Genomic DNA, 576716 nt, shown 5'->3' with positions numbered 1-576716 from the left:
GAAAAAAGGACACATAGAGGAGACCAACTCTCCTTGGAATTCCCCAGTCTTTGTCATACGCAAGGCTGACAAGACTCGGTGGTGGCTCCTCCACGATCTCCGACAAATTAACAACGTCATAGAAGATAAGGGGTCTCTCCAGCCAGGAATGCCTTCCCCAATCATGCTCCCACAAAATTGGCAATTGGCTGTAATAGACATTCAGGATTGCTTTTTTCAAATTCCTTTGCACCCTGACGATGCCCCTCGTTTTGCTTTCTCGGTGCCTTCTATCAACCAAGAGGCCCCAAGGAAGCTATATCACTGGAAGGTTCTACCCCAGGGAATGAAAAATTCCCCAGTGATCTGTCAGCAATATGTCGCTTCCTTGCTGTCCCCTGTTCGCGCAGCCGTGAAGGGAGTAATCATCCATCATTATATGGATGACATACTCATTTGCGCCCCAACTAAAGATCTGCTGGCCTACGCGCTTGACCTCACAACGAATTCATTGGTTGCTGCAGGTTTTGAGTTGCAGGACAGCAAGATTCAGAAGATGCCACCTTGGAAATACCTGGGCCTAGAAATCAGCAGGCGGTCCATTGTACCGCAAAAATTGGACATCAAAACCAAAGTCAGGACTCTTGCGGATGTCCATCAGCTGTGTGGTGCCTTGAACTGGGTAAGGCCCTGGCTAAGTCTGACTACGGAGGACCTCCCCTCTTTTCAATTTATTGAAAGGGGGAGAGGAGCTCAGTTCTCCTAGGGCACTTACCTCAGAGGCGAAGGCAGCCCTGGTGAAGGTACAGGATGCAATGTCGACACGACAGACAAGCAGATGAGACTTTGGTCTGCCATTCAATTTCATCATCATGGGAAAGCTGCCACACCTGCATGGTGTGGTTTTCCAGTGGGACACATCACACAAATCACCGAGACAAAGTAGGAAGGGCCAAGGCAGAGGAGACCCTCTTCTTATCATAGAGTGGGTCTTTCTCAGTCACCATCGGCCCAAGAGAATGACACAGCCACAAGAATTGATGGCTGAGCTAATCCACAAAGCGAGAATGAGAATCGGAGAATTGGCCAGATGCCATTTCACATGCATTCACATGCCAATTGGCTTGCAAATGGGCCAAATCACAAAACCAATGTTGGAGCACCTGCTTCAGGAGAATGAAGCACTTCGATTCGCCCTGGACTCCTTTACAGGTCAAATTTCAATTCATCGACCAGCCCACAAATTGTTTAATTTGAATGTAGAGTTTACATTGGCCTTGAAAAGTGTCAGCAGTAAAAAACCTCTAGAGGTTCTGACAGTTTTTACAGACGCGTCCGGGAGGTCTCACAAGTCAGTGCTGACTTGGCAGGATCCCCAAACTCAGCAGCAGGAGACAGATGTCGAGGAGGTGATGGGATCACCCCAGGTTGCTGAGTTGGCCGCTGTCGTCAGGGCTTTCGAAAGGTTCCCTGGACCATTCAATTTAGTCACTGACTCTGCGTATGTTGCGGGGGTGGTTTCTAGAGCAGATCAGACAGTTTTGCAAGAGGTGTCCAACACAGCTCTTTTTGAGTTGCTCTCGAAGCTAGTGAAGCTGGTCTCCCACCGAGACCATCCATTTTATGTGATGCATACGCGATCGCACACCGATTTGCCAGGGTATATTGCTGAAGGGAATAGGAGGGCAGATGCTCTCACTGCTCCTGCAGCAATTGCCCCACTGCCGAATATTTTCGAGCAGGCAAAGCTCAGCCACCAATTGTTTCATCAAAATGCACCAAGCCTTGTTCGGCGTTTTCATCTCATGTGCCAGCAGGCAAGGGCCATTGTGGCTTCGTGTCCATCCTGCTAATCACACACAGTTCCCACACTGCACGCAGGAGTCAATCCTCCCGGCCTGAAGAGCTGCGAGGTTTGGCAAATGGACGTCACACATATCCCGCAGTTTGGCAGACAAAAGTACGTGCATGTCTCTGTTGATACCTTCTCAGGTGCAGTCTTTGCCTCCACCCACACAGGAGAGAAAACCCAAGAGGTAATCAAACACCTGATACAGGCGTTCTCTTTCATGGGCATCCCTAAGAGCATGAAGACTGATAATGGCCCAGCGTACAGATTCAAGGAATTCTGTGACTTTCTGCAGCAATGGGGAGTGGAACACAAAACTGGCATCCCCTACTCCCCCACAGGCCAAGCAGTTGTAGAAAGGACCCATCGGGAGATCAAAAGGGTCCTTGCTCAGCAGCAACGGGTTCTATAGATCGAACTTCCTTCAATTAGACTGGCCAGGGCTTTATATACTATAAATTTTTTAAATTGTACATTTGAGGTTTTGAACCCACCGATCATGCGTCACTTTGGATCAAACTCCTAGTTCCACCTCAGAGAAAAGCCGCCAGTTTTGTTAAGATCACTGGAATCAGGTCAGGTAGAGGGTCCCTATGAGCTCGTCACGTGGGGGCGTGGGTACGCCTGCATCTCTACACCCACGGGCGTGCCGTGGGTGCCTGCAAAATGGGTAAGACCATTTGTGAAAAGACAGTCAGAAAGAAGAATGGAGTGCCACAAGTTGCAACAGCGGCATTTCGCCGCAAGAAAAAGAAATTAAACCAGTTGACTCTCCCAATTCTGTGGGAATGGGAGGACCCCCTGCCCTTCTCATATTATTTATATTAAAGCTAATCGTATTTCATTTTAAGTCTGTTTTTCAGTTTGTGAGGATCCAGTCCAGCTCCAGACCTTCACCATAATGGCCAGCTCCGTAGTCCTGTTGACTGGTTCAATGGACTTTGGCAGAGCTGGGGACTTTCGGGCTGGGTTGGGTCAATTATAAAAACTTGTCTGTTAACTTTATTCATTATTATAGTTGCCCTAATTACCTTAGGTTTAGTTAGACTCATGTTAAGTAGATTGATTTCGAATGCTATATCTACCCCCCATCCGTCCGTGAATCAAGTCGGCCTCCCTGAAGATCCGGAGGAGATTGAAATGATGGACCTCCGAGATGTCGACGGGCAAGAATATCCACCCTACGAGCAGTGGCTGACCACACAGACAGGATTCGATGAACTGTACCCGGAGTCAGAATATCTGCTGCCTCCCCACCAATTCTCATCATTTTAATAAAAACAAAAGAGGGAGATGTGGTGGTGTGGAATTAAGTTCATAATAAGTTTGTTAGGTTTGTACAGGTTGATTGTACAATGGTATGTTCCTTGTACCCCATTTTCCCCTGTTGGTATTATCCTGGAATTCCCCACTTTATATAACTCTTCAGTTATTTGTCAATCTTTCCTCATGGTCTCTGTAAACCCCTCCCTGTTGTCCCTGATTGGTTTCTGTAATGTCACCCCATGTTTGTACCACTTCTTTGGTTGAAGCCCATTGGTTGTAACCTCCTTACCATGCCCCATGACACTGCTGTATAAAACATCATGTCTCAAGAGCCTAGGGGGCGCAGTCTGAGGATCCGGCAGGTGGTAAGGAGGTCCCCTGTGACCCCCAAATAAATCTGTCATTTTACTGGACTGGCTCCTCCCTTCTTCTTCTCCGTCGTTGTCAGCGCTTCTCCATCGCCTCACACAGCCTCTCAGGAGACAAGAACTCACAGGGATCAGCCGGCTTGTGTGACTCGCCTGGCTGTACCTTTTAGCTTGCTGTGGAGCCTGAGCTAGCCTGGGCAGGCAGAGAGACTGAGTTCTCTAAAGGCACCGCGACACATTCCTTTCCCTGTTTGTTGTCTTTTTAAGTGTGAGCTCTGGGAGTGTAGGCCAGTTGGTTTTATTATGCAACTGAGTAAAAATATGCAAACAAACAAGGGTGGCTAAAGAGGAAGGAGCACCTGCTCTTATATTGTGGTGTCCTTTTGAATCTAGTCACTGGGACTTTGGTGCAGAGACACTGTCAGAAAGAGGGTGTGGATTTATCATGGGCACCCCTGCATTTGTGCTTGATGTCACAAATCCAGGGTAAAGTGTATGGCTTGTGTTCTGAATGGCAGAGTTCATTTTGCATTAGATTTAGCTCAAAGAGAAATCAGGCTGAAATACCAATACCTTTGAATACCCTATCCACAACATCACTTGTGTTCTTCATAGCTGTGTTTGTTCTTTGTATACAGAGCATTTGAGCAAGTAGGAAGTAGCCTAGAGCTGGTGAATACAGAAGATCCTTTTTGAATCTGAAGTTTGTCTATGCTCAGCTCAGATATATTTCTGAGAGTACAACGTGTGGCTGGGGTAAGTCAGTGTCTTCAGTAAATGAACAAAAGCTTGAGAATCTAACACCAAACACAGTTTGGTATTGATATCCATACACACTTGTTTATTTGTAGTATCTGAAGACTACTTTGTGTGCATGTGGATGCTTTCATACACCACACAAAAGAATACTAACAAATCTTTAGTTTTGGTCAAATATTTTGTTCTTTCCTTCATTCTTTTCTTTGTATCTGTGCACCAAGGATCTAAATCATGCTTCAGTAGCTAAACAAATTATGCAAAATTATACACCATGAATATTTTATACTCCAGAACCCTGAAGCAAGGACTTTCAATGGCTTTATGTCTGCAGCAACCTGTCATACCCAGATGAATTCCACAACTGCCAAGTCCTCTTCTTCCTAAAACTTTACTCAGATCTTTATTTTATTATTTTTCTCTGCATTTGTCAGTGGTTATTAATAGGAATGTCTCAAGGGTTTTATAGTATGTAAGAAAAAAAAATTACTGCCATCAGCCTTCTTTCTACTACTACATGAAGCTGGGAAGTCATTCCCCTTATAATTCTGCATTTATTTGAAATTTCACATAGAGCAAGTAATGTGAAAAAAACAAGACTGAGTATAAAAAAATAGCTAAACCATACTTCATCTGATACTTGACTGCACCTACTGTGATATCTCTTTTTTAAAAAAAATTTTGGTACATGAAAGTATATTTCCTTAGAAACATATTTCCTCTTTTTCCATGCAACTTTAATTGCAAAATCATGTAGATGTCTTTTTAGGGCAGACAGCAGGTATTGTGCACTGGAAAATGAGAGCAGTTCACAGAAAATATTTTAAATTTTTCATTATTTAACTAGTTTTAATTAGCGATCCCATCCTGTTTCCATCTAATACTAAAGAGCTGGCATGTTGAGATCACACGTCTGCCCCTGAAGTGGATGGCAAAACAGAAATCTTGTAATTATAACTTAACAAGGATTCTTTGGCACTGCTTGCTGGTTCCTGGGATGCAGAGCCTGTGAGTTAATGCCATAATTTTGACGATAAGTGACACTGAAGCAGGTGGGCTAGGTACGTTTTAGTGTGCTCATTAATCTTCAGTGTGTTCCAGTAACTAAATATCATGGGCAGATGCTGAGTGGGTTTGTAATTTTGGGGGGAAAACTGTGCCATTTACTATTCATTTAATACCACTAAATTTTAGGAGCTTTGACTCATATAAAGTCTCAACTAACTTATCCAAAGAATTTCCTCTCACTCTTGGAAATAGGTTTGGGGATAGTCTACCTGTTTTATGTTCATTTCATCCATTCTATGCATTGTGTTTATGCTAACATTGTTCAAGATAAAGTGAAAATTTTCAGTTAAAAACATTTACTGCCACAGATAATGCTAACAACATATTAAAACGTATTTGGGTTTATGTCATGCCTACTGCTGAAATATTTTAGTATTGATCAATTTGTCCTCTTTATAGTTAAAATTGAATGTGCCAAAACAGACAAGACAGTTGATGAGAAAGGCGCCTGTTCTGAAAGATATTTGAGAGTTGATTTGATTTAGTTATCTACCAGAACACTTTCTTGATCTGGAACTGTAGAGAGCAGCTGTGTGCTGCAATGTCTATGGCCTATACCTGTTTATAGGGGTGTTCACTGCAGGGATGGTGCCAGTCAATTAGAGAACACTTCATGGCTGCACTACTCCTCAATTTGCTCTCCTTATTTTTGCAGAATTTGCAAGGATTTTTGCTCAAGGGAAATGCCTATTATTGTTACTGTCTGCTGGCCATGATGAATAGCACTATTCCAAAATTAGTTACCCAGTGTTACTAGGTAAACAAGAAACAATGTACATAAGTGTATCTTAGTTCCTGACAGATTGTGTACCTGTATCAGTACAGATTGGGTAGAAAGGAGAAAGAACACACTTTGTTTTCATTTTACAAAACTAACCTAAGTTTATAACAAAGTGTGTAGCCCAACGGTAGTCTCTAAAAATGGTCTTATTGTACATCTTTCTTTGTTCATTGTACAGATGTTTTGGCTTAAGTTTGACTATTCAGTGCTTCAGTGAAACAAAAATTATAATTTATATTGTTCATTATTTTTACAGCTCAGTGGAAAGTACAAATAACATTCATAAAATGTTGATGGCCAGATAAAATTGTAAAATATTATTGATTGATTAATCTGAGATACAGATCAAATGAATGCAATGTTTCCATTTTATAACAATGTGAGTATAGGCTGAGAAAGCACAGTGTTAATATTACAATTTCCTGATGATTTTAGAGTATTTTACCTTTCAAAATGGTTTTACACTGAAATATGGAATGGTCACTAATGTTGTAACTGATCCCATATAGAGGACATGAGATTAGAGAAATATTACCTCTAGATTCATATAGAATAAAAATCCTGATACAGAAAAGTACTATTTTAACAATTCCAGAGATGAGACCTTTTTGGAGACAGGAATGGAACACGTTTTTAAGAGAGAATTTCTGACTTATCCTGGATTTAAAAATGTGTAAGTATAGTGTATGTTTTTTATTTAAGTGAAAGATACTGAATATTTATTTGCTTCCTCAGAAAAGAAAATTGCAGTGCTCTGTCCACACATACTTCTAAATGCATTACTTCTTTTTTATATTAAATAAATATTTCAGAGGAGGGAAAAATGTACACCACTTTATTCAAAGAAATTTGCTACAGAAAAGTGAGATTTTAACAGCTTTTAATAAAATAGTACACATATTGTTTGCTTTTCTGATAGGCTTTTTTAGTAACATTTAAGCGTGAGTCAGTTGGAATAGCACACACAGCTGCTGGAAAATAATGCAAATTTTGACATTTGAGGTTTGATAAATTGAAGCTTTGTTAACTTTAAACCAAAACTCTAGTATTTTGTTGTGAGCAAGCAGTGGAATTAAGACTATGCACTGAGTTCTAAAGTGAATCAAGTCAGGAGATGTGTTTGGTTTTGCTGAAGCCTGAGCATTTAAGTTAGCTGATGGTTATTTTAATCTTCTTCTGAGGAGAACCACTCTCCTGCATTTTTCAAACCTTTTGCTTCCTTCTGTCTTTCCCACACTTTGTATTTGGTATGTTCAACCTGAGATATTCAGAGGCATATAAAATAAATGGAAGTCCAACTCCCATTAGAATACAGTGGAAGTTCAGTATCTTCCTCCTTTGAAAATTCCAGCCTTACACGACCACAGTATCTTTTTTTTCCCCTCTCTCTCTCTTTTTTTTTTTTTTTTTAATCTTTGGCAGTGTTATTGATTGTAACATAAAAACTTGAAGAAATAATCAGGGAGCGTAACAGATGAGGAGGAGTTTGGATATTTGAAGGAGAATGATTAAATGATCTGAATACGCTGTGAAATACATTCAGGCTGTGGGAGGACAAAATTTGGCAATAACATGTTGGCAGAACAGAGTAGTCTGAAGCTTGATTCTGACTTCTGTGACTTAATTCATACCAGTGGGGGAAAAAACTTGAAAAATGCCTGTGAGGATGAGGGAGGAATCAATATTTGCTCAAGGAAGAGGATTTCAGTTTCTCACTGTCACTTACCTCTTTGACCTCACTTGAGAACAGGTGGGAAGATAAAAAGATTATAATCTAGATGGATTTATTCACAGCTATAATGTAGAGGTTCTTAAGAGAGAAACTTGCTAAGATATGCTTGTGCTACAATTCTTCTATGTATTTTAAGGGAAGTGAACATCTAATCAAGTCCTTTTGGATGTAGACCACTGGAACTTGGGGTCACTGATAAGTTAGTAAGTTCAAACCAAAATCAGTGTATTAGCTGATATTTATGCATTAATTATGTGTTTCAGAGTACTCAAGTGCTCAAATAGTTATTCCAAGCTTCTTTCTTACTGTTCTTGTGATAGCAGGATGGGTTTATTTTTAGACTATATTGTTCATGTCAATTGAAATTTAAATGGCTTCAGACCACCTTTTCATCAAAATAAAAATGTGTGTGTATGTATATCTGAAATGTTAGCTCTTTTCTTGTCTTTTGAGGTGCTAATGTTTGGTTCTTGAAAATACGTTTTCTAGCTCTAGGGACAGCACTTGTGTAAGGAATTTGAGATTTACTACTAGTACCACTTAACAGTGGTTCAGCATTTAAAACTGTCCACCTTCAACATCTCAAGTTTAATATTCTTTTTATATGAGGTTTTAATTTGTAGTGAGAAATGAAAAAAAATTAATTACAGATGTGGAACACTGAGAAAGGTTTCCTCTTTTACCTTTCTCTTCAGAAGCTCAAATAAGAGATTGCTGAAGAGAGTGTGAGGAAGCACAGCAGAGCTGGAGGCTCCCCTTGGTCAGGCAGATCTATTAGGAAGTTGCTAACCTATATAGTACACTTGGGATGGCTAAGTTCCAGCACCTAAATGTGTGAAGTTGCAGGAAATATCTGATTTCCAGTCTTTAAAGATGGGGCAACTCATAGAAATCTCTAGAACTGTCACTCCCCTTAGGTCATCTATTCCCTGTATCAACTTGCTATAGGAAGAAAGCTCTGAGCTAAAATTCCTAGCTAAGAGACTATAGGATAATGTGCCTTCAGGTAATCTTAGAAGGTTTTCTGACTCTCCAGCATCCACAGAAATTCAGCTCTGCTACCAGGTTGAATACGTACTGGTTTTCAGTGCAGCAGGGTTGGCAAGATTGGGGGTGATAAAGGATGTTTCAGTGGGATGAAGTAGTTGTACTCTGGGAATTCTTTTAAATTTGAAATCCAGTAATAAGCTTACTATAGTGAGACTTCGCTGTCCCTTACATGACATGTTGAAGGACAAGGTGTGTCCAGAAAGCACTTAATTTCATTTCCTAATGCATACGTCTATTTGTAAATGGCAAAAGAATTTTGCCTTTGAGGCACAAAGATTGTACAGAATGTAAATTAACTTCGATTGGAAATAATTCATGGTTCTGAGCAAAAATAACATAATGGTTGTTATAACCATGTTTATGAAATGATAAACTTTAACACACAGCAATCAGCCAAAGCGATAAGGCAGTGTTAAAGACTGCACACTTAATAATTGTAAATGTTACATGAGTGTGAATTGCTTGATTAAATTTATTAGAAATGTGTTACAAGCATTTTAAGAAATAAAGCATTTATCACAAAATGATGATTTCTTCACTTAAGCTCATTAGAAAATCACACATCAATTCATGCATAATTACAGGAGAATTTCTGACACTAGCTACAAATCATTACCACATTAACTAAAGTTGACTTAATTTCTCTGTGATTTGGAAAAGGTGGTGTCTAAATCGGAAAATTAGCTTATGCAGGGGATGAAACTATCAACATCACCATAAAGGACTTAGCCTTCTCTTACTTGTTAGACAAATATGCACCTTTAAAGTCTTTTATATGTAAACCTCGTACTTTTGAATGAGCTCTAAAGCTTTTCTTTCCATGTCAGAATCCCATATTATGGATCCAGTGCCAGGTACTTAATGAATCATTGATAGTCAAGGCACGTTTGCTTGCGCCAGACATACTCATTGTTTTTAATGATCATTGCAGTTTGAGATTGAATTGAAAGGGTTTGGGGGAGTCTGGGAGATGGGAAAGCAACAAGTTTTGCAGTGTTGACAAGCTGGTCCCCCAGCAGCAGAGCTGCATTCTGCCAACATCCACAGCATTTATGCTGCACTGTGTTTACATTCCCACAGTGCTTATGGTGGGCATAGCTCTCCTGTGGCCTGTTGTACCTTCTTTCTTTCCCAAACTTTGCATAACTTTGAGGATGCAACTGACAGTGTCAGCTCATCATGTGGCTGGTGACCAGGTGATCTTTTTACACCTAGTTTGAGTGCTTTCTGTTTGTTGGTTGGCAATAACCCTTGTGAAGGAGTAACACAGACTCAGAATAATTACACTGCATGCTTGTCTGTCCAGGAAGCATTTAGAAACAAAGTCTTTGAAACTCAGGACTGTACATTTAGAGGGAAATTGCCCTCTAACTTGGCAGCCTTTCATTATGTGATGCATGACTTAGTTTGAGCATTTCTCTATTCTGTATTCAAGTGCTGTATCATTCTTACTATTGGAAAGTATTTATGTCACCGTTATTGAGTCTAATTAGAAGGGGGTTTTGTCTATTTATATCTGGGACATTTCAGTCACATTGGCACCTTGCAGCGAACAATGGGCTGGATATGGAGCCATGAAGGAAACAGATGAACGGATCAGGGAACTCAGATACTTTGATATTGACTTTGCTTCAGAAATAATGTACCTGGAAATACATGCTCAGTTTCATAGTGAAGTACTTATAGTTTGTTTTCCACAGCCCTCCTGAGGTGTTCTAGTGTGGCCTTGGTTCGGGGTCTTTGGTATAAGCTCGGGAACTGCAAGTTGAAAATTATGCTTCTCCTTCCACATTAGTACCTCACATTTATAGACTGAAGGACTATTTCCGGTTTCTCTCTGAATTTATCTCCCTGGCAACATATAAGCTACTTGGGATTCTTTAGCTACTAACTTTTTACTTCTTTTGTGGGCTCAAAGTGAGTTCTGAGGGCTGTTATTTTCTGAGTAAGATATAATGTTGAATTGTGCATTTTAAGTACATTATGTTTAGTGGCTGTACTGTATTTTCATGTTTTTCACAGCCTTTAGTAAGGTAGGATGTGAAGGTTGCATGATTTGGCTGTGGCAGTGAAATGGTTTGCAATTGCAAAGTCCTGCTCCCTCCTCCTTTTGAGTTCCTATCTGACCCTATGTTGAGCTGACTTGGCATACTAAACTGACAGAGACGGCTTCACTTTTTTCAAAAAAGAAAAGGATTTCTTACCAATGATGCAAGTTGAAAAGTACCTTGAGAAGTCCACCTACAGTGCCTTTGAATTGGTTCTGGTATCTTAAAAAAACTAATGTATATAGTCACAATGTCTCTTGAGTCTATTTTTTTTTTACTACTGTTTCTTTTTCTATTATAAATAATATTTTCATGTAAGAATGATGATTGCCATTGAAATGGATGATTGTTAGAAAAATCTGACAGTCTGAGTCAGCTATATACTATATGTCGTTATGGTTTTCAGACGGCACAGAAATAACAACATGACTCTCAATATGATGGCGAAAATGAGAGCAATCTTTATTCTTATAAATTCTTCTTTTATAGAGGAGTTCAGTACAAAGAACATGATTGGTTATTCAGAGCCTACACCCTTTTGTAAACATTTCACTTCCCAAGGTTTGTTTTTGGTTTCCTCCTTAAGATTTCCCAGGCCACTTTCTCAGGCCTGTGTGAAGGTAGTATGTGGATGATTTCACACAGACACTGCTGCTGCCTGATGCCTAATTTCAGACCACTGTCAGCACCCATAGTGGGCACTGCACTCTAGGTAGGAGGCAGTATATTCAGTAAAGAATGCCAACTTTGCCCATGGTTGAAGATATTGTAATGATGAAAAAGAAAATGGGGAGAGAAATCCAAAACAACAATCTGAGCAGCCATTCTACTGCGGTGACAGCAGCAGTTTAGTACATTGTATCAAAATGAATGGGCTTTGCATAATTGATTTCAACATACTAGTAGCCTGAAGTCTAAGCTGCTCTAACCAAGAACTTATTAGCCCTGCTACAAAGAAGGGAGAAAACTGCAATCTGCTACAGGAGAGATAGAGAATAGCATTGCTGTTAGAGTAAAAGCATTAAAAGTAGAACAGAGCTACCCCTTTTGTATATTTATTGGGGTTATTCTGTTCATCTCATTCAAGTATTGTAAAAAGCTATTTTCGAGTCTTTGTGCAATACCAAATACTGAGACTTAGAATCTTACTACTTAGGTTTTATTACCTAATTTGAATGGCATGCCTGCACAAAGTGTAATAGCTGTGCTATGAGATCTCTTGTAACTGGGAAGCATTTTTAATAAATTCAGCAAAACTAGAGATGCAAAAATAAGCGAGATGCTCTTTTGGGATCCACTTTACTTGCTTTTTGTTGCACATTCACACACAAATACTAGTTTTATTTAGTAATGTTCTGCTCTGGTGTGAATCAACAAGTGTATTTCCTGGAGCTTCCTAAGGGGAAAAGGATTATGTGCATTACAGAAGCACATATAACTGTACTACAGGATGTGAAAACACTAACAGTTGAATGTAAAATTACTGTGTTGAGCAAATGAGAACATGTAATTTTAATGCCTGTTTCCTTGCTGCATTGTGCTAGTTTGGTACTGCATGTTGTCTGTTTTAATTTGCCTCCTCTGGATAGGTACTTATGAGTATATGAAGAGTCTGGATTCATGCAACAGGCTCCTGAGAGTAGAATGATTATATATTTAATAGAGAAAAAAATAGATTAACTTTTCTGACTTTAATCAAAGATGGATAGGTGAGGTGAAGGACTGGAAAACAAGATTTGAATGAACTAATGTGTTGAGTGTCAGGATTCCCAGACTATTAGACTTCTTTAGAAAACCATGACAAAGTTTTTCATTAGTGTTCATTACGCTTCATCCAGCAATGTGAAATACTGACAGTGACTTCTTTAAACATGAGTATTCTGCATAGATCAGCATCAAGCACCTTAGTTATGCCCTTGCTCATATAAGGAGCTAAATGATATTAAGAAGACTATTGTACATTTATCAGTACTGTAGTGTTTATTCTGAGAGGATCCAGAGCTGTGATTGACTGAATGAGGCTCAGTGGTCTATAATTAGGAGACTTTATAACCTATTTTTAAAAAGTTTGACTAAGGAAAGTTTGAGTAAAGAGAATTCCATGTTACTGGAAATGTTTTATTCGTTTTTTTTTTTATTTGCACTACTTTCACAGAATCTTCATAACCTTCACAGAACTGTAGAGGTTGCTGAAATTATCCTATATTGTTTGAACAGAAACTGCCTCAGAAAGATAACGAGGTAAATCTTAGGTAATTTTTGTTTGGTCTTAGGCTATTTAATCTTGTGACATCCTTTACAACAGAAAGTTATGAACAGGTTCTTGTGACCCATTCTAATGGATGTATTAATTTATATGACCTGTTTTAAAGTATCTTTTCTGTTCTGGTAAAGACATCAATTTGTTTCAGAGGCTGAATCATGATTTTTGAGATTTATGCTGACATTATTGAAGGAGAAGAATACTAGCCAGGTTGTAACATCTTTAACAGTATTCTGTAGCAGAAACAGGATAACTTAGATCATAAGGCAGAGCTATCCACAGCTGGGCCTCAGACCAGGCCTCAGGCCAGGGCCTAGTAGGCCTAGTACGTCCAGCATACGTAGTACTAGATAAGGTTATCTGTTACTGGGAATGTGTTAAGGTAGGGGTGCTACTAGCATGGAACAGTTACTGGGAAGACACAGTGGCTACCTTAAACTGCAATAGCTGACATACTTCTGTATGTCCACTGCCTATCACAGTGCACCTGCTAAATGTAAACGACTCACTCTGTATATAACCCACGATCTGGGTGAATAAATCAGAGTACGTGCTAGAAACCATAGTGGTTAGTCTGACGTCGCTCTAGTCCCCAGTCTTACCAGAGCTCGACTTCAGTATTCCAGTGCTATTCTTGAGAATGTCTGGCAGAGCCCATATGAAAAAACTTGTGTGGCAGTTCAGCTTTGCCTTGCACCACAGGTTTTACTGATAGTCAGGGGAAATCACCCTTAATAATAACAATTATAATATGAAGGTCCTGGAGGACTGGTTGGAAGCAGCAGCCTGCCTGCTAATCTTTTTTTGCTTGTTTGCAAAGAAATCTAAGATAGGCCTTTTCACATTAAAATAAACACCAATGGAAATTTTGGGTTACTGTAACATGCCTTTTCTGTCAAAGAAGCCTTTATGGTGGATAACCTCATAATTCTAGTAACTCTTGATTTGAATTCTTGCTCTGTGGAGACCTGAATGACGTGGATATGTACATGACACACAGATGATTTCCCAAATTGTTTTTACATCTTTTCTCTGAAGTTCATACCTCAGAAAAGGAGACGGGCAAAATAATCAAGTTCAGCTTTGAAATGGAGAAGCCATTTGTGCACTGTTTTAAGGACCATCAAATCATACTAACATCAGTGGTGAGCCAAGAATCCTCAGACTGAATTGTCACAGGAACACTGAACAAGAAGGAAACATACCCTTGTTTAGTTCCTTACTCTTTCAAGTTGTTTGCTAAATTTGATCACATACAGATGTTTTTTAATGCTTTATCTTCTAAATAACCCTTTTCAGTATTTTGAAGAAACCTGGGAGAACAAATACAGAGAATCTTTGATAGGAATCAAAGTCTGTGCCTTTGTGAAAAGCTGGTCACTGGATCTGTTTTAATACCTAGTGGGCTGGCCTGTTCCCCCAGCAGGACAAGAGTGTTGACATAAACAGATGGCTGAATTTTCAAGAGTGAGGTTTATAGTAGCTGTAATAGCAAGAACATGGAAAAAGCAATTAAAAAGATGAGTATCTATGTTCTAATCATGAGTGAAGATAGTGTAATCTGGTGCTTTCTGTTATAGAGACCTGTCATGGATTAACCCCAGCCATCAACAAAGCTCCATGAAGCCTCTTGAAGAAAATCAGGAGGGTAAAAGATTAAAAAATCATGGGTTGAGATAAAAGCAGTTTAATAATGAAAGCAAATGCCACTGTGCTGCTTTTCAGCTGGGGTAGAGTTAATTTTCATCACAGTGGCTAGTACAGGGCTGTGTTTTGGATTTGTGCTGAAAACAGAGTTGATAATACAGAGATGTTTTTGTTATTGCTGAGCAGAGCTTGCACAGAGTCAAGGCCTTTTCTGCTTTCTGTACGGACATGTTGGTGAGGAAGCTGAGAGTGCCTAGGAGGTTGGGAGGGTACATAGCCAGGAAAGGTGATCCAAACTGACCAAAGGGATATTCCAGCCCATGTGACATCATGCTCAGTATATAAAGTGGGGAAAAGAAGGAGGAAGGGGGGGACACATTTGGAGTGATGGCATTTGTCTGCCCAAGTCACCATTATATGTGATGGAGCCCTGCTCTCCTGGAGGTGGCTGAACATCTGCCTGCCCATGGGAAGTAGTGAATTAATTCCTTCTTTTGATTTGCTTGTGTGCGTGACCTCATTTTAAATTGTATACAAATTTTCAAATTACAAGCATTTGTGAATAATTTCTTCAAGCCAACCATCTGCCTCAGTTAGGTGGCTTTGTGGGAGAGTTTCAAGTAAGTTTGTCCATTTATGAGAACAAGGTTAGGGAGTAAAGATGTTTTGCCTTTCTTGAAATTAATGCATACCTGTTATGCTTTTGAAGCTCTAGCCAGTTTTCAAGCAGAGACTTGATATTTGTCAGGGCAACCATCCAAATCTACGTACAGATATGTTAAGCTCTCCATTTTTGGTCAGTTTGCGAGCCTTTGAAAATCTAAGCTAGCCTGCACAGCAAGGCAGACTTGTCAGAACCTAATGGCTGAGTACAATATTCACAGAACTGTTCAGTTTTCTGACCAGCTTTAGGTTTGGAGGGCAGGGAAGAACATGTTTAAGTAGGAGCTGTAAGCCTCAGTATGTGTGTGCATATTGCTTTAGGGCTGTAAAGGATCTGTGTCCACACAGCAAGCTCTGTCTCTTCAGGTATTTTTGGTGCCTGCTCAGCTGAATACACTTAGAACTTTGGGGTCTGAGTTGTTTGCTCTCTGTTTTTAATCCCTTCCCATTCCGGCACTGTGCAGTGCCAGGACTGATTTTCCCTTTGTCTTCTCAGAGCTCGTACCATTGCAGCCTTAAGGAAAGCTAGCATGACTGCATGCAGAGCTGGGGGGGGGGTTGGGCGCAGGAACCTCAGGAGAGGCCTGGGGAACTGGGGAGAGCAAGGAGGGAGGGGTAGGAGCTGGAAAGTGGAGGGAAAGTTGGTGGAAGAGAAAGTAGGGGAGGGTCTTTGCTGGAGGAAGGGGGACCAATGACTGGTGCGTGGAAGAGAGGTTAGCAGGCAGGATGGGGGCAAGCAGAGCTGAGATTGAACCAAGGGTATTAGAGAGCGGGAACAAGCAAGATGGATGGAATAAAAAAGGGACAGGCACTGACATGGGTGCGCATGAATGGAAATAGAGAGGAACAACAGGAATTGTGCCCTAGGATACATTTTTTTCTCAGCAAGCAGAAATTCCAAAATGAAAGAAAAGCAAAGCTTACTTTGGTGACATTTCTCAAGTGCAGGTTAAATATTTGGTTTAATGATGTATTTGTAAATACATGGTTCTATTAGAATGTAGGATCTTTGGGGCTCTGATTCTGCTTGATTGTGATTGCTATAATATTGTGTATGCTTTTTGCACACTAATGTTTTATTCCATAAGAATAAATACACTATCATTACCATTTCCTAGTTGCACCACAGTATTACTGAATTTCTCTCCTGTTCACTTTCGGTATTTAGGTGCAAGGCTCTTTGTGTAGACCTGCAAAAGTGGATTTTGATAGATGTTTTTGTTTCTACTAACAAAGACACATATCTATCCAGACAAAGTCTTCTTCTATTCCATGGTCAGCAGCAAACTGTTCCATTAGTAATGAAGCGTGCCTCTGCCATGGGGCAGAGCTGAACTCAGAGGCAGGCTCATCCTCAACACCAGTGCCAGCACTGTTAATTAGATACCTGCCATGGAGGGTTGTTTGGGGAGGGAGTTTGCGTAGGAGGAAAAATCTTCCCTCTTGCTGAATGCAAAAGTAGATTGGGTACCCCTATCAGCTGGGTCTCCAGGATTTGATATCTTTTGTTCTGTTATCGAAATTTTCCTCTTATCCATAGCTAACTCCCAGTAAATTCACCTTACCTCCAGATAATAAAGCAAGAAAGAACAAGTGCTATGCTCTGAGAATGATCTGATAAGGATTTGTTTAAAAGCTGTGCAGCTGGAATTCCCATCTCCCCTTCTTAGTTTTCCTGTGGTCACTCAAGATTTAACATTTCCTTAGTCAGCAAGTGACCTGGGACCTGGAATACTTAATTTACATCTAAAGAGGCAAAAGGTGATGGTGCAAATAGAGCTTATAGTCTGTATCCCCACTTGGGCAACTCTCCTTGGCTTTCTAATTAGTTTCTTATTGACTCATTGGAGAAGGGAAAGAACCGGTCTACTTGAGAAATACCTGTGGCCTTCAGTTGTCTTTGGCATGATACAAATGGAATTATTTTCCCAGAAAACAAAATTACATGCAACCGACAAATTCATTTTGCTAAGAATATTGGGGCTGATGTTTCCCTGGATGTTGGATGACTTTGTTCTTCGGGATTGTTATGAATTAAAAAGATTCCTCATCATGGCTGCTTCCAGCATAACAATGAATTTATTAGATGCTATAGACAATTTTTAACTAGAAATTGTTGGTTTGTTTGTGTACTTGTCTATATTAATATAAAATACAAAAATTAATGCTTTCAGTATCCTTACTTTGAGCTGTCTTGCTGTGAGCCACATGTCAGCTTAAGACATCTCAGATGTGAAGACAAAGTTGTGATTCTCTGCTCTGAGGATGAAGGCCAGGATAGAAATGCCATTGCTACTGTAGGGAGAGGAGAAGCACTGATGTAAGCAATCCTTTCTTTCCCCTCCAGGTAACTGCTGCCTACATACTCCAGCTCTTTTCTTGCTCAGTGGGGCAGAAGTAGTTGCCAGCATAGCTGTCCTTGCCAGAGGGGAGGTGAAGTAGAAGCTGGCCCCATATTGCTACTCCCAACAATATGGTAACCTATACAGAACATCTTGCTTTCCTGTAGGTTGAAACACCCATCCATAAGAAAAACTGCAGTTATTAGGAAAAAAAGAAATTTGTTGTAAAGCAATAGCAAATCAGAATAAGTGACCTGTAATTTTTAGTGCAGTGTTTTGGCATAGTTTTGCCTAACATCTCTGAAGAATCTATCTAATGGAGTCCTTTAAAGTCCTTGTAGTAATAGTTCAGAACAACTAGCAATTGGTGAGTGGCAAATTGCTTTTTTCTACCCAAATATCCCTACTAAATGTTTGTTTCTGCCTGTTGTCTGTATGCTGTTCCAGCAAGTAGTAATTGTGGGCTGACTAAACAGTCATAGTCTGCTAGGGAGGATGGTTTCCTTAGAAGCTGAGAAAAACTCCACATGGCTGAACTGATACTTAAACTTTGCTTCCAGATCTGTGTGCAAGATTCTGATTTTTCCAGGGTTCTGAGCAGATGTTGGTCCCTAACAGTTTTGATACCCAGACCATCTGTATGCATTCCTAAGTAGGACCTTACTGAACTTTCCTAGTTAATGGTATTACTGTTGTTTTCAGAGCACACCTTATCTGCCTATGTTCTTAGGTGTGCCTGTGTTGAGTTTGGGAACTGAAAAAGAAAGGGATTTTATAGTTGCCTGTGGATTATTCTCTTTAGGCATGGAGGTAGAAGAAGAGCATACAGTCCTGCTTACTTTGCAATTTTTTTTTTCAAATTAGAAGAAGAAAATCTCTGAAGAAGCTGAAGTGAGGTAGGATGAGCAATTTTCTGAACTTTGCATATTCAGTTACTGATAGTAAATTCCTCTGAGAATTTCTTGAATATATACCTACATGTCAATCTTTAACTCCAGATGCTGGTTGAGATGAGTACTAATTAAACAATAACTAGCCTTCCAAACTGCTCCTCTAGAGAGATTTCAAATCCAAAGCTCCACAAAGAAATCGCCAATTTAATTTCCTTAACAAAAATGTTGCATAAAGCTACCCTAAATCTCCAATTCTGACTTCTTTATAAAATGTGGTTTATTTGAAAACAAATTTTGGATAGGAGATGATACTGAGGATTACATAGTAGTCTGTTATTGATGCTACAAAATGATCTGTGTAACTTCATAGATGCTTGCCTTTCCCAGACAAGGATTAACATCTTGAAATCAAATTTATATAATCTAGTTTCCCCATATAATGGATATGGTTTTAGTAAGAGCACTGATAAAAACTATGCATTAACTGAAATGGAAATTCTAAACCACCTTCAATAGAAGTTTAGATATAGGATGTAAAATTACCTGGTCCCTGTGGAACTCAGTAGAATGCAACCCACCCATTAAATATTTTAGTTCACCTGTTTCCTCCACAGATTTTGTGACTATTAAAAAGATCATCTTTAGGGCTAAGTGCTAGAGACTTACTCCAAATGCTGTTCAATCCTGCATTTTGAACAAGATTATAGGAGGAATGGAGATCATTTATGAAGTACTCTTCCCCTCCCTTTAGTAAAGTACTAAATTTACAGATAGGGATGGCTACCGCATTTAAATAAATGGTTTTATAAGAGCAGATAATACTAAAGGGTTATACATGATTAGCTGCAATTAGTTACAAAAACATCTTCTGCTATGGCAGTTAACTAACTCTGAATTCGCTAGTCTGTTACTAAACACTAATATTTTGGAAGGACTTCCTCCTGACCTGGGCAGCCATGTTTCTGTAGTTGATGGTCTGCATTCAGCAGAACCTGCTGCTGTCCAGGAGCAAGGATTCCAGAGTGCAGCTAAGAATTTCGTGGGGCAGTCATGGGTAAAACTGAGAGGTTTCTGCTGATGAAAATTGCAGCAGTGGTTTAAGAGTATTGTAATAACAAATTGGAGCCTATAGAAAACATTCTCCTTTGATTTTCCTGAGGACGTGTGGAAAAAGGTGAACCAAATATAAGCATGAGTGAATTAATTTGCTTGCTCAGGAGGGATCCATGTTTCTGATGACCAGTTTTCTTTCCCACACCTGGAAAAAGCAGGAATTGGGGGGAACAGCTGTATCATCTCCTTCCCTAGCAAGATGAGCAGGCCAGCACAGAGAGCCCATGTTTTTGCTTCATTTACTCCTTTATTTTCTCTGGAGGAGAAAGGGAGCTGCCTCATCAAGAAATGCAGCTGAGGGAGAGGCACGCTCCCTCCTTTTCTTGTTCTAATAACAAGGTGTGATGGCTGGGAAGGCATGAGCTGAGCTCTGAGGAAGAGACTATTGCTGGAAAAGGAAGTTTCAGTGCAGCACCACCTATTCCCCTATCCGCAGCAGTAGCAGCATTTGAATCTCTGGGGTGGCAACAGCAGTCCTGCCATTTCTTGGTGTGCTGAGCCAAGAGGAAACATTCTCACAGGCAACACTGAATATGTCTGATCATTTCAGACATATTCACAGTGAGTGTACCTGTGTTGTATCCAGTCAGATGGTCTTGTGGGCACTGGGCCTTCCTGAGTTCTATATTTGGCACCCACTTTGTCCCTTGAGAGGCAGCAGAAGTTTTGGCTTAGTACAGGCAACCTACAAATTCAATCATACAACAGGAATGTCAGAGAGTTCTTAAGAGAGCCCTGAAGACTGTAAGTACGTGCCTGATAGTGTATACAGAATAAGTGGAGCAGTGCAGAGTGACAGTGCCATTTGCACAACACGTGGATGCACCTATGAAGTAGTCAAAGGACAGAATGCACCTGATGCTGTTGAGGATACAAAAAGTACTGTCCCAGATTTAAGCCCCCCCAGATGCTCCCACTGGCAAGCAGTCTAGAGCTAGGCAACTGTTCTGGCTGTGAGGAAGCCCTCCAGGCTTTTCTACAAACCCTGCCTTCTTATCTGACTCAGCTGAATAAAAAATTATTTTTTAGCCTGTGTGCTAACATTGGCTGCTGCTAAAATGGTCATAAAGGTGCTCAGCAGACAGTCTTGACATCAGCTGTATATTGGGAAAGGACTGGATATGCCTGATAAATAAATCCTCCTTTAATTCCCTTAAGGGTCTAAGCTAGCTGAGTCCTTCTCAGGCCTTGGAGGAATATATCAGGAGACAGGAAAAAGGATTCAAAAGAGGCTCTCACCCTTAGCTGCAGTAAGATGTTTATTTCCAAATGGTGTCCGGGGAAAGAGAGAGGACGTCCCCAGGGGGACAGGGTCTTTTCTCAGGACTTCTGAGGGTGGGGCAAGCTGGCACACAGCCAATGGGTTCAGAAAGGGAAGGAAGGGTCAGACTACATGACACGAGCTCTAGGGGTCCCTGAGGGGGGAGAAACCATTCCCACAGGGGAATGTAACATATGCCTTTCAGTCAAACACTTTTTTTTACATTTTAGCAAAGAGTTTTATTAATAAGGCCCTGAAAAAATTCCAGATTGGTGAAGGTATGTCCTATGTCAATAACGTACAGAGAACTTTCTTCTGTCCAGAATGGGATGGTGAGGTATCTCCAAGGGTTTTTTTCTTTATAAATTTGACAAAGATCAAAATGACAAGCATGTAAGAGATGAACTTTCATGCTATGGGAAAACTTGCCTGTAATTGCAATTTCGATTTTCCTTATCAATTAACAGCTTTTGTGTACTGTGAACATTTTTGGATTAATTCCTGTGGGAGATTTCTGTTGATAAATGTTGGTAAGGACTTACCAACTATACATTGTAGCTATTTCAGGATTGGTTTTGATAACACAATAGGCTTACTTAATGCCAGCATTGTGTCTTATTTGGAAAGCTCTACAAGGAAGCCTGTGGGTAGTCTGGTAGATATTGCGTTAAAAGTAATGTTGCTAATGCAAAAATTGAAGATGTTTTTATGTAGTTGCTATGGACCTACTGAGTCACTACATACATAGATTGAACTTGTGCTGTCATGAATGTTTTTTATACCCCATAAAGATGCATTCTAACTGCTACCAAATCAGAGTGGAAGCATTTCACACTTGGATTTGTTCATGTGTGAAGCAATGCTGGAGGGAGGAGACTGGAGGATATAGCCATCAAATTCAATCATTATCTCTGAGAAGAACAGATGCTGTAGTCTAGAGTCAGGCAGGAGTGTGAACTGATGTGGTGCACGTTCATCACAGTATGATGCTGATACTACTCAAAATTGTGACTTACAGACACGCTACTTCTCAATGCTCCTAAACAGTGCAGTGCTGCACAAACTGCATGGTGGGGAGATTGGCTTCAGGTGTAGGCAAGCATATTCATGTGTCGCCCTGTTTTTGAAGACTTTTCTAAGCCTTCTGAATTGTTCTTCATACTGGAGTCAGAATTTTTGCTTTGTCACACTATACTATAAACAATAGCTGTGTTTTGCTAACTGTCCTTCATTGTTTACATATTTTTAGGTAAGAGGAGAAAGTTGATTGACAGTTGGCTTGACCAATGTGGTTTGAGAGGTGGGATTCCATCCTCCAATCCACGAGTACCATAGGAAATGTATGAAACTGAGTTTTGTAAATAAACTCACCCCTTTTCCTGCTTTGCCCATCAGCGTGTCCTCGTGCAGTTCTTTTCGTGTCATCTGTGACACTCACACACTAAGGTCTCACACCTGCAGGTTTTTTGAATGTAGTCCCCTACAGAGAAAAAATTAGCCTGTTCACTAATTTCAGCACAAAGTATCAAATATTTCATAGCTTTTAGAATTTTTTTAAAGTGCAGCTCTCTGGCTGTGTTCCAGCCTTTACTGGCAAACACTTCCTTCAAATTAGCTGTCTTTTAATGCACTTTTGCAAGAACCTAGTGATGCAAAATTTCAGTTTAAAGGAATATATATTGTTGAGTTTTAAACTTCTTTGCTGTGTATGTCAAAAACATGCGTAACAGCCTGATTTAATTGGAAAGATTTGGGGGAGTAATCAAACAAAATAAAATGTTTATTCTGATTGCTAAGTACTTTGGGCCAAAAAGAACTGAATACTCTTACATATTTTGTACAAAATTAGATGATGGTGCTGAGTTACTGTGTAGGCAACCATTATGTGTGGTGGTGGGTTTTTGTTAAGCTGTTTTGAGTTCTGTATCTCAATGGTTCTTCCCTGTTGCCCCCTGCTCGATGGGTTGGGTGCTGTCCAGGCATGTCCCCCCTTTGTACCTCTCCTACCCCTGCCCTGTCCCTAGAAGCTTCAGTCAGCTGTCCATCTTTCCCCTGACCCTGCCCTATGTCAGGAAAAACCCCTGTCCATCTGTCCTGGGGCCAATCACCTGCTTGTTTCACACCCCCCACCCCTTGGTTTTAAAAGCAGGCGTGGGCTTTGTTCCTTGCTCCTTTTTGAACCCCCCTCTTGGGGAATAAAAGTCTCTGAGAAATCATACAAAAAAGAGTCTTCTCTAGTCCTTGCTCCAAAGTCTAGACACCGCAACACCTGTTTGCCATAGAAGAACAGCCTTGTTCTGCACCATTACCTGAATCTGCTGGCAGATTTGGGAATGGCCCTTGGCATAGCCAGGAATCAGAGCTGGCTGTGATTCTACTGCCCGTGTCAATTATGTACCCACCACAGTAGCTTCCACAAACAGCCTTGGGGATTGCCACCATCGTTATTTAGGAGAGTTGCAATGTGTTTCATGGTTTTGTCTATAAATCTTGCAGAGATACTCTGGAAGGGTTTTAATGTCTTGTGAGCAGGGTGGCACTTGTGATAGCAATCAGAGCTTATCTATAGTGCCACTTATTTTGAGAAATTAGGCTTAAGATGTGGTACAGGCTGCCTATGATACAACTAACTGCATCTTGATGCTGTCTTTCTCACAGAGGTCATTGAGTCATATGGCAAATTGAAATTGAACCATTAGAGCTGTACACAATCATAGAACCATTGAATATCCTGAGTTAGAACAAACTCACAAGCATCATCAAAGTCCAACTCCTAGCCCTGCACAGGACAACTCCAATAATCACACCATTTTCCTGTGAGTGTTGTCCAAATGTTTAACCTGTGCTGTGACCACTTCCCTGGGGAGCCTGTTCCAGTGCCCAGACACCCTCTGGGTGAAAAACCTTTTCCTAATATCCAACCTAAACTTCCCTTGACACAACTTCAGGCCTTTCCCTTGGGTCCTGTCACTGGTCACCACAGAGAAGAGATCAGTGCCTGCCCCTCTGCTTCCCCTCACGAGGAAGTTGCAGATTGCCATGAGATCTCCCCTCAAGCTTCCTCTTCTCCAGGGATTGATACAGAATATGAGCAAAATAACCATCATAGCAGAATGGGAACACAAGTTCACCTTCCTGTTTTGCTGTGTTTTTCAGAAGCTTTGTTAAATACTGGCTTACACTTTCAGATGATGCATTTCATCCTTTCTGAAAAATCAAGGCCTGGTAAATTTACCTCATCTTAGACACCCCAAATGAGCACTTTCAGATACCAATGTTCCTCTTACTTTTCAAGGCTGTGAGAGATTGGATATAATCTTCCTTTACTTATAACACTATCACATCAGTCTCCTTGGGCCTTTGCACTGATCAGAGATTTCTCATATATGAGTCTGTCCAGGATAGGTCATTTGCTTTCCCTAGTCTAATGATTCCTTTTTTTCTTCCTCTCACATAACCCCTTCCTGCCCAGAGACTTCTTTGCAGAGTATAATTCTCAATCCTTTTGATTCTAGGTAAGTATATAGGGGGGAAAATGTCCTAAAGTAATACTGTATTATACAAGTTTGTTGTTATGATTTTCGGACAGCACAGAAATAACAACATGACCTTCCATGATGGTAAAGATGAGAGTCAACTTTATTCTTCTAAATTCTACTTTTATAGAGTAGTTTGGTACAAAGAACATGATTGGTTATTCGGCATCTACACCCTTTTGTAAACATCTTTTTCCAGAAACATGTTAGAAAAACACCACCTGCGGATGGTTTCTCACTTCCCAAGGTTTTTTTGAATTCCTCCTTAAGATTTCTCAGGCTGACGTGAGAAAGTTGCTCACTTGCCTTTCACACAGAAACTGGCAGAGCCTGAAGCCTAAATTCAGACCAGTGTCAGCCCCACACAAGTTAGACAGAAGGTTTTGATTGTGCTCATCTATTTTCCTGTTTGGGAGGAACATGTTCTTGAAGTACACTATTTCTCACAACAGGGAGTGGTTTGGGGATTGTTATTTGTACTTGGTATAACTAGACACATGCAAAACTGTGTCATGCTAGAACTGTTCTCTAGTTAGCCGAGACTAATGTTATTAAAAGAAAGGGTGGATAAAATAGGAAATGAACATCCTGTTGCCAGGTCAACCACATTCCTTATTTGTAAGTATTAGTGTGCATATGAGGCGGATCATATGCAGTGAGGACAGATGTGGCAGTGTGCAAATTAGGTTTATTAGGTTTATCGTGTTATTCCTTTGTTCTCTCTCACACGTGTGCGCACCTGTCATTATGTAACAGTCCGTTACCTGTCATTCATGCTGCCCACGGTTTTTTGTACTCCTCCCCGCTTCCCCGGTTGGTAAAGTTAAATTTCCCACGTGTTTAACAGTCCCGGGGATCCCCTTCATTGGTTGTTGTACCCTCACCCCTCCCTCTCACCTATCTGGATAAAACCCTGCGCAGACTGCATTCGAGCGCAGTAGCGTCACAGCAGGAACGCGTGTGTACATACAATAAACTCCGCTACTACCCGCTGCCTTCCTCCTGCCTCTGTCCGAGTCATTTTACCACCGCTGCTGAGAAGATCTCTCAGGAACCAAGAACCCCAGGGAATCAGTATCTTTCGTGCGGCATACGGACTCATCCTTCAGACGATATACACAGTGCCAGGGCTAGCTGGTATAGAGACGCAGAGGTTTCAAAGCGCAGCACAGTGACATATCATGTGGCACCCACCCGTGAGGCTGCAAAGAGGTCCTCACAGGTCTCAAAGACCCACGGAAAGGACTGGCAGACCGCCGCAACTAGGAGCGGAGTCTGGGAAATGAAGTCCGTGGAGCAGCCTCGTCCATTTGAGGAGCGCTCCCGGGGCACGGGAAGGTAGAGCCCCTCTTCGCACTCAGAAAAGGGATCTTCCCCAAAGACAGAGGCTCCCTCCCCGAGATCGTCTTTTTGCACCCACCGCCAGGGTTTGGTAAGTATCCCCACTTTTCTGCGTAGGGGGTTTCGGTTTTGGGAAGCCTCTGTGCGGACGCAGTCCCTGGAGAGCGGGTCGCGCGACTGCCGGCATCGAGTGCTTTGGCTCCTTGGCCAGTTTCGAGTTTCCCTGGCGCTTTTTGGTTTTTTCAGTTTGTGTCAGATTTTACGTTGTGTGCGAGTACGCGGGGGTGTGCGTGTGTCCCCGCACTCGCATGACGGTCAGCTGGGAAAGAGAATTGAAGATTGGGAAGAGCACATTGCTGGCTGCCGGCTTTTGTTCCGCACTGTGCCCCAGTGTCTGTCACAGATTTAGTGAGTGTGTGTGTGTGCCGGTGTTTAAAGCGCGCAGCGGTTATTTTTTTCTTTTAAAGATTTTTCGTTGCAGATTTCGGTTTGGGAAAGTGCTGAATTTAAGATCTATACAGAAGAGGATGGGTGCTTCTCTTTCGTCAGCACAGGAGGGAATGTTTAATGTTCTGGTTGAATTGTTAGAGTTTAAGAAAGTTAATTTTTCAAAAAGCTGTTTGAGGAGGTTCATCCGATGGCTCTATTCGAACTTCCTGGACCTCTCCCGAGCAAAAGCTCGCAGTCCTCATTTTTGGAGCGCTGCGGAAAGAAAACTAGCAGAATTGGCAGATGCTAAGGACAAAGACATGCAGAAATTTGCAGTTTTGATTTTGCAGCTCAAGGCTGCCATGGCAAAATACAGGGAGTGTGAGAAAGAGCCACTGCAAGGATGAACTGCCTCGGGTTCCCTTTCCCTCAGCCCCAAACCCTCTCTCCTCAAAAAGGGAATTTTAAAGCAAGCGACAGAAAAAACATCTGTCAGCCCGGGCTTTCTTCAAAATTCCCATTCCCCCCGCTGGAGCAGTCGAGGCCAGACTGCCTGGGACCCCTCTGAAAGCCCTGGCCAGGCGATTGGAGGACCTTCCCTTCCCCTGAATTCTCCCGGTTCGAAGCCAAAAGTTAGTTTTAAAGTTACTGCGTCACAAAAGCCTCAAAATGGTGACTGTGGCATTCAAAATGGGGGGGACCGCATGGTCTGGTCACCATCCCCCTCTTCTTCTTCCCACGATTCCCTTTGTTCTCCCCACCCTTCCCCTTCACCCCACCTCTTCCTGTCCCCTACCCCTCCCACATCCCCGAAGTTCCCACCCACCTGCCCTGCCCCCAGACCCGCCTGCCAGGCGGAGCAACAGGCGGAGTCCCCGGCGTGTCCCCACCCCGGAAGTCAGCCATCTTGTTTGTTTGGTTCCCACGGTAACGCTTCCGGTTCCCACGGTTGGAACCAGGAAGTGAGCAACCGGGAACCAGGAAGTCAACAGGCTTGCTTCACCGCTGCTCCAGTGACTTATAGACGATCCCAGGGAGACAACAATAATAATCCTAATTGGCAACCTTTCTCCCAAGTAATCATTAGAGATCTCTGTAAAGCTCACAAAGAATACGGCAGGGAAAGTCCGTACTTCCGTGGTCTCCTCACAGCCGATCTTTCTAATGTGGCAGTTGTTCCTGCTGATATTAAACAGCTGTTTTCATGCTTCATGAATGTCACAGAGTTTAAACTCTGGGAGGCAGCATGGAGGCAGCTGTTGAGAGAAACACTACCACACCTTTTACAGCAACCAGATACAGCGGTTGATGGGCAGGGGAATGCTATTTCCCTTGAACTCCTTTGGGGTGAAGGCCAGTGGAATTCTCCATCCACACAGGCCTCCCTGATTCCCTCTGCAGCCCTCACAGTAATTAAAGATCTGGCTTGCAAAGTGTTTTTCAGCCTCCAAACCCATGCTCCCATGCCACCTTATACCATGCTTAAACAGGGTCCAGCAGAACCTTTTGTAGATTTTGTGGAGAAATTGACCCGTGCTATTGAAGTGCAGGTCAAGAATGAGAGTGCCAGGGATCAAATATTAGAAGAAATAGCATTCATTAATGCTAATGATTTATGTTGCTCAGCTATTTTGAGTCTTCCTCTAGATCCTCCTCGCACACTTCACTCCATGCTTCAAGTGTGTCAGGTCAAAGTCCCCTTCCTCAGCCGTGGGGCTAAGCCTCGACCACCTCAAGCATCTTCTCTCCCGCGACCTCCACCTGTGGCTCGAGCATCCCCTGCAGACCAGACGCAGCACAAGCCTTTGCAACGCCGCACATCCTTCCACGGCAATAGACAGCAGCAATGCTGCTTCTGCGGAGAGGAAGGACACTGGGCTGCCACCTGTCCTCACAAACATCAAGGACAGATGACAACACCCCGAACACCTGGGACTCCTCAACCTTTTCATCAAACGCCAAAAAACTAAAGGAGGGAGCACGAGTTCACCCAATCGGGTGGACCAGGCAGGGGGGTCAAAAGGGGGTCAACCAATTTATGATAACACACCGGACGGGACATTGTTCTCACCTGAATTTGACCTTGCAAAATCCATTTTAGCAACTAAATCTCTATATGAACCTTACAGGTTGCAGCTCACAGAACCGCTGATTCTAAGTGACCATGACTGGCATTTTGTTACCATTGATCGTTGCAGCGCCAACGACTGGCCATTGGTAGAGGGCAGTAAGTACATCATCGTCGGGGATTGCAAACACACTCTGCAGAAGGTTGAGGTTCTTCCTGGGGGACTTGTTAACAGTCCCAGGCGCCTCATCCTCTGGCTGCGTTGTATTTACCCACCCACATTCTTACCGAAAGGACAGATAATTGCACAGGCCATCCCATACAGGGACCCTGGCTCCCAGAACAACACAATCACAGTAAACACAGTACACAAGGTAACAACACAGAAACCCAGGGTGAAGTGTACATTTATGATGGGTGGAGACTCCTTTGATAAGGATCTTCTTTTTGACACAGGGGCAGACTTGACACTCATCCCAATCAAAGACTGGCCGTCACACTGGGCCCTGGAGGACGTGGCAGGTCAAGTCCAGGGTGTAGGAGGCCTTCAATTGGCACGGCAATCAAAGAACGTGGTGAAAGTAAGGGGACCAAAAGGACAATTCGCAACTATACGTCCTTTTGTTTTAGATTACAAGGAACCACTGCTTGGCCGAGACCTCATGGCCCAGTGGGGAGTCACAATTGAAATCCCTGAACCCCCACAAAATTTTTGGGCAGCTGCTGCTGAGAGGAGCCCCATACAAAGACTGAATTGGAAAACCGATGATCCAGTCTGGGTGGAACAGTGGCCGCTTTCTAAAGAGAAATTACAGGCACTTCAGGAGCTTGTAGAAGAGCAATTGGAAAAGGGTCACATCGAGGAGACTAATTTTCCTTGGAATTCACCAGTCTTTGTCATCCGCAAGGCTGACAAGACTCGGTGGTGGTTCCTTCACGACCTCCGCCAAATTAATAATGTTATCGAAGATATGGGGTCTCTCCAACCAGGAATGCCCTCCCCGACCATGCTCCCTCAAAATTGGAATCTGGCAGTCATTGATATAAAGGACTGTTTCTTCCAAATTCCCTTACATCCTGACAATGCCCCACATTTTGCCTTCTCGGTTCCTTCCATCAACCGAGCGGCTCCAAGGAAACAATATCACTGGCGAGCGCTTCCCCAAGGAATGAAGGCCTCGCCAGTCCTGTGTCAGCAGTTTGTCGCTTCCTTGTTGTCCCCCGTGAGAACAGCCGCGGAGGAAGTAATCATCCATCACTATATGGATGATATACTTGTGTGTGCCCCAACAGATGATTTACTGTCCCACACACTTGGCCTTGTAACAAATTCGTTAGTTGCTGCAGGTTTTGAGCTGCAGGCAGGAAAGATTCAGCGGATGCCACCCTGGAAGTACCTGGGCTTGGAGATAAGTAAGCGGACCATTGTTCCACAGAAATTGGAGATCAGGACGAAAGTCCAGACCCTTGCCGATGCCCATCAACTCTGTGGTGCTTTGAATTGGGTAAGGCCCTTACCCCAGAGGCAAGAACAGCGCTTGAGAAAGTTCAAAAAGCAATGTCTTCCAGACAGGCACACAGATGGGACCCAAACCTGCCTTTCCATTTCATCATCCTAGGAAAGCTGCCACATCTGCATGGCATCATTTTTCAGTGGGACCAGTCTGCAAGAACACCCAGACAAGGTAATAAGGGCCAAGGCAGGGAAGATCCTCTTCTGATTATAAAGTGGGTCTTTCTCAGCCACCATCAGCCCAAGAGAATGACACAGCCACAGAAGCTCATGGCTGAGCTCATCCGCAAGGCGAGAGTGCAGATGAAAGATCTGGCCGGTTGTGATTTTGAGTGCATTCACATGCCAATTGGCTTGAAGATGGGCCAAATGACAAAATTCATGTTAGAACACCTGCTTCAAGAGAATGAAGCATTGCAATTTGCCCTAGATTCCTTCACTGGCCAAACTGCAATCCATCTGCTGGCCCACAAATTGTTTAATTCAGAAGCAGTATTCACATTGTCAATGCAGAGTGTCCGGAGCAGGAAGCCCCTCAAAGCTCTGACAGTTTTTACGGACGCGTCCGGGGCTTCTCACGAGTCAGTTCTGACTTGGGAGGATCCAGAAACTCGGCAGTGGGAGGAAGATGTTGAAGAGGTGATGGGATCACCTCAGATCGCTGAGTTGGCCGCAGTCGTTAGGGCCTCTGAGAGGTTCACCGGACCATTCAATTTAGTAACTGACTCCGCATACGTTGCGGGGGTGGTGTCTAGGGCAGATCAGGCCATCTTACAAGAGGTGTCCAACACCGCTCTGTATGAGCTGCTCTCAAAGCTTGTAAAGCTTGTCTCCCACCGAGAACATCCATTTTATGTGATGCACACAAGATCACACACTGATTTGCCAGGGTTTATTGCTGAAGGAGAGCTGATGCCCTCTCCGCTCCTGCAGCAATAGCCCCATTGCCAAACATATTCGAACAGGCAAAGCTCAGTCATCAGCTTTTCCACCAGAACGCGCTGAGCCTGGTTAGACGTTTCCACCTCACACATCAACAGGCCAAAGCAATTGTCAGCTCATGCCCATCGTGTCAGTCCCACGCCGTGCCCACACTACATGCCGGAGTCAACCCTCGCGGGCTTCAAAGCTGTGAGCTCTGGCAAACAGACACACACATTGCATCATTCAGAAGACAGAAATACCTCCATGTATCAGTAGATACTTTCTCGGGTGCAGTTTATGCCTCTGCACACACAGGGGAGAAAGCACAGCATGTCATTAAACACCTTGTCCAGGCATTCTCTTTCATGGGCATCTCCAAGGCCCTCAAAACATACAACGGCCCAGAGTACAAGTCAGGTGAGTTCTGCAGCTTTCTGCAGCAATGGGGAGTAGAGCATAAAACAGGCATCCCACACTCCCCCACAGGCCAGGCGATAGTGGAACGGACCCATCAGGAAATCAAAAGGGTCCTTGCACAACAACAGCAGGTACTGAAAGTTGAGCCCCCCTCTATCTGATTAGCCAGAGTGCTGTACACAATCAATTTCTTAAACTGCAGTTTTTAGGTGTTTAACCCACCAGTCGTGCGACACTTTGGATCAAATTCCGATTTCCAACAGAAAGATAAGCCGCCAGTCCTGCTCAAGTCACCTGAGAGCGGACAAGTTGAGGGTCCATATGACCTGGTGACGTGGGGGCGCGGGTACGCCTGTGTCTCCACGCCCACTGGGCTCAGATGGGTTCCTGCAAAATGGGTGAAGCCTTTTAGGAAAAAGCAGGGGGAGAGAAGGGAAGATGTATTGCAGGTCGCTTCTGCGGCGCTGCGCCATAAAAGGCGAAATTACACCTGGTTGACCCTACCCAATCTGGGTATGGGAGGACCCCTCACCTTTTTCTTATTTCCAGCCCTCATGTTAATTATTCTGTGTTCTAAAGTCTGTTTTTCAGTTTTTCAGTGTGAAAGATCCAACCCAGACCAGAGAAAGTCACCACCATGACACATCTCTTGCTGACGATTCTCCTTTTCACCAACCTCCTGGCAGTCCATCACGCCTGGATCGTCCCTCAGTCTAAGGCAAACATCTGGGCCACCCTCGCTACATCTACAGGCCAAGACCACATTTGCCTTAGCCAAACCTCAGCCACAGATCCATTGTCCGCCTGTCTTGTGGGGATCCCATTCAAGGTTGGGGAACTGCCCAAACCCTTGCTGAAGGAAGCCAAAAAGATAAGTAGATCCCAGGTCCCTGATGGGTCCCACTCTATTGTGGCAGGAGGCAAGGTTCCAGATATTAACCCCCTGGTAGGCTGGCAAAAGTTTGTGTCCAAGCTGAGTGAACTCCAAGGGGAGCCCTCAGAGATTGAGCTCCTTGGGTCCTCAAAAGCACAGGTTTGCGTCCAGTTTACCATGACCCCGCCACAAACATCAGGGAAAGCCCCAAATAACATCAGGCAAACTAATAAATCGTACCACGCTGACCCTTGGTGTGAGCGAGTTGCTCAAGTGCCTGTGACATCTAATTGGTGGACAAAACCCATCTCACTACCCAGGGGAATGTTTCTAATTTGCAGAGAAAAGGCCTGGGCAGGCATTCCCTCTTGCCTTTCCAAAGGTCCATGGACACTGGGAAAATTAGGCTTGTTTACACCCAACAAAACACAAATGATGAATTGACAAAGGAGAAACAACGGTACCCACAATTCGGCCATTCAAAAACGAGATATAAGGAATCTGGACCCCGATTGTGACTCTGAAATCATTTACCGGAACAAACCAAAAGGAGTCGCAGTCACGATACTTATCCCATGGGTCACCTTTGCAAAGTCCATGGGGGAATTGGCTCACCTCGAGTGCTGGGTTGCTAAACAAGCCAACCTAACTTCAAATGCCCTGAGTGACCTCCTGAAAGACAAGGGAATCACAGGACAGGTGACCCTTAAAAATCAGGCCTCAATTGATTATCTTTTACTCCTCCATGGACATACATGTGAGGAGTTTGAGGGCATTTGCTGTTTTAATTTGTCATCTAAGGCTGAGGACATCAAGAAGACCATTGATGAAATGAAGAACTTAGTGAGCGAAGTCAAAGAGAAGGCGTTGGACTGGTTCAATGACCTCTTTAAGAACTGGGGGGTCTCAAGTTGGGTTGCATCCATTTTAAAAACCTGTGTTATCGTTATAATTGCTTTAGTTGTGATAAGTTTTATTAGAAAGATAATTCATAAGTTTAAATCTAGTGCCACATCTTCCCCAAAGCCAGTTGTGAACCGTGTTTCCATGGCAACTGTTCCTGAGGAAATGGAAATGGAAAACTTAGAGAAGTCTTGGGAAGACGAGAGCCTCTCTGAGGAGCAGTGGCCATCCATGCAGTCATGGTTCAGAGACAGCTTTTCTGAATCTGAACATCAGCTTCCTCCATGCCAGGTTTGCTCATCTTAATAAAAGAAAAAGGGGGAGATGTGGCAGTGTGCAAATTAGGTTTATTAGGTTTATCATATTATTCCTTTGTTCTCTCTCACACGTGTGTGCATCTGTCATTATGTAACAGTCCGTTACCTGTCATTCATGCTGCCCGCAATTTTTTGTACTCCTCCCCGCTTCCCCGGTTGGTAAAGTTAAATTTCCCGCGTGCTTAACAGTCCCGGGGATCCCCTTCATTGGTTGTTGTACCCTCACCCCTCCCTCTCACCTATCTGGATAAAACCCTGGGCAGACTGCTTTCGTGCAGTCGCGGCACAGCCGGAACGTGTGTGTACATACAATAAACTCCGCTGCTACCCGCTGCCTTCCTCCTGCCTCTGTCCGAGTCATTTTACCACCGCTGCTGAGAGGATCTCTCACTCAAGAACCAAGAACCCAGTGGGAATCAGTATCGTTCGCGCAGCATACGGACTGATCCTTCAGAAGATATACACGGGGCCAGGGCTAGCCGGTATAGAGACGCTGAGGTCTCAAAGTGCAGCACAGTGACAGACAGACAAGAGCTGAAAGCTCTTCATAGCACTGTGGGAGGGAAGGGTTGTGGAAAATAATGCCTCTAGCAACAATGACCTAAACCCTTCATTTTCTTATTGCTCTGTGTACATGTCAGTGAGAAAGAGGGAGAATTATTAGAAGGATCAAAAGGCAAAAATTTGTTTCTTAATTAACTGTATTTCAGTTTCCTGAGGGGACACACAACGTGTTTCTCTGTGTTTTCTCAGATTTTAGTGGTGGTGAGATACAGTGGATCAAAGATGTTGCCTCACTTAAATGGCCCTCAATTTCTTTGTGTTTATAGCAGATGATTAGTTACCTTTCCAGGTTTTGACTTTATTCCTGTACATGTTATTTTTAGGGTTTCATTACTAACCTTGTTGTGAAATCTACTTGCTATGCAAGAAAAAAAAAAAAAAAAAAGAGACAAATGGAGGTTCAAGGTGTTTTTTTCTATTTGTATCATCAAGCAAAAATGTTTGTTATGATGAAAAAAATGTAGTGGTCAGTGTCTTTCCACTTGCTAGGCTGATTGTATGGAAGTCTAAAGAACAGTGGTTCACTTGTGTAAGAAATAGTGATGTTTTAAAAAGGTTTAACATCTCTTGCACCATTAAACCTTTAAAGTGCTTATTTGGGGAATGTGCCCTGCATCTTACTGTCACCGATTTCCAGAAAATTAGGTATGTTTTTATCTCTGGTCTCTTGTTCTCCATGTCCACAAGGGCTAGGAAGTCTGTGGTGGGAAAAATGTGCTCACACTTGAAACAAGCAGTGCCTGTCTCTATTCAGCAGGTGGTTTTGCAACCTCTTGAGAATTATACAGATGGAATACAAAGAGTGCAATCATACAAACAAAAAGATAAGTGCTTTTTCTTTTTTTTTATATTGTCTCTCTGGTTACCCAGCAATTCTTGTTCTAATCTCTAGAGGACTACTAGGGGCTCAGCATTTAAGAAAATCAGAACATGTAAGTACCTACATGCAGATGTAAGTCTGACAGACACCCAGTTTTGAAAGTCTTTCCTAGTGGGTGCAGTGTGGGTGGTCAAGAAATTTTAATTGGGTTCCTTGGAGCTGAGAGATGGAAGTGTTGATATAAACCACTTTTTTTCCTAGCTGGAAATAATTTTATAAGAAATGGCTAATAATTTCCTACTCTAGTCTGTTTGATTTTCCTTCCCTTGTTTGATAAGGCATTCTTAATTTGACTGTGGGAAAATCAAACCTAAAGTATTGTTGTATCCTGTGTTCCAGCTGCTTCTATATCATTTTATCTTCTATTGCATAAGTCAGAACAGAATTGAAGTACTCTTCTTTCCACAGAAGATTTATGTTTTGGTGAGGAGGAAAAGAAAACCAACAACTTGTGTCATAGGCTTAGAAACCTGTAGCTTCATCTGTACAAAAACGTGTTACAAAACAAAGGAAAACAGTGGCTTTTGCAAAGATTGTGCAAGAGAGAGAACCTGGCGTAACCCAAGGTATTTTATGATTCCTGAAATGCAAATTGCAGAGAAGGAGGAATATTTTTCTGGACATGGAACCTCTGTCTTTTTTCCATTCAGCCAGCTCTGAATGTAGCAAGGCAGTATTTGTCTTCTGTTTAGGATAAACATGCGATTGGCATTAAGTGTTTGAGTGTGCGTCTTTCTTTTATCTCATACAAGTACCGTTTTCCCTGTTTCTGTTCAGTTAAGTCATGTGTATTTTATGCAACCTAGAAGAGTCTCTGTGTTCTTAATCTTGTTATCTGCTCTCTCAGCATTTATTCATTTTTCAGTTGCCTATGGAAGTAGAAAGGTTAAGATACTGGACTCTGATGGCAAAATCTTTCCTTGTAAAACTCCTGCTTGCATTTTGTCCTCTGTTTGCCTTCCTGTTCTGTACACTTCAGCTTTAGGATAATCACATATTATATTACATACAAGTCTTCTGTTCTTCCATAGGTGTGCACAGCATGTTCATGGAAACAAAATATTGCTATATAGGCAAACTACAGCAGATATTCTAACCCATAAAATATATGACATAATGTTATTAGTTGGAAAATTGTAGCTGGCGTAAGTTATTCAACACAGAAGGTGTCCTGAAATTATCCATATCCTCTTTACTGAGTTTGTTATAGCTGTGTGTATATACAACAGCATGTTACTTATGCATCAAATTCTTTATTTTGATACCCAGAAGTGTTGTTTGGGCTTTGATTTGCTTCCATGTTCTATCACACCCTATTATAAAGCTTTGGGTAAAGAATGTTCCTGATAAGGCAAATTAGGTCTGCAGACTGCATGTTTTTATTAATTATTTTCTATATTCTCTGTTAGATGGGTACTTTTTATGATGGTCTTACTCTTATGCAAAATTGTCTTGATAGAGGAGTACTTCAGAGCAACATCTGTCATTTATGGATATAGAAAATGCATGCAGTCTCTCACTGTCTTTACAGATGTGCTTTAGGGCAAGTGAAACATTAAGATAATGGAAAGGGGGAGTGTTAATGAATCTCAGTCAGGAAGACAATACTTACTTCTTTTCTTTAAAATAAATTCAAAGCTGAGTTTCAAATTACTTTTTTAAACATCATGGTGCTTTTTTTTCTTCATACTATTGCTATTGTTAAATTCAGTGCAAGATAATGTGCTTGATGTGTAATTCAAAAATACAAGTAATTAGACTGGGATATTTGTTTTCCAAAACAGAACCGGTAAATCATTCAGACTCCATAAAAATGTAGACTAGTGCTTTTGATTAGTTGTTGGAGTCATTTAAGTTTCTATCGGTGTTGTTTCAGAGAGTCCTATTACTATATATTGGAAAATGACTGCTGCAGCATTAATAACATTATTGCAGTCTATAAGGACTGAGAAGAGAGTGAACGACACAGAAATTTCTGCTTTGGAACAGACCAGTGATCCGTACAGTCTTGTATCTTGACAGTAACCAATATGTGGTGATTCAGAGGAAGAAATACACACAGCCAATTGTGTTATAGTGTACTGCAGAGGGAAATTTCTTTCTGGCCCCAGATGGTGCTCAGTTTATGCCTTAAAGCATGAGGATTGCTAGCCATTGTAAATTTTACCTTAGCTAGTGTAACCAAATTGGATTGCTCCTTGTCTATAACCTGCCCTTCACCTGGCCTTCAGAGAATTACAGTGCTCTTCCTTACTGATGGATTCATAGCTTTTACCTTTGCTGTTTTAAGCAGATGCAATAATGTAACTCAAAGACTTGTGCCACCATTTTACATGTCACACACGTATTTTTCATCAATAACAGGCTGGTTCAATGCCTTTAGTTAAACTGAAAGTATTACTTTTTGGTGGGGCAGAGCAGATATTCAACTCACTCTGTCAATTCTCTGGTATTCTGAACATGGGAGCTTTAGTCATGGAAATAGTTGAAGATTAGGCCTAGAACTGACGCTGTAACACTTTTGTGTCATTGCAGTGGCCTTGAAAGATCAAAACTGGGTTTGGAGCATTACCACACCCTGAAAATCTTGACCTCAGCAGCCTCTGAAGACTCTTCATAGTGTTCTTTCACTGCTTGCATTCCTACACAGGAGTGCAAGGTGCTGTTAAAGGAGTGAATATTGTTCTGTTGCTGTGCATGTGTGATATTTAGACTAAAACTTACAAAAGTACCCTGGGTTCATCTGTAACAGAAGCAGAGACCAAGTTCTTTGTACTAAGATTTGGTATGTTTCATTTGTTGTGCACCCATCTAATAATGCTGCTGCCCTTCAAGACCTTGGGTACAAGCTAGTTTGATGGAGAGCAGCACTTAATGTCTTACTGGTTTGTGCATTTCCTTTTAGCAAGTCCTCCCTGCATCCAGAGTAAAAAGAATCTGCAACAGTATTATGTAATTACTGTCCCTGTCTTTGTGGGTGCAGATCAGTCTCTGACATCACCGATAATATTAAAAAAGCAGCAAGCAGTTATCACAGGATGCGGATTTTGCTCAGCAGCCTGCAAACTTGTCATTAGGTCCTGCCTTTCTGCCTTCCAAATGCATGCTCCACTGTCATTTTGTTCCTTCTTGAGAAATAATTAAACTCAAGTGTCCTTGCCAAATGACCAGTCAAACCCAGGGAATCTGGGTATCCTGAATGACAGTGGAGCATTATAACAGTCTTGGGAGAAAAAAAAATTGCTTTCTCACTGAAGGAAGGAGGTTCAGATTTGTTTTATACTCCTTTAGTATTACTGATTATGAATCTTCTGGAGGGATCATCTAGGTTTTAAATCAGCATGAAAAAATAACCATTTGGTTGGTTGGTAAGTGGCAATTGTCATGTGGCCAATCTCTGAACCTCAGCTGATCAAATCCAGCAGGAATTGTCCTTGAGTTGTCAGCCTTTATGAGCTGGCACATTGCCTCCTCCTTTACAGCAGATTCTAATTCTACCAGCACTGCAGCAGTTGAATACTCACTCAAAGTGATGACATTTTGTATATTAGTGAGGAAGTTCTTCTTTGTCCTATGAAGGAAGGGGCTTGTGGTGGTGGTACGCTGCTGCCTAGACTTTGGAAAAGGCTTCTGTCATCCTGGACTTCCACTGGCAGGGCTGGTCCTCATGGCCTTGCATGGTCATGTCCTTTCACTGCAAATTCCCATTCTGAGCTGAGAAACAGGACTGTAGCCACTCAAGTGAAATTCCTTCTGAAGAAACCTTTAGGTTTTCTTGTGTAATACTCCTCCTTTCTTCCAGCCCATATTGGTTGCACAATGGGACATCTCACTTGGAGCCATCTGGCTGTGCAGCTGCAAATCTGGATACAGCAGTCTTTGCACTCAACTGCAGAGGCACAGCCTTCATTTGCAGCCATGCTATCTGACAATGGGAAATTGGTAGGTTTTTTCAGAAGATAAATGAAGTTTTTTATGCTAGCAGATGAAATGGGAAATTTTGCTGGCCTTAATCTCAAATACCAGATTTCCTTACTCTTGATCTTCCATATAGGTCCACAAAACATTTTTGAATAACACTTAGGTGTGATTCCAAAACACTGCAGTCAGTGGAGTGTGTACTTTGGAGTAAAAAAAAATCAGTTTGGTGTGGTTTAAGGATGAGATGCAGAGACAAGATTTAAAGACTAGAAATAAGAGGAAGCCAGTTCTGTGGTTATTGATGTAGTAGACTAACATTACATACAAACAAGAAAAACATTTTTAAGCCTTCAGTGTGCAAATTGATTTACTGAGTAAATCCAACATTTCTGCAAAGCTCTTGCTCTTCCACTTGCTCTGTGATACACTTTACCTTGCTCTTAACTGCCTTGTATTCCTCCTCATGTTAATTACCTTCTGTATGTTTGTTTACAAGTTGCAAAATTCAGAGATCCCCAAGTCATAGTTTTAGAAGAAAGCATGCTTTTATATTGAATAATGTAGATATGTGTGAGGAGGTTTATGTGAATCCAGGACCTTCTTCAAATCTCACAGTTCAGGTTTGTAGTAAATCCTGGTACATTCTGGCTGGGCTTTTGTAAAATGGGTGAATGACAAAAAAAGGTGTGTGGGGTGGTTGAACTCTCAGAGGGACATGTCCTGAAGTGGTACTTGCACAGCTGAAATAAGACATGCCTGCCCCTGCACCCAGTCGTGCCATGTTTCTTTCACTTTGACAGAGCTGAGCTCTGGGATCTTCCAGCAGTGTTCAAGTCCAGTTCAAGGGACTAGGAAAAGTCTTTCAAACTGAGTTCCCCTCAGTAAATCCAGGCCTACTTCAGGCAAATGAAGATGAACAAAAATCTTCCTTGCTTGGTCCCACGCAGTATTTTAGACCCTGTTGGCCTCAGCATGGCAGCTTTGACTCAATAGCCTCTCCTTATCACAGAGGCAAATTCTTGTCTCTGGTGTTGGGAAATCTCCCCATTCCCATTGACCTCAGGGTTCAGCTCTGCTGTGGAAGTGAGATGCTGCAAGTCAGCTGTGTGATTGCATCTTTCAGCTGCCCAAAACAGTGGCTTCTTGGCCCACCTGTTCAGCAGAGCTGCAGGAATCCTAGGGCAACAGCAGCTCCCACTGCATTTCAGAAAACCGTGACCAATACCTCACATGGCTCTGCTAGCTTCAGAATAAATGGTACCATGGCATAATCACACTATTCAGGCAGGGCTTAGAAAGGGGGCCTAGTGCAGGGGTGATGAATGAGCTTAAAAATGCTCATGGAATGGTTTTTCAGAATGAGGTGGGAAAATTCTCTAGGTAGGGTAAGAAAGCTGATGTTTTGCATCATGTCCCTGCCAAAGCTGTGAGAAAGAAAAGAATATTCTTTCTCTCACTAATGCTTATTAACCTCCCTTTGCAGGGATGGGACTCATGCAGTGGCAATGTCTGGTTGCTGCAGATTACTCAGGAGAGCATGTATTGTGCAAGCATCAAGTTTCAGCGGTGCTGGATTTTGTTTGAGATATTTTTTTATATGCAGCATAACAGCCATGTTGAATTGATTTGTGTGAGCCATGGAAGCTGTTAAATGAGAAGAAGGCCAATTGTTCATCAGTCAGTTCTTCTCCTGTCACAGTGTGCATCCAGGGAATCTCAGGCCTCCTGATAATCCCAGTGTCTTGGGTTATATAACCAAAAAAAAAAGTGTGTTCTGTTTTATCTGTAGAAAGCAGTTGGGGGATGGTTTTTTTCTTTATCTCTTGTAACTCCAGGGGGGAGGAGGGTGGATGCCTTCTGATAATAGGCCATCTGTTAAAACCAGGTGGGGCAATGTTTCTTATCTCTTTCATCAACTTTGTCCACCCTCTGGGGGATATCTTCTGTTAATGGGCCATTAAGGCTCACCAATGACATGTCACATTACATCATCCCATTGTGAGATGCACCACCCACTGGGGAGGAGCCAACCATTCCCTACCCAGATAAAAATGAGGACACAAGGACCCCAGGCATCCTTTTTTCCATTGGATTCCCATGGGAAGACTGGACTCATCTCACCGCCACTGAACCTGTCTACAGGGTCATCTCTACTCCAACAGAACCACATCTGTCACTCCAAGAGGACTTATTTGGACTTCTTCCAACACCCTAGCCGACAGGGTGTCAGGTCGTATTCCTGACTCCGTGAGGGTTTTCTAGGACTTTTGTTTGCTTGCTTGCTTGTTTTTGGTTTTGTTGGGGTTTTTTTGTTTTGTTTGTTTTTTTATATTACTGCATTTGTATTTTTAATATTCCTAGAAAAGAACTGTTATTCCTATTCCCATATTTTTGCCTGAAAGCTCCTAATTGCAAAATTGTAATTATTTGGAGGGAGGGGTTTTTACATTCTCCATTCCAAGGGAAACTCCAGTTTTCCCTGGCAGATACCTGTCTTTACAAATCAAGACACCCAGAAAAACATTCACACAGTGTGGTATGATTTGTGTTTGATGCACAAAATGGTGTGCATTGTAATCTTCCCTATATATGTACTCAAGAGGTCTGGCCTCATTTTTGTTTGGCTTGTCCCTGAGTGCTGTTGAATGGACTTATTGTGCAAAATAAGCATGAGTGTCAATCTCTGGTTTTTCAGAAATTAATAGTACTTCCTTGAGGCAAACTCCCTCAACTCTCAAGGCTGTAATACTGCTGAGTGGTTAGGCTAGAGTGAGTTTGGGGACCAAGCTGCTCTGCATAGGTGAGATCCTGATGTCAGGCCCAGACAAACTGAGCTAAACACACCTTGGAATTTGTTGTCAATATTAAATGTCCTTCCTGGAAAAAAGCTGGTTTATTTTCTTTTCCTTCAAATTTAATTCAGTATTTTCAGTCCTGTATGGCAAATCTACATCCGTGTGAGATGCCAGACTAGCATGTGTACTAGTTGGCCAGAAATTCCCTTCCAGGATAAACAAAGCAAACCCACCCATGCCCAGCACAGTCACTATGTGCTATTAGAGTCAGTCTAGATTTGATGCCAGTTGATAGTAAGAGGTGTTGTATGACTCCTAAGTGTTTCTTGATAACAGAGTAGAGGAGGGACAGACATGTTACTGCTAATATTTAGTACTGAAATATGGACAGCATAAAGCTACTTTCCTTAACAAAGTTAACTCATAAAAATATTTAACATTAATGGACAAATATATGTTAAGGATGTGATCATTTAGGAATTTGTCTGCTGTAAAGTTTATAAGCCAGACATCCTAGCTAGACAGCATTGTGTGTGCTGTGCTTAGTTAGCTGCACTTGTAGGGGAAGGTCTGTTACATCTGTCCTTATTAGTGCCTTGGATATTTTTAGGAATAACCACTCTATGAAAAAAACCACTTCAGACATTATACACAGAAGTAATTTGCTTTGTTACCCTGTAATTCTTCTAGAGAAGATCTGCATGTCTTTTGATTCACTACTCTGTCTTTATTTATCAGTGTCATTCCCTAAGACATTCTGTCAGTATTCCTGTGAAAATGTCCTCTAATGCAGTGGAAAGCATTAGCACCCACTAATCTCTCTTAAATTGCTCTTTTCTGCTTTTTATTGCTGAAGTGCATTAAAGTAAATAAAATTGCAGGCTTTTCTTGCTTCTCTCATATTTCATGGATATTGTTATTATTTACTTTATTTATAAATAAATGCAGGCCAACATATTCACACACATGCAGCTGAAAGTGTCATCTTGAGTCCCTTGCTGTTGCAAGCTATAACATATCAAGCACCAGTATTAATGTAGTGACTGTTTTCTAATAGATGACACTTCAAACCGTTTCTTCTTTTGCTCTCTGTCACTGCAGCAGTGATTGGCTCTTCTGCAACCAAATTGTCTTAGTATCTGAGAAACCACTACTAATGTTCAGCCCAATGGCCAGTTCATACCATTTTTTACTCTTTTGTCAGCTTTTTTTTCCCCCTTCAGATAACATCCCAGTTGTCTATCAGTCGAAATATCTCATCTTCTCTGTCCTTCTCTTTTAAGATATGCATTTCTGAATGGTTGTGGCAGCACTTCTTTGCCCCATTCTGGTTTGTGAATCTGTGTCTTAAATGATGAAGACATTATCACGTGCAGTTTTTGAAAGAAAGCCCTTGTAAAATGGCATAAATACTTTTCTATCTACAGAAAATATCTTGATTGATGCTTCCTAGCATTACATTTGTCTCTTTTACAGATGAATCTTACAGACCATTCATTCTCCAGCTTAGTAATTTCTTACTGATGAGCTCTCAGCTTCTCGCAGCAGTTTTTGCAGTTAGCTCCCAAGTGCAGAATCACAATATTTTTTTGTTCATGTGGGACTCATGTCAAATTTCTATTTTTCTTGTCACCAAAGAAATCCATTTCTTTTGGGGTAGGTATTGCAGTCCTCTTATATTGGCAATGACACCCCATATCACTGACTCTCATTAGCCCAGTTGTTCTTGCCAAGGTTATTAAAGAAAATATTAAACTAGATTCATCCTTGAAAAACTCCAGTAGCCAAGCTCCCTGCTGTCTGAAATTCTTCCCCTTACTACTTCTTGTTGCTGTTTTTCCTTTGCATAGCTGTCTACCCACTAGATTTCTAAATTGACATAATTTTTCCACTGGAAATGCTTTTCTGAAATCTACCCATATACGACTGACTGAATTTCTTTTGTCTTTGTCTAAAATATAGATTATCTTACCATGTCAATCTGGACAACTTCAAATTTTAGCCCATTTTGCATTTAGGTCCATGTCACTCATTAACCATCCTTTCAAAATTTGTTCTAAATTCTCCCATATTCCTGAGGTCAAACTTACAGGACTGTATTAATTAATATTATTTTCCTATTCTTAATGAAGTCATTACATATACTGTTCTCCAGTCAAATGACATGACTTCTAACTGAATAGACTGTTATAAAAATACTTCCTACAAGGCTATAGCAGACAATTATTTCTATGATATATCATTATAATGGAGCTGTGAAAATGAAAGGTGTAGTTCTGTCTGGCTTTATTTTCTGAAAGAAACTTCTAATCATGGTAAGGTGAGAAAATCGGTTGTGTGCAATATGGATGAGAAATTCTTGTCTGTTTATTTTTACTTAGCCTTTAGTCTTTTTTAATGTATGCATGAGTTTTCATGTCACTGGCTGTTTACAAAAACATATCTTGGAATAAGAATGGAAACAAAATGAATAATACAGCAGTTTCCATTGAAAAAGAAAAGAGTCAACCATTGTCATTTTATACAAGAAAGGAAAAGGACTTTGGTATCTCGCTTCTCACCAGCTGAGTTGGTAACAGCAATTGAGAAGCACTGAAATAATGTTCTTAAAGGGCTGTTCTCGTTTTGATAGGGCTGTCTTTTCCTTGCATTTTAACAGTTTTTGAGCATTTATCAACTATCTAGAATGTGACCTGACATGGCAATACATGTTATAACCATTTTATAGTATTTTATTAACAAGGGAGTATGATAATAAATTATGCCAGCTGTATATTCATTCACAAATTATGGTCAGCAGAATGTAGTCCCCATATAAATCTAATTTAATGACTTGATGGTATTTTTCTTTTTGACTCTCCTCTTCTTCACTTGATGATGAACTTAACCTTAGAAAAGAAGAATGCCATCTTCTGAACTGAGATTAGGGACAAGACCTGTTCTCTTTTTAAGAAAAAGCTGTGAATTCTCTAATAAACCAAGGCAGTGTTAGGGAGCACTGCATTACATTAATTTTTTTATAGTGCTGCTACATTGGTTTCCCATGGTATTAGGTAGGGAACTGCAGTTCAGGAACAAACAAGGAACAGATGAAGCATAGTTCTGAGTCACTGAGAGACCATCCGTGAAGGTGTTTAGTAATATGCTGACATCAGGGAAGTAACTGCCAGAGGCTCCAACTGTGGACCAAAGAATATTCTTTGATTTCACTCCATCTTTCATTTTAGTTTTCAGTTTGCTGCATATGGATTTCTCAGATGATGAGATCTTTTTAAGAGGCAGTCAGACTTATTTCAGCTGAACTGTGCACGTGGACATAGTAAACAAAATTTGTCCCATTTTGTTTCAACTTATTGGACCTTGTAGAAATGTCCTTGAGCCAGAAAAATTCCACATTTCAAAAATGTCCAGATCAGCATTTGCATGTTTTTCCTTCTTCAGAGCTTTGAAAAAGGGTAGAAAAAGAAAATCTAAGTATGGTTATCATCTAAATGCATTGTGTGATTGACTCTGTAATAGTAAACATTTCTAACAGAAACACATAAACTTTGTGTAGCAGTTCAGTGAAAAAATATGATTTGTAATAACTTTTCAGACCCCAATTTTGCATTGATGGGAAATAAAAAATAGTAGAAAAAAGTTTATTGGCTTTTTTGCTATGTAATAATGCAGAATCCATGTACATATTTAATACATTTGTAAATAGAAGAGACAGTTTGATAAATGTGTGGCCCAGTATTGCAATCACACACACAGAATGGACAGCTGTACTATCATTTCCCCATCAGTAACGCAGGGTTTACATTCATATGAGACACTAATGTAAATGTCTTTACGTTTTCCCTTTGCTTAGATATAAAATGATTTAGGTAATGGATTATTTATTGCACTATGCCTTGTGGCTGTGCAGCTCATTTAATTTGGTACCTTACCTACCATTTCCTATGGTAGGTAAGATCATATAGTGTAGAAAGCTATAATTTAATAAAATTTTTGAAGCCTTGACAAGATGTTTTGTGTTTCAGGGATTTCCATCTCAGTTTAAATGTTTGCATGGCTTTGCAGCTAAGTGTTGACATGGACATGTAGCTTCTCATCTGTTGGAATCTTGTATCTGAGAAAGAAGAGAATTTAAAAACTATGTAAAACCTTTTTTAAATTATTTTTGAAAGATTTCTAATTCTCTTAAGGCAGCTCCCAAATATTCATGATTTTATTGCCCCTCAGAGGTGATCAGCCATTACCTGTTTCTTGGCTGAATCTCATGCTTCATTTATGGATACTCATAATATTATTATCTAATAATGAGCAAAATGGAGATTCATTGTCTGTAGACCTTGCAGCCTTTGTGTAAACCTTTGAAAAGATTTTAATGTACAAGGAAGGGTTAGCACAGAGCACCCCAAAAATGTACGGTACTGTTGCAGTCTGGCAAGTATCTAGCAGTCCAGATAAGCTTCATAATATGATGTTGAATTTTCCTTGCTTGTCTTGGGACCAAAAACCTGACAGTGAGTTGAAGTTCCTTTTGGTACTGTAATATATTGTTGCAGAAGTCTCCTAAGTATAATTGAGCTTTGTTGAATGCAGAGATGAACTTAACCCTCCTATGTTAATCTTTCTCTGCAGGTGTTCTTTCATATTAGTTACAGGACAGTCAGATTTTCTAAATTACTTAAGTGACATAAGGTCATAGATTTCATTCAGAATCCATTTTCAAATCTCAATTTTTCTTAAAAGCAAACAAACAAACAAAAAATCCAACTAACCAAAAAAAACCTTCAAACAAATTCCAAGTGCATTTTCAAAAAACTCATGAGAGTTGGTTTCATGTCTGCTTAGCCTTTTAAAGGCAGTGTGGCAAGTTGTCATTTTCCCCAAGTCCCAGCTTCTTTGGTTCTGCACCTGCTGGTTTAAGCTGAAACATGCTTTTCTGACTGTGACACCTCATGAGCCTGAATTCCCAGCTTCTCAGTGCTGTAGTTCCCACACTTCTTAGCTATGGAGTAGTCTAGCAGCATTGATTTACTTGAAAGGAAATCCTGAAAATCCTGTTTGGTAGGAAACACAGACAATTTAAATTTTTATTCCTTTAGGGAACAAATGTTCCCTAGGTATGTTCTACAGGTTGGTATTGTTTGTGTAGTAGAAACATGAGAATTTCTGCCCAGCTATGCTCTGAAGTCCTTTAGATGACTTTTGGAAATCCCATGCTGAAATCTCCATTTTGTATAGGTGGATTTCTGTGGCTGCATGCAAAAAGGATCAAAAGCAGTTATTGCCAAGTTTTCTGTGGCAAGGAGAAAATCATGTACTGATGAGCTAAATTTGAACTTTCACTTCATTTTATCATTTGTGATCATTATTATTGCCTGCACTAGAATAATTCTCAGTTTAGCCAATGCTGCAGCTATTACATTCCATCTGTTGGAGAGATGCAAATATAAACAGGAAGAAAAATACCATCCCAACTTAATCCATGTATTCTGATTTCAAGGCAAAAATTGCCACTTTTCAGTATAAGAAACTTGGAAAAAATGTTCTGTCTCTCTTTGCTTGTCTTGGGTGATTTCATGTCTACTCTTAGTACATCCATTCAGTGCTTCAGAAGAAGCAGGAGTGGTGGGTGGTGCAGTGCAGAGAAGGCCCTCGTGCCTGCTGATGCATGAGATGTATCAAACAAGCCTCCACTGATTTTAGTAATGCAGTGGTGCAAACAGTAGAAACTGCCTGAGGCCCTTTCTGTTCCTTTGGAGTAATGGTAACATTTGGTGGAGTACTGGCAACAGCGGTACTCTTGATGCAATAGCAAAAATATAGGGGGGAGGTGACAGCCAGATAAGGTAGTGGCTGCTGCTTACTAAGTAAAATAGGGAAAGACAGCAAGTGCCTTGTGTTCTGTTTTCCCAGTTTGGTAACTGCAGTACTTCAAGTGTTGTGGCCATATGAATAAGATGGTAGCATCAATTTGAAGGATGTTTTAGATCATATATCTTCGATGTTCAACATAAACACTTGTCTTGGTTTGAAAGACAGGTATCTGCTAGGGAGGGGCCTAGAGATGGAGAATTCAAATTCCCTCCTTCCAAATTATTATAATTTAGGAAAATTAAAGGGGCTTTCAGGCAGAGGTATGGGGATAGGAATAACAGTTCTTTACTAGTATATATGACAAAACAAACAAACAACAACAACTACAGCGTTAATAATAAACAGAACAAGGAACCTCGAGGGCTTTCTTTCACAAAAGCCTGGGGCAGTTTGTTCTCGGTGCCCATATGGGACTCCGAGAGACCAAGCTGGAACGGTGGAAAGTCCTGGGCTGGTGGATGAGATCAGGAGCTCTGTGATGGTAGCTGGAGCGGCAGGGATGTCCCGGCAGAGCAGGGGCAGTGTGGGGCCACAGGGCAGCAGAAAACCTCAAAGCAGCGCCGAAGAAAGCAGCAGTGGTGGGTGTTATGAACAAGTTTCCCGGTCGGGGGGGGGGGGGGGGGGAGGCTGGGCTATCCCTGTCCTAGCCCCATAGTGAGACAGCCGAGACAGTCGCACCATCCCCCCAGAAAAAAACATAGAGCACACATTAGCATATAAAAAGAGCTCTGAGAATGCCACCACCCTCCTCCCAATTTGTGCCATCAAGCAGCCTTTGAGAAAAATGGGGGGTTTTCCATCTTGCAGAGAACCCCCATAATGGGTGAGGCTGCTGTCCCTCAAAAGCAACTGACCCCCTCCTGGCTAGAGGTAACCCCCACACCCCAGCCAGTTTGAGTAGGGAGGGAAGCTGCCTTGAAGAAAAGTTGCCTGGCAACTTTTTCCTACCTAACTAAAATGTGAAAAGAAGCTGCCCATGCCTAGATAGCCCTATCATTGTTCTTTGCAACTACCTCATCAGCAATACCTCTGCTGCGACCAAGACAAATGCATATGCATTTGTATATGCAAATAAAACCACCCCGGTGGATCCTGGGAGGGTTTTTTAGGGAAACTGCACCCCAAGACAAGAAGCTAGATGCGTCAGAGGAGAATTAGATAGTGCCCTGGGTGAGCACGAAGTGGATGCACCCCCTGGCCTGGTTTGAAGATTCACCACGACCTATGAGGAGTTTGGATGGAATGAGAACCAGCCAGTTGAAGTGACTTAGCTAGAAAACGGGAAACTCTCGAAGTTTTTCCCTGAGGGCAAAGAGCTGACTCTGTACTCCAGTGAGAGACTGCCACTGCTCTGCCTTCTGATGGTTGACTAGAGAGAACTCCTAGCTGTTCCTATGGGAACAAGGACTCAGCATCTACTGTTTGCAGTGGAATGATGAACTGGGACATCACCTGCTCCTTTGGATGGCTGCAGCAGCGTGGAAAACTCTGATCGGACTCTGCAATCCTGATGATGACTTTAATAATGAGCTGATCACTTTAATAAAGAGCTGAATATTAATAAAGGCATATGCCCTGTTCTTTTCAGTGGGGGCAGGGTCGACCCCGCATGGCAGAAGATGAGCTCAGAATTCCTGAGCACATGAGCAGGTGATGTAGATTTCCCAGGACAAGACAGAGTGATGGCAGTGAACTCTTCCAGCAGTGAGCAGCAGCCTGCCTGTCCTCCCAGATGCCGAGAGCAAGAGAGCCCAACTGCCCCCCACCTCTGTCCTTTACCTTTCCCAAACCTTGCGTTATCTCCCCCCCCTCTGAGAGAAAACTCCGAGAGACCCAAAAACAATAGGTTAGCCCAGTGATAAGATCTCCTTTGACCTCTTCGTTTTAGTCAAAGACCCAGTAGTTAGTCTCCTAGCAACTTATAGAGAAAAATTCTATAAGTAAAAAAAACCAAACAAATCTGACCCCCAACAACACTGAAGGGACAAGTTCCACATCCCTTTACTTCTATATGTCCCTCCTTCTTTCATTGTCCTTGCTAACAATTTCTCTAATTCCCCCGCTCTCCCTCTTTGAGCTAGGTATCACACTTTGATCGTTTCTTCTACGCCTTTCTGCAAAGGACATTGTATTCTCTTCCTATGGCTGCTAGTGATGCACCTTAAATGTTCTTTACAATGTTGCTCTGCCTGGTGGAAAGCAAAACAAAGCACTGACTGTGGATATAAGGCAGCCTTGTTTGAAGTGGTAATTAAATAAGAAGCAGTATATTGGAAGGCAGAGTTGCCAAGTGCGTAAGAAGGGAGTGGAAATTTTAATACCTTCAGGGTCTTCTCCCACCTTTCTCTTAGGAAAATAGAAGGCATGGGAAATCTACCATTTGGAAAGACCTTCTAAACAAAATGTTGGTTCCCAGTGAAGCTCCTGTTTGCAGGCTCTTGATTTATTAAAATATGAACATCGATCTAATATCAATATCCGCTTCTCAGTCACAATCAAGCCAAACTGGAGCCACTACTGCTCCCAGAACACAGCAAAACTGGCGATCCTGCTGCCGCCACTGCCCCACCTCAGGACACAAACTACAAACTCCTGGTGCTGCTACCGGCACCACCTGAAACACAAACCACAAATACCAGACTCTGCAGAGCTTACAAAACCCAATCAGGCCTCTGCTTTGCATAAGACGTCTCTTATGACTTATAAGTTGCCTGTATTCAAAGGTACCCATTTCCAATATTTATTAAACATACCTTTTTGTCCGTAGTTTTGGCAGGTCCTGGTCTTTCCCTGGAGTGTCAGAGGGGCTGCGGGAGCCTTCTTCTCAGAAAATCCTGGGTGGGCGCCCAGAGGGGTCCCAGACCCCAATGGCCCCTCAGCCAGAGAGAGCAGAGTCCCACCAAAGTCCCCAGCTGATTTATTAAAATAGTAACATCGATCTAATATCAATATCCAGCTGTGATGGACAAAAAACTCTCTAACAGTTAAAGTTAGAAAGTGTATGTTTATTGCAACAGCGAGTGGAATAGCTCCCTAATGCGCACTGCAAAGATCACAGGTAATTACAAAGCCTTTTATTTACAAAAATATTGAATACACAAAATGCAAATGCATATATTTACCCCGTCACTTCCTCTTCTCCGCTTCAGGTACTAATTGACAACAAGGCTATTAAGCATGTGTAGTTTGTTTCCTGAAATGGGTTGGTGGTCCTTTTGTGAGGAGTGGTCACCAAAAGGAGGAAGTAAAACCAGTCTTCCTCATTCTAAACTTTCAACCTTTTCAATGCAGATGTGATTAATGGATGGTAGAACTCCCTGTTTCCTGTTTTCCAGGACTATTTCAGTGGGTTTCTGGAAACAGGAGGTCTGGTGTTGTATTGATTAGTTTCTCTGTTTGACAAGTAATGAGTTATTAGATACGGGGGTAGCTTATCTTAAATCCGGTTTCTTTTAACTATCCTCTAACTTTTAACTGATTTCAGCAAAGCTTATTTATTCATTTCAGCTAAATCAGCAACATCTATTGTTAACTATAACCTTAGCTTTTCTCAAATCTTCAAAATTAGTGTCTCGCTCTTGCAAAAAGTAAAACCCTCAAAAGCTGCTCTCATATCAGTTTCCAGTGAAGCTCATATTGGATTATTTCTGGTTTCCAGTTTCTTTGACAGCTCATCATCAGTCCCGCCTCCACCTTACACAATTTTAAGATCCTGTTCAATAAGTAGGACAAGTATAAACATGATTCTGTACTCCAGATATCCTGGTCCAGGGTGGGGGAGGAGGGGAGGAGAGGAGCAGATAAAAAAACATGGAAAGGCAAAGCAGCATGTTTAGTGGGGAGTTTTAACAGGACAGATCACTTTTTCCTTTAAGTTTGGAGTGTTGCCCTAACTGAAATTCTTTACTCTCTGGTCTCTTCTGGCTAGCCCTAGGTCCTTTTCATTTTTCTCTTCCCAGCCTACATTCCCCTCCCTCCTTAAGCACTGCTGACTCTGCTCCTTCCTGTTTCTCCCTTGCCTACGCTCTCACAGTATCATTGGCTCCATGCTGCACTCAGCCAGGATAGTGTCATGAATACTGCATACTGTTCAAATGTGCATGTCTGATGTGCAAAGTTCTAAATTAAATGCTTCTGTAGATAGAAACTGTGGGGGTGAATATCACAAATCAGAGTCAAGAAAATTGCTGTGTTTTCTAGAGAGAGAAAACACATTGAAAATAGTCATTTGTAAATGACACATATGCCTAGTGAGTGAATCATATGCAGTGTTCTAAAAACTAGGATTTATCATAAAAATCATTTAAAAATAGGGAGCTCAAGTTTGTGTTTAATCCCTATCTCCAGGACAGTTCAGCTGTACCTCAAAGATTGCTACTAATGTTTATCTAACCTTTTCAGAGGGATGTCTGTTATGAAAATTAAGCAAGCATATTAAATTTGCTGGTGGTTTGTTTTATCCCTGAACGGAGAGGATATATTACTTCTTCCTCTTTGCAGCAGCACTTCATATACATGTTATATATATATGATGATTTCTCAGTATCTCTCTTCCTCAGATGGAGCATCTCTCATTCTTTCAACATTTGCTCAAAGTCTTTTATCCAGACATTGCTCATCCTGATTTTCTCACCTCTAAATTCTAAGTGGTGTACAGTTGGTGGAGTTTTTTAAATGTAGAATGCTAAACTGAACAAACTACTTTGGGACAGGTTTGTTAGCTCTTAATGCTGTAGTGTTTAGGAGGTTTATTTTCTTGTCCTAACAGTGTGACAGTGTTGACTGATATTTGATTTCTGAGCCATTCTAACCCCCCAGGTTGTCTTCTGTCTCCTGGCTGGTCATCCAGTATTTGGGCAGTTGATTGTTGTGACCTTCAGTTCACTGACAAGTGAGGCATAGTGCTTAGTGTTTGTCTTTACTGAGGCACTCCAATCTATTTCAGACCACTTTTCCATTTTCTTATATTTGTTTGGGATTCTATTCCTGATCTTCATCAGTTTTTGCCCTTTTTAACTTTCCTTCTCTGTACACACAGCAAGTGTATTACATCACCCGAGGCATTAGTGAAATGACTGCTTGCTGTGAGTTTTAGTAAGACAATGAGCAAGTGGTTATCCTTCAAATGCAGCTTTTGAAGTAGGAATGTACATGCTTTACCTTACATTCCCTTTGGTTCACTGTGGAAGGGCTGCATAGGTCAGGGCAGCATTGATAGGTTTTAATAATGCCACAGGAGTTTGGATTGTTGTCATTTGTGCTGACTGCTATTGATCACCTTGCTATCTTCTCCATGCCAGTAGAATAACTAATCTTTGTTCCCTATCCTTGCCAGCAATTACAGTTAGGTGCACTGAAATCAGAATCTGTGTTCTCCTTTTCCTACTCTGTATATCTGCCTTTTCCTAGTCTTTAAATATCTCTCTGTCTTCTGAAAGTTCTTGAAGACTTTTCTTGGAAACTTTTCTCATCTACAAGGTTGTTGTCATTGCTTATATCAGGCTGACACTTTTTACTTATGCTTTCTTGTAATTATTTGCTCGTAGGTGTAAGATATTGTACAAGAAAATGTCAGCTGTTCAATTAATAGATTCTTTTTAATTACTGTTACTACCCCCTCATGCTTAGCAAACCTGCTCTTTAACAGTTTTTTTTGAGGAGACTGTTGTTCTTTTCAGATGTTTGTGGTGTGCCTTTTTTATTTTATTCTGGAGACTTGGGGCTGGGTTCAGACCTAACCTCAATGTCTGGCTCATCTGGGAAATGAGCTCACTGAGTTTACATAAAATACTTCATTCACCTAACTTTTCTCCCTTTTGAATGTCCTACTTCTTTAAAGTGCCTTTACAAAGTTATCTTTCTTCCCTTTTACCACACATTAGAGGTGAAAATCTTGCTTGACTGAAATCAGTATAAGCTTCAGTTAGGTCAGAAATTTCACCCTAGAATTTAAAGTACAATTATATTGTGCAAGCCTTAAGTAATGTTCTCATTTTACTAAGCTCACTTGTTCTCTCTAATGACTCTGGTCAAAACTAAGTAGAGAATAAGGAAAGCAGTTGTGAAAAACGTGAGATGATTAATTTATGTTCTTATGGTAAATTGTAAAATTATAAAGCTGTATAAATTTATATCAGGTAAAAGTCTATGTTTTAGGAGGTTTCTGCAGCAGATAGTGAAACTGACCACCCTGAAAATCAGGCATCTCCATTCAGAAGGGAACAAAAGACTTTGCAGCCTTCTCAAGTATTGGGAGGGGACCTGTTGAGATGAGCAGGTATCAGCAACTCACACCTCGGGAGCCACCTTCACAGACCATCAAGCAATATCACCCATATCTCGAACATTCATCAACTATAAGGATCCATAGAAACTGAACATTAATACATGGACTTGGGAGGGGAGCTCTTTTCAATCCGACTGGAGACGAATTTGGGTTTGAATAGCTAACCAAGAAACAAAGGGAAATATGGGGAAATATTGCCAGAGGCAGAATAAAGAGTATAAAAACCAAGCCTTGAACATGGCAAATTCGTGTACCCAGCTAGAGACACAGACGGCCAGGGTCCATGTCTAAGGGTCACCCTTGGCTCTTTTTCCCGGGAGAAACTCTGTCAAGTAGGTATCGCTGCTTCTGTGGGGGTTTTTTTATTGCTTAAAATTCTGTGATTTGATTCCAAATTTTGTGATTTGAATTTTTAATAAACCAAATTATTGAATTTGGAAGTAAATTGTCCTGGCATTTATAACAGCAGTGTATATAATCTTGATTTTGTATAGACAAAACCAATGTTATGAGCTAATTTTTGTGTTTTCAGAACAAGGCCAAGTTCTCTGCAACTATTTCATTACACGTTAAATAAATCTGGCTAAAGAATGGATCTGTGTCTCAGAGAACAATCTCAGGAAATCTGAGTTGAATTGATGACATTGACATTGGCATTACTTTCTCATGTTTTCTCTTTTCCATCTGTAAGATGAGGATAATGATACTGGTATTTCTTTAAAGCCTTCAGAGATCTTTGGATGAGAACTTTTGGCTATATTCTATAAGTGACACATCTTTACTTTGCAGAAACCCTTTCAATCTTTCATTAAAAAAAATAAAAAATAAAATTTCAGAATTTTGTGCTGGCACTTGCAGACTTCAATGTTGCTAGACAATGTTGCTGTGAGATTTTTCCAAAAATGAGTCATGAGAAATGGGCTCTTTCTTTTGGAGCCCTTGGTCTTGCACTGTGGCAGTGTGTTAATTTAATCGGTTAGGCTTTCTATACTTTTGTACTTGTTGGGTTCCCTGTACCCCACCCCTCGATTGTTCCTTGGTTTAACTCACATGACTCCGGCACCTGTCATGCTGTTAGCCTAGGAAAACATATAACTACACGAAGGCGATCATATGCGGTTCTTTATTTAAGCGCACGGGACACAGGGGTGACGATACACTTAAATCTGATGTCCAAAGGATACAGAGTCGATTCGTGATTTTTATAGTTTAAATTATACACATGTTAACTAACTCTTACTCTTAGATACTGATTATCTTATTCTTTAGTTACTATCTTAAATCATACCTACGCTTTTACCCTGATCTACACTTGATTTGGTTAAAACAATGCTTCTCAATTATCCCCTGAGTTGCAGCCACACTTGATTCGGTCATTACAATAGCATGGAGCTGTTTACAGAAGCTGACGCTTGTTCTGAGCTAGCTGCGTCAAGTTCCAGTTGTACGTTCTCTACTTTCCTCCCCCTACACATTACTCAATCTAGAAATTATATTTTTTAACCCTCCACCAACATTCTCTCCTTTGAAAGTATTTTCACTTTAATATACTAAGTGTAAATGCTTTCACTTAATACAGTCTATTAGGCTTCAGAGTTCATACTGGATGTTCATCTTCAAATCTTCTGTTGTCATAGGCTTTGTCCGGGATGTTGTTGCGGATTGAAGGTGCTGGGTTCCGTGCTAATGCCTTTATTATGGTCCTGTTCTAAGATGCTTTTTTCTGTATCTCTCTCTTCAGGATTCTGTAAACTAACTAAATTACTAAAAATATAATCAGTAAAATTATCAGATTTTCAAGGATAGACTTTATCTATGAACTCACATTCTATCTTAATCTTTCAAAGATTTTACTCAACCAGCTAGTAGCTAAATCTTTTTGTTCTTTTTGTGCTTCATGCTCTATTTGTTTTAACTGACTGATGTCATGTTCTACATTTGCAGTTACATTTGGGATATGGATGCAGCAATGGTCGATTTGTTTTTTTAAATATCTACACACTCCGTGTTCTTTCAGAAGTAACATATTTAAAGCCAAACGATTTTGCAGGGTCATTTTGGTGGTGACCTGTAATTGTACATTGAGTTCTTTAAATCTTTCTCGTGTGATTCTTGCTAATCTGTCTACCTGACCTGTGAGTCTATATAGCATTTTTTTATTTCGATAATTTGTAATGGGACTAAACAAGGATTTTAGGGCTCACCTAATCTTTACTCTACTAGAGGGTTCCTTCCAAGTGTCATCTGGGTTCTTGTCTTCTGAGACGTCTCGCTTTGCTTTTATTTGCAAGGCTTCACTGCTCCTGTTAAATGGGGATTTCTTCTAAATTGGACATAAAGTGGGAAGGCCTAGGGTGATTTCTCTTACCTCTCCGTCTATAGGCAAGTGTGTTGTCTATGTGCTATCACTCATTGCCTATACAAATGGTCCTGGACTTCGAATTGTACTCTTGCTACATCTTACTATAATCTTAGAATCTATTTTGCCTTGTTTGTGTTTAATTTTCCTGCAGGCACAACTAATTCGTAAGGCTATTGCTAATGGTGACCACTGTTTCATTTTCAGATTATCAGAGGTGCAATCATAAATTTTCTTACATACTCACCAACTTACCTTATTTGCTTCTTTCTGACTGCTAGTATCAGTATTCGTCACTGTGGGATCTGTCTCATTTTCAGAGCTTTTCTATTTAATGCACTAGGGTGTGCTTTCTATATATTGGAATTTCTGGAGGATGCTCACAGACCATGCACTGTCTCAAGGTTCCAGTCTTTTCTAATCTTTCTCTTCAAATTTCTACACTACACTTTCTGTAGCATTGTCTCTGATCTTTTGATAGCGTAGAAACTAACATTGCTATTTTGCAAGGTCTTGGTCTTTAACTCACTACTCTATGATTTGTCCTAATTTGCCATTACTAAGAATGTACTCTGACTTTCTCATGGGTTGCATATAAGAATCCTCTGTTATCTTCTAGTATTCTCTGACTACTACCCTTGACTCTGGTACTTGTTTACAGTTAATTGTTTTGTTCCCTCCTATTTCAGGTAATTTTGGCGTTATTATTCTCCAGCTTACTGGGTCTCCTGCTGCTTTTGGTATTGGCAGACAGGCCGTTATTCTGCTGGTATTATGCATTTTGGCAAAGTCTCTGACCAGTCTAATCATTACATTCTCAGCCTGAATTTCATTAGAAATTTCTATTACTTGTGTTTTTGCTTGTATCTCTCTCTTCATTCTAGAATGAAGAGTTGTTAGTTGACTCTTCTGTATCCTATATCTTAAAGTAACAGCAATCTCTACAGGTGACATTAGTATCTATGAAATTAACATTACCTACAGGAAGAGCATGAGCACAGTTACTAATACCATTTGAACAGTTACAGACGTTTCAGCTTCAGCTTTGTTGGTCTAAAAGTTTTTACAGCCTACGACTGGACTCTACGAGGGACCTTCTTCACACGCGTGTAGTGTATCCAGGGTTCTACTCCAGCCACTTTGACTGCTGTAAAGGTGGTTAGCAGTACCTGATGGGGACTAGTCTACTTCTCTTTTAGTGGTTCTTCGTTCCAGGTTTTGATGTATACCTCATCTTTTGGTTCGATATTGTGGACTGGATTGTCTAGGGCCAGTGGTCTGTTCTACACGAGAACACTTCGAAGCCGAGCTAGAGTTTTCCCGAGGGACAGAACATAATTATACACATTTTGTTTCCCTGTGACATGAACATTTGGATTGGGGTTAGGAGATTCATATGGTTTCCCATACAATATTTCATAAGGACTAACTGACATCTTACTCCTAGGCTTTATCTGAACCCTCAGCAATGCGATCAGCAAAGCCTGTGGCCACTGCAGTTTGGCTTCCTGGCATATTTTACTGATCTGCCTCTTCAGTGTCTGGTTCATTCTTTCTACTTGCCCACTTGACTGGGGTCTCCATGGTGTGTGGAGGTCCTAAGATAATCTCAATAACTTGCTTACCTCTTGTACTACCGTGGCTATGAAGTGTGGGCCTCTGTCTGATGATATCCCTAGGGGCACCCCAAACTTGGGAATGATTTCTTGTAATAACCACTTAACTGTTTCCTTTGCTTGGTTTGTGCGACAGGGAAGGGCTTCTGGTTATCTAGAAAACGTGTCAACCCCTACTAACAGGTATTTGTATCTCCGAGTTTTTGGCAGTTCTGCAAAATCTACTTGCTAATAGTCTCCTGGTTCTATTCTTATCCGAATTCTGCCTAACTGTGCCTGTCGTCTAGCTACGGGATTGTTTTTCAGACAGATTTCACATTTAGACATTACTGACTTGGCCATTGTTTGCATCTGTACTGAGATTAGGTATTGTCTTAACTACTTTACTAACGCTTCTGCACCCTAGTGACACTCATTATGTTTTACCTGTAAAATTTCTCTCATTACCAAAGGAGGTACTACTATTTGCCCTTGTGCAGTTACATACTACTCTTCTGCGTTCTTCTGTGCTTTCAGCAGTTGTGCTAGTCTGTTATCTTCGATTGTATAGTTTGGCTTCGGAGGCAAATTAAATTGAGAGATATTAAGTCTTGATGGTATTAACGCCATTGTTTTCTGCACCTCTCGCGCTACTTGACGGGCTGCCTAATTTGCTTTTCGATTTCCTTCACAAATTTTGGAGTTGCCTGATTGATGTGCCTTGCAGTGCATGATTGCTACTTGTTCAGGTTTTTGTACTGCATCTATCAATTGTAGGACTGCATCTTGATGTTTAATATTTGTCCCTTGGGAGGACAGCAGTCTTCTTTCTTTCCATAAAGCTCCGTGTACATGCACTACTCCGAAGGCATATTTGGAGTCAGTCCAAATATTCACTGTCTTCCCTTCACTCAGCTCGAGTGCTCTGGTTAATGCGATTAGTTCTGCCCTTTGTGCAGACGTGTTAGGTGGTAGTGATTTTGCTTCTATTGCTACATCAATTGTAGTTACCGCATATCTCGCGTATCTGGCTCCGTTCTCTATGAAGCTGCTTTCATCTGTAAAGCGTTCCCACTCTGGTTGCTCCAGGGGGACATCCTTCAGATCTGTTCTTGCTGAATAAGTGTGCTCGATGACTTTTAGACAGTCATGCTCTAGTGGACTTTCCTCAGCTGTGGCACTTAGAAATAGAGCTGGATTCAAGAGGTTAGTTGTTTTTAGTGCAACATCATCTTGCTCAGTCAGGGTTACCTGAAACTTCATCATGCGGCTTGGAGAGAGCCAATGGCCCCCCTTTTGTTCCAGGACTGTAGTTACCATGTGTGGCACATAGACATCTATGTGTCTTCCTATTGTGAGCTTCCTGGCTTCCTGTATCAGCAGCACGGTAGCTGCCACTGCCTGCAGACATGAAGGCTATCTGGCACTTACGTTGTCGAGTTGTTTGGAAAAGTAACCCACCGGCCTTTTCTAGCTTCTCAGTCGTTGGGTCAGGACTCCCAGTGCCAGTCGCTGCTTTTCATGCACGTACAGCTGAAAGTCTTTAGACAGATCAGGTAACCCCAAAGCAGGAGCAGTTGTCAGTGCTTCTTTTAATTTCTGGAAGGCCTCTTTCTGTGGTTTGCCCCAGGTGAACGGCTGCGTCTTCTGAGCCTCGTACAAGGGTTTTGCAATCAGTCTATAGTCCATGATCTACAGGTGACACTACTCTGTCATTCTGAGGAAGATCCGCAGCTCGTGTAGATTCTGGGGCTCTGGAATAGCACAGATAGCTTGAATACGATTAGTACCCAGTTTTCTCTGCCCTTGTGAGATTTCACATCCTAGGTAAATCACAGTCTGTTGGGCAATTTGTGCTTTTTCTCTGGATACTTTATACCCTCTCATTTCTAATGAATTTAAGATCTCAATGGTTACCTTTATGCAGGTCATTTCTTCCTCTGTTGCAATCAAAATGTCATCTACATACTGGAGTAATAAATATTGGTCTCTTGGTACTTGCCCTTCTCTGGTCTAGATTTCTAGTTCTTTTGCCAGTTGACTTCTAAAGAGAGTGGGGGACCCCTTGTACTCCATCGGTAATCGAGTCCAGGTGAGCTGAGTTTTTTTTTCACTTTCTGGATGTTCTCACTCAAAGGCAAATAGTTTCTTACTTTCTTGGTCAAGGGGTATACAGAAGAAAGCATCTTTTAAGTCAATTACAGTAAACTATTTATATATCTCTTCTACGGATGCTAACAATGTATAGGGATTGGCAACCACTGGATGAATGCCTCTTGTTATTTTATTTATACTTCTTAAATCTTGTACAAGTCTATACTCACTATTGGGTTTCTTCACTGGGAAAATTGGGGTGTTGTATTCTGATTTACATTCCTCTAGAATTCGATATTTTAAAAATTTATCAATGGTCTTTGCTATTCTCTGTCGTGCTTCTGGTTTTATAGGGTATTGTTTGATTCGTACAGCCTTTGCTCTTTCTTTTAACTCTACATGTACCGGTTGTGCCAATTTAGATTTTCTAGGTACATCTGTTTCTCAGACAGAGGGAATTACTGCATCTTCTACTTCTTTAGGAATATTAGAAATTGGTTTTTCTTTTATCATCAAAATCTTTCTTGTCTTAGACTCCGGAATTTTTATTACGAGTTCACTATTTTCAAAAGTAATTACTGCCTCCAGTGCTGCCAGTAGATCGCGCCCTAAGAGCGGAGTTGGGCAGTCTGGCATGTATAAGAATTCATGGGTCAAGATCTTATCTTTAAAGCTCAATTCTAGGGGTTGCAAGAATGGCTGTACCTCTTCTTTCCCTGTGGCTCTGATGACTGCTGCTGACTTGTTCCCGATTTGCCCCTCAAGATAATTTAGTACAGAATGTGTGGCCCCCGTGTCAATGAGAAAATCTACGTCTTTTCCTTCTAAATGCAAAGTCACCATGGGCTCCCTTGATCCTGGCTCTCTCTCATGTAAAACCATGACCCTGGCTACACTATCCAGCTGATGCTCACTACTTTGATTAAACATACTGTCTAACTGAGGCTGACCATTCTGGCTAAACCGGTTTGGACACTCTCTTTTCCAGTGTCCCTCCATCTGACAATATGCACACTGATTCAGACTTAATCTACCATGACTAGAACTTCTGCTAAAGCCACCTCTATTAACGCTACGACCACTTCTACCACGTCCCCGCCCCTGTCTCTGTAAGACTGCCAAAAGGCTTTGCCCCTGTTTCTTGACAATTTCTCTGTCCCTGTTATTATAAACTTTCTAGGCAACCTCTAGGAGTTTATCTAAGTTTCTTAACTCTTCCCCTTCAAGTTTCTGTAGCTTTTTCCTAATATCTTCCTGTGCCTGACCTAGAAAAATAAAGGCAAGCTGAGTTCTTCCTTGCTCACTGTCTACCTGAAGATCAGTATATCTTCTAGCTGCTTCCTTAAGTCTTTCTAGAAAGGCAGTGGGAGATTCTTTCTTTTCTTGTCAAATTTTATACAACTTAGACTAGTTCATACTCTTAGGTATTGCCTGTTGAACACTAACTGAAATCTACTCTTGATATCTCTTTAGCCTTAACATATCCACTCTAGAGGGGTCATTAGCATCTCACTCTGGGTCTGCAGTGGGAAAATTATAATCTAGTGTCTCTGTCACTAAACCATTTCGTATGTCTTCTCTAGCTCTTTCTCTTGCTGCTCGAAGAACTATATCTTTCTCTGTCTCATCTATCAGAGTGTCTAATATGACATGAATATCTTCTCAATCAGGGTTGTGAGTTTTCATTATCATCTTAACTACACGAGCTACCTTATCTGGGTTTTCTCTATACGTTCCGGCTGATTGTTTCTATATAACTAAATCAGCAGGTGAAAAGGGTACCTTTACAAAGACGGGTTCATTAGTTCTCACCCCTTGCCTTAGTGGTGCAATAATCGTTCTTTTTTGTTTGCCTGATTTTAATATACTCTTTCCTGCCTGAGGCCTATCCAGGGCCAGTTTTCCTCGTGTTCGGTGAGCTACTGGGGCATCTAGTTCATTTGCTTCACTGTCACTACTTTCTATTCTATCTGTCTTCTTCACATTCCCCCTTTGCTTCTGCCTCACAATCACATCCTGGACAGGTGAATCTGGGAGGGGGAGGTACAGGGGGGCAGACGGGACAGAAGCTGGTGAACGAGGTGTAGGTGGGAGCGGAGGGTACCCTTGAGCTGGTGTTAGAGGGGGGATAAATCTTTCAGCGGGTGTGGGCGGGGGAGCAGGATAGCTTTGGGCAGGTGTATGTTGAGAAGGGGGGGTTCTCTGAGCAGGCAGAGGAGGGACAGGCACCTGGGCAGGCGGAGGAGGGGCAAGCGGAGGAGCGGCTGGCACAGGCAGAGGAGGATAATTACCTTCAGCAGACAAAGGTGGGGGTGAAACATATTGTGCTGGCGCGAGCGAGGGGGGTGTAAGAGAATCAGGTGGGGTCAGGGTGAGCGGGGTAGAACTTGGTGTTGAGGGGGCCGTGGTGGTTCCGGGAGCCATGGGAGATACCAATAATTCCTATTCCAGTTCATCTCTTTTTTCTCCTAAAATTTCACTTAAAACTGCATGTTCCATACAATGCTTATTTTGGACGCAAGCCAGACACTTATTATTCTCAAGCTTCATTGTTTTCATTTTGTCAAGCCACAAAACCGGTTTGTCAAGCAAGCACAGAAATAAGTCAAGATATGGTAATTGTTCTACCTTTCTATCTTGTGTACAAAGCGATCTAAGTTGCATAATAACCTTCACATCAAAAGACCCGTTTTTCGGCCACCTCTGATTTTCAGGCAAAGCGTATTTTGGCCAGTGAACATTACAATATTCAATCAACTTATCTTTTCGTAATTCCTGACCGAAGTTCTCCTCTTTCTAATGTGCCAACAAACAACCCAACGGAGAAGAACTTGGTATAGAGGCATTATTGCTGCCCAAAACCTCTTTTAACCCTTTTAGTTTCTCCATATTACAGATACATAAAAACCACAGATGCCGAACCTGCAACGCTTTCGCGATGTCTGACGGACGGCTGCCTAGGCAATACCACTAGGAATTCCTTTTGCCCAACCAAGCGTAGCTTTCGCTGTGTCTTAATGGCAGGCCTCCAGACCAGAGAATAAAGAACCTTACCTCTCACCAGGGGTCGTTGTGAGCGGCGAGGGTCGCGGCTCCGATGGGCTCCCCAAGAAATCACCCGGTGCCGGCTGGAGCGTGATCGGGTCGCAGGGTCTTGGCTGCGCCCACAAGGTCCCGTCCTGGGTCGCCAAAAATGTTAGCCTAGGAAAACATATAACTACACAAAGGCGATCATATGCGGTTCTTTATTCAAGCGCGCGGGACACAGGGGTGACGATACACTTAAATCTGATGTCCAAAGGATACAGAGTCGATTCGTGATTTTTATAGTTTAAATTATACACATGTTAACTAACTCTTACTCTTAGATACTGATTATCCTATTCCTTAGTTACTATCTTAAATCATACCTACGCTTCTACCCTGATCCACACTTGATTTGGTTAAAACAATGCTTCTCAATTATCCCCTGAGTTGCAGTCACACTTGATTCGGTCATTACAATAGCATGGAGCTGTTTACAGAAGCTGACGCTTGTTCTGAGCTAGCTGCGTCAAGTTCCAGTTGTACGTTCTCTACTTTCCTCCCCCTACACATTACTCAATCTAGAAATTATATTTTTTAACCCTCCACCAACAATGCGACACACGGTTAGCTGCCTGTCATTTCAATTATAAAAATTATAGCCTGCAAGGCTTTCTTTTGTTTGCAGCCAGACGCACCATCACCACCCTATACCACCATTAGGCAGGGACCTTCTGAATCATTTGTTGCCTTTGTAGAGCGGCTCACCAGAGCAGTGGAAGTTCAAGTTAAAACAGAAAGTGCACGGGAAGGTATCATAGGGGAGCTTGTTTTCGTTAATGCTAACGACCTGTGTAAACAGGCAATTTTGAGTCTTCCCCTAGATCCGCCCCGCACTCTCCAGTCAATGCTCCAGGTGTGCCAGATGAAGGTGCCCTTCCTTGCCCGGAGGAACCCACCACCCTCCCAGGCAACTTTTCCACCCATGGCTGTGCGTGCTGCAGAATCATCCCAACAGCCTCGACATCGTCCGCCTCGGCGGCGACCCTCCCTCGGCAATTGCCCTGGTCGCTGCTTCTTCTGCAAGGAAGAAGGACACTGGACTGCCAACTGCCCTAAGAAACCTTCACTACAGCGGACTCAAAATACATCTCCAGGAACACCGGTGCCTTCCCAGGCACAGCAAAAAAACTCAAAGGGGAGCGCGGGTCCACCCAGCGCGACGACCCCAATCGGGTGGACCGGGCAGGGAACTCCAAAGGGGGTCAATTGGATGGACATTCTACACCAGACTCAAGAACACCTGAACATGATATAGCAAAACCTATTCTCACTACCTCTTCCTTTTTTGAACCCTACAGGTTGCATCTCACCAAACCATTGTACCTGACGGATAGGGACTTCCATTTTGTGACCATAGACCCAAAGAAGTTACATCAGTGGCCAATGACCGGCGAAGGTAAGTTCATCGTCGTCCGTGATTGCAAATACACTCCGCAGGAGATTGAGGTAGTCCCGGGGACACTTCACAACAACCCCAGGGCCCTCATTCTCTGGCTGCGCTGCACTCATCCGCCCACATTTTTACCCGAGGGCCAGGTCATCGTACAAGCAATTCCTAATGGTGACCCAGAACATCTTACCTTTACTGTAAATGCTGTACATCACATTTCCACCCGTAAGCCCTTAGTGCGATGTACGCTCACTGTGGGAGATGAATCGGTAGATAAGGATCTTGTTTTTGACACGGGGGCATATATTACGCTCATTCCGACCGCGGAATGGCCGTTGCACTGGCCCCTAGAGGAAGTGGACGGACAGATCCAAGGTGTAGGAGGGTTCCAATCCGCAAAACAGTCAAAAAAACGTGGTAAAAATTATGGGGCCAAAAGGACAATTGGCTGCCATCCGTCCTTTTGTTTTAGATTACAAGGAACCCCTGCTTGGAAGAGACCTCATGGCTCAGTGGGGGGTCACAATTGAAATTCCTGACCCCTCGCAAAATTTTCAGGCAGCAGCTGCTGAAAAGCGCCCGACCCTCAAACTGAATTGGACGACAGATAAACCAGTCTGGGTTGAGCAGTGGCCGCTAACAAAAGAGAAATTACAGGTGCTTGAGGAGCTCGTGGAGGAGCAATTAGCTAAAGGTCACATCGTGGAGACCAATTCTCCATGGAACTCGCCCGTTTTTGTCATTCGAAAGAGTGACAAAAAACGATGGCGCCTCCTCCACGACCTCCGCCAAATTAACGAAGTAATTGAAGATATGGGGTCTCTCCAACCTGGGATGCCTTCCCCAACCATGCTGCCACGAAATTGGAATCTGGCTGTAATTGACATAAAAGATTGCTTTTTCCAAATTCCTCTACACCCGGACGATGCCCCGCGTTTCACCTTCTCGGTTCCTTCCATCAACCGAGCGGCCCCAAGGAAGAGGTACCACTGGAGAGTTCTCCCGCAAGGGTTGAAAGCCTCCCCAGTGATGTGTCAGCAGTATGTCTCTTCCTTGCTGTCCCCTGTGCGCGCAGCCACGGAGGGGGTTGTCATCCACCACTATATGGATGACATCCTCGTTTGCGCGCTGACCGAAGATGAACTTACGCGAGCGCTTGACCTTGTAACCAATTCGTTAGTTGCTGCAGGGTTCGAGCTGCAAAAAGATAAGATCCAAACGATGCCACCCTGGAAGTACCTGGGCCTGGAGATTGGTAAGAGGACCATTGTGCCTCAAAAATTGGAAATTCGGACATATGTCCGTACCCTTGCGGACGCCCATCAACTTTGCGGTGCCTTGAATTGGGTAAGGCCATGGCTAGGTCTGACCACCGAGGATCTAGCCCCTCTTTTCAATTTATTGAAAGGGGGAGGGGAGCTCAGTTCTCCTAGGGTGCTTACCGCAGAGGCAAAAGCAGGGTTGGAGAAGGTCCAGCAGGCAATGACATCGCGACAGGCACACAGATGCGATCCCGAGCTTCCCTTTCGGTTCATCATTCTGGGTAAGCTGCCACATCTACATGGGATCATTTTTCAATGGGACACGGGTGCAAAAACATCAGCACACAACACCAAGGGCCAAGGCAGAAAGGACCCTCTTCTTATTATAGAGTGGGTCTTTCTCAGCCACCATCGGCCCAAAAGAATGACACAGCCACAAGAGCTTATGGCTGAGCTCATCCGCAAAGCAAGAACACGGATGAAAGATTTGGCAGGGTGCGACTTTGAATGTATTCACATGCCAATTGGATTGTCAACAGGCCAAATGACCAAACCCATGTTGGAACACCTGCTTCAAGAAAATGAACCACTTCAATTCGCTCTAGATTCCTTTACGGGCCAAATTTCAATTCATCGGCCGGCCCACAAACTATTTAATTCGGACGTAACATTTAAATTGGCTTTAAAGAGTGTCCAGAGCAGGAGACCTCTCGATGCGATGACAGTTTTTACTGACGCGTCCGGGAGTTCTCACAAGTCAGTGATGACTTGGGAGGACCCTGAAACTCGGCAGTGGGAGGCAGATATTAAAGTAGTTGAGGGTTCACCTCAAATAGCCGAGTTGGCCGCTGTCGTCAGAGCACTTGAGAGATTCTCTGGACCTCTCAATATTGTAACCGACTCCGCATACGTAGCGGGGGTGGTATCTAGAGCAGATCAGGCCATTTTACAAGAGGTGTCCAACGCAGCTCTGTATGAGCAGCTCTCGAAGTTGGTCAAACTTGTCTCCCACCGAGAGCAACCGTTTTATGTGATGCATACCAGGTCGCACATGGAATTGCCTGGGTTTATTGCTGAGGGTAACAGGAGGGCTGACGCTCTTGCTGCCCCTGTAGCGATAGCCCCATTGCCTGACGTTTTTGAGCAGGCCAAGCTCAGCCATCAGCTGTTCCATCAGAACGCGCCTAGCTTAGCTAGATGTTTTAACCTCACACGTCAACAAGCTAAGGCAACTGTTGGCTCGTGTCCTTCCTGTCAGTCCCACGCTGTGCCTACCCTGCATGCCGGAGTCAACCCTCGCGGGTTGGAGAGCTGTGAACTCTGGCAGACGGATGTCACCCACATTCCATCATTTGGGAGACTGAAGTACGTTCACGTCTCCGTCGATACCTTCTCTGGCGCTGTCTATGCCTCTGCGCATGCAGGTGAGAGGGCCCAACATGTTATCCAACACTTTGTTCAGGCCTTCTCATTCATGGGCATCCCCAAGGGGATCAAAACAGACAACGGCCCTGCGTACAAGTCCAAGGAATTTGCTGGCTTCCTGCAGCAATGGGGAGTGGAGCACAAGACAGGCATCCCCCACTCCCCCACAGGCCAAGCAATCGTAGAGAGGACCCACCAAGAGATCAAGAGGGTCCTTAAAGAGCAGCAACAGGTATTAAAGGTGGAACCGCCGGCAATCAGATTGGCCCGAGCCCTTTATGTCATCAATTTTCTAAATTGTTCCTTTGAAAATCCCAATCCGCCCATTACCATACACTTTGGGTGCAACAAGGAGTGGCAGTTCGATCCTAAGCCCCCAGTGCTGGTGAGATCGCCTGAGTCAGGGAAGGTGGAGGGTCCATTTGACCTGGTGACGTGGGGGCGTGGGTACTCCTGTGTCCTCACGCCTACCGGGATCAAATGGATACCTGCCAAATGGGTAAAACCATTCATTAAAAGGAAGAGGGAGCGTGACGACAGCGTCCCGCAGGTGGCTTCGGCGGCATTCCGCCGTCGAAGGCGAGTCTCCTCCAGACCCTCTCTTCCCATCCTGTGGGAATGGGACCATGACCTGTCCTTTACCTATTTCTGTGACCCAAATTAATAATTTTTGGCCCCCCAGTTTTGTTTTTCAGACCCGGACCCAAGATGCTAAGCCTCCCGACCGTGCTCTTTCTGACCAAGCTGCTAACATTCACCCAAGCTTGGACCGTCCCACAGTCGCGAGCCAACATGTGGGCTCTGCTCGCAAAATCTATGGGACAGGATCACATCTGTCTCAATCAAGCATCAGCCTCAGACCCGATGTCCACATGCCTCATGGGGATTCCCTTTAGACAGTGGGAAATGCCTGAAAGACTTCTCCATTGTGCTCACTGCATCAGTAAGACCTCCCAATTTAATCCTTTTATTGGCTGGAAGAATTTTGTGCTCTCCCTGCCAGATATGAAAGAGGAACCCCGAGAGCTGCGGCTCCTTGGAGCAACTACAGCTCCCGCCTGCATTCGTATTACCAATTCGGCTGACGCTTTAGACAACCGCACCAGGCACGCTTTTCAATCTAAAGTGCTAGATAGAGCCCACTCGTGGTGCAAGAAGTTGGCCAAGGGAGTTCTTTCCCCTCAAATTCACAACCACCCCAAAAAGTTACCCGAGGGAGTCTTTCTGATCTGCAGAGATCGGGCTTGGGCAGGTATCCCCTCTCGTCTTTCTGGAGGTCCGTGCACCCTAGGAAAGGTAGGGCTGTTCACACCCAACAAGATGCAAATTACGGATTGGAAAGAAAAACAAAAGAAACAAAGTGGTGCACATGGATTGGCAGTTTCCAAAAGAGACCTTAGAAAATTAGACCTTGATTGCGATTCGGAAATTATTCATTGGAACAAAACTAAAGAGGTCGTAATCACAAATTTTGCCCCATGGGTCTCCTTTGCTAAGGCCGTGGGGGAATTGGGACATTTAAAATGTTGGGTGGCGAAACAAGCAAATTTAACCTCCAAAACCCTATTCAACCTCCTGGAGGACGAGGAAATAATGAGGCAAGCTTCCCTCCAAAATCTGGCAGCCATAGACTACATCATACTTCTCCACGATCACACGTATGAGGAGTTTGAGGGTCTATGTTGTTTTAATCTGTCGACTCGGGCTGAGAGCACTCGAAAACTCATTTCACAGATGCAAAATATGATCAGTGACATCAAAAGAGAGACAGGTGATTGGATGAGCAACATTTTTAAAGGTTGGGGTTTATCTGGATGGGCCGGGTCCATTTTAAAAACATGTCTGTTGATTTTGTTTATTATTTTAATTGTTTGTCTTGCTTTCGGACTAATCAGGAGATCTTTAATTAAGTTAGTTTTAAGTTCCGCATCTACCCCCTCTCCGGCTGCTGCTCGGGTCGCCAAGGCCACGGCTCCTGAAGACGAGTTGAAGGAGCTTGAAAAGGAGCTTGAAGAAGGAAGTGACGGCGAAAGCCTCGCAGACGATTAGTGGCCAGCTCAACAACCTCGATTCGCCAAATGTTACCTGGACTCTGAGCATCTGCCGGACCCCCCTCACTTCTGTTCTTTTAGTAAAAAGAAAACGGGGAGATGTGGCAGTGTGTTAATTTAATCGGTTAGGCTTTCTATACTTTTGTACTTGTTGGGTTCCCTGTACCCCACCCCTCGATTGTTCCTTGGTTTAACTCACATGACTCCGGCACCTGTCATGCGACACACGGTTAGCTGCCTGTCATTTCTCCCGCCTTTGTAAATCCCTCCTATTTTTCCCCTGATTAGTCCAAGTGATGTTCTATTACACCTGTATCCCCTGGCAACCTGCCCCGGTTGGCTGGCAGTGGCTGGCCACCCCCTTTGTCCCCCCTCCGAATCCTTCGGACAAAAACCCCCCGCACCCCTCTCCCCCCGAGCAGTTTTGGGCTGAGGAGGTGTTTGCAATAAACCCTCTGTTCGTCTGAAATTATTTCCTCCTTTCTTTCCACTGCCTGTCGAATCTCCATCGCTCGCATAAGCCTCTGCCAGGCAAAGAACCCACAGGAGTCAGTACTGCTTGCGTTGGTCGCAGACTGACCCCCTACCACCCTGTCGCTGTGTCTGGGCCAGCGGCGACAGAGCCCGTTGGCTCTCTGTGAGCACACCGACGGAGGTGTGGCGCCCACCGTCTGGCACTGGAAAGGGGCTTTCAGCGCCTTTACAGAGCCCACGGGCAGGATTGGTGCGTCTCAGCAAGGAGCTGAGCTCACCTGAAATAATCCCTGGACGTCACATCGGCCCGGGTTTGAGCGCCCTCCGCGAGGGACCGCTCCCCGGGGAAGAGGAGGGCAGCCGTCTCTGCCGTGTCCCAAAGACGGTCCTTCTCCGGTGGTGGATCTTCTGGAGCAGCTTTGGAGCACCACGCCAGGGGTTCGTAAGTAAGCAGACCCCCCCTAGTCCGCGGGGCGGGTCAGTGGGGACGGCGTTCCCCTTTCTGGCAGCCTGTGGGGGACAGCACCCCCCGGGCTGAGGTCGCGCGGCCCCCGGGATTTGGGTTTTTTGGCCCCTGTCCCGGGCTCACCCCCCCCGGTGCTTTTCCGCTCCCTCAATTGATTTAAAGCTTTTGTTTTTGTGCGCGAGCGCGGGCTCGCACGGCGCGGCTGCCGGCAGGCGCGGGTTTTCGCCGGCCAGCCAGTTTCGGTTTCGCCGCGTGCGCCGGCATTTTGCAGAGGCGGTCGGGCGCGTGAAACATCAGTTTTAAAAAGCGCGCGGCGGCGGGTTTTTTTTCGTTGCGTCTTTCGTTTGCTGGCTCCAGAAATTACGCAGGCAGAATGGGTGCTTCTCTGTCTGCTTCCCAGAAAGGAGTGTTTTACAGTTGTGTTGGGTTATTAGAAGCTAATAAAGTTAAGTTCTCTAAGGATTGTTTAAAAAAGCTGGTCCGATGGCTTTTCCTGCACTACCCGACGGCGTCCCTGCCGATGGTACACAGCTCCCGATTTTGGGAGCTGGCGGAAAAGAAACTGTTACAATTAGGTAATGCCGGGGAAAAAAACACACAGAAATTAGCCTTTTTAATTTTGCAATTAAAGACGGCAGCGACGAAAAAGGGAGTGCAGAAAAGCTCTCAGGAACCCCAGCTAGCCCCGGTTTCCCTTCAACCCAGTCCCAGCCCCTCTGCCCCGAGAAAGGGAATTTTGAGGAAAGCAGCGACTCAGAGAGTTGTCAGCCCAGACTCTCCGAAAAATTCCCGGCCCCCGAGCCCCAGTAGCCTGGGACAGACTGCTGGGGACCCCTCGGAAAGCTCTGGCCAAGCTGACCGAGGACCTTTCCTTCCCCCTACTTCCCCGAATTGCAAACCCAAGGTTCAGTTTAATTTAAATGCTTCACACTGGCCACAAAATGGCAGCAGTGACCCACCTAATGGCGTCCACTCCTCCACGTGGCCGCCACCCTTCCCCCATCCCCTGAACCCCTTTCTTCCCTCCAACCCCTTCCTTCCCTCAGCTCCTCCCTCCGCCCCTCCCATAGCCCCTCCCTGGACCCCTCCCTCCTCCCCAAAGGTCCCGCCCACTCACCCTGCCCCTCGACACGCCCCTGAGGTGGGGACGAGTCCCTCTCCCCGCCCCGGAAGGACGCCATCTTGCCAGCAATTTTCCCACGCCCTCTCTTCTGGTTCCCACGGTTGGGAACCAGAAGAAATGAGCGAAGGTGAACCGGAGGTCACTCTCTCTGCTGCGCCTGTCACCTACCGCAGAACACGTGGTGGTGACACACCAAAACCCAATTGGCATGCTTTTTCCCAAAGCATCATTCGGGATTTATGCAAGGCGCACAAGGAGTATGGCAGGGAGAGTCCCTACTTCCGTGGCCGCCTCACTGCTGATCTCGCAGGTGTCCATGTTGTTCCAGCAGACCTCCGGCAGCTTTTCTCTTGCCTGATGAATGGCACAGAGTTTAAGCTCTGGGACGCAGCATTTAAACAGGCCCTGCAAGAAGCAATGCCTCAGTTGCCCTTTCCAGCCATCGATGAGGAGGGCAATCCCCTCTCTCTTGAGTTGCTTGCTGGTGAAGGTTCCTATGTTTCCCCTGAGTCCCAGGCAGCTCTAATACCCTCGGCAGTCCTTTCAATTATAAAAATTATAGCCTGCAAGGCTTTCTTTTGTTTGCAGCCAGACGCACCATCACCACCCTATACCACCATTAGGCAGGGACCTTCTGAATCATTTGTTGCCTTTGTAGAGCGGCTCACCAGAGCAGTGGAAGTTCAAGTTAAAACAGAAAGTGCACGGGAAGGTATCATAGGGGAGCTTGTTTTCGTTAATGCTAACGACCTGTGTAAACAGGCAATTTTGAGTCTTCCCCTAGATCCGCCCCGCACTCTCCAGTCAATGCTCCAGGTGTGCCAGATGAAGGTGCCCTTCCTTGCCCGGAGGAACCCACCACCCTCCCAGGCAACTTTTCCACCCATGGCTGTGCGTGCTGCAGAATCATCCCAACAGCCTCGACATCGTCCGCCTCGGCGGCAACCCTCCCTCGGCAATTGCCCTGGTCGCTGCTTCTTCTGCAAGGAAGAAGGACACTGGACTGCCAACTGCCCTAAGAAACCTTCACTACAGCGGACTCAAAATACATCTCCAGGAACACCGGTGCCTTCCCAGGCACAGCAAAAAAACTCAAAGGGGAGCGCGGGTCCACCCAGCGCGACGACCCCAATCGGGTGGACCGGGCAGGGAACTCCAAAGGGGGTCAATTGGATGGACATTCTACACCAGACTCAAGAACACCTGAACATGATATAGCAAAACCTATTCTCACTACCTCTTCCTTTTTTGAACCCTACAGGTTGCATCTCACCAAACCATTGTACCTGACGGATAGGGACTTCCATTTTGTGACCATAGACCCAAAGAAGTTACATCAGTGGCCAATGACCGGCGAAGGTAAGTTCATCGTCGTCCGTGATTGCAAATACACTCCGCAGGAGATTGAGGTAGTCCCGGGGACACTTCACAACAACCCCAGGGCCCTCATTCTCTGGCTGGGGGTGGGGAGGAGGGTTGTTTTGTAAAACAGCTGAGGATTTCAAATTAGAGAAGTAACTGTTACATAATATTTAGCACAGAAACATCCCAAGGTTTCTGTGGGATTCTTTTGGCATGGAGTCGAGCAAGGATAAAGCCCTTACATTTCTATGTTTCTTAAAATGACTTTTTCAACACACTGAATGTTTCTGGTATCTCAAGGGAACAGTCTAGGCCAGACTTGACAGTGGAGTTGCATCATAGGTTGCCATCCCAATGGAGATGGGAATAAGCAGACAACTTCCATTAGAGACCACTGCTGAGATTACAGCAGCTTGTCAGAAGTACTGTTTACATTCCAAAGAGTAATTGCACATCATTAGAGCACGTCCCTCTCTGTCACATGGTAGAAAAAGTCGATATTGGCTTGGCAGGGAGAGGAAAGAGAATTGCTTACTGCAAGTGGGAAAAGCTTAAGGCCTCTATTTCTATCCCGTGGCATAATCTCTTGCCTTTCTTGCAGTAGCCTTTAAGAGCTTGTACACTTCTATTCTCAGTGACTTACAGCCTCATATGTTTTCCAGGTTTTGAATCTAATTTGCTATTCTGATTTTTTTTCCTTAATGTGCTTTCAAAGCCAAGGTTCTTCAAACTTCAGCTGCTTGCTTTGGTGAAACCATTCCACTGCCTATTAAATTTTACCGTGAAGCAACTTTTTCCCAACGATCTGATTTTTCTTGATTTCTTCCTGTAAATGCTGAGATTCTTCTCTGTATTTTAACCCACACATTTCCTAGTTTCACATCTTCAAATATTTGTAGATTTTTTGTAAGCTGTTCTTATGTCCTCTTCATTTTAGGTCTGCTGGACTCTTTGGATGCCTGCCCTGTGAATCCTTTTATTTGTTTTCCCACATTAAGGTGATTGGCACTGAATGCATAGTCCTAAAGTGATCCTTTTCTATGTACATCTTCTGCTTACACCTCTGCTTGTGCAGCCTAATCTTCCATTTGGTAATTTGTTGCCAAAGCACTTGGCAAATTTGTCTCCCACAAATACTTTTCACAGGTCATTGCTGAAAGTTTTCTACCTTACTCTGGTGCCAAAATGCAAGTTAGCTAATTTAAACTCTTGAAACACATTAGCATAGAGAAATGATTGAAAAGTTTATTGGGTAGTGGAAAGCTTTCAGGTCAACAGTCTTGCATTTAAAGGTGAATACAAGGAAAGGAAGGTGCGAAGAGAAGAATATCTGGGTGATCTTTGTACCTAAGGAAAACCTATGGTAGCTTGTGACTTCTGTAATGAGCCTTCGGGCCATTGGCAGTTGGCATCTTTCAGCTCCTCTGCCTTGCCCTGGAAGGCTGGACCACCATGAAGCAGATACAAGATGAGTAGTAGAGTGCAAAAGCTAATTTAAAACTTCAGCTTCCTTTTCCTCCCTGTCTTTGCCAAGTACTTTGTGGTGAGAGCTAATGATCAGCATTGCTGCCTCCCATAGTGCTCCCCCTTGGGAGGGCACAGGCCTCAGCTCCACGGCAGCTCACGCACCCTTTGTAACTGCATGAGCCCTGCTTGCCTTTATTGCAGCTGCTGTTCACTTGGCTGCTCCTGTACAAGGGTGAATGATCCTGCACAATACAATATGGTTTTCAAGTTGTATCTTCTTTATATCTAGCTGAGACTGCTGCCTTCCCTAAGTCCTGGTGGGGGATTTACTTTACTTCAAGGCATTTGGGTTATTTTACCAGTCTGTGTTTCTTTAGCTTATTCCTCAATGCATTTCCCAGTAAGAACAGTAGTGAAATAAAATATAAAAGGGACTTACAAGAAAGATTGAGAGCCTTTTTACCAAGGCTTGTAGTGACAAGACAAGGAGCAAAGCTTTTAAACAAAAAAAGAGTAGAATTAGATTTGACATAAAGAAGCTTTTTTTTTATGATGAGAGTGGTCAGACCTTGAAACTGGTTACCCAGTGAAATTGTGGATGTAGCTTTGTTGGAAATGTTCAAAGTCAGGTTGGATGGGGCTTTGAGCAACCTGATCTAGTGAAAGATGCCCCTGCCTATCAAGGGGGGGGGGGGGCGGGGGGGGCGGGGTTGGACTAGATGAAATTTAAAGGTCCTTTCCAACCCAAACCATTTTATGATTCAATCCTGAAAATAATTTGGCCTATTTGACAGGTATCAGGATGTTGAAAGTCATGTCTGTTCCTTGTTCAATGGTGTAACGTTCAATGTCTTGCTCAAGTTATCTGAATTCAGTTCTTTTTTTCTCAGCCTGGCAAGACCTGGGATAAAACTGTTTTCTTTCTGGGTACTGATGCTTGATTCAGCTGTACAGGTTCTCACTGCCTCTTTTGTCAGCCTAAGAGGATGCATATGGGAAGTGCTTGTTGCACCTTGGGTTTTTGTCATATGCTTCTGTTCAAGTGAATGCTTTGTGCTGTGTTTACTTAGCTAGAAGAAGAAAGCATTTCCATTTCAAGCCATTGGACAGGGTGTGTTCTGCAATCCAAACTTCCTTGTACCATTTCTGCATTTCTCTCCTTGATGGCATATTGATTTACCTTACTCAGTTGAGTTGTGCCAGGCCCAGCTTTCTGCCCAATTACGTGTCTCGATGTCTTTCAATTTCACATCTTAAGCTGAGCTCAGACTTGTTCCTCCATGCTGGGATCATGTTCTGTAACTTCAAGTTCTTGCTGTGCATTTCCTTTGGGCTCATAATAGCAGACAAAATGCAGCTACAGCTGGAGGTGAAACAAGTGAGGTCCACCGCAGATGTTGAAGGCCTTCTGAGTAGTGTGTGGGGTTTCTGCTCCTCCAGCAGCCTCTTGCTTTTCCATGCAGCATCATGGAAATTAGCAGGGCTGTGCACAGAGATGGATTTGAAAGTTTAGTTTATGGGTGCTTGATTTGTCTCCTCTGCAGAAGGTGGTGCTGAGGGTGCCCAGCCTATGGTGTCTTGAGCATAGGTCTCTCTATTTCCTCCAGAAGTGTTCTTTCTTTCCCTACCAGCAGCACATAGGTCAGTGTGAACAGATCAGTGTATGCTAATTGCCTAGGCATGGACAACTAAGTTGGGGCAAAACATCTGATCTCTTCTCTAAGGAAAGCAGTCCAGTCTGGTCCAATGTTACATCCCAGATGTTTTCTGGGATGGTTAAGCTGGTCAGAGGATGTGGCTCATAAGCTGACCTGACTGATTACTGTTACCAGAGGGGTTTAACCATCTGAATGGGGCCTGAGTGTCAGGTGAGCATGGGAATAAGTGAGACAGGAGATGTGGGAATGGCAGGAGCTGAGGTGAGTGCAGCACCTCTGTTTTCCCTGATACCTTTTGAGGTATCAGCCTAACTCAGTGTCTCCTGAGGTTTTAGCATCTCATCAGGATGCTGGGAGAGGCAGACCTGCCTTGCTCCTGGCCACTTGCTTCCCCCGTGCTGGCAGCTAACTGACCCCCTTGAGCCAGCTCAGCTCCTTAAACCTCCAAAAAATTAACTGTTTCTAAAAATGTGAGTTCTCCAGCTGTCTCAGCAGATCAACTCACCACTAGAGCCATTTCCACAGGACAGCAGGGAGTCTCTTGTAGGAGCAAGGCTCAGACTGACCACTGTCCTTTGAAACAACCACCTTCCCTAGCTCCTTCCCCCAGGCTGAGGTTTGGTGTTGGAGTCCAGAACATCCCTCTGGCCACCCTGGAGGGTTTGGAGACCAGACAGGGGGGTCTGGGATCTGTACAGGGGGGTCAGTTAGACCCACACAGATCCCAAGAGGACACTGACTCTGATTCCTGTCTATGGGAGTGAACACTCACATGCAGGAAGAATCACAAATCCTAAGAATTTAAAATAAGTAGTGGATGGTTTATTATAGAATATAAATATAGAAATTAGGATTCTTAGTATATGGGGCTGAAGAGGCAAGATGGAGGAATTGGGGAGTGGCCCCTGTCCTCCTTGTTCTTGCTCTCGTCCCCCATCTTGTGCTGAGTTGGGTTTTAGAGATTGGCTTAGAGTAGAACTGACATGTTAGTATAGGTAGTAGGTACTGGTAAAATTTTGTAAATAAAAAATACGTCTCGGACAGTGGTTGGGTCAGGGGTACTGTACATAAGGTGCGGGGCTCTCTGATCCGCCCAGTCTGCCGCGTGTCCTGCTCTGCTGGGGAATGCCTCACAGAGCTGAGAAAAAACTAAGATAAGGTACCCTGCCAGGGAGGCCTGGCAGAGTTGAAAAAGGACTGAGATAATGAAGAATAAACAACCTTGGAAATGTGCACCGGCGGACTCAGCTTGTCGTCTCTACCTCTGGTGTGTAACACTTAGGGCAAAGAGAAGACTGAAAACCTTATTACCTCTGGGAACAGCAACCCAGAGGAAACTCCCAGGGAACAGCAACCTTGGGGGAACCCTTATTACCTTGTGGGCCAGCAACCCCAAGGAGAATCTCAGGGAAACAGCAACCCTGAGAGTTTGGTGCTTGACCAATGCCTTTAGACTGCCTCTAAACCTAGGAAAGCAGTAATTCACTGATTTAGCTGCACCTGGTGTGGCTGCACCTGATGTAGAGAAAGCTCCAGTGGAGTATTGCAAAAGCTGCTTTGACATTCCTGCTATGTTTTTGACAGAATAATTACTGTATTTTTAATCTTAGCATGTGCATGGCTGTATAATTTACAAATTGCATCTATCTAGCCCAGAACACTAAATTTTTTATTCAGACGCTGTGATGCATTTTTGTACTACTTTGTTAGAGTATGAATTTTCAGTCTGAAAAATAATGTCATTATCCCAATTTCTGTTGCCAGAGGTTGGTCATACAGGACTGTCCTCAGCAGAAGACAATGCTGCGGTTCGTACCAACAGTTCAGCTTTTATGCAGTAATAATTAAAAGAAAAAAAAATTGTGTTTATTTACTGGCCAGTTATACAATTTTTTAAGCGTGGTCTTCACTGAAAGATAAAATGAAGAGAAATGCAAAAGGAAAATTAGGTCATTATTGTACTCTTTGCTTCTAGCTTTTACTTAATTTGATTGTAAATTGTTTGCAGTAAAATTGCAAATTAGTAGCTTGGATAAAGCACTATGAATTCCTTCAACATCAGATTTAAATGACAAAGAATTGGGCCTCTAACCTTCATGAAGTATAACTGTAGCTGGATGCATTCCTAGGGGCTTATTAACCATTCCTCCACATTATTTGCTTGAACTCTCAATTGCTCACTGTTCAATGCACGTTGGGATGCTGGAAAGTGCCTAAGAAGATGTGAGATGGAAACATAGGCAGTGGGATGCTCTTGCTACCAAACACAGACATCAGAGGATGTGCCACATCCCACAGCAGGCTTCCAAACAGGAATGGCTCTCAGAAAACAACGTTGCTTTCCAAGAGTAGTGCAAAATTTACATCCTGAGCTGGCAGAGACGAGGGTTATACTGAAAATAGGTTTTCCACATTTTGTAAGAGCAGGCTGAAATAGCTGTCCCTCCTGAAAAGGAAAAAATACTGCATAAACTTCAGTTAGTCATCTTAAGCCTCTTATTAAGTACAGGAGGAGTGTCCTAAAATGTAGGCAAGGTAAATTTTGGTTTAGCATGAGATATTACTACTGTCACTTTATTTATTTTATGACTAGGGTAATTTCTTCCTGTTTATCACATGGCTACTCATTGCCTGTGAAGCAGTGCCTTTTGTTTCACTTTTATTGCTTTTACTGAAAGCCAAAGTGATAGGAAGTGTTGCAGTGTGCTTTTATGGTTTATCCCTGAACCCCTGGTCTTTCCCCTGGGTTTCTCCTCCAAGTTGTGTCAATCCTTCCCCCTCTCCCCACTCAGACCCCTGCCAATCTCCAGAGCCCTGTCTGTCACCAAAAAAGGGACCTTCCCTTTATCCTGGGGAAATTCCAAAGGAGACACTGAGTGATTGGGCAGATTTAAAAAACACCCCCTCCTTCTGGAGGCATTAGGCGACCCAGGTGTCCTTCTTCCCTTGAGACACGCCCCCCCCCCCCCCCCCCCCCGCACCTGATTGGTGAGTTTCCTGCCCCTTCCCATCCCCCCTCCCTCCAATAAAACCTACCGGGACCGTGTGGCCCAGAGAGTTCTGGCGGGGCTGTTGCTGAATTCAGAAGCCTATAAGCTACAATAAAACTCTGGATTGAAACCCCCCACCAGAACCGACTCCTTTCCTTCGCTATTTAGTCTAAAAGCTTCTCCGACAGAGGGATTCCTGAAGAGGACCCACCCTCTGTGTTATAAATGCCAATCCAGTAGTCCAATTAGAAATATAATTTTGGTTTATTAAAAAAATCAAATTACAGAATTTCGGCAAAACCCCCCAGCGGAGTTACGTTGACGATTGACCCGGGGAATCGTCAAGGGTGAACTGGAATGCAGTATCTGGCACACTGCCGTTCCTCCAAAGTTCACAAATTTTCCTTGTTCGGGGTTCGGGTTTTATACACTTTATTTTGCCCCTGGCACAAGATTTCCCCACAGTCTCTTTGTTCCCAGGGCTGGTTATTCGAATTCATAGTTGTCTAGGGCCAGCTGAAAAAGAGTTTCCCCCTATGTTGCAAGGTGTCAATTTCTGGCTTCTCGTGGGTGAATGGACACTGAAGTTTATGAATGGAGGGGAGTTCTTCTCTGAGGATCCAGGCAATGATGATGATCTTGATGGCTCTGCTGCCCATGCCCATGGGAGGAAGGACTGATTGCTTATCTTAATGTGTCCTTCTTTCTGATGCCGTTTCCCGTAAATTCTTTGTCTTTTCTTAAATGGTAATTCCAGGGTGGTGCCTGCCTCAGGATCAGTGAATTCCAAGGCGGGCTGAAACTGAGGTTACATTCTCATATAACATATATACAGTGGTGTTTTATGATTTTTAACATACTGTTATAAATGCCAGGACAAATTTATTGCCAAATTCAATAATTTGGTTTATTAAAATTCAAATCACAAAATTTGGAATCAAATTATAACAATTTTAAGCAATAAAAACAAAACAATACGAACCCCACAAACAGCGACACTTACTTGACAGAATTTCTCCCGGGAAAAGTTGAGCCAAGGGTGACCCCAGAGACACAGAACCTGGCAGTCAGTGTCTCTAGCTGGGTTTCACGCTTTGCCCATCTAAAGGCTTAACTTAAATACCCTTAACTTCCCCCGGGCAACCTTTCTCCCATTGTTTCACTAAGCACCGGCCATTAACTTTGTTTATACTAAATCCCGAAAGGGTCCCCTGGCACATTCAAGTGCTAATGTCCAGAGTTAGTCCTTGCTTTGAGTAGAAGTGGGTGATGATCCTGTTGGCAGGTAGCATTTGATCGGTGAGAGTCCCTGTTGGCACGTAGCATTTGATCGGTGAGAGTCCCTGTTCTGAGCCGTAGAGGTGTGTGATGATCCTGTTGGCACGTAGCATTTGATCGGTGGGAGTCCCGGTGATTTTAGCTGCACGTAGGCAGGGGTAGGTCATCAGTGCCTCGTGTTCTCACCTTCTATTTTTGGACCAGGGAGATCAGGAGAGGTGCTTTACAGAAGTCTGTGAAACGTGCGGGTTGAGCAGACACACATACCTTTATACAATATATCACAGTTTCCAATCTATAATTATTTATAGAACATGAATTAAATAACCCTATTTTCCACACATACCATAACCCATAAGAACACGAATTAACATCCCATGTTTTTTACACTCTGGAAAAGGCAATTCTCACTCACTGCCGCCGGAGCTCCGGGCAAGTCTAGGTTTGTCTCCACGTGATCTGGCTAGCCAGAAGTATCTCTGTAGATAAGACTGCAGCAGCTACTTTTGGGCTCAGTCGCTGGGTTTTTGAGCAAGCCCGGACTGGTTCCGTCACTTCCAATTGGTAACTCCAATAAGGAAGAAGAATCTTTATGGGCAATATCCTGAATTTTTAGAGAACAGCCATGGAGATAGAGAGATCAAGATCCTTTTATAGAGGGTCTGTTGGGTGTGTGGTGGTTGTGGCCAGCCTGGAGGGAAAGGTTGGTTGCAGGAGGGATGTCTGTGTGTGCTCCTGCTGGCCAGGTGTTTGGGAACAGGGTGATTCTGTGATGCAGAAAATTTAAGCTCTGGTTTGTGTGCACAAATGGAGAAAGATGAGGAAAATAAAAAATCTGGAAAATAGGGACATGAACTGTAAAACATGAAAAGAAAAACATAGGGAACAGGACAAAGGAGTGTAATAAATATTGTATATTAATTCGTATTTTTGGTATATGTAGAATATAAATATGTTTGATGAAATAAAATACAAGCAGGTCGGGCACGAAACCAACTAATTTCAGGATGGGCAACACCCAGGAGCTGCTATTCCAGGAAGGACAATGCCTTGCTGGGAATCAGGAGCCCGCTATTGACACCAGAATAAAACGCTAATCAAGATTGAAATCAGTCCTCCAGGGGCAGCAGAACTGTGAAGCGCCCAGCTATCATGGAAGATATCATCAGAAGAATGCCTTTCATTCACAACATCACCTCCTATTCATACACTGGAGGAACGAACTTCACACTCATCTCCTCGTGGGGAACCCCATTCAGCAGACCTGACAGCAGAGATGAATATGAAGAAACCACCCCAAAGACAAAGAACTGTGGGGAAATCCTCTGCTGCCGGCCAAATAAACTGTATAAAACAGGGACCCCGAAAAGGGCCAATTTGTGAACGAGGGTAGTTACGGTGCGATAGAGGCCATAGCTGAGGTTCACCCAGTGTCAATCCCAGGCATCAGCACCGTGCTTCCGATTGTTGGTTTGCCCAAAAATTTTGTCCTGTAATTCTTTAATTAATAAAATTCTATTTTATTAATTGGAATTGGATTGGCATTTATAACAGGAGGAAGGGAAACATAAGGAAATTGAAGTGCAAGTCTCAAAGAAAAGAGAAAATAAGAGGCGTAAACAGAGAAAAACATAACTGGATTCAGGTACTAATTAGACATAATTTGTCTGGAAAGTCAAAGATTAAAGGAACTCTTGTCTTCTTGTCACAACAATTTTGTCTGCCTTGTCCTGTCTGATAAATTAGATTGCACAATGGGGGTGTCGTGTGGATTTTGGATTTTCCAAGAGCAAATCAGCAAATGCTGATATTAGACCCAAAGTTTCTTTTCTTCTCTGGTGCACTCATTATATCTGTGGGAGAGTTTCTGCACCCTTTCCTGTCGGGTTTAGCTGCCTTTGTCTGCTACATGGTGGCTCTCGTTAGCTGTGCAAGGTACTTGTCTGGTTGTCAGTGGGAAAGGCTTCTGCACCTCAGGCATTCGAGATACAATGCTTGTCACGTGTCCTGCTTTTTGAACTTTGAACCTCTGTCTACTTCTAACTTATTTTTTTCTGATCCAGTGATCCTTCAGCCTGGAAAGGATGAGCAGGAACATTCATGTATTGTCAGCCTGGTTCAAGCTATGGGGAAATGTGGGAAATATGGTTATTTAATTCATGTTCTATAAATAATTATAGATTGGGAACTGTGATATATATTGTATGAAGGTATGTGTGTGTCTGCTCAACCCGCACGTTTCACGAATTTCTGTAAAGCACCTCCCTGCCAAAAATAGAAGGGGAGAACACGAGGCGCTGATGACTCCCCCTGCCTATGTGCAGCTAAACTCATCGGGACTTGCAACGGTCAAACGCTACGTGCCAGCAAAGACGTGCCAGCAAGGACTTACATCGGTCATCACACACCTACTCAGAGCAAGGACTAACTCTGGACATTAGCATTTGAATATGCCCGGGGACCCTTTCGGGATTTAATGTAAATAAAGTTAATGGCCGATGATTAGAGAAACAATGGGAGGAAGATTGCCGAAGGGGAAGTTAAGGGTATTTAAGTTGGGCCTTTAGGTGGGCAAATTTGTGAACCCGGTTAGATACACTGACTGCCAGGTCCTGTGTATCTAGGGTCACCCTTGACTCAACTTTTCCCGGGAGAACTTCTGTCAAGTAAGTTTCGCTGTTTGTGGGGTTCGTATTGTTTTGTTTTTATTGTTTGAAATTGTTATAATTTGATTCTAAATTTTGTGATTTGGATGTTAATAAACCAAACTATTGAATTTGGCAATAAATTTGTCCTGGCGTTTATAACAATTTTGACGCCCAACAGCGGGGCCAGTTTTGAATATTCTACGGATCCCTGCTTCTGACCGGGGGGCTCCCCGCCGTAAAAAGCGGCCTGGCAGAGCGGGTAAGTCCGGAAGAACGAACTGGCTTTACGAACCCAGAACCCACAACAGCGAAGGGATTAGGCATTAGGACAAGCTAGCTTGGGGGGGCTCGGGAACTCAGCAGGGGTTTTCCCCTGGAACCGCGGTATTGTTTCACTCGTAAAAATCTAAGTGCACGAAGAATCCACGCAGGAAAAGGACCGTAAGTATAGTGTGGTTGAGTGGGGGTGACCAAGTGCTTGAGAACGTGTATGTGCGTGTGAGTGTGTGTGAATGAGACGTGATTTATCACGAAGCGAGAGCGGACCTTAAGGTCGCGTTTCCGTTGCTCCCGCGAGGGACACGGCCGACCGACGGGGAAGCGATTGGAACGTGTGATATTTCGCTTCGTGTGTGTTACCCGACGGGGTGGGGGAGGTCACCAGGGGGTCCTGAAGGAAAGAGGACGTCCCTTTTTGAGTTCGGGGACGAGTAAGCCTTCTTGACCGCGACCAGGTGGGGTCGGTTAGTTTTTTTCGGTGGCGGTTACAGAGCCCCGCCCCGCCGTTAACCGAACATCCACGGAACGGTCATCGGTTGGATCATTAAGTTAACGGCATCGAGTTCGGAAACTCGGGATTTAATTTTTTGGTATCCCATAACTTCTGTGCCACGGGGAGTATGGGATCAGATCTCAGTAGGGATCGGGAGGATGATTTGTGGGAAGACTCGGCAGAGGTGGTTCCTGAGATCCCAAGGGGAAGTCCCTTGGGATGGATGTTGGAATATTGGGATGAGTGCCCTGGAAGGAGGGAAAAATCTAAGAAAAAGATGGTTTACTTTTGCATGGAAGTCTGGGGGGGAGAAAAGATCGGGAAATATGTGGTTTGGCCGATGCTTGGCACATTCAAGCCATGGACATGCCAGGCCCTGTGTAAGTATATAAAGGATAAGGAGGATAGGGAGATAGATGAGCTAGAGTATGCACGGTTGTGGGAGGGACCCCGGATAGGGATGTACCCGGTGAAAACAGGGAAAAAGGAGGAATGGGACCCGCTGGACTACCTTCCACCCCCCTATGCCCCTTCGCCAGCACAAGTCCCAGCCTCAACACGGGAACCTGGTCCCGACCCCAATCCACAGCCTGTTCAGGACCGCCCGGTAATAGCTTCAGCACCGCCGCTGGAAACCGGGGTCCTGGGGGCGGAGGCTCCTGCCCCGCCGCCTGTCAGTCACCTTGAGGTCTCACCCCTCGAGGAAAATGCGATCTCCCTCCCCGGCCCGAGCCAGCGTCCGCGCCCGGAGCAAAAATCCGTACTACCCTCCGCGAGTAGGAAAACTAGGCGGAGAGGTAGGAAAATTGGTGAAGAAGATAGCGAAACAGAAGAAGAAGGTAAGAGTCTTTACCCTTTGCGAGAAGTACCCACCGCCCCAGGGGTCATCGGTTCTGTTCATATACCTATTAATTCTATGGATGTGAGAACTTTTAAGCGAGAAATGGGAAAACTGATGGATGATCCTTTGGGGGTTGCGGAAAGGGTTGATGAGTTTTTGGGAACTAGTATATATACCTATGATGATATCATGGCAATTTTGAGAATCTTGTTTAATCAAGAGGAAAGGGAATTAATCCGACAAGCGGGGATGCGGGAGTGGGAAAGGCGGAATCCTCAGGGAACCCCCGGAGACTTAAAGTGGCCCAGCCGTAGACCGGAGTGGGATTCCCAGACAGAGGGCGGGCGGAGGAGCATGATGGATCTAAGGAGTATTGTTATACAGGGCATTAGGGAAGCGGTGCCTCGGGGGCAGAACATCAGTAAGGCTATGAATGAATGTCAGGGTAAGGACGAAGCGCCGACTGAGTGGTTGGAAAGGTTAAGAAAGAGCTTCCAGATGTATTCAGGCACAGATCCCAGTTCCCCTGCGGGAGAGATGTTGCTAAAGATTCAGTTTGTAGCTAAGTCCTGGGAGGACATCAGAAGGAAATTGGAGAAGATTGAGGACTGGCAAGGGAAAGGTTTGCAGGAGTTGTTAAGGGAGGCTCAAAAGGTGTATGTGCGACGGGAAGAGACGTTGCAAAGGACTCAGGCGCACGTTTTGGTGACGGCTGTGAAAGAATTCCAGGGAAAAAGACCAACACAAAGGTCCGAATTTGTGGGAAAAAACGGCGTTAAGGAAAAACCGGGAAGGTTTCCCCTGGGTCGACGAGAGGTCCGTAAGGAGGCTCCTCGGTGTTTCTACTGTGGGGAAAAAGGACACATTAAAAGGGAATGTGTTAAGAGGAAGAAGGATGAAAAAATATTTGAAAGTGAATAGGACACCCTTGGGCTCTTTTTTCTGGGGTCTGGTCCATCTAGTGAGCCTAAGGTAATATTGAAAATAGGCCCCTACAGAGAGGAGGTGTTGTTTTTAGTTGATACGGGAGCTGAACGTTCTACAGTGAAGAAATTACCAAAAGGTTGTTGTAAGAGCGATGGTATGGTATTAGTGATCGGAGCTAAGGGAGAACCCTTCAGGGTTCCCATAATTAATGAGGTAATGGTGGAATTAGGTGATAAAGCATGTGATTGATTTATTGTTGGTGGAGGAGGCAGATTATAATCTGCTCGGAAGAGATTTAATAGTAAGGATGGGAATAAATCTCATGGTAAAAGGTATGGATATTGTGGTAAAATTGTGTCTGCTGACTGAAAGGGACGAGAGACAAATTGATCCCTCAGTATGGTATACTCCAGGCAAAGGAGGAATTATAGACATGGATCCGATTGAAATAGAAATACAAAGACCAGAGGATCCTATCAGGGTGAAGCAATATTATACCTCCCTGGAAGGGAGGAAGGGATTGAAACCTATTATAGAAGATCTACTCAAAAGAGGTGTCCTGGAACCCTGTATTTCTAAACATAACACTCCTATCTTGGCTATAAAGAAACCTGATGGGAATTATCGATTGGTCCAGGATCTGAGGGCAGTAAACCAGAGGGCAAAAACTAATTTTCCCGTCGTGGCAAACCCCTATACCTTGTTAAATCAGATATCTCCTGAGGATGTTTGGTATAGTGTGATAGATCTGAAGGATGCATTCTGGACATGTCCTCTGGCCGAAAACAGTAGGGATTTCTTTGCTTTTCAGTGGGAAGATCCGGACACAAATAGAAAGCAACAATTGAGGTGGACTACCTTGCCTCAAGGTTTTACTGACTCACCAAACCTGTTTGCCCAGGCTCTGGGAAAATTACTTGATCAGTTTGTCCCCGTAGAAGGGACAAAAATTTTGCAATATGTAGATGATATATTGGTTACCGGGCCGGAGGAAGGTGGAGTCAGATTAAGTACAATAAAGCTTTTGAATTTCCTAGGGGCGAAAGGATTAAAGGTGTCTAAATCAAAATTACAGTTCACAGAGCAGGAGGTGAAATACTTAGGGCACTGGTTGGTAAAAGGGAAAAAGAAGTTAGACCCAGAACGGATATCAGGAATTATTGCTATGCCACCGCCGCGCTCGAAACGGGAGGTCCGACAATTGCTGGGACTCCTAGGGTATTGTAGGCAATGGATTGAAGGGTACAGTGAGAAAGTTAAGTTTCTTTATGAGAAGCTTACCACAGATCAGGTAAAATGGAATACACAGGATGACTTAAGGTTAGAGAACCTTAAGGGAATATTGGTGTCAGCCCCGGTGTTAAGTTTGCCAGATATAAACAGGCAATTTCAACTATTTGTGGATGTTAGCAATCATACAGCGTATGGAGTTTTAACACAGGAATGGGCGGGGGCCAGAAAACCGGTGGGGTATGTATCAAAGCTGTTGGATCCTGTCAGCCGAGGGTGGCCGACATGCTTACAGGCAATTGTGGCCGTGGCTTTAATGGTGGAGGAAGCCAAGAAGGTAACTTTTGGTGCTCCCCTGATAGTATATTCTCCTCACAATGTCCGGAGCCTATTACAGCAACAAGCCGATAAGTGGCTCACGGATTCCCGATTGTTAAAATACGAAGCAATCTTGATTAACTCCCCCGAGCTAGAGCTCCGTACAGCCGCAGCTCGAAACCCCGCCCAGTTTCTGTTCGGGGAAGGGTCCGAAGAATATAGCCACAATTGCTCTGAGATTGTTGAGTTACAAACAAAAATACGGCCTGATTTAGAGGAAGAAGAGCTGGAGGAAGGCGAGAAGTGGTTTGTAGATGGATCTGCATGGGTTGTGGATGGAAAGCGGAAAACGGGGTATGCTATTGTCGATGGAAAGACGGGAAAGGTTATTGAATCAGGACCTCTGAGTGCTGACTGGTCAGCCCAAGCGTGTGAAGTGTTTGCGGTTCTACAAGCTTTAAAAAGGCTTAAAGGAAGGACCGGGACCATCTTCACTGATTCTAAATACTCTTATGGAATAATACACACTTTTGGAAAAATCTGGGAAGAAAGGGGGCTGATCAGCACCCGCGGGAAGGGATTGATACATGGTGAATTGATTCGGCAGGTTCTTGAAGCAGTCAGGGGACCAAAAGCAATCGCGGTGGTACATGTAAGGGGCCATCAGACTGGTGCTCAGTTTAGGACTCGTGGAAACAATTTGGCAGATCATGAAGCAAAGAGGGCAGCTCTCCTCTCAGTAAAGACCCTGGAGATAGAGGAAAGTAACCCTCAGGAATACCCCTGTCGGCTATCTGAGGAGGAGGTTAAGGAATATAGCCGACTGGGAGCCAAGCAGGAGGAGGGGAAATGGAAGTTGCCTGACGGGAGGGAATTGATATCTAAGGAATATACTAGGAAGATATTGAATAGATTACATGCCCAAACTCATTGGGGTTCACAGGCACTAGCGGAACACTTCTTAAAATTCTTTGGCTGTAAAGGGATATACGAATTAGCAAAACAGGAGGTGCTGAGCTGCATTGTATGTCAGAGAATAAACAAAACAAGGTCCAAACACCATCCTTGGGGGGGGCGACCTTTAGCTTACCGCCCTTTTGGCAGGGTGCAAATAGATTATACCGAACTTCCAAAGGTGGGGAGGTATAAATATTTATTGGTAATAACGGATCAATTCACTCGCTGGGTAGAGGCTTTCCCGAGTTCAAAAGCCACTGCCCAGGTAGTGGCTAAGGTAATCTTGGAAGAAATTATTCCCCGCTATGGTATTATAGATTATATAGATTCAGACCAAGGCACACACTTTACTTCAAAGGTTATAAGGCATTTGGCTGACGCTTTGGGAATACGGTGGGATTATCACACCCCTTGGCATCCTCAGAGCTCAGGGAGAGTGGAGCGAATGAATCAGACTATAAAGGCTCAGTTAGCTAAGTTAATGTTTGAAACAAAAATGTCCTGGATTAAATGTTTACCACTAGCTTTACTAAATATAAGGACGATGCCAAATTCCCAGGGAGGGCTGTCCCCATTTGAGCTGCTATATGGGATGCCCTATGAACATGGTATGCCAGTGGGACATCCTCAAGTAGAGGACTCACAGCTGCAGCCATATTTGGCTGCTGTCAATAAGAAATTACAAGAACTGAGAAAAAAAGGAATAATTCTACAGAGTACTCCCTTGGGATTTGCTATTCACAATATACAACCAGGAGATAAAGTACTGATAAGAGCTTGGAAAGCGGTGTCATTAACCCCTCATTGGGAGGGACCCTTTCTTGTCCTTTTAACTACAGATACAGCCATCCCAACAGCTGAAAGAGGCTGGACACACGCCTCCAGGGTTAAGAAACTAACAGCCCCGAGAGAAAACCCCGAATGGAAGGTCATCTCTTCCCCCGGAGATCTGAGGGTCCGGCTGCACCGAGGATGCCAACACCCTGGAAACATTAAGCTGCAGCCTAAAGGAGTCTCAAAGGAAACTTAATAACCACCCGACAAGGAGGACTAAGAGAGGGAAGGATAACCAGAAGGAAGGTGTTAGAACATCAGGAAGGGTGAATCCGGAGCTCCAGAAATTTAAAGAGAAAGAACTCCAACCCCAGGATATCAGAAACAAACGGCAGAAGAAATATCCATGCGCTGCTCTGAACCTGGATGCCCCTGCAATCCATATATCCATTTCAAATACAATTATGGTATTGAAATTTGGGTGGTGCACTGCAAGTGGGGGTGGGGGGCCGCTGGGGTTATGCCCCAGGTGTTCTGAGGAAGAACAGACTCTGACTATGCGATTCTTAGACTGTGCCACACGTTTGGGATTGATAGAACCAAATTATCCCGGGTGGTATTCAATATACGAAAAGGGGTTAAAGGGAAAATTGGATCTAAAGGCCCAAGTGTTAGCCACTGAGTGCCGTCGAACTAATGTAGTGCCGTGTGTGGCAGAGCAAGTAATCTCGGTGGGGAGCTTTAAAAGGAGGTATGCCATCCGAACCACCCCGAGGGTCCGAGCAGAGAGCCCCTGCTGTCGCGAAGAGAAAACTTCCCCGTTGTTCGGTTGCTACCCGACAGACGCTGGGCCAGACAGAGGGAAGCTTCTGCGGATCACTCTAGGGAGTGTGAACCAGGCTGTGCGCTCGGTGAAGGGCCAGCCCTGTGACATCAGGCTCCTCCAAAAAGTTACCCCTGTTAAGACACAAGTAACTAGCTGGCACTCAAAGGCAGTCAGGGACATGGGAATTGGAAAGATAGAAGAAAAGCAGAAAAGGCAAACATGGTTCAGGAATCGCTGGTCAGGTGTTTCTCCAAGGAACAAGAAACTCGAGAGAGGAAAACAATTAAGTTAAACACAAAACATGAATTAAAATTATTGTCAAAAGAAAAGAAATGGGGGAGTTGTGGGAAATATGGTTATTTAATTCATGTTCTATAAATAATTATAGATTGGGAACTGTGATATATATTGTATGAAGGTATGTGTGTGTCTGCTCAACCCGCACGTTTCACGAATTTCTGTAAAGCACCTCCCTGCCAAAAATAGAAGGGGAGAACACGAGGCGCTGATGACTCCCCCTGCCTACGTGCAGCTAAACTCATCGGGACTTGCAACGGTCAAACGCTACGTGCCAGCAAAGACGTGCCAGCAAGGACTTACATCGGTCATCACACACCTACTCAAAGCAAGGACTAACTCTGGACATTAGCATTTGAATATGCCCGGGGACCCTTTCGGGATTTAATGTAAATAAAGTTAATGGCCGATGATTAGAGAAACAATGGGAGGAAGATTGCCGAAGGGGAAGTTAAGGGTATTTAAGTTGGGCCTTTAGGTGGGCAAATTTGTGAACCCGGTTAGATACACTGACTGCCAGGTCCTGTGTATCTAGGGTCACCCTTGACTCAACTTTTCCCGGGAGAACTTCTGTCAAGTAAGTTTCGCTGTTCGTGTGGTTCGTATTGTTTTGTTTTTATTGTTTGAAATTGTTATAATTTGATTCTAAATTTTGTGATTTGGATGTTAATAAACCAAACTATTGAATTTGGCAATAAATTTGTCCTGGCGTTTATAACAGGAAAGTACAGTGGTTGCTGTTCTGCCATTTGTAAAACAACAAGCAAGAGAAAAATGCTTGGATAGAACAAGCAAAAATAATAAAAAAACACTGTGTAGCAAATCATATTTATCTTTCTCATTGAGTAAATGCAGCCATACAATCTGTGAATATGGTATACCCAGTTTGGGCAGTGTATTGAGTAGGAATACATTTACAGGGAGACAAGGTTACCTGCAATTGTTAACAGTATCATTATTACAAAATGAAGCAAAGAGAGAAAAGATATGGGGACTTGAATTTTATTGGTTTGGCTTCATGTTGTTGTGTGGGTTTTGTTTGCTTGGTTTTGCTGCTTTTTCTTCTGCAAAGATGAGGATGTCTTATCCGTGAGTTTGTTGCTCTGGACACTGTGTCCTTCTTAACAGTTGCTTATCCTTTTTAGTTATGTTGGTTTAAGGCAATGCAGAAGCCAAGTCTCAGATAAGTGCTGGATGTCTGGGGCTTTTTCTAGTGGGATATATTGTGTCACTAGAACGGTAAAATCTCAGCAGCACCAGGATAGTGTACCTGGTCCACAGTCACATCCTACTCTGGCTCCGGAGATTTTATTGCTTATGCTGTCAGTGCATATTAAGAATTAGTGAGCAATGTGCACTAGATTGTTTTAGACATAATTTCTGTATTATTCCTAACATCCCCTGACAGACCGTGTTATCCCAGCTGTGCTGTTTTAGTAGTACCAGAAGGAATATCAGCACCATTGTTGAGTTTGGAATATAAGTTCATTTGCAGCTCCAAATTCTTATTTATTATACAGAGCTTTATGAAATGGGCATCTGTCAGGATGATCAGTTTCTGTCCAGAAGTGAATCTTCTAAAAGTTTGTTAACAAAAGTAATTTTCAAATACTACACAGATTTAGAAAATCATGTATTACCTATGTTTCATAATGAGGAGCATTTTCAAAATTATCTTTACATACTAGATTTCCTTAGAAGCATGAAAACATAATTTTTAAATAAAATATTATATTTTGTCAGAAAGCAGAATAAGGAATGCTTGATGAGAATTGAATTAGACAATACTTGTTGCTCAGCTGTTTGTGAAATTGGTGGTAGACCAGTCTGTGCTTAAGAGGGCATGATCCCATTGCTGTTGGACCATTTGAGTTATTTGTGGATCATGGATAGACAAACATTAGATGCAGAAAAATAAATGAATTTTTCTGAGTGCTCTATATTTGCTTCTCATCTGGCTTACATATCTACTGTATATCTGGTATGTACAGAGTGGTGTGAAAAAGACTCCAGCTTGCCAACTCAGATCTTGGAATAAAGAAGAGAGGAGAGCTGGCTCTGACAGTTCAAAGCAGAGATGTTCACGAATGGAGAAAGATGAGGAAAATAAAAATTTTGGAAAATAGGGACATGAATGGTAAAACATGAAAAGAAAAACATAGGGAACAGGACAAAGGAAGAAAGGAAACATAAGGAAATTGAAGTGCAAGTGTCAAAGAAAAGAGAAAATAAGATGCGTAAACAGAGAAAAACAGAAAATTTATGTAGTTGTCAAGGGTTTTTTTAAATATGTAAAGCTATAAGTATTCCAAGATGAGAATGTGTATATATAGAAATGTTTGAGCCTTTTTAAATTTAGGCTGAAGTCCTGAATTTTGCAAATCAAATTGGAGACTTATGGGCTAAGTGGAGCCATATCCCATTTACAAGATGAACACATTAGCGGTATCTCACACAAAGCATTCCTCCTCCCTATTGCTCCTCTGCCCCAGGTCGTACCTATTGTGCCATATGGCCAACAGTGATAAACAGTGAGGCCTCAAGAGCTGGTTTTGCTCAGAAATGACTGCCCATAAGCAGGTAAATCCACACATACCAGTTTGTGGGTTTGAAATCTAAAACCGTGTGACTGAAGGACAAACACAAGGAACATCGTGTTACTGTGTTGTTTTGCATGAAATTGGAGTATTTGAATTGTTGCAATTGTCAGCAGAATGGTAACGAGCATCCAGTGCATGCAAAAAGTGTGTGCTAAGTGGGCAATAGGAATACCAACAGAAAAATGTTTCTATAAAACTTGTTTATTTGGGAAAATGTGGATGTTAGTTAATTGAAACATTCATGTCTGTCTACTGAGAACTGACAGGAGGAACACCAAAGCAGACAAAAAGCAGCAAACTGTCTGAAGGAGCATTTTTTGAGCCCTATCTAGTCTGCAGCTTTTGAGTTCTTCTTTATTCCAAACTATAATGTCAACATTTAAAATCAGCTCTGAAATGTATCGGGAAACTTAAAAGAAAATGGCAGTTTGGAAAGAGAGAGGAATGTAGTACTCAGATTTTCTGTTTATCAGGGTAACGGAAACAAGTTTTATAATCTTTGTGTATCTGTAAAGCTGTGGTACTGCTAGAAATTCATTTCAAATTGAGGAGCTCAAAATAAAACTCCAATTTAGGAAGAGCGATGCTGTTCAGTTTACCACACTGATATTTGCAGCCATAGTCTGAATCCTTCTGTCCCTTAGAAATCATCAGTCCTCTTGAAGGTGTGAGCATCTTCTCACACTGTCAGATTTGAATCTAGAGAATGAACTTGAGTTTAAATGTGACTCCTTTGGCAGTGGAAACTGCCTTTGAAGTTTTTGGATCGTCTACATTCCACGTTTCCTGTTTTAAATTAAAAGAAAAAAGGACTCTCAAATAATGCACTGCAAGCAGCCTGTGAAAACTGCATCTCAGACATGAGGAACCAGACACAAGGAGGAGGTCTGGGGGCATTTATTTCATCTTCCCATCAAACAATCTGCCCCAGGTAAGAGCAGTTCAGGTGAGCTAGAGCTAACAAGGGTTGGGCGTATCCTCAATTACAGGGCAGCCCAACTAACAGCTGTCTTTAAAAATCTTACTTCTGTGCTTTGTTGATGACAATGAAATACCCCACAGTAGCCATTGTAGGATGTAAAATTATGATCTCATGGAAAACCTCCCCACCCCACTCTGCCCCCAAAAAGCCCCAAATTGTTGTCATCTGCCATTCTCTGAATTCCATAGGTCACTTCTGATCCATCTTACATAGACTTTCCATGTTTTTCACTGTCCTTAGAGCATGACCTCTCCCAGCTTCCAGGAGACAACACTTATGAGCCTGCTTTAACTGTGAAGCTTCTTAGGATGTGCCTATTTTTCAGATGTTACTGGAAAACTAAGGAGTTGAGATCAACTTGAAATTTACTTAATTGAACCAGGTCTAGAACAGTTTTTTCAGTCTAGATTCTGGGGATCATTTTAGTGACACTCATGATGGATCTCTCACTTTGGGATGATTGATGTCTTCTCATCTCCATGCACTACACCTTGGAGCATTCAGTGTTAGACTTGAGGCTGTGCTGTCCCTGTGTATTGAGTGGCAAAATGTACAGGGTAAATTCCAGCAGCACAGAGGACAAAAAGCTTATCTTTCACCAAAAGTTTTGCTACTACACAAATTTGGACAAGATCAGCTTGTCAAGTAGGAACCAGGGAGTTGAGGCTCCATCTAAGCGAGGCAGAGGTGAGGACAAAGGAGAGCTGAAGGATGTCTTTGGCCAAGTCTCAGTCTGTAATTTAGAACCACTGCTGAATTGGCAGCTGCTCTGATTAATTTCTGCCATCTCTAGTTCTTGGGGAGATTCTGTCCTAGCTCAGTTGTGATTTTATAGGACTCTCCTCTCCCAGCTGGGCTAGAGCAATGTAGTGTACATGGGCATAAAGCCATTGGTTCTTAGGCAACTGCAGTCTCACCGAGTGCTGCAGCATTTCCCCTTGGCAGGTCGTACTCCTGGTAACAAAATGCACCATTTCTTTGCCCTGAAGTACTGCTGCAGCTGCTGGGCCAGTAGGCAACTTCAGCAGGGAGCAAGAGCCTGGACTGGCTGCTGACTTTTTGGTTACAACTGGTTTTGTCAAACTCTTCCGTCTCAGAAGGAACCTGGAACAATTTTTATGTAAAAACATCTGTTGTATTAATAAACCTGCACTAATGCTTGAAGAGGTGCTTGAAAAATTGTATATGCCATTTTTAGATGAAGTTTGGTATTTATCAAATAGACCATATACTTTGTGTATAATCATAAACATCATGTATCATCATAAAATGCTAAATGTCATTCCACAGCATGTGTATCTTTGCACAGTGACAGGGATCAAGATTATAGATAGTATGGCAGGAGATGGAAAGAAAATAATATTCCCACTTTTATTAAAGATTCAGGGGTTGGTATGGCTTGGATATTACCCTTTAAGTAATAAACAGTTTGTCAGTGACCAAAGTCATTACTGGCAAGTTTTTCTTTATTATTATTACTATTATTGTTATTTGGCTCTTCTGTACATTTGCATAACTTCACTGTTTCTTTTTCTGAATGATCAGGTGTTGATTTACTGGTAGAAGCTTTTGACCAGACTGATTGTAAGAGATTTGCATTTCTTTTTACGGGATTCCATGAGCTGATTAGAAGAACCTCTCCATAGGAATGCTGAAAGAGTTGAAGGCATCTGAATTTTTGCTTTGGCAAAAATCTTATAAGTGGTATCAGGTGGATTTTGTTTGGATGGGAGCTAGTTCTGATTATTAGTGAGGAGCCAGGGGTGCTGTGGGAGAGGATTTGTTGATGTTTATGTCCACACTAGCAATTAGTGCTGTGCAGTAGGAGCAGAACTGTAATGCCAAATACAAAATGCTGGTCCTGAAGACCTAATGTCCACATGAATGTATTTTTGAGTTGTTGGACTAGTTCTGGTTTGGTCCCACATGTTCCTCCAGTGGCTTGAGTGCGTGGAGTGTGCTCCTGGAGAGCTGCTCCAGATTTAGTTACACCCTGAAGGAATCCTGTTAGTGGTCTCCAAGGCAGCACTGTGTTCTATTTAGAAAGCTGCTGATCTGAACTACAAATTGGTGTAGACACAGCTGTTAAATGTCTGGTCCTATCTCTTGAATAAGTAAATTGAGACCACAGGAACAGGCTCTTGGAGGATGTGGCAATAAGAGCTCTGACTTACTGTTGGATAAAATCAAGGTCCATTAAAAATTATTACATTAAAAAAAATCTTAATGTTGTTGACTTGGTTTCACATACAGGAGAAAATAAGGAAGCTCTTTCTAGAGCTAAAACTAAAAGGGGAATCAGCATGAAGAGAGCAGAAATGCCTGAAACACTACTGCAGTTATCTCTCTAGGATAGCTGCAGTATTTTGGCATAGCCTATGACAACTAAGCCACTGGATTCAAGAAGTGCTTGTGTATTGAGAGCATAAAGATATTATAGTCTTCTACAAGTATTCTTAATGTTTTTATTTAAAAAAAACCCCAAAACACTCCACCCACCTTAAAATCAAAATCTAATTACACAGAATGAAGATGTTTCCTTAAGCAGTCTGACTTGGAGTACGTGCTGCCAAAGCAGAGTTTAAGTTGTGAGCTATATTATGGTGAGTACATCAACAAAAGGGAGGTGTAAAGAGAAACTGCTCAAAGTTTCTTACATGTAATGTGTTTACTACAGGCCCATCTTTAAAATCCTGTCACTTAAATCACAAAATTTCTTCTTATTGAGTTGTGTTGTTCAGATAGCTCATAAGCAACTCCTACAAACCTAAACAGACTTCACAAAATTAGAAGTCTTTGAAGCGCTAACACAACTTTGTAAAGCTGTGTTATTGAATAGGAAAAGTTTTTCTAAAAATATTTTTAAGTAGTGTTGTTTTTTGTATTTAATGTAACAGTCAATCATATCTTGACTTTGCAGCCAATAGTTTATTTGAACCTAAATCTGTGATGAAAGAATCTGAAAATATGGTTTGCTTAACAAGTTCAAGTTATTCTGTATTCGTTTGAACATTTAGATACTGCTGGAACTACACTGTAACAGGAAAACTTCTCAATTCTGGTTAACTACATTTTCCTCCTGGTCATATTGGCTGCCTAAAATGTACTTGAACTGACTGTACACTTTGATTTGTTAGTTTCCCTCTTCTGTCAGTTCACTCTTCCGCCCAGATTTGTATTCCTGCCCTCCAGCACAACGTTACTCAGAAACATCTCATCCTCCTGCACCATCAGGCCAGCACATTCACTCTTTGAAAACATGTTGCTGCAATTTCTACAAATCATGGAAGAAAATTACATAATCTTAAAAGCTATTGCTCTGCTCACAGCATTAAATATTCATATTTCTACCCTTCTATTTCCATCCTCACTCACAAGTACTTCAGCCCACACTGGCACACCTTCTGCCATTGGAGGGCTCGGAGTCCTGGCCTGCACTCTCAGCAGAACCATGCAACGTCCTGGCAGGCTTTCATTGCCATTTTAGGAAAGGATTAACTCTTTAATTGTTTTTATATAAATAAGATACAGTCACAGCTTTTATATTGCCAGTGCTTGCTTTTTTTCCTTAAGCACCAACCCAAGGAACAGATTTTTACAATTTGGAGCTGCTCAGTCAGTTTGGATGGCTTTTTAATCTCTAGAGGCCAGATGGAAGCATGATCCTTCACCATTGCATGTTTTGCATAATGTAGGGATTGGAATTAAATTTTGTTTGCACATAGTCATAGATGTGTATGTATATAAATATTTTTCCTTTCCATCCATGAATTTTCTCTTCTACTGTTTTGGTTTTTAATGACAGCTTTCTACAGGGGAAAACTGTCACAAACAAGCAAATACTATGCCCTGAAAGAAAAGCTTGCACAGAAAAAAACAATGATTTTGGTCAAGGAGATTTGAGACAGAACTTGACACTCAAGTGCTAAGTTTCTGTGACAGATGACTTACCTTGGTTTCAGGGCTCTGATAAAACTGCTGTTGGACTGATGTGGAATGATGTTATTTTATTATTTGTTCTGAAGCGTTATTTCAGGCTCTCCTACAATCTTAACTTTGATTTTAATTGTATTTATGGATTTATTCTTTGCTGTCAACTGCAATCAACTGATTGAAATCCATAAATAATAAACATCAGGTTTCAATTTAAGATGCAGTAATGAGATGCTGTCGGAAGAGGTTTTACGTACTTCAGCAGCTTTTTATAGCTGCCTCCCCCCAGAGCAAGGTCCTGACGCACTCTTTGTGAGAAGGAGCGAATGTCTTTCCCGCATGTTTGTCCAGACCCACATGACAAGTCCTACATGGCAACTGAAGGAGAGGACACTCACACACCTGTTTGTGGAAGGGTTATATAAAAAGTCCCAAGACATATTTTAGCATCTACCAGTAAGATGAGCAACTTGACCTGCTTTACCCCTCACAGGATACATAATACTAAATTAATAACTAGAAAATAGAAAATAAAAAATAAAAAAAGACATACTAACATGAAAAAACACATTTTATTGCACTTAAGTTATAAGAAAATAAAATTTCTAGGTGAATCAAACCATAGACACAATCCCTTTAAAGGTTGTTTTCCTCCATCAAGTCAGGTTGTTACATAACTAAAATTAACCAACTGGAATCTGATTGTTTTAAATCAGACTATAAATAAAACAAAAACAAAATAGGAGGAAAAAAGATCACCTAGGATACAGTGTTAAACCACTTTCACAGTTTAGCTTGAGTTGTGGCTCTTGGAGAACGAGGCAAACCATGACTCTTTTCTCATTTTGTTTGCATGTGACATCTTTACAAAAATGTAAGTTTTTGCTGTCAGTGCCTCCCAGCAATAACTGTAACAGTTGTTTTTTCTCAAATACTGTAAAACACTAAGACTGACCAGCAACTTTATTTTAATTTTTGTATTTTATAATTTAAAAAAAAAAATGTCTTTTTTTTTAATGTATGTTCATTCCATTCACCACAGCCCTCACAAAGAAAAATTTCCCCACAGAACAGGCTGCAATAGCTTTGTTCCAAGGAATGTGTTTTAATTTTTGCCCAGAAAAAAGAAAATAAGCTTTGCACACAACCTCAATTCTTTATTTGCAGGCAAACTTCACTCTTAATTGTCTGAAACTTTTCCACTCTCAGCCTCTTAGAGGCACAGTTGGCTCAAGTTTCAGTGGCAAAAATCTTTTTTTGTAACCAAACTAGAGCAAATTTGGAATTCAGTCTGGGACTAAAACGTCACAGCAGAAAAAAAAATAATTTGCTTTTCTTTCTTTCATTTAGCAGCATAAATAAGTTTGGCCACTGGAAATACAGTACAGGGGTGGGACAACAATCCCATAATTGAAGACCTACTTCTAGCACCAGCACTGCGAATTAAATCCATCAGAGGACTCTCAAAACCGAGGACAACTTGCCATCTCAGAGCAACTTATGCGTTGAAGAGTGTAGATGGAAGCAACAGTAAATAGATTAAACAGAGGCTAATACTGTGATTGACATTGGCAATGGTTGGCAAAGAAAAAAAAAGAATAAAGAAAAATAAGAAAAAGCTCTGATAAAACTGTACAAAACAATTCACAGTAATATTTTAGCTTTTCCATACCAGGAATGGACTCTTTGTTTTTGTTTGTTTTTCTCATTGCAGATGCTCTCTAGTTTTTGAAAGTCAACCAGTGACTGCTTGTGGAGGTTGGAAGGGACCTTGGAGGAAGTCCAGTCCAACCCCCTGCTCAGAGTGAGGCTAAGGGACAGCATGTTGCTCAGAGGGGCTGCTGGGACCCAGGGTGACCCAGGGGTGCATGAGCAGGCTCGCCTGTGCAGCTTATTTCAAGATCTTTGTGGTAAAATAACTCGTTAACAAGAACTGTAACATTTTTTTTTCCCCTCCAAATTGCTCAAGGAGCATTTGGAGGAAAGTAAAGAAATTAATTGAACCTGGTTTCATTTCTAAAGTTGGATTTTTGCAAAGCTGCCCCGGTCAAAAGTGTAGCCTTTTTATGTGATGAGACAGCAAAAGCCTCTCTTGTCAGTTATAGTTTGTCATCTTTGTCTTCTCCTTCGTAGTCTGTAGGTCTTTAGGATCTGTTGCCCCAAGGCAACATCCTGCACCACCAAGGACAAGGGATTTTTTTCCTTTTTCTTTTTTTTTCTTTTTTCAGAGGGGAGAGAAAGGAGAACATCGTCTACACGTTTGGACAAATTCATCTTTCTGCCTTTCACTTCATATCGACGTCAAAGTCCAACACCAGCAGCTTTGTTTCCTCAGTCCCGTTGCGGCTCCCAACTGCACACACCAGCTTTGTTTTAGAAGCTCTGATTCGCCACACAACGCCTCCACTTCCCCCACTCTCCAATGTGACTAGATTTCGGATAAATTCACCTGTTTTCAAGTCCCAAAGTTTTACAGTCCCATCATCTGAGCTGGTAATTACAAAGTTCTTGTTGAATTGTAAACAAGTCACAGCACTCTGATGCTTGTTGGGACCTGTAAGAGTAAACAAAACCATTTCTGTTTGTAATTAATTAGAAAGCAATGTCAGACACTGCTGCATCTAGAATAAACACCTTGCTATTTGCATACAGCTCTTTCCATCTATTAGAACTATTAGAGAACTATCTGTTACAACTCCTGGGTTTGTACATTAAAAGGTACAGAAGCCTTGCCATGCTTTCAAAAGGTGAAGGCAGGTATAAAAAAATTCCCCAGTATATTCTTCTTTGTTTCAGTGATCTCATTGTGCTGTATATCAGCAGTTGGCAAATGTGCACTTGGACATCCATGAAAATGAACTTAACCATCCACAATGAGGTGACTGCTGTAAGAGTTTGTCTCCAAGTCCCTTTGAAGTGTTATTATGAGATTACTCCATCAGTAAATACTCACAGTTATATGCAGACATATAAATATATATGTTAAAGCAGCAGTTTGCTTTACAGGGAAATTTAATTTTCTGCTCCAGCCAGCACTGCTGCATATGATATATGAGAATAAGACCTTTTTTGTGGGGAGAAACACAACCATATGTTTGTGTGCATGATGCCTGAGTGGAAATGGTCAATATGGAGAAAAAAAAAAATCTTTCTTCTTACTGAAATAAATACCTTCCACTTGCATCTCTTGATTTATTGCAACAGTGTACTTTGCCTCCTGATCCAATTAAACTGTAGGCTTTAAAACATTCAAGTGACCCCTAAATAAATACATTGACTGTCTATTTTGAGATGTAATTTCCTACATATTTCTGTGGCTTATTAGGATAATATACCCATAGCAAATTGCTATCAGTCCAGACCATCTGCCTTTCATAATAGGCAAGGGATTTGAATAGTTTAGATTACATTTTGTTCTTCTAGTTCAGAAAAAGATCATACAGCTGTCATCAGAAAAATATTTAAGTGGTCAGTGCTTGTTTCTTTGTACGTAATTATTTTCAAGGGGTTTTTTTATGTAGAATCTGCAGCACAGATCACTGTAGGCTGCTTGATTTACATGAAGGTAGTTTAAACTTACCTTGCAATGTCTGTAAACATTGTCCTGTTTTAATGTCCCAGATTTTGACTGTAGAATCAGCATTCCCAGACACAAGTATATTGTCCTTGAGTTCCATTCCACTTGTGAGTGACTGGTGGCCTGTTAGAGTGTGAATGCAGTTGCCTGTCTCCACATCCCAAACTCGGATGGAAGTGTCAAGAGATCCACTCACCACATGGATACCATCAAACTACAAGAAAGGTAAATCTATTACAAAACTTATAAAACAATTATATTAGGACCTTACAAAGAAGGCTATTAAGAATTTAATTCACTAAATGCAAGGTTAGATACTATATATATTCAGAAACTGCCGTACAAAGTAAGAACTCAGAGATGGCCACGTTTGATACCACTGCAGGTGCTTAATGGTCAGTGCAATTTTCTGTTGAAGCTCTTCTGTTGAAGTTGACGTGGGCTCTTGATGAACATGGTTTGAAAAGAGACTCTGAGCCATTGGTCTTTGAAATGCAATACATCTTTAAACACAGCAGACACTGACTACCCTGCAGTGTGCAACAGTAAGAGAAAGTACTTTTCCTAAAGGGGATGTTAAAAAGCCCATCTTGTTTTTTACAAGTCAGAGGGACTTAAAGCAGGAGAACGACAACAACATTATTCCAGAATCATCTACACAAAAGTCACAACATAAGAAAATGGAAGGAAATGTAATTGAAAAATGTGGAATTTAGCTATTTTGTAACCCTAATTGTGTACAGTAAGGAAGTGTAACTTTCCAGTCACTGTAGGGAAAGCATACAGGCTAAGATATGAGATTCTTTTGACCAAGAGGACTGACCATGTAGAGAACAGAAAGGTGGAAAATAACTTGAGCTATAGTGACAATGACATAAGAGTCCAGAATTCTCAAAAAAGGGAAAAAGCAGTAGAATAAAAACCAGTGGGCCTCAAGAAGGAATACTTAAAAAACCTGAGACTTCCTTCCCATGAGGATTTTATGTATCTGTTCTCTGAGGGGAAGAAGAGTTCAGGACAGTTGGGACATTCTTAAAGATACAAACTATCCTGTGTGTAAGAAAGATAGGAAGTATTGTAAATTACTGAGACCCACTTGGGTAAACCACAAGGAATTGTACAAAAAGTAGAAACTAGATCAATAGATGTGTACAAAAGAGTAAACTGGAACAAAACCAGAAAGGCAGGGCACAACACAAGATAAAACTAGCAAGAGCCATTTCACTATTGTGTAAAAAAGTCCCAACTGAAAAGATAACAAAACAAAAAAATCACCACACCAAGAGGAAGGCCAAAAACCACTCATTTATCCTTGGTGGGAAGGAAACACTGAATTGAGGCCAGCTATTTAACTTTTTGTCTCAGTCCTCAGCCATGTGAGCATAGGCTCACAGCACTAATGCCAATGACAAATGAGTAAAAGCTTTTGCTAGAATGGGGGAACAAAATCACATAAAGAAAATTGTTTTAAGACAGTCTCAGAGACATCTGCTGCTATCTTTGAGAACCCATGGAAGACAGACAAGTTTCAGATGGCAAATACAATTCCTTCCTTTATTGAAGGAGATGATGGGATAGGGGAGTTATGGATCAATCAGCCTAACTTCAATTTCCACAAGCAACTTTTAAGCCCTTAGTAATGTGCTAAGTAGCAGCAAACACAGATTTGTGGAAAAATTATCTTAACCAATATGATTTTTTTTTCATGATGGAGTAAAAAGCTGTGTGAAACAGCAAATGTCTTGGTTGTATTTTAACAAAGAGGGAGACAAATTTGAGGCAGGGATACTATTACTTTGTTCAGATTACTATTAGATACCAGAAAGAGTTTCAGAGAGGTCTGGCATTTACTATTTTCATTAGGATTTGAGTGACATTTGAAACAGTAGAACTGACCAAAGGCAAAGAGTGTAGAAGTCAAGTGAAAAGTGTGAAGATCTGAACCTGGCAGGGAATGAATGAAGGTACAGCTGCAGCCTGGGAGAAGGAAGGCTGGACAGGAATCTTGGTTACATTGAAGGCAATCTGACACTACTTGTCCATGTGGACTGACTGGTACCTGATAAGGCAAGGAACAAACCCAGTTGAGGGAACTCAACTATCTGGGGCTGCTGCTTCTTATAAGACCCACAGAAAATGAGTATCTTAGATCTCTGCAGTCAGACATGGTTGGGCATGGCACCTAGATTCAAAAGAATGGAGAGTGACTGGCACACAGACTGGTTATCTGCTGTAAGCACTGCACTTCTGGTGAAAATACACTAAAAAAGACCCTCTGGTATCTGAATGGAAGCCATTAAAAAACCCCTTTTCGCTTCTAGCAAGCATTGATAAGACTTTGGACCCTCTTTTGGGTCCCCTGCTTTCAACAGAGGATGGGAAATAATCTGACTTCAGATAAAAAGACAAGGAGTTCCAAGTAGCCCAATAGACTTGGGAACACTAGAGAATATTTTTCTATTCTAAAAAGAACTAAATCTGATATAACAAATTTTGAATTATTTTCCCCCTTTCCCACAAACTAATTATATTCCCTGTTCATAAGGTATTCAGAAAGAAAGGTTTAAGGCTGGGCATCAAGACAAATTGATGGTGTTGCAGTAAAACAGACAATGGTTTGGATCAGTGAGTTATCCCATGAACCTGGACAATCTGTGGGTTACTGCGAAGGCAGGTAAGAAAGAGTAAGAAAACTCAGCATGGTTAGTGGTCTTCAACTGCTGCATAAGGATCTCTAGAAAATATTAGGTCTACACATGGGGAAATATCGAGATATAATAGAACCTGCCATAGAGGACTGGCTTTTTCCATCTGATTATTCTATTTAGGGGAGTTCTGCTGTTTGGGGCTACTTCAGGCTGAAGGGCAGGAGCCACCAGGCAATTTTAAAGAATCTTTCTGTTCCAAACCTGTAAGCACCTGTAGCCTCCAGCTTGCCCTCCCCGACCCCCTTCCCACTTGTTTCAGAACATAGCAATGTGTAACACAACCCAGTTATTTGATCCATTATTACTACAGTATCAGAGCAAGACATAAATATTTCATAAGCCAAAACAGGAGCCAGTGGTGAAGATAGGTTAGAATAACATCTGTTCCCAAACTGCCCCACACGAAGGAAATCCTCAGAATATTTTTGGGAGGTAGGTAGATAGTACAGCATTTTTAACTTGCTTGCTGCTTGTCTAGAAAACACTCCTCAGCATATGAATGTAAGAGAAGGGCTGGAGTTTTTGATAAATTTTGCTACATGTTTTTGGGAAAGGAAACCAATTAGGAACTTTGTTCATATTTTATGTATTATGGGGAGATATGAAATACTTTATGAAAAATGTCTCTAGCACTGAGCTTCATGTTCTGAGTCACAAACCACAGCAGTTACATGCTGAATACCATTTCCCAATTTTGAACTTTGTTGATTTCTTTTTCAAGTCCTGCCAGATTGTTGTGTGAACAGGCACAAGCATGAAATTAATTTCTTTTGCCTTTCAATGCCTGGAAGTGATGCTTTGACTCTATGAATGAACAAGATGATGTTTTGGGTTAGTAAAGGTAAGAAGACCCAAGACATGAGGTCTGTGTGTATCTTTGCCAGCTTTGCCAGCTTTGTGGGTAACTGGTAGGCAACAGAGAGATGCCACAAAGCAGCACCATAATAACCTGCACCTACATTAACATGTTGCTGTTGAAATGCCTCATGCTTGTATATCTGGCCTGTACTGAGAGAAGAGGAAGTAGAAAGCTAGAGATTTACATAGGATCATTAAAATTTTAGGTTCAGCCTTACTGTGAATTATAGTTTAAAATTGGAAGATGGGACTAGAAAATGAGGATAAACAGATCTCCATAAATAAGAACATTAATCCAATAGGGGTCAATTGCTATATCCTCTGATTTATTTAAAACAATAAGTTTGGAATTTCTTGAGGAAAGCAAAAACATAGCTCCAAAAGACATGCAAGATTTGAAAAAAAAAATCTCAACCAAACAACCCATCAATCCACAAAACAACATAACTTGCTGGTATAGAGATTTGAGCTTTACTGTACTGTGTCCTTTAAAAAAATGCTGCTCTAAAAAAAATCAGTTTCTAAATTAAGACAACATGTAACTAGTGTAACAAAATGAAAGAGGAGTTTATCACAGATGCCTCTGTATTCTTGTAGTCTCTATAATTCTGTACTTCATACCCACAACTTAATAAACAAGATGAAATAAACTGACTTTAAATGTTGCTTAAGGAAACTAAAGCAGCAAATAAAAATCACATACCTGTAACGAGTAGACTCTGTTAGTATGCCCTTGCAGTGTGTGCAGACAGGTCTCTGTCTCTGGATCCCACACTTTGACCATAAAATCATATGCACCACTTACAACCCTTCTGCCATCATATTGAACGCACCGAACTGCAGCGACGTGGCCCATCAGAACATGTAAGCACTGCCCCGTCTCTATGTCCCAGATTCGCAGCGTAGCGTCTCGAGACCCACTGACCACCCTGCAGCAACGAGAAAACCCCTCCTGTACTGAGCACTGGACATGAAAGTACTACAACAGTCAAACTTGGCTACAAATAAGTTCTGAGTTTTAATTTGGGACATTAGATAGAGTTGGTGCACCAGCCATCAAATTTCTGGCTTGGTGTGACATTTTCCTGGGGTCTCAAATGACTGGAGTGTTCTTCCTTGCTCTACTCACCTCCTCACATCTGTCTATTTGATATAAATAGCAATTAGTATTTAAAAAGGCACTTCATTTCTGAACAGCAAAACAATGCCATGAGAAATTCTGTGGACTGTTGTATCTATCTATGAAAGCTTATGAACATAGTGAGCTCCAGCCAGTGCTACAGGCATTCTGTTTTAATAACTGAGTTGACTAATTATAAAAAATAAAACAAAGATCTTTAGAAATTTCACTTTTAGTAAAGTAAGTTATTCTGCTTGATTGTTTTTTCAGTTTATACTTCTATAAGGTTTTTTAGGCAATAACAGAAATTAGACGGAATGAACATTAATGGAATTTATATAGAAAAACCTCATCATTCTTCAAAAAAGAAGAAATGCAATCAAAAATCTCTCTGTCAACAGCTCCATACCACAGCCAAGTAACAGAGCTCTGCCAATGTTTGTTGAATCAAGACATGGTTTACTATTGCAAAAATTATGTTATAATCAGTTAAAATTTAAATAAAACACTGCAGCAACAATACTTAGAAGGTTCTTTGGTAAAATGAATAAAAGTTTGTAGCATTGACAAAAGAAGAAATTCAGTGTGGGAGACTGGATCATGGTGTAACAAAGAATTAGCTTTGAAATAACACAGACTGTGGCTTTTTGAAGCACGACTCAATTTTCAGTTCTTCATTTAGTATTCTTATGCTTCTGCTCCTATTAATCATCTCCTCCCTTGTGTTGGCTTATGTTTTGCCTGGTTTGTGTTTCACTTGGTGCTGGATGAGGTTCCCAAGTTTCAGGAGCATTTTCTGTGAGCACAAGTGTACAAATGCTGGGCCAGGCTGTGGCTATAGCTCTGCACAAAGCCTCACCTTTTCTCGTGGAGATGCATGCAGCGCACGGTGGAGGTGTGTCCGTACAAGGTGTGGATGCATTCCCCGGTCTCAGCGTTCCAGACTTTCAACGTTCTGTCTGTAGAGCCACTGATGATGATATTGTCCCTCATCTGTGATGACCACACTCCGCCTGTGTGCCCAACCAGTGTTCTCAAACACTGAAAAGAAACATTTTCTTTAGTTATCCTTTTGACACAGGGGAATGGAAACTTTAAGAAAAAGCAATCTTGGAGGTAAGAGTCGGCTCTCATAGCAAGAGCCAGAAGACCCCTGGTGACTTCTTTCTGATTGAACAAAAAAAGTCCCCTTTAAAAAAAAATATTCATCAAATTTCTCTCTCAGTTGTTGGTACTTCAACTATAAGGATTTTTTTCTTGTAATCTTTCCCTTGACAAACTAAGCTGTCTTTCCAAATTTCGCAATACAAGGACATGTTTTGCAGCCTTGAGTCATTTTCCTGGCATTTTTCTGAGTCACTGCAGGATTTCCAATAGCTTTTTGAAGTGTGTTAGAAGTGGAGAGAGCACACACTTGGTAGTTTTACCACCAATCTATAAACCATATATTTTTTTTGTATTTTTCTGTTTGTTTATCCAAGAAACACCACACTGTAAACTACAGCTACAGCATCACTCCTGCAAAACCATGTTTCAGACCTTTCTCAGACTTTACTGTGGCCCAGGAGAGAATCCCACACTACATAAGCACAGCCTCTCTTCTCTGATCCCAAATGTATGACATGATTTCTCACCATGTACAGACAGTGTTTGCTCACGCCTTCTTCTATAAAACCCCTGTCGGCCCAGAACAATGGCTTGTCTCTGTCTCCCAGCCTGTTTTCCCTACAAGTAATGACTATATATGCTTTCCCACCAGGCAGCAATAAATGTAATTAGCATAGACAATGAAAGATCCTTGCAAGACTCCTCTAGAAAGATACTCCGTGAAGATTCTGCATTTACTGTAACAACATGATCTCTATAATTACCCATTTTCTAACCCATTTAAATATGTGCCATGTTGATTTTTGCATTATTCTATTTCTTTCGGTGCACACAGCCATCTACTTCTGCACCATTATTTTTATCAGTCAAACTTGCAGTGTAACTGCACAAGAAAAGAGGTCAAAGCAGTTTGAGGATCTCTTTTTCTGTTATCTAATTCTAAGTGGCATTAATTGCCATGGCCTTCCTTTAACTGTTAGTTGACTCCTCTTGATGCAGTCAAGCATTTTTTACCTGAGATAGTGTATCCTAAATACCCAGTCTTTTGGTTTACTCCATTTAAACATTGATGCATTTTGGCTTTCTAACTGTCCCATCCTGGATCTTCTCCTCGTGATCATACCTTTTGAAAATGCACTAATTTTAAGCCAAAGGTTACTTTAGAAAAAAAATCAAATACAGATTATCTGGATCAACTCTAATAAGAAAAACCATAACTTTGGTAGTTAGCATGATTTTCTGCTGAAATGTTCTATTATGACTGCATGCTATATTTCCATCACATGAATTTTCTTCCAAGGTATATTTTCTGCATCAGTGACAGTATAGTAATTCCTGTTGTTAATATCTTGTTCATTCTAGCATCTTTGAAAACTATTTGCTTTTTTGTTGTACATGGATTTCCTGTTCCTTAACAATTCTTTAACCAGTCTTCTGCAATTACTGGCTCCTGGCTTAATACATGGCTATCAAATCCATCTTTTCACTTCATAGCTGATGTTCATTTCTACAGTTCTCTGTTTTCCTTATTTCTTCCAATGTGCTCATATTTTAAGAAATCATCCTGTTAAAGCAGTAAGAACACAGAATCCTTATTTTGGGCTTACATCTGTCAAGGGAATTATTTAGTCATGTTCATTTGCGCAAACCAACCTTTAGGGTTTCTTTATTTTATTTATTCTTCAGCATCAGTAAACATGAGAGCTGATATAGCATGCTTCCATCTTTCAGACACAATTTCTGGCTCTCTTAAAGGTTTGGGGTAAATGGCCACACTAGGTTTTGCAATTACTTTCAAAAAATTACTGAACGGTAATTGTTAAGTCATGCCACTATGCTTAATTTGATATATTTAAGGGAACATTTTGCTTTTGGGAGTGTGGTATGTACAAAGAAAGTATTTTTCATTTGTGTTTAGGTTGCCCTTTTCAATTAAAATAGATGTAAATTTCATGATGGGATCCTTCATTAGACAGTTTGTTGTAGGGAAGCCAGCAGCAGCAGGGTGAGGCTGCCTATGGCTCTTAATTTTATTCTTATCCACAGTAGGATTAATAATCCCTTCAAGGATCTTCTGGGCATGCAATGACAAATGCTGAATACATTCAGCTTCCACATTATGAAGTGGATACCTTTTACATCTTAAACGTTATCCTCAGCAGCTGTCCTGTTCTTATCTATACCATTAAAACCAAGCTAAGTGCACACAATACCAGTCTAAAAGGAAAAAGTACTGTTTCCCCAAGGCCTTTTCTACATCTTTGGTCAGTCTGTCACCTCAAAAAAAATAACCAAAAAAAAACCTGTGGGCTGAGTAGCTGTGATGGTCTAACATGACTGAAATGCTCAGTACTGTCTTTTTGATTGCACATATTGTTTTGCTCCTCTAAGTCAGAATTAAATTATTGAAGCTTATTGAATTCCTGCCTGAGCTGGATCTAATTTAATAGGAAATATTTAAACCTAAAACAAGTAATTTTTTTTTTCGTGGCTCAGCAATACAGTAGCATGGAAAGGAAAACAAACTCTGTATTTGAAATCTGAGCCAGTAAAATGAACACTCACTCCATTGCAAAAACTTGAAAACAATAGCAAGAATGCTAGAAGACAAGTGAGAAAAGGAGATCCAGAGGGGTAAATGCAGCCTAAGTTAAGCTTTAAGGAAGATAATGTTTCTGTCCAAATTCTTTAAACTCCATGTCACAAACGACTCCACAAGAATAGCAGAATTGCCAAGAGAACAAGGATATATGCCAGTGGTAACATGAGCAGCATTGCAATTTCACATCAAGGTAACTTTTTTGAACTGGAGGAGTTTCTGTGTGGGAAAAAGCAACCTGCAAGTTTATCTGGTACGTCTTCCAATTCCTGCCCCTGAGGCACCAAAGGCCACCCTGTGGCAAGGTCTGCTGGCACAGCAGCATTTTTGCTGTGCCACTGCCCTACCTGTGGCTCACTTCCCAAGGAATCCAGCAGAGCAGCCACCTTACCTTGCCTGTCACTGCTGACCACACTTTGAGCGTGTTGTCGTCGGAGCCGCTCACGATGCGGTTCCCGCAGAACTGCAGGCACGTGATCACGTGGTCATCGTGGCCCTTGAGCACCTGGCAACCAAGAACACAAAAGCAAGAGTCACAATTTAATGCAGGAGATTAGAGAGAAGTGGGAGAAACAAAGTGCTCTTTTGATTCATAAATTACAAAATGCTAGAGTTGCTTCAGTAATAATAAGGCTTCTTAATCCCGTGTGTCGAGTCTAATTTACTGCCAGCTGGGACCAAAGAAGGTGTTTCCCTCCTTCCATGGACTGATGCTGCATTGCTTAGCAGGCACACCACAGTTACTGCAAGCCTCCTAAAAGTACCAGGAAAAATCTCTAACAAAAGTGGGCTGGATTAGTAACTGGACACTGCTCTATTCCTCCGCAGCTTTCCATCTCTTTATTTTTAAGCTGAGTTACTGTTACCTTTTGTTTCCATCTTGAATAAAAAGGATGGGCTGATTATTTGCTGAGTATTTGTATTTCAGTGATCAAGGCTGTCTGCATCTATTTTTTTCCCTTACCAGCCAAGCTTTGTACTGTGTTAAATGCCAGGCAGCACCAAAGTCAAAAACTAGAAAACCATCAACTCAGTTAAATACAAACAAAAGCAACAATTTCATGTGCTGGGAATGTGGACTGGAATGTTGCTTTATAGTGGTGGGATTTTCAATCCTTGATTTTGGAAAAACTGTAATTCTGTATATCTTATTGCAATACAGCAAAAAAAAATCCTTAGTAGAAGCCATACTAGAATACATTTAAGATATCCAAACATTTTTCAAGATGTTCATTGAAATGAAATGGCATTTGGATAATGCTAGAGGCTGTAATTTTAATAATAATTCCAAGATAACTTGATGTGACATATCAAGGCAAGAAATACAGAACCGTTGCCAGAGATGTACGTAAGTCACGGCCAAATAAACAGCAGGATATAGCCATAGGTTTTCCATGGGAATTCTTTTGTTCTTTTTTTTATTTTGTTGTTTTTCATTAAGAAAACAGGTAAATTGCCTTAAAACCTCAAAAAACCACAAATATGGGTTTTCTTCACATTTCTGGCTGCTTGTTCATTATCAGGTTTGATTAGAGAGTTGCTATTTTATTTACAAAAGGTTTGAAATATTGCTTCATATCTTCATATTGGAAAGGATGTAATGATAAATATCAATGTCATTAAATTTTAAATGTCATTAATTTTAACATTTAGAAAACCGCACAAAAATCTAAACACAGAATGAAGTCATTGCCTTGTGCTGCTTAATTTAGAAGAATATATTTAAAAATAAGGCATGAATTGATCACAGAACAGTTGTGGAGTAGTTTTATGTTGCAACATGACCCAGCTCTACCAATACATACATATACACTTACATATATAATATATGTGTCTGTATTTTTAAATATAAGTATTTCCAAACAAGCTTCCATGATCACCTGTCTCAAAGAGACTGGCATATTTGTAAGAATTCACAAAATTGTACAGAAATTCTTACAAGAGCAGTGAAAGGATTCCATGGTATGAAGCATAACACATTGTCAAAATGGTGGTCAGAATATAATTTAAAGCCAGGGTAAGCTAAAACACAAATTATTTTTTTCTGTAGCAATTCTCTGCTTTTTGTCCATGGGTAGTCTTGTTTGTCCAAAGGAAAGAACCCGAGCCAGGGGCTGATCCTGCTTTGTTCACGGCCCCATTCACAGAGCTCAGAACCTCACCTTGGGCGATTTCAGTTCTCCTCGCCGCCAGTTGGTATCAATCCTGTGCTGTCTGATGTAGGCGCTTTTCCACGGACTGTGTATAAAGCCCGGTTTTATTACTTTCCTCCTCTTGATATGTAATGGTTCATCAATCCCTAAAATGGAAAAAAAAAAGGGGGGGGGAGGGTAAGAGATGAGGCCACCCCACAGAAAACACCTTCCCTCCCAAACCTTTACTGTGACCCCTGACATTAAAATATGGCAGAAACGTAACAACCTCCTGCATACCAACATTTGTGCATCAGTGACACCACCCTGCTCCTCAGAGATTTATACTCTGTCTGTCCTTGTCAGTTCAGCATAATCATTACCATAATCATGACTGAAAATGTTCTAGTTCATCATTCCTTGTTGGCAACCTCCTAGCTTGGGTTTGGATCCCCCTTTCTGAGGCAATGCAGCAGAATATTGCCTTTTACAAATGGGTATTGTCCAAAAACCTCCTTAACCACTAATATGCTTATTCTGGAGCAGTTCAAGAAGTCAACCTTTCTGTCTGTGGTTCCCCATGCTGGTTACCCATCTTCATTACCTTTAAGTTCACTGTGACTCCTGGTATTAGTGAGCTTTTAATTACTTTCTTGATCTGAAAGGCTGAGTGCTTTTGGCATTGTCCTCTCTTGGCTGGAAATTAAGTACAGCACTCCATGGATTATTTCTGTTTCCCGCTTTCAACAGAAATACATACCATGTAGCTCAAAGCATAACTAGCACTATATCTAAAGTCACACGAATTGCCTTTGTAAAACTTTAAGCTTATTATGTAAATGAAGTGCACTTTTTATGATGGCAACACTTCAACCATTACATCCATCATTTTGCTCAGCCTTACCCTCCTCTTTGCATTTCTCTCTCCAGAGAAGATTATCTTCAGCCAGAATCCTCCAGTAACGACATGTCTGGGCTGCCTGCAGAAGGTCCCTGGGTTCCAGGTATGACAGCACATATAGTGCCAGCTGTAAAAAATAAGAAGTGTATTTTCTGCACGGCTTTTGAAGAGGAAAGTGAATAACTCCATTTACTATCACACCTCAGGGGCTGAAATCCAGAAAATTGGAATGATAAATTATTAAACAATCTCTGAAACTTAACAGACTCCAGTTTATTCCTGTGGGCATATGGAAATATAATCATCATAAGTAACTAAACCCTTACACATCATATCACAAAATGATTCTTGCATTTGCAAGAAAATAGATATCAGCTGAAATAATTATTACATTTTTTAAAAAATGTAAGCCTCGTTACTTTGAATCATTATAAGAATTATTACCAAAGTAATTATGTCTATGTTATTTTAGCTAAGAATTGCACCAAAAGTTAGAGCGTTGAACTAAGAAGTACAGTGCTCACCATGTGAGCAAATAGGAATGTACATTGTGATAAGTAACATCACTCAGAAAGCCCAAATACAGAACAAGTAAATGCTACATTCCCCAGAGCTCAAAACCTCTCTGCAGCCATAGGAAAGGCAGTGTAGGTATCACTCATTTTCTGATGAGAATTCAAACACACTCCTGGGTGGAGTTACAAGGAGCTTTATGGATTGGGATGCAGTAGGATGAAGACATGTAATTTTAGTACAGCTTGTTACCAAAACCATAGGGCAAATCCTAATGAGCACCAGAAAGTAAATAGATGAGCCTTTCCATGTAACAAAACTAAAGTTTACTGGGAAAAATTCAAACCCTGCCTGACTGAGTTAAGCCATATAGTGACCACAATAAAGCCCCCAAAATCCCACATCTCCATGAAGCCTTAACAGAGGCATATAAATTACAATTCAAGACACAAGAATCATTAAGGGTATGATGACCAAGTACAGCTTTTCTACTTGACAGCAACAATGCAACTCCCTAGTCATGGAAAATAAGTGTAAGATGCAGGAAAGTCACAGAAAATGTACAGAGTCCCTAAAAACTCTGCAGAAAGAACAATATTGATAAACATTAATGCAGAGAACTACTAACAAGCTCACACAGTGGGGTCTTTGTCAGAAATTACCAGGATGCAGAAGCTGTCAAGGAAATCAGGTCACCCACTTTTACTTCTGCTTGACATGTATTTTGTTCAGGACTTTCAATTTAATTTTTAGCTTTAGTTATGAGATAGATATAGATAGATAGATAGATAGATAGATAGATAGATAGATAGATAGATAGAAAGAAACAGAATCTGCCCTTTAAAGCAGCAAAGACTGAAATTTACTGAGGAAGTCATAACTGCAGGCTGTTAACATCAGCAGATTTTTTACTTTATTTTGTGAGAAACATTTACTTTTAGTAATCTAGACAAGCCAGTGACTGAGCAGGAAATAAAAATTCAGCACTTCACAACTGTTTGCATTTTGGTTGCACATACACCTTGTTTGCAAGTCATCACCTCCAGCTCATGGGGAGCACACAGGACTCCACATTTGAGGGACCTGTGCCTTAAATGATGTGTTAGATCCTGCAGGCACCTCAGGCCACAAACCTGGAGAACTTCTTCTCTCCTTAATGAGGGAGTCAGCATTTGGGATCTGGTGTAAAGCTCTCTATTACAGGAGCAACAACTGTATTTGTCCTTTTAGATTTTCTGTCTTCATTCCTGGCATGTGAAATTATTGAAGAAGTGTTGTTTCCTAACACACATCACATAGACCTGCGTGTGACAAAACTCAAACATGACACAGACCCTTTCTATTTTTTGCTGAATGTTCCTCAGTTCACAGAAGTTTCTTTAAATATTACTTGTCCTATCTATACAGATATAGACATTTGCTAAGCTAGTGTTAATTAAACCTATGAGCCAACTGATTCTAAACCAGGTTAAATATGGGTAACATTTATTTTAGACTACATTTATCTAAATAGTCATCAATGGTCAACACAGCCCGCAGCTGACTTTAGGATTAGCAGTGGATAAAAGATGACATCCTTTGTCTCAGCTCATGGATCTAGTTATAAGAAAATTTTAGGTAGCGAAGATCTGACCTTTGACTGAACTGGATTTAGGACTACTCTCTGCTGAAGTGTTAATAACACCCAAAAGTAAGCAGTCCCTTGCCTTTTTCTTCACTTACACACACAGAACCAACAACATTTCTGTGGCTGATTTCAGCAAAACTCTATCTATTGGTTTCTCAACCTGATTTTCATAAATAAGTAATTTGAATCATTATTTCTAAAGTCTCAGTGAGAAAACAAGAGTATTTATTTCATATTAACTGTTTGACTGCTGTTTTCTTGGGAGGAAAACAAACATTTCCATGGTTATTTGCCTTTAACTTACTGTCTTTCCCTTGCAGACTGGTTTTGAAGCAAAGCCCTCCTATCCACATCATCTTCCTGTTCTGATTTGGTAATAAAATCAGAGCACTGCATCCAACAGCACTGGAGATAACCGCAGATGTTAATGCGGAGTGACAGCCCAAGGAAGCATGTTTTCACAGGATGATGGCCTCACTAGAGAAGCCTCTGCATGGAATTACTGACCCCAGCAAGTCGCTCGTGCCCCCACAACTCAGTGTCACCCCCCACTGCAGCCAGCACTCAGCAGCTGGGGACAGCCCTGCTGAGGAGATTTGGGTGAGGGAAGAACAGAGGAGATGGTGGAGTCAGCTCAATGGCTTTTTTTAACTCGGTTAAGTTTGGTGACAGAGATTCGGGGTTAGGAAGCAAAAATTATTCAAACCAACTTCACTGGTGAAGTCAGCCTGTCATGAAGCTACACATTACAATATTCTGGTTTCAAGATGCAGGAAACCCACTAGAAATAAACAAACATTAGTAGTTTACAAGGGAGTGAAGAAACCTAAGTGAGGAAGTTTTACTGCTAAGTACCGTATTTCTTCTGTGAAGAAATTGCAAATACTGAAATTATAACATGATCTTTAGCTACAGTGTAACTAGATCACTGATTGTACTTCAATGAGTATTGCCACAAAATCATGCAGAGAACTGAAATCTGAGTTACTGTTACCAATTCTCTGTTAAATTTCCAGACTGAATAGATGCAGAAGTGGCAAAGTGTCTTCCGTCTTCAAAATATAGTCTTGTTGCCTTTCTCTGCCTCTGATGCTTTGGGCAGCTTCTCTAGAAATATGGCAACCATGCAGAGGTGCTGCTGAACTCTTCTCCTCCCCCAGTGTCCTTTCCACTCCCTGAAAAGGCTGCTGCAGGAATTACTTCTCTAAATACTCATCTCATGTCCTGTGTACTAAATTAATACTTGCTGCATAAATTGATTCCAACCCTTACAAATGCCAGCCAGCAAGAGAAGGCTGTGACACTTACAGACTTGAGAAGATATGAAAGTGTAGTAAAGGAAAGAAGGGTTTTGTAGATGCAAGTATTCAAAAATAGGATATATGCCAGAAAAGAGTGTCAAAGAACAGAGACATGAAACACTCTTCAGGTAATAAAACCATGTCAAACATAGCAACCAAATACAAACGCCAGAAAAACTTAAAAGAACTTGCTTTGCAAAGTATTAGGAACTGAGACTTAACTCCCTAAAATCAATCAAGGTGAGAAGTATTATTTCTAAGTCAACTAAAATACATTTATTCAATAACTGCAGCAAACTGGGTTTATAACCCTGCATATCCACCCTCATGTTCTAGTTGTGATGACACCACAAATCACTCTTGTGTGGACAGGATTTAGTTACACACACCGAAATCTAAATCTCAGTTTCTCTTTAACTGGATACAACATGATCTGATTTTCCGTGATGGATTTACTGTAAGGCATCTGCTTAATTACAGTTTGGCTTGATCCTTAGTAAGAAGTGCTTTTCTGGGTTTACTTTTGGTTTATTTGGTAGAGATTTTAGGGTTCCGTTTGTCTAAAATAAATTCAAAAATAACACTAACAAAACACTCATCACTTACAGCATTAAAAATAATGCTTACACTCACAGAATAATTTGCAGAGAGGTCTTACATCCAGAGGAAAACTTTGTGTGTGTGTGTGCCCTAACAGAATTAGTTCCCCCCAAAAAAGCACAATTGGCCCAATTAAGATACAGAGATATTTTCAGAGCTATTGGGATTTTGTTTAAAGGGGTCATCTGTATTTCCAAGTATCCAAATGCTATCAAGAGACAGAATATGTCAACCTGAAATTACAGTAGTCATGTTATGGCAGTGTTCGAAATTGTGAACCTCTAACATGAGTTTACATCACTATGTTGGCAAAATTAGCACAGAAGTTTTCTAAAGACAGCAGCCCATGCACTTCATAATCCAATATTATCCCATAATTCTCACCTCTTTTGGGAGCAAGGAAATGAAGTCTCTTTGAAACTGGGGCTCTATCACTTGCATCATGTGTTTTACTTGTGTTGGTTCACAACTGTCAATGAGTTCATCTAAAGCAAGTAACTTCTCTGGTCCGCTCCAGCTCTGCAAGGGAAGAAGAAGAAAGAAACAGTGAGCTCAGTTTAACAAACTGGTTTGGTTTATATTAGTAAGTGCCACTGCTCTGCCAATAAGGCAAATTAAGTTTCCTCATCTAACTATATACAAGCATATAAAAAGCCAGGAGATAAATGCTCATGCTAATAACACAAAAATGAGGAGTTAATCAACAAAAAATATTCAAAATCACTACACTAATTCATAAGCTAAGAAAGGATTTGTTATACACACACATACAGATTGGCAATTAGATAATATTTAATAATAATTGAATTAATTAAGCTTCTTTTGAAGTTGATGATATCTACACACATACTACAGACAACAGAGGGGTTGCAATAGAATGAACTCCTTTTCTCTATTGTGCATTCAAAAGAGATGATAGCTTTTAACCTTCATGTTTCATCTGGTAGATCAAAATCTTGAAATAAGAGGAAAGGAAAGTAAAAAACTTTCTTGAAAAGTACATTAGCTTACTGTCTGCTTATTACTACAGTGTGTCCCTAAGTGACAATGTTGTAATTTCAGAATCCTGGCTATAAACCAATGCATATTTTGTAAGTATCAATTTACACTTGAATAAACAGGGAATTTTGATTGGTAATTTTCTTACTCCACAGTTTTACTAATGGGCATTATAAAATTTGAAGATTTTAATAAGGCACTCAATTGGGAGCATAGCAGATTAGGAGCAACATTTGTAGGGAAAAAAATTAGTAACTTAATATACTGAGGATCTAAAAGTCATGTCTTAAACTCATCTGTGCTCATCAAAGAGCTTTGATTCATTATGTGAAAACAATTTAAAGAAAAAAAATTTACAGGAAAAAACAACAGCTACTGCTAGGTGATTTAGCAACAGAATTAGAGCACAAATAAAGCCTTAGAGAGAAAATGAGACATCACAGTTTTTGAGAGCAGATTCACATTTCTATTCTTGAATGTCTTCTAGAGTGACATTTACAAGTAAATTAGCACATACAAATGATATTACAGTTACCATAAGAGGCTAACTGAAACGTTAAAAAAAAAGGGCAAGATACCTTACAATTTAGATTTCTGTATTAATCTGCCATGCATCTCAGGACCTTTGCTACTCATGCTCTAAATTTCTGTTCCCTGCATTTGACTCTGACAATTCACTCTGGTCTCCACAATACTACAATGTTTGTGTACTGTGCAGTTTCTGCAGAACAATGAGGCAAGTGAAGAAGAAGGTGGAATTTCTGAAAGTGAATGCAAAGCAAATAGATACTCAGCTTTACTCGATTTAGAAAGATCACTGCATTGCATCATTTCTCCCTAATTAAAACATCAAAATACTTGAAATGTCAGTAGAAGTATCATTCACCCGAATGACGGCCCAGGGGACTTTCAGGTGACCTGAGTCCCTCAGGGCAGTGGAGGTGGCTCCAAGCTGCCACACTTATGGAGCCAGCACTCTCTGGGACTGCCATGGGAGCAGCTGCCTCACCCCACTGCCATGCCCTTGCCCCGCAGCAAATGTGTGCCAGGTACTGGACAGCCTACCCTAATGGAGGAGGAAGTTCCTGACCTGAGCCTTTCCACACACTGTGGGCAATTGGTAAAATGGTTTAAGCTGGCAAGAAAACATTCCTCATCCACCTGTGTGTATGCAGTGTCACCACGGGAGATGAGGGTTTTCATGTCTCATACCCAATACCTCAGAATATTAAAAAGAAACAAGACTGTCTCAGCCAAAGTTGCAGCAGTGCTGTCGTAAACAGCTTTTATTATAAATTTCTTTCAATAGAGACATTTGCATCACAGAGCAGTTCTCCATAAATCATGCACTGAAGAACTGTTTATCCCACCAACTTTCCAACTGCTGTTTGTTTCATTAACCCATGGCTTAGCTGGTGTTAAGTACAAACTTTTGCAGTCTTTAATCTCATCTGTCAGCTGTGTTTGAATTTAGGAGAATTAAAAAGAGGGAAAGTAATACTTGTGCTACTTCCTTATAATATAAATTTCCAAGGTCAGTCTACTCTTAATTTGTAAGCAGCTACATTTACTAAATTTGAACAACTCTACCTGAAGAGCATTGTTTGCTGCTGTGGCAAATGTTCCTAGCGGTTACCAACATGTTATTGATTAATAATGTCACTGTATGCTATCTTAATCTGTAACTCTCTTACACTTAGTTGTTTTTTAAAACTTAATACAGATCTGGACAGAAAAGGGAAAAGATTCAAGAAGGGGAAAGAGTTGCTATTGACTAAAAGCAGAACCCTCTTTTATCTGTGTCATCATTAGGGGATGGGTACAGGCAGCTTCCTACAGAAGCAATCAGCTGCTACAAAATGTTGTCTCTAGGACAGTGTCCCCTCAGTCTTTCACTTAAGCAAACAAACCTCCAGCTACAGTTGGTAAGGGGTCTCTGAGGGAAATGTCTGACATGGAAAATTGGGAGGAAGCCTTGCCAGATGAACACAACTGTGCATTAATGAAGACAAGACTAGTAAATTCTGTTTCTGGGCCCTGTAGCTTGATCCATTTGCAAGAAAACTGCATGTAGCTCATTAGGCAGAAAGGATAAGGAGTAACTTTGTGGCTTTGATGAGAAACAACACTGAACAAATTTTGCAGAAGAGAAAGAAAAAGTAACTGCGCGCCAAACAGTTTGCAAAGTTTCAAACCTTGTAGATGACCACAGACTTTTGAGACAGGTGGTGTCATGCCCAGACACCTTGGATTTCTACTAGGCAATTCCCTTTCAAATTGAAGATCCTTGTAAAGAACATACTATATCTTTAAAACACTTCTGCTTAATTGTCTTCCTTTGCTCTCCTTGCCTTCAAAACCAAAGTTTAATTTTAATGTAAAATTAAACTAAAGCTTTTATTATGGGCAGGGGTTCCCTTAAAAAAGGTAACTCCAGGATTCATTCACATAGCCCTTGGGAAGCCATCAGGGCCCACTGATACTGCTCTTTGACTTCAGAATCCTAAAGAAACATACCCCCTCTTTTCTCATTTCCTCAGGAAGGTGTTGATTTGTCAGCCAAAGTCTTTTGTCTGTTCATACCATTTCCTCATCCAGTAAAGCAGCTGCTGCAACGATGGCACTACCTAACTGAAAACTATCCCTTCTTTTCTCCCTTCACTACTCTGGGTAAATGTCTTCCCTTTCTTACAATCAATTTAAACCACATCTTTGCTGCTTCTACAACTTCCACCTCATACCTTCTGTCTGACCTGCCACCTGTTTTTTTATCATCATCTGTTTCTGCACCTCTCCTCTTCCATGACCCGTACTCTTCTATTGCTCAGCTCTCATCTGCTACCTTCAATTTATACAATTACAGCATGTAGCGATTATATCCTTTTGCTCTAATAGGTATATTAAGGACAATCTATTTTAAAGAGTTTAACTTCAGGGTGCTGTTCTCCATTACTAAGTTCTGTTAATAGAGGTCTGTCATTACTGAGACCTGCACAAGGGCTCTTCTAGGAACCTGCTTCTGTCCAGGCTCCAAGGCTTCTGCTTAGATCAGTTATGGAAAACCCTGCCATCCCCCACCTCGAGGGTATCTCAGTCTGGATAAAAATAGCACATAAGCACTGAAAGAATAGCACATAAGCACTGAAAGAAACATCATCTACAGCTGTAGAGCTGTACAGCAAGTAGTTTGTCACACCAGGAGGGATTCAGGAACAGCTGGTGCTGAAGTCCCCTCATTAACCCATATCCTAGTCCCAGTCCCCAGTCTGGTCCCCTGGGCCAAACATTTGCAGCACATGTGATGGACCTTGTCTAGAGGAGCTGTGACTGGCTCAGACCCTACATCCCTGCTAGAGGTTGGATAACAGAGTTTCTCCTGAAACCAGTTGAAATGTGTATGTAAAACTGCCATGAGAGCCAACCCAAAGGGAAAGAAGCAGGGACGGGCAGGAGACCTGCTGTAAGTCTGCAGGACTCCTCTGACTCTGAAACAAACCGGTAATGGTGATACAGCCAAGAGGGGCATGAAGCTGTAGTGCAGACCTCTCCAGAGCTGCGTGTAGGGCTTGCACAGAAACTCCAACCCTTGACCTAGTCCCACCACAAGACACAGAGCAGAAAATGCTGCAATGCTGGTTATGGTACAAACTTTACTGCCTGCTTTGCATAAGAGGTGGACTACTCAGTTGCACATGTACTCATTCCTGAGCATCTTTGGAATGAAGAATGGTAAGCAATTTGAATTTAGGTGACTAAGTCAACTATTTATGTTAAAAAAAAAAAAAAAAAAAGGAACAGTACTCTTGCCAGTCAGATAAGACAAAAGCATTTTGGACACTATCTAAACTGCTGTGAAAAAAAAATGCTTTCAGTTGTAGGTAAAATGATAGCATTCACTAGTTATTAAAAGTGATTGCCTATATTAGTGCGTATGGAACAACTTTTCAAAATCAATTTTCCATGGAAATGCCATTTTTAATAAATTACTTAAACACAAAACCCCAACACCCTAAGTATATTTAGTAGGAAGAATTGAGAGCTTAGTAATTTTTAAAGCAAATACCAACTCTGACTGAACTTAGCATCCAGCTGACTTTTTTTCCTTCTGGCAAGCAATTTGGTGACTTAAAACTTGTTGTAGAGGAAGAAATTTTGTAATGATACACTTGAGCACTGGGTTTTAAAAACTCTTAAAGTGGATTTTAAAAAGACCTGAAGTCAAGAGCCACTGCAAACCAGAAAAAAATAAATAGACCTTTAGGAAATTAACCGGTTTGAATCTAATAAAATGCTTTTCTATTCTTCTTTCCAGACTTCATTGAAATCCAGACACAACTTTATTTTAAAAGGGAAAGTGCAACTACACAACTGTTTCTCCCTTCTGTATGTATTTTGTTACTTTCAAAATAAAAGGCTTAGATCAACTATAAAACATAACAACAGGAAGTACATATAAAGTAAATTTAAAAAACCCTAAGAGACCATCTTAAGTTTTCTTAATATTTGCAGAATGGTCTTGATTTTATCTGAAAAGAAACCACAGGAGAAGGACTGAAGGCCAACGTACAGGTTAGAGTCCTCAAAATAGCTAAGTATCACTGGCCACTGCCAGCTTCTATTCCAAAGAACAGTTTTACCTGAAACAGTACAAATGTCCCCCTAATATGCCTCTAGAAATTTAGCTTTAAAAATAATTGGAAATATATTTTTCATATAAAATAAGAGAACTATTAAGCTGGACTAGTGAGTACACAGTACCCACCTGTTTCTCTACAGGCAAAACTTTGTATTGCAAGAATGATGCTGCATGTGCCATTTAATCCTGACCTTTGGGCAGAGCTACCTCCCCTACGAATGTGCTTTTATCACTTGGCTGTTGAAGACTTGCCCCTTTCATGAAACTCATGTAAAAAATAAGCGCATAGTAAATGACGAGGCAAGCAGATGTAACACTGAGATAAAGCTACATGACTCTGAAAGCTTTTCATTCAAAGTAAGGGACTCCCTTTTGTGAATACAATAAAAACTACCAGTGACAGACATGATCAATAAGTGCTGCTCAACGATCTCCAGTTAGGAGAGAGAGGACTCTCTCTCTCTCAATAGTATAGATCAACATTTAGGCATTTAGTACTGCAACTAAGTATTTTGACAAGTTGAAAGTATCTAAATATATGTGTATTAAAACATGTTTTCTACATTACACACTGTACACATCCGTCTACATAGGCAAAATTATCATGGGCTTATAGACTACTTATCCTAACCAAACAGCCAATAGCCTTGCTCTTACTGTCATGGGTGTCTGCATCACTCTCTCAAACACTTCAGCCTTTCCTAATCTTTTTCAAAACTATGTAACTACCAGTAACTCAGTCTTACATAAAAATATGTTACATATTGTCAGTAACAAAATAGCTTTTGTTAGTACAAATATTTTAACATTATGAAATGTTAAAATAAAATGTAGTATTACATTATTATATATAATATGTAATACCATTCAAATATGATTCTTAGGGGTTAAAAAGACATTTATTTCTATGAACAGTCTCAAAAAAGATGCACCACAATAATTAAATGTGAATATTTTAAAGAAATTGAATGATGTGTACAAGAATCTTAATTTCAAGCTTCCACTGGTTTAAGCAGATCATAAATGTGTAAAAATAAAGAGGAAAGAGGTTCTACATTATTATTTTAATGTTCAGAACTGACAGTGATTGAGGTCAATGGTATTATGTGGCAGCATGAATCAAGCCAATAGCACACTTCTGCCTGCAAAATTGTATGATAGATACTTGTATCTACAATATTGTTCTTTTATCTTTGCCTGTTACAGTAATTGAAACAATGCCTGTATTTGTTAGTTGCTCCTTTTGAAAATGCTTTTAAAAGGAATGGTTTATTAATCAAGATAGGAAGACATAGTATTTCCATTTTTCAAATCAATGACTAAGACTCATCCCTGGTTCTTAAAAATACAAAGCAAAATGTTAAGATGTCCATGGTACAGGTTGTGGACCAGTAGCAGAAGCTTGCCCCAAAGTTTGCTTGTATTAATGTACACAAAATTATCTCAGGTGCTCCCTGACTGGTGTCCAGGCAGATTTCAGTTTTAACCTGTGCAAGTGGTCCATAGCATTGTCCTTCACATCTTTTGTTCAGATAAGTAATTTTTAGGCATTGCTGAAGGCATTTTAAAAGATAGGAAAAACCTCTTCCTTCCCTCCCTCCCTTCAGCTGTGTACACATGTGCTGGCTGACATGTTCAGTACACAGAGATCAATAAAAAATACACATTGAGTTTCCTTTTAATCTATTTTTGATAAACCTTTCTATTCTTAGAAGACACTAGACTTGTGACGAATCTAGTGCTATAACTGCACTGAAGCAAACCATGCACCAAAGCTTACTAGTCTCAAGTGAAAATGGCTTGGGGCCTTGCAGGTAGCCCTTACACATTGGACAGACTTTGCAGAAAATGTGAAAGCATTAAACAGGAAGGATTATATTATTAAGAAACCAGTTAAAGCTGTTATTTTTTGCTGAAACAGGGAACGAGTATTCCTTAAAGCTGATGCCCATTAGTTATTGCAAGAGAACACAAAATCAATGACAGAGACATTCTGGGATGTATAAGGAGGACCAACTCTACTGAAGCACTCCTTTACATAAACCATGGAGGCAGAGCTGCTTCAGATGCTTATTTCTGCAGGCATGGTTACCTGAAACATTTTCAGCCATTCCTGGAGGCCCGACGGTGGCTGCACAGATGTGATGCGGCGCCGCTGCTGTCCCTGGCCATTGGCTGCCCGCAGGTCCCCAAACGTCGTCGGTGTGGTGGAACATGGCACCAGTCCCATGGTACTGCCAGACAAATAAAGTCACAACCGTACGTAAAACATCAAAGAAAATTCACACGAGAACAAAAAAATCTAGTACATAATTTGCAACTATTACTTAAACTCTTTAGCTTCATGCAAAAGCATTAACATGAAGAATTGTTCTGCTGGTCACTCAAGAGGTCAGTCCCTCACTTAGATGAATCTGCCTGTTTCTACCACTGCAGTGCTAGCCCTCCAACTAGGGGAGAAATAGGGATCACATTTCAAGGCTGAAAAAGTATCACTGCTAACTGGCCAGCAAGTTGTGTGTAAAGATACAGGTTTACACATTCCTTTCCTTGTCAAAGTGTTTCCTTTCCTTCTGGGCTACACTGGTGCCTTCTGCCTGGGGATGTAGGAAGCCAGATCTCAGAGTTCCACCTGTATGTGAAATGTGCTAGTGCTGCTTCATCTCCCAACAGAAAGGAAAAAAAAGTATCTATTTTTAGATTTTAACATATTTTGTTGACAAAGAGCTAGTAGTATCAAGCAGTTCTAGTGGCTTAGTGGTCTGGAATTGGGCTTTGAAATACTCTATATGGTCTTTTAAAGTTTGTGGGTTGATGGAATGACACAGGAATTAAGGGGGGGGTGTGAAGTGAAAAGGAGCCAAAGGTACTCTGAATCACAGTTTGATTTTTTTCACTCTGACATGTTAAAAACCAGCTCATTCATATGGAATGGAGCTTTTAGAAGAGCTGGGATTAAGCTACTATTGTGGGAGTCTAAAGAAATATACCTGACTGTGTTTTCTGGTTTGGGGTTTTTTTTGTTTGGTTGGTAGTTTTTTTGTTTTTGGATTTGTGAGGGGTTTTTTTGGTTTTGTTTTGTTGGGTTTTTTTACATAATGTAAAGTACTTGGCTCACAGAATATCAAAGCTGTATTCCCTAGCAGGAAATATGGAACCCCAGTAGTATTTGCACAAGCATGAACACTTTAAATATAGTGTGAGACTCCAAAAAACCCTCTGCTTTTTTGTAGGATAAACACAGCTTTTTAGTAGGCATGAGCTTAGAGGGTTTACTGATTTTTCAGTGGCTACAGGAATAGCTTTAAATGATGCAAGGCAAGTTCATTTTAATATTTATCTCATTATGCTCTACAAATATTTCACTCTACTCTTCCTTATTCTGAAGGACAATCATAGCATGTCCTAACATTTACCCAAACTGGTCAAGAAAAGTAAAGATTGGCTTGAGCAGGCCTATTTTTAACTGTTAATTTTGCTGAGTAATAACAGAAACAGAAGCTGGTATGAAAATACTGTTTCAGAGATGAAGGATCCTCTTAATGGCATTTGTTTACTGACTTTACCTGTTATATGCAAACAAAGTTCATCAGCTGGTCAATTTTAGAGTGCCTGATCCTAGGGAAAATGGAAACAAGCAGGCACAAGAATTGCATCATTTGCCTACATATTATTTAGATGAAACCAAATCAAAGAGTTTAAGACAGGAGGACCAAATGTTATTTAAGGATTCTTTTATGCCAATAACTACTCAAAATCCAAGTAATGTCAGTTAAAAGTATTTTTAAAATCAAAATGTGATTTTACAGCTTAGTCATTCTAATCACCTGCATAGAGATCAAGCACTAGGCCTATCAGTCAAGGTCCAAAATAAGGGACTTGAAATTAGCTTTTATTGGTTCTGAGCAGTATGTAGCCTAGAACTTGCCCCAGTAGAACAGTTACACTTTCTTCTGCTGTAAACTGGCTCTCAGTCAAAAACAGTTATTCAAAACAGGATCTAAAAGCTTCTTTCCTTTGACCTAAGATTAAACCACAAGATACTTGCTCATGCTTCATTTTTCCTCTATGTTTTCATTCCTCTGAAACAATGAGTCAGGTCTCTGTGGAAGCTCGACAAACCCAGCAGTTCCTCTGAATCTGACAGACACACTCGAGAAAAAAAGCGTACTTTCTTTGTTGCTGAACTGTTTACTCTTCTGGGAATGCAGAGAACTCCCAGTGTGCCACCTGAAGAAATGGTGGCCAACAAGAGAGTCCTTCCATTAGACTGACTCGGAAATCAGAAGACACCACCTGCAGGCTTGGGCAGATGTGGAAGCTGTAACAAGCGCCTCTCAGCAACAACACATCACCTCCTTTACTCTGCTGCAGCATTTACACATCTGAAAAGCAACCCCAGGACCTGCTGCCTAACTTTTCATTCATCACCCAATAAACCTCTTAAAGGAAGAGAAATAAAATATACACTACTTTGAAAGAGCCATCAGTGACTGAACACTACTGTAGCGTGTTCAAAAGAAGTGCCATTTCCAGAGAGCCTGGGGAGGCAACTGTAACGCTCATGGGAGGGACAACACTTATAGTGGGGAAAAAGCGTAAAATAGTGTAAATTCAAACAGGATGGGAAGCAGTGTGACATCCAAGCACAATTATTATGGCAACTACATAGTAAGAATGCAGTTGTGAGGCGTGCATCCACAGCCGTGCTCTGCTACTGCTGCTCGTGGTTAGGAGTGCTTCATCCCATGGAGCACCTGACGGGAACAGCAGCAGGTATTTGTGCTTCCTAGGACCACACAGGAGTAGCAAGGAAGCGGACCAGAACCCGTAATACTTTCATATTGTGGATAGCGAGTACATGTGTGTTCCTGTTAAGATCAGATGGCCTGCTCTGTCTACATGAATTTCCACTATCTCATTCCTGTTACCATAGCAAAGTGATACATTTGATCACAATTTTAATAGCCTTAGGGTTTATCATTATGTCCCTTTTTAAATCTGACTGACTTTATTTCCAAGAATGCTCCAGCCCTCAAAAAGTCTCTTAAGTAAATGGGCATGCTATATTTAGAATGAAACACAAACCTCAACTGGAGAAATGCAAGTCTGGCTACTTCATTAAAACTCATCTTCAGTTCACGTAATTTAAATTAGCAAAGCAATATACAAATGCTGATACCACCTCTTCTTTGCTTTACAGTGTTTTAACATTAAGAGGAGCTTAATTAATCAGGCTCAGCAATTGGAAAGACAGGATATACACAGGAACCAATATCCAGTGATCTGTCATTGCATTTAATTACCTTGTGTATTCTGAGACTTTGCAGGGTTTCTTTCCCAGAGAGAAAGAACGGACCTCGGAGCCATGGTCCAACTTTCTCTTCATCTGCAATGTGAGGGAAAAAGAGTAACAACATGGATTTAGTTACACAACCAACCTTACTTATGTGTACTTCTGTAAAATTAACACATTTTTACTTTCTACTTTTATACCAAATTTCAAAAAGTTGACACACATAAAATTACTTAAAACAACATGTTATTTTCTAAATTCAACAATATTTGATACATGTTTTATAGGGTGCATGTATATATTATTGCTCTTTTAGGGTCCAAAATCTATTGGAACTACATTCTTTTAATTCCCAATTTGTGAAAAAGTGTGCAGAACTGTGGTAATTTATTTTGTGTTGGTTTATTCACTAAACTGTTCACTCTCTGTTCTCACAGGAGAGGAGGGAAGGAACTAAACCAAAGCCCTGGATTCTTTGTGTTCAGGTTCATTGCTTATTGAAATGGTTAAATTTTAGGTAGCCTGTCTGCATCATAAACAATATTTATTTCAAGGCCTAAAAAAAAAACCCAATTACTGTATCTTTTCTTTTGTCTATACTTTTATTTTAAAGCTGTACATTGAAAAAATTAACAAAACTGCAGTAAAACTGACAGATTAACCAGCATTTTTCCAAGAAGGGTAAGGATGAAAAACGCTGCACTCCAGTCTTGAATGTCACCCGCAATTAGATATGATCAAAACCAAATAATGAACAGGGCAGCTGCTAAAAGGGGAAGCCAGACTGCAAAAACGACCAAAGAGATGGAAAGCAATGAAAGCCATATTTACCCAGGCAGACAAATAGAGATTACTTTCTACATATTTGGGTAATCTTTAACCACAGACTTTTGGACTAAATGAGACATACGTGTGGCAAATGCAACTTCTGAGTTTTTGTTGGTTTTCCTTGTGTTTTGTGAGATGTGATACACCACAACAGTTTAGCCAGCTGAAGAATGTTTACTGCTGTTTACAACTGTGAGCTGCAAAATACATGAACCACTTGTATTACATTTCAGACTTTAGTATAACCATTTGCTTCCTTTTTTCACAATTTCATGTTTAAGATACAGTTTAAAAGTTGGCATCTTTCTTACACAACTGATTTGATTTTTTTAATGTTGTATTATAACATAGTTATTTACCCATTTATTGCATCAGTCTATCTACATAAAACAAAACACCCCAAATCCAACAGGATTCTCTAAAGCTTATGGTCCATATACTTTTGTTGTGATTATGGTTATTTATACTGTTAAAATACCCTTATGGCTTTACCTAAAGACAGCCACTGATCTTGTGTTCAGCTTCATTAGTGCTTACACAGGAAAGCTAAGGCTTGTTTTTACGGGAACAGCTACAGCACAACCAGAAGAGCTTGCCTTGTAGCTGTGTTTTTTTGCTCATGCCTCACATGGGACACTCCACAGCATTTCACCAGACAAGCACAGAGCCAGAACTGCCCTGCATGCTGCCGAATCACCAGCCTCACCCTCGCTGCTTCCCCACGCCCCAGGAGGAGCAGCCCCCCCTGCTCCGCCCGAGAAAATCAGTTGCAAGGATCACCGAAAAATAATGGATACCATCTTTTATTACTGTGCTAGGTGGGTGAGCCATCAAAATTATTGGAAGCGCAACTAAGATGTTTGAGAATAAATTTCAGTATTCGATGACAGACTTTTCAGAAAGGATTTTTCATGTTCAAGGAAAAATTTTATTTCCAGATTGCCTTTCTGAGAGGTTATCATCATAGTATTCCTCTTCTGCTTCTTGTAAGAGGGAGATGCAGTTTTGCAAAAGCACACCTTTTAAAATAACAAGTAGAAAGCCTACAGCAGAATAATCAGCTCTGGTGATTTATTCTTTTGCGTTAGCAAAGAAAAGAATATGCATTATGTTGCCTAATAATGATTTCACCTGTTTCTTTTGGCTGGGTTTTCTTCAGATATTTTAGGCAACTTTCACATGGGGTCCACCACACAGACTTTCAGTATCTCAGAAGGCGTTAAGTAAATAGATGGTCAAAAATGCCGTTTATCATATGAAGAAGATAAAACTTTCTCTACAGCAGAGAGGTCTAGTGACAAGATTCGGAAATCAGTAAGGTCTCTATGTAACCAACACACAGAAACCGTTGAGCAAACATCCCTCTAAACATTTAATTTGACGCTAGGAAAACACAACTCCTCCAGACAACGTTTATTTATCAAACTAACTGGGATCGCAGTATAACAACAAAAAAAAATTAAAATATATATAAAAAATAAAAGGGGCAGCAAACTGCATTCCGCATCACCGCCCTCCACCAAGCGCTGGCAGCGCTCCCCGGCAGCGCGCTGACTGCAGCCACGGCCGGGCGGCAGCCCTCGCCGCCGGCACGTCTCCGCCCGCGGATCGGCGCCGCGGAGGACGCGCGGCCCCCGCCCGCCCCTCCCTGCCCTCCGCGGCCGCACACCCGCGGGGAGGGGGCGGCCACTCACTTTGCAGAAGATCATCTTGAGGGTGCCGTAGAAGCCCATGGTGTCGGCGCGCTTCGCCTTGCGCGGCGGCGGCGCCCCGCGGGCCCGGCGGTCGGGCAGGCGCTGGCAGTACAGCCCCTTCTCCGGCAGGTAGGTCACCGCCTCCCGCGCCGACATGCTCGGGCACGGCGGGCGGCGGCGGCGGCGCTGCTCGGCCCGGGTGGCCCTCCCCTGCCCTGCCTGCGCGGAGCGCGGCTCCCCCTGCCCGCCGCCTGACTCCGCCCGCCCCCCGCGCCCGCCCCGTCCCTCCCGCCCCGCCCCGCCCCTCCCGCCCCGCCCCGCCCCGCCCCTCCCGCCCCGCCCCTCCCGCCCCGCCCCTCCCGCCCCGCCCCGCCCCGTCCCTCCCTCCCCGCCCCGTCCCTCCCTCCCTCCCCGCCCCGTCCCTCCCTCCCTCCCCGCCCCGTCCCTCCCTCCCTCCCCGCCCCGTCCCTCCCTCCCTCCCCGCCCCGTCCCTCCCTCCCTCCCCGCCCCGTCCCTCCCTCCCCGCCCGCCTCCGCAGCGGCGGCGCGGCACTGCGGGATGCGCGGCCGGGGAGGGACCCGCGGGCCCCTCCTGCGGGAAACCGCTTCCGCCCCGCGCAGAGGGGGAAAATTAAAAAAACCCAAAAAAACCCCCAAAAAACCCACAACCCAACCCCAGCTCTGCGCGGGTTTGGGACTATTTCCCCCTTTCACCTTCTCTCCTCCCCCCTCCCCCCGCCCCCTTCTCCCGCACCGCCTCCGAGGCAGGGGCTTCCCCCAGCTCTCGCTCTGTTTCCTCAGTGCCACACTCTCCACGGTTTTCCAAGCGGGTGCAAAACAAGCTAATTTCCACTAATTATAATGATACCATTGCCCTCGGCGAGCCTGGCTGGACTCGTCCATGACTGCATTCTGTGGACAGACGCAAATTAGTCCTTCAAAAGTGCGGGTAATTTTAGAATATGAAATGCACTACAGGTTTGCCAGGGAAAAAGATGCTGAAATACCCTCTATTGGCTAAACAATAGAATAAGCGGGTTTTGAAGATTTAGGAGTTGAAAGACCCGAATCCAGCAATTATGTAATATACATTAAAACACTAATCCAGAGCTGTCAGAGGCAGGAGCGGGGTTTCCCCAGCAGGGAGGGAGGCAGGCAGCCTTCCCCGCGCACCTGGAACAGCCTGGACGCACACGCGCTCCCCGCTCCTGTACAAGGTAGCTCTTGGGCGGCACCAAGCCATCTTAGCTCGGGCTTCAAATCCTACGCAGGATTCTCATCGGTATTTCAGTGGAAGCACAAGGAATGCCCTTGGTAATTACTTGCTAAAGAACGCTCCTTTTTTGGTCATTTTTCACATCAACAAATTTGTCCAGTTCACCCTTACAGCTCGATTCAAGGGCATTGAAGTTCCTGACATATGGCTGGGCTGGGACAGATACCTGGAACCCGCACAGCAGCTAGGCAGCTTGATTTTTTTAGTTTCTATACAGACAACTCAAGAGACTTCAGCTTCAGAATTCCCTCCCCCCCCCGCAAAGTTTTCTGCCCAAGTTCAGAACAGAGCATACCCCAAACATGATCTGAAGCTGAAGCATTCCCCTATAATTTTCCTCAGGTGCAGTGGAAACTGGAGATGCTCAGCAGCCGTCCAGACCGATGCACTCACACAGAAGGAAGCCTGTAGGCCGTTCCTACTGACCTGAGGGGAAACCATCTTCTTTATCATCCAAAGCAGTACAAAACAGGTTCTACCTTTATAGAACACACATCTAAAGGAGTGGAAGCACTTTCTGTAAAACCCATTAGCTTCCTCATTAGTACTTTAAAAAATCTCATATTATTGCTAAGCAATATTAACTTAGCAATTGCAAAGTGTGGCAGGTGTTAGCACACCCAGATAAGGTGAAATTACTACCCCCACAGCACAGAGATTCTGTCTCTCTATGGTTTTATGTATCTCCCATCCAGCACTGAGTCCTCACAGTGTTTTTCATCTCCCAGTGAAAATGGTTCTGCCCATCAAATCTTGGCATTTATGCCATTATCCATTAAACTGCCTTCCTGTATATTTTATGAGAACAAAATGGTCTTGAGTTGACTTCATACTTCAGATATGAACAAAGCTGTACATATCCCAGGAGACTATTACTGCTTTCCTTTGCTAGCACATCACATGCAAAGGGGAAGGGAAAAAAATCACAGGCTACATATACACATTAAGTAATCATAGGAAGCAAATTAATACTCAAATCACCAGAGTAAGAAAGAATTTGAACGTTATCACTGTGAGGACTTAGAAGTACTTATATGCTTGTCTAATGCCCTGTGATGCTTGCAGCTCTCTCTGCCCCTTCTCCCATCAGAGAATGCACTCGATGCAGAGGGGGGATGATGGCTACTCTTGCTCCAGCACAGAAGCTGGAATGGGCAAGAAATCCCCAGGGATTAGCCTCTCCCCCAGGCCAAAGGCAAGTGCAATCTGACAGCATGGCTAGATTTATCTTTTGAACAAAATGCGCTTCGGAATTAAGCAGTCAATGAGTTGAATAATAATTAGAAATTACTATTTTCCTCTCTTTTGGAGTACTACTATTGCAGATTACTTCTCTTTTGATCATGATTGGCAGATATTCTCCTGTGGTAAAAAAGCCCACTGACTTAACTACTTGTCTTGGGTTGAAAAATGTAACCAAAAATGTGTATTCTATTTTCATCTGTTGAAACCGGTTGGGAGATATTGTTATTTATCTCTTGTAACTCTAGGGGGGGAAGAGGGAAGATGCCTTCTCTTAATGGGACAACTGATAACACCAGATAAGGCAGTGCCTTATCTCTTGATTGAGATATTGTGAGCCATTCAGGAACGGGAGGTTGGATCTTCCTTTGTTCCTGAGTGACTCATTATAAGAGACCACCGGGGAGCGCAGCGACCCGGAGCACGCTGAACAGGAGCAGGCAAACAGGGTCACAGCACAGGGTCACAGCAGTTTGCGCAGGCAGGGCTGCAGGTTCTTGCTAGTTTGGTGTAGTGTTTATATTGGTTGATTAATCTTGGGCCTTCTCCTAAACAATGGTTTTAACCCGGTCAAAATCTGTGGTTGGTACAGGTGTATGTGACCAAGTAGAGCCCTCCAAAAAGGATGTGACTGTACAGACCCACTCCTGCCCGGAGTGTTTGAGCTTATCAGTGGCTTCAGGGGATGTTGTGGAGAAGGCCTGCCTACGGTGTGAACAAGTAAATGACCTCCTTTCACTAGTGGCTGAGCTTAGGGAGGAAGTTGAAAGATTAAGGAGTATCAGGGATAGTGAAAGGGAAATAGACTGGTGGAGTTCAGCCCTTACATCCTTAAAGGAGGCCCACCAGGAGTCAGAGGACTCATATGCCTCTCACTCTCAGGCAATAGAGGGGCACCTGGTAGATGAAGGGGAATGGGAATGGGTCCCTGCTCGGGGTGGTAATAACAATAATCCCTCCTGCCCTCCATCCCCTAGCCAGGTGCCACTTCAGAATAGGTATGAGGCCCTGGATCTAGAGAGCCAGACAGATAATTTAGAAGAAAATTATCTGCCCAGTGAGACTTCCAGTTATGACTCATCAAAAAAACGGATTATCACCTCTAACATCAAGAAAAAAAGAAGGGTGATCGTAGTGGGTGATTCCCTTCTGAGGGGGACAGAAGGCCCCATATGTCGACCTGACCCATCCCACAGGGAGGTCTGCTGCCTCCCTGGAGCCCAGGTACGAAACATTACTGAGAGACTTCCTAGGCTGATTCGGTCCTCTGATTATTACCCACTGCTGATACTCCAGGCTGGCAGTGATCAGATTGAAAAAAGGAGTGTCAAGGCGATTAAAAGGGAGTTTAGGGCACTGGGTCAAGTGGTTGATAGGACAGGTGTACAGGTAGTGTTCTGCTCAGTTCCTTTGGTGGCAGAGAAAAATGATGAAGGGAATAGGAGAACCCACATCTTTAACAAATGGCTCAAGGGTTGGTGTTATCGGCAAAATTTTGGATTCGTTGATCATGGAGCAACCTTTATGGCACCTGCTCTACTGGAATCAGATGAGATACATCTCTGTTAAGGGCAGGAGGTTTTTAGCTCATGAACTGGCAAACCTTATTGAGAGGGCTTTAAACTAGGTTTGAAGGGGGAAGGGGATGCATCTGGGCTGTCTGGAAGCAGGCCCAAGGATGATAAGACTGTGTTAGGGGAGAAATCAGTAGCCCAGCTGAGGTGCATGTACACCAATGCACGCAGCATGGGTAACAAACAGGCAGAGCTAGAGGCCATGGTGCATCAGCAGAACTATGATATTGTTGCCATCACAGAGACGTGGTGGGATGACTCACATAGTTGGAGCACTGCACTGGATGGCTACAAGCTCTTCAGAAGAGACAGAAAAGGGAGAAGAGGTGGAGGGGTGGCCCTTTATATTAGGGGAGTTTTGGATGTCATAGGTATTGAAACTAATGATGATGAAATAGAGTCCCTATGGGTAAAAATTAAGGGGAAGGCCAACAAGGCTGACATCCTCCTGGGAGTCTGCTATCGTCCACCCAACCAGGATGAAGAGGTGGACAACTTATTCTATAAGCAACTGAACAATGTTTCAGGATCATCAGCCCTTGTTCTTGTAGGTGACTTCAACCTACCAGACATCTGCTGGGAACTTAATACAGCAGAAAAACAGCAATCTAGAAAGTTTTTAGAGTGTGTGGAGGATAACTTTTTGTCACAACTGGTGGGCAAGCCCACCAGGGGAGGGACTATGTTAGACCTATTGTTCACAAATAGAGATGGACTGGTGGGTGATGTGGAGGTTGGAGGCCGCTTGGGGCACAGTGGTCATGAAATTATAGAATTCTCGATAATTGGTGAAATAAGGAGAAATATCAATAAGATCTCTACACTGGACTTCCGGAGGGCAGACTTTGGCCTATTTAAGAGGCTTATTCAGAGAGTTCCTTGGGAAACAGTCCTTGAAAACAAAGGAGTCCAGGAGAGATGGGTGTACTTCAAAACAGAAATCTTGAGGGCACAAGAACAGACTGTCCCTGTGTGCCGAAAGAAGAGTTGACGAGGCAAACGTCCAGTCTGGATGAGCAATGAGGTTTTGAAGGAACTTAGAAATAAGAAAAAGATGTATCATCTTTTTAAGGAGGGACTGATTTCTCAGGAAGTATTTAAGGGAGCTGCTAGGGCATGTAGAAAAAAAATCAGGGAGGCCAAAGCTCAGTTTGAACTTAACTTGGCAACTTCTGGTAAAAACAATAAAAAAAGTTTTTACAAATATATCAGTGATAAAAGGAAGGGTATAACCAGCCTCGGTTCCTTATTGGATGAGGCAGGCAACTTAGTAACTAAAGATGAGGAAAAAGCGGAAATGCTTAATGCCTTCTTTGCCTCAGTCTTTATTGGTAGGACAGCTTATCCTCAAGGTAACTGTCCCCAGGGGTTGGTAGGTGGTGCCAGGGATCAGAATGGTCCTCTTGTTATCCAAGAGGAGGCAGTCAGAGAACTGCTGGGACACTTGGATATTTATAAATCGATGGGACCAGATGGGATCCACCCTAGGGTGATGAAGGAGCTGGCAGATGAGCTTGCGAAGCTGCTCTCCATCATTTATCAGGAGTTGTGGCTCATTGGTGAGGTTCCAGGCGATTGGAAACTGGCCAATGTGACACCTGTTTACAAAAAAGGTAGGAAGGAGGATCCTGGTAATTACAGGCCAGTTAGCCTGACCTCAGTACCAGGTAAGATAATGGAGCAATTCATACTGAGTGCTATCACACAGCACTTACAAGATGGCCAGGGTATCAAACCCAGTCAACATGGGTTTACAAAGGGTAGGTCATGTCTGACCAACCTGGTCTCCTTCTATGACCAGGTAACTTGTCTGGTAGATGCAGGAAAGGCTGTGGATGTTGTCTATTTAGACTTCAGCAAGGCCTTTGATACTGTCTCCCATAGCATACTCTGTTACTCCTAGATAAGCTGGCAGCCCACGGCTTGGACAGGAGCACTCTTCACTGGGTTAGGAACTGGCTGGATGGCCGGGCCTAGAGAGTGATGGTGAATGGTGCAGCATCCAGCTGGCGACCAGTCACCAGTGGTGTCCCTCAGGGGTCTGTACTGGGACCAGTTCTATTTAATATTTTTATAGACGACATGGATGAGGGCATTGAGTCCTTCATTAGTAAATTTGCAGACAACACTAAGCTGGGAGCTTGTGTTGATCTATTGGAAGGGAGGAGGGCTCTGCAGAGAGACTTAGATCGGTTGGATGGATGGGCAGAGTCCAACAGCATGAAGTTTAATAAGTCTAAGTGTCGAGTTCTACATTTTGGCCACAAAATTCCCCTACAGCGTTACAGGCTGGGGACGGTGTGGCTGGATAGTGTTCAGGCGGAAAGGGACCTGGGGGTGCTAGTCGACAGCCGGTTGGATATGAGCCAGCAATGTGCCTTGGTGGCCAAGAAGGCCAATGGCATCCTGGCCTGCATCAGGAATTGAGTGACCAGCAGGAGCAGGGAGGTCATTCTTCCCCTGTACTTGGTGCTGGTGAGACCACATCTTGAGTACTGTGTCCAGTTCTGGGCCCCTCAGTTTAGGAAGGATATTGAGATGCTTGAGCGTGTCCAGAGGAGGGCAACAAGGCTGGTGAGGGGCTTGGAACACAAGCCCTATGAGGAACGTTTGAAGGAGCTGGGGTTGTTTAGCCTGGAGAAGAGGAGGCTTAGAGGTGACCTTATTGCTCTCTACAACTTCCTGAAGGGAGGTTGTAGACAGGTGGGGGTCGGTCTCTTCTACCGGGCAGCAACTGACAGAACAAGGGGACACAGTCTCAAGCTACATCAGGGAAGGTACAGGTTAGATATTAGGAAAAAATTTTCACTGAAAGAGTAATAAAGCACTGGAATTGTCTTCCCAGGGAGGTGGTGGAGTCACCATCTCTGGATGTGTTTAAAAAAAGACTGGACATGGCACTTAGTGCTATAGTCTAGTTGAGGTGTTAAGGCATAGGTTGGACTTGATGATCTTAGAGGTCTCTTCCGACCTCATTATTCTGTGATTCTGTGATTCTTCCTCCACCCATCCTCCTCCGAGGGACATCACCTGTAAATGGGCCATTTAAGGCCTCTCACATGACTGATAACATTACTTCATTCCATTGTGAGATGCTCCACCCAGTGGGAAGAGCCAAAGCCTTTCCACGGGGATAAAAACAGCAATTCCAAACACCAATTTAGCTGGTTTTTCCACGGAATTCTTGGGGGAAGACTGGATCCATCTTGCCAGCAGTGGACCCTTTTTTTTCTACAGGATTATCTCTACTTCACAGAACAACATCTGTTACTCCAGGAGGACTTATTTGGACTGCTTCCAACCCTGACAACAGGGTGTCAGGTCATATCTCTGACTCTGTGAGGGTTTTCTAGGACTTTTGTTTGTTTGCTTGTTTGTTTTTTGTACTACTGTGTTTGGGTTTTTTTTTTTAATATTCCTAGTAAACAACTGTTATTCCTATTCCCATATTTTTGCCTGAAAGCTCCTAATTGCAAAATTGTAATAATTTGGAGGGAGGGGTTTTTACATTCTCCATTCCAAGGGAAACTCCAGTTTTCCCTGACAGATACCTGTCTTTCCAAACCGAGACACTACTGATCACTTTGCTACAGTCGGGACCCATGTAATAACCCCAACAATCATTTGCTAATGGTAGAAAACTTGGTATGTCAGGTATTTATTCTGCACAAAAGGTTTGGGTTTTATCCTAATTTTAGATACAGATGTCACAGACAGACATGACATTTGAACAATGACCACCTCTCATCTAGCAATCTGCCTTTCTCAGAGCAAAAACAAAAAATGTATATCGTTATGGCTCTGTCTCTCACCTTTTTAGTATTTTTCTCTGTAGTGGTCCCACTTATGATTCTCCACAAATAAATAAACATTTCCTCTATTTCAGACTAAGTTTGATAGTCTCTGGGTAATTGCAAAATTAGTCTAGTTGGATATCTGCTCTTCCCCAAAATGCCCAACCACAGCCTAGGCTCTCCCTAGTTATTAGAGAACATACTCCACCAAAGGCTGAGGGCACCTACTGTTAGACTCCCATTTCTAAATTCCTGTCTACAAAGGACTTTCTCCCTTGACTTTGAGAACCTCCCTGTCCTCAGAAAAAAACTGTGTAATGAATGCACCACACTCTCCCTTGCAGGAAATTAATTAAGGTTTTGCAAAAGTAATGTGGAACTGCCTAACCTTGGAAGACTGAGGTCACACATCTTCACTCTGTGCCTTCTGGGAAAATACAAAAGTGGAGGAACAGGACCCCAACCCTGCAGGTGCTTTTGAGAGCCTGACAGAAAGTAGCAAAGATGGTACATTCACTTACCTCTCTACCAACATTTGAAGTAATATTTACTACAGTAACTTAATACCCCAAGAATATTTGATGGCATAAAGTAAACATTCATCACAAATTAGGGTACACTGAGGAAGACTACAGTTTAAAGCAATGTTAAGACAAAGATCAAAAGTTACCATGTTTCTTTCCCTGTTTGATATCTATTAAATTTCGAAGGTTGGTCTTACTTTGTTTAAGCTGACAATTTTTCAAGTTCTTAAAACCATGAACAACATACAATTCATGACAGAAAAATGTCCACACCAAAATTACATAGTTTTCAGTGGACACAAGTCCAATCTTATGTCCTGTCAGTACTGCCAACTCTTAATTAAAAAAATTCACAGCATCCAATTCTTTTCCTGTTGGCAACATTTCTAGCACCTTTACCAGTTTGTCATGTGGCATGCTGTAATTAAGACCATCTATTACTTCTAATGAAAGACTAGAATGAATTACAGAAATCACCCGCAGAGCTATATAATCCCCAGAAGAACGGAGATTACAGTGCAACGGAGATTACAGTGCAACAGACCAAAGAAACAACAGTTTTTGTTGTTGGGGTTGGTTTTTTTGTTTTGTTTTGTTTTGTGTTGTTTTTTTTTTAGTTGGAGAAACATTTTTGAGTGGAGAGACTATGGGATGGTCTGGCTGCAGTAATGGCCAGTCAGCATTTTGAAAAAACACTGGTGTTTAAACCAGGGAATGCAAAAACCATAATTGGCATTTCACATACATACATATGTGTGTCGGGAGCATAATGTGTGCAGGAGGAACTGTGGAGCAATATGGTTTGGTATTGCCATTAATATTGGTAAATGCATCATTTAAGACAGTGCCAGAAGGGATTCTGTGTACTCTGCACATTTAGCAGACGCTTAGCAGACTGACTCCTTTAGAAACATTTCAGAGGGATTTTTGTGTGTTGTCTAATAGGATTGCAGGTTTTTTTCTGTCCAGGAAATCAAACATCCTAATTGGGAGGGGCCAAATCCTTAGCTGCGCAAGATTTACCCTGAACACAGTGAAGATAACCCATGAAGAATGGTCATGCTTAGTTTTTTTTTCCTTTCTCAAATTTGGACCCACTTAGGCTTTAAACACCCCCCTTCTGCTTGGTAATCTAGTTTGGGCAGCTGCAGCAGCCAGCACTTTGTCTTCTATATTCGACCTATTCATCCAACTACATACTTCATTTAATTTGCCAAATGCTCCCATTCAGGCAAGAATCTGGCCCCACAGAGAGGTACTTCTGCCATCTGCTTTAGACATTTAACCACAGCTTAGCTTAGGACACCTACATTTAAAAGCCTAAGTTCCCAATCACTCAATGAGAAAGGCACATGCTAGAGTCCAACATGTGTAAGGTCTCAGAAAAGGAGAAAAATATTCCACACAATAGCAAGCGTTTAACGTGTTTCAAAGTAATTCAGGGTGGGCCTTTCCATTACAAAAAGGCACTGCTATTATTGTCAGATCTTCTTTTTGAACTATTACGAAATTAAACAAGTGACCCACTGGGATCATAGAAATCTCATTCTCACGGTTTCTCCCAGTTCACTTTGGGCTAGGCAACAGCCTTACAGGCTACAGATTTGAGATTTATTAGTGTGCATCCTAGTTGCTGAGCTGGAGGTATTTTATGGGTAAATTCCAGATCTGTGGGCAGGGTGAGACAAAGGTTTAGCACACTCACCAGTTAAGGAAAATGGGTATTTGGCTAAGGAAGTTCAAAGGTACAGTGTAGGATGCACCTATCACACAGGTGTAACTCTGTAGAATATACTATTAGTACTGATGCCACAGAACAGACCTGAAGAAATGAATTTAGGTGCACCAGTTTGTGACCAGCAGCTGGTACACTACAGCTATGAGGGAAGAACAAAAGCCACTTGGCTCCCCGGAATCAGTTCAGATAGAGGAATTTATGCTCAATTTATTTATAATGTGCACAGCAAGCTTAGAAATGTTCACTCCTGCATGTTTGCCTCAACATAGTTACAGGAAGAAATTTATACTTATGATCATGTGAAGTTCAACTGTAGTACAAGCAATTCTGGACATTGCAATGTGCACTGATCAGCAGCTTTATGATAAATGACTAATTTTTATAATAGTGATGAACTGAAGGTTCGGGAGGAAGTAGTGAAACCAACAGTAACTCTGTTATGGGAGGAAGGACACAGAGAGGCATTACATTAAGTTGCGTGAAGCCTTCCAAAGCTTACTTAAGTGGAGTGGAGAATACGTATTATGAAATATGATAGGTAATACCGAACTGTTTCACTAACTGTATAATGTTTCTTGGCAAAGCATTTTGAAGACTGCTTTCAAAATGAAATTAATTCCCCACACATGATTATCCATGATTTCAATGCAAAGTAAGGTACTGTAGTCAAACAAAATTGTAAAAAGACTTTAAGCTTTGTTTCTGCAGGGAAAGAAATGGCATCGGTAGCAACTGAAAAAAACCAATATTTATTTATAAATCCTGATCCTATTAGAATAGTGTGAACTTTGATTACAAATACTATTTTAAAGGTATATATTTATAGCAGAGATTTCCCATAAACCACTTTCTTAAAATACTTGCCTTTAAAAAAATAGAGTTCTAAATACATTGTGATAGAATTCAAAAGGTGTGCTAGTTAATGGCTGTAAAAATAGCTTTGAAAAGGATTTAAACATGAAGTGTATATAACAGATTTCAGCATTGGATGCTTATAATAAACTTCAAATTATGTTTTAAGAGCAGGAAGATTTCACAGACAGGCTTAATGTAATATGGCATCACTGTGTCTCCAGCAGAGCAGAACTCCCCTCTGAAGGTCATACATCCTGTCCTCTTTGCTGGTTCCCTGTAGTTGGGCACAGAACTTGCAACATATGCTTTGATGCTTGGTTATTTTAAAGGAGTACAGCCAAAGCTGACATATGCCCAATAATGAAAGGAACGGATCCATGCACTCTTCCTTGGTGATAACACCAGCTTAAAGATGTGCCAGTCTCACCTGCTCATTCCCATCCCCGAATGGCTCTTGCCCGTATTTCTGCTGGAACGAACATCTATAGAAGCACCCTGTGAACCAGATTCTTTAACTGATGCAGGGTGAATAGAGATGGGTTTAAGCTTTTACCCTTGGGGTTTTCTTTTTTCTTTCTTTTAGAACTAGTTGATAGTTTAAATTTCCACCATGCTTTCACAAACAACTGAGCCAGCAGAAGAAAATGAGCAATTCACAGGCAGGGCACAAACTCCTTGAGCCAGCTACACCCCTGAGAAAAAGGTATGAGGAACTATGACCTGAGTGTCCCATGCAGAGAGGATAAGCCTATTATTTACACCTAGAGGCATCACTCTTTCAGCTATAGCTTTATGTGCACTTAAGCCAGCACAGCCACTGGGAAGAAGAAAAAAACAAACAGTTCTTGCACTTGTGGCTGCCTTTGGCCATTCATTTCTATGCTTGCATCATCTTCTCAGGTGCCACCACAGTCTTCGTTGTATGGCTCTGTGGTCAACTATAGTGGCAACTGACCTCAGGTCACCTTTTTGCTAAGCTATTTTCCAGCCAGGTCAGATTCCTCATCTCCCTCACTGCACAGCCACACACGTCTGTGCCTGCATAGCAGGAGGTACAGCCTGCTCTCTCCTTTTTAACCTCCCCAAGCCCCCAGAAGAGCTACCTTACCTTGAACACTTGCAAAACTACAGCCCTAAGTGAAAAGGCAAGGAACTGCAGGGTTTGGCCTTTGTCCTCCCAACCCAGAGGATTATTATCACCAGAACAATTTATTTGCATTGAAAAATATACTTCAGTCTGTGATAAATGGAAATGGACACTCAAAAATTTACCACAAAACAAGCACGAGGTGAACCACAAGCAGGGGGTATAATGCCTACCTTCTTTAAACATGTCACGTTTTAACTCCAGGAAGCTTGTCTCATTAGAACTCCATATTATCTCACTGAATAAAACCAACAAAAACAGAGCATTTTTCTTCCCAGAGCATTTTTCTTCTTGTTAAAGAAAAAGATAAATTAAAACAAAATATCAGTGCAGCTAAGCTTCCAGTTGCTTTAAATTCCCTGTGACAGTAACCACATGCAAGTTTCCTACACAGAAATATATGGTTTGTTTTAAAACTAGCAATATTAGCATACAATAAAATTTTTTTCATACTGCATATTCATAGGGAGCAGAATTAAGGTTGATGATGCAACCTGTACTTTCACATCCTTCACTGCTTTCTGTGCAACAGGAACATTATGAGTTGCTTTTTTGAGTTTTGTTTTTACACAGTATTATAAGATTATTCATTTTTCAAAGGAAGAAGGTATTACATATAATACATCTTGCAAAACATTCTCTAATGGCAGCAGATCTTCATAAGAACTACGTCTCTATTCATTGTGCTCCTATTAAAGTTAATTGTAATCTATTTATTATATCATTAAACTTAATATATTGTAAGATGAATTCTATTTATAGATGCAATAATAGCTATGCTAATCACTCAAGTTCACATTGAACCAGGCTGTGCTTCTGAGTTACAGCAGCAGTTGCTTCAGAGACCAAAGGACATTCCTAAATTTCCTGAGGCGATGACCTTGCCTGTTACACACTAGACAAGCCCAAATGGCCCCGTAGAGCAGCCCCTGCAAGCCGCTGGCTCCCACACTTGCACTGTGGAGGAAGCTGGCACCACACATCCCATCTACTTTCCTCCCTTGGCCCTCTCTTCTCCCAGATATCCGTACACACCACTGAAGTCAAGGGCAGTGGCTACCACAGCAGCAACCAGAGGCCACCTGGGCACAGGGTATTCTGTTGGCACAATATTGAAGATAGCAGTCACTGCCTGGGGTCTTTTTAAAATAATTTTAGCTTATATTCCTATTATAGTAATTTCACAGATTCTGCATGTGACAATAGTCCATAAAGTTAGAAAACTATGCATAGCGACTGTTCTAAGTTACACAAAGCACAAGCCCTTCTTGCTGATCAGCAGATGACAAACACAATACAAAAGAAATTAACAGGGACCCAATATTTCAACCTGAGAGCTGAGTTGGTTTTTTTTATATTGACAAGAACATTTCCAAACTGGAGAAGTGTGCATTTCTGCCTTTGAACACCAAAGTTCTAACTGTTTTCACCCAAATATAAGCAGGTTGGCAAATCACCTTTGTAGAAAAAAAGAAATGTGTGTTTGGACTTGGAAGGCTTACTAAAAATGTCTGTTCTTTGCACTGAATACAAATGGAGGACAGGTATCTACTGCTGTTTTCTTCAAAGTTTTCCTTTTTTTTTTTTTTTTTTTTTTTTGAGATACCTTAATTTTAATTGCCAAGAGAAGTGCTTGTTTATCTGGCATAATCTATACAAATTTATTTACAAAATAGTTTCTGTTGTCATTTGTGGTATATGAGAATGAGAAGGGGTTAGTTGTGAGTCTTTAGGCTACAGACAGAAGAATTCCTGGAATTACAGATTAAACCAGAAGGATTTAGGAAGAATGTAAAGAAAAAACTATTCAAAACGTCAAATCTCTTTTCCTGTTTTACCTAAAGGGTGTATAAAGGTTACAAAACCAAGCATTCAAAAGAATTTGAAATGACAGGAATAAGATGCTTTTACTTTGAAAAAGCTGCTTAACAAGACAGCCCGGACATTGTACATACTAAATAAGAGATTCTGTGGAAACAGTGTCTGAAGTTGCCATTTATTATGCATTGTTATCCACCTGTGCACCTGCATCAAGTTTGTAAAGGCAAACATTCCAATGTTTTAGGCATGGCATCCTGGCATCCATTTTATAGCATCAAGGGAATTCACCCCATCATGTGGCGCACTGACTCCCTGTCCAGTGTGCCAGGGACATGGAACACAGCCTGAGCCCCCACGTGACGCCCCACCATGTTACATTCCCTGGGGAAATGGTTTCTTCCCCCTCAGGGACCCCTGGAACTCCTGTCATGTAGTCTGACCCTTCCTTCCCTTTCTGACCCCATTGGCTGTGTGCCAGCTTGCCCCTCCCTAAGAAGTCCTGAGAAAATACCCTGTCCCCCTGGGATCTCTCTCTCTCTCTCCTCGGACACCACCTGGAAATAAACATCACTGCAGCTAAGGGTGAGAGCCTCTTTTGAATCCTTTTCCTGTCTCTTTGATATAATCCTCCTAGGCCTGAGAAGGACTGAGCTAGCTTAGACCCTTAAGGGGAATAAAGGAGGTTTATTTATCACCACCACTGTGGGTAACCAGCAGTGAGGAACACAGCAGGATGCCACCTTTGGTGCAAAAGCTCTAGAGGAAGGTGAAATGTGATGTGCCAGGGCAGTTTCCTGGTAACAGAAGTGTAGGATCCTTGAGTTTCAGCTTTGGAGAGGCAATTGTTCTGTTGAACATGTATGAATTTCCCAGGCTCCCTCCATCTTTTCCTCCTCCTTGTTTCTATGTAAGCACCATCCCCAAGGTCCTCCATTCTCTTGCCCTTGCTTCCTGTATCAATCTTCTGGCCTAGTATTTCCCCAGTAGTTTCCTCCCTCCTGCCCTCTCCACAGCATCATAGTCTAACAAGACTTACTGTCCCACCTCAAAACTCCTTTCCTTTCCCATCCTTGACCATGTTTTCTCCCTCCCCAGAATTCAGAGTAAGCATTTTTCCATACAATGTTCAAGCATCTACAAGGCAGGGGACATCTGGACCGCAGGACAGTCACAGAATCATATAAAGGCCAGGGTTTGAAAGGACCTTCAAGATCATTTACTTCCAACCTCCCCCACTGTGGTCTTCAATGCCACCCACTACATCAGGTTGCTAAAGGCCTCATCCAACCTGGCCTTGAACAATTCCAGGGATGGGGCATCCATAACTTCTGAGCAACTTACTCCAGTGCCTCCCTAGTCCCTGGGTAAAGAATTTCTTCCAAACATCTAACCTAAATTTCTCCTCTTTCAGTTTAAAACTGTTCCCCCTTGTCCTGGCACTACCTGCCTGTATAAAAAGTGACTCTCCCTCATTTTTAAAAGCCTTCTTGAGGAACTGAACGGCCACAGTGAAGTCTCCCTAAAGCCTTCTCATCTCCAGGCTAAACAACCTCAGCTCTCTCAGCCTGTTTTCACAGAAGTGCTTTGGCCCCCTGATCATCTTCATGGCCTCCTCTGGACTTGTTTCAACAGGTCCATGTCTTTCTTGTGCTGAAGACCCCAGAGCTGAACATGGCACTGCAGGTGGGGTTTCAACAGAGTGGAGCAGAGAGGTAGAATCCCCTCCCTCACCCTGCTGCCCACAGGGCTTTTGATGCAGTCCAGGACACAACTGGCCTTCTGGGCTACAAGCACGTTGCTGGCTCACATCCAGCTTTCTGTCCACCAGAACATCCATGTCCCCCCCTGTAGGGCTGCTCTCAATGAGAGCCTGTACTCACTGTACAGACTCCCAGTCTGTACTCACGCCTGGATTGCCTTGGCTCAGGTGCAGCACCTTGCACTTGGGACTCCCAGCCTCGAGAGGTTCTCATGGGCCCTCTTCCTAACCTTGCCCAGGTCCCTCTGGATGGTATCCCATGCCTCTGTTGTGTCAACTGAGTTGCCAACTGTGTCAACTCGGTCAGCTCCTCTGTACCTAAGGTCAGTTTCCCTGGGGATCTCATCCACTAATTCTTTAAAGGAATTAATGTTCACTTTTCTGGAGCTCACAGTCCTGACTTTGCTCTTTGTCAGGCCCATGTTCCTTAAGATCAGAAACTCAACCGGGGCATGGTCGCTACATCCTAGGCTGCCTCCAGTCTTAACCTGTCTAATGAGCTCCTCTGCATTGGTTAGCACCAGGTCCAGTAATGCTTCTCCTTTGTTTTGTCTAATACCTTCACCAGCAAGTTATCTAGAGGGTATTTGGTGTTTTCTCTGCCATTCTTGCCCACATCTGCAGAGCAGCTGGAAGCAGCCACTACAGGGAAGATGCAGTTTTGCCTACATTGCCTTTGGCTGCAGAATGCTCAGTGAGTCCCAGGTCAGTCAGGTCAGTCTGATCAGCATTATGACCTAGCAGGACACAGACTCCTTGCAGCCCAGAGTGTCTCTGGTACATGGAAATGGTAATTTTCCCGTGACACACACTCAGCTCTAGCATTAAGTGGCAGTGGTGGTTATAAAAGGGAAAATTGCACATTCTACCAGCTTGATCCAGCTTCCTTTTCTCACCCAACCCATGCCTATGGTAGAGCAGAGAGAAGGGGATTTACTCCTTTTCCTTGAACCCTCATGATTTATTGCCATGACAACTCTCCCCTCTCCAGAGGCCTGGGGGAGCCCTGTGAGCTGGTTTCTCCTGAGTACATTCTTTCTGCAGTGGAGGATGGATGCCAAACCTTTGCAGAGCAGAAAGGAATGCCAGGCATCCTGGGGTCACACCTGATGCTTTGAAGGCTTGCTAACCCACTGTCATTAACCTTATGCTGTGCAATTGCATGTTAAAATGCGCTAAAGCAGAGCAAGCAGGCCAGCAAAACTGCCCCATCTGAAAACACTCTTCCCTGAACAGGTGCTTCCAGTCTAGAAACCACACAGCATGCTTGCCTGTCTCTCACAAGAAACACAGCACTGCACAACTTCGGGTAACCAGTCCCTCTTTCAGATGAGAGGGATGACAATTGCTAATATTTTTTTTTTACACTGAATTTAGCTTTACCAGCACAACTCTTTATAAGAGATGTTTCATAGAATTCAAGAAGTACAAAATAGGTGGCACCTTTCACAGTGTTTCAGAGATATTTTCCAGCAGTGCAAAACTTAAGAACTACAGCATAAAAAACCAAAATGACCATACCTGTCCACTGTTATATCTAAGCTTCTTTTGGGAAAGCATTTTGTTCAATAAAAGCTTATGCTTCCTTTATCAAGCTATAACATTTCCACTTGAATTAAAAAAACTACATGTCAAAACCCCCTGTTTCTACCCTCAAGGAAAACTGCATGTTGCAATCTTCACATAACCTCAGACATCACATATTTAACCATTTCTCTAAAAACTTATGTCAACTTGCCAGATCAGTGTAATGGAACTGATGTACTCCCTAAACCAATCCATTCACTGTGGGTAAATAGCAAGACAGTTAACTAAACTCCTGGGTTTTGAAGCTTATAATTTCTTTATTTATAGATAGGATGGAGTAAATTAAAGATTTCAAAATTTCTTTGTTTGCTGTTCCATTCACTTGTAACCACAAAATTAGATGGCAACCATAGTTTTAAAGTTTGTAAGTTTATGGAGACTCAGTATTTTACAAATCCAATTATTTAAGGAAACGCAGTCCATCTAATGTTACTGATTTACCAACTGAATGCTACAAAGTAAAATGCCAAGGAATAGTCTATGTCACCAATGTGGTTGGTTGATCAGGGAAGTATCTTAAAACTACTTTAAGTTAAGATGAAAAATGCAGAATATTGCAAACTATTATTTAAAATTAGTACACTAGAAGAGAGATTTAAGATTGTGTCATAAAGCCTGTGCAAATATATGTCCTAGTTCCTATTCCTTTCATTTTGCTGAAAGCAACTACTAAAGCTTGTTATTAGCTATAACATTGCCTAAGCTATGCCAGCAATGTTCTGACAAATCTCTAGGGATTTTTGTACCCACTTTCCTTTTATTATCATACCCCATCTCTAATATTCAATCAGTGCCAAACTGGTTTATGTATGCCAATCTTTCTCACAGAAATGGAAAAATATCCTGCTGTATGTCATAGGCCTGCTGATGTGACAGGGAGAGACTGAATGGAAGTGGGAAAGGGAAGCAGGAGGGAGGAGGATGAGAGCACCAGCCAGCAGTCTGGTATTTAGTAGAAGTCTCATTTTTTTGACCAGAAAGTTGGCAAAAAATCAAAGTGCAGACTAGCATTAGTTAGGTCCCTGTCTTGGTTTGAAAGACAGGTGTCTGCTAGGGAGGGGAAGGACCCCTCCTTGGGATGGAGAATTCAAATCCCTTCCCTCCAAATTATTATAATTTAGAAAATTAAAGGGGCTTTCAGGCAGAGGTATGGGGATAGGAATAACAGTCCTTTACTAGTGTATCTAATAAGGCAAATAAACAATAACAACTACAGCATTAATAATAAACAAAACCAAGAACCTCGAGAGGCTTTGGTTTCACATAGCCCAGAGCAGTCTGATCTCTCGGGACTCTGAGTGTACCAAGCTGGAGCAGTGGAGAATTCCGGGCTGGGGGATAAGGTGTATCAGAAGCTCTGTTGGTGGTAGTTGGAGCGGCAGGGATGTCCTGGCAGGGCAGGGCAGTGCGGGGCCACAGAGTGGTGGAAAACCTCAAAGCAGTGACGAAGAAACGGCAGTGGCGGGACAGGGCCGGCCTGGCAGGGCAGGAGGAGGCGAGCTCAGGGTTTCGGCGCACACGAGCAGATGGTGGTTGATTTTCCAAGACCGGACGGGGGGTAACAGTGAACTCCTGCAGCAAGCAGCAGCCTGGCCGTTCTATCTCTGATGCCCAGAGCAAGAGAGCAAAGCTGCCTCCAACCCTGTCTTTTACTTCTCCCAAAACTCGCGTTATCTCCCCTCTCTGAGGAAAACTCCCAGAGACCCAAAAACAGTAGGTGTAGCCCAGTGCTGCCATCTCCTTCAACCACTTCTTTTGTTTTAGACAAGTACCCAGCAGTTAGTCTTCTAGCAACTTATGGGAAAAAATTCTGTAAGTGAAAAAGAAACAAATCTAACCCTCAACAGTCCCTTTTAATTTAACCTTTGACACAAATTTCACACATCATGTGGACTCTTCCCTTTAGTCTAATTTCAGATGCAGAACAAACCTGTGCCTTGAACACTGGCCAGACCTGAATCCCCATTTTACTACCTACCTTCTACAAAACATGCTACAAGCCACTGACCAGATCATTCGCTGATGAACCTAAATTTCAATTTTTATACTGTTATTTAAACACAGCCCAGTTGTTAGCTGAATTTCCCCACTGGGACAAGATTGTACAGCGTTCGCTTTTGTCCATTGTAAAATCATAGACAATGTTTAGGAATGTTTGATTAAAAAGAAAATTCTGGGAAGAACTCATTTGCTGCTTGTGTAAATATAGTTCCTCATTAAAATTTGATAACAACAGTCTTAATGGAATACTACAACCTCATTCATGCTTTTGAATAAAGTGATTTAAATTGGCATGAACACAGTTTAAATACACTTCTTCACAGCTAACTGTTGGCAACTTTTTAACGGCCTGCAGGGACAGGTATGACTCATCCCTGCTCTTCAAAAACTTTTTTAAAATGCAATTTTTTTTTTCCACTGGTTTATTGTGCTTTACAAGTTAACTGAAAGAGACTAAAATTAGAAGGCAGACCACTATCACCAGAGGGATTAGGAACTCCTACACTATGCAGATTCCAAAAGCTGAATTGGTTGACCTGTACTAGGGACTCTTTTAATTTGGTTCCTACTAGATTTCTGGCAAACTTCATCCAAAGTCTCTCCTGGTTACAAATTATTTTAATTCCCAGTGTTTAGGAACAGCAGGCAGTCTTCAGATTCGCATGCAACATTGCACTCACTGAGCAACCCTCATTCTCTGCTATGCAAGACTTAAAAAAATGAAGGTGTTCCCCTTAAGTAAGTCAGCCTGAGAATGCTACGTGGTCACAAGTCATACAGGAAAGCTCTGGGGTTTTTAAAACAACTGCAGCAACAGTCTTTTCATGTGTCTTATGCACAGTATGCTAATATTTACTGATTCTGATTAATACAATGAAAGTTTGGTGGACAGGTAGTTTAAGAAGGGAATCCAGCAGCCTCAAGTTTAGACTGAGCAATCAACCTGTCAAGGAAAAGACAGCAGAAGATACTAACCTTCCCTGTAATTCAGGCATTTTAGGTAGTGCAGACTACTGGGTTAAAAGCTAAAACAATAAGGTACATTTCAACTTAAGACAGGGATGTCAGCCTCCTTATCAGCACAGTCCTTCAAAGAGCCCTCTGAAATTCTCTTCCTTTGACACAGACAAGCCTCACATATGTGGCAAGATGTGTGGGCTACTCAGTCCTGAAGAGCACAATAGGTGTTCTCAGGGTAGTATCCCGTTAACCAGAAAACCTGAACAAGCTTTGTGCTTTATGCAAAATATCTAAGGAAAAAATGTTAAGTACTTAATTTGCCATATCACAGAGGAAAGTTAAATGTGACTCAGCAGGTGTACATACTGAGAAGCAAGAACATTAACACTAACTGGGATTTGTACACTTTTCTGTTCAGGATAGCTGGTTACGTTACCATATTATGTGCATCTACTTTAGGAATGGAGGGTTTTTGCTTTTACAGCAGGTAGACGACTGGCAGTTTTGTGTGGCTCTCTGAAAGGAGCTATGGAAACATGACTAGTAAGCTGGGTTAGCTGTTCAGTATTACAGGTTAAATGAGGAAAAGAAAAAAGAGGAAGACTCAGCCAGAGCCTGCATTGATCTAAAGCATGGGTCAACAGTTCCAAGACACAGAAAATCCATTTCATTTCCCATTTCCAATTTCCAGGGGACATCTATTACAATCTAAAAGGTATCTGTTTTGAAGAGTTGTGATACTAACACTCTTTTCTAAGCAGAGGCAGTGTACACTGAGGTTAAGGAGAAGGCTGTACCAAAAGAAATCTCACCTCAGAATTTTTAAAAAAGTGTGAAAAACAATCATAATTCCTGCTTTCACCTCCAGAAAAAGTATTTTTTTGCAATAGAAAGTGGAACTCTTGAATTAAAAATTTAGCAGGTGCCAAAGTATGAGAATGGAGATGGATACCAGGTTAAGGAGCAGTCATGAAGGCTGTGAAAACAACCAGCATACCAAATCCAACCCTCTTGATCTTTTGGAAGGGTATTTTCTATATCTGCAACTGATAGTTAACATTTTTCTGGTTTTATATCTACCTAAATGTATAAATAAGCAATCAAAGTGTCTTCAGCTCCTGAGGAGAATTTGTGCTCAAGGGTATGTGACACCTAGAGAGATCCCAAGGAGTGGGTCATATACCCTCCATCATTTCTCACTACTGAGGTACTGACTTAGCCCTGGATAGAAAGAATGTATAACTGGCCTTCAAACAAGACCCCACCATGCAACCAGCCAGCTGATGGTATCAACAAGAGAGTCAAAGGCTGCTGCAGTTTTGTCCAGCCAGGCTGCTATCACATATCCAGCTTACATTCTCTAACAAAAGTTTGAGTAATAACACCTAGATCTGAACAAATCTGGTCCTGCCCAACCAAAACCTCAGTCTAAAAGAAATTATCAACTAATTTCTTCCAGACAACACAAGAATTTCAGGAAGGCAAATTAACCATTTTATGCCTCTGACAGGTCTTTCTAAACCTTCTACCAGTTTTTCCAACTTTTAAAACCACAGTTCTAAGAAATATTCTGGAAGAATGGACAACTAAGAAAAAATTTCCCAGTGCTCAGATGTTAAGCCTCCCTCCCTGCAGCATTAGTGTCATCAAAATGTTTTTAAATGAAAGGGAAAAGAGGAGTAGCTTGCAGTAGCTTCCAAATAATGCAGTTATACTACCTTTTATCTGTATGGATGCCATCATGGAATTGCACTATTCCTTTAAGGGCCTTTGGGAATGAGGTGAGAATATTATCTTGATCTGCATTAAAGCAGTAACTGAATTGAGTATATTTACTTCTTCATGTTAAGCTAATTTCAAGAAGCTCCTAATTTGTTAGCACTTTTCAGAGTGATCTTGAAGCTGGAAAGGAAGGGAACAGACAGCTCAATGTGTATAACAAAGGTTTGTCAAATAACATCAATATTCCTCAATGAGATTGCCCTTTCAAAGTAAGAACTACTTAGAGATATGGATCCCAGCTCAAAGGGACCAAATGGAGCGAGGGGCTCACAAGCTGAGGGCTTAACCTAGAGGCAAAACAGACTAAAAACTTGGCTAGGAATCAAGACTGTTTCTTCATGTTGCTATTCCCACCTTTTGGTTGGAAACAAACTCTGGGGCCATGGCTGGGAACACCAAGTCTGCAAGTACATACTCTCCACATCAATGCAGAGCAGAGAGGATGACTTTAGAGAACATCAGTAGAAAACTGCAGTTGACAAGGAAATAAATCTTTAGGAAAAGGAGAATACCATACTTTTACCAGTTCAAATCCCATTTTCAAATATACGTGAAGATGACCACTGACAACTAAACATGCTTCACATCAAGAACAGTTCTAGATCAGAGGCCCATCTGCTCCAGAAGCATTCCTCATGCTTACTGCTATCACCTCCTAAGGGAATGCCCACATCTCTCTACAGACATTCTTCACTATAAGACAGCATACCTTCCATAAGCTTTTCTGAAACAAACTTGTCAAAACCAGCTCTCAAAATGGCAAGCCATGGGCATATTCTCTGCTGGATATAGCTGTATCAGAAGAGATTACTCTCCCTCCTTAATAGATTTCAGTCAGAGAGCTAAATTGGCTTATACAACTATATATAGTAGTAGATCTTTGGCAATAAATGCATGTTTTTCCCCTTAAACAAGCTAAGAAGTGATGACATGAGCAGCTTAAGTGGCAGATCTGAAACAGCAGAAGTCTGCTGACAGGATGCATGACAAATACCTGCAAGTAGCCCAAAGGGTGGCAGTTCATCCAGCCAACTTAGCTGAGCTAGAAGATGACATGTTCACAGTACCAACTGGTCACAATCTTAGAAGCCAAAATACACTGGATTCCCTATCGACAGGATAAGTGCACTGAATTCACTGGGGCCTCATGGTACTGCCAGGATTTGACCCAATATCTTATAAGCCCATATTACTGCTGTTTTAATCATTAAAACCTCCCAAATCCAGTATCTGCAAAGAGTGGCACATCTGACTTCAAAAGTGGCTTTCTTTGAGACATTCTAGAGGCAAATTACTTAATCCGATGTCAAGATATCTGTCATGAAATTCAATTGTGTTTGCTATCTACTGTTGCAGTTACAGGAGCTTCTCCAGTACGGGCAGTCCCAGCTCATTCACACATACACACATTAAAATCCCCTACTGTCAGATGGGACATGCCAAGTCATCTCTTCCATATGTGTTTTCAATAAATAGATACACAAACAGCATTGCTAAAACATTTCAATTATTCAGTTCAAAAGACAAGTTAGATGAAGAAACCAGTCTTTGGTGTAATTTATCTTTTTCTGTTTATAAAAGGAGTCCTGAGTTTCGTTTCTAGTGTTGCTACATGTGACTTTGTGCAACACCTTAGCACTGTGAGGGGAAAACTGTAGTAAACTACACAGAAGATAGATATGCCAGAAGCCTAAGTTCTGCTGAGAATTACATGTTAGCAAATATACATGGGGTCAGCTTGCAGACAGCTAACAGCAGCTGCTTGAAGTGAAGGTTTGGATTCACAGCTCCTTGCTTTCTCAGTGTATGAGACAGGTTGGAGAAGCAGTGAGAAACAGCAGCAGGAGGTTTAATACTACTAGCAGATAAAGCATAAACTTTTCAGAAACCCTTGATTACATGTTCTGAAGCCCACTCCACAATGATTCCCTTACTATCAGTCAGGACAACTAAATGAAACCGCACTTTCATTCTCCAGGTGTAAAATTATATATCAGCAAAATAAATTCTAGTAACTTTTTACTGATGTATTTTTGTGGTTTTGGTTTTGCCAGACAGAAAGGCCTTCCAGTGAAATCATTCTGCTCAGATATTATTCATACCATGTGTTTGCACTCATATTTTCAACTTCATAACCGACTTTTATTAATGAGGGTGTGTTCTCCAAACCCATTGATGAAATACCTAAAATATCTTCAAATCACACATTTCTTTCACCCCTTTCCACAGACCTCGTACCGCCACACCAATTCACAAGACAATTTTATTACAGAGCCCTTGCTCCTGCTGTAATGATGACAACAAAGCCTCCCTAGGACTGTGACTACCCCCCAGGCTGACACCTAGTTCTGGTGCACCAGTGGAAGCAGTGCCCACTGTGCCCCAGTGGGTATCAGGCTTTGCCTGTCATCTGTCACTCATCCTTTCCTCTGCAGCCCCCTGTACCCACCTGCAAATTGCCTCTTGTACGAACAGCCCAGCCTAATCCACTTCAACCAAACAAGCCAGGTTGGCAGAGCCTTATTTAACTTTGACAAACATTGCCAGCAGATTTGAAAGGGCATTTCCCTTAAACAGAAGGGTTGTTTACCTGAACTTACCTAGGCAAACAATCTATAAGGATTCAGCACATGTTTATCAGTGACTGCAGCGGTGTAAATTAAACTCCTGGATTTTGCAGACATGTGGCTGTGGATCACTAGTGTATTCCTTCTACCGGTTGTGCCATGGGAGCAGAGCACCCAGAAACAGCTGGATAAAATAGTATTATAAGCTGCTTCAGCTTCTTGGTAAGACTGAACTCTTTGCCAACAAAAGTGCTCTTTGCTCACCTTAGCTATAACCAAGTAAGGGGTTTGGTTAGCAGAGAAATAGCAGGTAAAATTACAACTTTCCAAATCATAAGACTTTAGGGTTACATCAGCAAAGCTACTACAGAAGACATCATCACTTCTGTGAAAAGTACCCTGGCAGAAGCAACAATGCTCACTTTTTTGTTGTACCAGAAAACGTCGCTATGCTATCATGAAGGCATAGTTATCATCCACGTGATTTGCCTGTAAGAGTGTAAGCTGTCACAGATCCCAATACCCTCCTCAAAAAAAAAAAAAAAAAACCCAAACACTTTGACAAAGCCTAATCTATTTATAGAAGTTGAGACCATCTACTAACTGGCCTGAAAGACACCTTTAAAGGCTGTATCTGCAAGCTCTTTAAGAAATCCACTCATGCACAGAAATCTGCAATATGAAAAAATCCTGGGAGGGAGAGTTCAAATATGCAAAAAAGTACTAAATCAAAGACAGTACAAAGGGTTAACAACCTTCTCTCTTTCTGGGGCTTTTTTTTAAAACTTCTGTTTGAATACTTGATTTTTTTTTCTGCTCACTGGTAAATAAACAGAACGGGAAATTCCTTTTCCACCTATTTCAGCAAAGTCATAATAGTAAACTATTTTTTTGTTTGTTGCAGAAGTTGCAAGAGGTGAAAAATTATTACTTAGTGAACCTAGTGGATTTATTTAATAATTCTTTTATCAGTAAAAACATGTTTTTCTTTAAACATGATAGACTTCTCTTGAAATTATAGTCTTTATCTCCCCATAAACAATTTTCTTTCCATTTTAGCTGAGTTTCTTGTGTCAAAATGTTTGAAAAAGGCAACTTACACAGATATTTATATGTAAAATCCTCAAGATAGAAATTACAAAAGTGACTTTACAAATGAAAGTGACTTTATAATCAGAGTCCAGAATTTATTGCCAGTATTTAAAACATATATAAGAACTTTACCACAGAGAAATATAACACATCTACCTCAACTGTCAGAGACAGTTAACTTTTCTTGTATGTTTGGAAAAGAAATCAAATGAAAATAGTAGGAAAAAATAAAAAAGCTTTGCTTTGAGAATTGAGAGGAAAGAACTTCTATATTTTTTTTAACCCATGTCATATCAGAATTCAGCCATTATAATTTATGTCCTTTTAGAGTTCCAAAAATGAATGGGAACCTTACCTTCGGAATACCAGAAGCCATAAAGACAACACAACAAAGAACTGAGAATGTGATGAAACCAGTAATGAGAGTGTAAATCTGAAGTTCAGTGCTTCTCTCCATTATCAGTGCATGGTAATTTTATGCTATTTTCTGATGAGGCTCCTTTGAACAGAACACTGAAGAGTGATTACCTGTCCAAACTTTAATAAGATGTCAAAATCCACTGTTTCATTGTATCTGCAATTGTGATGGATTCCTCCTACACATAGGATAAGAAAGGATAGAATTTTGTATTCATGGTGCTCCAAGCACCATGTTTTAAGTTGGGGCTTGATGTAAATCAGTTATTTGCCAACCAGAAATTCATTATTATAACTTCACATTTTAATTAAAAAGGCATTTTTGCTCGTAAAAATATAGCTTCAGATCTTGAATACACTCCTGGAGAAAAAAGATTTTAAAAATATACTGGCTCTCACAAAAAAAAAAAAAAAAAGGCCAACATCATGTGTCACCACTACAAGGGGGACAGAAGACAGCAGACTGGGTTCTTCCCTGTGGTTTCAATTCTGCTTAAACTGAAATAGGAAAAAATACCTCTCTTTTGGGAAAAGAAGCTTCAAAATCTCTGATTTGGCCTCAAAACTTCCACCCTTTATGGGCCAAAGCTCACACCTCCAAGCTCTGAGGTCTGTCCAATACCAATTGAAAAAAAAGCCATAGGCCACTGGGGTGGTCCTGCTTCCACCTTCCTACCTCAAGTGGTGCTGTCAACACCAGACGGAAGATGGAAGTTACAGGCAAACCAGACCTGGCATCAGACACATTCTTCCTACTCTCTGGAACTCCCACCTGGTGGCAGTTTCTACAGTCAAGGTTAACTATATCCTAACCTGCAGGCTAAAATTCTCCCATTTTGTTTTCATAGCAGATTGTAGGAAAGCATCCCCCACATCTGAGTGGGCAGTTCTGTATAAGGAAAGAGGTTTCAGTTTACCTTTAGATATATTAGGAACTTTAGCTAGAACTTTCCTTGCTTCTCTCACAATAATTGGCTCAAGGCCAAGACAGAAACACCTGTTGGACTTTCTAGATGCTGTTCAAAAGTTATCCCTGTTGTGACTGGCAGTTTGCCAATTAAGGCCTCCTCAGTCATTAAGTAGATAAGTGAAAGAACAAAGGTACTTGAGGCATTTTCAGGATGCTGTAACAGGGATATGGACTTTGTTCCTTATTCTGTGCTCGGCTTTGTTATTTGTTTTTGTATTATTTTCATTCTTTTATTAAAACCTTTTTGCTTTTTCAAGACATACTCGATCATGCCGTCTCACTATTATTGAGCAATTTCTCTGCAAGGCTGAGCCCTCGGAGGTATGGGGTTGATACCAATAACAGATATCTTCAGACAAAACAGAACCAAACTTGTAATATTGATTTCTCTCTGTATTTTGGACAGACCCTCTTTTTACAATGATGTCACATGTGAAAACTTGTTACTCAAGAGACATTCCTTTTTTACTCATCCTACTGTATACAGATGTTGACATAAGTAGTTCTTCCTACCTACTGTAGAAAAAATAATCACTCTTAGAGTTTCAACAACCAAAAGCATCATAAAGATTGTATGCAAGCTATGCAGTTCCCCTTGTAGAGGGAACACATCAAAGAGATGTCTGTCAAGAATGCACAGCAAAATGTTGACAGCCAATCCAATGGTATTTAGTCAGCTTTTGCACACTGGCTGTTGCAGAGCTGAATAGCAAATCTTACCACAACCTTCTTGCCAGGAGATTTAACTCTCCTATGAGCTGGGCTTTGAGGCCTCAGAGAGGAAAGGATAATTCTTGTATTTTCTTTGGAAACAATGAAATAGTGATTGTGAGACATACTTGTCTGAATTAGATGTATAATGCAAAGTCTCATAAGAGACACACTGAACTTCTAAAGCTTGCCTGGCAGTGATAGGAGCTATTAAGGGGTCTGCTTTAATGGATAACAAACATGATAACTCCCACAGAGAATCAACTGGTGCTGTGCTGGAAAGACTGAAAATGCAGTCCTACTGTTGCACTGGTCCTCACAGAGAGAAAACCGAAAACATGGCTCACATTAAGATTTCCAAAAGCTTCCATCCTGATTTTTGTTGAGAAATACACGAGTGAAGAACTTTGACTTCTTACATCCCTTCTGAAAGAACTTACTGCAAATTAATTGAGCAATTTTTTGAATTCCCCAAGTGTAGGTAAAAGAGTATTTGCAGGTCCAAATGTTAATCATCATTTTGAATCTGATGGCACTGAAAAGAACTTTGAAATAAGAGATCTGATTGGTAAGGCAGAATCATGAAGCTAGTTCGCCACCATCTTCATCAGCCTGAATAGAAGTTGTCTGGGTTAGTCCTGCTCTGAAAAATGACATATTGCACCTAGATTATTGCCATCTTTGTAAAACAGCTCTCTCTTACATTCTGACAAGTAGGGAGACCAAATAATAATAATCTTATTGCTGCCCCTTGCCCATTCCCTCAACATAAAAAGATTGACCAGCAGCCTGTTGAGTGAATTGTCAGGTGTAGTCGTGCATTTCTGTACCCGAGCAGGTGTTTCCATATAAGGAAGTGAAGCTAGAATTTTCTATAGCCTGCTCGCTGTAATTGGCTCAGTCCTAGCACAGACACAGTGATAGGACTTTAGAAGTGCACCTCAAAGTCTAGTGTCCCTCTCATTGGGCCAAGAGCCAAAAAAGCCCACCTAGACCATCGAGTACTAAAGGGCCTGCATAAGGGTACACGAGGCTTTTTGGGAGTGCCTTAGCCTGTGTAGCTGTGCTTGGTACACTGTGCTCGGCTTATCTCTTTTCATTTTGTAACGTTTATTATTTTTCCTGTTATTAAAACTTTATTTTACAAAGCATATCCTGGGAAGCCGTCTCGCTATTTTATTAAGCCATTTCTCCGCTGGCTGGACCCTCGGAGTTATCGGGAGAAATCTCGATAAATGGCGCCTTCGAACACGGACCCTACATTAGGGTAACTGAGTCGAAGTTTGCTGACAGAGAGCCCTCACGTTCAGCTAGGCCATTTTGCTCTTGGTTTCGTTTTTTTAAAAGCAAGCTCGTGGTGGTTTTTTTGGTCGTGAAAATAAAACCACATTTTTGGGTCAAAAAGGCTGAGAGGGAGCCTTTTGACTGAACCCCTATACCGGTGAGAGGGGGTCTTTGCCGGACACCGATTCTGGTACAAGGTGGATTACTCTTTAGAAGAGAGAAGCTGCAGTCTAGCAGAGCTGGAGAACAGCTAATCACCGAGTGACCTGAGAGAGTCGGAGACAACCAAGAGCTGCCGGGGGATCACAAGAGCCATTCTGGTGAGTGACAATGGGGACCCGGCAATCCGTAGAACAGCGAGACACCTTTTGTTATTTTAATTATAAACTGACTATTCAAGACTATAAGTTTGAGAGGAAAGAACTTAAAAAACTTGTGAAATGGGTCTATAAGAAGTATCCGGACACTAATACAGCTGAAACAGTAACAGTGGAATTTTGGGACAAAATAGGATTGAAGTTGTATAATTCAAAGAAAAAATCTGTGTTAAAATTAGGACCCATCTTTAAAACTGTGTTAGACTTTGTAACAGAAGAAGGCGAAAGGCTCAGCAGTGAAAAAACACTTGAAACTGCAGAAAGAGAAACCTTGAGAAAAGCCTCTAAAAGCAACCATAAAAAAGGAGCCCAGAAAGTAAAATGCAAAAAGGCTCCTGCTCACCTTAGACATGAAGATAAAAATCCAAGTTCTGATGCCCCAAGTCCCAGAAAAAACCGGTTTGATTTACTCCCGAGGAGAAGGCACGGGGCGGCTCAAAGCCCTCCCCCGAGCCGTCCTCAGACCCCCGGAGTGGGACCTGTGCCAGCCGTGGCCAAGCAGGCTAAGATTCCATTCCAACCGCCCTCCCCACCCCCTCAGTCACCCAGTACGAGATTCGGGCGATCCCGGTCCGTTAATTTTGAGCGCGCGAGTTTTGAACAAAGCCCTGAAAGCGCGGGCTCACAGAACAATGAAAAACGTGGAATTCTCCCCATCTCTGAGGCAGAAACTGTAGCTCCACGTGGGCGGGCTCAGTACAGCCCGACGCTGCGGCATGCTCCATCTGATGTGTCGCTCAGCTCCTCCCACTCCAGCACGGGAGGCTCCCCCTCCATGGGCAGTCCCAAGCCTCGGGCACCGCCCCGGGTTGCCACCCACAGCCTGGACAGGCACGCCCTGGCTGTGACGAGCGTGGGAACCGGATGTGACATCCCGGAACTTGCCCTCCCCAAGATGGCGGCGCCCATGCCGGAGAAATGTAAACAAACTCCGATGAAAAATCAGAAAGTTTCCCACACGTCCTGCAGTTTCTCTGATGATTCAGAGGATTCATCAGCCAGCATAGACCCCTGGCACAAGATAAGGAAAGAAACCAGCACCCCAGAGCCAGCCCGGCTCTGGCGACAGGAGACCAAAACAAAACAAAAACAAGGACAGAGCAAGACTGAAGCAGTGAAAGTTTATCATCGTCTAAAACCCTCCAAGAAAACAGAACAGAGACAGCTAACAGTTCAATTCCAGCAGCCAAGATACAAAGTAGACTTCGTCCAAAAGAAGACTGTCATGAAAACCACCACAAGAATCCACCAAAGCAGCAGGCTCAAAATACCTTAAAACCCTGACCTATTCTTTTATTTTGCAGTTTTAACAAGAAACCCAGAACTTTATAAGTTAATTTTTTCATTAAGATCTCAAAAAGACTACCAAGTAATTCCAAAACAAAAGGTTTTTCTTTTCTGTTTTGTCAATTAAGCAAGAAGATTGTAATAACTTGCCCAAAAAATTTATATTCCAAACTAATTATAAAAGCGAATTCCTAAATAATTTTTCCTTTACAGGAAAAGATTCTGCAAAAATATTTTGCTTGCTCATATCTTTAATTGAAATAGTTAATTCAAAATTCAAAAGTTTTTAAAAATGGCCCATATAAATATTACAAAAAAAAAAAATAAATTATTAAATTCATCTCTATAATTAAATTGAAAACCTTTCAAAATTCATACACCTCTAAAAACAATTCGTTTTATAAATAAGCCAAGAAAATGTAAAATCTCATAACCATGTAGTAAAATCCTAACACCAAAAAATAAAAATCAGATTTTAAGAAAGTCTAAAAACTATATCTCAAAACCAAAAAAGAACAACTATCTACATGTTTTTCAAAGTTCATATTTTATGTTTACAAATTTTTATGTTGCAAGTTTGGTAGAGGGAGCGAAGACCTCTCAAGAAAAAGTTCTAATCAATTGTAAAATTCACATTAAAATACTAATCTTTTTCCTTTTTTCTCAACAGCAACTGTATTGTGTCACATGTTAAAGCAAACACTAAACTCCTAAGTTTTATAGCAAATAGCAAGGTAACAGCAAACTTTTAACCATACATCAAAATACATCAGCTCTTGTAAAAAGTGTCGCATATATCTCAAAGTCAAATTAAGACAATTGTGCAACCATGCCCAAACTACCAAACACTAACTACGCCATCAATAGCAGCAAAAATTAACCCTCAAAATTAAAAACAAGTATCATGCAATATCAACCATTTAAACAATTCAAACAAATTCACTTGTCTAACCACACACTTTTTAAAGTATGTTCTACCTCAACACATAAAGGAGAAAAAGACCAAAAAAGACAATTAAAACATCTCTTGTAAACATTTCTCATTCCTAAATGTACAGTTCTTAAAATTACAGAAGTTTTTCAACATATCAAATCTACCACATATTATAACTAATTCATTCAAAAGCCAATCTATTGTTAAAAAGCACACAAACAGCTAAAAATGCTCTTTAAAAGATAAAAATGGGAGAGGGTGTAGTGCTTTCTATTATAGAAAGGTTGAACAAAGTTATATATATGTTTTTTAATCTCTCATATTCATAAAAATTCTGAAAACAAGACAAATTGTAGAGCCTGTCCTTTATGGCAGGGAGAGAGGTTTTGTTTGTCTCCACAGGTACAGACTCTAAGAAAGTTCCTGCAAAAGAAGTTGAGTCACAACTACAAAAGAAGAAAGGAGAGCAGAACACACCTCAAGAAGAGCATGCAAAAGGACCCAGAGTGACCACAGACTGTGTCTTCAAAAAGACTTTTGCATTCTGACACAGCCCAGCACTATAGACACTGAAATACGTTTGAAGCAGAGACTTAAGTTTTATAAAAGTTGCACTGTTAAAATTTTTGAAGTTATTATTGTCATGTCAAAATTGTTCGTTGTTGTATGTTAAAAGTTATTGTCAAATCTTTATGCAAAAGAAAAAGAAAATATAGTTCACTTGAAAAAATCTCCCCAAACAAAAAGTAAAATAAAATTCATATGTAATTTGAGACTACATATTAATTTTAAAGATTGGCTAATAAAAAGAAAGTACCAAATTTAAAATTTTGTAATCCATAAAACTACAGCTTAACTATAAACCAAATTGTTAAATAACAATAAGTTATTGACACAATCACAATTATGAACAAAAGTGAGAATTTTTTCAAAGTAACTATTTCTCTTTTTTTTCTTTTTTTAATATGATTTTACAGGGTGAGATGTAGTCGTGCATTTCTGTACCCGAGCAGGTGTTTCCATATAAGGAAGTGAAGCTAGAATTTTCTATAGCCTGCTCGCTGTAATTGGCTCAGTCCCAGCACAGACACAGTGATAGGACTTTAGAAGTGCACCTCAAAGTCTAGTGTCCCTCTCATTGGGCCAAGAGCCAAAAAAGCCCACCTAGACCATCGAGTACTAAAGGGCCTGCATAAGGGTACACGGGGCTTTTTGGGAGTGCCTTAGCCTGTGTAGCTGTGCTTGGTACACTGTGCTCGGCTTATCTCTTTTCATTTTGTAACGTTTATTATTTTTCCTGTTATTAAAACTTTATTTTACAAAGCATATCCTGGGAAGCCGTCTCGCTATTTTATTAAGCCATTTCTCCGCTGGCTGGACCCTCGGAGTTATCGGGAGAAATCTCGATAGTCAGGGAGGATGGGTAGCCACAGACTAGGCGTCACCCAAAAATTCAATTTCTTCCTGGTAAACCGTGCTGTCTGATGTACATTTCTCATCTGATTTAGTGCGCACTCTGCAACAGGAAATTTCTGTCACCAAGAGGAAGGTGACTATCTTTCTACCTTGGAAATAGCTGAACCCATGATGGCTATTACTTATAAACTCCTCATCAGATGATGTTTTTAGCTAACCAGAATAAATCTATTAGCCACAGTTTCAAGACCTCACTGTCTCCCTGCATTGCAGCCAATGGAGGCTGTACTCTCACTCTTCCTGGTACACAGTGCCTAAACTCATGTGGACCAGAATAAGTGCTTTCTATTATTCGCAGCTGACAGTCATCATAATAATTTGTCTATTTCACAAATGGGGGATATCTTTGTATTTCTCATATTGTCTTCAGAGGGGATTTGGTATATGTTTCTTTGCAATTCCTATTTTGAATTAAGGCCATTTTCTCTTCTTTTATTGACATTATTCTCAGAGAACAACTCATTCCCTGTGGTTTTCTCTTTCAGGGTAGGTCTTCAGGCTGACTTCTTTGACACTGTATATCCATCCCGCTTACTGGAAACCATGACAGACTGAAAAAATGTATCCATTTGCTTCAGCTTTCCATTCATACGAGTCCAAAACTAATGTGAATCAGGACTTTCTTCCCTCCCAAAACCAAATGTAGGATGCAACAACAGAAGTGACTTTAACAGTCAATAGTCATATGCAGAGTAAGAGGACGGTAGATGGGTTGGGATTATGCTAAAAGACTTCCTGAAGAGACTTTATAGCAACATGCTGTATAATTCCATTCCAAATTTTTACATAAGATCCTTTGTAACCTGAACATACTTCCAGGGATTGCTCAAGATCTGAAGCAAGATAAAAATACAGCACTTGTGGCTTCTGCACAGCTATACATAATATATTTACAGGATAACATCTAAGAACTTTATTTGAACAAACTTATGGACAGCTACTTGGTGACTCAATGAGTGAAATTGAAGAGAGTGGCATCAATGTAAAGCTAGAGAAGGGCATATGTCAGCAAAGTGGATTACTGCAAGTCTGGTGAATAAAGCTACTAACCACCTTCCTTCAGGAATTTTATGCTGTTGCAGGTATATCTTGCCTTATGATATTTACACCTGTCATTATGCCTCATTATGCTAGTGTTTCAACAATACACATGAAGGGCCAACCCCACAACAATTTCCTAATTATTTTAATTTGCCTTATTTTTTGGAGAAGGCTTCCTAATTAATATTAAGCATCAAAAATGCTTCCTCTTGAAGTTTCACTGAGCTCTTGAGCTTAAAGTACAGCTGTTAAAACAGGCTCCAGGGACAAAGAACTGATGTCTTTTTTTTTTTTTTTTTTTAACTGGATAACTTCACTGGTTTGGATGATTTGTCCAAAACTCAACACTGAAGGCTTGTCAGCAAAGTCCTACAAAGCAGAAATATTCCCAACAGAAAAACTGAGCTAAAAGCCTGTGTTTTACTAGGGAAGCAGAAAATCTTTTCACAAAAGCAAAAAACTTCAAGAGGACATTCTCTGTTGTCAGTACTTGACAATTAGGTTTTGCCCACGGGTTGCAAACACAATGAAGCATCCAGTAGAGGAGATCCAGGACCCTATCATGACAAAGACAGAACCACATCTATGAACACTGTGAAGTTTCAGTAATTTCCATCCTTTCTCTGAAAACTGTCTTTGATGTGTTCTCATTGCCAGTCAGTTCCTTCAGATGTTGATTGCTCATTACACTGATTTCTCCACTGTTTCCAGTTTACTGAAGGTTTTATCATGAACTTTTCTGAAACAAATCACTATAAAATAACTTTAGTTGGATGAGGTTTTGGATGGAGATTAATTCTATTTCATCCACAGTGGTGCCTGCTTTCCATCTGCTTCTAAGGAAAATTTCTTGTAGCTTTCACTGTGTCTATTATGGGCACTTTAGTTCCTACCACAGACTTTATCACAAAACTCATGTGTAGACAGTGCAACAGGCAAAGACAGCTGGAGATCTCTGAGTCCATTCAAACCTGTGTTTCTGTTCTGAGAACCAAACTATTACTAGCCATTAGGTAACAGATTAGTTTTTGCATGCATTATGTTTTAAATAATGTGGAAAATACAAACAATACACCTATAAAAATTACAATGCAAAGGAATTCTATACATTTTTCAAAATATTTAGGGTAGAAACATACAAAAGGTTTTCAGAGGTTGTTCTCAGACTTTAAAATGTAATTTGCTTTTCACAAATCCCAGTCATTTGAGATTCCCTACCACAAAGATGACATCATAGATCTGGGAAATTCTAACTTGTACCATGAATTTAATAATTTTGTATTTAATACAAAAAACTTATCTATGCACTCTAACTTTTTACAGCAAAAGCTTAATTATTTACCATCCAAATACTCCCACTGAATTAGTTTTACACATGAACTTAATTCAAATTAATGCTGAAGTTACATCATACTTAAAAACATCCAGATTTAGATGATAAAGTTCCGTGTTACCACCTATCCACAGACTCCAAAATACCTAGTGCTTTCTGCTATGGAAGAACAAACTGCCTTGTGAAAAACGTGAGATGATTAATTCATGTTTTTATGGTAAATTGGAAAATTATAAAGCTGTATAAATTTATATCAGGTAAAAGTCTATGTTTTAGGAGGTTTCTCCATTCAGAAGGGAACAAAAGACTTTGCAGCTTTCTCAAGTATTGGGAGGGGACCTGTTGAGATGAGTCGGTATCAGCAACTCACACCTCGGGAGCCACCTTCACAGACCATCAAGCAATATCACCCATATCTCGAACATTCATCAGCTATAAGGATCCATAGAAACTGAACATTAACACATGGACTTGGGAGGGGAGCTCTTTTCAATCCGACCGGAGATGGATTTGGGTTTGAATAGCTAACCAAGAAACAAAGGGAAATATGGGGAAATATTGCCAGAGGCAGAATAAAGAGTATAAAAACCAAGCCTCGAACATGGCAAATTCGTGTACCCAGCTAGAGACACAGACGGCCAGGGTCTATGTCTATGGGTCACCCTTGGCTCTCTTTTTCCCGGGAGAAACTCTGTCAAGTAAGTGTCGCTGTTTGTGGGGGGTTTTTTATTGCTTAAAATTCTGTAATTTGATTCCAAATTTTGTGATTTGAATTTTTAATAAACCAAATTATTGAATTTGGTAATAAATTGTCCTGGCATTTATAACATGCCTCATTAATTTACAGTTGTCTTTCTTAATTTAGCTAAAGAGACTTCTGAAATACACTCACACAGTCTTTTGTTCATCTCTACTCATCAAACCACCTCACAGGAAACCTAAACTGAAGCCACAAGGTTGGGCACAGAGCTGAGTGGGGTCCTTACTCAAGGAGCTGCCCATTTGTCACACCTGGACACCACACAGCATTTGTACCATGGCTCCCCCATGTTTAGCTGTGCCAACAGAAGATGCTGCTGTCCCCACAGCAGAACCAAAGGAACAATAAATTCACTTTATGTGAAATTAGCTGGAGTAGTGCAAATCACCCATTTAAATTGGCTAAGCTTTTCTGGCTGATTGCTCTACAGCCAGTGTGGGAGCTCTGCTGGCTCCAGTGAGGCCATAATTTTGTGAAAAATGTGAAATGATTAATTCATGTTCTTATGGTTAATTGAAAAACTATAAAACTGTATAAATGTGTGTTGTATAAAGTTATGTTTCAGGAGACCTTGTAGCAGTTGGTGAAACTAAAAATGTTGAAAAAGCAGGCACCACCCTAGAAACTCCCATTCAGAAAGAGACAAAAGGTTTACTGGAAAACCGGCAGCCTCCTGGAGTACCGGGAGGAGACCCATCAAGATATGGTGGCCAAGTGATCCAGACCTCTGCTGACACCCTCACAGATCATCAGGCACCATCATCCATATCTCGACCATTCATCAGCCATAAGGATCTATAGAAAATGGACATTAACATATGAACTGAGAAAGGAACTCTCTCCAGCCTGGAGACACCCTTGAATTTGAATAGCTAGCCGGGAAACAAAGGGAAATATGGGGAAATATTGCCGAGGGCAGAATAAAGTGTATAAAAACTAAGCCCCGAACCGGGCAAATTTGTGAACCGTAGGGGAGATAGCAGACTGCCAGGTTCTGTATCTCACGGTTCACCCTTGGCATTTTCCCGGGAAAAAGACTGTCAAGTATCTCCGCTGTTGGTGGGTTTATCGAAATTCTGTAATTCGATCTTTATTAATAAACCAAATTATTATTTTAATTGGAATATCGTATTGGCATTTATAACAATTTCCACCAAAGGGGCAATAGGAACCTGCCTGGGGGAAATGGAGGTTTCCAGTGGCATGGATTTTAGCCAAGAGAACATCTGTCTATAACCTCCAGCATGTGATTTTTAATCAAAGTAGTGATACTAGCACAGGTAGTTGCAGGAGGGCCTTTATAGTGACAGCAGCTCTTACATCTGCTTTTCATGCACCACAGATACATGTTCACTTGGCCAGTTAAAGACATTTAACCCTTGGGTATTCTACCACCTTTCTGCAAAAGGTTACTGACCTTAGAGCTCTGCTGCTCTTTCATCTCCTCCATGCAAAACATTTTCCAGGTAGCTTAAATCACTTTTGATAGCCTTTTAAACTTAAGTAACTTTGCCTGAAGCAAGTTAGATCATTTACAGGATCCTTTTGCCAGCAAAGATGAAGGAAGGAAATAATTTCTGGCAGACTTCTAGACTGTACTGGAAAAAGATGGAGAAAGCAGGAAGGTGGGCTGGAGGCAGAGGTGTGCAAATAAAGCTTCCAGGAAGCACAGCTGGATTCAGAAGATGGCAGCTGTTCATAACCTCTTCTTGTACTTTTGTATAATTGCATTTGAAGAGAGATGTGTGAAAGCAAAGTGTTTATAAACTCAGGGGGTGGAGGGGAACTATCCCTGCTGCAGCAGGTATCACAACAGGGTCTTACTTTGGCCATTACTTTTTTTTGCTGTACTTCAATACACATCAAAAACACTAATAAATTATATTTGATTTAAAGAGCTTGAACAGGTTGCAGTTAATGAATTCCCCACTTCACTCTTGACAAACACAGAGTGAATGTGCTTCAGATGTGGAAGCTGACCAGTGAACAGCATTTCACTTGCAACTCAAAACTCATATAAATCTGTGCTTAAATCTTCAATGTTCTCAATGTAATTTTGAATGTGACCACTAACTCATTCAAAGCAGAACTCTTCATATCGCATTTTCCAAGTGTTAGCTCGCACTATAGAGAAGCGATGGAATTTTGCAGCTGAACAGTGCTGTTCTTTAAAATGTCTTGATGTTTTGTAACTATTCTTGAAATAAAACTCTGGTCAATAATTAAGTAGGTAAGAAGCATCTCAATTTCTTCTCTCAAGAACATAAAAATGTGGCCTAAATGATATATACATCTGTTAACTGGTCTGGAATAAGAGCTCATCTCACTGCCAGGCACGGGCTTTACACAGTACAGTTGTTTGCTGTGCTGCAGGACCAACATCTACAAATACAGCACACCTCCTTATTATCAGTAAAGGAAGCTTTATGGGTAGTGGCAGAATCTTTCACTATCCCAAATAATACAGCTGGGATGGGGGAAGGGGAGGAGACCAAAATGTTGAGCTGATAAGGTTCCGGGTATACCTGGTGGGGTATAAATTTTAGGTACACATCTGAGACTTGCTGGTTTTCACTGAGCAAAAAGGGCAGTGTTAGTAATGACGGAGCAGTTTGTCTCCAATGGGAAAGAAAGAGGTAAAACAAGGGGAAAGAACCCCAAGATTACAGCATCCAATGAAATCAATAGCTCTATTGACTCTATGGTTTTATTGTCCCAGGCTCAATGCTTTGTAAAGCATTCTGTAGCTTTTCCTGGAGGTTTAGGACTGTGAGAATAAGAGACCGTGTGGGTACTCTGAGAGATGTTAACCCACCAGTGTTTCCATCCTTCACCAGCTGTCAGAGCACTCCATCTGTGCGAGGTGACTGCTTAGTCATCCCAGGAATCTTAAGGGGCTCAGAGCAACGCCAAAATGCACTGAATTCCAGAAGGAAGCCAGGAATTTGATGATTCTGTTACAAGGGCCATGTGCTAGACCCACACAGAGCTGTGCGAGCACATAGCAATTACCTTGTATTTCAGACAGTAAATGATTAACTTATATGTCTAAATGCAGAACACCTGTTCCCAGCTTGCACTTAGCCTCATAATTTCCAGCTTCCATTTCAGGCCTGGAAGAGCAGTCCCAGGACCCTAAAGCTTGTTCTCTCTTCTCAGCTACAGCAATAGAGCCAATAGAAGATGTACTGGCTCTAGACACAAACTTTGTTCAATTATCTATTCAGATCACCTCAGCCAGTTCAGTGCTACTCATTCTGCTAGCAAGAGAATCAATTTCCATGTGTATGTAAAGGGTTGACTTCTGGCAAAAGTTTATATAAATGTACATAATGCAAAGTTCAGTCACAACACCAAAAGGAAAATTCTTTTTCCTTTCATGAGGTCTAGGATTTTACTGTTGGTTCACTCATTTTGTCATGAACAAGCTTCCCGGATGGGAGGGGCTGGGCTGCCCCTGTCCTGGCCCCGTGGAGGATGGTCACCCAGTCCCCCCTGGGGAAAGCGCAGAGCACTCATTGGCATGTTAAAAGAGCTCTGGGAGTGCAGCCCCCCTCCTCCCAATTTGTGCTTTCACCCAGCCTTTTGGAAGAATGGGGGTTTTTCCTGGTTGCAACCCCCACACCCTAGCAAGTTTGAAGACAGAGGGAAGCTGCCCCGAAGGGAAAGGCAGCATTCTTCTACCTCATTAAAATGTAAAAAGGAGCGGCTCCAGCCTTGATGGCCCAGCCATTGTTTGCTGTAACTACCTCTTCCAGCCGGGATACCTCTGCTTCGACCAGGACCAATGCATATGCATTTTTATATGCAAATAAAACTGCCCCTGTGAATCCTGGGAGAGTTTTTTTGGAGAAAGTGCACCCCAAGACAAGAAGCTAGATGTGTCAGAGGAGAATTAGATAGTGCCCTAGCCGAGCAAGAAGTAGATGCACCCCCTGGCCTGGTTTGAAGATTCACCATAACCTATGAGGAGCTTAGATACAATGGGAACTGGCTAGCTGAATTGACTTAGGCAGAGAATGGGAAACTCTTGAAACTTTTCCCGGAGGACAAAGAGCTGACTGCCACTGCTCTGCCTTCTGATGGTTGACCAGAGAGAACTGCCAGCTGTTTCTGTGGGAACAAGGACTCAGCATCCACTGGGACAGCACCTGCTCCTTCAGATGGCTGCAGCAGCGTGGAAAACTCCGATTGGACTCTGCTATCCTGCTGATGACTTTAATAATGAGCTGATCACTTTAATAAAGAGCTGAATATTAATAAAGGCATATGCCCTGTTCTTTTCAATTTGTTTTGGCAACAGCCCTGATCATGAACACAGCATATACAATCCTACGTTTTTTCAAACCAAATAAGGAGATGCTGACGGAAATGAATCATAAAGTAGGGGCAGCAGGATAGTATCTAACATTTTTGCAAACAGTCAATTTGTCACTTTCATGGACCTGGGTTAATTAATATTCCATAAAGGTCTTCCAAAAGCTGAATACCTCACAAGTTCTGAATTCATGGGGCTGACCTTAGACTTTCTCAGAATGATTTTTAATGCAGTCTGTTATCAGCAAAACCCGTTAAAACACATGCTCCATCTGCCAGTACCCCATTAGCAAAAGAACTTCTTATACTTGCAGACAGTAAAGCTTCTGCCTGCTTCCCTCTCTACTTTAAATACCAGCTGTATGGTAATGAGCACAAACAGCTGAAAAATACTGCACAGTAACAAAGCTGGTACAAAGCGGGCAGAACAACGCATCCACACAATGAGGCAGTTGTAGCATGAATTTAACAGATTAGCTATTGAACAGGGGTGGGGGGAGGTTTGGAAAAAATGTAAAGGGTCTACACAGACAGCAAGAAAATGGAAAGCGACCAAAGGGGCACAGGCTACCAAAGGAAAGGCCAAATTCTAAAGTACTTTTGTTGAAACTGCATGAGCCAATTCTTCAAATTTTCTAAGGCTTACTTGTCCTGTACTAATGATATGCCAAATGCTATTCTGATCATTTGCAAGTTCAGTTAGTTTTTAAAGGAGGCAACTTGTTAATAAAAGTTTTCCATTCATTAACAAATCTCTTAATTGGCTGGGGGTGGGGGAAGTCCTTAAGAACAGGAACACGCTCTCCTACTTCAGTCTCTGGTACTTTCAGCATGTGTGACCAACAAGAACCATACTATCTATTAACTTTTTGCATAATAGCCCTTTCAGTCTATCAATTTTTAAGACATTTTTTAAAATGTTGACAATAGTCACGCTACCCTCCAGACACTGACAAGCTTTTTAAGCAGTCAGCATAAATGACGCTTTTGAGAAAATTTGTGTGTAACTGCATTCAGCTGACATACATACAAGGCATGGAGTTGAGTATTTGTTTATACAAGTAGCTAATTTGATAGACGCTGTTTGCATAAAGTCTTAATATGGCACATGCACTTTTGCACTTGAAATTACACACATCTGTCTACTGGCAGATGTGAAAGATGCATGCAGTTTTGATATGTAAAGCTGATGTGAAAATACAGGACTTTTTTTCTTGTTCGCAATTTCCCACCTGCATCTAGTGTGTTACTGCTGCTTTTGAAGAATTGGAGCCTAACACTTTCAAAGAAAAACATGGGAAAATATGGCTTATTGACACTGCCCAAGCAAGTGCTCTGTCAAAAGTGTGATACATAGGGTTTGGGGGTTTTAGATTCCTAATTAAAAAGTCTTACTGTTACAATCCCTCAGCATCCTAACATTTGTCTTTAGCGAAAAGTAAGTCTAGGAAGATGTTTTTCAAAGATTCATTCACTAAGACATACTGCAATAAAAATACTATATTGTTTCTAAAAGTAATGAAGAAAGAAGTCTTCTGTCTGGGTGAAAAAAGCATACTTACTTCTAAGGTCATCATAATGAAGCTCCTAAGAAAGCAAACACTCTTTTAACCTTTATACATTGCACTTAGAGAGTTAAACAGAACAAATCATCTATGTTACTGGCTTCTTTTCACTGGGGATCAAAGAATAAATAAAAAACAAAAAGAGAAAGTGATTTTCTCAGGGCATGAGAGAGCTTGTCATGCAGCTATACAATGGTATTCACAGATGATATTTTTATTGCTCATGTCTATCATGACCTTGTAATAACTAGAAGAAAAACCCCCACTATTGACATTCACTTGAAGTCTCTACCTAATTTCAAATTTTAATGTAAGTCAAATCTATTGAATTTAGGTTAAAGAACATGTACTTTTATCTTTCCTGGAGAATTCTAGCACGCATTAAAGATATTTTTCATCTTTTAAGCACCTTAAAGAACTCATAAAAACTTTATCGAAAGAAAAAAACAGTAAGATATATTCAACATACAGAGATGTATAAAATGTTAGGTAATGATTAATCATAAATTACTCACTGGCTAAAAAAGTGTTAATATTTAGTTTATATACTTATTATTAGTCATTAAAATTATCAGTGATTCCCATAATTTTCTGTACTTAAAGCTTAGCATAAATATCATTCAGTTCTTATTTTAATTCTGCTCTCTGAATTGTTTAATATGCACCAGGATGAAAGCTGTTAGCTTAAAAACGCTAAGCAAATTAAAGTGGTTTATTATGAGAGAAGGTACAATACTTGAACGTATGCAAAAATTAACTGCCAGAATTACTTTTGTTCTTTCCAGAAACATGTATTTGTTCAGCTCATCAGCACTCCAAGAGGAAAGAATATGATACTACATAAGGGCTATTTGCTATGTCACTAACCCAGGTATGCCTTGGTATCTTCAAAGGAGCCTGATCTGCTCAGTATCATTATTTAGCTTTTCAGACTATACTCCTGGGGTATTAAAGCAGCGCCAATGAGCAAGGAAAGCCCTACTTATTTTAGAAGATTTAAACTGGAACGGTGAAAGATTTTTTTTTCATATACAATTTTCTAGAACTCTATATTTTATGACTTAGAAACAAAATTAAACATTCACAGAAATAAACCTGAAGTTGTCTATGAGAAAATCCAACAACCTAGCATAAAATATTCAAAAATATGCGAGAAAAATTTGTCACAGAAACTGGCAGAGCTACACTCAGTCATTTTTAAAGTTTAACCTCAAAATCTTCATTATTCTAGCATTTGGACAAAACACCAACTACAACAACCAAAAATCATAAGGGAAGACTGGAGTGAATGTTGGCTCTGTTGAGAAAACAGTTACATGAGAAATAATCACAGAACCACAAAATGGTTTGAGGTGGAAAGAACTTCAAAGCTCATCTAGCTCCAATAACCTTGCCACAGACAGGGTGCCACCCACTTGATCAGGTTGCTCAAAGCCCCATCCAGACCCACCTGGAACACTTCTCAGGATGGTGCCTTCAAAACTCCTTTGGAAAACCTACTTCAGTGTCCCACTACCCTCACAGTGAAGAACTTATTTTTATCTTCTTCCATATATCTGAGGATTATAACTATACTCACTGTTTCAGAAAATACACTCCAAGATTAGGACTTTTCTCTTTGCAGTGGCAGTTTCATGAGACGTTGACAGAATGTCTCCTTTAGGTACCAACTTATTCTACTGGGTACAAATATACCAGGCATCCTCAATATTTCAGTTCTGTCAATTCATATAGAATGTGCCATTAACAAGGAATGAGTACTTCAAATGTACTTTAATATTCAGAGTGAAAAAAAAACCCCAAGCAAAAATCACATCAAAGTTGCTTTGTTGATACCCTTTTATATTTCAAGTCTAGCTGTACTTTGCCAGTACTTGTCCATAATCTTCATGTGCTTTTACCATGTGGAAGCCTTTAAACACTAATAGTCTTTAAAAAAATACTGAATAATATCTATATTCATGAGTATAAACAGTGTCAAGGAGAAAACAGTGACTCATTTTAAACAACAATGCTCTTAACTGTATTGATATTTCTAGAATATTTCTTTAACTTAAAAGAATTATCATACAAGTAATGCACATATACACAACCGATAAAATAATCACATTTTAAACATGATATTCCACAGGAGATTGAAAAGATGAACATAGAGGAAGATTTATCGACAGCACTACACTGCCCCTTCACATCCACTATAGAAACACCACCACAAGCTCACAAGCTGCATGATGTAAAAAACCAAACAAACCAAAAACACTAAAAAGAAACAATAACAACAACAAAAAATGCAAATAAAAACAACAAAAAAAATCACTGAATATTAACACAGCAATTATGTTAAACTACAAATTTCCTAAACTTTTCTATAGGATAGCCCCTTACTCCCACAATAAAACATACATACAGTGGAGCAAAAGCAGAATAAAATCAGACTCTTACTTTAGTGGGAAGACCATCTGTTTTTCCCTTGATATGCATACTTAGACCTTCTCATTTTAAAAAGGTATACATTTTCCACCTTGATTATACAGTGGATGAGAACTGATGAACAAAACCAATTCAGAAAACATTTCTCTGGAAAGAAAAAAAAATACTAAAAATGGATATACTTAGCCATGACACAAAGTTTTATCTAAGAATGGAACAACAAAGCTTCTATCAGAATCAACTCTTAATGGCATGAGAAATTATTTATGAGTATCTAAGCTACTTCATACATCTTATCAATTCCCTCAACCTTTTAAATAATACAGTTTTTCCCCCAAGCATCCTGTTTCTTATAATTTAAAATTCAATGGCTATTTTGCTTGTCGTTTAATGCTAAATGTGTTGTACTGATAGATGTATGGGTTTTTATTTTTGGTAGCATTAACTAGAATGTCAGTCAGGAACTTCTGATGGAATAAAAAAGGTGTTCCATATCTCCATGAGGCAAATCTCTCAGTGTATCATTAGCACATGTACTCTGAAACTCTCTTAAGCCAAGAACTTGCCATTCTTACTACCCCTTCCTACAGTTTGACAAATTAGCATAAATGAAGTACAGGATGACAAGGACCTTACTTAACACCATTGTGATCCAAAATTATACTTTTCACTATTAAAGAAAAAGGGTACACAATGAGACCACAAAACAAACCATTACATTTCAGAGGCCAAATACATTTTTTTAAAGAAGCAGAGTGGTAAAATTGGCAATTTAAAAAAAATGCTCAAATTATTTTGTGTGCTACAAATGTTCATATGGTACATTTGATCAGCATAGTCTTAAGTAGAAAAAGTGCCTTACAAAACTCTTTTGCTTATAAAATATGCTAAATGTATTCTGTCCATTTTATTGGTAGGGTAACTAAATAAATGACTTCCAGAGTTCTTACTTCTAGGTGCCCTTTACTAAATCCATGGGACATTTTAGGCATGCCATAGTTCACAAGAACATCACAAATGTTTCTCTGGTTGAGACTAAAAAACCCACTTATCTTAACAGTCTGATCATAATTTAATTTTCTCATGGACTAAACCCATATCAACTAGGCTATTCAAGTCACCTGCATACAAGCACAACCTTCTCAAGGAGGAAGAGAAAAATTAAGTTGGCCTATCAACAGTTATGAAAAAGGGTGCAAAGCATTTCTCTGAATTAAGTGTTTTGGAAATTTATGCAGAGAATCTTCAAACCTCGGTGCAATTTGCATTCCTCAAAAAATGATAAAAAGGATGCTTAAAGATGATTTCCTGTTTTCTGAACTTACAGCATCGCCCATCAGATTTTCCTGCATTATTATTACTGTGTTTTTGTGAGTTTACACATACACCATACCGCTTTACAAGGACTTCTTACACAGCTTCTTAACCAAGGTCAGGGTAGGACATCCCCTTGCTAACCAATTGCTACAAGAAGTAGTTTCTAATAAAATAAAAAGATGATAAATAATGGCATGCTAGGTATAGCAAAAAATCATTTTCCCGCAGCCATAAAGATAATATCCAAAGAATTCTCTAGTAACAATGGGGAAACAAAATTCAAGCTCTCTCTTCTGACTACATGCAAGTAGAAACAAGGAGACTTAAAAGACAAGTTTGAAATTGTTTCATAATAAATCTTGAAAAGTAGTTATTACAGTTAGTGACAGTATCTGGGTGATTATGTATTTTATGTATTTTATTTTGTCTGGCTACAATTTTTTTACACAAGTGTCTCTCACCACAGTATCTTTCCCTTAAAACACATTCTGTAAAGCTGGATCTCAAGGGGACCACCATGACCTCTTCAGGGGTTTCTCCTCTATGAAAGAGGCTGTGACAAACAATTTCAGTATTGGGTTAATTGAAAGGTTTTTGATTAAGAACAGGGGTTGTATTTCTATCTTACTAATGGCATCTAGAGGTCAGACCTCTATAAGTGCAAATAATCCAGCTTTGACTCTGCAAGCAAGGCATAAAACAAGATACAAAAATGGCACTATGGCAAACTTTGCCTGTCCAACACTTGGTGTCAGGTCTCCTTTATAAGAAAAGAATGTATTTTCAAGTCATGATATATTCTTTCTCAAGAATATATTCCTGTTTGAGAGACTTCACTGTATAATGCACAGTGCCACTTAAAACTGATGTAAAGTTCTTGTCAACTGGGACTGTCACTCTGGGAGTACTAAAAAAATACTTCAATACCTTCTACCACTACGAAGATATTCTATTTTGCTGACATGCATATACAGAAACAGTCACATTTTTAGCACTACAGCTCTGGCTGCTTGGTACTACAGCAACTCCTTTTACTGTTCCACCTTTTGTCAGTCTCACTTTCTGTATATCTCATGTCATTTGTAGTCAATTAAGCAATGCTGCATCTACAACACAAGCCTGGGACCGAAGTGGCACTGCATGGCTTCCTCCACCCTGTGATAACTACGATATTGCTCAACAGCCTCTGAAATTTGAAGCATCACCAGAGAAACAGAAAATGCCATTTCCTTCAAGCAACCACTGTAAAGAAACAATCACTGCATTAAGACCACAGAAGTGCAGCTCAGGTCGCATTTGTAGAAGACATATCTCTCCAGTTGTAACTGAATTTCTTAGAGATCGTGGGCACGATGTGCTGTGGAATGAGATTTGAGCTATCCCAAATTGGGCCTCAGATTTGGGCCTGCTAGGCCTCAGATTTTGGCCCATGTAGAAGTAGATAAGTTTTGTGGCACAGTTAGAAATCAGGTTAAGGTGTGAGCATAGACTGTATAGAACAATTAGAGTGAAGATACGGTAGCTGCCTTAAACTGAGATAGTTTACATACTTGTTCACGCTGAATGCCAATAAGAATGCACCTGCAACTGTAAATTATTCTGCACTGTATAAAACCAGCTATTTCGGGAATAAAGAGGAGAACGTATGTTTTAACCACATTGGTCGTATCGTACGTTGTTTTGTTCCAGCCCCATATAGAGACCCTGGTTTCATCCAATTATTTAGAGTAATCTATCAAATGCTCCTGACCACTTTCAATTTCACTTCCAGGTGAGAGTCAGATTTAGAGATTTTTGTATTTTTATGAAAATAAACATGGCTGTAAATTGAAGCACAAACATTCTCATTCATAAATGAAGAAAGTGTCTTGGTTTGAAAGACAGATATCTGCTAGGAAGGGGGCAGGACCTCCCTAGAGATGGAGAATTCGAATCCCCTCCGTCCAAATTATTCTAATTTAAAAAATTAAAGGGGCTTTCAGGCAGAGGTACGGGGATAGGAATAACAGTTCTTTACTAGTATATATGACAAAACAACAAACAACAGCTACAGCATTAATAATAAACAGAACCAAGAACCTTGAGGGCTTTTTTTCACAAAAAAAAACCCGGGGAAGTTTGATCTCGGTGCCCCTGCAGGACTCCGAGAGGCTGAGCTGGAAGGGAGGAAAGTCCCAGGCTGGTGGATGAGATGAGGAGCTCTGCGCTGGTAGCTGGAGCGGCAGGGGTGTCCCGGCAGGGCTGGGCAGTGCAGGGCTACAGAGTAGCAGGAGAGCCTCAAAACTCCGAAGAAGCAACGGCGGTGGGGGGGAAGGCTGAAGAAAACAAGCTCAGGATTCCTGGGTACACGAGCAGATGACGGTAGATTTCCCAGGACGAGGCAGAGGCAGAGTGATGGCCGTGAACTCTTCCTGCAGCGAGAGCAGCTTGGCCGTCCTCCTCGATGCTGAGAGCGAGTTCCCCTCCCCCAGATCTGTCTTTTTACCTTTCCCAAAGCTCATCATCTCTCCCCTCTGAGGGACACTCCCAGAGACTTAAAAACAATAGGTGTAGCCTTGTGCTGCCATGTCCGTCAAGTACTCCCTTTTGTTCTGATTAAGTAGTCATTAAGGCTTCTTGGAAACTTATGGGAAAAAATTCTGTCAGTGAAAAAAAAAACAAAAAACAACAAATCTAACCCCCAACAGAAAGAAAACACATTTTACACCTTAAATGTAGTGGTGATCTCTCATCTGCTTTTGTCTTGAGGCTAGATGCATTCTGGACCAGGGATGAGTCTGAACATCCCACTTGTCCAGTTCTTGAAACAGTGTGTTACTACCTCAGAGACCTCCAACTTAACTTGCTGCAATCAGACACATGGCCAGCATTCAACACAAGTATTTTTTCCATTTCAGTTTAACAGGAAAAATCCACTCCTGTTTTCCAAGTCAAACAAAGAAAGGGTTTCTTAGCAGCAGCTGTTTCCAAGTTTGGAGACTATGACAGCAGCCATAAGGTGAAAGAAACAGGGAAAAGAAGGACATAGGGTAAGATAACCTCAGTTTCCAGATTAATTTATAAAGCTACTGCTTACAACTATATCTTGGTTCTTGTCTCCCCTTTTGTATGTACAGAACAGAAAAATGAAATGAAATGAGATGCTATGACTCCAGTTCTGAATGGAAGAAGAAACAACCGCCTACCAGCTATAATATTGTGTGCTACAGAATGAAAATTATATATTGTATTTTGTATTTTAAAAATAGACCTTGAAGTTCACAAGCACTGTCAAAGGAATTTACAAGTTCAGAAAGGTTTTTAACATCTTTCTTAGTAGCAACTGACATTCTTTAAGAAATACAAAGATAGTTGCATATATTAGGTTTTTAATAGGGCAACATCTTTGTGATCCACATCATTACATGCTTTGGAATGCCATATCCAATATCTGGCACAGTGATCCTTCAAAGACAACATATGTTTTATGTCCTCTCTACTGGAATGCTCTCCTAGTAAGCTTAAAAAGAAAAAAAAAGAAAAAAAAAGGCAATTCTTTAAATTTTCAACAGTCTAGTCTCAGGACTCCAAATTCATTCCCCATACATTCACATACCATCAAAACATGAAGTATTTCTCAAAACCCTGTACAGAATTTAAAACTCCTAGTAAAGAGAGATCAAAAGATGGACAAAAAAAAAGCATGTGCCCCATGTTGCCTCACAGCAAGGAACTGCTTGCATGAAAACACACAAATTGGTGTCTTGACTTCATGGTTCTGAAGGATAAGTAAAAAAGAAGAAAAACTCTAAGATATAGGCAATCTGAAATCAAAATTGAAGTGGAAAATAGTTTAAACGACATTCAAAACTACTACATAATGTACTTCTTTATTTTTCAGTAATTGTCATATGTTTCACCCCACTGAGTTTTAATGTGTCAAGTACCTTATTCTATTTACCTTCTTCCAAATACATTAATATACAAATACTGTACATTATGCACACAGTTGTTACACTAGGTAAAAAAGACATTTTTGTGTTTATATGACAAAGATTAGTTACTTCAGAGATATGATAGTTCACTTTAAAGGTTTTTTGCTCACTAACATTGTTCATGCTTAAGTAGTGCAAATTTGAATTACAAATCTTAAAATCACCAAGAAAAAACAAGGCCTTAGGACCAATTACTAAATAACATGTTTCAATTTTTCTATCAACATACATACACAAAAGACAGAATATGCTGAGAGCAAAGAAATACAGATGTCTCTTGAAAGATTAATTTTATTAGACTTGCAGCACCTATTATGACTGGGTAACTATGTATAACCTCAGGGGGGGCATAAATTGTCTACTGAAGCCCAAAGAATAAGCTGAAAAATTTCAGTGATTATGAATTCATATGGTCTGCATGTCCACTGCAAGGGGCTGCCAATGCTACTTGTTCCTATAAATTAGGTCCCACAAGTCAGTAAGACACTCCAGAGGTGCAAATTACAGGTTTTAATATTTTTGCACTTCAGTGACTAGTGAGAATTTTTACTGCAGGTTTCCCTCTGTATCAGGAAGGGAGAAAGAGAAAAACTGGGGCAGGGGGCATGAAGGTTTGCACACCCATCTCTCCTCATTGCCATGTTTTCAGGAATTAATAAATTCCCTGAGGATGTCTTGGATGTCTTGAAACATTTACTTTTTCCACACACCAGAAAGAACAGGTCACTTCATATATGAGCTCTTCCTAAATCAAGAAAAGTAAGGCTGGACCTGCTAAACATGGCCATAAACGGACAAATATGCAGTATTTATGGACATTTAAAACATTCACTTGTGTGCTCAAATTAAAATGGGCCAGTACTTCAGAACAGGAAACTATTTCCTCTTCATCCACTCAGAAGTTTGGATGCCTTCCCAGAAATCTCAAGACTGGCGCAGGGCTTAGTGCTGCGCCTGCAAGACAGCTGCATCTGGATACTACCCTTCATGGGAATGCACAGGACAAACTAAGGAAGACAGGTTGAGCAGATGTAATTAATGGAGGCGTACCAGAAGGTGATCCATGTTAACCAGATGCTCCAAAGAAATTCCTCTCAGTAAGGCAGCATAAGACATAGGCCTTTTGGAAAGCTACTTGAGCTGTGCCAACAGATCTCATGGACACCCACGATCACTCACACAGCTCAGAACCAAGCAGCTCAAACTGCCTCCTCTTCTTCTGGGAGGGAATGGCTACAACTCACTTAAGTTTTCTCCCATGATGACCAGTTCTTTATGCAACAAGAAAAGGGAAGTGGACAAGAAGCTACAGGAAACTGACATACAGCAAGTTAATCTGAAAATTGAATGGAATAATCCCAACAAAATTGTTACAAACATTCTCTAACCCATACGGGAGGGGCATGGTGTGTCTTTTAAAAAATAGACAAACAAATCCTCAAAATGAATCTACTTTTGCAATTTTAATCCATGTAATAGTCATACTAACTAGGCACTGACCAAATTGGATGCTGCTATTCCAACCCATTTTCTTTCTAAAGTGAAGCACTGCTATGTATGTGCCCTTAATAAATCCAGATATTAATTGCAATTAGTGTCAAATTTTCACAGTGTAAAGTGACCTCAACACATAATGACATTTAAAACATGATGAGAAAACTAACCACTTGTATGAGGCAATTTTATACCATTAGATGAATCTCAGTCAGAAATAGCACAGACACCACAGATCCTGCCATAGGTTAAAGGGATGATGCAGTCTCATTTCTATAATTTGTATTATTAGGTTTTTTGTCTGTTACCTATTTCTTGCATCACTGTGAACAGAAACTGCAAATAAGTGGCAAGCATACATGTCTAATAAATTAAATGTACAGAAGCTTATTATTGTTTGTCGCCCTGTTCTTTTGGAATTTTTCTTAGCCTTCTGATTGTTTACTTTCTTGGAGTCAAGATTCTCGCGCTTCTAATAGTCTCTTAATGTAAAAATAGCTCTGTTTACTTAACGGTGGTTTTTTGTTTACATTCCTTTTTGGAGGAGGAGGAGAACTGATTGACTGTCTGTTTGACCAGTGTGGTTGGAGATGTCCTGATCCTATCCTCCAATCCACAACTGGTGCCAAAAATGTATAAATATGAAAGAAAGTAAAGTTCTACCCCCTTCTTTCCTGCTGGGAAATCTGTGAGTCGCGTGGTTCTTTTGTGTCCAACTGTGTCAGTTGGTGACTTCTCGTGAGGAACAGTTGGGTGAGGTCTTAATAGTTCTTACTCCCCCTTCCTCGCTCTTGCGATGATGGCGGCCCCTGTGGTCTCTGCGCAGGACTCCTTGGTCCTGGATATCTGGAAAGATCTCATGGAGAGGAAGCGAGCTTCTGTTTCCCACATGGGTTTTGAAAGATTGTTTTTGTGGGGACGGGAGCAGGGGTTTTTCCCAACACCTGAGGATGCGTTCTCTAAGGAGGCATGGTTTCGATTAGGCGAGTGTTTGATAGAAGAGCTCGCTGCTGATTTCAGTGTAGAGGTGACACGCTTATTAGTACAGTGGAAACTGTTTGATTTGTTTTTGCAGGGACTGGACTCCCTTAGCTCTGAGGCTTCTGCGGATGGGCAGAGCTCCTGGAGCTCTTCTCCTGCCCCGGGTGGCGAGCTGGAGGGGGGCGGGGACGGCCTGTCGGACGCCGCCGTGCTGGGAGCTGAGATGGATTTTGGCTTCTTGCGCAGGGCAGAGCCCTCCCCTCCTCCCCGTGACGCTGTGCTGGGGGTCTCGGGGTCTCTTCCATCCCTGATTGTGATCTTGGTTCCCCGGGGGGGGGAGGGGGCAGGCTCCCCGCCCGCTGGTCCCATGCCACCGGCAAGTAGGCGGGGCCCCGCGGTCTCTTGGCAGTTCTGTGGAGCCGGCAGTGCTGGCCCCGCCCATCCCCGCGCCACGGAGGTGGCGGTGCGGGGGCCAGATGCCCTCCCTTCATGCTTTCCCAGCCCTCGAGGGCTGCGAGGAGCCCCTGGCTCAGCCTCCAGCACTCCTTGATTCTGATTCGGTAACGACTCCTTGCCCGAATTCTGGCGTTTCCACCACATGTCCCTTGGATGTGGCGGGAGGGGAGCTCGCTGCTCTGCCAGGCTTTCGGACAAGGGAGGGCCGGCATCGGCCACTTTGGCGCCCGTGCCGCCTGTCGGGCATGCGCGGGCAGTGGAAGCTGCCGGAGTTGGTGTTGTGATTTTCTATCGGACCCTGCCCCGGTGAGCGAGCAGCCCGCCCGCTCCGCTCCACTCAGGGGGGGCGGTGCCTGCTGTAGGCTTCCGAGCCACGGGCGGGACCCTGCTGGGGGCGGTCCCAGACCCTGCCTTCCCAGCGCTGCCTCCGCCGGACGCGGCGGGGGGTGGTGGGCACGGGGCAGGGTTGGTCTCGACTTCGGGCGGCTCTGCACAGCTCTCCGCCCCGCTCGAGGTTCCCTCCCCGCCTGCGCTGCCAGTGCCAGTTCCCATGGCCAGGACGAGGGCTGATGTCATGGTTCCGCAAGCCATGCCCCTCACTGCGCCCCGTTTCCCCCCCGTGCCGGGAGAGAGGGGCCGAGCACTGGCCCCGCTCCAACCTGCACGGGGTTCGCAAGCCCCGCCGGGACCCACGACCAGCGTGGGACCCTCTGGGTGGGCCCCGATGGTCGGTGTTTCGGCGCTGCCGATGGGTGCGAGTTCTGCTGGGGCTGGCCTGCCCCCAGCGGTGACTGGCCATGGCCGCCCCCGCCGCGCCCCGTGAGTACCGGGGCTGCGACGAGTGCAAGCGTTGTGGTGTTCACCTATGGCACAAGCACCGACACAGCTGGCATTAGGCCGGCACTTGCCAGGGGTAAGGGACACCGTGCTGGTAGCTCTTCTTCAGGTGCCTTTTGGACCCTTCCCCTCTGTCAGGTGACCGTACGTCCGAGAGATCATTGGTGATTTTGGGGAGATGTCAAAGCTAAGGTCGAGCAGATGTGTGATTGTGCCTTTGGACATTGCCCCCTGGAGTGTGGATGTGAAAAATGTGAAATGATTAATTCATGTTCTTATAGTTAATGAAATATTATTGAAAACTATAAAACTGTATATGTGTGTGTGTTGTATGAAAATGTAAGTTTCAGGACACCTTGTAACATTTTGTTAAACCAAAATTATGAAAAGGCAGGCAACACCCCAGAAACTCACATTCAGAAATAGACAAAAGGTTTACGGGAAACCGGCAGTCTCCTCGAGCACTGGGAAGAGACCCATCAAGATAAGGCGGCAGAACCATCAACGGTTACCGACTACACCCTCTCTGATCATCAAGCCTCATCATCCATATCTCGACCATTCATCAGCCATAAGGATCTATAGAAAATGGACATTAACATATGAACTGAGAGAAAGAACTCTTTCCAGCCTGGTCAGAGACACCCTTGGATTTGAATAGCTAGCCGGGAAACAAAGGGAAATATTGCCAAGGGCAGAATAAAGTGTATAAAAACTAAGCCCCAAACCTGGCAAATTTGTGAACTGAAGGGGAGGCAGCAGACGGCCAGATTCTGTGTCTCACGGTTCACCCTTGGCATTTTCCCGGGAAAAAGACGGTCAAGTATCTCCGCTGTTGGTGGGTTTACCGAAATTCTGTAATTCGATTTTTGTTAATAAACCAAATTATTATTTTAATTGGAATATCGTATTGGCATTTATAACATGGAGATGGAATTCCTAGCCCTGCTGTGGCTGCTCGTGATGCTGGGCCGGTGATATCGGATGGTGTTGAGCTGCTTCCCAGTCTGGCATCTGCCCCTGTCCCTGTGGGGTCCACGGAATGGGATTTGGCAGGCGCTGCAGCCTTACCAGGGGGTTCTCAGGCTTTCCCTGTGTTTAGGGGTGTCCCTCATAGCACCTATTACCCCTTATCGTGGAAGGCTCTCATGGAACTTTGTGATAAGGTGGAAAAATATGGTCTGGAATCTGTAGAAGTCATGCAGCTGCTTCGGGTGCTCAATGCTGATATGCTGTCGCCTTACGACATCCAAAGCTTGGCTTGTGTTCTCTTTCAACCTGTAGAATGCGACATTTTTGAGTCTAAGTGGACTCAGCTGGCAATCAGAGCAGTGGAACAGAATGCTATGCTGGGTCCACGGGATCCCAGGTGTGTGACTGGCACTGATGTGCTGCTGGGTACAGGCAGTTTTGCTGCTCCTAATGAGCAGGTTGGCTTTGATATCCTTGTGCTCTATCAGTGCCAGACAACAGGCATGGCAGCATTGGTTCAAACCATAGAAATGGCTGCTCTGAAGGAATCCTTTGTGACTGTTGTTCAGGGGGCTGATGAGTCTTTCCTATGGTTTGCAGAGAGGCTGACTGCCTCTCTGGAGAAGCAGGTGGGAGACCCTGAAGCAAGAAAACTTTTACTTAAACACCTTGCAAGGAGTAATTGCAATGCAGGTTGTAGGAGAATTATAGAGGCTCTTCCTGGTGATCCTTCTGTACCCCAGATGGAAGAGGCCTGTGCAAGGATAGGCACCTCAGGTAAAAAACTGGCTGCCGTAGCTACTGCCAGGCAGCTGGTCTGGGCAGTACCTCAGGGCAGGCAGCAACGGGAGGGGAATGCACAGGCCAGCAAGAAACGGGGAAGGAAGGTACAGAAGGTCACCACTCTCTTGTTTTCCTATGGTCGGTGTGGAAGGCCGAACGATACCGCAAATGTCTGCAAGGCAACCGTTCTTGCTAATGGCTAAGCTTTGCCAGGCTCAGGAAACGGGACGCGGAGTGGGAAGGGGAGACGCGCCCAGACACAAACTTCTCTCCAAGCCCCAGAGCCGATGGAGGTCTGCTTAGCCGGCTTGCAGCCAGCACCCACGGGTTCACAAGTGTTGATGTCCATGGGGCAGCAACAGTTGTCTTAGATTCCTGCAAAATACACCAGGTCCCCTTGGATGCCTTTGGTCCCTTGGGTGATGGCATGAGTGTTCTCCTTATGGGGAGATCTAGTGCCACCCTTCAGGGTATCATTGTGCACATGGAACTCATTGATGCAGATTTCACAGGACAAATTTGTGCTATGGTCTCCACCCCCACCCCCCCGTCACTATCCTGGAAGGGACGCGGATTGCTCAACTTGTGCCCTTTACGTCTTCTGTCCACAGGACAGAGGACAAGTCACGAGGAGAGGGCGGCTTCGGATCCACTGGGCTGCCTCAAGTTCACTGGACTACTGTCCTGACTAAGGACCGTCCCAAGATGCTGTGCACCTTGTCCATGCCTGGTGTCATGCCACCAGAGATTCATCTCCGCAGTCTTCTCGACACCGGCGCGAATATTACCATTCTCTCCCTAGCCGCCTGGCCTCCAGAGTGGCCGTTGGACCGGGTGGAGACGCCTGTCACGGGACTGGGAGGAATGGCGCAGTGCTACATGAGCCAGCAGCCCGTGCTGATCACAAACCCAGAGGAACAGGTGGCCATGGTATGGCCTCATGTTACTGAGACTGTGGTTAACCTCTGGGGGAGGGATGTTCTGGCCGCGTGGGGGGTGCGCATTGGGATGGATTTTTGATGGGGGCCACTGCGATGAAGGGCGCAGAATGTCCGACGCCTCCTTTATGGTGGCTGGTGGACAAACCCGTCTGGGAGAACCTCCCTCATGACAAGTTAGTCATCCTTCGAAACCTAGTGCAGGAGCAATTGGACCAGGGTCATCTGGAGCCTTCTACCAGTCCCTGGAACACTCCTGTCTTTTGTATCAGGAAAAAGTCTGGGAAATGGAGGTTGTTACAAGACCTCCGAAAAGTCAATGCCGTGATGGAAAGCATGGGAACATTGCGGGCTGGCATGCCATCGCCTACCATGCTTCCTGCAGACTGGCCGGTCCTCATTGTGGATCTAAAGGACTGTTTTTTTCACAATTCCTTTGCATCCCGATGACAGACCAAAATTTGCCTTCACGGTTCCAGCAATAAACAATGCTGAGCCCACACAGCGATATCAATGGAAATTTTTGCTGCAAGGCATGCGTAACTCACCTGCCATATGCCAATGGTATGTGGCCCGTGCCTTGTCTGGAGTCCGTAAGCAGTTCCCTGATGCTCATGTCTACCATTATATGGATGACATTTTTGTGGCTGCGTCCACCCAGGATGAGCTGCTGAGGATTCAGCCTCAGTTGTTGAATGCTTTGCATTCTCATGGGCTGCAGGTGGCTCCAGAAAAGGTACAACAGCAACCTCCCTGGAAATATTTGGGGGTCAAGATTCTGGAATGGACAATCTGACACCAGGAGGTGCAATTTGTGCATTCGGTGAAGACACTGAATGATGTCCAAAAACTGGTAGATGTCATCGCTTGGTTACGTCTGTACTTGGGACTGACCAACGCACAACTGTCTCTGCTGTTTGATTTCTTAAAGGGAGACTCTGATCTAAAGTCACCTCGCACATTGGCCCGAGGCACAGAAAGTGCTGGAGGAGGTGCAGCAAGCTGTTTCGGCTTGCCAAGTTCACCACATTGAACCTTCCATTGATATCACTGTGTTCATCACCATTCCGGATTTACATCCTACAGTTATCATTGGTCAATGTAATGACGATTGGTCTGACCCCTTGCATGTCTCGGAATGGGTCTTCTTGCCCCATCAGCCGCAAAAGACAGCAACTGCATTCTTTGAGCTATTTGCTCGCCTGATAACCAAATGCCGACAACAGTGTTTGCAATTGATGGGTGCAGATCCTGCAAAGATCATACTCCCGGTACAGCGGGAGGATTTTGAATGGAGCCTTGCAAACAGTATGTCCTTGCAAAGTGCTCTAGAGGGGTTTTCAGGGCAGATCACCTATCATCTGCCCAGCCACAATCTACTGCAAGTGGCAAAAATCACACAGATTTCTTTGCAGTCCAAAACTTGCCAGGAACCAGTGCAAGGACCCACCATCTTCACTGACATTTCGGGGAAAACAGGGAAGGCCATGAGGATGGGTAAGCCCAATTGCTTGAACTGAGGGCTGCAGTTATGGCATTTGAAAAATTTTCCCAGGAACCTTTCAATTTGGTCACGGATTCTGCCTATGTGGCCGACATGGCACAGCGGTTGGGGTATTCAGTTTTTAAGGAGGTCAGTAATCCTGCCTTGTTTCATTTACTGAAGACCTTGTGGTGTACAATTCAGGCCAGGGTTCATCCGTACTACGTTCTGCATGTGAGAAGCCACACTAACTTGCCAGGATTTGTAGCGGAAGGAAACGCGAGGGCTGACAAGTTGGCTAACCCAGCGTGGGTAGCACCTCAGCCTGACACACTTGCGCAGGCCAAGGCATCACATGGGTTTTTCCATCAGAATGCACATACTCTGCAGAAGCAGTTCCAGTTGACACCAACTGAGGCTTGCAACTCTGTCGAGTCATGTGATGACTGTCATGCACTGGCTGTGCCTTTGCTGGCAGGGGTAAACCCCAGGGGCCTTAAGGCTTTGGAGCTTTGCCAGACCAATGTCACCCAGGTTGCCGAGTTTGGCCAGCTCAAGTATGTGCATGTCATGGTGGACACATTCTCCTCTGCAATGTGGGCATCTGCTCACATGGGAGAAAAGACCCGTGATGTCATTGCTCACTGGAGGCAGGCCTTTGCCATTCTAGGCATACCTTCTGCTGTGAAAACCAACAACGGTCCTGCTTACGCCTCACAGAAGGTGCGGCAGTTCCTGCAGTTGTGGGGTGTGCTACACAAGTTTGGTATCCCTCATTCTCCGACTGGACAGGCGATTGTAGAATGTGCTCATGGTACTCTGAAGCATGTTCTTCAAAAGCAAAAACGGGGAATGCAGGGTGAAACCCCGCACAGTCGGTTGGCAAAGGCTTTGTATGTCATCAATCACTTTACGGTGCCGCAGAACTCAAGTAACCCTGTCATTTTGAACCATCACCTCTCGTTGCAGGCTTCGGATAACACGCATCAGACTCGAGCAAAGGTTTGGGTCAGGAATTTAGTCACCAAGCAGTGATAGCTATGGGACGTGGGTATGCATGCGTGTCCACAGATACTGGGGTACGCTGGGTACCTTCAAAGTGTGTCCGTCCTGACCTGCAACAGCAGAGACAGAATCCGGCTGACGGGCGAGATAGAAACCGTGACCAAACTGAAAGACATCAAGTGGACGAATCATCGAGTGATGGTTCAGATGCAGACAATGTGAGTGATCACTCTGATGATTCCTCCACAAACAGTGACTGAACATTGTTCATGTTCCCTTTTTACATTGTTCATTTTTCTTTTTTGTTTTCTTTTTTTAAGAGAAAAAGGGTGAGATGTTGCTCTGTTATTTTGGAATTTTTTTAGCTTTCTGATTGTTTACTTTCTTGGAGTCAAGATTCTCGCGCTTCTAATAGTCTCTTAATGTAAAAATAGCTCTGTTTACTTAACGGTAGTTTTTTGTTTACATTCCTTTTTGGAGGAGGAGGAGAACTGATTGACTGTCTGTTTGACCAGTGTGGTTGGAGGGGTCGTGATCCTATCCTCCAATCCACAACTGGTGCCAAAAATGTATAAATATGAAAGAAAGTAAAGTTCTACCCCCTTCTTTCCTGCTGGGACATCTGTGAGTTACGTGGTTCTTTCATGTACAACTGTGTCAATTGTTTAAAACAAAAACATTTCTCCCGAAGTAGAAAGGTGCACAAGCATCTATTCTGAATGCTGTTCAAGAGAAGAGAATTAGTACTAACTATGAGAGTTTATCATCTGCCTGGAGATAATAAAGCAAGGGTAGGCAGTGGAAATTGATTGACATGTAGTATTTTAATACTGAATTTGTTACACTTAAAGCTAAACACGTCTATTTTGAAAATCAAGTGATGTTGTGGAAGTTGTCATTTTCCTTTTTTAGCATGATGGCTTATCTGGTTCTCTTAGGAAATACAGCCAGTTACAGATAATGCTTTGTTTTCTTAAAGGTGGTGCATGGGCAGAAAGGACTTCCCCGAACTGTTTGCAGGATAAGCATAGAGGCAAAGGACAGGAACACTGTGGGTGTAAAGAGACAGGAAAGAAAAGAGAGATGATCTATAAAAACTATGTGGACAGAATAGGCACTAGACAGTAGAGGACTTGTTTAACAGCTTGGTATATAGACAGGATTCGGAGAAGGGAAGGCAAAAGAAGGGAAGACTGCAAGGCCATGAAGAAATTCATGGTAAGAATTCAGTCTGAAATTTCACTAACAACGTACCATAGGAGAAATGCAAGATAGAATGTAGCAATGCTGTAAATATGTTATAATTGCAAACATTCTTGCCAGCTGCTGATGTTATCATGAGAAGTAATCTTGTGTTAGGGTTTATTAATAGCAGCATGCTTGGGAAGAGACTGCCTTTTGCACTTACAGAACACTGCACCATGCAGATTGTCTTAGAGCAACAAAATCTTAACTGTTTAATTACAGTAGTGAGTACCTAAACACAGGATAAATAGGGAAAAATATGGCACTAAAAGTATACCAAACATACCTCTATGTCACATTGTATGCTGTTCTTTTTCAATTTTCAAAAAGTAAAATGCTGTTGGGAGAGTATCCTTAGAAAGAGACTAGTATGGTATCACCTACAGGTTCCCGGCCTGTGAACCAAGGAACAGTTTTCTGCTAGAGCAGCTAACAACACATGATGTTTCTTTCCCCATTTTATCTTGCCTTTCATCTCTAAAAGCAGTAAACTCTCTGTGCAGAGACAATTTTGCATACAGCATATCAGACTTATTATAATAAATATATGATATTATTATAATACAAATAATAATGTTTGCAAATAAAACTATGCTTTTTAAACTCATGTCTCTATACATAAATTGGGGCATCTAAATCATGAGGAAAGATCCCACATGATACCATCTAGGATCAATATGCTGCAACTGCTTACCGTCATTGTACACTAGCTACATTATAAACTTAAAAATGCCATTTTTGAAATTACACAGGAAGTTATGTATATTAAAACATCTGATCTCAAATTTCTTTGTGTTTACATATTACAGATTCCTAAAAAAAGTTTTTTACCTACCTGTATCTTTTACAGACAAGTTGCCTCTTTTTCACAATTTACAAATAAAATTCTATTTACCATCTTGCATATGCAAAGCCATGCACCACATACAAACTTAAGAAACTATGAGAAATAATGAGCCATCTGAAACAGACAGGAGAGAAAGAAGCATGTTTCACCAAATAAAACACAAAATTTTACTGTCTTTGCTACATTATTATACTATTTCCTGAAAAAAAAAGGTTTCCCTTGCTAATGAAGAAGTTGAATACATTATCTTGAGTGCCTTTGATACGACATCTAAACTAAGTCGGTTTAGGGAAGTACTGCTGAACATAGATAATTCATAAGGGAAGAACGTATATACAATCTATTTAGACTTCTAGCATCATTTATGTATTTTAACTTATTCTTCTCATTTTATCAATTAGTTTAGGGTCAGCAGAATTTTGGTTGTCCTTCAATATATTAGAATATGATCTACAAAACAAATGAAAAACACCACGCACAAATCTTACTTCCCTATTACTTCCAAGTGTTACAGTAGCAGCAGAATTATTAAAAACGGGTTTACTGTATTGCCTTCTTGCACAGCATCTGTGTTTTCATATGACATATATAACAAGCACTTCTCTTTCACAAGCATAAATATTTGCAGTATATCAAAAATGCACTACAGTTTGTAACTATCATCTGATTTTTAAAGAAAAATCATTATCCTACTTCATAGACTGTATCTTTCAGTATCAAAATCATGTCCATGTGAGGACCAAGTAACTAGAAATGTTTTTGTGAAATGTGATCGAACTACACATGACCACACAAATGATATGCAACCATCTCAAACCTCTTACCAAGAAACTTGGCAATCAAACTGGTTACTCAAACCATTTAAGGAACAGAACCAGTTAAAAGTACAGGCTTCCTTAACTAAATGTAAATAAATAAAGGGAAAAGTCATGTCAATTCCACTGCTTTTTTTCTTGCCTTTTCAAAAAAAATGAGTAACATTATAAAATACCTGGGCAGCATTTAGAAAGACATTGCTGTTGTTCCTATGCAAAACTGTATTTTCAAACATGGTAAATAAATTTTCCAGAAAAGAGGCCCACTTTTAACAGAAGATGAGTATCAATGAGAAGCTGTAGGCAGAAAGCAGAATTACCATTCCAAAACTAGGTGAAGGGAGAATGTGATAGAGTAGACTGGAGCCACAGACAGTTTGAAAGAAAAACACAGGCCGAGCAGTGAGTCTAGGAATGAGACGGGATTGTTGCTCCGAGGAGTGGAGCTATTCAAACTGACAAAACCATCATTCACCAACAGAAAAGGCTCATCACAAAGAACGACAGCCAATCGGTTGTGGTAAGTGGCAGAGATCCAAGAGCAAGATGCTAAGGCTTACAACCCTGCTTATGACTTGTCTGAGTGTCATTCTAGTTCAGTTTGACTTCCACTCAAAATCTGGGGAACACCAGAACAAAAATTGCCAGTTAAAATTAATTTGGCCTCTTTGTGTTTCTGTACTAAGGGTAGTCATGACACAGCAGAGCAATATTTTCATCACAAAGGATTCTTCCACCATACCTGAAAAAGATCTGTTCAGGAAATTAAAGTGCCTTCACTTGGTGCATAAGGACAAAAAGTGTTCACCTAGTGATAGAAGGGACTGCAAAAAGAGAAAAGGGAGATCCATAGTTAAAGCAATTAGGTTTCAAAGCACTACATTAGGTATTTAATTACACATTTCATGAGTTCCCCTCTGGCACAATCAATCAGCAAAGAGGCAGCTGGGTCAGTTTATGGCATCATTGTTGTCTCCCATTCCCTCTTCTGCTGGATGCTATAACCTCCTCAGTTTGAGACAACAAAACAGATGGACTTTAAGCAGGTAAAGACCTTTTACAAAGTCAACCCAGTGTGTTTGAATAGCTCAAAGAGCATGACAATAGAGGCTTCTAAAGATGTCTAAACAATTGGGCACAAGGGAGTAAAATCGCCCAGGAAACCTTTCTTCTGACACCTCCTGAAGGGAAAGGACTGACTGCAGAATCATCAGAACATGCTTTTTAACTTCTGCACTCCAGCAGTCTGTAACAGACAGCACTGCTTATTGCAAGAGGAAATTGAAGTTTTAAATGCATCAAAACCACACAGAAAATCATTTTAGCTAGTGTTAAATATAAATGAGTTTCCGATTGCTGCTTTTATCTTGACCAGAAATAGGGAGAACAATTTAAATAACAGTGTTTCCCAAAGAGCCAGTATGGTGACAGAGGATCCCTGAATATTCTGAAATAGGAGTCTTTGGGAGTGCTATGATGTGTTGCAGTGCATGTTTGAAAACAAATACCCTCCACCCCCAACCAAACAACAAAAAAATCTTAAGCAAATTGTCCAACTATTTTTGACCCACTACACCAGGCTGGACTAAATATGCACAGGTTAGCTACCAATTCTATTTTTCCAGGGTGTACAGGGAATAGCTGTGTGAACAGCAAACTGAGTGCTTCCTCCTACAAATGGCTATCTTAAGCCCAGAGCTTCTCTCACACCCCAGAGATGGGCTGGGCTAGAGAGAAGCCTATTTCTGCCTGTATCTTGTTCTACAAAGCCATAAACACTGGCTACATCTGCTGTATGCACAGTTTAAAAGACAGATTTCAGTAAGACTTGTCAGAATTCTTGTGAGCATTGCCTGGGAGACCACGGGACACTTCAGCTGAGCCAGGTTGAATCACCCTACCTTGAGCTGACCAGAAAACTGAGGATCTGTACAATTCTTTCCACTTCTGTGAAACTTGTATTATTCCCTCTCAAGTACAGTACAGACTAAGTTTGTTTGCAAACAAAATGAAAGAGAGAATTGCAGAAAGAAGCAAAAAAGGGATGTAGAAGAATTTTTAGAGTTTTGCTGTTCCATACTGATAAAGTAAGTAACATATTGCTTTTTCTTCAAGGCTACCAATTCACACAGGAAAAACATTTATTTCCCTTGTGAGAGTAGATGAAAGGCTCAGGAAAAGCAGATTCAGAGCGGAGACACTGCATATATGTAAAAAAGAAAAAAAAAAAAAAGACAAAGTTTATTATCCAAGACTATCTTCTAAAGGCTTGAGCCTCTAGGCAGAATGTTACAGAAGACTTAGCCTTCCTCATTTCTGTAACTATTCAGTATTCCTTTCTTTCCACTCAAAACCATCTTCCTTTTCAGTTAACTTCCTTCTACTGAACTTTTGAAGTAGTTCTGTTTCATTCCAAAGATTTTCCAAAACTGAAACACCAAAAATAATAAAAACCAAGAAAAAAACACACTATAATTTTTGAATTTAACAATGAAAAATAAAATATCTAGAAGATAGGCTTTTTTGTGACTATTTGGAAATCCAGAGCAATGGATACATCCCTTTATGAAAAATAAACATAAGTCAAGAACAAACTACCTTTCCTGTTAAGTATCAAGTGATCAGTCCATGATCTGAACTCTGACAAATTTTCTAAAATCAAGAGAAAGTGAAGGCTAAACTAGCTTTGAAAGAAAGCTATTTTTGACAGTCATTCAGAGATATTTCAACACCAGAGGTCATAATGCAAGTTCCCTGCCACAAAGCCCAAAAACAAAAATGCTCTTGTAAAAGATGCAAGCATTTGGGAGTGCTCTGATTTGTCTAATGACAGACTCTGAAGACTACCTTTAGTTTTACATTAGAAAACTGTACACATATACATATATATGCACACACACATGCACATTTTTACATATTTTTTTCTTTATGCTCTTCTGCCAGTCTCTTCTTACCAAATGGTGAGAAATTCCAAGAGAAATTACTTATTTTTTGTTTAAGGGGCAAATAGATTAGTGCTTTTTACATTATTCAGAACCTCTGCAATGTCATCTGCAGTACAGGGAAGTATGAATAGGAGGATATATAATTTCAGAGAAAGCAAAACAGTGTTTTGTCCATTAAGTAACTTCTTACTGTTATCCATGAAATCAAGTGCTATATTCAAGCAAGAAATATGATTTATTGCAGAAAAATTCAGGACTACATTTCCCTGAAAAACTGAATGGACGGACTGCTTGGTTGAACTGCTGGCACAAACATTTACATAGATTTGACTGACAGTGAAAAGAGTGCTTAGGTTGTTTTAAAACAGAAATTAAGGGATAAAGAAAGAAGTCCAAATAAGTGAAGCTGTTCATGCCTAAGTCACATCAATATTTTAAATACACTACTAGCATACCTGTCAACCATGTCAACCAGAGGGAGGAAAAGGAACTGAAGTCTCATTCCAAATGCCTTACTGTAGTAACAAATGTGTAAGACCAGTGGATGGTCTTTTATATGAAGAACACAGGCTGCTAAAAGTAGTGCTTCAAATGCTTTATCTGGTGTTCACTTAACATACAAATGTGTCTTACAGACAGAAGCATTTCATCGGTGAACTAAGTTGACAAATTGCCAAAATTTGGTTGGATGTATTTTAGCGGTGAAACATTCATACATACAGGAAAACTATTCTCACAAAATCATAGAGTATAACAGAATCTTTGGTGTTTCTGAGATTACAGACACTGAAAATGGATACATTAATTACCTTGATTTTTCCAGCTTGGAATACCACAGGGTGCACACTGAAACTCCCGCTTTATAACAATTCAGTGCTACTTTAATCCACTTGAAATGAAGGAACGCTGCAAGTGAACAACTCACTCTCACAAATTCTCTAGCTTATTAGCACTTCTTAAAAAATATACATTCAATGTGATAAAATTGTTATACAGCAAATTTCAAGAGGATATTTCAAGACAATTCAAGAGAAATTGCAGGGAAAAAAACCTTGGAAAACTAAAGAGGGAAGAAATCTATTTGTTAAATATAGCTTTTCAAAGAGTTTAGAATTACAAGACTTTAGAAGGAAAAATACTTCTGTTAGTGGTTTAAGAGCATTACAAAGGAAAAATCCCATACTTAATTAAGAGATCAATTTTTTGTCAACTGGAAGCATTTACCATGGCAAACAAAATGCGGCACTTGATTTTGGAACATGCATGACATATGTGACTATGCTGTATGTTCAGTGATCAGCTGCAGCTACATCACACTGAAGAGCTCCATGATATTTGATACTCAAAGTGTGTACCAGCTAAAAGGTATTCATTGCTTCTTCACTTTATACTGCAAAATCTACTCCAGTGCCTGTGAAAGATGTGTCAAAGGCTAAAGAGGACCACAGCTATGTCTATGTTTGGTGATAGTGCATCAGTGTTTTCCTTGACAGCTTTGTAGGAATACATAGGTTTACTATATAAGTACAGTACTTTTATAGCTGTGCACTAAAGTAATTGTCAAGTGCTACACAAAGAATGCTAAATAATACTATTTTTAACTGGATTCAGATTAGTGGCATTGCAGACAAGTGTTTTAACTACTTGAGCAAACTGACAAAATGCAAAAGGACAAACTGCTAAGTCCTGTGACCATTTATAGTGCACTTCTTGATAGAAGCCCAGTATAACCAATGCAGAGGATGCAGAAGCTATGAACTGTCAGCTCTCATAACAGAAGTATTTTTACTCTTAAGGATCACAGAATACATTTAAAACATTTTTTTTAGGTCTAATGTACAGTTAAGGAGGGGAAGAAACGAGTTCAAACAAGAAGAAGGTCTAATATTAAAGTCAGGTCAATGTCTGAATCACCCAATTGTACACTCACCCAAAAAATGGGGGCACTGATATATTACCAAGTCAATAACCTGGAAGAAAAGGGTAGCTCATGTTCTAAAGCACATCAAACTTAGCTCTGAAAATGAAGTACTAAATAATTCAATGCATTACTTAATAAACAAAAAGTAGAATTTTTCAAAAATAAAACTAGAAGTTGAATGCAGTAAAGACTTTGTGTCAAAACTCTTATTTTGTATAAAAATACTTTTTTGGTTGTTATGTTTAATAAAAGACAATCTAGAAAACAGAAGTATTGGCTCTCTCATCTGTTGATATGAAGAATTAGATTGGGTTTTACTACTGGATTTTTTCAACACGCAGATCTTGTATGCAACCCCTGTGCATTAGCATGGAAGGAACCCAATATGGTAATCGCTGGGAGTTATGTACAGGCTTTGAGTGTTGCAAGGCATGGGACTAAAGGTGGAGCTCTCATATTTTCCACTATCAGCAGCCATCATGCAGAGAATTATTAGTTTCAGAATACAAAATAGATTGCTAATAGCTTAGCTGGTAAAACATACATTTACAGCATTTCTAAATTTTCTCCTTAGTCCTAATGCTAAAAGAAAAAATGCTGAACAGCTTTCTAAACCTTCCTAGAACTAAAACATTAAACTGACTGTTCGAGTGGGGTATAAGACAGGAAAAATGAGATAATTCTGGTCATTTTGGAACAGTGCAAAATCTTAAGAAAACTGCTTTAGATTTTGGTTGGGTTGTTTTGGTTTGGTTTTTTTTTTGTATCTGTGATAATTAATGTATGATCATATTTCTCATTACAGAAAATACACACATAAGACATTAGCATTAGAGTTCCAACAGTACACCATACTTATATAGCCACAAAAAGACTTGCAAAGTATATCTACTAAACTTATCTTCTACACTGTATACTATGCTTTTTCCAAGACAAAGGAACTAAAAGTAAGAAAACATATTTTCAAACAAACATTTTCTAAAACATATAAAAAAATTTAAACCAGTCTATTAAAATACAGAAACTTACTTTATCACTTTCAATATTATGAAATGTTCCTATTCCATGTTCAGCAAACACATATGCATAATACCTAATTTCAGAAAAAAATACTTTTCTGAAATGCACATGATCCACTATTAAACAGTTGTGTGTGTATATACATGTGTTCTAAATTTGGCATTGTTGTAGATTGACATTAAGTCGCTGTCTTCAATGCATGCCATGTACCTTTTACATATAAGAAGCATTCTAAGATATTCCAAACAACATAGTATGAAAAAATCAAACCTTCCAGGGTGATCTTGTCAAATTTAAATTTTGTCTGTGATTTAACTAAGTTTGCTAAAAAGTAGTAAGCTGAAATTCAAAGAAAGCCAGCATATTTACAAAAGGTGAGCTAGATTTTAAAACTTGCATCAACAAACTGAAACAGTATTTATTCAGCAGCAAAAGAAAACTCATATAATGTATTTTAAGAGCCACTTAATTCATACAGTTCCTGAAGCTGTAGTATAAGACCTGTGATAGTTTGTCAGGCTACGATTGTCTATATATAAACTATATCGTAACCTCCACATAGTAACATGCTATTTTTATTTTATGTAACAGCAAAAATTGTTATCTTCCTTACTGAGTTACAAAAGTATTAAAATGGTATTTTAACAATTCTTACTAAAAATGTTTAAATATTAATTAGTTTAACATTTCTAAATTCTCTAATTTAATATCCAACAAGTCGCATATGCCACTACAGTTCAGAACTGAGATCAATGAATTGTACCCCAAACTATCTTCATGACCTAAAAGACTGAAAATTACTGTAGCAAAATACACATTTATGAGTGCAGCTATTTTGTACAGTATTTGTTTTCACCTACATGGTTTACAGCTATAAAAGAATCACTGACGTGTTCCTTTAAATGAGTAATAGCTAAGACAACATGTACATATTTTAATTAAATTACAGCACAAGAATTGATGAAATCAATTACCAAAGAGCTCCTCTATAGCACCCTGAGTGAACAGATAATAACAGACCCAAGTACTTCCTCATGGAATAAATGTACCATGACAAAGCACTGAGCTCCAAGCCAAGTGATGAAAATCCAGGTTTTAAAGACTTTTACACTTACCCGCCTACGGCAGAAGGGCAAGCCCTGTGCAGTGATGCTGATGCTAAATATCTTCATCACAGTTTGGTGTGATAGAGGTTCTTTGGCACTTTTAAGATCAACAGGAACCAAGCCATGGTTGATGGCAGTTTTCCCAGGTTTGGACATTTTATCGTTCTTACTTTGTCAAGTCTACTAACACTGCAAGAACATTGAGAACATTGCTAAAAACTTTGCTTTAAAGTTGCATGATTTTCTTTTTTTTTTTTCTTTTTTTAAGTTTCAGACTGGTGAATCAGCTCCTCACAGCCTGCTGCCTTTGTCTCTCAACCTTCTCCTGCCAAATGTCCTGACCTGTCTGCTGCTCAGTGAAGTGCAAGCTATCCTAGTATAGACAGGAATTAAACCAAGGGGCAGGGAGACAGCTCCTGTCAGTCAAATAGCTGGTGGACCTCCCCTGCAATGTCAGAAAAGCCCTTCTCCAAAAAAGGATCTGCAGATTGAAAAAGAAGAAAATCATGACTGCCTGGAGTTTTAATAAGCACAGTCACTTACACCTGTGCTTTAAAGGAAGATTTTTCTTTCACTTTTGTTTTGTTTTTAACAAGTTGGTATTACGCTTTCAGAAGGGGAATCCAAGGAAACCACAACCTTCAGAGGGTGACAGTGTTGCTGCAGGATCAATTCTATCACTCCCCAAACAGATTATTCTGGACTGTCAATAAAATTAAATGAAAAATTGATCCAGACTTTGCTGTTCCTCAGCCACGGTCTCCAAAAACATAGTATGTGGAATTGCATTTTATGGAAATGGTTTGCTCTGGCTCACCCTTGGAAAATGTATGGTTTATCCCAAGTCTGTACCCTCTCTGCAGTATCCTGTATCTGTAACCTCATTGGCTGGAGAATGTTACTGCGCCCCTTTGAACCTCGGTGTTAAGAATGCTAACGCAAGGGGTCTCACCCTCTTTGCTCCTCTTCCCCTGGAGGCCTCCGGACGCTCGCCATGGGAAGCAGTTTTTGAACTGTCTTCTTGTAAGGCGCGATTCAGTGGTAGACTATTGAATCAGTAACGCTTTTAGGTTTATACTGTCCTCAGTTAGTTCTGAGGGTGACTGATAACCTGATATGGCGTCTGAGAAAGTATTTGATGGTTTTTGTAGTTTTTTTCCTTTTGTTTTTCTTTTGATGACCTAAAACTGGGGGTCTTTTGTTAGGTCTCTGACACTTCTGGTGCAAGTATGGACGAAAAAAATCCCCAATGGGTACATATGGATGAATGTAAACAATTGCATGCAGAGTGTAGGTCCTTTTGGTTGAACCAGTTGGTAAGTGAAAGGAGTGATTTGGCTCAGATCCGTGAGTGTCCGTGACTTGCTGTTCAGGCCTTACGGGAATCCCGTGGCAGATCAGTGGCAGCTTGAGTTGATTTAAATTCCTCACTGCCCCTGCCCGGCCCCAATGGGGGAACTGCAGCAGGCCACCTGGAGAATCTGAGGCCATGTGTGGAGCCCGGGGAACTCCACGTGTTTTCCTGTCCCTAGAGTGGGAGCAGAGGTCAGCGCCTCAGTCTTGAACTGGGGGCTGTGGTGGTCTGAAAAGCCAGTTGAAAAAGGCTAGACACAATTAGGCCAGTCATGCTGAAAAGGCTCAAACAAAACTGTTAATTTGTTTCAAATCTTGCAATATAAACCCACATAACCCGTCTACTGCAATTACAAGGTCAGATAAAAGTTCACAGTATAACATAATCCTTACTGCAATTGTATTTAGTTTCATGCTGCAAAACTGTGTAATTACTGTTTCATTTTTAAATTGTTAATTGTCATATGTCATATTTCTCTTCTCACATTTTAAAGAAAAAAAGGGTGAATTGTGGAATTGCATTTTATGGAAATGGTTTGCTCTTGCTCACCCCTGGAAAATGTATGGTTTATCCCAAGTCTGTACCCTCTCTGCAGTATCCTGTCTCTGTAACCTCATTGGCTGGAGAATGTTACCACGCCCCTTTGAACCTCGGTGTTAAGAATGCTAACACAAGGGGTCTCGCCCTCTTTGCCCTTCTCCCCCTGGAGGCCTCTGGACGCTCCCCTCTCCTCTCCCCCCTTCCCCTTCCCCCCTTCCCTTCCCCTCTCCCTCAGTGAATAAACCCTCACCTCATCAGCACCCCACCGGCATCTGAAGTCTCTTTGCCTGCCAGCACGGGAAGACCCACGACCCTAGGACCCGGGGGTCTCCTGGGGGGCACTCCCCGGGGACCCCCCAAAATTTAAACTACAACAATAGTATATTGTCCAAATGTTCAAAATGGAAATAAAAATGGATTTTAAAGAGTTGAAAAAAAATTAGTGTCTCCTAAAAATTGGTACAAACTAGCTCATTTAATAAAAGTAGATGCTCCATTGTGATTTTTAAGTCCTTCCTCCTGGCCTTCCTTACGTATGTACAGGCACTCCAGTCTGCACCTACTCCTCTCTCCCTGCCACTGTAGGGGGAGCAACATCTGTGTGGCTTTGGCTCTAAGGATGCAACGGCACAGTAGTTTTCCCTCTTCTGGTCAACTGATTTCCCATGAGTTTGGGTACCAGTTTGCTCAGGCCTATCCATCACACCAGCAGAAAGTAGGAGGGCTCTTCCTCCAAGAACACAGTATCCCTTGAAGGATGTGGGGAGAGGTCTGCTTGCCCTTAGCAACAAATCCAAGGCCCATTTTTCAGGAAAAAGTTCCTACTCAACTGAACAAAGATACAAAGCAATGTCTATTACTCAGATTTTTCACAATCAGTTTACTTCCATTTTGAATAATTTCTTGATCAAATTAGCTTTCCTAAAATGTCTCCATATGTTCCCACAATCCCCTTCTGGTGCCTATACTTGGACATGTTTTTTAAAAACATATTCATATTTTGAAAACCTTTTTGAGCAAAACTAAGTAGCAAGAAACAAAAGCCTGTGAAAATGTCTTATGAAACTGCTGATAAGAGATGCAGAAAACCACCAAAGCTCTTGTACAGAACTGAGTCAGTCTAGTCCAAAACATAGTGAATAAATGATCATTAAGAAATCTTACAAGTCTCTTTATGCACAGACCAGCAAAGATAATTAACTGTATAATTATGTGAGGGCAAAAGAGGGAGTGCAGTAATGCTTTAATGCTTAGAGCACAACAATGTAACTTGACAAAAGACAGCAATAAAATATGACTGTATTAGCATTTCCACTTAGCTCTTTGTTTCCCCTTCAAAAAGCCAAGCTGTAAGCATGTCCTATTTGTATATAGAGAGCCTCCCTGACCAAACATTTGCATGTGGAAAGTTTTTTATGAAAAAAAAAAAAGAAAAAAAGAAAAAACATATAAAAATCCCTAACATTTCATTGAGAGTATAAATACATTACAGTAAGCACCTACTTATAACACAGTATTTTTCTCAGACAAACAAGACAATCCTTATTTCTTTACAGATGTTGCATAAAGAAAAGCTGTGACAATGCTGGATAGCACAGTATTTTTTTGCACAGATGGCTGTTTTTTTTCTTTTCTACCATCCCATTCAGATGCTATTCAAAGGCACATTTTGACATACATTTTCTTCTAAAAGACTCTACATTTCCTACTTAATACTTCCTGCTAAAACTCCAAGGAACAGTTTACCATTTGCCTGTACACAACAGTAATGGCATTACTTTATAACTTCATTCTGAATTATTTCATATTTTATACAAATACTAGGCTTTCACTTGACTGGAATGCTTCAGAATAAGTGTCTTGGAATCTCGGTTTTATTCAAATAAGAAAATTTCACTGAAGTACTCCAAAGAGGGAAAAGAGCAGCCTTTTGTTTTTTCTTTGAATAACTAAAGTGAAGAACAGAACCAAAAGCTCAAAAGAGATCAGCTCACATACCCTGTATCATTGATGTATCATTCAAAAACAAGCAGCAGATCAGTTTTCCATTTTTGATGAACTAGTCACCATCTCAGTCGTTCCAACAAAGTGTGAAGTTTAGCAAAATGCAATATATAATGTACTTATATAAACATAATTCGAGATCAGATCAGGGTCAGATGCAACATTCTGTACAAAGCAAGCCTTACTTTCTCCTTTAACAAATACTCAATATTTTGTTTAGTTGCATACAGAATTGTCTGTATGCACTAAAAGAAACTGCTGAACTAAGATCAGTTTTAAGAGCGTTTCATTGCACAATTGCTGAAAGAACTTGACAGTGTGCCAGACCACCAGCTGTTATTAGTTGATACAAGAGCCTAGCATCTTACTACTTTACAGGTTTACTCCCCCTCTTTTTTAAAAAAAATATTTGCTCATAACATGAGTTCAAAACAGGAACATAACTTGGCCCATTGACAGATTTACATACAATTGGGGAGTAAACAAGACCCAAGTATTGCATTGTTCAAGCACTGCTCACCACGCCAGTTCCAATCACAGGTTATTCTCACACCTCTGAAAACACAAAACTCGAGATTGTCAGCCCTTCTTCTCTTGTGGTTTGAGATAAAGTCCCAGTGGTACATTGCTTTTTCCCCAAGAACTTCCAAACTATCCTAGAGTAATTCCACAGGGACACACTTCTAGCTGGAAAAAAAAGGATCATGTTCATAATTAGGGTAGTCCCCTTTTAGTGGATAAAGCCACAGCAAAATAAGGCACTTTTTCTTGTCTAATGTGAAATTACAGAGCTAGATTTCATACTTTACCATAGCAATAAGAAAAAACTTTAGTTTTTACCTGTCTATTTTCCCCCACTTTTGTATCACTGTCTCCCAGGAAAAGTCTTGCATTAGCAGATGAATCTTGTCTCAATTTTACTTCCACTTATCATCATTCTAGTTTTTAGTCTTTTATTTGCTACACATTTCTGACTGTATTACTGTCTTACAGTAGTGTTTAAAGGTCCCAGGCTAATGCTGGAAAGTTATAAACTTTTAATAAGTGAAAGTCCTTAGCCAGAAAATAAAACACAGTCTAATTTAAGCAGTAAGAAAGAAGACAAAAATGGTGAGGGTTGACTATCTCAGAAGTGTCAGAAATACATTGCATATAGTATATATCACTTATTTTTGTATTTGTATAATACATATATATTATAGATATAATTCTAATTTAAGCTTCAAATGTAAAGCTTAAACAGCCACTCTGTTGCTTTTATCTTTAAAAGTGTGTACTTTTGCAATATATGGGATGAGAATATGTATAAAACTGACAAATGTGAAAAAATGAAAATTTGCGCTTTAATGCTTTGTAATACATTTTTCTAACATTCTGCTTCTAAATATAGTTGGGCTGATTTCCAATGGTGCTCTTTTTAAGCGCCTGCCTGTCCTTTTAATCAGATGATCGCATTTGAAATGAAATCACATAAAAGTGCCTGAAAAACTAGTATTTTTAAACTCAAAGACTGTCATGGACTTTCAACTGTAAACATAAAAATCCAGAAGACTCCTGTTTCCTTTTTGCCAGTTTTTGGGGTGACAGGACATTTTCATGCTTTGTATCCCAATCGTGTGTTCCTGTTCCCGTGTTCCCAGTTTGTTTTGTCTATAGCCTGCGGCCCTCCCCCGGCTGCTTGCTCTGGCTTGCTTGCTGCTAGCTTTAGGCTCGCTTTGCTAGCTTTGCTCTCTTGCTTTTTGCTTTTTGCTTGCTTTTTGCCATTTTTTCTGTTTTTGTTTTTCCCCTTCTTTCCTTCCTCTCCTTCCCTGAAGACATCGGAACTGCTTCGGACTTTGATTCGGGAACGTCAAAGGACTCCCCTGGAGTTTGCATCTAAGAGAAGCTTTGGCACCCTCTGCAGCAGACTGTCCAAGCCGTTCGGCCTCTCTTGGACTGGTGAAAACGTTTGTTGTCATCTCGGGCTGTTTATCTTGTGTTGGGGAGTGTTTTTTGTCATTTCTTAATAAACGAGTTTTTTCCACTTTTCCTTCGAGGAAATTCCTCCCGAACCCGGTGGGGGCGGGGCGGGGGGGGGGGGGGGGGGCGGGAGGAGTTGTGGAGGTTTGTTTCCTTTAAGGGGCTCCTTTAGAGATTTCTCCCCTAATTTGTCCTAAACCAGGACACCAGTCCAGTGAAGAGATGCCTGTAAAATGAAAGCATGTACAAAGCAACAATAATCTTTATACCTTCCATTCACAGTAATTCAAAGTCAGCATTTTAGGAGCTGTTTACCAGGAATCAAATGCTACAAAATTAACTAGTTCATTCAGTATACTGAACTCAGGAAAGCCATAATTTTAAGACACAGATCTAAGGAAATTATCCCAACACCAAAAACCAGTACATGTAAACTTCCCAGAGTTTTTTTTCTGGAGTTGTTTTGCCTATTAACATTACGGAAAAAAATCCAAACAAAATCATGACATTTTAATACGGTGATGGAACAGTATAAGACCTAGAGAGCCCTAAATGAAGTATTTGCAAGTAGAGAAAAACTAAAATGCAGATAGCAGAACCCCAGACGGGTTCTCCACAGTTCTTAACATCGGTGAACAGCTGCCCTCAAATGGATAAAGCAGAGAACTGCAACATTTCAGAAGTCACCTTTTCAAATAAATTGTAGTAACATCACAAACCTTTGAATATATTTGATAATTTATTTCCTAAAAAAATCTGTAGTAAGCTCTGCATAGCTGTAGCACACAGAATGCACTATAGTTTACAGTATACATAAGCCTTATTATTCATTTGATACTCATGCTGGTCCCTGCCCAGGTCTAGAAAGACCGAGAACCACTCTGTCAGCAAAGCAAGGCAGCCTATATGACACTAGTAACAACTTATCCAGCGACTGTGGTCCCAAGTTTATTTATGTGAGGGATTTCTAATACCAATATACAAGTAGTTTTCAAATGACAGATTGCATATTAGCCTGCTTTGTACAGGTTAACAAATAAATTGTATAGATAAGAGGCACTGCTGAACAGAAGTTAACTGCAACTGTATTACTGGTGCTGAATAGGAAAAAACCTTATTGCTCTAAAATGACTCTGTTGTATGCAAGTTTACCCAATATAAAAATGTGCACATATAAGAAAACATAATGAAGACTTCCGAAGAGGCTATGAAGGAGATCATTGGAGAGGACAATTTTGATCTTATTAGATCAAAATGTCCTAAAAAGTGTACACTTGAATAGTATGCAAAAGGGGCAAAACAATTAGTAAAACATGCAAAACTTATCGCTTTCCCCATAGTCCATGAGAAAACCTCAAGTGTAGACCTGTTGGAACACAAGCAACAGAAAGAACAAAGTCTGGCTCCAGGTTAGATTATCATACAAATTCAAATTTCACTATTACACTATAGCTTCTCCAGGGCCTTATGGTCCCACAGTGTCAGGAGACCAACATGGAAGTATCACTCTAAACAGTCCAGCCAAAGCAAATTTATTTCAGGCTTATGTGTTACTATGAGTGTTGACTGATAAATGGCTTCTATGGTGTAAAGAAAGGAACAAATGTTGACTGAACCTGTACACATGATCACAGCAAAATCCAATTCCACAAGGATTCAAAGATGCCTCAACAGGTGATGGTCACCTTGTAGACTTCCTCCTCAGCAGTCTCTCCCCTTTCCTACCTACCTACCCTCTATTTCTCTTGAAAATTTGTGTAATTTTAATCTCTCTTTTTGCCAAATCATGTGAAAATTAGCCAAGAGATGCATAATCTCTGGAAAGGATGACAGACAATGACACATAAAAGCCTCAACTGCACAAGCCTTGTTTTCTTTGGCAACAAAGCTTAGGAGCACAGTGAAGAATCCAGATTTTCTTAACTTGGATTAACTCAAATGATAATTCCTGGTTATAATTCTGGCTCTGAAACCATAATCATTGAAGCCATGGTCATTATAAACTACTGTGTCTAATACTAAAGAGCTTACAATTTTTGCTGTGGAAGAGCAAGAAGGAGGTATGTCTTTTGTAACTGCTGGTGGAAGATGGTACAACTTGTGTAACACTAAGATACTGAAAAAAAATTCTAAAGTTTCAAAAAAATATAGATAAGGATGATGGTAAAGCTGCTGTCTGGCAAAAGACTTCATACTACACAAGACAGCATTCCCCAAAGTCCACTAATAGAGGCCAGGGAAGATGAAATATCAAGTATATCAGCAAAGGAGAGATCATCAGATAAACATACCTACTACATATTTTTCATGCCTATGTGCATGCTCATAACTGTTTAAGCATCCTGGCATTTAAGTGTGAGTGCACAGAGAAATAAAATGAGACTCAAATTTGATCTACTGGATTTAAATACTTGTGTTTGGGGAGCCCAGCAGCAAGTCAGACTAACCAATAACAAGGATTCACTACTTTCAGTTTCTAATTGCAATCACCAGTTTGAGTTTGAATGTCACTCTGTAACATAAGATCTCTACTAGATCTGTTCAATCCAGCAGCTGATCCTCTTTATAGCTGAAAGGAAACAAAAATGTCCAATGAAGACTCTGGAAGCAAAATGGAGCAGTCTAGCACTTCCCTGCTTCTATATTTGGCCAGTTTTTCCCACCTCTTCAATAAACAGGCAGTAAAATTTGTCAGGCACGTGAGCTCTGAAATAACTCCAGTAAGCCAGAAACCTGAAAATTCTCAACTTTTGTTGTTGCTAAGTCATTTTTCCACTAGATTAGCAACTGTAAACAGCTCGCAAAGCAGCCTGAAGAGATAAACTGTTTAGAAGTGGAGAGCAGTCCAGACCTCCACCTTTGGGCAAGAACGAGCTATTAGATCACCTCTCTTTGTCCATGGATCCCTTATCATGTGATACTGGTCCCAAAAGGATGACAGCTTCCCAGGCATCTCAACAAGTGCAGAATTCCATCTCAAAAAAAAGGGAGGGGAACTTGCAGGTACAAGCAGCTACAGGCATGGGATGCGCCCTCAATCATGACAGTACCACCACAATAGAGCACATTTGCATTCACACAAGGTAATTTTTTGTAAGATCTCATGAAATGTTTAGGAAAACAACACAAACTCTCTAGTAAAATGCATATTGATGAGACTATATAGTATCAATACTAATGTTATCATAACATTAAAAAAATACTTAACCATGAGCATCTAAAAAAAATAATGCCTACCTTACATAACCATTAAAACAGGAGGCCTCTATTATCTGGCTTTACAAGCCCCCTAACTTTATCACTGTATTTACCATGCTACAGTGTCTTGTTGTCACTGTCACTTTTTTTAAGCTATCTTTAAAGCATGCTTCTTCATTTCTGCAGTAAATATTTCAGAAAACATTCCAGGTATGAAACAGAAATCCAGCTGCATCATCTTGCATTTTATAAATATTCCAGAAATGTCTGCCTAGTTCTCATTGGCTATAACATGACTTGTCGGATAAGCAAGTTTAGTCTAGTCAGTGTTGCAACAGCTGTTAAAAAGAATTTCTACACCTGCTCTGCAGGAATTTATTTGCTGACCACTTATTTATGCTGGTTTTGCACCTTTAAATAAAGCTGAGACAAAAATTAAGAACTGCAACAGGTAGAGAAGTCATGCAATATTCAACATTGGATGAAAATGCAAGTCAAATTCCCAGCTGAAGATAAGCTGGGGGAAGGGAAAATGGGTGGTTTTTTAGTAAAGAAGGCTGCTTTTTTGAAAAGGGAAGATAGGAAACTGAAAAATTATTTTCCATACTGCAAAATTCAGCTTTTTTTTATCACTGTATCACACTTTCATGTAAAATGCAACACTTTAAATGAGAAATTCTCTACTTATATACACCTACACTCACAAAAATGCACAAAGCAGTACCAAAATACTTAAAACACCAGTTTATCAGTTTCAGAATAATGTACAAAAAGCACAGACAAAAATGAGGCTTGGACTTAGACCTTTCTTTCTACATATTAAATGGGAACATGAAAAATCCCCAAAATATCAAAAATGCATTGAGAATATTTCTGCTACCTTACACACCTAAACAATTTCTTTTCTTCTGTAGCAAAATTCTGTCCTGAGACTGTTTATTCAGCATTAAAAAAAAATTCCAACAACACTGTATGGATCAGCTACATTGACGACTGCCAAAATAAAAGGCTGAACAGTATAAAGTATTATAGTTTGTATGTTTGAAACAAAATGGTTTTCAAGGCCTCTTTTGATACGAGACTATTTTTCTTACCAGCACCGTAAAATACATATAAATACACATAAATCTAACAAATGCAACAACTGATTGTTACAACAGCATTCATTTGATAGCAAAAAATTAAGCTACATAATCCTTTTCAGCTGGTAACAGCATACTGCAAAGGGGTGTGAGGCTATTTATAAAGCTCAAGATATGTGAAGTAAAGAATGCTTAGAGCACAGAAGGAAGCAGGTAGTATGTGGAAGGGCTGGCAATCTTGATTGGTATGGTTGACCAAATCCAGCTTTGAGCTTACTGGCATTCTGGTACTAAACCCTGCCAAGAAAGACGTGCAGTGCACCAGCACCAAATTCTGATTGGCACAGTGTGGGAAGAGTCAGGGTCTGTCAACAGCCTGTCCTCCAAAACAAATACATGGGAATACTTGCACACCCCGTGTACAGCATACTTGCTCTAGGGCATGGAATACTCGCAGTTTACACCAAAGCCAAAAATTGTGCAGAAGGGCAAGTGCCTCTGAGTACCAACAGAAAGTGTCCTTGCTTTGGATGAAGTCCAGCTTAAAAGTCTAGGGACAACATTATTACATTTGGCAAGAACAAATGATCCATACTGAATAATTTTTGGTCGAATTTCTTCCATTTAGCTGTGTCACTTCTACTTACTTTATTTTTACATATTCATTTTAATTAAATCAATTGTTTTCTGCGTGTTTTAGAAAATCACGCAGTGATTTTCTAAAACGCAGTAAAGTATCACAATTGAAAGAATTATGACATTGGCAAAAAGAGTGTTTATTACTTGTTGTCTTTTAATTTTTTTTAGTATTTCATATATTTGGGCCAATAATGATCACAGTAGCTGCCATCCTTAAGGGATACTCCATATGTTAAATAAGAACAAAGGGTCTCCTGCCCAGTTTGAAACATCGACTGGGTAAGAATGAGATTTGCACTTACAGGAAATGTTGCTAATGCTTTACTTGAAAGCAGTGATGACTTCTGATGATGAATAAGGTGGGATTTAACCCTGGTGGCAATCTGTGGTGGCAATAAGTACATTTTCTACTTCACAGACGGGCCAGGGATTGAACAAATGTATTAAAATTTTATAAGCATTAACTGAGTAACGTCATGACACAGCTGAAAAGTATAGCCAGTGTCTTCCAAGACTGAATTACACTGAGTATTACTAAAAGTCACAATTCACTCCTTTCATATTATGCAATATATAGTCAGGTAGTAAAGTCAGTAGAAAACATCACCTTTTAGTAAAAACAAAGATTTTAAAAAGCAAGGTTTTACAAAGAAATAGTTAGTGTGGACCACCTTGATTTGGGATAGAAATCTCTACACTTCTTTAGTAATTGTGTCCTTCTCAGATCCTCTCCCTCTTCCCAATTCTTATTACAAACTAAAGAAACAAAATTTGAAATTAGCAAGAAGAGTAAAAAGGAGAAATAGGACAGAAGAAAAGATATCCAACAGCAATGCTTTCCACTTGTATTTCACTGATTATGATCAAGATACCTATGTATCCACAAGAACTCATGATTTTCTCCTTTAATATCTCAATACCACTTAACTATATGTAATATTTCATCAAAAGTTGTACCATACAGAGTCAAGGCACATTGTTACATTCCCCTGGGGAATGGTTTCTCCCCACTCAGGGACCCCTAGAGCTTGTAACCATGTAGTTTAACCCTTCCTCCCCTTTCTGACCCTATTGGCTGTGTCCCAAACTGCCCCTCCCTGGCAGGAGCTAAGAAAAGAACCTCTTCCTCTCCACACGCCCTGTTTCCCTCTGGAGACCACCTGGAATAAATGTCTTGAACTGCAGCTGGGGGTCAGAGGCTCTTTTGGAATCCTTTGTCCTGTCCATGAAATATTCCTCCAAAGCCCCCTAAGGTTTGGGCTAACCTAGGATCATTGGAGGGGCTACAGGGGGATTTATTTCAGCACATGAAGGTTTTTTTAACATAAAACGCATTTTATAATAATTTGGTGAATTCCTGAACTTGTTTGGCCCAGAGAGAATGAGCAGAAGTCTCATAAATTTTGCATGAAGTTTAGACAGCATCTTTATTAACCACACAATGGAAAAAAGGGAGAAGATGCTTGTGACAAAAATAACCATTTATAGAAACACCTGTTCTAGATTTTACAGGGATTTTTATAATAGAAATTTCACCAATAAACCAAACTGCAAAACATTCACATAAAACATAATAGCTCATGAATAAGTCTACACAAAATGCACAGTATATCAGTACTACACAAGCACAGCTGCATGCACATATGAGACACCATGCACTAGCAAAGAATAACAGTTCATGTGTCAAAAATCATCCTCTGTGGATGGACATTAGATGCTGTCTGTTCAAACATTTGCTGAGACAGCTTGGAAATTTTGTTTTTAAGCATTCTGCCTGTTCAGAAATCATTAAACTAGCAGAGAAATTGACATTGTCTAATTTCTCTCCTTATACTCAAGAATTTATAAAGGTATGTAAATTCCTTCACTGTGCAGTTTGCTGAATAGCCACATTTTCTGCAGATAATGAAAAGTTCTACAGAAATAAAGGACATACTGTAATCTGCAAAATAGCTCTGAGTGAGAAACATACCAGGAAAAAATATTAGTCCTACAGCAGGTGTTAAACTTAGTTTTGGTCTTCAGATCAATTTCTAGTCCTCCAGCTCCCTAAGCTAATTTCAAATCCCATGATTTTAGAAGTATAAACGTCAGCAAATGCAAGAAGTTTACTAATCATAACTTGTATTTTTTAAACATACCCTTCAAATTCATAGTTAAAGGAATATTTAACAACCATTTGGGAAAGGATGTATCAGTAAAATCAAAAACTAACTCACTAGCAAAAGTTTTACTTTCTTAACACTTTGATTCACCATTTGGATTAAGTTTTATAACTAGTAATACCAACTTCAGTTGAGCTTCAAAAGGAGAAGCAGTTTAAAACAGACAGGGCAACAGCATCCAGTGATAAATGCTCAAGAAAATACAGCTGTATCACTACAGACTGGAAATATTTGGGCTAACGATCACATCAGGCAATAGCATGTGCCACATAGTGAAGAACAACAGAAGGAACAAATGGCATATTTAAGTGGGTTGGAACTCCCAAATGCATTTGTTAGACAAGTCACATATCCCAACAGAGTATACTGAAAGGATTCTGAAGTACATTTGCATGATTTCTACTTCATAATATTGTTGTCATATAATTGGTGAGTTGAAATAGTCCTACTACACTTTTTCTTTCTTTCTTTCTTTCTTTCTTTCTTTCTTTCTTTCTTTCTTTCTTTCTTTCTTTCTTTTTCTTTCTTTCTTTCTTTCTTTCTTTCTTTCTTTCTCTTTCTTTCTTTCTTTCTTTCTTTCTTTCTTTCTTTCTTTCTTTCTTTCTTTCTTTCTTTCTTTCTTTCTTTCTTTCTTTCTTTCCTTTGAAAAAGAAAGCTCATTCTCATTTTGACAACAAAGATGCAGAGCAAGAATCATGTGGGCGCTGAACCAACATTGATTTTAAAGTCTATGAAAAAGTGTGGGACAAGATGCTGCTTCAAGTAGTTAGCCTGAAGGCATCAATTTAATTTATTCTACATAAAATAAACTGATATGGAAGTTTGAGTAACATATGCAAGTACCTCCCCAATATTTACCTTTAGGGAGCAATGCCTAAGTCAAGCAACCAAAGGATAACTCAAGTATTTGCTCTGTTTCTGCACCTCCCTGCCCAAGGTGGCTGGCAACTTTCCTACTTTAGGAAACTGGACAACCAACCAACATAGCTACAAAAGAATTACATGTATCTTCAGGAGAACATACTAAACGTGTCTGGTAAGAACCACCAGGAAGTGGAAGGTGTATGCCCTGATGTAGGCTTCACTGCAAAGAAAGGGCAGTTGTATATTGTCAGATGCCTCTACAGAGAAAACTGGCACAATCCAAAGCTCTGTACATTTATTTTCCAGTATGGCTAGTTAAGGCAAATCTCTTGCCTGGAGTTTAAAGGATGACCTCAATTATTGGCATAGAAGTAGGAAATTGCTTGTGTCTTACTCAGCTAGGACTTCAGTCTAGTAAGCAATTGCTGTAATGAGAAACTAAATCAGCACTACCTCTTTCCACATTAAAAAAAAACCAAAAAAACACAAGTTTCTGCAGTGAAGGGAAAAGAGAAAATCAATTAAAATCTACTTATTAAATAGAATTTTGTAGTCCAAACTATGACCCAATCTGTCAGAATCAAGGTTTTCTGTAAAACTACCTTTCTTCTTTCGTTCCCAGGCACTAAGATTCTTGATTTTACTCTCTATACAGAATTACTTACTTCACAAATTATATATTAGAACTCTCCTTTAATTGCTGTAATATTTGTAAAAATCATACTGAAAAGTGGTAAGACACCCTACATAAAGGAAAAAAAACCCTAGAATTGATTATAAATTCCTTTAATTTGACTGTGACACGTTAACCTAACAGTCAAACTTAATTACTAAGTATTTCAAGAACTTTGCATGAGAAAGCTGAACTAGATAGTAAAGTTCTTAGATAGGCCACAAACTCTATTAGTAATAAACGCATTACTACAAACATATTCCACATATCTATTAGCAAACTTGAAGATCCACTTACAGAGAACAAAAAAATAGCAGAGCAGCAATTATGTAACACATTAGTTTTATGTACAAGTGAAGATGTAGGAAAATTCTACTTAGAAAATGCAAAAGTATAGGTAAACCTCTACAAGCATTGAGCAGCAAATGAAATCATAAATTAACACAGCCAAGTAAAAGCACAGGAAGTAAAAAGTACTTTTCAAACAAAACACTGGTATTTGTAGAAAAGCATGCTGCAGGTTAGTAAAGTTGGAGAGGTAACTTGCTATCTACAGAGAAACAATGAATCTGCATTCCTTCCATGGATGCTTTAATGTTTAACAAACTGCATCTAATGACAGTTGTGTAACCTTTTCAAATGATCCTGCAGGCTTGGAATGATTAGCACTAAACTATGAGGAATATAAATGAGAAAGAAATCAAAGGTTAGAAGTGTTGATTTATATTAATCTCCAAGTATGAATATTTCTAAAGTTATTACCACCCAATACAAAAAACAAGGCTCTGTATCAGAAAAGTAAAAAGAAAATATATTTTAAAGCAACAAAACTTGCTTGAAAATAACTAACCTGTCATGGTAATGCAAAAGTAATTTCGACTGGCAGTTATGAATCACAGAGTCATTGGAAGGGACCTCTGGAGATCATTCAGTCCAATTCTCTGCTAAAGCAGGTTCACCTTGAGCAGGTTACACAGGATTTATGTCCAGGCAAGTTTTGAGTATTTCCACAGAAGGAGACTCCACAGGCTCTCTGGACAGCCTGTTCCAGTGCTGTCACCCTCAAAAGAAAGCTTTTCCTCATTTTCAGATGTAACTTCCTGTGTTCCTGTTTGTGTGCATCACACCTTATCCTGTCACTGGGCACCACTGAAGAGCAATCTGGCTGCGATATCTGAACACCTGCCCTTAACACATTTGTATGCCTTGACAAGATCCCCCTCAATTAAAAAATAGATTCATAGGAAGAAGCAAGAGGAAAAAAAGCTGTCAATGCTTTTTTGTTGTTTTTTTTTTCAACAATCAGAGCAATTTTTATGTGTAGCCTTTCTGACACAACTTTAGGCAAGTTATTACTTAGCTTAAAACCCTTGAAAGCATTAACTGAAAGGCATGAAGACTACATACCTTGCATGTGATCCTTGAAAAAAAAATAGGCAAAAATTAATCTCTTTTTGTAGTATGAAGTTTTTTTCTCTTTCTCCTGTGTACTCAGAACAGAGAACTATACATTGCATTCTCTTAACACAAGCCATCTGAAAATAAGTCTAATACTTGTTCTTTTAGAGGAAATATTCCTACATCATTTCTTATACTGGAAACATATTTCTTGACAAATAAAAAATACTAAGACCTGTTCCAGTTACATTTATTCCCTTCACTTAAAAAACATGCTTCAGGCTTTTAGCTGCAGGAGCAAGGAAAACCTTTGCAAAGGAACACTGCACAAGCCTGCATAGGGCTGCAGCAAAACAATAGCAGCCCCCTCTGCTGCTCAGAGAAGGAGAAAAATTATTAACACACACAAATTGCCCTCCACCTCCACACACTGCAACTTCTGCCTAATTCCATGTACTGCCTGTACACACACACAAAAAAGTGTGCTCCCAAGGATCAGCATTTCTGTAATCATCTTTGATTCTCCCTTATTCCTCTATCCTGCTTTTAGTCTATCAATAATCCTGACAATAACTGCAGAGCAGCAATTTCACAGAGGATTCCTTTTCACTTCACATTTGCACAAAGTACCCAGTGCAGTCTTAGGTTTCCTCAGTTTAAAAAATCAATGCTGTCTTTCCACACAAGGCCAAAACCCCCTGAAAAAATAAATCCTTTTTATCTCTGTGGATCTACATACAAGCTTAGACCAGGCACCTGCAGCAAAAAACTCTATTGCAGCCTGCACTATTTAAGAGCTGAGAGCTCTCTATGTGAGCAGGGCTTTAGATTTGTTTCAGAACCGAAGAGATGGGTTATTTAAGCTCCAAGGGACAGGTTTTCCTGTGGTACATCCTCTTCCAGCCCCACCCAAGTTAATCCATCTTATCTGTCGTATCTTCTCTCCCTCTACTCTCCCACATCAATAAACAATCAAGAAGAGGCACTCCTGAACAGCACCATTACTCACACACACTCTCTCTTGTGACTTACAGCCAAATGGATAGTATGGTAAAAAGTATGGGAGAGGATGCTGCAATCAAAGTACACTAGTTTTACATGAAAATTCAACTCCTTCTCAGCCTTTACCACTGGTGTTTGTAATATGTTACCTATTAAATGTATCCATTAAAAAAACATCTTATTAACTTTAGTAATGATGTAAATGCTAAAATGTGACGACTTCTGAAAGAGTATCAGTGGTTTCTGTGGTTGTAGATGCAACTATACAATAATTTTTCATCTTCATTTTCGCTAATCTGTTTTCTGTTTCCTTGGAAGCTTTGCTAACCAACAAAACAATCCCAACCCACAATTCTGCAACAAGCAAACCTGCATCTGAAGAGGAGACTAATTAATGAACTTATTGGAGGGTTCTGCATGCATGAATGCCTGACCCCTTATGAGAAGTCACCATCACAATCCAAATAGTTAACACAGAAGTAACATTTCACATTCATATAACCTAATTTGCAAGTTTTATGACAGCCTTAATAGAAGAAAAGGAAATAAATGTTTAAGTAAGTGAGGGTTGTTGCAAAGATTCTTGTTGAACAGTGCCTGTTATCCAGAAGGATAAAGCATCTCACATAAATGGGCTCAAACACTCCTTCAGAAATCCATCCAGACAAGCAGAGCAGACAAAAGTGTTTTCTGAAACCCCAAGCAAGAAAAATGGCTATGCACCAGCTAACAATCTTCCTGTTCCACCTGCTCACTTAGATTTTAAAATTCAGGTAGGTCCTTACATAATACATTTCACTCCTTTTAGTCTGATATCAAGCAGCTATTTTGCCTACAACATAGAAATCTGTGCCAATATTTGCTGGAAATAATGCATCTAATGCTTTTCATGAATTCATGTGTTTAATTTTTTTAAGTGGTTATTTCCTAACTGAGGTGGCTTCAACATTAGAGACATTTAATATTAGTATTATGTACTGTTGAATTTTATATAAAAATCCCTAATTGAACAAAGTTAAATTCATAGGAGCTTGCATACCAGTGATCATGACATTTTCTCGACAAAATCAATTCCTCATCAAACCCAAACCAGAGATGATTGAACCTGTAAATTACTGTAGCATTTAGAAACAATTTCTAAGATCATCAAGAAGCCAATGCTTTTCTAAATATGAAAAGCCTGAAGCAGTCCGAGATAAATAACTCAACGGGAACAAAAAACATCAATTAAAAACAAAATATGTAAGTGTATTGAAGTCATTAGTGTTTAAAAACTATGAAACTGCGAGTTACAGGAACAGTTATGTAAACAAAGACAAAAAAACTGGAGCAAATTAAAGATTGTATATATTATGATCAAAATACTTTTAAGAATTAGAACAATCAAAATATTTCAAAAATACCAAATAAACCTAATGATTTACAGGAAAAAAAAATGGAAAAGAAAACAGAGTACAACCTAGATAACCCTATGGTAAAACCCAGGTGTCAGTACAAGAGAAATAAATGCACTGGTTGACATAAAAGATTATAGCATTGATGACATTTTCTTCCACAAAATCAGGCTGGTATCACCTCTATCATAAAAACCAATTTTGTTAAACATAAAATATTGCTGGCACGATATGTCTGCTAATACTACAATTTCAAGAGTATGAGCACAGGTAGACAAACAATTTCAGTCTCAAGTAAGCAAGAATGATAATTTACATGAGCTATTTCACAGTGACAGCAACTCCCAGTAATACATTCTTGTCCTTGCATTGCAACAGAATCCTATATGTAGAGGGATAAAAGCATTTAAGTGCAGTTGCTATGAAATACAGGATGTAAGAGTATTTGTTTGCTTATGTTGTGGTTAATTGTTACCCAACAGAACTCAATTAATACAAAGACATCACAGAGCACTGGAAATGGATGCCACAAATGCAATGCAATCAGTGAAGAATCAGCATCAAGAACATGTTTTTGTCAGACTGCTTTATGTATTTACTTAGCCCTCTAATGCTATTTAGTATTTTTAAAACAGATATGACAACATTTGACAAGACACAGATCAACTGGAGTAAAAATTAACAGTAAAGGATCTGACATGAGAAAACTGGTCACTTTAATACAACTGAACATCAGTTCTGTAGGTACAAAGAACATAGGCCAACCTTACAGAACAGAAAGCTCTCTGAAAAAGGCTTGCATCATATTAGACAAATCAGTCAAAACATGAAATCCCAATGCATGGAGTTATTTGATATATAAATAGGTAAATACATTGCATAAACAAATTTTAACTGTCCTTGGCACAGCTGCTACTGAGTTTTAATCACAGTTCTGATATCATAGAATTATTTTGGTTGGAAAAGGTCTCATAAGATCATCAAGTCCAACCAGTAATCTAACACTACTACAAGTCAAACACTAAACCATGGCCCTAAGTGCTACAGCTATGTCTTTTAAGTACCTCTAAGGATGCTAACTCAACCACTGTAGCAGTGCATTTTTACACACAAACAAGTGTTTCTATATAAGGAAAGAGGTTTCAGTTTACCTTTAGATATATTAGGAACTTTAGCTAGAACTTTCCTTGCTTCTCTCACAATAATTGGCTCAAGGCCGAGACAGAAGCACCTGTTGGACTTTCTAGATGCTCTTCAAAAGTTATCCCTGTTGTGATTGGCAGTTTGCCAATTAAGCCCTCAGTCATTAAGTAGATAAGTGAAAGAGCAAAGGCACTCTGGGCATTTTTGGGATGTTGTAGCAAGGATATGGACTTTGTTCATTATTCTGTGCTCAGCGTTGTTATTTGTTTTTGTATTACTTTCATTCTTTTATTAAAACCTTTTTGCTTTTTCAAGACATACTCGAGCATGCCGTATCGCTATTATTAAGCCATTTCTCCGCAAGGCTGGACCCTCAGAAGGTATTGAGATCTTTCAGTAAACCACTTCCCTGAGGAGCCTGTTCCAGTGTTTGACAACCCCTTCCCAGAAGGAGCGTGTCCTCATATCCAATCTGAATCTCCCCTAGTGCAACTTCAGGCCAATCCCTCTTGTCCTATTGCTTGTTACCTAGGAGAAGAGGCCAACCCATAGCCTCACCTGGCTACAGCCTCCTTTCAAGTATTTGTAGACAGTAATAAGGTCTCTCCTGAGCCTCCTCTGGGCTAAATACCAGCTCCCTCAACTGCTCCTCACAGGACTTGTGCTACAGATCCTTCACCAACTTCATTGCCCTTCTCTGGACTCTTTACAGCACCTCAATGTCCTTCCTGTAGTGAGGCCCAGAACTGAACACAGCATTTGAGGTGTGGCCTCACCTGTGCCGAGTACTCACAGGGATGATCACTGCCCTGGTCCTACTGGCCACACTATTACTGATACAGTCCAGGATGCCATTGGCCATCTTGGCCACCTCGACACACACTGGCTCATGTTCAGTTGCTCTCCAGCAGCACCCCCAGCTCCTTTCCTACTGGGCAGCTTTCCAGCCAGTCTGCCCAAGCCTGTAGCACTGTATGTGGCTGATGTGAGCCAAGAGCAGGATCTGGCATTTGGCCTTGTTGAGTCTCATACAATGGTCTTGGCCCATAATCCAGCCTTTCCAGACCTCTCTGTGGAGCCTTCAAGACCTCCAGCAGATCAACACACCTACCCAACTTGATGTCACCTGCAAAATGACTGAGGGTGCACTCAATCCCCTCATCCAGATTGTTGACCAAGATATAAAGACATCTGCGATTCAAGACAAATGTTCCAACAGCAGAATGCTCAGAGAAGTATCATAACAAAGAACAAAAAATAAAAAAATATGCCCAATGGATACATTGTCCTCATTATTTACATTTAGGAGATCTTTCAGGGAAGAACTTGTTTGCTAAACATATGGGGGAAAAAACCCACATTTGTTAAACAGCTCTTCAATACCACATGAAAATAAACCAAAATATTTTATGCAGGAAATCATGAAAGATAACCACAAGGATTCCTGTGTGGTTGTTGGGGGTTAGATTTGGTTTTTTTTTTTTTCTTCTCACAGATTTTTTTCCCATAAGTTTCCAAGAAGCCTTGATGACTACTTAGTCAGAACAAAAGGAGTACTTGAGGGATATAGCAGCACGAGGCTACACCTATTGTTTCTGAGTCCCTGGGAGTGTCCCTCAGAGGGGAGAGATGATGAGCTTTGGGAAAGGCAAAAAGACAGATCTGGGGGAGGGGGAGGCACTCTTGCTCTCAGTGCCGAGGAGGATGGTCAGGCTGCCCTCTGCCTCTGCCTCGTCCTGGGAAATCTACAGCCATCTGCTGTGTACCCGGGAATCCTGAGCTCGTTTTCTCCAGCCTCCCCCCACCGCCGCTGCTTCTTTGGAGCTTTGAGGTTCCCCTGCTACTCTGTAGCCCTGCACTGCCCAGCCCTGCCGGGACACCCCTGCTGCTCCAGCTGCCAGCGCAGAGCTCCTCATCTCATCCACCAGCCCGGGACTTTCCTCCCTTCCAGCTCGGCCTCTCGGAGCCCTGCAGGGGCGCCGAGATCAAACTGCTCTGGGCTTCTGTAAAAGAAAGCCCTCAAGGTTCTTGGTTCTGTTTATTATTGATGCTATAGTTGTTGTTTGTTTGTCGTTTTGTCATATATACTAGTAAAGAACTGTTATTCCTACCCCCATACCTCTGCCTGAAAGCTCCTTTAATTTCTTTTTTTAATTGGAATAATTTGGAGGGAGGGGATTTGAATTCTCCATCTCTAGGGAGGTCCTGCCCCTTCCTAGCAGATATCTGTCTTTCAAACCAAGACAGTGGTGTTGGTGAATGCAATGAAGTCTCTCCTGAACCACTGGCCTTCACATTTCAAGTGCCCATGCCCTTTACTCACATTTTCACAACATTATGGCAGCAATTATATCAGTTATTTGCACAGAGCAGTAGTATGAGGCTAAAAATATATTTTTATATATTTTTATATATATTATCTAAACATTATATAAAGCATGAGTATCTATAAAAATTATTTTCATATAAATATAATGGGTTTTATGCCTATGATGATGTTTATTAGGTAAGACACAACATGCTTGCTGCTACTAAGGTGACTGGCAGCAAACCCAAGCAGGGTACACCATGATGTTATGGGGGAATCATGACATTTCCTTCCTTAGCCACAAAGGATTCTGCAGGTCAACAAACAAACAAACAAAGTCAGATTAGAGAAAGACTTTATTCAGTAGTTTATGAGGAAAGGAAGAAAAAGTAGAAGGACAAAGAACAGAGATATTAAAAAACTAAGATGAGCTGCACACCTACAGTAGTAGCAGTTTATTCAGTCTCACTTTTATCTCTTAGTATTTGGTAGTGGTAAAAGTATGCTGCCCATATGTACAAGCAGAACAAACTGTGTTGCATCAGGAATGCTTCTTAGGAGCCAGGTTTACATCTGACACACAAACATGAAGTAGAGCATTCAGCCATCATTGCCTATAATGTGGCACAAAGCAAGTTTCAGAGAGTACAGCACACAGCAGGGTAATTTGGCCAGAGTTATGAGAACTGTAATCGAGTACAAACACTGAGAAACATGTCTGAAAAGCTAAAAATAAGCCCACCAGGTTCAAGTCTCCTAGGATGACTCTAACAGATAGAAGCAGAAATCACTTGTAAATACAGCTAACAAGTCTGCTAACACTTCCTTTTCTTCTCAAAAGCAGCATATTAATTAGTCATGCTTATTTTTACTCTGGTAATTAATTCATTCATGCTCTCACAGATGTATTTCCACAACACTTTGTAACACAGAATGTGTTCCTCTGGTTAAATATTGGTTTATTAATGAATTGGTAACATTAATGTTGCATGCTCTCGGTTCTAATGTGTAACCATGGTGCTGAGCAGTGCCAGCTCAAGCAGCTTTCTAACCTGTGATGATACTTCAGGTACACAGTTGAAACTTCCTAAAACAGAGCTGTACCATGAAAACATTCCCAAATATGGTTTGCTACCTGGCTGCCCAACAATTCTTGCAGAAGCACAGCCTGGGGACAGAGCACAGACAAAAATGGCCAGCCCTGCATCGAATATGCAGAGCAACTATGAGACCACACAGAAATTTTGCATCTGTACAAAGATCTTTCAGACATCTTCCTTCAGGCTAAACCGGCTTGTTTCAGTTCATGTCAAATATGCCTCAAGAAAACAAAGAAAAAGCTACATTCATTACTGATGTCAATAAAAAAAAGCTTCAGAACTGGCCACTGCTGAAAAATACGCTCTGCTCTGTACTGTTTGAGTATAGTTACTTACAAAGCACTTCAACAAGATTCCAATTTAGAGACTTAAAAACATATTTTTTAGTATAAGAACTTCCTACATTAAATATTGTCCATATTGGATGCAAGTTGTTATAGGATACTCAGTAAAACATACTAAATACTAAACATACTAAAGGAAAACCAATGTGTTGAAATAAAAACAAGGATTTCAGTTGTAAAATCCAATTCAATTATATGAAATATGACAGTATTTCATTCCAAATTAGAAAGCATATACTTCAGTACCTTGAAGAACAGAATTATAAATATAAAATTATATTAAAAACTCATGAGAAAACATTACAACTTTTCAGAAATCAAAGATGTTAGCTGAGATACTTTAAACATGGAAGTGAATTGCATACTGTTGCTATTAACAAAAAACATCGCCGTAGATTCCAGAAGCAAATGTTCACCCTATTTACCTGTCCAGGTGCATCTTCAAGACTGATTATCCATCTCTATACATTTGTGCTCATACTCAACCTAACTTGTTAACATGACTTTTTTTGTGGTTTTATTTTACATCAGGTTTTAATTATCCTTTTAAAGTAAAATTTGAAAGTTTGAGGAGGTTTCATTTTTTGAAATGTGAAAGGAAGCTAGGTGTTCTATTAACAATTAATGAGTAAGAAAAAGAAATTAGTCCATACACCTAAGAAGAACATTCTTCCAAAAGAACACTGGTCTGCTCCTCTTTCTTACTAGTCAGTATCACTGCTTTCATTATTTTGCTGCTCCTGAGAGTTAACGGAATTCCTCCTTCCCGAAGAACTTGGAAAATATAGTGAAGTACAAATGTACACTGCAGCCAATAACCCAATAACTTATTTTAAATCTAAACATATAAGTATATAAATCTAAATATATGAGTGATATAAGTAGAAATAAAAGTATGAAGATTAATTTCCAGATTCTTATTGCAAATCTGAAGTTTTCGACAACCAGCATACAGGTTCAAGGTCCTCACAAGCAGGATACCATAAGATATTATGTAATGACTTCCTAGGATCTCAGCAGGCCAGCAGGAAGAACTTCATGTTTCCATAATATTCCACCCTACTTTTTCATTACAATGTTTTCACCTAAATGAACCAGATTATTTCTGAGAACACAACACATGTACAATTGCTTACCTTCCCTCCTAGCCAACTTGGAGAAGGAAAATATCATAAATAATGCCGGGAGGGTCTTATGTAAAAATATTTATAAAGAAACATCTTGGTATTTTGACCATAGTCATCAGAATGGTATTCCTTAAAATACATAGGGATATTTGCTCATGTCAAATGCATGCAAATATTTTTATTATTAACAGCTAAAACAGCATAGTTATTGTGGACTACAAAAATTGTTTGCTGTAAACTCTTTAGGAAATAAAACTTTGCTTCATTGTAAAACTTTAGTTTATGCTAAAGATGCAATTTTTTTTCAAAACTCCAAAGTTAATGAGGACTAAGAGCACAAAAAAAATGTAGCTTCTCACCTTTGTCTTCACGTAGAATGGCGATGACTGGTGAATGGGCAAGTCCACGAGGCTATTGGAATTTGTGACACTATTACTGTCAGCATGTTCATCTTGTCTACTGCTGTCATCAGACTGATCAAAATCATCACTGTCCTGGTCCATTTCCTCCTCCTCTTCCACCTCCTCCTCTTGATCACCAGCATGTTCATCGTCATCTTCCTCTTGGTTACAAGTGGAATCTTCATCCACTGTAATAAGTCTATTAGTATTTTCTTCTAACTGTTCCTGCTGAGACTCATGCCTGTCATCAAATCCAGGTTCTTCTCCTCCTATCTTCCCATTCTTCCCAATGTGCTGTTCCTCTTGTCTTTGCTGCTGCTCCTCCTCTTCTACAACCCGATTCATCTGCTCCTCATCTACTTGGCTTGAGGAAGCAGTACCTTGAAGAGATCCACCAGTTCGTCGCCTCTTGCTGCCCACAGAGAGCAGTTCCTGATTCATTTCCAAAAGCCAGCTTGCTACTTCTTGGACCTTGGCTAGGCTATCTGAAGATGCAAATGCTTTCACATTCTAAGGAGATAAAGAAAAAGTGGAAAATTACAAAAGTTACTCTTTTTTTATTAGATAAAGCAGTAAAAACCTATTTCATTGTATTATTCCTGGCAACTAAAAATTTCCAGGAAACAAGCAATAACTTCTACTTGACACACAACTAGAAAAACAAAACAAAAAAAACCTGCAGGCAACTTTCTAGCAAGAGAATTACTTGTTCTGTCAAACAGTCTGATCATAGTCTCTTTAAGCATCAGATTCTGCAAAATTCAGAACTAGTTGCCTTTCTAGAGAATCCACAAGAATCATTAACATTCAAGTTAACAGAAGATAGAAGTACGTGATATTACTTGCAAAAAACTGTACACAGATCATTCTAAATGGCATTTATTTTCCCTCTCATTTGATTACAAACTTTGTATATTATTCAAAAAACAAACTGCTTTTGGTCTTATACATTAAGAGCAACATATTTTCAGATATAATTGAAAGCTTCATTTCTTGTTATTCTAATTTCCTTTTAGATTAACAAAGAAGAGAACACCCATAAAGAATACAGCCTTATCACTGCCAAGTCTTAAGTTGGCTAGAGAGATACCCAGTGGTCAAAAGTAGACATCACTAGGCAACCTGTGTGGCCTACAAATGGCACATACCTTACCTGGGGAAAAAAAATGACTGTTAGTAGTAAAGTTCTTCAAAGTACAAGAAGCTACAATAATTGTTAAATGAGTCTCTGAGATGTTAAAAAAGGCCAAAATTAGGTGCATTTTAATAGAAACTGAAAAATACTAATGCAATTTCCAAATTATTCATGCATCCAGCTACCCATGTGCCTCCAAGCAATATATAAGAACAGGGGGCTATAACATAGACTAATTCATTATTAAAGTTGGTATCAGATTTCCAGCTATATAGTCTTTGAGGGTGGCACATCCAGACTCTGGTTTCCCTAGATTCAACCAATGTGTTGAGTAGATGAAGTCAGACACAACTCAACAAGTAATTAGATTCACAGGCTATGAAAGCAGTACATGAAAATGTGTGCAGAGAGAAATTAGCTTTGTCATTGTGAATAGAGCCACTGTCCTTGGGAGCCCACAGCCCACCCCACAGACTCAGCAGGCCACACTGTGAGAGATTCAGAAAGCATAACACCACAAATACTGGATGGGAGCACAACTTCTGAGTTTCCTTGGAGTAGGAGCAGTAAAGGATGTTTCCATGAGTACTTCAGCACAGATTGAAACCCGATCACCACCATCACCCTCTCCCTTTTCTAAAGTCACCTATCTCTTACAGTTTAATTTCTTTTTTTTTTTTTTAAACAAAAATCCTAGGCCCCTGTATGATGGACAGGGAACAGATAAACCCCAACTTTGCTCCACGACATTTGCAAAAACATTCACCTTATTGGTTAGCAGGGAACAAAGTACCAGAAACCATAGCTCAACTGTAATTTCCAGAAACATATTTACAGTTTTTTCCACTCTTACTCTGAGGAGGATTTACAGCTGGGATTCTGCACTTCTCTGCACCTTTCTTCCTCAGGGAAACACTACTTACATCCCAAAGACAGTGTTCTCAAGTTTCCATGTATCTACCCAGGTGACAATTCCTCCAAATAAAACCTTATAAAATCAGTCACTGAAATATGTGTTCAAAGAAAGTATCCATTAAGTTCCAATCAGTGAATGAGAAGCTAACACTAAAAGACAATTAAGTGCCACACATTCAATGGAAGGAAACAGACACTGTGCTGACTCTTGCTTTTTCCATGGAAAAAAAGCTTTAGGACACTTGGGTGCAAGTGACCCAAACCAGAAGCTAATGTCTATGTTTTTGTATTCAAGTGGTAGCATTCAAGTGTGTTTATTTTTCTGTATATAGTAAGGAACACTTAAGAAAGATGCCATGAGAAGTGTTTTCATTTAACATCTTTCCCCAAAGCTCAGAAACCTTAGCATGTGGGAGTGATGTTTAATAACAACATTTCATCAAAAGTCAAATTTAGTTGCATATATCATCTGATGGTAACACAACTTACATCTCAGGCTTGCTACATAGTTTGGGCATTATGAACAAAACAATACTACACCCTATTGTCTCAACTTGGAAATTTGAAGCACTAAATAATGTAAAAATCAGTAGTTAAAAAAAAAAAAACCTGAACAAGAGGTTTACATCTTTTCAACCTAGAAATTCTAGTTTCCACCACAAATGTTTCTCCAAGTAGCCATGAGCATAGCTGAAAAGTTTAATTGCATTTTTTCAGTATCAGGAGCATTATATATGCAATTACTGGTTTAGTATGTACTTGATAAAACTGCAAATGCTGCATTTGTTTCAATAATTTAATATATACTTCCAATTTGTATCTGTAAGCAACCAACATAAAAGGTCAGCTTTGAAACGTTAAAGTAATCAAATGCAAGAATATGCTAAATGTTCAAGTGACAAAAATATCACTGTTGTTACTGTTATTATACCCAAATGAAATTCCAGTAAATTAAAAATGTACACTAGTACTAGTAATTACTTTTAATTATTCCTACATTTTTGAGTGACCATCAGTTCATGAAATTAGCTTTAGTCATTAGTGGTTTCCATTTTACTCTGCATTTGCATGAATAAACTCAACTTGTTTTTTCAAGAAGCCTGTAAAATACATTATCAAAATTTAATTACAAGCAGTGCGACATCAGAAATCATCAGTATGCAGAGAGGTGATGCATTTGCTAAAGAACAGATGGATGTACATTATCTGAGAGATATGAAACATTAAAGCTGCCTTCTGTCATGTAAGTGCTTTAAGAATTAACTACTGTCAGCTAATACACAAGATACAATAATTTCCATATATAAGGTAGATAAGGAATAAGTAAGGATTATTATTTTGCAGGAAGAAGTGTATTTACAAATCAACTTCCAGAGAACTGAAATGATGTGTTTTCAGCTAGTACAGTGTCTCTTTCAGTCAGAGACCAAAATTACTCAAATCAACTAAAAAACAGAAGAACCACTGAGGAAAGCTGTTGCTTTTCCTACCTGTCTCGGACCACAAAGATTTTTTCCAGACAGACACCAAAACATAGCAATGCAAGTGGCAAGACTTTGCATAAACATGCAAAACTCATTAAACTTGGTCAATGAATCTAACTTGGCGTCTGCCAGGTATGTTTCTTAACACTTGCATTGTACAGGAAAACAAAACGCAAGAAACCCCTAAGGAAAACTGAAGTCTCCAGACTGATCCAAACTAAACTCAGAGCTGATGAAGGCATCCCATGCCTCTATTGAAGACTGCATGCAGCCCCCACCTCTATTGAATATTAAATGCTGTTTAAGCATAACTCTTCAGCTTTATCCATTACATTTCCACAGAAGATACATTTTAAAAATAAATATGAACAACAGTTGCTCAAAACAAGAAATTCCAAGCAATACTAGGAGGTTAAAGGGAAAACTGCTCAGGGTTCTCTGCCACAACAGGTTGTACTCTGTACTGCGAGGATGACCACTTCACTTCCTGCTTTACTGCTGAAATATCTCTATCCTGCTAATATAGATAAGAAAGTCGTTAAATATTTTTAACCTATAAACCCACATAACTATGGAAAAATGAAATTTCTATCAGTACTGCTTGTTTTTATTTTTCCATTTTTATCACTTGAAACTGTAAAGAAAAAAGGAAATGAGGCGGATGTAGAAAGGTGGAGGTTGGGGAGTAGTGGGGTTTGTTTTTCAACAAAATATAACAGATTGTGAAAAGGTTTTAAAGAATTAACTTGGAAATTAATGTATTAGACTGACTTGGATACTAAGCTAAGTACCATGACAGCATTTAGTGAAAAGACAGTATAGCTACAGACACAACATGGTTTATGGCCAGTGGATGCTCTTATAACAAAGCTTTTGAGATTACAGGATTAGTAGACAAAGACAATTGAACACAAAAACTTCTGCAGATACTTGATTAAATCTTAACACCGCAATACAGCTGAGCTTTTTATTATGTTATTGTGTACAATAATGAATTGAAGTAAATAGAAAGCAAAATAGGGATATCCCACCCAAGCAAAGGATCTCCTAAGATTTCAACATCCAAATCTACCTTCTGAAAAAAAACTGTAAGACCCTTATAAGCACACTGTGCCCAAGAACAACACTGGTGCATTGGTCCTCACAACCAAGCAGTGCAGCACTGTAGGGGCAGAGGTGCAAAGCTGAGACAGAGCACCCACAGGATACCAGCTCTGGGAAGAGGAAGTGATTTATTCCCAGACCTGCCCACATCCCCCTCCCCAGCCTAAAATGACCCTCAGAGTTGGAGCATACCTTGTGCTTTAATTTCACCCAGAAGGTGTTCTGGGACAGCTGTGCTTCAACTCATTCTATTGTGGAGCAGGTGTGGACAATCAGGAATTACGCTTTAAAAGGTACACTAGATCCAAGCCCAAACTATCAGACAAAGTGCAAATACACCTAAGAAGCCAGCCCATCTAAGGCCTGCTAAGCCCATTTGAAAAAACATGCATGCAAAGGGGATTTACATGCACCATCAAAGAGATATAAATAAATAAGAGTTAACACTGAGACTGTGAACCATATTTTACCAAAGAAAAATATATATTTGAGTAATGGCCATGATAGCTGATGTTGCAAAACACTACGAGCAAGACACATACATGATGTGTTAAAGAAAACAGTTAATATATTGGTCTGATGACTGGCTACACAGTTTGTATATGGGAAAGATTTTGAACAATAGCTAAGTAACAAACAAAAGCAGCCAACATGCAATAACTGAAACACAAAAATCAAATGAAGAATCTACGACCTTCTTTTACAGGTTATGGTCAGGAAAATTATTCTCATGCAAGGAATTAAAGAAGTTACTTCAGATAAAGCCACAAATTTAACTAAAGTTATGAGCTTTAAATGAAAGTTACAGAATAATTTTGCTGTGCTATAAAAGAACAGCAAACATGATCAAAGTAATGGAGTCAAAACTGTTTTGAATACATTGCACAGACAAAGAAAATAAAACCCTCTGTATTTCATCAGCACATATGTTGATTAGAGCAAGACTGAAATAGATATTTAAAAACTTTCAGTAGCTTTTCTTCAAAATAAAATACATCACTAACAATGTAATGTTAATGTCTCATTCTACAAGAACACATGCTTTTTCTAAGAATGATAAACTACTTCTTCTAGACATAGACACACCTCAAATCTCTCAGTCAACTCCATTATTTACAGCTTCAAGCTCCAGAACAAAATAGCAGCTAAAAAGATTCTCTGCTCCTGCTTTACTGTTAACCTCCCAGCAGAGCTCTGACAACACTTAACAGCGCAGCACATGCAATGTTTTGGTTGTATTAGAAATTATCCTGCTCTTTTTTCACAATCTCAATATACTTTAACGATCAATTAATGTAGTTTATTCAGTGCAAAGTGGTCAAAGCAACAAACATTAAATGAAAGCGCTCCTCTAATTACTTACTTATGTCAAACATAAATTTGACAGCAAACAAAAAAATAGATTTAGTATTAATTAGATTTTAAAAATACCACAATAAAGTTTACTGTTTTAATTTAATTATGTCCAGCTGTATTTAATCTTCTTTTGCAGCCAGTTTTAATTATCTCCCTCTCTACTGAAATTCAGGCCCAACTTTTCATCTACCTGCTGAAGCTTTTCACCAAGTCCTGGTGTCCTGACCTCTCCTCCTGAATGTTTCTGAACAGACACTTCCAGGTTTCCCACCACACATGGTCTACTGTAAGATGTCTCTGCCTCCTGTCCATCTGCTTCTATTTAACCCCGCAATCCTATTTCATCAGACTTTACCCCCTCTCTCCCTATTTTGCCATCCAACTTACTTTTTTCTCCCAGGACTGCCTCTGAACACAGCTCCTTCTCTAACCCCAGGCCTCAATTTCCCAATCCCCTTTAGTCTCCAGTGCTACTTTACAGTCTCACTTTGCTTTATTCTGATCCATTCCCTCCAGAAATCAAAGGGATTTCATTAAAAAAGAGACAAAATCTGATAATACATGGGTAGTGAGAGCATGACAGAGCCATGTCCCTTGCTATCGGTTATGGGGACAAACACACAGAAACCATTAAAAAGAAAACTTTGCTTTAACTCTGGGAATGAAAGACCTATCACATAATCCTACCCTCTTCTGGCACATAAAGTATTTAACACAGGATAAAATATGAAATAGCACACAAAACCCACTAGAGAATGAGAATACAAAAAGCAGTTTAGAAAATGAGTAATGCTACAAGAATTTATGTATATTTAGCAGTATTTAGGCTAAGTGGATTGATGAAGAAATACCAGAGGTACAGATGTATAGACCTTTCATAAGCAAGAGTTTAGAAGAAACAGTCTGAGCTACAAGTAGTCACATTCTTGCGATTACGATAAAGTATGTATGATCATACAACCACCTACAAGGTTCAGGCACACAAAAACACAGAACCTGGATGTATTATAGCTCATATGGATTCCACAGATTCTCTTTGCAATAGCAAGAAGAGCATCAAATCTTAATGCTTTAAACCAAAGGCCTTTTCTTCCCTCTTTGTGCATTCTCAAAACAAGGGCTGCTCTGGCTAAAAGGGGATAATCTGAGTTGAAACCATAGCAGTTTTTAATGCTCTAGCACAAAGAATCATGCTATAAAATGTATTAATAGAGACTTGATATCCAAATTAAAGCAATCACCATATAAAAGGAAGAGAGAAACTAGGGGATTTTTCCTTCTACAAACACTTTTTTGTAAGTAATTCATAAGCTTAATTCTTGTATTTGAAGTGTTTCAAAACATGCCTGCATTATTCTTGTTTCAAAAAGAATATCATAGCAAATAAACAGTAAATAATGTCTTACAGAGGTTCTGCTTTTACCTCGAAAATTGACTCATGAGAAAATGAAAATCACTGTGTAATGCTATAGCAAGGATGGGGTGGAGATAAGAGGGAAATGTGAGAGGATATTGTTGAACACCTCCATCACACAGTGATAAGAAAATTGCATTAAAAAAAAAAACCAAACAGAAAAACAACTAAACAAAACCCACCCAATTTTAAGTCTTTTTCCTCAACTCCATATCCCAGTGGACAAATTATTAACACACCAGTAGAGTTATTGTAGAATCCATAGGAAAAGAGTCTGAGGAGCAATGCAATGAGGGTGACCCTCTGGCTTTCTAGCAGAGAACATTGGTTAAGCTGTGCTGGAGTGTTACTGTGTTACAGAGAAACTCTTCTGAGTTAACACACATTAAGCCATAGGTACCAACACATGGAATCAGAAAGTCTAGGACTATCATTCAGTAACATTTACTATGAAGAAACAACTCCGTTCTTCCCAACTGTCTAGGTGAACAAGGATTTTTTCTAATACACAAGAAGCAAGATCCAATCACTAAATGCTGAAATGAGAAAAACACAAATGGAATTAACTATGAGGATAATTACTCACTGCAATAGCTCACTAGGAAGATAGTAAACTCATCACCACTTTAAGTCTTAAATTAGAAATATACTCCATCTTAGTTTAACACATACATTCAACAACTGCAGAACATGCAGCACAAGTGCAGCTCCCAGGACATGATGAGCTGCCTGCCTCTCCCTGAGAATATACAAAAATGAGAGCTGTTGTCCTCTCTGCTCCCACAGTGATACAGAGACAAAATGTATGACCAAACTGCTGATTAAACCCTGCCTAGTTTCAGTGCAGACTTATTTCACAACTACTAGGCTTAACACAAAGGCTAGTGTTGCATGGCCAAAACAGCCTAAACATAACTTTTTCTTCAGCATCCCTAACACTGATGGGCCCTGAGGCTGGGATGCATTTCTAGTGGGAAAACCTTAGCATTCCAGTATCCTGAACCACTTTACATATCCATTCACACAGACTGTTACCTCCCCTGGTGCTGCTTTGCAAACGTGTGAGAGTTGTAAGAGCAATACATGAATAACTTCCAAGCAGAGCTGCTTATTATTAATGCAAACTATTCTGAAGGCAAAAGCAAAGCAGCATTAGGCAGCAAGACCACTGCCATTAAGATGTTTGCCTGCAAACCTCAAAATTATTTCTGAAGTACCCAACCGACTTCTCTGTCTGTTTCTTTCCTGTCCACTAATCATAAAAGTAATTTTGGGTACATTTCCTGAAATTATAGGTTTTGCTAATAGTGAGTTGCAATTTTACCAGATGGCTGGTGTCAGCTTCTGGCAAAATTGTAACGTGATTTCTTGGACTAAAACTACAACTCAAATGTTGCTGAAATACGGAACAAACAAGCAGACACACAGAAGAGCATAGACATCAAAAAACAAAAAAAGTGATTTAGAACACAGGGCAGAAAAGATGGACCAAAAAAGGTCATCTTTAAGTGAAGTGGGCTAACATATAGAGCTAAATTTAGTCTTGAGAACAAATAGCAGCTAAATTTAGTCGAATTTAAAATTAATTTAGTTATATAAAAACAGGATGAAGGGCAGGAAATTAACACAAAGTACCAAACTGTCCCCTACCTCAGGGCTGTTTGAGAAAAGTCTTCTAATATGAAGCAACAACATACAAATAGATGGGAACATATATACCCTTTACACCAAAAAGCATTCTAGTGGTTAAAATGACAGAGGAATTAAAGCTGAGAAAAGTGAGAATCAAGAGCTGTGATTACTATTAAAGAACATTTTTCTCTGAGTGATAAAAAACAGTTGAAGTAAATATCCCTTTTTCAAGCAGCTCCTATATCACCACTAATAAGCAAAAATAATCAACTCCCTTTACTCCCAAGAAGCTTCAATGTACAGAACAGTACTTTAGAGCCTCTTAATAATGACTAATGTTGTAAAGGAGAAGCAATGCAGGTTATGCCATGAGAAGTCCAATCTCACTATTCTGTTCAGTTAAAGGCTTCTGCATCAGACAAACCTAGAAATTACTATAACGTTATGGTAAAAATTAAGAATATTTTACTAATACTAAAATGCCTTCCCTTCTTTTGAACTTTATACTTTTTTATATTGTTCTAAGCAAGATGACAAGAGAATTAAAACCCCAAGTCTTTCCAAGTTATCAACAACAAATTTTACCTCAAGATCCACAACTGATAATACTTATTCCAGGCTACTGCCAAAAATTTATATTTTAATTTCCTGTTTCAGTTGCCTATTCTTAAAAAAAGTTTGAAGGACAAGGCCTGGATGCATTAGGAAAAGCATTGCCAGGAGGGGAAGGGAGGTGGTCCTGCCCCTCTATTCAGCCCCAGTAAGGACACCTGGAGTGCGCCAGTATGTCCCGTTCTGGGCTCCTCAGAACAAGAGAGACATGGTACTCATGGAGAAGGTCTTGTGGAATGCAACAAAGAAGATGAAGAGGCTGGAGCACGACTTAGGAGAAAAGGCTGAGACAAGGGGGAGGGGGAGAAAAGAAAGGAAGGTGCGTGAAGGGAAGGTGCGTGAAGGGAAGGTGCGGGAAGATGCGGGAAGGGAAGGTGCGGGAAGGTGCGGGAAGGTGCGGGGAGGTGCGGGGAGGTGCGGGGAGGGGAGGGGAGGGGAGGGGAGGGGAGGGGAGGGGAGGGGAGGGGAGGAGAGGAGAGGAGAGGAGAGGAGAGGAGAGGAGAGGAGAGGAGAGGAGAGGAGAGGAGAGGAGAGGAGAGGAGAGGAGAGGAGAGGAGAGGAGAGGAGAGGAGAGGAGAGGAGAGGAGAGGAGAGGAGAGGAGAGGAGAGGAGAGGAGAGGAGAGGAGAGGAGAGGAGAGGAGAGGAGAGGAGAGGAGAGGAGAGGAGAGGAGAGGAGAGGAGAGGAGAGGAGAGGAGAGGAGAGGAGAGGAGAGGAGAGGAGAGGAGAGGAGAGGAGAGGAGAGGAGAGGAGAGGAGAGGAGAGGAGAGGAGAGGAGAGGAGAGGAGGCTTCATCAGTGTCTGTCAGTATCTGCAGGGAGTGTTTCAAGAGGATGGAGCCAGGCTCTGCTCAGTGGTGCCAAGCAACAGGACAAGAGGCAGTGGGCAGAAACTGATGCACAGGAAGTTCTACTTGAATATGAGGAAGAACTTGGTTATTGTGCAGGTGACCACGCACCACAATGGATGGTACAGAGAGGTTGTGGAGCCTCCCTCACTGGAGATATTCAAGAACTGTCGGGACACAATCCTGTACCATGTGCTCTGGGATGGCCCTGCTTGAGCAGGGGGGGTTGGACCAGATGACCCACTGTGGTCTGTTCCAATCTGACCAATTCTCTGATTCAGCTATCATGTAGTCCTACATGCTAGGGAAAAAAAAGACTAATTCTATCAGTACTGTTAAAGCAGATTAGAGTAAAAGGCTGTAACATAAGATAAAGGCATTTCTTATTTGTATTTAATTCACCAGTTATAAACCAAATTTCTGAGATAAAAAAAGGTAGCTGGGGTCAGATTGGGGTAGAAAACATGCCTCATGAAAGCAACACAAGATATAAACACTGGTGTATTTTACCATTTTGGTGGGAAAAACCACAGCTCAGCCTTATTCCTGTGAGGTTGCTCTAAAAGAACAAGAAGCAATATATATTTTATAAAGAAAGCCTATCTGTCCGCAAAACCAATTCACATCTTTTAAAATGTTCAGCTGTGAACATTGTATCAGATTTTTGCAGTATCCACTGAGCAATACTGTCTCCGTTCTGAATGCTGTACTTCCAAAGATGAATTCCAAATTATCTACTTTCTTCCAGAGCTAGTCAATGTGTTAGCGTAGGAAAACATATAACCACACGAAGGCGATCATATGCGGTTCTTTATTCAAGCGCGCGGGACACAGGGGTGACGATACACCCAAATCTGATGTCCAAAGGATACAGAGTCGATTCGTGATTTTTATAGTTTAAATTATACACATGTTAACTAACCCCCACCCCTAGATACTGATTATCCTATTCCTTAGTTACTATCTTAAATCATACCTACGCTTCTACCCTGATCCACACTTGATTTGGTTAAAACAATGCTTCTCAATTATCCCCTGAGTTGCAGTCACACTTGATTCGGTCATTACAATAGCATGGAGCTGTTTACAGAAGCTGACGCTTGTTCCGAGCTAGCTGCGTCAAGTTCCAGTTGTACGTTCTCTACTTTCCTCCCCCTACACATTACTCAATCCAGAAATTATATTTTTTAACCCTCCACCAACATTCCCCCCTTTGAAAGTATTTTCACTCTAATATACTAAGTGTAAATGCTTTCACTTAATACAGTCCATTAGGCTTCAGAGTTCATACTGGATGTTCATCTTCAAATCCTCTGTTGTCATAGGCTTTGTCCGGGATGTTGTTGCGGATTGAAGGTGCTGGGTTCCGTGCCAATGCCTTCATTATGGTCCTGTTCCAAGATGCTTTTTTTTTGTATCTCTCTCTTCAGGATTCTGTAAACTAACTAAATTACTAAAAATATAATCAGTAAAATTATCAGATTTTCAAGGATAGACTTTATCCATGAACTCACATTCCATCCTAATCCTTCAAAGATTTTACCCAACCAGCTAGTAGCTAAATCCTTTTGTTCCTTTTGTGCCTCATGCTCTATTTGTTTTAACTGGCTGATGTCATGTTCTACATCTGCAGTTACATTTGGGATGTGGATGCAGCAATGGTCAATTTGTCCCTTTAAATATCTACACACTCCGTGTTCTTTCAAAAGTAACATATCTAAAGCCAAACGATTTTGCAGGGTCATTTTGGTGGTGGCCTGTAATTGCACATTGAGTTCCCTAAATCCCTCTCGTGTGATTCTTGCTAATCTGTCTACCTGACCTGTGAGTCTATATAGCATTTCTCTATTTTGATAATTTGCAATGGGACCAAACAAGGATTCTAGGGCCCACCCAATCTTTACTCCACTAGAGGGTTCCTTCCAAGTGTCATCTGGGTTCTTGTCTTCTGAGACGTCTCGCTTTGCTTTTATTTGCAAGGCTTCACTGCTCCTGTTAAATGGGAATTTCTTCCAAATTGGACATAAAGTGGGAAGGCCCAGGGTGATTTCTCTTACCTCCCCGTCCATAGGCAAGTGTGTTGTCCATGTGCCATCACTCATTGCCCATACAAATGGTCCTGGACTTCGAATTGTACTCTTGCTACATCCTACTATAATCTTAGAATCTATTTTGCCTTGTTTGTGTTTAATTTTCCTGCAGGCACAACTAATTCGTAAGGCTATTGCCAATGGTGACCACTGTTTCATTTCCAGGTTATCAGAGGTGCAATCATAAATTTTCTTACATACCCACCAACTTACCTTATTTGCCTCTTTCTGACTGCTAGTATCAGTATTCGTCACTGTGGGATCTGTCTCATTTTCAGAGCCTTTCCATTTAATGCACCAGGGTGTGCTTTCCATATATTGGAATTTCTGGAGGATGCTCACAGAACATGCACTGTCCCAAGGTTCCAGTCCTTTCCAATCTTTCTCTTCACATTTCTACACCACAACACTTTCTGTAGCGTTGTCCTTGATCTTTTGATAGCGTAGAAACCAACACTGCCATTTTGCAAGGTCTTGGTCCTTAACCCACCACTCTATGATTTGTCTCAATTTGCCATTACTAAGAATGCACTCTGACTTTCTCATGGGTTGCATATAAGAATCTTCTGTTATCTTCTAGTATTCTCTGACTACCACCCTTGACTCTGGTACTTGTTTACAGTTAATTGTTTTGTTCCCTCCTATTTCAGGTAATTTTGACGTTATTATTCCCCAGCTTACTGGGTCCCCTGCTGCCTTTGGTATTGGCAGACAGGCCGTTATTCTGCTGGTATTATGCATTTTGGCAAAGTCTCTGACCAATCCAATCATTACATTCTCAGCCCGAATTTCATTAGAAATTTCTATTACTTGTGTTTTTGCCTGTATCTCTCTCTTCATTCTAGAATGAAGAGTTGTTAGTTGACCCTTCTGTATCTCATATCCCAAAGTAACAGCAATCTCTACAGGTGACATTAGTATCTATGAAATTAACATTACCCACAGGAAGAGCATGAGCACAGTTACCAATACTATTTGAACAGTTACAGACGTTTCAGCCTCAGCTTTGTTGGTCCAAAAGTTTCTACAGCTCACGACTGGACTCCATGAGGGACCTTCTTCACACGCGTGTAGTGTATCCAGGGTTCCACTCCAGCTACTTTGACTGCTGTAAAGGTGGTTAGCAGTACCTGATGGGGACCAGTCCACTTCTCTTTTAGTGGTTCTTCGTTCCAGGTTTTGATGTATACTTCATCTCCTGGTTCGATATTGTGGACTGGATTCTCTAGGGCCAGTGGTCTGTTCCACACGAGAACACTTCGAAGCCGAGCTAGAGTTTTCCCGAGGGACAGAACATAATTATACACATCTTGTTTCCCTGTGACATGAACATTTGGATTGGGGTTAGGAGATTCATATGGTTTCCCATACAATATTTCATAAGGACTAACTGACATCCCACTCCTAGGCTTTATCCGAACCTTCAGCAATGCGATCGGCAAAGCCTGTGGCCACTGCAGTTTGGCTTCCTGGCATATTTTACTGATCTGTCTCTTCAGTGTCTGGTTCATTCTTTCTACTTGCCCACTTGACTGGGGTCTCCATGGTGTGTGGAGGTCCTAAGATAATCCCAATAACTTGCTTACCTCTTGTACTACCGTGGCTATGAAGTGTGGGCCTCTGTCTGATGATATCCCTAGGGGCACCCCAAACCTGGGAATGATTTCCTGTAATAACCACTTAACTGTTTTCTTTGCTTGGTTTGTGCGACAGGGAAGGGCTTCTGGCCATCCAGAAAACGTGTCAACCCCTACTAACAGGTATTTGTATCCCCGAGTTTTTGGCAGTTCTGCAAAATCCACTTGCCAATAGTCTCCTGGTTCTATTCCTATCTGAATTCTGCCTAACTGTGCCTGTCGTCTAGCTACGGGATTGTTTTTCAGACAGATTTCACATTTAGACATTACTGACTTGGCCATTGTTTGCATCCGTACTGAGATTAGGTATTGTCTTAACCACTTTACCAACGCCTCTGCACCCCAGTGACACTCATTATGTTTTACTTGTAAAATTTCTCTCATTACCAAAGGAGGTACCACTATTTGCCCTTGTGTGGTTACATACCACCCTTCTGCGTTCTTCTGTGCCTTCAGCAGTTGGGCTAGTCTGTCATCTTCGATTGTATAGTTTGGCTTAGGAGGCAAATTAAATTGAGAGATATTAAGTCTTGATGGTATCAACGCCATTGTTTTCTGCACCTCTCGCGCTACCTGACAGGCTGCCCAATCTGCTTTTCGATTTCCTTCAAAAATTTTGGAGTTGCCTGATTGATGTGCCTTGCAGTGCATGATTGCTACTTGTTCAGGTTTTTGTACTGCATCTATCAATTGTAGGACTGCATCTTGATGTTTAATATTTGTCCCTTGGGAGGACAGCAGTCCTCTTTCTTTCCATAAAGCTCCGTGTACATGCACTACTCCGAAGGCATATTTGGAGTCAGTCCAAATAGTCACTGTCTTCCCTTCACTCAGCTCGAGTGCTCTGGTTAATGCGATTAGTTCTGCCCTTTGTGCAGATGTGTTAGGTGGTAGTGATTTTGCCTCTATTACTACATCAATTGTAGTTACCGCATATCCCGCGTATCTGGCTCCGTTCTCTATGAAGCTGCTTCCATCTGTAAAGAGTTCCTACTCTGGTTGCTCCAGGGGGACATCCTTCAGATCTGTTCTTGCTGAATAAGTGTGCTCGATGACTTCTAGACAGTCATGCTCTAATGGACCTTCCTCAGCTGTGGCACCTAGAAATAGAGCTGGATTCAAGAGGTTAGTTGTTTTTAGTGCAACATCATCCTGCTCAGTCAGGGTTACCTGAAACTTCATCATCCGGCTTGGAGAGAGCCAATGGCCCCCCTTTTGTTCCAGGACTGTAGTTACCATGTGTGGCACATAGACATCTATGTGTCTTCCCATTGTGAGCTTCCTGGCTTCCTGTATCAGCAGCACGGTAGCTGCCACTGCCCGCAGACATGAAGGCCATCCGGCACTTACGTTGTCGAGTTGTTTGGAAAAGTAGCCCACCGGCCTTTTCCAGCTTCCCAGTCCTTGGGTCAGGACTCCCAGTGCCAGTCGCTGCCTTTCATGCACGTACAGCTGAAAGTCTTTAGACAGATCAGGTAACCCCAAAGCAGGAGCAGTTGTCAATGCTTCTTTTAACTTCTGGAAGGCCTCTTTCTGTGGTTTGCCCCAGGTAAACGGCTGCGTCTTCTGAGCCTCGTACGAGGGTTTTGCAGTCAGTCTATAGTCCATGATCCACAGGCGACACCACCCTGTCATTCTGAGGAAGATCTGCAGCTCGTGTAGATTCTGGGGCTCTGGAATAGCACAGATAACTTGAATACGATTAGTACCCAGTTTTCTCTGCCCTTGTGAGATTTCACATCCCAGGTAAATCACAGTCTGTTGGGCAATTTGTGCTTTTTCTCTGGATACCTTATACCCTCCCATTCCTAATGAATTTAACATCTCAATGGTTACCTTTATGCAGGTCATTTCTTCCTCTGTTGCAATTAAAATGTCATCTACATACTGGAGTAATAAATATTGGTCTCTTGGTACTTGCCCTTCTCTGGTCCAGATTTCCAGTTCTTTTGCCAGTTGACTTCCAAAGAGAGTGGGGGACCCCTTGTACCCCATCGGTAATCGAGTCCAGGTAAGCTGAGTTTTTCTTCCACTTTCTGGATGTTCCCACTCAAAGGCAAATAGTTTCCTACTTTCTTGGTCAAAGGGTATACAGAAGAAAGCATCTTTTAAGTCAATTACAGTAAACCATTTATATATCTCTTTTATGGATGCTAACAATGTATAGGGATTGGCAACCACTGGATGAATGTCTTTTGTTATTTCATTTATACCTTTTAAATCCTGTACAAGTCTATACTCACCATTGGGTTTCTTCACTGGGAAAATTGGGGTGTTGTATTCCGATTTACATTCCTCTAGAATTCGATATTTTAAAAATTTATCAATGGTCTTTGCTATTCCCTGTCGTGCTTCTGGTTTTATAGGGTATTGTTTGATTCGTACAGCCTTTGCTCCTTCTTTTAACTCTACATGTACCGGTTGTGCCAATTTAGATTTTCCAGGTACATCTGTTTCCCAGACAGAGGGAATTACTGCATCTTCTACTTCTTTAGGAATATTAGAAATTGGTTTTTCTTTTATCATCAAAATCTTTCTTGTCTTAGACTCCGGAATTTTCATTACGAGTTCACCATTCTCAAAAGTAATTACTGCCTCCAGTGCTGCCAGTAGATCGCGCCTTAAGAGCGGAGTTGGGCAGTCTGGCATGTATAAGAATTCATGGGTCAAGATCTTATCTTCAAAGCTCAATTCTAGGGGTTGCAAGAATGGCCGTACCTCCTCCTTCCCTGTGGCTCCAATGACTGCTGCTGACTTGTTCCCGATATACCCCTCAAGATAATTTAATACAGAATGTGTGGCCCCCGTGTCAATGAGAAAATCTACGTCTTTTCCTTCTAAATGCAAAGTCACCATGGGCTCCCTTGATCCTGGCTCTCTCTCATGTAAAACCATGACCCTGGCTACACTATCCAGCTGATGCTCACTACTTTGATTAAACATACTGTCTAACTGAGGCTGACCATTCTGGCTAAACCGGTTTGGACACTCCCTTTTCCAGTGTCCCTCCATCCGACAATATGCACACTGATTCAAACCTAATCTACCATGACCAGAACCTCTGCCAAAGCCACCTCTATTAACGCCACGACTACCTCTACCACGTCCCTGCCCCTGTCTCTGTAAAACTGCCAAAAGGCTTTGCCCCTGTTTCTTGACAATTTCTCTGTCCCTGTTATTATAAACTTTCCAGGCAACCTCTAGGAGTTTATCTAAGTTTCTTAACTCTTCCCCTTCCAGTTTCTGTAGCTTTTTCCTAATATCTTCCTGTGCCTGACCCAGAAAAATAAAGGCAAGCTGAGTTCTTCCTTGCTCACTGTCTACTTGAAGATCAGTATATCTTCTAGCTGCTTCCTTAAGTCTTTCTAGAAAGGCTGTGGGAGATTCTTTCTTTTCCTGTCGAATTTCATACAACTTAGACCAGTTCATACTCTTAGGTATTGCCTGTTGAACACCAACTGAAATCCACTCCTGATATCTCTTTAGCCTTAACCTATCCACTCCAGAGGGGTCATTAGCATCTCACTCTGGGTCTGCAGTGGGAAAATTATAATCCAGTGTCCTTGTCACCAAACCATTTCGTATGTCTTCTCTAGCTCTTTCTCTTGCTGCTCGAAGAACCATCTCTCTCTCTGTCTCATCTATCAGAGTGTCTAATATGACATGAATATCTTCCCAATCAGGGTTCTGAGTTTTCATTATCATCTTAACTACACGAGCTACCTTATCTGGGTTTTCTCTATACGTTCCGGCTGATTGTTTCCATATAACTAAATCAGCAGGTGAAAAGGGTACCTTTACAAAGACGGGTCCATTAGTTCCCACCCCTTGCCTTAGTGGTGCAATAATCGTTCTTTTTTGTTTGCCTGATTTTAATATACCCTTTCCTGCCTGAGGCCACTCCAGGGCTAGTTTTCCTCGTGTTCGGTGAGCTACTGGGGCGTCTAGTTCATTTGCTTCACTGTCACTACTTTCCATTCTATCTGTCTTCTTCACATTCCCCCTTTGCTTCCGCCTCACAATCACATTCTGGATAGGTGAATCTGGAAGGGGGGGGGGTACAGGGGGGCAGACGGGACAGAAGCTGGTGAACGAGGTGTAGGTGGGAGCGGAGGGTACCCTTGAGCTGGTGTTAGAGGGGGGATAAATCTTTCAGCGGGTGTGGGCGGGGGAGCAGGATAGCTTTGGGCAGGTGTATGTGGAGAAGGGGGGGTTCTCTGAGCAGGCGGAGGAGGGACCGGCACCTGGGCAGGCGGAGGAGGGGCAAGCGGAGGAGCGGCTGGCACAGGCAGAGGAGGATAATTACCTTCAGCAGACAAAGGTGGGGGTGAAACATATTGTGCTGGCGCGAGCGAGGGGGGTGTAAGAGAATCAGGTGGGGTCAGGGTGAGCGGGGTAGAACTTGGTGTTGAGGGGGCCGTGGTGGTTCCGGGAGCCATGGGAGATACCAATAATTCCGATTCCAGTTCATCTCTTTTTTCCCCTAAAATTTCACTTAAAACTGCATGTTCCATACAATGCTTATTTTGGATGCAAGCCAGACACTTATTATTCTCAAGCTTCATTGCTTTCATTTTGTCAAGCCACAAAACCGGTTTCTCAAGCAAGCACAGAAATAAGTCAAGATATGGTAATTGTTCTACCTTTCTATCTTGTGTACAAAGCGATCTAAGTTGCATAATAACCTTCACATCAAAAGACCCGTTTTTCAGCCACCTCTGATTTTCAGGCAAAGCGTATTTTGGCCAGTGAACATTACAATATTCAATCAACTTATCTTTTCGTAATTCCTGACCGAAGTTCCCCTCTTTCCAATGTGCCAACAAACAACCCAACGGAGAAGAACTTGGTATAGAGGCATTATTGCTGCCCAAAACCTCTTTTAACCCTTTTAGTTTCTCCATATTACAGATACATAAAAACCACAGATGCCGAACCTGCAATGCTTTCGCGATGTCTGACGGACGGCTGCCTAGGCAATACCACCAGGAATTCCTTTTGCCCAACCAAGCGTAGCTTTCGCTGCATCTTAATGGCAGGCCCCCAGACCAGAGAATAAAGAACCTTACCTCTCACCAGGGGTCGTTGTGAGCGGCGAGGGTCGCGGCTCCGATGGGCTCCCCGAGAAATCACCCGGTGCCGGCTGGAGCGTGATCGGGTCGCGGGGTCCTGGCTGCGCCCACAAGGTCCCATCTGGGTCGCCAAAAATGTTAGCGTAGGAAAACATATAACCACACGAAGGCGATCATATGCGGTTCTTTATTCAAGCGCGCGGGACACAGGGGTGACGATACACCCAAATCTGATGTCCAAAGGATACAGAGTCGATTCGTGATTTTTATAGTTTAAATTATACACATGTTAACTAACCCCCACCCCTAGATACTGATTATCCTATTCCTTAGTTACTATCTTAAATCATACCTACGCTTCTACCCTGATCCACACTTGATTTGGTTAAAACAATGCTTCTCAATTATCCCCTGAGTTGCAGTCACACTTGATTCGGTCATTACAATAGCATGGAGCTGTTTACAGAAGCTGACGCTTGTTCCGAGCTAGCTGCGTCAAGTTCCAGTTGTACGTTCTCTACTTTCCTCCCCCTACACATTACTCAATCCAGAAATTATATTTTTTAACCCTCCACCAACAAATGAACATGTTAAATGCCTTTGTATCAACATCTGATAAGTAAGATTCTTTGATATGCACTTCTCTACTTTTAATAAAAGCCAGAAATACAAAGAGAAACATACAGGCAGCATTTATCAGACTTGCTGAGATCTGCTAATACACTGGTTTGTCAGTATTTTCAGCATCTTCACCAGTAGAAAGACATAAGTAAAACAAGGTCACATACTAGCAGAACACATTCCCTTTTCCAGTGCCCAATTTAAAAGACAAAAAAAAAAAAAAATCCAAACCAATTACAGTCTGCACACGGTATTAAAGAAACAGTAAATGCCTTCTCATTAACCTCACATCTCCAGAACACTGCCTAGCACACTAGCACACATTGGTTCCTAACTATGTTCTCTGTGTCACAGAGAAGCTTTATGGCACTAGATTTAAAATCTGACCTTGCAGAACAACAAGGCACTTGCAGACAAACAGCATGAGTGAGTGCCAGGTTTAGAGGAAGATGATATCCCAGTATGTCTAAAAGAATCTGGCCCTGACCCAAACAGACTCTTAGCAGGCTCCACCGGAGAAATGGAAATGGTTGCAATTATTGTTATTTATTTAATGCCCTTAAAATGGCTCTCTGAGAATCTTATTTGAGTAACTGATTATGCAGTATGATTCAGCAGCAGGGTATCTGCTAACAACCTACAGAAACATAGATTTCTTCGCTCAAACCATTTCTGGGACCAAGAAAGTAAGTTTTTGTATTTGCATGACCAGAGGTAGATAAGAATCTAAGATGGCCTACAATATCTATGTCAGGCAGGCATTCAGACTTTCTTTCCAATTCTACAAAGCCATCAACTCTAATATCCCCTGTTTCTGCTCTACAATAGTTTCCTAGCAGGAAAGGTGTTGGGGGTTAGACTTGTTTTTTTTTTTCACTTACAGATTTTTTTTCCCATAAATTGCAAGGAGACGAACGACTGAGTGTTTAACTAAAACAAAGAAGTGGCCAAAGGAGATGGCAGCACAAGGCTACACCTATTGTTTTTGGGTCTCGGGGAGTTTCCCTCAGAGAGGGGAGATAAGGCGAGTTTTGGGGGAAGTAAAAGACAGGGTTGGAGGCAGCTTCGCCCTCTTGCTCTCAGCATCAGGGAGGACAGTCGGGCAGCTGTTTGCTGCGGGAAGAGTTCACAGTCATCACTCCGTCTCATCCTGGGAAATCTACCGTCATCTGCTCGTGTACCCAGGAATCCTGAGCTCACCTTCTCCTGCCCTGCTGGGCCAGCCCTGCCCCCACCGCGGCTGCATCCTCGGTGCTTTGAGGCTTTTCTGCTACTCTGTAGCCCTGCCCTGCTCTGCAGCTCCAGCTACCAGCGCAGAGCATCTGATCTCATCCCCTAGCCCGGGACTTTCCACCCTTTCAGCTTGGCTTCTCGGAGTCCCGCAGGGGCACCGAGATCAAACTGCCCCGGGCTTTGGTGAAAGAAAGCCCTCGAGGTTCCTGGTTCTGTTTATTATTAATGCTGTAGTTGTTGTTGTTTGTTTGCTTTGTCATATATACTAGTAAAGAACTGTTATTCCTATCCCCATATGTTATAAATGCCAGGACAATTTATTTCCAAATTCAATAATTTGGTTTATTAAAAATTCAAATCACAAAATTTGGAATCAAATCACAGAATTTTAAGCAATAATAAAAACCCCCACACAAACAGCGATACCTACTTGACAGAGTTTCTCCCAGGAAAAAGAGCCAAGGGTGACCCATAGACACGGACCCTGGCCGTCTGTGTCTCTAGCTGGGTACACGAATTTGCCATGTTCGAGGCTTGGTTTTTATACTCTTTATTCTGCCTCTGGCAATATTTCCCCATATTTCCCTTTGTTTCTTGGTTAGCTATTCAAACCCAAATTCGTCTCCAGTCGGATTAAAAAGAGCTCCCCTCCCAAGTCCATGTGTTAATGTTCAGTTTCTATGGATCCTTATAGTTGATGAATGTTCGAGATGTGGGTGATATTGCTTGATGGTCTGTGAAGGTGGCTCCCGAGGTGTGAGTTGCTGATACCAGCTCATCTCAACAGGTCCCCTCCCAATACTTGAGAAGGCTGCAAAGTCTTTTGTTCCCTTCTGAATGGAGACGCCTGATTTTCAGGGTGGTCAGTTTCACCATCTGCTGCAGAAACCTCCTAAAACATAGACTTTTACCTGATATAAATTTATACAGCTTTATAATTTTCCAATTTACCATAAGAACATGAATTAATCATCTCACGTTTTTCACACCATACCTCTGCCTGAAAGCCCTTTAATTTTCTAAATTAGAGTAATTTGGAGGGAGGGGATTTGAATTCTCCATCTCTAGGGAGGTCCTGCCCCTTCCTAGCAGATACCTGTCTTTCAAACCAAGACAAAATGTGATGTGACGACAAGGAGTAAAGAGAGCCATGTTCAGTGCAGTAAAGCACTGACCGTGTATACAGTTAACAGATAAATTATGTACCTGAACTACCAAATAAAAGAGATACTGATGCAGACAAATAAAAACAATTTTAAAATTAGAAACTGGGATCATAATTTGAGTGGATGAAAAACAGGTTATAGAGATTCTTTTCAGTGAATTATGTCATTTAAGATGCTGTTACTGCTCTGCCACAGGACATTTTCAGTGGAGCTTCACCAAAATCAACTGTGTCCCCATTATAAATGACCTAGGATAATTCGTGTTTTAATAACATATTTGTGCAGTTTATATGTATAAAATAAATGTAACATGCAAGCCGGGGTTTGCAATGAGAAAAATCGGGCAAGCCCAGGCTTGTAAAGATTGCTTTTCAGAAGAACAAAACCCTGACTGGGTGTAGTTAATGGTGAAGAACTACAGCCATTAACCAGAAGAAAAGACAACGGAGCAACTCGTTCTGAGCAAGGAGGATGGTTGATTGCTCGGTCGTTAAGAGTTATCTCGGCAACTGCATAGAAGGAGACACACCTCTGTTCATCAACTCAAACCCCAGCATTAGTATTCATCTGTTCCCGGAATGTCTATTCAGCAAAGTAAGGAACTGAATGAAAAACTGAAATGATTTGTCATCTTTCTGTGGAGAGTTGGTTTAACGGGTGATTTTGCTGAATAGAACAAAGAACGGGCTAAATAAAGACTATTTAAGGGGACCCTGAAACGGGTAAAATTTGTGAACAGGGGAAGGTCACAACGGGTGTGGCTACTGTTCACCCAGTGTTGATCCCGGGTTATCGGCACTGCACTTTCGATTGCTGGTTTGCCAAAATTTTTGATCTGTAATTTCTTTAATTTCTTTAATTAATAAAAATTATTTTATTAATTTGGAAATTGACTGGCCCGTTATAACACCCCCCTTCCTCATTCCAGAAAAAATACTCAAATCAATTTTATCTCACCAGTTTCCTCTACCATAGGTGGTGTTGCTGGCACTAGGTTAAGAATGACAGATATGAACTGTTTGAAGGACAGCAGATCTTACACCTTTCCAGAAGAGATTGTTAATGATTAGGGACCAATTAACATCTTACACCACTTCAAAATAAACACCTTCCCATAAACTTGAAGCCGGACTCTTCAATAAAAGCAAGGCATGCTTTACTGCTAGCATTATGGATCCAAACTTGACTGCTGTCAGGAGTCTCACCAACCCACCAGTTCACCACAGTTGGCATCATTTCTCATGCCTATACAGAAAGAGGCATGCAGAGCTAAGACAGTTTCTTTCCAACAATGAGCCCATGACACAATAGCAGCTGCAAAGAGGAACAGCCCCCCACATCACTGCCTTAATCTACCTTTACTGTAGGCTAATCTATGTTCCTGATTTTTCAAGACTCCTGAAGGTGAACAGCAGTCTCTATCTTTCCCAGACAGTGCTAAACAGCATCAGCTGTACTGATCAAACACAGACTGCACCACTCCCCATCCAAACCTGGTGCCTGCCCTGGCTGCTACACCAGGTGTATCAAGTTTCACAAAGGTCATTTGCCATATTTTGGAAGCAAGTAGATAGTTGCTCAGGTCCTAGTGAAATATTGATATTCAGGAGAAATTTGCCAGATTGCTGGTAATGGGTGGAAATCCATAGCAGCTGAGATGGTATAATCTGTGAGACAAAATGGTTTGTCTGCTAAGTGCCACAAGAACCCACAACTCAACAGGCAAGGGAAAAGTCAAATCTTGTTGACAAAAAAGAACAGAGCTCTGGATCCACCAAACACACACAAAGTACATTGTTGGGTTCATTGTTTATTTTCTAACCTAGAAAAGCTGTTAAAAACAAAATTCATAAAATAATTGATTTAATACAACTTTTGGGGCCATTATCCAGATAATTCAGAATGTTGTTTTATCTATGTAAGAGTGATGTGTGGAACAGTCCAGCTGCAAAGACTTGCGTTTCACTCCAACTGTTTCTACTGACAGAACGCCAAATTGGATGACTTTCTGAATAATATATTGGTTGTTGATAGCAACAGCACCATCAAAAACAGGGCATTTATATTTGTTCTTACTGGAAAACCTAGCTGATTAGGTAATGTCCTATGACATAGCTTGAAGCCTGCAAAATGGACCTTACAGTAACTTTCTCACTGAAGCACCCCAAAAAGGCTTTTAGTAACTGTAAGGCTCTCTCACTAAATAGCTCAATTTTTCAAAAAATCTAGTCCTCCACTGAGAAAAACAGAATATAGTACAGGCAATGTGAAGTTCAAGTTGTCCCTCACAGCCTTCATGTCAGTATGTATTTTAATTTTTCTTATAATCTACACACAGGCTTCCATGTTCTCAGATGCAGGGATGACTAACAAATGGTACCATTCTATCCAAAGTTCAGAAGTCACTTTTTAGTCACCAAGACATAGGAGTCAACTACTTGCTCAGTTGAAGCAACAATTAGGTATGAAGTATAAAACATTACAAAAAATGCAGCTGAACTTTTTAAGGTATTTACATTTCCATTCCAATCATCTCAACACCTGGGAAATATCTAGCACACCAATTTTCTTTCTTTCTTCAGTAAGAATCCTGGAAAGAAACTAGGCTCTAAGAAATGCTTTCATTTCCTGGTGAATTCCTCATAGATTTTTATCAAAGCCTAGCAAAAACATATTTTCTACTTGTAATAGTGCAGAGTTTATGTACTGAAATCCATTCCAACAGAGCTCATAGCCATTCTCAAAGGTATTGCAGTCAACATGGAGTAATGGCACCAATGAGGTCTACAGATCTGTAGTTACTCCTCAGAGATTAGTGAGCTCAAGTATATGTTTCCAAGATATCTCATCAGCATGGGTGGGCATTGACCTAAAACCCCCAAGCTCTTTTAGGCACTTCTGGTATATTTTTTCAATATGTTAAAATACTACTTTGACATCGAAAGTACCAACTGTTTTGGGAACATGGCTGTTTTCAGCAGCAGCTCCTACACTCAGTTTTCACTTCTCTGTTGAAGAACGGACCATTTTAAAAATACTGATCAGCGTAAATTTATTGTGGGTCTTCTTGGAACTTCTGGCCCAAAGCCACTTTTCACAGACTGCCCAATTAGTCTTGCATTCCTTGATTTTTGAGTCTCAGGGGTGGGGGCAGAGAGCAAAGAAAGCCTGCTGCACATCTGGCTTAGAGCTGAAACTGTCATAGAGAGCAACATCTGCCACTCCCAGCTCTAGGGCTCAACAGAAAAAAAAAACAAACAAAAAAAACAAAACACTTGAAATCAACAGAACCTGTTTTAAAGGACTTGTTACAAGGGGACAGGAGGTGGCAACCTAAAAGTCTGATCCCAAGCCCATTCAGTCCCAGATTGTGGTGGTGGGTTTTTGTTAAGCTGTTTTGAGTTCCGTATCTCAGTGGTTCTTCACCCGATAGGTCAAGTGCCATCCAGGCATGTCCCCCCCTTTGTCTACCTCTCCTACCCCTGCCCTGTCCCTAGAAGCTTCGGTCAGCTGTCCATCTTTCCCCTGACCCTGCCCTATGTTATGGAAAAACACCTGTCCATCTGTCCTGGTGTTATGAACGAAAAAAAAAAAACCAAAACAAAACAAAACAACAAAACAACCACCCCACAACTGACCCTCTCCTGGCTAGAGTAACACCCCCCACACCCCAGACAATCTGAGCAGGGAGAGCTGCCCTGAAGGAAAGTTGCCTGGCAACTTTTCCCTACCTAATTGAAATGTGAAAAGAAGCTGCCCACACCTAGATAGCCCTATTGTCCTTTGTAACTACCTCATTTAGCAAGAGTAACTTCGGCTATGACCAGGACAAATGCATATGCATTTGGATATGCAGATAGGGCAGGGCCGCCCCCGTGGATCCTGGGAGGTTTTTTTGGGGGATACTGCACCCCGCGACAGGAAGCTGGATTCGTCAGAAGAGAATTGGATAGTGCCCTGGCTGAGCGGGGAGTGGATGCACCTCCTGGCCTGGTTTGAAGATTGGCCATGACCTGTGAGGAGCCTGAATGGAATGGGAACCGGCCAGCTGAGCTGACTGATGCAGAGAATGGGAAACTCTTGAAACTTTTCCCTGAGGGCAAAGAGCTGACTGCCAGTGCTCTGCCTTCTGATGGTTGACCAGAGAGAACTGCCAGCTGTTTCTATGGGAACAAGGACTCAGCATCCACTGGGACAGCACCTGCTCCTTCAGATGGCTGCAGTAGTGTGGAAAACTCCGATCGGACTTTGCAATCCTGCTGATGATTTTAATAATGAGCTGATCACTTTAATAAAGAGCTGAATATTAATAAAGGCATATGCCCTGTTCTTTTCAATTGGGGGCTCGTCCGGGATAGCCACGCCCACAAAGGACCACCCCCGAAGAAGGCGATCATCTGCTTCGAGGGATCCTTGGGAATCGCTGGCTATCCCCGGACCTTGACATCAGCGTGGGACCAAGCAGCACAGAAGAACGCAGGATCGGCCCTGGGATCAGCGCTGGATCGGCCCTGGGATCATCGTGAGACCAAGCAAAGAAGAAGAACGCTAGATGGGTGAGATAAATCCGTGGCGGAAATGGGAGGCGAGTGAATGAGTGCTTGAGTGAGATGGGGGCCGGCAGCTCGGACCCCCAGAGCGAAAGTGGACCCCCTAGTATCGCGTTTCCGGTCTCCCGAGAGGGTGCCGGCCGAGAACGGGCGGGAAGCGAATGGCATAGAAGAGTGACTGAGGCGCCTCCTTGGGGGAGGGCCCCATCGAGCGTGCAAAGGCTCTTGAGGTGTGAGATTAAGATCCTCGGCAGGGCAGGTGAGAGGTCCCTGGCAGGGCTGCCCCAGAAGGCAGATGAGAGGAGATCCCCAACAGGGAAGGTAATGTCCCTGGCAGGGCTGCCCCAGAAGGCAGGTGAGAGGTCCCTGGCAGGGCTGCCCCAGAAGGCAGATGAGAGGAGATCCCCAACAGGGAAGGTAATGTCCCTGGCAGGGCTGCCCCAGAAGGCAGATGAGAGAAGATCCCCAGCAGGGCAGGTGAGAGGTCTCTGGCAGGGCTGCTCCAGAAAGCAAGTGAAAGAAGATCCCTGGCACAGCAGGATGCCCCATCAGGCAGGTGAGGGATGATCCCCGGCAGAGCAGGTGCAAGGTAATGTCCCTGGCATAACAAGACAAGATGCTCCAGTAGGCAGGCGAGAGAAGATCCCCAGCAGGGCAAGTGAGAGGCCCCTGGCAGGGTTACTCCAGAAGGCAGATGAGAGAAGATCCTCAGCAGGGCAGGTGAGAGGTCCCTGGCAGGGCTGCTCCAGAAGGGAATTGAAAGAGGATCCCTGGCACGGCAAGATGCCCCATCAGGCAGACGAGGAAAGATCCCCGGCAGAGCAGGTGCAAGGTAATGTCCCCGGCATGGCAAAACAAGATGCCCCAGTAGGCAGGTGAGAAAAAGTCCCTGGCAGGGCAGGTGGAAAGTCTCGGGCAGGGCAGGATGCCCTGACAGGCAGGCAAGGAAGATCCCTAATAGGGCAAGTGGGAAGTCCCTGGCAGGATAGGGCATGATGTCCCAGGAGGCAGGTGGGCTGTCCCCAAGAGAGTTTAAGCATATCCGGGCAAGCAAGTAAGATATCATTAGCAAGCAGGAAAGCAGGCATAAAGGTGAGGAAACAGACAAGAAAGCAGACAGGCAAGCAAGAAGGAAAGCAAGATTTATGAGCAAAAAAAGGCAAACAAAAAGAGCAGCCAGATAAACAAAAAGGGAGGCGAAGGGGACTCGGCCGGAGTTCGGGTGTGAGGCTTGGCAGGACGTTCGACCTCACCCCGGCAGGGAGTTCGAGTCTCCTAAGCCTAGGGGGCAAGGGGGGCTTGGCCGGAGTTCAGGTGTGAGGCTCGGCAGGACGTTCGACCTCAGCCTGGCAGGGAGTTCAAGCCTCCTAAGCCTTGTAGGAAAGGGAGGCGAAGGGGACTCGGCCGGAGTTCGGGTGTGAGGCTCGGCAGGACGTTCGACCTCACCCCGGCAGGGAGTTCGAGTCTCCTAAGCCTAGGGGGCAAGGGGGGCTTGGCCGGAGTTCAGGTGTGAGGCTCGGCAGGACGTTCGACCTCAGCCTGGCAGGGAGTTCAAGCCTCCTAAGCCTTGTAGGAAAGGGAGGCGAAGGGGACTCGGCCGGAGTTCGGGTGTGAGGCTCGGCAGGACGTTCGACCTCACCCCGGCAGGGAGTTCGAGTCTCCTAAGCCTAGGGGGCAAGGGGGGCTTGGCCGGAGTTCAGGTGTGAGGCTCGGCAGGACGTTCGACCTCAGCCTGGCAGGGAGTTCAAGCCTCCTAAGCCTTGTAGGAAAGGGAGGCGAAGGGGACTCGGCCGGAGTTCGGGTGTGAGGCTCGGCAGGACGTTCGACCTCACCCCGGCAGGGAGTTCGAGTCTCCTAAGCCTAGGGGGCAAGGGGGGCTTGGCCGGAGTTCAGGTGTGAGGCTCGGCAGGACGTTCGACCTCAGCCTGGCAGGGAGTTCAAGCCTCCTAAGCCTTGTAGGAAAGGGAGGCGAAGGGGACTCGGCCGGAGTTCGGGTGTGAGGCTCGGCAGGACGTTCGACCTCACCCCAGCAGGGAGTTCGAGTCTCCTAAGCCTAGGGGGCAAGGGGGGTTTGGCCGGAGTTCAGGTGTGAGGCTCGGCAGGATGTTCGACCTCAGCCTGGCAGGGAGTTCAAGCCTCCTAAGCCTTGTAGGAAAGGGAGGCGAAGGGGACTCGGCCGGAGTTCGGGTGTGAGGCTCGGCAGGACGTTCGACCTCACCCCGGCAGGGAGTTCGAGTCTCCTAAGCCTAGGGGGCAAGGGGGGCTTGGCCGGAGTTCAGGTGTGAGGCTCGGCAGGACGTTCGACCTCAGCCTGGCAGGGAGTTCAAGCCTCCTAAGCCTTGTGAAGTTAGAGAGTTCAAACAAGACTCAGCAGGGGTCCAAGCCTAGAAAGCCTAGAAAGAAGTTCAGACTTAAGTCGAAAAGTTAAGAGAGATACCCTTAGCAGAAAACAATGGGTGTGATTCATAGTAGTACGTGTCATAGCCAAGAGAGAGTTTTAAAAAGAGACAGACGAAAAAGTGTCAAAAGTGGGTTGGCAAGAAATTATATTCTGACCCTTTAAAGTTCAGCAAAGAGATTCAGAATGTTTAGTTGTGAGAGATCAGACAACCTTTAGTTATCTTAAAGTTTAGATTGCCAATCAGAATATTCCAGTTTAGATTGAAGCATTGTTAAAGTACTTCGTTTTTCCTTTTATTTTAAGGCCTAAAAACTGAGATGATGTTATAGTAAACAAGCAGACCCTTCCAAAAGGACAGTAAAGAAGATTCTCCCTAACATCCCCCTAGAACAATTGTCAGACCAATAATATCCTTAAAAGACCACAAAGAGTCCAGATAAAGTTAAGATGACATATTATAGTAAAAGAATATAGCTGAGATTAAAATTACAAAGAGAGTAGTCATAGTGCAAGACCTGAATTCAGTAAATGTGTAACCACTTAAACCAACATCTCTAAGCCCAAGAAGACCCTGATGTAAAACCACTATCTTATGCAGCCTGCTGGCTAGAAAACTATAAGTAATGAAAATGTGAAAATATGCAAACTCTCCCTCCTACCCCAGCTGTACCTCCAGTCTCTTCCTTAACCTCTCCAACAGTTCCCCTTCACCAATTGTGATACCCTCACTTCCCCACTTGGGAGTGGGAACCACCCCTGCCCAGTGTTTAAAATTTATAAATGCACCTTTGACAACCCCTGAAGCCCAAGACTCTAAGAAAGAGAGAGGGTTTAGTAGAAGCCCCCATTGGAATGTCTAACCAGCTAGACCAGCTTCTGAGGCCAAATAGTTATTTCTAGAGAGAGTTAAACTCTATTCTAATAGTTCTGTTCACTCCAGAAGAAGCCCGGATAGTCCAGATAGCAAAAATAAAAAAATAGACTGTGACACCCAAGAGACCATAAGATGCCCTTAATAGACACCAGCTAAAATTCAGACCAAGAAAAAAAAAAAAAAAAAAGCAAAGCATGAGAGACTATAGATCCCTGATAGTGAGAATCAAAGTCTACGGTCTACCTCTCAAAACTACTAGACCCAGTAGTTAAGAGATAACCAACTTGCCTGCAAACAGTTGCAGTAACAGCTACCCTAATAAAAGAAGTCTAAAAGGTTGATCCTGCAAAAGAAAAATTGCTAAGCCAGAAGACTTTACACTAGTTGACTGACTCTAAAATAATGAACACAAGTGACTTAGAATTAATCACCCTATGCAGTTTCTCGCTAGAGAACCCCTAGCCAATCTAGAACATGATTCAAAGTAAGAAGAAAATTAGTAATTGCAGACAAAGAGAAAGCAGAAGTGCTTTATGCTTTGTTTTGCTGCTGTCTTTAGTGAGAAGACAGCTTGTCTTCAAGACAGTGGTCATACTGAGTCAGTAGATATTTTAAAAGAACAGAATAGTCCTCCTGTTATCAAAAACAAAGTAGTCAGAGAAGTAGTAATTTGCTTGAATGCCCACTCACATGAAATCCATCCCAAAGAGATAAGAGAGTTAACTGATAAGTTTGCAAAGCCACTCTATCATCTACCAACAGTCTCAACTCACTAGTGAAGTTCTAGATGACTGAGAGCTAGCCAATGTAATTCCCATTCATAAAGAGTAGAGAAGAGCCTAGTAATTATATGCCAGTTAGCCTGACCAAAGTACCGAGTAAGATGATAAAGCAGTTTATACTGAGAGCTATTGTGCAGCACGGATGAGATAAACAGAGTATCAGACCCAGCCAGCATGAGCTTAAGAGAAGTAAGTAGTGTTCGACCCCACTAGCCTCCTTCTCTGACCAGGTGACCTGCCTGGTAGATACATGAAAAGTTGCTTATGTTGTCTATTTAGACTTCAGCAAAGTCTTTGACACTGTTTCCCACAGCTTATACAAGAACACTCTTTGCTAAGTTAAGAACTGGCTAGATACCCAAGCCCAGAGAGTAGTAACGAATAGTGCTGCATCCAGCAGGCAACCAGCCACCAGTGGTGTCCCTCAAAAGTCTGTGCTGAAGCCAGTTCTATTTATTATATTTATTAATGACACAGATGAAAGTATTGAGTCCTTCATTAGTAAATTTACAGATGACACTAAGCTGAGAGTACGTGTCCATCTGTTAGAGAGTAAGAAGACTCTGTAGAGAAACCTAAAATGATTAGATAGATAAGCAAAATCCAAGAAGATAACGTTTAATAAGTCCAAATCCCAGGTGTTGCATTTTAGCCACAGTAACCCCCTGCAACCTTACAAGTTGAAGGTAGTGTAGCTAGACAGTACCCAAGCAGAAAAAGACCTGAAAGTGCTAGGTGATAACCAACTAAATATGAGCCAGCAGTATGCCCTGATGGCCAAAGCTAACAATATCGTAGGCTGTATTGAGAATAATGTGGCCAGCAGAAGCAGAAAGGTCATCCTTTCCTTACACATAGCATTGGTGAGGCCACTTAGCATTGGTGAGGCCACTCCTTGAGTACTGTGCCCAGTTCTGAGCCCCTCAGTTTAAAAAATACTAGCTGGAAGAGCTGAAGTTGTTTAGCCTACAGAAAAAGAGATTCAGAAGTAACATTATCACTACAACTCCCTGAAAGGTAGTTATAGTAAAGTGAGAGTGAGTCTTGTTCTTCAAGCAGCAACTGATAGAACAAGAAGACACAGTCTTCAGCGGTGCAAAAAAAAAAAAAAAAAAAAAAAAAAAATTCTGTCTTGAGAAGTAGTAAAGTCACCATTCCTAGATGTGTGTAAGAAGAGAGTAGATGTAGCACTTAGTGACATCGTGTAATTAGAGTTAGACTTAATCCTAGAAGTCTCTTCCAGCCTAGTGATTCTGTAATTCTGTAACTAAAAAGAGGAAAATTATGAAAGTCTCTTCCAGGTGCTGCTCACCACACATACCGCAGTGCGAACTCCAGAGAGAAGTCAGACCCACGTTACCGGAGTCACAGGACCAGTACCGCCCCTGATGCTGAACCAGACCCAACAGGACCACCTGCCACCTCTTCTACGTAGACAACAATTGAGAGACCAAGAGACCTATCCCTAGTTAAATTGTTATTGAGTGTGTCTTAATTCCTGATAAAAAACCCAAGTTTAAAGGCACCCCTCCCACATCTGCTCAGTCTCCCGCTGGGCAATTCCCCTAGAGAACTCCTAAATTTCTTTGAGCAGTGTCTACTGAGAGGATACACAGTAGGAAGCTGCAAGTTGATGCGGGCTACAGCCCGATCAAAGAAATAGAGGAGGGATTTGTTATGAACGAAAAAAAAAAAAACCAAAACAAAACAAAACAACAAAACAACCACCCCACAACTGACCCTCTCCTGGCTAGAGTAACACCCCCCACACCCCAGACAATCTGAGCAGGGAGAGCTGCCCTGAAGGAAAGTTGCCTGGCAACTTTTCCCTACCTAATTGAAATGTGAAAAGAAGCTGCCCACACCTAGATAGCCCTATTGTCCTTTGTAACTACCTCATTTAGCAAGAGTAACTTCGGCTATGACCAGGACAAATGCATATGCATTTGGATATGCAGATAGGGCAGGGCCGCCCCCGTGGATCCTGGGAGGTTTTTTTGGGGGATACTGCACCCCGCGACAGGAAGCTGGATTCGTCAGAAGAGAATTGGATAGTGCCCTGGCTGAGCGGGGAGTGGATGCACCTCCTGGCCTGGTTTGAAGATTGGCCATGACCTGTGAGGAGCCTGAATGGAATGGGAACCGGCCAGCTGAGCTGACTGATGCAGAGAATGGGAAACTCTTGAAACTTTTCCCTGAGGGCAAAGAGCTGACTGCCAGTGCTCTGCCTTCTGATGGTTGACCAGAGAGAACTGCCAGCTGTTTCTATGGGAACAAGGACTCAGCATCCACTGGGACAGCACCTGCTCCTTCAGATGGCTGCAGTAGTGTGGAAAACTCCGATCGGACTTTGCAATCCTGCTGATGATTTTAATAATGAGCTGATCACTTTAATAAAGAGCTGAATATTAATAAAGGCATATGCCCTGTTCTTTTCACTGGGGCCAATCACCTGATTGTTTCACACCCTCCCACCCCTCAGTTTTAAAAGTGGGCACGGGCTTTGTCTCCTAAATTTACAAGACAGAAAACATTCCAGATACTTTTTCTGATGAGTCCTAACATCTGGAAAATGTTCAGCTCATGGTAGCAGGACAGCAGGCTGGGCATTACTAGGTCTACCACTGGTGAAGGAATAGAGATTGGATGATGAGTGCTCCATCATCTATACCCCAGCATGGGAATACTAAACAGCTCAGATGCAGGCATCATCCATCAGTGACAAATGGTTGACTTAGTAGAGTCAACCTCAGAGTTGCCAACCTCAAAAAAGCATGAGATTTCTATGAGCTTGCATAGAAATTCTCTTAGTTATGCAACAGAGAAAAATAGAAGAAAGCTTCAGCAGACTTTCTAGTAGGACTTTTTTAAAATATAAAAAATCAATTTCAGAAGTTGACAGCAGTTTTAGCAGATATTTTTGAAAAATCATTTAGTTGGTCTTTCTCCTCTGTACTTGTGTGCATACAGTTCCAGTGGAAACTGAAATATTAGTTGAACTTTTTATACCTAAGGATATACGAGGACTAAACCCAGCATCATAGGGAAACACTAGATCATTGAATTAGATAAAGTTGCAGCAAAGCAGTCATATATGAAGTTTAAAACAGGTAAGGACTAGCAGCTATTAGAAAACAAGCGCTCAGCAAGCACCCCAGCATGCTTATTCTGTGCAGGATTTATTTTGCTTTTAAAGCACACTTCGTGACACATTAAAATAAGCTATTTAAAGGGACTTCTGGAAAGGAGTGTAGAGATACATGCATACACTCTTCCTGAGGCACAGGCTTAGCCTTCCACACCCAACCTGCTTATCCCTGCATCCAACCAGATCTCCTGGCATATCTGTGCACATAAGCATCACTAATCTGCTTCAGTCAGAATGAGCCAGGTTAGCTTACAAGTTTAAACTCTCAGCTAAGCAGATTCGTTTTGCCTGAAATAGATTAGGAAGCACTCACAACAGCAGTTCCACACACAGATTAGAGGTGAACAATCTACTTCAGGGACACAGGGCAGGCAGCATGCAGACGCAATCTGCAGTCAGCCCAGCTGAACCTGAACTCAATGCCCACTACAGCCCAGTCACATTCACCTAGGAAAGTAGGAAGAGTTCACTTCAGATTCACGCACTGTTCTGTTCCATAGTCTCCCCATGTTGGTAAGACCCACCAAAAGTCAGCCAAGGATCTCAATCATAGTCTTAGAAAGTAGCTGGCATCTACAGCCTACAAAGTTGTAAACATAAGACACATCTCAAAAATATGTACCTTACAAGTGATATGTAGAAATGAACTGCTAGCACTTCTCTTATTTAATTAGAGAACAAGTTGTAAATGCAATTAAAATGTTTAATATTTTCCAAGCAACAATTTTTTTTTGTTATTTTGTTTGTGATAAACATAAGAGGAAAGGAGTACTGGTCAATCGGAATTGCCAGAAAGATCCTATCTCACTACTAGAATTCATGGGCTTCCTGCTTCTTTAGCAGTCACTTTCATAAGTGAACATCTTGAGAAAGCTCATAAGGACAGATAATTTCAAGGAGGAAGAAAAAAAAGTTCATGTCTATATGCAGATGGCAAATTTACCACAGAATTTACTACTTGGACAGAGTGCTTTGCTCCCAACTTTGCTCTCAATTCTAAAAAGGGTTTTTGGTGGTGCTGGTGTTTTTTAAATTTGTTCCAATAACCTCAGAAATTTAAGAAAATATAAGACAAATCTGCAAATACACTGAAAGCATAAGAAAAGGTATCACCAATCCCATCATCAGTGGGTTCAAGGAGATGTGCTGTGCAAGGGCAAATGCATTCCACATCTGGAACTATAAAAAAGGGTCGTTCTAAAGGTAAATGTTTTAATAGCTTTTATTACCACTACATTGCATTCACATGTGCCTACTTCTATTCTGCTACCACTTCTTGTTACGTCTCCAAGAAGGTTTGAGTGAAAACTTTTTGCTTTAGCATTTTTTATCTACAAGAAGAAAGCAAAGCAATCAGGGAGAGCCTGAGATGCAGACATGTAGACAGGACAGCTCCACTATTCAGGCTGATGACAGAACTTAGAGCATACTTCAAGGAATAAAACATCATCAAGCATGTTCCTACCTTTTTTGTTTGTTTGGGTTTTTTGGTGTTTATCTTTTTGTTTTCTTGGACTTGGTTTGTCTTTGTTCTTTTTTAGCAGATCATAGATGCATGGGAGAGATAAGAAGGTACAAGAATTAGTAAATTTATCTATAAAATACAATACTGTTCCCGAGACAGCCAACTGAGCCAGAAAGAGGAAACAGAAACTTTGGATCAACTGGTCACAATGTTTTCCTTACAGTGAGCCTGAAAGAGCGCCCACGAATCACGGTGAAAGTCCAGCGAGGTGATGAGATCATTGACCAATCGCTACTTCTCGACACAGGCGCGGATGTTTCGATAATGAATCAACTACATTGGCCAACTAACTGGCCTCTGCAATCTCCCTACACCTATGTGGTGGGAGTAGGCTGCATGAGCGTCCCTTCAATGAGTGCAGACCCTATTAGCATTATCTTTAATGATAATCAAGTAATTGTAGCTCATCCTTATGTTATGTCAATGCCAGAAAAAAATCCAGGACTTTTGGGCAGAGATGTGCTTTCCCAGATAGGAATGATCCTAACCACTGATCAGCATTTTCCTTAATGGCCACTGCAGAGCAGCCACCCATTTTAAGAATCACCTGGTTGACTGAAACTCCTGTATGGGTCAAGCAGTGGCCAATGACAGAAAAGAAGCTGCGAATTACCAAGCAATTAGTACAAGAACAACTAGAAGCAGGTCATATTCAGCCCTCAGTGAGTCCATGGAACACATAAATTTTTGTGATCCCCAAAAAATTAGGAAAATGGAGATTACTACATGATCTTCGTAAAGTCAATGAGCAGATGCAAGCAATGGGTGCCTTACAGCCAGGCTTGCCAGCACCAACTATGATCCCTCAAGGGTGGAACATTGTGATCATCGATTTGAAAGACTGCTTCTTCACCATTCCACTCCATCCACAAGACACTCAGCGCTTTGCCTTCACTGTGCCATCCATCAACAGAGCAGCCCTAGCACAACAATATGAATGGATTACACTACCTCAGGGGAGTCGGAACTCGCAGACGATGTGTCAATTGTTTGTTAGTTGGGCTTTACAACCCATTCGTCAGCATTTTTCTAGCACAATGATCTATCATTATCTTGATGACATTCTTATTGCCACCAAAGCGCCATTGACAGAGACAGAGTTAAACTGGTTGATAGCACAATTGAAACACCGTGGACTGACTGTAGCCCCAGAAAAAATACAGTGATCAGCTCCTTGGAAATACTTAGGTTGGCTGATCACAAGTGCACAAATTCGCCCACAGAAAATTACTTTACATGCTAACATTTCTACCTTACATGATGCTCAGAAACTCTTTGGGGACTTGCAATGGGTTCGTACCATTGTAGGAATCACCAATGATGATTTGCAACCGTTCCTACCATGGCTTCATTGTGGTAGATAAGGACAGGTGCCGCGGAAGATTTCGGGATGTAACGGAAAGGCAGCAGGACCCTTCCCCCTCCTCATCCACAGAGATAAGCAAATAACCCCTCTGTGGTATGCGACCCCTCCTAACTCCAGTAGTTTTCCATTCCCTTACTAACTCTAACTAGACCCACCGTCCCCTTATGACGTAGTGAAACCCCTTCGAGTATTTAACTCCAAGATGTAAGGTAATAAAAGACATTTTGACTCTTCCACCACACTGGTGTCAGCGTTTGTCTATGGCCCGAGTGGCTGGAGTGAGGCTGAGCTGCCGTGCTGTCCTTTGAAACCTGGTGGCCCGCCTTCTAGCAGAAGGCAACAAATCTGGTGCTGAAACCCAGGAGGAAACAATCGGGGAATCGGGGTTCGCCTGGACAAGGAACAGCGGCCGGAGCGGCAGGTACCGACTTCGGCGAGGGAGATGTCCCTGGACCCGCGAGAGCCATGGACGCTATCGCAAAGGTCGTGAGTCTGATTCATAAACAGTGGGGAATTAAGTGCAAGCTCAAGGATTTCTGTCTTGCTATCGCGAGACTTCTGGAGCTTAAGGCGACTGAACACCCAGTAGAAATACTCCATTCGGAGGTGTGGGAGAAATGCACAGTAGCCCTAGCTGAGGACACGAAATCCTCAGGCAGTAGTAAAAGCCTCAAGGCGTGGGGTAAAGTCGAACAGGCCCTGCTCAAGGCGCTTGAGGAACAGGAGACCTGGAGTGCCGCGCGTGTGTGTTTATTAGCTACACCTAAACTGGGGATAGGAGCAGCAACGCAAACCGCTCTGAAGGCAGTCTGTCCGAGGGCGGGGATTCTCTGGAGCTGGGCGCGTTCCCCCCCCCAAGCCTGAGTCCAAACCCCCCAGTGCCACCAGAAAACCCCCCCGACTCTCCTGCCGAAACTGCTGGGTCCCCACCCCCTCGCGGAACTTCCCCAAAAACCCGCGGGTCCCCCATCCGTCTCTTCGTGGACGGCCAGCGATTCGGTGCTGGAAGAGCAGCAGCGCACGCGGTTTTTCTGGGGGGAGCTGGCGGAAAAAGCCAGAGACACTGAAAATGCAGCTTTAGAAGAGACGTGACCGGCGCCGCCGCCGTACACGCCTGAACATGGCGTCGACCCCCGAAGGGAGGGGCGGGGCGCGGCTATCCTCGGCAGGACGAGCCTGGAGCGGCGGGTGTTTGCTGATGCGCATGCGCGGGAAAAAGATGGGGAAGAGGGAGAAAAGCGCATGCTCAGACAGGAGCCGCGGACTTTTGCTGACGTGTACGCACGGCAGGAAGGGAGAGAGTGCATGCTCAAAGCGGCGCTGTGGCTCTCCATGGGCACGTATGCACGGGAGAGCGGCAGAAACCGCGCACTCAGCCCAGGACGGTGGGCTTTCGCAAATGCGTGTGCGCGGGAGGGCAGCAGAGAGTGCATGCCCAATCGGGAGCCACGCTCAATGCTGCTTCCATTTAAGGGAGAGACCTCCCCCTGAGGGAGGCAGGGCAAGCCCAGGGGGTGGGAGCAGCACCACCCCCGAAGGGAGGGTGGGGGCGGAGCCACACAAAACAGCACGGGAGCCCAGAAGTGCACTGGCATTCGGCTTTCGACTCTGAGTCCAGCAGCAGCAGCAGCTCCAGCAGTTCGGGAGAGCTGACAGAAGCTGGCTGGGACTCGGAAACGGAGAGAGATGAGCTAACACGATTTAAAGTGAAAACGAATAAAACTTTCAGCCATTCCGAAAAGGGTTCACAATACGAGCCAGCCCAATTCACTGACTGGGGGAAGATAAAGATAGCTTGTGCTGAGTGGGCCCCCGTGGCCTCAGTGCGAGCCTTCCCTGTGAGAGTTACCGGGCCAGAAGGGAACCAGCAGAGAACGTATACTCCAATAAATCCCAGAGATGTACAGGCAATTGTCAAAGCAATCTCAGAGAAAGGGATGAATTCAGCCATGGTCTCCACCCTCGTGGACGGCCTTTTTGGCAATGACGACTTGCTTCCTTTTGACATTAAACAAATAGGTCGCATGATTTTTGATGGGGCGGGAATGACTGTATTTAAGCAAGAATGGAAGGATAATTGCACAAACCTACTGGCCCAAGCTTCTGGGGCGGGACAACCACTGCACGGCTCGAGCTTATCCAGACTGATGGGAAAACATGATGAGATGATTACACCTCAGCAACAAGCCGCACATATGTGGGCTGAGGAAATCAGGGCGACCACTCATGCCGCCAGGGAGGCCATTCGTGCTGCCTCTCGGGTGGTGGCCAGACCATCCCCATGGTCCAGCATAAAACAGGCGGAGAGTGAAAGTTTCACACAGTTCGTGGATCGCCTCCAGGCAGCAGTAGATTGGTCTACCCTGCCTCCAGAGGCGAGGGGCCCCGTGGTAGCTGACTGCTTGTGCCAGCAGTGTAATTACAACACCAAAGACATCTTGCGCTCCTTGCCAGCCGGAGCCAGCCTCGCCGACATGATTAAACATGCCGTAAAAGAGGAGCACCTGACACCCATCCAAGCGGCCGTTCGCACCCTAACCAGTGCAATGGCGTGCTTCAAATGTGGCCAGGCAGGCCACATCGCAGTGAGTTGTCCCCAGCCAGCACAGCCATCCCTCGCGGTGCCCCCGCCCCAAGCACGTGCGAGAGGGCCCTGCTGGGGCTGTGGGAAGAAGGGGCACCTCGTCAAAGACTGCAGGTCCCGGCCTCAGGGAAACGGGAAAGGGAGGAGGCATGTGGGCCGCATCCAGCCTCCTCCCGCTGCGAATGCAAGGCGGCCCATCTATGCCAACCCCCAGTGGGGCGCGGGACCCTCATACCCCATGCCCCCACAGGGGTTAGCCGGTTTTGCACCCCCGACAGCGACACATTTAAAGAATTTTACAACACCGCCAGGGGCGCCTTCATACCCACCTTCGCCGCAAGCCGCGCCTAGACCACAGGGCCAGCAGGGGTCACCCCAGAGCGGGACCCCTAGGTGGCCCTGGCCATGAAAATAGGGAAGGAGCCCCTGATGATTTGGGGAACGTGCCGCCTTTATGGCAGCCGGGACCCCCATGTCATAGGGCTTCAGTTTTGGGGGGACACAGGATCTGATTGTTCAATCGTCCCACAAGCATATTGACCCCGGCATTGGCAATTTAAAGAAGTACCCCCAGTGAACGGAGTGGGAGGGCAATCCCAGGTGTGGAAAAGCACCCAGCTGGTGGCTCTAACACTTCACACGGAAAAGGGACCAGAACAGACAGCGGCAATCTACCCTTACATTTTGCAAAACACCCCACCATTGATAGGAAGGGACATCCTTGCTATGTTAGGAGCCAGGATCACAAATTTATCCTGAGGTCCACTGCCATACACCCACCGCTGCCGATCAAACTGACTTGGAAGTCATCAGACCCCGTATGGGTCGAGCAGTGGCCCCTGTCAAAGCCTCGAATGGCAGCCTTGCTGGAACTGGTTGACCACGAGCTGAAAAAGGGTCACATAGAACCCTCCACCAGCCCATGGAACACCCCCGTGTTTGTAATCCCCAAAAGGTCTGGAGAAGGCTATTGCCTCATCCACGACCTGAGGGAAGTGAACAAGACAATCCAACCGATGGGTCCTGTCCAGACACTGCTGCCTATGAACTCAGCCATCCCCGAAGGGCAGCCATGCGCAGTGCTGGACATCAAAGACTGCTTCTTTTCGATACCCCTGCATACTGAGGACAAGGGATGGTTCGCCTTTTCTGTCTTGTTCCAAAACTGCGAGCGACCCAACCTCCGCTTCCAATGGAAGGTGCTACCGCAAGGTTTTGTGGACAGCCCGACCGTGTGCCAAATTACCGTGGACAGAGCACTGATGCCAGTCTGACACTCCCACCCCACTGCAACCATCATTCAGTACATGGACGACGTCCTCATTGCCGCGCCATCAGCTAGCCAAGTGGATCAGTTAGTGTCCACAATCACAAAAACTCTCCAGGCCAACGGCTTTGAGATCGCTAGCATGAAGATCAAGAGAGGACCCTGCATGACTTTCCTGGGAGTGGGGATCACAAACTCTTACGTGATCCCTCCCAAGGTGAAGGTCCGCCGAGACATCAAGACCCTCCATGACATGCAGCGACTTGTAGGATCTCTGCAGTGGCTCCGCAACATCATCCTAATTCCTCCCGAGGTCATGGACCCTTTGTATGACCTCCTGAAAGGAAAGCACCCCTGGGAACCCAAGGAGCTGATGCCGCAAGCAGCGAGCTCCCTCGATTTCATCGAACATCAGATGTCTACTGGCACACTTGCCAGGTGAAACCCAGGCGTGCCGCTTGATCTATACGTCCACTTTACCCAGAAGGGAGGAGTGGGAGCACTGGCCCAAGGACTGTCCGAGAAGTCCCAGCCGATCCAATGAGTGGTCCTCGGAAGACCAGCTCGTGCATTTTCCCCAGGAGTCGAATGCGTTGCCAACCTCATCATGAAAGGCAGGAAACTCGCCTTGAGACACCTGGGAACCAAGCTGACAAGAATCCAACTTCCCTTCCGCAAGCAGCTGACCACGGAGTCAACCGCAGTGTCAGAGCACTTGGCCCTTGCCCTCACTGGCTTCGGAGGAGAAATCTGCTATGCCTCCAGACTCCCTTGGTCTCAGCTACTGACCATTGTCGACATAGACATGCCGCCAAAGGTCATGGACCGACTGCTGCCAGGACCAACGGTTTTCACAGATGCCTCCTCCACGACTTCCACTGCAGCGGCAGTGTGGCAGGCAGGAGAACAATGGCATTGTGTGAAAACATGCGACCCCACACTGTAAGTGCAACAACTGGAAGCAGCAGCTGTAGTCTTGGCATGCGGACTCTTCCAAGATGAACACCTTAACATCGTGACGGATTCTATATTTGTGGCAAGGCTCTGCCTGGCCATGTCAGGACCAGGTGTGTCAACTTCTGCAGCAGCCTCAATGCTTGAAGAAGCGCTCTCCTCGCGACAGGGAACTGTATCTGTCATTCACGTCAACAGCCACAACCCAGTCAAGGGCTTCTTCCAGACTGGCAATGACAAAGCAGACGCCACGGCAAAGGGAGTGTGGACATTGCAAGAAGCTCGTCAACTGCATGAGTCGCTCCACATCGGAGCCAAAGTGCTGGCAAAGAGATGTAGGATCTTGACAGCAGACGCGAAACATGTGGTGGCCACCTGCCCTCATTGCCAGAAGTCACCCCTAGTGACCAGTGGGGTCAACCCAAGAGGTCTCAAGGCCTCAGAAATCTGGCAGTCGGATTTCACTTTATGTCAACTGCTGAAGCCCAGAGCATGGCTGGCAGTGACAGTGGACACTTACAGCGGAGTGATTGTAGCCACACAGCACCCCAAAACTAACTCTAAGGCCACAGTCCAGCACTGGCTGACAGTCATGGCATGGCTTGGTATCCCCAAGCAAATTAAAACTGACAATGGTTCCAATTTCATCTCCAAACCAGTGCAAGAATTCGCCTTAAAGTGGGACATCACTTTAGTGCAGGGCATTCCATACAATTCCACAGGTCAAGCCATAGTGGAGAGAGCAAAACAAACTCTCAAAACCAAAATAGAGGTGCTGGCGAAGTCAGAGGGTTTCGCCAGTGCCATTCCCCCAGGGGACCAGTCACAGCTGCTAGCGACCACCTTGCTTGCATTGAATCAGTTCGTTAGAGCAGAAGCTGTGCACAGCCCCATTCAAAAACATTGGGAGGCCCAGACACTCAAGGAAGGCCCCCCCAGTGATTGTCAGAAACAAATTGGGGGAGTGGGAGTCCGGGTGGAGGTTGGTCCTCACAGGCCGAGGACATGCAGCCATCAAGAGAGATGGCACCGTTAAATGGTGCCCGCTGAAATCAAACAAGCCAGACCTTCAGAATGAGACTAATGAAAAACTGTGAGTTTCTGTTTGCAGGGCATGCTAGTGGGGCACCCCCGTAATGCGTACACCCCTGTTCCAGACAAAAAGGATGAACCAACAAGCAGCCCGACGGCGCCCAAGAGTCCCGCACCGGTGAGACCCAGACAACAACGGTGTTTTTGTGTGATTCTGCTGTTGGGGCTTGTCGCCAGAGGGCAAGCCAACTCAGACTATTACCCCCATCAACCATTCAGGTGGGTCCTGCAACATGTTTCAGGTGACGAGGTGCTCAAAGAAACGACCACACCGAGCAGCCCATCCATTGTGTTTAGGCTGAAAGACATATTCCCTCCACAACCAAAATTCCCGAAGTTCGGTGACTCCTCATTGTGGCAAACCTATTGGTGTCCCACCTCCAACCCAGGAAAAAGTTATTGTAACATACCCAGGTTACAGGTATTGTGGGTACTGGGGGTGAGAAACTATTGTGACAAGCGATAGATGGAAACCGCGACAAGCAGATAAGTTCCTGCAAGTCACGTACGCACCACGTGGCTGTCGCGAGCCAAAATTTGCGTCCGACAAAACAATATACACACCCCAAGACGGGAGGAGACACACTTGTCAAAACTACAACATGACAATTTTGCAACCGACCCATGCAAGTTGGGCCACGGGCAGAGTGTGGATGGTGTTCGTTCGCACCTTTGGTCGCGACGTTTGGGTGAACATAATGGTAATCAGGCTCTTGCCGTCAGCATCTCAATCAGTTGGACTTAATCAAATTCTTACAGTAAACAAACCCAAGATAGAGACGACAACTAGCCCCAAAACCACCTCTACCACACTTGTCCCATTCAACTCAGTAGCTCCTTACCAAAAGCTCAAACCAGCTCCTTACAATCCGTTCCTTAGCGTGTTGAATGCCACCTTTTTGTCGCTAAACCAATCGGTCCCGAACCTCACAAGTTTGTGTTGGTTGTGTTAAGACGCAAAAGCCCCTTTCTACGAAGGTGTTGCCCTTGACGTTCCCTTTAGCTACTCAGTAGCTGTCAATCCACCCCAGTGCAGGTGGGACACTCCCCGCAGAGGAATCACTCTGAGTCAAGTCACAGGCCAGGGCAGATGTTTTGGCAGTGCAACCTTGGCAGAACAGAAAGGCAACATCTGCACAGAAGTTGTCAAGCCTGACAAAAAGATCAATAAGTGGGTGATCCCATCCGCGTCAGGAATGTGGGTTTGTCAGCAATCTGGGGTGAGTCCCTGTGTGTCCCTTGACAAATTCGATGACTCTGCTGATTTTTGTGTCCAAGTTCTGATTGTTCCTAGGGTCCTGTACCACTCAGACGAAGAGGTGTACCGCCTTTTTGAGGAACCCGGCCGGCTCCACAAAAGAGAAATAATAACAGGTGTAACTATTGCAATGCTGCTCGGCCTGGGAGCAACCGGCGCAGCCATAGGTGTCTCGGCTCTCGTGACCCAACACCAAGGACTTTCTCAGCTGCAAATGACCATCGATGAGGACTTGCAGAGGATCGAGAGATCCATCTCCTTTCTGGAGAAATCAGTTTCCTCGCTCTCAGAAGTTGTCTTGCAGAACAGGCAAGGGCTGGACCTCTTGTTCATGCAACAAGGAGGCTTGTGCGCCGCCTTGAAAGAAGAATGCTGTTTTTATGCTGATCACACAGGAGTCGTTAGAGACTCCATGGCAGAACTCCGAGATAGATTGGCTCAGAGGAAGAAAGACAGGGAAGCCAAACAGGGTTGGTTCGAGTCCTGGTTCAACCGATCACCATGGCTCACCACCCTAATTTCCACCCTGATAGGTCCACTGGCAATGCTGCTTTTAGCTCTTACCTTTGGACCATGCCTGCTGAACAAGCCGGTCTCATTTGTTCAGACCTGCTTAGAACGGGCCAACATTCTGTTTGTAGCGCACCAACAAATGCTGTAAACCAAACTGTGAACACTGCCAGTTGCAAGGTTTTTCTAATCTGCCTTGCAAAACTCACCCAAGTTTACCAAACCCTTTCCCCTTATTAAGTTACTACTTTGTACCTCATTTTAGTGCCTAGGATTATGACTACCTGATTTATCGTGGGGGGAGGGGGGAGATGTGGTAGATAAGGACAGGCGCCGCAGAAGATTTCGGGAAAGGCAGCGGGACCCTTACCCCTCCTCATCCACAGAGATAAGCAAATAACCCCTCTGTGGTATGCGACCCCTCCTAACTCCAGTAGTTTTCCATTCCCTTACTAACTCTAACTAGACCCACCGTCCCCTTCGAGTATTTAACTCCAAGATGTAAGGTAATAAAAGACATTTTGACTCTTCCACCACATTGGTGTCAGCGTTTGTCTATGGCCCGACCAGCTAGGGTGAGGCCGAGCCGCCGTGCTGTCCTTTGAAACCTGGTGGCCCGCCTTCTAGCAGAAGGCAACACTTCATGGTAGTGATGCCAGCAGTCCTCGAACGTGCACCCCTGAACAACAAAAAGCTTTAGATCAAGTGTCAAAAAAGTTACAGTGTGGTTGGAGTGCTTGTCGAATAGAGCACCTTCCACTGTCACTTTTTCTTTCCAACGCTGATGTTTGTCCATTTGCCATTGTTTTTCAATGGCAAAAGAAAAAGGGGGAACGCCTGTCTAAGTCAACAGCAAGTGTAATAGAATGGGTGTTTTTACCTATACAACCAAAGAGTCGTGTCATGACCAGAACAGACGCTCTTGCTGCGCTCATAAAAAAGGGTAGGGACAGAATTATAGAGATAGATGGGAAAGAACCAGCAGATATCAGCATTCCTGTTAGAAGTGAGGATTTAGAGTGGAAGCTGAAACATTCTGTCGCATTACAAGAAGCATTGCTAGGCTTTACAGGTGTGGTTCACAATCAGCAGCCAAAAGGCCCAATGTGGACTCTAATTACACGTTACCAATGGCTGGAAAGACCCTTGTATTCCTTGACACCAGTAAAAGGCAGAACAGTTTTTACAGATGCTGGCCAAAAAGTAAAAAGAGCTGTGTGTGTATGGCAACAGCAAGGAGAGTGGATGCAACATTTACTTCAGAGCGAAGCAGGAGACAGCCTGCAAACCCTTGAACTGAGAGCAGTGTGTTGGGCTTTACAAACTTGGAACAAAGAACCTCTCAACATCGTTTCAGACTCTTTATATGTAGTTGGAATTGTGCAAAGAATTGAGGACGCACTCATCAAGACTACTCAAAACCAGCGCCTTGGAGAGTTGTTTCTGCAGCTGAGAAGTATACTGAGACAGCGTCAGCATGCCTTTTGTGTTATGCACATTCGTAGTCACCACTGCAACAGTGGTTTAGAAGGCAATGCATGAGCAGATGCTGCAGTCGGTTGTGTTGCCCATATCCCTCCTGAAAACAGATGCTGCAGTCGGTTGTGTTGCCCATATCCCTCCTGAAAACAAATTTGTACGAGCTCGCGATAGCCATGAGAATTTTCATCAGAATGCTAGGGCCTCGCATCATCAATTTCAAATATCTATGAATGATGCACAAGGGATCGTGCGTGCCTGCCCTCAATGTAGTCATCATGGGCCTGGCCTTGGTTTAGGCACAAACCCAAGAGGAATGGAAGCTCTAGAATTGTGGCAGATGGATGTAACTCATGTTCCGGAATTCGGAAGATTGAAATATGTCCATGTCACTGTTGATACTTATTCTAAATTCATCTGGGCCACAGCGCAATCAGGAGAAAGAGCTTTGTATGTTGAAAGACACCTGACTTTGCTTTGCAGTGATGGGAGTGCCTGCAGAAATTAAGACTGACAATGGTCCAGCCTATGTCGGTCAGTGAGTTACTAAATTTCTGCAGAAGTGGGGAGTCAAGCATACCACCAGAATTCCTCACTCTCCTACTGGTCAAGCCATTGTAGAAAGGGCTAATCGGACGCTGAAAGAATATCTAGCAAAGCAGAAACAAAATGATGAAACTGACATACCTATCCGATTGTCCAAAGTACTGTTTACTTTAAACTATTTGTGTTTAGCAGACGGAAGAGAAGAGCCTGCGGTTGTTATCCACCATCAGGCCGTGAAAGAAGGAAGACCACAAGCAATTCCAGGGCTTTATGTATATCATAAAAATATGCAAATGGGTGAATGGCAGGGACCAAGTCCTGTGCTGTTTAATGGTCGCGGCTACATGTGTGTTTCCACAGGAGAAGCAGGACCTGTTTGGGTGCCGAGCCGATTTACCCGTGCGTGTCCGCAGTCAGAGATACCAACTAGCAGTAATAACTACGGTGACAACAGTGAATTACCTGAAGTACCTCAAGAAGACCCAGGGACTGTTGACAATTAATCGTTATAGCAGAAATAAATAGTTATACTGTTACAGTTATATGATTAGAGTTGTGATAAGCTATTGTTAGGATTTAAGTTTAGGTAATAGACAAATGTTATTTGTTTAGTTTTTATAAGAGGCAACTAAAATGATGAGCAGAATGTTAGGTGTTGAGATATTTGTTTTAATTGGTGTTTTAATAGAAACAGGATCAGGAATGCTTGACGTTGACCCAAGGCAAAATATGTGGGTCACTTGGGCCAACCAGAACAAACAAGATTCCTTTTGTTTGTCTTTAGCCACACCATCTAATCCTTTTCAGACTTGCTTGATTGGGGTCCCAGTGAGCTCCATGACAGAGTTCAGAACCTGGTCTCGAATTCAAATTAATCCAAAAGGTGTTTTAGGAACACAAGCTGCTGTCATTGCACAAAATCTTAAAGTTACTAGTACAGAGCCTCAGGAACTTGATCTTCTAGGCTCTGTGCCAGGAACTTACTGTTTAATTTTTGGACATTTTATGATAAATTTGAGCTTGTTAATCATAAACAAACAACAGCTAAAAGATGACAGCACTTGGTTATCTCCCCATTCCTCATTGTACTACAATTACAGTGAGTATTGCAACAAGTGGACTAAGTCTGTGACACCATTAACAGGTGTTGCTAAGAAACTGCCACCAGGGATCTTTCTCATTTGTGGAGATAGAGCCTGGTCTGCAATGCCCCAAAAAGGTATAGGAGGACCGTGTTATTTCGGTAAATTGACATTATTTGCTCCTAGCATTCATCAAGTTTTTGGATTGTCTCAAACGACCCGACGAGTCAAACGCAGTATGTCTCAACTAGGCCCCGACTGTAAAGATCGAGTTAACTTATGGCAACCTGCAGCTGTAATCTCAGCATCCGTTTTTGCCCCAGGAGTTGCTTCAGCGCAAGCTCTCACACAATTAAAACATTTAGCCTGCTGGACAGGAAAACAGATTAATATAACATCCAATTTGCTAAGTGAGCTTGCCAAAGGTGTTAATGATATTCGTTATGCGGTGTTCCAAAACAGAGCTGCTGTGGACTTCCTCCTTTTAGCACAAGGGCATGGATGTGAAGAATTTGAGGGCATGTGCTGCATGAATTTATCAGATCATTCACAATCAATTTACAAGCAGTTATCACAGTTGAAAGAGAACATGAAAAATCTTATAGTTGTAGACACTCCGTTTGACAAATGGTTTAGATCATGGGGTTTTACTGGGTGGATCAAAGATTTAATTCGTTTTAGCATAATAGTACTTATTGTTATCGTAGTTATCTTAATTATCGTGCCTTGTTTAATACGATGCATGCAAAAATTAGCCAGCCGTGCCTTAGCATCAGTTTGGATAGCTCAAAAAGAAAAAGAGGGAACTGTAACCGAATTTCTTAGAGATCGTGGGCATAATGTGCTGTGGAATGAGATTTGAGCTATCCCAAACTGGGCCTCAGATTTGGGCCTGCTAGGCCTCAGCTTTTGGCCTGTGTAGAAGTAGATAAGCTTTGTGGCGCAGTTAGAAATTGGGTTAAGGTATGGGTATCAATAGAATAGGGCAATTACTGAAAAGACATGGTAGCTGCCTTAAACTGTGATTGTTTACATATTTGTCCACGCTTCACTGCCAATAGACATGCACCTGTTACTGTAAACTATTCTTACTGTATATAACCAGCCATCTCATGAATAAAGAGGAGAACGTATGTTATAACCATACTGGTTCGACCTGCGTTGCTCTGTCTCCAGCCCCGAGATCGAGTCCCAGACTTCAAGCAGCAGGTAGAATTCATCTATATTATTTACCTGAATTAGGCAAAGTGGTTTGCCAGTTCATGTTTTGTTTCAAATTCAGCTGGCTCATCAAACTTATTATGATGCTCTGCACTAACTTAACAATGTGCATGATCTGCACACTTTAACATCTTGAATTGCTCATGATATGCAAGGAATCTTTTTAAGTTGAAAAAATAATTAATGACCAATCTTCCATCAGTAAATTGCCACTCAAAATTAGGGATTGTTATACCTTTAAGATAAATAAATTACAGAACTCCTTTCCCAGCTCCTGCACTTATCCTTCAGTCCACGTTGTCTAGCTGTTTCCTTTCTTCCTCAATTTATGCCACTTAACCAAAACCTGCTCAAGAAAAATATTTTGTTATCACTGCAGATACTGTGAGAAATAGCTGTATCTGTGGGTGGAAAGCAGATGGAAAATGCTTTGGTATACATTAGTTATTACATGTTCAGGAAGTCTCTTCTACTCTCCATCCTCAATTGTGCGTATGGGCATAGGCATTTAGAGGAAGGAAAGGTGTAATCTGCATCCTCTGGGGAGACTGGGGGCAGGGAGAGGCACAAACTATTACTGACAACTATGCATCTGGGAGGCAGCTGTCGTGGTTTGAAGGGAAGTGAGTTTTTTTGGAAGTAGTGGTCAAACCAATCAGTCTTTAGATCTGAGTATTGGCACCTTTGTTGGCCACTAAGAGGGTGGACACGCCTCTGAGGACACGAGGGGTTAAAAGCCGGATTTCCCAGCAGGACTCCCTCTTTCCTGCTCTGCTTTCGGAGAGGGAGCGTCTTCTCCTCTCCCCTGCCTGGGCCTGGCTAGGCCGGGTGGGGGAGGGGAGCAAGGTGGGCCTGGCTGAGCAAGGTGGGCCTCGGGGTGGGGAACAGAGGGAGCTGGAGCGGAGCTGGTCCAGCTTCCATCTAGAATGGAGGGGTGGAGGGAGAACTTTGGAGGTGCCTTCCGTCCCCCTCCCTGTCCCATCCCGTTCCCCCCCCTTCCCCCCCCCCCGGTCCCGTCTCTCTCCTCCCCCCACAGAGAGAAGGTGCCGAGCTGGAGCTGCTTGTGAGACCTGCAGTGCCTGCGATCGCCTGTGCCTGACCTTGGTGGTGGGAGATAAAGCTTTTAACTCTTTCTAAGGCAGAAGAGAGTTATCCCTGGACGCTGTATTCTCATAGTTGGTGGTTTTAGAAGAGAGAGGACAGCCTGGGACCGAGAGGGTAATGTGAGATGGAAAGAAGCCCCTTCGATTGCCGGAATGAAGAGGAGTGGCTTATGAGGCTGGACTTTTCTTGCATAATGATAGCCATAGACGGACCCTGGACCCTCCTGACTATAAATAAGACTGTGTTTGGGTGGATGTTTTTGGCTCAAACCCAGAGACGTTCTGGCCTGCTTCGTGGAGCCCCCGGCCCCAGGGGTAAATGGGGGGGACCTGAGTCCCAAAATGAGAAGATGGCTGGTTTTTGGTACTTGGCCAAAACATCCTTAAAAAGAGCCCTGTTGCAGTGCAGGTCCATGGACAGCAGTGAGAGTGCTGGACATGGAAAGGAGGGGGTCACCCTGGCAGACTCTTCGAGGCAGTGCCATGGGTGACGTGGGAACACGGGATGGTGGACCTGTGTTTCCTGTGGGGGAGGGTCTGTGGTGCGAGAGAGACTCCTCTCATCCTGGATGGAATGTGGATTGTCTGAATTTTAAAGGATGATGATTTGGATTAGGAACCCAGGGTTGTTGAGGGATTAAGCAAGTAGATGAAGGTAATGTGCTGGAGACAACTGAGTGAGCATGTATGGAATGGAAATTGGGGGGGAGGAGAAGCAGTGTTTTTGGGAGGTTTTCTCTTCTGCTTTTGGGTGGCTGGGTTTTTCTTTCCTTGTCTATTGTCCATTGTTCTGTAGTATAATAAATTGTCTGTCTGTTTCAAGTATTAGGCCTGCTCTGCTCTGTTCTTGACCACATCTCACAGGAGTTCATTAGGTAAAATATACCCTCATGGGTGCATTGGCATTTTGTCAAATGCCAACCCATGACAGCAGCACAGTAGGAAATGGAAAGCAAACAATGGAAGTGACCAGGCAAGCAGATGGAGCCAAAAAGCTTGGGGGAAAAAAATAAATAAGTGACAGCTGCATTAGTTGGCTCACAGTTCCCAATGGTTGGCAGACACTGCACGTGTACTTGTGAAGATGTGGCAGAAAAGAAACTGAAGCAATAAGGTTCAAGAGGCTACAGAGACCATTTTGTTAAATGTGTTAAAAAGGTAGGAAACAGATGTGATTTTTATCCCAAGTCCAGATGAGAGAATTTCAGCAAGTTACTAGCTTCCTTGTGCCTTATTTCTCCAGTTACATGAAATGGGGATCACCTTTTTAAGGTACTTGGAACACCCCTACAAATGTTTTGCCATCTTGCAGTCACCTGAGACTTTTCTCTGTGCTTTTCTCACAAAGAAAATACCATGTGGAGAAAATGTGACCTAGTGAGAAAACTGTTGAATACATTCTGACAAGATTTGGTTTCAATGCTCCGATTTGCCAGGGGCCTGAAGAAAAACCTTCATCCTTTTCACTTTCAGAGTCTGTTTTCCCATTTATAAAGTGATGTTTACTTCATATGCTTACCTGAAAAAGGGCTTTGAATACTGAAAGGTAAATAAAGGATAAAAATCTCATTACTTTGTCAGCCCAACTTCTTCTTGCACGTTCATTACAAAAGTCTCACACTCCAATTTTTGCCCTCACAGTCCATCAACACACCCACAGAATGTAAATAAGGTGTATTTATACATGTTTTCTAGGTTGCTCCATGCAATGGTATATATGTACATTTCATAGTGAACGAACTATTTTTTCTTAGAAAAAACAGGTGAAAGAGTGATTCTGTCAGAGGCCTGTCCAGCAAGGTCAGCTACACTGAACTTAAACCTGTGAAATCCAGACTTGCATATGTTGCAATGCAGCATAGCTATGTTTTGAACTCTGACAACTCTGACTCTTTAAATTTAGGTTTTTTGAGCATTACATCTCTTCCTTCTTCTTTTCACTTTTTGTACTCATCAACAGTTGAATGTACTGGTTATATGTTTGTTTTTCCATTAGCATTTTCCCATCCCAGGAAGGCCTGATGACCAGGCTGACATCTATCAACGAACCACAAACAAAGCAAAAAAAAAACCATCATAAGGTCTGTATGTCAGGCTCAGTTAGATGAGAAATTAAGAAAGAGATGCATGTGCATTATCAGAGCAAAATCTGATGAGGGAGATTTAAATCAGCATTTCTTTCTACTCACTACAGCATTCTAAGACAACAGGACAGAATAACAGAAGAGATGATTAAGATATCAGCTCCTAGGGAAAGCTGTATTTTAGTCCTGCTTTTTCCATATAGTTGTTAATTTTTTGAGAGAGAAAGTTTGGAAATAACACAGGGAGAAGAATCTGGTGCTCAGGCATCTCTTTCCCAAACTCAGGGCAAAGTATACTAAGCCTGCAAAATCATATTCCTTCTGCCTTTTTCTCCTCCTTATTCTTTATCACACAGTGGCCTACACACCACAACAGAGATGGAAGATGCCCCTACTCAAACAATTTCTCCGCACTCTTCTAGAAAAGGGAGAGATGAGCCCTTGTTGCACCCTTGCAGGAACAAGTAGGAACTGAACCCGGCCCTGAGTGCTTGAGCCATTCCATTCTTACAAAGTTTAGGCACTCTTACTACCACCATTAGGGAAAAACCAAATCAATCCTGTTCATTTAGGATCACATCATTAGGGAATAGGTCTGTGCTCTGGACTGTGAGCCAGCATACAACAGCATCAGTCTGCGGTATGAGACATTCTTTTACAGTAGCTGCTTTATGTTTCCAAAACAAGGAGATAAATACCCCTCTGCACACGTTTCTTTCTCATGTGGGATCAAACATTTGGTAAGTATAAGAACATCAGTGAGACAGCCATCCTCATTCTTGCTAGGTCCTTTGCTCAGAGCAACTGCTGGCTTGGGAGAAGGGGAACAAGAGGCAGGGGGGAACTAAGACAAAGAGGCAGGCTGGTTCAAGAACTGCTGTAGATCCCTTAGAGATGCCCAGAGGAAGAGAGCACTGAATTCTGCTGCTTTTTAGATGCTGAATGGCAGTACCTCGAGTAATAAAAAAGCCTTAAAAAATTTAAAACAATAGTTGCAAACACACATAGTGAGTCTATGTGTAAAAGAGAAGGTTGTAACCTTTCATTAACTCAGATTCATCTGAACAGTTTTTAATATAATGAACTCTTACTGACTCACCCTGAAGGCTAAGATCTTACTATGCTTTTCCTCAAAGCAGTTTTTTATTGTCAGCACTAAGTCACTGATAAAATTGAGAGATTTCATATGTAAGTACTTACACAACCCTAACTACAGACTTCTGTACAGCATCCTGGCATAGTTATAATTAAAAAGACAGCCTACATCAAGCAAAAAGTTTTACCACAAACCTTTTTAGTGGATCAATACAATATCATCAGTGACATCTCAACAGGGATGATAAAGGAAAAAGAGGCTTCTTATGGAATTAAGAAAAATTATACGTATTTATTTTAAAAAGAAATCCTTTGAACTCTGTGGACAAGAAGTTGTTAAACTGACAGACTAATTCTAATATTAAATACACAGAGCATAACATACATATGTGTGAGATGTTTGTTTCTCTGTCTTGCACTACAGGGTAATTGCAAAGGTATTTAAGGTAACAGATACAACACCACTAAAACTGGAATAAAAACAGTACTGAGGAAACAATTGTTTAAAAGGTTCAGAACAGAAGCTTCAACAATATGTATGAGAAGCAAAGTCTTTGCAATTACTTTACCAAAACAATGAGCAGACCACAACATTCAGCTTATAAGCATGCAAGATATTTTCAGGCAACTAAAAGTGTTGCAAGAATGACCAGAACAGTTCATAATGCATGAGTTTTCTTGATGTGTCCCTGAACACCGTCTCCCAAGGCTGAATGTCAACAAGTTCTAAGTCACAGCACACAGTCACAAAAAGTAGTCTGGTACTTAGAAAAACAAATATTCATAGCAACCAGAAGTTTCTTGGAGGGCCTTTCAAAGCAGTCAAGCCAAGCACACAAATTCAGTTTTACTCCAGTGATATTACTGCTCAAGAACCTGAAGGTCTCCATTGCTGTGATGACATTTCCCTCTCCATGGCTCATTGCTGTCTTGTGGAAGTTAATGAAAATGCAATCTTGGAGGATGGAACTGGGGAGAGAGTTACTAAGATTTTATATCAAAAGTTGGTTTGATTAAAACTGACAATACTTAATTTGAACCCCAGAATGTCATAGTCCTTAATGCTATTAACAGGACTCTGTGTGCTGTAGCACTTGTAACAGGATTTCTAAGAAAGCGTTTGAACTCAAACCTGAACTTGCAGCCTGTTGGGATGAAGAAAAACTCTACCATTCTGGTAAACCATCCCATTTATGACTTTTGGGAAATTCCATTTATTTCAGTAATTGATCTTTTTTTCTAAAGTCTGCTTTGAGCAAGAGGACATTGCAATGGTTCTGCTGTCTCTTACATTGCTGTTCTTCTGATAATGACAATATTGATGCCAGTAATAGCATTTTACCACCAAAATGTTACTGTTTGCTAGGTTGTCATCATTTTTCCTGTTTTGCCAAAAACAGGAAAAAATTATGTGAGCTCTTAAGAAAAAAAAAGGAAAATAAAGAAATCACTTTAACTTGATGAAGACCCAGGAAAATTGAAATACTAAATACTAGAATCTTAAAAGAGTGAATAGATGACAATGCAACAAGTGCTGGATTAGGGCTTTGTGGGCAGAACAGTCTGAATCAAAAGAATGAGCAGCACTATTTAGCTCTGAATGCAGACTACTGTTTCTGAACCTCAGTCTTGGGGTCACAGCACGGATACAATCCTGTGCTTTGCTATGCAGATGGTCAGACTAGATAATCATAGATAACCACTTAAAAATCTGTATGTCCTTTTTCCCCGGCTCAGTTCCTCGCCATAGTCTGTCATCTCCCACACACAGAAGGCTTTCTACCTCTCGGTTCTATGTTCTTACCACCATCTCCACATTCAAATACCACCAAGGAAGGTTCTTTGCCCAACCAACTATTCAGAAGTCTGTTGCTATTTAAACTTATTCTTTGTAGTATTCACAGGCCATTTTACCATCTCCGCTCTTCTGATTACAGCAGGACTTCTTTTCTGAGCATGTAACATAACACACCTTCAGTCTCTTCCCCCTCAGGCCTGCAAGACTCCTTCACTGTTAAGCTGCTAGCAGAGAGAACAGCCCACCTGTGCTGAGAAGGACCAGTTTAAAACAAACAAAAAAACACCCCATAAATCATCATTCATTCATAAAAGTCATAGGCCATCATACTTTGAAATTCAGTAGTCTTCTCTCTCCAGTAGTAATTACACTAACCTCTTAACACATAAAGCAGCCGTAAGATGGCACAACCATATAAGCTGCAAAGACTTATCTGCTTGCCTAGTTGAAATATTTCATGACTTGTTCCTTGTTTTTGCTGTGCCACACACAAAATAGGGAAAGTATGTATCTCCAAAAGAAACAGGAACTTTCAGTCTTCAGCATCTGTACAATACAACATTTAAAGATGAAAATCTATTTACAAGAATAGTTACCTTAAATTTACTAAAGGTTTTGACCTAAAAAGACCTAACTGTACTTTTTTTTATTTTTTAATTTGATATATCTAGATTGATATTTTAATTCTACTAAAAGAATACTTTGATTTTTATTTTTGGGGTTTTTTTAAACATTATTCTTAGCAGAGCTAAGTTTTGCCATGTGGGAGTTACCAGGTTCCCTTTAGACACATTAGAATTCAAATGCAGAATTATGATCACAAATCATATTTCTTAGAGAATGAAGCCAGTCATTCAGATCCCATAATAAATTTCTAATTATACCAATTTGGAGGGCAGCATTAAACAAACAAGAAAACACAAATCCCAACTATAACACTTGTTCATGTGTATAAATGCACACACACTGCATGTTATCTGCACAAGTAAAACGAAATCTGTGATGAGCAGCTGTACAAGGTTCATATAAACACAGATAAAAAAAAAAGTGGATTAGAGCAAAGTTTTCCATCTTCCAATAAAACACCTGCCTGTTTCTAGTTCCTTATAACTTACTGTTATGGGTTAACACAGTTTGTGTTTTAGTTAAAGGAGAATATGGACTATTGCCCTGTCAGGACCTTGGATTTCTTTATAAAAGCCAAGGACCTATCAAGGGCCAGTTCTTGACTTATTGGCAGGTGGTTTGACCACTGAGAAAACAGAATGCGACTTTTGGTAATACCCATATAAAACTGAGGCTTTGTTTGAGCCCTCCCTCTCTTTTCTCCCGGTGAGCCACCAGGTAACATCGTGGGCAGCAGCGGGGCCCGCCTTAGGCCCGCTCCGCCTTGGGCAGCCGGGCCCGGCCGGGTCTCCGGGAGCCGCTGCCGCGGGGAGCGGTGCAGATGGCTGAGCCCCTTTTCTCCCCGGCTTCCGGTGGGGGAGACGGGAGGCTCTGACTCGGCAGGGCTGGCCGCGTGCTGGAGGCCGCGGCAGAGGGGGCCAGGCCGCGGCCAGGCCCGGTGGCAGCCGGCAGCAAAAAAAAAGCAGCTTGCCGACTCCGATGGTAGCCCCGAGCTCAGCTACCTTAGATCAGACTGAGGGGTAGAAAAGAAGATACCCACCAGCCTCTTCAACCAGCATGGCTTTGAGATCTTTGCAGCTGCCGCCAGGAGAGACCACATGATCACCGCAGGCCTGGGCAAGTTTTAACTCTTTCCTGCCAGCATGGAACTCTCAGAGCACCAGCCTTTCCCGAAGTGAGAAAAGACAAAGTGATTGAACTATAAAGGGACATAGCATGAAACTTGAAGTCCGTGAAGAGAGAGTGGAAATATTATTTGAGACAAATGAAGAGGAGTGGCCTAATTTGGCTGGACGTCTCTAGTAAACCATGGATAATGGACTATTTTTTCCTGTAACATATGAATGCTGTTGGGGGGGATGTAAAGCTCTAGTTAAAAATGATATGAAGCTCTTTGCTCCTAAGGAAAAGGAGATTTTTAGTTTTTGAGATAAAGATGATTTTGGAAATAGAAGAGAATCTTTGTTTTATACTAGAAGAGGCATCCTTAAACAGTGCCCCTGATAAGCACATGTGGCCCATATGCAGTGTTGGGAAAGCTGCTATTGGGAAGGACCTCACAAAAGCAGGTTTTCTGGGCGGCTCTTTGTGAGAGATGAGACCCACAAGACAACTATTATGTTCTTAGTGGAGAAATCCCATAGAAGTTTCTAAGAGACTCCTTTCCTAAAGGAACTGATGAAAGATTATTTTTGAATGATGAAACTGACTGAAAATTACAAGTTTTGTCTCTTTATGTTATGTTGTATGTGTGAAAAATACGGGATGTTAATTCGTGTTCTTATGGGTTATGGCATGTTAGAAATTATAAAAACCACTGCATATATGTTATATGGGAATATAGTCTTAAGTTTCAGTCTGCCTTGGAATTCACTGAAACTGAGGCAGGCACCACCCTGGAATTTCCATTTAGAAATGAGACAAAGGATTTAGGGGAAAACCCTGGCCTTCTCTTTGGCATCAGAAAGGACACATTAAGATAAGCTATCAGTCCTTCCTCCATGGAAGAGGCCATCAGATCATTATCATCAGCCATGGAACACCATCATCAGAGGAGCACCACCATCAGAGCATCATCATAGTCAAAATCTCCGGAGATGAACTCTTTCCATTTATAAACTTTGGTGTCTATTCACTCACGGGAAACCAAACATTGACAATTTAAAAAGGAGGAGGAAACTCTTTTCAGTTCAGCCAGAGAGACGACTATGAATTTGAAGAACCAGCATAAAAACAAAAGGACTATGAGGAAATTTTTGCCAGAGGCAGAATAAAGTGCATAAAATCTAAGCCCCGAACAAGGCCAATTTGTGAACTCAGGGGGGACGGCAGTTGGCCAGATACTGCGTCCCAGTTCACCGCTGATGATTCCCCAAGTCCATCATCAATGTAACTCCGCTGGAGAGGTTTTGCCGAAATTCTGTAATTCGATCCTTTTTAATAAACCAAAAATTATATTTCTAATTGGACTACTGTACTGGCATTTATAACATATGTGAGAAAGTAAACCATTGAGGGGGGAGTGCTTTGAAAGGTTTCATTTTTTTTTCTTTCCCTCTTTCTTTTGATGTGTGTTAATAAATCTATTTTTTTTATCTTTTAAGTTGAGCCTGTTTTGCCTTTTTCTCCTAATCTTATTTTCACAATAAGAAAATATTTAAACCACTACACTAAATTTAACAAGCAAAGTTCACCTAACATGAAGCCTCTACATAATTTGGTGTTTCCGCCTGGTAATTGTAATAAAGGCCATGAGATAATTCGTGTTATAAAATTATAAAACAGGATTGTTTGTGTTATAAGGTTACAAGTACATAAAAATAAATGTAACAGAACAAGTCCGGGCTTGTTGCAGTGAAACCAGTAAGCCTGGTCTTGTAGCAATTACATTTTAGGTCGAACAAAAGCTGCTCCCAGGAAACCCAATGTGGAGCTGGAGAAGCGAGAAGCACCACCATTAACCACAAGAAAGGAGGGTGGACTGAGCAACCAAGAAAAGATACCAATCTCCGCGGCAATCTGGACAGCAATATCGGAGCAGCAGATCCACCTCTATTCATCTCTCCCCGGGAAAATCTATTTTGCAGACCGGAGGACCGACCAAAAACCCAAAGTTATTATTCATCTTTCCCCAAAGAGCCTATTCAGAAGAGCCTATTCAGAAGACGGGGCGGGAGAACAGAACAAAGAACTTTGGGGGCTGAGGGCGAAATAAAGTGTATTTAAGGGGGACTCCGGGACAGGTTTCCTTTTTGTGAATAAGGGAGGGACTCAGTGCGCTAGAGGCTGTGTCCAAAGGTTCACCCAGTGCTGATCCTGGGTTATCGGCACTGGACTTTCGATTGCTGGTTTGCCTAAATTTTTTTCTGTAATTTTTTTTCTATTAATAAAAAGTATTTTATTAATTAAAATTGGCTCATATTTATAACATTTTGAATTTAAAACCATTACACTTACTGCTTTTACCCTTACAATCCAATCTTTAGGGTTCTCAAGTCTTCATTCAACTTCATGCAGAACTCCTTTTTTTTAATATTCCTTCTCCACTATTAGTACTTTTCCAGTTTAAGATGAGGGCTTTAAATGCAAGAATACAGACATCCCCACTCTTATAAAATAGGCATGTACTCTTATAAAATCAGCACGTGTGACAAATTTTGAAATGCAAAGTGTCATGCATCCATTTTGACAGTCCCATTAATTTATTCTGAGCTTAATTCAAGTTACGTTTAGGTGAGACCCTAAAACCATCTGCCATTGCCAGTGACCTCGTATTTTCTCCTACTGAAATCACCTGGAGTGGAAGAGGGGAAGCTATTAATCTATCTGGTCAATTCCTCATTAAGAAATTGAATGCAGAAGCCCTCAACTGATCTGGAAGGTCAGGCAGAGTGAGAAAAACAGTTTAGAAGATCATTATCTTTTGTCCATAGCTACACAGGCATTTAAAAATAGCAAAACTTTTTCAGTATATTTTTGGAAAGAGATCAGTAAATAAAAGTATGGAATTTCTTCTTATTGTGAATTGTTGTAATTTAGATTAAGGGGGGGGTCCCTGGGGAGGGTTTCCCGGGAGCCCCCTGGGCATTAGATCCGTGGGTGTTCGCATGCAGGCAGGCAAGGAGACTCTAGACGGCTGGTGAGGTGCTGATGCGTTGAGGATTTATTTGGAGTTCGACCCCAGGAAGGCAGCATGGTCACTGAGGGAGAGGGAGAAGGAGGGGAGGAAGGAGGGGGAGAGGGAAGGGGAGAGGGAAGGGGAGAGGGAAGGGGAGAGAAGCAGAGCCTCCGGAGGCCTCCAGGGCAAAAAGAGCGAGCCCACTTCCCCCTGCACTCTTAACAGGGAGTTTTGAAATGGGCGTGGATAGATTCTCCAGCCAATGAGGTTACAGACACAATACTGCAGGGAGGTTACAGACTTGGGACAAACCATACACTTTCCAGGGGTGAGCCAGAGAATACCATTCAATAAAATGCAATTCCACAGTGAATGTTTGTTACCAATCAGCAACAGCTCTAGATCCCACAGAAGCTGGTATGGTTATGCAGAACAGCACACACACACAAAAATCTAGTATTTGGGAAAATCAAATTAAACTAGGCTGCTGAAAAATCTACCAGGAGAAATCATTTTGTCAAGTATTTCTCTGGGAAACACCTCCAAGAGTTCTGTTAAAACAGGTAAAAAGTAAGAACCATCAATTTCTATAAAATTGATATAATTATCTCAATTATTTTTGTCATTGCTTTTGAGGTTTTTTCAACAAAGGCATGTAATTTGTTGGAAGATGCCTTTTGCTGACACTTTGGGAGACGCTTTAAACATAAAATATTTTAAGTCTACAAAATCATCTTACTAAATGGCGTGCACAATTAAACCAATTTTGGCAAATGTTGAAACCTAATTACCCAAGTTAATTTTCAACAGTGAATGTACCATTTAAGATAAAGCCAGTTTCTTTGTGATTTTAATATACCATTTTACTATAATGTTTACCTTGATGTTTCACATGCTTAAAGTCTCATTTTCATGACAATTTCTTTAGAGAATGTCATGGGTTGGTGCTGGCCAAAATGCCAGTGCACCCATGAGTGTTCATTTTTCCTAATAAACCACTGTGAGATGTGGTCAAGAACAGAGCAGAGCAGGCCTAAACCTTGAAATAGAAAGGCAACTTTATTAAACTACATAACAACAGAGAATAGAAAAGAAAAGAAAACCCAAACACCCAGAAACAGAAATGAAAACCTCCCAGAACATTTCTTCTCCTCCCCCAATTTCCATCCCTTGCATGCTCTAACAGTTAACACTAGCACATTACCCTCATCCTACTTGCTTGAACCTTCCACAACCCTGGGTTCCCCATCAAAGTCATCATCCCTTAAAAAAAACAATCTTCAATCCATCCAGGGAGAGAGGAGTCTCTCTCGCACCACAGACCCCCTACAGGAAACACAGGTCCACCCTCCCGTGTTCCCATGTCACCCATGGCACCACCCAGAGAAGTCTGCCAGGGTGACACCCTCCTTTCCATGTCCAGTGCTCTCACCACCGTCCATGGACCAAAACCGCATATAGGGCTCTTTTAATGATGTTTGGCCAAGTACCAAAAACCAGCCATCTTCTCATATTGGGACAAGCAGTCCCCCCCCACATCTACCCCTGGGGCCGAGGGTTCCAAGAACAGGCTACAAAGTCTTTGGTTTTGAGCCAAATGCATCCACCCAAATACAGTCTTATTTATGTTCAGGAGAATTCAGGGTCCGTCTATGGCTCTCATTACGCAAGAAAAGTCCAGCCTAAAAGCCACTCCTCTTCATCTCTGTCCAATCTGGGGTTCTTTTCATCGTCCTTTATCATCTCAGTCCCAGGCTCTCTTCTGAAACCACCAGCCATGAGAATCAATGTCTGGGAAAAGTTTTCCTCTGCCTTAGAAAGAGTTAAAAGCTTGTGTCTCCCAGCAAGGCCACAGGCTCAGGCACTCGCAGGCTCTGGCAACTCCCACACGCAGCACACGCAGCAGCAGCTCGGCACCTTCTCCCTGGGAGGGGGGGGGAGACGGGACGAGGGGGGGGGTGGAAACTGGACGGGGGGGCGGAAGGCACCTCCAGACTTCTCCACCCCTCCATCCTGGATGGGGCTGGCTCAGCTCCAGTCCCGTTCTCTCTCTTTCCCCGCCCCCTGGGGCCTGAGGCCTAACTCAGCCGGTCACCTGGCCCCCCTCCCCCACCCAGCCTGGTCAGCTTGGCAGGGGAGAAGAGGCTCCTCTCTTGAAAGCGGAGCCAGAAAGAGGAAGTCCCTCTGGGAGGCCTCGCTTTTAACCCCTTGTGTCCTCAGAGGCATGTCGAACCCCTCAGTGGCCACCAAAGGTGCCAACATTCAAACCTGACCACTGATTGGTTTGACCTCAGCTTCCTGAAAAATTCATTTCCCCTCAAACCAGGACAGAAAACAAATCCCGCTCAAGGCTAGTGTAGTTGATAGCAGTACACATATTTTCTGGCTGAATAATAACACAGAAACACTAATTTTAAATCTGGCAAAGTGCTGGCTTCTGTTATTTAAGCACCAGAGCAACAGGAGGTGCCAGCACCTAAAATGACACTACTGCTGCACCTAAGGACCAGCTGCCCCATCTGCCCCGGATGCAACTGTGGGGTGGGAGCTGGCAGACAACACAGGGGACACAGTAGGTGGCCACGGCCAGGGACACCTTGGACTGTGTTACCTAAGGGTCACCAACACCAACATGTGCCAGAGGCATTTGGGTGAGTCTCCAGTTAAACTGCTAAAGAGAACTTCAACACTTCTGATACTACTATTCACTTAGCTCTGTTACTCCTGCTCCACTAGTGCAACAGTACCTGCAGAACATATTAAATCACTGCCATTTCAGAAACATATCACTCTCCACAGAAAAGCCCTTTTCTCTTCCCTGCCCTAGTTACAGTTTCACACAGTTGTATGTTCTCAAGTGCAAGTTTGCATATAAAACATTATTTTACAAAAAGAGCTTATTTGCTGCCTTCTCTGAAAAATGTAATTTTCAACTACTCTTATCACTGACTCACAAAGATTTTTCTCTTGAACTTCAGAACTCAATCTACTAGCTATTTATCATCATGTTTAGAATTCAAAACACAGCAGATCACATAAACTTTCTTGCAAAAAGTTCTATTGTGGAAAATAGGGTTATTTAATTCATGTTCTATAAATAATTCTAGATTGAGAACTGTAATATATTGTATAAAGGTATGTGTGTCTGCTCAACCCGCACATTTCACGGACTTCTGTAAAGCACCTCTCCTGATCTTCCTGGTCCCAAAAATAGAAGGTGAGAACACGAGGCACTGATGACTTACCCCTGCCTACGTGCAGCTAAACTCATCGGGACTCTCACCGATCAAATGCTACGTGCCAACAGGACCATCACACACCTCTACGGCTCAGAACAGGGACTCTCACCGATCAAATGCTACGTGCCAACAGGGACTTGCACCGATCAAATGCTACGTGCCAACAGGATCATCACACACTTCTACGACAGTTACTCAAAGCAAGGACTAACTCTGGACATTAGCATTTGAATGTGCCCGGGGACCCTTTTGGGATTTAGTATAAACAAAGTTAATGGCTGATGATTAGTGAAAGAATGGGAGAAAGATTGCCGAGGGGGAAGTTAAGGGTATTTAAGTTAAGCCTTTGGGTGGGCAAAAGCGTGAACCCAGCTAGAGACACCGAATGCCAGGTCCTGTGTCTCTGGGGTCACCCTTGGCTCAACTTTTCCCGGGAGAACTTCTGTCAAGTAAGTGTCGCTGTTCGTGGGGTTCTTATTGTTTTGTTTTTATTGCTTAAATTTGTTATAATTTGATTCCAAATTTTGTGATTTGAATTTTATTAAACCAAATTATTGAATTTGGCAATAAATTTGTCCTGGCATTTATAACAATTTTGACGCCCAACAGCGGGGCCAGTTTTGAATATTCTACGGATCCCTGCTTCTGACTGGGGGGCGCCCCGCTGTAAAAGCGGCCTGGCAGAGCGGGTAAGTCCGAAAGAACGAACTGGCTTTACGAACCCAGAACCCACAACAGTGAAGGTATTAGGCATTAGGACAAGCTAGCTTGGGGGGAGCTCGGGAACTCAGCAGGGGTTTTCCCCTGGAACCGCGGTATTGTTTCACTCGTAAAAGTCTAAGTGCACGAAGAATCCACGCAGGAAAAGGACCGTAAGTATAGCGTGGTTGAGTGGGGTGACCAAGTGCTTGAGAACGTGTATGTGCGTGTGAGTGTGTGTGAATGAGACGTGATTTATCACGAAGCGAGAGCGGACCTTAAGGTCGCGTTTCCGCTGCTCCCGCGAGGGACACGGCCGACCGACGGGGAAGCGATTGGAACGCGTGATATTTCGCTTCGTGTGTGAGTGTTACCCGACGGGGTGTGGGAGTCACCAGGGGTCCTGAAGGAAAGAGGACGTCCCTTTTTGAGTTCAGGGACGAGTAAGCCTTCTTGACCGCGACCGAGTGGGGTCCGTCAATTTTTTCGGTGGCGGTTACAGAGCCCCGTGGTTAACCGAACATCCACGGAACGGTCATCCGTTGGATCATTAAGTTAACGGCACCGAGTTCGGAAACTCGGGATTTAATTTTTATAGTATCCCATAACTTCTGTGCCACTGGGAGTATGGGATCGGATCTCAGTTGAGATCGGGAGGATTCCTTAAGGGAAACCTCAGCGGGGGCTGCTCTTGAAATCCCTCGGAAAAGTCCATTAGGAAAGTTGTTGCAAGGTTGGCAAGAATGCCCAATTAGGAGAGGAGCATCTAAAGATCGGATGATTTATTTGTGTATGAATGTTTGGGGAGGAAAGGAGATAGGACCTAATCTTATATGGCCTGTGTTTGGTACTTTTGACGAATGGGCGTGGGAAGCTCTGTGGGAACATGTAGCGAAGAAGAAAAGGAGAGAATTTGAGGAATTGGCATATGTTCTGTTATGGTATGGGGTACGAGTAAAGCTGTATTCTGAGGAAAGGGAAACACGGAATGAACTGGACTACGGGATAAACTTCTCTCATGGCTCGGTGGCCCACATCCTGTCAGCCCCTACCCCTACCCCTTCCTCCTCCCCGGCCTTCTCAGGGGCAGCGTTAGCACTGCCATCCGAGACCCATGCGGAGCCCCGAGCTCAGCGGCCACTCCAGAAACCTCCCTCCCGTTCAAGGAGATTCCCGAGAGGGAATCCCGCCCCCGTTTCTGGTCCTGACCCCGCACCTCGGCCACCGACGCTAAACTATGGAGAAAAAGAGAAGAAGGGTAAGAAAAACGAAGGGTGGAAGAATAAATCAGACAGGTATACACCAGTTAGAGCCCTGGCTAAAACCAGGACCCCCGAAGGAGATCTTGAAGAACCCGGGAGGGATTCAGGGTGGGACAGTTGGTGTGAGAGCAAGAACGGCCCGGGAGGAAAAATGGGGAAAAAGAAGCATTCCCGTAAGAAATTTAGGCTAGACAGTAGAGCAAAACAGAAATTACCAAAGGTGAATTGGAATGCATTAGAAAATAACTAGTGGTGTTGGGAAGCGTGCAAATTAGAAATGCGAGAATTCACGTAAGTCTGCAAAAGGAGAAAAGATAGAAAAAGGAATTAAAAGGAATCTTGCTCACTCTTTTCCTTCGTGGTGGTAGATCTTTTACTTCAGGCTGAATACATTTTGGAGGCTCCCTAGAGTTGTGTATTTTGCTTTAAAGGGTTTTTTTTCTCCTGGACGAGATCGGCGGAGTTTTTTTTAGGGAAAGGAACGAAACCCGCCCCTTCCCCCTCCCGCAAGCGGCAGAGCGAGTCAGTCCATGGTTGCCGGGAGACGGAGGAAAGCGGCAGTTTTAAAGTGACTAGACGAGGCTGCCCGGGGCAGAAAACCGCCCTGTAAGGCGAAATAGGAAGCAAAAATGGATAAAAGTATTGAGAGAAGAGACCAAGAATGAGAGCTATACTTATGCGTGGGAAATACCTAGGTGTTTGTTCTTGAAAAGCTGAAAATATATCTTCCTTTTGGTTGCCTGCCTACTGCATGTGAGGATTTTGTGCAAATCAAAATGTTGATAGTATGGTGGAGGTAGTTCGTCTATGTTTGAAACAATTGCTACATTTTGAATTTGGATTGTTAGCTTGAGCAGGAATATGGCATTTGTGTTGGCAGACAGTGTATTGCAAGGGTTTTGTGTGTTTAAGTTTTTCTTTCAAAAGGTTGAAGCATGTGGCCGGTGGAGTCCAAATTAAAGCGGCTGTTGAGAGGCAGGAAACTAAATCTTTCTGTCGAGATAGTGTTAGAATGGTAGTTGGAGTCAGGATTCTAGTATTAAGTTGGGAAAGTGGTATAATTCTCTGTGTTGGTAGTTACAGGATTTTTCTTTATTCTTTGCAGTTCCTATTCTGTATGTATTTTATCTAGTTGGGAACCGGGATTCTTAATTTTAATTACTGACTCCTTAGAAGGAGATAGTTTGTGTTGTCCCTTTGATATTATGTCTTCTTACTTGCTCCTCAATTTGGAGGATGTGAACCTTGAGGTTGCCCTGGTGCCTGTGTTTTCAGGGGTGGAGAGTAAGTGATGTATGAGAGGACCCATTTTGTCACCAGTGTTAAGTTTGGTCGGTGTTTGCTTGTGGTCCTTCGAGCCATGTATTTAGGTTTAATAATACGCAAAAATGGATAGCAAATACAGGAGCTTTGCTTTGGGAATTAGGCATAAGTTAACTCGAGTTGCTTGTTAAAAGAGGCTAAGTTTGTGAAGTTTTTTTGGACTGAGGTAAAAAGCAGTAGTGTTAATGTTCTGACAATTGCACTAGATAAAGCTGTCTGATTACCGGGGCCTGAAGTTTACAGTGACTCCTGGCTTTGGAAAACTTTTCTGAGTCTTAAGTTCTGAATTTAAGCAATGCATGGTTTATTACAGAGTATTTTGATGCATTTTAACCATAGCTTTTGATGCCTTCCATCAAAAACAGATGAGTTAGTCTTGCTACTTTATTCACTTCTTTTGATAAAAACTGAAGAAAGCTCAGACCCGCAATAAGTTAGAAGTGCCTGAGGCGATGCCATTTTTATATTGCTGCCAGTATTGTTCTTATAGCATCTGTATATGTCTAGAATATTTTATAAGTGGTAAAGGAGTAGACTCTGTCATTTGTGAGGTCATTTCCTTTGGTATCCCTCATTTATTTTATGATTGTTCAAAGTATTCCCCAGGATTATGGTCGATGTCTAAAATTTTATCTCATGTGCATTTTACTTAAGAGGCTATTCTTCAGTAGAAACATATTACCCGGAGCTAGTTTATGGGGTTTAAGGTTGTCTTAGTGTTTATTATTTACTTGTTGTACAGAATCCATGTACCAAGCAGCCAATTTTTCAGATGTATTGGTAAAACCATCCTGTTAGTTTTACTTTCTCTCTGGAACAGTACAAAAAGGATTTTTGAATTTTGTACTGAATTATTTAAATTTTGGATGATGCGTTGGAATCGTTTTTTTTTTAAAAAAAAAAAAAAAAGGGAAAATTCTGGATTGTATGGTGCATTGTGTGAATAGTGAGGTGGAAACCATAGTGATCCAGGGACAAAATTGTTTTTATGGTGAAGGTGTGAATGTACTATTAGATAACTTGTTCTAATATTCAGATGGAAGACATGACAGGGATTCTCTCTGTACAATATTCCTGTAGTATTGGGCTGGTTTGGAATTTTGTATTAGGTAAATTCAATCCGGGAAAGTTGCAGGATTTTGATGTATATTCATGATATACAACCAGGAGATAAAGTACTGATAAGAGCTTAGAAAGCGGTGTCATTAACCCCTCATTGGGAGGGACCCTTTCTTGTCCTTTAACTACAGATACAGCCATCCGAACAGCTGAGAGAGATTGGGCACACGCCTCCAGAGCTAAGAAATTAACAACCCCGAGGGAAAACCCCGAGTGGAATGTCATCTCTTCCCCCAGAGATCTGAAGTCCCGGCTGCAAGGTATTTCTCCTTGGTCATACAATCTTAGAACTCACGGTCTGCTGGGAGTAGTGTGGGTTAATCTGGCAAATACCTGGAATTCGGCCGGCAGGGGGGGATAGAGTGCAAAAAGCATAGAAGTGGAGAAATTGATCCAGTGAAGCTCCTATTGTGACAAAGGGCAACTCAAGCCGTCCAGGGAAAACAGCCCAGCAGAAAATGAAGGAAGGATCAGGAAGGGGGTCCAAGCAACCTGTCCCTGCTGTGAGAAGCACCCAGAAACCAGCCGTTGGTCGCAACCCAATGGGCTTTGGTCTAAACAGAGGAACTCGTTTGTGGACTTCCCTACTGATCATAAGCTTAACTGTAATACCTACAAAGGGTCATTACAATGAAACTGGACTCAGCCTGGGAATTCCTAGAAAGGACGGTCTTAAAGTTGACATAATGTCCAAAATGGAGCACCCTCAAAAGGGAAATCTGGATACGGGAAGAAAATTGATTAAAAGAAATTCCAGCCCACAGACCTTGTCTAAAGATTTGTGGCCAGAAATACCCTCTTCTTTCAAGAGTACCCCCTCAGAATGAACCTTGGAGGGAGCGGTAATCACATGCAACCCGGCTCAAATAGAAGAAGCTGGAATGAGAATCCACGAATTTCTAATCAGTATACAAGTTGAATTAAAAAGACTGCAGAGGTTAATGGGACTGGTGGGAGGCAACACTCAGAAAAGTAAAACCAATTTAATTTCGACCGAAATAGAAAATTGGACAAATGTGCAGCCAAAAAGGGTGGACTGTCTTATAAAAGGGGAAGAAGAAAATAGGTTAAGCAAGCTGAAGAATCCGGACACCTGTTTTCCAATGTGGGGGTGGATAATAAAAGGGGGAGGAGGGATAATAGGATTATGTGCTATGGGAATGGTATGGATCCTGGTAAATCCCAGATTTACCATGAGAATGGGACCTTTTAGAAGTATGAATACAAAGAAAAATCAACGAAAAAGGGCGGCTCAGGTTTTAAAAAGGTTTGAAATACAATTTGGGAAAAGAATGTAAATAAACAATGATAGAGGAAAACAATTAGGCTAAATACAAAACATGAATTAAAATTGTTGACAAAAGAAAAGAAATGGGGGAGTTGTGGAAAATAGGGTTATTTAATTCATGTTCTATAAATAATTCTAGATTGAGAACTGTAATATATTGTATAAAGGTATGTGTGTCTGCTCAACCCGCACATTTCACGGACTTCTGTAAAGCACCTCTCCTGATCTTCCTGGTCCCAAAAATAGAAGGTGAGAACACGAGGCACTGATGACTTACCCCTGCCTACGTGCAGCTAAACTCATCGGGACTCTCACCGATCAAATGCTACGTGCCAACAGGATCATCACACACTTCTACGACAGTTACTCAAAGCAAGGACTAACTCTGGACATTAGCATTTGAATGTGCCCGGGGACCCTTTCGGGATTTAGTATAAACAAAGTTAATGGCTGATGATTAGTGAAAGAATGGGAGAAAGATTGCCGAGGGGGAAGTTAAGGGTATTTAAGTTAAGCCTTTAGGTGGGCAAAAGCGTGAACCCAGCTAGAGACACCGAATGCCAGGTCCTGTGTCTCTGGGGTCACCCTTGGCTCAACTTTTCCCGGGAGAACTTCTGTCAAGTAAGTGTCGCTGTTTGTGGGGTTCTTATTGTTTTGTTTTTATTGCTTAAATTTGTTATAATTTGATTCCAAATTTTGTGATTTGAATTTTAATAAACCAAATTATTGAATTTGGCAATAAATTTGTCCTGGCATTTATAACACTATGATATGCAACATTATGGAAGCAGAATTTCCATGTAGTATAAACTAACCTTGAAAAATATGTATAAAAATAAAAGCAAAGTAAAAGCAATCTATTTAAGCTTATTTTTCTCATCAAGTAAACTTCTTTAAATGGAAGTGATTTTTAATTATTCTCTCTCTTAAACTAATAGCTGTGTTTCCCACTGCCTGTTAAGGCAATTGAAAACAAATAGCTTTGTTGGGGGTTAGATTTGGGGTTTTGTTTTCTTTTTTTTTTTTTCCTCTCACAGAATTTTTCCCATAAGTTTCCAAGAAGCCTTGATGACTACTTAGTCAGAACAAAAGGAGTACTTGAGGGATATGGCAGCACGAGGCTACACCTATTGTTTTTGAGTCCCTGGGAGTGTCCCTCAGAGGGGAGAGATGATGAGCTTTGGGAAAGGCAAAAAGACAGATCTGGGGGAGGGGGAGGCACTCTTGCTCTCAGCGCCGAGGAGGACGGTCAGGCTGCCCTCTGCCTCTGCCTCGTCCTGGGAAATCTACAGCCATCTGCTCGTGTACCCAGGAATCCTGAGCTCGCTTTCTCCAGCCTCCCCCCACCGCCGCTGCTTCTTCGGAGCTTTGAGGTTCCCCTGCTACTCTGTAGCCCTGCACTGTTCGGCCTCTCGGAGTCCTGCAGGGGCGCCGAGATCAAACTGCTCTGGGCTTTTGTAAAAGAAAGCCCTCAAGGTTCTTGGTTCCGTTTATTATTGATGCTGTAGTTGTTGTTTGTTTGTCGTTTTGTCATATATACTAGTAAAGAACTGTTATTCCTACCCCCATACCTCTGCCTGAAAGCTCCTTTAATTTTTTTTTTTAATTGGAATAATTTGGAGGGAGGGGATTTGAATTCTCCATCTCTAGGGAGGTCCTGCCCCTTCCTAGCAGATATCTGTCTTTCAAACCAAGACAAGCTGAAACGCTCTGAGAATGTTGCCTCCACATGCACCTTTTTACAAGTCAAATCACTGAACTCAGTAATCACTAAGTAGATACTGCAGCCCAAGCTCACTGAAGCACTACCCCAACACCATCAACACCTTTGAACGCTACTTCTCTTCAGGTTCAAAAGACTCGCTTGGGCCCACTCTGCTATTCCAACACAATGACCAGTTCTTTCAGACTGAAAAAACATACTGTACTTTGGAGAAATAGGAATCTGAGTGTGTAAGGATAGGAACTACATGTGTAAGCTGGTGATATAGAAACCTATTTCTGCAAAGGGAGTCATGTTCATTTCACAATGTTAAAAAAAACGAAACCAAAACAAACACAAAAAACATAAACGCAAACCCAGATCAAATGGCCACGAAGATTATGAATGTCAAGCCATACACAATAGGAGCAAGCATGGGAACAGTAGTATATTCTCCTTATAAATAAATAGATGAAAATAAATAAATGAGTGAGAATCATTTTTCTTTTAGCTACCTTCATTGAGGTATAAATTGAAAACAAAAATAAAAATCAATTGGTTTAAATTATATGTTTCTTGCTCACTGTTTTGTATCAAGTGAGAATTGGCTAAAGGAGCTCTCCAGTTTGGTTTAATTATAATCAGATTCAACAATTTCTAATCCAGCCACCTTGATTTACTTCAGGCAACTGAAATCACTGTATATATGATCAGGAGAGAAATTGTTACATGTTTGATCCTAGTTATTTAACTTCCAGTTATACACTGCATACTGATGTCCTCCAGCCAAAGCAAGTGTCATCCTCTATACTTTAGCCTACTGAAGTTATGTTTTGACTGTCTTACTTTTAGGTCCCTGTGAAACTTTTCTACTTCCTCATGTAATATTTTCCCTATCAGTTTTTACTCCAAAACAGGCAAAACAATGAAAAGCCATTTAATTCCTCAATGAAGTTTTTTTTGTATCTAAGTTTTCATTGTTACATGATATGACATAACAGTGAACTCAAAAGGGCGTTTGTTCTTTCACAATAATGGATAAAGACTTACAACTTTTTTGAAAGTGAAAAGAACTAGATACAAACTATCAAAAATCACTGTAGCACACGTCATACTACTGTCCAATTTATCTGCAGGGGAATGGTGTACTATGTCTCTTAAAAGCTCTTAGAGTTAACAACGTTTCATCAGCCTAAAACAGATTGATTCAAAAGTAGATCCAATTAAGCTCCCCACTTGAATTCACTGGATCACAGCACCTAATGGCTTTTTCTACAGTAATATCCATATTCTGATATGGAATGGGTTTTGTTTAGTTCAGTATGTATTGTTTTCTAATTAGAGCCAGATTTATACTTCCAAAGCATAACATATTAACAGAAAAAAACCCACAATATTTAATAGCAACCCATAAGGAACTGTTCTATACTTTCCTCTAGACACAAACTTGGACTGCGTTTAGCATTGACCAAACTCTCTGTCAATGCATAAAGCATATGTGTTAATGTATTATTCTAAGTGGCCATCAGGAAAGGGGATAGGCTGACAAATGAGATGTTACATCTTTGAGCATCTAGCAGTTTCAGAGTAACTTGACGCTGCAATCAAAACATCCATTAGAGTGCTCCACGTTTCAGAACAAGCAAGCAAATGGTTGTCAGTGCATCCAGTAAATCACGTGATCCTATTACAAAATCAATTACTGCAGCACATTTCTATTGCTGCACAACCTGATAACGGCAAAATGATATTGGATAGCTATTCAAGGTCAAGAAAACTGTCAAAAAGATCTAAAATGTGTCTTTTTATCCTGTAAATCCAAATTATACAGAATCCTTTTCATGGTATAGTTAAAATTAAAAATATAATTACCTTCTTCGGCTGATAGAGACATTCAATGGATAGTCTCTGCAACTGCTCTGATGTATGACTGCAAGATAGAAGATTGGAGTAGCAGGTTGAACAGCCCAGCCTCTTCATGAAAGAAGAAATAATGCTGCAGCACCAGCCACACATTGACTTGCTCATCAGATGAGTTTATTCTTAAAGAAATTAGGACCAGTACTGTCCCATAAACACTCAAAATTGGCCAGCTGCCTCATTCTGCATCTCCCTGGCTAAAATTCAGACTGCTAAACAGAGAAGGAAGAAAAGAAAGAAAAAAAAAAGAAACAAAAAGAAACAAAAAGAAACAAAAAGAAACAAAAAGAAACAAAAAGAAACTAAACGAAACTAAACGAAAAGAAAAAATGTTTCTCAAAAAAAAGTCAGCAAGTCTCATTAGCAAGTAATACCTTGCATTTAAAAAACGGGTGCGTTTTTCCCTCTACTTCTCTTCGCAAAGTAAGCTGCTTCAAAAAGACAGACAGCTGTATAACAGAGGAGTAAATTCAGGGATGGCAATCCTTTAAAACTGCTTGCTGACTACTCCTTCACTGGCTATTGTCACTTCCAGTCTGTTTTGCCCTCCCCAGCAGCGCAGCCTATCCTGCCTGGGCAAAAGCCAGAGGAGGCTGTGCCAGCCCTCCGCCACGCGCCCCACCCTGTGCAGCCCCACGCGCTCACCCATGTACCCGCCACGGCCACAGCACACAGCAGGTGCCTGCCTGCCTGCGCACCTCTGGGGCTCCCAACCTGCTGAAACACCTCTGCTGGAAAAGGACCTTCCAATTACATAGGGGAATGACTGCTACGCTCTCAGACTGACTACCTGAAGTGTCTGGGAAACGGGGAAAAAGTCTTCTTGGAAAGTCAGAATGCATGAGAAAAATGTTATCCAGGTCTACCAGATCCTGAAATAAGAATGGCTGCTACAAAGCTACGAGAGTGAGAACAGCATGAGGAAAAGCCAATGTCAATTTGAACCCAGGAAGAAAGAAGCATGAAAGGATTTGTAGTAGAATGTCCAAAGGTACCACAACCAAATCTCAAAGCAAGTTAGAGGCAGATCGTATAAGCAGCTTTAACAGTCTTCAAGGAGCTCTTTGCTCTGAGAAAAATAAAAAATGCAGAACTAATTTAAATGAGCAGTGAAACATAAACAGGTCTCCTAACCTTTAAAAGAAATATTTTCTGCTCAAAATACAACATTGAATACGCCCCAAATTTAACACATAAAATAACTTAATACTGGAAACATTTTCTCGTTTACAGGAGATAATGATGCAGTAACTATATACTTTTGCCTTTTCATAGGGGAAAAAAGCAAATAATACTGTAAAAAGCTCATTTTAATTGGTTTAGGATAGTATGGTATGCAATACTATTCCTGAAAGTAGGAGGTCTCACAATAACACAACTGCTTAACCTAATTATGAGATAATCTGACTTGAAATAATTGTTACTTAAATTTACAGAGCTATCAGTGCTTGTTCAATAGCATCCCTATTAGCAAAAGGTTAAGAAAAATACAAGCAATGGGAAAGCAGATGAAAAAAACTTCTCGCTTTCACAATGCATTGAAACCTTAATTTCCCTCCTGCTCTCTCCCTCCCTTTCCTTGGTTTAAAGCTGAACTGAGTCCCTCCCTTCACCTTGCTCTGCACTTTTTATATTTATGTTCCTATTAATTCGATTACCAGTAGTATCTATATACAAGCATGCACAACAAACTGAATGGTAAAAAACATCCCTTCCATAGATAAAGACTATAGATGCAAAAAAGCAAAATAATGCAGTAACCTTTTACTCGCCTGCTGAAGGTACTGTCTGCTGCACAGAATTTTAAATCCTCATCTGCAGATGCAATTGAGCTGGCATTGCCAAGGACTTTGCTCTTTCCACGCTGATTCTACATGGCTATTCATCAAAAGAGCACATTATATAGAACATTTAGAGTATTAGCTGGTGAAATTACTTGAATGCGTTAAAAAGAGCCGACTACTAAAAAAAGCAGCTATAGCTCTGACCAGCCACATTTCAGAAATATCTCAGACACATTACTGGAGAGTCTTATTGCTGATCCAGGCTTGCTAGCAATGTGCAGGATCTGGAAGCAGAGAGAGCAAATGAAAAAAAATAATACACAGATTTGAAGTGTAAGGATCATGCTCCAATGCTCAACATTTCACGTCCTGCATTGTTGTTGTTTAAATTTGGGGGGTCCCCAGGGGGACCCCCGGGTCCTAGGGTCGTGGGTGTTCCCATGCTGGCAGGCAAAGAGACTCAGATGCCGGTGGGGTGCTGATGAGGTGAGGGTTTATTCACTGAGGGAGAGGGGAAGGGAAGGGGGGAAGGGGAAGGGGGGAGAGGAGAGGGGAGCGTCCGGAGGCCTCCAGGGGGAGAGGAGCAAAGAGGGCGAGACCCCTTGCGTTAGCATTCTTAACACCGAGGTTCAAAGGGGCGTGGTAACATTCTCCAGCCAATCAGGTTACAGATACAGGATACTGCAGAGAGGGTACAGACTTGGGATAAACCATACATTTCCCAGGGGTGAGCTAGAGCAAACCATTTCCATAAAATGCAATCCCACAAGTCACCCTTTTTTCTTTAAAATGTTAGAAGAGAAATATGACATATGACAATTAACAATTTAAAAATGAAACAGTAATTACACAGTTTTGCAGCATGAAACTAAATACAATTGCAGTAAGGATTATGTTATACTGTGAACTTTTATCTGACCTTGTAATTGCAGTAGACGGGTTATGTGGGTTTATATTGCAAGATTTGAAACAAATTAACAAATTTGTTTGAGCCTTTCCAGCGTGATTGGCCTGATAGTGTCTAGCCTTTTCCAACTGGCTTTTCAGACCACCACAGCCCCCAGTTTAAGACTGAGGCGCTGACCTCTGCTCCCACTCTAGGGACAGGAAAACACGTGGAGTTCCCCGGGCTCCACACACGGCCTCAGATTCTCACCCAAGGATCTGAGCCAAATCACTCCTTTCACTTTCCAACTGGTTCAACCAAAAGGACCTACACTCTGCATGCAATTGTTTACATTCGTCCATATGTACCCACTGGGGATTTTTTTCGTCCATACTTGCACCAGAAGTGTCAGAGACCTAACAAAAGACCCCCAGTTTTAGGTCATCAAAAGAAAAACAAAAGAAAAAAACTACAAAAACCGTCAAATACTTTCTCAGACACCATATCAGGTTATCAGTCACCCTCAGAACTGAGGACAGTATAAACCCAAAAGCGTTACTGGTTCAATAGTCTACCACTGAATTGTGCCTTACAAGAAGACAGTTCAAAAACTGCTTCCCTTGGATCTACACTTGTGACCTGAAAAGACCTCTGCTTTCTAAAACAGAAAACAGGGGAATCTGCAATATGCACACACACAAAAACTAGAAAGGCATAATTGTAAAACTACTTCATGGGGAAAATAGAATTAACAATTATACAAGGCTGTAAAACTGGTATTACAAATTCACTTTAGCTTTGGGGTTTGGTTTCTTAGCGTTTACCTTGTGGCACTTGGAAAGCGGAAGGTGGGACTGAGAGCATGTGGCCATGGTGTCCATGTGGTCACAGCACACATGGCACTAGCCATGCCGTGCCAGGTTTAGCAGGAAGGGGTTAACTCTCAGGGGTTTGTTAAGGGAAATAGGGTTAGGGAGAAGGAGCAGCGAGGGGAGGAGGGGGTAAGGGTAAGGAAGGAGGTTACACAATTTACAAAACTGAGTTTTGGAAGGTGCGGGGCTTGGGCACAATTGAAGACTGCTTTTTCCTTCTCTGATGGCTGTCTCTCTGAGTTCTTTTCGCTGCTTTCCAGGGCGTTGGCTGCTCGGGCTCGATCGACAGTGTGCAGGGCCTTTCTCGCCGCTGCTGCCAGGCGGGGGGAGGACCACCTGTTCTCCACGCGGCTTCTCCAGGTGTTGGGGCCCGTGCGCGCAGCGGCAGGGCCAGAACCACATATCGGCTCGCGCCGGGACTGCCCCACGCCGTGGCGGGGTCCCGCTGGGCCGGGGCCGCTCCGCCGCTGGGGCCGCCCCGCCACCAGGGCCACGCCGCCACTTTGCCGCCTGCGCCGCGGCTGTCGCGCTGCTGGGGCTTTCGCCGCCCACACCGGGCCGCGCCGCGCCACCGCACCGCCATGCCGAGTCGGGCTAGGGCCGCGGCGCAGCCCACGCAGCGCCGAGGCGGGCCAGGGCCCCAAGGAGCTGGGACTGGGCCCGCGCCGGGCTGGTCGGTGGTGGTGGGTCACAGGATGGGGGAGGTGCCAACCCGGGCCGCCATGGCCCAGAACGGCCACTCCGCTGGAGACGACACTGAAGCAATGTTACTGATGTCCATCAGGGTCGGATGGTGGTCTGCTCCACGTTGATGAGCCATTTGTTGTTGTTCAAAATTTTGGGGGGCTCCTGGGGGGGGTCCCCCGGGAAACCCCCGGGTCCTAGGGTCGTGGGTGTTCCCGTGCTGGCAGGCAAAGAGACTTCAGACGCCGGTGGGGTGCTGATGAGGTGAGGGTTTATTCACTGAGGGAGAGGGGAAGGGAAGGGAGGAAGGGGAAGGGGGGAAGGGGAAGGGGGGAAGGGGGAAAGGGAAGGGGAGCGTCCGGAGGCCTCCAGGGGGAAGGGGGCAAAGAGAGCGAGACCCCTTGCGTTAGCATTCTTAACACAGAGTTTCAAAGGGGTGCGGTAACATTCTCCAGCCAATCAGGTTATAGATACAGGATACTGCAGGGAGGGTACAAATTTGGGATAAACCATACATTTTCCAGGGGTGAGCTAGAGCAAACCATTTCCATAAAATGCAATTCCACACTGCATACCATAAAAATCTCTTTGCAGAAGCATCCATTGTTTATAGGGCTAAGAAAACATTGAAAGCAGCCCCCACATCCCCTTGCTTCAAATCCTAGTCTCTCAGTAGACTACAGATCAGTTCTTACACAAGTGTTGCTACTCTACCTGTATTTCTGATATATAGACTAGTGTTTTCCTTTGGCAGCTTGTAGTTAAGGATTACACAGGCATACTTTTTAACAAGAAACAGACTAAAGAAAAATATCAATATTTGGGATAATGGTTTCAAGCCTAATAGGGTTAGGAAGTACAAGGGTACTTCACTAGAATTTTTATTACTCTGTGTGTCGCCCTGTTTTTGAAGACTTTTCTACGCCTTCTGAATTGTCCTTCATATTGGAGTCAGAATTTTTACTTTATCGCACTTTCTACTATAAACAATGGCCATGTTTTGCTGTCCTTCATTGTTTACATATTTTTAGGTAGGAGGAGAAAGTTGATTGACAGTTGGCTTGATCAATGTGGTTTGAGAGGTGGGATTCTATCCTCCAATCCACGGGCACCATAGGAAATGTATAAAATTGAGTTTTGTAAATAAACTTGCCCCTTTTCCTGCTTTGCTTATCAGCGTGTCCTCGTGCAGTTCTTTTCGTGTCGTCTGTGACATCTGGTGACCTCGTGTGTGTGTGGTAGTACTGTCATGGTGAGCTCTGTCATGCCTTTCCCTCCTTGCCTTGGCTCTGTGGCTCTGCCGTTTAGCGGTTTTGCCTCAGTTTCCGCTACATAATGCCTCTCCATATGGTTTTGAAAGAGGACTCCCTAGCTTTGAATATTTGGAGATCTATTGCGGAACGAAAGCACGTTCCTGTCTCCTGGGCAGATATTGAGGGTCTGTTTCTGTGGGCCTGGGGGCATAGTTTCTTTTGCGATCCTGCAGACACATTTTCTGGAGAGGTGTGGTGCAGTCTCGGTGACTGTTGGAATCTCTTTCATCCACTCTTACGCTGAAGGCATAAGGTTGCAAGTTCTGTGGCAAAAGCTTAAACTCCTCTCACGGGAATTGGATTCGGCCAGCTCTGAGACTTCTGTAGATTCTCAGAGCGATCCCCCCTCCCTGGTGGTAGGTGGGGGGTTGGAGGGGGGTGCAGCCGTGTTGTCAGACGCGGGAGTTCCGTCCAGGCTCAGTCTCCAGTCTCCGAGGTCAGAGGACTCTTTTCCTCCTCCTCTGGTTGCTGCGCTGGAAGGTTTCTCCCTCTCTGATTCAGATTTCGAATTTTGGGGGTGCGTGGGGCCTTGAGCCCGCCGCTGCCACTCGAACAGCGAGGGGGGAGGGCCCTGGAGTCATTACAGCCGGCCTTGCCCAATCCCGCGCCATGGCGCTGACAGACTAGGGTGGGGTCACCCCCCTTCAAGCATTTCTGGCACTGACGGGCGGAGAGGAACATGTGGCAAGGCCCCCGCCTCTTTTCAGGCATGATTCCATTACCATGCTCTGCCCAAACTGTGGAACTTTTATGATGTATCCTTGGGATACGTCAGGATGGGAGCTGCCCGCTGCGCCGCCTGATGTTGGGCAAAGGAGGGGGCGCACCTGGGGTATCTGCATCACTTGTGCAGCACGCAAGGGGGCAGATGCTGCTGGAAGTGGGGTTTGTGTCGGCCTTCCGGCAGGCCCCACCCTGGTGGGCAGACAGTCTGCCCATCCCTGCTCAGGGGGGCTGCTGCCTGCTATGAGCTGGTGAGCCGCTGGGGGTACACTGCTTAGAGCTGTCCCGGATGGCCACGCCTGTACTCGCCCCTCGCTCTCCCCCTGCACCAACCGCGCCTGCACTGTGGATCGCGGCGCGCGGCAGAGGCACGGTCCCACAGGCTGCTCCACTGCCCTCTCCCCCCCTATGCCGACTGCGCATGCGCCTTTGACCATGCCACATGGCGGAGCAACAGCTCTGCTGGCCGCGCCTCTCCCTGTGCTCTGCAATCCCCCCAAGCCGGTTTTGGGGGAGCTGTCGGGACATGCGCTTGTCACAGAGCCCTCTGCCCATGCTGCGGCGGCCACTGGTACTGGTCTGCTGGCAGGTGCGGACAGTACAGGGGTTGGAGTGTCTCCAGCAGCGGTTGGCCCACCCTTGCTGCCCCTGCTGCCCCCGCCACCTCCGGTCCAGTCCTCAGCGGGTTGGCGGGAGGTGCCGGGACACCTGCTGACTGCGGGACCCTCTGGGACGTCCCCAGCGGCCGGTGCCGTGGTGCTTCCAGCAGGCTGCAGCCTGGCTGGGGCTGGAGTGGAGCCAGCGGTGGCGGCCAGCCCAGTCCTGCCTGCCTCCCGCCAGCGCTGCAGCTGCAATGGGAGCAGATAGTGCAGTGTTTACTTTCAGTGCAGGTGGTGACACAGCTGGGGTGTAGCCAGCCCTTCCCAGGGCCAAGGGACCCCGTGCTCCTGGATCCTCCTCCTAGACACTCCCCCCTTGTAACGTTACAGTGCGGCCGAGGTACCACGGGTGATTTTGGGGGGAGGTGAGAGCCAAGGTGGTGGAAATGGACGAGTGTGTGTGTACACATTGCCCCCTGGAGTCTGAAGAGAGTTTCTCTAGCTCTGCTGCTGCTGTTGCTGCTGGACCTTCGGTGTCTGGCATTCAGCTGGCTCCCAGCCAAGTGTCTGCCCCTGTCCCTGTGGACTCCACGGGATGTGATGTCGCAGGTGCTGCCGCCCTGCCAGGAGGCCTCTAGGTTTTCCCTGTCCTTACAGGTGTTAACCATAACACCTACCAACCCTTACCTTGGAAAGCTATGATGGAGCTCTGGGATAAGGTGGGAAAATATGGTCTGGGGTCCGTTGAAGTAATGCAAATGCTTCGCTTTTTTAATGCTAATCTATTAATGCCATACGACATTTGAAGTCTGGCTCGTGTTCTTTTTCCACCTGTCAAATACGACATTTTTGAGTCTAAATGGACTCAGTTAGCAGCCAGAGCCGTGGAGCGAAATACTACATTAGGTCCAACTGATCCTGAGTGTACAGTTAATACCGATAAGCTACTGGGCATTGGCAATTATGCTGATGTCAATGTGCAAGTTGGGTTTGAGCCCCTGGTGCTTGAGCAGTGCCAGCAGACAGGCATGGTAGCTTTGGTCCAGACCATAGAGATGGCTGCTCCAGAGCAATCATTTGTGAGTTGTCCAGGGAGCTGATGAGTCTTTCCTGCGCTTTGCAAGGAGGCTTACTGCTGCTGTGGAAAAACAGGTTGGTGATCCCAAGGCAAGGGAGCTTTTGTTGAAGCACTTTGCCCCAAGTAACTGCAATATTGACTGCAGGAAGATCATAGACGCGCTTCCTGGCGATCTGTCCATCCCACAGATGGTGAAAGCCTGAGCAAAGATAGGTGCCTGCAGTCGCAAGTTGGTTACCTGTGGCTGCTGCTGTGCAACCAGCTGTGGCTACTGCGGTGCAGCCTGCCTGGATAGTCCCGCAGGGCAGGCTGTGACAGCAGGGCAGTGCTCAGTCCAGGAAGAAACAGAGGAAGAAGGTGTAGAAGCCCATGGCTCCCTTGTTTTTTGTGCTCAGTGTGGAAATCCAAATCACACTACAGATGTCTGCAAGGCAACGGCGCATGTTAATGGCCATCCTTTGCTGGCTTCGGTAAGCATGAAATGGAGCGCGAAGCAGAGACGCCCCCAGCCAAACCAATGGAGGTCTGCTTAGCCAGCTTGCAGCCGGCACCTGCAGCTCAGCAAGTGTTGATGTCTGCAGAGCCAAAACTCTCATCATAGACTCGGACAAGATACACAGGGTCCCCCTGTATGCCTTTGGTCCGGTCCTTTAGGTGATGTCATGAGTGCTTTCCTTTTATAGGGAGGTCTAGTGCTACCATTCAGGGTACCATTGTGCACGTGGGGCTCATTCATGCCGATTTTTCTGGACAGAATCATGCTATGGTCTCCACGCTCATATCCCAGGAGGCTCCGAAGGAAAATCCCAAGTGGAAAGTCGTTGTTGGAGTCCAGGATATCCCTCTGGCCGCCCTGGAGGGTTTGGAGACTAGACAGGGGGGTCTGGGATCTGTACAGGGGGGTCAGTTAGACCCACACAGAGTCCAGGAGGACACTGACTCTGATTCCTGTCCATGGGAGTGAACACTCACATGCAGGAAGAATCACAAACCCTAAGAATTTAAAATAAGTAGTAACTGGTTTATTATAGAATATAAATATAAAAATTAGGATTCTTAGTATATGGGGACGCCAGTTGCAGGCTTGGGAGGAACAAAGCAATGGTACGTGAACCAGCAGCCCGTGATCATCACATACCCAGAGGGACAGACGGCCATGATTTGGCCTCACAATAGTGAGACCACTCATAACCTCTGGGGACAGAGGTTTTGGCCACGTGGGGGTGCGTTTGGGGACCAATTTTTGATGGGGGCCACTGCGATGAAGGGCACAGACTGTCGCATGCCTCCATTATGGTGGTTGGTGGACAAACCTGTCTGGGAGAACTAGTGGCCCCTCCCTCATGAAAAATAATTCGCGCTTCGAGACCTAGTGCAGGAGAAATTGGACCAGGGTCATCTGGAACCATCTACAAGTCCCTGAAACACTCCTGTTTTTTGCATCAATAAAAAGTCTGGGAAATGGAGGTTGCTACAAGACCTCCGAAAAGTGAATGCCCCGATGGAAATCATGGGAACATTGCAAGCGTGCATGCCATCGCCTACCATGCTTCCCGCAAACTTGCCGGTCCTCATTGTCGATCTCAAGGATTGCTTTTTCACAATTCCTCTGCATCCCGATGACAGACTGAAATTTGCCTTCACGGTTCCAGCAATAAAAAATGCTGAGCCTGCACAGAGATATCAGTGGAGAGTTCTTCCCCAAGGAATGCGGAACTCACCCACATTATGCCAATGGTATGTGGCCCGTGCCTTGTCTAGAGTTCGCAAACAGTTCCCTGATGCTCATGTCTACCACTACATGGATGACATTTTTGTGGCTGCGTCCACCCAGGATGAGCTGCTGAGGATTCAGCCTCAGTTGCTGAATGCTTTGCATTCACATGGACTGCAGGTGGCTCCAGAAAAGGTGCAACAACAACCTCCGTGGAAATATTTGGGGGTCAAGATTCTGGAACGGACAATCCGACACCAGGAGGTGCAATTTGTGCATTCGGTGAAGACACTGAACAATGCCCAAAAACTGGTAGATGTCATCACTTGGTTCCATCCGTACTTGGGACTGACCAACGCATAACTGTCTCCCTTGTTCGAATTACTAAAAGGAGACTCTGATCTAAAGTCACCTCGGGAATTGACCCCTGAGGCACAAAAAGTGCAGGAGGAGGTCCAGCAAGCTGTTTCTGCTTGCCACGTTCACCGCATTGAACCTTCCACTGATGTCACTGTGTTCATCACCACTCCTGATATACATGCTACAGGTATCATTGGCCAATGGAATGATGATTGGACTGATCCTCTGCACGTCTTGGAATGGGTCTTCCTGCCCCATCAGCTGCATGAGACGGTGACTGCGTTGTTTGAATTGATTGCGCACCTGATAATCAAGTGCCGGTCACGCTGTTTGCAATTGATGGGTGCGGATCCCTCAAAGATCATTCTCCCGGTACAGCGGAAGGAATTCGATTGGAGCTATGCGAACAACGTTTCGCTGCAAAGTGCTCTAGAGGGCTTTTCAGGGCAGATCACTTACCATCTGCCCAGCCATAAGCTATTGCAAGTGGCAAAAACTACTCAAATTTCTTTGTGACCCAAAAATAGCCAAGAGTCAGCGCAAGGACCCACCGTCTTCACTGATGGTTCGGGCAAGCCAGGAAAGGCCATTGTTACCTGGAAGGATGGATCTGAGTGGCAGGTTTTAAAAGGCCATGAGGATGGGTCAGTCCACCTGGTTGAACTAAGGGCTGCTGTCATGGCGTTCGAAAAATTTTCCCAGAAACCCTTCAATTTGGTCACGGATTCTGCCTATGTTGCCAACATTGCACAGTGGTTGTGGTATTCAGTTTCGAAGGAGGTCAGTAATCCTGCCTTGTTTCATTTGCTGAAGACCTTGTGGTGTGCAATTCAGGCCAGGGTTCATCTGTACTATGTTCTGCATGTACAGAGCCACACACATTTGCCAGGGTTTGTAGCAAAAGGTAACGCGAGGGCTGACAAGTTGGCTAACCCAGCGTGTGTAGCTCCTTAGCCTGACACACTCACACAGGCCAAGGCATCACACGAGTTTTTCCAACAAAATGCGCATACTCTGCAGAAGCAGTTCCACCTGACGGCCACTGAGGCTCGTGAGATTGTTGAGTCTTGTCACGACTGTCACGCACTGGCTGTGCCTTTGCGGCAGGGGTAAACCCCAGGGGCCTTAAGGCCTTGGAGCTTTGCCAGACCAATGTCACCCAGGTTGCCGAGTTTGGCCAGCTCAAGTATGTGCATGTCACAGTGGACACGTTCTCTGCAATGTGGGCTTCTGCTCACACTGGGGAGAAGGCCCGCAATGTCATTGCCCACTGGAGGCAGGCCTTTGCCATTCTTGGCATCCCTTCTGCTGTGAAAACTGACAATGGTCCTGCTTACGCCTCACAGAAGGTGCGGCAGTTCCTGCAGTTGTGGGGTGTGAACCAAAACTTTGGCATCCCTCATTCTCCGACAGGACAAGTGATTGTAGAACGCGCTCACCGTACACTCAAGTGTGTTCTTCAAAAACAAAAATGGGGAATGCAGGGTGGAATCCTGCACAGTCAGTTGGCAAAGGCTTTGTACACCATCAACTACCTTACGGTGCCGCAGAACTTGAGTAATCCCGTTTTTGTAAACCACCTCTTCTACAGGTTTCGGATGACACGTATCGGCCTCGAGTGAAGTTTCGGGTCCGGAATTAAGTCACCAAACAATGGGAAGGACCCTATGACCTGATTGTTATGGGGCGTGGGTATGCGTGCGTGTCCACAGATACTGGGACACACTGGGTACCTTCGAAGTGTGTCCATCCTGACCTGCAACCGCAGAGACAGTGTAGCAGGATGGCTTATATCATAAGGTAGAGCTATCCCAAACTGGGCCTCAGACCAGGCCTCAGGCCTGGGCCTAGTAGGCCTCGTACGTCCAACATACGTAGTACCAGATAAGGTTATCTGGTATTGGGAATGTGTTAAGGTATGGACATTTACAGAATAGAAGTAATTGCACTGAAACTCCATAGCTGCCTTAACTCTAGATTGTTTGCATACTTCTCTACTCTCACTGCCTATCAGAATGCAGCTCTTCTTGTAAACCATTCTGTCTGTATTTAACCCGCCATCTCAAGGAATAAACCGGAGAACCTGTGATATAACCATATTGGTTTGGACCCTTGTTTCTCTAGTCCCCGATCTCTTATCTGATCTCAGCAACAAGACAGAATCCTGCCAATAGGCAAGGTGGAAGCCGTGACCAAGCTGAAGGTCATCAAGTGGATGAATCCTCGGGTGATGACTCGGATGCAGATGACCCAAGTGATCACTCTGATGATTGCTCCACAAACAATGACTGAACACTGTACAGTTTTTTCCTTTGTAAAAATTGTTCATTTTTCTTTTTCCGTTTTCTTTTTTTAAAGATATAAAGGGTGAGATGTCGCCCTGTTTTTGAAGACTTTTCTAAGCCTTCTGAATTGTCCTTCATAATGGAGTGTCTTGGGTTGAAAACTGTAACCAAAAATGTGTATTCTATTTTCATCTGTTGAAACCGGTTGGGAGATATTGTTCTTTATCTCTTGTAGCTCTAGGAGGGGAAGAGGGCGGATGCCTTCTGTTAATGGGACACCTGATAACACCGGATAAGGCAGTGCCTTCTTCTCTCTTCCTCCACCCATCCTCCTCCAAGGGACATCACCTGTGAATGGGCCATTTAAGGCCTCTCAGGACTGATAACATTAGTTCACTCCATTGTGAGATGTTCCACCCAGTGGGAGGAGCCAAAGCCTTTCCACCGGGATAAAAACCAACAATCCCAAACACCAAGATAGCCGGTTTTCCACTGAATTTTTGGAGGAAGACAGGACCCATCTCGCCAGCACTGGACCTTTTTTCTACAGGATCATCTCTTCTTCACAGAACAACATCTGTTACTCCAGGAAGACTTATTTGGACTGCTTCCAACCCTGACAACAGGGTGTCAGGTTGTATCTCTGACTCTGTCAGGGTTTTCTAGGACTTTTGTTTGTTTGCTTGCCTGTTTTGTTTTTTTTTTTTTGTACTACTGCATTTGTATTTTTTTAATATTCCTAGTAAACAACTGTTATTCATATTCCCATATTTTTGACTCAAAGCTCCTAATTGCAAAATTGTAATAATTTGGAGGGAGGGGGTTTTTACATTCTCCATTCCAAGGGAAACTCCAGTTTTCCATGCCAGATACCTGTCTTTCCAAACCAAGACATTCCCTAACTTTGCTTTCCAGAGGAATTATATTTACCTTTCCATCTGGTCTGACTACCTAAGTAAAAAAAATCACACCCCTTTAACAATTCCAAGCACCTGCTAAAACATGAGGAAGTCCTTTCTACCACCTTCCAGCTATGTGAGACAATAAAAGGTTTAGCTCATCCAGTGAGTACAGTCTAATGAGAGCAATCAGTGCAGGGCTTGTGAGGATGTCTCCTGAGAGAGCAGGAGATGATTCAGTGGCAGATTTCTGAATGCCTTTTCTAGTGGGCTTAAGAAGAACAGAATTCATAATTTGTCTTGGGAGCTATAATCACTTAGCTTGAGTGGTGCTCTTGATAGACATATGGTTCCTGGCATTAGATAGAAAGCCTACACTGGAGTCATGAACACAGGCAGCAGCAACTCCTCACACCCAATTAGGTATGGAGCTCTTACAGCTAAATACAGGGATATCTGCACAGGAGCTGTTCCTCTCCTCGAGCAATGGACTTACAGCTTTACTGAGTAGCCTCTACTTGCCCTTCTTACCGCTTCCATAAAATCTACATGTAAAAGGCCATCTTCTACACAGCACCAGCAAAAGCTAGAGATTCTAAACTAATTGAATACAAAAGCTCAGCAATGCTTCAAGTAAAGAATAAATTCATACTACTATGTACTACCTGCACATATTCAGTATACTGAAAATGTTAGATCATAAGTATTGAAAGTCATTGAACATATCCCCATGTGCCTGCTTTTAACTGATGGTGATTTTCCTCCTTTAGAGTTTTGGGAAAGAGTTTGGGATAAGCATTTATCTGACTTCCACATTACAACCCAGTGTTGAAATAGTTAATATTTTCCTCAGAGGTCCTCAGGGCAAGCACTGAATGTTTCTTTCCTTCACAGCTCTTGTTTCAGGCTAGCTGCTTATTTAAGAAGGGAACACTATCAATTTATGCTTGGTACTTATTTTTTAAGATGACTTACTTATGAGAGTTACCCCTTTTCAAGCAATGGCAGTGAAACAAAATCCCACAATACTGTAGAAGAAAACTGACATCTTATGGAAAGAGAGATGCTGCTATGACACCTTAGCCTGCAATAAATATCAAGAGGAAGCAAGTAATTTGCCATCTGACTGCAAATTTCAGAGCCACCCATTTTCACTACTACTGACAGAAATAAGGATGAAGACAACTAGATTCTCAATACAGACACACTGTCACCTCTGTCAGGATGGTAAGTTTTCCTCAAACAGCACAAAATAACAACCAGGCAACTCCTGCTACACCCTTGGAAGAGAATGCTGCTGACCTGGTGAGGCTGAAATATGAATCTTAAATGGTTGTTTCCAAACCCTTCATGTAGCATTGCCAGAAGTAACATTGCCCAGACTTTGCATCTGACCCCTGGTCCCCTTGTTTCCCTGAGGCAAATGGGGAGGGATGAGAAGGAACAGGGACATAATCTTGTGTCAGGAAAGCCTGATGTTTACAGAATATTGACAGACTGATTCCACTGCCTCTTCACAGGTGGGTCATGCTAAATGACAAGGAAGGTGTGACCACACTCCTTCACTATTACTGGAAAAAATACCACACCATCCAGCAAGGTGTATTTCTAGGAAGAACAGGTAAACCACAAGAAGTGATCTGTGGCAAAACAGTCAACCATTTGATACAGAAATTATCATGTCAAATCACACAATAAAGCAAGATCTGCAATTCTTTTTGTTCACTGTAATTTCAAGCAATATTCAGAATGAACAGATTCTTCAAAAAATGCAACTTACTCTCATTCATAATCTAGGTCTTCATAGAGCTGCAGATAGAGGTTAGCTTTATGAAACTCAGTCATTCAGCAACATTTTTTGAAAATGCCAAAACAAGCAAAAAATAACACACCAAAAGCAAGAGAGATGGAAATTATCTATGTCAGGGTGTGAAAGATAGCAGACCTTCAGTTTTTGCTTAACCAGTAGGAATACTTCAAATAGGAAACCTTATAAGTCAGTTTCAAAGATCAAGAGAGAAGAACAAGAGCCTTACAAAGATCACTGTTCCCATTATATCTCACTTTTAATCAAGAACCACAACAATGGAGCTATTCTCTAATCCTTTATCCTCTTCAGGCTGCATGAAACTAGTGGATTGGCCTTTATTATGCTTGAGACAAAAAACTCAGAGAAGACTGGCTAGTTCAAATAAAAGCTAACAACATTAACATAACCATTATCAAATAACAGATATTTCCCCCCATTTCTCAACTCTAGCCCCACCTGCAGGCTTACAGTAAGGTCAAATATTTACTATAAATATTGCCTTTTGCAATACTCTGTCTGAAGTCCTTATTCACTGCCAACTGCATTTTCCTTAACCCTTTCGAAGTCATGGTCTAGATCTTTCTGCACAACTTGACCCATAGCTACAGTTAATACAATCTGTATGACCGAGTCACATGGGAAAATGCTAGCTCAACACCAGTAGGTTATGAAAGTTTAAAAAACTATTTTTACTTTGGATTCAAGTTCATCACAGCACAATTATGTTCTATGCCCTTGTCAGCTTTCTCAATAGGAGAAGCAGGCTGCATGTAACAGCAGAACACATTAACAGATATTGATGCAAGAGGGGGAAAAAGCACTTTGCCTGTTCACTTTTTTTCACATGAGATCATCAATCTGGTAATCCTAGAAGGGGAACTGGAAAGTTAAGGTAATCCAAATCTATCAGTTAGAGAAAGTGGGCATTTTGCAAACTGTACTTCTTAGAGGATACTCCACATTTTAACAAAATGAACTAAATTAACTTTATCTCTAAAAGTGAAATAGATAAAAATACTAAGTACAATTCTAACTCAAGATAAACAGAAATACACTCTTTCTTCAGCCTCCTCCTCACAAACAAATCTGCCCACATTCAGATGCAGTGCAGAATTTTTTCACAAAAATACATAGTGTACCCATTCTTCAACTGGGATTGAGTAGCAAGGAACAACCTACAAGGACATTCCATATTCATGACTCCTGTATACTGAATCTCTTAATATACCTTCTACTACTTTCATCTATGCCAAAAGCAGAGAGTGATTCAAAAAAGGTCTGAGGAAATAGTTAATCCTTCCTAAACTATCAAATGTATGTATCAATTTATTTGCAGGACTCAAGAAAAAGGACAAGTAGCTTCTTCCTACCTCTGTATGCCATGTTTTCTATTTTCTACACAGAAAAAACAAGGTATTATTATGCATAAGCTTAACCTAGACAACACAAGCAACAACAGCAGTACAGATGCTTTAGTACAAGCCTTAAGTGTGTGCCAGAACACAAAACTGAAAAAATCTCCATTCCTAAAGACAGTAGCTAAACACACACCAGCACAAGGGGCATTAACTTCCACTACAGTCACATCTTGAATTTTACTGAACTACAGCAGCCCAGTGTCAGTGCTCATGGCAGGCAAGTTCACCTGAGGCTGCTGCAGGCTGACAGGCAGTGGCAGCAGAACCACTTACACTAGCTTCAGACATACTTCATTCCCCTCTCAAGTGTTTCCATCCCCATGTCACCCTTGGCCTTGTGCTGGCACAAGAATCTGTGTAGATTGCACAAGCACTTTAGATGTTATTGAGATAATTAATTTTAGTCCGCAATAGTTCTGAAATCTAGATCATGGCACAGATGCTCCAAAACTTCTAGAAGTCAAAAGTCAGAAGCTGATCAGCAGAATTTCTTTCAGTATCACTGCCTACTTTAAAGTGCTTAAAAACTGTAGCCTAACACTAGTTTCAATCTTAGAAGCTTTGTTGCTTATGCCAGGTTACAGTCATTGATTCCTTGTTTCAAACTCCTCTCCCTCCCATACAGAGGGGAATACAGAGGTATAATTGCTCATTTAGTTAGACAGAGAAAAATATGAAAATTTGGATTTGGATAAAAAATGCAGGGAAAGAAAAAAAAAAAAAAAGGCCACACTTCATAAGATGGCCAATCTAGATCAGTGTGCTATGCTGCACTCAACTTCACGGCACAGTACAGAGGGGGATGGTGACATGGAGGGTAGAATACAGCCAGGGGAGGAAGTTGAAGATATTGTTGTTTGAGACAGCAGGTTTACCACAGGAAATCAAGCACAACCAAATCCACAGATGTCATACACCACACTGATGAAATAACTTGTTGCTCTGTTCCTCACTTCTTTGTCAATAAAACTGGACTAATACTGGACTAATACTTACTACGCTTAGGGCACTTAGGTAAAGTAAGAAAGTTTAAGTTATTTACTTACTATATTTATTATTAAAGAGCAGATAGAAAAGGAAAGATACAATACTTGAAGGCAGGACAAGAAAAAGACAGTTAACACTAGCTGTAGCTTTTCTTCCTTTTCCTGTGACCAAAGTATAGGAGAAATAGTTGGTAAGGGGTTTGACATGCTGCAGACAGCTTGCCAGGGAGAAGAAAACTCAAAAACTGCTAAGCTGCAGCAATAAATATTCCAAACCCTGCTCAGAGGAAGCTTGAGCTGGATATGATCTGATGTGCTACTTAAAACACTCCAGGCATTTAATTGTCCACAGTTACCAATGCATTAGAGCAGCAACTGGACCCACCATCACAGGGGAAGAAGAGAACTGACTGAGAACAAGCACCTTAGTGATACAGAATGATCAACTACCAATGTAACAACCTAAACAGACTTCATTCCATATTAGCAAAATCAGATTTTACTTCTAAATTACTACCAGTTCTTTGGTTTTAAGGCTCTTTATTTTCTTGTATGTTAACAAGATTTAATTACTATCAAGATGTGAAAGACCAATTAAGTAGTGAGGTCCCCTGTGCACATAATGGGAGCCCTGTTTTACATACAGGCATTCCTGCAACCGCTTAGCAGAAAGCAGCTAGAGCAGATGAAGCAAGCCATACAAAGTCATGAAAGGTTTAATAACTTGAAATTATTAACTGAAAGCAGAAATACAAGAATCTTGCCAAATTCACATCTGATTTAACAGTCTTTTAACAGTTTGTATTCTTATAATTAAGCCAAAGTATTCAATTTCTCTACAGTTCTGAAAATCCATGGTCCCAGAATATCCAATTTACATGTCATCTTTAGAATATGTGACTAATTGGTTTTCAAACTTCAAGAACTACTTTCTCCCTAAAACAAGATCAAGACACAGTGCTGGGATATACTTTGTACAATGCATCCCAGGCAACCCATTCCCTGTTCAGTTTCTTAAACATGCTACAGGATAGCACTGGATCTTGTTAGACCAGTTGATGTTTTATTGCTTGGTTTATTTTTCATTGTTTGGGGATTCACTTTTTTCCTCTTTCAGTTAGCTGGCAGTAAGGTGAGAAGGTGACAGTGATACCAAGACCTTTTAGACCATAAAAAGAGTCAATTTTCATTTGTGTAGTCATCATTCAAACTAAACCTAATTTCATTTCATTTGTTGTAGCACTTTAAATAGAGTGCTTAAGGACACAGTCAAGGTGAAGTCACAGTTTGCTCATGCTGGTTTTTTGTCTGCCATAACCTAACTAAATCAACTTCAAGTAAATAAAATGCTTTAGTTAATTAATCAGTGTAATCAATTTACCATTTTCCATTTACACCTAAGAATTCATACACTAGAAAATTCCACTCCCTCCCTTTTTGTTACCTGGTCTAATAAGGGATATTACTCTTCTTTCCTCTCCTGCCCCTCAATGCATGACAAGCCTGGTTTTACTCTCACTCTTCTATCCCATCACAACTGCAATGCTGTTACGATTTGCTGCATCCACTCCTCAGAACGGCTAGTACACTCTGTGTCTCATGCATTCCACAATAGAAAAATTTCAAGTAATCCCAAAACTCTTAGGCACTAGGCTTTCAAACCAGCATGAAAAAACATTAAATACAACCTGGCAAAAACACTGTGTTCCTCAGCGACTAAAACAGAAATCAACAAGACACTAGGAAAATTCTCTCACGTTTTCTTGGAGCTTTTTAACTGATATGTCTTGGAGCCTTCTCATTGATGCTCAGTTTCACAAAAACATTAAACTTCTATTTTTCATCAGCTAAGAATGACTTTGTCAAAACACATAAATACTATTCTCTGCTGATGTTGTTTCACATGGACAAAGTGATACAAGTGGGAGCATGTGAGGAGTATGAAGGATTATAGGGCCCTGAGAGTGACAGTAAGGAACTCTGGAGCACAGGTAGATTTTTATAATCAATCCTCCCAGTCAAATGGATCTGAAAGTGCCAGTTTAATCTGGAAAATAACAAAATGGTTCCAGGACTGGTACCGCCACCAGGGCCTCAGCTACCTGGACCATGCGACTTGCTTTGAGAAACATGGTTCTACCAGGGGCTGATATGGTCTATCTGTCAGAGAAGGGCAAGTGTGTCTTGAGTCATAGCCTCACCAAGCCAGGGAAGATGGACAAAGGCTACAAATCCAAGTTTCAGGAACAGAAATTCTGACTATGAAAAAAAGTCTTACATCACAGCCAAATATTGAAGCAGGCTTTCTAGAGAAGCTGTGGAATAATTGTCTTTGGAGATATTAAAAACTTATCCTGGATAGCAACACTGAGCAACTTTATCTAAACTGGTCCTGCTTTGAGTGAGGGTCTGGACTAGATGACCTCCAAAGTCCCTTCTAATCTAAATCGTCTTATGGCAACATGAAAAAAATTGCCTTACGACTCCATGAAACTGAAAGGAGGACGGGGGGGAGGAGTAATGGTGGTAGTGTGTCAACTGTACCACACTGTAGAGCTATACATTAACATATATATACCACCATACAGAAAGATGTTTGATTTTTGCCTGTAAAAAGAAAAGGGTTGCAGAAATCCTTAGCAATTTTTTTAGACAGTCTACTCTATCTCCCCAGTGTTATTCTATTCCATCTCCTAATAATCAAAATTGAGCCTTTCCAATTACAATACTCAGTACCATCCAATTAGCAAAAATTTCAGTCTCAACTTTCTTATAAAAAAGTCACCACTTGTTTTTACAACAGAAGACTGACAGACCTTTTTAAAATCTTACCAAATGAACTGTACTCAATATTTTAATGATTTACAGTAGGTTGCCAAAAGAGAGAAAACCCATATGAATTCATTAAAAGTATAAGCAGTATTTTTTGGATGCAATGGAAGTGAAAAGAGGCATCCAGGCAGAGATGAGGTCACTAGGTACACACTCAGGGCCAGAAGGCTTTTCCTTCTGCAGCCGTGCAACTGAACTGAAACACACCTCAGCATTCCACCTAAAGTAGAGAGACAGGGAAACACAGGGTATTTCTGATATATTTAGGTGGTGCTCAGTTACACTAATAGGAGTCAATAGCAGCTGATTTGCTGCTCTTTGACTCTCAATTGCATTAGTCCTTCAGCACTGAAGCTCTGGCCTCGACTACTGACTAGAGAGCCAGGTTTTCAATCTCCTCAGAATAAGAAAAAAGATTAGTTTAGAACTCAAGGGATTCTCAGGAGGTCTCTAGTCTAACCTTCTATTTAAATGATGGTTCAATACTGAATTCAGATAAAGTTGCTCAGGATTTTGGCCAGTCAAGTCTTGAAAACCTCCGAGCACCTGGTGGAAAGTCTGCACTTTGCAATGCAAGTCTGTTGATGTATATGAAAGCCTACAATTAAAGATGTAAGAGATGTATGCAGAACTGCAACAGAATTCAATAAATGTAAATGCCTGTGCAATTAGATATGGAAAGGAGTCTAGTGAGTAACTCATTTTCAGAAATCCTGTCCAGCTTTTAACAATAAAGTGTTATATATTCACATTGTGTGAGCACACAGAGGTTTTATATATACAAAAACAGCACAGAAAATATTTCAATATGGACTGGCATAGAGCAAAACAGTTTGTGCCAACAGTCATGCTATCTCCTCCACTGCCTCCTGGAAGCATTGCGCAAACACTTTTGAAATGGCTTGTTGTACAAGAATAAAATTCAGCATGCAGCAATAGTCTGAGACTGATACAGCAAGAGCAAAACTGCATTTGTAAAGGCCTGATAAAAGGACACTGCAGCAATCATGATGCCAGATGATGAGAGTTTAACTACGTGCATAGAATATGAATCTCATGTTTTCTGCAGGAAAAATGAAGGTGGTTTCATGTGTAAAACAACAGCAGCAGTTCCATCCTTTCTGGAGACACACCATTTCTAAAACTTCTACTGAGACAGCATGAAGCGATGCTGCATGGGGGACCACACCTATGTTTCTGGAAGTTTTTCTGTCCAACAGGCTGCTATAAATACTCAGCCCATTCTTTATTATAGATCCTAACTGTCAGAAACAAAAAGACCACTTCCCACCTCTGCAAAAATGCTGTGCAATGGTGTTTCTCAGGACTGCCACACCAGCAAGCAGAAGCAGAGAAGGACCTGCCACTGGGAGGAGCTGTAGCCATACACGATTTTAAATCCTTGCCCTCCACTCAGGACTGAGAACCTGCCAGGAGTTACCATTCCTGCAAGCCAGGTTCTGCCAGCAAGCCAGAGGCTGCCTGCTGCAATACACCAAACTGACTGAACAAACACAAAGAAGTAATTCTGTGTTCTACAAAACAGAGGTCAGACTTTTGCACAATAAAATAATCCATCATTTGTTGTAGTTTAAATTTTGGGGGGATCCCAGGGAGGGTTCCCTGGGAGCCCCCCGGGCTCTAGGGTCGTGGGTGTTCGCGTGCTGGCAGGCAAAGAGACTCCAGACGGCTGCTGAGGTGCTGATGAGATGAGGGTTTATTCACTGGGGGAGAGGGGGAAGGGAAGGGGGGAGAGGGAGAAGGGGAGAGGGATGGGGAGGGAGCAGTCTCCAGAGACCACCAGGGCAAAAGAGCAAAGAGGGCAAGACCTCTGCGTTTGCACTCTTAAGACAGAGGTTCAAGGTGGGCGCGGCAAGATTCTCCAGCCAATAGAGTTACAGATACACAATACTGCAGGGAGGGTACAGACTTGGGATAAACCATACATTTTCCAGGGGTGAACCAGAGCATACCATTTCAATAAAATGCAATCCCACAATCATTTGTGATCTTCTCTAGGTTAGTCCACAGTTTTGTCTGAAGCTACACTGTCTGAACAAGTGTAGAGAAACAAGTAATGCAAGTACAAAAAAGGTACCAGCTTCCCTGAATCCACAAATGTGGAAATCAGTTTCTCTATGATGCTGCTTTCAACAGCAGATGAAGTACTGCAAACGAAAAAAAAAATTTAAAATCCCATCAATGTTTCTCCCTTTGACCACACCTTTACAAATCAGCCAACAGAAACACTTCAGTATTCACCACATTATCTGTGAATATAGGGAACAATGGCCAGACCCTTGGAATGGCAGCTTACAACAAAAGACTGAAAAAAAATGGAGTTTAGTTAGAAGCAGTGCTTTCCTTCCTTTTTTTTTTTTTTTTTTTTTTTTGGTGACTGCATCTAGCACAACATAGGAAAACTGGCAAGGTTCAGCAAGACTCCTTTCACTGCACACCCTGAGGACACAGACACCTGCCCCCTGCTGTTTTCACCTCTTCAGCCTTGGTAGAAGGAGTGCTCCCAATCCCTACAGGATGGATAAGAACAGGCCTCAGCCATGCATGGCCCTCCTGGCATCATGGTTACCCTCAGAGCATGGTATCATGCAGCAGAGCCATTAACTGACACTGGTAATGACTTTAGATGCAGCTGTTTTCACCACTGGATGCTCACATCCATCACCACTGGCAATGCTACAGAGCCACTCTGGTTTCGATGACAAGGGTGAAGAAAGGAAAACACCACTTTTTTAAAAGCATAAAGCATGTGTGTATGAAGAAAAAAACCTAATTACTATTTGTCTTGTCTACAGCAAATAGAGTTAAAAATGGAACAGAGTTTAAAGAAAAGTGACACTGAGAAGGGGCAGTAAAGTAGGGCAAGTCTATAGATTATGAAGTGACAGAAGAAACTGGCTATGAAAAACATGGACTTTGCTTCACTGGCAGCTTAAAAAGAGATCAAAACATTCCTTTGGGTCACAACAGTCCCAAGCAGCACTACAGGCTGGGGTAAGAGTGGCTGAAAAGCTGCCTGGCAGAAAAGGACCTGGGGGTGCTGGTCAACAGCAGCTGAACATGAGCCAGCAGTGCCCAGGTGGCCAAGAAGGCCAAGGGCATCCTGGCCTGTGTATCAGCAATAGTGTGGCCAGCAGGAACAGGCAGTGATTGACCCCTCTAGTCAGCACAGGTGAGCCTTAACCTTGAATCCTGTGTTCAGTTCTGGGCCCCTCACTTACAGGAAGGACATTGAGGTGCTGGAGTGTGTCCAGAGAAGGGCAATGGAGCCAGGGAAGAGCCTGAAATACAAGTCCTCTGAGAAGCGGCTGAGGGAGCTGGGGTTGTTTAACCAGGAGAAAAAGAGTCTCAGTAGCACTCATTGTTTTCTACAAGTATCTGAAAGGAGGTTGTAGCAAAGTCGAGATCAGTCTCTTCTGCCAAGTAACAAGCAATAGGACAAGAGAAATTGGCCTCAAGTTGCAACAGGGGAGGTTTAGATTGGATATTAGGGTAAATTTCTTCCCTGAAAGGGTGGTCAGGCATTGGAATAGGCTACCCAGGGAAGTGGTGGAATCACCATCTGTGGAAATGTTCAAAAGGTGCGTGGATGTGGCACTTGGGGACACGGTTTAGTGGTGAATAAGGCAGTGCTGGATTAACAGTTGGACTCGATCTTGGAGGTCTTTTCCAACCTTAGTGATTCTATGAGTCTGAGAGATGCTGGTCTAGATTTTTGTCTTGAAGAAGTCCCAAGTCCCTTCTGCCCCTAATTTCTCTTAATGAGCACATGTGATAAGACAACAGGAAGTTAATACAATTTCTAGTGACATTTTATCCAGGACAGACTGTCACATCCCAATCGGCATTTCACTAAATACAGAAGAGGCCTTCGCAGCACAGCTGGTAGTGCTCTCTAGTGGAGATAAAGGAGGAAATGCTGCAGACCTCATAACCATTGTGGCTTCCTGAAACAAAAAATAAACTCATTTTAACTGTATTTTAATCACAATTCTCTGTAAACATAAATAATGCTATTCCAAGCTGAAAAGCCAAAACAGAGTGAAGTCCCTTCAGGACATAGATTTCCTAAATACCTACAAAAGATAAAGGGTTTTTTTCCCCCTCATCAGTTCAGCACATTGCTTCTTATCAACTTAATTCACTATGGGCATATGACAGAAGAGAACATTATTATGCAATATTTAGTGTGCTTTATTTTCCACATCCAAAAGCAATATATACTACAGGTAACTACTGCAAAGCTTAAGGTAGATGGATGATAAACCAGAACACGGATGAAGTGGAGCCCCTCTAGTGTACTCCTCTATTAATAACATCACAGTTGACAGAAAATTTGGCAACAAAAGGTTGCCTATCAGGAGTCAAGGAAGCTAAAAATCTTACTAAGAACTCTGACCAACACCTGCATTTTTGAGTGCAACACTTTGTGGACAAAACAAACGAGTATCCTTACCACACTGCTACATGATAGAATCTCAGCTGCCTATTTCTGAGATCTTCTGTCTCCCAATCCATACACAATGCAAAACATTTATGGTATGCCAAAATTATTTTCTCAACAGTACAGTAACACATGCAAAGATGAAGTGAACAAACTGCTTTAGGTTGTCCATCAAGATGACCTTGGATTCAGAGCTAAATCATTGAGTTACTGCAGAGAATAAGAGTAGGAATGTTGATATGCTCTTTTCTGATTTTATATACAGCAACAGAAATTCTAAAACCCAATTAGGTCCTCAGTTCTATCTGTGCAGCCTTTAAACTTTCAAATCAAAACTTAGAGGACATTTTCACTGCAATCTGAATTTATTCTTCATGGTTATGTGTCCTGGTTTGAGGGGAAGTGAGTTTTCCGGAAGCTGAGGTCAAACCAATCAGTGGTCAGGTTTGAATGTTGGCAACTTTAGTGGCCACGGAGGGGTTGGACACACCTCTGAGGACACAAGGGGTTAAAAGCAAGGACTCCCAGAGGGACTTCCTCTTTCTGGTTCTGCTTTCAGCAGAGGAGCCTCTTCTCCCCTGCCCAGCTTTCAAGGCTGGGTGGGGGAGGGGGGGAACCATGCGGCCGGTCTTAGGGAGAAGGTGCCGAGCTGCGCGTAGGAGTTGCTTTGCCTGTGAGTGCCGGAGTCTGTGGCCCTGCCGGGAGCCAGAAGCTTTTAACTCTTTCTGAGGCAGAGGAGAACTGTTCCCAGACATTGATTCTCATGGCTGGTGGTTTCAGAAGAGAGAGAGAGAGCCTGGGACCGAGATGATAAAGGACGATGAAAAGAACCCCAGATTGGACAGAGATGAAGAGGAGTGGCTTTTAGGCTGGACTTTTCTTGCGTAATGAGAGCCATAGACGGACCCTGAATTCTCCTGAACATAAATAAGACTGTATTTGGGTGGATGCATTTGGCTCAAAACCAAAGACTGTGTGGCCTGTTCTTGGAACCCTCGGCCCCAGGGGTAAATGTGGGGGGGACTGCTTGCCCCAATATGAGAAGATGGCTGGTTTTTGGTACTTGGCCAAACATCCTTAAAAGAGCCCTTTATGCGGTTTTGGTCCATGGACGGTGGTGAGAGCACTGGACATGGAAAGGAGGGTGTCACCCTGGCAGACTTCTCCGGGTGGTGCCATGGGTGACATGGGAACACGGGAGGGTGGACCTGTGTTTCCTGTAGGGGGTCTGTGGTGCAAGAGAGACTCCTCTCTCCCTGGATGGATTGAAGATTGGGGTTTTTTGAGTGATGATGACTGATTTGGAACCCAGGGTTTTTGGTTTAAGCAAGTAGAATGAGGGTAATGTGCAAGTGTTAACTGTTGAGCATGTAAGGGATGGAAATTGGGGGAGGAGAAGAAATGTTCTGGGAGGTTTTCATTTCTGTTTCTGGGTGTTTGGGTTTTCTTTTCTTTTCTTTTCTATTCTCTGTTGTTATGTAGTTTAATAAAGTTTTTTTCTATTTCAAGTTTTAGGCCTGCTCTGCTCTGTTCTTGACCACATCTCACAGTAGTTCATTCGGAAAAATATACACTCATGGGTGCATTGGCATTTGGCCAGCGCCAACCCATGACATTATGTAAGTTCAGTTCTACTAAACAAAACTGAACAAAAGTCAGCAATTGCTGGACAAGGAGGAAATTATTTCAGCAGTTTAGCAGTAACATGAAAAAACCAAATGGGTGTCATAGCATACATATGAAGCTACGGTGTGAAAAATTTCAAGTTTACAAAGGTACAAAAATTTAATCTATGGTCACTGTGAAAGATTAAAAGTTATTTGTGCATTTCCATCTGTCTTCATAGACAATCATAAAGTGGTAAGGCAATTAATTAAGCTTGTCCTGTTTGAAAGATGGTGATGATTTAACAGATCTATGAATGCCTGTGTAGGCTTACAATGTGGATGCAATTAGGATGGCTTCAGTGGAAACATTAAGCAACAAAACAGCCTAAACATTAATTCATGTGTTCTCCCAGTTTTCTTTAAGAAAGCTTCAACAGCCCCCCTGAGGTGCCTCTTTAATCTGAGGGAGAAGGAAGGAGAAATTTTATACAACCTCACACCAAGAAATACAAAACATTACTAGGCCATTAATGAAGTATTTAATGGTGATCTTTTGGTGCCATCAAATGCTCATTCTCCTAGAATCTGTCTGAAACTACCCCCAATGATATCTTGTTTGTAAAGGTTTTTCATTTTCCTTTTAGTTTTTTTAGAAACATTGGAATACACAACTTCTCAGGATGCAACAGTTCCCGTGAGTAATTCATGATAATCCCGAATGGTTCCAACACAATGAATCAAGCTACTCACACAGAAATTCTGTTTTGCAGATGGGAGAGAGAGTAAACACAAACGGCAAGGCATTTTTTCAGTGATGCTTTCAGAGACACAAACTCACCTCTCCTGGTAGGAGTAATCAAAATTATCTCCTCTCAGACTAAAGAAAAACTAATGCATAGGGAAATGTTTTACTGACCTTGTACATCAGTCCTTTAATAGCTTACAAGCTATTAAACCAACATACAGTTAGACAAACTTATCCTCTGTTATTGTTCTAAGGCAGTACTTTCCATGCCTCTTTTCAAACCAGGATTTACAAAGAAAATTCACAGAGCAACACAGATGTAGATATATGCAGAAAGGCTGCTAAATTTACAGCAATGGGAATCTACAATGCCAAAAGAGGTAAGGTGCCAAGTGTTCTACTGAAACAGCTGAAGAACATAGCAATCGGTCCCTGATACTAAGGAGGGTTTGCAATTTTATCTTCTGTTTGGTTTAGTTTGCATAAAATTAAAAAGCAGTGTGTCAAAGCAACTCCTAATAGTCTCCAAGGTATTTCAAATTCTTTGAACAATCTAATTTTAGGACCAGGTATGGAAAATTAGAGATTCTGTTTATTTGCCTTTTACCAGCAGCCAGAATAAATTTTGCCAGAATGACTTTTGCTTTCTAGCAACTATAACATCACCGAAATAGATAAACATCAAGAAATTGCTCAGCATGGTCTTGGATAAGAGTTTCTACCAAAGGCATCTAACATTTTTTCTATATTCATACAGACATGTGAGATGAAAAAAATGTGCGAGACACAAATAGAATAAGCACTCTGGTCTACAGCAGCATACCTGTCATTCTATTGTACTCAGAATCCAGTGGATTCCTTGGAAGCAGTTGGTCCATTCATACAAACATATGAATATATATACAGATATATATAATTTCTCACATATGTAAACTTAGCTGATCCAGGCCTTCATTATTTTAAGAATGAATTGCCACAAGGTACAGGATAAACAGGCAGTTCTTGAGACAATCTTGAAACTACTCTCAGTGAAAACATGTCTCAGGTTTTCCGTAACTTGCATACAGACACCTAGCATTTTGTATCATACTCTAGTAAATGGAGATATTCAGATTAACAGATAAATCTGTGTCTGCATCCAGATTCATATGCAGTATTGTTCAGCCATCCTCCAAGATCTTTCAGTTCTCTGACCATCTAAATATTTTCATGATATTAGTATTTAAACGAGAAAATAAATATTGTATTTATTACATGTATCATTCTACCTTAACTGGTTAAAACTCAATTCTTTATCGTCCAAGCCAACAATTAACAATAGTTCAAGATATTATCAGTATAATACTAAGCTCCAATCTCACCAAAAATAACTAAAAACAGAAGAAAAAAAATACAGCATTACTCTAAGTGTTAGCAAAGCCAGTAAGACTAAACTAAAAAAAAGCAACTCTGAAGAAGATACCAGGCACCTTTTAAAATAATAATTTTCTCCGTAAATTTATCCATTTCCCACAACCAAGACTTTATTATAATTTCTAGCTTAGTTATCAACTCAAGTTTGGCCCATGACATAACATTCTAGCTACTAAGAAAGAATAATGGAAGCATTTGTTAGGAAAGGAAGGGCTGCTTGCTTTATACTTCCCATTTGTTTGCTGACAAAACATTCTGCCTGACTTTATAAAATAGCAGCAGTCAGAATGAACAAACAGAAAAGAATTAAAACTTAAATGGGATACAGTCCTCTCCCCCAGTACATACCACTTCAATAGCAAAGCATAAAAAGGGTAAAAAATGAAACTAAATTGACCAATCTTGTTTAAAAAAAAAAGAAGACTGCCTTTGCTAGAAGAATTCTATTTTTACAATCTGATTAATATTTCCTTCCAAAAATCTGGACCTGCTTTATACCAATTCCCAAAATTAAAATAAAGGGAAAAAAGCCAATCCTGTCTAATGGCCTACTGCATGCTAGACCCTCCAGCTGTCTGCTGTTTAAATTAGCATGACAGTTTTCAAAGAGCTGCAAACTCTGAAGAAACAATACATAAACCAGCTGACAAGCACCAGAAGCAGGTTCAAGTGCTCCAGACACTGGTGTCCACCAAGACCAGGTTTCTGCAGCTCTGCTTCTGCTCAGGTTCAGGGACTGTAATTCTACCCACACAAAGCAGAAGGATCCTGTTCCTTCATGCAATGGTAACAAGAGCATCGGTAACATGTACTATTTTTAGAACTAGTCCATCGCAGCTAAGAGGAATGAGGAGCTGGAGACCAGGGCTCAGTTTTTGCACATTTCCAGTCCCAGGCAGGCAATGCTTTGTGGGTTACGCTCTGGTGATGTCTGCAGGCTTCTCTTTGCAGCCCACAGGCTCAAGTATTTTGTAGAGAGCTCAAGGATTTGGTTGCATCACATGATGATAAGGTGCCAAAACCAAAATTTAGCCCGCTAAATCATATGCACACTCTTAATTCTCTTCAAAACTTCAAAATTTTGTTTGAATTATTTTGACCCACAGGAAGATATGTGTATCTGAGCACCAAATGATTTCCAGACTTTCATATCTTGTAAGAGCTCAATATCATTATTCTTATCTAAACTGTACACTAGAAATTGGAGTAAAGCATTAGTTCGTTAAATAATAATTCTAGCATGAGAAATTTTCAAGCACTAAAAAATTAGAAAGTTTTCTTGGCTGTTCTGTGAAATTCATTTCAGACACAGGAATTGAGCAACATTTTAAAATCAAGCACAAATGGGCCATCTTACAAATACAGATAAGGCACATCCCATATTCAAAAGAAAAGAGGAAAGTCCTAAATCTCCTCTCAGAAAATCAAGCATTTTGGTAAAGTTTTTACAGAGTACCATGAAACTTTAATGTGTATGTCTTAAACACTGAGAAAGGCAAACACAGAGACATTCAAGAGCCCCATCTCATTTTTAGCTAAACTGTTACCCATAGGGCACTATAGAGACATTTTTTTTTTCTTTTCTCTGCCTTCAACCCCTCAAATAAATCCCCTTTATTTGATTATGGATTAATGCAGCAACTATAGCAGTAAGGTGTTTCTATGAGAGTGAGAAAACAAGATGTGTACCATCCAGCAGACTAACATCTCACTTGGAACTTGTGGGTCTGTCTTGGATATTGCATTCATTGTGAGAACAATATTTATATTTCATTAAGTATATTTTGAACTACATCAATAGCACAGAAATTTAGCACTGCTGAAAGAGTCCCACAAACTTTATTAATATATAGCTACTTGTTTCCTTTAAGCATCTAATGTTCAGTAAATCTACTAGTAATTCAAGTCACTGCTCTCATTAAACAATAGTTATATGTATGTTGAAGAACATATTCATTTAAGATTATTACATAAATTACAGGCTGCCCTTTCAATGCAGAATGGTGAACTAATGATGCTGCTTCTTTTTCACAAAGAAATAAAACTGTACTATTATACTGGCATCAAAAACTGTGATCCCCTGAAACAAACACTCAGAACAGCTTTTACCCAAAGACCTCAAAACATTTGACAGATGTCTACTCTCATTTTATAGAGTATGATGCATAAAATGGAACAGTATGCTCTTGAATAAGAGAATTTCAAACAAAGCCCGTGGTAGAAGCTAGGAATAGAAACCCCAGTTCTTCCAACTATCACACCCCCACTGCTCTGTGTCTGCATTTCCACCTCCAAAAGACTGATGAAAAAGGAAGCTTCCTGAGTTAAAAATATCTTCTGATTAGCAAGGCAGAAGCCCTATGAAAACCAAATGAGCCAGAGTATCACTCAAGGCTGAACTAGAACCTGAACTGTGGAAGCAGAACATTGAAAGGCCAGGTTAATGTTTTGCTCAAATTAAGTGAAATTGAGTTTTCTAAGACAACAATTTTAGTCCAGTAAAGTGTTAAAAGCTGTCACCTATAAAGCTTCTTCTATTACTCAAACTGATATAGCTGAACAGATTACACACAGAAAGCCTCCAGATTTCAAAAGGACAGAGAACAGCCTTTAGAACAACTTCAAGTTGAGAATATGAATTCTGATTTCATCTGGGCTATGTTAATTAATATGAGGAGGGTGAAAACTTGTGAAATGGAGATTTTTCTAGGAAAATGGCCAAAGTTAAAAAGCATTTGTCATTTAAGATGGGCAGAATAGACAATTACTATTTACATGTGATATACTGAAGATTTAAAGGAGTGGGAAAATTAATGCAATTTCACAAAACCCCCTTTTTGAGGCCAGGATAGTCTACATATACCCATACTTAAAAACACATTTGTCTTCTGAGTGTTCCTTTAGGCCCACCTTGGTTAAACTCCAACTACCCATTTTCTCTTGATACCTTGCTTGCCTGAAAAAATAGAGTGGTTAGTTAGGTCTTTTCACATTTCCAGATGCGTGCTCACTTGGGTGTTTAGCAGTTATTTGCTTTCCCTCCTGTTACTCCCATAACTACATTTGGTGACCTGTACTGAATATATTTCACTCTGGTGTGTGAATATGTAAGACTCAAAGATTTTGTTGATTTTAGTGGGGAGGACAACAAATATTTACCATAGGAAGATGAAGAATCATTGGAAAGCTTTGCATTTGTTGCTCTGCAAGCTCTGGTACTATTTGATGCCAATTCACCTAAAAAAAGGTTGGCTCTGCTTACGGTAGGGTATTATTAGGAAGCTAGGGAAAAGTGTTGAAATTTCTTCCACATACCATTTCCCACTATAGCTGGTATTTTTCAGTCATTTTCTGTATAGATTCCAAGCCACAATGCTAAGCCACTATAGGGATTTTTCTTGCTGTATATTACAGCCGATTCCTGCTTGATAGTCAAAAATGTTACTATTTCTCTTGAGGAATAGTGTTTTGAGGTATATGCTTTGAAAGATGAATACTAAATGCACTCTCCTTACTGCAGATGCAGTGATATCTAAGGGCTATATAGTACGCATTTAATTGTATGTCACAGACGGCTGCTGGTTTTAAAACAAACAGATGTTTGTCGTATCTTCTTTCTTCAATATATGCAGTTTGTGGGCTGCCAGTCAATACTGAGATGGATGTTTAGGAAGCTGATATTGATGAAGAAATGTATAACGGAAAAGCTAACTGCAGCACAGTTCTGTGTTGCGGTTTGGATTTGGAGGGGGGCCCCGGGGAGGGTTCCCCAGGAGCCCCCCGGGCCTTAGGTTCCTTGGTATTCGCATGCAGGCAGGCAAGGAGACTCCAGACGGGTTGGCAAGGTGCTGATGAGATGAGGATTTATTTGGAGTACGACCCCAGGAAGGCAACATGGTTACTGGGGGAGAGGGGGAAGGAGGGGGAGAGGGGGAAGGAGGGGGAGAGGGGGAAGGAGGGGGAGAGGGGGAAGGAGGGGGAGAGGGGGAAGGAGGGGGAGAGGGGGAAGGAGGGGGAGAGGGGGAAGGAGGGGGAGAGGGGGAAGGAGGGGGAGAGGGGGAAGGAGGGGGAGAGGGGGAAGGAGGGGGAGAGGGGGAAGGAGGGGGAGAGGGGGAAGGAGGGGGAGAGGGGGAAGGAGGGGGAGAGGGGGAAGGAGGGGGAGAGGGGGAAGGAGGGGGAGAGGGGGAAGGAGGGGGAGAGGGGGAAGGAGGGGGAGAGGGGGAAGGAGGGGGAGAGGGGGAAGGAGGGGGAGAGGGGGAAGGAGGGGGAGAGGGGGAAGGAGGGGGAGAGGGGGAAGGAGGGGGAGAGGGGGAAGGAGGGGGAGAGGGGGAAGGAGGGGGAGAGGGGGAAGGAGGGGGAGAGGGGGAAGGAGGGGGAGAGGGGGAAGGAGGGGGAGAGGGGGAAGGAGGGGGAGAGGGGGAAGGAGGGGGAGAGGGGGAAGGAGGGGGAGAGGGGGAAGGAGGGGGAGAGGGGGAAGGAGGGGGAGAGGGGGAAGGAGGGGGAGAGGGGGAAGGAGGGGGAGAGGGGGAAGGAGGGGGAGAGGGGGAAGGAGGGGGAGAGGGGGAGGAGGGGGAAGGAGGGGGAGGGGGAGAGGGGGAAGGAGGGGGAGAGGGGGAAGGAGGGGGAGAGGGGGAGAGGGGGAAGGAGGGGGAGAGGGGGAAGGAGGGGGAGAGGGGGAAGGAGGGGGAGAGGGGGAAGGAGGGGGAGAGGGGGAAGGAGGGGGAGAGGGGGAAGGAGGGGGAGAGGGGGAAGGAGGGGGAGAGGGGGAAGGAGGGGGAGAGGGGGAAGGAGGGGGAGAGGGGGAAGGAGGGGGAGAGGGGGAAGGAGGGGGAGAGGGGGAAGGAGGGGGAGAGGGGGAAGGAGGGGGAGAGGGGGAAGGAGGGGGAGAGGGGGAAGGAGGGGGAGAGGGGGAAGGAGGGGGAGAGGGGGAAGGAGGGGGAGAGGGGGAAGGAGGGGGAGAGGGGGAAGGAGGGGGAGAGGGGGAAGGAGGGGGAGAGGGGGAAGGAGGGGGAGAGGGGGAAGGAGGGGGAGAGGGGGAAGGAGGGGGAGAGGGGGAAGGAGGGGGAGAGGGGGAAGGAGGGGGAGAGGGGGAAGGAGGGGGAGAGGGGGAAGGAGGGGGAGAGGGGGAAGGAGGGGGAGAGGGGGAAGGAGGGGGAGAGGGGGAAGGAGGGGGCGAGGGGGAAGGAGGGGGCGAGGGGGAAGGAGGGGGCGAGGGGGAAGGAGGGGGCGAGGGGGAAGGAGGGGGCGAGGGGGAAGGAGGGGGAGAGGGGGAAGGAGGGGGAGAGGGGGAAGGAGGGGGAGAGGGGGAAGGAGGGGGAGAGGGGGAAGGAGGGGGAGAGGGGGAAGGAGGGGGAGAGGGGGAAGGAGGGGGAGAGGGGGAAGGAGGGGGAGAGGGGGAAGGAGGGGGAGAGGGGGAAGGAGGGGGAGAGGGGGAAGGAGGGGGAGAGGGGGAAGGAGGGGGAGAGGGGGAAGGAGGGGGAGAGGGGGAAGGAGGGGGAGAGGGGGAAGGGGAGAGGAGCAGAGCCTCCAGAGGCTTCCAGGGCAAAGAGAGCGAGCCCTCTCCGTTTGCACCCTTAACAGGCAGATTCAAAGTGGGCGCGGATAGATCTTCAGGCCAATTAGGTTACAGATAAACGATACTGCAGGGGAGGTTACAGACTTGGAATAAACCATACACTTTCCAGGGGTGAAACAGAGCATACCATTTCAATAAAATGCAATTCCCCAGTTGTAGACAGCTAAAACTCTTCAAATTGTTTTATTGCTTTACCTTTACTTAAGCTATCTTTCCAATGAAAACTGCACCAGAATTGCCAGTTTTCTTTTACACATACAGCTGGCATCAATTGCTATCACATACTCCAGTAACAAATGGGTGTGTAGTCATAACATCAACACAGCTTCAAAATCAATGAAACTGTTAAAACACAAGTTTCCACAGAGTAGTACAAAGGGTTAAAACATTATTTAAAGCTCCACCTCTTCAATCCCATCACTCATAAAGATACTTTGGGCATAAAGAATTTACAAATATGAATTGTGTTTAGTCAACTGCTTTACTTTAACAGATTGTAAACAATACTGAGGACATAAGTCACCTTTAAAATTCGCACATTGGGAAACTCAGATACACACCCCTCAGCAAGTACAGAATTGCTGAGGAACATATTTGATTAGCTGTCGAAGGGGGTGCTAACACAACCTCTGGAAGGAGCAGCTCCTTTAAAAATCAGGGTTGGCTCAACTAATTTTTATGCTCACAAAGGAAAAACAAATATTTTGAAGAGTTTTGAAGAGGTATAAAACTACTTCAACATTAAAATGTAAAACGGGGGGGGGGGGGCAGAACTGGACAAGCAAAGGGGTAGAGGAAAAAAACTGCAGCCAAAAGGAGATAAGGAGATAGCACCAAGACTGCACTAGAGAGCAAAACAAACCTCGAGCACATGCCGAAAGATCAGAGAGAAAGAGGAAAAGCAAGGAAGGCAGTACCCAGAAGAGACAGGCAAGAGGAAACCATGTACAGTGCCAATCAAATATGCTACCCAGCTCCTCATAGGAAGGGGAAAGGAAAAAATGCGCTTTTTTTCCTGCTCTAAGTTTCTTCCACGCAAATTTTACATTAATGACATGTTGATGCTATAGGATTCAGAAGAGAACTAAAGAAAGTCCAAAGGTATTTCCTGTAAATAGCACTACTGAGCTATGCTGTTAACCAGAGCATGATGGCAATCCAGATCCCCTCTGACCAGGATCAGCAATGCAAATTCTCAACATATACTCGGTGTAGCTGCTTCTCCTCAACATGCTCTCATGCAAGCTCATCCAATCTCATTCCTAATCTCAGAAACAAGTTTATAGCAACAACTGTCTCAAAAATGAAATCTAGATAAATTTAGGCATGGGCAGTTTCACTGCTTGTCATAGTTTTCCCCAAACTGATGCAGAGAAAACGTGTTTTTCTTGAGGAATTAGAAGCATATAAGGGTACAAAACTGCTCCATGAGAAAAAAAAAAAAATTTAGAGACTTTGTTTGTATTACAAATAGTTACGACTACAAACTAGACCAAACAACCATAACCACCAAGCATACAACACAATACCTACAAGAAAACTCAACAGTGTAAGTAAAGTGCAAAGTATATTTCAGCAGCTGCTCCTACCAAACGACAAGTGCAAATCTGCAAACTGGAAACCAGCCAGCTACAGAACATCCATGCTGCACTGTACTGCCCCATCCCTAATAAAAAAGTATTCACAGAGAATGATAGATTGGTTTCATACAGTGTTTTCATTAGAGAGAAAGTTCCTAATCCTTTTAATCATGATTATAACTTCATGTGTTATATAATGTAAATGCATTTGGCAAATCTAGCTGAATCCTCCACTTCAACTGCAACACTATTATTCTAGTTACAGCAAGATGCTCATCTTTAACAAGCAATATAAGTTTTTTAAAACAAGCTGATAACTACAAAAATGACTGCAATGTCATCCCACCTGGTATAGCAACCTATATCACAGACATCAACTTTGAGAGCTGATTATTATCATTAACAAAAGTCTACAGCATCTAACAAATTTCTTCTGTGTCTTAAGCATACAGCCAGGAGAAAAAAAAAGCTATTTGCTCATTTAAATAAATTCTTAGAAAGTAATTCAAGAAATAAAATAAGGTCATTTAATTCAGCCACAGGCTACTGTTAAGTCATGTGTTAATCACTTAATAAAGCAATAAACAAGTCAGACAATCAATAGTAAAAACAGATTTTTTTGAAGACTAACACACTTTCCATTCAGAAGTGAATGAGTACCTGCTCAATATGTTTCCTTACAGTTATGACATAAATACCTTCTTCCTTTACACACAGGTAGCATGAGAAACAGTCTTCAGAAAGTCAGTCCTGCCTTTTCTTGTTTCAGATGGTTCACTACACTGAGCTACCTAGTAAGAAAAGCAACAGAGGTACATGGTCTCTTGATTTTTACACTGCTGAACTCAAGACACAGCACTGCATTGCTCTTTTCCCTGCACATTTTTCTTCTTCACAAAAAACTTTTTATTGTGCTTTAACAGAAGGTCAGTGGCTATCACTTCTCTACTCCAGCACAATGGTGAATTGAAACAAGAACCAATAGCTGTTTAGACCGACAAAGCAACCAGTATGTCTAAGTCAATAAAGCTATTTGTTCATTAAAGCTATTAATAAAGCAACCTTTTGTTAGTCTATGAAACATCAGAAACCTCATAGAATGCATTTAACTATGCTTTCTTAAAAATCACCAACTCAGAAGTTCTAAAATCTGTTAACTTCTCCACTTCCTTAAACTGATAGTAAAATACCTTTGTGTTGACTTTCAAAATGCAGCAAGTGCGACACAAACTTTCACACCTGTTCATCATCAGAAACGTTTAGGGCTTTTGGTGGAGATCTCCCCCTTACAATAGCTCAAATTCATCATATTAATGCATTATGTAAAGCTTCCTATGCAACACTGACAACCTGTATTAGTGACCACCACAACTATACACAACAAGAACAAAATCATTCAATGGGTAGACTCAGTTTGGACCCAAAGATTCATTTGGATTTGACCAACAAAAATGAGAAGAGCTACAGTGAGCAAAGATCAAAAATGCTGTTAACACTTGTGTCCATTGCTTTCAATTAAACTGAAACAAAGTCTGAACCTGAGTCCCCAGCACTCAGTGTTGCTGTCTGGAGGGGGTTTGTAACTATTCTCAATAACCAGCACTAACATGATAATTGCCACAAACTTCCTCCAAACAACATCAGTATTTTTGCCTTGACTTTGGCTGCACAATCCCAGCAATCCTTGAAAGCATTAAATGAAGGCTCCTCCCTTACTCACAATTTCTAGATTTGCTTCATTAACAAGTAGCACCATTATTATGTGATTAGAGACTGGACCACCAAAAAGGAAGGAAAAAAAAAAAAGCCATTTTCCATCTAATTACCCTCAGCTAGACAAAAAAGGCCAGGCAGGTATTTCCTCTAAACTTCTGTGTTTAGAACCTGTGAAAGACAATTTTACTAGCAGCAATATACAAGTATAGAAGCTGCATAAGGTGTTAACACAGAAAAAAAAGCAAAACAGTATGTGAGGGGAAAATATATATATGTACTCTTATTCAAATTTAACAGTGAAACACCCCTGAAGTCATTCTTTTGCTGTCATTTCTCATCTGCGTCTTTTCGTCAAGCACACTGCAACTACTAGATTTTTTTATACACACAACAACCCAAGCAAAAAAAATATGCAAGTTTCATCCTTATTACTGCAACTTCTCCAGAACAAGATTTCCACTTGTTACACTGGATATAGCATTTGAATTCTCAGCGGAAGTTCTTGTAACAGAATGACAGTAAAATATTTGTCCCTACTCAGAGATATGTACAATCAGCCAAAGTTCTATCCTTTGCTATTCAGCAAAAAACAATTTTTATTTATAAAATAAACAAGTCTGCTATCTAGGATGGAGATAGTATCCCTCCCTCTACACTGTGACTCTCACTATCAAGCCATGAGATTATATCCTTCTTCTGGAATTAAGTGCTTATTCTAACAATAACCCTTCAATAGCATGTGAAACTTCTCAATAAAACAGTTGTCAAGCAGCCTGATAAGGCACAGAAAAACAAGTGATAGCTGAAACGAGTCATACAACTAGTTTTGCAGACTTCCTAGTTCCTGCTAAACAAATAGTTAATCAGTGAGCAGTCACGAGACAAACAAATGATCATTAAAATTCATAGCAAAAAGAGACAGATCATTTTATTATTTGTAAAGTTTCGGCCATCTTTTCAGGTTTTCACTTAAAGCTTTTTTGGACTTTGGAGCCTTTTGCCTACTACTGCACCACTGACATGTGCTAGCAAAGAAAACAGCAGGACAATAACTATTGCAAAGACACTGATCCTAAAGAGTAACACAATGCTTTTCTTATATTCTTTTTGAGAGAGGATACACGACGTTCAAACTGCAATTAAAAAATATTTAGACATACTATTTTCCGGTTTAAGTCCTGAAGTCACACTTTGCTAATTCTCCCTGCCCATACCTGATCAGGTCTTCCTACAATTCTATTATCTAATATTCATTTAGGCAGAGAGGATTCATACAAGAATCAATCAAGACCACAATACACAGCCTGATATTTGTGATCAACTGCACTTTTCAGTTTGCTTAACTTCCAAAATTAATCCTCTCCTTCAGTTCAATTCTACTCCTCTCACAGTACAAAGGCAGTGGAATTTATGTTCCTAAATTACTTAAGCATACTTGAAAAGTCCCACTCTTAAGAGATTAACTTCTTGTTCTTACAAGTAAATAAACAGAAGCTTAGACTAATGATTTTTTTATCAATGGAAAACTGACAATTAGTTATTTCCTGAGGCAACAAAAGCACACAACCAAGAAGTTTGACAAATTTACATTTATAGCTACTGATGCAGCAAACATTATGCAAGTTCATAGCTTTCTACAGGTATTCTTATGGCCAAATCTAAGTGTATACTCCAGAGACTGCAGGATCAAGCCTAGATATCATTTATCTTCACCTGTATTCCAGAAGAGCTAATATGATAGCCTATCACTAGTGGCAACAAAAAATTAATCACTGAGTTAAAAGGCTTCACAAGTATCTTTAGATTTTTTTCCTCCATGATAGCAATCAATTTAACACTAAAAAAAATCTTCAAAAAAATTTTAAAAGCCTATGATGATTATATAAATAACTTACATAAATAACTAGTATTTTAAACAAACACTCTAAGTTACATGCCTTTAACACCTTAAAACCTCAAGATGTAGCTTGCAGAACCCTTCTATATATTTCTTAAAATAATATATTCTTTAAGTGTATACATTTATAGGAGTGTTTAAGAAATAGACTCTATAACCTATTCTTATAGATTCTTATTTCTAAACACAACCTATTTGTATAGATCTACAAATCACCCAGTTAAATAAAGGCTTTAGAGGCATACAGAAAACCAATAAGGATTAAATTTGCTTTTTTCACGAAAGTATTCACATGGGATGATAATAAAATTGAAGTTCACAACATGCTCTTAACATCACAGACCAAAAAGAAAATTTCAATTACAAGAGCTAAATTTTTGTTTGCTCTGCTTGTTTGCAACAGTTGTAATGCTAACACGGGAAACTTACTGAAACCAGGGCCTCTATTAATTGCATGGAAGCTGGACAGAGCAACGCAGCGCACAACCAATATGGTGAAATCATACGTTCTCCCCTTTATTCCCCAAAATGGCTGGTTAAATACAGTTTCAGATAATTTACAGTTACAGGTGTTTTCTAATTGGCATTCAGCGTGAAAAAGAATGCAAACAATCTCAGTTTAAGGTAGCTACAATGATTTCACTACAACTATCCTATCTAACACATACACACACCTTAATCCAAATTTTAACTCTGCCACAGGCTTATCTACTTCAACACAGGCCCAAACCTGGGGCCCAGTTTGGGATAGCTCAAATTTCATTCCAAAATACCTCATGTCCATGTTCTCTAAGAAATTCTGTTACAACTTGCTATTTATCATTTCAGATAGATCCTAGCGTTTCTTTATTTTTTCATGATCCATAACATCAATAGAGTGAAACTTCAGAGTTGCTAAGCTGATGTTCTAACTACATTAAAAGATGACCACAGAAATAACTAGACAGGAATTGCCATTTCCTGGAGACACAATTGAGAATTCCTCACCCTTACTTGAGTACCCATCATTTTCACAGGGTCAAGCAATTCTTCAGCAAACATGCCCTCAGTATAGCCTAAACTTCAGATGCAGTGCCATTTGTATGGCCGACTTCACTGATGAAACACCAGTAAGCACTATTACCCAAACAGCAACTCTACATTTCTACAAGAAAAAATCACATTAGTGAAGGAGCATCTGTTGTCTTACAGCAAAAATTGCTTAAATCATTGGTGCTGATAACGCCAAGGTCGCGGGTTCGATCCCCGTACGGGCCACCAAAAAATGTTTGTCCTAGTTTAGGACAAATTTAGGGGAAAATTCCCACAACTCCCTCCCCCACCACCGGGTTTGGGAGGAATTTCCTCAGAGGAAAAGTGGAAAAAACTTGTTTATTGAGAAACAACAAAAAAACACTCCCCAACACAAGAAAAACAGTCCGAGATGACAACAAATGTGTTCACCAGTCCAAGAGAGGGTGAGCAGTCTCTGCTGGGGAGGGTGCCAAAGCTTCTTTCACGTGCAGACTCCGGGGGGTTTTCCCTTGATGTTCCCGAATCAGGGCCCGAAGCAGGTCCGATGTCTTCAGGGAAGAGAGGAAGGAAAGAAGGGGAAACACAAAAGCAGAAAAATAGCAAAAAGCAAGCAAAAAGCAGAAAGCAAGAGAGCAAAGCCAGCAAGGCAGCCTAAAGCTAGCAGCAAGCAAGCCAAAAGCAAGCAGCCGGGGGAGGGGCTCAGCTATAGACAAAACAAACTGGGAACATGGGAACAGGAAAAAAAAAACAAAAAAAAAAACCCCCACGATTTGGGATACAAAGCATGAAAATGTCCTGTCACCCCAAGACATTATAGAAGGAACTGGAACCTGAAAAAATGGTCTTTTTAGGAACAGAAATTCCCATTTCAAGGGACTATGCCAGAGGCAAGTGACATGAAAGGCAAAGAACAGTTGTAGTTGTTCATTGCACCCTGCAACACAAACACGAGGCAGCAGCTAAGGAAGCGAGGAGAAGCCACCTTCAAAACATGAGTGACTCTTCAGGCAACAGCCAGCAGGTCTGTGGGATTTGTTGCAAAAGGATGCAATGGAGATGAAAAATTTTACAAGTGTTCAAGAAGAAATTGTACAAGTTCTCAGAAGAGAAATCATTCAAGAATTTCTGAATAAACAGAAACAACCTCTGGCTCAGAGATTCCATAACTGAAAGTAGCTGGAGAACAAGCATGAAATGAAAAGCATCTAAAATTTATCTTGTTCTCAATGTTTCCCATGCATCCATTTATTTGAGATGGGTCATGTGAAGAATTAGGGAACACTTCTGGGTTCCTGGACAAGATTTTCTCTTTTATGGCTATCAGACATAGAATACTAGGCTAGAAAGAACAACTGCTAGTATGATCCAGTTGGCCAATTCTTCTAGAATACATTTAAAACTCCTTATTAAACACAATTTAAAACAGAACATTTCAATCAAAATATAGAAGTATTTTAATTTTTGGACACCTCTCCCAAAACTGCCATCTTCATAAAAGATATTACACTCAAATGTTTTAAGGAGCTTAACCTTTCATTCAAAATATTAGTTACAAAATTATATCTCCACTGGAATAACATTACTGATTATTCTCCACTAAAACAGCCACAGCAGTTTCATGGCTTTGCCTCCTAGACACTGTTTCTGTGCAAGCACTTACTGGGCAACAGAATGGTTCTACTACTGAACAGTTCCAGCTGCCATTTTTCTCCAGAGAAAAGCTAAATTACTCACTTTGGGTTTATTTGTAGGTTGATTTCCTTCTGGGGAAAAATAAGTTAGAAAAAAAGGAAGAATATGTCACAGGCATCAGCCTGTTCACTAATTAGGGAGACCTCTATAGCCTGTTTGTTCCCTTTCCACTGCACATCTCACAGTGTTTCTGCCATCCGAATTCAAGATCTCCTAGTGTAAGGAGTGCATTCAAAGTGTAAGAAAGACTACTTGAGCACACAAGTTTCTCAGCTGCCACCACTCCACTACACAATTTGAGGGAGTAGAACAGAGCTAACAAACCTAAACCACCAACACCTCAGTTGGAGAAAATGTGGTACTTTTGCATTTTCTCATTTTATTAGCAGAAATCAGAACTGAGTGATTCCACAGGAACAAGAGAAAAAAATTATAAATAATAAAAATTACATTCACCTCCTACTAAAAATACCTAGTATTAGAATGTGAGAAAACACAGTACTTACCTACATTTGAAAGAGTCAGTAAATATAATTTAACGTGTTACAAGCAAATAAGCCATTCATGTATAGCAAGCTAGCTGAAACAATTGTTTGGAGAATACGATTGTAAAACATCTGCAGGTTGATATCACAGAATTTACACAGCATGGTTTCTGGAAAGGAAGCCATGCTTTTTTAGGCTACTAGAATTTTATAATAACAGTGAACTAGGGGGAAATTGCTGAAAGACTTTTAAAAAGCTTCCCTCAAAGTCTCAAGAGGCCATTAAGTAAAATTAATATTGGTGTTAGGGGAAAAATTTGTGTTTAGATGCCAGCAGTAAAGCATCAAAAGAAAAAGCAGTAAGTGGTCTGTTAATTTATAGAAAAGGGTTAACAGCAGAAGGCCACAATTCTGCACTAGAACTGCAATACATATTCTCTAACGGTCCAGAAAGCAAACAGTGGCAAAATTCATTCACATAAAAGCTATTAAGGTTAGGATAAGAGAAGGAACCTTAAGAATTTCATGTAGTCTAACCAAGCTAGATAAAATGGGAAACACATGACAAAGAAAATAATCAACAAAGCATTGTGTATCCAGATCAGTGTTTTACTCACCAACTTTCTGGATCTTAACAACAAATTCAGAAACAAACATGTTGACTCTTGATAGTCCATAGAAGAATAACACTCATTAAAAAAAAAATTAGGATGTGCATTAAATATTTTGGAGAATATTAGAATTGGTACATTACAAACTTAATAGAGCATTTCAAATAGGCAATTTGTAAATATTCAGCACTCTTGGCAGGCATAAAAAATTGTTTGAAATGTAGTTAAAGTCAAAAAAAGTGAAATTCAGTAACAGGCATCTTAAAGGGGAAGCCAAAAACCAACAGAAAGTTTGGGTATGTTAAGTGCAATTGAGAGATGCAGAAGAATATAAAGGAAAAGGTATAGAAAAAAAGCACTAAGAACTTTGAGTTTAACTGGATTTTTATAACAAAAATAATATATTCAACTAAACTGGGGTTAAAGCATCACAAATAACGTAAAGAACTGAACTAATTGAAGCTTTATACATGAAACTTTTCAGTGCCACAAGCCATCTTTGAGAAAAGTGATTTTGAAAAGAAAGATACACACACCTTATAATGAAATCCTACTGCTTTTCTGGATATGACAACTGATAGGCAGAGAGAACAGAACAAAAGTTACACTCTCAGCTTCACAATCAGTAGAATTATTGAATGCAATTTTTTCTCCCTTTGGCAGCAGCCACCAAGCATAGCTCTGCACAGCTCTGCAACCACCAGAGCACATTGCCTCTACACCAGCTAGCAGGTAGGTTATATGGGGAGTGGTGTAATAGTCAGGCTGTAGGATCTGACATATTGTGATAAGGGAGGTCACAGGAGATAACAGGACAGTAATCAGGACTGTTACGGCAGTGATGGGATACAGCAGCAGACACAGGATACAAATCCAGAGGAAACTAGGTTTAGTTAGCTCCGCTGCTCACAGAACAATTTGTTTCCCTTGTGTTTTACAGATTTGAATACTAATATTTCTGTACATTGCAGCTTTGATCACTGTGCTAAATGTAGCTCTACTGAATAAAAGGATTAGTTTGTCCAGATTGGCATGGTTATGACTGTGATATGAAGAGAACTCAAGGGAAAAACCTTTGAAGATCAAGCACATGCTCTATTTTAAAGGTTGAATTGGTAGTAGTAGCTGAAAGTGGTTTATATCACGCATATAGTTGACAGCACGATACATATGACAATACTTCTGCAGTTCAGTATAACTATTATAAACACTTTCAGTTTACTTAAATTTGTCTTGCTGTTATGTGGAATTGCATTTTATTGAAATGGTATGCTCTGGCACACCCCTCAAAGTGTATGGTTTATCCCAAGTCTGTAACCTCCCCTGCAGTATCGTTTATCTGTAACCCCATTGGCCTGAAGATCTATCTGCGCCCACTTTGAATCTCCCTGTTAAGAGTGCAGGGGAAAGCGGGCTCGCTCTCTTTGCCCTGGAGGCTTCTGGAGGCTCCTTCCCTCTCCCCTTCCCCTCTCCCCCTCCTTCCCCCTCTCCCTCAGTGACCATGCTGCCTTCCCAGGGTCGAACTCTAAATAAATCCTCGTCTCATTGGCACCTCACCAGCCATCTGAAGTCTCCTTGCTTGTATGCATGCAAATACTAACAAACCTAGGGCCCGGGGGGCTCCCGGGGAACCCCCCAAATCCAAACCCCAACACTGTTAAAAGGGTGAATACCACTCTCTCCTTACAGAAAAGGCTAAGAAGTCAGGCAAGAGTAGTATTCATGTTGATTCACAAGCAGCTGGATTTCACAAGTGGACAGCACAACCACAACAGCAAAAAAGGGACAAGAGGAAGAAGATCAGCCCTTCTGGTTATAGCACATACTCCACACTGGTTTCAGCAGATCATCAAACCACAACCACGATGTTTCAGGACACAGTTAAGCTGATCTAATGGCCAGACAGTGCCCAAAGGATTCACGGCCAGCTGTGCGTCCCCCACACCAGCTCTAATGCACGTTCCGTGTCACACTGAGACAACTCAATTTGCTTTTTAGTTCCCTTCTCACTTAAATTCAGGGAACTAAAATGATAGAAAACCAGTAGCACAAAATTAATTTGAATAATCTTGACAAAAAATTAAATTAAACCAATAGCTAGGTGCAGGAAGAGATATGGGTAGGAGATGATGTTGGAAGCCATTCCTTTCAGTAGCAACTAAGCAGGTCAAATGCAATATGAAATGACAACCTCATAAAGGAGAAGTTAAAATAGCATTTCAACCTTTGTGACGCTTAAAATTATTTTATGAAGGAAGGGTAAAAAGTTTAATGATAAGTTTCTCCTTTTTAATCTTTGCTAGGTCGTGCCTAACCAATGCAATCAATTTTGTTCCCACCACACTGCAGTGTAAACAAACAATAGGAATGAGAAGGACCAACACATTAACATTTCTTTTGTGCCACTAAACAAGCTTTTGTTTTTCCAGTCATTCCCAGCACTCTTTTGAAAGGTTCCCACAGCCTGTGTAAACAACCACAAGCTGAGCAGGATGACTATGTACCTCCTACATAGGCAGGCAGCAACCATAGCATGCAGCTCCCCTCACTAGACAGCTGCACACCCACCCCATGACAGGGGACACCACCCACCCCTACTCTTCAAACAAAACTCCTGCCTGTGCTCCTGAGTCACACTGAGTGTTATCTACTGCTCCCACCAGGCCAAATATCAGCAGTGGCAGAACTGAAGTTTGACCCTCAGTTATTTCACTATCAGCCCACTTCTTTTCTGTAGCACATCAGGTATTACTTAATTTCAAAATAGTCAAGCCTAACGGAGTTCTAAGCACAAATAACAATAGATTCACCATGGCAATAAGCTATAAAGCTGGGAATACAATACACAACCTGAAATCATAGAAGCAGAGAATGGTTTGGGTTGGAAGGGACCTTAAAGGTCATGTAAGTCCAACCCTTTTGCCATGGGCAGGGACACCTTGCCTTATACCAGGTTTTTCAAAGCTCCATTCAGTCTGACCTTGAATATGAGATGAAAATACAGGATGTCCTGGAACCAAACTAAATGTAACTGTGCATGTCAAAGTTGTTTTGCTACACTACAGCAAGCCATGTCAAAAACTGCCCTAGTTGTAGTGTACTCAGGTATGTAAAACTTTCAAATTTAGGTTAAACATCTGGACAACTTAAGGAAGCAGCCATTATGGAGATTATCAAGGTTATTAACAGAAACACTTCTGTATTATAATACTGCAAAATGTAAAGTTCAGCTACTTGTGTATTAGAGCCCACCTAAGATATTAGTGGGACCTCTTTCACACATATAATCACTGCCCTGAAGACACATAATGTCAAAACATAGTTAGCATTACTACCATGTTACTAAGGGGCTACCAAAGCCTGCATGCCACTCTTGACATGTTTCATGAACATCAAGTGGCTGTTCAGGGCTGTGTATCACACAGTTGGTAGAGCGGAACAAGTGCAGGGCAGCACAAAGTCCAGCAAGCTGGGAGTCAAGCAGCAATCAAGTCTAGCTGTTAGCCAGACCAACAACAGCACAGTCAGAATCCACCTGCTGCCACAGATAACACAACTAGCACACCATGAAAGCAGAGGGATACAACTGCCCCCTTCCACCAGAGGCTTGTCATAAGGGTTGTGTGTGCCCCATCTTGGCTACACAGACAAGTTTAAACATGGGCCAGGTGGGGGAAGCATAGCAGGTCTGATCATTGTCTCCCTCCCCCTCAACTCTTGCAGGCAAATAGCAAGTTAGGAGAAAAGCAATCCCCAAACAGTGTGCCCCAAACACATTGATTATTTCAAACTCATTCTTGCTGAAAGATCAATTAGGGACTGCTATTTAGGCATGTGGAGAAAGAAAGTGTCAAAAGTTTCCTGGGAAAAAAAAATAAAAACACTGAAAACCACAGCAACTTTGCCTTAGCACGCTTTAAAGGATGCTGAAGATTAGCCCTTAAGATCCATAAAAACTGTCACTATTGTACTCTGTAGTAAAGAAAAAAAGAGTTACCTGTCATTGCAGTGATCCACCCACTCAGAGAAATGCCACAGATCTGCAGACTTACTCATCAGCTCTGGCAACAGCAGATGAAAATGCCACAGCAGAACTCAGAAACAAACGTTAAAAATATCTTAGAAAAGGGTAGCTCCAGGATCACAGTTTCAGGGTCCTTTTCTGTTGTGCTAGATCATCTCTTGCTTTGAGTATCATTGCATGAATTAAAATAAAATGACAAGATATAAACAGCAAGAGAGGTAGACACTCCTGGCAAACTGCAGGCTTACTGGCCCAAGCTCAGGGCCACAAGTAACACAGCTTAGCAAAGACAGAGACAATGGTGAAGCAAAGATGAAGACATCCTGTTTTCAACAGAGATTCAGCACTATGCAAAGCTGTGTGGGGTCACACTTGCCACAAAAGATGAATAACATTTCCTCAGAGAGGTCTGAATTCATAGCTGTAGTTTTGGTTATCATTATTTAATGGTTACAGCCTTGAACACTAAAGAAAATACTCTCCAGCATATTCTAAAGCCTTATCAGGCAATGAAAAAGTCAACAAAAGTAATGTACCCACTACTGTCAGGTCTAGCAAAGAAATGCTAGATTTTGCAGCTACTGCAACAGCTAGTGAGCAACTTCTCAAGCATGAAGTATGCTACAATGCTGAAAAGGCTTGCACTTGCCAGGGATCACACTGAGCAGCTTACCCTCCTAAAAAGGGAACTTGGGGAAAAGCTTGAAACCTTTTCTTCCCCATTGGCTTATGATGCTTTGGGCTTGTTAGCCATTTAGTAAGACAAGTAGCTTGTCCTGAAGTAGCCTGATCAGTTCTGAATTCCCTGTGACTATTATCATTCCTGCAGATATATATAGACACACATTCTATCCTGTAAAGCACATCACATATTTTACATAAAGACAGTAATAACCTTTCACATGCAATTTTGCAATACAGCAAACTAACTCCCTATAAGTATAGGCAGGTCCTGCATGTTACAACACATCTAAATGCAAAATTTCACCTTTAAGAAAACATGGTAGACTTCATCCTGAAAAGTATGTGCTCCAAAAGTAGCCACCAGCATCTATGAGAACACAGAACTAATGTGTGCAGTAAGGACATTATGACAGTCAAAGAGGGCAAAGTTTAAGTAGATACTGTCAATAACACACACCCAGGGTTTGCAGCTCCTGTCCTTCTGAAATTCACAGCCATTGCCACAACCTACAAGAACACAAAGCCACAGCTGAGTAACTCTGACTCTGCATGACCAAATTAAGGAATACTTCAATCTATCACCAATACCCACCAAAACTTCATGTGTAGTCGAGTCTCCACCACCACCCTTAAGTTCTTTGATAAACCCACCAAGGAAACAGACAGGGGAAGTCTCTGGATAAAGGTCACCTCACACATTCCAAGCCATCCAGAGCAACATTTCTTAAGGATGAAGTGCTGAAGAGGGAGAACAACAAGCTCTGACATTGGACCAAGAAATTGAGGAACAGGTGAAGGGTACATAGGAACAAGTACAACAATTATGCCAGAATCAGTTCAGATTTTTTATTTTCCAAGAGAGACCCATGTATAAAGAGGGAGAAATGGAAAGGGAAAGATTTATTATTACAACCTAGGATTCTGGAGTGGCGAGACTCACTGAGTGAGGTTTATGAAGAGTTTAAGGAGAAATTATTGCAACCCTCCTCTAACCTCCCAATCGCCACAGCTCCAGCTCCACGAGGCCAGATCTCACCACAACACATGCATGCCTCTCAGCTCCACCCTACGGCAGCCCTCCTGCCTCGGTAAGGAGGCAGATCTTGTGCTTAGAAAGTGTTCAGCAGTATGCCCTGCCCTCGTGAGTGCACTTCATCTCAGCCTGCCCATGCTGAAGAGTTCATAGACTTCCCAGTGCTGCTTCTCCAGAGAAGTATCAGGCAGGTCACGCCATCCGCACCACTGAAAGGTTTTCAAGAAAAAAAGCATTTCAAAACATTCACATTTTGGACAACTTTGAATAGTCAGCCTTTGAAGAGAAAGCATTACTTAACCCTAACTACCTCACAGCTGTCCCTCTGCTGTAAGCAGCCACTCAGTCTCAGGTCACAAGATAAACTAGACTCACCTAGGCCAGCTTAGCCAGGCACTTCTTGCAACAGGCTTCTCTGATACTGGAGCTGCTTAGAAAGCACACAGACCAAGCATTTTCAAGAAACCCATTCCCTTCCCTTCCACGTCCCAATGACCCCTGCCCACAAAACATCCAAGGTACATCAGTATGTTAATCAGTTTCATAACAACATATTTGGGCTACAAAAATCCAAACATCACTCAACCTTTTATGAGAGTATTAAAGAGAAAACTGTTTTTCTTTTTTTTCAATATAAGCTGAGGTAAATAGCACTGCAAAATATATAATACTGGTATAACTCTAAATTACAGCCAAAACTGAAAACAGCACATACTTTTTTGTTTGGTTGGAGTTTTTTCTTTGGCTATTTTATATCTTAATTAAAACATGTCATGCTTCTCTATTTTATGGCCATATTTGTGTTTGGTCATAAAACTACACAAATTCTACTATTTCACAGAGCAACAGCCACCACCAATCATGTTGAAGGGATTTGGATTGGGAAAAAAGAGCTGTTTGAGAGCAAATCTTGCTTTTGCAGCTACCTGCAACCACACAGCTGCTGAAACCATCACATCAGAAGTGTGTCACCAAAACAGCACACACCAACACTTCATCCTCCAGCACAAAGCAAAGCCAACTGTCTCAGCTCAAGACTTAGGCAAAGCTTACCTGAACTAACCAAGCTAGTTTTGAACAGTACTTCACACACCTCCTCTTACCAACCAGCTGTGGGTGTTGTATCCTCTAGCTGCTGGTAACATCTTCAATTACCTCAGCAAATGGGAAAACACGTCTTGCTGGTAGGTTAGGCATGACATTATAGAAAAAAATGCATTGTTTCACCCTTGTAAAAATAACTGCAATTGTGTCAGAGAACACTAAGAAAACAAAATAGAGAAGAGCTACTGAATTACACAGATCTCTGTCTATTTAGCAAAAACAAGCAGTCTTGAGGAGATGAACACGTATTTTTGGCCATAGTGAGCATGAACAAAACTGAATGCAGTAGTTCTTTTTACTCTGACATTCCTTACTTTTGAAATACTTGACCTTACAGACATAAATCACATCCACATTACTGACAAAAAAACTAGCAAGGATCAATTAGAAAATACATGACTGCAGTGTATGCACTGATACAGGACAAACACTGGAGTAGCTAACCAGAACCATTGGTGCAAAGACCCAGGCAGGATTCACAACATTGCAACAGTTTAATTACTCCCATTCCCTCTTCCTGCCCAAGAAATGTCCCCTCACAAGTGAGCCACAATGCCTCACACATTCATTACAGCCAAAAAACATCCTGCATATGCAAAGTTCTCAAAGAAGTAAAGTAAATGTCTAGTTTAATATTCAAGTTAGAGCCTAATCAAGCTCTTATATTTATTGATTGATTTTGGCTGAACAGAGAAGGCAGCCAAAAATTGATTACTTTATTATTTCACCAATAATCTCTACAAAGTGAAAGATGGAGAACCACCTTTCATTTCCTACTAAATAGAAAGCTGTGACAGGTGAGGAATGGACATGGATTTAGTATTCTTCCCCTCTTCTAACACAGGAATAAGAAGGTACCCCAATACACCTGACAACACGTTTATTCAAAACAAGGACTTGTCCATTCCTCCCTCAAAGCCACCAGACACGTTCACCCAAGAGGAAGCCACTAAGGGTTGCCAAACGCATAGAAATGACACAGCCCCAAAGAACACACTGATAGCGACCGGAAGGGTGTACTGGGATGGGGACCTGTAAGCATCTAGTGCTGCCTACAGTCTTTCACAGACATCCTCTGCTGACCACTGAGAGATGGAGGAGACTGGGTTAAACTGTCCTTGCTTGATTTAGCCAGAAGAGTGTGTAATAACCAGCGGCTGTACCATTACAAAGCAAGATCAAGAAGTTTGTTGACAGTAAGTCAGTTTCCATGTTTGCATGGGTCTAGGTCTTCATCAGACAAATACCTAAAATCTTTGTAGCCTTTGTTGCCACAAGAGACTAACCTAATGTCCACAGCAGTGATCTCAGTAAACAGATTTTTTCTGTCCAGTGAATACATAGAGCATTTCAGTACTGAACCATCCATCAGTTTCCAGAAATTCACTAAAGCGCAATACTTTGTTATGGAAGAGCATTTTCATGAACAATTACACGTAGTGTTTATTGTGTCTTTCTAGAATTACCTGACATACACAGACCACATACAACAAGGCTAAAGCAGCACTGCAAATAAGGTCTTGATGGTACTTTTATTTCAAGTGTAATGTACATATAGTCATTGCATGGGCTCTTGACAAAAAGATTCAGAAGATTGAACATGTTCTTTAAATACCATCTGAATTTTAAAAACTGTTTACTTTGAAGAGACAGAAGAGTAGTATTCTTCTCTGTTTAAAAACATTGCCTGGCCTAAATCATCACACACCATTCCTTTCTCTTACTGATTCAGAGACAACAAATTCCATTGAAGTAATGAACAAAACGTGCAAAGTACCAGGTGTGTACATAATAAGGGGAGGTAAAGCTAATTTATCAGTCTACGTCTAAAGATAAAAAGGATTTCTTCTCTAAACTAAAAAGTTATTTGTTAAAAAAGCTTTTCTAACAGTTAATACAAATGAAAATCACATACTTTCTGATAAACATTTATGTTTCCAAACAGACACCGTTGTATAAGTAAATTATTCAACTTGAACAGAGGACCTACACTGATTAGATATAAGTTGCAGTAGGAGGAAAAATCTAAACCTTAACAAAAGTAACTTCAAAAACATGAAGTGATATATCTTTTTGAGATATTTATGAACATGAAACACCTACAAGAATGCGTTAAAACACTTCAAGTTTTGATACAGCTTTTGCTCAGCGAGAAATTACGCACAGGGCAGAAATGCTACAAAAGCAAAGCAAAAGAGAACCCAAGCAAATACAGTCCCATTCCCAAACGAGACCCTTCTTTCCCCAGTCCCGGAGTAAGGTCTGGAGTAAGAGCAAGAGCACTCTCGTGCCTCGTGAAGCAGCAACTACTCCGATAAACAGGAAGACCCAAACTACTCCTGGCTTTTAAAACACGTTCAAAATACTTTACATGGAAAATAAGCAACTCTTCAATAACGTTTTTCCGGGACAAGAAGAGCAAGCTGCATTTTCCACCCAAGTGTTATGTAAATGAGTGGGCAAGAGGCAGCCGCGGGGTCTGTTAGGAGCCACTCAACCTACAGAGAAAAGAAAGAAAACGGGGGAGCGGGGTGGGGGATGTTCGAAACCCTCGGGGCTCACAGCACCGCGGCCGTGCGCTCCGTTCCCAACCTTGCACAACTTTCCGCCGCGGCAGCTCCGCTCGGCTCCCCAGGCGGGGACGGGACGAAGGGGTCCGAGCCCTCCGCCCAACCGCCGCCTTTGTTCGCGGGGACCGCCGCTCCCGACACAAAGCGGGCAGCAGAACTTGCGGAGGAGCCCTCGGCCCTGCCCGGGGGCCGTGGCGAAGCACCCTAACCCCCCGGCCCCGTCTCCGCGGCGGGCGGGAGAGGCGCGTGGACCGCGGGGCAGCAGACCATGCGCGGCCGGCAACGTGAGCCGCATGGAAAACGGCGGCGGCCGGCAACGTGAGCCGCATGGAAAACGGCGGCGACCGGCGCCGCGCCCCACGCCCCGGCCCCCCGCCCGCTCCGCCGGCAGCCCCGGGGCACCCAGCCCCTTCCCAAGGCGGCTCCTCCCGCTCGCACTCACTTTTCGGGACGGGCTCCGCTGGACTCTCCCTCCGCTCGCGGCGCGCGCGCCTTCCCGCCGGCAGGGCGATGCAGGCGGCGAGGCGGAGGCCCCCTCCCCCAGCGGGAGGGGGTCCGCTGCCCCCCCGCCTGCCCCGGGGCTGCCGCCGGGGGCCAGGTGACTTCAAATGGGCAGGCGTGTCCAGCCCCCGCCCGCCCCGGGCGGCCTGTGGACTAGTGGTCCCTCGAGGAATCCTCTCGGCTGCGGCTGTCCCGGCGGCGGATCAGGTGCGCCGCCGCGGCCTCTCACATGGAGCCACCGCCTCGCCGCCCTTCGGCGCCCCCCGGGCCGGTCCCTGCACCGCCGCCGGCTGGGAGGCGAGTGGCTCGGGCCGCGGCCCCCACCCCGCTCTCCCTCTCATGCACTGCGGGCGCCGCCGGACCCCGGCTCCAGCGGCGGGGGGGCCGTCAGGGCCCCAGCTGGGGGGCGCAGCGGGGCAGCCGGGCGGCGGGGCTCGGCGCCGCCGCCGCTCCGTTCTGCGGCACGTGGGGAGAGCGGCGGCACGGGATGCTGGGCGGCGGGGCAGGGCCGGGCCGGGGACGCTGGACGCGGTGGGGGGATCCGCTCGCTTCCTGCAGCACTGGAAGGGGGTGGGGAAGGCGGGCGGGAGAGGGAGCGAGCGCGGCGGCGGCGCGGGCGGATGACAGCGGTAACCCGGCAACGGAGCCCGCCCCGCCCCGGTACTGGCGCGGGGCGATGATGCCGAGGGCGGGCGAGGTGGAGCCGCGCAGGTCGCGCCGCGGCCGCGCCGTTCAGCCCAGGACAAAGGGGCGGCCCCGCTCGCGCCCCGCCCCGCCCCTCCCTTTCCCGCCATGGGAACGGCTGGTGCCGGGGCGATCCCGCTGCGCGCGCTCTGTGTCCAGCCGCCGCTCGGTTTGTCCAGGAGCCGATGGTCGGAAGTGCTGGTTACCCTCGGTGCTTCCAGAAACCAGGGCTTACCTGTCCCTAGCAGCACTTTGTCAGTCGGGTTCCGGGCGCTGCGAACCCAGTAATGGGAATGATGGTTACCCCGTCCCTGCTCTTCTTAAGGCCAAACCAAGCATTTACAAGAGCCTCTAACAGAATCACAGAATCAGTTCGGTTGGCAAAAGACACCTGAGTTCATGGAGTCCAACTTATGACTGAACACCATCATAGTCAACCAGACCATAGCACTGAGTACCACATCCAGCCATTCATTAAATACCTCCAGGGGCCCCACCACCGCCCTGGGCAGCCGCTTCCAAACTACCCTTTCTGTGAAGAAATTCCTCCTAGTGTCCAACCTAAACGTCCCCTGGTGCAGCTTAAGACTGTCCTCTTGTCCTATTGCTGGTTGCCTGGGAGAAGAGACTGACTCTCACCTGGCTACACCCTCCTTTCTGGCAGCTTTAGAGATAAGGTTGCCCCAAGCCTTCTTTTCTCCAAGCTCAACAACCGCAGCTCCCTCAGCCACTCATCACAGGACTTGTGTTCCAGTTTATTGCAGAGTTGTGGCCGTCACACAAGAGCTTCACTAGGCATTCTTTGGTTTGTGATGCTGAATGTATGGCGCTGTTCAACAAAACAAGGTAAAAACTGAATACTTAGTTGTCGATCATTAAGTGTGTGGGATGGCTGAATGCAGCACTCAGCCTGGCCACCGAGAAAAGCTTAGGCCTCAGGAAAAAGGAAAAAAAGTGGTATTTGACTGTGTTGCCATCATAAAACATTTACAAGAGCAAAATTAAGGTTACTCATGTACCTTAGGTCTGGCATTTCCTTCCTTTTCCAAAGAAAAATGAATGATCTTTGCCATGTCAGGATATGCCCAGGCAGACATTGGCTGCTCTCCCCAGACCTCATGCCAGCATTGGGCCATGGGATGTCTGACTGCACTAAAAGCCTTCTAATTGCCCACTAGCTTTTTCCTGTCTGCTATTCAGTTTTAATTCTGCCTCTTATTCTCCATCATCTTCTGCTTGGTGTTTCTTTACCCTTTGCTGTTACTTTGTTTACCTGATATTTTTTTCCCATGTATTAAAAACAGATGTTTGAGCTCACCTGAGTCTCCAAACCTCTCCCGTGTCCTAATTGGGACAATGCAGCAGAGAAGCACTCTCACTCTTGAGAGCTGCAGGCATGTCCCTTCCTCACCAGCTGAACTTCCATACATCCATTCCTGCCTAGCTTATGCTTATTGTAACAAATTGGCAAGGAGTGCTTTTGCAGACAGAAGCCTCCTTCACTAGTGAGGCATGCTTCCCCACAGAACATCACTCACCTTTTCCACAGAAGGACAAAGCAGCCCTGCAGTAAGTATATAGGTAAATATATAATCAAGTAATTGAACTTTTTATTCCTGGAGCAGGCAGGAATTAAATCTGCATGAATAATATTTTCATTTTGGCGATGTTTTTTCCCCACAAGTTTACAGAAACACTTGCATTTTTTGCCCTCTACAAAGGAAATAGCAGTGCTAAAACTTTTGTATCTGCAGTATGGATCTCTGCCCCTTGAGCTAAGAGAACACAGGTCTCTCTCCTCAGACCCTATCCATGTCAAGGGGTTACTGGTTCCTATTTCTTGGATCTTTTGCTTATTCCACTGGCTTTCTATTAATTGTTCTCTCTCTGCCAGTTGAATAATAAATTCACACATAGGTCAGACAAAACTGGGACACTAATACTAAGTACACATTACTTGGGAATGAAGGAAAAAGTTGGCTGCCTAATCAGTGTAGATCACTGACAATGGCAGATGCACTGCTCAAGAAACAGAAAATCACTACTCTGCTAGCACTGATGACAGTGCTCAGACTGACTGAGGATTTAATGAAAATGTTGTGATTATTTTATTAATCACAGATTAAAATGGTTCAGCTTGTGGTCTTTAATGGAAATGTGGTCATGACTGACTATACTTCAAACAGTAGGGATAAAAATAGGAATTGTGCTGCAGATCAATGCATTGGCAGAACTAATCATGCTGTCATATGCCAGACTTGAATGCCACCACACAGACAGTTACAATAAAACTGATTTTAAAAATAACACACAGAACAATCTTAAGTGGAACTGTATTGTTTTCAACATACAATCCAGTGAGAATGCAAAAACCTTGCCAGAGGTTATTACTGTGCATGAAATCATGACAGAGGAAGAGAAACACTGGGGCTCTTAAGCACTCTGCCCAGAGGCTGAAGGGATACTTGCTGTCTGTCTGGATGCATTCTTCCCGTGGTGTTTTTAATCTTGATGGACTACCACCCTCACCAGAGGTTGGTATTAAGCATAATGGTAAGACTGCAATCTATCAACAACCTTGGTAACTGAAAAGATTCCATGCTAAAAGGCACAGAAATTAAATGATGATTTGAAAATGAGAATTAGCCAGGAGAGAGAGGGCACATGCATGAGTAACAAATCTGCTATAGAATTGTTATTATAGAGGAAGCTGACCCTGTATCAGATTGTCATCTTTAAAATGCCATAAATAATAAGGTGAAATAACCACATGAAAGGAGCACATTCAAATACTAAACCACCATTTTAAAAGTCTGCTTAATTTGTCCATATTTCTGGTTTTATCAGGCACCTGTGATAAATTTTGTAAGCTGATTTTATGAGGCATCTCTGATAAATTTTGTAAGCTGTTTGCAGATAAAGGGAAGAATAAAGGATTTCTTTGTGTGGAAAAACATGGACTCAAATTATGGTAATGCTGAAGGAGGTCTTCTGTACAAGGTTTAGTCCATTTTGACTAATGCAATTTAAATCCTTACTTTTTAGAAATTATTTTCCCCAATTGCTTACAGGTAGATATATCCTAATGGCTGGCAGTGCTGTGCATCCCACTGCCTGCAGGAATGAGAATGAAAACTAAGCTCTGCATTGGGCAGATGCTTCAGCTCTAACTTGCCCATACCTGAGGCTGCATGTGTCAGGGTTTGGGATGGGAGAGGCATGCATCCCATGTAATGGGGTCATCAGCGATGCACACATGTGCAGGTCCTAGACTAGGGAAGGTTTCTGAGGCAAAGTTGGTTTTAAATACCCTGCATGATGGAACTGAACTGTCTCCTTCCCAGCAAACAGACATTTGATTTGTCTCTCTTTTCTTACTGTTCTTTTCAAGAATGTTTTTAAAGTCTCTGGCAAGGCATAATTTGCATTTCTCCCATAGCATTACTGAGTACTGTAAAGTTGTGTGCAAGCACATTGCACCAGACTTAGACAATAAAATCATGGTTGTAAATAGAACCTATTGCATTCAAACAAAATAGAGGGAATACAAAAGAAGTAATAACAAGAAAACAGAAATTAAAATCTTCTTTCATCTTAATTCCTCTAGGGAACAGGTCATTATGGACATACTGAGCTCAAGTAGAGTTATAATGTAAATATTCTCTTCAATAAAATTAACAGATAAAGGAAAAAAGAGCTATACAAGATCTCATTTTCAAGAGGTGTAAACACTTCCCAGTTGCAGATAAAAAGCCTGGAAAAGAGACAAAATTTCCAAGATAGATATGGCAAATTTTCATGGATGCAGTCAAAGAACTGGACCCTATTTCCCAAGCCTCGTTCTCACTTGGGAGACAAAGGGAATAAATTTACTGCAACAAACATTGATGAAAGTTTAGCCAGACATAACTACGGCAGTTCCAGGATCTGACTGCAAGTAAAGATAAAGGACAATGCTGTGGCAGCATCAGCTCAGAGACCTGATAGCACTGATGATCTCATCAACAGGAAATTTCAATCTGAAACCCTAGCTCTTGGTAACAACACTATCCTTTGCTATGGACATTTACATATAAGTTTCATAGCAATAATATCATATCAGAGAGGATTTGTGAATTCTTACCCTGACTCAGGAAAACGGTCTCATTTTTGATACTTACAGGGATGATACAATGCAAGATCTTTGGACTTTTTCTTTCCTTATTCTATTGCTCCATTTCTGCTCATTCTGTTATTGGCAGTGTAATGGTTTTAGTAGAAGTAACATATAAAAGAAGAGAAACAGTACAATCAGTGAGAAGATTGGCAAAAGACCATCTATAAAAATATACTACTTTTAATGACAGAGTTAATTACCTTTGTATGTCTGGCTGTAGCTTAAAGCAAATATAATTATTGTTAAAGCAGTTCCAGCCTAAGTGTGCTGCATACTGATAGATTAATTTGCTTTTAATGCAAGAGTGCTGCTGATGTTTTTCTTTTTGCACCGAATGCAAAACTGTACTTTTAAAGGACACAGCTTTAAGCAAAAACATGGGGTTTAGTGAAATGTTTGGAACTGAACCCCAGTTTGAGCTGACCTGTGCAACATTGCAGGCTCAGATCTCCAATCTTAGAAACCTTATAGGCAGGTATTTCAGTCCATTACGAACACCCATGATAGCGCACTCAAGTGAACCAATTTCTGAATGTTCTCCCAATCCACACCAAAACACAAAGTTTGACAGGTCCACCAAGGCTGTGATTACACCAGGACTAAGCCAGCACAAGAACTAGAATTAATTGTACCCTGGCAAAATCAGAGCAGACATAGCAAGGGTAGTGCAGATCAGTGTATTGGCAAAACTATATTGGGCGGCTTGCCTGAAAGCTTGCTGCTCACAAGCTTTGTCAGCCTCCTGCTGCTGTTGGACTTGAAATTCATTGTAATAAAAAGAGCTCGGATATCTAAGGCTAGCTAATTGTCTCATAAAGGCAACACGGAAAAAATTCACACAGGAAAGCATGTAGTCTGTGCCTCTGGCAAGTACTAGTTTACAAAACATCAGCCTATTTATAGTATTTGTTTAAGTGTGTGCTTGAAGTCGAAAGTGTTATCAACTTTCTTCTATAATCTATATTTAGCAATGGTAGCCTGACTGTCATGGTAAGCAAAGAAGGTTTGGTGGGAGCAAATCCTAATAAGGTATTCCCCGGTATTGAAAATAACTGAGTCACAGCTGCAATATTTAAACTATTTATAATTCCATTAAACCATAGTTCATAGGAAACCACTGTGGAAACCTGGTAGTAACATCACTGTTTTCTGCTATGGATTGATCTTAGTGCTGAATATCCCCACACCGTAGCAGAGACCCTTTTTTTGCCAGAAGTTTCATTAAATTCTTGTTCATGTCTTCAGAGGTAGATCTACAAAATATAAGAATCATTTCTTGACATAAATCTGAATACCTATATTTCACATTTAATTCAAATACTATCTGGCACTGTCCTGCTCTCCAGTATAATTTCTCTTCAGCCATCTTCCTTTGGCCATCAGCAACTACCCCTCCCCACCAACGGCTGCAGTTTGGAAAACATTCATGAAAACAGCTTCTGCAAAAAAGTTTGCACAAATATAAAAAAGACAGTCTTAGGAATAAAAAGACATTGGACTCATGTATTCAGCTAAATTGGAGAATATTTACTAACTGTTAACAGGTGACACAAAATTCTCAAGTAAAATTTTTGAAGTTATTTGTACTTTTGATTGTAATTATGTGTCTGTAAAATGGGACACTGATGTTTTAGCCCACTGCCACCTGGTCCCCCAAACTAATAATGTCAGTGTAATGGGGTTAAAGAAACTTTCCTCAAGTCCACCTGAGAGATAGCTCTCACTTTATCTGAACTAGGCTATTAGTACTGCCCCAGAGTGGCAACAGTATCTCATCAAATTGTAGGCTTTGAGTATTTTCTGATATTACATTTCACAACCAAAAATACTGGCAAATTAATATAGGCCTGGAACTTTATTTCCTGTACTTTTCATGCTCTCCAGATAGTAACTTGTTTCCTGTGATATTTTTTTCCTGAGTTCATTCTTGTTTCTCCTGTATCTAAGTGAATCAAACTCTCCTGTGAATGCAAAAAATAGTCAGTTTCTGTAGTTGTGTTGCTCCTGAATAAACCAACTTTAATGACTCATATTTCAATAATATTTTAATTACACATATACATATAGAAAGGGAGAAAAAACATAAAAGCATCTTTCAAAGAACTTGGCTGTGTAATAGAAAAATCAAGATGTAGCTGTTATACAGAATTGTACAATAGAATCTGAAAACTATACAAATTTGGCAAGCTGTATGAAAAAGGAATAATCTTCCTCTCTTCATGGTTTATTCCAAAATAATAGTTTTAGCTAGCCAGTCATGCTGCTACCCTTTTGTATTTAGCTTCAGCTAGAGCCGTAAAGGAAAACAGAAAGATAGAAAGGTTTAACAGTTTATACTAGCTCAGTGCTCTTTGGAATATTTTTTCAATAAATTTGCAACAATTTAACAGAAAGTGATTAAACGTTATAATAAAGAGTGGCTTCTGCATGGCAGGGTTAAAGCCCAGTGCTACACTCTCTGGCTTCCTCTTTTATGTGAAAATTGCTTTTTCTCATCAGGTAAAACCATATCACATTAAATCAAACAGCAACCAAATGCATCAGGAAATAGAAACATCAAGCACATAGGGAATGGTACACTTTGAAAGTATCTGCATCCAAGAGCCCAGCTTCATAGAAAGAATTTCCAAACTTTCATTTCGAAGGCACAACCAACAGACATTACCCAAGGAACCAAGCAGACAGCTGTGGGTTGGTTCTCCACAGCATAGCTTTGCTGTGGGCAGGTGACACAAAATTTTCTAGAAGATAGTGTAGAGAGCTCAACAGGCTCCTAGGGATGACCCTGGTTCAAGGGAGAGGGAAAAAAAAGATACCATGAATTTGTGTTGAATACTGTCTTTTTCCCCTGAAAAAGGAAACCCTGAAGAGAGGTGTTCCTGCCCTGACAATTGCTGTGATGAGTGATCCCTTCAGATTATTATGTTCCATCTATCTCACATATACAAGTTAGCAGTGCAGTATAAAGCCTCTTTCCAAAAGGGAAAAACTAGAGATCTCCAAATATCAGTGGGAAAGAGAGTTTTGGAAAAAAAAAAAAAAAAAAAAGAGAGAGAAAACACAGAAACACACTTTTGATTCCCTAGTGCTTTGCAAGAGTTATTCTGAAGGTCATTTGCACTTTCAGAGGTGATGGTTCTGTGAAGGCTATATTATGCAATGTAAAATGCTTTAAAAGTTTTAATTAAAGAAACCAGACTGAAAGCAATTTCTTATCAGAAGTAAAAAGTAGTCTCAGGTGCCTGAGAGGGAAAGCTGAGGGCAATTCCATGATATTCAGAGGCAGTCCAAATAAGTCTCCAAAAATGTAATGGATTCTTACATAGTTGGACCCTCTTACTCACCCTGTTATTATAAATGCTAATGTGTTGTTTGTTTGGGGTTTTTTTTTTTAATTTTTGAAATGTGTTTATGGGACTCAAACTATTAGTCTGAGTATCCTCAAATATGGATCTCATTAGCAAGGTGTTACCACGGCTCTCTTGACTAGGAGCTGGTATTCCTTTGGGTAATATTAACAGCTGCAATCAGAGACTGTTAACTATTACCCAGATTAAATAGCTTGTCATTCAGATTTATGTAATCCAAGGGGAGGAAATAAGGAAGAACTCCCTTCTAGCATTCGCAGGTCAAATATTTATTGTCACTTGGTGAGTATAATGGGCCTGAACCACATCATAAGCTTGAACAAAGGCAAGGTACCATAATATCTCTTCTGTAACTCTGCTTGGTTCAGATTCTTCACTGTTTATTAAGCAAAGCAATGAGCCTACACATTATTTTGCAGAATTACCCTTTAGCAGAAGCACTACTAGAAAACAACAAAAATTCCTCAGCCAGAACATCTTCTCAATTGTCATCTTCACTGATGCTCAGAAGGCTACTGCCATACAATAAAACTTCTAAATCAGCAAGAAACTTAAATACCCTTGTTATTTGTAGGAAAAAAAGGCCTGGAGTTATAATACTCAATCAGTTGCATGAATATTTATAGTGCTGAGTGCCTTAATCTATACAGTTCTCAAACTGTGCAAGTGCTGTTCGGTGTTGTGCTCATCAGGCCTCCTGGGAGCGTGCCTCAGGGACACAGAACTGAAAGCACTTGCTACAGCTCAGGAAAAGCTCCTGCTGGTTCCTGACACTGCTTGCAGTGCCTCTGTGCACACTTCAGCAGTAGAATTTGCAGTGGACAGGAGTAGGAAAAAACACAAACGTACAAAGCTGTGGAGGAAAAGCAGCATGCTAAGGCTCAGCAGACAGCATTGTTGCTTTCCTGTGGGAGCCCAGGCTGCAGCAGGAGCCTTTCCTTCAGCCTCTCATTTAGTGTATTAATGATGCTGTACACAAAGCATGATGATCCCTAGTAACTGCTGCTAGGCAAGTGTGGCTTTCTGGATTCTTGTTAATGCTGGTACCAATAAAAAACCCATCATTTCACTGTCTGATCAGATAGGCTAGCCAATCTGAAAAGGCAAAATCAGTTTCAGGTGAAGGAGTGTTTCCGTGACAGTAGAGTCGGCGACAAAGTATCTCTATAAGCAATGTGCAGGGGTAACACGTGGTTTATTGTGAAGGCCTTGCTTGTAGCTGCTAGGCACAGCTAAAGCAGGCCAGGAGAGCAGGAACAGCGAACAGAGCCGAGAGAGGCAGAGCCCTGAATCCCGTACATTAAATATCTTTCTAAGTTGAAGAGTATGAGTTGGACCAACCAATCTAATACAAGATGACAACATATACAGCCAATAGAAATGTCCCACCACCCAAGGCAAGCAGAAGGGGATTGTTTAATCAATCAATCTGGCCCTCAGCTTAGCAGGAGTATATTGTTTAATCAAACGATCTGGCCCTCAGCTTAGCAGGTCGTTGTTCACAAGCTGATGGCCCTGCACCCCACACCCTAAATCTCAAAGCTTGCTTTCATTTCTATCTCGCTTGTTGAACTCAGACTCCCAGAATCTAAACCACCATATTTGCAAGGTCTTTCTACTTCATCCTTCCCAACATCTCCCCCATTCTGATGAACAATTAAAATACTAGAAACTGCTTTACTCATAATTTTCTGCACACACTGAAGTATGCAGGGAACTACTACTAAAACTACAACTATTACTATTACTATTACTATTACTATTAAAATGAACAGGCTTATTTTGCAAAGTTCCTTTAGCTAAGGTACAAAGCTCTAACCATCAAACAAACAATTTAGCTATTGTCTTTTAAAAGTGTTGTTGATTTGGAGGTTGCCAAAGTTCGCCAGGATCTTGGTGGTAGTAGGTCTGGGTCAGTACTTGGGATCTGACTGGTAACGTAGCGGAGTGTTGTGGAGTCAGGGCATTCATAAATTTTGCCTCGGGTGCTTGGGATGCCACTATTTGTGTCGTCACGCGATGGCGTTGCGCGCTCGCTTTGGAGTTTTTTGGAGAGTGGGTTTGCCTTGTGTCATGCTTAGCTCGACATTGCCAGGCATGATGTTTCCCTTTCTTGCAGGCATGGCAGCGATGCGGTGCTTGTGCACCCCTTTTAATTTCTGGGCAATTTTTCACAATATGACCAGGTTTTTTACAAAAGTAGCAAGGTGCTGAGGTTACAGATGTTTGCATAACAGCCATGGTGTTGTTTTGTTGCTGGGAGTTCAGGTGCAAAGCAGCTAGAATTTCAGTCAGTTTTTGGTCTCGTGCTTCTGCTTGTGTTGCCTGAGCCGTAAGAGCTCGTTCAATTTTTTCTCCTAAAGTCTTTCCAAGTTCATTTGCTTGGATAGCAGCTACTTGCTGTGGACTTCCAATTCTGTTGCAGGCTTCAATCATTTCAGGTACTGTGGGTCTTTGTTTTCCTAGGGCTTTGATTACTCTTTTACATTCAGCATTGGCGTTATTTTCAATAATGTCCCTTATCATAATTGGGCGAGCTATATCATCGCCACATTGCCTTTCTGCTGCTTGTATCACTCGGTCTGCAAATGCAGTAAATGGTTCAGACAGCTCTTGACTAATCAGATTGTAGGCTTTTTCAAAACTTCCTGCAGGCTGAATCTGCAAAAAGGCTCTACGAGCCATTTTTTTAATGTCATCAAATACTATTCTGGGTAGGTTCACTTGATCTTCATTCCGGTCATCAGGATGCTCACCAGTCAACTTAGATATGGTAAGGGTGTGAAGGGTTGCATCAGTGCTTTGCCTGTAAGTGGTCAAAACTCCTGTAAGCATTCTTCTCCATATGTGTTCCCACAGCATATATTGTGAATCTGTGAGAATTACACTGGCGAGATTTTTACAGTCATTTGGTGTCAGCGTGTGTTCTTCTATCATACTTTTAAGCAGTTGTTTAAAATATGGTGAGCAAATGCCACTGTCTTTCACTGCTTTTCGTAGTTCTTTTATTTCATGAGGTGGGATAGCTGTCCATGTTCTTGTATTTTCGGCTTGTTGGCTGAATAGCACAGGCATAGCTAGAGGATTCAGACTTTCCTCTTTGCAAATCAAGCGTTTGACTTCATGCCAGTCTGTGAACTGGGAATTGTCGAAGCACTTCTGGGGGTTTTGTACTTTTGGGATTGATGTTAGTGAATAATCAGGGTTTAATGTCTCATTTTGGGTTGAGAAGTCTGTCCCAAACACAGGGACAGGGGGGCCTGTGGAGCTGTTTGGGAACAGACTTATTTGTTTTTCAGGGTTCTCTTGTATTTGAATCAAAGGGTTGTCATTTGGAGGGACAAAATAGTTCTCTGTCTGTCCTGTATTCATTGAAGCAGCTGTTGTATTCCACTCTCCCCCTTTTCGTTGCACGGTTTGTGTGTTTGGCTGGGACTGTCTGGACGAGTTGTGATACAATAAAGTCTCACTCGGTGCTGGGGTGCGGAGGGCGGGAACGCAGCTGTGTGACCGAGGAGATTCGGTGCCTGGGGTAGGGCAGCAGGCATCGGAGGCAGAGGAGCTGACAGCGAAGGCACATCAGCTGTTAGCTGGGCAGGGTCGTGCGGTGGTGAGGGGTCTCTCAAAGATGTGGCTGTGCCCGGGACGGCGGCGTATGGCAGAGAGGGTGGCGCAGAAGGATGCATCCAAGGTGGTGCAGGAATCGGCTGTAGTGGTGTTGTCTGTGGACTCGGCGGTGGCGGCGGAGGGATGTTTGGGGGCTGCAGATGCGTGGGTGCCGTGTGCTGGTGCCTTGGTGGTGGCGTGGCGGGCCGAGCTGCGGGAGGGATTATTTGCGGAGAGGCTGCAGCTGGGGCTGTCGGAGCAGGAACTGGCTGGGCTGGCGGCGCGGATGGATACAGTTCTGGAATTGCGAATATCGGCTCTGGCGGCGGCGGCCGTGCAGCTTGGCATGGGGGCGGCGGGCACAGGGATGCCGGCTGGGGCTGCACCGTGGCAGGCGGCGGGTCGGAACCGGGAGGCTGTGTCAGAGCCGCGGCAAAGGCTGCGGGGGGCGGAGGCGGGGCGTGCTGGTTCCGGGGAAGCGGCAACTGCGCATGCGCGGGCCACTCCAGCGGTTCCGCGTGATGCGGGACAATGGCCCACGTGCTAGGCTGGGGTTGCGTGTCTGTGTCCATCAGCGCCGCAGCCGGGACTGGGGGCGCGGGGGGCAGCGCGGCCGCGGGCGGGAACGGGGGCATCGGCGGTGGCAAGAAGCGGCGGGGCGACTCCCCGCAGCAGCTCAGACGCAGAGGGCTGCGGCAGAGCCGGCACGGCCCGGGACGGGACGGCGAGAAGCGGCGGCGCGGCGAACAACGGAGGCGCTCCGGGGGGACTGGGGCCAGGAGGCTGGGCTGCCGCTGCGGGCGCGGAGGAAGGCACGGCTCTGGGCGCGGCGGCCGCAAACGTAGGGGTCTGTGCGGGCATGAGCGGAGCCGCTGGGGCGGCGGGACCGGGGGGTCGGGCCGGAGCGGCGGCGGGAAGGGGGGAGGGCGCCGTTTCCAACACGGGAACAGCCGCGGCGAGCACCGGGGCTGGCTGCGGGCGGTGCGCCGGGGCACCGGCCGCGGCCGGGGCTGCGGTGTTCAGCGCAGCTTCTACGAGGTCCCGCGCAGCCGCGCCGGGACAAGGGAGCTCTGCCGGAACGCCGGGGTTGGGGAACCTCGGCGGTACACCGTGACAGGGGAACCGCGCCGGAACGCCTGGACCCGGGAACCGCGTAGGAGCCCCGGGGGGGACAAAGGGAGCAGCGGGCACGTGCATAGGGGGCGCTGGGGGAGGGGAAGCGGCGTGGCGCCGTGGGGGACACGTGGTGGTTGAGGCCGCGGCCAGGGGAGGTGGGACCACAGCAGCTGGCAGAGACGTGGGTGGGCAGGGGCAAGCGGCCGGCCCGGCGGGACTTAGAGGGGCTGATAGGGGCGCAGGGACGGCGGTGGGCGGGCTCGCTGGGACAGAAGTGAGGAGGGGGACCGCGGCAACGCCGGTGGAACCGGGGGCCGACACAGCGGGAGCCGGGGCAGCAGGGAGCAGCGGGATGCCGCGGATCGGGGTGGAGGGGGGGGTAGTGGGGGCAGGTGGGGTGCCAGGGGCCGCGGGGAGAGGGGACGGGGCGGCAGGGGCTAGCGGGACGGTGGGTACCGGAGCCACGAGGTTCGGCTGGAAGGCGGTGGGCGTGTCCTGCTGCAAACTCGCGGCGGGAACGGCGTTCTTCAAAGCAGCTACCGCGGGTCGCTCCTTCGCAGCAAGGATTTCTACAAGCGCCCTGCAGGCTGGGACGAGCTCCGCGGCCGCGAAATCACGGCGGGAAATGTTATTAAAGAGCTTATTTCCGACTGTGTCCCAAAATTCTTTGGTAAATATAGCTGACCGGTCAACATTTGGGAAATTAATCAAAGTCCATTCTAAGAGGTTTTTTAGCTCTTCTTTTGGTAACTGACTAGAGTACAATAAATGCTTTAGTTGCTTATAAAGATATTTATCACCGGTAGAGTGTGATTGCCCCATTATTAGACTGATTTTTTCTTTCTCACCTGTGTGTCGCCAAAGCAGGGTCCTTAGCTCGAACGGCGTGGAGTGTTGGCCAGGCACTCCCGTCGGCGTGGACGCTGCTTCACGTCCCTCTTCAGAGCACCGGCTTTGGCTTGCCGTGCTCGGGACGTCCTACTCAGAGCTGTAGTGCGGGCGGTGCTTTCAGCAACACTCGCGTGTCCTCTGACACGTAGCAGATTCCCTCAGCAGAGCTCCGGCACGCCGCTGCCAGCAACGGCGAGACAGGGCTCGAAAGTAGCTACGCAAATCCTCAGGAGAGCTCCAAGGAGCCGCTGCTCAGCGGCGGCTCCGTGCTCGAGGACTGCTAGGTAGATTCTCCTGAGAGCTCGAGGAGGCTGCTACGGCAGTAACAGCTTCCCGTGCTCCAGGTGTACCTCAGCAGATTTTAAGAGCTCCAGCTATGGTGCTGCGCTGCAGCCCTAAGCTGTGCTCGCGACACTTTCAGGTGGCTAAAACTGGTTATTTAGTTACCGTCCATGGAGAAATCTCCTACGGGTGGAAAAGGCTGGATCCGTCGTCAATCCACGGCTGGGCGCCAATTGAAGGAGTATCTCTGTGACGGTAGAATCTGCGACAAAGTATCTCTATAAGCAATGAGCAGGGGTATATTGTTTAATCAAACGATCTGGCCCTCAGCTTAGCAGGAGTATATTGTTTAATCAAACGATCTGGCCCTCAGCTTAGCAGGTCGTTGTTCACAAGCTGATGGCCCTGCACCCCACACCCTAAATCTCAAAGCTTGCTTTCATTTCTATCTCGCTTGTTGAACTCAGACTCCCAGAATCTAAACCACCATATTTGCAAGGTCTTTCTACTTCATCCTTCCCAACATTCAGGGGTTTGGCTTTTCATTCAAGGATAAAGGAGTAGTAAAAATGCTTTGAAATCTCAGACTCTGTTAGGGACCTCTTTATAAAAAGTCATGTCTATATTAGTTTTGCCCCCTGACTTGGCAGCAGAAATACAGGCTGGGCTTTCCCCCATGCAATTGCAGAGGACAGGGCACTGCATGCTGCAGTTTTGGAATGTGCCAGCCCTGGGGGCCCCTCTCACCTCCTGCTGTACTGCCCTGTCCCCACCCTTACTGCAATAGCAGCTTTTTGTACAGCCTTAATAAAAAACATCAGAAATAACCCTTTCTTAGGAGGTTTATTTTGGAGCTTAGTCAGCTAACTGCTTCTTTTTCTTCTCTGATGTGGTGATGCTGGGGGCTGGTGTGCTGAGCCCACCTGAGAACAAGTGACCAAGGAAGCACGAATTTGCCAAACAGCCCACTGTTGAACCTAATATGGGGCAGGTTAGGTTTCATCCCCAAAGGCTTCATTTAGTTCTTTAAATGGTTGTTAAAGCAAACATAACACAGTTTTCTGAGCTTTTGGCAGAATTCACATTGACCTTACTAGGGCTAGGACTTTACCCATTTAAATAAAAAGGCAATCCAATATGTCATGCAGTGTCATCAACTTACCCATCCCACGGCTGCCACAAAGCCTTCCAAGCTGGATATATCCTGATCTTCTAATGCAGAAGCTGCAAGACCATACATTTCTTAACTTTTGCTTTCCCACAAGAAGGAAAATGGGAAACTCCTATCAAGCACTTGGATTTTAAGCACTTGGTATTCAGGGCTGAGTCTCTGACTAGAGCAGGGGGAAGCTTGTGCCATGAAATTCAAGTCTGTTCCATGTCCTTTGGATCTGAGATTTAGTTTCACCTCTGCTTTTCTTTCAGTGTTCATATTCCGTATACATTTTTTGGTTATACCTCCAGAAAAGTCATTGATTATCTTCTGATAAATGCTGAATTACATACTTACATCTGTGTTTGTGCTTATTTCAGAGATCTGTAGCTGTAGTTCCTAAAAGCTCAACTACATCAACAGAATTGCAGGTGCAGCTCTGATCCCTGAAGGTATTTATCAAATCAGAGGGAGAGATAACTCTGACTTCAATGGTGCTACACTGATTTATGTCAGCCAAGGAGCCTCTGTGTGATTTTTAGAGTTATCTGCTTGACAACTTGTCCATCTCACCTGACTCAGCTATTTTCTGTTCTTGGGTCCTAACCTTCTGCACATTAGTGGGTGTCATGGTAACTAAGGAGCAACCACACATAGCAGGCTAGCAAAAAAAAAAAAACAAACCAGAACTGCTGAAGGTTAAAAACTGGAAGAAATATTTCAGTTATGTAAAAAAAGAAAACAAACCTCCCCCCATCCCCAAACATGAAAGACGCTCCAAACGGAACTTTGTGTGTTTTTCTGGTAAAGTAACCCAGTGGCAATAAATGAATAGCACAGCTGGAACAGCTAACAGCAGTGTGATGGTTCAGTTAGGCATGTTGGCAGGCAGCAGGCTATGGGTTCAAATTTGGGCAGTTCTCCTGCCTACATAGGAAGGACGCTGAAGACAGCAAACTCTGGAAATGTTTAGGTTTATGTTTTGACAGGTGTCTGTGGCCAGAGAAGTAAAGATGAAACTTGCCTTTGCACAGCTAAGAAGTAGATAAAATCTTTTTACAGCACTTGTTCCCAACAGAAAGTGCAGTGGGAGCTTGCTGTGGTGAGAGTTTGAGAAGAAGCTCTAGGGTGGGATGTGCTAGAGTATGACCCACCAGGGGGCTGGGGTGGAGGTTGGTGATGGGGGGTGCCTCATCAAAGAGGCTCATTGTGAGCTTTAGTGCATTGTGATATGTATGCTGAGGGATCACAAGTCTCAAAAACACTCACTCAAAAAAAGCCCTGGCTCCCAGTTCAAATACTCTTAATTTACTGACTTCTAGATTGTCTAAAGATGAGTGGAAGTCAAGGAATGAGCCTGGCCTATAACTCGCAGATCTTGGACTTGCACCTGTGCTGACATACTGTGGCCGTACCCATGTCTTTGAAAAACAGAGTTTTTTCAAGTGCAGAGAAGACAGTACACAGGAAGCATCTTCATAACTACAGGATATTAGGGATGTTACAAACTCTTCTAACCATGTCTCAGCAAACAAATATCTCCACTTTAGCCAGCAGCTGATGGTAGTTCAGAGTTCCTAGGTCATGGAGGGAAAGTAAGGTTTCTTCAGAAGAAGTCTTAGAATAACAAATGCATCCTGATCCTAGATTACTTATTCCTTTTCATTCAAAATGTTTCTTATTTCTGCTTTGCATTTGTCTAGCTCCATCTTTCATCCATTGAATATTTCAATATTGACTATATGTCGCAGTGCCTTTAAGAGAACTCAGTCTCTCTGCCTGCCCGGCTAGCTCAGGCTCCGCAGCAAGCTAAAGGGTACAGCTAGGCAAGTCACGCAAGCCTGCTGAGCCCTGTGAGTTCTTGTCCTGAGAGGCTGTGTGAGGCGGTGGAGAATGCTGACAATGACGGAGAAGAAGAAGGGAGGAGCCAATCCAGTAAAACGACAGATTTATTTGGGGGTCCCATGGGACCTCCTTACCACCTGCCAGATGCTCAAACTGCCCCCAAGGCTCTTCTGACCTGCCATTTTATACAGCAGTGAAATGGGGTGTGGTAAGGAGGTTACAACCAATGGGTTTCAACTAAAGAGGTGGTACGAACATGGGGTGACATAACAGAAACCAATCAGGGACAACAGGGAGGGGTTTACACAGACTATGAGAAAAGATTGACAAATAACTGAAGAGCTACATGACTTTGGGGAATTCCAGGATAATACCAACAGGGGAAAAATGGGGTACAAGGAATATACCATTGTACAATCAACATGCACAAACCCAATAAACCATGAACTTAATTCCACACCACTACAACTATAGATTCAGTATTTAATGCACTGTGGTGAAAATCTCCCAGTGTTGAGACATAAAACGCTACAGTTTCGACTGGAATGTGTCTCACGACAAGACAATATCTGAAAAATAGAATTATTTTTTCATATATAAACATTCTTCACTAAGGCACATTTGGAGAATTGCAGGCTTTGTTTAAGGCATCTGTCTGGAAATATCTTCTAATGGCATCCAATGAAGGCACTCTAGAGCTCTAGGCACATTCAGTGCTGAAAGAACATTTACAGGAGCCTGAAGAGCTTCTTGCAGGTGCTGTAATCAGAAGCCCTTTTCTCTTTCTGAGTTAGTCACTTTCAGACTGAACAATTTGAAATCACTGTGTTGTTCTGGGTTTTTTCACAATAAAATTAGCAACTGCTCTGCTTACTTTCTAGCAGTCACTAGAAACTACATGCCTATATATAAAGGAAGCTATCATGATGTGTAGATGTCATCTAATTTTGGTTCTTTTTTATGAAATAAGAATTTATTGAGACAGCAGTTGGACTCTGGCTCTTACTTTTCCTCTCTCTCTTCTCCTGCCTATTACACCAGGGTCTTCTTGAACACTATCTCTTGGATGTGAACTCAGCCAGTCTTGTCTCCCCACCTATCCCCATCCCAGCATTTCCCTTACGTTAACTGCCAATTGCTTTCAACAGTACAGGTGGACACATTTGCCTCTATTTAAAGCACATTGGTTTAGGCATGATCTTGGGATTGAAAATTTGTAGATTTAACTGGAAAAGAGTAACAACTCGGTTGGCTTTATCTTAAAATTAATAATGAATACAGGCCTAACCATGCTTGTGCATGGTTAGATATATAAAGATCTTCTCCCCCACATGCTTATAGACATCCTGTGGCTCTGTTTCAAATGCTGCTGGTGCTGCAAATTTGCAATGTTCTCTCCACCACGCTTAGCTGCTCTGCTCAGGCTGAATCTTGTCAGTAACTCCCAGCACTGACACATCAGGTGTTGAAACTGTTGGGTTGGGTGAGAGGAGGTGCGCAGCCCTACTCTGGAAGCTGTGTGACCACCCACCCTGGCTGCCCAGGATGGAAGGGATGCAGTTTGAAAATCACCACACTGCAGCTATGGGAAGCTTCCCTGCCTTGGGGAAGGGGATGGTATAATGCCTCAATTGCCTTTGTCTCAGAAAAAATGACAAATTGAATTCACGACTGGGTAGTGGTTTCAGTATCCTTTGTACAGGTGGACTGACAGAGCTTTAAGACATATTTCTGCTTCTTCCCAGTTCAAACCTAGGAGAAGTAAAACCCAGCCGCAGTATAACCTGGCACTGACTCCATCCTGCTCTGAATTATCCCCTGCTGCCAGAAGAGACAGCCAAAGCTCCCTGCTGCAGCCCTGTGCCCCTCCCTATGGATAATCTGGTTGCAGAGTGAGGTGAAAGGGGAAGAAAAATAGAGCAGCAAATTATTCCAGGAGGAAAGCTTTGTTATATTTATAAGGCAGCTGGGTTAGGAGCCAGGGAATGAGATGCTCATGCAGTAATGGAACAAATTCTATAAGTGTAGTTTAGAATGGATGGGAGGATGCAAGCAATTAATTTGTTTTATTTTTTTTAATTTCAGCTTTATATTCAAATGTAAAATATTTTATATGCACAAATGCAAGAATATCCCAACCAAAAGTAAAAACAATATATGTGAATTTTCAGATTACTCTGAAAGAGGTTAGATGTTTATTGATGGAAAATCACTAGGGGAAGTGATTTTTTTGAATCAAAAGGATGCAGGCCATGTCTCTCTAGGATCAAGGACTGTGTTAAGACAGCAGGCAGAGAAACATCAGGAAAATAAATAAGGCACAAAACTGCATGCAAGAAAACAGCAAACAAAACCATAAATTTGTCGTCCAAAGTAAGGCAAGGGTAATGAGACTAGCAGCTACTGGAAATAAAATGCTTATGTGTGTGGATGAGGTCAAAACTCTAAAGAGGATTTCTAGAAGAGAAGAAGAAGTAATTAGGCTTTTGTACATGGAATTTTTAATAGACTGAGAGGAGGAAAAAACACAGATACAGGGTAGGGCAAAGAGCTGAAGACTACAAAAATTGCAAAGTACTTTGAATCCGCTCTTCAGTGTAATGTGGGAAAGACCCTAATAATAAAACTGGAGATGTCTGACCAGTGTGTCTCCTGTGGGGACAAACTCCTCACTGTTCCATGCCTTTGTGAGGTTTAATGAATGGGGACAGGCAGAGATGGGGTGCAGTGAGGCAGGCAGGGACTGTGGCAAAGCTTGCTTGTCAAGTCATATTTGCCACAGTGCTGCAGGGTTGGAGCTTGAGGGGGTCTGGGACTGACTGGGGTGTGGAGGCACTTGCCAAAGCCCCCTGGGCTGGTGAACCCTTGGACCAGCCTGCTTGGGCATGAGGAGGAGGCAAGGTGGCTGCTGCTGGGCCACCCCTGCTTGGGGCACAGGGGCTGCATCAGGGAACAAATTGGCTCCAGAGCTGGCATAACTGAGTTGTCAAGTGTCACTGGTTTTAGACCGGTTTTGGTTGATTTGGTTATTTCTGATTGGGTTTTTTGGTTTGGCAGTTTTTTTAGTTTAGGTTTCCCAGAGCTGCACTAGTGTAGTTGACTTTCCCAGTTGATAGATAATGACATGGGGATGGGAGGAAAATGAATCACTGAGGCTACAGGAAAATTTATTTTCAGGAGAACAATCATACCATATATCAACAAAATGTTTTGTTCTGTCACATGGTAGCTCAATGGCCATGAGGCACCATCTTGGGATCTTTACAGACTGAGAGCAATGGCTTATCTACACCTGAGTTAGTAGAAGATAAAAAAAGGGCTTCATGATTCTTGTGTGACAGTCATAGAAAGAGTCATATAGAGATGAATGGTAGCAGGACTGAGGCCAAAGCCATCACATGCCTCTTTGTAGTAGTTGCATAAACAGAGGATGAGTAGATAATTTCCCGCTCTCTTATGCTCTTGTCTAAGATTTGTCTTGTCATAGACAATTATAAATCACAAATAATGAACTTCCATTTTAACGCATTTGAAGCTATGGCATGAAGTGGTGTAAACAAGTTCTGAAGTCTACTATGTGGGAGCATTAAACCTAATTATTAATAAACAAATAACTCTTCATCAAAAACTGTCAGAGGAGTTTGGGGCTGGTAGTATTTTATACTAACGTACATCCATAAACAGTAATAACTTCAGGATCCTGTCACTACTCTTGTGCTCACAAAATAGATGCACTCTGTGCATTAATAAATAAAAGAGAGAGGAACTAGTTTAGTGTGCTGCCTGCCTGGACCTACAAGTCCTCCCCCAGACCTCAGCTCTTCCTGTGATCCTGGAATGCACAAGGATAATACTTCAATTCATGCCTCCTTCTAGTTTGTGCTTTCAGTTCAGTGATTTGGCTGAAGTGAGGTAACACAAGGATCTGGCCTTTTTAGACTATGGTCTTTTATTAGTGGACAAGTTCTGCTCTTATATTTTCAAGTTTTCCTACAAAGCTGTTCACAAGACTGAAAACTGGAAAGAATTCTTGTTGGGGGTTAGATTTGCCTCTGTCACTTACAGAATTTTTTCCCATAAGTTTCTAAGAAACCTTAATGACAGTACTTAGCCAGAACAAAGAGAGTAGTTGAAGGACATGGCAGCACAAGGCTACACCTATTGTTTTTGAGTCTCTGGGAGTGTCCCTCAGAGGGGAGAGAACTGGAGCTTTAGGAAAGGTAAAAAGACAGAGCTGGGGGAGGGGGGCTCACTCTTGCTCTCAGCGTCGAGGAAGACAGTCAAGCTGCCCCTTGCTGCAGGAAGAGTTCACGGCCATCACTCTGCCTCTGCCTCGTCCTGGGAAATCTACCATCATCTGCTTGTGTACCCGGGAATCCTGAGCTCATTTTCTCCAGCCCTCCCCCCACCGCTAGTCTGTCATCTTCTATTGTATATTTTGGCTTAGGAGGCAAATTAAATTGAGAGATATTAAGTCTTGATGGTATCAATGCCATTGTTTTATGTACCTCTCGCGCTACCTGACGGGCTGCCCAATCTGCTCTTCAATTTCCTTCACAAATTTTGGAGTTGCCTGATTGATGTGCTTTGCAGTGCATGATTGCTACTTGTTCAGGTCTTTGTACTGCATCTATCAGCTGTAGGACTGCATCTTGATGTTTAATATTTGCACCTTGGGAGGACAGCAGTCCTCTTTCTTTCCATAAAGCTCCGTGTACATGCACTACTCCGAAGGCATATTTGGAGTCAGTCCAGACATTTACTGTCTTCCCCTCACTCAGCTCGAGAGCTCTGGTTAATGCGATTAGTTCTGCCCTTTGTGCAGATGTGTTAGGTGGTAGTGCTTTTGCCTCTACTACTACATCAATTGTAGTTACCGCATATCCCGCGTATCTGGCTCCGTTCTCCATGAAGCTGCTTCCATCTGTAAAGAGTTCCCACTCTGGTTGCTCTAAGGGGACATCCTTCAGATCTGTTCTTGCTGAATAGGTGTGCTCGATGACTTCTATACAGTCATGCTCTAATGGACCTTCCTCAGCTGTGGCACCTAGAAATAGAGCTGGATTGAAGAGGTTAGTTGTTTTTAGTGCAACGTCATCCTGCTCAGTCAGGGTTACCTGAAATTTCATCATCCGGCTTGGAGAGAGCCAATGGCCCCCCTTTTGTTCCAGGACTGTAGTTACCATGTGTGGCACATAGACATCTATGTGTCTTCTCATCGTGAGCTTCTTGGCTACCTGTATCAGCAGCACGGTAGCTGCCACTGCCCGCAGACATGAAGGCTATCCGGCACTTATGTTGTCGAGTTGTTTGGAAAAGTAACCCACCGGCCTTTTCCAGCTTCCCAGTCCTTGGGTCAGGACTCCCAGTGCCAGTCGCTGCCTTTCATGCACGTACAGCTGAAAGTCTTTAGACAGATCAGGTAACCCCAAAGCAGGAGCAGTTGTCAATGCTTCCTTTAACTTCTGGAAGGCCTCTTTCTGTGGTTTGCCCCAGGTGAACGGCTGCGTCTTCTGAGCCTCATACAAGGGTTTTGCAATCAGTCCATAGTCCATGATCCACAGGCGACACCACCCTGTCATTCCGAGGAAGATCTGCAGCTCGTGTAGATTCTGGGGCTCTGGAATAGCACAGATAGCTTGAATACAATTAGTACCCAATTTTCTCTGCCCTGTGAGATTTCACATCCCAGGTAAATCACAGTCTGTTGGGCAATCTGTGCCTTTTCTCTGGATACCTTATACCCTCCCATTCCTAATGAATTTAAAATCTCAATGGTTACCTTTATGCAGGTCATTTCTTCCTCTGTTGCAATCAAAATGCCATCTACATACTGGAGTAATAGATATTGGTCTCTCGGTACTTGCCCTTCTCTGGTCCAGATTTCCAGTTCCTTTGCCAGTTGACTCCCAAAGTGGGTGAGCCCTTGTACCCCATCGGTAATCGAGTCCAGGTGAGCTGGGTTTTTCTTCCACTTTCTGGATGTTCCCACTCAAAGGCAAATAGTTTCCTACTTTCTTGGTCAAGGGGTATGCAGAAGAAGGCATCTTTTAAGTCAATTACAGCAAACCATTTATATATCTCTTTTACGGATGCTAACAATGTATAGGGATTGGCAACCACTGGATGAATGTCTTTGGTTATTTCATTTATACCTCTTAAATCCTGTACAAGTCTATACTCACCATTGGGTTTCTTTACTGGGAAGATTGGGGTGTTGTATTCCGATTTACATTCCTCTAGAATTCGATATTTTAAAAATTTATCAATGGTCTTTGCTATTCCCTGTCATGCTTCTGGTTTTATAGGGTATTGTTTGATTCGTACAGCCTTTGCTCCTTTTAACTCTACATGTACCGGTTGTGCCAATTTAGATTTTCCAGGTACATCTGTTTCCCAGACAGAGGGAATTACTGCATCCTCTACTTCTTTAGGAATATTAGAAATTGGTTTTTCTTTTATCATCAAAATCTTTCTTGTCTTAGACTCCGGTATTTTCATTCATTCACCATTCTCAAAAGTAATTACTGCCTCCAGTGCTGCCAGTACATTGCGCCTTAAGAGCGGAGTTGGGCAGTCTGGCATGTATAAGAATTCATGGGTCAAGATCTTATCTTCAGAGCTCAATTCTAGGGGTTGCAAGAATGGCCATACCTCCTCCTTCCCTGTGGCTCCAATGACTGCTGCTGACTTGTTCCCAATTTGCCCCTCAAGATAATTTAATACAGAATGTGTGGCCCCCGTGTCAATGAGAAAATCTACGTCTTTTCCTTCTAAATGCAAAGTCACCATGGGCTCTCTTGATCTTGGCTCCCTCTCATGTAAGATCATGACCCTGGCTACACCATCCAGCTGATGCTCACCACTCTGATTAAACATGCTGTCTAACTGAGGCTGACCATTCTGGCTAAACCGGTTTGGACACTCCCTTTTCCAGTGTCCCTCCATCCGACAATACGCACACTGATTCAGACCTAGTCTACCATGACCAGAACCTCTGCCAAAGCCACCTCTAATAATGCCACGACCTCCTCTACCACGTCCCCGCCCCTGTCTCTGTAAAACTGCCAAAAGGCTTTGCCCCTGTTTCTTGACAATTTCTCTGTCCCTGTTATTATAAACTTTCCAGGCAACCTCTAGGAGTTTATCCAAGTTTCTTAACTCTTCACCTTCCAGTTTCTGTAGCTTTTTCCTAATATCTTCCTGTGCCTGACCCAGAAAAATAAAGGCAAGCTGAGTTCTTCCTTGTTCACTGTCTACCTGAAGATCAGTATATCTTCTAGCTGCTTCCTTAAGTCTTTCTAGAAAGGCAGTGGGAGATTCTTTCTTTTCCTGTCGAATTTCATACAACTTAGACCAGTTCATACTCTTAGGTATTGCTTGTTGAACACCAACTGAAATCCACTCCTGATATCTCTTTAGCCTTAACATATCTACTCCAGAGGGGTCATTAGCATCCCACTCTGGGTCTGCAGTGGGAAAATTATAATCCAGTGTCCCTGTCACCAAACCATTTCGTATGTCTTCTCTAGCTCTTTCTCTCGCTGCTCGAAGAACCATATCTCTCTCTGTCTCATCCATCAGAGTGTCTAATATCACATGAATATCTTCCCAATCAGGGTTCTGAGTTTTCATTATCATCTTAACCACGCAAGCTACCTTATCTGGGTTTTCTCTATACGTTCCAGCTGATTGTTTCCATATAACTAAATCAGCAGGTGAAAAGGGTACCTTTACAAAGACAGGTCCATTAGTTCCCACCCCTTGCCTTAGTGGTGCAATGATTGTTCTCTTTTGTTTGCCTGATTTTAATATACCTTTTCCTGCCTTAGGCCACTCCGGGGCCAGTTTTCCTCGTGTTCGGTGAGCTACTGGGGCATCTAGCTCATCCGCTTCACTGTCACTACTTTCCATTCTGTCTGTCTTCTTCACATTCCCCCTTTGTTTCCGCCTCACAATCACATCCTGGACAGGCGAATCTGGCAGGGGAGGGTACAGGGGGGCAGACGGGACGGGAACTGGTGAAGGAGGTGTAGGTGGGAGCGGGGGGTACCCTTGAACCGGTGTTGGAGGGGGGATAAATCTTTCAGCGGGCGGGGGAGCAGGATAGCTTTGAGCAGGTATATGTGGAGAAGGGGGGGTTCTCTGAGCAGGTGGAGCAGGGGCAGGCACCCGAGCAGGCGGAGGAGCGGCAGGCACAGGCAGAGGAGGATAATTACCTTCAGCAGACAAAGGTGGGGGTGAAACATATTGTGCTGGCGTGAGCGAGGGGGGTGTAAGAGAATCAGGTGGGGTCAGGGTGAGCGGGGTAGAACTTGGTGTGGAGGGGGCCGTGGTGGGGGCAGGGGCAATTGATAAATTTACATCTAATTCATCTCTTTTTTCCCCTAAAATTTCACTTAAAACTACATGTTCTATACAATGCTTATTTTGGACGCAAGCCAGACACTTATTATTCTCAAGCTTCATTGCTTCCATTTTGTCAAGCCACAAAACCGGTTTCTCGAGCAAGCATAGAAATAAATCAAGATATGGAATTTGTTCTACCATTCCATCTTGTGTACAAAGCGATCTAAGTTGCATAATAACCTTTAGATCTAAAGACCCGTTTTTTGGCCACCTCTGGTTTTAGGCAAAGCATATTTTGGCCAGTTCACATTACAATATTCAATCAATTTATCTTTTCGTAATTCCTGACCGAAGTTCCCCTCTTTCTAATGTGCCAACAAACAACCCAACAGAGAAGAACTTGGTACAGAGGCATTATTGCTGCCCAAAACCTCTTTTAACCCTTTTAGTTTCTCCATATTACAGATACATAAAAACCACAGATGCCGAACCTGCAACACTTTCGCGATGTCTGACGGACGGCTGCCTAGGCAATACTACCAGGAATTCCTTTTGCCCAACCAAGCGTAGCTTTCGCTGCGTCTTAATGGCAGGCCCCCAGACCAGAGAATAAAGAACCTTACCTCTCACCAGGGGTCGTTGTGAGCGGCGAGGGTCGCGGCGCCGATGAGGTCCCCGAGAAATCACCCGGTGCCGGCTGGAGCGTGATCGGGTCGCGGGGTCCTGGCTGCGCCCACAAGGTCCCGTCCTGGGTCGCCAAAAATGTTAGCGTAGGAAAACATATAACCACACGAAGGTGATCATATGCGGTTCTTTATTTGCGTGCGGGGACACAGGGGTGATGATACGCCCAAATCTTGTGCCCAAGAATACAGAGTCGATTTGTGATTTTTATAGTTTAAATTATACACGTTAACTAACCTCCACCCCTAGATACTGATTATCCTATTCCTTAGTTACTATCTTAAATCATACCTATGCTTCTACCCTGATCCACACTTGATTTGGTTAAAACAATGCTTCTCAATTATCCCCTGAGTTGCAGTCACACTTGATTCGGTCATTACAATGGCATTGAGCTGGTTGCAGAAGCTGACGCTTGTTCCAAAGCTGAGCTGCGTCAAGTTCCAGTTGTACGTTCTCTACCTTCCTCCCCCCATACATACCTCAACTTAACCCCGTGGTTAACTTATACAGAAATTATATTTTTTAACCCTCCACCATCACCGCCGCTGCTTCTTTGGAGCTCTGAGGCTCTCCTGCTACTCTGTAGCCCTGCACTACCCAGCTCTGCCAGGACACCCCCTGCCGCTCCAGCTACCAGCACAGAGCTCCTCATCTCATCCACCAGCCCGGGACTTTCCACCGTTCCAGCTCAGCTTCTCGGAGTCCTGCAGGGGCATCGAGATCAAACTGCCCTGGGCTTTTTTGTGAAAGAAAGCCCTCAAGGTTCTTGGTTCTGTTTATTACTAATGCTGTAGTTGTTGTTTGTTTGTTGTTTTGTCATATATACTAGTAAAGAACTGTTATTCCTATCCCCATACCTCTGTCTGAAAGCCCCTTTATCTTTCTAAATTAGAATAATTTGGAGGGAGGGGATTCGAATTCTCCATCTCTAGGGAGGTCCTACCCCCTTCCTAGCAGATACCTGTCTTTCAAACCAAGACAATTATCAATAGTTAAATTAAGTGTTAGCAGTACAGTTAACATTAGTATTTTAATTTCAGCAAAGAGGCCTTTCATTGTTCATCTGTTTTCTAAAAATAAATCTGTTCCGTGAATCCGACTAATGCATGGCTGTACAAATCCTTGTTTTTCCTCTAGGGTTATAAACTCTTTATTATACATCCACTTAATTATTTCTCCTTTGTCGTTATGATTTTCAGACGGCATGGAAATAACGACATGATTCTCAATATGATGATGAAATGAGAGCAATCTTTATTCTTCTAAATTCTTCTTTTATAGAGTACTTCGGCACAATTCATATGATTGGTCTTCAGAGTCTACACCCTTTTATAAACACCTTTCACTTTCCCAAGGATTGTTTTTGGTTCCTCCTTTATTTTTCCCAGGCCACTTTCCCAGGCCTGTGTGAAAGTACCGTGTGAAGGATTTCACACAGACACTGCTGCTGCCCGATGCCTAATTTCAGACCAATTGTCAGCATCCATATCTCCCTTTTTTTGTTTAAAGCTGAGGGTGGCGTCTGTGTCTGTGTCCTCCCCTGCAGGGCCCTTACAAGGAAACAGACAAACACGACACCAGAAGTCCCATTAGTAATCAAACAATCACTAAATAGAATTTCCATTGGGCACCGACTTAAAATGGTCTGGGAAGTTCTGTGGCATTTGGTGTTGACCCTTCACAACCATGTCCATGCACCAGCGTCAAGCTTAGCTATTTACTAATTCTAATACAGAAAACAAAACATCATTAGCCTGCTCAAAAATGGCAGTCTAATTAGTCAAGATCCATCACTCTAGGAGTCATCCTTTCAGATAACAAGGGCTTTTCCTGCTTTGTTAGCAAAGGACGGTGTTCGTTGCATCAACACCTGCAATGGCAAACTGGTTTATCTTTCCAATTTTGATAACTTATGACTGGGCAGGTGATAAGCAATCTGCCCTGAAGCACATTGTGCTTAAAAATTTTCCAATAATTCAGACAACCTGGTTGACCCCTTTTTTTTTTTTTTTTTTTTTTAATGCAAAAGCATGCAATGTTGATGGGGCAGAGACCCATTGCAGGATGTGCAGGATTGGACCGTCGTTCACTCAATTGGCCCATAATACCTGTAGGATGTAACCTAGAAAAGAAAAAATAATAAGAATAATAAAAATATCAATAAAAGATATCTGACACAAAAAAAAAAATCTACATGATCCCAATCACCACAAGGCAAACCACAAAGTGAAACAACAACCCTTGATAACTACAAAGCATACACCGAAGCCACGGGAAATATTACCTAAAATACAACTACATCTATGTAAGAAAATTATGTGAAACAACCTCTACTATAAAATTAAAACAAATGAAAGAGAAAGGTCCATTGAGCCAAGATGTTGATCCTTGGCATCACTGGATGTCTTCTCTAAGTCTGAAGCAGGGAGTAACTTGAAGATGATCAGTGAAAAACAAGACCATGCTGCTGACACAGGACCATTGTTGTCTCCATAATTTTCAACCACATGGTCATCTCCTTTGCAGTCTATGTGATAGCCACAAAGACTATGCAGTGTCCCTTTTCACTCCTCAAAGGTGATGGGCAACATGACTGCTGAACCTGCTAATGATGAAACACAGGCATATCTTCTTAAGTTAACAAACTTGTCAGACTCCACTGCCCTAAATTGATAAACTTGTCAGACTCCATTGTCTAACAGATCAAGATCCAGGTTTCATAATTATTATTTTTTCCAGAATCATAACATAAATGTTACATTGTTATACTTTCTCTTTTGATAATAATTTTCATCAGCCCAGAAACTGCAAAAGCTGAAGTGCTTCTTTCCAGTGATGCCCTGTTCATCCTTCCCGGGCAGGAGTTTCAGGTTCACTCCAAAGATCAATTCAGCTGTTATATTTGTCTTGGGTTGAAAAATGTAACCAAAAATGTGTATTCTATTTTCATCTGTTGAAGTCAGTTGGGAGATATTGCTCCTTATCTCTTGTAACTCTAGGGGTGGAAAGAGGGCAGATGCCTTCTGTTAATGGGACACCTGAAAACACCAGATAAGGCAGTGCCTTCTTATCTTTTCCTCCACCCATCCTCCTCCAAGGGATATCATCTGTGAATGGGCCATTTAAGGCCTCTCACATGACTGATAACATTACTTCATTCCATTGTGAGATGCTCCACCCAGCGGGAGGAGCCAAAGCCTTTCCACTGAGATAAAACCAGCAATCCCAAACACCAAGGTAGCCTGTTTCCACTGGATTCCCAGAGGACAACTGGACCCTTTCTTGAGGATCATCTTCTACGGAGCCACAACTGTCACTCTGGGATGACTTACTTTGGACTGCTTCCAACACCCTGACCAACAGGGTGTCAGGTTTGCATTCTGACTCTGTCAGTGGTCCTTTGTACTATTGCATTTATTTTATTTTATTTTATTTCATTTTTACCTTTCTTGTTGTTTGTTCTCTCTCTATTAAATTGTATTTCTGGCTTAGAGTCTCACTGGTTTTGCTTTCAAACCAGTACATATTTAAAGGTCAAATTGCTGAATCAAGTAACTCATATGTAATTTTTTTGCTAAAACATCTGGGCCCACAGGCAATTCCCATACAGAAAGAACCCAGGCATGGCCAGTGCCAAAGCTCTACCTATATAGGAATCCCTTACTCCAATTGTTAAAACAAAATTTGTAAAAATCTTATGATAAAGACTAATATAATAATTGATACCTCCTAAATTTGTCAGTATAGGGATGCTCTGAACTCAGCAGGCTCTTGAGATGGTCTGTGACCCAGAACTGGAACAACATCCCAAACCGTCACGACAGAAGAGGCATTCTTACAAACTCAGATAACCTTTTCCGGAAATCTGAAAATATTTAAAAAATCATAAATGCAAAAACTAATAGTTAAGACAAGGAAAAAATCCTTGAGTGACCTGTGTGCTACAGGCACATAAACAAACAACACAAATGAGAAAAAGAGGCCATAAGGCCATGATAATAACTCTATCATATCAGTGAATTCACATTATATAATCAATATATCATTAATAAATATCTTTAAAAACCGAGATAACACTTAAAAATCATAACTGAGTTATAATATAGAATTATTAATAATTCTTGTGTTATCTGCAAAATTTGCAACAAAGGTTGCTCATTTGTTTTTTGTTTTTCTTTTCATTTTTCTTCTATTATAAACAAGCATTTAAAGCTCCAATTCTATTCACTGGAGATGCCGTAAGAAAAAAATTTTTGAGGGAGGGTGGGAGGAAAAAACCCAAACAAAAACCAAATCATCCCTCTGAAAAGAAAAGCTTCCACCCGCCTCAGCGGCGGCGGACACTACGTGGCCCTGCCATGTCTGAGGCAGCGGGGCTTCAGGGCCCCAGGCCCCCCCCCCCCCTTGGCCACATCTCCGCGGGGGTGGGGGAAATCAGGCAAACGAGGCCCCCATTTCCCTGTAAAAAAGCTATACCCTAAATTTCAAGCAAGCACCTCCCACAGCCTAACAAGCTGTCTCGAAGCACCGGACGCTGCTCATGGCGACTGGGGATGGGGGAGGGACAACCGAATGGGGCTTGGCGGGGCTCAGCCCGCCCCTGCCGCCAGCCCGCCGCTGCCTCTTTCGAGTGGAGAGACGGCAGCCCCCCTTCACCGCTTTCGGAGGAACAGGAGGGGGGGGCGAAAAAGATGGCAAGCCAAGAAAGATCGCTCTTTGCCCTACCGTGCAGGGTGGGGGAAGGGGGAAAGGAGTGGGAGGACTGCTCCTGCCGTTCCTTTGCTGGCTCTGTGCAGGTTCACACGGGAGGAGAAAGAAAAGTGGCGGCTGCGTCGCGGAGTGGGGCGGTGGGGAGGGGGGAGGGGGAAACGGCGGAGGGAAAGGAGAGGCGCTGCCTCTGCTCCCACTGCCACCGCACATGGAGGGGAAAGCTCCACCCGCAGCGCCGCGGGAGTGCACCGACAGAGGGGGGAAATACAAGGGACCCGCGGCCCCACACGCCCCCTGGCCTGTGCACCTGCGGAGGGGGGGGGAACCGAGCACGGAGAGAGCAAGAGAGGGAGAGAGATTGGCTCGGTCCCAGCACACAGCCTTCTCAGGGCTGCATTCCTGTCTCACGCCACCCCCGCGGAGGGAAAAAACAAAGTTAAAACACAGAAAAACAAAGAAAAGCAAGCCCTAAACTTACACGGGAAATCATAAAAACAAGCATAGGTAAAGTTAAAAGCATAAAACACTCATAAGGTGAACTTTTCGCCCTGAAACCCACAGGGATACCGAAAGGGATGGTGAAGCGGGACCATGGGGAAAAACTTTTGTTACAATATATTTTGTCTGACTTCCTTCCAACGTTCGGAACCATGGCGCTCCATACAAAGTTGTGTTCGGTGGCCCACACTGCCTGCCTGCTCTCTGGAGGGACATGTGAAGCACAATGGAGATATTCCATCTCTTCAGAAGACCGAACTGGGCTTTAGAAGCACTGAGGCAGGAGGAGGAGGCAGCAACCAGCGGACACTGCAGGCAGAAGCGCCGTCCTCGCTGACGGAGAGAGTGGCGGTGCAGACGCTCACTTTGATGCCCCGGATGGAAGCGGAAGAAGCGGGGGGGGGGGGGGGGGGGGGGAGGGGGGGTGTGTGTGTGTGTGAAAGAAGTTGTCGGCAGCAGAGAATTCAGCTGCTCTGCCAGTGAAGGCACAAGCTGTCCTCTCTCGGGAGAGCTGGTTCCCCAAATTTTTTGGAACCTCTGCCTGGCTGTCTGTTCTGGGAATCAGACTGGCTTCACCAGGTGCTGTCCGACCTTTGGCAGGATCGATCTTTCCCCGTGGTCAGCAGGCCCATCCTTCTTTAGGAAAGTGTGGGGATATTTCGCTTACCTCTCTCTCTGGAGGGAAGCAGATAGCAATTTTGCAATCTGTGCTGCAGTGATCAGTCTCGGCTGCGTGGATTTCGTCAGTTCGTCAGGGTCCCATATGTTGTTATGGTTTGCAGACGGCATGGAAATAACGACATGACTCTCAATATGATGATGAAATGAGAGCAATCTTTATTTTTCTAAATTCTTCTTTTATAGAGTACTTCGGCACAATTCATATTGTTATAAACGCCAGGACAAATTTATTGCCAAATTCAATAATTTGGTTTATTAACATCCAAATCACAAAATTTGGAATCAAATTATAACAATTTTAAACAATAAAAACAAAACAATACGAACCCCACAAACAGCGACACTTACTTGACAGAATTTCTCCCGGGAAAAGTTGAGCCAAGGGTGACCCCAGAGACACAGAACCTGGCAGTCGGTGTATCTAGCTGGGTTCACGAATTTGCCATGTTCGAGGCTTGGTTTTTATACTCTTTATTCTGCCTCTGGCAATATTTCCCCATACTTCCCTTTGTTTCTTGGTTAGCTATTCAAACCCAAATTCGTCTCCGGTCGGATTGAAAAAGAGCTCCCCTCCCAAGTCCATGTGTTAATATTCAGTTTTTATGGATCTTTATAGTTGATGAATGTTCGAGATATGGGTGATATTGCTTGATGGTCTGTGAAAGTGGCTCCCGAGGTGTGAGTTGCTGATCCGGCTCATCTCAACAGGTCCCCTCCCAATACTTGAGAAGGCTGCAAAGTCTTTTGTTCCCTTCTGAATGGAGACGCCTGATTTTCAGGGTGCTCAGTTTCACCATCTGCTGCAGAAACCTCCTGAAGCATAGACTTTTACCTGATATAAATTTATACAGCTTTATAATTTTCCAGTTTATCATAAGAACATGAATTAATCATCTCCCGTTTTTCACAATTCCCCCATTTCTTTTCTTTTGTTAACCATTTAATTCATGTTCGCATCGTCATCATTTTAGATTTTTCTTTAAATCTACTTAAAATTCCTCTCTTGAGTTTCTCATTCCTTGGAGAAACACCTGACCAGCGATTCCTGAACCATGTTTGCCTTTTCTGCTTTTCTTCTATCTTTCCAATTCCCATGTCCCTGACTGCCTTTGAGTGCCAGCCAGTTACTTGTGTCTTAACAGGGGTAACTTTTTGGAGGAGCCATATGTCACAGGGCTGGCCCTTCACCGAGCGCACAGCCTGGTTCACACTCCCTAGAGTGATCCGCAGAAGCTTCCCTCTGTCTGGCCCAGCGTCTGTCGGGTTGCAACCGAACAACGAGGAAGTTTTTCTCTTCGTGACAGCAGGGGCTCTCTGCTCGGACCCTCGGGGTGGTTCGGACGGCATACCTCCTTTTAAAAGCTCCCCACCGAGATTACTTTACTTGCTCTGCCACACACGGCACTACATTAGTTCGACGGCACTCAGTGGCTAACACTTGGGCCTTTACATCCAATTTTCCCTTTAACCCCTTTTTTCGTATATTGAATACCACCCGGGATAATCTGGTTCTATCAATCCCAAACGTGTGGCACAGTCTAAGAATCGCATAGTCAGAGTCTGTTCTTCCTCAGAACACCTGTGGCATAACCCCAGCGGCCTCCACCCCCACTTGCAGTGCACCACCCAAATTTCAAGACAATAATTGCATTTGAAATGGATATATGGATTGCAGGGGCATCCAGGTTCCGAGCAGCGCATGGATATTTCTTCTGCCATTTGTTTCTGATATCCTGGGGGTGGAGTTCCTTCTCTTTAAATTTCTGGAGCTCCGGATTCACCCTTCCTGATGTTCTTCCGTACTAACACCTGTTAAAAACAAAACAGGGGAACCCTCCAAAACTGAGGGGTTAGCACAGACTACACCTTTGTCACATGAACAAAAAAAACCCTCTTTTTCCAGAATCTACCTGATTTTATAAATTAACATCTTGAAGCTCTCTCACAGCTGGCTTCAAATTAAATTTATCAATTCAGATCTAGGTATAATGCAAGTTTAATTTTTAACCGTACTTTTTGAAAAATCTCCGGAAATACCTTACAGGAAGAAAACATGCTACGACTATTATTCAGACAATCTGAATATTTGAATGAGTTTTCTAGCTCATAATTCACTCATCCCCTTTATACAGAATAATTTACAATTCTTCATAGGACTCAAAATCTTCTTTTCACCCAAGAATGATTTAATTCCTTATCTAGAATTTAAAGAACTCAATACAAAATTCAAAAAAATCTTCTTTTTTTTGTACTGTTACAGGAAAAATTAAAATTAACAGAAAGAGAATTTTACTTCTTATTAAACGAGGTTTATACTGAAACATACAAACAATTCTTTTTACATTCTACCAATACTTCTGACAATGTCCACTGGATATATAGCGAGTAAACAATAAACACTAAGACTACTCCAAATCCCATAGCATTAACACAGGTTTTAGCTTTTTAAAGAAAAATTCAGTTTAAAAAAAATCATACACAAGCACAAACAATTTGGGCTTATTTCAAGAACCAAACTCAGCACATTCAGAGTGATTTGGTATACAGACAAACATTCATAAAACCCCGTATCCTGCAACGTTTTTAGACACCAGCAGTTTAAGGTTACACACATCTTCTCTCAGTTTCTGCAGTCTCAGTGCAATGAGTCCGCACTACTGCTAATTAACTGAACTACAAATTTATATCTCAGACCCCTACCCAGCGCGGCAAGATACAATCTGCAGTAATAGCTGAAGTGACCACTTCGACAGGGAGCCAATTCAAACAATCAGTGAGCAGGACAACGTAATGAGGGATAACCTTTAAGCAACATTTGTACCTAATACAATATAAAAGAAAAACTTAAGACCTCACCCATAATCCTGGGGGAGTATTTTAACAAGACATAGAAAAAAAACAAGGCACACTAAATAGAAGAAAAATGATATTACAAATAGCAGAACTTATTCCTTTACCACTTATAGAATATTCTAGACATATACAGATGCTATAAGAACAATACTGGCAGCAATATAAAAATGGCATCGCCTCAGGCACTTCTAACTTATTGCGGGTCTGAGCTTTCTTCAGCTTTTATCAAAAGAAGTGAATAAAGTAGCAAGACTAACTCATCTGTTTTAGATGGAAGGCATCAAAAGCTATGGTTAAAATGCATCAAAATACTCTGTAATAAACCATGCATTACTTAAATTCGGAACTTAAGACTCAGAAAAGTTTTCCAAAGCCAGGAGTCACTGTAAACTTCAGGCCCCGGTAATCAGACAGCTTTATCTAGTGCAATTGTCAGAACATTAACACTACTGCTTTTTACCTCAGTCCAAAAAAACTTCACAAACTTAGCCTCTTTTAACAAGCAACTCGAGTTAACTTATGCCTAATTCCCAAAGCAAAGCTCCTGTATTTGCTATCCATTCTTGCGTATTATTAAACCTAAATACATGGCTCGAAGGACCACAAGCAAACACCGACCAAACTTAACACTGGTGACAAAATGCTGCCTCTCATACATCACTTACTCTCCACCCCTGAAAACACAGACACCAGGGCAACCTCAAGGTTCACATCCTCCAAATTGAGGAGCAAGTAAGAAGACATAATATCAAAGGGACAACACAAACTATCTCCTTCTAAGAGGTCAGTAATTAAAATTAAGAATCCCGGTTCCCAACTAGATAAAATACATACAGAATAGGAACTGCAAAGAATAAAGAAAAACCCTGTAACTACCAACACAGAGAATTATACCCCTTTCCCAACTTAATACTAGAATCCTGACTCCAATTACCATTCTAACACTATCTCGACAGAAAGATTTAGTTTCCTGCCTCTCAACAGCCACTTTAATTAGGACTCCACCGGCCACATGCTTCAACCTTTTGAAAGAAAAACTGAAACACACAAAACCCTTGCAATACACTGTCTGCCAACACAAATGCCATATTCCTGCTCAAGCTAACAATCCGAATTCAAAATGTAGCAATTGTTTCAAACATAGACGAACTACATCCACCATACTATCAACATTTTGATTTGCACAAAATCCTCACATGCAGTAGACAGGCAACCAAAAAGAAGATATATTTTCAGCTTTTCAAGAACAAACACCTAGGTATTTCCCACGCATAAGTATAGCTCTCATTCTTGGTCTCTTCTCTCAATACTTTTATCCATTTTTGCTTCCTATTTCGCCTTACAGGGCGGTTTTCTGCCCCGGGCAGCCTCGTCTAGTCACTTTAAAACTGCCGCTTTCCTTCGTCTCCCGGCAACCATGGACTGACTCGCCCTGCCGCTTGCGGGGGGGGGGGGGGAAGGGAGCGGGTTTCGTTCCTTTCCCTAAAAAAACTCCGCCGATCTCGTCCAGGAGAAAAAAAAAACCCTTTAAAGCAAAATACACAACTCTAGGGAGCCTCCAAAATGTATTCAGCCTGAAGTAAAAGATCTACCACCACCAAGGAAAAGAGTAAGCAAGATTCCTTTTAATTCCTTTTTCTATCTTTTCTCCTTTTGCAGACTTACGTGAATTCTCGCATTTCTAATTTGCACGCTTCCCAACACCACTAGTTATTTTCTAATGCATTCCAATTCACCTTTGGTAATTTCTGTTTTGCTCTACTGTCTAGCTTAAATTTTTTACGGGAATGCTTCTTTTTCCCCATTTTTCTTCCCGGGCCGTTCTTGCTCTTACACCAACTGTCCCACCCTGAATCCCTCCCGGGTTCTTCAAGATCTACTTCGGGGGTCCTGGTTTTTGCCAGGGCTCTAACTGGTGTATACCTGTCTGGTTTATTCTTCCACCCTTCGTTTTTCTTACCCTTCTTCTCTTTTTCTCCATAGTTTAGCGTCGGTGGCCGAGGTGCGGGGTCAGGACCAGAAACGGGGGCAGGATTCCCTCTCGGGAATCTCCTTGAACGGGAGGGAGGTTTCTGGAGTGGCCGCTGAGCTCGGGGCTCCGCATGGGTCTCGGATGGCAGTGCTAACGCTGCCCCTGAGAAGGCCGGGGAGGAGGAAGGGGTAGGGGTTGGAGCTGACAGGATGTGGGCCACCGAGCCGTGAGAGAAGTTTATCCCGTAGTCCAGTTCATTCCGTGTTTCCCTTTCCTCAGAATACAGCTTTACTCGTACCCCATACCATAACAGAACATATGCCGATTCCTCAAATTCTCTCCTTTTCTTCTTCGCTACATGTTCCCACAGAGCTTCCCACGCCCATTCGTCAAAAGTACCAAACACAGGCCATATAAGATTAGGTCCTATCTCCTTTCCTCCCCAAACATTCATACACAAATAAATCATCCGATCTTTAGATGCTCCTCTCCTAATTGGGCATTCTTGCCAACCTTGCAACAACTTTCCTAATGGACTTTTCCGAGGGATTTCAAGAGCAGCCCCCGCTGAGGTTTCCCTTAAGGAATCCTCCCGATCTCTACTGAGATCCGATCCCATACTCCCCGTGGCACAGAAGTTATGGGATACTAAAAAATTAAATCCCGAGTTTCCGAACTCAGTGCCGTTAACTTAATGATCCAACGGATGACCGTTCCGTGGATGTTCGGTTAACCGCGGGGCTCTGTAACCGCCACCGAAAAAATTGACGGACCCCACTCGGTCGCGGTCAAGAAGGCTTACTCGTCCCCGAACTCAAAAAGGGACGTCCTCTTTCCTTCAGGATCCCCTGGTGACCCCCCCACACCCCGTCGGGTAACACTCACACACGAAGCGAAATATCACGCGTTCCAATCGCTTCCCCGTCGGTCGGCCGTGTCCCTCGCGGGAGCAGCGGAAACGCGACCTTAAGGTCCGCTCTCGCTTCGTGATAAATCACGTCTCATTCACACACACTCACACCCATATCTCGAACATTCATCAACTATAAAGATCCATAAAAACTGAATATTAACACATGGACTTGGGTGGGGAGCTCTTTTTCAATCCGACCGGAGATGAATTTGGGTTTGAATAGCTAACCAAGAAACAAAGGGAAGTATGGGGAAATATTGCCAGAGGCAGAATAAAGAGTATAAAAACCAAGCCTCGAACATGGCAAATTCGTGAACCCAGCTAGATACACCGACTGCCAGGTTCTGTGTCTCTGGGGTCACCCTTGGCTCAACTTTTCCCGGGAGAAATTCTGTCAAGTAAGTGTCGCTGTTTGTGGGGTTCGTATTGTTTTGTTTTTATTGTTTAAAATTGTTATAATTTGATTCCAAATTTTGTGATTTGGATGTTAATAAACCAAATTATTGAATTTGGCAATAAATTTGTCCTGGCGTTTATAACAATTTTGACGCCCAACAGCGGGGCCAGTTTTGAATATTCTACAGATCCCTGCTTCTGACCGGGGGGCGCCCCGCCGTAAAAAGCGGCCTGGCAGAGCGGGTAAGTCCGAAAGAACGAACTGGCTTTACGAACCCAGAACCCACAACAGCGAAGGTATTAGGCATTAGGACAAGCTAGCTTGGGGGGGGGCTCGGGAACTCAGCAGGGGTTTTCCCCTGGAACCGCGGTATTGTTTCACTCGTAAAAGTCTAAGTGCACGAAGAATCCACGCAGGAAAAGGACCGTAAGTATAGCGTGGTTGAGTGGGGTGACCAAGTGCTTGAGAACGTGTATGTGCGTGTGAGTGTGTGTGAATGAGACGTGATTTATCACGAAGCGAGAGCGGACCTTAAGGTCGCGTTTCCGTTGCTCCCGCGAGGGACACGGCCGACTGACGGGGAAGCGATTGGAACGCGTGATATTTCGCTTCGTGTGTGAGTGTTGCCCGACGGGGTGTGGGGGGGTCACCAGGGGGTCCTGAAGGAAAGAGGACGTCCCTTTTTGAGTTCGGGGACGAGTAAGCCTTCTTGACCGCGACCGAGTGGGGTCCATCAATTTTTTCGGTGGCGGTTACAGAGCCCCGTGGTTAACCGAACATCCACGGAACGGTCATCCGTTGGATCATTAAGTTAACGGCACTGAGTTCGGAAACTCGGGATTTAATTTTTTAGTATCCCATAACTTCTGTGCCACGGGGAGTATGGGATCGGATCTCAGTAGAGATCGGGAGGATTCCTTAAGGGAAACCTCAGCGGGGGCTGCTCTTGAAATCCCTCGGAAAAGTCCATTAGGAAAGTTGTTGCAAGGTTGGCAAGAATGCCCAATTAGGAGAGGAGCATCTAAAGATCGGATGATTTATTTGTGTATGAATGTTTGGGGAGGAAAGGAGATAGGACCTAATCTTATATGGCCTGTGTTTGGTACTTTTGACGAATGGGCGTGGGAAGCTCTGTGGGAACATGTAGCGAAGAAGAAAAGGAGAGAATTTGAGGAATCGGCATATGTTCTGTTATGGTATGGGGTACGAGTAAAGCTGTATTCTGAGGAAAGGGAAACACGGAATGAACTGGACTACGGGATAAACTTCTCTCATGGCTCGGTGGCCCACATCCTGTCAGCTCCTACCCCTACCCCTTCCTCCTCCCCGGCCTTCTCAGGGGCAGCGTTAGCACTGCCATCCGAGACCCATGCGGAGCCCCGAGCTCAGCGGCCACTCCAGAAACCTCCCTCCCGTTCAAGGAGATTCCCGAGAGGGAATCCTGCCCCCGTTTCTGGTCCTGACCCCGCACCTCGGCCACCGACACTAAACTATGGAGAAAAAGAGAAGAAGGGTAAGGAAAACGAAGGGTGGAAGAATAAACCAGACAGGTATACACCAGTTAGAGCCCTGGCTAAAACCAGGACCCCCGAAGGAGATCTTGAAGAACCCGGGAGGGATTCAGGGTGGGACAGTTGGTGTGAGAGCAAGAACGGCCCGGGAGGAAACATGGGGAAAAAGAAACATTCCCGTAAATTACCAAAGGTGAATTGGAATGCATTAGAAAATAACTAGTGGTGTTGGGAAGCGTGCAAATTAGAAATGCGAGAATTCACGTAAGTCTGCAAAAGGAGAAAAGATAGAAAAAGGAATTAAAAGGAATCTTGCTCACTCTTTTCCTTGGTGGTGGTAGATCTTTTACTTCAGGCTGAATACATTTTGGAGGCTTCCTAGAGTTGTGTATTCTGCTTTAAAGGGTTTTTTTCTCCTGGACGAGATCGGCGGAGTTTTTTTAGGGAAAGGAACGAAACCCGCTACCTTCCCCCCCCCCGCAAGCGGCAGGGCGAGTCAGTCCATGGTTGCCGGGAGACGAAGGAAAGCGGCAGTTTTAAAGTGACTAGACGAGGCTGCCTGGGGCAGAAAACTGCCTTGTAAGGCAAAATAGGAAGCAAAAATGGATAAAAGTATTGAGAGAAGAGACCAAGAATGAGAGCTATACTTATGCGTGGGAAATACCTAGGTGTTTGTTCTTGAAAAGCTGAAAATATATCTTCTTTTTGGTTACCTGTCCACTGCATGTGAGGATTTTGTGCAAATCAAAATATTGATAGTATGGTGTATGTAGCTCATCTCTGTTTGAAACAATTGCTACATTTTGAATTCGGATTGTTAGCTTGAGCAGGAATATGGCATTTGTGTTGGCAGACAGTGTACTGCAAGGGTTTTGTGTGTTTCAGTTTTTCTTTCAAAAGGTTGAAGCATGTGGCCGGTGGAGTCCTAATTAAAGTGGCTGTTGAGAGGCAGGAAACTAAATCTTTCTGTCGAGATAGTGTTAGAATGGTAATTGGAGTCAGGATTCTAGTATTAAGTTGGGAAAGGGGTATAATTCTCTGTGTTGGTAGTTACAGGATTTTTCTTTATTCTTTGCAGTTCCTATTCTGTATCTAGTTGGGAACCGGGATTCTTAATTTTAATTACTGACTCCTTAGAAGGAGATGGTTTGTGTTGTCCCTTTGATATTATGTCTTCTTACTTGCTCCTCAATTTGGAGGATGTGAACCTTGAGGTTGCCCTGGTGTCTGTGTTTTCAGGGGTGGAGAGTAAGTGATGTATGAGAGGCAGCATTTTGTCACCAGTGTTAAGTTTGGTCGGTGTTTGCTTGTGGTCCTTCGAGCCATGTATTTAGGTTTAATAATACGCAAGAATGGATAGCAAATACAGGAGCTTTGCTTTGGGAATTAGGCATAAGTTAACTCGAGTTGCTTGTTAAAAGAGGCTAAGTTTGTGAAGTTTTTTTGGACTGAGGTAAAAAGCAGTAGTGTTAATGTTCTGACAATTGCACTAGATAAAGCTGTCTGATTACCGGGGCCTGAAGTTTACAGTGACTCCTGGCTTTGGAAAACTTTTCTGAGTCTTAAGTTCCGAATTTAAGTAATGCATGGTTTATTACAGAGTATTTTGATGCATTTTAACCATAGCTTTTGATGCCTTCCATCTAAAACAGATGAGTTAGTCTTGCTACTTTATTCACTTCTTTTGATAAAAGCTGAAGAAAGCTCAGACCCGCAATAAGTTAGAAGTGCCTGAGGCGATGCCATTTTTATATTGCTGCCAGTATTGTTCTTATAGCATCTGTATATGTCTAGAATATTCTATAAGTGGTAAAGGAATAAGTTCTGCTATTTGTAATATCATTTTTCTTCTATTTAGTGTGCCTTGTTTTTTTTCTATGTCTTGTTAAAATACTCCCCCAGGATTATGGGTGAGGTCTTAAGTTTTTCTTTTATATTGTATTAGGTACAAATGTTGCTTAAAGGTTATCCCTCATTACGTTGTCCTGCTCACTGATTGTTTGAATTGGCTCCCTGTCGAAGTGGTCACTTCAGCTATTACTGCAGATTGTATCTTGCCGCGCTGGGTAGGGGTCTGAGATATAAATTTGTAGTTCAGTTAATTAGCAGTAGTGCGGACTCATTGCACTGAGACTGCAGAAACTGAGAGAAGATGTGTGTAACCTTAAACTGCTGGTGTCTAAAAACGTTGCAGGATACGGGGTTTTATGAATGTTTGTCTGTATACCAAATCACTCTGAATGTGCTGAGTTTGGTTCTTGAAATAAGCCCAAATTGTTTGTGCTTGTGTATGATTTTTTTTAAACTGAATTTTTCTTTAAAAAGCTAAAACCTGTGTTAATGCTATGGGATTTGGAGTAGTCTTAGTGTTTATTGTTTACTCGCTATATATCCAGTGGACATTGTCAGAAGTATTGGTAGAATGTAAAAAGAATTGTTTGTATGTTTCAGTATAAACCTCGTTTAATAAGAAGTAAAATTCTCTTTCTGTTAATTTTAATTTTTCCTGTAACAGTACAAAAAAAAGAAGATTTTTTTGAATTTTGTATTGAGTTCTTTAAATTCTAGATAAGGAATTAAATCATTCTTGGGTGAAAAGAAGATTTTGAGTCCTATGAAGAATTGTAAATTATTCTGTATAAAGGGGATGAGTGAATTATGAGCTAGAAAACTCATTCAAATATTCAGATTGTCTGAATAATAGTCGTAGCATGTTTTCTTCCTGTAAGGTATTTCCGGAGATTTTTCAAAAAGTATGGTTAAAAATTAAACTTGCATTATACCTAGATCTGAATTGATAAATTTAATTTGAAGCCAGCTGTGAGAGAGCTTCAAGATGTTAATTTATAAAATCAGGTAGATTCTGGAAAAAGAGGGTTTTTTTTGTTCATGTGACAAAGGTGTAGTCTGTGCTAACCCCTCAGTTTTGGAGGGTTCCCCTGTTTTGTTTTTAACAGGTGTTAGTACGGAAGAACATCAGGAAGGGTGAATCCGGAGCTCCAGAAATTTAAAGAGAAGGAACTCCACCCCCAGGATATCAGAAACAAATGGCAGAAGAAATATCCATGTGCTGCTCTGAACCTGGATGCCCCTGCAATCCATATATCCATTTCAAATGCAATTATTGTCTTGAAATTTGGGTGGTGCACTGCAAGTGGGGGTGGAGGTCGCTGGGGCTATGCCACAGGTGTTCTGAGGAAGAACAGACTCTGACTATGCGATTCTTAGACTGTGCCACACGTTTGGGATTGATAGAACCAGATTATCCCGGGTGGTATTCAATATACGAAAAAAGGGGTTAAAGGGAAAATTGGATGTAAAGGCCCAAGTGTTAGCCACTGAGTGCCGTCGAACTAATGTAGTGCCGTGTGTGGCAGAGCAAGTAAAGTAATCTCGGTGGGGAGCTTTTAAAAGGAGGTATGCCGTCCGAACCACCCCGAGGGTCCGAGCAGAGAGCCCCTGCTGTCGCGAAAAGAAAAACTTCCCCGTTGTTCGGTTGCCACCCGACAGACGCTGGGCCAGACAGAGGGAAGCTTCTGCGGATCACTCTAGGGAGTGTGAACCAGGCTGTGCGCTCGGTGAAGGGCCAGCCCTGTGACATAAGGCTCCTCCAAAAAGGTTACCCCTGTTAAGACACAAGTAACTGGCTGGCACTCAAAGGCAGTCAGGGACATGGGAATTGGAAAGATAGAAGAAAAGCAGAAAAGGCAAACATGGTTCAAGAATCGCTGGTGAGGTGTTTCTTCAAGGAACGAGAAACTCAAGAGAGGAATTTTAAGTAGATTTAAAGAAAAATCTAAAATGATGACGATGCGAACATGAATTAAATGGTTAACAAAAGAAAAGAAATGGGGGAATTGTGAAAAATGTGAGATGATTAATTCATGTTCTTATGATAAACTGGAAATTATAAAGCTGTATAAATTTATATCAGGTAAAAGTCTATGCTTCAGGAGGTTTCTGCAGCAGATGGTGAAACTGAGCACCCTGAAAATCAGGCGTCTCCATTCAGAAGGGAACAAAAGACTTTGCAGCCTTCTCAAGTATTGGGAGGGGACCTGTTGAGATGAGCCGGATCAGCAACTCACACCTCGGGAGCCACTTTCACAGACCATCAAACAATATCACCCATATCTCGAACATTCATCAACTATAAGGATCCATAAAAACTGAATATTAACACATGGACTTGGGAGGGGAGCTCTTTTTCAATCCGACCGGAGACGAATTTGAGTTTGAATAGCTAACCAAGAAACAAAGGGAAGTATGGGGAAATATTGCCAGAGGCAGAATAAAGAGTATAAAAACCAAGCCTCGAACATGGCAAATTTGTGAACCCAGCTAGAGACACCGGCTGCCAGGTCCCGTGTCTCTGGGGTCACCCTTGGCTCAACTTTTCCCGGGAGAACTTCTGTCAAGTAAGTGTCGCTGTTTGTGGGGTTCGTATTGTTTTGTTTTATTGTTTGAAATTGTTATAATTTGATTCTAAATTTTCTAATTTGGATGTTAATAAACCAAACTATTGAATTTGGCAATAAATTTGTCCTGGCGTTTATAACACCTAATATAACTTTATACAGTTTTATAATTTTTCCAATTTTCCATAAGAACATGAATTAATCATTTCGCATTTATAACGTTCTCAGATCTGAGTAATTGTGACATCAATATCAAGTAATTAGCATCCATAGACTTGAGTGGATTAGCAGGACTATGAAAAAAACCCAGAATCTGTAGACACTAATGAAAAGAACAGGGCATATGCCTTTATTAATATTCAGCTCTTTATTAAAGTGATCAGCTCATTATTAAAATCATCAGCAGGATTGCAAAGTCCAATCGGAGTTTTCCACACTACTGCAGCCATCTGAAGGAGCAGGTGCTGTCCCAGTGGATGCTGAGTCCTTGTTCCCATAGAAACAGCTGGCAGTTCTCTCTGGTCAACCATCAGAAGGCAGAGCACTGGCAGTCAGCTCTTTGCCCTCAGGGAAAAGTTTCAAGAGTTTCCCATTCTCTCCATCAGTCAGCTCAGCTGGCCAGTTCCCATTCCATTCAGGCTCCTCACAGGTCATGGCCAATCTTCAAACCAGGCCAGGAGGTGCACCCACTCCCCGCTCAGCCAGGGCACTATCCCATTCTCTTCTGATGAATCCAGCTTCCTGTCCCGGGGTGCAGTAACCCCCAAAAAAACCTCCCAGGATCCACGGGGGCGGCCCTGCCCTATCTGCATATCCAAATGCATATGCATTTGTCCTGGTCATAGCCGAAGTTACTCTTGCTAAATGAGGTAGTTACAAAGGACAATAGGGCTATCTAGGTGTGGGCAGCTTCTTTTCACATTTCAATTAGGTAGGGAAAAGTTGCCAGGCAACTTTCCTTCAGGGCAGCTCTCCCTGCTCAGATTGTCTGGGGTGTGGGGGGTGTTACTCTAGCCAGGAGAGGGTCAGTTGTGGGGTGGTTGTTTTTTTGTTTTTTTTTTCCGTTCATAACAAATCCCTCCTCTATTTCTTTGATCGGGCTGTAGCCCGCATCAACTTGCAGCTTCCTACTGTGTATCCTCTCAGTAGACACTGCTCAAAGAAATTTAGGAGTTCTCTAGGGGAATTGCCCAGCGGGAGACTGAGCAGATGTGGGAGGGGTGCCTTTAAACTTGGGTTTTTTATCAGGAATTAAGACACACTCGATAACCATTTAACTAGGGATAGGTCTCTTGGTCTCTCAATTGTTATCTACGTAGAAGAGGTTGCAGGTGGTCCTGTTGGGTCTGGTTCGGCATCAGGGGCGGTACTGGTCCTGTGACTCCGGTAACGTGGGTCTGACTTCTCTCTGGAGTTCGCACTGCGGTATGTGTGGTGAGCAGCACCTGGAAGAGACTTTCATAATTTTCCTCTTTTTAGTTACAGAATTACAGAATCACTAGGCTGGAAGAGACTTCTAGGATTAAGTCTAACTCTAATTACACGATGTCACTAAGTGCTACATCTACTCTCTTCTTACACACATCTAGGAATGGTGACTTTACTACTTCTCAAGGCAGAATTTTTTTTTTTTTTTTTTTTTTTTTTTTTTTTTTTTTTTTTGGCACCGCTGAAGACTGTGTCTTCTTGTTCTATCAGTTGCTGCTTGAAGAACAAGACTCACTCTCACTTTACTATAACTACCTTTCAGGGAGTTGTAGTGATAATGTTACTTCTGAATCTCTTTTTCTCTAGGCTAAACAACTTCAGCTGTTCCAGCTAGTATTTATAGGGCTAGTGTTCTAAGCTTCTCACTAGCTTTGTTGCTTTCTTTTGACACGCTCAAGCATCTTAATGTCTTTTTTAAACTGAGGGGCTCAGAACTGGGCACAGTATTCAAGGAGTGGCCTCACCAATGCTAAGTGGCCTCACCAATGCTATGTGTAAGGAAAGGATGACCTTTCTGCTCCTGCTGGCCACATTATTCTCAATACAGCCTACGATATTGTTAGCTTTGGCCATCAGGGCATACTGCTGGCTCATATTTAGTTGGTTATCACCTAGCACTTTCAGGTCTTTTTCTGCTTGGGTACTGTCTAGCTACACTACCTTCAACTTGTAAGGTTGCAGGGGGTTATTGTGGCTAAAATGCAACACCTGGGATTTGGACTTATTAAACGTTATCTTCTTGGATTTTGCTTATCTATCTAATCATTTTAGGTTTCTCTACAGAGTCTTCTTACTCTCTAACAGATGGACACGTACTCTCAGCTTAGTGTCATCTGTAAATTTACTAATGAAGGACTCAATACTTTCATCTGTGTTATTAATAAATATAATAAATAGAACTGGCTTCAGCACAGACTTTTGAGGGACACCACTGGTGGCTGGTTGCCTGCTGGATGCAGCACTATTCGTTACTACCCTCTGGGCTTGGGTATCTAGCCAGTTCTTAACTTAGCAAAGAGTGTTCTTGTATAAGCTGTGGGAAACAGTGTCAAAGACTTTGCTGAAGTCTAAATAGACAACATAAACAACTTTTCATGTATCTACCAGGCAGGTCACCTGGTCAGAGAAGGAGGCTAGTGGGGTCGAACACTACTTACTTCTCTTAAGCTCATGCTGGCTGGGTCTGATACTCTGTTTATCTCATCAGTGCTGCACAATAGCTCTCAGTCATCTAGAACTTCACTCGTGAGTTGAGACTGTTGGTAGATGATAGAGTGGCTTTGCAAACTTATCAGTTAGCTCTCTTATCTCTTTGGGATGGATTTCATGTGAGTGGGCATTCAAGCAAATTACTACTTCTCTGACTACTTTGTTTTTGATAACAGGAGGACTATTCTGTTCTTTAAAAATATCTACTGACTCAGTATGACCACTGTCTTGAAGACAAGCTGTCTTCTCACTAAAGACAGCAGCAAAACAAAGCATAAAGCACTTCTGCTTTCTCTTTGTCTGCAATTACTAATTTTCTTCTTACTTTGAATCATGTTCTAGATTGGCTAGGGGTTCTCTAGCGAGAAACTGCATAGGGTGATTAATTCTAAGTCACTTGTGTTCATTATTTTAGAGTCAGTCAACTAGTGTTAAGTCTTCTGGCTTAGCAATTTTTCTTTTGCAGGATCAACCTTTTAGACTTCTTTTATTAGGGTAGCTGTTACTGCAACTGTTTGCAGGCAAGTTGGTTATCTCTTAACTACTGGGTCTAGTAGTTTTGAGAGGTAGACCGTAGACTTTGATTCTCACTATCAGGGATCTATAGTCTCTCATGCTTTGCTTTTTTTTTTTTTTCTTGGTCTGAATTTTAGCTGGTGTCTATTAAGGGCATCTTATGGTCTCTTGGGTGTCACAGTCTATTTTTTTTTTTTGCTATCTGGACTATCCGGGCTTCTTCTGGAGTGAACAGAACTATTAGAATAGAGTTTAACTCTCTCTAGAAATAGCTATTTGGCCTCAGAAGCTGGTCTAGCTGGTTAGACATTCCAATGGGGTCTTCTACTAAACCCTCTCTCTTTCTTAGAGTCTTGGGCTTCAGGGGCTGTCAAAGGTGCATTTATAAATTTTAATCTTTTTAATTAATCTATAGGAACTTTTCTAAGGGGAAAGACATCCTCTGTTCTTGGTGCTTTGGATTGGGTGTTGTAATCTGTCTCTTCCTCTAAAACACCAGGTAGAGGGAGCAGTAGTGGAGACAGGCCAAGAGAAACACTGGGCAGGGGTGGTTCCCACTCCCAAGTGGGGAAGTGAGGGTATCACAATTGGTGAAGGGGAACTGTTGGAGAGGTTAAGGAAGAGACTGGAGGTACAGCTGGGGTAGGAGGGAGAGTTTGCATATTTTCACATTTTCATTACTTATAGTTTTCTAGCCAGCAGGCTGCATAAGATAGTGGTTTTACATCAGGGTCTTCTTGGGCTTAGAGATGTTGGTTTAAGTGGTTACACATTTACTGAATTCAGGTCTTGCACTATGACTACTCTCTTTGTAATTTTAATCTCAGCTATATTCTTTTACTATAATATGTCATCTTAACTTTATCTGGACTCTTTGTGGTCTTTTAAGGATATTATTGGTCTGACAATTGTTCTAGGGGGATGTTAGGGAGAATCTTCTTTACTGTCCTTTTGGAAGGGTCTGCTTGTTTACTATAACATCATCTCAGTTTTTAGGCCTTAAAATAAAAGGAAAAACGAGGTACTTTAACAATGCTTCAATCTAACTGGAATATTCTGATTGGCAATCTAAACTTTAAGATAACTAAAGGTTGTCTGATCTCTCACAACTAAACATTCAGAATCTCTTTGCTGAACTTTAAAGGGTCAGAATATAATTTCTTCGCAACCCACTTTTGACACTTTTTCGTCTGTCTCTTTTTAAAATTCTCTCTTGGCTATGACACTTACTACTATGAATCACACCCATTGTTTTCTGCTAAGGGTATCTCTCTTAACTTTTCGACTTAAGTCTGAACTTCTTTCTAGGCTTTCTAGGCTTGGACCCCTGCTGAGTCTTGTTTGAACTCTCTAACTTCACAAGGCTTAGGAGGCTTGAACTCCCTGCCAGGCTGAGGTCGAACGTCCTGCCGAGCCTCACACCCGAACTCCGGCCGAGTTCCCTTCGCCTCCCTTTCCTACAAGGCTTAGGAGGCTTGAACTCCCTGCCAGGCTGAGGTCGAACATCCTGCCGAGCCTCACACCTGAACTCCGGCCAAGCCCCCCTTGCCCCCTAGGCTTAGGAGACTCGAACTCCCTGCCGGGGTGAGGTCGAACGTCCTGCCGAGCCTCACACCCGAACTCCGGCCGAGTCCCCTTCGCCTCCCTTTCCTACAAGGCTTAGGAGGCTTGAACTCCCTGCCAGGCTGAGGTCGAACATCCTGCCGAGCCTCACACCTGAACTCCGGCCAAGCCCCCCTTGCCCCCTAGGCTTAGGAGACTCGAACTCCCTGCCGGGGTGAGGTCGAACGTCCTGCCGAGCCTCACACCCGAACTCCGGCCGAGTCCCCTTCGCCTCCCTTTCCTACAAGGCTTAGGAGGCTTGAACTCCCTGCCAGGCTGAGGTCGAACGTCCTGCCGAGCCTCACACCTGAACTCCGGCCAAGCCCCCCTTGCCCCCTAGGCTTAGGAGACTCAAACTCCCTGCCGGGGTGAGGTCGAACGTCCTGCCGAGCCTCACACCCGAACTCCGGCCGAGTCCCCTTCGCCTCCCTTTCCTACAAGGCTTAGGAGGCTTGAACTCCCTGCCAGGCTGAGGTCGAACGTCCTGCCGAGCCTCACACCTGAACTCCGGCCAAGCCCCCCTTGCCCCCTAGGCTTAGGAGACTCAAACTCCCTGCCGGGCTGAGGTCGAACGTCCTGCCGAGCCTCACACCCGAACTCCGGCCGAGTCCCCTTCGCCTCCCTTTCCTACAAGGCTTAGGAGGCTTGAACTCCCTGCCAGGCTGAGGTCGAACGTCCTGCCGAGCCTCACACCTGAACTCCGGCCAAGCCCCCCTTGCCCCCTAGGCTTAGGAGACTCAAACTCCCTGCCGGGGTGAGGTCGAACGTCCTGCCGAGCCTCACACCCGAACTCCGGCCGAGTCCCCTTCGCCTCCCTTTCCTACAAGGCTTAGGAGGCTTGAACTCCCTGCCAGGCTGAGGTCGAACGTCCTGCCGAGCCTAACACCTGAACTCCGGCCAAGCCCCCCTTGCCCCCTAGGCTTAGGAGACTCAAACTCCCTGCCGGGGTGAGGTCGAACGTCCTGCCGAGCCTCACACCCGAACTCCGGCCGAGTCCCCTTCGCCTCCCTTTTTGTTTATCTGGCTGCTCTTTTTGTTTGCCTTTTTTTGCTCATAAATCTTGCTTTCCTTCTTTCTTGCCTGTCTGCTTTCTTATCTGTTTCCTCACCTTTATGCCTGCTTTCCTGCTTGCTAATGATATCTTACTTGCTTGCCCGGATATGCTTAAACTCTCTTGGGGACAGCCCACCTGCCTCCTGGGACATCATGCCCTATCCTGCCAGGGACTTCCCACTTGCCCTATTAGGGATCTTCCTTGCCTGCCTTTCAGGGCATCCTGCCCTGCCCGAGACTTTCTACCTGCCCTGCCAGGGACTTTTTCTCACCTGCCTACTGGGGCATCTTGTTTTGCCATGCCGGGGACATTACCTTGCACCTGCTCTGCCGGGGATCTTTCCTCGTCTGCCTGATGGGGCATCTTGCCGTGCCAGGGATCCTCTTTCAATTCCCTTCTGGAGCAGCCCTGCCAGGGACCTCTCACCTGCCCTGCTGAGGATCTTCTCTCATCTGCCTTCTGGAGTAACCCTGCCAGGAGCCTCTCACTTGCCCTGCTGGGGATCTTCTCTCGCCTGCCTACTGGAGCATCTTGTCTTGTTATGCCAGGGACATTACCTTGCACCTGCTCTGCCGGGGATCATCCCTCACCTGCCTGATGGGGCATCCTGCAGTGCCAGGGATCTTCTTTCACTTGCCTTCTGGAGCAGCCCTGCCAGAGACCTCTCACCTGCCCTGCTGGGGATCTTCTCTCACCTGCCTTCTGGGGCAGCCCTGCCAGGGACATTACCTTCCCTGTTGGGGATCTCCTCTCATCTGCCTTCTGGGGCAGCCCTGCCAGGGACATTACCTTCCCTGTTGGGGATCTCCTCTCATCTGCCTTCTGGGGCAGCCCTGCCAGGGACCTCTCACCTGCCCTGCCGAGGATCTTACCTCACACCTCAAGAGCCTTTGCACGCTCGATGGGGCCCTCCCCCAAGGAGGCGCCTCAGTCACTCTTCTATGCCATTCGCTTCCCGCCCGTTCTCGGCCGGCACCCTCTCGGGAGACCGGAAACGCGATACTAGGGGGTCCACTTTCGCTCTGGGGGTCCGAGCTGCCGGCCCTCATCTCACTCAAGCACTCATTCACTCGCCTCCCATTTCCGCCACGGATTTATCTCACCCATCTGGCGTTCTTCTGCTTTGCTTGGTCTCACGATGATCCCAGGGCCGATCCAGCGCTGATCCCAGGGCCGATCCTGCGTTCTTCTGTGCTGCTTGGTCCCACGCTGATGCCAAGGTCCGGGGGTAGCCAGCGATTCCCAAGGATCCCTCGAAGCAGATGATCGTCTTCTTCGGGGGTGGTCCTTTGTGGGCGTGGCTATCCCGGACGAGCCCCCAATTGAAAAGAACAGGGCATATGCCTTTATTAATATTCAGCTCTTTATTAAAGTGATCAGCTCATTATTAAAATCATCAGCGGGATTGCAAAGTCCAATCGGAGTTTTCCACACTACTGCAGCCATCTGAAGGAGCAGGTGCTGTCCCAGTGGATGCTGAGTCCTTGTTCCCATAGAAACAGCTGGCAGTTCTCTCTGGTCAACCATCAGAAGGCAGAGCACTGGCAGTCAGCTCTTTGCCCTCAGGGAAAAGTTTCAAGAGTTTCCCATTCTCTCCATCAGTCAGCTCAGCTGGCCAGTTCCCATTCCATTCAGGCTCCTCACAGGTCATGGCCAATCTTCAAACCAGGCCAGGAGGTGCACCCACTCCCCGCTCAGCCAGGGCACTATCCCATTCTCTTCTGATGAATCCAGCTTCCTGTCCCGGGGTGCAGTAACCCCCAAAAAAACCTCCCAGGATCCACGGGGGCGGCCCTGCCCTATCTGCATATCCAAATGCATATGTATTTGTCCTGGTCATAGCCGAAGTTACTCTTGCTAAATGAGGTAGTTACAAAGGACAATAGGGCTATCTAGGTGTGGGCAGCTTCTTTTCACATTTCAATTAGGTAGGGAAAAGTTGCCAGGCAACTTTCCTTCAGGGCAGCTCTCCCTGCTCAGATTGTCTGGGGTGTGGGGGGTGTTACTCTAGCCAGGAGAGGGTCAGTTGTGGGGTGGTTGTTTTGGTTTTTTGTTTTTTTTTTTTTTTTTTTTCCGTTCATAACACTAAAACTTTATTAGAACAAGTTGTTTAAAATCTTAAACTCTTATATACAATTAAGTAATATCGTGTCTTTCAAATGTTTACATTACAAAATAATTTGGAACAGCTATTTGATAAAACACTTTAATCTACAGCAGTCTCACATCAGAAAGGTAACGAAAGTTGAATTTCGGGTCCCCCAATAAGTTTAGCATGACAAAAAAAAATATTTTTTTTAATCTTAGAGCAAGCATTATCTACGGATCTATAACTTATGATTATCTAGAAACTAAAATAATGTTTCTTTTTGCTGAGGTTAAAGTTATGTGCTTTACAAATGCAGGACTTTTATGGAATTAATTTGCTGCTGGTAATATCAGCAACCTTATATTTGTAACTTTATGGTGGAGTTATTTCTATTTTGTTAAGATACTGATTTTTAGCATGTCTAGGAGAGGTGTTGGTTCTTAATTACCCTTCTTATTACCTATATATTTCTCAAACAAATCCTCCTGTGGATCTGTAGCTTTTCTGCAGGACAAAAAAGACTCATGCTGTAAATTAGATATCAAATTGTCTTGAAGTGCTGGATAACTACTGAAATTATTGAAGAAAATGGAAGAAGAGGTAGCAGTTCCTTAGGGAATCATCACAGTTGTGAAACATTTTAGAAAAATACGTACTGGATGACACTTCCTGTTTCCATGCTTTTTCCCATTTTCTGCTGAGGGATGATAACTTGAGTTATCAGTAACTGGTAGATGTTGCAAGGTGATGGTGAAATGGGTTGGCTCAGATCAGGCTAACAATGAGGATATTACCACAGAGGCTTAAATACTCTGTAGTGCATGATGAGAAAATAATTTTTAGAGTTTGTTGCTATCTTATCTACTGTCTGACTGTTCTCCTTTTTATTTTGTGGGTTAGAGGACCTGACTGTGTGAATGATTTAGGGAAAATGAAGGTGCATCAACAGAAGGTGTACAGTTAATACTCATGATGAGACACTAATTTTGAAGCTTCGAGAAAAGCTAAGGTTATAGTTAACAATAGATGTTGCTGATTTAGCTGAAATGAATAGATAAGCTTTGCTGAAATCAGTTAAAAGTTAGAGGATGGTTAAAAGAAACCGGATTTAAGATAAGCTATCCCAGATCTAGTAACTCATTGCTTGCCAACTTTATGTTTGTATAATCAATAAGACCCCAGGAACACAAGACAATTGCAAACCTCCTGTTTCCAGAAACCCATTGAAATAGTCCTGGAAAACAGGAAACAAGGAGTTCTACCATTCATCAGTCACATCTGCATTGAAAAGGTTGAAAGTTTAGAACGAGGAAGACTCGTTTTACTTCCTCCTTTTGGTGACCACTCCTCACAAAAGGACCACCAACCCATTTCAAGGAACAAACTACACATGCTTAATAGCCTTGTTGTCAATTAGCATACAAAGCAGAGAAGAGGAAGTGACAGGGGTATGAATATGCATTTGTATTTTGTGTATTCAACATTTTTGTAAATAAAAGGCTTTGTAATTACCTGTGATCTTTGCAGTGCACATTAGGGAGCTATCCCACTACCCACATGCTGCCCAGCATCGCAATAAACATACACTTTCTAACTTTAACTGTTAAGAGTTTTTTGTCTGTCACAGTTGGATATCAATATTAGATTGATATTCATATTTTAATAAATCAATGAACTGGAATATTATAATGTTTTGGCTGTATTAATGTAGGTGTGAAATGGTCGAAATCCCCTGTAATTCAATCCACCCACTTTATCCTTCCTGGAGCTTCAAGATCAGTCCAATCCTGGTTGCCGTAGGTATTCCTGGATAGAGGGTACCGCTAAGTACCTCCTGTCCAAGTACCTTGGGCAAAGCTCCCAGGCACAGGCAATATTTAGCAAGCTCAGCTATAAGTGATTTCAGCTCTTTGCAGGTTCAGCTCTATAGTAATTTCAGCTCATAAGCATGCTAAGTGCCTCCAGCAGACGCAGGGAGAGAGAGGAGAAGCGCTGTATGAGGTTCCACAGATGAGTCTTTATTGGCATCCTCTGTGAAGGGTTTCAGGGACAGCTCTTCTACTGAACTGGGCAAAAGTGGGGTTTATATAGGGTATCAAGGTTTTGAGAAATGGTCCAATGGTATGAGTCGGGGTAAAAGTGACCTATTGTCTTACAGGGAGATAAGAGAGGGTCCGAAGGCAGGAGGGGTTACTTGGTCCAGTCACCATGACTAGGCATTTCTTTATCTTATGTAACTGACCACCAGAGAGGCTTCTCAGGCCTCATGGCTGCAACAACCCACAAAATTAAAATGCTGAGGCAACACTGTGCAAAAGGAAATGACCAGGAACTGATGAAAAGTGTAAAACAAACAGGAGAACAAGGGGCATATGGGCGAGCGGAAGAGGGAAATACCAAATGGGGTGAGGGAGGAGAGGGGCCAAAGCAGTGCCCATGGTGAGGCTGCACCCCTGAACCCGGTGTCCACAGAAAGGCTTGGCTGTGAGCGAGTGAGCGAGTGTTGGGCCAGAGTGGCCATGGCAAATGCAGACCTCAGTGTGAAAGTTATGATCAAAGAGAGAGACCAGCAGGGTGAAACAGAGCAGTGCAGAGGTGGGCTGAGGAATCAAATGAATGAGTGATCCCCTCCATAGTTTAGGGCTAGGGGAAGAATAACAATGCTGTATAAATGTTCAGGGAAAATAGAAATACTAAAAATTGTATTTGTCTAGTGCTGAGGGAATCTATTAGAAATATCTATAACTGAAATGCAAATTACTTGACCCTTGGTATGTTTCACACAAGGAGTACAGGACATGATGACGTGAGATTTGATGGAATGGTACATTTTTCAATAGTAATGCAGCATATATTAAGTTTGCATTTTTAAAAATCAGCAGATAGAGAAAATTTCTGTCAGAATTGGCCGAGGAAGTGCCCAAAGCATTGTTTTGTATTTTTAAATGCCAAGAAAAGTTCCTAAAGAGGCAAATAAATTCTCTAGCATGCCAGAATTTAGAGAGGGTAAATGACATGAATAATTATAAACCTCTAATCTAGATATTAGTTCTGGACAAAATTGATTTTAAAGCTTTATAAAGAGATTGATCAATCATGAACACTGGAATAAGAATTAATGCTTAATGGCATAAGGTTACAGAAAAAAATATTCTCTCAAAGGTAAACTTGAAAAATAAAATATATAAGTAAAACTTAATCTGAGAAACTTATTTGGAGCTGTGCAGCCTTTTATCTGGCAGAAGGACCATCTAGAATTAACATTAGCCCCAAACCATCCACATGCACAGCACAGGCTCTTTTCAAATGCCACAGCAAACTGAGTTAGTGCATTGCACTATTATCAGTGTGTGGCTCAGACAGGTGATGGATCATCAGTGTGCCAGAACTGAGTTAAGCCATACAATGTCACCTTTGGGAGTTGGTTAATTTTCAAAAGCAAAAATAAATAAAATATGAAAGGCGAGGACTCTTATTCTTCACATCCAGCTGTGCTTCAGCTTTCTTCAGGGAGAAGGCACAGCTGTTGGACATGGAGCTGTGTGGACTAGAGCATGGTGTGGTGAGAGTCACTGCTGGACACTGGTGTTGTGGACTGCTGGGTCCCACTGATTGCCCTCCAACCACACAGCTGGTAATGGACTTAAAATACGTCCTTTTATCTTGTACCATTTAAAAAAGACCCCAGTCTCTCTGTTTTGGGCATCTTCAGGTTACTGCTTTGCAAACTGTGGGAAACCTGAGCAAAATGTCTTTGTTGGAAAGAAGTAGCTAACAAAACTGCTACTGCAAAATACCTACTTCAATTTTTTTAAATTTTCTACATTTCAGTCTTTCACTTTTTCTTCCCCTTGTGACTGCATTCTTTTAAACCAATATTATACGTGATGGGTTTACTGTCAGGAAATAGTGGAAATGTTTAAAAAAGAAGTTGTGAAAGATGAACTTAAAACATTTCTTTCAAAGTTAAAAATCATCCAAACAGGGAAAATTTATTTACCTAACTCATTTACTAAATCAAATATTTACAAGAAATTGTTTTGGAACAGTGAAGAAATCTTTTATTCTTTGAAGAAATTACTAATCAAGTCAAATTCAGTAATAACTGAATATGGTTAGCTCTAAACATTTTTTCCTTCTGTATTTTTACCTGTCTTTAATTATTCACAAAGCTGAACCATCCTCTGTATTTGTCAGCTGTTAGTGATACTTAGATGCCATCAGAGAGGCTTGAGGCATTTGTTTTCTCTCTTTAATCAAGCTATTCATGGTAACTTATTAGTGAATTATTTGCTGGCAAAACAAAACTGATCATACTAAATATGTATTGAGTAGGAAGGCATTACATATTTAAAAAGAATATGAGGATAGGTAGGACATAAGATATGGTAGGATATGAAACTGCTATTTTAAATAAAGCAAGAGAAGCTTTGCCCAGACAAGGATCCACTTTTATGTGTGTTACATATTTAAGCTACATCCCTAAGAGACATGGTATCTAAAATCAATGGACACGGTTAAAACATTCATATTCCCACCTTGAGGTATCCCAGGAGTCTGATTTTTTTTCATTGTAACTAAAGGTGACTGGGCACACTTAAAAGTCCATGTCTTTCAGATATTGCAGGCTCAGTGTTTAGACAGAAGCAGCAGGAAACCTCCTGCATCTGAAAACCTTGACCAAGTAGTTATGCATGACACATACTTATCTAAATCTGTATTTAATGAGTACTGAATTGTTCAGTTTTTCAACCTCACTCATTTTTTTTTGAAAAAGAAATGTTTTTAAGTTGAATACTCCTGAAGTAGGTGGTTAGAGTACAGCCCTGGGCAGGGCACTCATCTGTGGAGATAACAAACTGAAAGACAGTCTCAAAATAATACTTTTCACTTCTACAGTGCCTTTAATCTGAAAACCAAAAAGCACTCTACAGAGTCCGTGTCCTTGCTGGGCTGCAGTCACTTGGGGCTATTCCTTTGAGAGGCTTTTCAGCTGCTGTCTGCCCTCAGAGCTGGTCTGTCAGTCTTAGCCTGGTACCTCCCCAACAGCAGTCCTGTGCAAATCAGTGCACTGTTCAGAAAAAGCAAATTGAGAAATAAACATTGTATATGCATGAGCTTCATATCCACAAAACCAGGGCAGTCCAGAATTATGGACACTGAAACAAACACCCTAAAAACCAAACCAAAACAAGGAAACCCACCAAACCTGGAACAGAATTGGTTTTAAGTGCTGCACAATACACAACTGCAGAACTAGATATAAACATGGACTACTTTGAGAACTTTTAGCAGGGGTAGAAAAGAGGTTTCCCTCGATTTGGTGAATCTCATTGCAAAAAGAATTTTTATCAGTCCTTAATCTTGCTACAGTGCTTTTCTTTTTTTCTTTTCTTTTTTTCTACTTTTTCTTTTCTTTTATTCCCTTGGTAATGTTTCCTTTCTGAAGACCATATAAAGCAGGACACAACAAAAGCATTTGCTTCTATGGCCTTTTGAGAGGAATTGTATTTAAATCCAGTTCTTCCAATATCTGGGGAATGATGAGCTTGTGTGCTGCATCCCTTTAGCCAGTTCTTTGCTGTCCTGAGGACTTCATGATTCACCATCACTGTGTACATGTGGAAAAGAAAAAACCACCAGTGTCACACTCTTGGGTTAGTTGTCTCAGCAGGAAATAACATGCAAGAGTATCTCTAGAGTTCATGAGGTGTTATCAGAAAATAAATCCGTCACTTATGCAATGGATGAACTGATGCTGGCAGCGAGGGCTGCTCTGATTCCTCTCTGATGGTTCATGCCCAGCACAGCCTTTCTCCTGCTCCCAGCTCTCTTTCCACAGCTGAAGATAACTTTGGGATTTTTGGTTTACATCTGGCCTCAGATGCATTTTCTCTTTGTCCCACTGGTTTCTGCCCAAGTGGCTTTCACCCTAGCACTCTCTTAATAATATTTGGTTCATGCCAATGTTAAAAAAATGTGACATCTTATATTGGCTGATTAGAATTCAGTCATCAGGGATAACAGCAGGGTTTTAAACCACCTCTGAAGCTAAAAGGGCCACTCATAATCTTAATGTTTTACAATTTTTCTTAAGTCTCTTGCCAAATTAAGGCACATTCACAGTACTTCTTTGTGTACTGACTTACCATCTACCCAAAACATTTCTCCATAAGGAGTCATCCTTTTTCAGACAGAAAGACTAGGAGGGTGCCAGCAGCACCCAAGACAAACCAAACCTCTCAGGTGAGGGGGCATAGGGGGATTGCTTGTACTCCACCCCCTACAATGACCCATGATGTGAAGGGGACAGGCTGCAGTTATTTTTCTGGGACAGTAAAGGTTCCTGGAGCAGAGATTGGTCTCTACCCCCTTGTGCTCCACAGATTATCAAACTTTGCCTGCTGCCCCTGCACAAACTGCCTGCTCACTCCTGCATGCACAGGATGGGAGCCCTGGCCCAGGGCAGCTGGGGGGAGGGGGGTTGCAATTCTGTGCTCAGGCACAATCAGGATTCTAGCAGTAGATTTCAAAAGCAAGAGGTTTTATTTCAAATATATATATATAGTAAAAAGTGTATATAAATTTTGAAAATGTGTATATACATATGTTTGTAACTTAGCCTACAAGGCCAGGGTAGGTGTGGAAAACGTGAGATGATTAATTCATGTTCTTATGGTAAATTGGAAAATTATAAAGCTGTATAAATTTATATCAGGTAAAAGTCTATGTTTTAGGAGGTTTCTCCATTCAGAAGGGAACAAAAGACTTTGCAGCTTTCTCAAGTATTGGGAGGGGACCTGTTGAGATGAGCCGGTATCAGCAACTCACACCTCGGGAGCCACCTTCACAGACCATCAAGCAATATCACCCATATCTCGAACATTCATCAGCTATAAGGATCCATAGAAACTGAACATTAACACATGGACTTGGGAGGGGAGCTCTTTTCAATCCGACCAGAGACGAATTTGGGTTTGAATAGCTAACCAAGAAACAAAGGGAAATATGGGGAAATATTGCCAGAGGCAGAATAAAGAGTATAAAAACCAAGCCTCGAACATGGCAAATTCGTGTACCCAGCTAGAGACACAGACGGCCAGGGTCTGTGTCTCAGGGTCACCCTTGGCTCTCTTTTTCCCGGGAGAAACTCTGTCAAGTAAGTGTCGCTGTTTGTGGGGGGGGGGGTTATTATTGCTTAAAATTCTGTAATTTGATTCCAAATTTTGTGATTTGAATTTTTAATAAACCAAATTATTGAATTTGGTAATAAATTGTCCTGGCATTTATAACAGTAGGTGACCTCCACCTATCAGGGATCCCAGGCTGTTGTATCTTGCCTCCTGTGCCCAAATGTGCAGCCTTGATGCTCATGAGTGTGGCAGTGTGCAAATTAGGTTTATTAGGTTTATCGTAGTAATCCTTTGTTCTCTCTCGCACATGTGTGCACCTGTCGTTATGTAACGGTCCGTTACCTGTCATTCATTCTGCCCGCAGTTTTTTGTACTCCTCCCCGCTTCCCTGGTTGGTAAAGTTAAATTTCCCGCGTGCTTAACGGTCCCGGGGATCCCCTTCATTGGTTGTTGTACCTTCACCCCTCCCTCTCACCTATCTGGATAAAACTCTGCACAGACTGCTTTCGCGTGCAGTCGCGGCGCATTCGGAACGCGTGTGTACATACAATAAACTCCGCTGCTACCCGCTGCCTTCCTCCTGCCTCTGTCCGAGTCATTTTACCACCGCTGCTGAGAGGATCTCTCAGGAACCAAGAACCCAGTGGGAATCAGTATCGTTAGCGCAACGCACGAACTGATCCTTCAGACGATATACATGGTGCCAGGGCTAGCCGGAATAGAGACGCTGAGGTCTCAAAGCGCAGCACAGTGATATATCATGTGGCGCCCAGTCGTGGAGCTCCGAAGAGGTCCTCACAGGTCTCAAAGATCCACAGAAAGGACTGGCAGACTGCCGCAATTAGGAGCGGAGTCTGGGAAACGAAGTCCGTGGACTCTACGCAGTCCCCGGTCCGAGCAGCCTCGTCCATTTGAGGAGCGCTCCCGGGGCACGGGAAGGCAGTGCCCCTCTTCGCACTCAGAGAAGGTGTCTTCCCCAAAGAGAGAGAGTCTCTGGGGAAGACCTCCCCCCCCCCCCCCCCCGAGATCGTCTTTTGCACATGCCGCCAGGGTTTGGTAAGTATCCCCGCTTTTCTGCGTAGGGGGTTTCGGTTTTGGGAAGCCTCCGAGCAGACAGAGGTCCCCGGACGGCCGGTCGCGCGACCGCCGGCATCGAGTGTTTTGACTCCTTGGCCGGTTTCGAGTTTCCCTGGCGCTTTTTGGTTTTTTCGGTTTGTGTCGGATTTTGCGTTGTGCGCGAGTGTGCAGGGTGCGCGTGTGTTCCCCACTCGCGCGGCAGTCAGCTGGGTGAAGCTCGGAAGGAGCACGTTGCTGGCTGCCGGCTTTTGTTTGGCACTGCACCCCGGTGTCTGTCACAGATTTAGTGAGTGTGTGTGTGTGCCGGTGTTTACAGTGCACAGCGGTTTTTTTCTTTTAAAGATTTTTCGTTGCCAATCTTTGTTTGGGAAAGTGCTGAATTTAAGATTTATACGGGAGAGGATGGGTGCTTCTCTTTCGTCGGCACAGGAGGGAATGTTTAATGTTCTGGTTGAATTGTTAGAGTTTAAGAAAGTTAAGTTCTCAAAAAGCTGTTTGAGGAGGTTGGTCTGATGGCTCTGTTCAAACTTCCCGGACCTCTCCCGAGCAAAAGCTTGGAGCCCTCACTTTTGGAGAGCTGCGGAAAGAAAACTAGCAGAATTGGCAGACGCTAAGGACAAAGACACGCAGAAATTTGCAGTTTTGATTTTGCAGCTCAAGGCTGCCGTGGCAAAATACAGGGAGTTTGAGAAAGAGCCACTGCAAGGACGAACTGCCTCGGGTTCCCTTTCCCTCAGCCCCAAACCCTCTCTCCGCAAAAAGGGAATTTTAAAGCAAGCGACAGATAAAACATCTGTCAGCCCCGGCTTTCTTCAAAATTCCCATTCCCCCCGCTGGAGCAGTTGAGGCCAGACTGCCCGGGACCCCTCTGAAAGCCCTGGCCAGGCGATTGGAGGACCTTCCCTTCCCCCGAATTCTCCCGGTTCGAAGCCAAAAGTTAGTTTTAAAGTTACTGCATCACGAAAGCCTCAAAATGGTGACTGTGGCATTCAAAATGGGGGGGACCGGATGGTCTGGTCACCATCCCCCTCTTCTTCTTCCCACGATTCCCTTTGTTCTCCCCACCCTTCCCCTTCACCCCACCTCTTCCTGTCCCCTACCCCCCCACATCCCCGAAGTTCCCACCCACCTGCCCTGCCCCCAGACCCGCCCCCAGACCCGCCTGCCAGGCGGAGCCACAGGCGGAGTCCCCGGCGTGTCCCCACCCCAGAAGTCGGCCATCTTGTTTGTTTGGTTCCCACGGTAACGCTTCCGGTTCCCACGGTTGGAACCAGAAAGTGAGCAACCGGGAACCAGGAAGTCAACAGGCTTGCTTCACCGCTGCTCCAGTGACTTACAGACGATCCCGGGGAGACAATAATAATAATCCTAATTGGCAACCTTTCTCCCAAGTAATCATTAGAGATCTCTGTAAAGCTCACAAAGAATACGGCAGGGAAAGTCCGTACTTCCGTGGTCTCCTCACAGCCGATCTTTCTAATGTGGCAGTTGTTCCTGCTGATATTAAACAGCTGTTTTCATGCTTCATGAAATGTCACAGAGTTTAAACTCTGGGAGGCAGCATGGAGGCAGCTGTTGAGAGAAACACTACCACACCTTTTACAGCAACCAGATACAGCGGTTGATGGGCAGGGGAATGCTATTTCCCTTGAACTCCTTTGGGGTGAAGGCCAGTGGAATTCTCCATCCACACAGGCCTCCCTGATTCCCTCTGCAGCCCTCACAGTAATTAAAGATCTGGCTTGCAAAGTGTTTTTCAGCCTCCAAACCCATGCTCCCATGCCACCTTATACCATGCTTAAACAGGGTCCAGCAGAACCTTTTGTAGATTTTGTGGAGAAATTGACCCGTGCTATTGAAGTGCAGGTCAAGAATGAGAGTGCCAGGGATCAAATATTAGAAGAAATAGCATTCATTAATGCTAATGATTTATGTTGCTCAGCTATTTTGAGTCTTCCTCTAGATCCTCCTCGCACACTTCACTCCATGCTTCAAGTGTGTCAGGTCAAAGTCCCCTTCCTCAGCCGTGGGGCTAAGCCTCGACCACCTCAAGCATCTTCTCTCCCGCGACCTCCACCTGTGGCTCGAGCATCCCCTGCAGACCAGACGCAGCACAAGCCTTTGCAACGCCGCACGGCAATAGACAGTAGCAATGCTGCTTCTGCGGAGAGGAAGGACACTGGGCTGCCACCTGTCCTCACAAACATCAAGTACAGATGACAACACCCCGAACACCTGGGACTCCTCAACCTTTTCATCAAATGCCAAAAAACTAAAGGAGGGAGCGCGAGTCCACCCAGCGCAATGACCCCAATCGGGTGGACCAGGCAGGGGGGTCAGAAGGGGGTCAACCAATTTATGATAACACATCAGACGGGACATTGTTCTCACCTGAATTTGACCTTGCAAAACCCATTTTAACAACTAAATCTCTATATGAACCTTACAGGTTGCAGCTCACAGAACCGCTGATTCTAAGAGACCACGACTGGCATTTTGTTACCATCGATCGTTGCAGCGCCAACGACTGGCCATTGGTAGAGTGCAGTAAGTACATCATCGTTGGGGACTGCAAACACACTCCGCAAGAGGTTGCGGTTCTTCCTGGGAGACTTGTTAACAGTCCCAGGCGCCTCATCCTCTGGCTGCGTTGTATTTACCCACCCACATTCTTGCCGAAAGGACAGATAATTGCACAGGCCATCCCATACAGGGACCCTGGCTCCCAGAACAACACAATCACGGTAAACACAGTACACAAGGTAACAACACAGAAACCCATGGTGAAGTGTACATTTATGATGGGTGGAGAGTCCTTTGATAAGGATCTTCTTTTTGACACAGGGGCAGACTTGACACTCGTCCCAATCAAAGACTGGCCGTCACACTGGGCCCTGGAGGACGTGGCAGGTCAAGTCCAGGGTGTAGGAGGCCTTCAATTGGCACGGCAATCAAAGAACGTGGTGAAAGTAAGGGGACGAAAAGGACAATTCGCAACTATACGTCCTTTTGTTTTAGATTACAAGGAGCCACTGCTTGGCCGAGACCTCATGGCCCAGTGGGGGCTCACAATTAACATCCCTAAACCCCCACAAAATTTTTGGGCGGCAGCTGCTGAGAGGCGCCCCATCCAAAGACTGAATTGGAAAACCGATGATCCAGTCTGGGTGGAACAGTGGCTGCTTTCTAAAGAGAAATTACAGGCGCTTCAGGAGCTCGTAGAAGAGCAGTTGGAAAAGGGTCACATCGAGGAGACTAATTCTCCTTGGAATTCACCAGTCTTTGTCATCTGCAAGGCTGACAAGACTCAGTGGTGGCTCCTTCACCACCTCTGCCAAATTAATAATGTTATTGAAGATATGGGGTCTCTCCAACCAGGAATGCCCTCCCCGACCATGCTCCCTCGAAATTGGAATCTGGCAGTCATTGATATAAAGGACTGTTTCTTCTAAATTCCCTTACACCCTGACGATGCCCCACATTTTGCCTTCTCGGTTCCTTCCATCAACCGAGCAGCCCCAAGGAAACAATATCACTGGCGAGTGCTTCCCCAAGGTTTGAAATCCTTGCCAGTTCTATGTCAGCAGTTTGTCGCTTCCTTGTTGTCCCCCGTGAGAGCAGCCGCGGAGGAAGTTATCATCCATCACTATATGGATGATATACTTGTTTGTGCCCCGACAGATGATTTACTGTCCCACACACTTGGCCTTGTAACAAATTCGTTAGTTGCTGCAGGTTTTGAGCTGCAGGCAGGAAAAATTCAGCGGATGCCACCCTGGAAGTACCTGGGCTTGGAGATAAGTAAGCGGACCATTGTTCCGCAGAAATTGGAGATCAGGACGAAAGTCCAGACCCTTGCCGATGCCCATCAACTCTGTGATGCTTTGAATTGGGTAAGGCCCTGGCTAGGTCTGACCACCGAAGACCTAGCCCCTCTTTTCAATCTTTTGAAAGGGGGAGAGGGGTTGAGTTCTCCTAGGTCACTTACCCCAGAGGCAAGAACAGCGCTTGAGAAAGTTCAAAATGCAATGTCTTCCAGACAGGCACACAGATGGGACCCAAACCTGCCTTTCCATTTCATCATCCTAGGAAAGCTGCCACATCTGCATGGCATAATTTTTCAGTGGGACCAGTCTGCAAGAACACCCAGACAAGGTAATAAGGGCCAAGGCAGGGGAGATCCTCTTCTGATTATAGAGTGGGTCTTTCTCAGCCACCGTTGGCCCAAGAGAATGACACAGCCACAGAAGCTCATGGCTGAGCTCATCCGCAAGGCGAGAGTGCGGATGAAAGATCTGGCCGGTTGTGATTTTGAGTGCATTCACATGCCAATTGGCTTGAAGATGGGCCAAATGACAAAATTCATGTTGGAACACCTGCTTCAAGAGAATGAAGCATTGCAATTTGCCTTAGATTCCTTCACGGGCCAAATTTCAATCCATCGGCTGGCCCACAAATTGTTTAATTCAGAAGCAGCATTCACATTGTCAGTGCAGAATGTCCGGAGCAGGAAGCCCCTCAAAGCTCTGTTTTTACAGATGCGTCCGGGGCTTCTCACAAGTCAGTTCTGACTTGGGAGGATCCAGAAACTCGGCAGTGGGAGGAAGATGTTGAAGAGGTGATGGGATCACCTCAGATTGCTGAGTTGGCCGCAGTCGTTAGGGCCTTTGAGAGGTTCACTGGACCATTCAATTTAGTTACCGACTCCGCATACGTTGCGGGGGTGGTGTCTAGGGCAGATCAGGCCATCTTACAAGAGGTGTCCAACACCGCTCTGTATGAGCTGCTCTCAAAGCTTGTAAAGCTTGCCTCCCACCGAGAGCATCCATTTTATGTGATGCACACAAGATCACACACTGATTTGCCAGGGTTTATTGCTGAAGGTAACAGGAGAGCCGATGCCCTGTCTGCTCCTGCAGCAATAGCCCCATTGCCAAACATATTCGAACAGGCAAAGCTCAGTCATCAGCTTTTCCACCAGAACGCGCCGAGCCTGGTCAGACATTTCCACCTCACACGTCAACAGGCCAAAGCAATTGTCAGCTCGTGCCCATCGTGTCAGTCCCACGCCGTGCCCACACTACATGCCAGAGTCAACCCTCGCGGGCTTCAAAGCTGTGAGCTCTGGTAAACAGACATCACACACATTGCATCATTCAGAAGACAGAAATACCTCCATGTATCAGTAGATACTTTCTCGGGTGCAGTTTATGCCTCTGCACACACAGGGGAGAAAGCACAGCATGTCATTAAACACCTTGTCCAGGCATTCTCTTTCATGGGCATCCCCAAAGGCCTCAAAACTGACAACGGCCCAGCGTACAAGTCAGGTGAGTTCTGCAGCTTTCTGCAGCAATGGGGAGTAGAGCATAAAACAGGCATCCCACACTCCCCCACAGGCCAGGCGATAGTGGAACGGACCCATCAGGAAATCAAAAGGGTCCTTGCACAACAGCAGGTACTGAAAGTTGAGCCCCCCTCTATCTGATTGGCCAGAGCGCTGTACACAATCAATTTCTTAAACTGCAGTTTTGAGGTGTTTAACCCACCAGTCGTGCGACACTTTGGATCAAATTCCGATTTCCAACAGAAAGATAAGCCGCCAGTCCTGCTCAAGTCACCTGAGAGCGGACAAGTTGAGGGTCCATATGACCTGGTGATGTGGGAGCGTGGGTATGCCTGTGTCTCCACGCCCACTGGGCTCAGATGGGTTCCTGCAAAATGGGTGAAGCCTTTTAGGAAAAAGTAGGGGGAGAGAAGGGAAGATGTATCGCAGGTCGCTTCTGCGGCGCTGCGCCATAAAAGGCGAAATTACACCTGGTTGACCCTACCCAATCTGGGTATGGGAGGACCCCTCACCTTTTTCTTATTTCCAGCCCTCATGTTAATTATTCTGTGTTCTAAAGTCTGTTTTTCAGTTTTTCAGTGTGAAAGATCCAACCCAGACCAGAGAAAGTCACCACCATGACACATCTCTTGCTGACGATTCTCCTTTTCACCAACCTCCTGGAAGTCCATCACGCCTGGATCGTCTCTCAGTCTAAGGCAAACATCTGGGCCACCCTCGCTACATCTACAAGCCAAGACCACATTTGCCTTAGCAAAACCTCAGCCACAGATCCATTGTCCGCCTGTCTTGTGGGGATCCCATTCAAGGTTGGGGAATTGCCCAAACCCTTGCTGAAGGAAGCCAAAAAGATAAGTAGATCCCAGGTCCCTGATGGGTCCCACTCTATTGTGGCAGGAGGCAAGGTTCCAGATATTAACCCCCTGGTAGGCTGGCAAAAGTTTGTGTCCAAGCTGAGTGAACTCCAAGGGGAGCCCTCAGAGATTGAGCTCCTTGGGTCCTCAAAAGCACAGGTTTGCGTCCAGTTTACCATGACCCCGCCACAAACATCAGGGAAAGCCCCAAATAACATCAGGCAAACTAATAAATCGTACCACGCTGACCCTTGGTGTGAGCGAGTTGCTCAAGTGCCTGTGACATCTAATTGGTGGACAAAACCCATCTCACTACCCAGGGGAATGTTTCTAATTTGCAGAGAAAGGGCCTGGGCAGGCATCTCCTCTCGCCTTTCCAAAGGTCCATGTACACTGGGAAAATTAGGCTTGTTTACACCCAACAAAACACAAATGATGAATTGACAAAGGAGAAACAACGGTACCCACAATTCGGCCATTCAAAAACGAGATATAAGGAATCTGGACCCCGATTGTGACTCTGAAATCATTTACCGGAACAAACCAAAAGGAGTCGCAGTCACGATACTTATCCCATGGGTCACCTTTGCAAAGTCCATGGGGGAATTGGCTCACCTCAAGTGCTGGGTTGCTAAACAAGCCAACCTAACTTCAAATGCCCTGAGTGACCTCCTGAAAGACAAGGGAATCACAGGACAGGTGACCCTTAAAAATCAGGCCTCAACTGATTATCTTTTACTCCTCCATGGACATACATGTGAGGAGTTTGAGGGCATTTGCTGTTTTAATTTGTCATCTAAGGCTGAGGACATCAAGAAGACCATTGATGAAATGAGGAACTTGGAGAGCGAAGTCAAAGAGAAGACGTTGGACTGGTTCAACGACCTCTTTAAGAACTGGGGGGTCTCGAGTTGGGTTGCATCCATTTTAAAAACCTGTGTTATCGTTATAATTGCTTTAGTTGTGATAAGTTTTATTAGAAAGATAATTCATAAGTTTATGTCTAGTGCCACATCATCCCCAGCTGTGAACCATGTTTCCATGGCAACTGTTCCTGAGGAAATGGAAATGGAAAACTTAGAGAAGTCTTGGGAGGACGAGAGCCTCTCTGAAGAGCAGTGGCTGTCCATGCCGTCATGGTTCAGAGACAGCTTTCTGAATCTGAACATCAGCTTCCTCCATGCCAGGTTTGCTCACCTTAATAAAAGAAAAAGGGGGAGATGTGGCAGTGTGCAAATTAGGTTTATTAGGTTTATCGTAGTAATCCTTTGTTCTCTCTCACACGTGAGTGCATCTGTCATTATGTAACAGTTTGTTACCTGTCATTCATGCTGCCCGTGGTTTTTGTACTCCTCCCCACTTCCCCGGTTGGTAAAGTTAAATTTCCTGCGTGCTTAACAGTCCCGGGGATCCCCTTCATTGGTTGTTGTACCTTCACCCCTCCCTCTCACCTATCTGGATAAAACCCTGCGCAGACTGCTTTCGCGCGCAGTCGCGGCACATTCGGAACGCGTGTGTACATACAATAAACTCCGCTGCTACCCGCTGCCTTCCTCCTGCCTCTGTCCGAGTCATTTTACCACCGCTGCTGAGAGGATATCTCAGGAACCAAGAACCCAGTGGGAATCAGCATCGTTCGCACGGCGTACGGACTGATCCTTCAGACGATATACACAGTGCCAGGGCTAGCAGGTATAGAGACGCTGAGGTCTCAAAGCACAGCACAGTGACACATGAGTACAAATTTTGCCATAATCATAGCTTTGTTTCATTTTATTTCTTAGTCTTTCACTTTCCTTGCTCAAAAGAGCTGCTGAAAACATCTATTTATCTGTATGTAATTCTCTTTCTGACATTTATTCATCTAAGAATTTGGTTGGGAAAAGCAGCAAATCTTGGACTGATAAGGTTCAATTGCAAATAAACAAGCAATTTTTTTGTTTGTTTACTGAGAAATCCTCCCACTTCAAATATCTTTTCACATCGAAATGAAACATGTGAAATGAAATGTGAAGAAGTAGCCTTGGGGTAAGGGAAATACTCAACATAGAAATATTTTACTGCCACACAGTTCTGTTCTTCAAACTTTCAAAAATTTTTATATTAAAAATTCACTTACTCTGAAGAGTAGTTTTGGAACAACCTTCATTCTGAAAATGTCAAAGTGTCATTATTGAAATGTTTTGTTTCATATGTTTTCAAGATTATATCAAAATCATTCATAGTTCAAGACATTTGGGTCTTGATGAATTCCCCCTCAGCACCTTTGTGAAGCAAGAAAACACCATCTCTGTTCAGTGTACCCTCAAGATGTTTCCCATACTGAAATATCAAAAAAATCTAAAAAATAAACTACCCTAATTATAGAATTTTTCCAAAGAAAGCAGTCTTTCAGAATCTTAAATTAAATCTAATATTCTTGCACTTTGTATTCAACTAATATCCCTTGTCTGAGCAGCTCTGAATGTTTTAGAGATAAATCTATTTTTATTTTCATTTGTTTGCCTTTCTACAATTTAGGGGCATAAATTTCTCTGATCTAGTCTGATGCTAAGATACCATTCACAAGAAAATTTGCTTATATAATGTGTGTGCCTTTGCTCTGACTGAAGCATACTTATCTGAACAGGGTTGCTTTTTTGTATCAAGGCTTAAGCCTCACTGTAGTGTTCTAAAATAACTCGGTTTTACAGGTGGGGAGGTTGAGGTAGGGTGTAGCCCAAAGATGCCTTTTGATAGGCAGGGGCAAAACCCTCTTCTTCTGATGAGGTTAATACAAATCCAGTACGAAAACACTCCTTTAGCAAGGATGGTAAAATGTCTGCTAAAGCTGGTAGGCCATGATTATTTTTTTTTCCTTAAAATGAATTGTTAAAGATTTGGAAAGTAGACTTGATGCTAAGGATGGTGTTGTGCCTAAAAAGCCTTTTTTACAGTATGACTTCTTCCGGTGTTAGCCTATGGCTGAAGCACCCTTTGTCCTATACTCCCTGCTATAGTCAGTGGTATGCTCAGCAAATCTGCTTTTAGAGAACTGCTGTGCAGCTGCCTCTCCTTAATTTTTCCCCCCTCTGAGTTATCATTTAGCAGCAGGAAGGGAAGACCCAGATGGCTAACAAATCCAGGATCTTTTCCAGTTGCTAAGGGTAAAATTAATGCGCTTACTTGAATCTGGAACCTAGTATCTAAGCCTTTCTTTTTTTCAAACAAAACTGAACTAAAACAACAACGATGATTTCACTTGCAATAGATGTGAAAAGAAACTTTTTATAAACAAGTGGCTGTAGAGGACAAGCCCTATCCAAAGGTTCCTCTGAAACTGCAGCTTTGGAGCAACTGAGCTGCAAACTCGGCAGCAGTAGTGATTTAACATCCCTATTTCACTCCTGAGCAATGAAATTCTAAAAAGAGGGTTGGAATATTATGACAGTCTACAGCAGGAGGTGCAATTCTGCCAGAGGCATGTTCAGGGGAATTATCTGATGCGATGGGAAGTGGAATACCTAGGTCCTCTCCCTGCTTCTGGCCTTGCCTGATTACATCACTGCTTCCCTGCACCAGGGATTTCTTGGTACACAGGATGGCTTGTTGTTATCATAACGTGGCACAGAGAAGCTGCTTTGCCCACTCCTCAAAATGCAGCTGCAACACAAGGGTGCAGGCAAGGGCAATGTACAGCCTCTTGTTTCCAGCTGGAAACAAGAACCAGAATTTTTAATCAGGGAAAATTGCGAGGGGTATGGGAGTTTTGGCTAAAATCCTGAGGAAACCAACCAGAAAGATTTTAAGTTTACAAGCTGTCAGGATTGTGACTTTGTATCCCACTGGGATCGCTGCTTGGACTATCAACTAGTGCCAGCTCTGGGGGAATGCTGCAAGGGGGCACCAGGAAGATCCTTTGTGTTTCTAATTCTCTTTTTTTTTCTTAGAGTCAGACAAGTCCCTGTCTGTCAGGTCACAGCTCCAGCCAAAACATCTGGCAAGGGTTCCCAAGAACCTATTGGCACCAGGTGGCAGAGGGGAACTGGGTGCCTTCGGTGAAGAGTGCCAAGGAAGCTATGCTGAATGCTTGTATTAACACCTTGGGAAACTGTGATTAAAGTCTGATCAGTGAATGAAACTCCATCTGTGCCATCTGGTTGTCTGTCTTGCACCACTTTACAACTGTAAGATTATTTAGCAGTGCAGTTTACAGGAAGAGACCTGTTTAGGAATAAGGGTGTCAAGCTTTTAGTTTAAGTTGAAGTCAAAGTTTCTATATATAAAAATTTTAAAACTTAAATGGACCAAAGAATAATTCTATAATTACATACAAAGAATAGATTATTTTAGAATGACATTGACCATATTTCTTCAAATAATATGAATGAATTAAAGTACCTTGGGTTGGCGATTGATTCTTTTTCTTCTCTTACAGTAGGCAAACATTCACAGTCACCTGGAAAGGGGTAAGAAACAAGACTGTAGTTACTCTTGGCAGTTGTTCTACATTTATTTCAAAAATGTATCAACTTTTATCATGCAGTCACTCTAGAATATAGATCTGCAGTGCACTTCTGCACCCTTTTATCTGCATGGCCCCATAACATAAATCTTACACCTCCTTCCCTTTGATAGGTGTTGCTACAATTTATTTATTATATATTCCAGTTCTTTATGTACACCTATACAAATGAGGTACTTTTGAGGACTGTCTCATACACACTGCCATGGGGAGAGTTGTTTGTTAATCTTCCACTGCTGACAGTTGCACCTATGCTTTATAGTCCAGCTGGGAATTTGGGCCTGGAGTTTAGGGAACACTAATATGCGTGCGCGCTCGCGCACACACACACACACACACACACAAGTATGTAAAATATTTGCTCCCTTCTCTCCAAAAAATTTTTAAATATATTTTATACCACTTTTTCCCCTTATAGTACACTTAATGCCTCTCTTTCGCTACTGCCACTTAGAACGTTTTCTACAAGAGCTTACAGACTGCAAAGGTCAAAACCCCATCATGTGGAGCACTGTGCTAACGCAAAGAAGTGCTCCAAAGAGCTTTATGTCCTGAAAAACAAAGCATGCCTAGTAAGTCAGGCAAATGAGCCATTTGGATAGAAGGCAAGGGACCAGGAATGAAAAAAATATCAGTGTTTCAGCATTTCCTAGCCAGGGAAAAGCTGTTCATGGTTCAAAATCAGGCCTTGGTTAACTCATGGCTTACCAAAGACCTGCATTTTTTGAGGAGACCCTGGAAGGATAATGCAAACCCCTTGGAGATTCTGACTGGGGAATTCACCTGGGAGAAAAATGGGGGGAAAAATGCAAGGTACTTATAAGTAACTGAGAAGGCAGCTGAAGATGCTGCTGCTGGTAGTTACTGCATGTTCTAATTGCTCCGTGGGCTGATAGCCTTGCAAGGGAGGGGAAGGGCAAATTCATAGGTTCCTGGCAGCAATTTTAAATAAATGATCATCTGAACTATGAGCAAATGCATATTTCTTCTACAATACCTCAATGTGGAGCACAAAAGTGTAGAAAATCTGGAGACTGAAAGGATTAGATGCTTCAGAGAAACTAGTACCTAGCATTAAAATGTGTATTTAAAAATGTAAATAATATTCACAGCTATAAGTGTGTTTAATAGAAATGTCTACTGGAAACTGAAAACATTTATGAGATTCTATCACATATTAAAAATAAACTCCCACACAAACTAAAATATGCCTCTGAAAAAATCTACCCTGACATTTGTTCAGTTATTTTAGTAAGAGGGAGTCAAGAGCACAACTAAAAATGTTGTAGGAAAAGCAGTGATAGGCATACAAAACACCTTCCATTGATTTCTTATGCATGGGATTTATGTCAGCGGGCAAGAGAGGGAGGATGGAGTAGAGGGGTTACCATGTACCATTTTTGTTCATGCTGTTCATCCATTTATCAAGCTCTTCCATTTCTATCTCCATAACAGAGGGTGTGTCTTCTTCAAAAATAGGACTTGAGAGAAGAGAGGGGGGGAAAGCATTACACAAAATGCTTAATTCAAACAACTTACAATGTAGTGATTTTGTATGACTTTCCTATAATTCCAGACACATGTATAAACTCTGGAAAGCCATCCTAGCCCCATAATTTGAGGAGATGTCAGCCCAATGGGTGTGAACCAAGGGGCCACGAACAGATGCGAGGGAGCAGCACTGAGTCCTGGGCAGAGGTAGGGCCAGCTGAGACATAACACATAGAAGGACTCAGATTGTGCAGCCAGAGACATGCCAGAGCACAGGATCACTGCAGCTTCTTGAAAACTGTCCCCGCTTTAAGTAGAAAACTAAAAAAAAAAAAAAGATAGTTTGTCCCTGCCTTCCTGGAACACATGACAGAAGTACCATTGCTCCAGTGTTAAAAGCTGAAGGCCTAAAGTTTCATCATAGCTGTGACTGACATTTGCAGTGACTTCAAAGGAAAGGTCATGAGAGCTGCATTTATTTAAATGCCTCTTCTTAGGTTCCTTTTGCTTATCATTCCTGCAGTCATATGATAGAAAATATTTTTTTAGCAAAAACCCCCTTTTTTTTTCCTCATAGAGCAAATTCGTGAACTTTCAGCATTCATTAGCAAGATGGAGGTCAATAAGAGGTAACAATAAAAATTATGACTGAGAAGAGCCACACAGCTTCTGTCTTGTTTTCCAAGCATCTAAGTCATTTCTCATATGGCAGCCAGGCGAGCCTTTCTGCCTCACCTCTGAGTAAGAAGATGAACTTGAAAAACAGGGGAGCAAGATGCAGAGCTTATTCTGAATAGCAAAGGCCTGTGATGAGCCTGGGAACTGATCCCCTTTGCTCATGGGGCACCTTGTACCTCTTGTGTCTGATGGAGCAGGAGGTGCCTAAGAGCAGGCTCAGCAAGGGCTGTGGGCTGTGGGTTTCTGTGGGGCAGCCCTTGCCTCAGTCACTACTAACTCTTTTCTCCTGCTCTAGTCTTATACTTCAGCCACGTACTGAAGTCACTTTATCCACCTGTTAAGATTGCTGGTTCAATAAATGGCAAAGTAATGGTGTTTAGGGTTGAAATTGAAAGAGGCAGTGAAGGAGACAAAGGATAGAGTAAAAGATTTTTTTTTAAAAGAACAATATTCTTAAAACTTACCTTTTTACATTTTCACTTCCTAGCTCATCTGGAAAAGAAGAAAGTTGGTGTTCATTGTTCTGCATGATATTTACCCATTGTATTTGCAGGGTCCAGGCTGCATGCAAACCTTGAATAGGGTCAAGTAAAAAGGGGTTACATTCTCAAAAAGCATAAAAACTAAATTGCAGATGAAAGGCAAAACATCCTATCTTGTTTGCAATTTTCAGAGGAACCCTTTATTTCGAATCTAAAAGCATCTCATTATTAGCTCAGCCGTGATGGGAGGAAGCCCAGTACTGGTGTTGCAGTGGGCAGGACAGGGCAGATGCACACTTCCTTCAGCAAAACAAATGTGCTGAGGGAAATGGTATCCTGAAAAGGAACCACTTTTGCAAAAAAATTGTTTACTGGAAGCATTGGGACATTTTGCTACAGATTACACTTGAGCAATTCAGCTCTGTCTGGAGACTCTGGGAGCCGCTCACAGGGAGAAGGGTGGGGAGGAGTTGGACTGTATGGCAGATTAGATCTCAGGCAAATGAAGCTGAACTAGCCAGATGTCAAAAGGGATCCAATCTACACATGACTCTAAGACAAAGTAAAAATTGGGGGGAGGAAATGGTGTCACAGACATAATTCTGGTAAATATCTTCACCTCCAGGAATCAATTGACTGAAAAACCTGTCCTAAATCACCTTATTTGTAATTCCTTGTTGCCAGTGGGTGATACCTCCCAGTTGTTCCAGCACATTCCCAGACTGCAGAGCCACCACAGAGCCATCTGCCCCAGCCTTGAGGATGCTCAAAATCCCATGCTGGCACAGGGCATGAGATCCTAGGATTGTGTTCCTGAAAGGCACCACATTTCCTAACCCTCTGAAGAGTGTCCCTGCATTTCAATCATCCAGAAACAGGCAGGCAACTGGGTTACTGATTGCAAATTCATAGTTTGTTAGAGGGAAACCCAGTGATAAGGCAAATGTAACCTAAAAATGCCCTGAAAACTTGAGTTAAAAATCTATGTTGAATGTGTTGCACTGTCTGCAGGCTGATGAGCTGACAGCTGCACTCTAACCATGCAGACACTGATACAACCATCTCAGAATTCCACTTACCAACTATGTGGTTTTAATATTGACACCTCAGTTTGTTCTCCTGTGGCTTAACACTCCAAGTTACCAATTCCTTTGTTAACAGAGCACGGCACCTTCCTGAAGCATTGCTCACCCTACTGCAGCACCCAGGCAGTCTGACCTAGCTCATTTGCTGTGATGTCTTCATAGCAGCTTCCACCATATGGAATCAGGATTCCTTAAAATTGTTCCTTAAAATTATTTTTCTTGTTCTTATTTTATTGAAGCTCCAAGCAGCTTTACCTTGAGGGCACTAGGGGCAGTAGAAGCAATAATTTCACCTTGCCTAAAGTTGTTGAGCATAAAGACAGAACAAGAATTTGCAGCCACAGTTACATCCCTGAGCATTCTCAGCATTTTGAGGAGCCGGAGATTGGTGCCAGGGCTCCCATGGGTGTGGCAGCATGAGCAGGAGGTGCCCAGAAGCAGAAATAGCTCCTGCCCAATGAGAGGTATGTGAACAGGTACTGCTGGCTGCGGAGGATCCCTCTCTTACTTGTCAAACATGCAACTAAAATCAGAGAAGGGCATCCTAAATGTGGCATCCCATGGCTCGAAATAATGTTCTGTTAATGCTGAACACATCCTAGCATCACCCTTTTGATGCACAAGAAGACAAATTTACCTTGCTTGGACTTTTTCCTTTTATGATGCATTATAAAAAATGTGATCAACAAAATCAGCAGGACCAGCAGCGCCACAGGGACAACATATATCAAGATGGTCTGTTCTGCTGCTTCTAGACTGTCCTCATCATTCACAGCATTCAGTTCAGTACTTGGAGAATGTGCTTCAAAGCTGCTTTCAGTAGTGCTTGCAGTTACAAGTACTGGCTCATGGTCATCCACAGTTGAAGGACCCATAGCAGGAACATGTGTTGCTGTAAAAGTGGGTAATATCATCGATCCATCTCCTAATCCATCATTTCCAGGGTCTGTCAAATATATGAGGACAACTTAACATTTTAAGGGTTTCATTAGTATTATCAGTGAGTCACAGTGTACAGCTTTAGTATTTACTTCCCATGTGATGTATTAAAAAAACCCAGCAGATGCCCCATACACACAGATTGGAAGTCGTGGTCATCAGATGTAAAATTAGATGTCAACTTTGTCACAAAGTCTTACCAGTCATGACCACGTGTTGCGGTGAATTTTTAAGTTATGATTTATTCCTGTATTGTGCTTGTTATATTTGGTATAATCCAGGCACACCCCTGTCTCCATCCCCAGTTATAGTTTCACCCAGTGCTTTGTTAAGCTCTGGAACTCCACCTCCCAGTTGTCAATCCTCCCTAATCCTATCCCACTTTCCAGAGTTTTCCCTATCAATATCCCTCTGTGAGCCAACCTCTACCTAATCCCTGCCTTGGAAATCCCCTAATCCTCGATGCCCCATAGGCCCATGTGACCCTTTCTCCCCCGTCCATCTTATTGGCCCCATATCCATGTAATTCCACCTTATACCACTCCCTTACTTATTACCCATTAGTTTGTGACCCTTTTCCCCCTCTCCTTTCTGTGAGAGCATAAAATCCCCCTCAAAGCCTCTGCCTGGGGTCTTGGGGTCCAACATCTGCTGAATAAACATCTCAGCTTGCACCCAAGTCCTATCTCGCTGTTGTCTGTCTCTGCGTCGACCCATCGATAACTGGGACCAGCAGAGCTCACCGGGGGGCTGCTGCAGCCCAGTTGGTGCCTGGTAGGAGCGTCCTGAAAATTTGGCACCGCTTCAACCATGTTCTTCAGCTGGCTTTTACTGGGACACGTCAGCATGTGTCATCTGTCTGCACACAGCTGCCTTGCACAAACAGACTTCTTTTCCTGCAGGCTGGCATCCGGTCTTGCTCGCATGTGAAATGATTCTGCTTCTCAGTGAACCACACCAGCCTGTTTTGCTTCTCAGTCTTGACACATATGTCCCTCCCCTTACCCAAGGACTTAGGTACTGTCTTTAGGGAGACCATTATCCCTGGTTCACCAATTCCTTTGGTTCACTCATCTCTCTGTTTCTATGCCTTTCTCAATTTTGTTGAATTTGTCTCACTGTGAAAAACAGGATTGGTGAAAGGAAGTCTGAAGGATGGAAAAGCTGCTGACTTCCACTTCTGCATGGACTAGAAGAGGTAGTAACACGTGGACCTTACTGCATACAGGTCCGATTAACTGTTCCTTTGACTGATTCTATAAGCTGGCTGAAGGAATGTGTGGCAAAGCATCAGTGCTGGATATTCCCCATAAGTGCCAAGACTGGGGGTTTTGAACTTTGATCTCAGTTCTGGTTTCGTTTATCATGCATTTTGCAAGAAAAGTGGCTAAAATTGGCTGTGTTAGTAATAGTGAAACAAGTGCTTTTTGTGTGTTTAGGTAAGAGTCTGTTGACTGTCACACAGTTTAAAAGCTTTAAAGAAGTACAGCAAATTCTGGGCTGATACTGTATTCTGTACTGATGCCAAAAATCCTGTATTAGCCAAAGGTGCAAGAATCAATCTTTAGACAAATTACAACAGCAAAATAATTTTCTTGGCATGAAATTAAATAATGGGGTTTTTTGCGCTGTCTGCCGTTTCAGACGCAATGCCAGCATGGTGCACATCTCATTTTATGCAATAAAGCAGGATGAGATTTCTTGACTTTTGCAATTACGTTTCTCTTTGTTCTTGTAAAGTGCTGGGCAGCCAGAGTTTCCACTAGAGTTAGCAAGAGCTTAAAGTTTTCAGCACCTCAGTGCTGGCATTTCCAATCTCACAGGACTGAAACTAAAAGTACTTAGCATTTTAAATGTTTTTGTAAACACATTAATCTTCATAATGGCCCTGAGAGATGAGCAGTTATCATCTCCATTTTACAAATGAGAAATCAGGACAGGGATGCTGTCCTTCCCAGGGATGCCAAGTGGGAGAGAAAACCTTGTATTAGAGTGCTATCTCTTGCTTAATCCACTCTGCAGCATCTCCTCTCCCACCAGATTTGTGTCAAAGAGGAGATGAGTATTTCATGAGACTGTATTCAGGGAAACCCGATTTCAGATGAATAAAATTATTTGAGTGTGACAGCAGTGTTTTATCTAGATTTTAATGCTGCACATATCACACAGGCATCTGATTGTTTCATCCTTTCCTATAAACTAGGAAAGAATTTGAATACGTAATGCAATACTGTGAAGGTCACCAGACTCCTGCACTACAATCAGAAAATGAAAATTATAGCTCTTCTGTGGCAAAGCACTTTGTATCAACAGTCTCTCTGTCTCTTCTGTATTTAGTATTTCAGTCAAGAGCAAAACACTCTCTTTCCTCTCTTGCAGTTAACGACCCCCTTAGCTGTGTGCTGCTCCACCTGTTCCCATGACCTGCTGGCTGTCCTTAATCTTTTCACAGAGGACAGGAGGGAGAGCTCCTCTCCCTTATTAGTTTGGCCATTTGACTTTCCTTTTCCAAGGCAGTTTGCAGTTCCCAGTGCCTGCAACCACTCCATTTCAATTGCTGTTGTGCAGAGCGGCGAGGCAGCACGAGAGACGTTTGTGCTGCAGACTGTGGCGTGATGGACTGTGCCACAGGCAGAGCTGATGGTGCACCGCAGCCTCACTGAACCTCTCTGATGACCTTGCTTGATTTTCCTCCTCTAGCCATTGCCCTTGAAACCCATTGCCTGCCACATTTGATATACTGAGAGGGACAAAGCTGTTGCTTAAAATGGGGAAAGGATATGGAGAAAATACTTCGGTTTTCATTTATTTGTAGAGCTAAAATGGATTTTTCAAATGTCTAAAGCATGGTGTGGCTTTAAAGCAAAGCAAACAGTCACACCTCATTAACTGCAGTGATAAACTTTCAACTGCAGAGTATACTGTGCTTGATTTCCAAGAGAGATTTTTCCAGTATTTCTTCCACTTTGCCTGGTTTTGAACTATGAAGCAGACTTCAAATCATTTGTCTCTGTGTGAAATAGAATTACCTTTTCTAGTCTCTAGGCAAAGAAAATGGCAAATCACAGGGAATGACCTTGCTGCCACATATTTTTTTCACTTTGCATAATTCCAGGGACAAAACAGCATCTCTCTGGGACCACCATTTTCTCTTACAGAGATCTTTTCTCTGAGTGAATTAAATACATCTTTCAGCAGAAGGGCAGCCAATTGCATAATGTTCTTGCAAGGCTATTGCTCTTATTTCCTGCATTTTACCTGCTGCCTCAACACATCACACTCCCCCATCACCTCTGAGGAACAGAGCTCAGCCTCAAGGGATGCTTCACCTGTCACCCAGCAGTTGCTCTCACTCTCAGGCCACCTACACATCACCCTTTTTACACAGTAGGAAAGCACAACCTGCACTTGGGTTGGCCCAGTGGCTTGCATCAGAGAAGGATTTGTGCCTCCAGTCCAGCAGGGAGAGTCGGGCTCAGGCCTCCCAGTGCAGCTGTATCCCCTGCCACAGCTACCCACCCAGGCCACGAGACACACGCCGTTCACCTCAAGATAGTTGCTATTTTTCATAGTGTTTCAATTTAAAGTGCTCAAAATGGCAAGTGGGCTGTGTTGCAGCTGGCCCGGGTGGCTGTTTGGTGGGGTGAGTGAAAGCTAGGCATTACAAGGTTTGGAATAGAGCAGAAGAACATCTGAAAGCTGGAGATTTTGTGAAGTGCTGTTCAAACATTTTCTCCACACCAGATTTGCGGTGATAATTCATACCATGAACTGTCTTGTCAGCCGTTCTGTAGTTTCATCTTGCAGACATCTACTAGCTCCCTGCAAATGGGAATCTTACAACAATGCAGCATGACATTCAGGATGGAAAAGCAAGGCCAGTGGAGTGTAACAAAGAGCAAGTCACGTGACCATATAGATATCTCCTTGACTTTGCAAAGCCTGTGCCCTTTCTCTTGTTCAGCTCAGCCTCATGCTGTTGGCTACATTCCAACATCCATACTCATCCCTCTGCACCTCTTGTCCAAGGAGCAAATGCTCATACAACAACCACATGGGCTTCACCTTTGTCTAAACCACCTGGGGCATGAATGCTGGTGAGTTCTTCCTGTATTAAGGGAAGTGGATGGGAACACACCACAGCTTCAGCCCAGCCTGTATTACCACTTTCCATGCTTTCAAGAGAAGAAGGGAGAGGGGCTAGCATGCAGCTGCATCCCACCCTGATGGGAAGGTGGGCACAGCTGGAACTGGAAGCTAAGAAGCTGAAGCTGGAAGTCAGGAAGTTCTTAGGATTCCACAATTGAGGTATTTGTGAATCTAGAACTCAAGGGACCAAAACACTTGAGCAAGCACTCAAAGGTTCAATTAACAGTTCTTACAAATTGTGAAAAAGCTATGTCCATGTACCCAGATACCATGGTATAAGGTATTACTCAATATTTTTTACTTTAAAAAATACTTAGATCACTGATAGACTCTGCTTGAGTTTTGGAGGTGCTCCCAAACCTACTTTTCATGGAAAACAGAGGTAGTTGAATATACCAAGAGGTTTTACAGATCGGAGTCCAAAAATTAGGTCTCAATCAAACAAACAACATTTCTGTTGTTGCAGCATTTCTACCTGAGGTTTGTGCTGCAGCACTCAGAGGTGGTGATATGGGCTTCCTCATGAAGTAAGCAGGCAAACAGGTTTCTGAATTCACTTGGATGTGAGGCAGAGGAAAATAGCAAAAGAAAATAGCTGGTAGTCAGCACATTCAGTTTTGCTGTAGAACCATCAGTCTCTCTGCTGCCTTGCCATCAGACTCAAGGACTGGGTTCTCTCAAGGGAATTTTTCAAATTACATTATAATGCCTACTGACAGAAGAAAAAGCAATGAGATAGAGAAAAAGCAAGAGCTATGTCAGTGGGATAGCCAGGATTACTAGTTTGAAAGGAAAACTTTTATTTCTCCTAACTTTTCCATAAGCTATAAAAATCCAGTGAAAGGAAGGCTCATGAGAAGGTGACAGAAAAAGAAAAGGCTATAAAGCTGGAATAAAGTTACCATATCCTATATCATTCTGCTCCATATGCATATTCTGTTGGTGGTGTAGTCATACCACTCCACATGGTCTGTATGATCCTCTCGTGTACTGCTTGGCTCATCCCTGCACTGTTCCTCTCTCCACATTTCAGGTTGCTGCAAGAAGAGCTGTTCCTTGCTGTGGTCAGGGCTTGCCCAGCTGCCTGTTGTGGCGGGTCTTGCCTGTCAGTCTGGCTGGAAGAGGAATCCTTAAAAGCCTGCAGGCTAGCTGTTGGGAGCATACACTCTTCTGATGAGGGAACACAAGCATTTCAGGGTGGCTAATCTGTAGACAAGATCCTATTAAAACGAGGTGCTTAGAAAGCGTTATCTAGGTATAACCTGAAAGAGGAAACAACTGTTTAAGCTCATTTATACAAGGTGGAAACTTCTTTTCCTCACTGTCTTTCTATACAGCTGAAGTGCTTTATTAATAGGCAGTGTTGAAATTCAGTCATACATCTTAGAGTCAAACTGTGAACCTGTAGTCTCATTGCTCACCCCCAGTACTAAAGGCTTCTGCTAAAGTTGCTTCTGCTTAATCTGATGGCCTTCTAGCTCTGCATCTGTGATACCTGTGAGACCTCACTGTGATGCACATCTCTCAGTGTTCCTTGCTCTCTGGAGGACCCTGAAATTAAAGATTCAAAAGCTCCAGAGGCTTTCCAGATATCATCAGATCTCTTGAGCAAAAAGAGACTGGTGTCACTGACTGAAAATAAGTATACAATCTTGCTGATGTAAATGAGAGATTTTCTGAAATGTCCCTGAAGCAGCTGAATAAAACAGTGAATGTGTGTGTGGCTAACATGGAGGAATGGTAGTAACTAAGAAGTTGATGTGGTCAGTAGAAAGAATTTTTTATCTGCTTTTTAAGGCACTGCACTTTGGAAAGAGAAAATGTAGTAAAGACTCATTTCTTACATTGCTGCTTTGCTAGAAAATGTTATCAGGTGATTTTAGCAGGTTCAAACCCATTCTCAGTTCATTACTCGAGGGGGCAACAGGTCAAAACTATTGCTCCCTTAGAGACCTTGGCTTTGCAGGGCAGGCAACCTAAGACACTTCTCTGCCAAGGAGAGTCACTGCCTGTGCTCGTGGTACAAGCTGCTGAATATCTGGATCTTTGATAGCAGTGTTTCTTTGAATGACAATTCAAAACAATAGCACAGAGACACAGACAAAATAAAACACTACCTGCAACGACTCCAGCTCTTCCACTTGGCAATCTTACATGTTTTACTGCTCCTCTCCCTCACACATTTTCTTGCTCCCCATGTCAGACCACTTATCCTGCAATTTCCCACATGTTTCACCAAACGCAGTGGGAGATGGCCTAGCCTGGGAAATGACTCAAGGGTCAGAGCATGCTCCTATAAGCTATAGTAAGAGTCTTAATGCTTGTTACTAGGATCAGCACACACACCTAGGTAGGTCTTCAGGGCTGCTGCAAGGCTGAGCAGTGAGTACCATCCCCTACAGTAGAGATGATGCCCTACACTGTTACCTGTAGGGCTTCCTGACTGCATTAAAGCAAGGGGAACTATGGTGGTGGGTTTTGGAAGGAGGAATTGTGGTGTTGGGTTTTGGTTAAGCTGTTTGGAGTTCTGTATTTCAATGGTTCTTCCCTGTTTCCCCCTGCTTGAAGGGTCAGGTGCTGCCCAGGCATGTCCCCCCTTTGTCTACCTCTCTTACCCCTGCCCTGTTCCTAGAAGCTTCGGTCAGCTGTCCATCTCTCCCCTGATCCTACCCTATGTTATGGAAAAACGCCTGTCCATCTCTCCTGGGACCAGTCACCTGCTTGTTCCACACTCCCCCACCCCTCGAGTTTAAAAGCGGGTGCGGGCTTTGTTCTTTGCTCATTTTCGTACCCCCGTCTCGGGGAATAAAGGTCTCTGAGAAACTGTACGAAAAGGAGTCTTCTCTAGTTCTTGCTCTGAAGCCTAGGCACCATAACACCTGTTGCTGTAGAAGAACCACCTTGTTCTGCACCATTACCTGAACCTGCTGGCAGATTCGGGAACAGCTGTTGGCACAGCTGGGAAGCAGAGCTAGCCGGGGACTTTACCAGCTGTGTCAGGGAACTGGTGCAAACCCCAATGTCCCCTCAGTATGGAGCTGAGGGAAGGCCAGCACCCAGAGGTGGGACCTCAGGAATGCTTTTAGAGCTACTGGATTAGAGTGATTGTAGCATCGCAGGGAGAAAACCATCCATAAATCATAATCCAAATGGCAAGGCTAGGCTTTTACAAGGTTCTGGCATGATATGGGAACAGGACTTATAAAGACTTTAATCTGTCTGTGCTGCAAGATTTAATCAAACTCTGTTTGCCTATTTTGTAAATGGTCTCTAGACAGTAGATAACTTAAAAGGTGAAGACTGTGTCTGGCAAAAGGTGAAAAAGCTCCCTTAAAGATCCTGCTCTGTTGATCTGTGAGCAAGGAAGGGTGAGAGCAAAGGATCTCCCTGGGAGGCTGCTCTCAGCAGAGGGGTTCCTGACCCACCAGTGCCTGTGGGGTACATAAACCCTACATAAACTTTCCCCCCACCAGTTTAATTTCCCCACCAAGGCTCAAGTTCTCAACTTCCCCGTCACACCCTTGAAGTCAGAGTAAGCCCCCAGGTACATTTTGGGGCTGGTTGGAAGTTGAGAACTTCAAGTTTTTGACTTGTCAGGCAAAAACTGCCTTTGTATGGGGAGCAAAGGTGGGTGCTCTCCTCTCCTTCCCCTGTAGCTTGGCTCCATAGAGTCAGAGTTGACAGGGCTTGAGGAGGGCTCTGGCAGGACTGACTCACTTCCAAAGAGGAACCATTCTGAAATCAACCAGAACTGAAAGGTGGACCTACTGGTAGGAAGTGGAGAGTGTGGGGACTGTCACACACCTGGTGTGTGACATCTGCCTGGCGCTTCCTACAGCCCCTAATGCCCATTGCAGAGAAGGGCAGGGGGGAACCCAACCATGAGCTGAGGGGCCCCAGGCTAAGGCATCCCCAACCATGGGGACGTGGTGATGAAATAGTAGCTCTCAGTACCCTGCACACGAGCTAGAGAAGCAGGAGCCTGATCACTCTGCATTGCCTTCATTGTACTCCTCCATTTCCCTGGGACTTGTGTTTTGCTCTGCCCATGGTAGGAGTTTTGTTCCTCTGACTGCTTTGATTCTGAGTGTTAGAAATGAGACGCTTGACATGGCCAATATATCAAGCAGCAATTCAATTTAATAATTAATTAATTAGCATGGTAAAGTGTGAGCAAAGACAGCGCGTTGGGTACAGTGGTAGGGGTTTTCCCTTCCGACTGCACACCGATTGCTGGACTTGCTGGGACTTTATTTGCTATATTCATACATATTCATAAGCTTTCTCAGCAGTTTCCATTTCTGGTTTTAACGTCACAATTCAATACTTAACAGTCTTAAATTCATATTTTGTCCTGTACAATTCTATAGGCTATTGTGAGCTATTTAGATATTTCAATATTCCAGGATGTACTTCCAGGATATGTTTTCCAAGTGGCGGGGTCCAGCTTCCAGATGTGGGGTCCAACTTCTATTTTCTAGGTCTATCAATCTTTGATAGTCATGTTCAGTTTTCCTTTTTCAGGAACCATAAATCAGTGAGCTGAAGTCTCTCTTTCATGTCCAGGATGTTTTCCCACCTTCTGTGAAAGGCCTGGGCCCCCTTCTTACTTCCTTCTTTTGTCTAAAAGGCTTTTTACAATCTAAAACTACAGTTAAAATTCTTTAATACAAAGCAAGCTTCTAAAGTTATAATTAAAAAACACTTATTACAGAATAGCTTGAGATTTATAATAGGTAATTACAAGCAAAAGATTTATTCAAAAACCTTCTTCCATGCTTTCCTCGGTTGTTTATTAGAACTCATCTTTATAACTGTCCCATGGCCGTGTTCCACAATTACAATTACACCGATTTTCTTAATTTCCCTGACACGAAACATAACTTTGTATTTCACATGAGCTACACTCAATGCTTGCAGCATATTTTCTTAACATGTCTGCAATGCAGCAGGGCTGTAGTAACACAGCCAAACCCAAACCATTTTATACCTCACTTAGCTCACTTGTACAGTTAAGCAAGTCTCCTAAGTGCAAGCAGCTCAGCAGCACGCCAGGAGCCTGCAGCCCAGCTCTACACCCTGCTTATAGTAAGTACTGTTTTTCAGGGAAAAAGCACTCACACCAAAACATCGATCCCAGCAGTGCATTTTAGGACATTAAGAGAAGTCCAGTGATATCTGAGAGTGACCATCTTCTATCCCTGCTTTCTGTAGAGCTCCCACTCGCTACAGCAGCACAGAGGCAGCAAACACTTCTAGTCCATACCAAAGCACTTTGGCAGGGATTTGTTTGACACGGAAAGGCTTACAAGCACCACCTCGGCAAGGTTTCACTACAAGAGCTGCCTGTCACGTTCAGTTGCTGGCTGCCAAAATGCCAGTGGAACCAATAACCCCTGCAAATAGGCAAGAGCCTCTGCAATGACACCCCAGTGCCTCAGCATTATGTCACAAGCTGCTTTTCCACTCATGATTCTTCTCTTCAGAGGGTCAGAACCTAAGCCCATGGTGCCGGCCACTTTGTTCTGCAGCTGAGAGTTCAAAATATTTGTCTCCAGAACTGGCTGCTCCTTTGTTAAACCAGTTTCAGTGCACCAGGACTGCAGAAATCGGCAGTCACCTTTTGAATGGAAGCAGTGCTTTGCCTTTGACTTTGCTATTAAACACTGATGGTATGTGTGTGGGGTTTAAAAAGTTCAAAAAAGAACTAAAATTAGAAGCAAAATGTCTGATGGGTCAACATGGAAACTCTGGTTCTCTACACACCTGCAATTTAGGAAATGTAGGAATTGTAGGATTTGTTTGCTGCTGTTCGGGGATAGGTCTAAGTGAAAAAAAGTCAAAGCTCTGAAAAAAAAGAGGCAACTGAAATCAGAGAGGGTAAACACAGCAAAAAGCAGCAGAGAGCAAGTCCCCACAAATCTCCTCCCAGGGCTCAGTTTGGAGGGTGTTGCCCTCCAACTTGGTCCCATTGCTGCAGGCAAGACACGCAATTCCACCTTGGTAGGCAAAAGGCGCTTTCTTACTCACCACTGCCGGCAGATCCTGCAGCCAGTGCCAGGGCAGAGAGCAGGGTGGTGAGCCCGGTGCTCCGCATGCTGCCCCGGCTGCACTCCCACCTGAGGGGCACTCCGACAGGCTCCCTGCTGCACCTGGACATCTACATTTCCTGCTTCCTGCCGGGGAGCATCTGAGCTGCATTTCTTCATGAGATGGACTCTCTTTGATGGGTTTTAAGAAGTGATGTAATTCCGGCTGGGCCTATGTGGGAAATATGGTTATTTAATTCATGTTTTATAAATAATTATAGATTGGGAACTGTGATATATATTATATAAAGGTATGTGTGTGTATGCTCAACCCGCACGTTTCACGAACTTCTGGAAAGCACCTCCCTGATCTTCCGGGTTCTAAAAATAGAAAGTGAGAACGACTTGCCCCTGCCTACGTGCAGCTCAATTCATCTGGACTCGCAACAGGTCAAACGCTACGTGCCAGCAAAGACGTGCCAGCGAGGACTCACACCGGTCATCACACACCTCTACGACAGTTACTCAAAGCAAGGACTAACTCTGGACATTAGCATTTGAATGTGCCCAGGGACCCTTTCTAGATTTAATGTAAATAAAGTTAATGGCCGACGATTAGAGAAACAATGGGAGGAAGATTGCCGAAGGGAAAGTTAAGGGTATTTAAGTTAGGCCTTTAGGTAGGCAAATTTGTGAACCCAGCTAGAGACAAGGCTGCCAGGTCCTGTGTCTCTGGGGTCACCCTTGGCTCTACTTTTCCCGGGAGAACTTCAGTCAAGTAAGTTTGCTGTTCGTGGGGTTCGTATTGTTTTGTTTTTATTGTTTGAAATTGTTATAATTTGATTCTAAATTTTGTGATTTAGATGTTAATAAACCAAACTATTAAATTTAGCAATAAATTTGTCCTAACGTTTATAACAATTTTGGCGCCCAACGTGGGGCCAGTTTTGAATATTCTACGGATCCCTGCTTCTGACCGGGGGGCGCCCCGCCGTAAAAAGCGGCCTGGCAGAGCGGGTAAAGTCCGGAAGAACGAACTGGCTTTACGAACCCAGAACCCACAACAGCAAAGGGATTAGGCATTAGGACAAGCTAGCTTGGGGGGGGCTCGGGAACTCAGCAGGGGTTTTCCCCTGGAACCGCGGTATTGTTTCACTCGTAAAAATCTAAGTGCACGAAGAATCCACGCAGGAAAAGGACCGTAAGTATAGCGTGGTTGAGTGGGGGTGACCAAGTGCTTGAGAACGTGTATGTGTGTGTGAGTGTGTGTGTGAATGAGACGTGATTTATCACGAAGCGAGAGCGGACCTTAAGGTCGCGTTTCCGCTGCTCCCGCGAGGGACACGGCCGACCGACGGGGAAGCGATTGGAACGTGTGATATTTCGCTTTGTGTGTGAGTGCTACCCGACGGGGTGGGGGAGGTCACCAGGGGTCCTGAAGGAAAGAGGACGTCCCTTTTTGAGTTCGGGGACGAGTAAGCCTTCTTGACCGCGACCAGGGGGGTCGCTTAATTTTTTCGGTGGCGGTTACAGAGCCCCGCCGTTAACCGAACATCCACGGAACGGTCATCCGCTGGATCATTAAGTTAACGGCATCGAGTTCGGAAACTCGGGATTTAATTTTTGGTATCCCATAACTTCTGTGCCACGGGGAGTATGGGATCAGATCTCAGCAGAGATCGGGAGGATTCTTTAAGGGAAACCTCAGCGAGGGCTGATCTTGAAATTCCTCGGAAAAGTCCATTAGGAAAGTTGTTGCAAGGTTGGCAAGAATGCCCAATTAGGAGAGGAGCATCTAAAGATCAGATGATTTATTTGTGTATGAATGTTTGGGGAGGAAAGGAGATAAGACCTAATATTATATGGCCTGTGTTTGGTACTTTTGACGAATGGGCGTGAGAAGCTCTGTGGGAACATGTAGCGAAGAAGAAAAGGAGAGAATTTGAGGAATTGGCATATGTTCTGTTATGGTATGAGGTACGAGTAAAGCTGTGTTCTGAGGAAAGGGAAACACGGAATGAACTGGACTACGGGATAAACTTCTCTCACGGCTCGGTGGCCCCCGTCCTGCCAGCCCCTACCCCTACCACTTCCTCCTCCCCGGCCTTCTCAGGGGCAGAGTTAACACTGCCATCCGAGACCCATGCGGAGCCCCGAGCTCAGCGGCCACTCCAGAAACCTCCCTCCCGTTCAAAGAGATTCCCGAGAGGGAATCCTGCCCCCGTTTCTAGTCCTGACCCCGCACCTCGGCCACCGACGCTAAAATATGGAGAAAAAGAGAAGAAGGGTAAGGAAAACGAAGGGTGGAAGAATAAACCAGACAGGTATATACCAGTTAGAGCCCTGGCTAAAACCAGGACCCCCGAAGGAGATCTTGAAGAGCCCGGGAGGGATTCGGGGTGGGACAGTTGGTGTGAGAGCAAGAATGGCCCGGGAAGAAAAATGGGGGAAAAGAAGCATTCCCGTAAGAAATTTGACAGTAGAGCAAAACAGAAATTACCAAAGGTGAATTGGAATGCATTAGAGAATAACTAGTGGTGTTGGGAAGCGTGCAAATTAGAAATGCGAAAATTCACGTGAGTCTGCAAAAAGAGAAAAAGATAGAAAAGGGATTAAAAGGAATCTTGCCTACTCTTTTCCTTGGTAGTAGTAGATCTTTTACTTCAGGCTGAATACATTTTGGAGACTCCCTAGAGTTGTGTATTTTGCTTTAAGAGTTTTTTTTCTCCTGGACGAGATCGGCGGAGTTGTTTTTTTTTTTTTCTTTTTCTTTTCACTAACGTGAGAATAGAACGAAACCCGCCCCTTCCCGCAAGCGGCAGGGCGAGTCAGTCCATGGTTGCCGGGAGACGAAGGAAAGCGGCAGTTTTAAAGTGATTAGACAAGGCTGCCCGGGGCAGAAAACCGCCCTGTAAGGCGAAATAAGAAGCAAAAATAGATAAAAGTATTGAGAGAAGAGACCAAGAATAGGAGCTATACTTATGCGTAGGAAATACCTAAGTGTTTGTTCTTGAGAAGCTGAAAATATATCTTCCTTTTAGTTGTCTGTCTACTGTATGTGAAGATTTTGTGCAAATCAAAAGGTTGATAGTATGGTGGATGTAGCTCGTCTATGTTTGAAACAATTGCTACATTTTGAATTCAGATTGTCAGCTTGAGCAGGAATATGGCATTTGTGTTAGCAGACAGTGTACTGCAAAAGTTTTGTGTATTTCAGTTTTTCTTTCAAAAAGTTGAAGCATGTGGCCAGTGAAGTCCAAATTAAAGCAGCTGTTGAGAGGCAGGAAACTAAATCTTTCTGTCGAGATAGTGTTAGAATGGTAATTGGAGTCAAGATTCTAGTATTAAGTTGAGAAAGTAGTATAATTCTCTGTGTTAGTAGTTACAGGATTTTTCTTTATACTTTGCAGTTCCTATTCTGTATGTATTTTATCTAGTTGAGAACCGGGATTCTTAATTTTAGATGGTTTGTGTTGTCCCTTTGATATTATGTCTTCTTACTTGCTCCTCAATTTGGAGGATGTGAACCTTGAGGTTGCCCTGGTGCCTGTGTTTTTCTGGTAGAGAGTAAGTGATGTATGAGAGGCAGCATTTTGTCACCGGTGTTAAGTTTAGTCGGTGTTTGCTTGTGTATTTAAGTTTAATAATACGCAAGAATGTATAGCAAATACAGGAGCTTTACTTTGGGAATTAGGCACAAGTTATCTCGAGTTTGTTTGTTAAGAAAGGCTAAGTTTGTGAAGTTTTTTTAGACTGAAGTAAAAAGCAGTAGTGTTAATGTTCTGATAATTGTACTAGATAAAGCTGTCTGATTACCGGGGCCTGATGTTTACAGTGACTCCTGGCTTTAGAAAACTTCTAGGTTTTAAGTTCCGAATTTAAGTAATGTATGGTTTATTACAAAGTAAGTTCTGCTCTTTGTAATAGTTTCTTCTATTTAGTGTGCTTTGTTTTTTTTCTGTCTTGTTAAAATACTCCCCCAGGATTATAGGTGAAGTCTTAAGTTTTTCTCTTAATTTGTACAAATTTTGCTTAAAGTTATCCTTTATTAAGTTGTACTACTCACTGACTGTTTGAATTAGCTCTCTGATGAAGAGAAGAAGTCACTTCAGCTACTGCTGCAGGATTGTATCTTGCCACGCTGAAATAGGAGTCTGCAGCTGATCCTGTCTGTGAGAAATGGTTTGTAGACAGATCTGCACGAGTAGTTGATGGAAACTGCCCCAGTATATTAACCGGGAGTTCCAGCTTTTCGTAGATGTTAGCAATCACACGGCGTATGGAGTTCTTACACAGGAGTGGGCGGGAGCCAAGAAACCGGTGGGGTATGTTTTAAATGGCTTACTGAATCCCAGCTATTGAAATATGAGGCAATTCTGGTAAATTCCCCGGAGTTAGAACTCCGTACTGCTGCTGCTTGAAACCCCGCCCAGTTTCAGTCCTGGAGAGGATCTAAAAAGTGTAGTCACAATTGCTACGAGGCAGTAGAATTACAAACCAAAATAAGAAGTGTCGCCATCAAGCTAACAGCAGAGCTAAAAAGTCCGATAGTGCTTCTAGAATTGTGTTAATTTTGCTGATCATTAAGGGTGGCTAAAACAAAGGTGAGAAGCAGTTGTGAAGGCAGATGCTTCTTGGAAGCTGAGTGAAAATGGCCATGGCAGGGTGCACATCGAAAATAGAGACAAGGTGGTCTCATTGTCTCACTCAAGTTGCGTCCTTCTTTTGGCTGTGTGTATCTGAGAATGTGCTGAGTAGGGGTCTGGAATATAAATTTGTAGTTCAGTTAATTAGCAGCAGTGCAGACTCATTACACTGAGGCTGTAGAAACTGAGTGAGGATGTGTGTAACCTTAACAGCTGATTGTCCTAGAAACTGCTGTTGTCACCGAGCATTGTAAGATACTGAGTTTTATGAATGTTTGTTTGTATGCCAAATCACTCTGAATGTGCTGAGTTTGATTCTTGAAATAAGCCCAAATTGTTTGTGCTCATCTATGATTTTTTAAACTGAATTTTTCTTTAAAAAGCTAAAACCTGTGTTAATACTATGGGATTTGGAGTAGTCTTAGTGTTTATTGTTTGCTCGCTATATATCCAGTAGACACTGTCAGAAGTATTAGTAAGATGTAAAAAGAATTGTTTGTATGTTTAATAAGAAGTAAAATTTTCTTTCTGATTTTTCCTGTAACAGTACAAAAAAGGGGAAAAATTCTAAATAGTATGGTACATTAGGTAGATAGTGAGGTGAGAATCATAGTGATCCAGAGACAAAATTGTTTTTATGGTAAAGGTGTGAATGTACTATTAGATAACTTGTTCTAATATTCAGATTTTCTGAATGGTAGACATGACAGGGATTCTCTTTATACAATATTCTTGTAGTATTAGGCTAGTTTAGAATTTTGTATTAAGTAAATTCAATCTGAAGAAGTTGCAAGATTTCGATGTATATTCATGAGATACAACCAGGAGGTAAAGTACTGATCAGAGCTTGGAAAGCGGTGTCATTAACCCCTCATTAGGAGGGACCCTTTCTTGTCCTTTTAACTACAGATACAACCATCCGAACAGCTGAAAGAGGCTGGACACACGCCTCCAGGGTTAAGAAACTAACAGCCCCGAGGGAAAACCCCGAATGGAAGGTCATCTCTTCCCCCGGAGATCTGAGAGTCCTGCTGCACCGAGGATGCCAACACCCTAGAAACATTAAGCTGCAGCCTAGAAGAGCCTCAAAGGAAACTTAATAACCACCCGACAAGGAGGACTGAGAGAGGGAAGAGTAACCAGAAGGAAGGTGTTAGAACATCAGGAAGGGTGAATCCGGAGCTCCAGAAATTTAAAGAGAAAGAACTCCAACCCCAAGATATCAGAAACAAATGGCAGAAGAAATATCCATGCGCTGCTCTGAACCTGGATGCCCCCCTGCAATCCATATATCCATTTCAAATACAATTATTGTCTTGAAATTTAGGTGGTGCACTGCAAGTGGGGGTGGAGGGGGCCGCTGGGGTTATGCCCCAGGTGTTCTGAAGAAAAACAGACTCTGACTATGCGATTCTTAAACTGTGCCACACGTTTGAGATTGATAGAACCAAATTATCCCGGGTGATATTCAATATATGAAAAAGAGTTAAAGAGAAAATTAGATCTAAAAGCCCAAGTGTTAGCCACGAAGTGCCGTCGAACTAATGTAGTGCCAAAACAAGTAAAGTAATCTCAGTAGAGAATTTTTGAAAAGGAGGTGTGCCGTCCGAACCACCCCGAGGGTCCGAGCAGAGAGCCCCTGCTGTCGCGAAGAAACTTCCCCGTTGTTCGGTTGCAACCCGACAGACGCTGGGCCAGACAGAGGGAAGCCTCTGCAGATCACTCTAGGGAGTGTGAACCAGGCTGTGCGCTCGGTGAAGGGCTAGCCCTGTGACATAAGGCTCCTCCAAAAAAGTTACCCCTGTTAAGACACAAGTAACTAGCTGGCACTCAAAAGCAGTCAGGGACATAGGAATTGGAAAGATAGAAGAAAAGCAGAAAAGGCAAACATAGTTCAAGAATCGCTGGTCAGGTGTTTCTCCAAGGAACGAGAAACTCGAGAGAAGAAAACAATTAAGTTAAATACAAAACATGAATTAAAATTATTGACAAAAGAAAAGAAATGGGGGAGTTGTGGGAAATATGGTTATTTAATTCATGTTTTATAAATAATTATAGATTGGGAACTGTGATATATATTATATAAAGGTATGTGTGTGTATGCTCAACCCGCACGTTTCACGAACTTCTGGAAAGCACCTCCCTGATCTTCCGGGTTCTAAAAATAGAAAGTGAGAACGACTTGCCCCTGCCTACGTGCAGCTCAATTCATCTGGACTCGCAACAGGTCAAACGCTACGTGCCAGCAAAGACGTGCCAGCGAGGACTCACACCGGTCATCACACACCTCTACGACAGTTACTCAAAGCAAGGACTAACTCTGGACATTAGCATTTGAATGTGCCCAGGGACCCTTTCTAGATTTAATGTAAATAAAGTTAATGGCCGACGATTAGAGAAACAATGGGAGGAAGATTGCCGAAGAGAAAGTTAAGGGTATTTAAGTTAGGCCTTTAGGTAGGCAAATTTGTGAACCCAGCTAGAGACAAGGCTGCCAGGTCCTGTGTCTCTGGGGTCACCCTTGGCTCTACTTTTCCCGGGAGAACTTCAGTCAAGTAAGTTTGCTGTTCGTGGGGTTCGTATTGTTTTGTTTTTATTGTTTGAAATTGTTATAATTTGATTCTAAATTTTGTGATTTAGATGTTAATAAACCAAACTATTAAATTTAGCAATAAATTTGTCCTAACGTTTATAACAGCCTATCAAGCGAGCAATGATTGCAAAAGAAAGAAGAAGAAAAAAACAGAAGTTGCTCTTCAGGCACACACTTGGCTGAAGCACCTTTATGCTGTAGGTGAGACAGCTCCTGCTCTCTTCCTCTCCTTTCACTCCTGACTTATTACCTTCTATCTTCATCTACACACAATGCAACAGATCATACAAATACAAATCAGACACAAAACTTCATATATGTATGTTAGCAGGAAGGTTTTATGTCACTTTTAAGGGTGGTTAAGCAAGAAAATTTCAATAGTGCCTCCTCTCCTGTCTTGGTTCTCAAGCTGTCTTTCTCCCCACATCGAGGTGGGAGACTGCATGCATTTACAGTTCCAAAAGACAACCCCCAAGCGGGCTGTCTTCAGCAAATGGGATGAATGGCTGACTCTTAGGAGCCTATAACTGAGTATTCTGGGCTGGTTTGTGCAGAAGAAGAGAAAAAAGCAGAAAACCACATCATTTTTTGTTATGAGCAGGTGGCTTAGCGAGAAAGTGCTGCGACACAGTTGTGATGATGGCTGCAGATGACAGGGGACAGAAGGTTTCAATCCCCACCAGTGTTGCAGTGCACGAAGTAGTTAATTTCTGTTATTATATTGCACTGGGTGGTTTGTTATATTTGCACACAGAAGTGGTTTTGTTATATTTTGCACATGGTATGTTCTGTACCCCCCTCTGGGTTTTGGCATCCCCTATTCAATTCTTCCCCATGCCCCTTCCCCCTCCCGGGGTCGTTTCCCATTGGTTGTAGTTCCTCCCCCCTCTCCCCACCCCCTTTTCCCCAGGCATAAAACCCTAGAACACGTGACTTAGGGGGCTCTTGCTGCTGCCTCGGGAGGTGAGTTCTACAATAAACTGTGGGACCATGGTCCTGAGGAGGAGAAAGAGCGCCTCTGTCTTTTGCCTTCGGTCCATTATTGGGGTAACACACTGGGGTCTAGAGCTAGCCAGGATTTAACCCCAGGAGCCTGGTACCTTTGATACACCAGGATGCAGGGCCCGGTATGGGGGCCCACTGCCACAGTTGATTGAGGTGGCAAGGGAAGGTAATCCTGCCTCCCTTCCTGACTCCTCTTTATTTTCACTCCCCCTTGGCAGTCTCTGTCTGGGTGTGCAGACCTTGGCTGCTATCCCCCGAAATGCTGCCCTGTCCTCTGTTCCCACCACCCCATCGCTGTCCACACACTCAGAAACATGTAAGAGCTAGGCAGGGGCTTCTACACATTTCCTCTTGGGTGATGCTCTGTGGGTAAGAGCAATGGAGAACTTAAAAAATAAACCAGGCATTTTCAATCTTCTTGCTGTACAGGGTGGGCCTAGCCAGGGCTCAGGATTTGGATCTGGATCTAAACCATACAGGTACCCAAGCAGGGAGAGTGGTTGGACCATCAATTTGGGTTGTTCCGCTGTAGAAATAAGTGCTAGGTCTAAAATTAATGCCTCTGAGTTTAAGACAGTCTGCACTCCAGATTTTACTCGGGAGTATCCTAGGTTAGAGCCATTTCAAATACTTGCATAAAATTTTCCAGTAGTAATCTAAGGAAGGAGGGTTGAATGGTGACTATGTAGGAGCTTCATAGTACTTCCCTTAGACATGAGTCTGTCAAAATCTGATTTCAGGTCAGAATTTGTCGAAGCTGGTGAATCTTTCTGTTCAGATTGGTGGGAAGTTAATAATTGCTGCTCTGCTTCTCCAGCTAATATTTTTTCTTAACACACTGATGCTTTTATAGGTCATCAGTTATAGGTTGTTTAGCTTGAGTAGCTGAGAAATAGGTCAGTGATTCATTTAATGACCAGCTTGTTGATAGATTTAAGCCACTTGAATGACATAGTTAACTAAAAAACTGAACTGATTGCTTAGTATTGGCAATGTATGTTCATGAACTTCATAAAATAGTGGGGGGGGGGGAGGGAAAGCAAAGTTGCAGCATTTGCACCTACAAGTAGATAAAGAGAATGTCTGAATTTTGAAACCAGGAAGCTGACTAACTAATCAAATATTTCTAGGAGATATTCTTTAATATGATGTCAGTCATGCACAATAACACTTATCAGACAGAAGTGTCAGAGGTGAGATTTGCCAATACTTTTAAGATTTTTCCATTTAAAAAAATGACAAAAACTCCAGGGATTAGTAATAGTGTCTGACACTGACTGTTTGAATGATGGACCTCCAGAAACTGAGGCTACCCGTCTGTGCTCAGAGGTGATTTTGTCTAGTCTGGCAATAGGAAAACTGATAATGGGCTGGTGGCCAGCACAGGCAAAGCCTGTCTGTGTTTTCAGGAGCACAGTCTCAGATCCCAAGGCTGTCCCTATTGTCCATCCTCAGCTTTCCTTGAACTTTAGTCAACAGCAGGAAAAGTCTCACTATTTAACAGTATTTTCTGTTGCTTTAACATATAGAAAAGATGTGCTATACTCTTTTCCATTTCTTCCCCATCTCCTTCCCAACTTTGCCACTCTAATACCACATGTGCTGCAAACATGTTCTTCTGATTTATCCCTGCATATTATTGCCCTGCATATTTGTGGTTTTGCCCCATTCTGTAGACTCAGCCTAGCTCACTCATCCATTATGAAAACAAACCTAGACAGAGAAACTGGAAGGGAAAACAGGAAAGGATTTGTGTTTGGTTTATATCTTTGCTGCATTTTTACACCATATTTCTAATGTAAAGAACTATATACTTTTTTCCCTTTCAGTCTTTCTACATAGGTTTTAGCATTTCCTCTCAAGTTCCCATCAACTATTATTGACAAATGTTTGGCTAACAACTCATCACTGCCTCTTGAAAGCAAGATAGCCATCTACTGCCGTGTACACAAGTATGATTTCTAAGGCAAATAGAAGTACAGGAAATGTGACTCTTGGCCACAGTACCTTTTAATTAAGATTTTAGAGGGATACGAAGGCGGTTTGACATTTGACTATTGTAATTTTTTAAAAAAAAATGTAGAGAAGGAAGAATGAGGTATTGTGGATGTTGACAAATCAGACTCTCAAGCAAGGGCAGTTACCTCGGTCCATCCTCGGCAGCATTGGGATCGTGCTCCCCTGAAGTACTCCCAGCAGGCTCCCTTTTGCCTGCCTGGGAAGCAAGGTTGGTTCCTTTGCCTTGGTTGTTGTTTTCAGCCTCATGAGTCTCTCTTCATAGTTGAAATACAGAAACCAAAAACTGTAATGACAACCCTGCTGCAAAACAAACTTGTGCATTTGGAAACCCATGTAGCTTCAGTCATGGATGATTTTGTAAGAGGGGTAGATTGTATCTGCTTATTTCATAGGCCTTAGTGCATTTACTAGGATCCACAATGCACCCTAGCAAAAAGAAGTGTCTTTTCACAGGTAAAACCATTAAATTTTCGGGGTGCTTACAATGTACCCATCTGGAAACATTTGTGTATGTTAAATGTTACTGTTTCATTGGTTTATAGAGTATAAAAGGCATTTCTGACCACAAAGCTAGACTGTTTGTTAATGTTGTTCCCTAAAAGGGGAGGATTTGCATCACTGAGATTAGAGGATCTCACTGGAGTGAGGTTTTCACAAAAACAGAAATGTATTGCAATGCTGCAGCCACTTGGCTGATGCTTTTCTTGTTCCTTTTTCCTGTGAGAACAGCAACAGCTAAATTTTTTCAAGTGATGTGGCAAGCTGATGGTTAGTTACAGGGCTTTTATTACAAACCTGCTAGTGCAGCTTGTCTGCTGCAGTCTTGAGGAGCTAATCCTTCTCTGAAGTGCAGGCAGGGGCTAGAGGCAGCCAAGTTCTGCTAGTCCCTTAATGACTTGTTTCTGTCTCTGACATATGTTGAGAAAGGACAGATAAAATTTTCCCACAAGTTGCTGTGAAAGAATGGAAAATAGCAGTGTATTGCAATTCACTGCAACATTAAAAAACAAACAAACAAACAAAAAACCACCCCCAAAACCAAGAAAAACCCCAAACATCAAAGCAAAAGAGTTTGTGCAAAACCCACAGGGATCTTCTTGAGTCAGCCAGAGTGTCAGCTGTAATGGCACTTCTGCGGGCTGCTGAGCTAAGTAAGATTTGCAGAATCAAGGCTAAAATCCATCCTTGTGTAGAAATCTCATGGGGATCTGGAACTGCATCCACAGTGCACCTGTTTCAGAGCAAGTAATGCCTGACTTAGTTGCAGATGACAAAGCTCTCTTTCCAACAAATTTAAATCTAGATTATATGAAAAGACAAGTTACATTTTATTTCATCCACAGAGGTGCTTCAGGAAAAGTTTTAGATCTTTCTGAAACCAATGCCACCAGTATAAATTAGAACAATGAGATATTATCACTAACTGGGACAATGTAATATAACTAAAATGAGAGTGACAATAAAAGAATAAAAAAAGTATCTGCCAGGTTTAAGAATTGTCACTGTGCCGCGCTTTGAGACCTCAGCGTCTCAATACCGGCTAGCCCTAGCACCGTGTATATCGTCTGAAGGATCAGTCCGTACGCCGCGCGAACGATACTGAATCCTATGGGGTTCTTGGTTCCTGAGAGATCCTCTCAGCGGCGGTGGTAAAATGACACAGAAAGAGGCAGGAGGGAGGCAGCGAATAGCAGCGGAGTTTATTGTACATACACACGCGTTCCGAATGCGTCGCGACTGCGCGCGAAAGCAGTCTGCGCAGGGTTTTATCCAGATAGGTGAGAGGGAGGGGTGAAGGTACAACAACCAATGAAGGGGATCCCCGGGACTGTTAAGCACGTGGAAAATTTAACTTTACCAACCGGGGAAGCGGGGAGGAGTACAAAAAAACCGCGGGCAGCATGAATGACAGGTAACGGACTGTTACATAAGGACAGGTGCACGCACGTGTGAGAGAGAACAAAGGAATAATATGATAAACCTAGTAAACCTAATTTGCACACTGCCACAAAGAATCTCTTTGCTTAACTGGACTAATAATTTTATATTCAATTTTTATATTCTTTTTCTTTTTTTTTTCTTCCACGTGCATAGCACAGGCTGTTATTTCATGCTGACTATTTTGGATACTTCAATAGGAAGAGAAATAAAATACAAAACTAAACTTGAAAATATCCAGATGTTTGTATCTACAAAATATACTTGAAAATATTCAGATGTTTGCATCTAAGTTTCCTTTAACAAACTAAAAAATGGCTTCAAATAGAGACTTCTAAGATTGAAAATGTCTGAAATGGAAGAGGACTCAGGGTGAATCAAGAGCACTGGCAGATTTATATTGAAGTGTAGCTGGACACTTTGTTTCTACTCATTTTGGGGAAAGCACTTCATGGATTATACATTGTGCACATGCCAAAAGATTCCTAAGTTATTTGTGACTTGTGTAAATTCCTAAAACAGATGATGCCTCCATTCTGTTGTAGTACTGACTGTGTTTTGAAAGATTTGTCCTCCTGGAAACTCAGCTTTCCCTCAGGCAAAATCCACAGCGGAAACTGCACTTCCAAAAGGACAATGTCTGGTCAGCAAAGTCAACTTGTTATTTGACCACAATAGAGGCACAATTACTAGCTGATGTAGGTAGTCCCCAGCAGAGCTTTCCTCTAGCCTAGTGGGGATTCACCCATAAAATCCTTCACACAACAACCTTCCTAGACTCATATCCTTGAAATCTAGGTGGGACTCCATGAGGTCTATCTTTGTCTCAATGCAGACTGGATAAAGGTGGGATGAATACTCCAAAGTACAACTTTAGGGTTTGTTTTTTTTTAAGCCTCCACGTACCTCAAAGCTACCAGCTTCACATTCCTTTTGGTAGCTAAATAATTAGTGCTTTCTCCTAACTGTGCAACTTCAGAGTGCTCCTGGGCTCCAACAGAGGTTGTACCCTTTTCTGCCCCCAAAACTCTCAAGGTTATTTTTCCCTGAGATTCTCCTTGGGGTTGGTGTTCCCCAAGGTACTAAGGGTTCCCCCAGGGTTGCTGTTCCCTGGGAGTTTCCTCAGGGTTGCTGTTCCCAGAGGTAATAAGGTTTTCAGTCTTCTCTTTGCCCTATGTGTTTCACACCAGAGGTAGAGACGACAAGCTGAGTCCGCCAGTGCACATTTCCAAGGTTGTTTATTCTTCATTATCTCAGTCCTTTTTCAGCTCTGCCAGGCCTCCCTGGTAGGGTACCTTATCTTAGTTCTTTCTCAGCTCTGTGAGGCATCCCCAGCAGAGCAGGACACGCGGCGGACTGGGCGGATCAGAGAGCCCCGCACCTTATGTACAGTACCCCTGACCCAACCACCGTCCACAACGTACCTTTTATTTACAAAATTGTACCAATACCTACTACCTATGCTAACATGTCATTTCTACTCTAAACCAATCCTTGAGATCCAACTCAGCAGAAAATGGGGGACGAGAGCAAGAACAAGGAGCACAGGGGCCACTCCCCAATTCCTCTATCTTGCCTCTTCAACCCCATATACTGAGAATCCAAGATTCTACATTTACATTCTATGATAAACTAAATACTACTTATTTTGAATTCTCTCAGCTTGTGATTCTTCCTACAATGTGGGCATTCACTCCCATGGACAGGGATCAGAGGCAATGTCCTCCTGGGCTCTGTGTGAGGCTGGTTGACCCCCTTGTACAGATCCTAGACCCCCCTGTCTGGTCTCCAAACCCTCCAGGGTGGCCAGAGGGATGTTCTAGACTCCAACACAAAACCATCTGTTTAAACATAGAAAACCCAGGTTTTTGGGCCAGGATGCTGTGCCCCACTTATTTTCAAAACTGTGCAGAGCACCCTCATGAGACATGAGGCTATGGGTGCTGATAATTGGTCTGAATTTAGGCTTCAGGCTCTGCCAGTGTCTGTGTGAAAGACAGGCGAGCAGCTTTCTCATTCTGGCCAGGGAAAATCTCAAAGAAGAACAATAACAAACCTTGAGAAGTGAGAAACCATCTGCAGGTGGTGTTTTTTCCAACATGTTTACTGGGAAAAGAAATGTTTACAAAAGGGTGTAGACGCTGAATAACCAATCATGTTCTTTGTACCGAACTACTCTATAAAAGTAGAATTTAGAAGAATAAAGTGTGCTCTCATCTTACCATCATGGAGAGTCATGTTGTTATTCCTGTGCCGTCCGAAAATCAATAACGACATCTGGTGACCCCAATGTTTTGAAGAAGCTCAGCGCAGCCAAGACTGCTTGATGCGGCAAAGCTTGAAAATTGTTACCTGCTTCCTCAGAGAGGTAAGCGAAATATCTCCACGCTTTTCTAAAGAAGGCTGGTCCTGCTGACCATGGAAAAAGATCAGTCCTGCCAAAAAACAGCAAGTCGGACGGCATCTGGCAAAGCTGGACTTTGATTTCCACAACAGACAGCCAGGCAGAGGTTCCAGAAAACCTGGGGAACCAGTCTTTCCTGAGAGAGGACAGCTTCTGCATTTCCTGACAAGAGCAGCTGGAATTCTTTGCTGCTGACAGCTTCTTTCTCTCCCTGGAACTCTTCCGCTTCTATCTGGGTGAGATCAAAGTGAGCGTCTCCAAGCCACCTCTCCTGGCTGGCAGAGATGGCGCTTCCTTGGCTTTTCCTTCTCCTTTCTTCGTATCACGGATGGCTGGCAGTGATTTCTGCTTTATCAGCCACTGCGACTGGTCTGTACTGTAACTTTAAAAGATGCTAGCCCGTCCCAGATGCAGCTGGTCAGATTCTCGGACCCTGAGTGTGACACAATGATTCTTCCTTCCCCTTCGTGGTCCAACACCTGGTCACAGTGGGGACCGGGATCGAAAACTTTTAATCCCCTCTGTATCCTTGTGTGAGTTTAGGGTGAAAAGTTCACCTTATGAGTGTTTTATGCTTTTAACTTTACCTGTGCTGGTTTTTTATTGAAACTGGGACTATAAGTGGGATCGGAGACTGAGCAAGAGGTCGAACCAATATGGTTATATCATACGTTCTCCTCTTTATTCACAAGATGGCTGGTTATATACAGTAAAAATAGTTTACAGTAACAGGTGCATTTCTATTGGCAGTGAGCGGGGACAAATACGTAAACAATCACAGTTTAAGGCAGCAACTGTGTTTCTATCCTAACTATCTTAGCTAAGGCATGTACACACCTTAAGTGAATTTTCTAACTGCGCCACAGGTTTATCTACTTCTAGGCAGGCCAGAATCTGAGGCCTAGTTTGGGATAGCTCAACCTTTATTCTATAAGTCATCCTGCTCCTGCTACAATTGCCTGGTTTTTTTTTCTTTTGAGCTATCCAAACTGGGTCTGTGGCATGGCTGGCTACTTTTGCATACACTGTTACAAGCAAGCACTACTTGATTTGCCCAGAAAAACCCCAAGATCCCAGCCATTAAAAGCAAAAAGATAAAAACACAGTATTCAGTCCTTGCCATTCATTCATACACAGGTTCCGAATATAAAGTCTCAAAATCATCTGCAGTCTCTTCTTCTTCACTGCTTGGTGATGTATCATGACTGCAGGCTTCTCGGTTGTTGCTGGGATAGTCGATGTTGCTTTCTGTCAACGCAGCTGCAATGATGTGTCCATGATGCTCTACGGCATGGCTGCTGTGAATGCTGCTGTCTCGTTGTCTTGTTCAGTTCTGGCAGCTTTTTCTAGCATCTTATTGACTCCATAGCTTTGAAGAAGGGAAGTTAGAACAATCTTGGTATGTGAGTTGGTATTTTCAAAGGCAAGGGAATGGAATAGATGTTCTTGCATACCAATGAAAGTAAAATGTAATTATCAAATCATTTTTGCCATTACCTCAGAGACTGCAAACTGCTGAAACACTTCTTTAGTGAAGATCCTGATACCTTTTCCCGGGCAAGGATACCAGGTTTCACTTCAAAGTTGATTCAGCTGTTATGTTAATAGGATCAAATTGGCAAGTCAAAAAAACTTGTATATTATTTTTTGGAGCAGAAACCTCTGGGCTTTGTTGGCAAACAACATCCATCCAAGTTAAAATTAAAGTCTGGCCACGACTCAAACTTTAAGTTGGAGTGATGCTCTTTAGTATATTCTTTAAATATAACTTCTAATAACAATAAACATAAAATGTTTAAAATACAGCAAACTGTTATATCTTTACACAAAAAAAGGTACTTAAAATGAAACCTAAGAAAAAATTCTAACTTGCACTTAACAATACAACTACATTTTTTATCAGAAACATTTACAAAATACTTAAATGGCTAAAATATAAATAGAAACTTTCAAAAATGACAAATGTTTGTTGAAAAACCCTATAAACAAATGACAAAGCATAAAAACTTAACTGCAATATCAACTTACAAGTACTATTAATTTTTTTTATATTTTCATACTATATAATCAATATATTGATACTTAATATGTCAACAAATTGTATTTCAAGACCCTCATACATGTACGAATTCAAAATGAAACACAAAAGACTAAAACAATTCACAACCAACAATAAAATCAAAGATCTAACCAATTGCATTTTCTCTTTAAATCTTATTTATCAATGTTCTACCATCATCATTTCAAATGGAACTGTTTCATTTCTGAAGAAAAATAACTAAACTTTGCAAATTAACCAAACATACATTTTATAAATGGTAAATCACCTTTTAAATCAACTAACACTTAAATCTAATGTAAACAAATCTTAATAAGAAATTTTATAACTTACAGTAATATTATAAAATCTATATGCAGCAAATCAATAAAATATAAATTCATTACTAATTAAAATTCTTAAAACTTAAATATAAACTTAACCTAAACTTATCAGGGCCCAAATCTTAACAATAAACTTTAAAACAAGAAACATATCCTGGATGTCCCACTCAAGAATCAGTCTTGTCTGATCACAGGCTTTCATGTGCCAGCCCACTTGCATGGTCAGTAACTTAAATGGGGAAAAAAGCCATCAGCCGGTGAATTATCTTTACATGAAATGTCAGTGCTGTGTCTTACAAGGAGGTACCTACTCAGGAGTTGTCACAAGTCAATGCTCGCTTAAGATCTGGCTTGAAAAAACCCACAGTGCTCTGTAGAAATTGAAATATTTCTCTTAGAGACATAACAAGAAGTGAGATTGATGAAGTAAAGGATTGAAAACCAAACAGAAACCTGTCTCAGATGCAATCACTGGGAAATTTAGTAAAATGAAAAGTAGAGAGACAAAGTACTTGAGGGAAAGTAAACTAGATTTTTTTAAATGCTCCTTACTTTTGTTTCTAGGGTGCTTCAGCTGGATGGCCAAAGGTATTTTCTTAGCTGTGAACAATTCATAAGAAGAGAATAAAATCTGAAAAGCACATTCCTTCAGGAATACTAGACCATAAAAAAACACACCAGCACATCCAAACTGTAATGTGAGTACTAAGATTTTTCCAGCCACACCTAAAGCATCTGAAGATAATCTTTGATGTCCTAAAATAATGCTGCTTAAATGTTGCTTGATATATTTTTAGGCTGTGGCAGCTCTCATTTGATCTTCCCATCTAGGTCCCTTTTTCTATTCTTGAATTAAATGTTCTTGACTTTTTCCTTTGCATATTTTCACTGTAATTACTGAACTTTACTTCACAAATAGTTTATATAGAGTCCAGACGCTAAAGAAACATTAAAGACAAGCTTTTTTAAAGCTTCTCAGATACCTAAACATGCAAATAACCACTAACTACATTTAAGAGTATGGATATCTGATCTGGGGCAAATTGTTTCTAGATGATTTGAAAAATTTATTTTCCATAGTTTGCCATTTAAACACCTTTAAAGGACCTAATCAAAGTGCTCAGTTCTAGTGTAGTGTTATGAACCAACATTTAAAAACATGGAAGCAGCCTCCAGTCCTGTCATAGTCCAGCTCTGCAGAAATTGAGGACATATTTAAGCATATAAATAGTCCCAGTAGAATTAAAGAAACAGCATCCAGTTTCAAACCAGACAGATATTAAAGGAAAAAGGTGTGAGTCTGCAGAGAAACTGTATTTATAATGTGTATGCAAGCAAGAGGCTAAATTAAGGCTGTTTGGAACCCTCTCAGCCTGTGTATTGAGCCTGTGCCTGTTTAACTTCAGGCCCCTGAATCAAAATGTGTTAGTGGTCCTGAAGGCACTTTGCCTGCTCCTCTATGCAAGTGGAAACTAGGACTGAAGCAATGAAACATAGCTGATTATTAGAAAATAAACATTTTCAAAACACATCTTTTAAAAAAATATCATCAGTTGAAGCACTTTCTATATGGCATTACTTTGTTAATACTGGTTTGACCATCACAGATTCTAATATGTGATATATCCCTTTGGCAGGGTGATTATACTAATCCCACATATTGTTAACTCAAAAGTTTTCAACAGCCTTTGCAGTGCCAAGGAAGCAGTTTCAGAAATGTTACACTTTTGTCTAGAATCTGAAATCAGAAACCATGCTGAAACCTGGAAAATCATGTATCTGCGGCCTCATTTTCAGATGGAAATGTGAGTAGTGTCTTGCCTACAATTATTTCTGTGAAAACCCTGTCTCAACACAGGGTGTATTTAATCACTGACCAGGTCTTCATACAGGTGATAGTATTTTTTGGTGATATGCATCCAAAACACCATCAGTCACAACCCAGGGAGGGATATGCTGAGGGCATTTGTGGCAAAAAGCATTGCTTCTCAATGCCCTGTGTTTAAATCTAATTTTCAGTTCAGTATAGATGACTGCTGTGCTGCAAGACTACCTGAAAGAAAATATATCAAAAATTTGGCCATCTGATTTAGTCTGGGGTGGGGAGAAATCCTTTTCTAAGAGCTGGGTTGGATGTACTGCAGCACATTTTCAGGTGGATCTGTGTTTTGACCAGTATCTGTGATGGCAGTACAGCATAGCACACCTTCATTAAATATTTTTTTGGTTGCTGTAGAGAGCTGTGACAGTGAAATATACTTCAGTATATATACTAGCAGCCCAATTACACATCCTAATAGCAGTACACAGACTGATAACTCCTGACACAGACCCTTTAACTCCTGTGGCTCCCTTTTTATGCATCTGTCCATGCCACAGTCACACCCCTGTGCCAAAGTGTAGCTGCACCAAGTGTGGTCTGAAGTGAGAAGATCATGATTCTGACAGGCTGCTACCTTGCCTACATCCTGCTCTATGAGGCTTGATCTTCTGTCAGAAGGTACAGGTTTTATACTTAGGTGTATCCTAAGTATGAGGCAAGTAATACCAAAATTCTGTGAGAGCTGGCATTCAGCCAGTCACAGGCAGATGCAGCAAGAATGAAAGAGGTCAGTCCTAACTAATGGCTGCTAATGAAACCCCTGATGGAAAGAATCATCCATATGATCCTACAGTATCGCTGTGAGCTTAGCCAGAAAGACACTCAGAGCCGGAGTTTTGGGTTGATCAGAGCAGCAGGGCAGAAGAACCTGCCTTGTTTATTCTTCCTATTTTATACCTCTCACAAGGTGCCCATGGATTGGAGAGTGGGCATTCCCACCTCTCACCACATTGGTCAAGGGGACTGTCACACAGTCTTGTTTGTCCCAGCATGGAATGTGAAAACAATGGCTATGTTTATAGAACATAGCTGGTGTTTACATGAAAAGAGCGTGAGAAGGTACAAACCTTCTACTTAGTATGAAACGCTCAACAAGCTAGGAAAATCTCATGGTGACACTACAGGAAATAGAAGCTTCCTGGAAGTGAACATATAATTCCTCTCTTAATCCATTTTGGTTCTGAGTACTTAATTGTGAAACTTTGTCTTCTACCATGTCTGCAAAGGTCAATCCACACCTAACCTGAGTCTACACCCTTCTTGAATGTAAATAAGGGAAGATCTCAGCATGGTTTAAATTCTTATAATTTTATCTGCACACAGAGAGAAATGTGGAGTTCATTTGAGGCTCAAAACTCATTCTTTTCCCATTAGAGCTAGAAATGCTTTTAGAATATGCAAGTATCTGATACTCAACAAAAAACCAAAAACAACAACAACAAAGCCTGCCAAATATAGGTGCTATATTTAAAGCCTGTAAATCAGGAGGGTGGATGGCACAGAACCATCCCAGGTTTCCAAACTGGGGTACTGATCAGATCGGTCAGGCGGCTGACAGGGAATTTTTAATCACTGAGGAGCTGGAATGGCAGACAGGAAGACGAGAGAACGATGAATGATTAAAAGCAAACCAGTACCTGCATTACTGCTTTTGGAGGATGCAATCTCACAAATATGTGTCTTGCCTGAGTGTCACTGTGAGCCTCGCTCGAAAAGACACATGGAGGCAAGAATTTGGGAGAGCAGAAGCGCAGCAGAGGAGAATCTCCCCGCCTTGTTTATTAGTTCCTATTATATACTTTTAGCAAGGTGACCATGGATTGGAGAGTGGTATTCCCACCTCTCAGCCACATTGGTCAAAGGAACTGTCACACAGTCATTCCTCTCCAAGGATAAGAATATAAAAACAATGATAATGTTTACAAAACATAACTGCTGTTTCCCTGAAATGAGCGTGAGAAGGTGAAAAACTTCTACTTAATATGAACGCTCAGCAAACTAGGAAAACTCATGGTAACACCTGAGGAGTCAGCATCCTAATAAAGAGGCTGAGCAGCAGTTAAACCTCCCACTGGCTGGATCCTATAGGCTGTTTTCCACACATTGCAAAATTTGTTCCTAATCCTTGCAGGTCAATATGCTTCTGAACACTAGCAGAGCTCCCCCCAAAGAACACTGTTCAAAATGATCCCCTTTGTGAGGCTGCACCAGTGAAAGCCACTGGGTTCTCCCCTGTGAGATGAGGTGAGAGGATAAAGAAATCCGAGGCAAGTTTTAAATTCATAAAGCTACCTAATTCCCATTCCAAACAATTCTTTAGGAAGCCTACATTAATGTAAGTTTCATATAATCTCATTGTCCAGGATGCTATCTGCCATCCCAGTATTAGTCCTCAACAGATTATCACTGCAGATGCAGGCATTTCACAAGGAACGCAGGTTTGGAGTTACACATGTGCAACTATGGCTGGGTATAGATAATGTTAGGGAATGATCAAGTCATTTTACTAAAGCTATTTAACCACGAATATTTAAGATGAAATTGCAAGATGATTTCTAGCCACCCAAGCATTATGTTTGCCAAATGCTCTCCTCTTAGCTCTGGCAGGCAAGTTGTTGGCACCAGATTAGACTTTGACAAAGCTCTGAAGGTGTTGTATGATTTAGGACACCTTAATCTACATGAAATGAGTGAAGGCCAGGTGAGGATAGGACACAAAAAACTACAAGTTTTATTACACATTTACTTCAGCTTTACCTTTTCTACTTAGGACTTCTGCTGCCAACTTCTACATGGTGAAAGGGTATGAAGAACAATATTGCCAACTTGGCAAGAAATTATCAAACCCTAAATTTCTTTTGGTTCCTAAGAGAATTTCTGTTGCTTTTTGAAAAGATTGGGTTGGTAATAGGACATGTAGGGGAAGCCTCCTGATGGGGCATTGGAGGGTTGTTTGTATTCATTCAACAAGCAGAGCCAAGAGCCTGTAGCTTTGTCTGCCTGTACTTGTATCTCTGTCCTGCTGTTGCATGTCTATAGCATTTGCCACATCTGCTCCTGCTTCTCTGCAGATGCTCACTGTACAATGCACTGAGTCTGGTCACCCTCAGCTCTCACAGGGAATTAAGTGTTTGTCTCTACTAGAATTTGAATTGTAATTCAAATTTGAATTGTTTGCCTTTGCCATGTGTTGAGTATACATGTAACACTCAGAGCGACTTTTTCTCAGAGCAGTAAAACTGATATCCATTGTGCCAGCTTTTCAAAAACAGTTTAGCAGTTGTTGGTAACATAAGTATCTCTAATTCAGATCCCAAGTTCATATTACCAAGTGTCTCTTGGTTAACTTCTGAAAAGCCATGTCAATTTTCAAGCTCATCTGACTCTTACTGAAATGTCTAGACTCTGCAGAAACTGTTCTTACACGGAAATGCTGTTTCAGCCTTGCTTTGTCTCTAGGCAAATGTCTATTTGCTTACTGAACGTCGATGGGCCCTGGGCAGGGCAGTGACAGACAGTTTACACAGATCGTGTGTCATTAGTGAAAAGAACAGGGAATATGCCTTTATTAATATTCAGCTCTTTATTAAAGTGATGAGCTCATTATTAAAGTCATCAGCAGGATTGCAGAGTCTGATCAGAGTTTTCCACACTGCTGCAGCCATCCAAAGGAGCAGGTGCTGTCCCAGTTCATCATTCCACTGCAAGCAGTAGATGCCGAGTCCTTGTTCCTATAGGAACGGCTAGGAGTTCTCTCTGGTCAACCATCAGGAAGCAGGGCGGATGAGCAGTCTGCTGCAGGGGTGCAGAGCCAGCTCTTTACCCTCAGGGAAACCTTCAAGAATTCCCCGTGGTCCAATGAAGTCACTTTGGCTGGCTGGTTCCCATTCCATCCAAACTCCTCATAGGTCATGGTGAATCTTCAAACCAGCTCAGGGGGTGCATCCACTTCGTGCTCGGCCAGGGCACTATCTAATTCTCCTCTGACGCCTCTAGCTTCTTGTCTTGGGGTCAGTTTCCCTAAAAAAACCCTCCCAGGATCCACCGGGGTGGTTTTATTTGCATATACACATGCATATGCATTTGTCCTGGTCGTAGCCGAGGTTACTCCTGCTGAATGAGGTAGTTACAAAGGACAATAGGGCTATCTAGGCATGGGCAGCTTCTTTTCACATTTCAATTAGGTAGGGAAAAGTTGCCAGGCAACTTTTCTTGAAGGCAGCTCCCCTCCCTACTCAGACTGGCTGGGGTGTGGGGGGTTAAACAGGAAAACCCCCTAGGACAGGGACAGGGACAGCCCAGCCTTTTTTTCTTTTTTTTTTTTTTTTTTTTGACCGGGAAACTTGTTCATAACAATTAGCTCTGGGGAAGAAAACTGAAACCCAAACTTGTGTCAATTTTGAAGTGGAGCTGAATTGTGGGTGGCCATTTCTTGCTATCCAGAATTCAGAAAACTTGTGGTGTTACCTCTCATAATAATTTCCATAATAATAATAATGGAAATGGACTTACAGAGGACTCTCGATGTTGATTTTTAATAAAAAGTTCTGCTTAACCTGACTTACAAATTCTCCTTGAGTTCCTGCGGGGGAATCTCAATAGACCAGGACCCTGCCTTTTAACTCCTCCTCTTTTATGTTCTAACTCCATTTCTCTATGATCTCAGGCCATATGGGCTCACTACAAAGTAGAACACAGCAGTGTCCTGCTTTAGGGCAAATTTAGGAGGAAACCTCGGAATAGGGTCCCTCTGGAAAGCAAACCCAAAAGGCCCCTCCCCCCCCAGCCGGTCCGGGAAAAGAACTTCCTTGGAGAAAAGTGGAAAAAACCTATTTATTTAACAACAAAATGCCCACAAGCATAAAGAATGAATAATATGAAACAATAAAATTTCTTGCTGCTCCGAACAGAGATGGTAAACCTGAGAAAAATCCTTGCTGTGGGTAGTTCAGCTCACTCAGTTTTTTACCAGTCCCAGTCCCTCTGGAGGTCCAGGCCCGGTGGGCCGCAGGTGCGAGCCCTCAGTGCTTCTCTGGGGTTTTCAGTCCAGAGCAGATTCAAAGAGTTCCAAGAAAAAGGAAAAAAAAACCAATCCAGGGAACTCCTCTGCCCTAGCTAGCTAAAACTAACTAAAAAGCAAAAAAAAAAAAAAAGATTTCTGTCACAGCTGCTGGTCTGTACTTCAGACGAACACAGTCCGGAGAGGGGAATGTGCAGGAGGAGAGCTGTTTTCAAAACAAACTTGGCGCTTCTTCTTTCCCTGCTTTGCTCTCAGAGCCAGTCTTAAAGGCACAGAACTCAATATACAGCACAGACAGAACAGACAATTGGGGATACAAGCATCATAAAGTCACCCTAGGATGAGCAGAAATATCTGAAGTCTCACAAACAGCTATTGAAACAGCAAAGAGCAAAAAATAAACAACAAAAGATGTAGGTTCTAATAAAAACCTTGATAGATATTAGCTGATGTTTGAGCTGGCTTTCAATCTGACTTTTTACGGCAACATTTTAACACAAACAGTCCCAAACTCTGTCTTTGCACAGGTTTTGTTTGTGGGTTTATTTTTTACAAGGTTAAAAAAAAAAAAAAGAATAAGATTCATGCTGGTGATCAGGAGTGCAAAAGAAAGGTTCAAACAAAGGCAAGACTTGAAATGACTAAGAATCGAGGATGGAAAAAATAAAATGCAAAGAGGTAAATTTAGGGAAGATAACATACTTTAGGGAAGATAACATACTTTTAACCATTATATAATCTTTGATGTAAGAGTATCATGAAGACATGCCAACTAAGATAATAAAAAAGCTGGTTGTCTCCAGAAAGAGTTAATTATTTGTTTTTGGAGGAGAGTACTGGACATGAAATCATAGAAAGGAGAGCAAGGGAGTTTGAAATGCAGTTTAAATATTAGATAGGGCCAGTAAAAGAAGAGGGAAGAAAGAGCCAAAGAGCTAAGGTTAGGGATATGACATTTAAAAATGGAAATGTAAAAGTGAAATGTGGGAAGGATGCTATATATAGGCAGGTAGGGGTAAAAGATGAAAGAGAAATAGGAGCAGTTTAAACAAAGATACTAAATGTCAAATTGAGAACTTCAAATGAACAGATCAGAAGGGATCACTGACAGAAAGAGAAAATGGAGACACCTGAGAGAGAGATTATGTTTTGTTACCAGTTCTCTTGGACATCCTGGGACTTCTGGAAAAAGCACTGCACACCATCCTCTACAAAAGGAAAAGGCAAAAAGAAATATTAACATACTAAATGTTTTCAGCTAAATGAAGCAAGGATTTGGGAAAGACACTAAATACAGCAATGGAGAAATTAGGGCCTATGATCATGAGGATGTGTACCAAGAGGGTGATGCTGCCTGATACATGAGACAATTCAAAAATATGACCTGAAAAAGATACTATTAGAAATAGGGAGTGTAAGGAGGAAAGCAACTTGCCAGAAGGTTGGGACAACAATCCTAACATTAACATTAGAATTGTCATGATATCAATGAATATAAAATGATAAGGGCAATGGATGAAAAAGAGGTGGAAGAGAAAAGAAATAGAATTTTGAATAGCAAAGTATCATATTGCATAATTTATACAGGTTAGAAATAGGAGGCACCAATGCTGCTAGAAGAAAAGCAGTGCTTTCATTAGGTTGTCTCTTTATATGCATGATACAGAGGCAGCCCCACAGCACATCTTTCAAGAGAAGTGGGTGACTTCAGATGAGAAATCCAACTACTAGATACCACATGTCTAAGTAATTCTTGAATAGTGAGTGTTTTGTTAGAACTTCTCCAGAGCAAGAACTTCTCTTTCAGCTTTGCTACTGAGCAGTGACCAGGAGAGAGGAGACATCTTAATGCCCTCCTGAGAAATCCTGGGTCCCACAGTCTTCAAACAATAAACCACGAATTATTTCATTTGGCATTTGGGGTGAGGTTGCAACATCCCATCAGACCACAACTTTCTCAGACAGATGAGTCGCTACCTTGGTGATTACAGCCAAGCGCTGGCACAGCACACAGAGCAATGCAAGCGTGCAAGGGGAGGATGCAAATCAGCCCTGGAACTCACCTCCCCAGTGACACAGCCACTACCTGTGGGCAGGTTGACAACTCACAGATTGTAGCTACCTATGGGCTGACAGGAGTGACCTGTTCCCCTTGGTGCTATTCATGCACAAGGCTGGAATGTTGTGGCAGAGGTAGCATGACATGAAAGCTTAGGAAGAATGTGATTTGCAGCTGAAATATTGTAAAACACAGAAAGACATTTTAAAAACTGTCAAAAATACGGCCCCTTCTCACTCAACAGATTGGGTAATTCGGTGTGCTATTTATTCACTTTACTGATTGCACTAATTTGCAATTTACACTTTTCCATTCTGCTCAAAGAACAGAGATGACACAGCTACGAATAAGTTGGCAAGACACTACTGGCTTCCCCACTCTGCCTTAGCCCAGATGTTGTATGCTTTTAATCATATGCAGTTAAACAGCTAGATTTGAAAAGAGAAAATTCAGCTCAGAGTAACTGTGCTACCAAGAAGGGAAATGAGCTACACCTGAATTCCTGTTTCTATAAACCAATGATGTGGTTATACCACAGTGCAGTTGTAGCAGGAAAAAGGAATCACGTCTATACCACACTGCTTTACCAGCATAAAGGCTGTGTAGAAAATCATGCTGTCAGACATGAAGTTGTTATATTTTCATCTGTTGCAAATATTTTTTTTCTGTTGTTAATGAATGTATTGACAGAAGTATGCTGTCACTCATCCCACTGCAAAAATTTCAGTTAGATTTGTTTGCTTATTAATTGACTAGGCTTGGTTCTGATTTTCAAGGAAGGGTCCCCCAAAACAGACATATTAAAACATCTAGATACAAATACTGACATCCTTGTGTAAATATAAAAACTCTTCTCTGGCCACAGCAGCATTCAGTGCCCAATGAGAACTTTGCAAACCCTTCATTTAACAAATGCCTCCCAAAAATAGGAAGCACCAGCTTTTTTTTGATATTAAAGGAATAAAATAACATGAAACACTGTCATTACATTCCATGGTTGCCCAGTCACCATACATTTCAGTTAAGTCTTGAGTAAGCCAATATTACCATTTCAATAAACACAGCCACCAAAAATCTTGAAGGTATTTTACTAATATTCTAATGTTAGAATTTAAGCTTACAAAAATATTGCACATAAAATTTAAAATCTAAATGTAAAGTCTAAAGACTCTGTGTGTTTGAGGGTATTACTCTCAAGATTTTTATAATAATGTGAAACCATTGACTCATTTACTCCCTCGATTGCCTAGCTATCAAAATGTCACAAATCTTGGATATACAGGCACACATGGATTGCTCTCCTATAAATCCCTGACTGCCTCCTCTCTTCCATTTTTGCCTAAGGATGCAAAAATTGTTATTTCCTTTTTCCATTAGGTGTGAGCAATCTTCCTTTCCGTAATAGCTTTAGAAGAAGATGTAGTTTTATAGACCTGAAAGGTATCCAGAACTGTACACACAGTAACACACACAAAAAAAATCAGTGTAGTATTTCTTACAGTTTTCAGAAACATATGCATTTTTGAAGAGCATACTTATTTTACATATTACTTATCTGAAGAATCAATCTGAGGATTTTTTTTTTATATCAAACACACTTTCCAAATATTTTTTTTCTATTTGGGCCTTGTCTAGACATCAGTTATATTTTTAAAACTTCATATTTTCAGTTCCCACTTCTAGAAGTCACTTTTGGGTTACCAAAAGCAACCTCACTTCTTCAGAACATAATCACTACTTAACCATAGCATGAAGTAGAAAAGCTACAGAGAAAAAGCACATTGTTGTCCATACTAATATTAAAGTCTTAAAGAAAACGACAGCCTTAGTTACCTGCCTTTTGTAGAAAAGGTTCTTAATTTTAAATATGGTGCAATCTAAAGCTATATTCTTCCTCTCCCTGAAATATGATATTGGAAATAGGAGGATATTAATCATAGAAATTAGGAAATGTTCATTAAAAGAGTAGGCATTCAGATGATGTGTATTGCTGCCCTTAGAAGCAGAAAAACAGATGTATATAGGAATGCAAGGATGCCTGATAAGAAGGGGAATGCTTATCAAAGCAGGAGACAAGAATGCAAGTTAACCAAAGATACTAAGATAACAGGCGCCTTGCACCCCCAGGGACAGATAAAACTGATCTTACAGCTTGAACTATGAACAGAGCATAAGTGAGCATGTACAAGGCGGCAGGGTCAAAAGTTCATCTTGAGAGGAAGACTCCTTCCTTCATCCCCAAGATCCCCAAGAAGACCACCAGAGTCAACTGCACAGGCGCAAAAGACTGATAAGCTAATTAGCATACGAAGTGGGGGGGGGAGCCAAAGGATGAATATGCATGAGGGTATTGTGAAACTCGCTATATATGTAACATTCCAGAGGATAAAAGAAAATGAAGCGAAGCGAGCGAGGGGGAGGGGGCGCGTGCCTTTGAGAATTATCTCTCATCACGCCCAGCGCTGAATAAACCACATACCTACTGTGAAAAATATGGGATGTTAATTCATGTTCTTATGGGTTATGGCATGTTAGAAATTATTATAACCACTGTATATGGGAATATAGTCTTAAGTTTCAGTCTGCCTTGAAAATTCGCTGAGACAGAGGCAGGCACCAACCTGGAATTTACATTTAGAAAGAAGACAAAGGACTTACAGGAAACCCTGACCTTCTCTTTGGCATCAGAAAAGGACACATTAAGATAGGCTATCAGTCTTCCCCTCCCTGGATGACAGAGCCATCTGAACACCGTCAGAACACCGTCATCCGAGCATAGGAACACCACCATCAGAGAACCATAATCATCAACATCTCCGGAGATGAATTTTTACCATTCATAAAATTTGGTGTCCATTCACTCACGGGAAACTAAAAATTAACACCTTGCAGAAGAGAAGGAGACTCTTTTCAGCTAAGCCAGAGACGACTATGAATTCGAATAACTAGCTTGGAAACAAAAGGACTATGAGGAAATTTTTGCCAGAGGCGGAATAAAGTGTATAAAAACTAAGCCCCAAACAAGGCCAATTCGTGAACTCAGGGGGGACGGCAGTTGGCCAGATACTGTGTCCCAGTTCACCGCTGACGATTCCCGGGTCAATCGTCAACGTATCTCCGCTGTGGGAGGTTTTGCTGAAATTCTGTAATTCGACCCTTTTTAATAAACCAAAAATTATAATTTTAATTGGACTACTGTATTAGTGTGGAAAATAGGGTTATTTAATTCATGTTCTATAAATAATTATAGACTGGAAACTGTAATATATTGTATAAAGGTATGTGTGTCTGCTCAACTCGCACGTTTCACGGACTTCTGTAAAGCACCTCTCCTGATCTCCCTGGTCCAAAAATAGAAGGTGAGAACACGAGGCACTGATGAGACAATGAACACGGACCAACCTACCCCTGCCTACGTGCAGCGAAAATTACCAGGACTTACACCAGTCGAATGCTACGTGCAAGAGGCAAAGCAGGGACTCCCACTGATCAAATGCTAGGTACAGAGGAATCATCACACACTTCTATGACGGTTAAATTACTCAAAGCAAGGACTAACTCTGGACATTAGCATTTGAATGGGCCAGGGGACCCTTTCGGGATTTAGTATAAACAAAGTTAATGGCCGGTGCTTAGTGGAAACAATGGGAGAAAGGCTGCCGAGGGGGAAATTAAGGGTATTTAAGTTAAGCCTCTAGGTGGGCAAGGTGTGAACCCAGCTAGAGACTCTGACTGCCAGGGTCCATGTCTCTGGGTCACCCTTGGCTCATTTTTTCCCGGGAGAAATTCTGTCAAGTAAGTGTCGCTGTTTGTGGGGTTTTGTTTTGTTTTTTTATTACTTAAAATTCTGTAATTTGATTCCAAATTTTGTGATTTGAATTTTAATAAACCAAATTATTGAATTTGGTAATAAATTGTCCTGGCATTTATAACAATTTTGACGCCCAACAGCGGGGCCAGTTTTGAATATTCTACGGACCCCTGCTTCTGACTGGGGGGCGCCCCGCTGTAAAAAGCGGCCTGGCAGAGCGGGTAAGTCCGAAAGAACGAACTGGCTTTACGAACCCAGAACCCACAACAGTGAAGGTATTAGGTGTTAGGACAAGCTAGCTTGGGGAGGGCTCGGGAACTCAGCAGGGGTTTTCCCCTGGAACTGCGGTATTGTTTCACTCGTAAAAGTCTAAGTGCACGAAGAATCCACGCAAGAAAAGGACCGTAAGTATAGCGTGGTTGAGTGGGGTGACCAAGTGTTTGAGAACGTATATGTGCGTGTGAGTATGTGCGTGAACGAGACGTGATTTATCACGAAGCGAGAGCGGACCTTAAGGTCGCGGTTCTGGTGCTCCCGCGAGGGACACGGCCGACCGACGGGGAAGCGATTGGAACGCGTGATATTTCGCTTCGTGTGTGAGTGTTACCCGACAGGGTGTGGGAGTCACCAGGGGTCCTGAAGGAAAGAGGACGTCCCTTTTGAGTCAGGGACTAGTAAGCCTTCTTGACCGCAACCGAGAGGGGTCCGTTAATTTTTTCGGTGGCGGTTACAGAGCCCCGCGGTTAACCGAACATCCACGGAACGGTCATCCGTTGGATCATTAAGTTAACGGCACCGAGTTCGGAAACTCGGGATTTAATTTTTTAGTATCCCATAACTTCTGTGCCACGTGGAGTATGGGATCGGATCTCAGTAGAGATCGGGAGGATTCCTTAAGGGAAACCTCAGCGGGGGCTGCTCTTGAAATCCCTCGGAAAAGTCCATTAGGAAAGTTGTTGCAAGATTGGCAAGAATGCCCGATTAGGAGAAGGGCATCTAAAGATCGGATGATTTATTTGTGTATGAATGTTTGGGGAGGAAAGGAGATAAGACCTAATCTTATATGGCCTGTGTTTAGTATTTTTGACGAATGGGCATGGGAAGCTCTGTGGGAACATGTAGCGAAGAAGAAAAGGAGAGAATTTGAGGAATTGGCATATGTTCTGTTATGGTATGGGGTACGAGTAAAGCTGTATTCTAAGGAAAGGGAAACACGGAATAAACCAGACTACGGGATAAGCTTCTCTCACGGCTCGGTGGCCCACATCCTGTCAGCCCCTACCCCTACCTCTTCCTCCTCCTCGGCCTTCTCAGTGGCAGCGTTAGCGCTGCCATCCGAGACCCATGTGGAGCCCCAAGCTCAGCGGCCACTCCAGAAACCTCCCTCCCGCTCAAGGAGATCCCCGAGAGGGAATCCTGCCCCTGTTTCTGGTCCTGACCCCGTACCTCGGCCACCGACGCTAAACTATGGAGAAAAAGAGAAGAAGGGTAAGAAAAACGAAGGGTGGAAGAATAAACCAGACAGGTATACACCAGTTAGAGCCCTGGCTAAAACCAGGACCCCCGAAGGAGATCTAGAAGAACCCGGGAGGGATTCAGGGTGGGACAGTTGGTGTGAGAGCAAGAACGGCCCGGGAGGAAAAATGGGGAAAAAGAAGCATTCCCATAAGAAATTTAAGCTAGACAGTAGAGCAAAACAGAAATTACCAAAGGTGAATTGGAATGCATTAGAGAATAACTAGTGGTGTTGGGAAGCGTGCAAATTAGAAATGTGAGAATTCACGCAAGTCTGCAAAAGGAGAAAAAGATAGAAAAAGGAATTAAAAGGAATCTTGCTTACTCTTTTCCTTGGTGGTGGTGAATCTTTACTTCAGGCTGAATACATTTTGGAGGCTCCCTAGAGTTGTGTATTTTGCTTTAAAGGGTTTTTTTTTTTCTCCTGGACGAGATCGGCGGAGGGTTTTTTGGGGTTTTTTTTCCTCTCTTCGCTAACATGGGAAGAGGAACGAAACCCGCCCCCCTTCCCCCCCGCAAGCGGCAGGGTGAGTCAGTCCATGGTTGCCGGGAGACGAAGGAAAGCGGCAGTTTTAAAGTGACTAGACGAAGCTGCCCGGGGCAGAAAACTGCAGTGTAAGGCAAAATAGGAAGCAAAAATAGATAAAAGTATTGAGAAAAGAGACCAAGAATGAGAGCTATACTTATGCGTGGGAAATACCTAGGTGTTTGTTCTTGAAAAGCTGAAAATATATCTTCCCTTTGGTTGCCTGTCTGCTGCATGTGAGGATTTCGTGCAAATCAAAAATGTTGATAGTATGGTGGATGTAGTTCGTCTATGTTTGAAACAATTGCTACATTTTGAATTCGAATTGTTAGCTTGAGCAGGGATATGGCATTTGTGTTGGCAGACAATGTATTGCAAGGGTATTGTTTGTTTAAGTTTTTCTTTTAAAAGGTTGAAGCATGTGCCCGGTGGAGTCCAAATTAAAGCTGCTGTTGAGAGGCTGGAAACTAAATCTTTCTGTCGAGATAGTGTTAGAATGGTAGTTGGAGTCAGGATTCTAGCATTAAGTTGGGAAAGTGGTATAATTCTCTGTGTTGGTAGTTACAGGTCTTTTCTTTATTCTTTGCAGTTCCTATTCTGTATGTATTTTGTCTAGTGGGAACAGGGATTCTTAATTTTAATTACTGACTCCTTAGAAGGAGATAGTTTGTGTTGTCCCTTTGATATTATGTCTTCTTTACTTGCTCCTCAGTTTGGAAGATGTGAACCTTGAAGTTGCCCTGGTGCCTGTGTTTCAGGGGTGGAGAGTAGGTGATGTATGAGAGGCAGCATTTGTGTCACCAGTGTTAAGTATGGTCGGTGTTTGCTTGTGGTCCTTCGAGCCATGTATTTAGGTTTAATAATATGCAAGAATGGATAGCAAATACAGGAGTTTTGCTTTGGGAAGTAGGCATAGGTTAACTCGAGTTTCCTTGTTAAGAGAGGCTAAGTTTGTGGAGATTTTTTTGGACTGAGGTAAAAAGCAGTAGTGTTAATGTTCTGGCAATTGCACTAGATAAAGCTGTCTGATTACCGGGGCCTGAAGTTTACAGTGACTCCTGGCTTTGGAAAACTTTCCCGAGTCTTAAGTTCTGAATTTAAGTAATGCATGGTATATTACAGAGTATTTTGATGCATTTTAACTATAGCTTTTGATGCCTTCCATCTAAAACAGATGAGTTAGTCTTGCTACTTTATTCACTTCTTTTGATAAAAACTGAGGAAGCTCAGACCCGCAATAAGTTAGAAGTGCCTGAGGCGATGCCATTTCTATATTGCTGCCAGTATTGTTCTTATAGCATCTGTATATGTCTAGAATATTTTATAAGTGGTAAAGAAGTAGACTCTGTCATTTGTGAGGTCATTTCCTTTTATTTAGTATACCTCATTTCTTTTATGACTTGTTAAAAGTATTCCCCAGAATTATGGTTGATGTCTAAAATTTTTATCTCATGTGCATTTTACTTAAGAGGCTATTCTTCAGTAGAAACATATTACCTGGAGCTAGTTTATGGGGTTTAAGGTTGTCTTAGTGTTTATTATTTTCTTGTTGTACAGAATCCATGTACCAAGCAGCCATTTTTCAGATGTATTGGTAAAACCATCCTGTTAGTTTTACTTTCTCTCTGGAACAGTACAAAAAGGATTTTTGAATTTTGTATTGAATTATTTAAATTTTGGATGATGCATTGGAATCATTTTTAAAGAAAAATTCTGGATTGTATAGTGCATTGTGTGAATAGTGAGGTGGAAATCATAGTGATCCAGGGACAAAATTGTTTTTGTGGTGAATGTGTGAAGATACTATTAGATAACTTGTTCTAATATTCAGATTTTCTGAATAGTAGACATGGCAGGGATTCTTTCTGTAAAATATTCCTGTAGTACTGGGCTGGTTTAGAATTTTGTATTAGGTACGTGTTCTTAATTGGTAAATTCAATCTGGGAAAGTTGCAGGACTTTGATGTATATTCATGATATACAACCAGGAGATAAAGTACTGATAAGAGCTTGGAAAGCGGTGTCACTAACCCTTCATTGGGAGGGACTCTTTCTTGTCCTTTTAACTACAGATACAGCCATCCGAACGGCTGAGAGAGGTTGGACACACGCCTCCAGGGCTAAGAAATTAACAGCCCCGAGGGAAAATCCCGAGTGGAATGTCATCTCTTCCCCCGGAGATCTGAAGGTCCGGCTGCACCGAGGATGCCACCGCCCTGGAAAACATCAAGCCGCAGCCTAAAGGAGCCTCAAAAGAAACTTTGTAACCACTCAAAAAGGAGAACTAAAAGAGGGAAGGGTAACCCGAAAGAAGGTATTTCTCCTTGGTCATACAATCTTAGAAATTACGGTCTGCTGGGAGTAGTGTGGGTTAATCTGGCAAATACCTGGAATTCGGCCGGCAGGGGGGGATAGAGTGCAAAAAGCATAGAAGTGGAGAAATTGATCCAGTGAAGCTCCTATTGTGACAAAAGGGCAACTCAAGTCGTCCAGGGAAAACAACCCAGCAGAAAATGAAGGAAGGATCAGGAAGGGGGTCCAGGCAACCTGTTCCTGCTGTGAGAAGAACCCAGAAACCAGCCGTTGGTCGCAACCCAATGGGCGTTGGTCTAAACAGAGGAACTCGTCTGTGGACTTCCCTACTGATCATAAGCTTAACTGTAATACCTACAAAGGGTCAGTACAATGAAACTGGACTCAGCCTGGGGATTCCTAGAAAGGACGGTCTTAAAGTTGACATAATGTCCAAAATGGAGCACCCTCAAAAGGGAAATCTGGATACGGGAAGAAAATTGATTAAAAGAAATTCCAGCCCACAGACCTTGTCTAAAGATTTGTGGCCAGAAATACCCTCTTCTTTCAAGAGTACCCCCTCAGAATGAACCTTGGAGGGAGCGGTAATCACATGCAACCTGGCTCAAATAGAAGAAGCTGGAATGAGAATCCACGAATTTCTAATCAGTATACAAATTGAATTAAAAAGACTGCAGAGGGTAATGGGACTGGTGGGAGGCAACACTCAGAAAAATAAAACAAATTTAATTTGGACCGAAATAGAAAATTGGACAAATGTGCAGTCAAAAAGGGTGGACTGTCTTATAAAAAGGGAAGAAGAAAATAGGTTAAGCAAGCTAAAGAATCCGGACACCTGTTTTCCAATGTGGGGGTGGATAATAAAAGGGGGAGGAGGGATAATAGGATTATGTGCTATGGGAATGATATGGATCCTGGTAAATCCCAGATTTACCATGAGAATGGGACCTTTTAGAAGTATGAATACAAAGAAAAATCAACGAAAAAGGGCTGCTCAGGTTTTAAAAAGGTTTGAAATACAATTCGGGAAAAGAATGTTAATGGGCAGTAATAGAGGAGAACAATTAGGCAAAATGCAAAACATGAATTAAAATTGTTGAAAAAAAAAAGAAATGGGGGAATTGTGGAAAATAGGGTTATTTAATTCATGTTCTATAAATAATTATAGACTGGAAACTGTAATATATTGTATAAAGGTATGTGTGTCTGCTCAACCCGCACGTTTCACGGACTTCTGTAAAGCACCTCTCCTGATCTCCCTGGTCCAAAAATAGAAGGTGAGAACACGAGGCACTGATGAGACAATGAACACGGACCAACCTACCCCTGCCTACGTGCAGCGAAAATTACCAGGACTTACACCAGTCGAATGCTACGTGCAAGAGGCAAAGCAGGGACTCCCACTGATCAAATGCTAGGTACAGAGGAATCATCACACACTTCTATGACGGTTAAATTACTCAAAGCAAGGACTAACTCTGGACATTAGCATTTGAATGGGCCAGGGGACCCTTTCGGGATTTAGTATAAACAAAGTTAATGGCCGGTGCTTAGTGGAAACAATGGGAGAAAGGCTGCCGAGGGGGAAATTAAGGGTATTTAAGTTAAGCCTCTAGGTGGGCAAGGTGTGAACCCAGCTAGAGACTCTGACTGCCAGGGTCCATGTCTCTGGGTCACCCTTGGCTCATTTTTTCCCGGGAGAAATTCTGTCAAGTAAGTGTCGCTGTTTGTGGGGTTTTGTTTTGTTTTTTTATTACTTAAAATTCTGTAATTTGATTCCAAATTTTGTGATTTGAATTTTAATAAACCAAATTATTGAATTTGGTAATAAATTGTCCTGGCATTTATAACATTAGCATTTATAACACTACTTTAAAACTCGCTTTGCCTCTGAGTTTTAGAGTCTTTCCACACATCATCCCTGTAAAAGATACCACCCCAAGATCTAAAAAGCCAGTGTCCTGGTGGTTTACCCAGAGAATGTAAAGAAATCTTCAGCTCAAACTGTGTGCCCAGGCTAAACTGACAAACATTGACACAGCGCACTGCTTCCTTTTGAAAGCTATAGTGTTAGAATGTAAAGTGTTTGACTTACAGAACCAGTTTCAATGAGTGCATTTTAGCTTGGTTTCTCAGAATGAACTAGGAGGCTAGTCCTAGTTCATATATTCTCTAAAGATACAGGATTTTGACAGGCTGTAATTTTTCAAAGCAAGTTCCACAACTCACCTTCAAAATCCAGGCCAAATTAGTAAATCCTTCCTGTTGTTTTCATGAAGGGAGTATGACAACACTCAGTAATTCACTTCCTTCCTTTCCAGCGAATGATGTAATTTCCCCTCTCCTGATTTTCTAAGCCTCTTCTTGCAAAAGTTACACTTCTTGTAGAGTGAACCCTTGTTTAACTAAGATTTGCTGCTTACATACGTGAGCCTTTCTCATTCAGATCCAACACTTTCATACTCTGAATTCTCTCAGAAGGAAACAGCGTTTCTTTATCCGGAACCCAGAGCAGTGAGGGCCACATGGAGTCAAATCATAACAACTTACACATTTACTATATGGATAAGAAAACTTCCCTAAACTTGCATTTAGCAGGACAAGCTGTTGCAAAGTAATAGATTTTAGATTGAAAGATTATTACAGGTGTGAAAAATGTGAAATGATTAATTCATGTTCTTATGGTAAATTGGAAAACTATAAAATTGTATAAAGTTGTATTGGGTAAAAGTCTATGTTTTAGGAGACCTTGCAGCAGATGGTGAAACTAACAACCCTGAAAAAGCAGACGCCTCCATTCAGAAAGGAACAAAGGATTTTCCAGGAAAGCCTGCAGCCTTCTCAAGTACCAGGAGGAGACCTATCAAGATAAGGTGGCACAGCAACTCACACCTTGGTTGCCACCTTCACAGACTATCAAGCAACATCATCCATATCTCGATCATTCATCAACCATAAGGATCTATAGAAATTGGACATTAACATATGAACTGAGAAAAGAACTCTTTTCTGCCTGGTCGGGGAAACTCCTGAATTTGTATAGCTAGTCGGGAAACAATGGGAAATATGGGGAAATATTGCCGAGGGCAGAATAAAGTGTATAAAAACCAAGCCCCGAACCGGGCAAATTTGTGAACCGTTGGGGAAGATAGCAGACTGCCAGGTTCTGTATCTCACGGTTCACCCTTGGCATTTTCCCGGGAAAAACTCTGTCAAGTATCTCCGCTGTTGGTGGGTTTATCGAAATTCTGTGATTCGATCTTTAATAATAAACCAAATTATTATTTTAATTGGAATATCGTATTGGCATTTATAACAACAGGAAAATTATCTACAGATGTCTGTGGTATTTAGATGAACTTCAAATAAGCTTAGTCAGAATAGAAAGTACTTTGCATAAGCTTGTTCTAAAGTATTTAAACAAGCAGAATGTGACAGATTGGCACAGATTGTTAATTTAGAAGATTTTGCAACTGTATTTTAAAATAGTAAATACCTAGACAAGATAATTCAGAGGAGTACCTTTTTCACAGAATCTATAAATCTCCACGTAGGGCTTTATTTATCGGGATTTCAACAGAAATTTCCTATTTAATCAGAATATCCTTTGGACGAAATTCACATAATATATTTCACAACAAGAAACCAGAAGTTTGTGGGGGTTTTTTTTGGAAGGGGTTCTAGTAAAATGTTCATACAGCCAAAAGCTTTTTCTCAGCAACCCTAATATTTTCACTGTCTTCCAACAATCTGATACATTTTCTGAAATGATTTCACAAATGGATAAAGTGTCCTACACCAGAAAAAAAAAGCAAACAAAGCTATAGCCAAACTATTTATTTAAAACTGAAGATTCACATATGCATGAATTTTTTTCTCATGGTTTAATTATAAGCAGCATAATAGGTTTTTTATTACGCAGGCTTCCTAAAGAGTGTCCATAAAATATTTTCTTCTTCCTCTAAATTAAAGAAATTATCTCCACCTTTTGAAAAAAAATTTAAATTGGTAGATATGGAAAAGATTTAAAATAGGTTTTGAAAAAAGCCAGAAGGTTGTCGCACTGGTTTTGAAGACTTTTCTAAGCCTTCTGTATTGTTCTTCATATTGGAGTCAGAATTTTTACTTTATCACACTTTGTACTATAAACAATGGCTATGTTTTGCTCTTTCATTGTTTACATATTTTAGGTGGAAGAGAACACTGATTGACAGTTGGATTGACCAATGTGGTTTGAGAGGTGGAATTCCATCCTCTAATCCACGGGCACCATAGGAAATGTATAAAATTGAGTTTAGTAAATAAACTCGCCCCTTTTCCTGCTTTGTTCACCAGCGTGCCCTCGTGCAGTTCTTTGCGTGTCATCTGTGACAGACGGTCATATATACTGTGGATTTTGGCTCTGATATGATTACATTGTTTGAAATGCATATTCAAAGACATGTGAATGTACCGTGATTTACACAACTTCACACGGCAATCATGCAAACAGCACCCTAGTTAATGGGACTTATAGTGATAAACCACATTAGTGCAATGAATCCTACAGCAAAGCCTCCAGGTACTGAAAATAAAACGAGCTCAGTGAGGTTTTTACTGCAAATACTGTTTTTTTTCTGAATTTACTGTAGAAATACATGGAGTTGCACAGAAAACCCTACATCAAATCTATGCACCAAAAAGGCTGAAAAGGAGAGAATTACCTTCCTTTTTGACCTCTTCAAAGACCAAGTAAATGTTTGTTTGTCTTTTGACTCTTGGATAAATAATTATGCCATTCGAGTGTATCCACACATGAGCAGTTTTAAGAAAACAAAACAACACATTCAAAGCTGTGGTAACTTTCTGCTGTTCATCATCTGCTGCAAGAGTAAATGATGGCCAGAATTCTTTATGAAGGGTGAAAAATATTTCATGTATTTTCTGTGTTAGTCAATTTTGTGTTTATGTATCAAAAGCACCAAGGTCATAAACATTTACTACTCCACTGTCAAAACGCCAAAAACACTGGTGAAATTATTGATGTGTAGAAGTTCTATTCTCTTCTTGAATAAAGAATTTCAAGTGGTCAACAGTTTATCCTGAGTGCACCAAACTGCTCAAAGAATTTCTCTTGCTTCCACTGTACTTACTACAATTAGCATTTTAAGGGTTCAGCTTACTCCCTCTCTCCACCTCAAGTATGTGTTATTTGCTCCTGATTTTGTGAAAAACTTCAGTTCATAGCCCTTTTTTCATAGTTTTGTTATGTTCATCTAGGCACCTGAGCAAAACACACCAGAGAACATTTCAGCAATGCTTGTTATTAAACTGCCTACCTTTGATTATAAAATTTATTTTTTTCCAATTACATACTTTCCCACTTTGCTAAAATATTTATTCACATGTTACATGTTGAATAAAATTCTCCAAGTCAGCTAGGGAATCGTAAAGAGAATCATCTGTGTCTGGACTTCTGAGAAACTTTCAAAGGGTATCTAAAGCATTCAAAGCCTCATTTTTGGATGGTAAAAGCTGTTTAGCTCCCTGAAGTCGATCACCATCCTTATCTTCATCACCAACAAATGTCTCAGTTTTATCTGATGCACTTTCTTTGGCACACATCCTTTCATTATTTGTGGGCACTTCATAAGTTATCAAGCCATCACCTAGAGCTGCATATTCTTCCAAAGACAAACCTTCTGGGAACTCTACTGCAGATGTCCGTGCATGTGCAATCAAATCAAAATCACTTTCAACCTCATTGTGATTATCATTTGTCTCAGTTTCTAATTTGAAAGTTGCTCCATTGTAACTTTTTACAATAGTCTCTGGTGTTACTTCCCTCCAGCACAGGTACAGCATCTCAATTTCATCAAGAAGGATCAGCATAAACTCTTTATTACTTTCAACACAGTCAACAAATCTCTTGATAAGACAGTGCTTGTATTTAACCTTCAGACTTATGATAGTCCTTTCTTTCATAGCTATATATGAAGAAGAGTCTGGAGGAAAGAACACTAATTTGACAGACTTCAGGTTCTTGACTTCTGTGTGAGCTGGAAGAGAATCAACAACAATAACCACTTGGCACTGCTGTCCTTGAAATCTGTTATCGAGTTTATGCATCCACTGTTCAAAGAGTCCTGAAGTCATGCACACCCTATCATTTGCTTCATAATCCACTGGCAGCGATTTCACATCTTTGAAAGAGCGTGGACTTTTGCTTCTTCCTATAATGAGCAGTGGGAGTTTCTCAGAGCCATCCATATTTGTACCCACCACTACAGTGATGCTCCCTTTGCTTTGTTTACCTACAGGACAAGTTTCCCCTTTAAATGCAAACGTGTTATGTGGTAACATCTGATAAAACAACCCAGTCTCCTGTATGTAAAACACATTTTTTGGCTGATAATAATTTACATAATAAAGAAACACATTTTGGTACCAAAGAGTTGGAGCACCCACTGTAGATGTAGCAGCTGCTTCTACAGGCTGAGCTCTGAAAACTAAACCATACCTCGACTTGAAACGATCGAGCCAGCCACTACTGCATTTAAAATCAGTGTCCAAGCTTCTGGGCAAAATCATTCGCCTTAAGGCGCAACATAGGGCCATTGACCGGTACATTCAAGCACTGTGCAACTCAGTACCACTTCATCAATGCCTCCTCCGGGTCGGCATAAAAAGCAGTCCTCAGTCTTTTCCTTTTAGGATCAAACCGTAAAGTTTCAAAGGCTTCCAAAACTTTTTCCTTATTCTTCTTAATCGAAGACAGGGAGTTCCTCTTGATGCCATACTTGGCTGCAATGTCCTCCTTTTTCTTGCCGCTCTCCGCGGCGCTTATGTCAATTTTCTCCTCGATAGATATGGTTTTTTCCTCCTCACTGTGTGTTCGGGCAGAGCCTCTGCCATGGCACCGAGCAGCGTCTCCCAGGCGCGCTCATCCGCGCCCGCAGCCGGGCAGGCTTCCTCTGTGCCGCTCCGGCTGCTTTCCCGGCCGGCGGCCCGACCTCACGGGCACGGCACTCGGCGGGGCTGGAGCAGCCTCCTGGGCGGTGCTGGCGGTGGTTGCAATGGCTGCGACCATAGACATGACGGCCAAGAGAGGCCGCCGCCGTCATCCCCTTTCCGGCCCGGCGCTTCCGGCTCCTGCTGCCACCGGGGAAGGAAGAAAATAAAGCTTGAGAGGGGCCACCGGCGCCGCCCCGCCCGGCCTCCATCGTCACCCCTTCCCTCCCTTCGTCCTGCCCTTCCGTCCCCCGCAGCACGACGCCCCTGGGGCCGCAGCGGCGTCGCCGGCAGGTGAGGACTGGGCCGGGGCAGCCTCTGGGCCCGGGTTCGGGGAGGGCCGGGTCGCGCCTCCTGCTCCGTCCCGTCCGACGTGTCACCCCGCGGGAGCGGCCGCCCTTCCCCGGGCAGCACCGGCAGTGTCCAGCGGATCGGGGTCGGCCCGGCTCGTACGCCCCGCTCCGGGGGTGCTGGGCGGCCGGACAGGGAGGGCAGCGCCCGAGCTCGTCTGTGTTGTTGGAGGAAGAAAACTGTAGATGCTGTGTAAATTTTGTGCCCCTGGGAGTTATTCCACACCCTGGCAATTACTGTTTTAAGTGTGCCAATTTGTGTTTTGTTTACTGTTCTTAAAGCATGGAAATTCTGTGGTGTTGTGTGACAAGCAGGTGTTGCATGTGGTATTGTCTCCAAACTAGAGGCAGTTTTTCCAGTATTTCTTATAGTACCTCTCTAATAGGTTATTTTTAACCCAAACCCCCTAATAGCCTTTCCTCTTGCATCAAAGTCTTTGGAGGGGATAATTCTGAACTTTCAGCCCAGAATGTAGTTTCAGTTTCTCACGTGTGTTTTTTATGCTTGGTGGAAAAGGTAGCAAGGAGTTATCACTTTGCAGTCGGTGGCTCTGTTACCTAAGAGTTGATTATCTAGAAAAGATAACAGAAGGGTTCTTTTTGCAGGGCCGGAGAAGGATCTTATTTGATCAATGCAACTCCAAAACTTTCTGAATCGTGTGTATGTTTATGTAATTGTGTGTGTATGTACACACACAGTTAAAATGTCAGGAATAAGAAACACAGAAGAGCATTAGATCGGAAAAACTGGAAACTGAGGCAGTAGCTTGATTAGCTGCTTTTTTCTGATTTGGTAGAAGTTGAAGCCATAATGGGAGCCCATGGCTTAGCGAATCTGGAGACAAGCAGAGTATTAAAGTGTTTAGGGTCAGGTTGCCGTGGCATGGAGTGTGAAAGTCAGCAGCAGCCCTGTTCTCCAGTCTCTCTCTCCATCATGTCTTCTAACTCCCAAGCATAATTAGATCTTGCAAGTGGAGCAGCCAGGGAATTCAAGAGCATTAAGAGGAAACTATGGTGTGATTGCAGCAGGAAGTGTTTAATACAGTTCTTTACATTTTTTTTTTAAAGTGGTTGATCCCTATCTTGTCAAGAATTGGTGAAAATGCTCTTAATTAGAAATTGAAATTAGGAAAACATCTATAAAATGGTCATTTTTCCACCAGCACTGGGATTTTCTGCAGTGTTACAAAAATTTACATTATGCAGTTAAGTAGTAAGACAACAATAAAAGTGTGTAATAAACTTCATTTTAGACAGATGATATCTTGCTGTTGCCTTATTGGCAATTAATTTAGGAGAAAAGTAAGTGAAGGAGCCAGTGCATCCTGCTGTGAAAAGCAGATCTGATTGTTGAGAATCCCATGGTTCTTATTTCTGAGATCATCAATTATTTACCTAAGTGATGTAAGTATGGGAAGAATATACTTCTTATTCAAAATTAATTTATTGTTGATGACATTTACTTCATATTTTCATGAATAAGCAAATATGAATTTGCCTTTTTTATGAAAAGCGCATAAGCATGCTCTTATAAGCATTAATTATAAGTGGTTAAATGTCTCTTTATGTCTCCATCCTAGAGTAAGCTTACTATGTTGTTCATAAGTTCTTGCTTTGTTTTGCTTTTTACTTTGCCAGTTGAAGAAGTTATACATAAATCCCCAGGACTCAAAAATCATGTGGTTTTATTTATAGTGAGCAAAACTTAAAATTACTGAGGCTGTAATCCAATATGCATTTAAGGTAGCTTCACCATGGGGGAATGATTCTTAGTCTAGTCTGTGTCTTCTGTTCTACTGTGGTGCAGTATTTGTGTGGATTTGCAGAATTGGTATAGTGGGGCAAAAGAGAACCCAGAAGGGCAGGAGTGATATGGAGAGTGTTTCAGTTCTTGTCAGAATATGGATCAAGTATGTTTTTTCCAAGTAGACTCTCTGAGTTGTTCTATTGCAGCAGATGGTAGCAAATGTCCTGGTATACCAGTCACTTAATGTGTTCAAAAGTTGTGGCTGCTTTAGTGGAGAAACAAACCAAACCCTGAATAACACAATCTATGCTGTACTGGGCATTAGCGTCCTCTTATAAAGAACAACCCTTTGTCTGGCACCTGCAGGAACTACAGAGATGCAAAAGTCTGTATGCATTTCTCTAGTGGAACCTTAAATGATATATACATATAGATGTTGCGATTGCCACAGTTCCACGTGAGTGTCTTCACTTCTGAATCTTAGTGAAGGTGTAGAAAGTTTTCATCCTTGCATCCAGTATTTGATGTTTACATCCCCATTTTTTTGCTGTAGAAGCAGTAATCAGGAAGTTCTGTAGTTAAATTTGAATGTGTGGTTGAACTTTTTATGAAAGCCACCTTTAATCTACAATTTTTTGCCTTCTCATGTTTTAAAGTTGATCACTGTGATCCTGCAGAGCTGTGTTGAAACTGTAAGCACTACTTGTAGGAAAAGAACACTACAAAAAATTGATCATGGAGGGATGTTGTAACACAAATGGTGAATTCATTTGGGTTTTAAAAAATGAATTATTTGCTTTTATACAGTGTCTTCTACATGGATTTCTGAGATGGTTCTTGCCCCTAGGTTCTTAAATCTATCAAAAGTTCTTAAACCTATCAAAAATGTTTTTTCCTGTAGCATTTAATAGTTTAGAACAGTGTTACCATGGTACATAGGCTTGTATGTGATGTACAAATGTAACTCCAGGAACACTGATGTGGTAGAACTGAAGAACAGATTGTCTTAATGAAGGCTCTACTAGAAGATGAATTTAGCTTTTTGTTTAACAAGTAGAGCAAGAAAATCGCTCTTATTCTCCTACTCTATAATGTATTTGTTTTAGCTACTCAGAAATAAGCTGTTAAGCACAGAGGTTCTTTTCAGCCACAAGCAAAGTTTGGACAGGACCATGTGGGCAAACAGCATCTCTGCTGTACAGTCTTCTGTAGTGGTGTGCATGTTCAAAAGAAACTTGAAAAATTAAGAAAGCTATATAAGCATGTTAAACTTAGTTCTTAATTGCTTCAAGGGAATTTTATATTGATCCTAGAAAATCCAACTTCAATCAGTGATAGCCCTGAATGAACTGTTTTCTGGAGAAAATCTCTTATTTTATGTATTTGGTTTTCCAAAATAAAGTAATAGGTTATCCAGTGAAATCTTATCTAGATGATCTAGGTGATTCAGTTTCTCAGCCTTTGTGTCCTTACTTTATTTCCCTTGCTATGTGAGCTGCTTACCTTATTAATTATTTGCTTTAATTAGAATGTTTTATAGCTCAGGAATTTGAAATACAATATAAACACAAATAGTAATCTCTATAATTTTTCTTAATCTGGTATGTATCTGAACATGTATGAATGGTGCAAGACTTAATGAACTGAAGTAATGTGTGATTATATGCAATACTGGCAAATTGATTAATTTTTAATGATTGGTTGTCTCCTCCTCTCAAACAGCTGAGTGAATTGTGGTATCACCTGTAGTTACCAGCTATTTGGAATCAAATTTAGATCAAATTTAGATACTTTTCTTACTTAAGCTAAAATTGTGTATGTAATTCATCTTTCATGATCACTGTATTCACAGAGTTGATTTCTTACGCATCTGCTCAGTGTTAACAACTTTCTTTGCCTCTGTAGCTGAGATCTTTTTGAGGCTAAAATGAAAGGTATTCTGTTTCTAGTAAATACAACAGACTTAACAGCTTAATAAGTTTCAGTGGCTTAGCATCAATATAATCTTGCTGTGTTTGGATAACTCTTGTGTCTTAACAAAATGGTGATCTTTGCAATGGTAGGATACAGTTAGTGCATGGTTGCAGGTGGCAGTATATATATATCAGCTGAAGAACCTTGTTTGACTTCCAGGGTTTTATGTTGTAACCTTAGCTGTCTGTGGGGAAAGGTTGCTTTGGCAGCAGAAGCTTACACTAGACTGTATTCCTAATCTCTCTTAGATTTTTGGAGAGCTAAAGACCTGGTCACCATCAAAAGAAGGAGGTTTCACTTTGCTTTAGCAGAACTTGTAAAAGAAATGTTTTCTGAAAGCCTGCTTTGGTTTCTGTGAAGTGCAGCATCCAGCTCCTTTCACTTCAATTAATGCATACCAAACCTATTTGGTTTTCAGGTATGTCAGAACACAGCAGTGAATCCACAACACTTGATGAGTCTTATCCGTCTGCAGAAGAGGTCCAGTCTGGCTCTGAGGTGATTGGGTGATAGTTATATTAGTGTAAAATCAACCAATCCTAACAAGTTTCAGATTCCCAAAATTCTGCTATACATAGCACAGTGCTGTTAGTATGTGGATATGAGTTCATACATGGCATCTTGAATGGGTGGAGTTGGTTTTGAGACACCATTAAGAGCTATCCAATTAGTTCATAATAAAGGATTACTTCAGCCAGTAGCCTGTTGCTGTGCTGCAGTATTTGTTTTGTAAGTTGAATAGATTTAGGCATGGTAGAATCTGTGTGAGTATTGCAGGAAGAAAGGGTTGGTATTTAAAAGGCATCAATCTTTGTGTAACTTCACTATAACAAGGTATTCTATCTGCTGCTGAAAGAGTGAATCTTTTTTTCCCTGAGAACAGATACAGCTTGCACCTTCTCTATGGAGAAGTCTGTGACATATTTGAGTTATGAACAAATTCCTGAGGTTCCAAATATTATTTAGCTAATCAGGTGTGTTTGGGATGCTCTTTCAGAAAGATAGTGTCAACATTTTCCTGACTGTTCTAGAGTAAAAATGAAAAAACATAATGCTGACTTTATCACTATTGGATTTTCAGTGACAGTGAATTGTTTTTAACTTTCAGTAAAAACAGAATAGTGATTCTATTTAGCATATTTCCAAATCTGATATTTGTAAACACAGATGTACAAAGAAAATACTGATTGTTACTGAAGGATGATTATGTTTTTTAAAAATAAAACGTGCATCTGAAATGCAATATTTTCCTCTAGTGCTTGTGTCATTCATGCCTAATACATCAATACAAATTTAGGAACTTATTTAGATTTACTTTAGGTTGTTTATACATATGATAAATTTTCTTCTGAGGAATCAATTTCTTTGTATGCTTAGTTTAAGTCAGCTGTGGGCTACACTTGCTAAAGAGACACTTGATTCAGCAATCATACTCCCTATTTCAACAGAAACGCTGCGGTGGTTTGGTGGTTTAGTTTTCTCTTAGATCAGTAACCTTACCATGATTGTGTGAAGTTACAGGAACATACATCCAGAGGTAAAGAGAAATGGATGCTGGATTTGGCAGTAGCCTACAGTCAGAGTTAGTATTTTGAGCTACTGCGCTGCTGAAGTAAGCTGATGCTGTGGGCAGTCCTTCATTCTTAGTAGTTTCTTTACTGCATTACTACCTGTTCTGTTTCATAGGCACAAGTGTTGGAGGTGTGCCTGCTTTGGAGAATTGATGGGAGTGGAAAAATTACCCATCCTCTTTTTGAGCACAGGTCACTTACTTTTGATCTGCAGCGTTTCTGGAATCTTGTTTACTGTACAAATACCTTGTTCTGGCTCAGGAAGGAGGTGAAGGGATGATGAAAGCTGCTGGGGGGAAGAGCTGGGGGAGAAGGGCAAGGACTGGTTCTTGATGGCAGTGCAAGCTTAAACTGTTGATTAAAATAGAGATGGTGGTTTCTTATTATGTCTGAGTTAAATTAGCAGTTTATCCCACTGTTGGGGGTTAGATTTGCTTCTTTTTCACTTACAGAATTTTTTTCCATAAGTTGCTAGGAAACTTAACGACAGTGATTAACCAAAACAAAGAAAGTGACTGAAGGAGATGGCAGCACAAGGATACACTTATTGTTTTTGGGTTTCCTGGGAGCTTCCCTTAGAGAGGGGAGATAACGCGAGCTTTGGAAAAAGTAAAAGACAGAGCTAGGGGGGCAGTTGCTCTCTCTTGCTCTCGGCATCGGGGAGGACGGTTCTTCGGAGCTTTGAGGCTTTACTGCTACTCTGTAGCCCTGCACTGCCCTGCTCTGCCGGGACATCTGTGCCGTTCCAGCTACCAGCGCAGTGCATCTGATCTCATCCACCAGCCCGGGACTTTCCACCCTTCCAGCTTGGCCTCTCGGAGTCCCTTAGGGGCACTGAGATCAAACTGCACCGGGTTTTTATAGAAGAAAGCCCTCAAGGTTCCTGGTTCTGTTTATTATTAATTCTTTAGTTGTTGTTGTTTGTTTTGTCATATATACTAGTAAAGAACTGTTATTCCTATCCCCATACCTCTGTCTGAAAGCCCTTTAATTTTCTAAATTAGAATAATTTGGAGGGAGGAGATTTGAATTCTCCATCTCTAGGGAGGTCCTGCCCCCTTCCTAGCAGATACCTGTCTCTCAAACCAAGACACCCACTTCCCCTTTCTCATGGGTTAGCACTGGCTAGATGTTAATGCACCTATGAGTGTATGTTTTTTCCTAATGAGCTACTGTGAGATGTGGTCAAGAACAGAGCAGAGCAGGCCCAAAACTTGAAAACAGAGAACAAAACTTTATTACATTACATAAGAACAGAAATAGAAAGGAAAACTCTAAACACACACAAAAACAGAAATGAAAACTTCCCAGAACATTTCTTCTCCTCCCCCAATTTCCACCCCCTACACGTTACCCTCCATAGACCAAAACCTTGGGTTTTAAATCAAACAATCACCACTCAAAAAACTAATCCTCAATTCAGTAAGGGAGAGAGGAGTCTCTCTCGCACCACAGACTGCTCCTCAGAAAACACAGGTCCACCCCTTATGTGTTTCCATGTCACCCGTGGCACTGCCCGGAGAAGTCTGCCTGGGTGACACTCTCTTTTCCATGTCCAGTGCTCTCACCACTGTCTATGGGCCAAAGCTGCATATAGGGCTCTTTTAAGGATGCTTGCATGCCGAGCTCTCCCTATTTTTCCCCTGGGGCTGAGGGTTCCAAGAGCAGGTCTTCCCTGAGGGCAGAGGGTGCCACCACACCCTCCCCTCTCTTCTCTGTTCACTCGACTCTTAAAGTGCCAGTCACTGTAGCAAAAGCAGAGGCAGCTGTATCCACCCAAATGCAGTTTATGTTCAAAAGAGACTCAAGTTCAGTCTATGGCTAAGATTATGCAAGAAAAGTCCAGCTCAAAAGCCACTCCTCTTCAATCTCTGCCCATCTAGGGTTCTTTTCATCTTCCTTTATCATCTCAGTCCCAGGCTGTTTCTCTTTCTCTTCTGAAACCACTAGCATTGAGAATCAATGTCTGAGAAAAAGTTTCCTTCTGCCAAGAAAGGGTTAACAGTTCTTGGCTCCCGGCAGGGTCCCGGACTCAGCACCTCTTTACACAGCCGGGAACTTCTCCTCTCCCCTCCCCCCGCTCTTTCTTTGCTGCTGGTTGCTGCCAATGTTCGAAACTCTGAAGCAGCAGTCTCTCTCCTTGGGGGACGGGGGCGGGACACGGGGGGACAGAAGGCACCTCCAAAGTTCTCCACCCCTCCATCCTGGATGGGGCTGGCCCAGCTCCAGTCCCATTCTCTCTCTTTCCCCCCCCCCCCCGGGGCCTGGGCCTACCTCAGCCCGGCCACCTGGCCCCCCTCCTCCACCCAGCCTGGGTAGGGGAGGAGGGAAAAGATGCTCCTCTCCTGAAAGCGGAGCCAGAAAGAGGAAGTCCCTCTGGGAGGCCTTGCTTTTAACCTTTTGTGTCCTCGGAAGCGTGTCCAACCCCTCAGTGGCCACTAAAGGTGCCAACATTCAAACCTGACCACTGATTAGTTTGACTACAGCCTCCTGAAAAACTCACTTCCCCTCAAACCAAGACACCCTTTCAGCTGGTCATTTCATGGCTTTGGTGCTTGTCTGATGTCATTGCAAACTGATTCAACTTACTGAAGCTGGAAAATTAACCTGGTGAAAAGGTCTATATCTAGGCTAGTGAGTTGTATGTGGTGACTGTAGTCAGGTGAGTGTTGGGGAGGTGAGGCACTGTGTGGTTCACAGTAGAAACTGGAAAAGTAGCATGGTGAAATGTCCCCTTTTCAGCAATGGGAAATTGTTGTAGTTCAATCATAGCATGGAACTGACATTCCATTACCAAGCAAGTAATTTTTGGCTTTCTCTGAACTAGATACATAGGTCTGAGTCAAGTATGAATGCCAAAAAAATAGATGAATTGCTTCTAGTTGTCCAGAGAAGCTGATGAATTTTTGTTCTCTAATATATATATTTATTAGAGATGTGTGGATATGCATTGAGCATGGAAAACTCTGAATAAAAGCATAAAAGTATATCAGTGTCAGTATTTGCAAAATTATTTGAGATTCTTGTTGATAAGCACCTAAGTCAAGTATTTGTTTTTCTTTTAATTAGAGATGCAGCTTTGTTTGTGATCCCTAGCAAAGCACCCCTTGACAGTAGAGGACTTTCCCTTTGCACTGTGTTCTCTGATAATCTGCAGGAAGAACAAAAATAGCTGTGAACAGAACATGGCCTATGCTAATGTTTCTGTACTGTGCAAGTAGCTGTGACAGGCCAAGCATTTTAAAAAATACCTCACTTGACCATATCAAGTAGAAGTGCCTTAGAGCTTAAGCACATGTGAGATTTAGAGCAAGCTTAAGAAACTTGAGCTATTGGACAGATTTCCCAAATCAAAATGTAATGTGACAGGTGACTAGGACATTTAGTACAATGATGTTGTATAGCATCTCTCTGTCAGGAGCAGGGAGTTGGACTTGATGATCCTTATGGGTCCCTTACAACTTGAGATATTGTGTATTCTATGAAATTAAACAAATCACTGTTTTAAAAGTACTCATAAAATAAGAATAGACCTTTTGTTGTACTTCAGTAGAAGCACATTTACTGGAGCCCAGAGACAGTGACTAGTTAGAAAAAGTCTTGAGAGGCCTCAAAACTAATAAAGGAAATCAGGCTCACAAATGTAAATGCAGTGGTGGTATGTGAAAGTGGAAGAAATATTAGCAATGGGGTACAACAGTTGTTGTTCCAGTTGAGAATGATGCAAGTGATGCTCAGTAAGTACCAGTAAAATCTTTGTGTTATATTCATACCCTGTAAAGCTTCATGTGTAGTTGGAGAAGCTGATGGTACTTCAGATCCTGATCTCAGGCTGGTCCTCTTCCTGACCCTTGGACTGAAAAGAGCTGGTTCAGTTTGATGATTTAAGAGCTTTAAGGGTAGAAGGGTACCTGTTCCCAAGTACCTGTTGATGGTGCACCTTGTCTTGCCAGTCTAGCACAAGTGTATGGGCTGGTTTGAGGACTTCAGACAACTTTTATGTAAGTGAACAAACATTGCCTCGTTTGTGTGTTGATTTTTCTACTGTTTACACTTTAGATGACTGATGAAGCTGCCTTGCAGAGTTAGGAGTAGCTTTTTGAAAGGGATGAAATTTTCACTTCCTCTTAATTTTGGAGTGTTAAGCTGCCATTGTGTCTTCAGGTGCTTGTAAATGATGTGCAGTTCTGGGAATGTCTCTTCTACGCTATACCTTAGGTCGTACTTGAAAGCAGTGGTTTCACAGCTGCTGCTGCTGTTCATGATGCAGCTGCATTTGAAACTAACTTTGAATCCTGAATTCTCTTGGTACTTTTGAGTTCTTTTGGCACTTCTGCATTTCACGTCGGGTTTGCTTCTGTTGACTTCATGAGAGTTGCATACCAACAGTTTAGTCAGAAGGTGGCACTATATTATGGTAAAATAAGAAACAGCTGAAACTATTTTAAAGTTTGGAATCATTGCTTTTCTTGTAACACATGATTAAACATATTGCTCTTCTATAATATTTATTGTTTATTAATAAATAATACAATTTTTTTTAGCCAAGCTTATTATAATTTGAGATTCGGAAACTACTCTAAGGCTCAAGTGAGCATGTAAAACATTTGTCTGAGCCCACACCTCATTTGTGTCTTACTCCCCCAATGCCAATGGGTTAAATTTTAGTTTTCCTTTTCTCTTAGATCTGGAAACTTTAAATTACTACTGACTGAGCTGTGGTAGAGTATTATTGTGATTAAATAAACATATACAGACTGAGTAGATCAGAATATTTCCAGTTGGAGTTTGAAATAAAATCAACTGTTATGAAACTCATACATCAAATATTTTCATATGGATTACTCATTGGATATGTAAGACAAACACGAACCTGTTTCTTTTTACAGGAAAGTGAAATGGCTCAAGCATCTCCAAAAAATTCAGCGGCAGAAATTCCTGTGACTAGCAATGGACAGCTGGAAGATTCTCATGAACACAGCTTTGACAGGGTCAGAATTTTCTTTGCTGTCTGCCATGGTACTATTATCAGAAATGCTGGAGTTACAATTTGATGCGTAGCAGACTTCACTTGACATAGTTTTCTGGAGGTTTACTGAAAAAACTCCTCTGAAGCTCATAGATTATTGTCAGAGTTGACATAACACAGTGTTGTTGCATATTGCAGTGATTTTTTTTTTGTATAAAAGGCACGTTCGTAGTGGCAGAAGCTGAGTTCTTCCCCTTCTGCTCGGTACAGGTGAACGATCAGTGTTTGCTCGTGCCCGGGTGTCCAGCAGAGGGCACTGGGGCACAGCGTATGGAATTTGGGGTCGGGCTCCTTTGGATTTTCGTTTGGAAATATGAAGGCCAGTTAATTGTCCAAGTTAATTTGATATCTGCTGAGGCTTAGGTTTTAAGGAAAGCTCTTAATTTTTAACAGTTCCATACTGACTTGCAGTGCAGAATTATTCTTAAAAGCAGCAAAACTTCAACATTTTGTTCTGTTTTACTAAAATGCTGATTAGAGGGGGGAACCTTCATAAGTTTTGTTGTTCGACTAAGATCTACCAGTGACATAATGTAAAAATTAGTAGAGTGTTCAATGAAATAAATTTTAAACTACATTTCTATAAAGATGCATATTTAGGGAACATAAAGCTTGGGAAATGCATCTTGAAGTGGTAAGGAACTTGGGTTCACCTCAAAGTAGGGAAACAGGCTTAGTAATTGAAGCTTGATGACCTTGCTGCTGCTATGACTTGAATGCTGTCTAAGTTACCTTTTCCTTACATAGTCATTGCTTCTGTAGTGCAGGGCATGCAGCACTTATGTACAGCAAATGGAACTTGCACTCTTGGTGACTGCAGTAGGGCCCTTGCTCAGGCAAAATGTAAAGCTGTAATTTTAAGGTGGTTTTTGGCTATGGCCATATGTGAAAGTTGGAGTAGATTTTTTCCTGCATGCTAATTGTTTTGCTGGCTTAGAGTCAATTATATTTTGAAACTTCTACTTTGACAAAAATGGGTCAAATCTTTGGCCACATTGCAGAAAAACCTGTACTCTACAAGCATATTTGAACTTGATGTAATTATTTTCGCAGTGCTTATTCTGAGATCAATGAAGAAGTGCACTTCAATTATTTTTTTGAACTGTCTTGTACAAGTTCACACCTGCATGTGCAACCTGAAGTCAAAATATGTGATAATCAAGGCTTCTTATAAACAAAACAAAGAAAATAAACTTCTTGGAATTAACATCTAGGTCTGGTTACTAATCTGTTAGTCTCAAATTCTAATATTTAACTTCTATTCATCTTGCTTCATGTTTGTTATTTCTAATGCTTAATGCCATGCTTTCTCTTTTTTTGCTTGCCAAGTGATTTTTTGCTTTAACCTAAAGCAATATGCATTGCACCACAAAATTTTTGGGTCTTTTTTCCTGCAACTTATGGAAATGACAAGCCAAGTACTGTTTTTTTATGAGGTCACTTAAGAAAGGGGCAAGAAACCATGACCACTCTAATTTATACTGTTACAACAGTGCTCAGTAAGAGTTTGTGACCACAGTAGAGTTTACAGCACTACAATATGCTGATTTTGATTGCACCTTCTTGGGAAGCTGGGGAACAAGGTTATTTTAATTTGCTTCCTTATTTTTATGATCAAGTAAATATTCATCTAGATACTGTATAATTCAGACGTAAAGAATAAAATACTACTTGTTCTGTATTTTTTTGTCTTCTGCAGCTATTTTGCACCAAGACCTGAGCAGCTTTGATTGTATGTTTTTGAGTAAAGAGGTTTTTGTACAACCTTTACTTGATAATTCTTTAATTACAAAACTGGACTTTCATCTAGAGTCATGTTCTGTTTAGCACTTCCATCAGACCTCATCCATTAGCTGCTCGGGCATGAAAATGCACATCTGTGTTTCACCAAATGCTGTATTAGTATGCATTCAAGCATGAGAAGTATTTCATTTTGCGAGGCAGTGCAGAGCAAATGTATTTACCTGGTAATGACAAGTAGGGTTGCTCCTTCTTTAAAGAAAGATGCCATTGTTTTTGCAGAACATCAGACAGCATAGATTGTCATAATGTCATTTCAGAAGGAAGCACGTTAGTTCAATTTGTGTGGGAATGTGACATAGCACTAATTGATGCATCTTCTTGGTATAATGCATATTTAAAAGGTAACTTAAAGTGTTTTTCTAACTGTAAAATCTCAGTCAGAAATATGCTGCTACATTCTAATTCTCTAATAAGACATGCCTGTGGAATTCAGAAAAGTTTTGTCCTGCCCATATTATGGATGGAAAGTCTTTTACTAAAAAAAGCCATAGCTTCCGTCATCAATGGATAAAATATCTAGCATCCTTTCAGTCCAAAAAAGCTTGACATAGTGCTTTTTAATTCCCCAAGCTCTGTTGGATCTCACTTGAGCTTTAAGAACTTCTTGTATGGAACTATTCACTAATGTTTGGGTATTTGTTAGACAGAAGACTTCAGCATTTCCTAATCAAAAGTTTTTCTCATTACTTTGTATAAGAAAGCCCAACGTACAAAAAAGTCTGACTGGTTTATATTATTCACTTATCCCTGACTTCCAGAGCTCAGTTTTCCTCCCATGCTGTTGTAATGATGTGATTAGTATAGTGGTGTTTCAATGTGACTGGGGGGATTGGGAGCTGAGTACGGTAGGAAGGAGTGAGGGAAGTATATTATTGCTATTATTCCTATATGCAAGAACATGCCATATAGTGTGAGAGCTGCATAGGAATAAAAATTTTTCAGAAAACAGTTTGATCTGCCTGTAAAGATATTCATGAAACCAGGGTGCCTATATGGAAGCTGGAACAGAGCAACACACAATACAACCAATATGGTCAGAACATACATTCTCTTCTTTATTCCCGAAATGGCTGGTTTTATACAGTGCAGAATAATTTACAGTTGCAGGTGTATTCTTATTGGCATTCAGCGTGAACAAGTATGTAAACTATCTCAGTTTAAGGCAGCTACCGTGTCTTCACTCTAATTGTCCTATACAGTCTATGCTCACACCTTAACCTAATTTCTAACTGTGCCACAAAACTTATCTACTTCTACACGGGCCAAAATCTGAGGCCTAGCAGGCCCAAATCTGAGGCCCAGTTTAGGATAGCTCAAATCTCATTCCACAGCACATCATGCCCACGATCTCTAAGAAATTCGGTTACATATTCACTCAGCTGTAAGCGATTTGTTACATTTAAAGTATTGCACAAAATCTATATGATATTATTATCAGTTTGTGCCTGAATTTGTTTCCTTTCATTTTTGATACTACCTCTTCTCATGGTTCTCATTGTACTTTTATGGGAACAAAACCATAGTTAAGCATGCATATAAAACCAGTAATAAACTTCAGGATGCAAAAAGATAATGAACTTTGTTGTGACTCTTCAATTTGTCTTACTAGAATTACAAAATAAGTTCTGGGATCTGATGAATTTGAGTGCATGTGTTCACTGTCTTGTTCTGTAATTTTATTGCTAGACTGCACAAATAGATAAGGTAAATTCTCATTTGTTTCTTGCCTTCTGAAAAAAAATGCCAGCCTTGACACTCACATTCTGCCTGCAAGAATTGAGTTCATGTCTTAGGTTTTGCTATGTTGACTGACATAGTTAGATTTTTACTTTGAGTAATTATAGTTTAATTAATGTAGAACTGATTTAAAATATATTTCTAGAACTGTGTCAGTTCTACAAAACTGGTTTGAGGAGATAAAAAAGTCAAATGTTCTTCATACACTGAAAAACAGTCTGAAAAACCAAAAATATGCATGTTAATTATGAGCGTGGGAGGGAAACTAAAACTGGATTTTAGTATGACATTAGGTAAGTCAAAAGGGATGTAGTAGAAAGGGTCTTCTGATTGAAGAGCAGTGTATTGGCGAATAGAAGAAAAATGTGTTAGTCTGTTATTTGCCCCTTCATCAAAGATTAAAGCCTTCAGGTCTTCTCCCATTTATTTATGTTGAATTATTCTGATGTGAGGATCTAGTGGCTGAATTCATGGAGGATAGGAACTGAGTGATGTAATGGGGCAAAGAGAAGAAGAAAATTCTGAATATGTACGAGGAGCTCTACTTGCACGTGATTTTGATAAGAAGTTAAAGTTCAGAGCCCATGTATCTTACTGGATAAATGTTATGTCTATCTATATAACCTTTTATTCCATAGCACTTGTAATCACACTTTAAACTGTGAACTTCACAATCGGATATGTTGTAAATTTTTTCCTGAAGTCAGCTTGAGTAGTATTATTTAAAATGTCATCCACCATTAAAAACAAACAAGCATATGATTGGTCTGATATTAGTTGCTCCACTTTTGAACTAGCCATTGGTGTGAGGTTTTAAGAATACCTTAATTCAAGGTATTAAAGGTAAGTAAAACTGTATTTGTCAAACTTATTGTTGGTACTAAGCAGAAGTTAATGCTTAGTGATACATTAGTAATGGAGTAGTATAACTAATAAATTAATACAGTGTTGTTTCCTTAGTTGCTCCTTAGTTAAGTAAGTTTCTATAAATTAGGTTTTATCTGTATTGGTTTCTGCTGTTGGGGAAACAATACAGTTCTGGTCTTTCTCTTCTTCATTTTAGATTATTATGGATAGCATGACTGGGAAGTATCATTTTGGAAATAGTCTTGTAATTCAGCCAACATTCCTTCATGAACATGCATTCTGAATGACTTCTGTGCTGTGTCTACTGCCTCAACAGGATTGCTATGTCAAAAATCTGTACTGGTGATCTGTATAATAGAGTTGTGTAAATAAGGCTAGCCTGACTAAAATATGATTTGTTTAATATAGTGATTTGAAGTAAATAAAGTGGGATTGTAACAAATGGTTAAAGTGGCTTAAATGTTCTATGACATAGAGGTTTGAACTGTCTTGACTAGACCTAATTAAGCTAGCACACTTATTCTGTTTAGCTGTATTTCACGCTTTTGCTTCTTGCTAAATGTCTGAGGGTGGCGTAAGTAATGCAACCTTTTAACTTGGGAATCTTCTGAATTGTGGTTTTTTTATGCCTCTAGCTCTGGGTCTCAGTGATCTTACAAAATTAAAATACTTTTGCTAGGTGATAATTGCATAAACATGGTTTCAGCCTCATACAAATGAAAATTATTAATGAAGCATTTTTCTATTTATTTTTTGGTGATGGCGATCCCTTAATAGATTTGTGGGCTTGCCATGTATCAATAAATTTTGATCAATTACAAAGACTTGAATTTACCTTTTACAAAGAAGAGGGGAAATCTTAAACTTAGCTAGAAGAGCAATACATTATTCTCTTGGTTTGGAAAGACAGGTATCTGTCAGGGAAAACTGGAGTTTCCCTTGGAATGGAGAATGTAAAAAACCCCCTCCCTCCAAATTATTACAATTTTGCAATTAGGAGCTTTCAGGCAAAAATATGGGAACAGGAATAACAGTTCTTTACTAGGAATATTAAAAAAAAATACAAATGCAGTAGTACAAAAAAAACAGGCAAGCAAACAAACAAAAGTCCTAGAAAACCCTGACAGAGTCAGAGATACAACCTGACACCATTGTCAGGGTGTTGGAAGCAGTCCAAATAAGTCTTCCTGGAGTAACAGATGTTGTTCTGTGAAGCAGAGATGATCCTGTACAAAAAAGGTCCAGTGCTGCTGAGATTGGTCCTGTCTTCCTCTGAGAATTCAGTGGAAAACCAGCTATCTTGGTGTTTGGGATGGCTGGATTTATCCCGGCGGAAAGGCTTTGGCTCCTCCCACTGGGTGGAGCATCTCACAATGGAATGAAGTAATGTTATCAGTCCTGAGAGGCCTTAAATGGCCCATTCACAGGTGATGATCCTTGGAGGAGGATGGGTGGAGGAAGAGAGAAGGCACTGCCTTATCTGGTGTTATCAGTTGTCCCATTAACAGAAGGCATCCGCCCTCTTCCCCTCCTAGAGTTGCAAGAGATAAAGAACAATATCTCCCAAAGGTTTCAACAGATGAAAATAGAATACACATTTTTGGTTACATTTTTCAACCCAAGACAATTATCAAAATGTAATCATCATGTTGTAGTAGGGGAATCTGTCCTCACTTCCTATGTTGTAAGAGCCAAACTTACATTTAGTGGGAACAAAACCAAAAGCTATTTATGTTACCTTCTTACCACTCAAACATTAAGTACACTCATACCTTCCCTTTAGTGTGACATTTTGTGCAGTGTTTCTAAATTATCACTCTTTGTAAGTTATTGAAGGGATAAACTGTTTTGTCAGTATGATTACAGATTTTTTGCTAACTTTATCTACACTTGTGTCAAGAAAAAAAAAGCAAGCACAATTGCAAGAATGACATTAAAACTTTTAGTTTACAGGCAGAAGTGTGTCTCCCCGAACAGTAGCTTGCATGTTTGTAAGCAACAAAAAGGTATTATTTTGATAATCGCTGACCTTTTGTCAGTTTTGGTCATGTGTAAATCAACAAATGGTAACATTTTCTTTTCAGTTCATATGCAAGAATATAATTCTTCATAAAGTTATATTTTAACTGGTTTATAGGTGTTAAAAAGGGGGTTTGAATTGAACTTTGCCTTTCTTTAAATTGAACTTTGCCTTTTTTGACAGTGAGAAAAAAGTAGATCTCTTCGAACAAATATGTGTATACATATACATGTATGCGTTGTAGTATTTTGATTTATTTAATTCTGTAGTTTGTTCAGCTTGTGTTTAACTTGGAATTACATTGAGTGTATGGAAGTAGTGCAGTTGCTTAGGCTTAGATACAAACTTTTGTCTTTACAAAGGAGATATTCTGCATTTTAACCTTAAATACAGATGATTACTTAGATTCCTATTACGAACATGCTTAAGCAGGTTAGCTGTCTACATTTGTTTGGCTACAGGTTTAGATATTTCTGGAAAATACACAACACGCCAGGGTGCCTTCAGGAAAAAAATAGTTCATGCCATGTCCTTTTTATGAAATCAGTGCATCTTCTCTGCAATCTGGTTATCCTTTTTCAGCTTCTAGTGACTTGCTACATTTTAAGTTAAAAGGATCCTATTAGCTAAACTAAATTGAAGCAAAGGCTTTCCAGCATACCACCAACTGCAAGTATTTAAATGGAAGCATCAATTTTAAGTCAGTTGTGAAGACTGAAAACAGTATGTATCCAAAGTTCTGATGCACTTAATTTGGGAGAACAGATTCTGCATGTGACTATTATTTGTTTTTCATTCTGGTTTTTTTTTTTGTGGTTTTTTTTTGGTTTTTTTTTTTTTTTGTGTAATGCTTCAGGTACACAAATATGGCATGATCTATTATCATATAGCCTGTTCATGTAGGAATTGGTTACTTTTTGCAGTAACATGCTCAGTTTTTGATGTCAGTGAAATTTCTGGAATTCACATGGAAAAATTAATTTGCTGGAATTCATATGTTTGTAGTTTTTTCTTTTTCCCGGGGGTTTGTCCTAAACTGAAAACATCTAACTAAATCTGGGGGGATGTGATCCAAAACTACTTCTTGACAATCTGAGCCTCTAGGCAGTATCAGTATCATTCTTATGCTCTACCTTGCTTCTTGTTTGTGGAATGAGCAACTACAGTTATAGGTCAAACATGGATTAGATTTTAAAGGCTGTGTTTTCTTTGTAATTAGAAGCATTGCATGGATCATAAACAATTACTACACATGTCTAGACACTGACTTCTTAAAGCTATGTATAGCTTTTCTCTAGTGATCCTCTATACTTTTTCCACTTTTTAACCTCTGTATGGAAGTTGAAGGGGTGCAAAATACCTAACTCCAGACACTTGACAGTTTTCTGATTTCTTGATGCTTTTATTTTTTGTAACTGTATTTTACCTTTTTGCTTTCACTTTCATAGTACTTTTTCACCCACTTTTTACATCTATGCATTAATGGTTTTAAATTGCTTTTAAACCTGAACTTTTTAAAAGTACTATGTCTAATTCCATAATACCAGAGGCTTAAACTTCAATTAGATCGCTGGCAATATAGTCCAGGAAACGTGTGGGGAGCTTTTTGTAGAGATAGGTAAGACAGCAAAAATGGGCAGTTTTGTTTTCTCCCGGTAGTTTCAGTTGGATTTCGGCTGCTTTAGGGGTTCGTAGATAGAAAGTACACTTAAGTACTTCTTGCCTAAAGCAACCTAAGCGAAGCTCTCAGGCACAAGCAATACTTAGGAAGCTTAGTTATCAGTGATATTCAACTCAGCAGTGATTTTAGCTCTTGTGATATTCAGCTTATAAGCTTGCTAAGCGCCTTGGCAGACGCAGGGAGAGAAAAGAGAAGCGCTGTATGAAGTTCTACAGATGAATTTTTATTAGCATCTTCTGTGAAGGGTTTTAAGGACAGCTCTTCTACTGAGCTAGGCAAAAGTGGGGTTTTTATAGGGTATTAAAGTTTTGAGAAATAGTCTAATAATATGAGTCAGGGTAGAAAGTAACTTATTGTCTTACAGGGAAATAAGAGAAGGTCCGAGCGCAGAAGAGAGGTAATTTGGCCTAGTCACCATGACTAGGCATTTCTTTGTCTTTAGGCAACTGACCGCCAGAGAGGCCTACTAGGCTTCATAGCTACAACAGGGAAGTAGGATGGTATGTGAGCTTTGTGGAGGCTTTCTTAGGCCTGTGCTGGGTTTCAGTGGAGACTTTGGTTACTTGAGAGCTGGTTGAAATAGTTGATCTAGCCCTCAAAAGTTAAACAAGGTGATCTCAGGCAATTTTAAATGAAGATTTTCAAAAGCAAACAAAAGTAAGTGGCAGCTTTGTGCTCTGAGCATTTATGATGTGGAACAGGTGCTCAGAAGGAAGTTAAGTGATGCCTTTCTGGATGTGTCTCTCATGTCAAATATTAAAACGAGTTCATGTGCTATTTGTAAGAAATAAGGATGCTATGAATTTTAAGGCTATTCCTTGCCTAGTGATTTTTATTTTTGATCTTAACATGATAGTTGCTTCCATATTTTTGGTTTATAAAGTTTTCTCTGCCTGATGATCTTATTCTGCACCCCTGTCAGTTTTTAACTGGAAACTTTATTAAACTGACACGATTGCTTGGACCAGCTTCAGACCACATAATATGATGCTTCTGGCCACATTTTTGGTAACTGCTTCTCTAAGACATGGCATTCTACTTGGTCATCAATATAACAAAAAAATCTAGAATAAATAGGCTATACTTACAGTATTTCTCATTCATTTATGTTTTATTTGTGCATACCAGTAGAAAGCTGTGACACCAGCATGGGCTCTGCAGGCTAAAGGCAGAATTGCTTGTCTGAGAGCTGCTGAAACTGCATTATAATACTTTGGAGTCACTTAAATTGCGCTTTTTTTTTTCTTTCTTTTTTTTTTTTTTTTTTTTATTCATGTATTTTCCAGGACTTCAAGTGTTTATTACCAGTTGGACTTGGTCTTTCTGAAACCAAAATAACATCTCATGGCCTTGATGGTGCCAAAGAGGGAGTTGTTGAGGCAGGACAATTTCCACGTAAAGGTAAGTGCTTTTTTTGTATTTTTCAGTTTAGAATCTTCAGGCATATTCTTACATGGTCAGAAATACAATGTTCTGTAGCTACTTTGAGCAGTTTGGATGAATGTATACATTTGAGATTTGCATTAGTGACAACCAGTTTATGCTCTCTTTTAGCTGGGTTGTTAAAATAAAGAATATATGCTACACTTGTAATATCTGTCAAGGGACTGGAGGGAACTACTTAGTGTTAAGTTGGTCTGCACTTACAGGAAGGGAAGGCCTTGAGCACCTTGAACTGGTGTCAGGCTGAAGAATTTTCCTAATACATTGTTTTGAAGTTTTCTTCAGATTTTGCAAGTTATTGTTCTGATTTGAAACATAACTGGAGAGTTATTTATTTGTTGCACACACTTCACTTACCGAGAATAGATTAAAAAGTGGGATTCTTCTTGTCATATTAATGTGTGCCTTAGGGAGTCTAAGTGGTATTAAACAATGAGAAATGCAAAGTGATAGACAAGCCAATAATGTCACTATTTCCTTTCTAAAAGCAATAGAATACCATGATATTGTATGGGGAAATGGTATTTAATGGATTATATACCTTTGACAGTTTCTGAATTTGAAGGATTTGAAATTATCTCAGATGTGCAGCAGTGAAAATGAGTCTCTTTGTAGTCATAAATTTAATTTACTTTTTGCTTCATTTCCTGTTTGGTAAAATTCTTTGCTTATGAAAACAGTTGATTTACATGTTGTACTTTACATATATTACAAAGTGAATGCTGTGCTTCTTTATACCTTTGAAAATAGTAAAATATCTGGCTAAAAACTGGAGCAGATGGCAAACATCTCACCATTCCTGCCTTTTTGTATTCCCTTACCAGGATAACTGTTGCAGCTGTTAAGTGTATTAGCCTGTAAGGGAAAAGTGTCTGAAGGTGTTTCAAGCTACATTAATGTGTTAGAAATGCAAATGTTCTGTGGAAATTTCTGTACACAAATTATGAGCTTTGGACAATGCAGGTATCACAGATTTTCTCCAAGGATATTTTCTTTGGATTTTTCCTGATGTTCTAAAAAAATCAGAGAGGGAAGTGGTAAAAGCCAGAGCTTCCTATAAAACCATGGACAAGAGTTGAATGATTGCTCTAGTGTCGTGGTGCCTTTAGAGAACTCAGTCTCTCTGCCTGCCCAGGCTAGCTCAGGCACCGCAGCAGGCTAAAAGGTACAGCCAGGCGAGTCACACAAGCCAGCTGATCCCTGTGAGTTCTTGTCCTGAGAGGCTGTGTGAGGCAGTGGAGAAGCGCTGACAACGACGGAGAAGAAGAAGGGAGGAGCCAGTCCAGTAAAACGACAGATTTATTTGGGGGTCCCACGGGACCTCCTTACCACCTGCCGGGTCCTTAAACTGCCCCCGAGGCTCTTCTGACCTGCCCTTTTATACAGCAGTGTCGTGGGGCGTGGTAAAGAGGTTACAACCAATGGCCTTCAACCAAAGAGGTGGTACAAACATGGGGTGACATTACAGAAACCAATCAGGGACAACAGGGAGGGGTTTACACAGACCATGAGAAAAGATTGACAAATAACTGAAGAGTTATATGACTTGGGGAATTCCAGGATAATACCAACAGGGGAAAATGGGGTACAAGGAATATACCATTGTACAATCAACCTGCACAAACCCAACAAACCTACCATGAACTTAATTCCACACCACCACACCCTAGTTCTAAAAATTATGTCCTCTGTTTGAGTGTCCTTATTAGGGCTTCATTTTTGAACGCAAAGTGTAGACAGTACTGGAGGGAAAGGGCTTTTAGGATTTGGGGGATGTTGAATGATGAAGCATGCATAAGGCTGTGTTAATACCCTGTCAAATGATAAGGATTTTTTTAACTGCTCGTCTTGGCTCGCTTGCTGAAATGATTCAGGCAGAATCTCGCAGTCAAACTTCTATGCCTGGATGAATTCAGTTGCAGCTCTTATGCAATGTATATCTGCAGAAGAACATAGCAAGTGAGCTGTCTTTGTCTCATCTTTTCTGTGCAGCTGGATCCAAATCTTTGGATTTATTTACCCCATGTTAGTAGTGCTCTGTGGAATGTTTTAAAGCTGGTTGTTGATCCAATTACTTTGAGTGATGTTTTTGGTGTTACTGATAACTAAATTTTGTTGAAACTGCAAAGTTTAGGTTTGATTTTCTTTCCCCTCAGCACACTGTTAGCCCTGAAGTATATTGGAATTTCTCAGCAAAAGCAGTTAAAGTTCCCCCCAGTATGGTGGTCATTCATCATTACAGAGGAAAAGCTAACTTACTTTTTTAAAATCCTGAAAATTCCATAAGGATGCCACTTCAGATTTGTCTGTTACGAAAGAGTGGCAAAGCTCTGAAAAGCGTAATGAGCATAATCCTAAAACAGCTTAGAGAACACACACAGTGCAGGTCATTTAAAGTTGGTTGCTTTTTGTTTTGGTTTGGGTTTTGTTTGGGGTTTTTTGTTTGTTTTTTTAAGAGGAAAAAGCAAGTGCTGTAAAATCTTTCTTTTGGGAATGAGTTTGCACACTTTCACAGCTAGTGACTTATATGATCTTCAGGATAATTTATTGCTGCATGTTTACACAGATTTAAGAGCTGGTGTCAATAAAGTTTATCTGAAACAGGCAGAGATTTCAGGGCTTACTTCACTCCTTAATGCTTTAAGTACCATTCAGTGACAGTGCAGAGTGAATTCTACCTAGACCTGAAAAAGAGCGTTTCAGCTGTGGATTGTTATATAACAGTCTTCCATGGAATTTTCTGTTTATGGACTGTACTTTACTGATGAGCCCTTCAGTTGTGTATTGATTGTTCTTACAGGAAAAAAAATTGTCATCATGACCTAGAGAAAAAGATTAAATCAAGAAAACTTGGAGTAGTTCACATGGAGAGATGTACCTCTTGAAAAGCATTTCCACCAGAAATTTCAATAACTTTTTTGTGAATACTTCTATAGTTGCTGAAGCAAATATTTCTTTGTTTTGAAAACATGTAAGAGTACACGTTTAGTTCTAAGGGAAGATGATGGATTTTCATGGTTAAATGTCCCCTTTTCAGGTTCCTCATCATCACCCAAATCATCTATTATATCTCCTAGCAGTGCAGCAGCTAGCAGACTGGCTGGACAAGGTTGTGATTTAATTATTCCCACAGGTATCAAAGCACTGAATGGATAATGCCCTTGTCTCTGCTGACACTCTACTAACCCTTCCATGTTTTTAATTATTTGACATACTATTAGCTAGAAATAAAATTTCTGTGGGATTTTGGTGGCTCTTACTTCTGACATCAACAGTTTACAAATTAACCTCTGCTTTCTTCTTTCTAAGCTGCTTTTACTCTGTAAAATTAAAATTATAACTAGTATTAATAATAACAAACATTAGATAAAATAGGAATTACCAAAATCTTTTCTTTAGGTTGAAGCTGAAACTTTTAGCATTTTTTTCCCCAAATGATTACATATTCCAATAGACTATGGGGGCAGCCATTAGGAATTCACAACACCCAAACTCAGCTCTACCACTTGACTCACTTTGTGCCTATGGGCAAATTACTTAACATCTTAGTCTGCTTCCTCCTGCATAAAAGGAGAAAACTTAGTTACCTCATAAGGGTGTTGAGAGGGTTAATTACTTAATGTTTGCACAGCATCTTGAAGAACACAGTAGAACTTGATGCTAAAGGAGTGTCTTGAGGCATCTGTATAGACTTTTTTCCAAACTCTTGCTTGCATAAATAACTTGGCAAGACTAAGGTGACCGTAAGTAGCAGTAGGGATCAGTCAGGAATAGTTAAAAGGAATATGGACATGAATAAATAAAAATGTTGCTTAAAAAGTGATGATACTTGGCAGTTTTTAATATTTAGGACACTAGGAATTTTGCAAAATGGAAACATGGAATCCAAATGATGTCCCATACTAGCTTGAAAATGCTGAGTAATGGCAATGTGTGTAGTGATTGGCCCTATTAATTTATTGCTTTAAATCTCTTCTTTGCTGATTTTATACTCATGGTTTGTAGAATTAATTGTTCCTAATACAATGAGCTAGTAAAACTGAAATAAATCAAATACTGGCTGAACACATCTTCTGGAAAGAATGACTTTCATTGGAAAAGATTAAAAAAACCTCCGTACTTCATGACAATAGTATGCCAGTAATTGTTGTTTAATGGTCTTCAGGTTGTAAACAGTCTTTTAGATTGACTAAATGCAAAAGAGTGTTCAATTGTTGGAATTTTTAAACATAGATTAAGTAATAAACATGTCTCAAAAGCTGTTTTAACCTTTCAGTATGCTTAATTCAGCCTATTCATGAAATAGTGATATATATATATACATATACATTTTATATCAGTTTTAAAGTAAGTCTTTCTTTCTGGAACTGATTTTAAAAATCTGCTTATTCATATTAAGTTCTTACTGTCACCTTGCTCTGCTTTTGGATGTGCAGTTGCTCAAGTCTTCCATACCTGTGACTAATCCCTTAAAACAAATTAACAAACAAAAAGCCCAGACCCAAGACCTTGAAGATTTGCTTTCTATCTGACACAGGGGGCAGAGCTCAGCAGAAGAGTGGACCTGTTGTGTTAGCAGATGAAGTAAAGAATCCAGCAATGGAGAAACTGGAATTGGTGAGAAAGTGGAGCCTAAACACTTACAAGGTATGCAGACATACATGTGTGTGTGTGTATGTATTCTTTAAGTGAGTCTGCTACTAGATAGGAATAGAGCTGTATGAAAGTAAGCTGTTGTTGCAGTGAGCATAAGAAAGAATGTATAGGAAAGGCTTAGTTTTCTTTCAAGTGTAACATTCTTTGTTAAATCCCTGGTGTAATGTGGAAAATCTTTAATAGGTATTAGTGATTTAGCAAGGTAAAGAGTGTGCCATTTCTAACGTTCCCTTCATCATTCTGAATGTAGAGATTTCAGTACTAAAGCTTAGAATTAAATATTTTTGATCTTTTTGAGTTGACTGCTGATACAATAAGATTTTAGTTGATGTGAAAAAATCAGGGGCATCTAAGTTCTAAACTTGTTAATTGCTATTCTGATGGTTTTGTTTCATAAAGCATTCCCCCCGGGGTACCTCTGTACCCCAGGGGTTCTTTAGGTGTGGCGGCACTGAACGAGGTGCGACATACCCCCTTACGAGCACTGCAGTCCCGGTTATCGATGCTTTCAGCGCAGGGACAGATGGAACAGCAGCACGGGTCTTGGGGGTTGAACAGAGGTGGTTTATTCAACGCATAGTGGATCCAAGACTCTATGGCCCATGTGCAGAGGGCTTTTATGCACACAGAAAGCGGAAGGGGAAGAGGTCAGGGTGATTACCCAATGATGGCAGAGCATGAAAGGGTAATTAGGGGAAGCAACGTAGGTATATGCTAATGTATTGGACAAGGGAAGGATTGCAACACCTGGGTTGGACCAAAAACTGAGGAAAGAAACAGGGGTGTGCTGGGTTAAACCATAAAATGAGAATATGGATACATATGACCTAAAAAGCATGCTGTAACAGTTTCATCTTGGCTGATTGTTTTTTCTTAGTGTTGTAGTAGTTGCTTCAATTTGTGTGTGTTTTATACGCTTCTATTTCATGATCAGTTGAGATTTGATGAAATTAAAAGAATAACATAAGAATAACAAAAAGGGGCTTAAAGCACACCAGTTTGCTACAAGTGACTCTCTTTAAAAAACTATAAGGTAAGGAACAATTGTCAAGGAATGCATTCTTGTCAAAAGTTTTAAACAAAGACCTGTTTTGAAAAATAGCTTCTTGTTATGCCTACAACTTAAATGGTAGGGTTGTGGACAGGTGCATCAGTGAGGTCTACATCAAACCGTGAAGAAATTACAATCTGTGGAAAGTCTGAATCCCTCCAGTGTTCTTTAAGTCCAGATAAGAACATCCTCCTGAGTGAGGATGAGAAGCAGGGATAGAGACATTCTACCCCTAGTAGATGCTTATGCTGTCTTTCTGTTAGAATCAGAAGTTTCTTTTTTAATTTTTATGTCTAATTAAATCGCTTTTAGATTTTCTACTTTTCGTGTCATCTAAATATTGTAGCGACTGTAGAAGTTGCAGTCCAGTGCTATCCTGGGATGCCTTAGGAAGAACATTGCCAGCAGGTTGAGGAGAAGATCCTGCCCCTCTACTCAGCCCTGGTGAGGCACATCTGGAGTGCTGTGTCCAGTCCTGGGCTCCTTAGGACAAGAGAGACGTAGAGCTCCTGGAATAGGTCCAGTGGAGGGCAGCAAAGATGGTGAAGGGACTGGAGCAGCTTTTGTATGAGGAAAGGTTGAGGGAGCCTTTTCAGCCTTGAGAAGAGATGACTGAGAGGGGACCTCATGAATGCCTATAAAGTATCTGAGGGGAGGGTGTCAAGAGGATGGATCCAGGTTCTTCCCAGTGGTGCCAAGCAATAGGACAAGAGGCAGTGGGCAGAACCTAGAGCACAGGAAGTTCCACCTGAACATGAGGAAGAACTTCTTTACTGTGCAGGTGACTGTGCACTGTAACAGGTTGCCCAGAAAGGTTGTGGAGTCTCCCTCACTGGAGATACTCAAGAATCCTCTGGTCACAATCCTGTGCAATGTGCTCTAGGATGGACCTGCTTGAGCAGAGATGTTGAACCAGATGTTGAACTGCTGTGGTCATTTCCAACTTGACCCATTCTGTGATTCTGTCAGCTACTCTGGAGTGTGCTGTGGTCCAATCAGAATACGTGCTATTCAGCTGAAGCTATTCCTTAAAATACTCTTGTTCCTTTAAAACACTGATACTTAGGATCAAATCTCCTATGCCACAACTAAATAGGATAGGAACTTGACTTTCTTCTGTATTTTTGGTACCTTGATTTAGAAAACAAACCCACAAAAACTCACAGTGTCTCAAACTCACTGACATGAACCAACAGCCAGAAGACTAGTGAAAAATGTTGGGAAAAAGGGGTCTTGGATCTTTGTTTAGAACATTCTTTCTTTGCCTGTAGTGTCTGTAAAGTCCAGATTTTTAGATTTCTTTTATGGCTTTTATTTCTTTTTAGCCTCTCTGTTACATTTTTGTTAAATGGTATGCTCTGTCTCACCCCTCGAAAATGTACAGTTTATTCCAAGCCTGTATCCCTCCCCTGAAGTATCATGTATCTGTAATCCCATTGGCCCAAGTCTTATTCCACGCCCATTTTGAATCTCCCTGTTAAGCTGTGCGGGGGAGACCAGAAACTCTCTCTTGGTCCCTTTCTCCCTAGGCTCTCCCTCTCTCCCCCTCCTTCCCCCTCCCCCCCCCTTTCCCTCAGAAACCATGCTTCTCCTTGTAGTGGGGCTCCCAATAAATCCTCATCTGACTGGCACCCTCAGAAGCTGTGTGGAGTCTCCTTGCCTGCCTGCTGCCACCAATGAACATACAGCATAGGGGGACCCTGGGGACCCCCCAGGGACCCCAAATGCACCGCAACACCTCCCCTTTGCTGAAATCCAGAATCACACCAGTAATGACATAACAAACTAAGACTAGCATTTTCAGAAAACAACATGTTTACTTTTATCTATTCCCAAACATGCCTAAGGAGCTGTCAGTTATGATCTTTCTAGAGTTCCATATTGACTTGCTGTCCACTTTTTTTTTGATGTATAAGATCATTCAGAGAACTTACAAATTCATTTTGAGTTGATGGAGTGTTGTGCAACTGTACTTGGAGATGCCATAGATTTGTGTTGTAGGCTTCGTACAAAAAGCATATTTAATATGGTTAAGGACAGTATTTAAATTTGTGGACATATTAGCTTGCTTTGGTTCCTATCAGGAAGATCATGGGAAGAAGTGTCCTCCTTATCTCATAATAGCTAACTGTTCATAGGTTTGAAGACACAGAAATAAAGAACAAGAGTAAATGTCAGCACTTGAATCCCTCTGAATTTAAAATCCCTGATATCAATGTACCAGACATTGATACACAAGGGGAGTTAGTGGTGAAATTCGCTGTTAGGAAGTTTTTTAGGAATTAGACATGAGTAGTTCCTATACCATGGTGTCTGTATCAGGGGTTGAGAAATCTAAATTATTTGGTATGTTTAGAAGTCATTCCCATCTGTAAATGCCTTTGCAACTACCATTGCCCTTCACATTTTCCAGTTGAATGCTCCCTAGTAATCATGAGTTAGTGTGATAAGAAATTGCCCTTCTTTCCATAGTCTAGTGACAAGATCTTTTTCTTTTCTTTCTTCTGCCTATGCCTTCCCCTTTGGATGAGAAAGAGGTTTTCAGTCTAGCAAAAACATTTAGGCCCAAGAAAGTCAAGACTCTTCTTGACTTTCAGCAATTCTAACAAGCTTATATTTTTGATTTTCATACAACTTCTTAAACTTTGAGGGGAAAAAAAAAAGGCAAACCTGTTTTACAAACCTCTCTAACTCTGGGCTACTAGTAAAACATTTATTTCTGAGACATGTCCAGTAATGCCTCTGTTCATCTTTGGCATATACAATTTAAAATATATTTCTATTAAATGTATTTCGGTAATTTTTTTTTCTCTGAGTTGTTTTTCTTAAGCTTTGCATTGGATAATTTCTTTTTGAGTCGCATGGTCTTTTTCATGACAGTTTCCTTTGTAGATACTCTTAGAACAAAGCACAATGGAATTAATGTGTGGAATTTTATTTGCTAGTGAGAATATAGAGCAACTTGTCTGCTTATAGTGTGTACCAGTTCACTTAGAACTGGAGTAAATCAAAATAGATTGGGGCATTTTCTTTATCTTTTGCTACATCTGAGTTAACAAAGTATGCAATATAAGTCTTTCTAATTACTGTTTTTTCCTCACTTGTCACTGCTGGGCTTTTTTAGGTGTTTTGCTGTGACTTATGAAGCAAATACCCCTTGGCTGAAAATAATTCCTTCATTTGTAATTTATCCTTGCTTTCAAAAATTTTTCTTTCCATGATTCAGATTTTTCTCTTACATTTCCATGGGGGTTTGTGTGTGTGTGTGTGTGTGTGTGTGTCAGCTCTTTTGAAAAATAGCCAAAATTTGACCATCACTTCCATAGTTCCTAATGAAAGGCTTATTTATGCTCAGAGCTCACACTCAGAGCTAAGCTGTATTTTGCAATTTCTCTTGGAGTCTTTGGTCGTAAAGTTGTATTCTATGTTATGATTTGTTATGCTCTCCGAAATTTCTGATGCTTGACATACAAATGTCACCTAGATTAGCTGTGCTTTTTTCTTGTGAATTACTTGAATCTAACAAAGTAGCCCAAATAGTCTCTATCTTCTGACCTAGACCTTATGGGTCATGACCAACTTGATCTCCTTGATCATTCTTGAGTCTCTCCTGTGTTCATCTATTACATTAAGAAAGTACATGGAAGTTTTAGCATGTTGAATGTGCATCTGCTTTGGACACAAGTAAAGATGGTATTAAACTAAAGTCCTTGAATTGGGAAACCTGGGAAATCCAGTGCTGTAGTGTATTTGGGGAGTATGTCGTAAGATAAGCTTGGGCATTATTTCACACACACAAAAAAAAAAGAAAACAATACCAGCTTTGTGCTTAGGTTAAGTCCTTTCAGAGTAGTTGTGACCTTGACTGCTAACTTAATTTCCTTGTAACTTTTGCTTCTAGCAGTAATTTTTCATATGTCTAAGTTAGCTATCCGTTCATGCCTTGGGACCACAGATTAACTTCAAGTAATTTACTATAGCAGTAAATAATTCTGCTTTCCATAGAGAAACTGTATAGCTTTGCCATACATCTGCTTTGCAAATGACTTCTATGCCTCAGTCAAGGGAAACCCCACTGTGCATCTTGAGAAGCTGAATGCCAAGCTGGACTCCAATCTCTGGCAGAGAAGGTGTCACAGATGAGTGGAATGTGGTAGCAGCCTGCTCTGTCACAGCCATAGGCTGGGTGAGAGTGTCTACAGCCACGGAAGAGCACATTTCCTGCTCATTGTGTTAATGAACTGCAAACCTACTAAGAATTTGACTTATGACAGAAAAGAAAGTCTTTTTGAGTCAATCATCTCTATTTTAAAGATGTGTAAATAATGAGTGCATTTTAATACTTTTGCGTATTTCTCAGTAGGAGTTCCCAGTTTCCTAGTTAGCTTTAAAAAAACATGCTGAACACGACCTTCTTACTTGCCCCCTTAAAAAAATACTCAAAAAGAACATTTTTGGAGAATGTAAGATGCATGTTCTGCAATTGGATGATTGGTAGACAAAGCCCAAAAGATTACTAACTAGACATTTTTATGCAGAATAGTAATGCTCCTATTAACTGACTTAAATGCAGTGTGCTAAAATGCTTCTTTTAACTTAATGAGATTCACCAAACCTATAAAGGGATGTGTTCTTTTACTTGAGAAACAATTAGTTATGCTCTTGATTTGCTAACTTGAATATTTATCGTAGTAGGAGTTGAGACTTGTCCAGCTGTTCTTGCTGAGTCCTGATAAACTTCTAAAGACTGTTGTTTTTTTCAGTTTGTTGTGCAAACTTATATTGGGAGGGGTGGTTGTGAAAGAATTGTGTGTAATTATATGTCCCTTGAAGCTGAAAATGGGTGTATACTGTGTTGTTTTGAATATACTTGAATCTTTATAATTTAATTTTTTTTCTGCAGTGTACACGTCAGTTCATCTCTGAAAAACTGGGTCGTGGCTCAAGAACAGTAGACCTGGAACTAGAAGCTCAGATAGATATACTGAGAGATAACAAAAAAAAATACGAAAATATCTTGAGACTGGCACAGACACTGTCCACACAGCTATTCCAGATGGTACATACCCAAAGGCAACTTGGAGATGCATTTGCTGACCTGAGTTTGAAATCCTTGGAACTTCATGTAAGATTTCTATAGTGTTAAAAAAATACAGTGGCAGAGATGAAGATAAGCGTAATTGACTTGTGCAGGGTATCTGCTAGTTAGCAGCTACTTTTATAAACATTGTAGTTAACAATGTATTGCATGCTCTTTTTGTTGAAAGCTTGTGATTCACTTAAAACTATAGGAAATTATTGAAATTACTGTAGTTCTTTATTGTTTCTTAAATGTTAGCCTCTAGTTGATGGTTGAACTCAAGAACTGACAATTTTGCTTTGTAGAGTAGATGCATGTTAGTATTAATTTTGCATCTAATGGAATGCCGTCAAAGTGTTCCAAAGTGTTACATCATTTCAATTACAAGATGTCTTTGGGGAATGTGTGCATTGAATGTGAGTAAATTCTTTTTCTGTAGCATATTTAAGCATTGAGATTTGATCTCAAAGTCCTTTTTTAATCAGAATTTTTCTACTAATAAGACTAATCTGTGTTCTTACATTGTCTGGAGTTGCTGAGCAAGAGAGGCAATCTTGAGATATCTGGGTTGTTATCATTCCATGGTTTAGAAGTTTATGTAACACTGGCACTTTCTGTTGCCAGTTGTAAAGTCATTTGCTGTAAAGAGAGACAAGATGGATGTTGCTTACAGTGTATAGTAGCTGGCTTGCTTCTACATTGCTTGTTCTGCATGTGCAAAGTTAAAAAATTTGATCCTTTGGAAAACCAATATTAAATGATTTAATAATTCCCTAAAACATAGCTGCTGAAACAGCTCAAATAATCTTTGTGATTTTAAAAACATCTGTCTTTTCATTATTGTCTTTTCCCATTGAGTTTTAAGCGAGTAGGTGGAGTTCATGCTTGCACAGAGGAACCTTAAGTGATAGCTAGCTGAAAAAATGTGAAACTCCTACACTAATGTGGAGGAATTTTTAATATTAGCCTGACAGATGAAAATCTGTGAATGTAGAGCACTTCTAGCAGCTAAGAAATTAAATGACTTGCTAAAAGAAGCTTTTAATAATCAGTTTATTCTTTATACAAATATGGGCATGTGGTTTGTGGCAGAATTTAGTGATTGTTATGAAGTATGTGCTGAAGCTGGATGTTTCTTCCAAAACGCTGATGGAATCTGGCATCATGCTCATTTAATGAGTCTTGGGGTTTTTCCCATGATTAGCTTTTAACTTCTAATGGGAATACTGATCTTCCAGGTTCTTTCAGTGTATTGGGATTTGTTTCTGTCATTCATCTCTCGTGTAGATTCTTAAATGGAGTTGTTGATGAAAATCAAATAAAGGGTTTTGCTGCTGTAATAAAAATTATCTAACCTTTGCTTCTTGGAGACTTGCCTGGTGTTTGTCTCTTTCCTTTTTGTATTTTCCCTATGTTTAATCTGTAATGTATTATCATCTGTAGCCTGGCCTACTTTTGGATATTTGCATTTTTGACTCTAAAATTTGTGCAGGACTAAAAGTAAAATTTCTGAACGGTTAATCTTTAATGTTTAATGTGGTAACAGTATATAAGCTTAAATAAAATGTAAAAGCCCCCTAAGTCTCAAGGTAATACTTCTTCTTTTATAGATGATAACAAAACAAAATTTTAATGTGGTATCTGGTGAGGTATTACTTCATGTGAATGGGTTGCTGTTTCTCTTTATATCCAAAAGATAACTGCTGGTTCCAGGCTCATGTGCCTCTAATTATATAGGCAGATGAATCCCAATTTTAATTGACCTGAGCATAGAGTATGAACTGAGTGTAAACTCCTGGTGAAGAAAGGATTTCCTGTGTGTTTCGTAAGAGGTATCTGCAGAGGTCATGGAAAAAACTGAAAAGTTTGTGTTGAAACTATGAGCCATTGGAAGGACACGATTGTTGGTTAGCATATTCCTTAGTACTGCAGGCCACTGCAATCCCGTCCTTCTTACCTCCCCCTTTGAACTGGTAGTGTTGTTCATTTGGGTCTGGGATGATCTGAGTGAGAGGACCAGCTGGGAAACTAATTGCAATCTTGCCTGCGGGAGGGAAAATAGGTGGGACTAAGCTGCTGCAAGGGGCAGTCCCACTGCTGTTGTCTGCCAGCATGCTGCTATTTCTTTGTGCTAGCACTCGTGTTAGCTGTATAGCTGGCAATGTTGGAGCAAAGCCACCTGGAAAATACTTGTTTTGCGTTTTTTTCCCAGCAAAATCTGTAGCAATTTACCCAGCTGCTTTTGCTGCCCAAGAAGCTGTACAAAGCAAAGATGACAGATCTTCAGCAGTGTTTATAGGACTTAGCTCATGAAAACGTGCCATAAGTTCTCTTCCTTTTTTCTTCTCCTTCAATTGCATACTTTCACTGCACCATCTTTTCTAGAGGATTCTTCCCTTACCATTGCCCATTACCCTTATTGTCATGAACTTGTTAACATGAAATATCATTTGGCTCTGGTGTTCATTTTCTAGACAGATGAAAGGAAACGGAGAATACAGCACTTCTGAGTCAGTTGTTGGCAGTATGCAAGCCTAAAAATACCAAAGTTCCAAATATGAACCTAGTGTGTTTTACATTCATTGCAACCAGGGATTGTACTCTTTTGTGAGAACTCCCATCTGTAGAATACGGAGATGCCATATGGATGACACAGATAGAATAATTGGATTCATTTAGCATCTATGCATTAGGAAAATCTTTGCAGTCTTGGTCAGCTTACACTGCTGTTAACAAAGAGACGTGGACAAACATATGTCTAAATTTGACTAAAGTGCCTTGGAAATAATTTTGCCCTTGTCCCTTTGAAATTTATGGATGAGCTACATTAAAAATTTTATTTGCTATTCATTATAATGCTCTGCTCTTCAATTATTTACAGCCTATTAAACCATGATAGATGTTGGGGTTTCTTGCAGTGCTCCTTTCCAGAATATAAGAATAAAACTTAATAGCTGCATGCCTTTGTGAATTTAGTTACATTCCTGTATTTAATGTAGTAGTGTCTCTGTTCGTATTAAAGCATTATTACCTAGACAACCACAAGAGATGCTGGATTAAAACCCTGCTGAATGACAATGTGAAGTTTGCATTGCCACTTACTTTTAAGTAACCTTCAGGATATTAGAGTGCAGAAAAATCACATTATAAAATAGGATTTAACATCATGTGTGGTAACAAAATTGTAAACTATGTTTTACTGATGTTGGAGAGATTTCATAAGAACTGTGAACTAAATATTGTGTTGAAATCATAATGGTTTAATCATAATCATGCCCAGACAGAAGTGAAAGACCTGCCACATCCATGTTTGCATTTTTTTTCTTTTTTTTTATATAGTTGCTAATGAATGCTATGATTTCAGTTGATCTACAGCTTTGTTTTCTCTGTTCTTTGTTTATAGGAGGAATTTGGCTACAATGCAGATACGCAGAAACTTCTAGCTAAAAATGGAGAAACACTTCTCGAGGCTATTAACTTTTTTATTGCCAGTGTGAATACATTGGTGAATAAAACAATTGAGGATACGTTGTTGACTGTGAAACAGTATGAAAGTGCCAGGTAGCTATCCTGTGTCTAGCTCTTTTCCTTATGAATTAATCCTTGTGAAGCAGACTCTGTATCAGCTTAGGCCTTGTGTTTGAGTGACTAACCTGTCAGATAAAAACCTTATAACACAGCTCTCATCTAATGAGGGTTTCTGTTTAACTGTAAATGATTGCATAGATCTTCAAATGTTTTGTACATGTTCCCTTGTAGACTGTGAGTTTTACTTGTTGGCTGTAGGAGTAATTATAGCTGGTTTTTCACACGTGCTAGATTAAGGTGGCTTTCTAAGTAGCGTGACAGTGGAAGATTAACACTTTTATCCAGCTGCATTGCAATAGATAAAATAATCTCTTTGACTGAAAGACATTTAGTCTTGTGCCTCTGTTGGTGAACAATGCCTGCAATTCACACTTTATGCAGAAGTTACAAGCTTGGTCAGAAAGGGGAAAATAAAACAAATTTCTTAGCGAGTGAATAATGATTTTCCTACCCTGGAGGTTACTTTTAGATATGGCATAGTATGCTAAAGCTGGGTTCCTTTTTCCTGCCAGGGACTCCCAGCTCTTTCTGATGAGTGGGTCCATTGTGACTTCCTTTCACTTACCAGAAAAAAGTACATTTCCTTTAATTTGACAAAGTATGTAGTTTATGTATATAATTTTTTGTGATATTTGAGGGGTTTTGGTCAGAAATTGCAAACTGCTTGAGTTTTGAATTTCTTTCCCCCTCTTTTTAATTGTTCTGTTCTAATGCTTATTTTTAAACAAAATAGTAAGTTATTGTTTTGATATTTAGGTATACTTTCAGAGTCATGAATGGCAGAATTAATGTGTAGATAAGGTATTGCTTTATTTTTGACATGTGTTAAAAAAAAAAGAATTGGTTCATACATTTTCCAAGTATCCCCTTGAAAATTTATGCAAAATATATCTGCTGCAATTGTTCTTGTCAGTCATTTTCAATATATGGTTCTTCCCTCCTGAAATACCTTCATTGCTTTCCCTTTCTGTTCACTAAAGAAATCAAATATTTTGCCATTTTAATAAAGCAAATAAATTATAAAGGTTCTTCACTGATATGGCTAGTTCATCATTTTGCACTGTGAAAATAAGTTGCATTTATTTCTGTGCCTCTTCTTTCCTATCCCCAGTTGTACTTTAGCATTCATCTGTTCCTCTCTTCTATCATCTCTCTGCTAGTTTAATAGTTTCCTTTTTGGAATTAAGCCATAAATTACATATAAATCCTCAATCATAGTGGCAATGTGAATCAGGAAGAGCCCTGTGAATATTACTCCTTTTACCTCTGAAAAAGTTGTATTTTTCTTTTGAGCAGTTACATCAGCTGAAAACTGTTTTATAACCAGTTTTTAATCCTGATTTCTTTCCAGTTTAAGAAATGTCTGTAAGAAAGCATATTTAAAAGTCCAGAAATAATGTGGTGTGTCCCTTTAAAATTTGTGAATATGCTAGATTCCATTATTTGACAGCTACAAAAAAGTATGGAAGGAAGAGTGATGATTTGGGCAGGGCTGCACCATCTTTTTGCAGTCTGTTTTTCCATACTACAGACAAGTTCTCAGAAAAATATTTGTGGAAGAGCTATGAAACTGTCCAATTAACGCATATGGAAAAGCTTGAAGCATGTTGAAAATGCTTTAGGTCAGAGTTTGGTGTAAGTGACCTGTTCCTCAAACATCTGCTTAAAGGGGGTGTCATGCTCTTGGGTGTGCCTCTTACTCTCAACACAAACTCTCCAGTGAACTGATTCAACAGCAGACAAATGACCTGAAGAATATTTGCTAGCTTTCTCTGGGTTAGTAGGATGAGATGTCCTGGGAAAAGCTCTGGCTACTGAAGCCTGTACAAAACAGAAGGCTGAGAGCATGTTGGCCAAGACAGGAACAGAAAAGGGAGCTTGTTGAGGCAGCTGTATACAGTGTGCTTCAGGGTGGGTTTGCTTGATAAGTTGGAGGAGGGAGGAAAAAAACTTGCCCTTTTTTTTTTTTTTTTTTTTTTTTGTACTTAACTGTTTTGTTCATCTTCTGTTGTACTTGGCCTTTTATGTGAGGTCAGTTTTGAGGCACTGCCCTTAGATGGTTCTTTTTTACCTTCTCCTCTTCCTTCTCAGGATTGAATATGATGCTTATCGAACAGACCTAGAAGAGCTGAATCTTGGCCCTCGTGATGCAAACACTCTGCCAAAGATTGAACAATCACAGCAACTGTTTCAAGTGCATAAAGAGAAATACAACAAAATGCGTAATAACGTATCTATCAAATTGAAATTTTTGGAAGAAAATAAGGTAAGCAACTACTTTTCATGTTATGTTTAGGAGTTTTGTTCTAGAAGTTACTGCTTTCTAGACATATTTTAAGTTGTTACATCTTGAAATATGTATTAATTTGAAAGTAGAGCGAGCAAGGAAAATAAGCTGAATTTTCTGAGTTCTTGCTCTATCACTGGAGGACACATTTTTAGAGCAAGCAGCTTTAGAAGTCCTTAATCAAGCTGTTCCAGCTACAAATGACAAACATTGTGGCAGTAAGTTTCTTGTTGTTACAGGAGGTTTCAAGTTTGCAAAAGCATTATTTTTCCAGTTAACGTTTAATGGTTAAATGAGTCACATAATTACTGATTTAATATTCAAAGTAATACGTACGTTTGGCAACAGTCACAGAGGTTATGTGGAAAAAAAGTGACAGAACTATGAAGAGGCTTCTTCAAAATTAAGCTTAAAGAATTAGAACTGAGAAGTACTGCTTTCTATAATTAATGCCCTTTTAGCTTCTTAATTTAAAACAAGACTCTTGAACTGTTGGTTTGAAGGGTGGGGGTTTTTTTCCCTAAGTGTTTATTTCAACCCTACCATTTCATCCATACCCTCTTAATGATGGGATTCTTACCCTTCTTATTCTACCAGGAAAAAATAAAACTGCCATACAACACTTTTAAACTGTCTTTTCTTTGATAAATAAGTCCTTTCAAATTGTCTCTAATTAGATGTGAAAATTATGGTCTTTCAAGATCTGATTTTTGTTCATACTCATGGTAAATGAGATGGCTATAATCATGTGTGGTATATTTCCCATGTCTTCAAAGGAAATAAAATGTGACTAAAACTTGCATAAGAGATAGTCGTCAGTTTATCCAGGGTTAACATTATCAGTGGGTTAACATTTTCAGTATGGGTTGATTAATGTATTTTAAAAATTTAAACACAAGTAACAAAAGCCTGTCAAAGAATATATGACTGGCCCCAGATGACAATAGCAAACCACGCTCCTTGCATGGAAGGAGGAAGCTTTAAAGGAAAAATCATGGAGACAAGCTAAACCAATTAAAATGGATTATTATTTTGTATTCTTGAATATAATATCACGTATTTAGTTGCATCAGCTTCTTAGAATAAAGATGGAGGTCAGGGAAGAAACATGAACCATCAACAAATGATAAGATCAAGAAAATCAGCAAACTTTTTGGTTTCCAAAACAAAATAAGCTTAAAACATAGCTCCTGAGCACTGTTCCGTCATACATGCATCTGCATTAGGACTCCCTGGTCTGGAGTTCTAGCATGGTCTGGAATCACATAAACATCAAAAGTTGGCTTTGTTATGGACCAGATCATCAGGTGATGAAAAAACTGGTGTTGGCCTGACTTTATTTCCAGTTCTTGCTGAAAAAATTGGAAAATAAAAGGATTGAAAAAATTCAGTTTTCTTGAAGAAGCTGAAGTTTTATCTAAATGCTGACACTGATTCTTAAATTAGAAAATGCTTCTGAGAACTGTGTTTTAAAACTATGCTAGGTTGAAAACAGATATGGTGAAGTTGTCTTCCTACTCTCCCCACCTTTGTTTTCTTCTTTTAATAAGTTGTTTGCTATCACTACAATGTACTTCTGTTAAAATGATTTAATCCTTCCAGCTCATATCTGTACAGGAATTCTGATGCTTAAGTTCAAATTAGTTTAAAATAGGACTTATCCTGCTTCCTCATGGTTTCCATTATCTATATAACACACTTAACAACTTATGTTTATACGTATAGGAAGGTTTCAGAGCAAAAGCATATTATTTCCATCTTGTACAAAACACATTTACATATTTTTTTAAAACTAAATTAGATAGCTTAGGAAACACTGAAGAAGTCTTCCTAGTGACAGTCTTGAATTAGATCAAGCATCCTGTTAGCAGTCACAGCCTACAAATTGTTTCTGAAAGAGATTGTTTTTTCCTTCCTGACTTTTAGATTAATAGAGTGGAGAATCACACATGCTTCAGCCTTTTTTTCACTGGTTGACATTTCTCAGTTGTGACACTAGAGATGTAAAAATATTTACTAAAGGGTGTGTGTAATTTTGTTCCCAAGTGAGCTATGGAAAGGACTTCCTTTACACTTAAATATCGGCTTAAATATAATTATCTGCTGAGGGCTTTTCTGAAGTAAGCTTTACTTTATTTTTTTTCTATTTATTGTGTAAGATGACATTTTGTCATCATGGCAATAATTTGAAGCGAGTGAAGGAAGTAGCTTACCCTGTAGAGTAGGAGTAGCAGGTAGGATGGCTTGTGCCTGCCTTGGAGAAGAAGAGCATAAAGTGATGGAGAAGCAGTGGAAAGACAAAGTGATGTGTTGCTGTTCTCATCAGGGTCTCTGCTCTGAGGCGCAGAGCAGCAGTGTATGAACCTTGCACTACAGTGGCCTTGGACAGAAAAGCTCCGTCTGTGGTTTGCAAATCTTTTGTTTCCTGCAGCTGAGAGTGCTGGCACAGAAGCATTGCCTTTTACACTTCAGCTGCCTTTCTAAATAAAAAAAAAAAAGTGTAAGAAGGGAGCAGGAGCAGCAACAATTCTGTGCTGTCTGCTCTTGGTGGTGTATTTCTGTGAAGTACTTGTTCTCAGCGTAAAAGTGAGCATTCAACTTTTTATAATGGCTGTAGGTGAACAGAACTTTGTTTTCTGAGCAAATACACTTTCTTTGTATTTTCTGAGCAAATACACTCAGTCTCATCTCTTGATGAGAATCTGTTTTAAAGAGAATAGCTACTGGAGGAAAAGGGAGTATTTGATATTCTAGGAGGAGCAGAAAGAGAGATCAGGAGATTCTTTGCAGAGTTTCCGTGTAACATTGGTTGGTAGGACTGAGATGGGTCCCAGTGTGGCTGCCTGATAACATTTCTTAATTAAGTGCAGAGATCAGATATAGAATAGAATAAACCCAAAACGACTTTTTAGTTCAGGTTTTCCCTGTTCTTGCTGTTTATGGCAGCATAAATCTATTGGTTCAGTCAGGAGCAGTTCAGCTATCAGCAGTGTGTTCCTAGTAAATGGTGCTGCAAAGAACCTCTGAATCCAGTTTAACTGGCTGGTGGGCTCCAGTTGGCCTGTGTTGCTGCAAATGTCACCAAAGAACCCATAATCTAGATGGCCCTATCTGGGTTTTCCCTCTGTGGCGAAAAGGCATCACATGGTTGCAGTCTCTTTGTGCCTTTTCTCCTCTGTTCATATGCTAATATTTCAATTAAAAGCTCTCAAAGGCTCAGAGAGTTGCATTTATAGTAAAGCTGGAATATCAAGTTTCTGTCTGTAAAACCAAGATTCACAAGACTTCTATTGACTTTTATTACAGCATTTGATCTTGAAATTAGAACTCATTTTTCTTAATGCTGATACAAAGTTTTATTGTTGCTATCCCCAGCTAGCAGAGTTCTGTAGAAGTGTGTAGCATTTGCTAGTGACTATAAGAATAGTTGCATTCAAAATCTGCATCTTACAAATAGTTAAATTTTTTAGAATAAGGATGATGTCCTGTTCTCAGCTCAAAGATTTCTGTAATTTCAGGAAACAGTTTTAGAAGGTTTTGTCCTTTTGAGAAAAAAACCCTGTTACTCTTAGATGCACTTGAGAAATGCCAAATACCATCCTATATAGAGAAGAAAATTGACTGCACTTGTGTGAGTTGTACTTCAGGAGTTTGATTCTTAAATGCTTGCTTCTACAAATGAAAGCAGTCTGCAATCCAATGGAGACCCAGATAATGAAACTGTTTAGACTAAGTACCTTCAAATTAAGATAGCTAGGAGAAAGAATTGATGGTTGTGAGGAGATAAAAAGTCACAGAAAGACTCGAAGAGGTGCTGTCTTTTTGGTGATTGAGATGGCTGAAACAGGCTGAATGAGGAGGGTGTAAAGAAATACACACATTCTGTGCCACAGAAAATAGTGTTCAGAGGGAGGTGAGGAAAGAGAACAGTATTTAGAAAGAACTGAAATGTTAAGAGCATCCATATGAAAAGTCAAATCCAACCTAAGTATATGACACTTAAGTCTCCTGTGTAGGTTGCGTCTTGGTTTTTATGCTTAGCCACAAAGTTCAGTTTTGTTTTGAGATATGTTTGTCAATTGTATTATGGAGTGTTTACTCTGCTTATAATTAGGAACAGATAGGTGTATGTAGTTCATTAACAAGGAACAAAGATTTTAACTGTTGTTCAACTGTAAAGCACAATGGCTTTTTGACAGCTATGTTAGTCATACATTGGAACCTGTATTTTAGCTGTATTTTAGCAGCATACTGTTAGCATCCTTAGATTGAGGCAAATCTTCAAACACTTCTTTCCTGGAATCGGTGCTATAGCTTGCTGATCAGAAGTAGGCCTTTACTGCTGTAATCTGACAATTGTTTCAAGGCTTTGCTGCAAAACAGTGTGATCCCTTCATCCCTCCCTTCCCCCCCCTCCCCCCCGTTTCCTTCTCTCTAGTGTTTGTAGAAGTGTTTTTGCAGCCGTGTAGAGAATCAGACTAGGAAACTGATCCAGGTTAAAGCAGATACGTTGTTGTCTGCTTAATTTTAATCTAGATCTGTTCTCTGATCCAACTGACTGCATATCTGCATGAGTGTTTTGCCAACAGAGGGCTAAGGTGAAATACAGTGTGGAAGTTGGAATCAGTGACTGGATATGGGAGTGGGTAAGATACTTTCCCATTCCCCAGGCTGGAGTGAGATTCTTTCATCAGAAAAGTGGGTAAATTTGAACTTGGTTTTAAATGAATAGTTGGTGTCCAGTCCTTAGCTGTGTCTTGGGTTAACCCCCTGAGACTGGGGTGATAAAATGTCTTTGCCCTTTGAGGAGCCCCGAGTCAGATGCAAAGAAAAACGCAGTCTTCAGGTTTCAGGTTTCTCAAGGTCTTGCTCCTTGTTTATTATATGTTATCTTTTAAGTTCTTCCCGTGCCCTGCGGAGCTCCGTGCTGCAGCAAGGACACACACTGACTCCTCCTGTCTGGGAGGGTCTTCACGTCTTGTACTACATGTTACGTGTCTATTATTTACAATCAATTACCAATGCCTACCACCTATGCTAGACAGGTCATATCTACTTTGACCCTATCCAAACGTGCCACCTTCACAGCAGAAATGTCGGACCAGAAGAAGAAGGACAGGACCACGCCCTGAATCCCGAATCCATGTTGTCTTCTCAAGCCCACACACCAAAAACTACATTCACCCCCAGTGATAAACTAATTACTATCTATTTCACACCCTTGTGACTTGTAATTCCTTCTGCAATCTAGGTAGTCTTTCCCATGGACTGAAGTCAAAGACTCTGTCCTCCTGGGCTCTGTGCCAAGGTCTCCAACCCCCAGACCCCCCTGTACGTGTTCCAAACCCCCCTGCCTGGGTCCCAGGCCCCCTTGACAGGGTCCCAGACCCTCCAGGGCGACCAGAGGGATGCCCTGGACTCCAACAGCTGTGGTTGCAGGTGGTTTTGCTGTGGACATTGGGTGTTTTGAGGTACTACAGCTTTTTTCCTCTGCTGGCTGCTGCTTCATAGTAGAGCTTCTTTGTACAGTGTCAGACAGTTTAAGTGGTCTTTTTCTAGAAAAACTTTATCTTAAAGTTACTTGAATGAAGCTTTGGAAAAGATCTCACCTTCACTTTTGGGTTTCACTTAGCAATCAACTTCTGAAGGAGGAGAGTTGAAGTTGTAATACCTTGAACCTCTGCAACTAGTTTGATAACAATCACAAAATTTATACCACAATGATCTAGGGGCTAGAACCTCATACAATAAGGCAGCTTTAGTAGTTCAAAAAATCCCTCCAAAACAAACCATGTTTTTTCAGTCCAAATTATCTGCTTTTACACTGTCAAGTCCTGCCTCTGTGTGTGTGTGTGTGCACATCCTTGAGCCTAGGCCTGACTGAATTTTTTAAATTGCCAGAAAATTTTGGGGCAGGTCACGGAAGGTTTCTGTTAAAAGCTACCCTAACAAAGTACCAAATATAGTCTCAGACTGATGGACTTGGGCTAGGAGGGGAGGTTCATTACCCCTGTTTTATCTGAGTTCCTAAAACTCTTGTAGCATTTTAATAATATGCTATAACAGTGAGTGTACTTGTCTGTAGAATTCCTGGCTTGGATTGCATGAAGTGTTGCATGTCATTGATGAAAGAATCTGCTCAAGAAAAGCACTGTGCTTTCTATCAAAACTTTTAAAAGCAATCCCTTCATGTTGTTGTGACATTTTCCACTTGTAAAGTGTAATATTTTGGTAATTAACATTTTTATAGATGAAAAATACGTATGTTTATATACTTGTCTGCCCACACAAACTGAAGAGGCCATCTTTTATGACTCAAAAAAGAGTTTCAACTCTGTTTAAACAAGTGTAGTTAGCTAAATCCTGTATCTCCTAGATGTTAAAATGTCTGTATGTGATAAATTCTGTAAATTCTTTTGTAAATAAAAAGTTGTCTAAAGGTATAATGGGGAATTCCTTTCTAATCATTCACACCTCTCATGTATTTTCTTGGAGAGCCTTTTGGTTGAATAAAGTATCATTTTACACTGTTAATGAGACAAAAAGCATATTCTTTGGCATGTATTTGCATAAATTAACCTGAATTATTAGGGGAAACATAGGGAGAAAACATAGGAATTCCAATTTTCAGATGTCAGAGCAACTTAGATGAAAATTTGGGCCAGCAAAGAACAGCTTATCACTTAATTTTTGAATTGAGTCTGCTATTCAGTTAAAAAAAAGTTATATAATTAGAAATGTTTACTTTGTGCAGAATTTTTATATATTCCTGAAGGGATACACACACATATGCTCAACCGTTTTTTCTCAAGGAGTTTTTAAAATATGTTTATTAGATTTCTGAGTGAGTGTTGCACTCTTCAGGTGTCATAGGATGCCAAATATAATGGTGGGGGGTTTAATCAGAGATCTTTCATTAAATGAAGATGATAAAGTCTTTCTGTATTGAGTCGCATGCATTTCAGAGAAGCACAGAGAAGCCAATAACAACCTGTTAAAACAGGCAAGGCCCACTGGTAGGCATAGGCCAAACCTGGCCCAAGGACAGTTTTGATTCCCAGCATGACAGAAATAGACTGTCCCTTGTGGATTGTGCTGAAAGATGAGACAGTGATCTAAAATTTGAGTAGAGAAAGCTTAATCTGTTACCTCCCACATCTTCCCTTGGGGCTCTCTCAGCCACCTTGTTCCTCTGTTCCCTTTTATGTTGACTGCCTGCTGCTGGGCTCAACCTTGTAGGCTGGAAACAGGTACAGGGCCACCACGACGGGGATCTGGGGTCTGACACGAGTAAGGTGGTGCTGGGCTGAGAGTACACTCAGGAATAAAAAGGACAGGGTTTGGCTGCAGGAGAAACTGGACAGATGCCTTTCAGCATACTGCTGTCCATTCACAGCTTCAGGTTTCCTGGTGTGCTAGGATGGAAATGTATAATTTGCTTAACTTTGACTTCATCAGTGAGGCTGTAGCTTGTTATCATAGAGCAGGCTGGAAGAGAAAAACAGTGGTGCCCTCCAGCTGCCCTTGTGCTCTTCTCCCCAGGTTTTGGTTGCTGCTGTGACAGGTGTATTTCATGACTTTGACTTTGCACAAATGTTAGAGTCGAGATACTGACAACGTGCTGTAAATAATCCTGTGTTACAGGAGATGGGGATGAAATATTGCTGTGAGAAGGACATCAGTTTAATTTGATTTAGGTGTCCATGAGCTGGAAAGCAGCAACTCTCTGCAAGGGGGGCAAACACATGAACTGTATGCTCAGATAATGCCATTGCCATGTACTGTTTCAGGGAGGTCCTTTTGGCCTGCAGGCACGTATCTTAGAGGTTTGGCATCGAATTTCAAGGCATCAAGTACTTGTAATCAAGTGTTTAATATTTGATAACATTATGCTGTTTAGTGAATTGTGTTTGCTCTGTGCATGCTGAGTTGGTATTGACTGTTAAACACACTTTATGAAAACTCTGAATCTTTAGTGTTAAAGAAATTAATATTTGCATTTGGTATCTGTATTTTTAAGTTTTGTTAAAAAAAATCTGTAGGAAGTCTGAGCATTTCAAATACGCCTATTTCTTTATAACTGACCTGTGATGATGTTAACATCAGCCTCCTCCTCTTATGTCTCTCTCCTTGCCTGCAGGTGAAGGTATTGCACAGTCAGCTTCTTCTGTTCCACAATGCCATTGCGGCGTACTTTTCTGGCAATCAAAAGCAGCTTGAACAGACACTTAAACAGTTCCACATCAAATTGAAAACCCCTGGAGCAGATGCCCCGTCCTGGCTTGAACAACAGTAATCAGATCATAGAAGAGGACCCAATGTTAACCTAAAATTCTTTAAATCTGAGAATAATTAAGGGTTGGGGTTGAAGGACTGTTGTAGTGATTCTTGAATGGACAGCTTTAAATTTTTTCAACCTTTTATAATACTGTAAAACTGAATTTGATAGGAAAGTGGGTGACTTTAAGGTAACCAAAAGTAATTTCTGTAATTTCAAATATAGAGCACTCCTTTTGTATGTAAAGGTTGGCTGTTATTTCTGTAACTGGGATAGGGGAGGCAAAGAGGGTGGGGAAACAAAACTATGATAGATTTGCACTGACAAATGATGCTTGTGATTTCTGGTATTTTGGTGGCTACTCAAAATATTTCCACATGGAGGTTTACATGATTTCTACCAACATCTGGTATTTTATAGTTGAATATAAAAAAATTTTTAGTAATTTTCATATGACTTTTTAAAAAAGGATAAAGATAAAAGAATATTTTGCAAATTAATAATGTAAGGCCTGTATGTAATATCTGCATATAAGGCAACAGTAGCAGATGGCTCATTGACAAGTGGAATTGCAGCAAATGTCTTTTTTAAAAATTTACCTTTCCATCAAAGGATTAAAAAAACACTAAAACAAGAATCACTGTCAGTCTGAGGCTTCTGAGCACACATTTTTGCTTTGCACCAAGTGGTTTGCTGAGTGAGGCCAACCATTAAATGCACTAATTTCATTTAAACTGTTTCTTTCTCTATGAAACAAATACTGTACTAGCCTTAAATCACAGGTATGTGCCTTTTTATAAGATAATATTTTCCACCAGTGTACATAATCTAAGAACCCTTTCATGTAACAGTTTGTCAGTTCCCAACAAGGGGAAGATGACTGTGTAAATGCTGTGTCGTTGTACACTTAGAGCAAATTACAGCTTTAGTTAAACTTCATGTTTAACAGGTATGATTTTGAAAGGAAATCAGACCAGTATGTTTTTTCTGTTTAACTGAAAAGCATACTTCAGTAATGGGAGTAAAATGGAGGACACATTTTTAATTTCTTCATCATTTCTGTAGTTCTTAAATGTAAAATTATATGTCAATTTTATCATAGACATTTTAAATTCAATATATTGGAGTCCTCATTTGCACGTTATGTTGCTTTATGTTATGTTAAGTAAAATGAAATACTTCAAATATGGTATTTACAATGGTGTGGATTGTATAATTTATGTACTGTATGTTCAAACGCCTTTCAGCTGACATTCTTAAAGTTTTCAGTGCTTAACACAACTGTAATGTAGCTGTAAATCAAACTTTTTAATCATTCCTCATTAAATTCTTGGCCTGACAGAGCCTTCTTTATGGTTTTTTTTCTGTCAGAATCTCTTGTAATAGCTCAGTTTCATTCCCTAAAATGTATATCCTATTTGAATTTTGTATTCATATTAAACGTGTTTGCAGCCAAACTTTCTTGACTTGTGATGATTAAAAGTAGAAGGGAGCTTCTGCAGTGAAAGCTTAGTCCTGTTTTTGTGAGTTGTCACCCCTGCCCAAGAATATCTCATAAAGTAGTGCTGGGTAGTGATGCTGTTTTAACAGTGGGCAAGTTCAGCTGGAAAGTAAATCCATAGCGAAACAGATCTTTCAATACATGCGGGTTTTGACTTGAACTTTTACAGGAAATTAAATTTCATTTACAATTCTTATGAAGCTGTTGACTTCCACTGAATCCTGGCACAAGTGTGGTATGACGGTGCAAGGAAAGTGAGCTGAGTGACGGTAGGGTTGAGCCAGAAAATGCATTATTGCAGGGGTGAAGAATGCAAACCCACTGATCACAACTGAAGCATTGGCTTTCAGAACACTGTAGGAAGAGGGTACATAAGGAACATGTGTTCTTGGTTTCTCCCTCAGATTCACGTGTCTCCTGCCTAGGACTGCTGCTGCTCAAAAGGAACTCATCTGTCAGAAATGGTAGGAGTGAACTTTGAATCTACAGTTGCCTTAAGAAAACTGACCAATGTGGCATTTTGTAACCCTCAAACTTTTGCAATGGCTTAAAACTGCTGGAGTCTCTTCACCTGGAAGAAAAGCTGGGACCAAAGAGATTACTTGCTAAAACCTGTCTGTGTATTGTTTATACCAGGGGGAAGGAAGAATTACTTTCATTTTGCTCAGCAAAACAATTAATGGGTAGCCTCAGTGAGGAGGATTCTCTGTTCAGGTGATCAATAGGTTATTAAACTGATAGTAGCCTGCTGTAGTACTGTAACTTTCTTTGTCACTGCTCAAATACATGTGCTTATGAAATAATTCAAGCTCATATCTTAATATTTAAAATTAGCTTTTTAGATCTAACCAAATTTAAAAACTTGTATCAAGAGACTCTAAGAGAAAAGACACTTCAGCATTTATAATGGGAAGTAATTATGGTTGTCAGGCTTTCTGATTCTTGCAAAAAAGCATTATAAATAACTTAAGGTTGTAATGTGGCTTTTATCTAGGTGGACAGTTGTCAGGATGGGGTGTTTTTGTTGTTTGTAGAGGAGGCCATACCCACTTAGTAGAGACTTGTCTGTGAAAGATTTCATCTCTATTAACAAATTGTTACATTAATGCTTACAGTGTTGTGTGAGGTCTCTTAGGATGAAGAACTCAAAGCAATTAGTAACATTTTCAGATATGCTTTTGTAGCTGCTGTACCAGAGACTTGGGGAGCTGTTTTGATTCTCAGTAACCATACTATAAGTTATCTGTACTCCTGGCTTGTTTGAAACTTGTTGCTCCTGTTATTTTGTTCATCTGAATTCTACAAACAGCTTTTTTGCTCTAAAAATGCTCTTTGGCCTACTTCATGCTTTGACAAGCCCCTTACAAAGAACCTTTCTGGTTACAAAATGTATCTGTATTTTTATTTGAAGAGATCTACACAAGCAGAGTATAGTAACACACCATCATTAAAGTAACAGCCTTTTTTTCAATCTTCAGTCAACTGGTTTTCCCAGAAACATTATCTCTAGTCTGTCTGTCCTTTCAAAAATGATCAAAGTAATGTAAAAGGAAAGCTAAATGTTGGCCTCAACTCTGTTTTGAACTGAATGGGGGGCATATTCACTTTTTATGCTTTGCTTATCTGCTCTTGTTCCTTGTTGTGGTGTTACAAGAACTGTACAGTATTGTAATTATTTAGCATTCCTCATCTGCAATTATCTTTAGGTTTGGGGGTTTTTTTTAGTCTGGTTATATTTTCCATGTTGCATGCTTGGTGTAAGGGTTGTACTAGTCACAAAAATTTTTATATTACTCATGAATCTTATCATATTCTGTGGTAGCTCCCACCCTAAAATTACCAAACTACTCATTGCTAAGTTGTGTTGAATTGAAAGGGATTTTTTTTAATCAGAAGATCTTTATTAGACTGAGGATTTGACTGCTGCTTGGTTTATATATCTCACATTTCTTACTCTTTGGCCTTGTTAGTCGCTCTTTGACATCTTTGTGTTTTCCAGTTGCTCTGTTGTTAAAGCTAGGGATACATAGAAAACAGAGTTCCCTGTCTGTGACAGCGCTCTTCACCTCTCTACACCTGTTTTCACCAACGTCGTTCCTCTTCATTTCCATGAGTTTTGAGTGGAAACCAAATGACCAGGGAGATGGGGGGAGTTTACATGTTTTTATCATCATGGCAGTAGTTTGAAGCGAGTGAAGGAAGTAGCTTACCCTGTAGAGTAGGAGTAGCAGGTAGGATGGCTTGTGCCTGCCTTGGAGAAGAAGAGCATAAAGTGATGGAGAAGCAGTGGAAAGACAAAGTGATGTGTTGCTGTTCTCATCAGGGTCTCTGCTCTGAGGCGCAGAGCAGCAGTGTATGAACCTTGCACTACAGTGGCCTTGGACAGAAAAGCTCCGTCTGTGGTTTGCAAATCTTTTGTTTCCTGCAGCTGAGAGTGCTGGCACAGAAGCATTGCCTTTTACACTTCAGCTGCCTTTCTAAATAAAAAAAAAAAAGTGTAAGAAGGGAGCAGGAGCAGCAACAATTCTGTGCTGTCTGCTCTTGGTGGTGTATTTCTGTGAAGTACTTGTTCTCAGCGTAAAAGTGAGCATTCAACTTTTTATAATGGCTGTAGGTGAACAGAACTTTGTTTTCTGAGCAAATACACTTTCTTTGTATTTTCTGAGCAAATACACTCAGTCTCATCTCTTGATGAGAATCTGTTTTAAAGAGAATAGCTACTGGAGGAAAAGGGAGTATTTGATATTCTAGGAGGAGCAGAAAGAGAGATCAGGAGAATCTTTGCAGAGTTTCCGTGTAACATTGGTTGGTAGGACTGAGATGGGTCCCAGTGTGGCTGCCTGATAACATTTCTTAATTAAGTGCAGAGATCAGATATAGAATAGAATAAACCCAAAACGACTTTTTAGTTCAGGTTTTCCCTGTTCTTGCTGTTTATGGCAGCATAAATCTATTGGTTCAGTCAGGAGCAGTTCAGCTATCAGCAGTGTGTTCCTAGTACTTAAGGAATAGTGTGTCTTACTGTGCTACTTAAATAATTATACATCTTGCTGACTTTAAAGAATACTAAGGGCTGAAAGTTCAAGCACTTAAAACATAAATAATGCTAAAAACTTGCGTTGCCTGTTCAGTTTTGATTTGCCTTTCTTATATACATGCATCATTCTAGTTTTATGTGATAGTGGTAATTAATTGCACAGTTTTGTTTTGAGAGCTTAACTAACAGAGTGCTTAATTTTGAACCCAAATATAACTTGTTTTAATGTCACAGGAGTGCCACTATTAACTTTTTCTCCTCCCTTTGTCCAAACTCTGTAGAACTGAGGGCTCGTAATGAAGATTACACCTTTTTTCAGGTGGTATAAATTGCTATTTTTCCATTAGATCTGTTCAGTTATTTGATTTGTTTTCAGCCTAAAGAATTAGAAGCTCTGTGCTCTGAAGAAAAGCAGAGTTTACAAAAGACAAGGTGTTTTTTTACTTCTCGTACAAAAAAAGCCTTAAAAAAGTAGTCGTTCTGAAAACTGTCTTGAGCATTTCATTAACTAGAAAATCTTAAAAAAATTAACAGTATGATTTGGTTTTGTAGTATACCAACTCATCTAAACACTATCTGTTCTAGGGAGGTGCATTTGTTGTTTATTATAGGTGGGGCTGCTTGATCTACTTATTATTAAAGTTGCCTAATACTTCCTACTGTAAAGACCTTTTTTTCAGTTGTTTATAAGTCACATTAATTTTAGCCATGTGGGCAAAATATTTGCCTGTTGAGTGTTACATGTTTAGGTGAAAAAAATCAGCTAAAAATTTAAAATTAATTTGCTAACATGTTTTGGAAAAGTTCAGAGAGAAATAACCCACAGGGTGAGGAAAAGTGAAGAGTTTAACTTCACATCCAGACTGGCTCCTAGGTTCTCTGCTGTCTGGTTTGGGTTCTGACTTTTTAATACAATGCCATTATGCCAGTCTCTTGTTTGGTTTGCTCTTTCCGTCTTTTCGAGAGAACATTTGTGCTCATGACTGGCAGCAATGAAAACAAGTCCCTTTGGCTCCAGCACAAGCAGTTACAGTCCAAGCGGCAAAGCGTTTCCTCGCCGATGACCTCAGGGCTGAGCTGACACTCTCGAGGAATGTCCACGCTGGCTCAAAGCTGACCGTGTCCTCTCCAGCTGCTGCTAACCCTGCCAAGCAGAGATGTGTGCTGTGATGGGAATTGCCTTTTACTGCAGTTGAACTCTTCACTCAGTGAATTTGCAGCTTAAATGACTGGGTTCTGGCATTGCATTCCTTAAATTTTCCTTTCATTCTAATATAACTTTTTTAAGTTGAGGTGACTCAAGCAGGCTGTCTTGCCAGAGCAGTAGGTCAGATCTCTGGCTGCAGAACTGTGAGCAGGAATTGTGTAACCTCAGCGACCGTGGGCCTGGGCCCCACGCCTGGGGCCAGAGGAGGCCACCTGGTCTCCCACTCTTCCTCGGGTTCCTGCATCCCAACACCTGAGCAGAGTAAATAGCACAGGTGAGGCACTACACACTCAGGTAAGACATGATTTTGTCCTGCTGCTCCTGCCTTCCCACCCCTGGTTGTACCAAGGTGTTATTTTCTCTCTCCTGTGCTCAGCTCAGAAGCTCTGATGGCTTATTAAGCAAGACTGGAAGTGAGGTTTCTTCTCTCTCCCTCCTTTCTCAGGAAAGGAAGGGTTTCTGTTTCTGTCTTTGGAATTTGCCTTCTGTAAAAAGTAGTGTTGGGCTGTGTGGACTGACTAATAATTGACCTGAGCGAAGTTCACCTTAACTCTTCCTGGGAAAATGGTTTTATTTTAGAAATAGGATTCAATCTCTTGATAAAATATTTTAGAACCATTTGTATTTGTTTGCTGGCTTATCAGTGGATGGTACTTTGCTTTCGGGTATCCACAACTCACATGTGCTGCTGCCTGGAGCGCTGTAACCCAGGGCTGTGATCACAAATTCGTCTGCACTTCTCTCACACCATCTGCTTTGGAGTTACAAGGGGCCTGTCTTGCCTGCTTCCCCCGACCTTGCAGGGCTGAGCCGGCGGGGCGCACCCGGGTGAGGGATGCGGGATGCGGGATGGACCGTGGGATGCGCTTGCTCGGGAGCGTGGGCAGAGGGCGAAAGCCTTCAGCCGTGGAGAGGAGCCCGTTCCTTACAGCCGGGCGCGCTGCCGGTAGCACCGCTATCCTGTTTCTATAGCAATCGTTGCTGTGAGTGCGGTGACAGCGTGCGGGCAATGATGGATGGATGGATGTGTCGATGGATCAGCTCAGCCGGAGCTGGCTTAGGCCCAGTGCTCCCGGAGGCGCCAGTGCGCATCTCCGTTCGCCGCGGCGGAGGCACCGGCGCTGGGTCGCGGATTGCTCTCCTCCCGCACGGGCTTTTCGGTGGCACGGGCCGAGCAGGGGGGATCGAGGCCCCGCTGCCCCGCGCCTGGGCCGCTCCCGATGCCACCGCCGCCACCACCGTCACCTGCTGCGGCCCCGCCCGGCCGCGCCTGCGCTGCCCCGCCCCGCGCTCCGGCGGCGCAGCCGGGCCGGGCGCGATGGGAGGAAGCGGCGGCGGCACCGGACCGGGCTGCACGCCGTGCTCCCGCGGGCGCTGAGGTGAGCGGGAGACGCGGGGACTCCCGGGCCGGGCGGGGCCTCCGCGCTGCTGGGGGGCGCGGCCGGGCGGTGCAGGGGTGTCGCCGTCTTCCCGAGGCGTAGGAGGAGGGAGCGCTCCCGGGGAGACGACGTCCCCTCGCCGCGATACCCCGGGCCCGGCCGGCCCCTGCCACGGAGAGAGAGCCGCTGCCGCCGCTCCTCTCGCACGGCGGGGCGGGCGCTGTCCCGGGCACCCAGGCTTTCTCCGGCGGGACGAGCGCTGCCCCCGCCACGTCCTGCGGGGAACAGCGGGGTCCGGCCGCTCTCGCCAGGCCAGGGCCCCTCTCGAGGCGTCGGGGTCCAGCGGGAGCCAGAGGACAGCGGGCGCGGTGTTACCCCGGGTGCAGCCGAGCCGCCAGCGCCCTCCGCGGTGCCCTGTGGCCTGCGGCGTCGGTGGAAGGAAATTACGGAGTAAGGATCTGTCGCGGCCCCTCGGATGGTCCCGGCGGCAGGGCCCCCACAGGGCACCTCAGCCAGGCACCTGCTCCTGGCGTAGAACACGGCGCTGGGGGCTGAGGGCTGCTCCCACGGGAGCCCTTTCCCTGCGGCGGGGTCAGCGCGGCACCTGGGAACCCCAACAAAAATAGCCGGAGTCGGGCCCCCCGGCAGGCAGGGACGCGGTGCCGTGCAGGGCTTTTGTGGTGGGATGCATTGAGTGGGGAAGTGCGAAGTCGCCGGATAGCTGCGTGTTCTTTGTAACTCGCAGGTTTTGGCAGGATCTGGGGCTGGTTATCGGCGTTTGCAGCTTTTCTGTCTGCAGTCAGCAACTAGTTGTTCCCCTTGCCTCTTTGTAGGGTTATTGTTGAGACACAGACACCCAAATGCTGTGGTTGGGCTTGGCGTTGTTCTCATGAGAATTTGGAGGGTGCCTGATACAGAAACGTGGGCAGGGGAGAACATAAGGCGTGAGTTAAAGGGAGTCATGTCTTGCAGTATGAATTATGAAATGCCCTTCAGTGTGTCATGCACTTCACCTGTTAATTTGTGTATGCAAACACAATCTGTGTCTGTCTCAGTGGTAACTGCCTTTTTTGCAAGAAACAAATTACTTTAGAGTGTTTCTCTTACCTGGGGAGAAAGTTGTTCCCACCCTCTAACTTTTAAATTACATTTCCAAGTTAGATTAGCTTGGCTAAAACAATGAATGAGACAAATAAATAAAATATTTCTTTCATGTCAAATATGGACACAAAACGTGCAGTAAAGATGTTACTTTAGAGCTTTGGTGCTTCTCCGGTTGTTTTGGATAACAAACATGCAACAATGAGGTATAATTGCAACATCTTAAACGTTTGTCCTTTTGGTCCATTTTTTTTTCCTTTAATCCTTTGAAAAGTGTGGAGATGCTCCTTAGGAGTTAAAATTTTGCTTGGCTTCTATTACGCATCCCAGTCCCAGTGTGTCTTGATAATCTGTAGTTCACAGTTGGAACAGCTCTGTTGTTCCCCACCTCCTCTTGCTGTACTTCCTGCTCAGAGGCACCTGCTGATACCAGCAAGCAGCCCAGAACCTGTCTTGGCTGCCAGCTTCTCTCCTCTCCCACCCACGGCAGTGGTGGGAGCCTCCACTGGGAACAACTTTGAGTCGCTCCTCCAGAGAGGCAGCATGAGAAGGGAATTTTGCCTAGCCTCCTGGTATCTGGTAACTCGAGACCACCATCCTCTTACAAGCAGGTGACCTCTGTCACCTGGATCGTGCTTATCTGTCAGAAAACAAAGCTGAATACCAGCCTTTATGCTATGCCTTTCCTTTCATGCCTTCCTTCCAAATGCTGAATCCTCCCCTTTCCTGGTTCTGGCTGTTACCTCATCTAAAGCAGTACAGGGCTCGTTGGATTGAAAACAGTTTTTCCTGTTCTATCTATCTTTACATCTAGGTTGGGATGTTTTCTTCCCTGTGCCTTCTCCACTCCTTTCACTAGTAGTGTCCCTTGTCTAGCTCAGAAGTGCTCAGGTCTGAGATCAGTCGCTTTCCACTCCTGTGTGTTAGTGCTGGGACTCTGATGATTCATCTCCTACAACTCTGTTCCATTAGGATTTGATCCTATTTTTCCTAAAGTATGTGGATTTGTTGAAAGTCCCAAAATGAGGTTCTTGGATGTTGCCTGGGGCATGGTCGGTCAGTCTGTCTCTCTTGTCTCTCTCTCTTTTTTTTTTTTTTTTTTTTTTTGTGAATGTGTGGGAACCCAAGTTAGAAAATAATAATGTTGAATACTGCTTTGTGATGGTGGAAAACTAGCTAATACATTTTTCATTTTTAAATAAGTAGTAGGGAGGAAAAGTGCTTTTCCTAGTTGAGTATTTATTTAAATTAATGCAACACTTAATTGCTTTGAGTGGTTAATCTTTTTCCACCACCTTGCAACTGCTTTTTTATGCCTCTCTGCTTCTATGATCATGAATTTGGGAGGAGAGGCGTGAACATAGAGTCCTGTAATAGCAGTTGGGTATTAATGCTGACTTAAATTTGAAACACTCTATCTTGATCCACTTTCTTTGTAGCTTCTCTCTTTTTTACCATGCCTATAAAGTATTTTCCATCATGCCTGTGATTTAAACCTCATACAGGTTTTTATATATGTTTTCTATTCTTGTAAATGCCTGGATAACATAAGGCATGAGATTAGAAAATCTGAAGCAGGAGAGAGGAGCTCCTTGCTACCTGGAGAGGTTTTGAGAAGAAAAGGTATAGTGGATGAATTTTATGTTGTTTTCCATTGATTTCAGTGAAGCTGTGAGTGGCTGAATCCTTGCAGACAAAGAGAGAATTTGCCCTAAGGCTTGTTTCTGTGACTTGGGTCTGTTTGTTCATGTACAGTCTAGTAGTGATGGATCTCTGGCAAAAACAGTGAAGCTTTTTTATCACTATTATACAATGTCAGATTGATCTGAGTTGCCATTAGCGCCATGTGAACCCTGCTGAGGAGGCATACCACTAAGTCAGTGCCAAATTTCTGATTTGATGTTGGTTTTGTGCCACTGCATTACTTGAGCTTTTTCTGTTGAGTTTTCTTGAGACTGAGTTTTGCTCAGAGGCTGTCTCCTATCTAAGTTTCTATTATGTGGCATCTTTGAATTTTTAATTTTTTTTCTTGTAAATTCCCATATCTTTTTTTTTTGAGATAGCTTCCAAATTCCATAAAATCATGAGATTCCTCGGTGGTATGTGTTTGAAACACTTTATTTTCTCTGAGACTTATGAATTAAATCTGTTTCAATGGATTTGGCTTATCAGAAGTGTGGAATTTGTGGAAGTCATGCTCTTACCTGAAGATTTGTTGCTAATAACAGCATTTTTATTTAGCAGATGACAGTATAAGAAAAGTGCTGAAACCCATTGTGATTCCTGTTAAGTTGTTTTATGAGATAATCTAGAGATAAAAACTTCTCGAGGTATTTAAAGCTTTGCCTATGCGCAATGCTTAGGATGTGTAGGGTCCTGTTCCTACCAGCTTCTTGTCCTTTCTCTCTCTCTGTTATTGAACTGGCACTGTTAACCTAGATGCTGAAGTAAATTATAAAGGACAGCTTAATCAAACTATGGTCTTTCTTCTCTGAGTGTATTTTGGGAGGTAGTGCAGCCAGACCAGTAATACTTTTAAGGTCATGCTCAGTGAACACAGAGACTTTAGGGACTGCACACTGTTTTTTGCCCTTATTGACAATTGTGTGAAAAAAGCGGTACACTAGGCTAGACTGTCAAATCATCAGCAAATTTTTAGCTATTTTAACGCAGTTTGGATTTGAACTATGAGTTTAGAGGATTCAAACAGGGTCTGTTTGCTGCAGTTAATCCAGTACCATAGTTGGTACTGTGTGCAGTCAGCATTAAAAGCATATCTGAAATTAGCAGTGGAATGATATTTGTTTTAATAACTTGAGATAAATATATTCTCACAAAATTGCACTGAACGGAGAGTCATAGGTAGTTTTGACACCTACTGTGGGTGATTTAGAGATATTCTTGTTTTTATATATGTTCTTGAAATCTAGGCACCTAAAGCTGTTTGAAGTCTTGGTGTGGATAAGTGTTAAACAATTGCCCTGTGAAAGACTTTTGATTCGCTAAATTTCCCTTATGGATTGAAAACTTGATAGCTGTTTTACCTTAGTGTCTTTTCAGTGTGAGGGACAATGTCCAGTGTCTGTGATCTGAGTGTCGCTATTGCCCTTTGTCACAGGTTGTGGAGATGGTACAGTCCCCTCTCGTGCTGCCGCTGCTGGCAGATAGGGTTTGAGAGGGTGTGATCCCAGCAGCTGCCGTGCTGACTGTTCAGTGTTTCAAACCCATCCAAGGAAGTAACACTCTCCCCTTCAGGGAGGCTGTAAAATGCATGTTATGAATTGTCTCTCCTTGGTCAATGATAAAGAAAATGGGGCTATTCCAGTTGCAACGGGATTAATGAGCGAGGATACGACAACAACGCCTCAACTTTCTCAGCCTGCAGCATCACCGCCCCCTGGGCCATGTCCCCTCACAGGGGCTCCCCCAGCCCCTCTGCTCCCCCCGGGAATCCCGTCCCCTCCGCCGCCCCCTCCTCCACTGCCTGGCCCGAGCATACCTCTGCCTCCACAGCTGGTAAATGGGCACGACAGCCACGGCAAAAAAAAACGAATGCGGAGCTTTTTCTGGAAAACTATCCCTGAAGAACAAGTCCGTGGTAAAAACAATATCTGGACAATTGCTGCAAGACCACAGTATCAAATTGATATGAAGACAATTGAGGAACTTTTTGGGCAGCAGGAAGAAGCCAAACCCCAGGACACTCGAAACCGGTCTTTAAAGTCTTTGTTTAAAGAGACTAAAGAGGAGGTAAGAATTAAAGTAAAACCTCTTTTTTTACATAATGCTGTAGGAGTTGATGTGAATTCTGCCTCACCTTTTTCTCTTTCTCTGTCATGTTTTATCCTTACGGCAAATTTGTCTTGATTCAGAGGAGAGGGGAATGATGGGAAGCATAAACTCTTTGTTCTTAGTGGCACATATTTGTTTTTCAAAGAGCTGTGTTTTATTATTTTAACTTGCTAAGTGCTGTGATTTGATCACCTGTTAAAATAAATATGAATAAGTGGAGGGAGCTGAAAGCATCTGTATTTACTCATATTGGATAGCCCATGAGTTTCCAGTGTGGAACACAATTGTATTGTCTCTTCAACTCTTCCTCTATGTCTGGGATGCAAACAAGATGTTCTACACACAAGCATGTACCAAGCAGGAGAGAAGAGAATCCTATTTGCAAGGGTTAATGCTGTATATGTCCACAGTGTCCTAGAGACATCAGGAAGGGAAGTGCCAGTAGGGCAACAAGGATATAGAACATAATATAGTGATTAAGGGTATTTTTTATTTGATAATTTTAAAGTTTCCACTTTCATAAATGTGACTTTCCTGCTAAGAAAAACTTTACTTCATCTTCCCTACTTTTTCTGGACATGAAGATAACCTTCCAAGAAGGTCCCAAGATTGCCACTGATTTCTGTTCTGGTGGCAAGGAATACCCTGTACCAAGTACTCTCAGGTTCAGACACTCTCCAGGGAACTGATAAGTAGCTTTTCTAATCCTTAAATCCTCATTTATAGACCACCTCTCTGTGAAGCCTGAATTGAATTGTCTCAAGTGATCTTTCTCTGAAGTAATTGGAGGGCTGAAATGCAGATTTAATCACTAGTGCGTCTACATACAGGTTAGTTTGTAAACAGAATATAGAGGGCATGAGGTTAAGAGATGTAACAATGCACCGATTTTTAGTGAGAAAATAGGGACATGAAATTGCTGATATCTTGCAGGATTCAGGAGATGTCAAGATCAGAAGGGACAAGATGAGAAACCACCATGCAGTGATAGCATGCATGTTGTACATATTGAAATTTAAGGTTTAAAAAGGCGTGTGTATTGTAGGTTCTGAAACCCTGACATCGGGAAGTAGTAATTGGGGCCATCATCAGAGGTAGTCATTAAGCTCTGTGCTGTTTTCAGGCTATATTCATCTTTGAATCAGGAGTGTAGTGAGTGGACTTCCTGTGCCGAGTACAGATGTAAAGAGCCCTGGCCTGCATTTCCTCAGAAGCTCCCCCTTTCAGGACTGCTGTGTGATAAAGATCTAGTTCTAGTAAATATTACAATACGTTTTATAAGCTCAATGTGGCCCATAGTGTGCAATAGGTAGGTCAGAAAAAAAACCAGAGTGCTCCAGAACTCATGCAGTGGTAGAGATTAAAATCAGAGGCCTGCAAAACCAGGAATTCTCCAAGATTCAGTGCCTTGAAAACAAAACCCTACTTTGCTGGAAGTTATGGGTTTTGTGCGTCTGTCTGGAGCTGATATGGTGGTGCAGTGCATTTGCACTGCTTGATGCTTGTGCACCCTGGTTCAGGGCTCCCCATGGTGACTTTCCACGTGGCAGGTGGTGAGGCAACAGGACTTGCCTCTGAGTGATGCCACTTAAGTGACAAAATGTTCCACTCACTTGCTAAGGTTTGTCAAGCATGCTGCAGCAATGTGTCAGTGGTGAGCAATTTCTTATGTGTTAATGGACTTTGCAGTCCTATCTGCTTAGCAATGAGGGAGGGAGCTAATCCTGAGGAGCTGTGTGTAATTGGAAGTGCGGAAGCACAGATGTGGAGCAGCTCACGTGCTTCACCCTACTGCAGGCACGGTTCAGCAGGGGGCTGGAGATGGGAGCACAGGCCTTGTTTGTGACTCCCACTGCCGGTGCTGTCAGCTGCCAGCCATTGTTTCCATGTGGGATGGTTATCCTCACCTCACTCTGGTAAAACCTACAGAGGCTGACAGGAGCTGGGGGCAGGCTGAGGTGTGCAGAATCAGTGTGACCTTGTGGAGAGCGTGTTAGTGTGGGGCTGAGGGTGATGCCCTCAGCTCTAGTTCTGTGTGTGGCCATGTTGCTGGCCAGCCAGGGGCAGGTGGGCAAAACATTTTGTGTTTCACTACCTCTGTGCCTTTTGTATAAAACAGTTGATTTTAGACAGTGCTTTATGGTCTAGCAATGAAAAATGTTCTTTGAAGTTTACATAGTGAAATTAGCTTAGTCGTCATAGTATATCAGCAATGAATTTTCAAGATAACTTCAAGTGCATAAACTCAACTTTTACTTAGATCCAAATCTGAAAAAAGTAGCATGTCTGAAGTGCCATACAGAAGTGCATGGCCAGAGAGTGCTCTGTTGTCCCTATGGGGTCCCCCTTGGTACAGTGGTGTAGCTTCAGTGGAAGTGGTGAAGAATTACTCTTCAGCCAGTGTTGAGGGCACTGCCCTATAGATTGTGGAGGAGATTTGGGGTTTCATACCTTTGCCAGAGATCACTGTTGGTTATGAAATCATGAACAGTTTTGGTAAAAGTTCTACACATGTAGGAGCTTGCAACACTATGTGTCCTTTTAATTCCTCACTTGACAGTGATTTATACAGAGAATTTAGATGTAACATCATCATTATAACAGAAGCCCCTTTTGAGGCTTGAGTCAAACTCATACAGCAAATGCTTTCCTTTTTGTAAACAATCCCTCACCAAACCCTTAGGAGATAAATTAACATGTTTCCTTGACTAAAGGCTTAATTTGCCCAATGGTTCCATGTAATTTGAGGCTCTGAAAAATAGGAGGTGCAAGGTTAAGTTAACATGCCAATTTACTTTCCCCATCCTTCAGTGGTGTCCCAGTGTGGCACAACAGGCACTCACCCAGGCTATTGTTAGCCTGGCAGTGGAGTGGGCAGAACAGCTTCTTGTCAGCCAGAGGAACTGCTCTTGCTTTCTCCTTCAAACTGTGCCTCTGCTCCTGTCTCTCACCTCACCCCACCTCTCTGCTGGCTCTGATCAGATACTGGATAATGTAATACACATATTGCACTCTCTGTAAACATATTTAAGTAAGCAGCTCAGCAGAGTGCTGCAGGGTTCTTAGTTTGTTTTCTACTGGAGTAGTTTCTGCTCTTCCAGTGAGTTTTGATGACTTTGTGGAAGGATGCAGTGAATTCCAGAACCTGTGCAAGGGGACAGTGCGAGAAGGAGAGAGAAGGAAGATGGAAGGAATAAACAGGATGTTTCTTGCCCCCTCTCCTAGACGTGCCCTCTCTGTTTTCCCTGTGCTGACTCCGATGCTCATTCCACCTTCTTGAGATCTGATTCAACCTGTTAATCCAGAGAACTAACAGCAAGAACCAAATGAGATGAGTACCAGTGCCTGCCTAAGGGAAAGAGCAGGCTAGGAACATGACATGGGAGGATGACATGCAGTGGGGACAGCCCTTCAGTAAGCTGCTAGGTTTGCTTTGCTGCACTGTGACTCCAGGCATGGAGTGACGGTTAGTGTGTTATAATGTTGTCTTGGTTTGAAAGACAGATATCTGCTAGGAAGGGGCAGGACCTCCCTAGAGATGGAGAATTCAAATCCCCTCCCTCCAAATTATTCCAATTAAAAAAAAAATTAAAGGAGCTTTCAGACAGAGGTATGGGGGTAGGAATAACAGTTCTTTACTAGTATATATGACAAAACGACAAACAAACAACAACTACTGCATCAATAATAAACAGAACCAAGAACCTTGAGGGCTTTCTTTTACAAAAGCCCAGAGCAGTTTGATCTCGGCGCCCCTGCACGACTCTGAGAGGCCAAACTGGAAGGAAGGAAAGTCCCGGACCGGTGGAAGAGATGAGGAGCTCTGTGCTGGCAGCTGGAGCAGCAGGGGTGTCCTGGCAGGGCTGGGCAGTGCAGGGCTACAGAGTAGCAGGAGAGCCTCAAAGCTCCGAAGAAGCAGCGGCGGTGGGGGGAGGCTGGAGAAAGCGAGCTCAGGATTCCCGGGTACGCGAGCAGATGACTGTAGATTTCCCAGGACGAGACAGAGGCAGAGGGCAGCCTGACCGTCCTCCTCAGCGCTGAGAGCAAGAGTGCCTCCCCCTCCCCCAGCTGTCTTTTTGCCTTTCCCAAAGCTCATCATCTCTCCCCTCTGAGGGACACTCCCAGGGACTCAAAAACAATAGGTGTAGCCTCGTGCTGCTATATCCCTCAAGTACTCCTTTTTGTTCTGACTAAGTAGTCATCAAGGCTTCTTGGAAACTTATGGGGAAAAATTCTGTGAGAAGAAAAAAAACCAAAGCTAACCCCCAACAAATGTGAAGTGGAAGTTGAAACAGGAAGTCATTTATATCCTTCGTAACCTTCAGCACCAAGCCTGAGCCACCAGGCTGTTCCATGCTTGCTGTAATTTGTAAACTGTATCACACCATGTGAAACCCCATTGTTCTTAGGCAAAGAAAACCTACAATGTTTCCCCTTCTCATAGTACCTCAAAAATGAACTATTTCTGTGGTGGATTAACATTTGTAAAACTGAGGCCTGTTACTGTGTGATCTGTACCTGCTGCAGATTTTGGAAATATGCTGGGTTGAATACACTGGTGATGAAAAGTGAATTCTTGAGTGAATTGCTGTCCTTGGTTTAGAGATTGCACTGTTTATAAAGCAGAAGTGGCAAGTGTGTGTGACCTGTGATGTTTTGCATGGCTTTGCAAAGTGCAGGTGTGGAGATGGTGGAATGTATCTGAGAAAGCTGTAATATTTCCAGTTTCACAGAGTAGAGGATGAGAATGGAGAAAACTTTCCTGAATTTATCTGAAGTAAATCATAAGAAACCATATGAGAGATTTTTTTGCTATAGAGAATCCCAGTGGGACTAGGAATGCCTGTTCCCAGTTCTCAATTACAGTCCAGTGTAACTTTTTGAGTCAAGAAGTCCAGGGGTATTACTGATGGACAGCACTTCAAAACCTCTTTGGGTGGCAAACAAAGGCTTGAAACGTGCGGTGCCAGCAGCAGTGTTGACGATGTGTGTGAACAGAAGACAGGAGCAGACTGAGTGGAATTTAGAAAAACTGTGGTAATGTTCAAAGGGTAAAAAGCAACAGCAGACAGTGCTCTGCGTGAACAAAATCAAATGAAATCTCAGTGGAGAAGAGTAGACATTGTGAACCAATGTTCAGGCTGAGGTTATGAATCTAATATGCAACTGAATGTGAGATGGAAAATAGTGTATTTGTGTGCAAGGAGTAGGAACTTGTATTTATGGAGTGTCTGCCAGGTTCCCTTTTTCTCCTCCTTGTGCTCCCATCTGGAAACTCCTTGAAGGTAGTTATGTAATGACAGTAGTTTCAAACACTTTTGATAAGCTTGAAGTAGACACCAAGCAAAGAGTGACCAAAAAGTGAGACTTGTTCTGATTGTGTGGTTAAGCAAGAAATCAGAGAAAAAATAAGAGTACAGTGATATACAGAGCAAGAAGTGTATGTAAAATCCTGGTACTTAAGAACAGCTATGATTTTTTTGTTGTTGTTGTGCTGTGTGACTTGTTCCCATTGTTCCCATTTGTTTTCTTCAAGGGAAGATATTAAAAAAAATATGTAATTTGTTTGAGGTTGTACTGTAAATCTGAGTTGTGCCATGGAAGAACAAAGGTTTACTCAGCTGATGATCAGTCTCCTTGTAACAACTATTGACTGTGATTTAAAAAATGTACGCAAGATTAACTCTGAATATGCTTAAAAACCCAAACAAACCAAACCCCAAATGATGGTAAAGCTTATAAGCTTAAACTAGTACAGAGAAATCAGAGAATTAGGGGTGACCGGAGCGATTGGAGACTGGAGCTAGAGTTAGAGAGGTCAGTGAGAGATCCCTGCAGTAAAACATTTGAAAAAGATTAGATACTGCAGGGGGAGAGATAGTTGAACCTGTCCTTCGTTAAGGGGCTTTTCCTTAATGATCTGTTGGGGGCCTCTCAACTCTGAAGATAACAGGAGAATAAACTACAATCTGTCCCCTTATCTCTGCATATGCTAAAACTGAAGGGCTTTGGGCTACCAATCATCTAATTAAAACTAATATGCTGATATTTTCTGTGTTTTCTAGTCTTGGCTGTTTTCAGAAGAGAGGAAATTCCAGAATTTCAGAAAACTTTTCAATATGACTCACTATTTTCAGCAAACAAAGAAGCTGTCTCCTGGGTGTATGTTGAGGATAGCCCATTAATCATCCCTATATTTTCACTGTCATCAGCTGACTGCAGGCTAATTCAATTTCGTGACAATGCCAATGTTGCGTTTATATATCTGCTTCTAATCTGAGCACTGTCACAAGGGTCAAAATGCCTTTCCAGCTGTCAAAACCACAAACAGCATGCAAGTCCAACAGTAGTCTTGAACATCTATGTGTACTGAGCTCTTTTATTGTAGCAGTCAGGTGGAACTGTTAAGGTGAAACAATTCTCTTGTCCTTGTAAATCTCATGACTTTTGTAGCTGTTATCACCAAAATAGCTGTGGTAAAATTTTAACCTTAAGGACACAATTCGCTATAACAGGGCAAACCTCTGAGGTTTCAACTTGTATGCTGTTTCAGGAAGAAAAACTAGTATAAAAGAGGGACTTTGAGTTTAAATTTTTTTACAAATTAGGGGAAAATATTGTAGGGAAATTTTTTTCTCCTCTGCCTAATCCTCAGAATTGTACATGTCAGATGATACAGCAAACCAGCTTTGAAATACAAAGCTAAGAGAGATGTTATTTTATTATGGATTTCTGTTTGCTTCTAGGTAAGCAAACAGATTTGAGTATTACATGTTTCAGCATTTGATTCAAGATCGACTGTCATGGGTTAGCACTGGCTAGATGTTAATGCACCCATGAGTGTATGTTTTTTAATGAGCTACTGTGAGATGTGGTCAAGAACAGAGCAGAGCAGGCCTAAAACTTGAAAACAGAACAAAACTTTATTACATTACATAGGAACAGAAATAGAAAGGAAAACTTTAAACACACACACAAAACAGAAATGAAACCTTCCCAGAACATTTCTTCTCCTCCTCCCAATTTCTACCCCTCACACGTTACCCTCCATGGCACCAAAACCTTGGGTTTTAAATTAAACAATCACTACTCAAAAACTAATCTTCAATTCAGCAAGGGAGAGAGGAGCCTCTCTTGCACCACAGACTGCTCTTAAGAAAACACGGGTCCACCCCTTATATGTTTCCATGTCACCCATGGCACCGCCCGGAGAAGTTGCCATGGTGACACCCTCCTTTCTATGTCCAGTGCTCTCACCACTGTCCATGGGCTAAAGCTGCATACAGGGCTCTTTTAAGGATGCTTGCATGCCGAGCTCTCCCCATTTTTCCCCTGGAGCCGAGGGTTCCAAGAGCAAGTCTCCCCTGAGGGCAGAGGGCACCACCACACCCTCCCCCTCTCTTCTCTGCTCGCTCCACTCTTAAAGTGCCAGTCACTGTAGCAAAAGCAGAGGCAGCTGCATCCACCCAAATGCAGTTTATGTTCAAAAGAGACTTGAGTTCAGTCTATGGCTAACATTATGCAAGAAAAGTCCAGCTCAGAAAGCCACTCCTCTCATTCTTTGCCCATCTAGGATTCTTTTCATCCTCTAACTTTATCATCTTGGTCCCAGGCTGTTTCTCTCTCTTTTCTGAAGCCACTAGCCATGAGAATCAATGTCTAGAAAAAAGTTTCCTTCTGCCAAGAAAGAGTTAACAGTTTCTAGCTCCCGGCAGAGTGCAAGCTCAAGCACTCCCAAGCTCAGCAACTCCCACGCAGCTAGGCACTTTCTCCCTGAGGGGGAGGCGGGGGGAGAGATATGGAAGGCACCTCCACAGTTTTCCACCCCTCCATCCTGGATGAGGCTAGCTCAGCTCCAGTCCTGTCCACTCTCTTCCTCACCAGGGCCCCAGCTTACTTCAGCTCTGCCGCGTAGTTCTCCTCAGCCTGGCCACGTGGCTCCCCTCCCCCACTCAGCCTAAAGCTGGGCAGGGGAGAGGAGATGTTTCCCTGCTGAAACCAGAACCCAAAAGAGGCAGACTTCTGAGAGTCCTTGCTTTTAACTCCTTGTGTCCTCAGAAGCGTGTCCAACCCCTCAGTGACCACTAAAAAATGCCAACATTCAAACCTGACCATTGATTAGTTTGCCTACAACTCCCTGAAAAATTCACCTCCCCCTCAAACTGAGACATTGACTTACTTATCTTCCCCTGAATCAGTGTGGCTGTTAGTTGGCATGAATTAAATCAGTAATGCACCTGACCTCTGCTTAGAAATCTCATCCTCACATTTGTCACAAAACCTCTGAATTTACATGGGTTTTGAAGTGTAGTGTTCACTAACCTTGGAGCCTTCAAATGCAATATAGCATATTACCTGATAAACAACATTTTGCAGATGCAGGGGTTTTGCAATAAGTAAGAAGAATGTTTTTACTTTGTAATGAAATAGAAATATTGATTCCTTCCTTCGTTATATGTTGCTATGGAATTTTTGCTTCACTTGGAGAAAGGTGATGGGAGTGTGCTATATATTTCCCTGGTAAAAACTAGATTTGTAGTGTATGAGCTTTGTTGATAAGAAGTGACTCTATATTTATTTGGCCTGGGATTTGGTGCAGACAGTTATCTGTAGCAATTTAAGAAATGATACCTGCATTATATACTATTTTCTTAGGTATTGTTAGAGTAATCTCTGTTGCTTTCTCTCTCAGGTTTCTATTTTGGATGCAAAGCGAAGTATGAACATTGGGATATTTCTCAAACAATTCAAAAAGTAAGAATTCTTTGTAGTTCTCATAAAATATATACATTGTACTCTGTTCCTCGTGGAGTTTGCAGTTTTAAGCAGTTTTCTCAAAAGTAATTTGATATAATTTGTTTTCTGATATGTTTCACTTTGAGTGTGTTTATGACAGCATCAACCATTTAGAGTTTGCTGATGTTAACCAGTTGAAGTGAGTTTTCAGGTACGGTTAAGGGAAGCCCTTTTACCTCATGTAACACTGCCTGTGAGCTGCCTTTCACTGGCTTCCTCTCTTTATAAGCAATTAGAAAGGGGCAATGTGAGCAACTTTTTCAAGAGCAAGCTGTTTCATTGCTGTCTATATTCACTGATAATGTTGCCCTTCGGTAAAGGCATCACTGAAAATGGTGTCAGAGCAGTGCTGCTGTGGACACTGATGCATCCACAACCTTTTTATAACTCTGTTGAGTAGCCCGGGCACGGTTTTTTCAATCTGTGCAACTGTTCACCCTGCAAGCATTAGAAATATGTGTGCTCAATTGTTTTTTCAAGGTCTGCCGAATCCATCATTGAAGATATTTATCATGGAAGAAGTCAGCCCTATGATTCTGAACTGCTACATGAATTTCTTAAATTATTACCAGAAGCAGAGGAGGTAAATAATGGTTTTATGTGGAACTTATTTTTTGTAGAGTTCTGCTAACTGGGATTCCAACATGAAGCTCTGTAAAAGAGGAATCTCAATGCCTTCCTGAGGCTAGGGAACAAGGAACCACTGAGTGCAAATGTTCAGTCATCATATGACTTGTGGTATTGAGGTTGCAGTGTAGTCATTCCCTTCACATCAAGTTATTTCACCTGCTTTTAAGAGGTTGATAAGGCATCTTTTGTTTTTATGATGTCCCTTTTGTCACATAAGCAGCAAGACCTGGAACCTTCCTTTGTGCAGATAACTGCTCTTGGGATGTTAGAAAATTCAGAGTCAAAGTATATTCTAAACAAACAAATTTCACTTTTTTGGCACCTGCCTCATGCTTTCCCATTGCAGTGCCTGTGAGTTGAATATTGGTAGCCCTGTGCTACTGCCTTTTTGCCTTCTGGTTCACTGCCTGCTTGGTTCATCTGGGTCTGTTCCTGGGCCTGGTCACTGGGTTTCAGTAGGGCAGAAAGGCAGCTCCAATGTGCAGCACCCATGGAATTTGCTAACATGGCTTTGTGCTCAAAGGAGACGTGTTAGAAAGCACAGAATTACCAGCAGTACCTTCTCAGTATTCCTGTGATCACCATATGACCAACATCCAAGTGAAGCTTTGTCCCTTCCTAGTCCCAAACTTCAAGTCTATTCACATGATTAAAGAGGTGAAGCTTCATCAACTGACCTGGGAGCCCTGCTTAACGATGTGCAGTTCCTTGCCTGCTCACTATTGGTACTGACCCATTTGTATGTACTTGAGAGAAATGTAAACCACAAACCTGACAAAATTAGCATTAGAATTGCTTGAGTGCTTCACATCAAAGTGAGTGGCTGAAACTTGGGAAATTGCTAAGTTAAGGTCCACATACAGATCAACCTCAACTCACATGCTTTACCACTTCAAGGTCATACTGTCAAAGCACTTTGTCTCCTCTGTGCAGCAGCCAATCTCAGATCCAGTCATCAGCAGAACATGTTATAGTCTTTTGCTGTCAAATTTATGACCCTAAATTGGGCTGCCTTTGCAGAGAATCTTGTAAAAATTGTGTTACATTAGTATACTTGATTAATATATCTCTTAGAGTTGGGGGGATATCAACAAGTTGAAATGTAATTAATAAAAACAATAGCTCACAGTAGTTCTAGGACCTCAAAACCATTCCTTCTTCCCTCTTTGTTTGCATTTTAGTACATATTCCATTATATAAACAGAATTTATCTCCTTCCTCTGAAAGTCAGACAGAGGAGAACAATGGAGTAGTAACTTGAAAGAGAGTGACTCCTAGTTAACTTTGTGTGTAGTCAGAAAATTATACTGAAAGAAAAGTACTTTTTCTTCTTTTTCTCTTTCTGGCTTAGATCTTGATTGTTTTTTATGACAAGTAGAAAATCTTTCAGCTAGTGTAGTCTATATAACTGTTGTCATTCAGCTAGAGTTGTAATGTAAGTTGTTGAATTTTATCAAATTTGTCTGCTATGCTCAACTAGATGCATTAGCTATCCAACAGGTAGTGCTAAGAGTGAAAAAGTGTGTTTATTTATTTGACAACAGATTTGACAGTAGCCCCGTCCCTCAAGACTGTGGGGCCAGAGAACTTAAGAAGTGCTTTTAAGGAGTCACTTGAGAAATTAATAGATGATCTTCTATGATACAGGAGAGAATTAGAAAATAAGGGGTATCAGACATGAGATTTGTTGCTGTTCCTAAGGGAAGGCTGGAAAGAGGCTACTTTCCACTGTGTGGGTGTTAGTATGTATTTAATTAATTTGATGCATCAGAAAAGGGAAAGACTCCTTTTCTCTTTGTCATTCTTCTTGTAATTGTTTAACATTTTTGGATTTTTCCCCTTGAGAGCTGAGTGGTGGTGGCAGGTAAGACAGGGAGAAAATCCTGAATGTAAGGAACTGATGCTTCTGCTGGTATTGAAAAATGTTTCCATGCCTTCATGTCATCATGCTTGGTGGGGTCAAAGAATAAGTGGGTCCAGTAACTCATTTACTGCAGTGTCTCCTAAAATTTTAGTGTAGGCAGTTAAAAACTTTGTTATTTTTAGGACCCTCTGAGCTTTTTTTTTTCTTTTTCACCATTTTTGCCCTAAATGTATGTTCATTGTTCTCTTGCTATGTTGATTACTTTTTCTTAGTTTATTGTCTGCCTCCTAGTCTGAATACCTGTCTCCTAGAATAGTGATTCACCATTTGCTGAGGGAAAGGCATCAGAAGCTTACAGCCCCACATAGAAATAATCCAGAAGCACTAGAGACACCAGGTGAAGCAGTGTTATTTGTTCTGCTATTCCCTCTTCTAATACTCCCTAATTTCTTTTTGTCATATCACCAGATAGCTTTGGCAAGCTGTCATCACATTGGCCTGTCCTTGCACAATGTTGAACCTGTCCTCAGCAAGGATTCCCTGGGATTGCCCTTTAGATACTTCCTGTTCTCCTAAAGACCTGCTTTGTTGTTGTAAGAGTTGAGAATTACTCTGAGCAGACTTAAGCACTCAGATCCTAAAAAGTTAGTAGCTATTCAGTTACCAGGGCAGACTGTCTTGGTGTAACCATGCAGCAGCTTCTGCAGTTCCTCTTAGTCTGCTCTTTGCAGCAGCTCAGGTATTTACAGACACCTTTGCCTGTATGCACAGGTTTCTTGCAAGTTGGAATGAGGGCCAAGTGCCTTCTGTAGGCCTGTGCTCTGCACTATCACAATCCCGGACTCGTAACTGTGCTTTGAGATATCTTCTGCTCTTTCTTTTCTGTTTTACCATAACTTTTTAGTCTAAAAGTGAAAGGAGGGAGGGAAGTGCCATTCCTGCTCATAGCTGTAGAAAGGGCAACTGAACTATTTTGTTTCTTCTTTTTTACCAAGAAGCTTAAGTTTACAGTTTACCTAGTATGAATAAGCACGAGCTTTGTACTCCAATTGTACCTTATCTAGAAGTGTTGTGATATCCAGTCACATTACCTAAATGTGCCCCACGTCTCTTGTTTGATGTTTGTGACATATTTTAGATAATTTCGGTTCATAGTATCTCAGGCACCTGATGGTATTCCAGCTTTTTGACAATGGAGGCTAGGTACTTGGGCTAACTAATATGTTTAAAATCTGTTGTCTTTAAAATTATTCTATTTGCAGTACTGTAATGTGGCAATTCTGTTTGCATGCAGAAATCTCCCAACAGCTATTAAAGATGTGGAGATTTTTGCATGTAAATGGCAAATACCAACTCCTTACTGAAAGTTTTTCTCAAACTGAATAAGACTGAATTATTGAAATATTGGCGCTGCTGTGAAGTCTTTCCTACAACTTAAAATGTTTGGGTTTTTTCAAATGTTTGATTTGAAAAACTGGACAAATACTTGAAGCTGGTTATGATGGTGCTTGCTGCAAGGCTCCACTCAACGTTTTGTTCAGGGCTGTCTGTGGGTGTGTGGCCTGGCCATGACACAGTGGTTATAAAAAAAGCCAATCAAATTTATAAAAATTCTCAACACATCAACAAGTAGGATAAGATCACTGATTTTGTTTAAGCCTTCTTAGAAGTCCTGCTGTTTGTAGCATACTGTGATCAGGAGTTTTGTAAGGAGAAAGAAACATCTATTTGGAATCTCCTCTGCTTCATCTCTTTTTTCAGTTTGTTTTTTTTCCAGGGAACCTTGACTGAAGCAGTGGTTTTCTCTGCTGTATCACTTCTGAAAAGATTCCTAGTTATTTCTGAATGATACCCTGTTGAAATGGCTGACAGCTTTTATTTATTGGTGTCCTAACTAGAGCAGAGAAGAAGCTTTTAGCTGCTTTTATGTGCATATTATTGCACTCTTCAACAGGCCCAGACTGGTAAAAGTTGAGAGAGTCCAGTGTTTAAGGAACTAGAATAGCCAGAATTTGTACTTTAAATACATACAGAAGGGAGCATATCATACTGGTAATCAGCTCACCCATACACATGCACGCCCAGGTTATCAACACAATGTCTTAACTTCCTTTATAATGTTTCAAGCCTGTCCTTTGCTCTTGTACTCTGATTTCAAACCCTGGTCATCTGTCACCTGCTTTATTGGAACTGTTTCTGTCAGCTCTACCCTTTTCAAACCATGTCTGTAGTTAAATGCCCTCTCCTTTCCTCAGCCAGTGCTTTTTAGGGTTGACCATCCTTCAGAGCTTTCATCTCCTTTTCTTTTTTTGCCCTTTATGATTATCTGCAGGTTTTTCTCCCTTTCTTTTTATCATTTGCTGGTAGTAATTTGCCACTGCACTGGCTCATGCCCCATCGTGCCTCACTGCCTCATACGTCTTCTGCTTTCCCACATGCCCTTGTAGTTGGATTCCACTGTGATGCTTTTTGGGGCACTGGTATTTTTTAACTCTCTTTTTGGTTAGTACCCTGAATATTTGCAGTGGTATGGAGATATTAAATAATACTAATTAAAAAAAACAAACCCACTGAGAAAATGTTTATTCCTCTTCTTCAAAGATCCTGCATAGCTACAAGATCCTGCAAGGTACCTGTTTTATGCCATAAAATAAAATCCCAACAGAGGTGCTACTGGTAGCGTAAAAATTACCAAGAACTTGGATACAGTAGCTTTCATGTCTGCCAGGTATAATGGCATACTTGCAATGGGCATCTCTACTGCAGTTGTTCACAAATCAAATCAAAGATCAGGCTTTCTATGTTTCATAACTGTTCGTAAAATTAAGCAAATTACATGTGTGAACCTTGTGTATCTAAAGTCAGATTTAGTTTGCATGGGCACGCATGGGCAGTGCAAATGCATATTCCATATACAAAAATAATGAAAAATTAAATTAGTAGCTCTCCACCCAACTTGAGTAATACAGAACTGAGCATACAATGTAATTATGCTCTCTTGAATATATACATTACACTGCCGTATCTCGGTACGTGGCTGCCTGCTCTTGTGGAAGAGTTCTGTTGTGCTTCAAGAGAGGAGGTCAAGGCCAGAATTGATAGGGTTATTCATTATGATGTTATAATAAGCCACATTTTTAACTCTCTTGTGTTCTCAATCTGTCTACTATATCTGTTAACATGATTAATAGTGAACATTGTTGTCAATCCCCATGGTTTCTTTGCAGCTCCTGGATGCAACTGGTATTTGAATTTGACAACCCCCTCCCCCCCCCCCCCCCCCCCCCCTTCTGGGAGCCATCAGAGAATCTCAGTTTTCTTCCAGAATACTTGGGCAACATGGCAGCAGAGAGTAGAGGCAGTCCCATGGGATTTGAATAGTCTCCCTTGGAATGTGTAATGACAGACATCCAAAAGGTGTTCCAGTAATTTTTTAGATTTGGGACTCAGAAGTTGGGTTTTTTGGTTTATTGGTAGTGTTGATAAAGTCAAATAACTTTTTTTTTCCTTCATGGTGAGAATTATTTTTAAATTATGAAATTTTTAATAAAAAAGGAACACAGAATAATTGCTGTCCTATCTTTACCTTAGCTATTTCCCAGACTATTTACTGTTCTAAGGTAAGTTAACTGACGATTTAGTCTTCTATGTGACAAACTTAAGACACGTATGGAGAGTCAGGCTGTGTTTGCTGAATTCTGGGGTAAAAAGGACCTTACAACTCTGTGTTCCTGTTTTGTGTGTTTGTGGAATGGGTCACTGTTCTCTACCATCCTTGGGTTTTGGGCTTCTTGGGTGAGCTGCCTTGGTGCTTCTTAAAAAGGTAGTTTGGGATATCTAAGGAGAAGACACTGGGGGTTAAGGTGGTTGCTGTAGGCTTGGAACCAGGTGGTGAGCACATCTTTGTTTCAAGTCTGATTACACAGACTTTATTCTGGGTTGACTATTGCCCAAAGCCTTTTGCATAGTGACATTCATACTGCATCCTAGCCATCAGAAGGCAGCCTTGTCAATGCCTTCTGTTGTGCATGTTTAGGAATGTTCCTCCTCTGAATTAATTCTGGGATTTAGTACTCACCCATATGACTCCAGGTGTTTTTCCTAGTAGGATAGAAGAAAGAGGATTTCATCCAGTGCATGTAAAACTAAAATTCCACATGGAAAACATTGATTGCTACTTACTGTTGAAAGTATATTTAAATATAGTACTGGTAGCATGAATAAGTTAATATTCCTGTGAGTGTCTTAGGATCTCTTGTTGTTCACTTTTTGTGCATTTAAGTCTTTGAATTGTATCTTCCTATAATTAACCTGTGGCATGTATGATCTGATTTTGGTGAGGTGGCGTGGGTTTTATTGGTGGGCTGCTTTTCTTTCATTTCCTCCCTCTCTCCCATATCTGAATGCTTGTATCCTTTTCAGTCAAACTCTGATATTTGCTAGATACTAAAATGAGGTTGGAGAATTTGCAGGCTTTTGTTTTTTAGGTTGCAGATCATTATTTTTGGGAAGCTAGGTTAATGAGAACCTTTAACGACTGAGATAGTATACTATCTCTCACTCCCCACTTAATGATGTAGAAAAAGTGTTTATTTGGGGTTTGTTTCTTGCTCATTGAACACCTTAGAATTATCAGGAATGTCAAGTCTGGTCTTTGCTGTTTTTTTGTTGGCAGACTTCTTGAATTACTCAGTAAATTAGGAGATTTCTCAGGCCTAAAAAATGGGTATGCCGTTTATCTGGAGAAGGAGCTTTTGTCTCAGTGTCTTGAGTTAAATGGGGGGAATGGTGGTGTTAGGAAATGAAGCTAGATAGCCTGAATAAAAATTGCTGTCTGATTAGAGGTCTTCTTGGTCATAATTTTTTGTTGGGGTTTTTTTTCCTGTTCATTTGTTTGTTGATGTGTTTTTTAATTTGAAAAGGAATTATTTTCCATTCTCTGTTTAACTTGTATTTTTCTCTTTCTTAATGTGTTCTCAACATTTCTATTTTTTATGATGTGGAAAAAAATGGGAATAAAACAGAAAAAAGCTGTTAAAAGAATCCTGATTTGGTGTAGCATATTATTTGTCTTCTGCTACAGATCAGTTGCTTTTTTACTGTTAAAGCAGAAAAATAACTGAAGTGATTAATTTCTAATTAATACGTGATTCTTTAAAAAAATAAGTGATTTAAAAAAAAAAAAAACCCCGTGGATATTTTGCTAAATCATGACAGTGAGGTAACTGTTGATGCCCTGGTGTAGTGTCCCTCTGTCCAATAGCTTAATATGCTTTCTAAAACTGAAGACCATCTGTGTAAATGTAGTTGTGAATGGGCTTTAAGTGTGATGTTACACAAAGGAAGGATGATGGGCTAGTGTGTAGATCAGTGGAAACATACAACTGCTGCTGGTTGTGAACTTGTTGGTCAAATGAAGAAACAGTGTAACTGAGAGTGAGCTCTGCTTTTGGACACAGTTGCTGTGTTGGAAGATGTGGAAGAAATTCCAGTTACGCTTAAACATATGTGCATGTATTTTTCAGTTCTTCTATATAAACAAATAGTAAATATGTGGGTGGATCAGTGGCTTCCAGATCATGCAAATATATGGATTTTGGTGGAGCTAGGAAGGAAGATCGACAAAATTAATGCAGTAGTATTTCCTCTGCATGTAAATGGTGTCCTCAGAGTACTGGGAGTACTGACAACAAATTACTTAAAATGCAGGATTGCATTTATCTTTAAAATATTTTATATGAATGAAAAAATACGAACTCAAGATCATGAAGTTTAACCCTTAAGAGCATTTTAGGGGAAATGGTTGAAGCAAGTATCTTGAAAAAAAAAACCTGTAACTTAAAGTTTAGTTGCATTGTGCCAATAAGATATAGGCAGTCCTATGCTGGATGTTCTGAACTGTTGGCCGGGGAATCAGCCAGAGTCAAGACAGCACTCAATATGAGTTAAAAATCTTGCTCGTTTATTCAGCTATTTGACGTACATTTATACTGTACTAAGCATATCATGCACCTAACTCTGAACATCATTGGTTAAACCATAGTGTTCACGCGTCCTTGCAGTATACATGATTGGCTTAGAAGCTCTGTCCACGCGGCTGGATGCTGTGAGCCTTCTCCAACTTATGGTCAACGCATCCTGTCTAGCATCCTGTTACTGCTATTGCTCCAAACTTGACTTCGTCCTTATCCCATCTAAGGAATGGTTCAAGGACGTTTCATCTTCTACTCATCCCTTAAGCTAAGAGCAGGATTGTGCACATGTCCCTGCTTTTCCAGCCATGCATCCACAATTCCCCTGTTTTCTTTTTGCACAATCCATGCCTGTTCTGTTACCTTTGCAAACACTCTACGCACACATGACAACAAACAACCAAACACATTCCAAGATAACCACTAATAACAGAACAATTCCTGTTTTCACTAATCCCCTTCTCTACCTACCAAGGCCCAACCAATCACATAATGATTCCAATCCAAAGCATCCTACATCTTGCTGAATCTTGTTAACACGTTGCTGTAAGCTCTGTATTTTCTTTTGGATGGACTCAGAATGATCCTCAAGGTCCATGCAACACATTCCATCAAAGTCTTCACAACCATGACCATGTGCTAATAACAGGAAGTCAATCGTGATGTGGTTCTATAACACCACATGCTGCACACTAAATAAGTCCTTAGCTAATAAAGATAAAACATTAATAGTAGCATTAGCCTGCCCAGCAAGCTAACTTTTCTAAATTGCTATAAGCATTGCCATGCTTACTTGTCCAACTGTATATAGCCCATCAATAGGTGCTGGAGGTATCCCAGCCCAGGCGCGATTGCCACATATTAAAAATAGGCCAGCTGGTAATTGCCTAGGTTAACCGATGACGCTGGGGTTGTTTTATTCTGAGTCAGTTCCAAGCACCATAAGGATTCATTATTCCATCCGTTTGACCCTGTAACAAAAGTAGGCCTTATACAATTGTCACCCTTTATCCCCAATGGCCACCCATATGCTGATGCTATTTATTTTTAAAATAAAAACATGAAGGAGCAGTAAGTGTCCCAAGAATTTCCATCTCCCGAGGATCGCCTGGATAAAAGGGTAGTGTAGGAATCCATGAATTGATTCCATACATAGATTTTCCAGTAATCGAGGTAAAGCTAATCGCCAATCCATTTCATAATAGTTTACCTCACTGCTACAAAAATCTATGGGAGTCTCAGTCAACAAATTTATGTTGGAGTCATTTATTGGAACACCTACTAAGCATGTCACAAATGGTGACATTGGGACGGCCAAACTGGCACAAAAGAAGGCAGTATTCAAGCTTCGTGCCAGCGTTACCCAAATATTTTCTCTGGGGTCAAATAAGGCTTTACCAGGGTCTGCTGTGACAGTACCAACTTGGTGTAGTGTGGCTAGGATGGTGATTGTGACGACCATTATGGCGCCGCTGCCAATATCGGCACGTCCTTTCCCAGCTATCTTCAGGAACTCCATGTTTAATAGGGACTCTCACTCCCCTACTACATTGCTGTTCCAAAATATGTGTATTCCTAAGGGTAACCACACGTTTCAAAGTTTGCTGGATGAGCTAAACAATCCAGGCTCTCTGTCTGACTCCTTCGCTTTCAAACAAACCCTCTAAACTGTGATCGTCTAACTGTACTTCTCCTAAATATTCTCTTAATGCTGCCCAAGGATTTCCAGGGCAAAAATTACCATTACAGCTAATACAACAGGCAGTCAAATGAAGGCGACTCCTATGGATCAAAATAATTCACTGGTAACCTCCACACTTAATCTTTGCCCACCAATCACAACTACCACATTCACGACAAGATTGTCGCAAACAATGTAAATACACCGTGTTAGGTCTGACGTTCAGCTTGTCAAATGGCATCACTTCTTGTCTTAGGCCTCTCTTCTTCCCCGTTTGTCTTTTGCCAGTGGCAAAGCACAGCAAACACAATGGTGGGTCGTGTCACCACTAACAAATTATGTGAAGCCCATTGAGTGGAAATGAGATGACCAAGGCGGTTAATAGTCTTTCTGCTCTTGAGTAAGTTCTGTACATTGATCTGAATCAGTATCTCTGAATAGTGCCAAGAGTGGGTACAATTCATAGTTTATAATGCCAGTTAGAGTTCGAACCCACTGTAGATGACCAAGTAGCATTTGCACATCTGTGAGCGTGGAAATTTGAGTTTTAATGGAGACTTTTTGCAGAGTGATTATCGCATCAGTTATGAGCCAGCTCAAATATTTCCAAGGGCTCTTCTGTTGAATCTTCTCGGGTGCAATTTGCAACCCAGCTTTCCTTCACTCTCCTTCCCTTTTGCTTCTGCAGAGGCTACTTGCCATTCCTCTTCCAGGATCGCATCGTGGATGACACCCGACCATCTATTTCCTGCTTGTTTAGGCTTTACCACAATTCCTTTTGACGAGGAGATAAGCACAGGTTCTTGCAGTGGTCCGATGGGTGTAGCCGTTGGTCTGCTAAAGTGATTAGGATTCATCGGAGGTGGTTTTTCAGCATGCATATGCTTCGTCATTTCTTGTTCTGCTTCCCATTGTTTCTGTGGGAGACCCTTGTCTCTCCCAGCTGAATCGATTGCTTGGCTTGTTGCACTCTTCTGTTGTGCAAGCTCTTCTAATTTCTTCAGCACTTCCTTCATTAATTGCTCAGTTTCACGTGATTGGTTTGATTCCAAACCAGGTGGATTCTTTGCAACCTCCATAGGAGGAAAAGGCGAAGGGGGTGACGCATGCCCACTGACGGATGTTGATCCATGGGAGCAGGGGGGACAAGGTGTTGTTTGTCTGCTAGATGGGAGCGGAGGATAAGCTTGTGGTCGACAAGCTGCTTCGCTCTTCTCTGATACATCATGACGTGGCATGGGTTCAGGGACTGTGGCTGCTGTAGCGTGTGTGTCTTGCTGAGGCAAACCACCTGTTGACTGGACAGCCACTTCATCTTTTGTTACTTCCGCAGCAGAGTTTTTTGGCTGCTGCTGCAGTCCTCTTATCGGCCGCATATGATCAGTGCCAAAAAATCTTCCGATCCGAAAAGTCGTTGTTTCAGGGACCGAGGGGGGGCGGCTGGAGGGCGTAGCACCTCTGTAGCTGCCAGAGTGACCTTACATTCTGCTTTCATCTGTAGTAATGTGTTGATTATACTGCGCCATAAGCTCCCCAGCTTTTTAACTGATTTACTTTGTTCAATCGTCTTTTCCCATAGGGCATCGCACACCTCCCTCCATTCTTCAGGACTAAAGATCAGAGCTACGTCTTTCATATATCCATGTTCTTTAGCCCATTTTAAAGGCTCTTTGAGCTGTCTCTCCTCGGTGTTCATCCCTTGCTTGGCAAGGATACATTTCAACAGACCGAGGGCCGCCTCCCACTCCATTCTTCAGGGTTAGCGGTCTTACCTCTATGCGGGTCTGACTTGAGCTCGTAGTCAGAATTCCTGCTATCTCCCTTGTTGAGACGCCTTCCCGCTCTGTTCCCCGCTCTCCGTCTGCCTCTTAATTATCCGCAGATTTGAGAGTTCCCATTTCCTCTTCTGAAGGTCTTCAGGTGCCAGAATGTTGGCCGGGGAATCAGCCAGAGTCAAGACAGCACTCAATATGAGTTAAAAATCTTGCTTGTTTATTCAGCTATTTGACGTACATTTATACTGTACTAAGCATATCATGCACCTAACTCTGAACATCATTGGTTAAACCATAGTGTTCACGCGTCCTTGCAGTATACATGATTGGCTTAGAAGCTCTGTCCACGCGGCTGGATGCTGTGAGCCTTCTCCAACTTATGGTCAACGCATCCTGTCTAGCATCCTGTTACAGCTATTGCTCCAAACTTTACTTCGTCCTTATCCCATCTAAGGAATGGTTCAAGGACGTTTCATCTTCTACTCATCCCTTAAGCTAAGAGCAGGATTGTGCACATGTCCCTGCTTTTCCAGCCATGCATCCACACTGAACAGTTAAACTATGCCCAAGTGTACATCACAGTTGTTGAAGAGTTGAGGGTCATTTTTCAGATCATCATCAGCATCCTAAACATAGTGATGAAAGCAATCATTGATCAGAAATGAAAATCACCAATCAGAATGGTGGCATCATGGTTTCTGCTGGTGGACTGTGTAGCTAGTTTTTTGGGAGAAGAGTGACGCTATTTTTTAAATTTTTTTTTGTGGTTGGGGTATGTGCAAATTACAGGATCTTGGGACAGTGAAGCCATTCAGTCACTGGGTGGACTTTCCAATGCCTTCATTTAAATTCACTGCTTTTCAAGGTGGTGCCAAGCCAAGTTAATCTTGATCTTTGATAAAATTGTTTGCTAGTGTTTTTTTTTCTTTTCTAGGTAAAGAAATTAAAAGCCTTTGATGGAGATGTATCAAAACTGTCTCAAGCTGATTCCTTCATGTATTTACTAATCCAGGTGCCAAAGTAAGGAGATAGTTGATTTGTTATGTTTATGATGTGTTCTTTTTTGGCTGTCAGTTCTAAACCTGTCTGTGTACTCCAGCTATGCTCTTAGGATTGAAGCCATGGTGTTGGAGAGGGAGTTCTCACCCTCCTGTGCTTCTCTACAGGATGACATGAAAATTATAAGACAGGCAACAAAAGGTAATTAAATATGTTGGGACATGCCTAATACTCTTGTTTTTGTTAGCATGTTAATTAGTCTGCATTACGAAGACCAGAGCTTGAATTTCAGGTACCTTAGCTATTAAAAGGAAGCTAACTCCCCTCTGACAAATGTCATCAGGGTGTGTCTGATGGATCTTTGCTTCCAAAATGAAAAATCTCAAAACTTTGGATACACTAGCAACAAATTCATGTTTAAAGCCTGTAAGTAATGCATCCTAAACTGACAGAAGCAAAGGTATCCATGACCAAATTAGGATGTCATCTTTTGAGTACAGTTTGCTCATTCCTGCACTGCTCTCCCTCTGATGGAATGTGGTTGTTACAGCTCTCTGCTTGTTCTTTCAGAGATCCATAGAAAAAATGACTGTATTTTATAAATTTCTCCATAGGCCATTTCCTTTTGAGGTGGCTGTATTGGTAGGTTAAAATCTTTATTGTCAAGAATACTGTTGCTATTCCTTTGTTTTCTGTTTTTCTTCTCTTTTTCTCTACATATCTGTTTTGTTCTTTACATTTCACAAATTTTGAACTGCTGCAGCTGGTTATTTGTTCAAGTAATATAGTGTCTTCTACTCTGCAGGAAAATAGTTTATTTCCTGGTTTCAGTTAAACATTAATGCTGACCCTTTACAGTACCTTGAGTGCCTCTTGGTCCTGTTCCTCAATATGAAATTCCTATTTTGAAATAAATCCCCCTATAACCCCTCCAATGTTCCAGTGCTAGCTCAGACCTTAGAGGGCTTTGGAGGAATATTTCATGGACAGGACAAAGGATTCCAAAAGAGGCTCTGACCCCCAGCTGTAGTTCAAGACGTTTATTCCAGGTGGTTACCGGAGGGGAAAGAGGACGAGTGCGGAAGAAGAGGGCCTTATCTAGGCTTCTGCCAGGGAGGGATAATTGGAACACAGCCAATAGGGTCAGAAAGGAGAGGAAGGGTTAAATTACATGGCTGCAGGCTCTAGGGATCTCTGAGGGGGGAGAAACCATTCCCCAGGGGAATGCAACACAGTACCATAGGATCTAGGTCTGAGTTTGGCCTTTTATTAGGATCTCTTTCAAATAATTGTTCTTTGTGTTTTGAGCAACATATGTATGTGAGGAAATATGTTATGTATAAAAGCAGCCATGCCTTAATGTCCTTCGTGTCCTTCACCCAAGATATATGTAAAAACTTGTGAATCAATTCCCTCCAGAGAGGAGACACTTTGGTCTCCAACTCCTGCATCAGGCCAGCCATGCAAATCACTGACTGGGCTTTTCCTGTGTCAGTCCACTTTGTCATCTGCTCTTCTCTATTTGGTCTTTTCACTTCAGGGTTTGTTGATAGCCTGAAGTTGTTTAAGAATTATGTCTCCTTTTCTATTGCTGTATCCCAGGTTTCTTTCCTGTAATTAAACTGAGAGAATATTTACTTCAGTTCTAATGCTGATAATCACTAAGGGTTAGGATGGTCTAAACAGCCTGGTGGATTCTCATCTAGCCTGCAGATGGATGTGTCACAGTGACGCAGAGCAGGCTCTTACTATGTGAAGTATTTAGAAGTTGCCTTCTCCTCTCGGCTTTGTGAAATTTCCTGTTCTCTTATTTATTCTCTCCTTTTTCTTCCTCCTTGCTTTCTCACCTATCCCTTGATAGATCAAAGGTTATTCAATTATGTTTTTAGGCTGCCAGTATTGAAATACAAATGTACAAGAGCTATGGGCTTCCAAAATGATTGATTACTGTATTGTGTTGAGCAGCCCAGTGCAGGGTAAATTATAGAATGTGGAGTTGGAACCAAAATAGTTTTTTGAAGTATTTATACTGCAATCAAAAGGATTCCACCTTTTATTTTGTTCATTAGTGTAACATATATATAGTAGCTTACATAAAGACCTGTTCATGGTGATTTTTCTTGCCATGTGGATACTTGCAAATTTGGAGTCACTTGGTTTGCTGTGCCACATTTATTAACTCTACAGTTTTGAAATTCCACATCTTATTTCTAAGGCAATCCCTCTGGTGCACATGTATTGTTTTTTGCTCATTGGTGGCTGAGTGAAAAGGTGTATGAATTCAGATAGAACACTACTGTGCATTTTGTAAAGAAATGAATGCATGTACAAACTAGGCTTGTGTGATGGGAAATCTTCAAAAGGCAGCTTTATTCTATTTGACTTGTTGTCACACTGAATATAACTTTGTGCTAAATCATCTTTTATATGACAAGTAAAATAAATGCTGCTCTGAGTTGGTGATCATACAGAAATAAAATGATGATTCATAGTGGGAGTGGGATAAGCAAGGAAAATTTAAACATTGCCTGTTACCTTTTCAGGCCTTATGGCCAAGTCTCCTAAAAAAAGAGTAATTGTTCAAAAGCCCAATCCTGGCAGATGGCAAATGGATCTTGCAGGGTGCAGAACACTTGCCTCACACTGAATAATTAGTAGGTGGTGAGGATACTTAACCACTTGCATGAGACACTGCACTTCATTGTAGGACTAGGCCTCAAATATTTCCTTAGCTGCTGAAGGTTGCCTTGGAAATACTACACTTGCTAAGTTAAAGTCTGAACATAGACTTGAGGTTTGTCAGTTGTGCTTGTGGATTGGAATTATATAGTGCCATTATCTTTCCCATGACCTCTTCAGTTTATTGTAGTTGCTTGTCAAATTAAAAAAAAAAAACAGCTGAAGATGAAGAGGAGTTTGGTAACTGACTATATTTCTAAACAAACAATAGTTAGATGGCAATTTTCTTGTTCCTTACAGAGTTAATGACTTGTGAGGAACTGCATTCCATATTGCACTTGGTCCTTCAGGCTGGGAATATTATGAATGCGGTAAGTGACATCCCAAAGGGAGATGGCTGATGGGCCATACTTCCTTGTTCGTATTGCAGTGCTCTGATGTCATACCTCAGCTTCTCATTTTCTCTTTTGCAAATTGTTTCTTTTTAGGGAGGTTATTCTGGCAATGCTGTTGGATTTAAACTGTCATCACTGCTCAAGCTGGCAGACACAAAAGCAAACAAACCTGGGATGAGTCTGCTGCATTTCGTTGCTCTGGTATAGAAAATCTGTTTTGCTGATATAAGCAACTTCTACAAATATAGGTCCATTAACTGGTAGACAATAAAAGGGGCCATGTGCCTCCAAAAAAAGCAACTTTCTCACAGCTTTGATCTAATCTTCACCTTTCTCCTCCTGCCACAAAATTCACCAAAAATTACCTCTACCTGATCACCCTATCCGGAACCCCATGGAAAGCTTAAGTTTTTATATCATGTAGAAACTTGCTTTCATCAAACTTCTTCATTGTAGATGTTCTCTTCTTATCCCAAATTCTTACACTGTGGAAGTGGCTTATTTTAATAAAAATTCTCTCAATCTTCCCATTGAATCTTTTGAGCAGCCTTCTTTATGGCTTTTCTTTCTCCCTTGATGACTGATGTGTGTTTTTTAAAGCTGTTGCAGACATTTTCAAGCTGTCTTTCCTTCCTTTCAAACTTTTTGATTTTAGAAGGCTGAGAATTTAAATGCATCTATATGACTTTGGTTATCCGTGTACAAACTGGTTTAACAAATTTCTAGCCAGCAAACAATAGGGTATAAGTTGATGTTTGTGCAGAAAGCATCGTATCTGCTCAAACAATGGCATCAGTAAATTGTTCTTTCCCTGACATTCCTTATTAATACATCTGGCTTGTGTTCACTGGCAGAAGCAATATTATTTTACACTGCAAAATAGAAGCTGTTGTTTAAAATCTCCAGTTCTGATCCCTGCCTTTCTTTAAGGGGTGTCTTCCACTCAGTTGTGTTAGGCTTGAATGGGAAGAAAAACAGTGCAGGAGAGAAACCTTTAAGTGCCTTCCCGGAAGCTTGAGAACTGCCAGACTTAAGGATTTTGCATGGTGATGGAATGTTAATGGATTGTGTGTTTTGGTTTTGTTATGTTTGTTTCAGGAAGCCCAAAAGAAAGATGCTGCTCTTCTCAACTTTTCAGAAAAAATTAGGAGTGTTCATGATGCCGCCAGGTGAGTTAAAAGAAAATTGAAAACTTGTGGTTAGACTGGAACTGGAATTTTCTCATTTGTGAAGCAGTGAGGTTTATTCAGGAAAATCTTGGCACAAAACCAGATCTTTATATATATTTACTGTAGCTCTGAGGTCTTAATTTCCATTTACTAGCAGAAGTATGCCTGCAATGTGCCTTCAGGTATGAGGTTTTTTTATTGCATGATCTCTGTAGATTTTTAGTAATTCTGTCTCTGTCAAATACATGTGCCTGTTCATTACTCTTAAGGGATTGAACTAAAAGAATGTTACTGTTTTTCCTTAAACCAGTTTTCATTAGTCTCTGAGCAGGCTACAATACTTTTCCAAATCTGGTACCAGGGACAGGTACTGGCCCTGGCTTTGCTTAGATGTTTTTTGAGGTTTCATTTGCTGTCTTGGTTGGAAAATCTGAAGGGTTTGGGCTCTGCATTTTTTCAGCTTAAAATCTTAAGCTTCATCATTTTAAACTGAACCTGGTTCGTACCTCAGTAACTGTACTTACTTTTGTGAGGCAGTGTGATCTAAATCTGAAACCTGGAAGCTAGCAGTTTCTAGCTGAAGTTCTGTTCCCAGTTTTGCTACTTCCTTACTCTTGAGCTTAGGGTAATCTATTTACATTCTTTTCCAGCTGCAAAATGGATCCAGTTTCTTAGATCTGATGGAGGGTTAAGTAACGTCTGCAAAAGACTGAAATCTTTTGAGGAAAGGAGTGGCCATGGAGTTAATCAGAAAATTGTTGAAGGACCACCTGTGTGGCTCTCTGCCATCCAACCTACACACCTTTTTGGCAGTTTGCCATGTGGCCTGCTGGGGAATGTAGCTTTCCTCAGCATCCAAGCCCCCTGGCAAACAGGAGAGGAACAGGCAGAATCCAAAAATTTGATGATATTGTTTTTCTAACCACTTTGTTCTTTGATCACATTTGTTAATGCTGAAAATCTTCTGTTGTAACTCATGCTGAAGTCTATTTAGGGAGTGCACTCTGTACATGAAAATTAAACAAAATTAAATATGTACCTTACCACTGGGCATGAGGAAGGTCCTTAGAGAGAACTGTCATGTACAAGTTGTTCATAAATCCACCCAATTAGAGCATGTTAAAACAACTACAATTATGTTCTTTATTTTTTGTTATCTTGCCTTCTTTACTTGTAGGCCATCCTTTTCCTCCTTCAAAGGCAGAAAAATGTAGCCTGTGTTTTCTACTGCTTCTCTTAGCTGCAAAAACACCATGTTTTCCCAAACAGGGAACTAAACTTTGCAGATGAAGTATGCAGGGAAAAACCAGCACACATTATATTTATTTGTGTATGTACTGACAAACTTATGCATGTGTCACTGTCTGCTGCCATGTGCATTTCAATCCAGCTGCCACAAGTTCTTCAGCTTTAGTGTTTGATAATCATGGTGCTGGTGAAGCAACCTTAGGAGGAGCATGTGTACAGTTGTTAGTTCTTATCATTTGGTAAACTATAGTGCTTCAATTCCTAGGCAAAGCTTAGTTCTCTTGTGAAGGAAATGCCAAAGGTTTAGAAGCATTTACCCTCGAAGTGACTGGGAAATTTAGGTGGGAACTGTTGTATGGAATGTGGGTCTCCCAGGAGAATGCTTCCATTACACCAGATCAGAGGTCTTTCCTGTCATCTTCAGTTTCTGAGTTCCCTTTTCACAGCAGCAGCTTCACTGCTGGTATTTAATAGAAGGATGAAATATTGTTACTGTGGGGTTGAGAGTGTGTGGGTTGCATTGCTGTGACTGCTTAGAAGAGTGTAACATGCAATTTAATGATGCCAGATGCTGCTGCTAAAATCTGTAGTCCTGGCTGATGGTCTCTTGTGGCCCCCTTTTTGTGGCAGCTCCTGCGCTCAAACAGTCATGTCGTCAGTTGGACCAAGGAAAGGATGAATCTGGAACAAACTGGCTTTTTCCTTTTCCTAGGTTAATTTTCAGTTCACAGATATGGCTGGCCATCTCAAAAAGCAGTGCTAGGACAGGCACCAGGACAGAAAAGGAACACCTGGACAGAGGCAGGGCAGCATTAACCTTTCTAAGGTTAGGTGGGTAGGGTGGGTAGGGCTGGCTGGAGTTAATCATGAAACCACACCCCATGGGAATCTTTTCAGGTTGCAAATAAGAAGAAATGTGCTTATCTCTCCTTTTCAGTGTCTACTCTGGAAAGATTTCCTGAACAGGCAGGTCTTGTTTTATAGCCTGTTTTTACCTCATGTAAAGTATCCACTTCTGCAGCATGTTGTGGCTAACCTGTGGGCCACTCCTTCTCCTTTGATAAACATTCTCTGTATATGCTATTTTTAGGTTATCCATTGATAGTGTAGAAGCAGAACTCCACTCGCTGTCTGTCAAGACAAGATCTGTTAAAGACAGCATCCGAAGAGACCCAAAACTCTTTCACCAGATGGAAAACTTTCTCCAGGTTTGTAGGATATCTGTGTTAATGTGTTACTGTTGCCTGAATACAGCAGCATTCTTCAGCTGAATGTAATTTGTGTGGACCTGTTAATAAAGAGAAGCACTGTTTTAATATGCCTAGCCTGTCAGTTGTACAAAGGTGTTCCAGCCTCATGCTGTTTGTCATGTAAGCGTGTTGGGAGGGCTGTGTTTTTACAGAGAGGAATATCAAGTGTACATTGCCCAAGGCTTGTTAGGCAAGCGTGTTTAGTGCGTGCAAAATTACTGATGAAGATCAGTAGTTAAAATATAAGACAATTTGGAGTTGTCTCTGGTTTTGTACTTTGCAGCTGCCAAAAATATAATGTCTGCATGTTATGTTATTCTGGAGCACTTCAGTTTTAGCTGAGGGTGTGCTGTGCATATGAATCTTGATTGCTGGGTGACTGAAGAGATATTGTTAGAAGCTGGAAGGTTAAGGGACTCTTTTCTCTACTAATTTACCCTTAACATAGTCTCTTATTCAGAGCCATACCATTATATCTGTGTGGGTTCTCCTTTTTTTTTTAATTTTATTAAGTACTGCAGTGACTTTACAGGCCTTGATGTATATAGCTCTTACCTTGGAAGCAGACTTCTTAGTATTTTCTGAGTATATGGTGATGCCTCGAGAAATACATATTATTTTTCAATTACATGACTTTTTCTGTTTCACACTACAGGTAATTATTAAAAGTAAGAAGGCAGGTGTTAATCTGGAACTTAACCCGCCCTTATTTTCAACTTGCAAATGTAGTTAATAGTCCCTGTAGTTTTTCAGGAGATGAAAAGCTGATGAAGAAAGGGGCAGGTTAAGATTGAAATACCTGTCCTCATTCTCTCTGAATTGTTGGCTTTTATCCATTGCACCCAGACTCTTTAATGTTATGTTTTAAAATGTTTGGGATTTAAAAAAATCTAATATGTGGTTTTATGTAACACTACAACCTTGTTTAGGCCACATTCCAAAAGAAATGTTGGAAAAAAAAATTACAAATGCATACCTTACATAAACACTTCGGGATTTTGTTTCTAAATTACAGGTGATAACCAAGCTGATGTAAAAGTCGGCTTTGATTATTTCATCCTTGTGAATAAATTACTGAAATATGTAGGAGGAACTATTTTTTGATGTATACTTTTATCAGTTGTTCAGTTTATCTTCAGGTTTTATTGTGGGCTTTTTTTTCCCCCTCTTTTTTATTTTTTTTTCTTAAGACTAGCAAGTCATATTTGTTCCTATCCTAGTGGTGTAATTTTCCAAGTAATTCCTGAAAGCAGGTTTGGATTAAGTGGTTGCCAGGTCCTCCAGCTGCATTTTCCCACTCCAATGCTACATAATGAAAAATATTTAGGTGACTATGAGTTAGAGAAGAGATTTGTCTGAAAAATTAACTTTTCTTCTCAGGTTACTTTGAGCTACAGGTGGTGTCAGATGTGGGGTTGTGCAAGAATAGAAGTGGATAGCTGGTGATGCAGATAGAGGAGACAGGGGCACCTGATCAGTGTTTTAAGCAGTTCTGCTGCTCAAAATCTAATCACAGCCTTATTCTCTTCCTCCTGAATCTTCTTCCACTAAACTACTCCTGTCCTGTCTGTATTGCTCTACACTTATGGTTCAAAGTGTTACTTTATGGGAACATTTTCTGGATGTTTTAAAATATATGTATTTTCAGTGGTTCCTTGCCTTTCAAGCATGAAAACCTTTTTTATTGTGGTCTAGGGTCACCTTAGGAAGGAATTGATTTTGTGATGTATATCCATGAAATCAGTTCCTGTGTGGTTTTGGAAAAGTGGGGAGGAAGAATTAATCCTTTAAGCTTGGTGGAGAGGGAAATGGGAAAATAAGGAATGAGGAGCTTTCAAGGAGCTCCCAGGAGGTCTATCAGTGTTCTAGTACAGTCTTTGATTTTGCTCATCTAAAAATTAAAGCTGTAAGTTTGTTCGAGGGCTTTTGAGCTTTTTCCTGGTTTCCATCCTATTCACTAGAATGCACATTTTGATTGATCCATTTTTCCTGACCTTCTTTCCTCAGTTTGCTGAAATGGCATGTTTTCTTTTGTTAGTACGAGTTCTCCTTCAAGATGTTAATTTCCTGGGCTCTGTAACAACTTCTAGGTTGCAACATGAATTTCATAAGTTCCTAATATATACACGACCCATTGTGACTTTAATTTTTCTCTCTGGTTCATGTGTGTATGGTTTTTGCTACAGTTTGCTGTAAGGCATCTAAAGGATCTTGAACACCAGAAACGAGTATTGCAAAAGGAGGGAAATGCTCTCATCGACTTTTTCTGTGAAGACAAAGAAACTATGAAGTTGGATGAATGTTTCCAGATATTTAGGGACTTCTGCATAAGATTCAACACAGCTGTTAAGGTAAGAGTGCTGAATTAAGGTTCTCACACTTTTGAAGTGGATATTGGCTCACATGATTTAAGTTGGTTTTTTTGCTTAAGGGGCATTTTGTATCTTTTATTTGATCTATTTGCTCAAATGGCTACAGAAAACTGCACTCCTGTAAGCATTCCTTGCCAGAAGCCAGGTGGGAAATGGCCATTTGTGGGCAGCCCTGCTGCTCTGCATCTTCTGTTTCAGGCAGGCGAGACCACTGGGATGATACGTCAGGGTTGTTCATTGGCCTGCTTGTAAGTGGGCACCTCCCTTCTCTTTCAGTGAGGAGGCTGGTGACTGCTAAGCTGAGCTGTGAGACAGATTGCACAGACTTCCTGACTATGGCTCGCTGTTCAGGCCTTGGCCTGGTAGCGTTGGATCGTTGGAAAGGCCTTAAGGTGTGGCACACCATTCCTTGGGCATACCTGCCTGAATCCACACTAGCTCTGGCTCTCCACTGCCTTCCTTTACATGGCTAGAGGCACTTTACCAAGTAAAGTAAGGGCTGTGTATTCTACTTTGTCCTTTCAAAGGATTTTTGTGGGTGAAAACTTAAGTGAAAGAGGCCTATGGCAGCAAGATACCGTATCCCTAGTGTGAGCACCCTTAATTGGTCCTAAATAATTCAGGAAATGTACTAAGATGGAGGAGCAGTATTGGCATTGATTACAGTTTTAGTTCAGCAAGGTCTGTATATTGTTACAGATATTTCTTAGATCTTTATAAATAGCATGAATCAGCTGAATCAGTGCCCTTTTGCAATCTGCATTTGGCAGCACTCTAGATAAAAGCTTTTGTTCAGAAAGAATAGTCTTGATTCAGAGCAGCTGACAAGATGTTCTGCTAATGCGCCTGTTGTACCATTAGTTTACCTAACCTTTACCACCCAAGACAACACGTAGTTGCAGGAGGGTGAACATTGCACAAATGTATAAAACCAAATGGTGATACCTATTGCAGTCAGTTTAGCAAGAGGTGACTTCCTCCATGTATGTTCAAATACTGGGGCTTGAGGATTTCATTCATAGTCACATAAGTGGTTGTTGGATAGCTATGACTTTTGAGGTCCTCTCTGCAGTAAGCAGCTACACTCTAAAAAAAATGACAAATTAGACTCTTGCTTGCAAATTTTAAAATTTGCTTGCTAACTGTGGATTGACCATTGTTCCTACAAAATTAGCAGAACAATTTAATACAGAACAATAAAAATGGCAGTTCTGACAAAAGAATGTGATGTGTAAACAGCATATCCAACAGTCTAAAAAGATAACTTGTACCACAATGGCCATGTGCACATATTTCAAATGCTTAAACATTTTTTGCAATTTTTTGACATGTCTAATTATGTGCTTAAAATAGATTTTCATCTGAGTAAAATCTCCTAAAACTTCTGGTTGAGGTTAAAATATTCTTTTTCTAATGGTATTGATACCTTTAACTATTTTTAACTATTTCTCTTCACAATGGTATATTGAAAGTTGAGCTTTAGCATTTGACAAGAACTAATTCTGTAATTTCATACCTGTGAAAGCTTCCTGCCAAACATTTTTCCTGAAATGCAAGTTTTTTCTTTTTCCGTTGTTAGATGTTCAGGTTTCTTAGGTCTCTAATGCATCCTATCTTTCAGAGCCCAGTGTAGTCTCAAATCCACTTTAAGAGGTGTAGATTAATCCATTCATCACAAAGCATTAGGCTTTTGTTTACTGAAAGCTTTCAGGTGACTTTTTCTAGTGGTGCAGCTCTTCTGTTGTCACAACAACAGGGAGATTAAACTACACAGAGCTTTAGACAAATAAAGGTGTGATTTTTATAAACAGTGTGTCATTGATTAGACCAGATTTAACAACATGCTGGAAAATCATGTAATTTTTGATTCCTCTGTCAAGACTAGCCTTTTCCTTCTTTCTTTATCTACGACTGTAATGGCTGCAGCAAGCCAAGTTCTTAATTTCAGAAAGCAACCCAGAAAGTTCAACCAAAGGTGCAGTTAGATTAAATCTGAAGCCTAGAGGTAACAGTTAAAATGCTGATAATCACAGTAAATCACTCCAAATTATTTTAATAAAAAGGTGTTTAGTGTGCTGTCTTTCAAATTCAAACTACCTCTTGTATGGCTTCCTGAACCAAAATCCCTCAGTTTAGCTGCCAAAATCTCCATCCTACCGTGGGCAATCTCTGTACTACAGTTGCCAGTTTTTGAAACCAACAGTGATTATGAGATCCAAAATTGGAGTGAGACATTGATTGATGGTCCTTGAGTGGTGTCAGTTGATGTCTAAGTATTGTGAGGCATTGTGTTAACTTTTCTATTTCCTTTCATATGCAATTAAGCAATGCTTTTTCACAAAATTTTCAGCTTGTAATGTTAGAGGAAAGTATCACTGTGTAGAAATTGGACTTGCTGAGTAACAATTGCAGTTGTAGTAAGGTGGAAAAACCATGTTGGCTGTGTGCTGGTCAGACAAGTTAGTCTTAAAATATGAATGTAAAGATTAGGTAGAGATTTACTAACCTGATAAGACTGCCACCTTTAAACTTAGTGAGTACTTCATGCTCTCCATCTTACATCTGGAACTCTTTGGCTCAACCAAAGAGTGGTTGGGCACTGGAACAGGCTCCCCAGGGAAGAGGTCACAGCACCAAGCCTGACAGAGTTCAAGAAGTGTTTGGACAATGCTCCCAGGCACATGGTGTGACTCTTGGGGATGGTCCTGTCCAGGGCAAAGAGTTGAATTCAGTACTCCCTGTGGGTCCCTTCCAACTCAGCATATCCTGTGATTCTAAGATGTGACATCTGCTTGCATTTGTTGGGTCAATTTGTTGGTCTTTGCAAGGTCTGGTGCATTTTTTTTGTGTACGCTGACCGGATGGATGTGTTGTCCCATTAGTTATGCAGGGAACTGCTCTCCATAGGGTTAATGGTTGCAGGCTGTGGTTGCTGCAGTGATTTCATGCGTGTGTATGTATTAGAGGTTGGGAGTGGGTGACAGCTGTAGGAGCTAACTTCGATGGGAAGAAATAAAGGGAGAGAGGAAGGAGTGTGTCTTGTTCTTATGCATATGACACTGTCCTCTGAGACATGTATTTGTGATTTTCCTCCTTCAGGAGAATAGGGAACGAGAGATCCAAGAACTTCATAGTCTGCAAAGGCAAAAGGAGCTGGAGGAGAAGCATCGATCCTGGGCAGCTGGAGAGCTTGGGAGCTTTGGGCGGAGCAGCAGTGAAAATGATGTAGAGATGTTGGCTAAAAACGGACTTGGAGAATTTCTTCCCTTCTTGCAGCAGAGGCCTCAAAGCCCTTTGTACAGAAACACAAATTCCAGACGCTCTCGGCTTTCTTTGGGGATGACTGCAGACAGGGAGTTGCAGAGTTTCCTGGAAATCTCAAAAGACGAGCATCCAAACAAGTTTAACAGCCTTCCCTGTGCAAACACCCGACAAGCAAGACCAAACGTAGCTTGGACAGAATCCAAAGAAACAAGAGATCTCAATTTAAATCCCTTGCACTTACACCAACAGTCTGAAATGGAAGTGAAAAGTGGTGGCCCCGTGCAAGTGTCTTCAGCTCAGCCCAGTCACCTCAGCGGCTCAGCCAGTCCTGGTGCCCATTACTCACAGAGGAACACTGACTACAACTTGCACACTTCCAATGTGTCTTGTGAGGAGTCCGCAGATATAAATGCTCTGGCCCTTCCATTTGAGGAGCATGAACTTGTTAAAGGGTTACGTAAGTTTGATATTCAAGGAGCAAAGCCTGCAGAAGATGCACCCTTAATATATTTAGAGGATCCTGGCAGGACAGACCTGGAGACTCTAGATGATCTAAGCTTTCATTCCCTGAGCACTGCCGATGATGAGCTGCCTCCAGCTTGCAGAAGTTCCAGAGAGGCCCAGGACCATCAAGCCAAGGCAGTGAGTTGCAAGAATGAAGCTTTAGAGCTCAACAGCAGCAGCCCTATGTCTATGGATACAAGTGTTTCAGGAAGTAGGGAAGATGGGCCAGTGTGCTACATGTCAGATACCACGACTGATTGTTCTTTGACATTGGACTCTGAAGAGGGAAATGATTTTAAATCAGCAGGCAACGAAATAAGAAGTGAGGCTGGCAAAGCATGCTCTTCTGGCAATGATGCTCAGAACAAGGCTAGATCTTTCTTCTCAAACCTGAATTCCACCTCTGACAAGGACCTGTCTCTTCACACTTCTGCCAATGATAAGGATGATGCTGAGAGCAAGCACACTCTTCCTAAAGAAAAACCCATAAAAAATAAAGATCTAGTAGGACCAAAGACAAGCTCTCTGAAAGATCGATCTCCAAGCTCCACAAAATCCAGTGGCACTGGCCCTAGCCACACAGCTCCTTCCAGACCTGTCAGAACTTTGAATGCCTCTGAGAACGAAAGCATGAGGAAAGTGGTGCCTATTTCTCGGTCAAACAGGGCACCCAGCAGCATGAAAAAGCCAGAAGCCAAGCCAGCCCTTTGTGAAAGCAGTACAGTGGAAAGTCAGCTGTCTCATCGCAGCGCTGTCCGAGGCACAACAGACACACTGCCAAGAAGTCCCTACAGGCACAGCATGTCAGTAGAAGAGCCAAAGTTACGAAGGGGCACTGTCACCTCAAGCAGTGCTCATTTTGAGAGGGACAGAGTTGCTCTCAAGAAGCCAAGCTCTAAACCCATTAGGAGTAATGTCAAATCAAAGACAGATGAAACAAAGATGTGTCGCTCCAGTACCCAACCCCAGACCCCTGCAGATGACACCAAGGTTGCCACAGGCAGTATTCCCAAAGCACCACCTGTTGTCCCAAACTTTGCAAGGAATACAGTGGCCTCTTCTTCAAAGCGTGCAAAAGTGGATCTATCCAGCTCATCCAGACCTTCACCCATCACAAGGTCTGTGTCCCAGAGGCTGCCTAAAGTGAAGCCAGCAGTGACCTCTGATGATCCAAATCCAAAGGAGAGCAGCGTGAGCACCTTAAAGAGAGCAAGTAGTGCCAGAGTGGTTGGAAGAAGCATCCTGCCGGGAGAAGCTGTCAGCACAAAAGCAGAGCCTGCACTAAAGGAACAGGGAACAGTGGAAAAGGCATCTCTTAAACTGAAGGATGCAAACCGAACGACAATTGGTAAAATACTGAAGCCATTATTGAAATAAGGGAGAGGGGTTTTTTAACCTTGGAATGTGAACACTTGTCCAAGCACTGGATGTCTGTGTAGTGAAATTCCTTAAAACAGTAACCTTGCCATTACATGGCATCCATCATGTGCTTATTGAAGTACGGCACACTGTTGGAAAAGGGCAAGTAGCTGTGTTCTGATCTAAATCCTTTTTTATGAATTTGAATGTATTTAAAGCTACTGTGATGGAATGTGAACAGAACAGCAAATCTTTGCATTTGTGATTAAAAAATTACCAAAAGCCAAAAAGTTTTCAGAAGTTTTACCTACGAGATGAAACACTTTGTGACAGAAAACATGGATTAAGGCCAGGTTTTTTTGTGTACATAAGATTCTTCCTAGGACTCAAGCCTTTGTGCTTGTTGGTTTCTTATTTGATGTCAAAATGAATCCTGCAGAACAGTACTGAAATGAACTTAGGTGATTGTGCTTTCCATTGCTTTCAATTGCTTGGATTAGGGAGCTCTTTTTGCCTGTTGCAAAGTCCATTGCTGGCAATGGGACAGACTGGGAACTGCTGGCCAAAAAATTGTAAAACAAGACGTTTGCTGTTTGTGGCTGTCTTTAACCTCCCTGAAGAATTTATAGCATGTTTTATGAATGTGTATGTGTGTCTGGGGAAGGCTTTCTGCTGGCCAGGAGGCTTGTTCTCCTAGAATGTGGCAGCATTGTCTTGCATGCACAAGTGGATATGGCTGGTGCTGCATTGGATAGCACAGCTGGAGGCTGTGCCTGTTGGAAAGGCCATTGGCATGATGACTACTCCTGACTTGTTTTGATCACAAGCGAACTTGCCAGCTTTTGGTCATACAGAAGTGCCATATATTTATGATACATATCAGGATGTTTGCAGTTCAGCTCTTCAAGGTTGCAATGTAGTGCCGAGCACTTTCTTACCATTTCATGTTTCCACTGGTTTGTACACTACCAAACTACTTGAATGTTGCAATGGCTCTGGTTGAGCCATTAGTTTCCCTGCTTCCTCCTCCTCTACTCCTTCTCCTTGTCAACAAGAATATTTAGCATGAAACACAGAGCTTACGCACGACAATGTTTTTGTAGAGGTTTTTGGTTGCTTCAAATGTGGTTTTTAATGTTTAAAGACTCCAAAGGAATTAAACTAGCATTTGATAAGCTTTTTGCAAAGTAAAACCACCCCTTTTTTCCTGCAAAGAGAAAATTTAACATCTAGAAGACTAAGATACAGAGAATGAGGGAAAACTCATTCAGCATGCTGTGCATCTTCCCAAGAGAAATGTATTTAGGTGGGGGAAGTGCTGTTCTCCTAAGCATTTTATTTAAAGAATTGCCTTTTATTCACTTACGAATGAAGCCTCATTTAAGAATAAAAGAAAAAAACAAAAGGAAAATCTCTTTGGACAAGTGGCATTGACATACTAGTGCTAGATCTGTTTGTCTGCTCTATCCCTCCGTGCTGGGAGAGCGTAATTTAGTGAGAATGAGCTCACATGCTTCTCACGGGCTTGTATCAGGGACAGCTAACTTTGAGGTTTGAATCTGGCAAGGGGCCTTTAGTTCCTCCCTCATACCAGCCAGTCTTGATGCAGACATCATACCCAAACACCATAAAGTATTGCACAGGGCCTCTTGTTTGAGTCTGTTCAACAGGGAGAATTTATAGAGCCTGCTTTTCTGCAAGGGCAAATATTTTGCTTTTTGGATACTGCCTCCACTGTGGGTTAGATACAAAAGCATCTCCCTTCTTACTTGTATCTGTGTAGATGTATGCACATCTGCAAGAGCAGATGATTGACTTTTTTCCTTTTTTTTTAAAGAAACCAACAAATTTTATTGGTAGCAAGCTTGAAAAATAATTTAAATGTGTTTGGAACATGTAAATAAATTTCTATGAATATGTGTAAAAGAAAACTGACTGTATTTAATGGAACATTTATACATTTCAGAGTAACTCGGTAGTTTAATAAAGTTCCCATTTACTGGGTATGAGGTTTGTACTTTCTCCTTCCTGTTACACTCTTGGCTTTGGTCCTGAAGATCTCAAGCAACTGAGTCTGGGTGGGTGACTGTGGGAAGGACTCTACAGCAGAAATTGTGGTGTTTGAAATCCTGGGTTTGTTTTTATATTGAGACATGCAGTTGAACTTCAGTTTCTAAACATTTCTGGGTTGGGACTTTCTGGGTCTGGATATAACATGGAAGGCATTAGATGGTAGATGCAGCACTTGTGTACACACTGTATGTTGTAGCCAAGACAAATGTTCATGACACTAACAAGTCTGGATCTGTCGCTATCTTCATGCCTTTGAGCTTAGCACACTTTATTGAGAAATTCTGGTCTGCAACTCCCAGGACTGTGGAAATAAAGAACAGCCTGTTTTGCAGGAGCAAGTGGTGACTTTTGCACTGCAATTGTGAATTTTTCAGTTTTGTCCCATTCTCCCATTATTTTTCCCTCTTTATTGCATACAAAAGAACATCTATTCAGCAGGAAAAAAGCGAAATCCAGCCAGCCTCCTTGTCCTCGGGGAACACTTCCTCCTCTCTGCTATGGAAATGATTTCTGGACTGGAATTACTGCTTTTTGCAAACTTGTTTAGCCCCTGACTTTTCTATTTTGGTGAGTGTCTCTCCCCATTTGGACTGGCAAGCACCTGCTGTCTGCCAGTGCTGAGTGACGGCTGCTAGTGGAATCTACATGGGAAAGCCCTTCACCATCAAAAGGTGTGTCTCGAAAGTTTGCTTTTTTAAACTTCATTTTATGTCAAAAGGGTTTATAATTGCCAATTCATTATTTAAACTATCAGGTGTCAGAGACAGCGATGTCCTGTAGGTTAAATTTCCTATGTCATAATTTTTCCCAAAGGTTTGCAGGGCATGGCACTCACCTGGTTGCAGTTGGCTTTCAAGAAAGAACTGAGACCTTGTCTCCTGCTTTGTTCTACTGAGTGGCTGATGCTTCTGACTGTGACCAGGGTGCATCAATCTCCTCTGGTCACTACTGAGGTGGCAGTGAAGTGGGGGAGCCCATGGGACCATGAGGGGAATTTGGAGCTGTGGAGCTGGTGAAGATTGATAGAGGGAAGCTGTGGGAGTAAGAGGTGCTGATTCATACTTGGAGGAATTTGATATTCACATCTCATGTGGGAACTGCATACAAATGAGGGGCTCGGTGGATCCCTCATTACAACAGCTCATTAAATTATCAAGAAAGACAGAAAGGGTTCCCATCACACCTCCCACAGTGTACAAGCCTGGACTCTGTAATTCAAAATAACCCATCAGTATCTTCCTAATCTCAGGGTCTGTGTGGATGGATGCAGACAGCCACATGCTGGCTCCTGCCTAACCCTTCCTGAGCCAGCTCCGTGCTGGAGGTGTTCCCTGGGCACTGACCCCAAGCTCCCACCCCAAGGCTGTCACTGCACATCCTCCCGGGCTTGGTGCCTCCGGCTCCACGCTGCCCTGCCAGCACTGCCCAGAGCCCTGGCTGCTTGTCCCGGGCAAGGCCTGCCCACTGCTGCATGTGAGAACACAATCCCTGTGAGAGAGGCCCAGCTAAACACTGCTCCTTTCAGATTTGGCTGCGCAGTGTTTTCCATTAACTTGATACATGCTGTTTACATCCTCCTGCTACCAGTGCCAGAGAACTGCCTTGGGAACAGCTCTCTACAGGTATTGTTAACAGCTGCTGGAAACAAAGGAGTTTGTTTTAGACACGTCACTATCTAAATAGCCAAAAATATGTTACTTTTTTATTACTTGTAAGCTGATATTAAAAACTCTGTCATGTTCTCCTGGTTGAAAGATGCATTCTGGAAATCTTCTGTACTGTTAAAACTGGCAGCTGAGGAAGTATCTGTGCAAGTCTAAAAGAAAGTGACACTGAGGTGAAGGACATGTGAAGGTGCTTGCTGCAAGGTGTGTGATTGGCACCACTAGCATCAAATACTTCTACTCAGAGAAAATTGTTTTAAGCCAACAAGTGGTTGTTCCTTGCCATATAATTGGTTTCCATGCCTTTCCAGCCTGAAGGCTGAGGTTGCAGGATAGGCACTGATTGCCTCAGCTGGCAACTTGCTCTGATTAAAAAAAAAGGAAAACAAAATTCCTCAATCTGCAGCTGCTGATGTCCTAACTTTCAGCAGTGAAGCACTGGAGATATGAGCAAGTTGACTTTAGTGGTGGTGTTTAGGGTGAAATTGGCAGTGGCTGAGTAAATGCTCAGCAAGAGTGGCCTTGTGTGCATGGAGGGGAGAGAGTTACATGAGTTTCTGAGACAGTTCACGCCATCTGAAGCAGACAGACTCCCTTTGAACAGAGATGCGCCTCTCCTGCTTTTGATCGGGTCTGAACAATAGCTCCTTGTTTGTCCTATTCTATCCTTACTTTTTGGGAAGAGGAGGAGGAAAAAAGCAAGAAACTTTGATGCTTCCTTGTGGGTCAAGTGGAGCAAAGATATAAACTCTACCTACTTTGATTTTTGTCTTTTTTAAACAATAGGACTTGGACTCATAAATAGAGCTGTTAGCTTCAAATAACTCTGTGCACAGGGGCAGCAGATATTTTCAGTGGCTGCAGTGATCCAGCAGCAAAATAAGCATAAAAGCAAGAACTCTGTTTAGCTCCAGAGTACATCCCAGTGATTGTTTCCTCTTCACTAAAAACAAACCCTAGCAACTGAACCCAGACAATGTTCATTTGGGCACCCAAGAGGAGCTGCCTAGAAAATATTTTATTCCACTTCTAAGTAATTGTTCACAATTCATTTTATTTCCCTATATTCTTCCATTTCTTTGTCATTAGAAGTAAAAAGGTGACCTTCAAGAGAGAGCAGTAAAGCAAGGCTGAGGGATACAAAGCTACTATCACCTTCACTTCCCTGGTGCTTGCTTCTCATGGTTCTTTTCTGTAGGTTTGGGGAAACAGATTAATTGACTCTCTATGTGCACTTTTGGTAGTTTCTTCAAAAGAGTAAGATTTTACATCTTTCAGGTGGGCTAGCATAAGTTGTGGGAAGGAACTAAATATATATCTAAAGTGGATATGTGCTCAATTGGTGTTAGGAATTACTGAAGCCCAGTAACTAGTGTGCTTCATAAGGAAAAGTGCATAAGGAGGGAAGTAACAACAAATAGGCACAAGTGGAGACAAGTGTTCAGAACCCTTACAGGTCCCTTTCTGTCTGCTGTTTCTGGCAACTCTAGGTTTAACCCACAGTCTTCAGGAGAAACCCTGTGCCTGACTCCACTGAATCACTGCAGAAAGCAATTGCCTGAGAACTGCTGGAGCTGCTTGAGTTCTGGGGCTGAAAATAGGACGTTGCTAACTTCATGTTTTGGTTTCTGGTGTTTCTCACGCAGCATTTTAAACACCTTTTTCACAGGGGAATTGGGGTCTGTCCCTGAATGCATCTGCAGGCTCTTTCTTAACCGGTCCAGCCATTTTGAAGGTGTTTCATCTTTTCCTTGACACTCGCTGAACACTTTGCTAATATTTTGTCCCCTTGGGACAGCCTCCCATATACCCTGTATCACTATGTTCCTCAGATCTCTCATATTTCGCCGCCCATCATCAGTTTGGGCATCTCACCCCGGGTTTTGGCTTGGCCATTTCAAGCTTTTTGGTGAGGCTTGGGGATTTCAGCGTTCCCACTCCCGCATCCTTGCTTGCCTGGTCATCTCCCTCTCTTCGTGATTAAATAATGATCGTAATATTGCCATTATGTCATCATATGAGTAGATGCTTGTGCCTAGGAATTCGTCTAGCTTCTCGGAGACTCTCAGAGGGTCATCCATCAACCTTCCCATCTCTTTCTTAAATGCTCTTACATCCACGGTATTAATAGGTACATTTACATATCCGATAATACCAGGGGCAGTCGGTACTTCCCTTAAAGGGAGTAAATTATGCTTATCTTCTTCACTTTCACTGTCTCCCTCGCTTATTTTTCTCTCTTTTTGCCGCGTCCTCCTAACTGGGGGAGTGGCGGCTGGTTTAGGCAAGTCAGCGCATGTGTGGGGGCTAGGGCCGGGAAGGGATACTGAATTTCTCCCGGGAGGTGGCTTTTCCGAGGGCGGGGGATCTCTGGGCGGAGGAGGGGGCATGAGCGGGGGTTGGAAACCTGTCTGCGGAGGCTGGTACTCAAGCGGCGGCACCAAGGCTGCCACCGGAGGGGTTTGGGCTGCCTGCGAGGGTCGAGGTGGGTCTCCTGAAGATACCTGGGGAGTGGCTGGGGCTGTTGCCGGCTGGGGCGTAAGTATCGAGTATGGTGGAGGGAGGTTGTCTAAGGGATCTTATTCATCCCCCCGAGTTTCTAAGGGATTGTTAGTTCTTATCGGGTACAGCCTGATATTCATTCTCCCCCATATCTGAGCATACTCATATTCCCCGTACTCCCGTGTCTCCTTGTCTGCCACATAAGCACACAAGGCCCAACACATCCACTGCTCAAATGTGCCAAATATAGGCCAAATTACATGCTTCCTTCTCGCTTTCCCTCCCCAGACTTCCATGCAAAAATGAACCATCTTCTCCTTAGACTTTCTCCTCTTTGTGGGATGTTGGCCAGGGAATCAGCCAGAGTCAAGATCTCAGGGTTGATGTTCCCTGAGATTCCCCTCGGGGCGGCTGTTCCCCGAGGTGGTGAAATCTTCCCCCAGGGTTGCTGTTCCCTGGGTATTTTCCTGGCGTTGCTGTTCCCCAAGATAATAAGGTTTTCTGTCTTCTCTTTGCCCTAAGCGTTTCACACCGAAGGCAGAGACGACACTGTGAGTCCAGCAGCTCAAGTTATCAAGGTTGTTTATTTCATATTATCTAACAGTTCTTGTTCGGCTTTGCAAGGCGTCCCCAGCAAAGCAAGACACGCCGTTGGACTGGCGCTGGGCTGCCGCTGGACTGGGGCGGATCAGAGAGCCCCGTACCTTATGTACCGTATCCCCGACCCAACCACAGTCCAAGACGTATTTATTGTTTACAGAACATTACCAATACTAACTTGCTACGCTAACATGTCAGTTCTATTCTAAACCAATCTCTAAAGTCCAAATCAGCAAAAGATGGGGGATGAGAACAAGAACAAGGAAACTAGAGGCCACTCCCCAATTCCTCCATCTTGTCCTCTCAGCCCCGTATACTATGAATCCTAATCTCTATATTTATACTCTATGACAAACTACTATCTACTTCTAAATTCTTAGGATCTGAGATTCTTCCTTCATGTGAGCATTCACTTCCATGGATAGAAGCCAGAATCAGAGTCCTTCTGGGCTCTGTGGGAGGCTGGCTGACCCCCTTGTACAGATCCCAGACCCCTCTGTACAGCCCCCTGACTCTCCAGGGCTGTCAGAGGGATCCTCTGGACTCCAACATCTCCCCCTCCTGTTTGCACCAAAAACACCCTTCTGGCAGCTCCATCCATGGTGCGCCGCATGCATTGAAGCAAACACGGCACGAACACCAGAAGAATCACAAGTCCCAACAAAAAATATATCAAAACCTTTAAAAGTTCTCTCCACCACGCTGAAAGATTGAACCAATTGAACATCCCATCCAACCATGATCCGGTGACTTCTCCAAGTCTGTTGACACTGTCCCGCAATCGCTTTATGTTTTCGTGAATGGATCTAGAATGGTCCGACAAATTCATACAACACATTCCTTCAAATTCCTCACACCCATGTCCCTGTGCCAGCAATAAGTAATCAATGGCTGCTCTGTTTTGAAGAGTTGCTCGTCTCACGCCGTCAACATCAGTCAACATATCAGTCAGTGCAAGAGAGACAGATTCGGCGTTTTTACTCAACCAACAACCCATATGATCCAATTGCTTCAGGGCTGATACTATTGCCCCATACGGAAAGAATATAGTCATTAAAACCCTTCGGGTTTTGCCCCAAGTGTAAACATGTCAGTGCAATTGGGATCATACTGTTTGATGTCTCTTTTCCCTCTATATTTTCGTTCTCTCATCCATGTCATGTTAGGTGTTAACAATGAGAGTCTTCCAATGCTACATGGACCACCTATCGCCTGTGCAGGGATCGCGGGCCAAACCCTGTCCCCGCAGATTAAAAAGATCCCTTTTGGCAATTGCGCTGGACCATCATGGTTGAATGGTTCGTTCTGCACCTTGGTGTAATTACACCAAGAGGATGCATTCTTATAAAATTCTTGATCTGGTGTGACATTTACTACTTTGTTGCTTGTCACCCCAGAAGAACCAAATTCCACACAGAATCCCATTCTAAGTGAACCAAAAATTTCCAGTTCCTGAGGTTCAGAAAGAGCCTTGGGCAGAGATTCTACCCACGCGTCCCATTCACCCTCTGTTGGGATCGGCCATTCACTCACTGGCAAACCCACTAAACATGTTGAAAAGGGTTTTCCTGGCTTTGAGTGAGTCAAGCAGTTGGTGTCCAACCCTGCCGCTTTGGCTAGCGTTTCCCAGATATTTCCTTTTAGTTGAATCATTGGCAGATCTGCCACATCGCCTAA

The 576716-nt window shown here is 42.1% G+C and overlaps 7 protein-coding genes and 1 long non-coding RNA gene across 25 annotated transcripts; 2 read left to right on the top strand and 6 right to left on the bottom strand.

Moving 5' to 3' along the window:
* Window positions 1–97457: 97457 nt before the first annotated feature.
* Window positions 97458–348218, bottom strand: FBXW7 (F-box and WD repeat domain containing 7). 9 transcript variants are annotated; one of them, XM_063421280.1, is made up of 12 exons: window positions 348087–348218; window positions 222813–223364; window positions 126889–126971; window positions 123675–123816; window positions 116332–116466; window positions 111910–112033; window positions 111036–111172; window positions 109265–109378; window positions 106027–106208; window positions 104751–104976; window positions 100485–100695; window positions 97458–99458 (listed from the first exon to the last, which is right to left on the bottom strand). In XM_063421280.1, exons 2-12 carry the CDS (start codon window positions 223293–223295, stop codon window positions 99190–99192), a joined length of 2106 nt encoding a protein of 701 aa, XP_063277350.1. In that variant the 5' UTR covers window positions 223296–223364; window positions 348087–348218; the 3' UTR covers window positions 97458–99189. The 9 variants fall into 9 exon arrangements, 8 of the variants coding, with proteins under 8 accessions (XP_063277350.1, XP_063277349.1, XP_063277352.1 ...); XM_063421279.1 differs by lacking the exon at window positions 348087–348218 and adding an exon at window positions 295139–295950; XM_063421282.1 differs by lacking the exons at window positions 222813–223364; window positions 348087–348218 and adding an exon at window positions 198169–199769.
* On the bottom strand, window positions 234147–243391 carry LOC134563456 (uncharacterized). Of its 2 annotated transcripts, none has more exons than XM_063421377.1 (2): window positions 242149–243391; window positions 234147–236760 (listed from the first exon to the last, which is right to left on the bottom strand). In XM_063421377.1, exon 2 carries the CDS (start codon window positions 235755–235757, stop codon window positions 234798–234800), a length of 960 nt encoding a protein of 319 aa, XP_063277447.1. In that variant the 5' UTR covers window positions 235758–236760; window positions 242149–243391; the 3' UTR covers window positions 234147–234797. The 2 variants fall into 2 exon arrangements, with proteins under 2 accessions (XP_063277447.1, XP_063277448.1); XM_063421378.1 differs by having other exon boundaries at window positions 234147–236712.
* Window positions 327607–329153, bottom strand: LOC134563478 (basic proline-rich protein-like; the record flags this gene model as incomplete). Its single annotated transcript, XM_063421398.1, has 2 exons — window positions 327607–328286; window positions 328322–329153. Coding segments are annotated over 2 exons (1512 nt in total), but the record flags the coding sequence as incomplete, so codon positions are not given.
* A 28021-nt stretch (window positions 348219–376239) lies between the features above and the next one.
* Window positions 376240–379875, bottom strand: LOC134563463 (uncharacterized). Its single transcript, XR_010083383.1, has 3 exons — window positions 379008–379875; window positions 378009–378147; window positions 376240–376404 (listed from the first exon to the last, which is right to left on the bottom strand). It is a non-coding gene; the product is annotated as an uncharacterized LOC134563463 (long non-coding RNA).
* A 38360-nt stretch (window positions 379876–418235) lies between these two features.
* On the bottom strand, window positions 418236–434092 carry LOC134563371 (transmembrane protein 154-like). Its single transcript, XM_063421256.1, has 6 exons — window positions 433963–434092; window positions 423482–423790; window positions 421742–421769; window positions 420504–420589; window positions 418985–419042; window positions 418236–418296 (listed from the first exon to the last, which is right to left on the bottom strand). The coding sequence occupies exons 1-6, from the start codon at window positions 434090–434092 to the stop codon at window positions 418236–418238; spliced, it is 672 nt and encodes a 223-aa protein (XP_063277326.1).
* A 39281-nt stretch (window positions 434093–473373) lies between these two features.
* On the bottom strand, window positions 473374–474683 carry LOC134563415 (tigger transposable element-derived protein 4-like). Its single transcript, XM_063421330.1, has one exon. It carries the CDS (start codon window positions 474681–474683, stop codon window positions 473541–473543), a length of 1143 nt encoding a protein of 380 aa, XP_063277400.1. The 3' UTR covers window positions 473374–473540.
* Window positions 474684–475121: 438 nt separating this feature from the next.
* On the top strand, window positions 475122–521683 carry LOC134563414 (arfaptin-1). Of its 6 annotated transcripts, none has more exons than XM_063421326.1 (10): window positions 475122–475358; window positions 479554–479633; window positions 485596–485697; window positions 495130–495244; window positions 498324–498395; window positions 499824–499933; window positions 505897–506118; window positions 509477–509634; window positions 511753–511927; window positions 520089–521683. In XM_063421326.1, exons 2-10 carry the CDS (start codon window positions 479556–479558, stop codon window positions 520242–520244), a joined length of 1188 nt encoding a protein of 395 aa, XP_063277396.1. In that variant the 5' UTR covers window positions 475122–475358; window positions 479554–479555; the 3' UTR covers window positions 520245–521683. The 6 variants fall into 6 exon arrangements, with proteins under 6 accessions (XP_063277396.1, XP_063277398.1, XP_063277395.1 ...); XM_063421325.1 differs by having other exon boundaries at window positions 475127–475358; window positions 498324–498419; XM_063421328.1 differs by lacking the exon at window positions 498324–498395 and having other exon boundaries at window positions 475124–475358.
* A 4813-nt stretch (window positions 521684–526496) lies between these two features.
* LOC134563435 (FH2 domain-containing protein 1-like) lies at window positions 526497–570217 on the top strand. 4 transcript variants are annotated; one of them, XM_063421354.1, is made up of 12 exons: window positions 527251–527350; window positions 531570–532201; window positions 540936–540997; window positions 541520–541622; window positions 553896–553981; window positions 554061–554161; window positions 556940–557010; window positions 557128–557235; window positions 558133–558203; window positions 560542–560659; window positions 562888–563052; window positions 566173–570217. In XM_063421354.1, the coding sequence occupies exons 2-12, from the start codon at window positions 531719–531721 to the stop codon at window positions 568216–568218; spliced, it is 3414 nt and encodes a 1137-aa protein (XP_063277424.1). In that variant the 5' UTR covers window positions 527251–527350; window positions 531570–531718; the 3' UTR covers window positions 568219–570217. The 4 variants fall into 4 exon arrangements, with proteins under 4 accessions (XP_063277426.1, XP_063277427.1, XP_063277424.1 ...); XM_063421355.1 differs by lacking the exon at window positions 527251–527350 and adding an exon at window positions 527370–527800; XM_063421356.1 differs by lacking the exon at window positions 531570–532201 and having other exon boundaries at window positions 526497–527350.
* The last annotated feature ends 6499 nt before the right edge of the window (window positions 570218–576716 follow it).

This window comes from Prinia subflava, chromosome W (genome assembly GCF_021018805.1).
Source record: "Prinia subflava isolate CZ2003 ecotype Zambia chromosome W, Cam_Psub_1.2, whole genome shotgun sequence".
NCBI classification, from domain to species: Eukaryota; Metazoa; Chordata; class Aves; order Passeriformes; family Cisticolidae; genus Prinia; species Prinia subflava.
Note: the sequence above shows the minus strand (reverse complement) of the source record. Positions and strands in the feature narration are given on the sequence as shown.

Excerpts from the sequence above, each read along its gene's own strand:
- LOC134563456 (XM_063421377.1), bottom strand. The coding sequence starts at position 235,757 with ATGGAAAGCACACCCTGGTGCATTAAATGGAAAGGCTCTGAAAATGAG.
- FBXW7 (XM_063421279.1), bottom strand. The coding sequence starts at position 295,294 with ATGAGCAAGTCAATGTGTGGCTGGTGCTGCAGCATTATTTCTTCTTTC. Across the intron at positions 100,696-104,750 it reads ACAGAGTCTACTCGTTACAG|TTTGATGGTATCCATGTGGT; the intron begins GTATGTGATTTT and ends CCTTTCTTGTAG. Across the intron at positions 99,459-100,484 it reads ATGTTTACAGACATTGCAAG|GTCCCAACAAGCATCAGAGT; the intron begins GTAAGTTTAAAC and ends TTACTCTTACAG.
- LOC134563371 (XM_063421256.1), bottom strand. The coding sequence starts at position 434,092 with ATGTCCAGGTGCAGCAGGGAGCCTGTCGGAGTGCCCCTCAGGTGGGAG. Across the intron at positions 421,770-423,481 it reads AAGGAAAAAGTCCAAGCAAG|ATGAGCTAGGAAGTGAAAAT; the intron begins GTAAATTTGTCT and ends CTTCTTTTCCAG. Across the intron at positions 419,043-420,503 it reads GAACAGCATGAACAAAAATG|GTGACTGTGAATGTTTGCCT; the intron begins GTACATGGTAAC and ends ACCCCTTTCCAG.
- LOC134563415 (XM_063421330.1), bottom strand. The coding sequence starts at position 474,683 with ATGTACCGGTCAATGGCCCTATGTTGCGCCTTAAGGCGAATGATTTTG.
- LOC134563414 (XM_063421324.1), top strand. The coding sequence starts at position 479,526 with ATGCATACCAAACCTATTTGGTTTTCAGGTATGTCAGAACACAGCAGT. Across the intron at positions 479,634-485,595 it reads AGGTCCAGTCTGGCTCTGAG|GAAAGTGAAATGGCTCAAGC; the intron begins GTGATTGGGTGA and ends TTCTTTTTACAG. Across the intron at positions 485,698-495,129 it reads ATGAACACAGCTTTGACAGG|GACTTCAAGTGTTTATTACC; the intron begins GTCAGAATTTTC and ends TGTATTTTCCAG.
- LOC134563435 (XM_063421354.1), top strand. The coding sequence starts at position 531,719 with ATGCATGTTATGAATTGTCTCTCCTTGGTCAATGATAAAGAAAATGGG. Across the intron at positions 541,623-553,895 it reads TATTACCAGAAGCAGAGGAG|GTAAAGAAATTAAAAGCCTT; the intron begins GTAAATAATGGT and ends TTTCTTTTCTAG. Across the intron at positions 557,011-557,127 it reads CTGGGAATATTATGAATGCG|GGAGGTTATTCTGGCAATGC; the intron begins GTAAGTGACATC and ends GTTTCTTTTTAG.